This window comes from Bufo gargarizans, chromosome 1, assembly GCF_014858855.1.
Source record: "Bufo gargarizans isolate SCDJY-AF-19 chromosome 1, ASM1485885v1, whole genome shotgun sequence".
In the NCBI taxonomy this organism is placed as follows: domain Eukaryota; kingdom Metazoa; phylum Chordata; class Amphibia; order Anura; family Bufonidae; genus Bufo; species Bufo gargarizans.
Window position 1 is genome coordinate 595119927 of NC_058080.1, and position 576716 is coordinate 595696642.

The 576716-nt window shown below is 43.9% G+C and overlaps 2 protein-coding genes across 2 annotated transcripts; both read right to left on the bottom strand.

The window, feature by feature from the left end:
• Nucleotides 1-24001: 24001 nt before the first annotated feature.
• On the bottom strand, nucleotides 24002-49186 carry MINAR2 (membrane integral NOTCH2 associated receptor 2). The gene is made up of 3 exons (XM_044282284.1): nucleotides 49061-49186; nucleotides 31212-31454; nucleotides 24002-24181 (listed from the first exon to the last, which is right to left on the bottom strand). The coding sequence occupies exons 1-3, from the start codon at nucleotides 49184-49186 to the stop codon at nucleotides 24002-24004; spliced, it is 549 nt and encodes a 182-aa protein (XP_044138219.1).
• Nucleotides 49187-71704: 22518 nt separating this feature from the next.
• Nucleotides 71705-427005, bottom strand: ADAMTS19 (ADAM metallopeptidase with thrombospondin type 1 motif 19). Its single transcript, XM_044291002.1, has 23 exons — nucleotides 426852-427005; nucleotides 406318-406955; nucleotides 352764-352929; nucleotides 346476-346648; nucleotides 345989-346072; nucleotides 342811-342968; nucleotides 310642-310685; nucleotides 264517-264622; nucleotides 258147-258287; nucleotides 252901-253051; nucleotides 194207-194308; nucleotides 192193-192323; nucleotides 187856-188028; nucleotides 152533-152660; nucleotides 129777-129897; nucleotides 127099-127179; nucleotides 101635-101792; nucleotides 99917-100070; nucleotides 95472-95607; nucleotides 89278-89482; nucleotides 88548-88700; nucleotides 75669-75846; nucleotides 71705-72063 (listed from the first exon to the last, which is right to left on the bottom strand). Exons 1-23 carry the CDS (start codon nucleotides 426937-426939, stop codon nucleotides 71912-71914), a joined length of 3621 nt encoding a protein of 1206 aa, XP_044146937.1. The 5' UTR covers nucleotides 426940-427005; the 3' UTR covers nucleotides 71705-71911.
• Between the last annotated feature and the right edge of the window lie 149711 nt (nucleotides 427006-576716).

The following is a 576716-nucleotide window of genomic DNA, read 5'->3' on the forward strand; positions in this document are numbered from 1 at the left end:
AGTAGATGGCAGCAAAGTAATGGTCAATACATTTATAATCAACAGCAGACGTAGCAAAGGTTAATTTACAAAAAGTGTATTTTGGATGAACTTTAACATCTATCCCATATATTTTCCATACTATTCTTTTTTTATATTTTATTTTACTAACTGACATAAATCCACAGTTGTACATGTGCTGAGTATCCCAGAAATTACAATGCTTATTATACCCAATGCATCCTCCAGATGGCGCTGCATGATTATAAAGAAGCACCCTTAATAGAGATTATAATAATGTAGAATATATGACCCTACACTTAAATTAACAGAATAATAGGTCATTATTTACCGTCCTCGGAATCGTAAGTCTTATTGCAAGTTTATTTGGGCTTTACAATGGCCTTTTTACAATAAGAATTTCAGGCTAGATAGAGTAGGGCCAGTACTTACCTCTCCATGCTCCAGTGTTGGTGGAGCACAGCTTGAGTGTCTGCACATAGTAATGAACACTCTTAGGCTACTTTCACACTAGCGTTCGATCGGATTCGTTCTGAACGGATCCGATCATATTAATGCAGACGGAGGCTCCGTTCAGTACGGATCCGTCTGCATTAATAACTTAGAAAAAATTCTAAGTGTGAAAGCAGCCTGAGCGGATCCGTTCAGACTTTCAATGTAAAGTCAATGGGGGACGGATCCGCTTGAAGATTGAGTCATATGGTGACATCTTCAAGCGGATCCGTTCCCATTGACTTACATTGTACGTCTGAACGGATCCGCACGCCTCCGCACGGCCAGGCGGACAGCTGAACGCTGCAAGCAGCGTTCAGCTGTCCACCTGTCCGTGCAGGAGGCGAGCGGAGCGGAGGCTGAACGCCGCCAGACTGATGCAGTCTGAGCGGATCCGCTCCATTCAGACTGCATCAGGGCTGGACGGAGGCGTTCGGGTCCGCTCGTGAGCTCCTTCAAACGGAGCTCACGAACGGACCCTATGAACGCTAGTGTGAAAGTAGCCTTAGTCAATCACTGCATGGAGCAGAAAAGAGGATTTTCTTTCTCCGATTGCCTTTATATAGGCAATTGAAACCATTCTGGTGGCACAACATCATGGACGCTATGCATCATGACTTTATAGTTCCTCTTCTTTTCTGATCTAGATAAACATAAGAACAGGGGTTCAAGCCCCAAATGTTTTGACCTGGAGATTCCCTGAATGCTGCAAAACTCAAAGTATAAAGTTACAATTGATGTTGAGTAACACCCTGTGTTAAAGAGAACCTGTCACATTGAACATCATGTTTGAGATTCAGGCACCATGTTATAGAGCAGGAGGAGCTGAGCAGATGGATATATAGTATTATAGGGAAAGATTCAGTATAACTTGTAATTTCTTCATTTCAATTCCTGCTCATTCTGGACTGACAGCCTTCCCTCTATGACTGTGTATACAGAGATAGCTGTCAATCACTGATAGGACCGCCTCCTTGATGTCAAAGTCCAGAATGAGCAGGAATCTAAATGAAGAAAATACAAGTTATACAGAATTTTTTCCCATAAACTATATATCAATCTGCTCAGCTCCTCCTGCTCTATAACCCGCTGCCTGCATCTCAAACACCATGTTCAATATGACAAGTTCCCTTTAACCCCCAAATCCCAAAACAGACACAGTGTAAACCTGGTCAGTATTTTTGCTGGGAAAGATGGTGACCCTACCCTTATTCTAGTGATCACTGGTGAGGCCTGCAGCCACCATGCATTTATCAGGGAGCTTGACAGGGAGACAACAGTTCACTTAGTAGTGTAAAGCTTCATTCACACGTCAGTGATTTACGGACGTGAGCTCTACGTGTTCTCAATGGACAGCACACGTCCCAATTCATTTTAATGTGTTTGTTCGCACATCAGTGTTTTAGCACGGATGCATGCTCTATTTTGTCCGTGTTTACGGATCCATCACGTCTATTATAGTCTATGGGTCGTGAAAACCACTGATGCAACACGGATGCCATCTGTGTTGCATCAGTGCTTCAAGGATCATTAAGAAGAGATGCTTTGCAAATTGTTTTTCAACTTTTCAGTGTCAGTGAAACACGGATGCAACATGGACAGCAAAAAACAGACACACGGACCCATCTCTCAGTTTTGCCAAACTGAAAGTACTGCCCACACACTTCACTACGGGCTCCTCGGCCGTCGGCAGCCAAGTGAATCTCCCACCGCCCACCTCACCTGCTATTGGCTGGAATAGAGAGGGCAGCTCTGCTATTGGCTGCCTGTGTATCTCAGCCTAGCAGGGCCTGCAGAGGCAGAAAAGAATGCAGCTTGGGGATTTAACATCAGGATACATCGTTGCACGTCCCTCCTCCTGCTACCACGCCTAGAGGAAGAAGGCACGAGGACAGAGCACATCAGAACTGTAAGTACCTTTTCTATCTGCGATGCACCCCTGACCAGAACCCCCTGTGTTACATGCACCCCTGACCAGAACCCCCTGTGTTACATGCACCCCCTGACCAGCCTCCTCTGCTTTACATGCACCACTGACCAGCGCCCCCCTGCTTTACATGCTCCCCTGACCAGTGCCCCCTGTGTTACATGCACCTCTGACCAGTGCCCTCTGTGTTACATGCACCTCTGACCAGTGCCCCCTGCTTTACATGCACCTCTGACCAGTGCCCCCTGCTTTACATGCACCCCTGACCAGAACCCCCTGTGTTACATGCACCTCTGACCAGTGCCCCCTGTGTTACATGCACCTCTGACCAGTGCCCCCTGCTTTACATGCACCCCTGACCAGAACCCCCTGTGTTACATCCACCCCGACCAGCCTCCCCTGCTTTACATGCACCACTGACCAGAACCCCCTGTGTTACAGGCAACCCTGACCAGCATCCCCTGCGTTACAGGCACCCCTGACTGCCACACTCTGCGTTACAGGCACCCCTGACTGCCGCACTCTGTGTTGCACCACAAACACCCACAGGGTTATTTCACAAAAAGGTGAAGAGTTTGGAGAAGTCAGGAAAAATGAACAATATAGGACAACATAGCTGATTTAAAAAAAATTCTCCAACTCAGCTCACTTTCCTATTCAGTTATGTTGTCCTAGATTGTTCCCTTCTCCAAACTCTTCACCCTTCTGTGAATAAGCCTGTGAGCGTCTGTTCATTGGTCTTCTATAGTGACATGTTTAACATATGGGATTATTTACACAGCCCTGGTGTTTGCTGAAACTGCTTTAAACTGTAAAGAAAAGTTTTCGATAGTGTTTCTCTCTTTCTCAGGTCTGAAGAAATACAGAGGAAGAAAGGAAAACTCTTGAAAGCTTGTCTTTTAAGTATTAGGTTAGTACAATAAAAAGGTATCCCTGCATACCGCAATACTCTCGTATTTGTAATCTTATTTATACAGTTGCAAGAAAAAGTATGTGAACCCTTTGGAATGATATGGATTTCTGCACAAATTGGTCATAAAATGTGATCTGATCTTCATCTAAGTCACAACAATAGACAATCACAGTCTGCTTAAACTAATAACACACAAAGAATTAAATGTTACCATGTTTTTATTGAATACACCATGTAAATATTCATAGTGCAGGTGGAAAAAGTATGTGAACCCTTGGATTTAATAACTGGTTGAACCTCCTTTGGCAGCAATAACTTCAACCAAACGTTTCCTGTAGTTGCAGATCAGACGCGCACAATGGTAAGGAGTAATTCTTGACCATTCCTCTTTACAGAACTGATTCAGTTCAGCAATATTCTTGGGATGTCTGGTGTGAATCGCTTTCTTGAGGTCATGCCACAGCATCTTAATCGGGTTGAGGTCAGGACTCTGACTGGGCCACTCCAGAAGGCGTATTCTCTTCTGTTTAAGCCATTCTGTTGTTGATTTACTTCTATGCTTTGGGTCTGTTGTCCTGTTGCAACACCCATCTTCTGTTGAGCTTCAGTTGGTGGACAGATGGCCTTAAGTTCTCCTGCAAAATGTCTTGATAAACTTGGGAATTCATTTTTCCTTTGATGATAGCAATCCGTCCAGGCCCTGACGCAGCAAAGCAGCCCCAAACCATGATGCCTCCACCACCATACTTCACAGTTGGGATGAGGTTTTGATGTTTGTATGCTCTGCCTCTTTTTCTCCACACATAGTGTTGTGTGTTTCTTCCAAACAACTCAACTTTGGTTTAATCTGTTCACAGAATATTTTGCCAGTACCACTGTGGAACATCCAGGTGCTCTTGTGCAAACTGTAAACGTGCAGCAATGTTTTTTTTGGACAGCAGTGGCTTCCTCTGTGGTATCCTCCCAAGAAATCCATTCTTGTTTAGTGTTTTACGTATCGTAGATTCGCTAACAGTAATGTTAGCATATGCCAGAGACTTTTGTAAGTCTTTAGCTGACACTCTAGGATTGTTCTTCATCTCATTGAGCAGTCTGCGCCGTGCTTTTGCAGTCATCTTTACAGGACGGCCACTCCTAGGGAGAGTAGCAGCAGTGCTGAACTTTCTCCATTTATAGACAATCTGTCTTACCGTGGACTGATGAACAGCAAGGCTTTTGGAGATACTTTTATAACCCTTTCCAGCTTTATGCAAGTCAACAATTCTTAATCTTAGGTCTTCTGAGAGCTCTTTTGTGCGAGGCATCATTCACATCAGGCAATGCTTCTTGTGAAAAGCAAACCCAGAACTGGTGTGTGTTCTTTATAGGGCAGGGCAGCTGTAACCAACACCTCCAATCTCATCTCATTGATTGGACTCCAGTTGGCTGACACCTCACTCCAATTAGCTCTTGGAGATGTCATTAGTCTAGGGGTTCACATACTTTTTCCAACTGCACTGTAAATGTTTACATGGTGTGTTCAATAAAGACATGGTAACATTTAATTATTTGTGTGTTATTAGTTTAAGCAGACTGTGATTGTCTATTGTTGTGACTTAGATGAAGATCAGATCACATTTTATGACCAATTTGTGCAAAAATCCATATAATTCCAAAGGGTTCACATACTTTTTCTTGCAACTGTATATACTTCTTTTTTTTTTTTTATAGTATAATTAAGAGGTGAAAATTATTAGTGTCCCCCATTTTTGACTGTGGTATCTTATGTGCCCCCCCTTATATATTTTTCCTATAGTCGCCACTGCGATGGACCCAACACGGATTCTTCACGGACAGCTTCACAGATGCATCACTGACCACCTGCTCACGGATTTAAGCGCGGACGTGTGAATGGATCTATATAAAGTGTGTGGATTGTATTTTCAGGTGTTCCTTTTGTAAGCAGGATGTCGTCTTTGCCCGCATCAACTCCTGATCTTATGCTTTTGCACTGGCTGGTGTTTCGTTGTTTCGGAGAGCGGAGAGAAATGCTTGAGGAGGAACCGCGGAGGAAGAGGATGTGGGTTCACCCAATAATTGCACAGAGGGCTTGCAAAGGGCAGTTTCAAACTATGTATGCTGTCCTGCGTGAGCACCCTACCAAATTTGTCCGTTATTGCCGAATGTCCATCCCTACATTTGATCTGCTTTTGGGGGAGTTGAGGCCTGGCCTAACGTTCATGAACACCAACATGTGGCGTTGTGTTTCAGCTGAGGAACGACTAATTATAACTCTGAGGTATGTAAATTTTGAAGCAGTCAGGATAAAAACAATGTATTTTATGTCTGATATATAGCTGATTTAAAGCTGCATAATAGCATGAAAAATGTGATGGTGATATTGTTTATAACGTTTTCACAGATTTTTGGCAATAGGAAACTAATTTGCCTCATTACATTTTGAATTCCGCATGGGGACCTCCACAATATCAGGAATAGTGAGGGCTACCTGTGCCACCATGTGGTCGCGACTGCGAGCTGCTGTGCTGCCACAACCAACAAGACAGCAGTGGCTTCAGATTGCACAGGGCTTCCAGGAGAGGGCACAATTCCCCAATTGTATAGGTGCTCTTGATGGGAAGCATATACGGGTGAAGAAGACACCAAACTCAGGGTCCCGATTCTATAATTATATACAGTTTTTCTCTGTAGTTTTGTTGGCCTTGGCTGACACAAACTACAGGTTTATAATTGTAGCTATCAGGGCCTATGGAAGTTCAGCAGATGCTCGCATCTTCTGGGCTTCCAGAATGGGTCGGTGGCTTCAGTCCAACCAACTGGACCTTCCCCAGCCAGCTCCTCTTCCTGGCTCTTCTGGCCCACCAGCACCATATGTTATAATTGGTGATGAGGGTTTTGCTTTATCGCCAAACCTGATGCGTCCTTTTCCTAGGCGAGGATTGAATGAGGAAAGGCGCACATTCAACTTTCGTTTAAGCAGGGCCAGAAGGTATGTTGAGTGTGCCGTTGGGATTCTAGCCAGCAAATGGCGTATTTTTCGATCTGCTATTCAGCTTGCCCCTGAGAATGTAAACAATGTTATTAAAGCGTGTGTAGTGCTCCATAATTTCATTCGCATGCATGAGGCCAGTCCAGATGACGATGCAGAGGTGTTGACTTCAGCAGCCCATGGAGAACCTTCTCTACTTGGAAGAGCTGGTTCAGCAGGACTGAGAGTGAGATAATTATTTTAGGACTATTTCATGTCTCCTGCTGGTTCATTTACATTTAATCCACAGCCCTTTTCATCTGGTCAAAGATAATATTGTTTTCATAAAGTCAAGATGACTATACATTGTATGTATCCTGGATGGATTTTTATTTTAGTTAGTTATTTTTTATTTAGTTAGGGACTCGCAAAAATATGAGGACCCTTGACGTGGGTTGCGAGCTTACATAATTCACCTGCATAACTAATTTGTAAAAATGCATGTGAAATATCAACTAATCCCTCATAATGTCATCTTTCCTGTACTGTGTATCTTACTAGTAATAAAAAAAAACTCAAATTGTGTTGATTATTTTTGGGTTTACTGAAAAAATAATATGAACTCAAAATATAGTCATATTTGACATAAATAATCACATTGACAACAATATATAACTTACATAATTTCGTAAGTTGTAGTAACGTGAGGGTGTGGGGGGGTTAACATCAGATTGCGATGGCTGGTAACTGCCCTGAGAAGAGGGGGCAAAGTGCTGTGGTGGAGCAGCCTGAGCTGCGGAGGGTGCAGGTGGAGAATATGCTGCCTCTGCACTGTATAGGTGCCCATATTGTTGGGGTGGAGGGGGGTATGGTTGCCGAGGAGGAGGAGGGTAGTGGGACGCCCTGTTCGGAAACTGTGAATGAGGTCTAGGTGGTGGCCCATATATGTTCCCATATAAGCGCCAATTTTCCAGTTCTACAAACAATTCTGTGGGATCTTTTGGCGGAGTGGCTGCCTGAATAATGATCCCAATGGCGCCTTGGGTCCGCAGATAAAGATCCTCAGGAATTTTTTTAAATAGTGATCCAATACTGCGCCCATATAACTCATAGTGGTCCTCCTGCCGGACTCTGGACAAGTAGTCCAGTACCCGAGTATTCACCTCCACTTCACCTGTGGGCATTGACTGTTTCCGACGTGCCCCCAGCTGAAGTGAAGGTGCAGACTCTGCAGGGGGGATGTGGGGCGTGGAGCTGGTGGATGGTCCAGCTTCAGACATCTCCTCTGTGTCCAGGGAAGGGGGAATCTTTTCCTTAGCAGCAGAAGAATGCTGCTGGGCAGCCTGCTCCGTCTCTTCCTCCAGGTTGTCTTCAGTCCTTCAATAGAGAAAACATTATTAAAATACATAATCACGCCAGAATAAAGTACAGACTGGTGAGTTGATACCAGCGGTATGTTATGTGGAATAGTCCAAAGGTAATTTTTGCTGAATAGCCACATCACAATCATTGCAGACTGGGTCAGGAAAATTGTCACGATAATAACATGAGAAGAGTCATGGTTTTTACTCAAAAACTACGCCTCTACATGACCACCTGCTGATTGTCAGTCTGTCCATCATTAGCAGATTGGTCGGCGGGGTAAATTTGACTCTTTTCAAGGCCTGGCCTGCAATGATTCTGATCCTGGTTCTCAGAACCAACTTTTTACTTTTAGGTCATATAAGTGACAGGCCATTGAAATCAGCATTTTTTGTGTCACTAAATTTATATGCTGCCCTCAGGGAGGTTAGCATAAACTTGATGACAGGTTCCCTTTACAAACATACTCAATTTATTTTGGCCCATATAATAATTATTAAGTTATGATTTATTTTATAGTAAGCATATAGGATTACATATGTACTTACGGGCGCACGTCCATTATGTCCCGGAGGAACATTACCTGTTCTTTAAAAATGTAGGGCCTTTTCTTCAGTGGCCCTGAACCACTGCGGCCATGATGGGCCATTTCCTTGCGGAATTGGTCCTGGCAACTCCGCCATCTATTCTTTACTTCATCAACTACAAAAAAACAAACAAAAAAATTAATTAATACATGACATACTGTATGACTACCATGTGGATTTGTAGGGATGTACTCTATAGCATAGCAAATTGGAAACTATCTTCTCGGATAAAACATGTGCTATGTATAAATGGAGGGCAACGTTACATATGTGCTATGTAATGGAGGGCAACGTTACACACATGTGCTATGCTACTTTGAACATAAAGTCATTTTCACAAATGTGTATATATATATGTATGGACAGTGCACTTACTTAAAGTATTGCGCTTCAGTTCAGGTGTTTTGCCCCAAATGTTTGCAAACACCTCCTTGGCTACTTCCTCCCAGGCAGCATCTTTTTTTTATCGGTCATGGTAGTTACCAGACCAACTGTCCCACAGACAGGACCACATCCATGGGCTTGCTGGCTTGTCTTGGCATTTTTCCAGGTCCTCAGAACAACAGCAGCCAAACCAGGTTGGGACATGCAGCTCTGAAAAAACTCACTTCCTGTCTAATCACTTTCTTTTTCAAGTGTTGCTAAGAAACCTGTGTTAAAAACGGAACGCAACGCATTGCATCCCCATTCATTTCTATGGGGCCTGTCCTGCTTAAAAACACAGAATATAGAACATGCTGTGAATTTTCACACAACGCATAAGTGATGCGTGAAAACAAACAGCCCCATTGAAATGAATGGTGCCGGATTCAGTGCGGGTGCAATGCGTTCACCTCCTGCATTGCACCCGCGCGGAAATCTCGCCCATGTGAACTCAGCCTAAAGCTGCAGACTGGAGGCAAAAAGGGGGCCACAACAAGAGTGAGGGGGCACAAAAGTGGGCATTTTTACTGAGGGGGCACCTAATCTGCCATAACTACTTTGAGGGGGCACCTAATCTGGCATAACTACTGTGAGGGGACACATATGTGGGCATAACTACTGTGAGGGGGCACATATATGGGCATAACTACTGTGAGGGGGCACATATCTGGGCATTACTATGAGGGGGCACATAATCTGGCATAACTACTGTGAGGGGGCACATAACTGGGCATAACTACTGTGAAGGGGCACATATCTGACCATAACCACTGTCAAGGGGCACATATCTGACTATAACCACTGTGAGGGGGCACATCTCTGGCCATAACTACTGTGAGGGGGCACATATCTGGCCATAACCACTGTGAGGGGGCACATATCTGGCATATCTACTGTTAGGGGCACATATCTGGCCATAACTACTGTGAGGGGGCACATAACTGGGCATTACTACTGTGATGGGGCACATATCTGGGCATTACTACTATGAGCGGGCACATATCTGGGCATTACTACTGTGAGGGGGCACATATCTGGGCATTACTACTGTTAGGGGGCACATATCTGGGCATATCTACTGTGAGAGGGGCACATATCTGGGCATAACTACTGTGAGGAGGGAACATATCTTGTATAACTACTGTGAGGGGACACATATCTGTGCATAACTACAGTGAGGGGGCACAAAAGTGGGCATAACTACTGTGACAGGAACAAAGGTGGGCATGACTATTTTGAGGGGCCACAATGAGGACATAACTATTGAGAAGGGGCAACAAGGAGGACATCACTATTGTGAAGGGGCCACAAGGTGGGCATTAGTACTGTGGGGAAATGTCTAGATTACACTGCTATACATTAGCATGGCTCAGTCTTACAGGCCAGCACAGCGCCCCCTGCTGGTGATTTCACAGGGGCAGTCACCATCCCTTCCTTATGTGATTATTCTTTTTTTTTTGTTCTGGATCCAGTGGACATCACACCAACCCTAGCGACACCCTGGATAAGGAAGGACCAGATTTTATTGGGACTGGGTGAGTGTAGCCATGCATTGGGCTTAGGGCTCTTTCACACGAGCGGATCCCGTGCGGATCCCGTTCTGGACAGCAGAGACATGGAGCATTAACATGATTGATAATGTTCTTTTTTCTCTGTGATCTTTTTACTACAAAATCACAGTGACAACTTTATCTCATTAGTGTAAAGAAAATCTGCCGCATCTTTGTAAAAATGGGGGGCCCGATCCAAAATTTTCACTGGGGCCCATAACACTCTAGTTATGCCCCTGAGTGTATGGAGAGGTGGTTCCACAATTGTGGCTCTCTCCATTTATTTATATGGTAGAATGGGACCCATGGTGGGACCTGCATCTATCAGACGCCTGTGGATATGCCATAAAAGTCTTATCTGTAGTCCTATCTAACACTACAAATAACATAGTGATAACTCCGGATAATGTAGTAGATGTCACCTGCAGTCCTATGTAATACCACAGAAAACACACTGATAACTCTGAGTATTGATAATGTAGTAGATGTCATTTGCAGTGTTGAGCGAATTGAAGTCCACTTCCGAATTTCAGCATAAATTTGATTCGCCGAGAAACCGAATTTCCTCCTGCTTCATGGTAAGAGAATCAATTTTACCTGAAATAGTGTAAAAAATAAAAAAAATCGTGCTTACCTGCTCCATTTGCTTGTGGCGGGCCGTCCTCCGCCATCTTGCTTGAAGATCTTGCACAAAATACAGTGCGCCATGACGTATGCATGATGGCATTATCACGGTCTGCGTGAGATTTCTCGCTAGATCTTAAAGCAAGATAGAGGCGGCCAGGCCGTTGTGAGCAAATGGAGCAGGTATTTTTATATTTTTTATTTTATACTTTTTATTTATATCTGATGCAATGAGGGGTACAATGACAGAGAGTGGCACAATTGCGCTCCCTTTCATTGCACCAACTACTTATAAGTAATTCGCCACAAAGTGTATTTTTTTGTAAAATTCGGCGAGGCAGCCAAATCGAACTTTTCATAAATTCGCTCATCTCTAGCCACTTGCAGTCCTATGTAACACCACAGATATCATAGTGATAACTCTCTGTTTACAGATAATGTAGTAGATGCCATCTGCAGGCATCGGCCAGGTTGTGTTCCAGTGTTGGGTAAGGTAGTCAGGTTAGAAGGAAATTCTGTGCGGGACTCAAAGCAGTTGCCTCCTCCTCCTTCTTGTCATGCTGCAGTTGTGTCCTCCGCCTCTCCTGGTAACAGCAGCGTTACCGGAGGTAGGAGGCAGTGTCAGCTTTGAACCACACACAGAACATCCTAACACTAACTAGTGGGTGTTAGGACTGAGCACTGTGGGCACTAAGGCTTGTGACTGCTCCCATCCTGGCAATGAACATTGTGAAAATTGTGTGCGTTGTCAGGGTAGTGGGTCCTAGAATTCAGAAGATGGGCTGTGTAAGTTCCGGTCTGCAAAATACGGATGACGTCAGTGTGACATCCATGCTGTATCTGTTTTTTTTACCGGGCCCATTAACTTTAATCGGTCGGTAGTAGGCATTTTGCGGCCAAGCATAGGATTTTATTTTGCAGAACGGACATATGGATATGGAAAGCACAAGGATGCAGACCATGGAACCATTGAAGTCAACTGGTCTACAAAAAAAAATTGATGTTGCACAGACATCATCAGTATTTTGTGAAACCGCATTTTTCTGACCGCAAAATAATACGGTCATGTGCATGAGGCCTTACTTGATGTCTGGGCAGGCTGCCGCAGTGTGCAGGTCTACAGAGGACCTGAGCAGAAGTACTAAGGAAACTTTACTGCTGTGCAGGTTAAAGGAAACTGCTCATTTCCATGTGGAAAACAACACATGCCACCAGAAGTGGTGTCTTAGATGATTTGCCGTACGGCCATATGGATGTGGCCAGCGCACGGATGATATTCGTGTGATGTCTGCATTTTTTGCTGTCCCTTAGAAATTAATGAGTATGCATCCGATTTGCATTCTTTACGGACTGAGAGTACAGTTGTGTGAATAAGGTCTATAGAATACTTCACAGTCTCTCTGAACAACCTCAGGTATGCAATGAGGTTCTGAAGTTCCCAGACTGAGAGGTGCAGATTTAGATACGGGTGGCCAATCCATGACAAAGTATGGGGACCTGCTTTAGCAGTATTGCCACTCAACAGCAGCAAAGTCTTTCTGCCACAGACGTGTTCAATACCTTGCTGTCCAAGTCAATGCATGGGCTTGTAGGTTCTAGACCTTCTAAGATGTCTGGTCTCTTTTCATCAGGGGTAGTCTGGTAGCAGAGTTGCTTCTCTGGCAGATGTAGACTCAGAGACAGCTGGGGCCCAGAATCTGCAGGAACTCTCCACACACATGTTCTTCCTGTTGCTTTTCTCAGACTAGACTCCTTACTCCTTAGGGCAGACCTAATCCATCACCTGATAACCTAAACAGTCTGGAATGAAAACTTTATGTTGCTGATACATTGCTATTAAGTTCACATAAAACACAATAAATCACATAATTTAACTTAAGAACATTGCATTAACTCTTTTGGTATTAGTTAACCCTTTGCAGTAGTCTTCTGGGTACTGCACCTGGTCTCACACAAGGGAACAATATGACTTTTGACAGGTCAAAGCAAATGTCACTATGCCACCAGATCTGGGACAGAGGTCCTATCCTTACTGTTGCCTCACTGAAACTTCACTTACATTTTTTTTGTTTATTTGCTGGAAAGACGCTAAGCTATCTAAAATGCTGCATTCCATTCTATATAGTTATACAAAAACAAAATAAATTGAATCTCTAATTACAAATAGGTATATTGGGTGCAGTGTCGTACCTACCATGGAAGTAGTCCATGTGATTGCTGTGGGGCTTGGGAAGGGGGGAGGAGGGGGTAGGAGGGGACCCAGCGCTTGAACTGCCTCTCCTGTTCTCAACATAGATTCACTATTGGGGTCATTTATCAAACTGGTATAAATTAGAACTGGCTTAGTTTCCCATAGCAATCAATCAGATTCCACCTTTCTTTTTGGACAGCTCCTTTGGAAAATGAAATGCGGAATCTGATTGGTTGCTATTGGAGATAAGCGAATCGAGGTTGACGAAGTGGAATTCATACCTGAATTTCAGGAACAATTTGATTCGCACCGAAGCCGAATTTCCTCAGGCTTCCTGGTAACGAATCACATTTTATTCCTAAAATGCCTACTGCACATGTTAGGACATGGAGCAAAGAACTCTGGGAATGTCACGGAATGTGTACAGGTAACAAGGCAAAACAACATGCATAAATGACTCGCTGGATCCAAAAGCTAAGGAACAAAAGGGAGACCCCTGGCACTTTCCCTGGCTGCTCAGCCTATGCATAGATCCGAATGGTGGAGGTATGCATATCCACGTACCTTGACTATATAACCCCTGAGCACCCTACAATAGTGAGGGGACACGACCACCGGCTCCCTACACCAGACACGGAGGGAGTCAGGGTCACCTGGGATCCAGCAAACAGAAAATAACAGATAACAGTTTAACACTTAACTTTGTAGAGGAGAGGAGAACCAGATGGGCATGCACACATACTCCAGGAAGAAATATAAGCCGCCCAGAAAAGCCTTCTGGGGAAGAATTTAAAGGGAAGCAATTAGTCCAACACATGACAGCTGAGAGAGACTAACGAGAGGAGGAGCTGAATACCACAACACAGAAACTCAAGGAGGAGGTTCTGAAAGGCCTCTGTCAGAGCTTCTCAGCTGTCTGGTTGTGACAGTACCCCTCCCTCTACGAGTGGACTCCGGACACTCAGAACCCACCTTCTCAGGATGGGACCTATGGAAAGCCCTGATGAGACGAGAGGCTTTAATGTCCGTCACTGGGACCCACATCCTCTCCTCAGGACCATACCCCTCCCAGTGAACAAGGTACTGAAGAGAACCGCGGACAAGACGAGAATCCACAATCCCAGAGACCTGAAATTCAAGATTCCCATCAACCATAATCGGAGGAGGAGGCAAAGGCGAGGGTACAATGGGTTGAACATAAGGTTTCAATAAGGACTTATGAAAAACATTATGGATCTTCCAAGTCTGAGGAAGATCAAGACGGTATGCAACAGGATTGATGACAGACAGGATTTTGTAAGGCCCAATAAACCTAGGACCCAACTTCCAGGAGGGAACCTTCAATTTGATATTCTTGGTAGACAACCACACCAGATCACCAATATTCAGGTCCGGACCAAGCACACGTCTCTTATCAGCCACACGCTTATATCTCTCACTCATGCTCTTTAGATTATCTTGAATCTTTTGCCACATAGATGACAAAGACGAGGAGAATCTGTCCTCATCAGGTAAACCAGAAGACCCCTCTCCCGAGAAAGTCCCAAACTGTGGATGAAACCCATATGCACCAAAAAATGGTGACTTATCAGAGGACTCCTGACGACGGTTATTTAAAGCAAACTCAGCAAGGGACAAAAAAGAACACCAATCCTCTTGATTCTCCGCCACAAAACAACGCAGATATGTCTCCAGATTCTGATTGACGCGCTCTGTCTGGCCATTCGACTGCGGGTGGAAAGCAGAAGAGAATGACAAGCGAACCCCCAAGCGAGAACAGAAAGCCTTCCAGAATCTGGAAACAAACTGCGTGCCCCTATCAGAGACTATGTCTGAAGGAATACCGTGCAATTTGACAATGTGATCAACAAATGCCTGCGCCAGCGTCTTAGCATTGGGCAAACCAGGAAAAGGGATGAAATGCACCATTTTGCTAAAACTGGTCCACCACCACCAGAATCACAGTCTTCCCCGAGGAACGAGGCAGGTCCGTTATGAAGTCCATGGACAGATGTGTCCAAGGACGGGAAGGAATGGGTAAGGGAAGGAGAGGACCTGATGGCCGTGAATGAGGGACTTTGGCACGAGCGCAAGTCTCGCAGGCTGCCACAAAACCCTCAACCGACTTACGAAGCGCAGGCCACCAGAATCTCCGAGCGATGAGATCCAGTGTGGCTCTTACCCCCGGGTGCCCAGCAAGGACCGTATCGTGGTGTTCTTTAAAAATCTTGTGTCTTAAAGCGAGAGGCACAAACAACCTCCCAGGAGGACAAAGATCAGGAGCCTCTGACTGGGCTGCCTGCACCTCTGCCTCCAATTCAGGAAAAAGAGCAGAGACCACCACACCTTCAGCCAAAATGGGACCCGGGTCTTCAAAATTCCCGCCTCCCGGAAAACAACGTGACAGGGCATCTGCCTTCACATTCTTAACTCCAGGGCGGAACGTGACAACAAAATTAAACCTAGAAAAGAACAACGACCATCTGGCCTGTCTCGGGTTCAGACGCTTGGCTGACTCCAAGTAGGCCAGATTTTTATGGTCAGTAAATACGCTAATAGGGTGTCTGGCTCCCTCTAGCCAATGGCGCCATTCCTCAAAAGCCAACTTGATGGCCAACAATTCCCTATCTCCCACATCGTAATTTCTCTCTGCGGAGGAGAGATTTCTTGAGAAAAAGGCACACGGTCGCCAATTGGCAGGAGAGGAACCCTGAGACAAGACCGCCCCCACACCCACCTCAGAAGCATCAACCTCAACTATGAAGGGTAACGAAACATCAGGTTGCACCAAGATGGGAGCGGAAGCAAAACTCTCCTTGATATCAGAAAAAGCCTTACGCGCCTCTACTGACCAAGAAGAAAAATCTACCCCCTTTCTGGTCATATCAGTGAGTGGTTTAACAATAGAAGAATAATTCAAAATGAACTTCCTGTAATAATTGGCAAAGCCCAAAAAACGCATCAGCGCCTTTTGATTCTCAGGAAGCTCCCACTCAAGCACAGCGCGGACCTTCTCGGGGTCCATGCGAAAACCAGAAGCGGAGAGAAGAAACCCCAGAAATTGAATTTCTGGAACCGCAAACACACATTTTTCCAGTTTCGCATATAATTTATTCTCCCGCAGAATGAGCAAGACCTGACGTAAATGTTCCTTATGAGTTTTGAAATCGGGAGAAAAAATCAAAATGTCATCCAAATACACCAGTACACATTTTCCCATCAAATGATAAAAAATGCTGTTCACGAAATGCTGAAAAACGGCTGGGACATTCATCAAACCAAAAGGCATAACCAAGTTTTCAAAATGGCCCTCAGGGGTATTGAAGGCCGTCTTCCATTCGTCCCCTTCTCTGACCCTGACCAGGTTGTATGCCCCTCTTAAATCTAATTTGGAAAAGACTTTAGCCCCAACAACCTGGTTAAATAGGTCCGGGATCAGAGGAAGCGGATAAGGGTCACGAATTGTGATATTGTTCAGCTCCCTGAAATCCAGACAAGGTCTTAAAGAACCATCTTTTTTCTTAACAAAGAAAAAACCAGCGGCAACAGGTGACTTCGAGGGTCGTATGTGTCCCTTTCTCAGACTCTCAGAGATATAAGCACGCATAGCGATCCTCTCAGGTTGGGAAAGATTGTATAAACGAGATTTAGGCAGCTTGGCGTCTGGGATGAGATTAATAGGGCAATCGTACTCCCTGTGCGGGGGCAAATCGTGAACTCCACTCTCAGAGAAGACATCCGAAAATTCAGAGAGAAAAGATGGTATAGTCTTAGTAGCAACCTCAGAAACAGATGTCATGAGGCAATTCTCTCTGCAAAAGTCACTCCAACCATTTATTTGCTTCGCTTGCCAATCAATGGTGGGGTTATGCTTAGTGAGCCAGGGCAGCCCCAACACCAGAGGGGTGGGCAAACCGCTAAGGACGAAACATGACACATCCTCAACATGAGCATCACTCACAATTAAACGGATATTGTGAACAATGCCCTTTAATGATTTCTGAGAAAGTGGAGCGGAATCGATAGCAAAAACTGGAATATCCTTTCTCAAAGCGCACACCTTGAAACCATGAGTTATCGCAAATTGATTATCAATGAGATTGACCGCTGCTCCACTATCCACAAAAATCTCACAAAAAATGTTCTTGCTCTCTAGCGCCACCCTAGCCGGCAGGACAAAACGGGAACTACAAGCAAACGGAAAACCTTCAATTTCCGCCTCAACCCTGCCAATAGTAACAGACGGAACATTTTTCAAAGATTTTTTCCTCTTTGTTTCTTTATTATACCTAGAGAACTGCCTGAATCTCCTAGAGGGACAAATATTTGCCAAATGATTAATACCTCCACAACAAAAACCAACCGTCCCATGCGGGCTGAATCTTCTATTGTCAGAAGCAATCAACCCCAGCTGCATGGGCTCCTGCTCAGAAGGGGCTGACAGCGACTGAGACCCCTGCGCACAGAATGGGACCCCTGCACAGTCCTGGGACCGAGTATAACAGGAAGGAGAGATCTCTCCTCTCTCTCTAAGACGCCTGTCAATACGAACGGCCTGAGACATAGCAGAGTCCAAAGAAATAGGCCTTTCATGAAAGGCAAATGCATCTTTCAATCCCTCTAAAAGACCATGGCAAAATTGACTTCGGAGTGCAGCATCATTCCAACCAGTATCAGCTGCCCATCTCCAAAATTCTGAGCAGTATATTTCTGCGAATTGTTTACCCTGGCATAAGAGACGTAGTCTAGACTCCGCTAGAGCAATACGATCCGGATCATCATGTATCTGACCCAGGGCTAAAAAGAATTCATCCACTGAACGGAGAGGCCGTGCCCCCTCCTGGCAGCGAAAAGGCCCAGGACTGAGCGTTACCTCTGAGCAGCGATATAATGATCCCCACCCTCCGTTCCTCATCTCCAGAGGAAAGGGGAAGAAGGCGAAAATGGAGTTTGCAAGCCTCTCTAAAACGCACAAAATTCTCACTACCCCCGGAGAACGTATCCGGGAGCGAGATCTTAGGCTCAGAACAAGCTCCATGAACGCAAGCTGAACCGGTCACTTGAAGCTGAGAAAAAGTCTTACGGAGGTCAGCTACCTCCAATGAAAGACCCTGGAAGCGTTCAGCCAAAAGTGAAACCGGATCCATGCTTAAGACGGTTTTGGCGGCTTATAATGTCACGGAATGTGTACAGGTAACAAGGCAAAACAACATGCATAAATGACTCGCTGGATCCAAAAGCTAAGGAACAAAAGGGAGACCCCTGTAGAAGACCTGGCACTTTCCCTGGCTGCTCAGCCTATGCATAGATCCGAATGGTGGAGGTATGCATATCCACGTACCTTGACTATATAACCCCTGAGCACCCTACAATAGTGAGGGGACACGACCACCGGCTCCCTACACCAGACACGGAGGGAGTCAGGGTCACCTGGGATCCAGCAAACAGAAAATAACAGATAACAGTTTAACACTTAACTTTGTAGAGGAGAGGAGAACCAGATGGGCATGCACACATACTCCAGGAAGAAATATAAGCCGCCCAGAAAAGCCTTCTGGGGAAGAATTTAAAGGGAAGCAATTAGTCCAACACATGACAGCTGAGAGAGACTAACGAGAGGAGGAGCTGAATACCACAACACAGAAACTCAAGGAGGAGGTTCTGAAAGGCCTCTGTCAGAGCTTCTCAGCTGTCTGGTTGTGACAGGGAACGAGTGATCACCCACAATGTCATGCATGCAGCCATTCAGCAACCAGCCAGCCCTGTGATGTCACAGCCCTATAAATGGCCTCAGCCATCTTAGAATCTGCCATTTTCCAGTGTACTTAGTGCAGGGAGAAACATCAGCAGGCGCTAGGGACAGTGGTAGAAAAGACTTTATTGTGCTGAAAAATCGATTTACAAGTTCAGGGAAAGAATATTCAAGCTGTAGGGAAAGTATAGGGAGGCATCATTTATACTATAAAAGGAGAACAGGGTGTAATAGGAAAGTGTACAGGAGCGATTGTATTACACCTTGCTGCACTAATTGGGGATCCAAATTGGTGTTATACTGCTGCTTTTAGGTTGTTTGCACTATATGATACATCACAAATTCCAGCAAACCTTGCTTGTTATTGGTGGTGCAAGTGCTGTGTGATAAAACCATTTACAGGGTGTATTAGTAGGAAAAATACATACGTCCTGTTAGCTGTTCTGCGTTGATTTTTTATTGTTTTACTTTTTTTGGGGGGGTCTATTAATAGGAAAAAAAAAAGGGAAAAATATATGCCATAATTGCCATTCTGGGGTGAAGCAACATTGTACTATAGCCATTTACGGGGTGTATTGAAGGGAAATAAACCTACTTCCTATTATCCGTTCTGCGGTGAATTGTGATATTTTTTTTTTTGGGGGGGGAGTTTATTAATCAGAAAAATATGTCTTAATTCCGTTCTGCGGTGAAGTTACATTGTACTACAGCCTTTTTTGGGGGGTATTATTTTAATTCAATTCTTTTATTTTACAGTATGTGAAACAGACAGGTGACAGGCCCTTTAAATGGAACGGGCAAAAAGGGGGGGTGGGGCCATGCCGGCCACGTTTTGTACATGCTAGTCCTATTTGTGACTGTTTCATTTCAATATTACACCTGTCCTTGGCAATTTACAAATGTATGAAAAAACAATAAAAATTGTGTGTCATCTAGCTGTCGTGTCTTGACCAGCAACCCAGCGGTGCTTGAATGGTTAATTTGGTATTCAACTTAGTTGCAAGTGACATCAGACACCCCAAGCCAAGAGTCGTGGGTTTCTCTGATACGATGCTTAGTTGGCATGGCCCGGGAGCAGGCCCTGTGCCCTCAACTATCCTCAACCTACCTCTGTCATTTTCTGTTCCCTACTGAAGAAACTACACACCAGCAGCAGCAGCTCGACATAGAGCAGAACCTGAACCAGCAGGTTGTGGCATACTTGGAGTGCACCCTGCCACCCCACATTAAAGATCCCCTGGACTACTCGATTTGTGTCTGCAACTGGCTGAGTTTGCCCTGGACAAGCTTTACTGCCCTGGCCAGCAGTGTGGCATCAGAGCGGGTGTTTAGTGGGCAGGGGCCATGGTTACCCCAAGGAGAACTCGCCTGTCCAAAATGTGGAGAAACTGACCTTTGTGAAGATGAATCAGGTGTGGATCAGCCAGGATTTTCAAACACCAGTGCCTGATACATCTGACTAGATTATCCATTGTGCCACAACTACTCTTTGTCAAAAGAGACCTGTTTCTTCCGGCTACCAGTAATGAGCGGCAGGGGTATTTTGTAGAATATTCGTTGAATATTTGCAAATTCTTATATTCAACTTTTTTTTTTACTCGAAAAGTCTGCAATGTAATGATCGCATAATATGCGAATATTACGTGATCAATACAGGCGTGGGTCAAAAAGGAATATATAGCACAATAGAATATAGTGCTATATATTAGTTTTTTTGAATATTTGTAATTTTTTTCCATCTGAAGTGAACACTGTAGTGCTATATATTCCTTTTTTAACCACGCCTGTATTGATCGCGTAATATTGCATTGCTGATTTTTCGAGTAAAAAAAAATTACAAATATTCGAAAAACGAATATATAGCACTATATTCAAAATATTCGCGAATTCTCAAAGTTGCGATATTCGCAATAAATATTTGTAATTTGAATATTCGCACTCAACACTTCTGGCTACCTGCTTCAGCTACTATTCTGATGCTGCCTTCTGCCTGATGCCACACCTGCTGCCAGGTGCTCCTACTGCCACCCACCATCTTCAGCTAGTACTGGTATTGACCCACATCTTCCCACTCTGTCACTGGGCCACTCTATGGTCTCCTCATGCTGCTGCCACCTCACCACTCTGTGGTCTCATTATGCTGCTGCTATGCTGCTACCTCAACACTATGTCACTGGGCCACTCTGTGGTCTCCTCATGCTGCTGCCACATTAGCACTATGTCACTGGGATACTCTGTGGTCTACTCATGCTTCTGCCACCTCACCTCTCTGTGGTCTCTTTAGGCTGCTGCCACATCACCACTATGTCACTGGACCACTCTGTGGTCTCCTCCTGCTGTTGTGACCTCGCCACTCTGTCAATGGGCCACTCTGTGGTCTCCTCATGCTGCTGCCACCTCACCACTGTTTTACTAGGCCACTCTCTGGTCTCCCCATGCTGCTGACACCTCACCACTCTGTCACTGGGCCACTCTGTGGTCTCCTCATGCTGCTGCCACCTAACCACTCTGTCATTGGGCCACTCTGTGGTCTCCTCATGCTACTGCTGCCACCTCAACACTATGTCACTGGGCCACTCTGTGGTCTTCTCATGCTGCTGCTAACTCAACACTCTGTCACTGGGCCACCTAGTGGTCTCCTCATGCTGCTGCCACCTCACCACTCTGTCATTGGGCCACTCTGTGGACTTCTCATGTTGTTCCCACCTTCCCCACACCATGACTGGGTCACTATTTTGCCTTTTTGGCCTGGTTGACATCATCATTTATTTGACCATTCTTCTTATCTGTCAGAAGGAAGGAAAAATGAGATGCAGAATGGATCCTGTATATGTAGCAGATGTAAGGCCTGTATGACATGGTCCCTATTTTGTATCAGAATTGGCTTATGATTTGGTAGCCAAAAGCAGGAGTGGGTACAAAACATAGAAGACATTCAACTATTCCATTCACGTGTCATCTCTGTTTTGGATCCTGTCCTGTTTTTTGGGGGGCTTATACTGATGGATTACTGACTAAATGCTGACCGAGTGAAGGCGGATGCTCCACAGACAGGATCCGTTTTTTGGGGGTTATTGTTCTGACCAATCAGAGGAAGGGCAAATTAATCAGTGACTTCAACACAAACTTAGTGCTGGCACCCTCTCCACTCTCTACTTGTAAAAGCGTTTACTTGAACAGGTTCTGTAGGTTCTGGGAGCTCAATGCAAAGAGATTATTTGCAACTTCCATTGCATTCAATGGCAACTGTGTAAAACACTACGCACTACGAGTGCCCCTGCAGCAAACATGCAAGGGGAGAGCTGTGAGGAGGATAGTGGAAGTTGTGGCACTGATAGGAGTTGTAGTGATTCATGGTGGCTGTCATAACTCCAATGCTCCCTGGGGTCATGAAGTGAATGGGGGGGACGTCCTTTCTTCCCTGAGTCACACACCCTGAAACTTTAAGGGATCCCATCCGGTGGTGTTGGGGTCCCCTTGATATTAAGTAGCTGGGTGAAAGGCAGGATTGTAGTAGTAGGGTCAGGCAAACGGAGAGTCAATAACCAATAGTAGTACCCCCTGTTTCTATGTGAATACACTTTGCAATCTCTTTAAATAATCAAAGATGGGAAATTCTGTTCCCATTAACTCCTTCTGCAATTTCCAGACTGTGGGATGCAGATCTTGGAACCGGATGGCCAGTCTTAGGAATGGTATTTTACTGGATCAGGCTTCACTTTGCACCTACTTTGCAGAAGGTCACACATACAGGTCTTTCCCCTAGCTCTGCTTAGCTAAGACTGCCTACTATAACCAAGGGGGCAGGACCAGCCCATCCCTCTGGGAACTAAGACTCCCAGTGTTAACTATTGGTGGTCCATACAAAACAATTTGGCATACACAGTGCATAAAGGAATGTAATTTAACATAAAATTACCAAATGTAACTTAGCAAATAATTAACCCTTAGCAGTGATCCTCTGGGTCACTGCACCCCCTAGCAGTGGCTGCAGGCAGACAGTTTTATAATATGCTATGTGAGGGCAAGTGAGAGATTTATCAATGTATTTTTCTAGTTCTCTTTTGCAAATACATTGAGAAATGTGTACAGAATGAGCACCATATTTATGAAGCACCTGTTCCACTTTCCCTGACATAGAAATTAAATGAAGTGCAACTTTTTTATTACAATTTTTAATTAAAAATATCTTACTTTTTCATCAAAATTAGGCCTCATGCGCATGACCGTTCCTTGGTTTGCGGTCCGCAAATTGCGGAACCGCTAAACGCTGATACCAGCCGCGTGCGTTCCACATTTTACGGTGCTGTGGAACAGAGCAACGGATTCAGACAGCATACTGAGTGCTGTCTACCATTGAAATGAATGGGTCAGCATCTGAGCCACAAAATAGTGGCTCGGATGCGGACCAAAACAGCGGTTGTGCTTGAGGCCATATAATGAGTCTTGCTTTGCAGTGTGTGACTGAAAAACTGGGTGAGGGACTGAACGCTGTCTCTAATTGATGAGAACTACATGACCCACATGTAAGACTATATTCAAAGTGCTAATGGAAACCTCCCCCAACAATATTAGCTGTTTGCTGAAGTTGTGAGAAGCCAGCCCCATGGACTCTATGCTAAAATGAGTTATATGGTGAAACAACCCCTTTAAGTCCTTTTAATAAAGGAAACCATTAAAATGTTTAGAAATTTTTACCAGACTCATAGTATAGGACATGATAATACTGATTTGCACCATATTCCCTCCCTTTTCTGTTTAGCTTATTAGAATTATATGTTAGAAACTGCTACCAAATAGAAATAAGTGACATAAACGTGGCCCCTTCTTACCCCACATTCCTATTTCAGAAGTAGGAAACTTACATTCTTTTGCTAGTGGTTTCCAGTAATGTGCCCGTGGACTTAGAAATGGCTAGTGCTTAAAAAATTGATACAGTATGCCGCCCATGAGTTATAAGTGGAAAAAAATGACTTAATTGTAGTTTTATTCAAAATGTTATATATAGCAGTCACATAAGCTTCGGAGAATGAATAGTTTGACACTTTGGCGTGAAAAGTGCAATTCCACATAATGTACAAAGCTCACCCAGGCAGATGCTGACATTCTGTTTTATTCTTGTAAAAACATTACCTGCTGTATGTTAAATTAATTTGTAATATTTTTACAGTTTTATAAAAATGTGTTAAATCTCAGTGAACATATGACTTGTTTAAGTAAATATAACAGCAACTGTCACTATGGCAATGAGAATGCAAACTACCAGCGCCAAAAATGCAAATAGTTTACAGTATCTGGAATTCTTCTGCTCCTTCTCTTTCTTCTTCAGCAAGGAGTCATACCCAGGTGTATAAATATCTTCTAGCCAGTAATGTAAATCATTTGGATTCTCCTGCAAAAAATATATTATTTCCTTGGTAAAGACTTAGAAATAACAGTTTGCATCGTATTGGTGAAATTTTTGACTGAGTTGTATTCAGAGGGGTTGTCTACTCTTTCCTTAAAGTAAATTTTTTTCTGGACTTGTTATTCTCTGACCTGCTAGAAAGGTACATGATGTAATCTGCAGTGAATGTAATCTTCTTACCAGTGTCTGTATTTGTAAGTTATCCCCTCCCTTCTGCGTCTCAGCTGTGTCATGTGACCAGCAATCAGACGTTCCAAATAACACAGCATCTTATGTGTGGACAGGAAGTCAGTTTCTTTATGTATTTCTTATGGGAGCCGCAATGTCAACCTCATAGGAATGAATAAAGAAGTAACTGCCTTCCTGTCCTATGTCAGTTGGAAATCAGAGAGTTGGTCACATGACACAGCTAAAAATTAGAAGGGAGGGGATAGGTCACAAATACAGTCACTGATGAGAAGATTACATTCACTACAGATCACGTCATGCACCTTTCTAACAGGTCAGAGAATAAAAACTTTTTGTGGGAGTTCTTCTTTCAGATGCATTTACACGGCCCAATTGTTGACCAGATTATTAGGAATGGTCGTTCCTACAAATGCTCATTCCCCATAATCTGCTGATGTAAAGGTGCTACAGAAATGTGAGACTGCCACTGCCAGTCCTGTCAAATTACCTTGCACCCCACTATTCACCAACATCAAGGGCACCCTGAATCACCACCAGACAGGAGATAATCACCAGGTTGTACCATGGGGGTAAGAAAAGGTGTCCCCTGTGCAACCTTTCCAGGGGATGCCAAGGAGGACCAGAGCCACCATATATAGTCCAACCACCATCATTGCTTAAGCCACCACTCCCATCCACTCTGCCTCCCCACTTGGCCACAGTAATAGCCGTAATCATCACTCCTTCTCATACTATGGAGGTGATCACTGCATGTAAATGCAGCTCTTCACCTACACTAATGAGCAGGCATTTGTTCCTTCTTGATAATTGTCTGCTAGTTGGCACAGTGTAAATCCCCTATTAGATATTGATGACCTATCCTCAGGACACCAGCACCTCGATTGAGCAGCTGTTTTCAGGCAGCCTACAGCTCCAGAAACTGGAAACAGACAGAATGGGAGCTGAGCTGCCGTACCATGGCACAGCCACCATATGGTATACGAAGCTGTGTGCTTCAAGTGAATGGGATCTAAGCTGCCATACCATGGCACAGCCACCATATGGTATACGGAGCTGTGTGCTTCAAGTGAATGGGATCTAAGCTGCCATACCATGGCACAGCCACCATATGGTATACGGAGCTGTGTGCTTCAAGTGAATGGGAGCTGAGCTGCCATACCATAGCACAGCCACCATATGGTATACGGAGCTGTGTGCTTCAAGTGAATGGGAGCTGAGCTGCAGTAAACGGCACCGGAAACTAGACAATGTCTATGCCTTCTGCTTCCCCTCTGTACACTGTTTAGTTTCCTGTGCTGTAGATGCTCAAAACAGCTAGCTGATCATGGGTAGTGTTGAGCGAAGTTTTAAAAAATCCTAATTGTCACAAAGCACATTCCTTTGTAAGTAGTGGCCGCAATGACGGGGAGTGGCGATGGCGCCGCCCTCTGTCATTAAACCCCTTAGATGCCATGTTCATCACTGATTGTGGCATCTAAAAATAATAGTGAGGACTTTCAGGGGTTAATCCAGTAAAAAAGAAAAAAATATACTCACCTCATCCATTTGAGCGTGAAGAGGCCACTGCCGCCATCTTGATTAAAGGCATTGCGTGAAATCTTGGGGGATCAGTGAGGGATGAAGTCATCACGCCGGCCGGCTTGGTGAAGTTATACATCACTGCGCACAAGGTTTCTCGCGGGATCTTCAATCAAGATGGCCACGGTAGCCTCTTTGCACTGATATGGATGAGGTGGGTATTTTTTTTTCTTTTTTACTGGATTAACCCCTGAAAGACCTCACTATTATTCTTAGATGCCACAATCAGTGACGGACATGGCATCTAAGGGGTTCTTTGCCACAAGGAAATTCAGCTTTGTGACAAATCAAATTTTTCCTAAAAATCGGATCGAGATCCACTTAGAATACTTTGTTTCGCTCAACCGGAGTTGGACCCTCAGCGATCTGATATTGCTGACTTACCCTGAGGATAGGTCATCAATATCTGTAGCCCGGACAACCCCTTTAAATTTCTTTAGGTGCAGATACAGGCAGCAGAATCTTCTGTATATGTAACCATGCCATTAGTTTTATATGAAAATTCACTGTTCCTTTATAAAAAGAAGTCTGAAGCAGCTGAGGTACTGTATGTATTGTGATGTTCTGCAGCAGAGATGCAGGATTGTAAGTGATAAAAACCTCTTCTTTTTTTGTTTTTAACCACTTCAACCACGCTAGCTAAAACCCCCTTCATGACCAGGCCACTTTTTACACTTCTGCACTACACTACTTTCACCGTTTATTGCTCGGTCATGCAACTTACCACCCAAATGAATTTTACCTCCTTTTCTTCTCACTAATAGAGCTTTCATTTGGTGGTATTTCATTGCTGCTGACATTTTTACTTTTTTTGTTATTAATCGAAATGTAACGATTTTTTTGCAAAAAAATGACATTTTTCACTTTCAGCTGTAAAATTTAGCCAAAAAAAACGACATCCATATATACATTTTTCACTAAATTTATTGTTCTACATGTCTTTGATAAAAAAAAATGTTTGGGCAAAAAAAAAAATGGTTTGGGTAAAAGTTATAGCGTTTACAAACTATGGTACAAAAATGTGAATTTCTGCTTTTTGAAGCAGCTCTGACTTTCTGAGCACCTGTCATGTTTCCTGAGGTTCTACAATGCCCAGACAGTAGAAAAACCCCACAAATGACCCCATTTCGGAAAGTAGACACCCTAAGGTATTCGCTGATGGGCATAGTGAGTTCATAGAACTTTTTATTTTTTGTCACAAGTTAGCGGAAAATGATGATTTTTATTTTAATTTTTTTTTCTTACAAGGTCTCATATTCCACTAACTTGCGACAAAAAATAAAAAATTCTAGGAACTCGCCATGCCCCTCACGGAATACCTTGGGGTGTCTTCTTTCCAAAATGGGGTCACTTGTGGGGTAGTTATACTGCCCTGGCAATTTAGGGGCCCAAATGTATGAGAAGTACCTTGCAATCAAAATCTGTAAAAAATGGCCTGTGAAATCCGAAAGGTGCACTTTGGAATATGTGCCCCTTTGCCCACCTTGGCTTTAAAAAAGTGTCACACATCTGGTATCGCCGTACTCAGAAGAAGTTGGGGAATGTGTTTTGGGGTGTCATTTTACATATACCCATGCTGGGTGAGAGAAATATCTTGGCAAAAGATAACTTTTCCCATTTTTTTATACAAAGTTGGCATTTGACCAAGATATTTCTCTCACCCAGCATGGGTATATGTAAAATGACACCCCAAAACTCATTCCCCAACTTCTCCTGAGTACGGCGATACCACATGCGTGACACTTTTTTGCAGACTAGATGCGCAAAGCGGCCCAAATTCCTTTTAGGAGGGCATTTTTAGACATTTGGATCCCAGACTTCTTCTCACGCTTTAGAGCCCCTAAAAAGCCAGGGCAGTATAAATACCCCACATGTGACCCCACTTTGGAAAGAAGACACCCCAAGGTATTCAATGAGGGGCCTGGCGAGTTCATAGAAATTATTTTTTTTTGCATAAGTTAGCGGAAATTGATTTTTTTGTTTTTTTCTCACAAAGTCTCACTTTCCGTTAACTTAGGACAAAAATTTCAATCTTTCATGGACTCAATATGCCCCTCACGGAATACCTTGGGGTGTCTTCTTTCCAAAATGGGGTCACATGTGGGATATTTATACTGCCCTGGCATTTTAGGGGCCCTAAAGCGTGAGAAGAAAGTCTGGAATATAAATGTCTAAAATTTTTTACGCATTTGGATTCCGTGAGGGGTATGGTGAGTTCATGTGAGATTTTATTTTTTGACACAAGTTAGTGGAATATGAGACTTAGTAAGAAGAAACAAACAAAAAAATTATATATTTCCGCTAACTTGTGCCCAAAAAATGTCTGAATGGAGCCTTACCGGGGGGGGGGGGGGGATCAATGACAGGGGGGTGATCAATGACAGGGGGGTGATCAATGACAGGGGGTGATCAATGACAGAGGGGTGATCACCCATATAGACTCCCTGATCACCCCCCTGTAAGGCTCCATTCAGACGTCCGCATGTGTTTTGCGGATCCGATCCATGTATCCATGGATCCGTAAAAATCATGCGGACGTCTGAATGGAGCCTTACAGGGGGTGATCAGGGAATCTATATGGGTGATCACCTGCCTGTCATTGATCACCCCCCTGTAAGGCACCATTCAGACGTCCGCATGTGTTTTGCGGATCCGATCCATGTATCCGTGGATCCGTAAAAATCATACGGACGTCTGAACGGAGCCTGACAGGGGGGTGATCAATGACAGGGGGGTGATCAATGATGGGGGGGGTGATCAATGACAGGTGGGGTGATCAGGGAGTTTATATGGGGTGATCATGGGTTCATAAGGGGTTAATAAGTTTTGATAACAGCGTCTAATATACCTGTTAGGGGTTAAAAAAATCAGATCTCCAGCCTGCCGCTGGCAGGCTGGAGATCCACTCGCTTACCTTCCGTTCCTGTGAGCGCGCGCCTGTGTGCGCGCGTTCACAGAAAATCCCGGCCCTCGCGAGATGACGCATATATGCGTGACTCTGCGCAGGGCTGCCACCTCCGGACCGCACATCTGCGTTAGGCGGTCCGGAGGTGGTTAAAAAGGGCACTAAAATCAATCTGCGGTTGACACAGAAGAAACTTTCTGCAAAAGCTAATGGCAGCGGACTAACAGATAAATAGCATCTATGTGGCTCACCACTCGTGTCTGCATAATCATCCACTTCAGACACCACAATGTGATCGTTATGCAAATATTATTTACAGATTTGTCAATGGCAATTTTCTGTTCATTTGTGCTTTAGGAGTATGATGATATTCTTGGATTAGCAGAAAATCTTGCACAATGAATCAGGTAATCCCATCCCTTTCAGCTGAGGCAGCATTTATAAGGGATGTCTGACTTGCTTAGAAATGCCACCAAATGTGCTAAAATAAAATAAGATCCTATACTAACCAGTTACTCCCCTGCCATGTCCCTCGCCTCCACTGCTGCAGTCCTCACCTCGGCGCAGGCGTTTAAATAACTGCAGTGGTGATATAGCTGTATACCCCACATGACCACTGCAGCCAATCACTGGTCTTAGCATTGACTAGCTGCTGCAGCCATGACGCATGGTACTGTAGATGACACATCATCACTGCAGTCATGTAAGCAGTGATGAGGAGGACCAGTGCAGTGGCACTGGAAATGGCCAGGAATTTATTTTAGCACATTTAGTGTCATAGGTGAATATTTCAAATTAAGCATTAAAGGAGTTCCAAGACAATAACAGACCTTCCAAAGTGGTCGACCCATGGTGATCATAATTACCTGGTCCTTTCTGCTGGGTTTGGTCCCCATTGCTCCATGTCCAACTCTTCATCTCACTTCTGCACTGAAATCAACATCTTGTAGATGGGGGGCACGTGACCACTGACTGCAGCCAATCGCTGGCCACACTGGAGACCTGCTGACTCTGGGAGGTCTGTCATAGTCTTTGATAACCCTTTTAAGGATCAGTTCATTTTCATGAAGGAACTAAATATAATTTCTCATTATTCTATACATCCTAAACACTTGTGTGCAGTAACTTTAGGATATGGCCAAACAGTGCAGTTGGCCATACGTGTCTAAGCCATACATACATATCCACGGCAGCCAACAACCATGCTATTCTCTGGTAAAATCATGTGTCTATGTCCTCTGGAGTGACAGACATTTTTTGTAGCTGCTCTGCACTCTCAATAATAGAAGAATTCTGAATAGGCCCCCCTCCTGTATTACCAGGGAAAGGAGTTTTCATTGCTAGACCTCCCTTTTAAAGGGTTTTCCTGGATTTTTAATGGTATCCTAAAGCTGGTATCCTGTTATGTACTAATATATGATGTCTAGTTTTCACTTTTTACATCAATCATGCCATAACCCCTTTAACGTCATTAATGATGATGTCATGTACATGAATCAACTAGCTCTGCATCTCAACAGCACAGGCATGATAAATATAGACTGACCGTGGGCAGCCCAATTCGCAGTGTTAGGCCTCTTTCACACTACAGTATGTTGAATTCAGTGTTTTGCGTTCCGTTTTTCGCGGATCCGTTGTTCCGTTTTTTGCTTCCGTTGTGGTTCCGTTTCCGTTCCGTTGTTCCGTTCCGTTTTTCCGTATGGCAAATACAGTATACAGTAATTTCATATAAAAATTGGGCTGGGCATAACATTTTCAATAGATGCTTCCGCAAAAAACGGAACGGATACGGAAGACATACGGATGCATTTCCGTATGTGTTCCGTTTTTTTTGCGGACCCATTGACTTGAATGGAGCCACGGACTGTGATTTGCGGCCAAATATAGGACATGTTCTATCTTTTCAACGGAACGGAAAAACGGAAATACGGAAACGGAATGCATACGGAACACATTCAGTTTTTTTGCGGAACCATTGAAATGAATGGTTCCGTATACGGACCGTATACGGAACGCAAAAAACGGACCGTATACGGAACGCAAAATACTGTAGTGTGAAAGAGGCCTTAGGTGGCCATGCTCGTCACAGGGAAAGAGGGTGTAAAGCATTGTTGGAAATGTAGTTTGGCGGTCACTGCTGGTGCTCCAACACAACCACAAACTGTTTCAAGAAGAAAGCATGTGGTGTGCACTGGGTAAATCAGCAGAATCAGCAGAAAATTTAAAAAACACGGATTTGTGAGTAAAATAAAACATCTTTATAGTATTTTGCCATGTCAGTTCTTGTTGGATTTTTCAACTCCCAGAAGCCCTTTGTTAAATAAGCAGTTTCTATAGTCATACCTTCATATACAGAGCGAACTTTGGGTTTGGTGACTGACTGTCGTAATCCTGAATGGTCCATGATGGTTGCTTGTTCTTTCCTTCAGTCTTCTGTTCTATTGCTAAGTCCACGTAAAGTGGGTTACTTTTAATTGTAGATTTCAGTACCTCAGGAGTAAAGTGATTGACAAGTGTTTTGTCATGAACTGCAGTGCTGTCCATCTTCGGTGGCTGCGGAGGTTCTTTCATATTGGTTATATCTTTCTGTTGCAAAATAAATAAATATGAATACTTTATAGTAGTAACAGATATTAAAGGGGTTTCCTATGATAACCATAATCCTGTCCACAGGATTAGAAATAAGCACATGATTGGCGAGGGTCTGACCTCTAGAGACCCTGCCGATCATGAGAACAAGGTCCCTGTGTTCCCTGTTCAAATGGAACGTTGGGTACCCATGTCAGTTACTGCTCCATTCAACTTATCTATCGTCCGCAGTACCATAGAGTTGAATAGAATGACTGCTGCACATTAACTGACCACAAGTGTTTGTTATGGAGCAACCCCTTTAATGTTTAGAATTTCACTTTATACCACAGTTATACTAGTATTTTGTCTCCTACAGCATGTCAGCATATCTTTTAGCTACAGTACGGTTCATTCATACAATGAATATGTTTGTCCAAAGAAGTAACTTTATAGGGGTTTTCCAGGACCAAAGTCAAAATTTGCAGATATTCTCCCTACATGGTAAATCACCTCTCAATGCACCCCAGATATCTTTCTCACATTTTTGGGATTTCAACGACCTCCATATTTAGCCAAGTTGTTTACGACTTCAACATCTAGTCTTGGCTCTTTCTGGTACTTAAATCATGTATTCCCAGGGTTCGTTGGGCTGTTTTTTTTAGTAGTAGAGCAATTTCTGTAACTGTATTCTCCACAAACAGGTGCACTGCAGAGATACATGCGTCAAATCTCAATTTGGAGTTCTTTCTGTCAAATTGGTCCACCTTCCCCGCACTCACGATACTTGTGACACCTCTTTCTCAACATTGACCGAGAAAAGGGTTCAGTGGGAGAATAGAACATCCCCTAAAGTCGAAAACAATCAGCATTTAAGATACATTAGGAACATTTTGATTATGGAGTGGTTCCGTATATAGAATCTAAAACTATGATCCTAGAAAACCCCTTTAATAGTCATTCTATATGAAGAAAATGTTTCACAAACAAAATAATCTATCTGATTTTTGATTATTGTCAACTGGGGTACTTTCACACTTGCGTTTTTCTTTTCCGGCATAGAGTTCCGTCACAGGAGCTCTATACCGGAAAAAAACTGATCAGTTTTATCCCCATGCATTCTGAATGGAGAGTAATCCGTTCAGTTTGCATCAGGATGTCTTCAGTTCAGTCGTTTTGACTGATCAGGCAAAAGAGAAAACCGCAGCATGCTACGGTTTTATCTCCGGCCCAAAAAACTGAATACATGCCTGAACGCCGGATCCGGCATTTTTTCCCATAGGAATGTATTAGCGCCGGATCCGGCATTCAGAATACCGGAATGCCGGATCCGTCGTTCCGGCATGCGCAGATCGGCAAAAATGTGAAAAAATGTACAAGACGGATCCGTCTGTCCGCATGAGAAGCGGAGAGACGGATCCGTCCTTGCAATGCATTTGTGAGACGGATCCGCATCCAGATCCGTCTCACAAATGCTTTCAGTCAGCGGCAGATCGGCGGATCCGGCGGCCAGTTCCGACGACGGAACTGCCCGCCGGATCACACTGCCGCAAGTGTGAAAGTAGCCTAATAAATCATGGAGGATGATTAGCTCATTATGTATTTTACAAAAATTTAAGTTAAGGTTGTATAAAAGCGGCATGTTTAAGATGAATGGAAATAACTAACCAACCATTTATGTCATGTTATGATAATTAGAGATGAGCGAATTGACTATATGTAATGTGAAGAACAAGAGAGAAAAAAAATCCTAAACCAGACCTGGGAATATTCACAGTTGCTATGCATATAATTTGTATAGTTATATATTGATGTATTTTTAATGTTTTGGCAATTTGTTCTAGTAAGGAGTGGATGGCAATGGTTGGCAAAGAACAGGGATAACCACCCTGCCCCCCCCCCCCCCTTGGTGAGAGTGGGCTGCTCCTGCTTCCTGCCAGGAGGGGAGTTCCTGTGTAACCAGAGGAAGGAGAGGAAGAACACATCTTAAATTCTGCTCCTAAGGCCTCTTGCACACGACTGTATGCCCTCCGAGATATATGGTCCGTGAGTGGGCCATATGTCCTGGAGCGGCATTAATCGTGCGCACGGGAGCACACAGCATCATAGATTACAATGATGCTATGCATGTCGGGCCGCCCGCAGGACTATTGTCCCACACTCATAAGATCATATGAGTGCGGAACAATAGCCCCGCTGGCGGCCTGACATCCCCAGCATCATTGTAATCAACACTGCCTGTCCAAAAAAAAGTTGCCACCCAAAAAAAATAAAGGTCACACACTATAATATTTCGTTAGACTGCCTTTAGCTTTGATTACAGCACATATTCGCTGTGGCATTGTTTCGATAAGCTTCTGCAATGTCACAAGATTTATTTCCATCTAGTGTTGCATTCGTTTTTCACCAAGATCTTGTATTGATGATGGTAGAGTCTGACTGCTGCGCAAAGCCTTCTCCAGCACATCCCAAAGATTCTCAATAGGGTTAAGGTCTGGACTCTGTGGTGGCCTATCCATGTGTGAAAATGATGTCTCATGCTCCCTGAACCACTCTTTCACAATTTGAGCCCGATGAATCCTGGCATTGTCATCTTGTAATATGCCCGTGCCATCAGGGAACAAAAAAAATCCATTGATGGAATAACCTGGTCATTCAGTATGTTCAGGTAGTCAGCTGACCTCATTCTTGGAGCACATACTGTTGCTGAACCTAAACCTGACCAACTGCAGCAACCCCAGGTCATAGCACTGCCCCCACAGGCTTGTACAGTAGGCAATAGGCATGATGGATGCATCACTTCATCTGCCTCTATTCTTACCCTGATGCGCCCATCACTCTGGAACAGGGTAAATCTGGACTCATCAGACCACATGACCTTCTTCCATTGCTCCAGAGTCCAATCTTTATGCTCCCTAGCAAATTAAAGCCTTTTTTTCTAGTTTGTGGTTTTCTTATGGCTACACAGCTGTTCAGTCCCAATCCCTTGAGTTCCCTTTGCATTGTGCGTGTGGAAATGCTCTTTTTTTCACGATTAAACATAGCCCTAACTTGTACTGTTTTTTTCCGATTTGACTTCACCAAAAGTTTAAGTGATCACCAATCACGATCATTCTGGATTTTTTTCCCGCTACATTTCTTCCTCGAATACGATGGGTCCCCACGATCCTTCCATAATGATTTGGACAGTTCTTAACTAAATTTTTGTAGTTTCTGCAATCTCCTTAGATATTTTCTCTGCTTGATGCATGCCAATGATTTGACCCTTCTCAAACAGACTAACATATTTTCCACGACCACGAGATGTGTTTTTTGACATGGTTGTTTAAGAAATGAGAAGCAACTCATTGTACTAGTTGGGGTTAAATAACTTGTTGCCAGCTGAAAGAGAATCGCCCATGCTGTAATTATCCAATAGGAGGCTCATAACTTTTTGCTTAGTAAAATCCAGGTGGCGACTTTTTTTTTGGACAGGCAGTGTATGATACTCTTATCATTTCTATCTCCCCCTTTTCTAATTCCTTGTCTCCATGTTCTCTCTTGGCATCTTGCCAGTCAGCTCCTCCTTGGGGATGGTGTCTCCTAAAGCCTGCCTCTAATAGTTCGGTTTTGCTGTATTTATTATGTTGTTACCAGGGGATCCCTCTAAATATGGGCCCCTATCGCTGCCATGATTGTCCGCATTCACTATGTGGTCGCTTAGTGCCCAGTCCCGCCCCCTGTTGATACTTATAACCGCTCCCTCTATGGCGCACTGTTTGTGGGCGTGGCCTTCTGGTGGTGATGCGCTCCGCAGTCGGCTGCTTCCCGATCATGTGCTTTGTCACGTGATGTGTGACGTCATTGCATGGTGCCGCACACTCCGGATCGCATCATCCTGGAACGCATGCTCACTTCCGTGCGTTCCACCGGACACGTGACTTCCTCTTACCGGAGTCACGTGACCGGAAGAGGGGGCGGCACAGGGAAACAAGCGCGATCTCTGGCACAGTTTAAAAGGCGCTGACAGGTGGGCAATCTCTGTTGACAGCCCATTAGGATCACACGTATCCTGCGGTCATATTTCGACTCTGACAGGTATCACCCACTGGTGAACCTGCACTTTAGCTAAGAGATTTGCTGCGGTCATTCACCGGTGCTTTGTCCGACTGACCATTCAACAATGATTACATTGGCTGACCTTCAGCAAACCCTCCTTCTACCATCTTTTTTTGGTAATACAAGCCCCATCCATAGTCTTGTTATTACTCATTCCTCCCCTGAAGAGTTCACTCACGGAATGAAACGTGACATGTCGGGAGTACCCACATAGGGTTTATTAGGGATTCTGCCCCCATAGGGTCAGGTATCCGGATGGGGACGCCCCTTGTGGGGCAAGTTCCTCGTATAGATAGGTAAGGTGTAATAGCCCCTGTCCCTCACATAGGGTGTTCTAGGGCATTTGCCCTGTTATTCAACAACATACAGGGGTGAATACGCTTGGCACCTTCCAGCATGGCGACCTACCAATACAAGTCCATCTCCACCTCCAGCAACGACTGAGAGAACCCTCGGTCCACTTCTACATCCGGGTGAGAACGTTCCTGTATATTTTTTGTATTGTTCACCATACTGTGCATGTTTTAGTCTAGGCCCTAAGGGCTGTTTCATGTTTGTTTGTTACAGAGGTCCATCCTCAGCGTCTATTTTAGAAGTACCTATATTAAATGTAAAGTTTTACCCCTCTGTCCCCTAGGGGATTAGTACCTTTGCCATATTGTTTTGGGAGTAAATAGGTCTGGTTGTCGAACTTGGCCTTTTTTAGTTTTTTTCTATTTGACTCTTACACTGAGCATGGCAGGCTTCCTTGCCACTGGCTTCAGTGCTGAGAATTGGCTGGTGGAGGCCAAAGAGATATTTTCTGACAAGGAATTTTCCCAAAAGAAGTACACCCCATCGTTTAACGCAGCATTCAAAGAATTGACCGATATTTACAAAGACCAAATTCTCTCCTGGTGGGATTTGCAGAGCCTGGAGATTTATCTCAAACACAGTATTGTGCCCCGGGGTCTTAGGATCACGCTGTTACCGGCAGCTAGATTTAGAAACCCAGGCTTTCTCAGTAAATGGGAGAAAGAAGCTACTGAGAGCTCCCTGCAATTAATGCGCCTCCTCCTCATAGAAGAAAAAAACAACCTAGAAAGCCTGACTAAAAAAGGTATCGAGTCTGCTCAGATCTTCTCACAGGAGGCCGAGTTTGCGAACAAAGAGAAACAGTTGCATAACCTCCTGGAGAAATACCAATATCATCTCAAGGAGCGCAAACATCGATAGTTTGTGAGATATCTGGCAGACTTTAAAGACAACAAGATCTATTCCTCTATTGCTAATAGGAGAGATATTGTGGGAGCCCAAACAGATCAATCATCGACTGAGACTGACTGCTCCGACTCTGACAGTACGTCCAAGGGCTCTAGACCATCATCCCGGGGAGGCAACCGACGTGGGCGACAGAGAGGCGGCTCACGAGGGCGTGGCCAATATCAAGGCCAACCTAACCCTCGTTTTTTAGGAGGGACTGGCCAATACCAGGGTCAACCCAACCCTCAGCAGACATACTCACTGCGCACCTCCAAACCCCTAGGTCCACAGGTTGTTAAACTTTCATCTCGTTCCCTCAGCCCAATTGAGATAGAGGTTCTCCAACTTGGTCTCTCTTTTGTCCCTACTCCTTCCTTTAACCATTTTGACATCATCAAAGACTTTAACCTGCTTGTTCGAAAACTCCGTTAGTACAAGTTCTACAAATTACAGGACAAAAAACAGTGCCGCGATTTGGGCATTCCCTTGGACATCCTAGCGGATGTACGTCTCCTGTACGGACTTGATAGAGAACTTGACAAGCAGGAAGGTCAGGGACCCTTCACCAACCTTAAGCTGAAAAGCAACAAAATGCCCCCCAACTTAGGTGAGCTATCGTGTGTGGATGTTTTCCTCAGCATGGTCTCGCAAGAGATTGAGAACCTACGTCCCTCACATTTCTCTAATATTGACCTGGTTCGAGACAGTGCTATTACAAACTTGGAGAACGATCACTCCATAGTGATCAAGCCCTCGGACAGGGGGGGTAACACTGTGGTTATGGACCATGGTCAATATACTGACATGTGCGAGGCCTTGCTGAGGGACTCATCCACATACGAGGTCTTGTCACAGAACCCGTTGGACAAATTTAGAGCACAGCTCAAAACTATCTTAGACGAAGCCAAGACCTCGCTAATCATCACAGACAATGAATATAAATTCATGTTACCTACCCATCCTCGCTTAGCAACATTTTATTGCTTGCCCAAGCTGCACAAGGGGACACATCCACTAAAGGGGCGTCCAATTGTGTCAGGGGTGGGTAACTTATCCCAAAATGTGGGGATTTATGTGGACCGTGTTTTGGCACCATTTGTTGCTGCGTTGCCTTCTTACACTCGGGATCCCACACACCTGTTGAAACAGCTGGAGGGCATCCACGTAGAAGATGAGAGCATGTTGGCCAGTATCGATGTGGAGGCCCTTTACTCCAATATTCCCCATACTCTTGGAATCAAGGCAGTGGAACATTTTTTGAGCACCCACGGATGCCAGTACCGCGCCCACAGCCTCTTTGTCCTCTCCCTATTGGAATTTACTTTGACCAGCAACGTATTTTCCTTTAATAGGAGACTCTACCACCAGCTCAGGGGCACCACGATGGGGAGCTCCTGTGCCCCGTCGTATGCTAACCTGTTCCTGGGCTGGTGGGAGGAGACCTTGGTTTTCAGGGAGGACCGTTCCATACTTATGAACCAAGTAGACATGTGGGCGCGGTACATTGATGACATCTTCATCATATGGAGCGGTAATGAGCCTTCGTTCCGATCCTTGGTGGGGATGCTCAATGATAATAACATTGGCATGCATTTCACTTATGAAGTTGGGGGCACAAGGCTGCCTTTCCTTGATGTCCTCATTTCTCAAACATCTACTGGCGAACTGGAGACATCAATTTACAGAAAACCTACGTCTACCAATACCCTACTTAGGTGAGAGAGCAGTCATTCTCTCCCACTTAGGCGGGGTATCCCCAAGGGACAGTATCTCAGGCTCAGGAGAAACTGTTCATCCAAACGGGAGTTCATCAGACAAGCGGCTGACCTACGGGTTAGGCTCCGCCAGCGCGGATACCCTGATAGGATTCTGAGGAGGGCGTTTGAGTTTGCATTGCATGCAGATAGAGCGTCTCTCCTTACTCCCAAACCTTGTTCAGTGCCGACTTCAAACGTCATTCACCCCATCACGACCTATGACAGGGCCGCAGGTGATATCAGAAACATTCTCCCAAAAAATTGGGGCATTCTTTTACTGGACCCAGACCTGAGAGAGGTAGTGGGTGACTATCCACACCTCACCTATTGTTGCGGTCGTAGCCTCCGCGACAGGCTGGTGTCCAGTGAATTCGTGCCCCCCACTTTGTCTGATTCCACTTGGCTTAAAGGGAACCTGTCATGTGGATATTTTATTATAATCTAACTAATTATATACAATCATGAACTACTAAAAAGTACCTTAGATGTATTCACTTACTGGTGTGACAGATGGTTACCTCATAATATACACACAAAGATGCCGCATGCCACATGCTAATGAGCTGATTCGAGTCCGGCGTGATGTCCTTGAGTCCAGCGTATATGATTTAATTCAGAACTATAGCCACTCCCCTGCCCACCTGCTGCTGATTCCTATGGAAACAAACTGTCATTCAGCAGCAGGTGGGCGGGGAGAGTCAGGAGCTCATAAATATTCATGACTCATCATTATCAGCTGGAGCTTTTCAATACAAGATGTTGGCAGATTGACTGGGTCAATTAAAGAAAGTGACCCAGCATTGTGCTAAGAGAATCAGTCACTTATTTATGTTGCCCTTAGTTAGGACACCATAAAACTGGTGACAGGTTCCCTTCAAATCCAATGTGAAAGGATGTTACAGGTGCAGTGGCTGCATTGCCTGTCCCTATGTGAAATCTGGGAAGGTCTTTAGCAGTGCAGTCACGGGCAAGGAATACTGTATACATCACTTCATTAACTGCAGGACTCGCAGGGTCATTTACCTTCTGTCATGTGAGTGTGGCAGGGGGTATGTGGGTAAAACCATCCGTGAGTTCCGCAGACGTATTGGGGAGCACTTAAGCGACAAGCAAAGGCTAAAGACACTCCTGTAGCTAACCATGTCCATAACCACCACAATGGAAAAGCCCGCATCTCAGTAATGGGCATCGATCGGACCTTGCCCCCAAAACGTGGGGGAGATTGGGATCTCGCCATCCTGCAGCGGGAGACACAATGGATATACTACCTTAAAACCATGGCCCCTTTGGGCTTAAATGAGCAGTTCAATTTTGGCTGTTTTCTATAAACTTCTCATTTCTCTGTCCCCCTTTTCTAATTCCTTGTCTCCATGTTCTCTCTTGGCATCTTGCCAGTCAGCTCCTCCTTGGGGCTGGTGTCTCCTAAAGCCTGCCTCTAATAGTTCGGTTTTGCTGTATTTATTATGTTGTTACCACGGGATCCCTCTAACTATGGGCCCCAATCGCTGCCATGATTTTCCGCATTCACTATGTGACAATGTGGTCGCTTAGTGCCCAGTCCCGCCCCCTGTTGATACTTATAACCGCTCCCTCTATGGCGCACTGCTTGTGGGCGTGGCCTTCTGGTGGTGATGCGCTCTGCAGTCGGCTGCTTCCCGATCATGTGCTTTGTCATGTGATGTGTGACGTCATTGCATGGCGCCGCACACTCCAGATCGCATCATCCTGGAACGCATGCTCACTTCCGTGCGTTCCACCGGACACGTGACTTCCTCTTACCGGAGTCACGTGACCGTAAGTGGGGCGGCACAGGGAAACAAGCGCGATCTCTGGCACAGTTTAAAAGGCGCTGACAGGTGGGCAATCTCTGCTAAAAAGCCCATTTGGATCACACGTATCCTGCGGTCATATTTCGACTCTGACAGGTATCACCCACTGGTGAACCTGCACTTTAGCTAAGAGGTTTGCTGCGGTCATTCACCGGTGCTTTGTCCGACTGACCATTCACCTATGATTACATTGGCTGACCTTTAGCAAACCCTCCTTCTACCATATTTTTGGGGTAATACAAGCCCCATCCATAGTCTTGTTATTACTCATTTCTCCCCTGAAGAGTTCACTCACGGAATGAAACGTGACACGTCGGGACTACCCACATAGGGTTTATTAGGGATTCCGCCCCCACAGGGTCAGGTATCCGAACGGGGACGCCCCTTGCGGGGCAAGTTCCTCGTATAGATAGGTAAGGCGTAATAGCCCCTGTCCCTCACATAGGGTGTTCTAGGGCTTTTGCCCTGTTATTCAACAACATACAGGGGCGAATACGCTTGGCACCTTCCAGCATGGCGACCTACCAATACAAGTCCATCTCCACCTCCAGCAACGACTGAGAGAAACCTCGGTCCACTTCTACATCCGGGTGAGAACGTTCCTGTATATTTTTGGTATTGTTCACCATACTGTGCATGTTTAGTCTAGGCCCTCAGGGCTGTTTCATGTTTGTTTGTTGCAGAGGTCCATCCTCAGCGTCTATTTTAGAAGTACCTATATTAAATGTAAAGTTTTACCCCTCTGTCCCCTAGGGGATTAGTACCTTTGCCATATTGTTTTGGGAGTAAATAGGTCTGGTCATCGAACTTGGTCTTTTTAGTTTTTTCTATGATATTGTGTGCCCACGATCAATGCCGCTCTGGGACATATGGCCCGCTCACGGACCTTATATCTGGACCTTATATCTTGGAGGGCATACGGTCGTGTGCAAGAGGCCTAAGGATAATTTTCTAGAGAAAACAACAAATCAAGAAAAGCCTTGAGAAGTCAGATCAGCTAAGGCCTGCATTAAAGACACTGCTGTGAGTTGAGGGAATATGGCTAAGAGACCCATCACTCATACTACTACTAGGCAAATACAATACTAGTACTTGATTAAAGCCATTCATACTGCTTCCATATTCCTTACTGGTGCCAGAAAATTGCACTTAGAATAAGCTGCTATTGAATGTACCTGAAGTTATGCGTTGCTCTTAGTAAAAAAAAGACGTTTATACGCCTACTTGTAGCCTCATTCTTCAAAACTACATTTCCACTGCACAGATCCCCCAGGCAGCAATGTCCTGAGAGTACACTGTGATATAAGTAACACTTTATCAAGACCACTACCACTCCCATCCTCTGAACCTACTCCTCCTGGGCTTTCTGCAACAGCATTGTAAATGACAGGACCAGAAATATACAGAAAATCCTCTAAATAAGAAAAATGATGCACCGAATAAAGCTGTTTAGTAGTGTTGATCGAGCACCAAAGTACTCGGGTGTTCGGGTGCTCAGGTGCTCTACAATGGAAGTCAACTGGAGAACCTGAGAATTAAACCAGGCACCCCCTGCTCTGAGGAGGGGAGGGTATCTGGTTCATAGGAAAAGGTCAGAAATTGAGGGAAACACAACCAAAAAGGTTCGGAAACAGCATGGTGTGGATGTCTGGATGCATCTTGGACTTCCAGGTTGCTGCAGGGAACGATGTTGTCCAAGTAGTTCGCCACTTTTACAGACTGGCAATAATACGCTCAAAACAAAAGGTAAAATAGATTTTAGAGGAAAAATTTTTAGGAAACATTCTTTCCTGTATATTGTATATAAAGTGCAATTGCTGCTAACAATTACAAGGAAGAGGCACTCCGATACAACCTGTATATCACATAATGGAGGGCCTCATTCACATTGTGGTACAATTGTTCAGGTAGTGGGACTCCTACACTCATAAAGCTTATGCACTAACTGAAAGGACTTCCAAAAATTACAAAGAACCGGCACTCTAATACACCTTTTATTACACATAAAGGAGGGCATCATACACACCCTTGAAGAATTATGATTGATGGCCTGCTGGTGACCCTCAAAAACATTAGGAGCGAGGGCCTGCTGGTGACCCTCTAAAATATTATGGGTGAGTGCCTGCTGCTTATCTGAGCATCGAAAAAATTATGGGCGAGTGCCTGCTGCTGAGCTGACATTGAAACAATTATGGGCAAGGGCCTGCTGGTGAGCTGACCCTGTAAAACATTATGGTTGAGGGCCTGCTGGTGAGCTGACCCTCAAAAACACTATATGCGAGGGCCTGCTGGTGATCTGACCCTCTAAAAGATTGTAGGTGAGGGCCTGCTGGTGAGCTGACCATGCAAAACATTATGGTTGAGGGCCTCAGTTATTATGCCCCCAGCAGCACTAAATACCCGCTCTGACAAAACTCTGGCGGCAGGGCAGCACCTCCAAGGCGTAGAGTGCCAGTTCGTACCACATATCCAGCTTGGACACCCAGTAGTTGTAAGGCACAGAGGGATCATTGAGGACACTGACACTGTCTGCTATGTACTCCTTCACCATCTTCCCAAATGTTTCCCTCCTTGTGACACTAGGCCGCGCATCAGGGTGAGGGTGCTGCTGGGGTGTCATAAAACTGTCCCAGGCTTTGGAGAGGGTTGCCCTGCCTCTGTTGGAACTGCTGTGTATTCCCCTCATCTCCTCTCCTCGGTTGCCCAAGGAACTACATACTCTGCCGCCAGTGTTGTTAGCTGGAAATTTTTGGAGCAATTTTTCCACAAGGACCTTCTGGTATTGCACCATTTTGCTAGTCCTCTCTACCACAGGAATGAGAGATGAGAAGTTCTCTTTGTAGCGGGGGTCAAGAAGGGTGAACAACCAGTAATCGGTGTTGTCCAAAATGCGTAAAACACGTGGGTGTTTGGGAATGGCAGCCTAACATTAAGTCAGCCATGTGTGCCAGAGTCCCAACAGGCAAGACTTCACTGTCGTCATCCGGAGGATGACTCTCAATCTCCTCATACTCTTCCTCCTCTTCTGCCCATTCATGCTGAACAGATGGAATTAAATTTCCATGGTTACTACCCTCTGTAGCGGAGGCAACTGTCTCCTGCTCCTCCTCATCATCATCCAATTTGCGCTGAGAAGACGAACTGAAGGTGGTCTGGCTATCACCCTGTGTAATGTCATCCCCCATTTCCACCTCTTCCACATGCAAAGCATTGTCCTTAATTGTTAGCAGCGAGCGTTTGAGTAGACACAGAAGTGGTATGGTTACGCTCATAATAGCGTTATTGCAGCTTACCATCTGTGTTGATTCCTCAAAGTTTCTTAAAACCCCACAGAGGTCAGACATACATGCCCACTCCTCGCTTCTGAAGAGTGGAAGCTGACTGGAAATGCGACGACCATGTTGCAGCTGGTATTCCAGTACTGCCCTCTGCTTCTCACAAAGCCTGGCCCACATGTGGAACGTGGAATTCCAGTGCCTGCTCACATAGCAAAACAGTTGGTGAGCTGGCAATTGTAAGCGCGGCTGCAGCGTTGACAGACCGGCTGAAGCTGTCGATGACTTGAAGAAAAATGTGCACACACGCGGCGCACCTTCACCAGTAGCTCAGGCAAATTGGGGTAGGTTTTGAGAAACCTCTGAACCACTAAGTTGAAGATGTAGGCTAGGCATGGGATGTTTGTGAGCTTGCCGAGCTCCAAAGCCGCCATCAAGTTACGGCCATTATCAGACACAACCATGCCTGTTTCTAGGTTGAGTGGTGAGAGCCACAGCTCAGTCTGGTCTCTTATCCCCTGCCACAGCTCTGCGGCGGTGTGCTGTTTGTCACCTAAGCAGATCAGCTTAAGCACGGCCTGTTAAAGCTTCACCCACTGCAGTGCTACACTGCTTCCAGCTACCGACTGATGGCTGACTGGTGCTACAAGAGGATAATTCTGGAAGTGGAGGAGGAGGCGGAGGAGGAGAAATGGGGGTTGGAGCCACTAACGTAAATGGTGGCGGAAACCCTCATGGAATTAGGGCCCGCTATCCTTGGTGTCGGTAGCACCCATGCCATCCCAGGGTATCACTCGCTCCCGGCCTTCACAACGTTCACCCAGTGTGCCGTCAGGGAAATGTAGTATCCCTGGCCGAAAGCACTTGTCCATATGTCAGTGGTTAAGTGGACCTTCCCAGTAACTGCGTTGGTCAGGGCACGGGTGATGTTGCAGGACACATGCTGGTGTAAGGCTGGCACAGCACACCATGAGAAATAGTGGCGGCTGTGGACTGCGTAACAAGGGACAGCCACCGGCACCAGGCTGCGGAAGGCTTCAGTGTCCACACTTCTAAACTGCAAGATTTCCAGGGACAGTACTTTAGAAAATTGGGCATTTAGTACTATGGCCTGTGGGTGGGTGGCTGGGTATTTGCGCTTGGGTTCAAATGCCTGTCGTAAGGACATTTGTATGCTGCCCTGGGACACAGAAATGGATTTGCTAGATTATGGTGCTTGCGAAGGTCCAGGTGCAGGTCAGGAGGCATCCGGGCCTGCGTCTTGGACAGAAGATTGTCCAGCACGTAACACAGGGGAAGATGAGGCAGTGGTGTGACCAGCAGACACAGATTGTGGACCCAGGCATTCGCCCTACCTAATTCAGTGCTTTGATGCCATGTGGCGCATCATGCCGGTGGTGGTGAGGTTGCTAGTGTTCACGCCCCTGCTCATTTTTGCATGGCACAGGTTGCAAATTACAATTCTTTTGTCGTCCGCACTTTCCTCAAAAAAGCGCCAGACTGTGGAACACCTACCCCTTGGCAAGGGAGATTTCCACAAGGGTGTGCTCCATGGAACATTGCAGGTCTGTTTGGTGTGGCCCGCGTTCTACCTTTTGCCACCCCACTGCCTCTTCCAGCCTGTTGCGGTGCTGCGGATCCTTCCCCCTCTGTACGGCTGTCCTTGCTTGGCTTGCCACCTTTCCAAATTGGGTCAGTGACTTGATTGTCCACCACCTCCTCTTCCACTTCCTCACTCTGCTCATCCTCCTGACTTGTTGACCTAACAACAACCTCAGTTATTGACAACTGTGTCTCATCCTCATCATCAACCTCTTGAGACTCTAATTGCGGTTGACTTATTGGCAACTGTCTCTCATCATTATCATCCACCTCGTGAAACACGTATTGCCATTCCCCACTGTCATCTTCTTGTGACTGTGGATGCTCAAGAGTTTGGGAATCAGGGCACAAGAACTCATGTCTCTCTTCAAGCGGACTTGTCGAGAGGCCCAAATAGTAAGGAATAGCGCTGAAAAGAGCTCCTCAGAATATCCAAGTGTGGGATACCCTTGTTTGGCAAGACTCTCCATGGTAGGAGAAAAGAGGATAAGGGTGAGGATTGTGTTGACCAGGCTACTGAGACTGGACTTGGTGGAAGACAGGGTGGTGCTTAACTGACTGGAAGAATTATCTGCTGCAATCCAACCGACCACCTGGTCACACTGGTCTGACTTTGAGAGTGTTGTCCTGCGCCGCCCTGCAAACTGGGACATGAAACTAGGCATCGTGGATGATTGTATTTCTTGTGCTCTGGCATCAGGCACGGTTTCAATGCGCCCAGGGCCACGGCCTCTGCGTGCACCATCCGCATCACGGCCACTTCCCCTTCCCTTACTGCTCTGCTTCTTCATAGTAAATGTTATATGAAAATGAAAAAAGGTATTTGGGATGTGGAAACGTCACACAATAGATATACCACAGATAATGTTGCTGATGTAAGTAGTGGCTAATAAATTATAGGGAATGTCACAGATATTTGGGATGTGGAAACGTTACACAGGAGAAATACCGCAGATAATGTTGCTGATATCTGCAGCGGTTAATAAAAAATTACAGGGAATGTCACAGGTATTTGGGATGTGGAAACGTTAAACAGGCAAAATACCGCAGATAGTGTTGCTGATATCAGCAGCGGCTAATCTACAATTATAGGGAAGGTCACAGGTATTTGGGATGTGGAAATGTTACACAGGAGAAATGCCATAGATAATGTCGCTGATGTCAGCAGCGGCTAATAAAAAATTACAGGGAATGTCACAGGTATTTGGGATGTGGAAACGTCACACAGGAGATATACTGCAGATAATGTCACTGCTGTCGACAGTGGCAAATATAAAATGACAGGGAATGTCACAGGTATTTGGGATGTGGAAACGTTACTCATGAGAAATACCACAGATAATGTTGCTGATGTCGGCAGTGGCTAATATAAAATTGCAGGGAATTTCATAGGTATTTAGGATGTGGAAATGTTACACAGGAGAAATACCGCAGATAATGTCGCTAATGTCAGCAGCGGCTAATATAAAATTACAGGGAATGTAACAGGTATTTGGGATGTGAAAACTTTACACAGGAGAAATACCACCGATAATGTCACTGATGTCACCAGCGGCTAATAAAAAATTACAGGGAATGTCACAGATATTTTGGATTTGGAAATGTCACACAGGAAATATACCGCAGATAATGTCAATGCTGTCACCAGCGGCTAATAAAAAATTACAGGGAATGTCACCGGTATTTGGGATGTAGAAACGTTACACAGGAGAAATTCCGCAGATAATGTCGCTGATGTCAGCAGTGGCTAATATAAAAATACAGGAAATGTCACAGGTATTTGGGATGTGAAAACATTACACAGGAGAAATACCACAGATAATGTCGCTGATGTCACCAGCGGCTAATAAAAAATTACAGGGAATGTCACAGGTATTTGAGATGTGGAAACGTTACACAGGAGAAATATCGCAGATAATGTCGCTGATGTCAGCAGCGGCTAATATAAAATTCCAGGGAATGTCATAGGTATTTGAGATTTGGAAACGTTACACAGGAGAAATACCGCAGATGATGATGCTGATGTCACCAGCGGCTAATAAAAAATTACAGGGAATGTCACAGATATTTGGGATGTGAAAATGTCACACTTGAAATATACCGCAGATAATGTCGCTGATGTCAGCAGTGGCGAATATAAAATTACAGGAAATGTCACAGGTATTTGGGATGTGGAAACGTTACACAGGAGAAATACTGCAGATAATGTTGCTGATGTCAGCAGCGGCTAATAAAAAATTACAGGGAATGTCACAGTTATTTGGGATGTGGAAACATTACACTGGACGTCACTGATATTTTTTGGATGTGCACACATTGCACAGGAGATGTAGTGCAGCTAATGTCACTGTCCACAGTGGACACCATCTACCGAAAAAGTACTTGATGTCATAGATATTTTTGGGATGCGCACGCGTCACACAGGAGATGTAGCACAGATAATTCCGCTGTCTGCAGCGGCCTAACTATTGCACGCTATTTAGCGCAGGATGCGCTAAAAATAGATATTGCTGCCACACACAATAGTCCTTAAAAGGACTTTTGGGTCTGTAAAGTTTTAGCAATTTAGCGCAAGTTGTGCTGAAAATATATATTGCTGCTGCCACACACAACAATAGTCCTTAAAAGGACTATTAGGTCTCTGACAAGTTTTTCAACTTAAAAAAAATTCACTCCCTACACTATCTGTCCCTTCTTCAGCACAGCTCTCCCTGACTAACACTGAGCCGTTCTTGCCAGCCAATCACTGTAATGCCATTAACAAACATACGGTTGGTTACAGTGAAGGCAGTACTTACCTGCACGTTTATTGGCTGCGTAGCAGCCAATAAATGTGCGGGGAGGAGACTCGAGCATTGCGCTCGAGCACGTGCGGTATTCAGCCAAATACTTCTATGTGCCGAGCATCGAGATTCTCGAGCGGAACTGCTGTTCGACTGAGCATGATCGATCAACACTACGGTTTAGGGTACTTTCACACTAGCGTTTTTTTTTCCGTCTCAGTTCCGTCAAAAGGGCTCAATGCCGGAAAAGAACTGATCAGGTATATCCCTATGCATTCTGAATGGAGAGTAATCCATTCAGGATGAATAAGGATGTCTTCAGTTCAGTCATTTTGACTGATCATGTAAAAAATAAAACCGTAGCATGCTATGGTTTTATCTCCGGTGAAAAAAACGGAAGACTTGCCTGAATGTATCTGCGCAGACACAGACCGAAAAAAAAGGTGAAAAAAATAAATGCCGGATCCGTTTTGCCGGATGACACCGACCTTTTCTGACTGATCAGTCATTTTTAAGACTGACCAGGATCCTGATCAGTCTTACAAATGCCATCAGTTGGCATTTGTTTTGCCGCATCCGGCAGGCAGTTCCGGCGACGAAACTGCTTGCCGGATCACTTTGCCGCAAGTGTGAAAGTAGCCTAAGTAATCTTATTCGGTTGAAGTCATAGAATAGTAACTTGTACATTAACATATACCATTCCTATAAGAGAATGCTGATAACATTATATCAATAGCTTATCTAAGAAATTATGGGACAACATTGTCATAATTAACTATATCTTTATTACCTTAGATTATAGCTACATTTAGTCTTGCAGCAAAGTATATGTCTCATGATGTTTGAAAAGCTTATCATACTCCACCAGAGACATTTCCTATATTATCTTACTCTTTTGTCTAACTGAAAATGTTGCAAAGTGTATTAAGCGTGAAAGAACATAAATTGGTTTCATGAAAGTATTTGCTTCGTGTTTAAAAGCTGATTCATGACCATTTATGACTAGGCTTGTATCAGGCTCATTTCCATTGTACTCACCTGTAGATAAATCTTGTTGTGCCATTGTCGTGAATATAGAGCAGCAGAATCTGTAAGTAAACAGTTCACATCTAAACGAAGAAATTTGTCCGGATGGTTGTTGTTTGGCAATATAGAGAGATCCATGTTTCCAGCTCATTGCAAGAGGTATATTGTGTAACCTTCAGACATCTGTTGCAGGATACAGTCTGCATTCATTATTCATATGATATGTCACAGGTGAATGAAACTGTAATCCACCCATGTTCTAGATTTCACCTAGGATTACTTCATTCCTTAGCTGCACATATCTCTAATGAGGTTACTTTTTCGATACAATGTCCACAAATGGTTTTGATCCACTCTCAGTGAACAGTAAGTACATAAAGATGGTGGCGTGTTTCTTCTCCTCACTGCTCGTCTCCCTTATTCACATCCCCTTCCCACGGCAGAATAATTTCCGTATCTCTTAACCCATGGACAGAAAAAGGGTTCTCTTTGTCAGACCTAGGTTTTGCTCTGCTTCATCAGGGGCGTCTGCTACTTTTTCTGCATATAACATATTAGTGGATAATCTATGTAAAGTGAACAAGAGAACCAGGTCCATATCTAGAAAATGGCTCCACACTGTCCATCATCTATATGTTTCCCTTCTATAAGTTTCCCTTCTTCTGTGGTATTTATTTCAAGAAAACTCCAATTCACAAGCCATGAAATCCACTGATGTGCTGAAGAGTTTTTACTAAAATGTTAATGTGATAATTTTGCTAAGAGAATATTTACATCATGTTGAACAATAGGATGTTTAACCCCTTCAGGATCCTGCCATTTTGCACCTTAAGGACCACGCTATTTTTAGCAAATCTGACATGTGTCACTTTATGTGGTGATAACTTTATTACGCTTTTACTTATCCAGGCCATTCTGAGATTGTTTTCTCGAAGCATATTGTACTTCATGACAGTGGTAAATATGAGTCAAAATATTTCATTTTTATTTAATAAACAAAAAAAATTACAAAAATTTTTACAAAATTAGCAAATTTCCAAATATCAATTTCACTACTTTTAAAATAGATAGTAATACCTAAAAAAAAAGTTATTAATTTACATTTCCCATATGTCTACTTCATGTTTGGAACTTTGGATCATTTTTGAAAATTACATTTTATTTATATGGGACGTTAGAAGGCTTAGAAGTTTGGAAGCAAATCTTAAAGTTTTTTCTGAAAATTTCCAAAACCCAATTTTATATAGACCACTTCAGTTATGAAGTAATTTGTGGGGCTTACATATTACAAACCACCCATAAATCACCCCATTTTAGAAACTACGCCCCTCAAGCTATTCAAAATGGATTTGACAAACTTTGTTAACCCTTTAGGTGTCCACCAAGAATTAAAGGAAAATGGGAATTCAATTTTGAAATTTCACTTTGTTTTAGCAGATTTTAAATTTTAATCAATTTTTTCTGCAACACATCAAGGGATAACAGCCAAACAAATCTCAAAATATATGACCCTGAATCTGGAGTTTACAGAAACTGATGTATGGGCGCACAGCGGAGCGGTCACAAATCAGACGTCTGACGGGCAGGTGGTGTTGCTGCTGAATGTCAGCAAGGCGAGCCATGGCTGTGTAAGATCTTCTAAAATGGCCAGAGATTTTCGTGGCCTGCCGCAAGACGTCCTGGACCCCGGGGTATTTGGTAACGAATAGCTGCACGACTAAGTTCAGGACGTGTGCCATGCACGGCACGTTTGTAATTTTTCCATGTTTCAGTGCCCAGCAGTTGGCACAGTTGTCGCACACCACTTTACCAACTGTCAAATTGAGCGGGGTTAGCCACTGATCGGCCTGTGAACGCAAAGCTGAAAGGATTGCAGGACCGGTGTGGCTGTTGGCTTCCAGGCACAACAGACGCAGCACAGCATGGCAACGTCGAATAGGTTCTGGGGAGCTTGGGGCGCACAGCAGAAGAGACTGTAGCAGCGGAAAAGGAGGAGTCAGCCAAGGATGAGAGGGAGGATGGAGTAGGAGGAGGAGAAGAAGAGGCAGGCCTGCTTGCAATTCGTGGTGGTAGCACCAAATCTACACGGGTGCCACGGGTTGCATGATTGAGGGCCGTCAAAAGGTTTACCTAGTGGGCAGTAAAAGTTATGTACCTTCCCTGCACGTGTTTGCTAGACCATGTGTCTGTGGTCAGATGTATCTTGGCACCGACACTGTGCCAGAGATACATTCACTTGTCGCTGAATATGGCCATATAGCTCTGGAATGCCCTTCTGGGAGAAATATTTTCTTCCGGGGACCTCCCATTGCGGTTTTTCAATGGCCACAAATTTTCTAAAGGCCTCCGAGTCCATCAATTTATATGGCAGTAGTTGACGGGCTAGCAGTTCTGACAAGCCAGCGGTCAGCCGTTGGGCAAGAGGGTTATCCGGCGTCATCATCTTTTTTCGCTCGAACATTTGAGGCAAGGAAGCCTGCCTTTTGCCAGATGAACGTGACAACAGCACAGTGGACAGTGGAGTTGAGGACAACTTGGAGGAGAGAGGAGAAGGAGAAGGAGAAAAGGCAGGACGGGGAGCGCCGGGAGTGTGGCTTTGTGGGTTCTGACGGTGTTGCTCCCACTGGGCTCGTAGATGGTAGGCCAGGTGCCTTCTTAAGGCAGTCATCACTAGGTGAGTGTTGGGCTTACCGCGACTTATGCGTTGACAGCACAGGCTGCAGCTGGCAATGCTATTGTCAGCAGTGGACACGTTATAAAAAGGACCAGATGTGACCGTGCATGGTGGATGGCTCGTTCCAGATACATTAGCAGTCTGCTTTTTGCCTCCTGTGCACTGTAAGTTCTGCCTGCTTCTCCTCCCTATCTGCTGCTCTCTCCCTCTGAACTCCCCTCCTCTTCCTCTATTGTGGGCACCCAGGTGACGTCCATCGACACGTCATCATCGGATTCGCCACCTTCACCACCACTGACATTAGAGATCTCAGAGTAGGCAGAAACAGCGGGGACCACCCTCCTTGGGCTGATCTTCTGGGTACTGTCGTCAGACTGCTGGGTGGCGACCGTTGATACCTCCTCTTCCTCATCTGGTGCCAATAATGGCTGCGCATCGGTAAGGTCCTGTAATGGATGGGAAAATAATTCCTCTTACTCGAGCGGAGGGGATATGGTGGTGGTGGTGTCTTTGGGGGTGCACACAGCAGAGAGTGAAGAGGGTGCAGAAAGAGAGGATGAGGAGGGTGCAAAAGTGAAAGTCTGGTGCGTCCTTTGACGTAATCACACGCACCTTCTGCAACTTCCCACTTAGGCTGCGGCCTGGTGCACCTGCCCGACCGCTACCACCCCTGCGGAATGGCCTGACTCTTCCTCTGCCTGTCATTGTCAGGTAATGCCTATTGCCAAAAGTGACAAAAGTCCCTATAGAAGAGCAGTATTTGTGGAATAATATCACACCCCTGCCTCAATCAGTTTTTTTTGTGGACAAATGGTAAATCACACCAGTAGAAATTATTGGTTCCAATAGTGTTTTTCACTCTGTGTAGATGTGTTAACACAGCAAAACCACAGACAAATGCTGCACTACCTAAATGCACTATATAGAACGTATATTATTGGTATATAACACCCCTGCTTCAATCACTTTTTTTGAGGGGCAACTGGTAAATCACACCAGTAGAAATTATTTGTTCCAATAGCGTTTGGCACTCTGTGTGGCTGCAGTATCGCAGCAGAACCGCACACAACTGCTGCACAATACAATTGCACCATAATATACTTAGAAAGTATATTATACCTTTATCACACCCCTCAGTAAGTCACACCTATCGATAGCCCACCTATACCAGTCCTTAAAAGGACTTTTGTGGCCCTATTAGCTAGCGTTTGGTGTCCCTAACAGTCTGTCCCTGCTCCACACAGCAACCTCTCCCTATACTGGCAAAAGACTGAATGTAAAATGGCGGCCAGATCAGGTTTATTTATAAGGTAGGGGGTATGTCCATGTGCTGAAACGTCTTAATTGGCTGTCCTGTACCACCTGATGGATGTGTCATGGGTCAAAGTTCTTCACAATGTAAAAGAATATGGTGGGCGCGAATATCGCCATATGTTCGCCCGTTCGGCAAACAGTGAACAAGCAAAGTTTGCCGCGAAACGACCACTGGGCATGCCGCAAGCCCATCTCTAATGATGAGGGGGTAGAGGAGTAGAGGAAAGTGGCATCCTCTTCTCCCTACGGGCAGACTTAGTATCAGAGGCAAGCATGGTGTATGCCTCTTCAGCTGAGTATACTCGTTGGGACGGACGGGCCATTTTTTTTTTAGGGTGTGACGTGTAAAATGTGTAACCCTTTATTTAGTGTGAGGGGTGTGTATGTTGGGACAGGGACAGTAAGGGACAGGGATGGAGGGTGGTTTAGGGATCTGAATAAAGCTGCAAATGAAAAAAAAATCAGTGCAGTAATTCCAGGTATTGTTCTTCTTTTCTTCTTTCAGCAGGAAAAGTTTAAATCACAGCCAACAAGCAGCACAGAACCTCTCTGCGTGCAGTAACCAGCTGGAATGTATGCATTCAGGGAGGTTCAGCCCTTTCCTGTGCAGCTATAGCGCTGCCATTGGCTGGAGAATTGTTCCAGCCAATGGCAGATCTGGCAGGGGACGCCAAACATCGGGGTCCCCTGCATCACCTCAGAGGAGACTCCCCTCCCTCCGACCCGCCCCCCAGCTCCATACTGCATCTGGCTCTGCGATGTGTCTGTCTTCATTGACCAGCCAATCCCAGCGCTTGGAGCTGCAGGGGGGGTGGTGCTGCATGGATGCCTGCAGGTAAGAGCAGCCATGGTGACCCGATTCCCCCGCGATTCCCTCCCAGCACCCGGCAGACTTTGTGCCGTACATGTACGTTGCTAGTCCTTAAGTCACGTCCAGCTGTGGCGTACATGTACGGCAAGGGGTCTTAAGGAGTTAACAGATTGCTAACAATTCAGTACACTGTATGTTTTGGTCCTAAAATTAAAATGAAAATTAAACAGATCAGTACTGTAAAAGCACTGAATGCTAGCCCAGAAGTGACAGCCACCCATCATTGGTTCTGTCATATACAGCAGGGTAATAACTCGGATACTGTGTTAGCTCCAGTGGTTTGTGCTTGCTAGCGTCCTCCTGCATCTTCCTGGCAGACACTGGATCACTTATGTAAACTTGTCCTTCCAGGCCTGTGCAGCCTGTCTCCTCAATGCCTGCTCCTCTCTGCCCATAGAGCATACGCACACTCCCCTTTGCTCTTAAGAGCCAGTGAACATGTCCTAATCTGACCTCCCTACAATATTTAAGGTACCTTCCCCTGTCGGAGGATGCCTAAGCAAAAGGCTAGCTACCTTGCTAGCTCCAAAAAAGGTATGTTTGTGTTATAGACAGTAGGTGCAGAACCACTGTGTCAACCAACAGGTTTGAACTTGGGCTAATCCTAAGGACGTTATCCTGACAGTCCTCTGGTTTCACCCATTAACCTCTGTACAGGTATCTGGACTTCACTGCAGGAAATGTACCAGGCTGCTACCTCCGGCAGTAGTTCCTACGTGGTTGACAGCTGATCCATGGGGGTCAGAGACACTGGTGCAGAGCACTGAGGGATCAGGTAAAACTCGTAGTCAGTAACAGGCCAATGTCAGGGCAGGCATAGAGCAGTGGTTGATCTCAGAGGTAGGCTGCAGACCTACCTGGATCAGGGGCACCAGAGTGGAGTACCAGAGGTATCCGGCTAACTCATAGTCAGGAACAGGCTGAGATCAAAGGCCAGGAAGGCAACTGTCAGTATACTGAAAGGGAAACAATTTATTGCTCAGATAGCAAGGTAAAGCAGACTAGCAGGACCTGTGTTGATCAAGCAAGGAATGAGAGGGGCAAGCAATTTGATTGACAAGGCCAGGTGTGATGACAGTTACTGTTCCTGGCCCTTTCAATCAAAGTGCAATAGACACAGTAGTTGCAGAAAGAGAAGAGCATCTAGGTATAACTGCAATGCCCCCATTGTGCCTAGAGGCTCATTTATATATATATTAAAACATAATTTGTCTCAGGAATGGGGGCACATATGAACATGGGACCAACACAGATGTCTTCCGCTGCCAAGCACACATGCAACAGGTCAGCCAGTTTCATAGGTACAAATCTGTTTAGAGATGCCCTTTAAGACCATTATATGGTGTATATCCTGCATTTATCACCAGTTTAACCCTCTGCTGACTCTGTCTCTAATTATCAGCTCTCCCTGGACTCAACTGCGAAGTGAGTTGAGACAAGCTGCCATGATATCTCCTATACACAAAACACACTGGGAAAAGGCAATTCTACTCTTCCCAGTAGCAACATCATGGAGGACATTATACAGCAGTGCTGAGCAGTGAGTGCAACATCTGTGTGTCTCTCTGCCTCTCTCAGTTTGCAGTGGCTTCCTCTTCACCCTCCCTTCTCATTCCTGACAGACAGTGGGGAGGAGAAGAAGTGGCTGATAAGAGCAGAAATATGAATTTATCTCTAATAAGATATATTACAAAGTTTCTTATATTCAATTGTATTGAAAGGTTTGTTGAAAAAGACGGTCTCCATTTATTTTTTTCAAACAAGCTAAATTTAATAGAAAGCTGTAAATTAAGCACATTCACATATATATTTTTTCAGAAATCTTTATTTTTTTTCAATTATTTCTTCTAGATTTTTTTAAGGACCTTTTATTCAAAACACACAAGGTAGTGTCAATGGCAAGAGAGTATGAAATACAAACTGTTTTGATCAGTTTACAGCATTAGAACTTCATGGATGACTAAAAACAAAACCACTTTTTTATACAGTATAAGTAAAAAGCAGACAGAAGTTGAGATTCAGTAAAATAAATGCCCAGGCATGATCTCAAATGAATTGACTATGACAGTGCAACAGTGATTCAGTGTAAACATATACAGTGTTTTTTATTCAAGTTGTTGTGCGCTGCATTCTGTACTGTCCTGAGAAGATAGCATTTCATAGGCGCAGAGAACTGGCTTGTCATTGAAGGTAAATTTGGTAAAGAGTTTTTCTGCACTACATGTTGGAGGCACCTAAAATAATATTCATTACAACAATATGGATTCCTGATAATGAGGCATCTTCTGTACTCAACAGCAAAGGATTCTGGTACACAAAATCCACAATACCATATATATAGGTTTTGCAAATATGCTTGTGTGAAACAGGCCTTAGACTGGTGTCTTGTTGCATTGTTGCCACTGTTTTCTGTGCAGATAATGATAGTGGTTTAATCTAAAAAATGCAATAAAACCACAGCAAAAACGGATGCTATGTATGCTATGGTGATCTGGAGTATGCTCCAAATTCATCTTGTCCTTGGTGAGTACAGAAAAACCCTTTTACCATTGACATCTTTGTTCTCTATTTTTTCTCTATAATGCAAGTGCTTAAAGGGTTTGGCCCATGTGGGACATTGATGACATAACATTAGGCTATGACATCAATGTTGGATAGGTGTGGGTCCCACCTCTAGGAGCTGCTCTTATCTCCAGAACAGGGTCCTTGAAGTGAGCCAAGAGCAGCCACTCATACACGGCCACCTTTTGTTCACATCTTTGGGAGTTCCAAAAGTAGCCGAGTGTCCATTACAGGTATGGAGTGATGGTGCTCTCCATTCATTGCGATAGGATTCTTGAATACAGCCAAGAGTGCTTGTTTGGGTATTTACAGAACTCCCATAGTGATTAATGTAGAGCACACTGCACATGGACAATGTGTTCTCCTTCACTTCTCCATTCTGGAGAGAGGAGGAGGTCCCAGAGATGGGACACACTTCTATCTGACAGTGGTGACATTTTCTTACTATATGCCATCAATGTCCCAAATGGGCCAAACCCATTAACAGTAATGAAGTGTAATCCGTGGATACTAGCACCAGAAGTAAAGCAATATTCTTCAGTTTGTGTAAGGTGGTAGCTTACATAGGTCTACCTTTGGCACTGCCACCATATGTTCTTTTGTAAACAGTACAGTAAGATATTTTGTTGTTCGAGACAGCCCCTGTTTAAAGGAATTGTCCTAAATTAGAAATAAATACAGAACACTTTTCCCCAGAAGCAGCTCCAACTTATTCATGTCTAGTATTGCAGCTCAGTCCCATTCACTTCAGTGGGGATGAGCTGCAATGCCGGAACACAGCCTATAAGCAAGAGTGTTTCTGGAGAAAATAAAACCTTTTTTTCTAATCCTGGACAACCCCTTTAAGTAACCTGAACAACAGATGGAGTATGGCAGAAGATATAGCATATGACAAGAAACGTAGCTATGGCTATGAATGGCTAGTTGCACAAATGAATGTGTATTTACAAGTGTGCCGCTAAAGCTTTTCAGTTGTGCATTGGAATATATATAGATTTGTTCACCTTTTTCCTAAACTATATACTACTATAGGATTGAGCATTCTATTGTTACCTTATACTGATGGATCACATTGTACTGCACCAAAATTTTCAAATCTGCAGGTATAATAAGTACATTGGGTTGCTTTACAACAGAGTTTGTATACATTTATACTTCAATGTCAAGGGTGGAAAAGGGAAATATCCGACATGGACAATATCTTACAAACTGTAATACACAGTAGACTACATATTTAGTCAACCTCTAATTAGGAAAAAATAATGTCAGGCTTGATGTAAAAAACTGGTGTCCTTCTGGTTGGACCTACAGTGATCAGCAGTTACCAGTGGGGGAACCCAGCAACAAATGTTCAATGTTAGCAGTACTACAGTGTGGTGTCACAGGCAATATGAAGAATTACTGTACATGATGTCCATTGAAATCAATGACCTGTCTGTGTACTTTACAGACATGGGAGATGAGCAAGATAGGCATGCTCTTAGGAGCGTCTCTCTGCCCAATTGATGGAGGACTTCAGCAGAACTGTGGTATGTCTATATGGTAAACATTTTTGCTCTAATAGATACGTTGGAAGGTCCCATACGGGGGCCTAGAAAACAAAGATCACACTACAGTATGTGAAGAGTTCACCAGTGTCCATGCCACGTGCAGCATGGACTGTAAGTGTTCGTAGTGACATAGATTTAAATGGAAGCATGATCAAGCCCTTTAGGTCAGGACAATTTTGCATTTTTGGTTTTTCATTTTTTAGTCCCTGCCTTCTAGGAGCTATAACTTTTTTTTATTTTTCCATTCACATAGCCATATGAGGATTTTTTTTATTTATTTTTTTGAGGGACAAGTTGTACTTTCTAATGGTTTCATCTCATATTGCATACAATGTAGTGGTAAGCTGGAAAAAAAAATCCTATTAGGGTGGAATTGGAAAAAAAAAATTAATTATGCCGTAGTTTTGTGGGTCTCGTTTTAACGGCATTCCTTACCTAATAAAACGGACCTCTTACTTTCATTGTATAAGTCAGTACGATTTGTGATATGCCATTTATATTATTTTATTTTGTTATTGATAATATTTTGGATTGTGTATGACTTTTTGATCACTTTTTATACATTTTTTTACAGATAAAAAAAAAATACAAAGAAAGAAAATTGGCCATTTTGATATTTATTTTTTCCATTACAGGAAAAAAAAAAAAATATATATATATATTTTTTTTATTAGTGCATGTGTTTTGGTTAATCGACAATCAGACATTAGCTTCTGGTGTCTGTGTACTTTACAGACATGGGAGATGAGCAAGATAGACATGCTCTTAGGAGCGGCTCTCTGCCCAATTGATGGAGGACTTCAGCAGAACTGTGGTATGTCTATATGGTAACATTTTTTGCTCTAATAGATACGTTGGAAGGTCCCATACGGGGGCCTAGAAAACAAAGATCACACTATGTGAAGAGTTCACCAGTGCCTATGCCACGTGCAGCATGGACTGTAAGTGTTCGTAGTGACATAGGTTTAAATGGAAGCATGATCAAGCCCTTTAGGGAAGGACAATTTTCCATTTTTGCTTTTTTATTGTTTAGTCCCTGCCTTCTAGGAGCTATAACTTGTTTTATTTTTCCATTCACTTTTTTTTTATTTTATTTTGAGGGACAAGTTGTACTTTCTAATGTTTCCATTTCATATTGCATACAATGTAGTGGTAAGTTGGAAAAAAAATTCCAATTAGGGTGGAATTGGAAAAAAAACCTGAATTAAGCCATAGTTTTGTAAGTCTCGTTTTTACGGCATTCCTTACCTAATAAAACTGACCTCTATAGGTCAGTACGATTTGTGATATGCCATTTATATAATTTTTCTTGTTATTGATAATACCGTATTTTGGATTGTGTATGACTTTTTGATCACTTTTTATAAAAAAATGTATAGATAAAAAAAAACTAAGAAAGCAAATTGGCCATTTTGATTATTTTTCTCCATTACAGGATAAATACATTACAGGAAAAAACATATATTTTTTTATTAGTGCATGTGTTTTGGTTATCGCCAATCACAGACATTAGCTTCTGGTGTCTGCTGTTTAAAATAGCAGAAATCCGGTGGCTATGGTGTCCATTGTGCTCTGGAGCGGTCAAACATATTGGGGATTGAGCCATTCTTGATTATATAGATCTTTCTCTAATTAATGGGAGGTCAATTATAAAAATAAATACTAGCTTATTTATTATATAAAACTAACACTTTCTCCCGCCTCAGCCAGTGAATGTCTGAGCAGGCATCTACAGCCATTTCCTGCAGGTCGAGTCAGGACCTGGTTGTGTAGAAAAATGCAACACCCAGAACTTTCTCATAGTGCTGACCCTTAGGCCTCTTTCACACGGGCGTCATGTTTTTTGCCCGGATAAGAGGCGGGTGCGTTGCGGGAAAATGCGCGATTTTTCCGCGTGAGTGCAAAACATTGTCATGCGTTTTGCACTCGCGTGAGAAAAATCACGCATGTTTGGTACCCAAACCCGAACTTCTTCACAGAAGTTCGGGCTTGGGATTGATGTTCTGAAGATTGTATTATTTTCCCTTATAACATGGTTATAAGGGAAAATAATAGCATTCTGAATACAGACTGCATAGTATAATAGGGCTGGAAGGGTTAAAAATAATAAAAAAAAAGTTAACTCACCTTCTCCTCTTGTTAGCGTAGATCCCGGTCTGTTCTTTAGCTGTGGACTGAATGACCTGAGGTGACGTCAGATCACATGCTCCAATCACATGGTCCATCACCGTGGTGATGGAGCATGTGATCTGACGTCATCAAAGGTCCTTCAGCCACAGCTAAAGAACAGACCGGCCTCTGCGCGAACAAGAGGAGAAGGTGAGTTAACTTTTTTATTATTTTTAACCCTTCCAGCACTATTATACTATGCATTCTGTATTCAGAATGCTATTATTTTCCCTTATAACCATGTTATAAGGGAAAATAATACAGTGAATAGACTGTCACCTAGAACCCATGCGTGAAAATCGCACCGCATCCGCACTTGCTTGCGGATGCATGCGATTTTCACGCAACCCCATTCATTTCTATAGGGCCTGCATTACGTGAAAAACGCACAAAGAGGAGCATGCTGCGATTTTCACGCAACGCATAAGTGATGCGTGAAAATCACCGCTCGTGTGCACAGCCCCATAGAAATGAATGGGTCAGGATTCAGTGCGGGTGCAATGCGTTCACCGCACGCATCGCACCCGCACGGAAAACTCGCCCGTGTGAAAGGGGCCTTAGGGATGTTTTTGTTTGTCATGTCTACCTTTAACTAATCTCATGGATGGGCAAGGTCACTTGATTTAATTCCAATAAATATTAAAGAGATACACAGATATTTGAAAAGGCAAATGAGACAAAGAAGATTTTACAGAAGGGCTGCATTATTCTCGTAATATAACAATACGACACTAAATTGCACTGACATTAATATGGGCTATTAACAATAATTATTTAGCTGGTATTGGTGTCTTTTAAATTCATTTAGCCAGAACATGTATGCACAGTAGGTTAGCCAGTGTACCCATATACCTTCATATCATTATGAGGCTGTAGGAGATAGTCTGAACTGTTTGTGTAATTTATAATGCTTAAGGGGAGCATAAAGCTTTAAGACAGAAAACTACGTACCTTGAAGGGAGCCTGTCAGCACCAAAATGGACCATAAACTGCCGACAGTACCTTAAAGCTGTTAACATCAGGTTTCTAATGATGTTCTTGTGTAAGATGTCTGAGGCGCATGATCACTGTAAAACTATTTACATTTTCCAGCAGGTCGTATGCAAACGAGGTTCTTGAAGTCAAGGGGGCAGCGGCTTTCACGCTTGAAGTCAAGATAACCCTACCTCCTTCCTGCCCCTTCGCATTAATGGCCTTTTGAATTCTTTCATAGGTGATTCCACCCCAAGATTTTGCTCATGCACCGTATAATCTCTTTTCTGGGTCCTGCGCATTGATCCCCGCTGCTGCCCCTGTTCTTGTGACTGATGCTGATGCAGGGTAATATTCTCTGAAGCGCTTGCCCACATGAGTCTGCGCCTGCGGGGATCAATGCGCAGATGCCGGAAATGAGATCTTATAGCGCATGCGTGAAATCTCAAGATGGAATCGCGCCTGAAAGAATCCAAAGGGTAGGAAGGGGGCGTGGTGTGCGTGACTTCAAGCGTGAAAGCTGCTGTCCCCTTGACTTCAAGAACCTCATTTTAATAGGAACTGTGGGGGAATTAAAATTGTTTTACAGCAATCATGCGCCTCGGACATCTTACATCTTACACAAGAACATCATTAGAAATCTGATGTTAACAGCTTTAAGTTACTGCTGGCGGTTTATGGTCCATTTTGGTGCTGACAGGTTTTCCTTAAACCCCAAAGCCACCATGGCAGCCAACTGATCACCATGGGTCCAGGTCCTGAAACCCCAAGCAAACAGCTGATTTTTCTGAAGTTGCTCCTGGGGAAATGTAGTATTATATGTGGCCATTAAAATGAATGACCATCCATGTAATTCATGGATTGACCAGATCTACCAGGATAGGAGCTACTACAGATAAGCTTTATGATGTTCATATACCCTAATAGGGCTTACACAAAACTGTCATCAAGAAGCGACAGCCCCTATAAGCATTGTTACTCTGGTATCAAAATTAACTAGACAAGTAAGTAGTGAATGCCCCAAAAAATGGTATCATGTCATACTAACATTATAATGATATAAATATGTTTTATATACATTTATTCTACATTTAAAATTTAAACCAGAGAACTCAAAGGAACACACATTTGTTTCTGGTATAGCACCACATATGTGAGCTGCTGGTTCGTCTACGTTACTACCCCAATACAGTACATGATGTATATGTTTTATACTGTGCGTTACACACAATAGTGCAGGCATGGCCAACCTGTGGGTCTCCACCTGTTGTAAAACATGCCCTGCTGTAGGCTGACAGATGTATTTAGATGCTGGGAGTTGTAGTTTTGCAACAGCTGGAGAGCCTCAGGTTGGCCATCCCTGCACTAGTGCCTGTTAGATCTTTGGCATAATCAGGTCCAGGAGATTGAGCTTCAAATATGAGTTCACTGAAATTCTTCTTGTCATAAAAATAACCCTGAAAACAATAACAAGTGATATTTTAGATTTGTCTCGTCTAGGGCTTGGACTTACTGCAGAGGTATTTAGACTTTAAGGGAACCAATTTTAAACCCTAGAGTTCCGGAGGATTTTTCATTTTTGCATTTTCATTTTTCCCCACTTCCTTCCTGGAGTCATAACTTTTTTATTTTTCCGTTCACATGGACATATGGAGGCTTGTTTTTTGTGGCACCACATATTTAAACAATGTAGTGGGAAGCGATGGGGTGGAAATGGAAAAAAAATGCAATGTTGTTAATATTGTTTTTAAACTTTTTTAACTTTTTTTTGTTTAGCTCCCCCTATAGGAGGCTAAAATATGAGATCTTCTGATCGCTTTTGGTTACAATCTAAGCTCCATTTGTGGTTACCATGTGAAGACCTGTTAACTGCAGACTTCCATTGGATATGCTGAGTCTCTTCAGAGAGACCCAGTACATCAAAGAGAAGGAACAGCTCCCCTGGTGGCCGCATGGGGGAGCAGTTCATGACCCTGAGGTGCACGCTTCCAGTTTTTCCACATTTAGATGCTGTGGTCACATTTGAACACAGCATCTAAAGGGTTAAATGTCTGCGATTGGTGTTATCTATGACTGCAGACATTAGTCCCAGGTACCATATTTAAAACCCCTCCTTCCGGCCACAGCAACAAATTTATCTTGATGTATGCCACTTTTCTACCAAAAATGAAGCCAGATATCTACGGCATCTCTGAGCCGTCACAGATTTCTGGTTTGCGCCTCGTCATAAATTAGGTGCATCCTCTGGATGCGCTGGGGGATATCAAGTCAGGTGTAGAAAGCTCCAGTCTTAATAAGTGTTTATAAAGGGACAACCCCTTTAAGGGTCCATTCACAGGTCCGTAGGTGTTTTGCGGATCCGCAAAGCACGGACACCGGCAATGTGCGTTGCACATCGCCGGCACTATAATAGAAAATGCATTTTCTTGTCCGCAGTTGCGGACAAAAATAGGACATGTTCTTTTTTTTTTAGGGAACGGATTTGCGGATCCGGAAGTGCAGAAATGCAGATGTGGACAGTGTGCTGTCCGCATCCGTTCTGGCCTCATAGAAAATGAATTGGTCCGCACTCGTTCCGCAAATTGTGGAACGGATCCGGACCCAAGATGTGGACGTGTATATGGACCCTAAAATGGAAAACATTTCCTACTGTATTTGATAATTTCAGGTGGGTCATTATGCCTGCACGTGTAAAGGCTATACATACAGTACAGTATATCTGCTGATGATCTGATTACATCTTCATGTTTAGGTATTACAGTATTTTACAACATGGCGTCTTTCTAATTTGTGATGAGTTAATGAAATTGACCTAAATTTACTTAAAGGAGTAGGACACTTTCTGGCTACTTCTGATGAATCTCTTTGTTAGATGACTATATGGCACTTAGTAATATAGCCTTTGTTGATATTCTGCACCATTTTCTATATTTCATTAGGTATACCACCTTGTAGGCCATGTTTTTTGTGCCATCCACATAGAGGTACTGTACATAAAATGGAAACATCACTCCTCCATTAAAAAACACTGTCCCTGCCGTCTGCACTTGCACTGTTGAGAGTTTAATGCATCAAAAAAGACTACATAGTCACCTTACATACACATTGGTCAGCAGTAGCCAAAAAGCGGCCAATCATTTTAACTGTGATGTGGCCAGCTATGTTGATTAGGGGACTGAGGCCAAAGTTTGAGTTTTAAGAAGCGATTTTCTTTACATTCCGCATATGCCTATTGTTTAGGGTAGCCTAAATATTAGGTAGATAGTGCCCTTTCTGCTCCAGCTAATGGCTAGAGTCAATTGAGCTAACACCTTCAAAATCAGAACCAGAAAACGAAAATCTGTTTTGGCATAGCACCATATGATATAAGCAGCAGGTTCTCTTACTTCATTATTTCAGAACTATAGTACATTATGTATATTTGATTTTCTGACATACATATTTTAAAATCTTTGGCATGATTAGTGTAGGGGAAGTGCTTATTGATCTAAAAATGTAAAGCTAATATTTATCATCAAAGGCATGGGAGCACACTATAGTTTGTATCAAGCTACGTTCTGTACAGTTAACATGTTGCCATTTTTGAAGATCCCTATGCATTACAACAGGAGTGCTCAGTGCCTGGGGCCACATGTAGCCCGATACAAGGAGTCCTAACCTGCCCTCTCCGACCCTTCACTATACATTAGACAGTCCTCTAGTTATCTAAGAATCATTTTCCATTTGAGACATTTAAGACAAGACTTGCTATAAATGTTTGGTAGGTGGAGGTTCCATCTCCAGGACACCTGTATGTCCTAAGAAGGGGGTGCCATGATCCCATATTCAGAACTCTACAGTGGAAGAGATAAAGCTTAGATGTGGCCATGCATGCTTATGGCTCTTCATTGTAGTTTATGGGAGTTGTGAAATGCTTGGGTGCTTCTGTAGTGCCTATAAACTATAACAGCAAGAGGTGTCTGTACATATGCAAAGTATTCTCCTCCCTGGAGTGGCAAACAGGTGACCTAAATTCTACATATAGATGGGACCCAGTAGAGGATCCCCCACCTATCATACCTACCAGTAGAGGAATACATTTATAGTATATTCTCTCAAATTTGCCAGGTCTCAGACTGATATAGCTAATATTTTTTGAGGCCCTTGGGAGTAACATTGTGGCTCTCAGACCAAATAAGGTTGTACACTTCTGAATGAGAGTATCTATGTATCTATATACACATATATATGCATTAGAGTGTGTGTGTATATATATATATATATATATATATATTGCAGAAGTGGGGCAGCACTCCTTATATGTAGCAATCCGAGTACCAGCATTTAACCCTTGGTCCTGGGTGTATGAATAGCAAAAGAAATCGACGGCACTCCTCTGTGAAAAAAATGTGTATTTATTCACACATGTCACAGCAACGTTTCAGTCCCGTCACGAAACCTTTCTCAAGCCAAGTGGTGTGGATTTCTTTTAATATATATATATATATATATATATATATATATGTATATATGTATTGTGTGTATATATATATATATACAGTACAGACCAAAAGTTTGGACACACCTTCTCATTCAAAGAGTTTTCTTTATTTTCATGACTATGAAAATTGTAGATTCAAACTGAAGGCATCAAAACTATGAATTAACACATGTTGAATTATATACATAACAAAATGTAAAATATTAACATAAAAAGTGTGAAACAACTGAAAATATGTCATATTCTAGGCTCTTCAAAATAGCCACCTTTTGCTTTGAATACTGCTTTGCACACTCTTGGCATTCTCTTGATGAGCTTCAAGAGATAGTTACCTAAAATAGTTTTCACTTTACAGGTGTGCCCTGTCAGGTTTAATAAGTGGGATTTCTTGCCTTATAAATGGGGTTGGGAGCAACAGTTGCGTTGTGGAGAAGTCAGGTGGAATTTGTATTATGGCAAGAAAAAAGCAGCTAAGTAAAGAAAAACGAGTGGCCATCATTACTTTAAGAAATGAAGGTCAGTCAGTCCGAAAAATTGGGAAAACTTTGAAAGTGTCCAAGTGCAGTCACAAAAACAATCAAGCGCTGCAAAGAAACTGGCTCACATGCGGACCGCCCCAGGAAAGAAAGACCAAGAGTCACCTCTGCTGCGGAGGATAAGTTCATCTGAGTCACCAGCCTCAGAAATCGCAGGTTAACAGCAGATCAGATTAGAAACCAGGTCAATGCCACACAGAGTTCTAGCAGTAGACACATCTCTAGAACAACTGTTAAGAGGAGACTGTGTGAATAAAGCCTTCATGGTAGAATATCTGCTAGGAAACCACTGCTAAGGACAGGCAACAAGCCAGAAGAGACTTGTTTGGGCTAAAGAACACAAGGAATGGACATTAGACCAGTGGAAATCTGTGCTTTGGTCGGATGAGTCCAAATTTGAGATTTTTGGTTCCAACCACCATGTCTTTGTGTGACGCAGAAAAGGTGAACGGATGGACTCTACATGCCTGGTTCCCACCGTGAAGCATGGAGGAGGAGGTGTGATGGTGTGGGGGTGATTTTCTGGTGACACTATTGGGGATTTATTCTAAATTGAAGGCATACTGAACCAGCATGGCTACTACAGCCTCTTGGAGCTGCATGCTATTCCATCCGGTTTGCGTTTAGTTGGACCATCATTTATTTTTCAACAGGACAATGACCCCAAACACACCTCCAGGCTGTGTAAGGGCTATTTCACCATGAAGGAGAGTGATGGGGTGCTGCACCAGATGACCTGGCCTCCACAGTCACCGGACCTGAACCCAATCAAGATGCTTTGGGGTGAGCTGGACCGCAAAGTGAAGGCAAAAGGGCCAACAAGTGCTAAGCATCTCTGGGAACTCCTTCAAGACTGTTGGAAGACCATTTCAGGTGACTACCTCTTGAAGCTCATCAAGAGAATGCCAAGAGTGTGCAAAGCAGTAATCAAAGCAAAAGGTGGCTACTTTGAAGAACCTAGAATATGTCATATTTTCAGTTGTTTCACACTTTTTTGTTATGTATATAATTACACATGTGTTAATTCATAGTTTTGATGCCTTCAGTGTGAATCTACAATTTTCATAGTCATGAAAATAAAGAAAACTCTTTGAATGAGAAGGTGTGTCCAAACTTTTGGTCTGTACTGTATATATATATATATATATATATATACAGTTGCAAGAAAAAGTATGTGAACCCTTTGGAATGATATGGATTTCTGCACAAATTGGTCATAAAATGTGATCTGATCTTCATCAGAGTCACAACAATAGACAATCACAGTCTGCTTAAACTAATAACACACAAAGAATTAAATGTTACCATGTATTTATTGAACACTCCATGTAAACATTCACAGCGCAGGTGGAAAAAGTATGTGAACCCCTAGACTAATGCCATCTCCAACAGCTAATTGGAGTGAGGTGTCAGCCAACTGGAGTCCAATCAATGAGATGAGATTGAAGGTGTTGGTTACAGCTGCCCTGCCCTATAAAAGACACAAACCAGTTCTGGGTTTGCTTTTCACAAGAAGCATTGCCTGATGTGAATGATGCCTCACACAAAAGAGCTCTCAGAAGACCTACGATTAAGAATTGTTGACTTGCATAAAGCTGGAAAGGGTTATAAAAGTATCTCCAAAAGCCTTGCTGTTTATCAGTCCACGGTAAGACAAATTGTCTATGAATGAAGAAAGTTCAGCACTGCTGCTAGTCTCCCTAGGAGTGGCCGTCCTGTAAAGATGACTGCAAGAGCACAGCGCAGACTGCTCAATGAGATGAAGAAGAATCCTAGAGTGTCAGCTAAAGACTTACAAAAGTCTCTGACATATGCTAACATCCCTGTTAGCGAATCTACGATACGTAAAACACTAAACAAGAATGGATTTCATGGGAGGATACCACAGAGGAAGCCACTGCTGCACATTTTCAGTTTGCACAAGAGCACCTGGATGTTCCACAGCAGTACTGGCAAAATATTCTGTGGACAGATGAAACCAAAGTTGAGTTGTTTGGAAGAAACACACAACACTGAGTGGAGAAAAAGAGGCACAGCACACCAACATCAAAACCTCAACCCAACTGTGAAGTATGGTGGTGGGGGCATCATGGTTTGGGGCTGCTTTGCTGCGTCAGGGCCTGGACGGATTGCTATCATCGAAGGAAAAATGGATTCCCAAGTTTATCACGACATTTCGCAGAAGAACTTAAGGTCATCTGTCCACCAGCTGAAGCTCAATAGAAGATGGGTGTTGCAACAGGACAACGACCCAAAGCATAGAAGTAAATCAACAACAGAATGTCTTAAACAGAAGAAAATACGTCTTCTGGAGTGGCCCAGTCAGAGTCCTGACCTCAACCCGATTGAGATGCTGTGGCATGACCTCAAGAAAGTGATTTACACCTGACATCCCAAGAATATTGCTGAACTGAAACAGTTCTGTAAAGAGGAATGGTCAAGAATTACTCCTGACCGTTGTGCACGTCTGATCGGCAACTACAGGAAACATTTGGTTGAAGTTATTGCTGCCAAAGGAGGTTCAACCAGTTACTAAATCCAAGGGTTCACATACTTTTTCCACCTGCACTGTGAATGTTTACATGGTGTGTTCAATAAAAACATGGTAACATTTAATTATTTGTGTGTTATTAGTTTAAGCAGACTGTGATTGTCTATTGTTGTGACTTAGATGAAGATCAGATCACATTTTATGACCAATTTGTGCAGAAATCCATATCATTCCATTGGGTTCACATACTTTTTCTTGCAACTGTATATACACACACACTATATATATATATATATATATATATATATGTATATATATATATATATATATATATATATATATATACACACTCACCTAAAGAATTATTAGGAACACCTGTTCTATTTCTCATTAATGCGATTATGTAGTCAACCAATCACATGGCAGTTGCTTGAATCCATGTAGGTTGTGGACCTGGTCAAGAAAATCTCCTGAACTCCAAACTGAATGTCAGAATGGGAAAGAAAGGTGGGCTACAACAGCAGAAGACCCCACCGGGTACCACTCATCTTCTCTACAAATAGGAAAAAGAGGCTACAATTTGCACGAGCTCACCAAAATTGGACTGTTGAAGACTGGAAAAATGTTGCCTGGTCTGATGAGTCTCTATTTCTGTTAAGACATTCAAATGGTAGAGTCCGAATTTGGCGTAAACAGAATGAGAACATGTATCCATCATGCCTTATTACCACTGTGCAGGCTGGTGGTGGTGGTGTAATGGTGTGGGGGATGTTTTCTGGGCACACTTTAGGCCCCTTAGTGCCAATTGGTCATCGTTTAAATGCCACGGGCTACCTGAGCATTGTTTCTGACTATGTCCATCCCTTCATGACCACCATGTACCCATCCTCTGATGGCTACTTCCAGCAGGATAATGCACCATGTCACAAAGCTTGAATCATTTCAAATTGGTTTCTTGAACATGACAATGAGTTCACTGTACTAAAATGGCCCCCACAGTCACCAGACCTCAACCCAATAGAGCATCGTTGGGATGTGGGGGAACGGGAGCTTCGTGCCCTGGATGTGCATCCCTCAAATCTCTATCAACTGCAAGATGCTATCCTATCAATATGGGCCAACATTTCTAAAGAATGCTATCAGCACCTTGTTGAATCAATGCAACGTAGAATTAAGGCAGTTCTGAAGGCGAAAGGGGGTCCAACACCGTATTAGTATGGTGTTCCTAATAATTCTTTAGGTGAGTGTGTATATATATATATATGTATATATATATATATGTATGTATATATGTATAGTGTGTATTTGGAATGTCTGCAGACTCTTCACTTTGTTCACATTTTATTATATTATCTTGTGTATAAAAGTTCACATTTTTAAATGTGATGGTCACCATTACAGCCTACTATTGGCTGCATCCCCAGTCGCCGAATGTTTTGATCCATGCGTTTAGGGTCATGGTTGTTGGAAGGTAAACCTTCAGTCCATTCTGGTGTCCAGAGCATTCTGGATTGGGTTTTCATTAAGAATATCTCTGTACTTTGCTCCTTTCAGCTTTCCCTCAACTTTGACTAGTCCCCCTGTCCCTGCTGCATGATACTGCCAACACCATGCTTCACTGTAGGGATGGTATTGGGTTGTCCCTGGTTTCCTACAAACATGACGCTTAGAACTGAGGCCAAAAAGGCCTATATTGGTTTAATCAGACCAGAGAATCTTGTTTCTCACAGTCTGTGAGTCCTTTAGACTTATTTCTAGCCACTCTGTCATCAAGCCCAAATTGGTGGAATGCTGCAATGATCTTTGGAGCTCAGCCAGAGTGACCATTGGGTTCTTGGTCAGCTGTCTTACCAAGGCCCTTTCAGCTCCAATTACTTAGTTTGGAGGTGTGTACAGCTCTAGGAAGAGTCCTGGTTGTTCCAAATGTTTTCCATTTAATAATTATGGAGGCTACTGTGCTCTTGGGAAATTTCAATGGAGCAGACATTTTTTTTGTACCCATCTCCAGATCTGTGCCTCTACAGTCTCTGGGCTGTAGTTCTTTCCTCCTCATAGCTTAGTTTTTGCTCTGATATGCATTGTCAGCTGTAAGACTTTATATAGACAGGGCTATGTCTTTCTATATCTCGTCCAATCAACTGAATTCATCACAGGTGAACTACAATCAAAGTGTAGAAATATCTCAAAGATGATCAAGTGCCATAGCAAAAGATCTGAATACTTATGTTTAGACCCGATTTTAGTTTTTGCTTTTTAAGAAATTAACAAACATTTCTAAAATTCTGTTTTCACTTTCTCACTATGGGGTACTGAGTGCAGATTGATTGAGGAAAACTTTTTTTAGCACAAGGGTGCAACATAAAATGTGAAAAAAGTGAAAGGATCTTAAGACTTTCTGAATATACTGTATGTATAAGCCCTTTTAACATAGGAGAATTGTACCACAATTCACATTCCCCCACTCCCCTGACAGTCTGATACTCTGTTGATCTAAAAAGACATAGGAGCATGGATCTCTCAAATGTGATATAAATGAGAACTTTAACTTGCTAAGGTGGTCAGTGCAATCTTTGTTTTTTTGGTTGATAGGATAACTTTTTTTTCACCCCACAAATTCAAGAAAAGGATAGTGAATTACCATGTTATACATTATACAATTGAGCAGGTATGGAAGCATGTGTAATAAAATTCCAATTTGCCCTTCGCTCTCAACCTTCATGTACTGTAGCTAACATTTTTGTGCAATGTTGAACAATTACAAAACCATTAATATCGAAACATTACTGATAAAGAGCAATTTCTGTAATTACAGTATAGGGTGGGCCATGTGAACAGTAATGTGGAGCAACTATATTAACAGTGCCTATATGACTTGGAACATCTTCACAAAGGATAACTGGGGAGTGGTTTTCCTAAAGGGATCAATATTTCATCTCAGACCACAAGAGAAGAGGACATTTTAAGGGGATTTTAAATCTAAACAGATCCATTCACAAAAAAAAAAAAAGATGCGTAATGTTATATTTGTAGCTGCAGTACAATGACTTGATCTACAGTCCAAATGTAGAAATGATGTTCCAGTCTTGTAAAAAATGTAAGCAATCATTATGGTGTGAACAGTGATGCAAATAAAAATAAATTAAATTGATTAAATAATATGAACTCTGTTAAGGTTTGTTTGGGATATGCTAGAAAAGTGTGTGTTTTAGATATAATATTGGGAATTATCTATACAAAACTAAGGTCAACTCTTGTGCTGCATCTTCTGAGCGTAATAGTCCCTGCATGTTTCACAGCAGCGTTGGTACCACCTCATGTCTTGGCATAGATTTTTCTCACGAATTACTTTACAATAGACTGGCCACTGGTCTTGAAGACATTTGAAGGTTAACGCAGCTGAAAATACAAATTAAACAATACATTATATGATCAATAAAAAAAATAAAAAAAAAACAACAACTGTGTTTTTCCTAAAATCTAAATTATATATTTTAAAGGGAACCTGTCACCGGGATTTTGTATATAGAGCTGAGGCCATGGGTTGCTAAATGGCCGCTGGCCCATCTGCAATATCCAGTCCCCATAGCTCTGTGTGCTTTTATTTGTAAAAAAAAAAAAACTATTTTATACATATGCAAATTAACCTGAGATGAGTCCTGTCCCTGAGATCAGCCCAGCACCGCCCCGCTTCCTCAGAATCGCCTCCTTGCTCCCCGACATCAGAAAGCTAGAGCGCCGTAATCTTGCGATGCGTGAGCTAGTGCATGCGCAGTGTCGTCATAGTGTTTCTTCCCTGTGCTGGCATCAGCCTCAGGGAGGGAACTGTGCATCGCGAGATTACGGCGCTCTAGCATTCTGAGATTATATATAAAATTGCCGTTGATTTATTGGCAACTGTGTCTCATCATCATCCACATAATTAAACAGTAATTGCCGTTCCCCACCGTCATCTTCTTGTGACTGTGGATGCTCAAGAGTTTGTGAATCAGGGCACAAGATCTGTCACTCTTCAAGCGTGCTTGTCGAGAGGGCCAAATCAAGGAATGGTGCTGAAAAGAGCTCCTCGGAATATCCGAGTGTGGGATCACTTGCTTGCCCAGACTCTCCATGGTGGGAGGAAGGAGAATCAGGGAGAGGATTGTGTTGCCCAGACTCTTGGCTACTGAGACTGGACTTGGTGGAAATCAGGGTGGTGCATAACCGACTGGAAGCATTATCTGCTGCAATCCAACCGACCACCTGGTCGCACTGGTCTCACTTCAAGAGTGGTGTCTTGCGCCGCCCTGAAAACTGGGACATGAAGCTAGGTATGATTGTTTTTCTTGTGCTCTGGCAGCAGACACAGTTTCACTGCGCCCAGGGCAACGGCCTCTGCGTGCACCATCAGCATCACGGCCACTTCCCCGTTGCTTACTGCTCACCTTCATATTTAATGCTATATATGCTGAACTTGTGTTTGGCCGAGCATGCTCGATCAACACTAGTAATGAAAGGTTTCCATGGACGAGTCCTTTTGCTGTCCAAAGTCTAATTGAACCTGGGGAATCCTGTCCTGGGGAAATAGTGGGTTCTTTAAAAGTGGTAGAAGAGTCAGTTGCAGGGAATGTAACCAAACCGAGTATTTGACCGAGTCCCAAATTTTGACAGAATGTTTAAGGATGGGATTAGTAATTGTGGGTGGAGAGGCAGGTGGAGTCCATAGCATCGAGTCAATGGACAGGAGAGCAATATTCAAGGCTTCAAGGGAAAGCCAAAGTGGGGTATCTCTGATAGATCTAATCGGGGCTAATTGAGCTATTTGAGCTGCTTGGTAATATTCTTAATAATTTGGTACCCCGAGACCTCCTTTGAGTCTATATCTATATAAAGTGGAGTGTGTAACACCCCAAAGTTGTGTTACTTAACTCTTTTATCCCGCTACAATATGTTAAGAGCATTAACCTTGTCATCTCATGTAATTTCACATAATATCCTCACAACTGTGCATTCTAAACCTTGTCAAATGTATAATTATTGCAATTTTCATGTTCACCAGCAGGTGGAAGCAATGTTTTTGCAAAGAACTAAGTTCAGTTTAGTGTTCCTATGCTGGAATAGTTCATTCCAGTTTAGCTTCCCCCTCTGTGAGCAGAGTGGTTGCTCCCACATCCTGCCTCATGTGTGGAGAAGAAAGTTAGAGTGAGTGTGCCAGCCACCCCTGCTAGGGGAAGGCTGTGCGTGTAGGAGCTCCCAGATCTAGGGAATCAAGCCAGGATATTGTCTTGGCTGGGACATTGATCATCATCCCCAGCCTGAGCCTTGCAGCCTCAGCTGGAAGAAGCAAGCAGACAACTGCAGTTACAGGAAGAAACCATACCTTGAAGAAGATAGCTGTGAGTACAGTCCAGAGACCCAGGAGAAGCCATATTCCTCCTCAGCTAGTCAGTCCCCATATATCAGAAGATAAAAAGTGCAGAAGCCAAATTCCTGCCACATTACAGCGCTATTAAGCAGACTTCCCTACCTGCAAGCTCCAGGTACATGAGAGAGCAGAAGCATAAATTCCTGCCAACCATTGCCAATACCTGCTGGGACCTAAAACTAAAGCTGTATCTTGCTTGGATGTAAGCTACAACCAGTAAAGACAAGTTTGAACTTTACTCTGAAGTCTGGATCTCAATTACTGCTGCAAATCCCTCTATTACTCCTACTAGCACTACACTCAATTTATTGCAAGTGAGCCAGGATCCAGGAGTCCAGCTGTACCCAGGTAGGAGACACCGTTGACACCATTACCATAAAGAGACATTACACCACTCTGGCATTCCTAACCTGGTACGTGAGTTACAACACCTTAAAGGGCCCTGTGACAGTACCCTGCGCATGCTGCAATTGGTGTCACGAACAAAACTATAAATTATTATACCCATATCCTGACCCACTGCATAATTTTTGGCGTCCGTGTACCTTTACCACGGTCCTGCTCATTGCAAGTGCGCCTCTCTAGAATTATTCCAAACATCGATTGTATGCTTTACAGGAAATATGTTGGAACTACGACTGGGAGAGCTCTAAAATAGTATAACAATTTGGGCCAAAAATACATTTTTAGAGAATTAACCCTCCCAATCCAAGATATGCAGTATGGGCTCCAGCTTTCTAGAAGTAGTCTCAACTTTCTCTGGAGAGGTGGGTAATTGTGTGAGCAAAGTGTATCGTAGGAGGTTGCTAAATGGACTCCTAGATATTTTAGGTATTCAGATGATCAGAGGAAAGGGAAATTAGAGCGAAGTCGTGAAACTTTAGATGATGGGAGCAAGGTATTAAATGTGAGCCCTGAGACTGCCCCGAACCTGGACAACCCTGAGAGCAGATTAGGAAAGGTAATATGAGGACACAATATTATCATTAGAATGTCATCCTCAAACATACACATCTTATGGTGGATGGACACAAGTTCCACACCTTTAATATCAATATTGCTACGAATACGGATTGCCAGTGGTTCTAGTGCCAATATAAACAATAAAAGGGACAAGGGGCATCCCTGTTGTGTGCCCTGAACATGAAACTTAATTTAAACAATAGGTTATATTTTCTAAAGACACATTCCCTTTTTTAAAAAATCACTGCTAATGTGTTTGTCCCAGATAGCTCAAGATACCTTCAGAGGTTTTGGGGAGTCCACGATGCAGTGGATCACAGCAGAATTGGGACACAATATTATGTTTTAATCTTATGGCTTGTTGTCAGTGTATAAAATAACACTTCATGAGAAACTTGTGCAAAAGCAAAGATTCACCTTTAAAGTTCTGAAGACATGCATGACGTACATATAATATAAAAGAGATAATAGCATGGCAAAGCAGGCACTTCTCTTATTACTAATTTGTGGTCCAAAAGTTACAAATCACTTCATAAATCCTCTGTACTGTCTAGACATAGAAAGAATGGATCCTGACCTGGAATAGCATTAAAAAAACCTTCAATGCATCTATCTCGTAATTGTTTTGTATGCTTACCAAGTCGAGGTGAAGTTATTCTGTTAACGTTTACTTTTTCATTACAGGCTTGTAGATGACATGGTCTATATGCTGCTGGTTTTTCAGATGAAAAGCATTCATTTCCATGCCTTCCCGTAATTCTGTGCATGCATTGAATTACTCTTGACTGCATGCCTTTTCCACATGTCACGGAACACTAAGTTCAATAAAAGAATATAAAAATACAAGTTAGAGCTTTATGTGAGATCTGCCATGTAACATACTATAAATAAGGTACATTTATTGTAGTATACATGTTAACTTTGAGACTTGCATACAAGAAGTCTGAAATTGGCTGCCAAATATTTTTATTCATCTACAGATTGAAATGTTGTAAATGTCTTGTTTCCCAAAGGTTTTCTGAAATGCATGTGGACTATATTTTACTTTTATTTGATAGTATTTTGGGGTTAACAAGCTTGTTGTCAATATTAAAGTGGTATATAACAAGGAATGATAAATCTGTAAGTACTGTAAGATTCAATAGTTAATATCTTTAATAGATTCATTTTTCATATTTACTACTGCTGAAAAAAAGAAGTAAAAAGCTTAAAAGCATCAAATCATTGTCATTTTATTTGTGACTTTTTATAGCCTCTCTAACATTTATTATTCTGCACTATTGTACTGCTACAGGGTTGTACTTTTATTATTATTACCGTATGTCCTATTCTACTAATATACCAGTAAAACTCAAAGCAATTTAGTAGCCTCTGTATTTGCTTAGCAAGTTCTCTGTAGCACTAGTGTAGTCTCAATAGAAAAGACTGATGCATATGGTTAAGGGCTTTTTTCCCAAGAGAACAGTCTCAATTACTTACGCAGTCTAATTTTTTTCTCTCGCTTTGGCTGTCTATTGACAGCACAAAACCACATTTGCAGACATGTTTATAGAATCTCTTAAAAAGTTTTTAGCCAACATGAAGGATAATGAAGGAGATCCAAGTGAAGGTCAGTGCTCTAGACTGATCACCCCTACTGAATTTTGTTGATTTGATAGTTAGCACTGTTGCCTTGCAGCACCTACAGTGCATTTGAAAAGTCTTCAGAACTTTTCAGTTTTTCCACATTTTGTTATGTTGTGGCCTTGTGCTAAAATAAAAAAAATCAAGCCACCCCCCCCATCATTCTGCACCCAATACCCCATAATGAGAAAGCTAAAACAGAATTTTAGAAATGTTTGCAAAATTATTTAAAAGGAAAACCAACGTATTTAGACCCTTTGCTATGACACTTCAAATATATAGCTCTGGTAGCCTCCCATTTTTCTGGATAATCTTTGAGATGTTTCTACACCTTGATTGGAGTCCACCTTTGGTAAATTCGGTTGAGTGGACATAATTTGGAAATACACTGTCTATATACGGTCACAGAGCTAAAAATACATATCAATGCAAAAACCAAGTCATGAGGAGAAAAGAATTGCTTTTAGAGTTCAGAAACATGATTGTGTGAAGGCTTAGATCTGGCGTAGGGTACAAAAATAATTGTACCCCACTGAAAGATACCAAGAGCACAGTGGCCTACATAATTCTTAAATAGAACACTTTGTAACAATCAGGACTCTTCCTAGAGCTGGCGCCCATCAAACTAAGTAATTGGGAGGAAAGGGTCTTGGTAAGAAAGGTGACCAAGAACCCAGTGGTCCTTTTGACTGACCAAAGATCTTGTATGCAGATAGGAGAATCTTACAGAAGGTCAGCCATCACTGCAGCATTCCACCAGTCTGAGGTTTATGGCAGAGTGGCCAGAAAGAAGCCTATTCTCAGTAAAAGACAAATTAGATGTTTTCAAAAAGGCACATAAAAGACTCTCAGACTGTGAGAAACAAGATTCCCTGGTCTGATGAAATCAAGATTGCACATGTTGGCCTCAATTCTAAGCCTCATATATGGAGGAAACCAGGCACTGCCCATTAACATCCCTAAAGTGAAGCATGTGGTGGCAGCATCATGCTGTGGGCGTGTTTTGCAGCAGCTGGGACAGGGAGACTGGTTAGAGCTAAGGAAAAGATGAGTGGAGCAAAGTACAGAGATATTCTTAATGAAAACCTGATCCCTAGTGCTCTGGACCTCAGACTGGGCTGAATGTTCACCTTCCAGTAAGCCTGAGGACAAAGACAAGAAAACACAGGAGTTCCTTAGGCACAACTTTGTGACTGTCCTTGAGTGGCCCAGCCAGAACCCTGACCTGAACCCAATTAAATAACCCTGGAGAGACCTGAAAATGGCTGTTTACCGACAGATCTGCAGAGAAGAACAGCAAAAAATTCCTGTATCCATATGTGCAAACTTTGTGACATTATACCCAAGAAGACTGGAGGCTGTAATCGCTGCCAATGGTGCTTTAACCGAGTCCTGAGGGTCTGAACTCTGAATACTTACGTCAATTCAAGTTTAGATTTTCTTTTTCGATTTATTAGCAACTATTTTGAACATTCTGTTTTCACTTTGTTATTGATGAGTGCAGAATCATGGGAAAACACTTGAACAAGGCCACAACATAACAAAACATGAAAACGGTGAAAGGGTCTCTAGAATTTCTGAATTAACTTTAGGTCTTTAGCATTTTTGCACACAGGTTCAGGGCCGGCATTTCCATATAGGCAAGGGCAATTGCCCCCGGGCCCCCGAGTCCTTAGGGGCCCCCCCACACCGGCCCACAACTAACTATATTTTCGTGGGGGCCGCGGCGGCAGGACAGTCACACGGAGATGAGCGCTTCCATTGTCTTGGTGCTCTTTCTTCTCCTTCCTTCTGTTTTGACAAAGGCCCAAACTGGATACCCACAAGTTGTAAGCGCCCCTCTGAAGTGTTTAAATTTTCAGGGGCATAGCTATAGAACATGCAGAGGAAACAGTCACAATCACTTAGAGCCTGAGGAAGCCAACAGTTCCACTGCCACAAAAGAATACAACAGTATTATAAATTATATACGGTGGGTTGGGGATTTTGCACTGCTGCACCGGGGCCCCTACATAAAAATGGAGACACCAAGCTTGAATAGAGGCGGGGGGGGGGGGGGTTAGACATCTATTGTCTGCCACGTACAATGCTGTCTTGACACCTTTTTCTAGGAGGTCATTATCACCTACTGACTCCAATTAGGATAATGGAATGAACACCTTTGACCCCATGCTGGGTATAATGACCTCTGACCACATGCTGGGTATTATTACCAGATGTTGATTCAGTTACATATTTATTCCCAGAGAATTCTTGTACAGTCACTCAGAATTGAGAAAGCTCGTTGGAAGAACGAATGAAACGTTTTCAAGAAATCTAGAAGTACGTCCAGTTGCCTTGATTTAGTCTTTACAGATATAGCTGTATACTACCTTCATTGGTGGGCAATTTTAATTCTTAATAGATTGTTCCTGTTCATAAGTATATGTTAAAACATCTCAGAGCTCTTCTTCAGGCATCTATTCCTGTGGTGCCTGAGGAAGAGGCCTGAGTAGTCCCAAAAGCTTTCAATTGTGTAATCAGCTTTTCAGTTACAAATTAAAATGTATAGTCATTGTGTAATTTAATTTTTTTATCTTCTATTTACTGGCTAAAACAATACAAATATATTGTTTTACTCATACTCAGAGACGTAACTTGAATCTTCTGTGCAGCAGTGCAAAATCCCCCACCCACCGTATACAATTTATAATACTGTTGTATTCTTTTGTGGCAGTGGAACTGTTGGCTTCCTCAGGCTCTTAGTGATTGTGACTGTTTCCTCTGGAAATAATAAAGAGATTCAGACTCCAGCACTCACTTTTTTTGAAGTGTCAGGTTCTCCGGCTTTATTTATCAAAGGTGCACAGATAATACAAGGCTCAATTCTCTCTGGTGTATGCTGTTGACGCGTTTCGAAAGGTTCTTATTCGTAACAGTAGTGTGCGTATGGTGTACTCAGGTATATATAGGAGCTCAAGTGTGACTGTTTCCTCTGCATGTTCTATAGCTATGCCCCTATCCATAATGCTTTTGTGCTCTGAAATGCTTTCATCCCCTAATAGTTGAGATCCTCCCTCCTAGTAGATTTTTATTTTGATTCCGAATTGGTGATTTTGTATGCTTATCGCTTAGGCCATTTTTGCACGATCGGCATTTGTTCAGAATTTTGTATCAGTATTTATGAGCCAAAACAGGGAGCATAACCTACAGAAAAATGTTTGAAGTTTTAGAAAGATTTTCATTAATACAGTAAAAGCCATAGACACAGAAACGATTGAAAAAGTAATATTCCACAATTTTCACTAATATTAAGAGATCAAGATTAGGTTTATTTTGGAACTTCATAGTAAGTTACCATAAAATAACACAAGCATTAAGTCAAGAAGTATGTAACTGACAAAGGAAACATTTTAGGCCGCTGTACAGCTCATAATGTTGCTCTGCCAGTTGTGTCAGGCTGCAAACATATGGGCAAAGAACATGTGCATGTGTTAATAATGACCTGTCTTTATAATTTGTATATAAATTCAATGCAAAATTTCTATGTTTTTAACAAACCAATCCTAAACTTGGCATACATGGTAATTACTCATACTGTATTTCTTCATTTCATTTACTGCCAAAGTATAGGTTGGAAGTAAGGAATTTTCTTCAGGCCAATAGCTGAGGAAGGTGTTAAATTGAGAGGAGAAACTGTAAAGGGCATGGTTACAATGGTGATTTTTACATCAATAGAGTTTTCATCTCAAAGTAAAGGAGTCAGAAGGAAATCAGTCAACACTAGGGGCATGCTTGAAACAAAAAAGAAACCTTACCTAGCAGATCCCAAGCTGCTGTTTAAGTTCTTCTGGGCGGGCTTTGTTAATCTGGCAGCCTCGGTGATGTCACGTTGATGGCATGTGACAGCTGCAGCCAATCAATGGCCTCAGCGGTGAACTCTCCTTCCCACATGTTTGATGCCTCGTAAACAGCCAATCAACGTTCAGGTAAGTAATTCTCTTCAGTGTAATGCCATAGCCATGTCAGCTATTAGCCTTACAGTGATTGGCTGGCCGGAACACGTGATACCAGTTTATATAGGAGCCGATGTTCCGCACTCGGATCATTCAGCGTTAGGGAGAGCAGACAGTAGGCAGGGACAGATAGCGTTTTGCTGGAAATTCACAGATTTAACTCCCAAAAAACTATTGAAAGTGTGTGTTTGACAGCAGTGCAGCACCACATATATATTTTTTTAAACCCCTGGCAGCAGTATCAGGGACAGGCATCTTCAGGAAAGGACAGATAGTGCAGGGCGGAAAAATCGCTTTTTTAAAGGGGTTATCCCATCTTAGACAATGGGGGCATATCGCAAGGATTTGCGATATTATATCGCAAGGGTTGGTCGTTTTTTTGTCGGTCTGTAAAAGTGACCCTAAAATATCAGTGAAATCCAGTGTACTGTTTCCGTAGACGGTGTCCGCTGCGGACAGTTAAATTATCTGTGCCACATCTCCCGTGAAAAGTGTGTGCATCCAAAAAATATCTGTGACATCTAGTGTACTTTTTCTGTAGACGGTGTCCGCTGCGGACAGTGACATAACTAGTGCCACATCTGCAGTGTAATGTGTGCGCTTCAAAAATTAATCTGTGACATGCAGTGTTCTTTTTCCGTAGACGGTGTCCGCCTCTGACAGTGACCTTACCAGGGCTACATCTGCAGTGTAACGTGTGCGCTTCCAATATTTATCTGTGACATACAGTGTACTTTGTCAATAGACGGTGTCCGCTTCTGACAGTGACATTACCAGTGCCACATCTGCAGTGTAACGTGTGCGCTTCAAAAATTTATCTGACATAGGCCTCATGCACACAACAGTATTTTTTCACGGCCTGCAAAACGGGGTTCCGTTGTTCCGTGATCCGTGTCCGTTTTTTCTTCCGTGTGTCTTCCGTAATTTTTGGAGGATCACCAGACATGAAGGAAAGTTTAAAAAAAAGTCGTTTTGGTGTCCGCCTGGCCGTGCGGAGCCAAACGGATCCGTCCTGACTTACAATGCAAGTCAATGGGGACGGATCCGTTTGACGTTGACACAATATGGTGCAATTGCAAACGGATCCGTCCCCCATTGACTTTCAATGTAAAGTCAGGAGTCCCCATCGGAGTTTTCTCCAATCCGATGCTAAATTTTAACTTGAAGCGTCCCCATCACCATAGGAACGCCTCTATGTTAGAATAAACCATCGGATTTGAGTTACATCGTGAAAACTCAGATCCAACAGTATATTCTAACACAGAGGCGTTCCCATACATGACTGCCCCTGCTGCCTGGCAGCCCCTGATCTCTTACAGGGGGCTGTGATCCTCACAATTAACCCCTCAGATGCCGCACCTGAGGGGTTAATTGTGCGTATCATAGCCCCCTGTAAGAGATCAGGGGCTGCCAGGCAGCAGGGGGCAGACCCCCCTCGCAGACCCCCCTCCCTCCCCAGTTTTAAATTCATTGGTGGCCAGTGCGGCCCCCCTCTTTCCCTCTACTGTATTAATTTCATTGGTGGCCAGTGCGGCCCCCCTCTTTCCCTCTACTGTATTAATTTCATTGGTGGCCAGTGCGGCCCCCCCCGGCCCCCCCTCCCTCCCTCTACTGTATTAATTTTATTGGTGGCCAGTGCGGCCTCCCCTCTCCCCCCCCCCATCATTGGTGGCAGCAGAGAGTTCCGATCGGAGACCCAGTTTAATCGCTGGGGCTCCGATCGGTAACCATGGCAACCAGGACGCTACTGCAGTTCTGTCTGCCATGGTTACTTAGCAATATTAGAAGCATTATAATTACCTGCTGCGCTGTCTGTGACCGGCCGGGCGCTCCTCCTACTGGTAAGTGACAGGTCTGTGCGGTGCATTGCTTAAAGGAAACCCTTCACCAGGATTTTGTGTATAGACCTGAGGACATGGGTTGCTAGATGTCCGCTAGAACATCCGCAATATCCAGTCCCCATAGTTCTGTGTGCTTTTATTGTGTGAAAAAAACGATTTGATACATATGCAAATTAACCTGAGATGAGTCCTGTATGTGACTCATCTCAGGTTAATTTGCATATGTATCAAATCTTTTTTTTTACACAATAAAAGCACACAGAGCTATGGGGACTGGGTATTGCAGATATACTAGCGTCCATGTAGCAACCCATGTCCTCAGCTCTATGCACAAAATCCCGGTGACAGGTTCCCTTTAAAGCACAGATCTGTCACTTACCGGTAGGAGGAGCGCCCGGCCTGTCACAGACAGCGCAGCAGGTAAGTATAATGCTTCTAATATTGCTAAGGCCACACTGGCCACCAATGAAATTAATACAGTAGAGAGAGGGAGGGGGGCCATAGGGGGGGGACGCACTTGCCACCAATGAAATTAATACAGTAGAGGGAGGGAGGGGGGCCGCACTGGCCACCAATAAAATTAATACAGTAGAGGGAGGGAGGGGGGGCCGCACTGGCCACCAATGATTTTAAAATTGGGGAGGGAGGGGTGAGGCACCTGAGGGGTTAATTGTGCGGATCACAGCCCCCTGTAAGAGATCGGGTGCTGCCAGGCAGCAGGGGGCAGTCATGTACACAGTTCGTAGTATATTCTAACTTGAAGCGTCCCCATCACTATGGGAACGCCTCTGTGTTAGAATATACTGTCGGATCTGAGTTTTCACAAAGTGATCTGCGATCCGTCTGTATGAAAGTAGCCTACGCACACGGATCACTGACGCGGATGACAATTTTGTGTGCATCCGTGTTTTTTCACGGACCCATTGACTTGAATAGGTCCGTGAACCATTGTCTGTCAAAAAAATAGGACAGGTCCTAATTTTTTGACGGACAGGAAACACCGATCACGGACGCGGATGAACAACGGTGCATTTTCCGAGTTTTCAACGGACCCATTGAAAGTCAATGGGTTCGCAGAAAATCACAGAAAATGGAACAAAGGACATGGATGCACACAACGGTCATGTGCATGAGGCCATACAGTGTACTTTTTCCGTAGACGGTGTCTGCTTCTGACAGTGACCTTACCAGGGCCACATCTGCAGTGTAACATGTGTGCTTCAAAATTTTATCTATGACACACTGTGTACTTGTCAATAGATGGTGTCTGCTTCTGACAGTGACATTACCAGGGCCACATCTGCAGTGTAATGTGTGCTCTTCAAAAATGTATCTGTGACATACAGTGTGCTTTTTTGCGTAGACGCTTTGGACAGTGACATTACCAGTGGTAGCTCTCCTGTATAACGTTTCCTCATCCCAAACACCTGTGACATTCCCTGTAATTTTTCATTAGCCGCTAGTGACAGCATTGACATTATCTGCGGGATATCTCCTGTGTGACCTTTCCACATCCCAAATACCTTTTTAAATTTGCTTGCGCATACACTTCAAAATCCTACGCTACTGTACGTGTGACAGACTTTCAATCAAATATAGCATTTAATATGAAGAAGGCGAGCAATATGGGATGGGGCAGTGGCCGTGATGCTGCACGCATCATGGCGTGGTGAAACTGTGCCTGCTGCCAGAAAAACAATCAATCATCCACGATACCTAGCTTCATGTCCCAGTTTGCAGGGTTGCGCAGGACACCACTCTTGAAGTGAGACCAGTGCGACCAGGTGGTCGGTTGGATTGCAGCAGATAATTCTTCCAGACGCTTAAGTACCACCCTGTCTTCCACCAAGTCCAGTCTCAGTAGCCAAGAGTCTGCTCAACCCAATCCTTACCCTGATCCTCCTTCCTCCCACCATGGAGAGTCTAGGCAAACAAGTGATCCCACACTCGGATATTCCAAGGAGCTCTTTTCAGCGCCATTCCTTAATTTGGACCTCTCGCTAAGCACGCTTGAAATGGGACAGATCTTGTGCCCTGATTCCCAAACTCTTGAGCATCCACAATCACAAGAAGATGATGTAGGCAACGGCAATGACCATTTAATAAGGTGGATGATGATAAGACACAGTTGCCAATAACTTAAAGGGAACCTGTCACCGGGATTTTGTGTATAGAGCTGAGGACATGGGCTGCTAGATGGCCGCTAGCACATCCGCAATACCCAGTCCCCATAGCTCTGTGTGCTTTTATTGTGTAAAAAAAACTATTTGATACATATGCAAATTAACCTGTGATGAGTCCTGTATGTGAGAGGAGTCAGGGACAGGACTCATCTCAGGTTAATTTGCATATGTATCAAATCGTTTTTTTTACACAATAAAAGCACACAGAGCTATGGGGACTGGGTATTGCGGATGTGCTAGCGGCCATCTAGCAGCCCATGTCCTCAGCTCTATACACAAAATCCCGGTGACAGGTTCCCTTTAACGGCAATTACTGTCTCAAGAAGTTGATAAAAAGGATGAGACACAGTTGTCAGTCACTGAGGTAGTGGTTAGGTACACAAGTCAGGAGGATGAGCAGAGTGAGGAAGTGGAAGAGGAGGTGGTGGACGATGAAGTCACTGACCTAACTTGGGAAGGTGGAAAGCCGAGCGATGACAGCAGTACAGAGGGGGAGGGATCTGCTGCAACACAACAGGCTGGAAGAGGCAGTGGGGTGGCAAAAGGGAAAAGGCGGGCCACACCAAACAGGTCCGCAACTGTTCCCTAGAGCACACCCTTGCATAAATCTACCTTGCCAAGGGGTAGGTGTTCCACAGTCTGGCGCTTTTTGAAGGAAAGTGCGGACGACAAAAGAATTGTCATTTGAAACCTGTGCCATACAAAAATGAGCAGGGGCCTGAATACTAGCAAACCCACCACCAGCATGATCCGCCACACGGCATCCAAGCACTGTAATAGGTAGGCCAAATGGCTGGGTCCACAATCTGTGCCTGCGGATCACACCACTGCCTCCTCTTCCCCTGTGTTACGTGCTGGCCAATCCCCCGTCTAAGATGCAGGCCCAGATTCCTCCTGCCCTACACCTGGTCCTTCGCAAGCACCATCAGCAACCACATCCACTTTTGTGTCCCAGTGCAGAGTACAAATGTCCTTACCCCAGGCATTTGAACGAAAGCGCAACTACCCAGCCACCCACCCACAGGCCATAGCACTAAATGCACAGCTTTCCAAATTACTGGCCCTGGAAATATTGCCTTTTAGGCATGTTAACACTGAGGAGCTTTAGCCAGTCTGTCAATGCTGCAGCAGCGCTTGAAATTGCCAGCTCACTGGCTGTTGTGATACGTGAGCACGCGCTGGATTTCGACATTCCACATGATGGCCAGGCTTTGTGAGCAGCAGAGGGCAGTAGTGGAATACCAGCTGCAACATGGTTGTCGCCTTTCCACTCAGCTTCTGCTATTCACAAGCGAGGAGTGGGCATGGATGTCTGACCTCTGTGAGGTTTTAGGAAACTTTGAGGAATCAACACAGAGCGGCGATAACGCTATTATCAGCGTAACCATCCCACTTCTGTGTCTACTCAAACACTCGCTGCTCTTAAGGACGACGCTTTGCATGTGGAAGAGGTGGAAATGGTGGAAGACATTACACAGGGTGATAGCCAGACCACCCTCAGTTTGTATTCTCAGCGTGAATTGGACGAGGAGGAGCAGAAGATGGTTACCTCCGCTACAGAGGGTAGTACCCAGGGAAGTTTAATTACATCTGTTCAGCGTGGGTGGGCAGAAGAGGAGGAAGAGGATGAGGAGATTGAGATTCATCCTCCTGATGGCGACAGCAAACTCTTGCCTGTTGGTACTCTGGCACACATGGCTGACTTCATGTTAGGCTGCCTTTCCTGCGACCCGCACGTTATACGTATTTTAGACAACACGGATTACTGGTTGTTCACCCTTCTTCACCCCCGCTACAAAGAGAACTTCTCATCTCTCATTCCTCTGGTGGAGAGGACGAGCAAAACGATGCAATACCAGAATATCCTTGTTGAAAAATTGCTCCAAAAACTTCTATCTGACAACGCTGGTGGCAGAGTCCGTAGTTCCTTGGGCAACCGAGGAGGGGAGACAAGGGGAACACATAGCAGTTTCAACAGAGGCAGGGCGACACTCTCCAAAGCCTGGGACAGTTTCAAGACACCCCTCCAGCATCCTCACCCTGATGCACGGCCTAGTGTCACAAGGAGGGAAACATTTTGGAAAATGGTGAAGGAGTACATAGCAGACTGTGTCAGCGTCCTCAATGCCTTACAACTACTAGGTGTCCAAGCTGGACACATGGCACGAACTGGCACTCTACTGTCACCGCCAGATCTCTGAGAAGCTCTGACAGACGTTCTTCAGTACCTCTTGCTTGAGGTTCTTTTGGTTTGGATTCGTTTTGTCATCTCGTTTCCCTCTCTCAGCTGTCATCTAGTTGCACTGATTGCATCCCTTTATATCCCCTCCCATACTGCATCACTTTGCGGTTTATACAACTTCCTGGATTGTATCTGTAAAGAATAATTCAATGCAACTGGACATACTGTAGATTTCTTGAAAACGTTTCACTCGTTCTTCTAACGAGCTTTCTCAATTCTGAGTGATTGTACAAAAATTCTGGGAATAAATATGTAACTGAATCCACATCTGGTAATTATACCCAGCATTGGGTCAAAGATGTTGATTCCATTATCCTAATTGAAGTCAGTAGGTGATAAAGACTTCCCAGAAAAAGGTGTCAAGACAGCATTGTGTGTGGCAGAGGGTTAGCTCACCAGCAGGCCCGCACCTAAAATCTTTTACAGGGTCGGCTCACCTGCAGGGTCAGCTCACCTGCAGCCCCTCACCTAATTATACCTTGTAGGTAATTTGCGCGCATGATGCCTTGCTTGGATGTCGTAGCCATAGCCGTTTCACAGGCTCCCTCTCCGAAATCGAATCCTGATTCCCCGTTACTCATAGTCACCATGGTTTGCGCTGACAATAACATCTAAAGTTGATAGGCCAGACATCCTAATGTCACCAAAGCGGCAGTAGGCCCTCACCTATAATGTTTTAGATGGTCAGATCAGCAGGCCCTTGCTCCAAATGTTTTTGAGGGTCACCAGCAGGCCATCAATCATAATTTTTCAAGGCTGTGTATGATGACCTCCTTTATGTGTAACAAAGTGGAGTGACGGTTCCTTGTAATTTTTGGCAGCCCTTTCACTTAGTGCATAGGCTTTATGAGTGTAGGAGTCCCACTACATGAACAATTGTACCACAATGTGAATGAGGCCCTCCGTTATGTGATATGCAGGTTGTATCGGAGTGCCTCTTCCTTGTAATTTTTGGCAGCACTTGCACTTTATATACAAGTAAATATACAATTTTTCCTCTAAAATCTTTTTTTTATTCGGTTTTGTGCGTATTATTGTCAGTCTGTAAAAGTGGCGTACTACTCGAACAACATCGTTCCCAGCAGCGACCAAGATGCATCCAGACATCCTCCCCATGCTGTTCCTGAATCATTTTGGTGGTGTTTCCATCAATTTCTGACCTTTTACTATGAACCAGGCATACTCGCCTCTTCAGAGAAAGGGGTGCCTGGTTTAATCTTCTGGTTCTCCCATTGACTTACATTATACTCGGGTGCTCGGTAGAGCACCCGAGCATCCCGATGTGTTCGGCCAGACCACCCAAGCACTTTGGTGCGCGATCAACACTACTGCTCAACTTACGAAAGGACAATTCTAATATTGTATTCTACATAGGCTCTAATGTAAAAATGCTGTAAAAAGCAGTCAACTTCTAATGGAATGGTGGATAAAAGGTGTCCATCATTGTGACTGGAAAGAGTGCAGCATGTAGTGTTATTTTTCCTGTCAAAAGTCTGTTAGTGAGTCTCCAAACATGTCCTACCCTGTAGATGTGAACACAGCTTTATATTGATCTGGAGACTTATGTCTTTTTTCACTTTTGCTATGCTACTACCAAACACTTAAGTAAATAATAATGAAATCAGAACTCACTTTAGACCAGTCCCCTGTTCTCCATATGTAGCACTTAGAGTAATCTTCACAGTCTTCCATTTCTCGTGGTCTGGTAGACATTAGGCATTTCTTACGCGGGTTGGTACACCTTACAGTCCGATGTCGTACACCTTTACCACATTTTAAGGAGCACTGAAAAAGATATTTGTTTTTTAGTTTCATCCCTAACATGGTAAACAGATGTAATAAGAAGTTGTATGGTTTTTTAATAGGTCACTGGAGAGTGCCAATGCCTATGGAACAGATTTTACATTAAAGTGTAAAGCAAGGCCTACCATTCTATATATACCTAGAATGCATCTAAAAAACATCCCTTAGTCACTAAGGTACCTTTCTTCACATATCATATGGAACATTCATACCATCATCTACAGTATATTCTTCTATATATTTTATTTTATTTTATTTTAGTGATGTACTTAATCCCTGGATCCATATATATGTACTATTCATTTGTCCTATTTCTAGGGATGGCTTGTGGGTAGATCTGCCATGTAAGCATGGTGGAAAACTGAGATTCATTAAACAATTTTAGAATGAGGGCATTTAAAAAATAAGATTCAAGAAAGTTCAATTGCCTACAATTCATCCAAACCACACTATATATGAATATAGTGATAGAAATCTGAATAGTGATAGAAATAAAACAAAATATAATAGCAATGATTCTGATCCACCATATTGATCTTCTTCATGTGTATTACTACACCTCAGACCATACTCCGGCCTCCCACACTGTCATACAGTCCTGGCCCTCACAGCGCTGGCTTGAAGCAGGCTTGTATCCAGGACAGTCTTTTTCACGAACTGTGATCAGTGTTCCATTTGTGAGTTGCTGTGTACATGCAGTCTGCCGGGTCTGTGTTCCTTTACCGCATGTCTTGGAACATGGACTCCATTCCGTCATCATCCACCTAAAAAATAAATCATGTTAAAAGTGAAGAATCATATTACAATACAGTAGCTTTATACATAATTATATTCCATACTGCATCAATGTTGAAATAGTTTAAAGGGGTTGGCCACTTTCTGGTTACTGTTGATTAAAGCGTTTGTGAGATGATTATATGGCACTTACTGATATAGTCTTTGTTGAAATTATGCACCATTTTCTATATTTCATAAGGTATTCTCCCTTGTTTGGCAAGTCTTTTGTGCTGTCCACACAGAGATCCTGTCCATTAAATGGCGGCTGATGGAGGGTCATGTAACCAGGAAAATTACCTCCATGTGATGTCTCCTCTGTTCAGATACACTGTACCTGCCATCTGCACCAGTACTTTTGAGAGTTTAGTGTAGGTGCAGTGTATTTGAATGTAAGGGACATCACATGGAGGTGATTTGCCTGGTCACATGACCCTCCATCAGCCACCATCTTATGGACGTGACCTCTATGTGGACAGTACAGAAGATTTGTATAACAAGTGGGCAGGACTTATGAAATATGGCAAATACCACATAATATCACTAAAATCTATATTAGCAATAGCCATATAGTTATGTTACATACACATTGGGCACAAGTAGCCAGAAAGTGCCCAAATTGTGTCACAATTACAATGCAGCCCTGCTGCGGTCTAAACTGTGTGGATGTACTAATTAAATTAAACAAATTCATCTAATTAGGCCCACAGTGTTTGGTCGGTCTGCATTGTTAATGGACGCATGGTCATACCCTTATAGGTTTACTCAATACTAGTTAACCACTATTATTATCATCTGCACAAATAATCCTAATTCAGCTTTTTTTTATTGGCACATTATTACTATTAATGGAGGAGGTTCATTAAATTCAGTTGAAAGGTAAAGTAGATGAGTTGCTCATAGCAATCAATTAGGCTACAGCTTAAATAGAAAAAAAGATTCAAAATAATGTAAGTTGCATGTGGATAGGTTACCATGGCTGATGTTCTACTTCTTCATTCCACATGTTGTGATAAATCTCCCCAATTAAACTCAATGGAGTTTTCCAAGACTTTTAAATTTGAAAGATAGCAGGAGGCTGTATATAATGTTGCATCCCCAGGTCTTGCTGATCCTGCAGAGGTCTTATGCCATTCATTTTGTGTTTATGTGACTGCTGCCATCAATCACTGCGGGACATTTATTTTACTCTGCCCAGTTTTAAAAAATCTTGGAAAAACCCTTTACATTTTTAGCAGAGAATAAAAGTTAATTTTGTTAAAAAATTTAAAGATTTTCTTGACACTGACAGGCTTTCAGTGCAATACTCAATATGTAAAGTGTACCTATGTTTTCAAAAAACGTTTGCATAATGACTGTGCTTCTTTGTACAATCATAACTGTGAAGGAACTGGTGTTTTTGGGCTTCCCTAAAGTCTCTTTCAGCAATATTACTCCCTGTTTCAGAAGCACAGCTAGATGCATTTCACTCAGAAGCTGTGGGTGCCTCTCTTCTGTTAAATCTGCCAGAGCTGTATGCAGTGATTTCACGTCCTTTATTTCCCACTATGTTTGTTTTCTTCTAGGAAGTTCAGACAGCTGCTTAGGACACAGAGATCAGACTTACAGACACATATGAGCTTCTCTGCTCTTCAGAAAAAGAGTAGAAGCAGTGCTTCTATCTGGGTCAGGATCTCAGCTACCTTTGACATGCCCCAATTTCCTGTGAACCATCTTTTCCTATGAGTCTCTGTTTCTAGGGACAGATGTTGCCTGATAACAGGCAGTGGACTGCAAATTTGGTGGAAGCGAGACCCCATGACTTTGCGCCTTTTTTCAGGTGGATACAGGCATATATATTTTTTAAATGAAGTGATTTAGAAATTTGCTAGTTACACCATTCTCTATTAAATGAAATTGTGTAAAAGTACAGTGACTCTTTAAGGTCTACTCTTCTGAGGCCCCTGGTAGAAAAGATTTGGAGTCTGAAGATACACATATATTGTGAACATTTAAAGATCCTTTATGGAAATTGTATCCTTTTGCTATGTCATTTATCCCTTAAAGAGCACTCTTGGCTTAAACACGTAGTCTCGTTTGACATACTAACCTAAAGTTTACTTGTGCCAAACTGAGCTAAGTTGTATCCTGAAAACATCCATCATGTCTATCTGGAGCAGTATTCTGCAGTAACACATCTGGAGGGAGGTGCCTGCTCTTTATACAATGGAGGCCATACAGACACCTGCTTCCCACACCAAACACTCCTAAATTCTGATCCCTGTGGCTATTTATCCTGCCTTGATTGGAGCAGCTGCATAACACATTGAGGTTGCAGCAAATTCTGAGTAATATTCCCAAATCCCTGTTCAGTTTTCACATAATCTCAAACTGTCATATAGCTATTTAGCTGGAAATTGTTTCCTAATAAAAATAATTAGAGATGAGCGAAGATTTGAATAATTTGATTCGGCAGCTTCGCCGAAATAGATGCACAGTTTCTTTGACATTTTCAAGATATCTTGCAGTTGGGTGGAAGACTTCAGGAACCGTGTGACAACCAGATTGAAGACATGCGCCATGCAGGGCACATGGATCAGCCCTCCCGACGCAGCACAGACAGAATGTTATTCCCGTTATCGGTGACCATGGTTCCTATCTCCAGTTTCAAGGAGACAGCCGTGTTCAATTTCTTGGTTGATGAGGTAGAGCAGTTCTTGCCCAGTGTGACTTTGTTCGCCCAGGCTGACCAGGTGCAGAACCACGTGACAACGCCGTGCTTTGCATAGGTAGTATGCTGGGGGACCACTCTGAACTGTGCCTACAGTGGAAGCTGAGGAAAAGGTGGAGTATGAGGAGGTAGAGGAGAACATTGGCGCAGAAATCCCAGCATGACAATGCGGAGGCGGCTATCACATCTTATATGGCAGGTAACAGACGTGCTGCGCAGAGGGGAGGGAAAGGAAAGTACCCTTTCACAAGGGAGAGGGAGGAGTGGGGACCCTAACTCACCCAGCACTGGCACCTGGCTGCCCTGATGTCCCTAGATGGGATGTTAACCCGTACACCGATCATGTGCTTCGCCCCTGGCTTACCCTGAAACAAGCCCTAGGTAGTGAATAGGGTAGTGGGAGCACTATTCCTCACCACTGACACCTAGGGTAACAACAGGGAAAGGACAAACAGCACAAACACCACAAACAATCCCAAAAGGGAGACAACAAACAGGAGACAACAGGAGTGAACAGAAGATCCAACAGCTCCAGTTCCAAGACATACACGGCAACTCCAACTCCAACAGAGGTCAGAATAGAAGATCTGGAAAGAAGGGAAGCAGGAAGGGATAATATATAAAAGCTGGGAGTGGCTGACAGAGAACACCTGGACCGGAATCCATTCCCACCACTAGGTCATGGAGCAATCTCTTGAAACCAAGTGAGTAGCCACCCTCTGCAACCTTCTGACCCCAGGCACAACAGGGTCGTGACACCCTCGTGACAGCAGCATTGCCATCACCTGGGCAAGTTGCTGGTGTGCCTGGGCCAGAACCACATTTTCCCTGTGGGCTGTGAAAGACATATATTGTCCTTGACAATAGTAACAACTCCATACATCAGCACTGGCATGAACTCTACCAGACACAGAGAGGCCCAAGGACTGGCCCACCTTCTGCTCAATGTATGTGTGCAGGGCTGGTACAGCTTTTTGGGAAAAGTGATGTCAGCTTGGGACTCTCCACCTTGGGTGGGCACAAGCCATCAGTTCTCTGAAATGTGCAGAGTCACCTACATGGAAAGAGAGGGACTGTAGTACCAACAACTTGGCCAGCTGCACGTTAAACTTCTGCGTGTTTGGATGAGCGCATGTATACTGTTGTCTTTTTGCAATTGCCTCATTGATTGCTGTCGAAACAAGTTATGAGAAAGAGGAGGATGTCAATGGGAAGGAATGACAGCTTCCTTCTTCTGACATTGATGAGCCCTGACTACTTGAGAGGGGCTGTGGGCTGATGGAAGATGCAGAAGTTGTTGCATTAGGCTGTAAGACTAAATGAGTGGCACAGTTTTTTCCTGCCACTTTATGGTGATGCTCCATGTGTTTATACCAACATTAGCACCCTGGCTGTGCTTCATCCTCTGCCCACACATCCTGCATACCGCCATGCTAATGTCCACCGGTGACTTGGTGAAAAATTCCCACACTGTTGAGTATGGCATTTTCCCTCCACCACTGCGTGATGCCTGCTTGCCACTGCTTTTATGAACCCATGCAGTGCTAGTGTGTTCCTCACAGGTAGTCTCCCGAGTAGCAGAGGTTGCACCCCTCCTGCATTTAGCTAAAGATCTCCTACTGCTTCCACCCTGCTGTCCCATGGGCACCCTGCTGTCTCGCGAGCACGCTGCCACCCTCACCCCCTGATGATGATGCCCCCTCTTCAACCGGCTCCCACGTGCAATCGGCTACATCATCATCTACAAATGTTTAGTTGTCACTTGTGTCACCCTCACCAGTCTCATATGCACGTCCCTGACCGCTTGCAACATGTGCTTCCACCAGACTGTCATCGTCGGTAGCTGCATGCCTAAAGGAGTCCGCAGCAGACCTCTGCTGATTGTCCTCACAAAGCTCATTGTTGCTGAAAAGCAGAGAATAGCTGGCGGCTACCATTACTTGGCTTACAGATGGAGCAGGAAAAGTAAGAGGCGAGTTCAGGACAGGGGAGGGTATAGAGGCAGTTCCTGGGCCATGACAACTAAGCATGGTGTCACTACTGATTCCTGGCTGTGTGTATCTTTTGTCACTTGAGATGATGTTGAAGAATGAGTCAACCATTCCAGTGCAGCTGAATTGTTGGTCAAAACATGATTGCTAGATGACAGTGACAGCTCTGGCCTGTTGCCAGGCCAGCCTATGGCTGCACCCCCCCCTCCCCCCTATTCTTCTGCTGCTACTTGTGCCGGCTACAACCATATTTTTGCCACTGCGCGTTCCTTTAAAGGGCCCAGGCAACTGTCTGTTGGCCATAGTGTATCGCTAACAGAACAGATTGGCTATGATAAATTTTGCACCACTGCACAGTTATGTATAGGGCAATAAATTACACTTGCCCGTAATACAAACTTAACATAACGCGACAGCTAACAGAAGGGACTAGCTATGATAAATTTTGCTCCACTGTACAGTTATGTAAATTACACCTGCCGATTATATGAACGGATTAGCTATGATACATTTCATTTCCCTGCAGCTATGTACAGGGTGATAAATTACACGCTAGTAAAATGGATACAATGTAATATGCAAAAATGAAGAAAAGGTCCAGCTTCTCCAAAAAGTGACTAATGTCATGAAAAAGGACCTAACCAGAGAGGCTCGAAACGCGTAGACCTTGTTGTTTGGATCATGGATTTTATCTGCACCATGTAATATCTAATAAAGATTGACTTTTTGGAGAAGCTAGACCCTTTCTTCATTTTTTCATTTTACTGCTGTGGAGCTGCAGTTTCCAGTTCCAGTCCGTGCTTTCCTAAGTGGCGTCCTTTCAGGTGAGCGCAGCCGTTACTGCTTCTGTTTTTGGATGCAATGTAATGCTACAGCTAACAGAAGGGATTAGCTATGATAAATTTCGCTCCACTGAACAGTTATGTACAGGGCGATAAACTATACCTGCCCATTATATGGACAACGCTACAGGTAACAGAACGGATTAGCTATGATAAATTTCGCTCTACTGCAGTTATGTACAGGGTGATAAATTACACCTGCCTGTTATACGGTCTTAACGTAACTCACAGTGAACACCAGACAGAAAATGAAAGAATACCAAAATGGCAATTTCTTCATCCTGCATTTATAAAAAAGTTATAAAAAAGTGATAAAAATTGTTCCAATTTAAATGTCAATCTGTCCTGCAAACCCCACCCACTACCTTAATATAGTGGCATGAGTGAGCTGAAGCTAGCAGAAAATGTGTGAGACGAGAGAAAAGAATATATGTACCTTGTTTGACAAGGTTGTTCATTGCATTTTCTTATTTGAGGTTCTGGCTTCATCAGGTCTTTACAGCTTGCATTGTCCACAATAGTAATATTTTTATTCATGATTTTCGTACAGGACACTGTTGTCCTTCTTTCACCTAGTGCATAAAACAAAGACATTATTGTCTGGCCATTATTACTTACTTCCATAATAAGAACGCTGTCATTATTAAATGTCACGTAAGGCTGAGTTCACACCCACATTTTCACTTTCCGTAGTTCTGCTACATTAGAGAAGCAGAACAATGAAAATAACAGAAGGATTAGACACATAACTAAACCAAAAGACACAATTTTAATGGGGCGCATAAGGATTTATTTCAGTGAGCTGCTTTTTGCCAGCATGACACACAATGAGATAACAAAGATATATGTAGCAGCAGCTATTCATTCTTAAATGTATAATAAACTTATAAAAATGAATAAATATTTCTTATACAGCAGTTCACTTATTGCAAATTGTGCCTTGACTACTATGTCAATGTGTCCTACTATGCAGGGGTTGTTTCATGGCATTGAAAACGTTAATTGCTGTCCTGTTCAGGCCTCCAGTTTTCCAGCACCATGCTTTTTCAGAAAGATTTTTAGGTATTCCTCATAACACTCTCATCATAAGTACAGAGGACTTATAATTATGAGTCTGCTATATTCTGGCTTCACTGCTATTAAAGGGAATGCGTCATCAGAAAATTACATATTGTTTGAGTCACATTTTTATGTTCAACAGGTGATTTTGTGTCGTCTATCTAGAAGTGATATCAGTCATTGTAATTCTGCCTGTGAGGATAATGCGATGGCTACTGAAAAGTTGGTTATGGACCTAATGAACAGTGTTGACACTGCAGGATTGTATACATTATACATATATATATATATATATATATATATATATATATGTATATAGAAGAAAAAAGAAATGAAGCAGCACACAAAAAATGTGTGTGGGTGCAAATCCTCCTGAGGGACCTGAGACCAAGGCCCCAAGTGTAGATAAAGAGCATATAAGAAGGCAGCACTCCAAGTAGTGAAAAAGTGGACGGTTTATTCACCCAACCAGCAGCAACGTTTCAGCTCTCTCTATGGAGCCTTTGTCCAGCTAGACAAAGGCTCCATAGAGAGAGCTGAAAACGTTGCTGCTGGTTGGGTGAATAAACCGTCCCCTTTTTACTACTTGGAGTCCTGCCTTCTTATTTGCTCTTTATATATGTATATATATATACAGTACAGACCAAAAGTTTGGACACACCTTCTCATTCAAAGAGTTTTATTTATTTTCATGACTATGAAAATTGTAGATTCATACTGAAGGCATCAAAACTATGAATTAACACATGTGGAATTATATACATAACAAAAAAGTGTGAAACAACTGAAAATATGTCATATTCTAGGTTCTTCAAAGTAGCCACCTTTTGCTTTGATTACTGCTTTGCACACTCTTGGCATTCTCTTGATGAGCTTCAAGAGGTAGTCACCTGAAATGGTTTTCACTTCACAGGTGTGCCCTGTCAGGTTTAATAAGTGGGATTTCTTGCCTTATAAATGGGGTTGGGACCATCAGTTGCGTTGTGGAGAAGTCAGGTGGATACACAGCTGATAGTCCTACTGAATAGACTGTTAGAATTTGTATTATGGCAAGAAAAAAGCAGCTAGGTAAAGAAAAACTAGTGGCCATCATTACTTTAAGAAATTAAGGTCAGTCAGTCTGAAAAATTGGGAAAACCTTGAAAGTGTCCCCAAGTGCAGTCACAAAAACCATCAAGCGCTACAAAGAAACTAGCTCACATGCGGATCGCCCCAGGAAAGGAAGACCAAGAGTCACCTCTGCTGCGGAGGATAAGTTCATCCAAGTCACCAGCCTCAGAAATCACAGGTTAACAGCAGCTCAGATTAGAGACCAGGTCAATGCCACACAGAGTTCAAGCAGCAGACACATCTCTAGAACAACTGTTAAGAGGAGACTGTGTGAATCAAGCCTTCATGGTAGAATATCTGCTAGGAAACCACTGCTAAGGACAGGCAACAAGCAGAAGAGACTTGTTTGGGCTAAAGAACACAAGGAATGGACATTAGACCAGTGGAAATCTGTGCTTTGGTCTGATGAGTCCAAATTTGAGATCTTTGGTTCCAACCACGTGTCTTTGTGCGACGCAGAAAAGGTGAACGGATGGACTCTACATGCCTGGTTCCCACCGTGAAGCATGGAGGAGGAGGTGTGATGGTGTGGGGGTGTTTGCTGGTGACACTGTTGGGGATTTATTCAAAATTGAAGGCATACTGAACCAGCATGGCTACCACAGCATCTTGCAGCGGCATGCGATTCTATCCGGTTTGCGTTTAGTTGGATCGTCATTTATTTTTCAACAGGACAATGACCCCAAACACACCTCCATGCTGTGTAAGGGCTATTTGACCATGAAGGAGAGTGATGGGGTGCTGTGCCAGATGACCTGGCCTCCACAGTCACCGGAGCTGAACCCAATCGAGATGGTTTGGGGTGAGCTGGACCGCAGAGTGAAGGCAAAAAGGCCAACAAGTGCTAAGCATCTCTGGGAACTCCTTCAAGACTGTTGGAAGACCATTTCAGTTGACTACCTCTTGAAGCTCATCAAGAGAATGCCAAGAGTGTGCAAAGCAGTAATCAAAGCAAAAGGTGGCTACTTTGAAGAACCTAGAATATGACATATTTTCAGTTGTTTCACACTTTTTTGTTATGTATATAATTCCACATGTGTTAATTCATAGTTTTGATGCCTTCAGTGTGAATCTACAATTTTCATAGTCATGAAAATAAAGAAAACTCTTTGAATGAGAAGGTGTGTTCAAACTTTTGGTCTGTACTGTATATATATATATATATATATATATATATATATATATATATAGACAGTAACATGGAAAATAAAAATATCCTCAGCAAAAATTTAAAAAATGGTCATTTTCTGATTACATATTTCCTTTAGCCAATAGTAGACATGACTAGACATGACTAAACACCAGCCACTGTGCATACCTGTGCAGATGTCTTCTACCTACATCTTGAAGAGACAGGACTATGTCAGCTGGTTAGTGCTCAGCCTGTGGCGGATCACCTCTGACATTTCAGTTTGCTTCCACCTGCCATACCTTGCCTAACCAACAGTATTCTCTGGATCCTGTCAATTTCTGAGGGTGTTGTCGTTACATCTAACTAAAAGTCATTAGTAAACCCAATCTAGAACCTTCAACTTCTTCATAGACTGGTAAAGTGTCCTTCTACTCTCCAATGGGCTTTATCCTGATACATTTGTTGCCATCAGTAAGCAATGATTTCTTCTAGAAAGTATCTTTACATTTCTACCTAAACTAAACATAATGACTCTTTAAAACTGAAATATAAATTTGCTCTTAAATGGCAGAATGTTTTCTAAACCCCACATCCAATTATTCATTTTCTAAACCCTGCTGTAAGCCTCATTCACACAGTCAGTGTTTGGTCAGTGATTTCCATCAGTGATTGTAAGCCAAAACCAGGATTGGAGCCTCCACAGATATAAGGTATAATGGAAAGAATCTGCTCCTGTTCTGTGTTTAGAGCCGCACCTGGTTTGGGCTCAAAATTACTGATGGAAATCACTGACCGAACACTGATGTGTGAATGAGGCATTCGGGAGACTCCCTTCATGGAGATACTTTAAAAAGATTGTCTCTTGGCTCCACATGGAGTTAGTTGTAGGTCAAGTCTAAGGCTGAAGCCGAGATCAGTGGTTGTAGGAGAGTCAATGTCAGCACTGCTATGGTGACCATGCTTCCTTTATTGCTAAAACCTTGCTGTACTGCAATTAGTCCAATTTCTCCTTCTCGAGTTGCCATCATGTGTTGGCAGGTGCATGTTTGGCAGCCATGAAGGAGCTTTCCTTGAGAAGCTAAGTCCAGTGAGAGGAAGTGAGGCAGCTGGAAGAAATGCCAAGAGATAAAAAAAGGAGCACATGCCCTGATCTGTGCATCATCTGGGAGACACTGGAATTGGGGGTTGGGGGATTCTAGTGATGAAACTCCTGGTGATCAAAGAGAGAATGGGACACAGCTGAATGGGAGACTGCCTCCTCACAGCTTACCAAGCACAGTGCCATACACTGTATAGCGACGTGTTTGATATTACAGTCCAGGCCCATTCAGTTGAACAGATTGATCTGCACATAGGCCATCTAACTAATGAACAAGACATTACTAGCCTGATTGTTGGCGGTACCGGGAGTCAGACCCCCACGACCAGATATTGATGACCTACCCTGAGGATAGGTCATTCATATTAAACTCCCATAAAACTCCTTTAACTTTACTCAAAGTGCAGTATGTTTATTCTATTGGAATCTTATGAATTTTGTGTATGACCCTTCATACATCCTTAGTGCAGATGTTATTTACCTCCACCACAAACAGCATCACAATCTTCCCAGCCGGAGTGCGTCCACATATACAAAGGTTCATTCACTTTTGCACTCTGGTTCTCCGGAATCGGGTCCAGTGGTACTGTATATTCATAATGGAGACCATAATTCTGGTCATGAAATAGTAGCACCTGCAAAATACACAGGATCAAGTCAATACAAAAATGAAAATGTAGATCACTAAAGGAAATGGAACATTGGCATGTGCTGCAAGTATAGTGTCCTGATGTGTGGAAAATATGCTGGCAACTGCAGATGTCATTTTTACTTCTTTCAGGAAGACTTTGAGACTGCTGCGTGTATCTGAAGGCTTTTTATTGGGAAGTGGATATTTTTATTAACTTAGTGTAATTTGGCTCATAAAATCTCTGTCATTTCTAGGAAAACAGTCGTTACTTTTGCACATATTTGTAGATGAACATTAAAGACGAGTGGAACCATCCTCAAACACAGGCCATTAAGGATAGGCTGTCACTATGACTGTCAGCAGGAGTTTTCCATATGTGCTACATATTTTGAAGTCTAAACTAAACTTGGAAAAGTCCTCCTTTGCAGCAAGCGATGTGTGTGAAATGCTTTTCATTTTTCGCCTCAGTCTGCTTTCCTGGACGCAATTCATTTTCAGCTTCACTGTCTAGAAAATATTATTGTCGACATGATACGTATGATGAACATGTGAGTTCAATTCAATGCAGGTGTTATTCTTTATTTAGACTGGAAAGAATCACAGCCAATACATGTGGAGTGTTTTATCAAGAAATTCTCTCAAAGCTGAAAATTCAAGTGCTTTCCATTACAGTGTCAACATTTTAAAAAAGTTGAAAAATATGTTCTCACATACAGTAGCTAGGAAGAGTTCACCTAGAGATGTGCAGTGCAACTGGCTATTGCAACAATGGTTGGGAATTGGTTCTGAATAACACTTTTTTTTTTCATTTTCTATCTACGCAGACACAACTTTTTTACTTTTAATAACAGTATGAGCACTTTTTGCGGGGTGAGCTGTATTTCTATAACATACAGCATTTTATATCTTTCATTTATTTTTTTGAAAGGACAATGGGGAGATTTATCACAACTGGCATTTTCTATGCCAGTCTTGACATCCCCTGCGCTGCCACAGGATGTGCCTAATTTATGATGAAGTGTATGCTTTGTCCTAAATTTAGGGGCACATTTATTAAGTCTGGCGCTTTAGACGCCAGTCTTAATAAAGCCCTAAGCTGGCAGTGGATCGCCGAGGTTATGAAGAGGCGCCAGCCTCTGATTTTAGACATGTATTTATGAAGCAAGTAAGCAAAAAAAATAAAAAGTTCATGTGTACATTTTTTACTTTTTCATTGATGGAGTTGCATGAGTTTTGTTTGCAGAGTTGTACATAGGCTACTTTCACACTAGCGCTAAAATCTTCCAGCAGCACCACCAGGCCCCATTGACTATTCCCACCGGATCCCATTATAGTCAATGGGCCTTGGCAGGGAAAGGTAGTATCTGGCTATGCTGGCCTATTTTTTCTCAGAACTCCAGTCCCATGTCACCCCAGTATGTGCGTAAATATATAAAATACTATAAATAACAGGAAATAACAATATTGCATTTTGATTCAATGATTATCACCATATATAGATACTAAATGGTTGCTACAATTCATAGAAACACGTTCATTGTGTAATTGCCGGCGTTTTTGCATTTTACCAGTAAATGAAGTGGTGTTGTTGTTGGGCCTTTTGCAGATATCTTCTCCCAGAGTCCTCTTCGAATGTAGTTAACTGTAGTTCCAGCCATGTAGAAGGTCCCAGGCTCTTCAATCTTCCAGTCGTCATTAATAGACTGTTTCTCTGTGTCCCTTAAAGCTGTTTAAGATTGCACTGATTATCAAATATAACTGAGCAACAGATGGAGTAATATATTTTTTTCTATCACTCCTCAACTTATTATTATTACCTGTAAGTTCAAAAATCGGTAGTAGGATTCTACTCACAGGGCTTCTGTTTACAATAGACTATGGCATGTACTGTATGTAGTGTCTGTTTTTAAGTCTTAACACGTCTCATTGATGTTAAAGGGAATCTGCTCCACGCTTATGCTGCCCGAGCTTTATATCCATGAGGTTAGGCTCCACATCACACATCCACCTCTGACAAGCAACTTTCTCCCTATACTGTCCATAGGAAAAAGGCTGCCAATCACTGGCAGGTGAATGGGAGGAAGACACAGCCCATGAATATCAGGGGCTAACTGGCACATACATAACAGACTACATCCTTGGCTGATAGAGGGCAATTTTATCAAGCTACAGTACACCAAGCCATCGAGTAAGTTATGCCGTACCAATGAAATCAGCGTCTGCATCTCCAGTTTATGCTGCTCTTAGATCAGGTAGCATAAACTCGGTGACAGAATCTCTTTAACACTTTTGTCGTCAGGGGTGTTCAGAAATTTTACATCTCTGGTAGTTAGGAAAATTTTTGCAGTTTTGACACTTAAATAAAATAAAATAAAATAAAACACAAACTAACCTTTCATACCCATATATTTTCTCAAAGTACAGGGTGGGCCATTTATATGGATACACCTTAATAAAATGGGAATAGTTAGTGATATTAACTTCCTGTTTGTGGCACATTAGTATATGTGAGGGGGGAAACTTTTCAAGATGGGTGGTGACCATGGCGGCCATTTTGAAGTCGGCCATTTTGAATCCAACTTTTGTTTTTTCAATAGGAAGAGGGTCATGTGACACATCAAAATTATTGGGAATTTCACAAGAAAAACAATGGTGTGCTTGGTTTTAACGTAACTTTATTCTTTCATGAGTTATTTACAAGTTTCTGACCACTTATAAAATGTGTTCAATGTGCTGCCCATTGTGTTGGATTGTCAATGCAACCCTCTTCTCCCACTCTTCACACACTGAGAGCAACACTGCAGGAGAATAATTTTGATGTTTCACATGACCCTCTTCCTATTGAAAAAACTAAAGTTGGATTCAAAATGGCCAACTTCAAAATGGCCACCATGGTCACCGCCCATCTTGAAAAGTTTCCCCCCTCACATATACTAATGTGCAACAAACAGGAAGTTAATATCACCAACCATTCCCATTTTATTAAGGTGTATCCATATAAATGGTCCACTCTGTACATCAGATACCCAACACATTGTCAAAATTCCACTCAGCATTTAGTACCCTCTCTGTTTCTTGCTTGTGGGCCAATGAGAAGGCTGCAATATCTTTGTCTGAGCTTAGCAACATCCCTAGCAACCAATAGGAAAGTTGCCTACCCCTTACTATATAAGAACCTCCCCAGCAGCCATTTTCTGCTGTTTTTTGCAGTTCTGAGAGAGAGAGAGAGAGAGAGAGAGAGAGCAGTGTAATTGCTGTGCTCTGTGCTTTATTCAGTCATCTGGATCCTTATTCCATTATATTAGATAGTTAGTTAGCTTATATATAATACAGATAGTTAGTGGGAGATAGTCAGTGTAGGTTAGATAGTGATATAGTGTAGCTGATAGGTTCCACTGCAGGGTGTTAGGTAGTGTGTAGAGTTGAGCGAACACCTGGATGTTCGGGTTCGAGAAGTTCGGCCGAACTTCCCGAAAATGTTCGGGTTCGGGATCCGAACCCGATCCGAACTTCGTCCCGAACCCGAACCCCATTGAAGTCAATGGGGACCCGAACTTTTCGGCACTAAAAAGGCTGTAAAACAGCCCAGGAAAGGGCTAGAGGGCTGCAAAAGGCAGCAACATGTAGGTAAATCCCCTGCAAACAAATGTGGATAGGGAAATGAATAAAAATAAAAATTAAATAAATAAAAATTAACCAAAATCAATTGGAGAGAGGTCCCATAGCAGAGAATCTGGCTTCCCGTCACCCACCACTGGAACAGTCCATTCTCAGATATTTAGGCCCCGGAACCCAGGCAGAGGAGAGAGGTCCCGTAACAGAGGATCTGGCTTCATGTCAGTAGAGAATCAGTCTTCATGTCATAGCAGAGAATCAGGCTTCACGTCACCCACCACTGTAAGAGTCCATTTTCATAAATTTAGGCCCAGCACCCAGGCAGAGGAGAGAGGTCCCGTAACAGAGGATCTGGCTTCATGTCAGCAGAGAATTAGTCTGCATGTCATAGCAGAGAATGAGGCTTCACGTCAGCCACCACTGCAACAGTCCATTGGCATATATTTAGGCCCAGCACACAGGCAGAGGAGAGAGGTCCCGTAACAGACAATCTGGCTTCATGTCAGCAGAGAATCAGTCTGCATGTCATAGCAGAGAATCAGGCTTCACGTCACCCACCACTGCAACAGTCCATTGTCATAAATTTAGGCCCAGCACCCAGGCAGAGGAGAGAGGTCCCGTAACAGACAATCTGGCTTCATGTCAGCAGAGAATTAGTCTGCATGTCATAGCAGAGAATGAGGCTTCACGTCACCCACCACTATAAGAGTCCATTTTCATAAGTTTAGGCCCAGCACCCAGGCAGAGGAGAGAGGTCCCGTAACAGACAATCTGGCTTCATGTCAGCAGAGAATCAGTCTTCATGTCATAGCAGAGAATCAGGCTTCACGTCAGCCACCACTGTAAGAGTCCATTTTCATAACTTTAGGCCCAGCACCCAGGCAGAGGAGAGAGGTCCCGTAACAGACAATCTGGCTTCATGTCAGCAGAGAATCAGTCTTCATGTCATAGCAGAGAATCAGGCTTCACGTCAGCCACCACTGTAATAGTCCATTTTCATAAGTTTAGGCCCAGCACCCAGGCAGAGGAGAGAGGTCCCGTAACAGACAATCTGGCTTCATGTCAGCAGAGAATTAGTCTGCATGTCATAGCAGAGAATGAGGCTTCACGTCAGCCACCACTGCAACAGTCCATTGGCATATATTTAGGCCCAGCACACAGGCAGAGGAGAGAGGTCCCGTAACAGACAATCTGGCTTCATGTCAGTAGAGAATCAGTCTGCATGTCATAGCAGAGAATCAGGCTTCACGTCACCCACCACTGCAACAGTCCATTGTCATAAATTTAGGCCCAGCACCCAGGCAGAGGAGAGAGGTCCCGTAACAGACAATCTGGCTTCATGTCAGCAGAGAATTAGTCTGCATGTCATAGCAGAGAATGAGGCTTCACGTCACCCACCACTGTAAGAGTCCATTTTCATAAGTTTAGGCCCAGCACCCAGGCAGAGGAGAGAGGTCCCGTAACAGAGGATCTGACTTCATGTCAGCAGAGAATTAGTCTGCATGTCATAGCAGAGAATGAGGCTTCACGTCAGCCACCACTGCAACAGTCCATTGGCATATATTTAGGCCCAGCACCCAGGCAGAGGAGAGAGGTCCCGTAACAGACAATCTGGCTTCATGTCAGCAGAGAATCAGTCTTCATATCATAGCAGAGAATCAGGCTTCACGTCACCCACCACTGTAAGAGTCCATTTTCATAAATTTAGGCCCAGCACCCAGGCAGAGGAGAGAGGTCCCGTAACAGAGGATCTGGCTTCATGTCAGCAGAGAATCATTCTGCATGTCATAGCAGAGAATCAGGCTTCACGTCACCCAACATTGGAACAGTCCATTGGCATATATTTAGGCCCCGGCACCCAGACAGGGGAGAGGTTCATTCAACTTTGGGTTGAATGAACTAAATAACTTTCCCAGCCACAACAGGACAGCGGTAACAAGAGATTTAGCAGGATATAAATTTGAGGCCTAGTATTTAGGCGCTGGGTGACCGGTATGGATTTAGTGACAGAATTAGACTTGGAAATGCACAGTAGCGTGTGTGTGAAGTTATTCTGAATGACCCTATGTGCACCTTGAATATTATATACCCTTTTAGGGATAGATTTCAAATAGCTCTGATATAGCAGAAACCACTAAATTATGAAATTGCTAAATTGGGAATTGTATTTCAACCCAGAACAAAAAATGTGCTTTGACAGACACTAAATAACTTTCCCAGCCACAACAGGACAGCGGTAACGAGAGATTTAGCGGGATATAAATTTGAGGCCTAGTATTTAGGCGCTGGGTGACCGGTATGGATTTAGTGACAGAATTAGACTTGGAAATGCACAGTAGCGTGTGTGTGAAGTTATTCTGAATGACCCTATGTGCACCTTGAATATTATATACCCTTTTAGGGATAGATTTCAAATAGCTCTGATATAGCAGAAACCACTAAATTATGAAATTGCTAAATTGGGAATTGTATTTCAACCCAGAACAAAAAATGTGCTTTGACGGACACTAAATAACTTTCCCAGCCACAACAGGACAGCGGTAACGAGAGATTTAGCGGGATATAAATTTGAGGCCTAGTATTTAGGCGCTGGGTGACCGGTATGGATTTAGTGACAGAATTAGACTTGGAAATGCACAGTAGCGTGTGTGTGAAGTTATTCTGAATGACCCTATGTGCACCTTGAATATTATATACCCTTTTAGGGATAGATTTCAAATAGCTCTGATATAGCAGAAACCACTAAATTATGAAATTGCTAAATTGGGAATTGTATTTCAACCCAGAACAAAAAATGTGCTTTGACGGACACTAAATAACTTTCCCAGCCACAACAGGACAGCGGTAACGAGAGATTTAGCAGGATATAAATTTGAGGCCTAGTATTTAGGCGCTGGGTGACCGGTATGGATTTAGTGACAGAATTAGACTTGGAAATGCACAGTAGCGTGTGTGTGAAGTTATTCTGAATGACCCTATGTGCACCTTGAATATTATATACCCTTTTAGGGATAGATTTCAAATAGCTCTGATATAGCAGAAACCGCTAAATTATGAAATTGCTAAATTGGGAATTGTATTTCAACCCAGAACAAAAAATGTGCTTTGACGGACACTAAATAACTTTCCCAGCCACAACAGGACAGCGGTAACGAGAGATTTAGCGGGATATAAATTTGAGGCCTAGTATTTAGCCGCTGGGTGACCGGTATGGATTTAGTGACAGAATTAGACAGGGATATGGCCGAAAAATAACCACACTATTGCTGGTTAAATGCACTTGGTGACGGGCGCAGCTTGCCCCTGATGTAGTATATGGCCAAAAAATGAACAGGCTATTGCTGGTTAAATGCACTTGGTGTGATAGCTTGACCAACCACACTACTGAGGGTAAATGCACTTGGTAACGAGCGCAGCTTGCCCCTGATGTAGTATATGGCCAAAAAATGAACAGACTATTGCTGGTTAAATGCACTTGGTGACGGGCGCAGCTTGCCCCTGATTTAGTATATGGCCAAAAAATGAACAGACTATTGCTGGTTAAATGCACTTGGTGTGATAGCTTGACCAACCACACTACTGAGGGTTAAATGCACTTGGTGACGGGCGCAGCTTGCCCCTGATTTAGTATATGGCCAAAAAATGAACAGACTATTGCTGGTTAAATGCACTTGGAGTGATAGCTTGACCAACCACACTACTGAGGGTTAAATACACTTGGTGACGGGCGCAGCTTGCCCCTGATTTAGTATATGGCCAAAAAATGAACAGACTATTGCTGGTTAAATGCACTTGGTGTGACAGCTTCACCCTGATGTAGGCTTTAGCCAAAAAACAACCACACCATTGAGGGTTAAATGCACTTGGTGACAGGCGCAGCTTGCCCCTGATGTAGTATATGGCCAAAAAATGAACAGACTATTGCTGGTTAAATGCACTTGGTGTGACAGCTTGACCAACCACACTACTGAGGGTTAAATGCACTTGGTGACGGGCGCAGCTTGCCCCTGATTTAGTATATGGCCAAAAAATGAACAGACTATTGCTGGTTAAATGCACTTGGTGTGACAGCTTCACCCTGATGTAGGCTTTAGCCAAAAAACAACCACACCATTGAGGGTTAAATGCACTTGGTGACAGGCGCAGCTTGCCCCTGATGTAGTATATGGCCAAAAAATGAACAGACTATTGCTGGTTAAATGCACTTGGTGTGACAGCTTGACCAACCACACTACTGAGGGTTAAATGCACTTGGTGACGGGCGCAGCTTGCCCCTGATGTAGTATATGGCCAAAAAATGAACAGACTATTGCTGGTTAAATGCACTTGGTGTCACAGCTTGACCAACCACACTACTGAGGTTTAAATGCACTTGGTGACGGGCGCAGCTTGCCCCTGATGTAGTATATGGCCAAAAAATGAACAGACTATTGCTGGTTAAATGCACTTGGTGACAGGCGCAGCTTGCCCCTGATTTAGTATATGGCCAAAAAATGAACAGACTATTGCTGGTTAAATGCACTTGGTGTGATAGCTTGACCAACCACACTACTGAGGGTTAAATGCACTTGGTGACGGGCGCAGCTTGCCCCTGATGTAGTATATGGCCAAAAAATGAACAGACTATTGCTGGTTAAATGCACTTGGTGACGGGCGCAGCTTGCCCCTGATGTAGTATATGGCCAAAAAATGAACAGACTATTGCTGGTTAAATGCACTTGGTGACGGGCGCAGCTTGCCCCTGATGTAGTATATGGCCAAAAAATGAACAGACTATTGCTGGTTAAATGCACTTGGTGACGGGCGCAGCTTGCCCCTGATTTAGTATATGGCCAAAAAATGAACAGACTATTGCTGGTTACATGCACTTGGTGTGATAGCTTGACCAACCACACTACTGAGGGTTAAATGCACTTGGTGACGGGCGCAGCTTGCCCCTGATGTAGTATATGGCCAAAAAATAAACAGACTATTGCTGGTTAAATGCACTTGGTGTGACAGCTTCACCCTGATGTAGGCTTTAGCCAAAAAACAACCACACTATTGAAGGTTAAATGCACTTGGTGACGGGCGCAGCTTGCCCCTGATGTAGTATATGGCCAAAAAATAAACAGACTATTGCTGGTTAAATGCACTTGGTGTGACAGCTTTACCCTGATGTAGGCTTTAGCCAAAAAACAACCACACCATTGAGGGTTAAATGCACTTGGTCGCAGCTTGTGCTGGCGCACCACAAGACACAAAATGGCCGCCGATCACCCCAGAAAAATGTGACTGACAAACGGTCTGGGCAGCCTAAAAACAGTGAGCAATTGAATTTCAGCAGCTCAATGATCCACAGCTGCAGATCGATCAATAATCAAGTACTTTGGAGGAGTTAATCTGCCTAATCTCGCCCTACTGTCGCAGCCGCAACCTCTCCCTACGCTAATCAGAGCAGAGTGACGGGCGGCGCTATGTGACTCCAGCTTAAATAGAGGCTGGGTCACATGGTGCTCTGGCCAATCACAGCCATGCCAATAGTAGGCATGGCTGTGATGGCCTCTTGGGGCAAGTAGTATGACGCTTGTTGATTGGCTGCTTTGCAGCCTTTCAAAAAGCGCCAAGAAAGCGTCACAAAAGCGCCAAGAAAGCGACGAACACCGAACCCGAACCCGGACTTTTACGAAAATGTCCGGGTTCGGGTCCGTGTCACGGACACCCCAAAATTCGGTACAAACCCGAACTATACAGTTCGAGTTCGCTCATCCCTAGTAGTGTGATAGGAATTACTGTACTTTGCATTTTCTACTTTGCAGCAAAAGTGAGCTACGCCTGTATTGCACGCGCAATACGCACATATTACATTGCCGATTTCCGCTATCAAGAAAATAATACTGCACAACAATGATTTTGCTACTGAGAGCAAAACATGTGATTTATACTAAAATGAGCGTGCTGATTCCAAATATGAACTCGGAATTTGCCTGACATGTCTAAATTTTAAGTACAGTACATGCAAAGGCTATTCAGTTATAATATTAATGCATTATATTGGAGATATATTATATGGAGTAAGTATATAAGGCAAGCTGGACAGATTTTGATAAGTGATCAGTTTTGAAACTTAAGATGTCATTGAAAGTGCATTTCTTACATTCCCATTCTTGACTTTTTCACACCCAAGTTGGGACACGCATAAGTGACAAACATGGAGAGCGGTTCCATAAAGATATTTCTACAATGGAAAACAGGTATAAAGGCCGCTGGAATCCCAACATGATGGGGTACTACTTCTGTTTTTTGCAACGGGAAAATATGACCGTTTACAAACGCAAAAGCAGATGCCTGATGCACTTTTAACAGTACTGGGCCTTGTTCAAGTAAGGCCTCTTTCACACTTGCGTTGTCCGGATCCATCGTGTACTCCATTTGCCGGAATTACACGCCGGATCCGGAAAAACGCAAGTGAACTGAAAGCATTTGAAGACGGATCCGTCTTCAAAATGCGTTCAGTGTTACTATGGCAGCCAGGATGCTACTAAAGTCCTGGTTGCCATAGTAGTAGTGGGGAGCGGGGGAGCAGTATACTTACCGTCCATGCGGCTCCAGAATTACGTCAGAGCGCCCCATGCGCATGGATGACGTGTCCATGCGATCACGTCATCCATGCGCGTGGGGCGCCCTGACGTCAATCTGAAGCGCCCGGGAGCCGCACGGACGGTAAGTATACTGATCCCCCGCTCCCCACTACACTTTACCATGGCTGCCAGGACTTTAGCGTCCCGGCAACCATGGTAACCATTCAGAAAAAGCTAAACGTCGGATCCGGTAATGCGCCGAAACGATGTTTAGCTTAAGGCCGGATCCGGATTAATGCCTTTCAATGGGCATTCATTCCGGATCCGGCCTTGCGGCAAGTGTTCAGGATTTTTGGCCGGAGCAAAAAGCGCAGCATGCTGCGGTATTTTCTCCGGCCAAAAAACGTTCCGGTCCTGAACTGAAGACATCCTGATGCATCCTGAACGGATTTCTCTCCATTCAGAATGCATTAGGATAATCCTGATCAGGATTCTTCCGGCATAGAGCCCCGACGACGGAACTCTATGCCGGAACAAAAGAACGCAAGTGTGAAAGAGCCCTAAGACTTTTAAACTGAAAAAAAGACTTTTTTAAAATTGTGTTATTCCATTACATTTTCATACGCTGTTTACTACACAAACTTTGATGTAGATCAGGTAATTGTTGGAGTAAAACTCGTTCTGTTAAAAATTATTCAATGCTTTCCAAGTGCTATTTATTGATGACCTATCCTCAGGATAGGTCATCAATATCAGATCGGTCCGACACCCGCCACCCCCTCCGATCAGCTGTTTGAAGAGAAGGCGTACGCGGTGTCAGCGCTGCCTCCTCTTCACTGTTTACCTTCTAGCCGTTGCATCTGCAGTGGTGAGCAGGTGTAATTACACCCAAGCATTCCTATTGAAATGAATGGGATGGTTGGGTGTAATTACACCTGCTCACCACTGCAGATGCAACGGCTAGAAGTTAAACAGTGAAGAGGAGGCAGCGCTGACACCGCGCACGCCATCTCTTCAAACAGCTGATTGGAGGGGGTGCCGGGTGTCGGACCCCCGCCGATCTGATATTGATGACCTATCCGGAGGATAGGTCATCAATAAATATAACTTGGACAACCCCTTTAATTCATTTAGGGATACTTATGCATAGCAAAATTTTGTGACGTGTTACAACAATTCTGACACTCGATTTAGTATAGGACAAATGGTTTTTGCCCAGTAGCAGACGAAAAGTTTTTTTTGTTGCGTGTTGTAATGACTGTAGATCACGAATTCTAGAATTTGCGAATCTGTGGCGAATATTAGGCCAAAACTTCACAAAATATTGTGAAAAAGAATATTGCCTATGCTGCTCATCAATAATTGGGATCCGGCATTCATTGTCAATGGGGACAAAACAGAACAAACCAAATCAGGATGCATTCCGTTCCAGTTTGTTCCATTTTATGACCAAACACAAAACTGCTGCAAGCTGCGGTTTTGTGACGGGTCTGCGAAACTGAACAAACCGGATCCGGCATGAAAATCAATGTAAGTCAATGGTGCCACATTAGTTTTATTCTGTAATGAAGAAAACTGATTTGGCACCCATTGACTTGCAATTATTTTAATGCTGGATGCTGCATTTTAGTACAACCTAATCCAGACGAAACAGATGCATCCAGATGTATTAAATGAAACAGAAGTGTTTTATTCAGGTTTTGAGATCCTGTGCCGGATCTCAAAACCTGAATGAAAGACGCTGATGTGAAAGTAGCCTTACACTCATATTATGGACTGAACACCTAAACTTCCTGTAGTTAATAAAAAAATGAGTTAGACCACCATAATACTGGTTTTGATGAACTGTGGGATGTGAAACCAATAGAGGGCGCTATTGAGTTACGAACAGCGCCCTCTATTGGGTTCATAGTCTTCTGACAAAAATATTTGTCTTGTCATAAGACTGTGAAACCAATAGAGGGCGCTGTTCATAACTCAATAGCGCCAAAAATGACAAAACTGTATAGAAACGTTATTAAATATTATGTTAGGACAATTGGAAAACTATTTGTCGCCCTAATGATATTGATCTAGGTGTGGCGGTCCACCCAAGCCATCCAACAGATGCAAAATAACTTTGAGGTTTACTGGTTCTCAGTCAGATAAGAGCTGGTTTGTAATATCTCATAGTGCACAAGGCTGCCATTGTAAGGTATGCTGGCTGTTATCTGTCTCATGGATCGATGGATGGCTTGTACATACCTGGCTTTTGGCATATAGCCTTTGTGTGGTTGTCTATTGTATGTCGTACATAATAGGAGTCTAAGACGCATCCAGCTAGCTCTTAATGCTGTTGCTAAACATTTTTGATGGGGTTTCTAACCTTTTTTCATTAACCAGACACCCTCTTCTCTTCCGAGCAGGGGATGCCTGGGGTTCTCCCATTGACTTCCATTATATTAAATTGCATTCGAGCACCAGAATTATTCAGCCGAGCACTCGGATCTGCCGAGCATAGCGATGCTCGAGCCGAACAGCAGTTTGGCCGAGCATGCTCGCTCATCACTAATGGTCAACATTTTCCCCACCGACCAACTTCTTCTCCTCGGCTGGCTGACATGTTTCTGCTGGCATATCTGGGGCTGTGTAACAGCTAAAGATTCAAAGTATGACAATCTTATCTTTAAAACAAGACAAAGATCTAAGATCTAACCATGATCTCCAAGTTACGGCACAGAAATTGGATCAGGATTGAAAGCTGCTGCTATATGCAGCTTTCACCTTGACCCCTTTTTAAGGGCTCTAACTTGCCATATTTTATAGATAGAGCCTTGGGCGTGGTCCTGTTTTAAAGATGAGATTGCCTGCCTGAGATCCAGGCATCAGTAGGTAGGACATATGAGGTTTGTCCTTGGCTACTGAGTTGCCACCCTGCAAGGACCTATGAGATATGTTCTTTACAGTGAGAGGGTTAAAAGCTATGGATACTTTGGGAGGGATTTTTTATTATTGCATTCTACTAATTCAAATCAATTTTACAATTGGTCTTTATATATATATCTATGCAAAAAAAATCTCAAACAGTTTGTCTTCTACAGCCTTCACTTTTACTCCATCTACATACTATTGTTTCTCCTTCTTATTGAATTCTGTCAGCCCTCATCTATATTTCTCTAGCTGCTCATAAATACTCTTTTAAGCTATATTCTTATCAGTTTGGTTCTAATTCAGCTTAAATGAGTGTTTATGGTCCTTATGTAGTGGAGATAAGGGCTATAGTTGGAGCCAACAGAGTAGCTATCTGATGGAATTTAGTGGGAAGCAGAAAAAACAGTCTGCAGATGGAGTAGAACTGAAGGCTATAGATGACAACATTTTTATTAAGACCAATTTGAAAATATTCTTGGCCCAGTAGAATGCAGTAATAAAATTGCCCAAAAGGTGTCAAAGCATTTGTTGGTGTCCACTAAAGTTTCAATATTTTTAAAATTCAAGAATGGCACTGAACCTCCAATAAAACTCCTTTAAAGGCATATATCAGCAGAGGGTGTGGCAATTGCAGAGAGAGAGAGAACCTCTAGTGTAAAGGAAATGCCCCCATTGCCCCTAGAGGCTCGTTTGCAAATATTAAAACATCTTTTTCTCTCAGCAATGAGGCACATATGAACATGAGACCAACACAGATGCCTTCAACTGCCATGTGCACATGTAACAGGTCATCAAGTTTCATAGGTACAAATCTGATGACAAATGTCATTTAATGCAAGTGTGGTTGAAACCCCTAGATGTATTTGGAACATATATAAAATACAAAAATGTGGTATTTTGTTATTCCCCTTACACGTCTTTCTGACCATTTTTGAGACACTTTAAATGTCATTGCAACTTTTTTAGTCTCAACTGGCATTTTACACCATCCTTGCCAGGTCTAAGAAATGAGGGTGGAGTCAGGGTGGGATGTGGGTGGGGCTATCACCCTGATGCAATCATCATTATTTACATAAAAAACTGGCATAATAGTAAATGAAATTTACGGCAGCTCCCAACTGCTGTAGATTTCCTTCTGGCGCAAGGACTGGGCCTGTACCTCGTCATAAATTACATGGTGTCTCCGGCAGTGCCGGCCCCATCAAGACTAGAACAGCAGACGCAAGTCTATTAAATATGCTGGTTTCAAAACTACTACAATGTATATTAAAAATCCTTTACACAATTTTCATTAAAAGCCACAGGTCTCAAGGGTCAACTCGTACAACATGAATAAACAATACTCTGCTTTGTCCAAACCATGGATACAAGATATAAAATATAATTGCTACTTCCTGTCATAAATCCGAGCCTCTTCTCTTTGCAAGTATAGTGAGAAGAAAATCTTAATGGTTTCATTTTTTCCCAAAAGGGTAATTTAATAAACATCTGTGCTTTTAAAGGGATTCTGTCAGCAAGAGTATGCATGCTGCAGTTTTGCTGGAAAAGTTATTTTATATATATATGCAAATTATTCTGAGGCCACACTGTAATCTTGCGTGAGTGCTTTTACTTGTCACCTACTTGTCATGGAAAGAACTGCTCATGCACCAGCTTAATAAAAAAAAAAAAAGCTGGCACATGCGCAGTTCGTTCCCTGAGGCTCATGACAGCACATGAATGGGACACTGTGCAGGCGCTTAGGTGACAAGTAAAAGTGCTCACGCTAGATTACAGTGCAGCCTCAGAATAACATTGGAGCAGCTAGGAGGGGACTTGAGGATGAGGGAAGGTGCTTAGTGTGGCTTGGCTCCAGTAATGGTTAAAACAGCCCCTTGCTCTCTTTTCACAGGGTATTTGCATGTATACAGTGCCTTGAAAAAGTATTCACCCCCCTTGACTTTTTTAGTATTTTGTTCCATTACAGCCTTAAGTTCAATGTTTTGTTAATCTGAATTTTATGTGATGGATCAGAACACAATAGTCTAAGTTGGTGTATAGAAATGAGAAAAATATATAAATAAAACTATTATTTAGAAATAGAAAACAGAAAATTGGCATGTGCATATGTATTCACCCCCTTTGTTAGGAAGACCATAAAAATCTCTGGTGCAACCAATTACCTTCAGAAGTCACATAATTAGTGAAATTATGTCCACCTATGTGCAATCTAAGTGTCACATCATCTGTCATTACATATACAGACCTTTTTTGAAAGGCCCCATAGGCTGCAACACATAAGCAAGAGGCATCACTAACAAAACACTGCAATGAAGACCAAGAAACTGTTCAAACAAGTAACAGACAATGTTGTTGAGAAGTACAAGTCAGGGTTAGCGTATAAAAAATATCCAAATCTTTGATGATGCCTAGGAGCACCATCAAATCTATCATAACCAAATGGAAAGAACATGGCACAACAGCAAACCTGCCGCCCACCAAAAAGGAGGGCATTAATCAGAGAGGCAGCACAAAGACCTAAGGTAACCTTGGAGGATTTACAGAGTTCCATAACAGAGACTGGAGCATCTGTACATAGGACGACAATAAGCCGTATGCTCAATACAGTTGGGCTTTAAGGCAGAGTGGTCAGAAGAAAGCCATTACTTTCAGCTAAAAACAAAAAGGCACGTTGTGAGTTTGCGAAAAGGCATGTGGGAGACTCCCAAAATGTATGGAGGAAGGTGCTCTGGTCTGATGAGACTAAAATTTTACTTTTCAGTCATCAAAGAAAACGCTCTGTTTGGAGCAAACCCAACACATCACATCACCCAAAAAACACCATCCCCACAGTGAGACATGGTGGTGGCGGCATCATGCTGTGGGGATGTTTTTCAGCAGCCAAGACTGGGAAACTGGTCAGAGTTGAGGGAAAGATGGATGGTGCTAAATACAGGGATATTCTTGAGCAAAACCTGTACCACTCTGTGCGTGATTTGAGGATAGGACGGAGGTTGACCTTCCAGCAGGACAATGACCCCAAACACACTGCTAAAGCAACACTTGAGTGGTTTAAGGGGAAGCATATAAATGTGTTGGAATGGCCTAGTCAGGAATGGCCTATGAGGAATGGGCAAAATTCCCAGTGGTAAGATGTGGCAAGCTCATAGAGACTTATCCAAAGCGACTTGGAGCTGTGATTGCCACAAATGGTGGCTGTACAAAGTATTGACTTTAGGGGGGTGGATAGTTATGCACATTTACTTTTTTATTTTGTCCTATTTGTTGTTTGCTTCACAATAAAAAAAAAATATATAATATCTTCAAAGTTGTGGGCATGTTCTGTAAATTAAATTATGCAAATCCTCAAACAATCCATGTAAATTCCAGGTTGTAAGGCACCAAAATACGAAAAAAGTCAAGGGGGTGAATACTTTTGCAAGGCACTGTATATTTAAAATAGTTTTTTCAGCAAAACTACAGCATTCATAAATTATATACTGGTATATGACATGTAATCAGGTCTATATGCATAATCTTGCTGACACAATCCTTTTAAGAGTATTATATCACTAACAGTGCATCAGGTAAGCCATATTGTAATCTTCACTCTTCAATACTAGAAAATTCTGACCAAAGCCAGACTGTGATGCTATATTCTACAGCAGGTGTCTTCCATCCCCACTTAACACCTGATTATCTTTGAGAAAAACAAAGGGCCCCCAACCTACTTTGTGCGTTTTACAATAGTGGTGTTTTTTTTTGTGTGGAAGAGGGCTCTTTGGGCCCCCATAGGTTCCTGGATCCTTTAGTGAATGCTACCGCCTCACCTCATATACAATAGTGCTTGAAAGTATGTGAACCCTTCTGAATTGTCTATATTTCTGTATATACAGTACAGACCAAAAGTTTGGACACACCTTCTCATTCAAAGAGTTTTCTTTAGTTTCATGACTATGAAAATTGTAGATTCCCACTGAAGGCATCAAACTATGAATTAACACATGTGGAATTATATACATAACAAAAAAGTGTGAAACAACTGAAAATATGTCATATTCTAGGTTCTTCAAAGTAGCCACCTTTTGCTTTGATTACTGCTTTGCACACTCTTGGCATTCTCTTGATGAGCTTCAAGAGGTAGTCACCTGAAATGGTCTTCCAACAGTCTTGAAGGAGTTCCCAGAGATGCTTAGCACTTGTTGGCCCTTTTGCCTTCACTCAACGGTCCAGCTCACCCCAAACCATCTCGATTGGGTCCAGGTCCGGTGACTGTGGAAGCCAGGTCATCTGGCGCAGCACCCCATCACTCTCCTTCATGGTCAAATAGCCCTTACACAGCCTGGAGGTGTGTTTGGGTTCATTGTCCTGTTGAAAAATAAATGATGGTCCAACTAAATGCAAACCGGATGGAATAGCATGCCACTGCAAGATGCTGTGGTAGCCATGCTGGTTCAGTATGCCCTCAATTTTGAATAAATCCCCAACAGTGTCACCAGCAAAGCACCCCCACACCATCACACCTCCTCCTCCATGCTTCACGGTGGGAACCAGGCATGTAGAGTCCATCCGTTCACCTTTTCTGCGTCGCACAAAGACACGGTGGTTGGAACCAAAGATCTCAAATTTGGACTCATCAGACCAAAGCACAGATTTCCACTGGTCTAATGTCCATTCCTTGTGTTCTTTAGCCCAAACAAGTCTCTTCTGCTTGTTGCCTGTCCTTAGCAGTGGTTTCCTAGCAGATATTCTACCATGAAGGCCTGATTCACACAGTCTCCTCTTAACAGTTGTTCTAGAGATGTGTCTGCTGCTAGAACTCTGTGTGGCATTGACCTGGTCTCTAATCTGAGCTGCTGTTGTGGTGACTCGGATGAACTTATCCTCCGCAGCAGAGGTTACTCTTGGTCTTCCTTTCCTGGGGCGGTCCGCATGTGAGACATGTTTCTTTGTAGCGCTTGATGGTTTTTGTGACTGCACTTGGGGACACTTTCAAAGTTTTCCCAATTTTTCGGACTGACTGACCTTCATTTCTTAAAGTAATGATAGCCACTCGTTTTTCTTTACCTAGCTGCTTTTTTCTTGCCATAATACAAATTCTAACAGTCTATTCAGTAGGACTATCAGCTGTGTATCCACCTGACTTCTCCAGAACGCAACTGATGGTCCTAACCCCATTTATAAGGCAAGAAATCCCACTTATTAAACCTGACAGGGCACACCTGTGAAGTGAAAACCATTTCAGGTGACTGCCTCTTGAAGCTCATTAAAAGTATGCCAAGCAGTAATCAAAGCAAAAGGTGGCTACTTTGAAGAACCTAGAATATAACATATTTTCAGTTGTTTCACACTTTTTTGTTATGTATATAATTTCACATGTGTTTATTCATAGTTTTGATGCCTTCAGTGTGAATCTACAATTTTCATAGTCATGAAAATAAAGAAAACTCTTTGAATGAGAAGGTGTGTCCAAACTTCAGGTCTGTACTGCACACAAAAAATTATCTGATGTGACATGTCTGCGAGTGGCAAAAGTATGTGAACCTTTGATTTCAGTATGTGGTGTGGCCCTGTTCTGCAACAATAATTGCAACTAAATGTTCGCGTACATCGTCTTGGAGGAACTTAACGTTAATCACGTTAACATTATTAGCTCTGGAAAGCTATTCTGGGTGGCAAAGAACAGTCTGCCAGAGCTCTCTGCATCCAGCATTGCAAGATGTTGCCACAATGCGTACTGACCCCATTAATGGGGTCCTGCAGAGATCTGGCCGCTACCCGGCAAATATACCAGGATTTAGCCGGACAAAAGCCACTATTTTCCGGGTAGCAGCTGGATCTCCTCCAGACTCCATTATAGTCTATGGGGCAGACGGGCATTGCGGTAAAAACCGACATAATCCGATACAGAGACCTCTAGCAGGCTGTTCTCTGCCTGAACAGCCTGCCAGAACTAATAACACCAGTTTAAAACTAGCCGTAGCCCATTCCTCCATACAAAACAGCTTCAAATCTGTTATATTGGTGGGTTTCCTACCATGAACTGCACGCTTCAGGTCCTTCCAAAACATTTCTATTGGATTAAAGTTAGGACTTTAACTTTATTCTTCTTTAAAGAGTCGGTGTACTTTTACACAATTTTATTTCATTCAATAGAGAATGGTTTCACTAGCAAATTGAACTTGTAAATAAAAAAAATATATATTTCTGCACCCACCTGAAAAAATCTTTACAGTCATGGCCACTAGAGGTCTCCCTTCTCCCAAATTTTCAGTTCACTGCCTGTTGTCAGACAAGATCCGTGCCATGTAACAGAAATACATAAGATGGCAACGAGAAAGTAGGGGTGTGTTAGAGCTAGCTGAAATCCTGAGCCTGATAAAAGAACTGCTTCTACACTGTTTCTGGAGATAATATGAGGCTTTTGTCTTTCTGTAAGTATGAATTGTCTGTTCTGTGAGCTCTGGAGCTAAAAACAAACATAGTGGGAAGTAAAGGAAAGGAGCTTACAGTAGTACAGTGTTGGCAGATTCTACAGAAGGGAGATGCTTGTGAGAGAAATGCATCTAGCTGTGCAGAAGAAACAGAGAATAATATGCCTACATTAGGAAAGCCCAAAAAATACATACTCATTCACACTTATGATTATACAAAGAAGCCTAATCATTATGCAAACTTTTTGAAAACTCATGTAGGCGTTATTCATTGTTGGGTAAAATGACTTGTGTGCTTAGGATAGTTGTCTTGCACAACCTACATTCTCTTGAGATTCTATTCAAGGACAGATTTCTTGTTTATTCTTTAGACTTTGCTGGTATCATTTAGAATTCAATGTTCCATCAATGATGATAATCCCTGCCCAGAGTCAGCAAAACAGAACCAAACCATGATACTACTACCACAGTGTTTCACAGATGGGATGAGGTTTTTGTGTGGGAATGCAGTGTTTTTCTTTCTTCAAACATAACGCTTTTCATTTAAAGCAAAATGTTCTATTCTGGTCCAATAAAACATAGTTCCAGTAGCTTTCTGTCTTGTCCAGGTGATCTTTAGCAAATGGGCAGCAATATTGTTTTTGGAGCTATCTCCTTGCAACCATGCCATGCACACCATTGTTGTTTGGTGTCCTCTTGTTTGTAAACTCATAAACATTAACATTAGCTAATGTGAGTAAGGCCTTTAGTTGCTTAGAGGTTGTCTTGGGTTCCTTTGTGATGTTGTGGAAAATTACACACCTTGCTCTTGGTGTGAGCTTTGTTGGTCAACTACTACTTGAAAGGGTAATAATGGGCAAGTATTTCCTTAATTTGTACACAATCTGTATTTAGCCTTCATATTATTTGTTAATCCTAAAGGTCTGCATACTTTTGCCTCTCTAATATGTTTTTAAGTCGTTTGATCTTAATCTACTTTTAGGACCTGTGTGAAAATCTTATTTGGTTTTAGGTTTTATATTTATGCAGAAATATAGAAAATACTAAAGGGTTCATAAACTTTCGAGCACCACTGTAGATATGCTACTCTTTGTTTTCCCTATTATTTCATGTATACATATTTTTGTAATATACTTTAGTAGTCTGTTTAATCCCTTTCAAAAGAAGCAGCAACTCTTTGAAACTTTCTGAATACTGCCTACAGGAGCCTAGGAGGCTTTGTTTCCTTGACTCTCTTGATAGACTGCGTTTACCAAGGTGTCATAGTTTCCATTTATAATTGAACCCACAACACATTGCCACTTTAAGCAAAATCTGACTCTACGGCTAGCAGATGCTCAGACACTGACGGCAGTGTGAACACAGCTTTAGGCTCATTCACGTTTGAAGATATACTGTACGTCCTTCTTGACTTGAATAGTGTGAATATGTGTAAGGTGATTTTAATCTATCATTGCGTGTAGCACAAATCAGAATCTCTCAGTATATCATCAGAATCTCTGCAACCTTAGGCTTTGGATGTTGTTTGCCGCCTCATATTTTGCCATTTTTTAAATGTTTATATTGATGTAGCTGTATAAAGACTTATTTACGGCAAAATAAATATTAAATTAGTAGATAAGTTAGTGTTCAATTATATTATATATTTTTTTTGGACCTTTACACTGGAGATGGACATACATGTACAGAAGTTTGTATGGATATGGCTCTTTATATATTTCTTTTTTTTAGGTCTTCTATAAAGATGGTCACATTACATAAACTTATGAAAAACCTAGCAACATCAGTGGAGGTCTTACTTTGGTCTTATGTGTATGAGGACCTCCTGATGCTGTTCATAACTAAGGGGGCGCTCTTTTTAAAGCAGGTTCTCTGCTATCCACTAACTGATACCACACCAGTGTTGAGGCTACTAGGGTTATAAATGATGAGACTAGGATATACGACGATGAATGTCTGCATTAGCTGAATACATGGAACACTGAAACCTCTCCCTGAAACTCATGTAACAATGTTGGCTCTATCCACCCCCATCTCCCTGCACCCAGCTGGTATGGTCACAAGAGCATTGGTGTTCCAGTGGTCCAGGTCCTCCAGTGTCTCTCCCTGTGCTCCTTCCCAAAGGACATGACTACTGGAGTAGCACTTCTCCATTCACTCCATGCTGGGCTGCAGCCTTCTCCTGGCCTGCAGTGCCTCTACTGACTGTAGGGCATATATGCATGGTCCAAGCAGGGTACCTAGGGTATTTAAGGAACCTTTCTCTGTGGGAGGGTATCTGAGTAATAGGTACTGTAAATTGTTAGTTTTGTCGAAGATGTGCTATTGTCCGTTTTGATTTCCTGTGTCCGACCGCTTACTCTTTCCAGACTTGACCCTTTGATGCCTGACCTCTGTCTGACTCTCATATTGACTGTGCTGCCTGCTTCAGCCTTTAGCCTGTTTACCAGATTGAATAACTCTGCCTGCCCTGAACTTGGCTTGTGCATTGACCACAATTTTACTTGTCACCTTTGGTGCCATGACCAGTGTCTCTTGAACTGCATGGGCCAGCTGTTACATAACTGATACTGCTTCAAGAGGTAAAGGCCTGATAGTTCCCTTCCAGCAAAGACTAGATCCTGGTATATGGGTGAAAGGGGTGATAATGCCATTAGTTTCAAGCCAAATCTATTCTTTGACACAGTGGATCCACACCTGCTGTGTTAAAATTATTTTACAAATTTAAATTTACAAATAGACTTAGCATCATTATGCTATATTTAAAGGGGTTTTCCAGGAGATTAATCCTTTCCCCGACCACCACCATACATGTATAGTGGAAATAGGGTCTTTAACTATTGCGTATGTGCACAAGCGCAGCGGGCACCATAGCTGACAGGTTTCTGCTTTTTTTAGCAGTAAACATCCAGGACTAATATCTGTGATCGGTAATAACACCAATCGCAGACATTAAACCCTTCAGATGCAGTGTTAATTTGTGACAACGGCATCTGAGTCGGCTTTCTCTGGAAACACTGTGCTCATGGGGCCCTGCATGGAGATCGGAGAAGCTGTTCTCTGTGGTAGCCTCAAGCATTAGGAATTCTCGACAAAAAAAAAACATTAACGATTTGCCATTGTTTCATTGCTATACCTCCCAAAAAAACTAAAATATGATCAAAAAGTAACTACAGTCATTAAAGTCATACAGATTGCTCTTCAAAAAATGAGCCATCACACAGCTCCATAGATGTAAAAATCAAAAAGTTATGGGGGTCAGAATATGGCGATGAAAGGATAAAATACATTTTTTGCAAGTTTTATTTTTTTCAGTATTAAAACACAAGAAAAACTGTACAAATGTGGTATTCGTACTCATCCAAAGAATAAAGATAACAGGTAGATTTCTGGAGAGTGCCTTGATTCACTGAGTTATTCTGATTGCCTGATTGGATTCGGGAAGTATTTTTTTCCTTCTAAAATGGGGAGAATTGGCTTTTACCTCATCTTTTTTTTTTTTTTTGCCTTCCTCTGGATCAACTTGCAGGATAATAGGCTGAACTGTATAGACAGATGTCTTTTTTTCAGTCTTACAAACTATGTTATTATGTCAGTTTTATATCATAGGGAATTCTGTACTGTAAATAAAACCCATAAAACCATAGCAGAATTAGATTTTTTTCCAATTCCACCCCATTTGGAATTTTTTCTAGCTTCCCACTACATCATCATATGCAAGATTAAAACGTACAACTTGTCCCACAAAAAGTAATCATATGGCTATGTGAACGGAAAAATAAAAACTTATGGCTTGGGGGGAAGGTAGTGAAAAAAGCCCGGCACCCTTCACCATGAGACGTCCCCTTTGACACATTTTGAAGTGAGTGACAGGTGATATAAACCTGTTTTTTATGATTATAGAGCCACAGGCGTATTTGATAAAGTCACTTTAGGATTCACTGAATTACTAGGGACATCACCATATGTTTAGGTTATAGGCCTCATTTCTGATGACAGAATCCCTTTAATACAGAACTTACATTTATATTAAAGGAGTTAGTTTGGAGGAAAATATTCATAGCCTATCCTCAGAATAGGTCATCAATATCTGATTGGTCGAGTTCCAGCTTCTGGCACCACCAAATCGGCTGTTTCAAAAGGTTACAGTGCTCCGACTTTCTTATGAGACAAACAGAATCTAGTGGAGCTAAAGCTGGTTTTCGGTGTTAGCAGGGTTTGGGTGTTGGCTGCCCTGATTAAATTTTCATATATAATATAACAGCTTTACTTGCTTCCATCTGTGATATAATTTAAATGATTGTGCTATTGGAATGTGTTGTCTCATTTCCTTACGACATGCAGAAGCATACAGATACATTTCAATGGAAGTCAATTAAGAAAACAGGCGAAAGAGCTACATTATGTAGTAATTCTATGGCAAGTAATTATGATAAAAAGAATGATTTGCTGCATGTTTATCTTTAAAAAAATTACTAAGCAAAAACGATAAACACCTTGGAAGACCATGTTGTTGCAGACGTGTTAAAATCCAGGCAAAGTATGTGTATAAATTTAGGAAAGAAATTAGAAGTAAAAGCTCAGTTTTAGCCAGTATCACAAAAACTAAAAGCAACAACACCTCTGTAATACAGAATCTGATGGAGCATGCCACCATTTTAGTGATTTCACACACCCAGCATTTTTTGGGAAAATGTCACAGTTGTTTTATATTGCAGTTTTTTTTAGCCAAAACCAGATATGGATCCAAAAGAAAGTATAAAGGTGGCTGTACACCCTGTATAGCTGTTGACTGAATGATCATCCAGTTGACAGTTATCTCTCCTGACTCCCACATACATGTTCAGCAGACAGCTCTTTCTCAGCTCCTCAATACACATAACGCTTGATTCAACCATATGTGTATACAGTGCCTTGCAAAAGTATTCACCCCCTTGACTTTTTTCATATTTTGTTACATTACATCCTTAAGTTCAATGTTTTGTTAATCTGAATTTTATGTGATGGATCAGAACACAATAGTCTAAGTTGGTGAAGTGAAATGAGAACAATATATAAATAAAACTATTGTTCAGAAATAGAAAACAAAAAATTGGCATGTCCATATGTATTCACAAAGAGGTTGTTAGGAAGCCCATAAAAGGCTCTGGTGCAACCAATTACCTTCAGAAGTCACATAATTATTGAAATGATGGCCCCCTATGTGCAATCTAAGTGTCACATGATCTGTTATTAGACACCTTTTTTCAAAGGCCCCAGAGGCTGCAACATCTAAGCAAGAGGCACCACTTAACAAAACACTGCAATGAAGACCAAGGAACTCTCCAAACAAGTAAGGGACAATGTTGAGAAGTACAAGTCAGGGTTAGGTAATACAAAAATATCAAAATCTTTGATGATCCCCAGGAGCACCATCAAATCTATCATAACCAAATGGAAAGAACCTGGCACAACAGCAAACCTGCCAAAAGACGGACGCCCACCAAAACTCACACACCGGGCAAGGAGGGCATTAATCAGAGAGGCAGTACAGAGACCTAAGGTAACCCTGGAGGAGCTGCAGAGTTCCACAGCAGAGACTGGCGTATCTGTACATAGGATGACAATAAGCCGTATGCTCCATAGAGTTGGGCTTTATGGCAGAGTGGTCAGAAGAAAGCCATTACTTTTAGCACAAAAACAAAAAGGCACGTTGTGAGTTTGCAAAAAGGCATGTGGGAGACTCCCAAAATGTATGGAGGAAGGTGCTCTGGTCTGATGAGACTAAATTTTTAACTTTTTGGCCATCAAAGAAAACGTTATGTCTGGACTAAACCCAACACATCACATCACCCAAAGAACACCATCCCCACAGTGAAACATGGTGGTGGCAGCATCATGCTGTGGGGATGTGTTTCAGCAGCCAAGACTGGGAAAGTGGTCAGAGTTGAGGGAAAGATGGATGGTGCAAAATACATGGATATTCTTGAGCAAAACATGTACCACTCTGTGGGTAATTTGAGGATAGGATGGAGGTTCACCTTCCAGCAGGACAATGACCCCAAACACACTGCTAAAGCAACACTTGAGTGGTTTAAGGGGAAAAATATAAATGTGTTGGAATGGCCTAGTCAAAGCCCAGATCTCAATCCAATAGAAAATCTGTGGTCAGACTTAAAGATTGCTGTTCACAAGCACAAACCATCCAACTTGAAGGAGCTGGAGCAGTTTTGCAAGGAGGAATGGGCAGAAATCTCAGTGGTAAGATGTGGCAAGCTCACAGAGACTTATCCAAAGTGACTTGGAGCTGTGATTGCCCCAAAAGGTGGCTCTACAAAGTATTGACTTTAGAGGGGTGAATAGTTATGCACATTGACTTTTTCTATTATTTTGTCCTATTTGTTGTTTGCTTCGCAATAAAAAAAAAAAACATCTTCAAAGTTGTGGCATGTTCTGTAAATTACATGCTGCAAATCCTTAAACAATCTATGTTAATTCCAGATTGTGAGACACCAAAATACGAAAAAAGTCAAGGGAGGTGAATACTTTTGCATGGTTATCAACAATAAAGAGAGGAGAAAGTCTCTGCCAGACACCTTCAAAAAGAATGAAAGGATTGGGTGTAAAGATCCAGTTTGCCTAAACCTTCTCTTCGCTGACATCATCTGTCCTGGGAGAGTCGGTAGCTCCCCATACACATTAGACTTTCGGCTGAACCTGCTGTTCTCCTTAAGTCCTTCCTTAAATATCCAACAACTCCTTTTGAATCCACTTCCGACTTTGTCTCAAAAACTGTATGAAAAACTGCCACAAAAAATACAGCGTTTTCCAAAATGATTTGAGTGTGAAACCACCCAAACGGTAGTACAAAAGTTCATAATAAACATGTGAGAGGGATAACTACTGAGCACAACTCCTCTTTAGGCCTCATGCACATGATCATACCTGTTTTTTGTGGTCCATAAATTTTGAATCCGCAAAACACAGATACCAGCCATGTGCATCTCGCATTACAAAAGCCTATTCTTGTCCACAAAATGGACAAGAAAAGGACAAGCTCTATTTTTTTTTGCAGGGACATGGAAAGGACATACGGATGCGAAAAATACCTAGTGTGCTATCAACATCTTTTGCGGCCCGATTGAAATCAATGGGTCCACACTCGATCCACAAAAAATGTGGATCGGATGCAGACCGAAACTATAGTCGTGTGCATGAGGCCTTAATCATTCAGGATAACCTTTCAGCTTCTCAGACTACCTGATGCAAACTGCGCATTGCTAGTCCAAGACACTTCCAGTTTATCCAGCCCTGCTCTTGGAATGGCACTGTTCATATGAGTACTGCTGGCTAAACTGAGGGCAACAGGAAGTGTCCGAGGCTACCAAATGCACAGCATGCATCAGGTAGCCTCAGAAGCAGTGCGGCCATCTAGGATGACAGAACAGGAATAGGTGGATCTGCAATTCAGAAGAGTAAAAGAAGGTCATGAGCTAAGTGTTCATTACCCAGATAATATGATTTTTTTCTGGAATGGAGGGTCACTTTGTCTTACCTAGATAACTGTGTGCTGGAGTTTCCTCTACCACTTTAATTCTTCTGGCTCCTGCTGGTATCACCAGTGCCTCCACATAACCTGCATATTACAGGAAGACTTTGACAATTCTATATTCAGGATCAGTGGATAAATATATTCACTTAAAAATATTTTTTATGAAATGCAGAGTATTTTATACAGTTGCAAGAAAAAGTATGTGAACCCTTTGGAATGATATGGATTTCTGCACAAATTGGTCATAAAATGTGATCTGATCTTCATCTAAGTCACAACAATAGACAATCACAGTCTGCTTAAACTAATAACACACAAAAAATAAAATGTTACTATGTTTTAATGAACACACCATGTAAACATTCACAGTGCAGGTGGAAAAAGTATGTGAACCCTTGGATTTAATAACTGGTTAAACCTCATTTGGCAGCAATAACTTCAACCAAACGTTTCCTGTAGTTGCAGATCAGACGTGCACAACGGTCAGGAGTAATTATTGACCATTCCTCTTTACAGAACTGTTTCAGTTCAGCAATATTCTTGGGATGTCTGGTGTGAATCGCTTTCTTGAGGTCATGCCACAGCATCTCAATCGGGTTGAGGTCAGGACTCGGGCCACTCCAGAAGCCGTATTTTCTTCTATTTAGGCCATTCTGTTGTTGATTTACTTCTATGCTTTGGGTCGTTGTCCTGTTGCAGCACCCATCTTCTGATGAGCTTCAGCGGGTGGACAGATGGCCTTAAGTTCTCCTGCAAAATGTCTTGATAAACTTGGGAATAAATTTGTCCTTTGATGATAGCAATCCTTCCAGGCCCTGACGCAGCAAAGCAGCCCCAAACCATGATGCCTCTACCACCATATTTCACAGTTGGGATGAGGTTTTGATGTTGGTGTGCTGTGCCTCTTTTTCCCCACACATAGTGTTGTGTGTTTCTTCCAAACAACTCAACTTTGGTTTCATCTGTCCACAGAATATTTTGCCAGTACTGCTGTGGAACATCCAGATGCTCTTGTGCAAACTATAAACGTGCAGCAATGTTTTTTTTTGGACAGCAGTGGCTTCCTCTGTGGTATCCTCCCATGAAATCCATTCTTGTTTAGTGTTTTACGTATCGTAGATTCAATAACCGGGATATTAGAATATGCCAGAGACTTTTGTAAGTCTTTAGCTGACACTCTAGGATTCTTCTTCACCTCATTGAGCAGTCTGCACTGTGCTCTTGCAGTCATCTTTACAGGACGGCCACTCCTAGGGAGAGTAGCAGCAGTGCTGAACTTTTTCCATTTATAGACAATTTGTCTTACCATGGACTGATGAACAGCAAGGCTTTTGGAGATACTTTTATAACCCTTTCCAGCTTTATGCAAGTCAACAATTCTTAATCGTAGGTCTTCTGAGAGCTCTTTTGTGCGAGGCATCATTCACATCAGGCAATGCTTTATGTGAAAAGCAAACCAAGAACTGGTGTGTGTGTTTTTTCATAGGGCAGGGCAGCTGTAACCAACACCTCCAATCTTATCTCATTGATTGGACTCCAGTTGGCTGACACCTCACTCCAATTAGCTCTTGGAGATGTCATTAGTCTAGGGGTTCACATACTTTTTACACCTGCACTGTGAATGTTTACATGGTTTGTTCAATAAAAACATGGTAAAATGTAATCCTTTGTGTGTTATTCGCTTAAGCAGACTGTGATTGTCTATTGCTGTGACTTAGATGAAGATCAGATCACATTTTATGACCAATTTGTGCAGAAATCCATATAATTCTAAAGGGTTCACATACTTTTTTATTGCAACTGTAACTATGTGGCCCATTTTTTAAGACCGATGTTTTAGACAACGGTCTTAACAAAGCCCATAGCTGGCAGTGGATCCGCCTAAGTAATGAAGAAGCGCAGGCCTCTCCATAACTACGGCGCATCGAGGGCCAGTTTGAAATGTAAGACAGCTCCCAAACTGTCTTACATTTAGAGCTTTTTCTGCGCCTAAAAGGCATCTCGTCCCCTTCCCAGCCCACACTTTTAGACCTGGCATGAGCTGGCCGCCATCTGCGCCTGAAATACTCCTAATTTTGGTGTATTTCAGTATAATAAATGGCCCCCTATATCCGTATATCTTTACTAAGGACACTGGGCACTTAAAGGGTAGAATGCCAATTGATTAGGTTTCACATTAGAAATCTTGAAGAGGCTGTTACATACTGGAAAGATTTAGGTAGACTAAGGCCTGTTCCACAGTGCCGGCAGGCATTATCAGCATAGAATGTGGCAAATCCGCAGGGCAAACTGCCTGCGGATTGGTATTTGTCCAGCCGTTTCTCTGCTTATTTGCCAGATTGAGGCCAGATCACTGCCAGACCACATTATTAATGGGGCCGGAAGGCATTCCGGCAGCGTTCGGCAATGTTGGATCCGGCAGGTTGTTCCCAGCCGGGAAGTGTGAAACAAGCCTAAATTACACAACAGAAAAAAAATTATGTTTCAATCTCAATGTATAAAAACAGTTCAGTAAAATAAACCTTAAAAGGTACCTCTAATGCCCATGTGAACAGAGTCTAATGCAGGAAACTTCATGAATAGGGAAATACTGTACACGCTTATTCGTTTTAGAAACGCTGTGTGGTTATAATTAGCATAATGCTATTATATATAATAGAAATATATAGTAAAATGATTACCTGCTCCTCGTGTGTGATTGAAGTCCCCTTTAATAACTCTACATGATTTGCCATTTCCATTGCAAACACCACAGTGATCTTCCCTAGACAAGGAACCCAAGACTCCATCACAGCCAACTTTCTTTTAGAAGAAGAACACAAGATATTACTAAATACAGTATATACATTAAATGATGAATACAAGCCTGAACATAAAACGTGCCACTTATACAGTATTTAAATATTTAAGTAGATGGGGCCATAACAGGCACTTTGGTGAAAATATTTTATAAGTATCTCTTTGATCTTTTCATTTTCTCTTTAAAAAAACTTCAACACAGCTTATGTTTCTACTCAGGTTACATTACTGTCCCTACTATACCTGTTCTTGGTATTCCCTCATACTAAGCAGTAGTGATGAGCAGGAGGTGCCATATTTGATTTCGCGTATATTCGATTGAATATTCGTCTCATATTCGTCAAAATCGAAAATTCGTCATTATGCTATTTATCGCAAATAATATGCGATTTAATTAATTGCGTATTGCGATTTTGTGTATTTTACGAATATTCGCCATATTTTCTTGTTTTAGAATAGGACGAGTATTCTAAAAAACAAAGTTATAGCAATATAGCGAATATTTGTAAAATACACATATAGACTGCAATTTCCCTAATGTAGTGCTATAATCTTTTTTTTTTTTTGTCTCTTTCTGAATCAGAAAGAGACAAAAAAATTAGACAAAAAAAAAAAAAAGATTGTAGCACTACATTTGTGAAATTTCAGTCTATATGTGTAATTTACGAATATTCGCTATGTTGCTAAATATTCGTCTTACAATATGACGAATATTCTAAAAAACTAATATATAGCACTATATCACATATATTCATTTTTTAGAATATTCATTCTTTTCCCCTCAATTAGTACAGTTATTGCCCTTCTGCATACTCCTCCCCGACAAGCGTCCCCGTCACCATGGGAACGCCTGGTGGTTAGAATATACCATCGGATCTGAGTTTTCACGATCTAACTCAGATCCGATGGTATATTCTAACCACCAGGCGTTCCCATGGTGATGTGGACGCTTAAAGTTAGAATATACCGCCAGGGCACTGTGATCCGCGCAATTAACACCTCATGTGCGGGTTAATTGCGTGTAGAGTTGAGCGAACACCTGGATGTTCGGGTTCGAGAAGTTCGGCCGAACATCCCGGAAATGTTCGGGTTCGGGATCCGAACCCGATCCGAACTTCGTCCCGAACCCGAACCCCATTGAAGTCAATGGGGACCCGAACTTTTCGGCACTAAAAAGGCTGTAAAACAGCCCAGGAAAGAGCTAGAGGGCTGCAAAAGGCAGCAACATGTAGGTAAATCCCCTGCAAACAAATGTGGATAGGGAAATGAATTAAAATAAAAATTAAATAAATAAAAATTAACCAAAATCAATTGGAGAGAGGTTCCATAGCAGAGAATCTGGCTTCCCGTCACCCACCACTGGAACAGTCCATTCTCAGATATTTAGGCCCCGGCACCCAGGCAGAGGAGAGAGGTCCCGTAACAGAGAATCTGTCTTCATGTCAGCAGAGAATTAGTCTGCATGTCATAGCAGAGAATGAGGCTTCACGTCAGCCACCACTGCAACAGTCCATTGGCATATATTTAGGCCTAGCACACAGGCAGAGCAGAGAGGTCCCGTAACAGACAATCTGGCTTCATGTCAGCAGAGAATCAGTCTGCATGTCATAGCAGAGAATGAGGCTTCACGTCACCCACCACTGCAACAGTCCATTGGCATATATTTAGGCCTAGCACACAGGCAGAGCAGAGAGGTCCCGTAACAGACAATCTGGCTTCATGTCAGCAGAGAATCAGTCTGCATGTCATAGCAGAGAATGAGGCTTCACGTCACCCACCACTGCAACAGTCCATTGGCATATATTTAGGCCTAGCACACAGGCAGAGCAGAGAGGTCCCGTAACAGACAATCTGGCTTCATGACAGCAGAGAATTAGTCTGCATGTCATAGCAGAGAATGAGGCTTCACGTCAGCCACCACTGCAACAGTCCATTGGCATATATTTAGGCCCAGCACCCAGGCAGAGGAGAGAGGTCCCGTAACAGACAATCTGGCTTCATGTCAGCAGAGAATTAGTCTGCATGTCATAGCAGAGAATCAGGCTTCACGTCAGCCACCACTGCAACAGTCCATTGTCATAAATTTAGGCCCAGCACCCAGGCAGAGGAGAGAGGTCCCGTAACAGACAATCTGGCTTCATGTCAGCAGAGAATTAGTCTGCATGTCATAGCAGAGAATGAGGCTTCACGTCAGCCACCACTGCAACAGTCCATTGGCATATATTTAGGCCTAGCACACAGGCAGAGCAGAGAGGTCCCGTAACAGACAATCTGGCTTCATGACAGCAGAGAATCAGTCTGCATGTCATAGCAGAGAATCAGGCTTCACGTCAGCCACCACTGCAACAGTCCATTGTCATAAATTTAGGCCCAGAACCCAGGCAGAGGAGAAAGGTCCCGTAACAGACAATCTGGCTTCATGTCAGCAGAGAATCAGTCTTCATATCATAGCAGAGAATCAGGCTTCACGTCACCCACCACTGCAACAGTCAATTTTCATAAATTTAGGCCCAGAACCCAGGCAGAGGAGAAAGGTCCCGTAACAGACAATCTGGCTTCATGTCAGCAGAGAATCAGTCTTCATATCATAGCAGAGAATCAGGCTTCACGTCACCCACCACTGCAACAGTCAATTGTCATAAATTTAGGCCCAGCACCCAGGCAGAGGAGAGAGCTCCCGTAACAGAGGATCTGGCTTCATGTCAGCAGAGAATCAGTCTGCATGTCATAGCAGAGAATGAGGCTTCACGTCACCCACCACTGCAACAGTCCATTGGCATATATTTAGGCCTAGCACACAGGCAGAGGAGAGGTTCATTCAACTTTGGGTAGCCTCGCAATATAATGGTAAAATGAAAATAAAAATAGGATTGAATGAGGAAGTGCCCTGGAGTCCAATAATATATGGTTATGGGGAGGTAGTTAATGTCTAATCTGGACAAGGGACGGACAGGTCCTGTGGGATCCATGCCTGGTTCATTTTTATGAACGTCAGCTTGTCCACATTGGCTGTAGACAGGCGGCTGCGTTTGTCTGTAATGACGCCCCCTGCCGTGCTGAATACACGTTCAGACAAAACGCTGGCTGCCGGGCAGGCCAGCACCTCCAAGGCATAAAAGGCTAGCTCTGGCCACGTGGACAATTTAGAGACCCAGAAGTTGAATGGGGCCGAACCATCAGTCAGTACGTGGAGGGGTGTGCACACGTACTGTTCCACCATGTTAGTGAAATGTTGCCTCCTGCTAACACGTTGCGTATCAGGTGGTGGTGCAGTTAGCTGTGGCGTGTTGACAAAAGTTTTCCACATCTCTGCCATGCTAACCCTGCCCTCAGAGGAGCTGGCCGTGACACAGCTGCCTTGGCGACCTCTTGCTCCTCCTCTGCCTTGGCCTTGGGCTTCCACTTGTTCCCCTGTGACATTTGGGAATGCTCTCAGTAGCGTGTCTACCAACGTGCGCTTGTACTCGCGCATCTTCCTATCACGCTCCAGTGCAGGAAGTAAGGTGGGCACATTGTCTTTGTAGCGTGGATCCAGCAGGGTGGCAACCCAGTAGTCCGCACAGGTTAAAATGTGGGCAACTCTGCTGTCGTTGCGCAGGCACTGCAGCATGTAGTCGCTCATGTGTGCCAGGCTGCCCAGGGATAAGGACAAGCTGTCCTCTGTGGGAGGCGTATCGTCATCGTCCTGCCTTTCCCCCCAGCCACGCACCAGTGATGGACCCGAGCTGCGTTGGGTGCCACCCCGCTGTGACCATGCTTCATCCTCATCCTCCTCCACCTCCTCCTCATCCTCGTCCTCCTCGTCCTCCAGTAGTGGGCCCTGGCTGGCCACATTTGTACCTGGCCTCTGCTGTTGCCAAAAACCTCCCTCTGAGTCACTTCGAAGAGACTGGCCTGAAAGTGCTAAAAATGACCCCTCTTCCTCCTCCTCCTCCTCCTCCTCCTGGGCCACCTCCTCTTCCATCATCGCCCTAAGTGTTTTCTCAAGGAGACATAGAAGTGGTATTGTAACGCTGATAACGGTGTCATCGCCACTGGCCATGTTGGTGGAGTACTCGAAACAGCGCAACAGGGCACACAGGTCTCGCATGGAGGCCCAGTCATTGGTGGTGAAGTGGTGCTGTTCTGTAGTGCGACTGACCCGTGCGTGCTGCAGCTGAAACTCCACTATGGCCTGCTGCTGCTCGCACAGTCTGTCCAGCATGTGCAAGGTGGAGTTCCACCTGGTGGGCACGTCGCATATGAGGCGGTGAGCGGGAAGGCCGAAGTTACGCTGTAGCGCAGACAGGCGAGCAGCAGCAGGATGTGAACGCCGGAAGCGCGAACAGACGGCCCGCACTTTATGCAGCAGCTCTGACATGTCGGGGTAGTTGTGAATGAACTTCTGCACCACCAAATTCAGCACATGCGCCAAGCAAGGGATGTGCGTCAAATTGGCTAGTCCCAGAGCTGCAACGAGATTTCGCCCATTATCACACACCACCAGGCCGGGCTTGAGGCTCACCGGCAGCAACCACTCGTCGGTCTGTTGTTCTATACCCCGCCACAACTCCTGTGCGGTGTGGGGCCTGTCCCCCAAACATATGAGTTTCAGAATGGCCTGCTGACGTTTACCCCGGGCTGTGCTGAAGTTGGTGGTGAAGGTGTGTGGCTGACTGGATGAGCAGGTGGAAGAAGAGGAGGAGGAAGCCGAGAAGGAGGAGGTGGCAACAGGAGGCAAAGAATGTTGCCCTGCGATCCTTGGCGGCGGAAGGACGTGCGCCAAACAGCTCTCCGCCTGGGGCCCAGCTGCCACTACATTTACCCAGTGTGCAGTTAGGGAGATATAGCGTCCCTGGCCGTGCTTACTGGTCCACGTATCTGTGGTTAGGTGGACCTTGCTACAGATGGCGTTGCGCAGTGCACACTTGATTTTATGGGATACTTGGTTGTGCAGGGAAGGCACGGCTCTCTTGGAGAAGTAGTGCCGGCTGGGAACAACATACTGTGGGACAGCAAGCGACATGAGCTGTTTGAAGCTGTCTGTGTCCACCAGCCTAAATGACAGCATTTCATAGGCCAGTAGTTTAGAAATGCTGGCATTCAGGGCCAGGGATCGAGGGTGGCTAGGTGGGAATTTACGCTTTCTATCAAATGTTTGTGAGATGGAGAGCTGAACGCTGGCGTGTGACATGGTTGAGACGCTTGGTGACGGAGGTGGTGGTGGTGGTGGTGTTGGTGGTACATCCCCTGTTTGCTGGGCGGCAGGTGCCAACGTTCCTCCAGAGGCGGAGGAAGAGGCCGAGGCGGCAGCAGCAGAATAGGCCGAGGCGGCAGCAGCAGAAGAGGTAGCAGGGGGAGCCTGAGTGACTTCCTTGGTTTTAAGGTGTTTACTCCACTGCAGTTCATGCTTTGCATGCAGGTGCCTGGTCATGCAGGTTGTGCTCAGGTTCAGAACGTTAATGCCTCGCTTCAGGCTCTGATGGCACAGCGTGCAAACCACTCGGGTCTTGTCGTCAGCACATTGTTTGAAGAAGTGCCATGCCAGGGAACTCCTTGAAGCTGCCTTTGGGGTGCTCGGTCCCAGATGGCGGCGGTCAGTAGCAGGCGGAGTCTCTTGGCGGCGGGTGTTCTGCTTTTGCCCACTGCTCCCTCTTTTGCTACGCTGTTGGCTCGGTCTCACCACTGCCTCTTCCTCCGAACTGTGAAAGTCAGTGGCACGACCTTCATTCCATGTGGGGTCTAGGACCTCATCGTCCCCTGCATCGTCTTCCACCCAGTCTTGATCCCTGACCTCCTGTTCAGTCTGCACACTGCAGAAAGACGCAGCAGTTGGCACCTGTGTTTCGTCATCATCAGAGACATGCTGAGGTGGTATTCCCATGTCCTCATCATCAGGAAACATAAGTGGTTGTGCGTCAGTGCATTCTATGTCTTTCACCGCTGGGGAAGGGCTAGGTGGATGCCCTTGGGAAACCCTGCCAGCGGAGTCTTCAAACAGCATAAGAGACTGCTGCATAACTTGAGGCTGAGACAGTTTCCCTGGTATGCATGGGGGTGATGTGACAGACTGATGGGGTTGGTTTTCAGGCGCCATCTGTGCGCTTTCTGCAGAAGACTGGGTGGGAGATAATGTGAACGTGCTGGATCCACTGTCGGCCACCCAATTGACTAATGCCTGTACCTGCTCAGGCCTTACCATCCTTAGAACGGCATTGGGCCCCACCATATATCGCTGTAAATTCTGGCGGCTACTGGGACCTGAGGTAGTTGGTACACTAGGACGTGTGGATGTGGCAGAACGGCCACGTCCTCTCCCAGCACCAGAGGGTCCACTAACACCACCACGACCATGTCCACGTCCGCGTCCCTTACTAGATGTTTTTCTCATTGTTATGGTTCACCACAACAACAAATATATTATTTGGCCCAATGTATTGTATTCAAATTCAGCGGGATATAAATTTGAGGCCTAGTATTTAGGCGCTGGGTGACCGGTATGGATTTAGTGACAGAATTAGACTTGGAAATGCACAGAAGCGTGTGTGTGTGAAGTTATTCTGAATGACCCAATGTGCACCTTGAATATTATATACCCTTTTAGGGATAGATTTCAAATAGCTCTGATATAGCAGAAACCACTAAATTATGAAATTGCTAAATTGGGAATTGTACTTCAACCCAGAACAAAAAATGTGCTTTGACGGACACTAAATATCTTGCCCAGCAACAACAGTACAACGGTGGGTAACGAGAGATTTAGAGGGAATTAAATTTGAGGCCTAGTATTTAGGCGCTGGGTCACCGGTATGGATTTAGTGACAGAATTAGACTTGGAAATACACAGTAGCGGGTGTGTGTGAAGTTATTCTGAATGACCCTATGTGCACCTTCAATATTATATACCCTTTTAGGGATAGATTTCAAATAGCTCTGATATAGCAGAAACCACTAAATTATGAAATTGCTAAATTGGGAATTGTACTTCAACCCAGAACAAAAAATGTGCTTTGACGGACACTAAATATCTTGCCCAGCAACAACAGTACAGCGGTGGGTAACGAGAGATTTAGAGGGAATTAAATTTGAGGCCTAGTATTTAGGCGCTGGGTCACCGGTATGGATTTAGTGACAGAATTAGACTTGGAAATGCACAGAAGCGGTGTGTGTGAAGTTATTCTGAATGACCCTATGTGCACCTTCAATATTATATACCCTTTTTGGGATAGATTTCAAATAGCTCTGATATAGCAGGAACCACTAAATTATGAAATTGCTAAATTGGGAATTGTACTTCAACCCAGAACAAAAAATGTGCTTTGACGGGCACTAAATAACTTTCCCAGCTACAACAGGACAACGGTAACGAGAGATTTAGAGGGATTTAAATTTGAGGCCTAGTATTTAGGCGCTGGGTCACCGGTATGGGTTTAGTGACAGAATTAGACTTGGAAATACACAGTAGCGGGTGTGTGTGAAGTTATTCTGAATGACCCTATGTGCACCTTCAATATTATATACCCTTTTAGGGATAGATTTCAAATAGCTCTGATATAGCAGGAACCACTAAATTATGAAATTGCTAAATTGGGAATTGTACTTCAACCCAGAACAAAAAATGTGCTTTGACGGACACTAAATAACTTTCCCAGCTACAACAGGACAACGGTAACGAGAGATTTAGAGGGATTAAATTTGAGGCCTAGTATTTAGGCGCTGGGTGACAGGTATGGGTTTAGTGACAGAATTAGACTTGGAAATACACAGTAGCGGGTGTGTGTGAAGTTATTCTGAATGACCCTATGTGCACCTTCAATATTATATACCCTTTTTGGGATAGATTTCAAATAGCTCTGATATAGCAGAAACCACTAAATTATGAAATTGCTAAATTGGGAATTGTACTTCAACCCAGAACAAAAAATGTGCTTTGACGGACACTAAATATCTTGCCCAGCAACAACAGTACAGCGGTGGGTAACGAGAGATTTAGAGGGAATTAAATTTGAGGCCTAGTATTTAGGCGCTGGGTCACCGGTATGGATTTAGTGACAGAATTAGACTTGGAAATACACAGTAGCGGGTGTGTGTGAAGTTACTTCTGAATGACCCTATGTGCACCTTCAATATTATATACCCTTTTTGGGATAGATTTCAAAGAGCTCTGATATAGCAGGAACCACTAAATTATGAAATTGCTAAATTGGGAATTGTACTTCAACCCAGAACAAGAAATGTGCTTGAACGGACACTAAATAACTTCGCCCAGCTACAGCACTAGGGACAGATTTAGCTGGATATAAATTTGAGGCCTAGTATTTAGGCGCTGGGTGACAGGTATGGGTTTAGTGACAGAATTAGACTTGGAAATACACAGTAGCGGGTGTGTGTGAAGTTATTCTGAATGACCCTATGTGCACCTTCAATATTATATACCCTTTTAGGGATAGATTTCAAATAGCTCTGATATAGCAGAAACCACTAAATTATGAAATTGCTAAATTGGGAATTGTACTTCAACCCAGAACAAAAAATGTGCTTTGACGGACACTAAATATCTTGCCCAGCAACAACAGTACAGCGGTGGGTAACGAGAGATTTAGAGGGAATTAAATTTGAGGCCTAGTATTTAGGCGCTGGGTCACCGGTATGGATTTAGTGACAGAATTAGACTTGGAAATACACAGTAGCGGGTGTGTGTGAAGTTATTCTGAATGACCCTATGTGCACCTTCAATATTATATACCCTTTTTGGGATAGATTTCAAATAGCTCTGATATAGCAGGAACCACTAAATTATGAAATTGCTAAATTGGGAATTGTACTTCAACCCAGAACAAAAAATGTGCTTTGACGGGCACTAAATAACTTTCCCAGCTACAACAGGACAACGGTAACGAGAGATTTAGAGGGATTTAAATTTGAGGCCTAGTATTTAGGCGCTGGGTGACAGGTATGGGTTTAGTGACAGAATTAGACTTGGAAATACACAGTAGCGGGTGTGTGTGAAGTTATTCTGAATGACCCTATGTGCACCTTCAATATTATATACCCTTTTTGGGATAGATTTCAAATAGCTCTGATATAGCAGAAACCACTAAATTATGAAATTGCTAAATTGGGAATTGTACTTCAACCCAGAACAAAAAATGTGCTTTGACGGACACTAAATATCTTGCCCAGCAACAACAGTACAGCGGTGGGTAACGAGAGATTTAGAGGGAATTAAATTTGAGGCCTAGTATTTAGGCGCTGGGTCACCGGTATGGATTTAGTGACAGAATTAGACTTGGAAATACACAGTAGCGGGTGTGTGTGAAGTTACTCTGAATGACCCTATGTGCACCTTCAATATTATATACCCTTTTTGGGATAGATTTCAAAGAGCTCTGATATAGCAGGAACCACTAAATTATGAAATTGCTAAATTGGGAATTGTATTTCAACCCAGAACAAGAAATGTGCTTGAACGGACACTAAATAACTCGCCCAGCTACAGCACTAGGGACAGATTTAGCTGGATATAAATTTGAGGCCTAGTATTTAGGCGCTGGGTGACAGGTATGGGTTTAGTGACAGAATTAGACTTGGAAATACACAGTAGCGGGTGTGTGTGAAGTTATTCTGAATGACCCTATGTGCACCTTCAATATTATATACCCTTTTAGGGATAGATTTCAAATAGCTCTGATATAGCAGAAACCACTAAATTATGAAATTGCTAAATTGGGAATTGTACTTCAACCCAGAACAAAAAATGTGCTTTGACGGACACTAAATATCTTGCCCAGCAACAACAGTACAGCGGTGGGTAACGAGAGATTTAGAGGGAATTAAATTTGAGGCCTAGTATTTAGGCGCTGGGTCACCGGTATGGATTTAGTGACAGAATTAGACTTGGAAATACACAGTAGCGGGTGTGTGTGAAGTTATTCTGAATGACCCTATGTGCACCTTCAATATTATATACCCTTTTTGGGATAGATTTCAAATAGCTCTGATATAGCAGGAACCACTAAATTATGAAATTGCTAAATTGGGAATTGTACTTCAACCCAGAACAAAAAATGTGCTTTGACGGGCACTAAATAACTTTCCCAGCTACAACAGGACAACGGTAACGAGAGATTTAGAGGGATTTAAATTTGAGGCCTAGTATTTAGGCGCTGGGTGACAGGTATGGGTTTAGTGACAGAATTAGACTTGGAAATACACAGTAGCGGGTGTGTGTGAAGTTATTCTGAATGACCCTATGTGCACCTTCAATATTATATACCCTTTTTGGGATAGATTTCAAATAGCTCTGATATAGCAGAAACCACTAAATTATGAAATTGCTAAATTGGGAATTGTACTTCAACCCAGAACAAAAAATGTGCTTTGACGGACACTAAATATCTTGCCCAGCAACAACAGTACAGCGGTGGGTAACGAGAGATTTAGAGGGAATTAAATTTGAGGCCTAGTATTTAGGCGCTGGGTCACCGGTATGGATTTAGTGACAGAATTAGACTTGGAAATACACAGTAGCGGGTGTGTGTGAAGTTACTCTGAATGACCCTATGTGCACCTTCAATATTATATACCCTTTTTGGGATAGATTTCAAAGAGCTCTGATATAGCAGGAACCACTAAATTATGAAATTGCTAAATTGGGAATTGTATTTCAACCCAGAACAAGAAATGTGCTTGAACGGACACTAAATAACTCGCCCAGCTACAGCACTAGGGACAGATTTAGCTGGATATAAATTTGAGGCCTAGTATTTAGGCGCTGGGTGACCGGTATGGATTTAGTGACAGAATTAGACTGGGATATGGCCAAAAAATGAACAGACTATTGCTGGTTAAATGCACTTGGTGTCACAGCTTCACCCTGATGTAGGCTTTAGCCAAAAAACAACCACACCATTGAGGGTTAAATGCACTTGGTCGCAGCTTGTGCTGGCGCACCACAAGACACAAAATGGCCGCCGATCACCCCAGAAAAATGAGACTGACAAACGGTCTGTGCAGCCTAAAAACAGTGAGCAATTGAGGATCAGCAGCTCAATGATCCACAGCTGCAGATCGATCAGTTAATCAAGTCCTTTGGAGGAGTTAATCTGCCTAATCTCGCCCTACTGTCGCAGCCGCAACCTCTCCCTACGCTAATCAGAGCAGAGTGACGGGCGGCGCTATGTGACTCCAGCTTAAATAGAGGCTGGGTCACATGGTGCTCTGGCCAATCACAGCCATGCCAATAGTAGGCATGGCTGTGATGGCCTCTTGGGGCAAGTAGTATGACGCTTGTTGATTGGCTGCTTTGCAGCCTTTCAAAAAGCGCCAAGAAAGCGTCACAAAAGCGCGAAGAAAGCGACGAACACCGAACCCGAACCCGGACTTTTACGAAAATGTCCGGGTTCGGGTCCGTGTCACGGACACCCCAAAATTCGGTACGAACCCGAACTATACAGTTCGGGTTCGCTCATCCCTAATTGCGTGGATCACAGCCCCCTGTGCGCCCTCCCCCCCACCTCCCCAGTATTAAAATAATTGGTGGCCTGTACACCCCCCCTCCCCAGTGTTAAAATAATTGGTGGCCAGTGCGCCCTAACCCCCCCTCTCCCCAGTATTAAAATCATTGGTGGTAGCGGCCACAGGGTCCCCCTCCCCCTCCCCCCTGGTAGTGGCCACAGGGTCCCCCTCCCCCCTGGCAGTGGCCACAGGGTCCCCCTCCCCCCTGGCAGTGGCCACAGGGTCCTCCTTCCCCCTGTCATTGGTGGCAGCAGGCAGTTCTGATCGAGTCCCAGCGTAACGCTGCTGAAGTCCTGGCTGCCATGGTTAGTTAATCACTCAGCAGCATTTACTTACCTGCGGGGCTCTCCTCCTTCTGAGTACTCACAGGTCTATGCGGCGCATTGCTGAAGGCGTATGCGGCGCATAGACCTGTGAGTTCTCAGACTGAGGAGAGCCCCACTGGTAAGTAAATGCTGCTGAGTGAAACTGACTGCTGCCACTAATGATGAGGGGGGAGGAAGGGGGACCCTGTGGGGTTAATTGCACGGATCACAGCGCCCTGGCGGTATATTCTAACTTCATGCATCCCCGTCACCATGGGAACGCCTGGTGGTTAGAATATACCATCGGATCTGAGTTAGATCATGAAAACTCAGATCCGATGGTATATTCTAACCACCAGGCGTTCCCATGGTGACAGGGACGCTTGTCGGGGAGGAGTATGCCGAAGGGCAATAACTGTACTAATTGGGGGAAAAAAAAAGAATATTCTATAAAACGAATATATGTGATATAGTGCTATATATTAGTTTTTTAGAATATTCATCATTTTTTACCATCTAAACTCTTGATTCCTCCCTGCTTCTTGCTTGTGGGCCAATGAATCATTGACCCACAAGCATTTTAAGCAGATAGGAATCATGTGTTCAGATGGAGAAAATGACGAATATTCGATATAACGAATATATAGCACTATATTCGCGAATTATCGAAGTTGTGATATTCGCGATTAATATTCGCTATGCGAATATTTGCGCTCAACACTACTAAGCAGCAGCTACATATGCCTATGATACTGCATTATGCCAAGCTTTATTGATTGAGACACAATGTTTTCATGCTTATATCACTCTGTCAATGTATTTCAAAACTTGTTTAATAAAAAGAGATTAAACCATAAAAAAGTACAACACACCATATTTGTATCTTTGAGACAGTTTGTCATGCTAAGTTTTCATACACACTTAGGGCTCATTCGGATGGCCATATATTTGTGTCTGCATCTGTTCTGCAAAACCGATACAGTCGTCTGAATGAGCCCTAATGGTGAGTATATTCCACTATGTGTCTGTAATACTTTTTATTCGCTACCTCGGATTGTCTTGCCTGCTTTTGATCTCTACTGGGATCCTGTGACTTGGTCCTTGGGAATACTTCTTCCACTGTCTATGATTTATATATTTTTTATTACATTGCCTATTTGGTGCTAACATATTCCACAGCCCTACACGCAAATTATGATCAATGATGCCTCAATGGCACGTATGCTATTTACAGTCTCTGGACACAATATACTGTACATACGGTATATTTGGCTGTTGTGGTGGTTTCGCCTTTAGTTGTTCTCTTAGTCGCTGGTTGGCCAGTGTTTTCTAATAGACTGCCATGGCTCATTAGTGCTATACACAGACACACATGATCCCTGAAGAAGAAGGCAATGGTGTCACCCTCTCTCTTGTGTACTTCATCTTCTCAGGTATCCAACAATCACTTGGCTACAGTCTCTGTCTACTCCTTGCACATCGCCACAGCATGCAGCACTCAGTCAGACCCTACTCGGAAGAAGGTGCAGCCTCTAAACCCAGCTTAAAGAGGACCATTCACCTCTCCTGACTTGCCTGTTTTAATAGCTTCATGCATTCCCCATGTAATAACCATGCTGTAACATCTATTCTTATGGCTCTATGATGTGCCATTCCTTTATTATTACTTCTACTAGAAGTTATAAATTAATTACTAGCAGGCTGTAGTAAGGGTACAGAGGGGAGGTAACAAGTTGGGGGATTGTACCTGCACAGTATGAAAATGGCAGCACTCATTGAATAGAGTGAGTCTGTGCAGGTACACACCCCTGTTACCACCCCTCGCTACCCTTACTGAAGGCTAATAGCAATTCAGTCATACTTATAGTAGAAATAATAAAGGAATGGTACAACTTAGAGCCATAAGAATAGATGCTCCAGAATTATTATTACATGGGGAATGCATGAAGCTATTAAAACAGGCATGTCAGGAGCGATGAAAGGTCCTCTTTATGAATCACAATCACAACCTGTCCTGGTCATATGATGGATGATCTCATAGGTGGATGATTTGTTAAAAGATAGAGCTGATAACTGGATTGTCAATGTAACAAGATACATGCTGTACCTGTGGGATCATGATATAGGCAGGACAAATTCTTATCTGCTAGAAGTAATTACTGCAAGCAGAGATAATGAACACCACAAGAAATTGATACAGAAAGTATAATGGAAAGTTGTATAATTTTACATTGTTCATTTAATAAACTAGATTTGTCGAAAGCATAGTTCCCTTTTAATTTCTACAGTCTAAAGTTTTCAATTGCAGGGAAGGGAAATAAAACCTAAGGAAACACATCTGCATAGAAACAATGACAGGATCATGTCTGTAGAGCAAAGATTAGGTAGACTCATAGAGGGTCATTTACTAACTAGAAAAATGCCTATATTATGCATATTTCTGATGCAGATTGCAGCGCCAGGTCTAAAAAAGTGGGCAGGGAAGGGGTCGGGAGGCCCGACTCATTTACCATTTTCTATGCCTGGTTTAGGAGTAGAAAATGGTCTAAATGCCATGGCACTTCTACATAACTTCACTGGATCCACCACCAGCTATAAGGGATATTAAAAGCGGTGTCTAAAATGCTGGTCTTAATAAATGACCTCCATAATGGACATCTACAAAAATCTAAAAGACTTGAGTTACCCAGACACAGTTACTGACTGACAATTGGTTTTGAGAGTCTGAGCACTTTGAACTCACATTCCTGCAGACTCTGGCATGTGCGAAGCCATAAAAGAAACTCAGTTAAAAGCACTTTTGTTTTATAATCAAGAACTGTTAAAGTGCTATCTAACATCTCTGACATCTATCACATTGGAAAGAAGCATTGTAGAAAATATTTACTCCTTTCATGTCTAAATTTACAAAAAGGCAAAAAGCCCAAAAATGATAAGTTCAAGCTTCATGGGTTTTATTTGCAGCAAAATTATAGTGACTAGTGTTGGGCGAGCATGCTCGGCCGAACACTAATTTTACTTACTCGAGCATCTCGATGCTGGGCACATCGCGGTATTTGGCTGAATACTGTGTGTGCTCAAGCACGATGCTCGAGTCTCCTCCCCCCACGTTTGTTGTCTGCTACGCAGCCAATAAACTTGCGGGTAAGTACTGCCATTCACTGTAATACCATAGCCATGTTGGCTACTGGCATTACAGTGATTGGCTGGCCGTAACAATGATTTGTCACCTAAGCAGATCAGTTTAAGCACGGCCTGTTGCTGCTTCCCCACTGTAGTGCTGCATTGCTTCCAGCTACTAACTGATGGCTGACTGGTCCTGCAAGATGATAATTCAGAGGTGAAAGTGGAGGAGGAGACGGAGGAGAAAAAGGGGGAGTTTCAACCACTAATGTAGGCGGAAACCCCGATGGAAGTAGGGCCCTCAATCCTTGGTGTAGGTAGCACCTGTTCCATACCAGTGTACGACTCGCTCCCGGCCTCCACAACAATCACCCAGTGTGCCATCAGGGACATGTAGCGTCCCTGGCCAAAAGCACTTGTCTATGTGTAAGTTGCTAAGTGGACCTTCCCAATAACTGCGTTGGTCAGGGCATAGGTGATGCTACTGGACACGTGCCTGTGTAAGGCTGGCACTGCACACCGTAAAAAATATTGGCGTGTGGGGACAGAGTACCACAGGACCAGGGCTGGACTGGCCTGCTGGGATACCGGGAAATTTCCTGGTGACAAATGGGGGCGGCCGGCGGCGAGGCACAGGGAGATGATCGCTTCCATTGTGGAAGCGCTCATCTCCATAGTCATCTGTATCGCCGTCCTAAGGACGGCGATACAGATTTCTATGCTGCGGCAGGGGAGGGAGATCCTGAGAGGTGTTTCCCCTCCTGTTCCTCTGATAGGCTGCCGGCCTAGTGCTGGCAGCCTATCAGAGGCCGGTGCAGGCGGCGCGATGATGTCATTGCGCCGCCTGAGCCGTGTAGTGAGGGACACGGGCCGGAAGAGGCCTGCATCTCATCGCTGGAGGTAAGTATAAGTGTTTTATTTTTTATTTTTTTATATATAGGTACAATACTGGATCATGATGGGGGGGATACTGGCACATGATAAAGGGGGGCTATTGGCACAAGATAAGGGGGGGCTATTGGCACATGATAAGGGGGGCTACTGGCACATGATAAGGGGGGCTTCTGGCACATGATAAGAGGGGCTACTGGCACATTATAAGGGGGGCTACTGGCACATGATAAAGGGGGCTACTGGCACATGATAAGGGGGGCTACTGGCACATGATAAGGGGGGCTACTGGCACATGATAAGGGGGGCTACTGGCACATGATAAAGGGGGCTACTGGCAAATGATATGGGGGCTATTGGCACATAAGAGGGGCTACTGGCACATGATAAGGGGCGGCTACTGGCACATGAGGGGCACCACTGGCACATAATAAGTGGGGTTACTGGCACATAATAAGGGGGGCTACTGGCACATGATAGGGGGCACTGTGGCTACTGGCACATGATATGGAGGGGCTCTGGCTGCTGGCACATGATGGTGGGGGGCTCTTATTACTGGCACATGATTGGGGGGCATCTTACTGGCACATGATTAGGGGCATCTATGGGGGCACATCTTACTGGCACATGATTGGGGGCATCTATTGGGGCACTTATTACTGGCAGATTATTGGGTGGCACTATAGGGGCATCTACTGAGGCTAAAAAGAAGGGGTATTTTATATGGGGGGGCTCTGTATAGGGGCATTTTTTACTGGGACACATTATGGTGGGTACTATGGGGAAGAGGGGAGCACTATGAGGTCATCTATAGGGGCACTGAGAAGGGGTATTTTATATTGGCACATTATGGGAACATTAGCTCAACTGGGGGCATTACAAGGGGGTATGTTTTGCATATTATAAGGAGAATTATTTCTACAGGGGGGCATTATGGTGGGCTTTATTTCTCCCACATGGTATGACCCCCAAGTAGCAGCACCAGCCTCTCCCTGCTCTGCTATTCCTCTGCCCCTTCTCCAAATCCAAGCCAAGTAATTGTAAGTTTTTATGTGAAATATGTTTGTAGTTGATCTTTATTATCGATTTTACATTGCAGATTTTTTATTTATTTTTTTGCAGCATATGGGTTAGATTTTATAAATATTTTTATTATTTGGTCGAAAGGCTCATTGGGGGGGAGGGGGGATTGTAACAGGACTGCCGTAGAATATCTAAAATAGCTGGTCAAGTAAAATGTTGCATGCAACAATCATTAAATAGGTGGCCAACAAAAAGGAGTGGGTCAAAGGGCGTGGTAAAACACTGTTTGAGCATGCTGAGAGTTGTAGTTTTGCAACAGTTGGAGGCATCCTGGTTGGGAAAACACTGTGATAATATGAACAATGGAGGTTCTACAAAAGAGCTATCGTGGGGCAAAGTTCATATTCGTGTTTACACACGTGTTTTAAAATGAATGCTTTCTCCTATTATAAAAAAGCAAATAATGACACAATGCTGTGGGGCTGGTATGCAACTTTTTCCAGGGCTGGTTTTTATCCCCAGTCCGGTCCTGCGCAGGACAGCCGCCGCCATCAGGCTGCGTAAAGCCTGTGTCCACAAGCCTAAATGGCAACATTTCCAGGGCCAGCAATTTGGAAAGGTGTGCATTTAGTGCTATGGCCTGTGTGTGGGTGGCTAGGTATTTGCGCTTTCGTTCAAAGGCCTGGGGTATAGACATCTGTACGCTGCGCTGGGACACAGAAGTGGATGTGCTAGATGATGGTGCTTGGAGGGAGGCATCTGAGCCATTGTCTTGGACAGGGAATTGGCCAGCATGTAACACAGGGGAAGAGGAGGCAGTGGTCTGACCTGCAGACACTGGTTGTGGACCCAGGCGTTCGGCCCACCTATTAGGGTGCTTTGATGCCATGTAGCGGATCATGCTGGTGGTGGTGAAGTTGCTAGTGTTCAGGCCCCTGCCCATTTTGGTACGGCACAAGTTGCAAATGACAATTCTTTTATTGTCCGCACTTTCCTAAAAAAAGCGCCAGACTGCGGAACACCTACCCCTTGACAAGGGAGATTGCCACAAGGGGGAGCTCCGGAGGTGGGCCTGTTTGCCACCCTACTGCCTCTTCTAGCCTGTTGTGGTGCTGCGGATACCATTCCACTCTGTACTGCTGTCCTAGCTCGTCTTGTTACCTCCCAAGATTGGGTCAGTGAATTCATCGTCCAGCACCTCCTCTTCCACTTCCTCCCTCTGGTCATCCTGGTGACTTGTTGACTAGTGTTGGGCGAGCATGCTTGGCCGAACTCTAATTTTACTAGAGCATTGCGATGCTCAGCACATCGCAGTGTTCTGCCGAATAACACATGTGCACGAGCGCGATGCTCGAATCTCAACCCCGCAAATTTGTTGTCTGCTACGCAATAAACGTCCAGGTAAGTGCTGCCGTTCACTGTAATGCCGTAGCCATGTTGGCTACTGGCATTACAGTGATTGGATGGCCGGAACTCGTCATCGGGTGCTATATAGCTCTTGATGACACGTGTTTGGCTCAGTCTTAGTCAGGGAGAGCTGGAGAGCAGCACTTGCACTTTATATACAAGTAAATATACAGGAAAGAATGTTACCTAACAATTTTTACTCTAAAATCGATTTTATCTTTGGTTTGGTGTGTATTATTGTCAGTCTGTAAAAGTAACATAGTAACATAGTATATAAAGTGGTGTACTACTCGGACAACATGGTTCCCAGCAGCGACCTGGTAGTCCAAGATGCATCCAGACATCCTCCCCATGCTGTTCCCAAACTATTTCAGTGGTTTTTCCACCAATTTCTGACCTTTATCTATGAACCAGGCACCTTCCCCTCTCCAGATCATGGGGTGCCTGGTTTAATGCTCGGGTTCTCCCATATCTGCTCTCTCAGGCTTGTGCATGAGACATCATCAGAGCAGTGAAATCTGAGAAATCAGCAACTGTAGATGCAGTAAGTGCATGGTAAAGCCTTTGCATTTGATTAGTTAAAAGAACAAAAAATAACTCGGACAACCCCTTTATATATTATGTACGGCTTTAAAAAAGAATTCTGTGCTTAAAAAAGTAGACCATTGGAATGGACTTCTTGTAACATCTGACACATGCTGCGGTCTTCTAGTCCCTCCCTATATGTCCTCTACTCTAACCCACAGCACTACGAGTAGCGTTAACTTATACATTTGTATTGGAAATTAATGTGAAAATAGGTTTATCTGACCCTAATAATATGCATATGCATCTCAAAACCATGCTAACAGAAAGACCCTGGTGGGCTTCAATTAGGAGTTTCAAATCAGCAGCTTAGGCATGGGCGATATTTCCATGTGGGTGCAATGCGTGAGGTGAACGCATTGCATCCGCACTGAATCCGGACCCATACATTTCTATGGGACTGTGCACATGAACGGTCATTTTCACGCATCACTTGTGCGTTGCATGAAAATCGCAGCATGCTCTATATTGTGTGTTTTTCACACAACGCAGGCCCCATAAAAGTGAAGCTGTGGGCTGCGTGAAAATCGCAAGCATCCGCAAGCAAGTGTTAGGAGAGAATCGGGATGGGGACCCGATCATTATTATTTTCCCTTATAACATGGTTATAAGGGAAAATAATATTATACTTAATACAGAATGCTTAGTAAAATAGGGATGGAGGGATTAAAAAATAAATACAAAAATTTAACTCACCTCATTCACTTGTTCGCTTCTCTTCTGTCTTCTTCTTTGATGACCAGGAGGAAAAGTACCTGTGGTGACGTCACTGCGCTCATCACATGGTCCGTCACATGATCCATTACCATGGTGGTGACGTCAATGTGCTCATCACATGGTCCGTCACATGATCCAGCACCATGGTGATGGATCATGTGATGGACCATGTGATGAGCGCAGTGACGTCACCACAGGTCCTTTTCCTCCTGGTCATCAAAGAAGAAGACAGAAAAGAAGCCGGGCTGCGTGAAAAAGTGGATTAAGGTGAGTTAAATTTTTTATTTAATTTTTTTAACCCCTCCATCTGTATTTTACTAACCATTCTGTATTAAGAATGCTATTATTTTCCCTTATAACCATGTTATAAGGAAAATAATAAAATCTACACAACACCTAACCCAAACCTGAACTTCTGTGAAGAAATCCGGGTTCGGGTTTTGGTACCAAACATGCCGGTTTTTCTCACGCGCGTGCAAAACGCATTAAAACGCTTTGCACTCAAGCAGAAAAATCACGCATTTTCCCGCAACGCACCCGCATCTTATCCGGCCCTCGCATGCGACGCCCATGTGAAAGAGGCCTTAGGCTACTTTCACACTAGAGGCAAGGAACTCCGGCAGACTGTTCCGGGGTGTGAACAGCTTGTCAGATCTGTGTCGTAGTTTTATTCCAACCGCCTCTCGGCATGTTGTCCGTGCTGTCGCCGAAACTCCGTCCCGTCCCCATAATAGTAAATGGGGCCAGAGTGGTAGTCCGGGGGCACGCGTGCACTAGCGGCAGCATGGATCTGACAGGCTGTTCACCCGCCAGAAAGGCCTGCCGGAGTTCCTTGCCGCTAGTGTAAAATTAGCCTTAAATGCCAGGCCTAAGATGCTGCAGCTACTACTGCAACTTCCTAATATACAGTTGTGTTCTACCTTACGTTTTCTCTTGGCTCTACATATTCTGAGATGCATGGTGTGATATGACCATCCTATATGTGTCCAGTGGTTGTGATGTGAATCTCAATTTGTTTAGGGCTTTGCTAGCATTCTGAGATATTGTTTACCCCCTTGATCTTGACAAAGGCTTCTCATTCAGCTAAGCCAGTTATCTCTGCTCTGCAGGAGCAATCGCCCCAAAACAGTTATCTGCAGATCAGGTACTGGCTTACCTATAATCTTTCGTTATGTCTTCAGGCCTATTTAAAAGGTTGAATATTAACTTTTAGGATAGCTGCCTTTCATCTGGTGGTGTAAGAGGCTCAGCTTTTTTTTTTTCATTTTGGAAAGAGGACTAATAGTAAATAAAAAAAATTCCAGGCAATATTGTTTTGAATTGGTCTCATCATGAGACATTGGAGTTATATAACAAACTTGACTTAAAGTATTAGGGTGGACACATCTTTCCTTTGTTAGAACGTTCACACAACTGAAGACATATGGGTTTGTAGCAATTATAATAAGCTAAAAGTGTTGAGAACCTAATATATCTACCCCAACAAAGAAAAAACATACACAATTCCTGTAGATTTAGAAGTAATGGCGAATGCCACTAGGATTCACTTGGTAGTTGTCATTACGCTGATTAGCTGACTTCCACATGTGAATTCTAGTGGCATTCACCATTACATGAATCAGATCTAGAGGTATTTTATAACCCTGACTATTAAGTTTTATATGGTGATAGATTTTGCTTACACTAGGTGCTTTTCTCATTGACCAGTATGGATTTATAGGGGTGAATGACGTATATTGGGTTACAGCCCCAGAAGAAGTAATGATGAAACGCACATCAGGGTTTCATTGTATAATTATTGCTATTGGGTATCATCTTTTTGATGGTTGTTAGAGACATGAATTCATATCTATTATACTCGTATATATGTACGCACTTTAGTTATTGTTATTTATGTGGTAGCATTATGTTTTGTATAGTATTTTATCCGTCCACGATTTTCTTATGTGGGAACTTTAGATGTAAATTTTATGATGAAATAATAAAGAGGACTTTGTATTGTATTACATACGGCCTTTGCAGCTTGTTGACGGTTCTCAAGAGTGCAGAGTAAGGCTGGGACTACACAGCAATGTGTCCCACAACATGATGATTGTAATGAAGATCGCAATGTTACATCATTATCAATAGGGTCTTCACAATGTGAAATGCAACAAGATGTGATAGTCGCATAAAATCCAGCATTGTTGGTATTTTGGCTGCAAGTCACAAGTCACACATGAATTTGCCATCATAAACCACAATGGAAGTCACATGTTACTGTGACTTGCTTGGAACTTTTCTACTATTTGGCTTTGTTTTTATGGCTCAGTCACCTCTAAAATAGTGGCTGAGAAATGGGAAAAATGTTTTTGGTTGTGAGGCTTGCAGTCCGTGACACATGTCATCGGTTGGCCCCAACCTAAAAGTGAACTGAAAAATTTATAACAACAAAAAGGGATAGGAAAGATATTAGAAAGATGACATGTTATGTATGATACATGCTACATAGCCAATGTTAATTTAAGGAAAGGAAAACCAACACTAAAGTTATTTTGGCTAGCTAGAACCTATCTGACTTTCCCTTAAAACGATTGAAGAAAAGAAAAATCTGAAATGTCATATTTACTTAGCTGCATATCCTCCCCCACCCAAACACACACACAATTTGTAATCCGTTTCAGTTGGCTCCTTCGGGATCTATTCATTTAAAGTGAAGAAGACAGCATGCTATGTTTATTCATGAATGCGATAGTTTGATATTATGCATTTTGCGAGTTCCTGTTTCATGTATTCTGAGACTTTATGGTCCTTCAGACAAATTAATAAATTAGGATAATTCTAAAGAACAAAGGAGGAGATTTATCATCTCCCTGGTGCCTAAAAGTGGCGTTAAAAAGTAGCAAACTTTTTGCTTGCAACTTTTTAACTGCGTCTTTTTAAAACAATTGCTGCATATCTCAGAATTTACACCACCTTCGCCACTTTCACTAAAGGGGATGTGGCAAGGGTGGGAAAGGATTATGGCCAGTCGCTCAGACAAATTCATCTTCATTAAAGCACATTTTTCATTAAATGAGAATTTCATTTTAGGTAGTTAGTTATACTCTACCTGGCATCTACCATTTGAGCACATGTCTAAGCCATCAGGTCCACATGGTGTGCCATCTAGGGCTTTTTCTGCCACCAGGACTGGCTGATCCTTTCCAAGGGCAGAACAGAACAGTGCACATGGCTTCTCTAAAATAAAAAAAGGAGAATGTAAGTCGATGTAAAAATGATGCACACAACAGTGCCACAGATAAACATGTTCATTTCTAACAATATTTGACTGAAAATGAATTTTCAGCACCAAAAAATGAACAACAGAGCAAGAACAATAATTATCTATATATGGTAGGTCTTTATCCATGCATATTTTTGGCTACATTTTAAAGAATGATGCATGTGTCTAACAGAGGTATCAGTAAGTAAGACTGTGTTAAAGTATGTTGCAAGATGAGATGACCTAACAGAGATGAACTGGTGCATACAACTGAATCCACTACAGTAAGGAGCTCCTGTCTACTCTCCTGACATGTCTTAGTAAATACTTGCATTCTGAATAATGTAACAATGCTGGTGCATTTATTAGGAATCTGTCTGGAAATGCATGAATACATTGACAACTGGGTGTGTCCCTGTGCAAACAGTGCTGATGGTGCTAGACTGTTTTGGGATACATATCATTGGCAAAGAGTAGTATCACCCAGTAGTCAATTTATAAAAAAAAAAATCCCGATGGAAAAACAGAGAAAGAACCCAACACAGTGTTCTAAGGTGCTGCAGAAATACAAGAATTTACTGAAACAGAAGGGTTAGGAAGCAGTAGCATCTTTTCTGCCTTTCAGCACCCTCTAGTTCCATATACCCTGCTTGAAGTCTGTCTGTAAATGTTTAGAAATGTACAGAGTCTATTAAAAAAGTTGTCTAGAATATAAACATAAAAACTAAACAGGATGATGTCAGAGGGAATGATGCTGCAGTATATATCCATCAGTGTGTTAAACTGCATGCTGTGAGAGGGGAGGGGGAGCTGCCGGGGTAAACATTTGATTAGAGCACACAACACAGCTCTTACATCACACAGTGAGGTGCCTGCTTACTCAGCTGTCACAGAGCAGAGAATAATAGCAGATAGAAAGTCATGATTAAGAATAGTGATGAACGAACATCTGCCGGGACGATTCGCAAACGTAATCAAATGTTTGCTAACCACAAGTTCGCGGCGGGCCCCATTCACTTTAATGGCAGGTGAACCTGAAAAACCTTATGCTCATATTTTCAGCCACCAAATACTTACAAGAAGTGCACAAATCATTCCACAACATGGACAGTGACATACCAGAGGAGGATCAATGGCAAAAAATTCAGCCTAAAAATATGGAGCGCGCGTTCACAGGATTGCGCAGTACTCAAGTTTAACTACAGCCTGCCAGCGCTGATCATTGGCTGGCAGGCTGTAGATTTTTAAAAGAACCAATCAAATAGGTATATCAGATGCTATTTTGTAAATAGCGTCTGATATACCTGCTACCTGCTTTTCTGGTGGTCCCTTTTGCTTGGATCGACCACCAGAGGACACAGGCAGCTCTGTAAGTAGCACCAATCACCACACACACATTACACCCCCCCTGTCACTTATTAACCCCTTATTAACCCCTGATCACCCCATATAGACTCCCTGATCACCCCCCTGTCATTGATCACCCCCCTGTAAGGGTCCCTTATCACCAACAGTTACTTAGCTACTTGTTAGGTAGTTAGCGCCCAGCCCACCGCACCGCAGTCACTGATCAGTCGCTGATCAGCGCCATCGCTGTCGCTAATCAGCACCAGTACTATATAGTATCTGTAAGTGATCAAGACTGATCACACTTAGATCTATATCAGTGCATTAGGGTCACCTTAGGCTTTACAAAAAACACAGTGTTCGCCCGATCAGGCCTGATCTTGTGCCCACACTTGCGTTCAGTCCGCCCCACCGCAGTGACAGAATTTTTTTTTCTGATCACTGCAAAAACACAGCAAAATCACTGTGGCGCTATAAAGATCACTTTTGAGGGGCATGGCGAGTTCATAGAAGATTTATTTTTTTGGCACAAGTTAGCGGAAATTTATTTTTTCTTTAGTTTTTTTCTTACAAAATCTCATATTCCACTAACTTGTGACAAAAAATAAAATCTAACATGAACTCATCATACCCCTCACGAAATACCTTGGGGTGTCTTCTTTCCAAAATGGGGTCACTTGTGGGGTATTTATACTGCCCTGGCATTTTAGGGGACCTGAGAAGTAGTTTGGAATCCAAATGGGTACAAATGCCCTGTGAAATCCTAAAGGTACTCATTGGAATTTGGGCCCCTTTGTGCACCTAGGCTGCAAAAAAGTGTCACACATGTGGTATCGCCATACTCAGAAGAAGTAGGGCAATGTGTTTTGGGGTGTATTTGTACATATACCCATACTGTGTGTGAGAAATATCTCTGTAAATGACAACTTTTTCCATTTTTATATACAAAGTTGTCAATTTACAGAGATATTTCCCTCACCCAGCATGGGTATATGTAAAAATACACCCGAAAACACATTGCCCTACTTCTTCTTACTTCTTCTGAGTATGGCGATACCACATGTGTGACACTTTTTTGCAGCCTAGGTGTGTAAAGGGGCCGAATGTCCAACGAATATCTTTAGGCTTTACAGGGTTGCTCACAATTTAGCCACGCCCAAAATGCCAGAACAGTAAACACACCCCACAAATGACCCCATTTCGGAAAGTAGACACCCCAAGGTATTCACTGAGGGCATAGTGAGTCCGTGGGAGATTTTATTGCCAGAAGTTAGCAGAAATGGAAACTTTATTATTTATTTTTTTCTCAAAAAGTGTAATTTTTCGCTAACTTGTAAAAAAAAAATTAAATCATATGAACTCACCATGCCCCTCCGCGAATACTTTGGGGTGTCTTCTTTGTAAAATTGGGTCATTTGGAGGGTATTTATACTATCTTTGCATTCTAGCACCTCAAGAAACATGACAGGTGCTCAGAAAGTCAGAGCTGCTTCAAAATGCGGAAATTCACATTTTTGTACCATAGTTTGTAAACGCTATAACTTTTGCGCAAACCAATAAATATACACTTATTGGATTTTTTTTATCAAAGACATGTAGCACAATACATTCTGACACAAACTTGTATAGAAATGTAAATATATTTGAAAAATTTTACCAGACAAAGTTAAAAATACACATTTAAAAAAAAAAAAAAATTGAAATTTTTTTATTATCAGAAAAACAAAAAATCTCAGCAGCAATCAAATACCACCAAAAGAAAGCTGTATTTGTGAGAAGAAAAGGAGGTAAAATTAATTTGGGTGCCAAGTTGCATGATTGAGAAATAAACCGTTAAAGTTGGAAGTGCCGATTTGTAAAAAAGGGCCTGGTCACTAGGGGGGTATAAACCTGTAGTCCTTAAGTGGTTAAAAATTAGGCATTCACCTGACACAAAATAAATTGTGATTGTGTGGCTCGAGGTAAATTATGCGGTTAATGGATAAAAAAATGTATGTAGGCAACTGGAGTACAGGCCCCAAACATTAGGCATTCACCGGACAGAAAAGAACAAGTAATTATGTGGCTGGAGGTATATTAGACAGTTATTGGATATCAATTTTACTGCAGGTCAGTACAAATAGATGTCAAATACATATGTTTGAAAGAATAAAAAATATAAAATTGGATTAAAAACATGGCTAACGAAATGATAATAGTCGAAATTCAATAACACGTAGTTGTCACAGGTGTTGAATTCCTCCGAGGTCCCAAACATTAGGCATTCACCGGACAGAAATGAACAAGTAATTATGTGGCTGGAAGTATATTAGAAGGTCATTCAATATCAATTTTACTGCAGGCCAGTGTAGTACAGGCCCCAAACATTAGGCATTCACCGGACAGAACAGAACAATTAATAATGTGGATGGAGGTACATTGGGCGGTCACCGCATAACAATTTTACTGTTGGCCAGTTAGATTACAGGCCGCAAAAATTATGCATTCCTCCGTACATAAATGATCAAGTGATTATGTGGCCGGAGGTATATTAGACGCTCAATGGATATCAATTTTACTGCAGGCCAGTGGACTAGGAGGCCTCAAAAATTATTCATTCACTGTACAGAAAAGAACAATTGATAATGTGGATGGAGTTACATTAGGCGATCACCGTATAACAATTTTACTGTTGGCCAGTTAGATTACAGGCCCAAAAAATTATGCATTCAATGTACATAAATGATCAAGTGATTATGCGGCTTGGGGTATATTAGACGGCCATTCAATATAAATTTTACTGAAGGACAGTGTAGTACAGGCCCAAAACATTAGGCATTCACCTGACAGAAAAGAACAAGTAACTATGTGGCTGGAGGTATATTAGACGGTCATTGGATATCAATTTTACTGCAGGCCAGTACAAATAGATGTCAAATACATATGTTTAAAGGGAATCTGTCACCTATTTTGACCAAATAAAACCGTTAACATACCAATGTGCAATAAAGTACCTTCTTACCTACATGTGTCTTCTTTCTTTTATTCAACTTTTCATTCTTATTAAAAAGCGATTTTACTGATATGCAAATGAAGTCTTAAGGGGCCCAGAGGGGCGTTATTACTCTGCTCTAGTGCCCAGTAACGCCCCCCTGCAGTGCCCAGCCCGCCTTTCTTCCAAGCCCAGCACGCCTTCTAAGAAATAAATGTCCTCCCACATACTTGCCGAACGGCACCGCCCCCTCCCCACTACGTCATTTAATTTATTCACTGCATCCTCTGTGCTCCCTCCTCTCTTTGCCTACGGCGCCGCCCTCTCCCCACTACGTCATTTAATTTATTCACTGCATGCACCAGCCCTTGCTTCCTCATCTAGAATCTCTCAGCGGCAACAGCGCTCTGATTATGTCACTGGGCTCGGCGCATGCCCAGTGACACTAGTGAGGCTGTTGCCCTCTGGAGCAGAACTATCGTGCAGGCGCAGGCACTCAGGGATTTCGGAGGACAAGAGAAGAAAGCAAGGGCACTAGAGCAAAGTAATAACGCCCCTCTGGGCACCTTGAGACTTAATTTGCATATCAGTAAAATCACTTTTTAATAAGAATGAAAAGTTGAATAAAAGAAAGAAGACACATGTAGGTAAGAAGGTACTTTATTGCACATTGGTATGTTAACGGTTTTATATGGTCAAAATAGGTGACAGATTCCCTTTAAAAGAACAAAAAAAATATAAAATTGTATTAAAAACATGGCTAACGAAATTCCCCTCTTGAAAAAAACCCATATGATAATAGTTGAAATTTGATAACACGTAGTCGTCACAGGTGTTGAATTCCTCCAAGGTCCCAAACATTAGGCATTCACCGGACAGAAAAGGCATTTTATGCCGCTGTATTTACCTAAAACAGGGACCATTATTTGTTCTGGGTGGTGGCGGATATTTGTGTGCTGTCATGAGGAAATTCAATTAAACGTGGTCGTCACAGGTGTTGAATTCCTCTGAGATCCATGCCTCATTCATTTTTGGAAATGTGAGGTAGTCCACACTGTCATGAGCTAGGCGAGTGCACTTATTGTTCATGATCCCCCCTGCTGCGCTGAACGTCCTTTTGGACAGGACACGCAACAAGGGGCAAGCCAAGAGTTTCAAGGCAAATTACATAGAAACATAGAATGTGTCGGCAGATAAGAACCATTTGGCCAATCTAGTCTGCCCAATATACTGAATACTATGGATAGCCCCTGGCCCTATCTTATATGAAGGATGGCCTTATGCCTATCCCATGCATGCTTAAATTGTGCCAGCTCTGACCACAGGTCAAGCCTGCACACCCAATAGTCAAGGGGTTCCTCGCTTCTCAGAGCGTCCACATGGGCCGTTAACTCGATGTAGTCGGACACCTGTCTAGGCGTTCCTTAAGGCTAGATCCGGAGAGCGGCTGTTGATGGGTTGGCTGAAAGAATGATCTCATATCCGAAGTGACCAACACATCTTCAAACCGCCCTCTTCTTGCATGCGCTGTAGGATTGGTACTCGCAACTGTTTCGCTGTGGGTGGAAATTCCACTGCCAGTGCCCACAACAGCAGAATGCAGCATCTCTCGTAGCAAGTCCTGTAAATGCTGCATTCTGACAGCCCTCTGTGATGCTGGTAACATGTCCGCCATTTTGTGTTTGTACCGGGGGTCTAAGTACGTTGCCACCCAGTACTGGTCCTTGCCCTTTATGCTTTTTATTCGGGGTCTCAAACACTGGAGCATAAAGGTTCCCATTTGCACTAAATTGGAAGCGGTGGAGCGGCCTGGATCCTGCTCATCGCCCAGGAGAAAGTCGTCCTAGGTCTCCTCCCCCTCCATTCACTCACAACACCAGGGATGCCAGAAAAATTTAAAGACTGCTCTTCTTGCTTCTCCTCCTCCTCCTCCCCCAGGCACCATCCTCCTCTGACTCCTCTTCAGACTTCTGCTGACTTGTCTCAGATGGAGTAGCCCCCCCTTGGGAATTCATTCAGCATTGCGACTTCCTCATCTTGCTGCTCCTGTTCTTTGATGGCTTGATCAATGACATGATGCAATGCACGCTCCAGAAAACAAAGGGTAAGGTACGATGTCACTGATGGCACCCTGGCTGCGACTGACCATTTTGGTGATCTCATCAAATGGCCGCAGAAGAATGCATGCATCGCGCATGAGCAGCCACTGGGGCAGTGAAAAAAAACAAGCTCCCCAGAACCTGTCCAGCCGCAGAGTTTGTACAGATAGTCGTTAACGGCACGTTTCTGCTGGAGAAGCCTATCAAGAATATATAAGGTGGAGTTCCATCACGTCGGGCAGTCACAAATCAGATGTCTGACAGGCAAGTGGTGTCGCCGCTGAACATCAGAAAGGCGAGCCATGGCCGTGTAAGATCTTCTAAAATGGCCAGAGATTTTCCTGGCAAGCCGTAAGACGTCTTGGACCCCGGTGTATTTGGCAACAAATCACTGCACGACTAAGTTCAGGACATGTGCCATGCACAGCACGTGTGTCATTTTGCCCTGTTTCAGTGTGCTCAGCAGATTGGCACCATTGTCGCACACCACTTTACCAACTGTTAAATTGAGCGAGGTTAGCCACTAATCGGCCTGTGACCACAGAGCTGAAAAGAGTCGAGTACCCGTGTGGCTCTTGGCTTCCAGGCACAACAGCCGCAGCACAGCATGGCAGCGTCTCACCTGGCACGTCGATTAGGTTCTGGGGAGCTTGGGGGGGTGCAGCAGAAGAGGCTGTAGCAGTGGAAAAGAAGGAGTCAGCCCAGGAGGAAACGGAGGATGGAGTAGGAGGAGGAGGAGAAGAAGAGGCAGGACTGCATGCAATCCATGGCGGTAACACCAAATCCACACGGGTTACATGCTTGATGGCTGTCAGAAAGTTTACCCAGTGGGCAGTAAAAGTTATGTACCTTCCCTGCCTGTGTTTGCTAGACCACGTGTCTGTGGTCAGATGTATCTTGGCACCGACACTGTGCGCCAGAGATATATTAACTTGCCGCTGAATGTGGCCATATAGTTCAGGGATGCCCTTCTGGGAGAAATATTTCCTTCCGGGGACCTTCCATTGGAGTGTGCCAATGGGCAAAAATCTTCTAAAGGTCTCGGAGTCCACCAATTTATATGGCAGTAATTGGCGGGCTAGCAGTTCCGACAAACCAGCAGTCTTATCTGGTGTCATCATTTTTTTACGCTCGAATATTTGGGCCATGGACGACAGCACGGTGGAAGGTGGAGTGGAGGACAAATGGGAGGAGAAGGAGAAGAGGCAGGATGTGGAGTACCAGGAGTGTGGCTTTGTGGGTGCTGATGGCGTTGCTCCCACTGGGCTTGTTGATGGGAGGCCAGGTGCCTTCTTAAGGTGGTCGTCCCTAGGCGAGTGTTGGGCTTACTGCATCTTATGCATTGACAGCACAGGCTGAAGATGGCAACACTATTGTCAGCAGCTGACACGTTAAAAAAAGCCCACACTGCGGTGCCATGTGCCGGCATCCTGGGAGTACAAGATGTGACCGTGCATGGTGGATGGCTCACTCCAGAGACATTTGCAGTCTGCTTTTTCCTGCTGTGCACTGAGAGTTCTGCCTACTTCCCCTCCTTCTCCTCCCTATCTGCTGCTCCGTCTTTCCCTCTGAACTCCCCTCCTCTTCCTCTCTTGTGGGAACCCACGTGATGTCCATAGACACGTCATCATCGTCACCTTCACCACCATTGACATTAGAGCTCTCAAAGTAGGCAGTAACAGTGGGGACCACCCTCCTTAGGCTGATCTGGGTACTGTTGTCAGACCGCTGGTTGACGGCCATTGCTACCTCCTCTTGCTCATCCAATGCAAAGAATGGCTGTGCATCGGTAAGGAATGAAAATTGATGGGAAAATAATTTCTCTGACTCGAATGGAGGGCCTATAGTGGTGGTGGTGTTGTCTTTGGGGGTGCACATAGCAGAGAGTGAGGAGGGTGCTGATACAGAGGGTGCAGTAAGCGGAAGGCTGAGTGAGTCACTCTGGTGCGTCCTTTGACATAATCGCACACACCTTCTCCAACTTCCCACTTAGGCTCCGGCCTGGTGCACCTGCCCGACCCCTACCACCCCTACGGAACGGACAGCCTCTTCCTCTGCCTGTCATTTTCAAAATAACCCTGTGCCAAAGTTCTTAGAGAAGAGCAGCATTTGTGGAAGCAGGTATAAAGAACCCTTTAATCATTTTTTTTTTGTGGGGCAACTGGTATATCACACCAGTTGCAAAAATTTGTTCTAATGGCTTTTGTCTCTCTGTATAGCTGTGGTATCTCAGCAGAACCGCACACAAATGCTGCACAATACAAATGCACTATATAGAAATTATATTATAGGTATATCACTAGAGATGGTCTTGCGGTTCGCCCGGCGGTCGTTTCGCGGCAAACTTTGCGTATTCGCGATTCGCCGAACATATGGAGAAATTTGCGCCCACCATATTCTTTTACATTGTGAAGAACTTTGACCCATGACACATCCATCAGGTGGTACAGGACAGCCAATTGAGACATTTCAGCACATTGACATACCCCCTACCTCATAAATAAACCTGATCTGGCTGCCATTTTACATTCAGTGTTTTGCTAGTGTAGGGAGAGGTTGCAGTGTGGGGCAGGGACAGGCTGTTAGGGACACCAAACGCTAGCTAATAGGGCCACAAAAGGGGTGCAATATACTTATAATATACTTTTATAATGAGTCAAAAACACATAGATCTATATAGTGATCACCTGGAAGTCAGGGGCCTAGGGGCTAGGGGCTTTCTAGGGCCATTTTTATATAGGGGAAGGTTCTGGACGGGGTCGCTCTTATCAGGGCGGGTGGTCTGTGGTTAGGCTATCAGGGCCAGAATAGCACCCCCCTATAGGGCAATATCAGGGACAGTTGTTTGCCCACCCTGTCCTTCAATACAACATCATCATCTAGCCCAGGGATGGATGTTTTTTTGCTTTCCCTCCTGAATTAATCGATGTGCACTGAAACCCCCCGGATTGTGGTAGGACATATGGTTTCTGATTTGGTGCCGCCGAGCACCTGATTTAGTGCCGCCGAGCACTTGTTATTGCCTACCACATCTATGCTTTTTGCTTAACTTTAATAATTTCATTTATTTTTATTTTGAGGGATATCTTTTCCTTTCACACGTCCGCAAAATGGGTCTGCATCCGTTCCACAATTATGCAGAAAGGGTGCAGACCAATTCATTTTTAATGGGGCCGGAATGTGCTGTCCGCATCCGCATTTGCGGATCCGCACTTCCGCATCTGTGCTTCCGTTTCTGCAAAAAAATAGAACATGTCCTATTCTTGTCTGCAATTGCAGACAAGATTAGGCATTTTCTATTATAGTGCCGGCGATGTGCGGTCCACATATTGCAGAATGCACATTGCTGGTTTCCGTATTTTGCAGATTCGCAAAACACTTACGGACGTGTGAATGGACCCTCATAGTAAAATTATTAAAGGTTACGTTTTATCTTCATGTATATTCTAATCGATTGCCCTCCTTGTACAATGTTATAATATACTTTCCATGTTAGAAAGTATATTATAGTGCATTTGTATTGTGCGACAGTTGTGTGCGGTTCTGCTGCGATACTGCAGGTATATAGAGGGACAAGCGTTATTGGAACAAATAATTTCTACTAGTGTGATATACCAGTCCCCCCCAAAAAACGGATTGAAGCGGGGTGTTATATACCAATATGCTTTCTTTATAGTGCATTTGGGTACTGTATAGTGCATTAGCGCATGCGCGTATGCGAAAATTATATTGCCGATATTTCGCATCGAATTTTTTTTTTTTATGAAGATCGCAAATTCTAATAATCCATCTGGTATGTCACCGTCCATGTTGTGGGACTATTTGTGCACTTCTAGTAATTATTTCTTGGCTGCAAATATGAGCTGAAGGTTTTTCAGGTTCGCCTGCCATTAAAATAAATTGGGACCCGCGGCAAACTTGCGGTTCGCGACCATTTGATCACGTTCGCGAACCGTCCCAGCAGATGTTCATCCATCACTATATATCACACCCCTGACTTAATCAGATTTTTTGGGGGGCAACTGGTATATCACACCAGTTGCAATTAGTTGTTCCAATGGCGTTTGTCTGTCTGTATAGCTGCAGTATCTCAGCAGAACCGCAAACAAATGCTGCACAATACAAATGCACTATATAGAAATTATATTCTAGGTATATAGCACCCCTGTCTCAATCTGATTTTTTGGGGGGGCAACTGTTATATCACACCAGTTGCAATTAGTTGTTCCAATGGCGTTTGTCCCTCTGTATAGCTGCGGTATCTCAGCAGAGAAAGACAAAAAAGGGGGTCAGTCAGCACATACCAAACCGCAGGAACACATTGCTATAGCAGGGAACTACATTAAAAGACAAAACATGCAATGCGACAACTCACTGCAATATAGAGTACAAAATTGCATAATAATTACAAGTGCTACACTATAAGTGAGAGATACTTGGCAAATCGTTTTGTAAAAAATTATCTGAGCCCATCTGCCGCATGTCAAGGCAATCTCTGTTAGACGAGTTCCTAACACTAATTTCTACCTGTTAAGTACCATGACGCCTACCATACACTTCAGGGAGTGTAGATTCCACATGCATGCTGGGTCTGCTCGGTATCTCAGCAGAACAGCACACAAATGCTGCACTATGCAAATGCACTATATAGAAATTATATTCTAGGTATATCACACCCCTGTCTCAATCTGATTTTTTGGGGGGGCAACTGTTATATCACACCAGTTGCAATTAGTTGTTCCAATGGCGTTTGTCCCTCTGTATAGCTGCGGTATCTCAGCAGAGAAAGACAAAAAAGGGGGTCAGTCAGCACATACCAAACCGCAGGAACACATTGCTATAGCAGGGAACTACATTAAAAGACAAAACATGCAATGCGACAACTCACTGCAATATAGAGTACAAAATTGCATAATAATTACAAGTGCTACACTATAAGTGAGAGATACTTGGCAAATCGTTTTGTAAAACATTATCTGAGCCCATCTGCCGCATGTCAAGGCAATCTCTGTTAGACGAGTTCCTAACACTAATTTCTACCTGTTAAGTACCATGACGCCTACCATACACTTCAGGGAGTGTAGATTCCACATGCATGCTGGGTCTGCTCGGTATCTCAGCAGAACAGCACACAAATGCTGCACTATGCAAATGCACTATATAGAAATTATATTCTAGGTATATCACACCCCTGCCTCTATCAGATTTTTTTGGGGGCAACTGTTATATCACATCAGTTGCAATTAGTTGTTCCAATGGCGTTTGTCTGTCTGTATAGCTGAGTATCTCAGCAGAACAGCACACAAATGCTGCACAATACAAATGCACTATATAGAAATTATATATATTTGGCGATCAGCAAACGAGCAAAGTTCGCCGCGAAACAAACGCTGGGTGAACTGCAAGTCCATCTCTAATTAAGATCTATTAAGCTCAAAATGCATAGAACAATCCTGTGGCACTTTACTCCTTAACCCCTTAAGGACGCAGGGCGTATCGGTACGCCCTATTTCCCGAGTCCTTAAGGACTCAGGGCGTACCGGTACGTCCTAACTTTAAATGCAGATTCCGGCGCCGCGGGGGTTAATGGAAACGGGATGCCGGCTGAAATCATTCAGCCGGCATCCTGTGACAATGCCAGGGGGGGTCATGTGACCCCCCCTATCGGCGATCGCCGCAAACCGCAGGTCAATTCAGACCTGCGGTTTGCTGCGCTTTTTGCAGTTTCTGCTCCCCGCGGTCCCTGACCGCGGGGATCAGAAACTTTAGTGTACCTCAAATAAAGATTTTACATCCCCCCTGCACCCCTGCATGATTTTTTGCCGGCGGGTGGTGCAGGGGGGGGAGTTGTGGGCGGTGGGGGCGGTGCGGGAGGCGGGCGGTGCGGCAGGCGGGATCGCGATCCCCCGCCCGCCTCCCCTTGAACATTCGTTGGTGTAGAGTGGGTATACCAGGGTGCCAGCACATTGCTGGCACCCTGGTATAAACGGCTGACATCGGTGATGCGATGTCAGCCGTTTAACCCTTTCCATACAGCGGTCCGTACGGACCGCTGTATGTAAAAAGTTAACAGTAAGAAGTAGCTCCCTCCCTCTCCCATCGGGGGGCTGCTGTGCCTTTGCAGCCCCCCGAATGGAGAGGGAGGGAGCTCCCAGACAGCCCCCCCAGAGCCCCGTCCTTACCCTTCCCCGTCTGCGCAGTTCTGACCACTACTGAGCAGACGGGGAAGGTTCCCATGGCAACAGGACGCCGTCTCAGGCATCCTGCTGTCCATGGTGCTGAACAGATCTGTGCTGAAGGCAGAGATCTGTTCAGACAAAGTGTAAGTAAAATACAGTACTGTACAATATATATTGTACTGTACTGTACTATACAGACATCAGACCCACTGGATCTTCAAGAACCAAGTGGGTCTGGGTCAAAAAAAAAGTGAAAAAAAGTGAAAAAAAAGTAAAAATCAAAAAAACACATTTATCACTGAATAAAAATGAAAAAAATAAAATTTCCTACACATGTTTGGTATCGCCGCGTCCGTAATGACCTGATCTATAAAACGGTCATGTTACTTTCCCCGCACGGTGAACGCCATAAAAAAAAAAAAAAAAACGATTAGGAAATTGAAATTTTGCCCACCTTAGTTCCCAAAAAAGGTCATAAAAGTGATCAAAAAAGTCGCATGTACGCCAAAATAGTACCAATCAAACCGTCATCTCATCCCGCAAAAATCATACCCTACCCAAAATAATTGCCAAAAAACTGAAAAAACTATGGCTCTTAGACTATGGAAACACTAAAACATGATTTTTTTTGTTTCAAAAATAAAATCATTGTGTAAAACTTAAATAAATAAAACAAAGTATACATATTAGGTATCGCCGCGTCCGTATCGACCGGCTCTATAAAAATATGACATGACCTAACCCCTCAGGTGACCACCGTAAAAAAATAAAAATAAAAACTGTGTAAAAAAAGCCATTTTGTCATCTTACGTCACAATAAAGTGTAATAGCAAGCGATTAAAAAGTCATGTGCACCCCAAAATAGGGCCAATCAAACCGTCATCTCATCCCGCAAAAAATGAGACCCTACTTAAAATAATCGCCCAAAAACTGAAAAAACTATGGTTCTTAGACTATGGAGACACTAAAACATTTTTTTTGTTTTAAAAATGAAATCATTGTGTAAAACTTACATAAATAAAAAAAATTGTATACATATTAGGTATCGCCGCGTCCGTGACAACCTGCTCTATAAAATTACCACATGATCTAACCTGTCAGATGAATGTTGTAAATAACAAAAAAAAAAAACGTGCCAAAAAATCTATTTCTTGTTACCTTGCCACACAAAAAAAGTGTAATATAGAGCAACCAAAAATCATATGTACCCTAAACTAGTACCAACAAAACTGCCACCCTATCCCCTAGTTTCTAAAATGGGGTCACTTTTTTGGAGTTTATACTCTGGGGGTGCATCAGGGGGGCTTCAAATGGGACATGGTGTCAAAAAAAACAGTCCAGCAAAATCTGCCTTCCAAAAACCGTATGGCACTTATGCGCCCTGCCGTGTGCCCGTACAGCGGTTTACGAACACATATGGGGTGTTTCTGTAAACTACAGAATCAGCGCCATAAATAATGAGTTTTGTTTGGCTGTTAACCCTTGCTTTGTAATTGGAAAAAAAATATTAAAATGGAAAATCTTCCAAAAAAGTGAAATTTTGAAATTGTATCTCTATTTTCCATTAAATCTTGTGCAACACCTAAAGGGTTAACAAAGTTTGTAAAATCCGTTTTGAATACCTTGAGGGGTGTAGTTTCTTAGATGGGGTCACTTTTATGGAGTTTCTACTCTAGGGGTGCATCAGGGGGGCTTCAAATAGGACATGGTGTCAAAAAACCAGTCCAGCAAAATCTGACTTCCAAAAACCATACGGCGCACCTCTCACTCTATGCCCCGCTGTGTGGCCGTACAGCAGTTTACGGCCACATATGGGGTGTTTCTGTAAACTACAGAATCCGGGCCATAAATAATGAGTTTTGTTTGGCTGTTAACCCTTGCTTTGTAACTGGAAAAAAAATATTAAAATGGAAAATCTGCCAAAAAAGTGAAATTTTGAAATTGTATCTCTATTTTCCATTAAATCTTGTGCAACATCTAAAGGGTTAACAAAGTTTCTAAAATCAGTTTTGAATACCTTGAGGGGTGTACTTTCTTAGATGCGGTCACTTTTATGGAGTTTCTACTCTAGGGGTGCATCAGGGGGCTTCAAATGGGACATGGTGTCAAAAAAACAGTCCAGCAAAATCTGCCTTCCAAAAACCATACGGCGCACCTTTCACTCTACGCCCCGCTGTGTGGCCGTACAGTAGTTTACGGCCACATATGGGGTGTTTCTGTAAACGGCAGAGTCAGGGCAATAAAGATACAGTCTTGTTTGGCTGTTAACCCTTGCTTTGTTAGTGGAAAAAATGGGTTAAAATGGAAAATTAGGCAAAAAAATGAAATTCTCAAATTTCATCCCCATTTGCCAATAACTCTTGTGCAACACCTAAAGGGTTAACAAAGTTTGTAAAATCAGTTTTGAATACCTTGAGGGGTGTAGTTTATAGAATGGGGTCATTTTTGGGCGGTTTCTATTATATAAGCCTTGCAAAGTGACTTCAGAGCTGTAGTGGTCCCTAAAAATTGGGTTTTTGTAAATTTCTGAAAAATTTCAAGATTTGCTTCTAAACTTCTAAGCCTTGTAACATCCGCAAAAAATAAAATATTATTCCCAAAATGCTACAAACATGAAGTAGACATATGGGGAATGTAAAGTCATCACAATTTTTAGGGGTATTACTATGTATTACAGAAGTAGAGAAACTGAAACTTTGAAATTTGCAAATTTTTCTAAATTTTTGGTAAATATGGTATTTTTTTATGCAAAAAAATTCACTTTTTTGACCCAATTTTAGCAGTGTCATGAAGTACAATATGTGACGAAAAAACAATCTCAGAACGGCCTGGGTAAGTCAAAGCGTTTTAAAGTTATCAGCACTTAAAGTGACACTGGTCAGATTTGCAAAAAATGGCCAAGTCCTTAAGGTGAAATAGGGCTGAGTCCTTAAGGGGTTAAAGATACATGAGACAGTGTAAAAAAGAAATTAAAAAGAATATCTGAATATAAAAACAGAGTTGGAAAAAGCAAGAGTTGAATTACAAACTCGCCTCACAGAGAAACAGTTCTGTGCCTTTAATAAACGTCTGGAGGCAAGATTGATCACTATCCAGGGCGACATAAAAGAAAGAAAGAGACAAATTCCTCCGTGACAAACAGGACTTTGATGGTGATAGAATCTTCAACTGGAACCTAATAAACCGCACGAAGAAACGCAGACAGTTGCGAAAAAGAAGTGATTACTGGACTCTAGCGTTTCTGATGATGCCATGACACAGGGTCAGGCAGAAACTGGCAGCAATCAGGCTAGCCAGCCCCCTTTGGGAAACACACAAGAAGTAGGAGGAGCAAAGGGAAAAACACACACAAAACAGCGATACAAAAGGAAGCAGGTGTCTTGGAGAAGCTAGTGGATCGAGTGCCTTTGAATCTCTCACAAAATTTTAGTCATTAACCTGACCAGCTCCGTGCTACCACCTAACTGTATGAGGGTCCTCAATCAAGGGCTCAACTACAGCTATAAATTATTCAGTAGAGCCCCTTCCACAATAGAAAAGGAGGAGAGGGAGGGTTAGGTGCCAGCTCTCATAGGTCCCCTAGGTTTTAGTACCATGGCCAATTTCAATCCTGTAGAGGTAGCGTGCCTCCAATGGATGACCGAGTCGTCACTTGATACTCCCATCCAGCAATCTGAGGGAGGCGTTCTTCAGGGGGGCGTCAGGTCCACATTTAATCCCCCCTTGTCTGCCGGCATTTCGATTGACATATTCCAACAAAAAGTGCTAGAAGGGGTGAAAGCTTTAGTGTACCCCAAAGCAAATAAGAATTTGGATGTCGGAGAAGAAAAGGCCTTGAAGTGGCTGCAAACTCGTGACAATATAGTCATAAAGCCGGCAGACAAGGGTGGTAATGTGGTCCTGATGACCAAACAATATTATGTGGCAGAGGCTCACCGACAGCTTCATAATAAAGAGGTGTATGAGGATTTACAGACAGACCCTACACACCAGGTTACGGAGATTACTCCATAAGTATTTTGATCTCAATATTCTGTCACGGAAGACAGCAGAAAAACTGTTGCCACTTTTCCCCTCGAAACCATCTTGGTACTTTGTACCCAAGATACACAAGTCACTGACCCAGCCCCCGGGCAGGCCCATAATGTCTGGGGTTGGGTCAGTGACTGAACCCTTGTCACGCTATGTAGACTGGTTGCTTAGACCCATGGTCAGTTTTGCCCCGTCTTATCTTAAGGATACTTTGGACCTCCTGCTTGTACTGAATACTATACAGTGGCAGGAGGGTTTCCAACTTGTGTCACTGGACGTTGAAAGTCTGTACACACGTATCCCCCAAGATAAAGGCATTGAGGTGGTCATTGACATTTTGACCAGCACCGGAAAAAGTGTGATGTTTTCAAACTTTGTCCGTGATGCACTGGGGCTTTTCCTCAAAAATAATGCCTTTAGATTTGGGGATACGTGGTACAGGCAGAAGTTTGGCACTGCCATGGGCACACCAGTCTCGTGCACCTTTGCAAATTTGTACCTGGCAAAATTTGAGGACAAATACATTTATGCGCTCTCCAATCCTTTCCTCTCCTTCATACACACGTATTTAAGATATCTTGATGACGTTCTTATAGTGTGGACAGGCACAAAGGTTGATTTTGTTCGATTTGTACATTATTTAAATACATCTAATGACATGAATATGTTATTCACACCCAAGTTTGGAGGTTTGTACCTCAAATTTTTGGATGTTGAAATTTCTGTGAGACATGGTGAGTTGGTGACCGAGGAGTATCGCAAGCCCACGGCCACCAACTCACTCCTGCACTACTCGAGTTATCATGCCCCCAGCGTTAAAAGAGCTGTACCTTATGGCCAGTTTGTTAGACTCAAACGTATTAATAAACATGAGGAGGATTACAATTGACAAGCCCTGGACCTGAAAAATAGGCTTTTGGCCAGGTGGTATCCACTTAAGCTACTCAATGAGGCCATGAAGAAGGCCACATTGACTAAATCCCCAAAGAATCCTGGGCTGACCGTGAGTGGTCAGGCAGAAGAAATAAAAGATGAATACAATCCCCACCCTTTTGTCTTCTCTTTCAAATTTAGACCAATGACCTCTCATATCTGCAAAGTTATCAAGAACAATTGGAGCATACTTGAAAGAGATGAGTCCTTGACAGGGATTAAAATTGTTGCACCAATTATAGCCTTTAGGAAAGGCCATACTCTTAAGGATAAATTAGTCCACAGTAGATTTCAGGAAAAGAAACCTACGACATGGCTAGAAAGTTGGGGACCAAAAGGTAACCGTAGATGTTACAGCCTCAAAACGCTTCCTGTAGGTTGCATTGAGAGTCTGGATTCTGGTTGAAGGTATTTTGGACCATTCCTCTTTACAAAACATCTTTAGTTCATTCAAGTTTGATGGCTTCCGAGCATGGACAGCTCTCTTTAAGTCACACCACAGATTTTCAATTATATTCAGGTCTGGGGACTGAGATGGCCATTCCAGAAAGTTGTACTTGTTCCTCTGCATAAATGCCTTAGTGGATTTTGAGCAGTGTTTAGGGTCGTTGTCTTGTTGAAAGATCCAGCCCCGGCGCAGCTTCAGCTTTGTCACTGATTCCTGGACATTGGTCTCCAGAATCTGCTGATACTGAGTGGAATCCATGTGTCCCTCAACTTTGACAAGATTCCCAGTCCCTGCACTGGCCACACAGCCCCACAGCATGATGGAACCACCACCATATTTTATTGTAGGTAGCAGGTGTTTTTCTTGGAATGCTGTGTTCTTTTTCCTCCATGCATAACGCCCCTTGTTATGGCCAAATAACTCAATTTTAGTTTCATCAGTCCACAGCACCTTATTCCAAAATGAAGCTGGCTTGTCCAAATGTGCTTTAGCCCACCTCAAGCGGCACTTTTTGTGCTGTGGGCGAAGAAAAGGCTTCCTCTGCATAACTCTCGCATACATCATCTCCTTGTGTAAAGTGCGCCGAATGGTTGAACGATGCACAGTGACATCTGCAGCAAGATGATGTTGTAGGTCTTTGGTGCTGGTCTGTGGGTTGACTCTGACTGTTCTCACCATTCCTCGCTTCTGTCTATCCGAGATTTTTCTTGGTCTGCCAACTTGAACTGAGCCTGTGGTCTTCCATTTCCTCAATATGTTCCTAACTGTGGAAACAGACAGCTGAAATCTCTGAGACAGCTTCCTGTATCCTTCCCCTAAACCATGATGGTGAACAATCTTTGTCTTCAGGTCATTTGACAGTTGTTTTGAGACCCCCATGTTGCTACTCTTCAGAGAGAATTAAAAGAGGAGGGAAACTTACAATTGACCCCCTTAAATACTCTTTCTCATAATTGGATTCACCTGTGTATGTAGGTCAGGGGTCACTGAGCTTACCAATCTAATTTGAGTTGCAATAATTAGTTCTAAAGGTTTTGGAATCAATAAAATGACAACAGTGCCAAAATTTATGCACCTGCCTAATTTTGTTTAAACAATTATAGCACACTTTCTGTAAATCCAATAAACTTAATTTCACTTCTCAAATATCACTGTGTGTGTCTTCTATATGATATATATTCTATATATTTTTTTTTGTTTGTTTTTTCTTACTAAGTCTCATATTCCACTAACTTGTGTCAAAAAATAAAATCTCACAGGAACTCACCATAAATAGCACTAGGGAGGAAGAAGGGGTCTCACATGACCCTAAAAGAAAGTGTGGGGGGGGGGCCCACACTTTCTCTTAGGGTCATGTGAGACCCCTTCTTCCTCCCTAGTGCTTTTTTCCTGCCGACATGTGTACTAAAATGGCACTACACTCCGTTTTAGTGGATTTATCCAAAACAAACTTGAAAATATTTGGGCTCATTTGCAGTCCGAAAAAAAGAAAAGTTCTGACCGAACCCAGTTTTGTCTGAATTGGTTCTCTCATCCTTATGTGGTATCCATAATTATAATATCTTCGAATAACTCCATTGTATATAAACACTGCATTGCCATGTGCATGGGCCCTAACTCTGTCCTCATAGCCGTAGAATAGAATATTTTTCATTTTAAATAGAATATTTGCCTTTTATTACGCACCATCTCCGTTTAATGGTATAACTACTAGTGTTGGAAGTGAATATTTGAATAGCAAATATTAATCGCAAATATCGGCACTTCGAGAATTCGCAAATATTTAGAATATAGTGATATATATTCATACTGTCGGATATTCTAGATTTTTTTTCATCTGAACCCATGATCCTTCCCTGCTTCTTGCTTGTGGGCCAATGAGAAGGCTGCAATGTCTTTGTCTGAGCATAGCAACATCCCTAGCAACCAATCAACCAGTAGGAAAGTTGCCTACCCCTTACTATATAGGAACCTCCCCAGTAGCCATTTTATACAGTTTTTTCAAGTTCTGAGAGAGACAGCAGTGTCATTGCTGTGCTCTGGGCTTTCCACTCATTACATTAGCTATATGGTTAGACAGCTTATATATATAATACAGATAGTTTGTGGGAGATATTTAACCCCTTAGTGACCACCCATACGCCTTTTTACTGCGGTCACTAAGGGGCCTTGGGCTCCCCCGTGCAGCGGGGAGCGTGGACCCGGCTTTCACATGAGAGCCAGGGCCCTGCTCTAACAGCCCTGACCAGCAGAAATGCCGACCCGGGCAATGGCGCCTGCTGCATGTAAAGTGGTGACAGAGGGAGCGGACTCCCTCTGTCTCCCATCAGCACCCCGAAAATGCGATCGCAGGGTGCTGATGTGTTGTGAAGCTTACCTAGCTTCCGATCAGGGCCCCGAGCCTGTCTGCAGTTCTCTCCAGCAGGCTGTGCCTCTCTGGCGCAGCCTGCTGGTCAATCTTTGAATAGCATTGCTATTGAAATGTAATGCATTATAGAGATAATGCATTACATTTTAAAAGCAATCAAAATACTGTATATTATAGTCCCCTTGTGGGACTTTTAAGTAGTAAAAATTCCATAAAATAAAAAAATATGCATTTTTTCCATTGAAAATACGCTTTTCAATGAAAAAATTGCAAAAAGAAAATATCCCCCATATGTTTGGTATTGCCGCGTCCGTAACGACCCGGACTACATAAATATTACATAAATTATCCCCTATGGTGAACGCCGTAAAAAAACAAAAAAAGACAGAATTTCTAATTGATTCTTAGTTTCCACCGAAAAAACTTAATAACAAGCAATTAAAAAGCGACATTTACTCCAAAATGATACCAATTAAAAAAAATACAAGTTGTCCCTCAAAAATCAAGCCCTCACACAACTCCATATAAAAAAAAAAAAAAGTTATGGGTCTTCTGAAGTGGCAATGCAAAATAATTTTTGGGGTTAATAGAAGGGGTTTTATTGGAAAAAAAAGTAGTAAAGTATATAATTATTTAGGATCACTGTAATCGTACTGACCCAGAGAATAAAGATATTATGTTATTTGTACCGAAAAATGAACGCCGTAAAATTTATAATGTAAAAACGCAGTGGCAGTATTGCTATTTTTCCCCATCTCCCTCCCAGAAAGGGTTAATAAAAGTTAATCAGAAAGTTATGTGTACCCCAAAATGGTGCCAATAAAAACTACGACTTGTCCCATAAAAAACAAGCCCTCATAAAGCTATATAGATGAAAAAATTAAAAAGTTATAGCTCTTGGAACGAGACCATGAAAAAAGGAAGAAAAAACGCTTGGTCATAAAGGCCCAAACAGGCTTGGTCACTAAGGGGTTAAAAAGTCAAAAAAAAAAAAAAATGGTGCAATTTCACTCCAGTGTGGACCATGCTTATCTTATGCAACTTTTTAATAGAACATGCAACTTTTTTTGTAAAGACGTGTGACTGTTGTAAAGCCGCTTACTGAAGGATAAACTGCTACCGTCAAACCACATTTATCACAGTATTAAAGGACCATTAATAAATCTGACAGCCTAAAGTGACTTTGGACACATGTAAAAGTGGACTAAGATGTAAGTGTAATGATAACTGTGGCCCATAGTGCTGTGATGTCACTAACAATACATAGTGCACTAATCAGTAATATGTAGTCAGACCTGCTAAAAATATGCGCATCATGAATTGCTGATTCGCGCAATCGCAAATATATTGGAGCATTCTATCTGCATATAAAGCGATTTTAATGTTCTGCCGTTCCAACCAGTTTCTCCAGTGTCAGGAAACTTCTAGCAGCTTGGAAAATGTAGCAAAAGTGACCAACGCCTATATTGCGCGTGCTTTACGCGAATATTACATTGCTGAATTTCGCAATCAAGAAAATAATAGTTAATTCTCGAATTCGTGAATATATGACGAATATTCTACAAAATATTCTCAAAATATTGCAAATTCGAATATTGCCCCGGCCGCTCATCACTAATAACTACTAGGGTTGCACCGAGTATCGAATTATCGATATCCAATCGATACTATGGTACCCAGATCGATACTATACTGCACAGCCTAATATCAGAGAACATGGCACATACTGCTCTCAGCGTGTGCCATGTTCTCCTCAGCAGCCCAGTGGAGAAGAAGAGAGTCTCTCCCACCCTCCCCAGTTTGCTGCTGCCGCTACTACCAGTGAGAGGGGTGAGGGGCTGTGGCCACTGCGCCACCAATGATTATAATTTATAATACCGGGGTTGGGGCGGGGGAACACTGCCCCATCAATGAAGATAGCTAACCCATTAATTCAAATATAGGCGGCGGGTGCCAGCGGCAGTATCACATACCCGGCACCCGACCTCTATGACTAGGCACTGCGATCCGTGTCAATTAATCCCTCAGGGTTAGTTATCTTCATTGGCGCAGTGGCCACAGCCTCTCGTCCCCCTGTATTATAATCATTGGTGGCAATGGCCACAGGGTTCCCCCCACTTCCCCTCCTGATTTGTGGTGCAGTGGCAGTGGTAGCTTCTGATCAGAACCCCAGCAGTGTAATTGCGGGGCTCGGATCTGTTACCATGGCAGCCATGGTGCTACTGAAGCCTAGGCTGCCATGGTAAGCTCCCTGCTGCCGTGTGCACAAATCACAGGGCAGCAGGGACAGTGTAAAGTCCCATTCACCCTAATAGATCTCTATTAGGGTGAATAAGACAAGGGATCAAAAGATCCCAGGTTCTATCCTCTAAGGGGGCTAATGGTTATTAAATAAAAAGCAAAAAAGTAAAAAAAAAAAAAACACCAAAATATTAAGTTTAAATCACTCCCTTTCACAATTTTACATAAAAAATATATAAACAATAAATAAAAAAAACTTATTGTATATCAGCACATCCCAAAAAGTCCAAACTATTAAAATATTAAAAAATATCTCCTATGTGGGGAATGCCGTAACAGAAAAAAAAAAAAAAAAAAGCTATTCGCATCACCTTGTCCCCCCAAAAAATAGGATAGGGCTGTTCTATTATAGGCCAGACGTTCCATAAAATGTGGAATGCACACTGATTTTTTGGTGTTTTATTTTGTCTCTACAATGGGAAGTGGCAATAGTACACATGGATGTCATTTCAACTCGAGCTGCACATTTTCCAGATGATTTTTTGTTCGTTAAACAGTCAGGCCTCTGCAAATGCAGCATGTATCATTCATTGTACAAACAGGGAAACAGTCTAAGTTAACAGTTCACTGACCTGAAAATTTCCGTTATGTTCCATTACTTAGTTTATTACCTTTCAGTAAATTACCAAGGTCTGCTTAATGCCATATAAAGGAAATATCACTAGGTTTATGTAAATGTTTTAATACATATATGTGCCCTGAAGAACCAGACAGAGGTAGTAAATGCTGAGAAGCATCTTAGTGGGTGTCCGGAAGGGATTAACAGTATAACCATTCATTTTATTCAAGTGAAGTTTTTTTTTAATTCTATATGTACTGTATAAGCCTATTCTGTACAATGTTTTCAGAAAAAGAACCTTAAAAAATATGTAAATTTTATAGTAAGCACGCAGGATTGTAGGTGTTTAATGGTGCATGTAAAATATAAAAAGTGAAATCTGCTTTAGAAGGTTTTCATTCATTATTCCTTAGGTTATAATGACTTGCTTAGTAGAAATCTGTGGTTCCAATACAGAAAATCTGTTGGTGACTAGAGATGAGCAAATCATTCACAATTCAATACTGGTTCGATTTGGCCAAAACAGTTGACCAATTAGTTTTAAGTCCAAATTGTTTCTTCGCAAATCGAAAGTGCTCCAACTGGCCTGAAATTCTGTGCATAACACTCTGAAGTCTCATAGAACTCATGTTTTTCTTTCTAGTCTTTCATTTGTTTTTCATTCCCCCACCCCTCTTTCCCCCTAACAATTGCATGAGTCAAATCACCCAAAATTCAGATTTAGATGTAACACAAATTTGTACAAAAATTGGGTCCAGTTACCTGTTTAGAATCTATTTGTTCATCTATATGGGTCGCCTTTCGACCTCTACACCAACCTGCAACACTTCGCAGTAGTAAAGAGATCATGTTCAATTTGTAATTTTCTTTACAAATTCTAATTTCCTGAATTTTTATAAAAACTTCTACGAAAAATTATAAATAATAATAAAGTAAAAAAATGAAATAAAAAATAATCTGAGATAACAGTTTATTCACTGCAACCTAAAAGTGTATAACATTAGCAGCAAAGTAGATGAGATTTTAACAAATCTCATCCACACACTGTGGAAAATATCTGCACATGAATGTGCAGCATGTCAATTATTTCAGGTGATTTTTACCATGGGTAAAATCTATAGCAAATCTATAAGATAATCTGCAACAAAATCTGCAGATTGTTTGCCGTTCTTTGTGAACATACTATTGCCAATATGTCAACCTCCAGTTTGGTCATCTCTTGCCTGATAGATACTGTATGTGGAGGATTAATCCCAATGATGACTAGAGTTTTTAGTGGTTTTGCACATGTGGTGGATTAATGGCCATAACTTTGAAATGTAGGAGTAATCAAATCATTTCTACAATTTGTTTTGACAGATTTTTATAACATTTAAAGTAACTGTTTCATTTTAATAGACTATGCAAAAAGTTTTAAAAATTGTACTCTTTATTCTTTTTATTTAAAAATAATTACTAAATATTAGAATGGGTTTAGTTGTTTTCATGTATGATAATTTGAATAATAAGATGGTTTGGGTTGGCAGTTGCATTAACTTAGTTTTTTTTAAACTAATTTCCACTTATTTGTATTTTTATATGTAAGCCCTGTTGGAGAAGCATTACGCACAGTTGGTACTGCTGTTAATACCATACAGGGATTCACAGTAGCAAGCATCAGCAATTATTTTCCTGAAGTGCACTGGACTAAAATTCTCAGCACGGGGGGGGGGGGCGCATGCGCGCGGCTCACGAGGAGGACATGCTTCAGTGAGCTCCGCTCCGCACTTCGAGAAAACCCTATCCAAAGCGCCTATTACCGGGCTCCAACTATCCTGAAACCCGATGCAGGGGTCCCCGAAGATGACCCGCACCAAAGGGAAATCTAAAATACCGGGTACTCCGGTCCCGTCGCAGACTTTGCCAGAGATCTTTAGAATGACCAGGCAGACTGTCATGGCGGACGCGCCAAACACTCCCGCCAGCCCAGCTTCATCGGAGGGAGGCGACCCTCCACCAGAAACATCAGATCGACAGGTTGGTCAGGGGGACTTATACAAGAACATTGCGGCCCTATTCAAGGCTGAACTATCCCAAGCGGTCTCGGACTTTACACGCCAAATCCAGGATCTGGGTAACAGAGTCTCAGACCTGGAAGCGAGAACAGACGACTTGTCTGACACACTAGGCCGCGATCGAGAGGACATTGACTCCCATGACGCTCAGCTAACGGAACTGGAACTTAAGATAGAAGACCTCGAAAACAGGTCCCGGAGGGGCAACCTTAGAGTTAGAGGTCTGCCTGAGTCTTTTAATGACCTACAATCCACTCTGTCTGAGCTGTTCACCGCCCTACTCCCCCAGTCAGAACCGCACTTTCTGAAGATGGACCGCGTCCATAGATCTCTGGGGAAGCCGCGGAATCCAGATCTCCCTAGGGATGTGATCCTTAAGTTCCACCACCCTGACACAAGAGACAAAGTTTTAGCAGCAGCAAGGGACAATCCTGACCTTCCTGGTCTACCACCGTCTGTCCACCTCTATGCTGATCTAGCGCCATCCACTCTCCGCAGGCGTAGGGAAATGAGGCCGGTTACGCAGGCTTTGCAGAAAAGTAATGTCAGATACCGGTGGGGGTTTCCCTTCAATTTGTCCTTTCAGCTGAACTCACGTTCACATACGATCCATACTGTGGCGGAGGGTCTAGAAGCACTAAGGCGGGCCGGGATCCCATGCGATCATCAAGACTTACCTTCTTCTTCGCCGAAACCACAGAGACCAGCCAGAGTTTGGACAAAAGTCCCATCCGCCTCGAATGGATCCACCAGACAGCGGAATACCTGACTTTTCATCCCAGCGCGTCCAGAGTGTGGTAACAGTCAGGATTACTTGCATTAACCGCGGATGGGGACTTCAGTTCCGTGTCCTTTAAATACCTAGTCGGGCCAGTTTTGTTACTAAAGGGTCTCGATACTGCGGACTTTCATGCTACCCCTGATTATGGGATGTTATGAGAAGGTGATGCCGGCCAGTTATGGGCTGACTCCTTTTTCTTATATCCCACCTTGTTCAATTTCAAGGATGGAACCTTTTGGTTCCACTTTACATTTCCTGTTCCCTCAGGATGTTATACTGTTTTACAGTTTTGATGTTTTTTTCTTGGATTATGCGGTCATTAATGTCACTGTGAGTCCTAATGTGAGAGAAAGGGCTAGGGTGGAGGTGTCTCGGGGGGTAGGTGACGTCGGGACATATCTCTACAGAGATTTGCTCTTTATAAAACTATTATGTGTAAACTAATATCACACAATGTAAGGGGGTTTAATTCCCCCATGAAAAGGAAAGCGGCCTTTGCAACCTACCTTAAACATACGCCTGACGTCATCTGTCTTCAAGAGACGCACTTTACTACAACATCACACCCGAAACACTTCCACCCACAATATTCTAACTTCCACTCCTCTTCTTTTACATCAAAATGCAGGGGAGTTATCACTTTACTTAGAAATTCATTCTCTTTCACTGTAACGCAGACTTGTATTGACCCCAATGGGAGGTATGTGATTTTGGTGGGAACCCATCAAGATGAATCCTACTGTATTGTTAATTCATATGCACCCACAGATGACCCTCTTCACTTTTTCGAATCTGTAGGCAAGGTGATTGAAACCCTTACATTTCAGAAGTTATTGTGGTGTGGGGATTTCAATTTTACACTACATCCGGTCTTGGACCGTTCTGTTCCCCCTGCTGCTCCTCGCCCGGCATCAAAAGTGAAACTGATTGATCAGGTGCTGCACTCATTGTCCTTGGCGGACACGTGGAGGGAACACAATGGCCCACAGAGGGGGTACACATACTACTCACCTGCCCATCGACTCTACACTCGAATTGACATGATATTAGCATCCACCTCTATTTTACCATATATGTCTTATTCTAGGCACGTGGTATCATCATGGTCAGATCATGATCTAGTTATTTCCGATTTTTTGATACCCGGTCAAACGACAGCCTCCTTTCAGTGGAGATTAAATGAATCCATCCTTACTAATCCCACCGTATTCACCCAACTACAGGAGGATCTTGAGGGCTTCTTCATTGACAACAATACCCCTGAAATTAACCCTATGACACTTTGGCTGACCCACAAAGCCTTTATGAGGGGAAGGTTAATTAGAGTTGCCTCCAAGAGAAAGAAAGAGAGGTCTCATGCTCAAATAGGGTTAGAGGCCAAGTTGGAAAGGTTGGTCTGGGCGCACCAAAGATCCCCTACATTATACCTACTCAAAGCAATTAAAGATGCTAAACAACAACTGAATATGGTACTCTCGAACAATACTGAAAAAGCTCTTAGGTGGACCAACTCCTATTATTATAAATATGCGAATAAGCCGGACAAACTATTAGCAAGTCAACTCAAGTCTAAACAGAGGATCAATCAGGTCTTCCAGATACGTACCAGGCCTGGACAGGTCACTTCCAATCCTGACACCATCTATACGATCTTCCATAATTATTATAAATCCCTATACTCTGCCCCGGAAAGTGACACTAGTATTCAAACTGACAGTTTCCTATCATCTATTCGACTTCCCTCATTAACAGCAGAAGCTCAAACTGAACTAACAGCCCGATCACGGCGGACGAAGTGACCTATACCATTAATTCCCTGAAATTAGGCAAGGCCCCTGGGCCTGACGGGTATTCTGCATTATATTATAAAAAATTTAGTCACCATCTTACCCCCCATGTAACGAATTATTGTAACCAACTATTGCAGGGGTCTATTCCTCCTGAGGAATTTCTTAAAGCGTCCATTACAGTTATCCCCAAGCCCAATAGGGACCCGCTACTCCCATCCAATTACAGACCGATTTCCCTCCTAAGTATTGATAATAAAATCTTCACCTCTATATTAGCAAATAGACTCAAGAGATTTCTACCATCCCTTGTGCACAAAGATCAAGTTGGGTTTATACCAGGAAGGGAGGCCCCTGACAATATCAGGAAAATCTTGAATATTATCCACTCATCTAGCAAGCACAAAACCCTATTAGCTCTCCTAGCACTTGATATTGAGAAGGCCTTTGATACTGTAGCCTGGTCCTATCTGTATGAGGTCCTCTCAAGAATGGGTATCAATGGTCACTTCTTGGCTGCTATACAGGCTATCTACTCTACTCCGGAGGCCTACCTTAAACTTCCCACAACTAGCCCCTCCCCCATACGCATCAACAGAGGTACGAGACAGGGGTGTCCCCTTTCCCCAGCTTTATTCGCCCTTGCCATAGAACCCCTGGCTACTCATATTAGATCACACCCAGACATAAAGGGATTCATGACAGGGGGGTCAGAATATAAACTTAGTCTGTTTGCAGACGACCTGCTACTCACTATTACTAACCCCTTAATTACTTTTCCTTCCCTCATGAAACTGCTGGAATCCTTTACTAAAGCATCAGGCCTATCTATTAACCATGCCAAGTCCGAGTTACTTTTATGCAATACCCCGGACTCTACTAGGCTAGCAATAATGCATAATTTCCCCTTTCAATATAGACCCCAGCACTTTACTTACCTAGGGACCCAGATACCAGGTAGTTTGAACCTAGTTTATAAGACCAATTACCTGCCCATATATCGTAAAATACGACAGGACTTACTGGCATGGCAAACCATGCAAATATCTTGGATAGGTAGAATAAACATAATCAAGATGGTAGTCCTACCTAGGTTACTATATTTGTTTAGAACCTTGCCAGTTCCAGTCCCTATCAAGGACCTGGTGTCCATACAGAGAGATGTGATGAAGTTTATCTGGGCAAATAAACGGCAGCGTATATCTAGAACGACGATGTGTAGACATAGAACCCAGGGAGGCTTGTCAGTACCCGATTTTGTGAAGTATTATAGGGCAGCGAGATTGGCCCAGATGTTCCTGACCCTTCTTGACCCGCGAGAACACCCTATCTGGATCGGGATGGAGCTCAACAACTTTAAACCCTACACCTGGAGGGCCTTAATTTGGTCAACCTCTCCCATTCCTCAGGTTCTGCATACTAACTCAATACTGTCATACTACTCTATCCTACTTTGGAGGTCGGTCCGATTTAAGTCTACACTGCAGGGCAGACCCTCGCCATTGGAAAATCTGTTGGGGAATCCTGCTTTCCTACCAGGTACTCAGTCGCACGTACTGGATTGGTGGGTGAACAATAACCTATGTTCCCTACTCAAATTTTTGAATAGAGGTAGGCTGATCTCTGCTACGGATTTTATAGAGAAGTTCTCTCCTCCCACTAGAGAGCGCTATACCATGCACCAAATTTTCTCCTTTTTCAGAACAATTATGCCGTCGGACCGCCCCATAGAATTAACACCATTTGAGCGTTCAATCAATTTTTCTCTGTACAGACAGGGGTTATTGTCTAGAATGTATGCAGCACTCAATGCAGTTCCAGTTGGCTATAAGATGCCGTACATGAGGGCTTGGGAAGAGGACTTAAGCCGAGAATTTTCACCCTCCAAGTGGTCGGAGCGTTCTACAACCCTTACGAAGGGCTCTTGGCAAGTCACTTTGGCCGAGTCCTCGGTAAAGGTGCTCCATAGGATTTATATGGTTCCAGCCCGCTTACATAGTATATACCCAGAGGTATCCCCGATATGCTTTAGAGGGTGCGGTGAGATAGGGTCTATGATACATACGTGGTGGTCATGCCGAATGGCTGGGAGGTTTTGGAGCAAGGTGACAAATTTAGTCTCATCGGTTTTGGGATACCCTTATCCAATGACAGTTACCTTCTGTCTGCTAGGGGATAAACCCCATAGATTGCCCTTTGCCAAATTCAAGCTTGCCCAATTCATACTCATGGCAGCCAAGATCCACATAGCTTTTAAATGGCGTTCAAATTCCTTATCCTTTCAGGCTGTCCTGGATAGGGTCAATAGAATATTATTATGTGAAAAGCTCTCAGCCATTCGTACCGACACGTATGCCGCCTTTGAAAGGGAACCTTGGATAGCTTCCCCTCATTCTTCAAACATCCGATACAGCATTTCTCTCTAACTCTTTGTGACTTCAGACTGGCTTATGTGAATGACGCCCTTTCTCTCTCCACATATAATTATGTATGTATTATCCAATGACTCATAACCTACTGTGATGTTTGTTGCGTGTAACTCCAAGAATATTTTTGTTTTATGTTCTTTGATTTAACATTTGCCGATGTAATGACTTTTATGCTCAGTATTTGATAAACCAATAAATGGTTTTTGAAACTAAAATTCTCAGCACCACTTTTTTCTCTATGCTTTTGAACCTAAGGCAGAAGGAGTTACCAAGGAGAGGCTGGATGAGCTGGGGGGGGAGGGGGGCTTGGGGGAGGAGACTAAAGAGAAAAAGGACTGGGAGAGCACATGGCTGGAGAGTAATTAACAGTGAGAGACACCTGCAAGGAGCAAAGAAGGAGTGCCTATCAGCTCCTGAAAGGAGGGGACCTGGCTCTAAAGAAGCATCAGTAGGTTTCTCACAGTTCCCTATTTTCATCCAAGAGTCTAAATACTGCAACCTCAAACTGGATCAAATGGTAACAGTCTTGCTGCACAAACTAGTGAGTAGACATGACTGGGACTTCTACTGAGTAGTTAAAGGGGTTCTGGATAGATCATCAGCATCTGACCGGCGAGGGTCCGACATCTCAAACAGCTGATCGTCGAAGGTCCCAGGTATCGGACCCTCGCCGGTCAGATGCTGATGATCTATCCAGAGGATAGATAATCAGTTTAAACAAACTGCAGAACCCCTTTAAAGAACTGTTGCTTAGAGGATTTTCCTGTGCTCATAATATTATTAATTGAGGAATTGGTCCACCAATGTCTGTGTGCCCTAGCAGTTGGACTTTGTTTCTAGTATTGCTGCAGCTATAGTGGATTGTGCAATATTAGGAGTTAGCAAGGAGGAACGAACGAGCTGTTATTTACAGTATACAGTAAGCTTGTGTGTGATCATCATCAACAGCAGGTCACAGTTACAGTATATGTGTTCATTAACAGCTGCGTGGTAACCTTTTTCTTGTTAAACCTGCCAGAATTGTTCTACTGTTGTATATTGTTATCCTAGCTACAGTAGGCCTGATATATATTTCGCTCAGGTCGGCAGGGTAAGCTGACGCAGTACAGAGGCAAAAACCAGTTTGTAAAGCAAAACTTCAGTGTTTATTCACACATAAGGTATAGCACAAAACGCAAGTCACTTTGCAGTCTTGGTGTTTGTTTACACACATGAAAAGTTCATAAAGCAAGAAAGTCACCTTATCTCCTGGGTGTTAGTTCACACCCTGCTGGCAGTTCTGCCTCGTCAAGTCCATAAGCAGGCATTTGGAGGCCTGTTTCCCCTACACCCGAGTCTCAGCCCATAACCTCGGCACAAGCCTCAGATCCCAACACAGAGAGATCCCCTCTGCTGATTCCAGCTTTCTTTTAAAAGCAGTTAGGTGTTGTCAAAACCCTGGATCGGCACCTGAGATCCTGTCCGGTGTTTGACCCCACCTGGCTGCCAATCAGTCCAGCAGCACACACTGGGAGGAAAATACCTGTTTTCCCAGACAATACCTTTCACAGTGTCACATACCCCCCCCCCCCCTTTGTTCAAACCTGAGGGTGTGAACACATGCCAAACAGTGTGCACCCTGGGACAGGGCATCCGCATTTCCCTGCAACAGACCTGCCCTTTGTTCTACTGTGGCTTGTCGCCGAGCGTCGGGTACCCGGTATGGTTTTAGCCGGACTTTCGTTTAAGGCTCAGTGACAATGTCATGCCGAATTGTGGAAGTGCGTCCAAGAAGGTCTGAGAACACATCCGTGTTCCGACTAACAAACTCCCTGGCCTCCTGAGCCTGTTTATAAGGTAGGCTGTCAGCAATTTTTACTGTGGCAACCGCTTCCCTTGCATCAGACAGAGGGGCCAGAGCCTCCTCCCCTAGAAAACGCGGCCTCAGTCTGTCTTCAGTACAGGTTTCCTATCTTTCCAAGGTTTGAATAAATTAACATGGTAAACCTGTTCCGGCTTTCGCCACCCTGGCTGGTGTACCTTGTAGTTTACATCTCCAATTTTCTCGAGTACCTCGTAGGGCCGCTTTCACCTAGCGCAGAACTTACTGTCCACAGGCGGGGCACAAACCAAATCCGGATCTCCCCGGCTAAAGTTATGGACCCCAGATGCTCGATTATAGGTCTGACTCTGGGCTTGCTGAGCTATCTTCCTATGCTCCCTACCTATCCTATTCCGTGGGGTTGTCTCTCCCTTATCCACCGGACCTACTATGGGCCCTCCGCCTTGGGTTTCCTGTGTTCTAACACCTCAACTGGGCCAGGCCTCATTACTGGAGCTTTCTCTATCTCTCCAGGATCAGTATGTACAATGGACGGCCATAGGGCTGGGAACAATAGAAAGTCTCTAATATCAAGTCATAGTGCATGCTTGTGGTTACAGCCACCTCATGGATCCGCCTGCCGGCACACGTGCTTAGGGACACCAGAGCAGTGGGGTACTCTTTTAAATCTCCATGTACGTTGAGCACCCAGACTTTCCGCCCCATAAACTCAGTGGGTTGCACCAGGGAAGCCCTCACAAGGGTCACCTGACTCCCTAAATCGAGCAGAGTCACGACGGGAGTGACTCCTATCTCTACCTGACACAAAGGTTCGTTATTGAGAGTTTCTGGAGTGTCTGATGCACCGCCCCTTCTGGCATACCATGACTGTCTATACCCAAAGTTTACCCCTAGAGTTCCTCAGTAGCCCCATACCATTCGACCAGGTCCACAATCTCCAGGGCACTAGTAGGAGATATCTGGCCAACCCAGTGCTAAAGGGGTCGTGGCAATGCCCTCCAGAATTTGTCAGCTACAATACAGTCCAGCATAGCAGTGGGACTCAGTACGTCAGGCAGCAGCCATTTTTGCAAGAGATGCAGCAAATTATAATACTAGGGTCTCGCTGGCTCAGCCGGGTTAAACTCCCACTGATGCACCCGCTGGGCCCGGACAAACACATTCACCCCCAGTCTCAACAGAATCTCAGCCTTGACCTTATAGTACTCTGCTGCTTGCTCGTTCGGTAAATCAAAGTAAACCTGTTGGGGTCCTGATGCCAGGAACGGAGCGATGACCTCAGCCCACTGGTCTCTGGGTAGACTCCCCCTTACAGCCACCTTCTCGAATATTGGCAGGTATATTTCAACATCATCCATCGTGCCATCTTGGGGATCGCTGTGTGGACCGCTTTCCGGGCATCGTGGACTCCCTGAGATATTCCTATGTTATGGTCTGATGATGTTATGGTCTAATGAAACCAAGGTTGAACTTTTTGGCCATAATTAAAAAAGATGTTTGGCCCAAAAACACCTGCACATCACCAAAAGAACACCATACCCACAGTGAAGCATGGGGGTGGCAGCATCAGGCTTTGGGGCTGTTTCTCTTTCGCTGGAACTGGGACTTTAGTTAAGCTAGAGGGAATTATGAACAGTTCCAAATACCAGTCAATATTGGCACAAAACCTTCAGGCTTCTGCTAGGAAGCTGAACATGAAGAGGAAATTCATCTTTCAGCATGACAATAACCCAAAGCATACATCCAAATAAACAAAGGAATGGCTTCACCAGAAAAAGTATAGTTTTGGAATGGCCCAGCCAGAGCCCAGACGTGAATCTGATGAAAATCTGTGGGGTGATCTGAAGAGGGCTGTGCACAGGAGATGCCCTCGCAATCTGACAGATTTGGAGTGTTTTTGCAAAGAAGAGTGGACAACTCTTGCCAAGTCAAAATGTGCCATGCTGATAGACTCATACCCAAAAAGACTGAGTGCTGTAAGAAATAAAAAGGTGCTTCAACAAAGTATTAGTTTAAGGATGTGCGCACTTATGCAACCATATTATTTTATTTTTATATTTTCTCTTCCCTCTACCTAAACGATTTCAGTTTGTTTTTAAATTGAGTTGTACAGTTTATAGGTCACATTAAAGGTGGAAAAAGTTCTGAAATGAGGGGACAGCCTCTGCATCTAGAGGAAAGAAGGCTTCTACACAAACATAGAAGAGGATTCTTTACGGTAAGAGCAGTCAGACTATGGAACCCTCTGCCTAAGGAGGTGGTGATGGTGAATTCACTAAAAGAGTTCAAGAGGGGCCTGGATTTATTTCTGGAGTTTAATAATATTACAGGTTATAGTTACTAGATTTTTGGAGAGGTCGTTGATCCAGGGAATTATTCTGATTGTCTGACTGGAGTCAAGAAGGAATTTTGTTTCCCCTAAAATGAGCAAAATTGGCCTCTACCTCACAAATTTTTTTTTTTTGCCTTCTTCTGAATCAACTTGCAGGATAACCAGCTGAACTGGATGGACAGATGCATTTTTCAGCCTTACAAACTATGTTACTATGTGTGTGTTGTAAATCAGCAACTCCCTGTCTCTCCTGCTCAATAGCCAGTGCTGACTGTACAATCTGCCCTGCATCTCCCAGTGGCTGGTTACTCAGTGCACCGGGGATACAAAAGGATTATTTCCCCTGATCAGTGTCAATATAGCAGGAGGGCAGAGAAAGTATATAGTTATAGTAAATATGTTAATTCTATAAAGGATTCAGAAGGGAGTGAAAAAGAATTAACCCCAGCCATCTTCACAGTGAACGCTGCTCTGTACTATGTAGATGGACATGCTTTAGCAACGCTCATTTAGAGGCCACTGCTAAGTGATATTTCAGGGCAAATTTTCACATATAAATGTACCAGGTCTCTAAATAAAGTGTATTAGAAAAATTGTTTCTATCATTGTCCTTATCCATTAGAAGAAAAAAAATATATATATGGTAGTTACACTTTAAAGGAAGTTTACTGTATTATGAATAGATACCAAGTATGATATCTTTTTACTTGAACATGCTCTAAAAATACCTTCATTGATGACAGCATGCCAACGGTGCTTCTGCTTATGGTAGGAAGAGCGGAAGCTAAAGGTCTGACATTGCCAGTCTCTGAAATCGGGCACTCCAGGAGGGCAGCGTGGGTTCTCACATATTTTATATTGTATTTTTGGATCATTGCATTGTCGACCTTCAGTGCTTTGGCTACAAGAAAGAAATAATAGAGTTATGTATAAAAAGAAGCCAGCATCTAGTGACTATAATATACAGTCATGAAAAAAAAATCTAAATACACCCTCTTAAATTCTATCATTCTATGTATCAGGATATAATAATAAATATCTGGTTCTTAGAAGGTCTTAGAGTTAGGTAAATACAACCTCAGGTGAAGACCAACACACGATTATCATTATTTATTAGAAAAAAATAGGCCAAAATACAGAAACTGTGTTTGAAAAATTAAGTACACACTTTCTGGTTCAATAGGAATTAAGAAAGTAAGTAGCAGCCAGGTTCTGCTAATCAAATATCCTTGATTAATTGATCATCAATAAGTGTGACCACCTCTATAAAAGCAGAAGTTGTGGCAGTTTTCTTGTCTGGAGCATTCAGGCATGTGTTAACGCAATGACAAGTTGGAAATATATCAATGATTTCAAAAATGCAATTATTGCTGCCTATTAATATGGAAAGGGTTCTGATGCTATTTACAAAAAATTGGTCCATCATAAATCCATCATTCTACATTGAGAAAGATTATTCACAAGTGGAAAACATTCAAGACGGTTGACAATCTCCTGAGGAGTGTCCCAAAAATGTCATCCCATGGTCAGACCGTTTAAGGCTCAGAGAAACTGCAAACAAACTAAAGCTACATCTAAGACTCTACAGGCCTCAATTAGCATGTTAAATGTTCAAGTTCATGATAGTACAATTAGAAAAAGACTGAACAAATGTGACTTCTTTGGAAGGGTTGCTAGGAGAAAGACTCTTTTTTTCAAAAAACAAAATAGCATCATGGCTTAAAGGGGTTGTCTGCTTTATGATGACCTATCTTTTGGATAGGTAATCAATATCAGAATCAGATCTGTGATGGTGGAACTCCTGATACCTCAGCCGATCAGCTGTCAAGCATGCCAGCTGCCAAGCATGGTGGTGTAGGGGTGATGATTTGGACATGTTTTGCAGCCACAGGACCACAGCCGTAACATCTCCATGAGAAACGCATCACTGCTGAAGTCACAACAGAGAAGAGTATCATGCCTGTGCCAGGTACAAATTAAACAAGCTATGCAACTGAAGATGGACACATGGGAAATGGAGTGCAGGATCAGAGCAGAGACATGCTACGTGTAACAGTGAAAAATTACTTATTCCCAGACAACAACTTTAATTCTGTCTTCCTGTCTTGTTCTGAGATGACTGCAGGTAGAGATGATCGAAGTTTAGTGGGTGCAAAGATGGGGGGTGGCAATTGCGCCGCTCCCAGTCATTGAACCCCTCAAATGTCGCTTTCATCACTGATCGAGGCATCTGACATAAAAAAAAAATTAGGGCTTCATGGGTTAGTCGGTTAAAAGAAAAATACTCACCTTATCTATTTGAGTATGAAGAGGCTACTGTAGCCATCTTGATTAAATAAAAAAATTATTAATTACCACGAAGCACGAGGAAATCTGGCTTTGTGGCAAATCAAATTTTCCATGAAATTCGGATTGAAGTCCACTTCAGATACGTGGATTTGCTCAACACTAATTGCAGGCATGCTCAGAGGTGAACTTCCTCCTCTGGTCTTTAGAGGAGAAAGAATGTACTAATGAGCATGAGCTGCACAGTTATAGCCATTGCAACTAGGTGCCTTGGAGCAACATGAAGATAATTGGTATAAGGGCTCATGCACACGACCATATGTATTTTGAAGTCCACAAAACACAGAACTGCAAAAAATAAGGATGGCGTCCGTGTGCATTCCATATTTCGCAGAACAGAACAGCTGGCCCCTAATAGAACAGTTCTATTCTTGTCCGTAATGTGGACAATAATGGGACATGTTCTATTTTTTTGCTGAACAGACATAGAAACAGAATGCACACAAAGTAACTTCTGTTAGTTTTTTGGACGGACCCATTGAAATGAATGGTTCCGCATTTGGTCTGCAAAAAAACGGAACATACACGGAAATAAAATATGTTTGTGTGCATGAGCCCTAAGAGACAGAAGAGAACACAGTAGAGGTTAAAACTATTTTTCTACTACTACTAGAACACCCTGTTTATCACTGTGCTGGATAAATAAGACTGATAGAACATAAAATATATTTATTAGAGAGGAGCAAACTTTTGGAAAACTCGATTCGGCTTCTTTGCCGAATATAAAAAAGTGCAAAAAGTGTATATATTTTTTTAAATAGCGGGTGCAATGACAGGGAGCTGCGATAGTGTTGCTCCCTATCATTGTACCTGTTCTGTCTTCATACAGGTTCACACAATGTGCAGTCTGAGATTCAGCACAAACCATTCCTGTCTTCCAAATAAGAGGACTGTTCTTTGTAGTCTAACTTGTTTATTGGTCAACAGGTTTTACTCTCTCTGCAATGCGCTTGAATGAGAGATTGTAAAAGTGTGTGATTGATTGGTAAAATAGGATTGTTGATTGATCGGTAAAACAGGATTGTTTGGTAAAACTACAAGAATACAAATAACATGTATAAGTATTAAGCATGGCATATCATGTACTATCACATTACATTAACACTAAAAAGAACATGGTAAAATGGCTGCCTGTACATAAGATTGCATGGCTAGCTAACAGTAATAACAACTCCCTGAGTAACAATTTCAACTAGCTGAACAGCTCTGCATAACATGATGTCCCTGAAACAAAGGTAGATCTCTCAACAGATATGATTTTACAAGGATGGTGGATTTTGAGAAGGAGACATGCATAGGATAGTTCTGCTTATGTGTCCTGGAGACTGGAGACTTCTCTTTCCCAGGATGCTTTGCACTCCCACAATGCAGTTACACCACCCACAATGCAGTAGTCTTTTTAACAGGAAAAACAAAGTGTAATACAACTTAACACCGCTAGATGGTGCTATAATCACACTAAACCCTTCATAAATACAAAGACTGAGGCAGACGTGATCTGTAATGATTCTCTAACTCAGGTGAGCAGAACAGTACCCCTCAGATGCTGCTTTAATACCTGATCATGGCATCTGAGAGTAATAATACAGTTTAAAATTATAGAAAAAAAATTCAATCATACTTACTGCCTCCATTTGCTCGCAACGGGCCGGCTGCCGCCATCTTGCTTGAAGATTTTGCGCAAAATCTCGCACGGCCCGAGTTGACGTCATCACACCGGCCGGTGTGGTGACGTCATCAACCACAGGATTTTGGCAGAGATCTTCAATCAAGATGGTGACTGCTGTCCCGTCGCGAGCAAATGGAGGAGGCAAGTATGATTTTTTTTGTTTTCTTTACACTATTTCAGGTTTACCGCTTTGCGGCAAATCAAATTTATCATGAAATTTGGATTGAATTCCAATTTGTTGGATTCGATTCACTCATCTTTGATATTTATAATTCAAATTTCTAAATGTTTACTCAATTTATATGAAAGTTAATAAATGTATTAATTACTGAATATTAATAACAGATACATTCCTACTGACTTTGACTCCACCCAAAATTAGCTTTGACCTCGAATCCAACTCCACAGCCCTTCCAGAATGATGCTAGATAAAGTCATAAAGAAAACAATAACTACAAGTTATTGCTGCTAAAGACAGTTCTACAAATTATTGCTTCATGGATTGTACTTAGTTTTTCACACAGAGCTTTTCCATTTTGGCTTTATTTCTGTTAATAATTAGTGATTAAGGAAACAGTGGAATCTGTTGTGTTCTGTGGTTCATCTAAAGTCATATTTACCTAATTTTAAGACCTTCTAAGGACCAGATTTTTTTTTTATGTACTGAAACGCAGTGGGGTACATAGAGAAGTAAGGGCCCCATAGCAAGGATCAAACCAGGCCCTCCACACAGGACAGAAGGGTTTCTGCCTAAACCCCTATCAATAACCCTTGGGTCATTTTTCCACAGCTTCATTTGCTAAAAGTTGTTCCTTTAGAGGGTAGACTCCTGACCAAGTTTTCACCTCCAGTAGAATAGGAGATAATCTCAACTAAGAGTGGGCCCCCTCTTGCCCTGGGCCCCATAGTAGTTGCATAGTCTGCAGCTATGGTAGTTACGCCCCTGCTGATACGTAAAACCATAAAAAACGATGTACTTAGTTTTTCCTCATGACTAGTGTATGTTGAAGATAACAAATGAGGAGAATAACAATGAATATATGTTGTTACCTAAGACATTTACGCTGTCTGCTGCGGACTCCAGCTCCACATGTTCTGCTGCAGGAACTCCAAGAACTCCACTCCCCAGACAGGTGTTCAGAAGATGATGTCATACTGGTGCATTCTCCAACTCTACACCACTGTGTATAAATGTGTCAATAATTAATTTCTACCACAGCTGCATTTTCATTTCATTATACAATACTGTGTCAAAACTGCAGACAGAAGTAGATAGGTGAGGGATAAAGATGTTTACCATACATAGGTGGGTGCTCATGCTTTTTCATGACTGCGGAGAAGTTTTTACACCCCCAAGCGATGCAAGTACCATGATTTTTGAGGAACCAAGACAAACGTTGCTGCTAATCTACAGCAGGGAGAATTTTTCCTTGATCCCTTAGGATACAGCCACATGTTCATGTTTCCTGATGCAGTTTTGGAAGCCAAGTGAATTTAAAAAAGAGAAGTCATATCTGTCCATTATATTTTCTTTACTTTTATGATCTGCTCCTGATTTTGGCTTTGAAAACTACATCAGGAAACCTGAACGTGTGGATGTATCTTTACTGTATTAGAAAACGGTTGCTTAATATGAAACATTTCTGGTTCACCAAATTTACATTTATAAACTTTTATTTTAGACCAAACAACCTTTTGTAAAGATTATGTGTCGCTTGGTGTGTTTATGTTGGAAATACTGAAAATTGCATGACAGACTCAGCATACATTTGGCATTCTGCTTTAAAGAGAATCACACTAGGGCTCAAATATATTTGCTGTCAACATCTTACTACAAAGTCTTCTATTTTAATTGTCTATTTCATGTGAGAAAAATGTCCATATGGTATTAATGGAAACTTTGAACGCAATTAATTCTGATAGCGCAAAATAAACTCTGGAACGAGACTGGAAGCTGTTGACTGATACTAAACAGAGTCCCCATTATGGATGAATGCATTCCCCTTATGTTGTAACTAATTGCTGCAATAAATATTTTAATGCATTGGGAAATATCTGAAACACACACAAAATAATATATATACTTATTACGGCCTCAAGTTATTTTACATTTAGTTAAATATTCAAGTTTTTTATAGATCTTGGATAACCCCTTTAAGCTCAGAAACAATGCATTTAAAAAGTCATTTGTCTGGAAGTGCATGTATGCATCTCGATTTATATTGCGTTAAAAATATGTCCCCTAGAGATATCTATTTTTATACAATGTTAGACATTTCTAATAAATGCTCTCACTCTTTTCTATAAGCTGGACCTTAGCCTTTAGCACTACGGCCAGTTACTTTCCAAAATTGATGAGTTTCTCACCTTCTAGGACCTTACTAATGTTTTCTGACAGGCCTAAATCTTATCAGAACACATTAGAGTGTATTGATTTCTTATTCAGATTTTTGCTACTGTATGTAGCATACTAACCACATCAACCTTACCACCTACTACGTCCTCACATCGAGTGCTGCAAGAGGCAAAAGCTGAAGAATAGTTGTTTTCCATGTTTTAGGCTGATCTGATTTTGCCCAAATTATTTCTTACCTGAGCGCTAAGGTGCCAAGATCTATGCAGGTGATGCAATAATTAAAGGTATACAGTGTAGTGAGCAATTAACTCTATACGCTTTAACTCTTGCAGTCTCCATTTTCAACAATGAGGAAATTCACAGCACTCAAGTTTATTTGCAGTTAGTATTTTATCAGACAAATTCATCCAGCCATTAATAAAATAAAATCATTACATAAGTGTTAGTATAGCGATAACGTTTAAAATTTTGCTCCTTTAGGCCTCAGCAATATGGGTACAGAAGATTTTGTGATGCATGGAGTGTCTGAAATGCATCTGTGAGCCATCTTTAAATCATGTATGCCCCAAGCGGACCAAATGATTCAATTTCATGGCTGCTCTAAAACTTATTTAATGATTTTATCTCACTAATGCCTGGATGAATCTGTTTCTCTAACTGCAAATATACTTGAGTGCTGTGATGCAATCTAGTCACGGATATCCATACCTTTTCACTGCCACATTCTGTGCCATCCATTGGTGGGTCCAGTCTTGTTCTGCACTCTTTTTCACCCTCCAGTTTACACCAAAGTCCTGTACAAATAACATGCTAAAAAATATGTTAAAAATGGCAGGTACATATTTAAAGTGCATCTTTCAATACAATGCACAGGAAATAAATGTGTTTAAGTTAAGGCTCATGCTCAGAGCATGAGGGTGGTGTCACACAATTTTTGACGAAGCTATTGATGCAATTTTTTTGATCAAAAGCCAGAAGAGGGTTAGAGGAAAATGAGAAATATAAAGGAAGGACTTAAACTTCTCCTTCCTGCTGAATCTGCAGTGCCCCAAATGGTTAATTTAAAGGCTATGTACACCTTCGGGGCCAATTTTTTATATGATTGTATTTTACTCATTTTGTTTCACGGAAATTAATAGGGACGCTAAAACAGCAAATTTTATTAAAAATGCTTAAAAAAGGGGGCAGGCATATGAGCCCTATCAAAACAAACCAATAGACCCCCTGTTTATAGTAGGAGTCACACAAACTATGCCCAGGGGACTTTGAAAGATAGGTCATAAGCATAAGGGGAGATGAGACTAAAAGTCTATATCCTCCAGTAAGTATCACTGGGGGGGTCAGGTATATGCAGTACAAACCAAAAGTTTGGACACACCTTCTCATTCAAAGAGTTTTCTTTATTTTCATGACTATGAAAATTGTAGATTCACACTGAAGGCATCAAAACTATGGATTAACACATGTGGAATTATATACATAACAAAAAAAGTGTGAAACAACTGAAAGTATGTCATATTCTAGGTTCTTCAAACTAGCCACCTTTTGCTTTGATTACTGCTTTGCACACTCTTGGCATTCTCTTGATGAGCTTCAAGAGGTAGTCACCTGAAATGGTCTTCCAACAGTCTTGAAGGAGTTCCCAGAGATGCTCAGCACTTGTTGGCCCTTTTGCCTTCACTCTGCGGTCCAGCTCACCCCAAACCATCTCGATTGGGTTCAGGTCCGGTGACTGTGGAGGTCAGGTCATCTGGCGCAGCACCCCATCACTCTCCTTCATGGTCAAATAGCCCTTACACAGCCTGGAGGTGTGTTTGTGGTCATTGTCCTGTTGAAAAATAAATGATGGTCCAACTAAACACAAACCGGATGGAATAGCATGCCGCTGCAAGATGCTGTGGTAGCCATGCTGGTTCAGTATGCCTTCAATTTTGAATAAATCCCCAACAGTGTCACCAGCAAAGCACCCCCACACCATCACACCTCCTCCTCCATGCTTCACGGTGGGAACCAGGCATATAGAGTCCATCCGTTCACCTTTTCTGCGTCGCACAAAGACACGGTGGTTGGAACCAAAGATATCAAATTTGGACTCATCAGACCAAAGCACAGATTTCCACTGGTCTAATGTCCATTCCTTGTGTTCTTTAGCCCAAACAAGTCTCTTCTGCTTGTTGCCTGTCCTTAGCAGTGGTTTACTAGCAGATATTCTGCCATGAAGGCCTGATTCACACAGTCTCCTCTTAACAGTTGTTCTAGAGATGTGTCTGCTGCTAGAACTCTGTGTGGCATTGACCTGGTCTCTAATCTGAGCTGTTAACCTGCGATTTCTGAGGCTGGTGACTCGGATGAACTTATCCTCCGCAGCAAAGGTGACTCTTGGTCTTCCATTTCTGGGGCGGTCCGCATGTGAGCCAGTTTCTTTGTAGCTCTTGATTGTTTTTGTGACTGCACTTGGGGACACTTTCAAAGTTTTCCCAATTTTCCGGACTGACTGACCTTCATTTCTTAAAGTAATGATGGCCACTTGTTTTTCTTTACTTAGCTGCTTTTTTCTTGCCATAATACAAATTCTAACAGTCTATTCAGTAGGACTATCAGCTGTGTATCCAGCTGACTTCTCCACAACGCAACTGATGGTCCCAACTCCATTTATAAGGCAAGAAATCCCACTTATTAAACCAGACAGGGCACACCTGTGAAGTGAAAACCATTTCAGGTGACTACCTCTTGAAGCTCATCAAGAGAATGCCAAGAGTGTGCAAAGCAGTAATCAAAGCAAAAGGTGGCTACTTTGAAGAACCTAGAATATGACATATTTTCCGTTGTTCCACACTTTTTTGTTATGTATTTAATTCCACATGTGTTAATTCATAGTTTTGATGCCTTCAGTGTGAATCTACAATTTTTATAGTAATGAAAATAAAGAAAACTCTTTGAATGAGAAGGTGTGTTCAAAATTTTGGTCTGTATATCGGAACAAGGCTGGTGCTAATTAACGAACCTAGGGCAAAGGGGAGTTTAGCCCCGTGTAGAAATCACAGTGTTCAGCAGCTGCCAGGTAAACCGTGTCACTCACGGCCAAGTCAGATTTGTCCCCCCAACAATCACAGGAGAGAACAGTGATGTCTAGATGAATAAAACTAGACACCAATGACCGGGCCGGCACAGTGAGCAGTTTGAGGCAGTAGTGAAAAACCGCCAGGGTCCCCACCATAAACTGGGCGATTTAAATCGAAGTCCCTAGCAATGTAGTAAAATGTTGATTGAGCCTACTCCTAACACTACTGACGAGCCAAACAGAGTTAGCCCAGCTTCATAAGAAGAGGAGGCAGAACATAAAGGCTCTACGCGTTTCTTCTAAAGTAGAGTCATCAGGAGTAAGATCTAACTGTCTAGCATGCGATAACAGTGCTGCGCTACGGCTGTGCCACTAGCGTGGTGACAGCCTGCCGGGGCTGGTTCAGCCGTGAAGCGGCGGCCGCTCACGCTGCTTTTTGAAGGGAAATCACTACCTCTCGCTAAAGCAGGCAGACCGGAGCGGGCCAATCACTGACAGGAGCGGTAACCGTCGCTAGTGAAACCCTGTCAGTGCAATGGTCTGCACTAAATAGGTAAGGAATGCCCACATAAATCGATACAGTGGCATCATATAAGGCAGGGAAAATGTATATAGGCTGGGGGTGCCGCATACACTGGGAAAGGGCATACAATAAGATAGCAGGGGATAACACCGTAGCAAAGGGAACAGAACTAAAAGGAATAGGATTATTGCAATACATCATGGTGCTATGGGGGGGGGGGGGCGACTGCAAGGAGAGAAGAGAATACCAAGATGTCAACACGAGGTCAGAGGGCAAAATGTGCCCTATTTGACACTATGGAAAATATATGAACAGGCAGTGTCCCGTGAGCCAAGTAAGTAAAGAGGTCAAATGGGACATACTGTATTATGTCCTATTGTCACACTGACGTATGTGCAGGTAAACAAGCAGGCCATGTTCTGCCACCCTGCCTAGAATGGAGAAGGTAGGTTGAATGACAGACCGCGGGGCGACAAGCCTTGACTAATATCAGTACTGAACACAGTTATGTGGCAGAAATCAGTCAATAAAGCTGGTATATGAGATGTGATCATTTAATCCTTGCGGCCGTAGTGTCCCTAACTTAAAGGTCTATTGGGCCTCCTTCTGTTGGACTCATTGGTCCAGATTACCCCCACGGGGAGAGGGACGTACCACCACAATCCCCTGGAAGCGTACAGCCGCAATGTCACCGGAGTGTCGGGTATTGACATGACGGGCCACAGGGGTATCATTATTCTTACGGATGTCATTAAGATGTTCGTGTCATTGAAATTCTCGGATCGTCTTCCCTACGTACTGTATACCACAGCCACACGTCATCAAATAAACCAACCCGGAAGATCTACAATTATAAAATCCCGGATGGTAAATGACGCTACTGATTCACTTGGCCCACTCCCCCCCCCCCACCTAGTTAGAGAGTCTTAGCTGATCAGAGCAAGAGACAAAAGCTACATGTTTGAGATCCTTCAAAGAAGTCCCAAGGTGAAGCCTTCTCTAGGAGTTTCCACTCCTGAGACCAAAATGGTGTCAGAGAGTTACTTAACCAAGAGATTGTCCCTGAAATAAAGAGAATAGATAACCATAGAAGGTCTAGAACCACCATGGCCATGCACTGGATCCAGGCAGTAAGATACCGCTCATTTATGACATTAAAGACTTTAATGCCGTGGAAAGGGTTAATTGCCTCCGGCACCAGTCACACAAAGCCTTGCCATCTGGATATAAGATCTTCATACCTCAGCCACGGAATTGCAGAAAGTTAATGAGAATATAATTGCATGCCTTTTGTTATTTGGGAATATTGTAAAGTGTGCTAAGAGAGAGAGACTCAGGGACTACTGCTACCATCATTGCTTCTGCCCATACACAGCCATTGTGGAAAAGTAAGCTCAGGATTGTAACAATGGCTGATAACTGTACTGGAACTCTCATCACCTACTTTGTAAAGAGAGATTTTATTCTAATTAACCTGCGTGGTGATTGTTTCCATCATCCACCGTCTCTTGCTTGTGTACTTCTGCCTAGCACCCTGCAGACAGTTCAACATCAAGGGCACCCCAACTACAACCAGACAGAAGCCCTCGTAATTTACAGGGTGTGCCCTGAGGAAAGAAAGTGTACGTGGAGAATGCAAAGGAGCTCCAGTTACAGGAGAAAATAGCCCCTGTAGAGGCATTGTACACAGGCAGGGCAGGTCTTGCTTTTGCTCTGTCTGAGAGCACCCAACGATCCAATAGAGGAAGCTGCATATCTGCCACCTCTATTCGCAACATAGCGCTCATTGAGGAAAGGAAAAGACAGAACCAGTAACACACACTTCTGTCTTCTCTTTGGGGTCTGTGGCTGTCAGAGACAGCTGGGACCCTGACCTGCGTCTGCTAGATTGCAGGAACAGGAGATTTATTCTCACACCCTACATGTATGGCACTCCGGATTAAATTCCTGCACAAAGCATGTACGGCTCTTGGTCACAATCGTATGAAAGTGTAATCAATGTAAACTACTTCTTGGCATTAATAGAAGGTAGTCCATATATTTACATCATATATATTCCATCATTAATATCACACTCAAAATCATAGTATACATCATGTTTTATTATTTTGTGATTTTATGTGTGTAATACTGTGTATTTAAGGAAGCCTTCTACTTATGCCACGTTGTTTCGCTTGATTATGTTTTGACATTTTACATTTTTGATCTTGTATAGAATTTATATATACTATTTGTATCGTAGCCAAATGAATAACTATAGATCTGAAACATTGTTACATCTATAATATCCTTATAAGTCTCCTTGGAACCAATAAACAGGAGAAGTTGTGTGCATAGCTATATATACCTATCAGAAATGTATAATGGGTGCTCTAAATTTAAGTGTAACACAAAAAACGCCAGTGGTTTTACTGATTACTCAAAAATGCATCAAAAACACCTGATGTAAACCCACCCTTAGGGTCCATCCACACGTCCGAATACGCAATGCACCCAGCCGGCACCCCATACAACTGCAGTTGCGGACAAGAATAGGACATGTTCTATTTTTTCCGGAGCCGCGGACCGGAAGATCGGGGGCGCGCTCCGGAAATATGGATGCGGACAGCACACTGTGTGCTTTCCGCATCCATTCCTGCCCCATAGAGAATGAATGGGCCTGCACCCGTTCCGCAATTTGCGGAGCGAACGCGGACCCATTCTACGGACGTGTGAATGGACCCTTTAAAGGCGTTATCCGGGTTAAGGGGTAAACCTGGATATAAGCTATTCTTTATTCTTTTACTACATATGAGTGGAGCATTTCCTTGCTTCGATGGTCCCCCTTGCCTTGCACTGCATCGCGCAGCGCAAGGTTTCTTTGTTTACTGCCGGTGACGTACCAGGCTTTTCCTCACTATGCTAGGTGGAGACTTCCACGTAGCAGTGAGCCTGGTGACGTCACCGACACAGATAAGCAGTCTATAGCGCTGCTCTAGGCTGTTTTGGAGGCAAAGTAGCATGGCACCCACCTCCAAAACAGCCTCCAGCAGAGCTATAGACCACTCATCTGTGCCAGTGACATCACCAGGCTCATTGATAGGCATTCAGCCCTGAACCCGGACAACCTCTTTAATACTTTTCTCAATATTGTTTACTGACTTATATTATTCACTTGTAACAATAGTTTGTTGAATATCTGGCATCGTCTGACCTCAACTGAAGTGACACACAAATAACCCTGATTTTTTTCTGTAGTGCATTAAAAAGGTTACAGTACTTAATGTTTTATGACATTGCTCTGCCAAGACATGTGCAATACGTGCAGCTGGAGTAAGTCAATCATATTCTGCTTGTATAAAAATCAATAAACAATGAAAATTTCATCCAAAAACTAAGCCGCCGTTAGCAGCCAGAACACGTAGACAAGCAGATCCACACTTTGGGGTGAAAAAAAGAGAATACAAGAAGTGTGTTCTTCTAGAAAGAATGTTCAATAGTAATGTTATTATTAGAGATGAGCGAATTTCTTAAAAGGTCAATTCGGCTGATTTGCCGAATTTCACCCCAAAATTTGCTTTGTGACGAATTACTTTGTCACGAAGCACATTTTTTTGTAAGTAGCGGGTACAATGACAGGGAGCTGCGATAGCAATGTACCTCTCAGATGCCACGTTCATACATGATCGTGGCATCTGAGTGTAAAATTAACAATACATTTTTTTATCAAACTTACCTCCTACATTTGCTTGCGACTGGTCGGCTGCCGCCATCTTGCTTGACGATCTCGGCCGAAATTCTGTGCGGTACGAGATTACATCATCACGCCGGCTGGCGTGGTGACATATGATGTCATCACGCCGGCCGGAATGATAATGTAATCTCGCGCCGCACGGGATTTCGGCCGAGATCTTCAAGCAAGATGGAGGCTGGTAGCCAGTCGCAAGCAAATGGGTGAGGTAAGTTGAATTTTTTAAATTTTTAATACTATTTTAGGTTAAATCGATTCACTGAAATTCGGCTTCTAGGAGAATCAAATTTATCCTGAAATTCGGATCGAATTCCAATTCGCTCATTTCTAGTTATTATAAAAAAAAATATTATATCTAAGGCTTAAAGGATTTTTGTCATGAGAAATAACGTTATGTAGCTGACTGATATTAGTGATGTACTAATGTCAGCAGTACATAACAGTATGCTTTATAACTCCCTGCCTGCCACCGAAGAAAGGAAGCCGGCAGCAGGAGCGCATCCTTCACTCACTGCGCCTGCGACAAATACTAAACGGGACGACGCAGGTGCAAGATTTACGGGACACTGAGGAGAACGCGAAAGTCAATCAACTGGACCTGGGCATGCCAAAGGGTGCGTAGACCGAGCCTCTAGGGGTTGTAGCAACGCCCTAATAGCACCTAGAGGCTCATTAGCATATTTTAAAAGTCTTTATTTTAAGAGAACGGCGGCAGGCAGGGAGTTATAAAGCCCACAGTTATGTACTGCTGACATCACCACTCGCCAATGTCAGTCAGCTATGTAACGTTATTTCTCATGACAGAAACCCTTTATTGATAATTCTACTGAAATCACAGCAAAAGCACATTTACCTCTTTCTATTAAAGAAGGATATTATGGGAGCTCAATTTGAATCAACACTTTGAAATACGATAGTGGATTTGCCTTTTCACATTATAATAAATTAGATTAATTCCCATTAACGCTGGGGAAACTTTAGCTGCGACAAGCGCTGCACGGCCAAAGCATGTTGTGTAGAAGTGCAACCTCACAACATAATGAAAGTGAAAGGGCATATTGCTGTGACCCCAGAATTGGAAAAAGATTCAACAGCGATACTGGAATCCCTGTGGCAGCAACTTGCAAGTCACGCTTTGGCCCTATTCACTTCCAGTGTGTTGTGAGGCTGCACTGCTACAGCCAAAGTCTCTGTGTAGCCCCAGTTTAACAGCAGTTGATATCTAAAACCACCAAGGGACAACCAGCTAAAATTTGAAACTTTAAAACACAAAATCTGCTGGTTGTGTATAATCCGTGAATACCATTCATTCTATTGACACTTTATAGTCTCCTCATAGGGTGAAAATGAACTCATGCATTTTAGCCACATTTTTCAGGTCCACTGAAAAATAAAATAAAATTTTTCTAATTTTCCCTAATTTCCCTAATTTTGTTTTTTAAGATTATCCTGCTATATGGTCGTGACTAGGGATGAGCGAATTGACTTCTGATGAAACATTCAAAGTCGATTCACATAAAATTTCGTTACAATACTTTACTCTGTACAGTATTAGAATGTATTGGTACTACTTGGAACTGAACCCGAGTTCGGGAAATGTTTTTTTACAGTAGAAATTAATTTCTAAATTTATGACACAAAGACTCGTGAGACTCTGCGAACTACAGTAATAACTTCAACTCACCGGAGCCAATACATTTGAATAGTGTACGGCGCTCTCGCTCTGTACAGTATTCTAACAAATTTTTATGCTAATGGGATTCAGATGTTTCATCCGAAGTCGATTCGCTCATCCCCAGTGGTAAAATTTTTTGGTTATTTGAAGAATCACTAATATATTAGGAGTATTTCTGGCGCAGATTGCCGCACAATGGTCCTTGATGTGTTTGTTATCGCCTTCGCTTAGAAGGGGGAACTTAGGACACAGGCCTCAACGGAGATTGGAATGCAGGTGAGTATTTTTGCACTAATAGTAATATGAATGTAAGAACCATTATATATACAGTGAGGAACAGAAGTATTTGAACACCCTGCGATTTTGCAAGTTCTCCCACTTAGAGATCATGGAGGGGTATATGACATGTGTGAATAAATAGCACATTTTTTTCATCTTTCAAGGAGTGCTGCGGATTTTTATTATTTGTTCATCATTCTGAATCGAGGGATTACCGCTGGCACTCATCTTTCAACCAAATAAAGAAGTGCTGCCCAGCTTTTCATGGATATATATATATACAGTTGCAACAAAAAGTATGTGAACCGTTTGGAATGATAAGGATTTCTTTACAAATTGGTCATAAAATGTGATCTGATCTTCATCTAAGTCACAACAATAGACAATCACAGTCTGCTTAAACTAATAACACACAAAGAATTAAATGTTACCATGTTTTTATTGAACACACCATGTAAACATTCACAGTGCAGGTGGAAAAAGTATGTGAACCCTTGGATTTAATAACTGGTTGAACCTCCTTTGGCAGCAATAACTTCAACCAAACATTTCCTGTAGTTGCAGATCAGACGTGCACAACGGTCAGGAGTAATTATTGACCATTCCTCTTTACAGAACTCTTTCAGTTCAGCAATATTCTTGGGATGTCTGGTGTGAATCACTTTCTTGAGGTCATGCCACAGCATCTCATTTCTCTTGTGCAAACTGTAAACGTGCAGCAATGTTTTTTTTGGACAGCAGTGGCTTCCTCTGTGGTATCCTCCCATGAAATCCATTCTTGTTTAGTGTTTTACGTATCGTAGATTTGCTAACAGGGATGTTAGCATATGCCAGAGACTTTTGTAAGTCTTCAGCTGACACTCTAGGATTCTTCTGTCATGGTCTTACCTTCTTACTGTTCTCCTTCGTTTGACATGTGCTGGCGGCCATCTTGGTTTCTGGGTTTATTGTAGCCTCCCACCCTGCGGCTTCTCCTTCCCACTGGGAGGAGCTGGATGCCTAGCTCATATATATAGGAGGTCTGTGGCTTCAGTTCCTTGCTTGGTCCTCCTGTGTTCACATGCTTCTAAGACTGCTGCTGCTTCTGGTTCCTGATCCTGGCCTCGTCTGACTACCCCGTTGATTCCTGATCCTGGCTTCGTCTGACTACCCTGCTGGTTCCTGATCCAGGCTTCGTCTGACTACCCTTCTGGTTCCTGACCTCTGTCTACGCAAGACCCTGCTTCGGTTTAGCCATCCGTTTGGACTTTTGCTTACAGCTTGATTTTCAATAAAGCCTTCTTATTTCCACTTATCTCTTGTTGTACGTCTGGTTCATGGTTCCATGACATTAGGACCAAGCCATGAATTTTGACGGTACAGGGCCATCCTCGCTACCTACGCTGGTTGCCAGACTTGATCAGCAGGATCACCTGTTGGGTCGGTTCGCTGTGGCGTTGCAAACCCTGCTTGAACGCACGGCTCATTTCGCTTCCGTTGCCGATGGGTCGGTTGTCGCTCCTGGGCCCGCTCCTACTGCCGCTCCGGTTGTTGCGCCAGAGTCTACCCCGACACCTGTTGCTGCGCCTGCGGTGTCTCGGGGTATGACCGGTTCTGCCCCCCTTCCACAGCGCTTTGGGGGAGAGCCAACTCAGTGCCGAGGTTTCCTTAACCAGGTGGGCATTTATTTCGAGTTGCTGCCAAATGCCTTTCCTACTGAGAGATCAAAGGTGGGCTTCTTGATCTCGCTGCTCTCGGACAAGGCCTTGGCCTGGGCCAGCCCTTTATGGGAGAACAACAATCCGGTGGTTGCCGAGTTTTCCGGTTTTGTTGCTTCTCTTCGGAAGGTATTCGATGTGCCGGCTCGTGCTGCCTCTGCTGCGAAGCTCCTTATGTCCATCAGACAGGGTTCACGATCCGTAGCTGAATACGCCATTGAGTTTCGTACCCTGGCAGCAGAGGTGGGCTGGAATAATGAGGCTCTGGTCGCTGCTTTCTCTCATGGTCTCTCGGATGCCTTGAAGGATGAGGTTGCAGCTAAGGACCTACCAGTGGAGCTCGAGTCTCTTATTTCTTTCCTGATTTTGATTGACACCAGACTCAGGGAGAGACCTTCCTTTAAGGAGAGCCTGCAGAGGTCTTCTAACAGATTGGCGCCTACGTTTGCTGTCCCACCCGTGCCTCCCTCTCCTCCCACGCCTCCTGGGGATGACTTGTCTGGGGGTGAACCCATGCAGCTGGGGTTTGCTCGCCTGTCCGAGGGGGAGAGGGCACTCCGGAGACGCGAGGGCCGATGCATGTACTGTGGTCTCGGTGGGCATTTTCGGTTGGCATGTCCGAACCGTCCGGGAAACGCTCGCACCTGAGATCCTGTCGGGGGCAGATCTTGGGTGGAGTCTCCTCGTCCCCGGTTTCCCGTGTTGACAAACCACTGATCACTGTTGTCCTCTCCTGGGTCGGGGGCTCGGTGACGACCCAGGCGTTGGTGGACTCTGGTGCTGGTGGTTTGTTCATTGATAGTGTGTTCGCTGCCGCCAATTCCATTCCTCTGCAGCCTCGAGGTTCCCCACTGGCTCTTGAGGCGATAGACGGCAGACCCCTTCTGCCGCCACACGTGACTCATGAGACCCTTCCAGTGGGGATAGCCATTGGTGCCGTTCACAGAGAGTCGGTCTGTCTCCAGGTGATTTCGTCTCCACACTACTCGGTGGTCTTGGGGTACCCCTGGCTCCAGAAGCATAATCCGACTTTCGATTGGAGATCGGCCGAGATCCTCTCGTGGTCACCGCAGTGTGGGGCTAGTTGCATCCATGGGCCTGTCAAGTCTCTGTGTACTTCCTCGGACTCTCTGTTGCCTCCTGAATACGAAGAGTACCGGGATGTATTCGATAAGGTGCGCGCGGTTGCCCTACCTCCGCACCGCCCATACGATTGTGCCATAGAGTTACAATCTGGTGCCGTTCCTCCTCGTGGCAAAGTCTATCCACTGTCGGTAGCGGAGAATGAGGCCATGGAGGAGTACGTGAGGGAGGCGCTTTCACGCGGACACATTCGCAAATCCTCGTCCCCGGCAGGGGCTGGATTTTTCTTTGTGAAAAAGAAGGGCGGTGAGTTGAGGCCTTGCATCGATTACAGGGGTCTCAATCGCATCACGATCAAGAACGCTTACCCGATACCCTTGATTTCCGAGCTGTTCGATCGCCTCAAAGGGGCCACGGTCTTTACCAAACTCGACCTGAGGGCGGCATATAACCTGGTAAGGATCAAGGCGGGCGATGAGTGGAAGACCGCGTTTAACACCAGGACCGGTCATTATGAATCCTTGGTTATGCCCTTTGGGTTGTGCAATACGCCCGCAGTCTTCCAGGAATTCATCAACGATGTTTTCCGTGACCTGTTGCAGCAGTGTGTGGTGGTCTATTTGGATGACATCTTGGTATATTCTGAATCCATGGAGGCCCACATTATGGATGTCAGACGAGTGTTGCAACGGTTACGAGAGAACAGGCTGTTCGGTAAGCTTGAGAAATGCGAATTTCACCGATCCCAGGTAACCTTCTTAGGTTACATCATTTCCGCTGAGGGGTTCTCCATGGATCCTGAGAAGGTTTCGGCTGTCTTACAGTGGCCCCAGCCCAGTGGTCTCCGTGCCCTGCAGCGCTTTTTGGGCTTCGCCAATTATTATCGGAAGTTCATCAGGGACTTTTCTATGCTAGCCAAGCCTCTCACGGATCTGACCAGGAAGGGCAGTAATTTCCAGGTCTGGCCGCTCGAGGCCATCCGAGCTTTTGAGGCTCTAAAGTCCGCCTTTGTGTCGGCTCCGATTCTGTTGCATCCCAACCCTGGGTTGCCCTTTGTCCTCGAGGTGGACGCGTCTGAGACGGGAGTAGGCGCCCTTCTGTCTCAGCGTAGAACACCAGAGGGTCCTCTGCTTCCTTGTGGGTTTTACTCCCGGAAACTGTCTTCCGCGGAGTGCAACTATTAGATTGGTGACAGGGAGTTATTGGCCATCGTGCAGGCCCTTAAAGAATGGAGGCACTTGCTCGAGGGTTCGGTGGTTCCGGTTCTCATCCTGACGGACCACAAGAATCTGACCTACCTTTCTGAGGCCAAGAGATTGACACCACGTCAGGCCAGATGGGCTCTGTTCTTGTCACGTTTTAATTACGTGGTCTCCTACCTACCCGGTTCCAAGAACATCAGAGCGGATGCCTTATCACGGCAGTACTCCGAGCTGTCCGGGGAGGAGTCGATTCCGACTTCGGTCATACCTCCGCACCAGCCTGACCTCTCCCCTGGGTGAGCAGATTTTGGCGGCTCAATCTGGTGCTCCCTCTGGGAGACCCAACGGCAGGTGTTTTGTGCCTGAGGAGTTGCGCACTCGGTTGTTGCGAACCTACCATAACTCCAAGGCCGCGGGGCATCCTGGAAAGAATCAGCTGTCCTGGGCTGTTTCACATCTGTTCTGGTGGCCTTCTCTACGTTCCGACATCGCCGCATATGTAGCGGCATGCTCCGTTTGTGCCCAGAGTAAGTCCCCTCGGCACCTTCCGTTGGGCCTTTTGCAACCCATAGCCACCGGGGAGCGCCCATGGTCACACCTGGGGATGGATTTCATTGTGGACCTCCCTGCATCCCGAGGCCATACGGTCATTCTCATGATTGTGGATCGGTTTTCCAAAATGTGCCACTGTGTTCCTCTCAAGAAGTTACCCTCTGCACAAGAGTTGGCCACGATTTTCGCCAGGGAGGTCTTCCGGTTGCACGGTTTGCCCAAGGAGATTGTGTCGGATCGGGGGAGTCAGTTTGTATCCAGGTTCTGGCGCGCCTTTTGCTCCCAGTTGGGGATTCATCTCTCTTTCTCCTCGGCCTACCACCCTCAGTCCAATGGGGCCGCAGAACGATCCAATCAGGCCTTGGAGCAATTCCTTCGTTGCTATGTCTCCGATCACCAAGACAATTGGGTTGACCTCCTGCCTTGGGCTGAGTTTGCCAGGAACACGGCGGTGAACTCTTCCTCTGGGACGTATCCCTTCATGGCCAATTATGGGTTCCAACCTGCCGTGTTACCGGAGGTATTCTCTCCCCAGGATATTCCGGCTGTGGAGGATCACCTTTCCGTCCTACGTGCTTCTTGGGTACAGATCCAGAGGTCCCTTGAGGTCTCTGCGCAGCGCCAGAGACTCCAGGCTGATCGCAGACGAGCGCCCGCTCCTTCCTACCAGGTCGGAGACCGTGTATGGTTGTCCACCCGCAACCTCAACCTTCGAGTGCCCACTCCCAAGCTGGCGCCTCGCTTTGTTGGTCCCTTCCGAGTGCTTCGCAGGGTAAACCCGGTAGCCTATGCCCTTGCGCTTCCTCCTGGCATGCGGATCTCCAACGTGTTTCATGTCTCCCTGTTGAAGCCATTGGTGTGTAATCGTTTCACTTCCTCGGTTCCTCGGCCTCGTCCGGTCCAAGTGGGCAATCGTGAGGAATATGAGGTGAGCAATATCCTGGACTCACGCCTGGTCCGCGGTCGGTTGCAGTTTTTGGTCCATTGGCGTGGTTATGGTCCAGAGGAGCGTTCCTGGGTTCCCTCCGCAGATGTCCATGCTCCTGCTTTGCTCCGAGCCTTCCACGCACGCTTCCCTCAGAAACCGTTCCTTACTCCGCGGAGGAGGGGCCCTTGAGGGGGAGGTACTGTCATGGTCTTACCTTCTTACTGTTCTCCTTCGTTTGACATGTGCTGGCGGCCATCTTGGTTTCTGGGTTTCTTGTAGCCTCCCACCCTGCGGCTTCTCCTTCCCACTGGGAGGAGCTGGATGCCTAGCTCATATATATAGGAGGTCTGTGGCTTCAGTTCCTTGCTTGGTCCTCCTGTGTTCACATGCTTCTAAGACTGCTGCTGCTTCTGGTTCCTGATCCTGGCCTCGTCTGACTACCCCGTTGGTTCCTGATCCTGGCTTCGTCTGACTACCCTGCTGGTTCCTGATCCAGGCTTCGTCTGACTACCCTTCTGGTTCCTGACCTCTGTCTACGCAAGACCCTGCTTCGGTTTAGCCATCCGTTTGGACTTTTGCTTACAGCTTGATTTTCAATAAAGCCTTCTTATTTCCACTTATCTCTTGTTGTACGTCTGGTTCATGGTTCCATGACATCTTCTTCACCTAGTTGAGCAGTCTGTGCTGTGCTCTTGCAGTCATCTTTACAGGACGGCCACTCCTAGGGAGAGTAGCAGCAGTGCTGAACTTTCTCCATTTATAGACAATTTGTCTTACCGTGGACTGATAAACAGCAAGGCTTTTGGAGATACTTTTATAACCCTTTCCAGCTTTATGCAAGTCAACAATTCTTAATCGTAGGTCTTCTGAGAGCTCTTTTGTGCGAGGCATCATTCACATCAGGCAATGCTTCTTATGAAAAGCAAACCCAGAACGGGTGTGTGTTTTTTATAGGGAAGGGCAGCTGTAACCAACACCTCCAATCTCATCTAATTGATTGGACTCCAGTTGGCTGACACCTCACTCCAATTAGCTCTTGGAGATGTCATTAGTCTAGGAGTTCACATACTTTTTCCACCTGCACTGTGAATGTTTACATGGTGTGTTCGATATAAAATATGGTAACATTTAATTATTTGTGTGTTATTAGTTTAAGCAGACTGCAATTGTCTATCATTGTGACTTGAGATGAAGATCAGATCACATTTTATGACCAATTTGTGCAGAAATCCATATCATTCCAAAGGGTTCACATACTTTTTCTTGCAACTGTATATATATATATATATATATATATATACACACACAACACAAAAAAAATAGGTTAAATAGGTTGAAACACACGAAACACTGAGAGACAGAGAGTGAAAAAAAGAGAAAGAAAGAGGCAGTGCTGGAACAGAGGGAGATTGAACCGGTTCTTACACTCTGATACTTTCCCTGTCTAAGACCATTTTGGCACTGACTCTTTCTTTTATCCCCCCCCTGTCTCTCTCTCCCTACTTCTCTCTCTTGAAAAAAAAAAAAAGGCTGAGTTCTAGGAGACCAGAGAATGTTCTATACCATTCTCCAGGGCAATTGGAGTATATTTTGTTCAGACTCAAATTGAATGTTTTAAAAAAATTGGCCGAATCGGACTTGAAACCAATGTTTCAAGTTGGCACCCATTATTCATGAAGTCATCTCCTAGTCACTACATACTGTATAAGAGCTGGATGAGTGAGATGAGTGTGATACTATATTCTGAAGACTTAACTTCCAGGGGAGCTGAAGCTTCTGGTGCTGTAACACATTTCCAGAAGCCACTGCTCCCCTGGAAGCCTGGAGTGGGAGAGTGTGTGTGGACTAACTGGATTGGGGGCGTATCCTTTTGAACAGCTCACTCTAAAACAGCAGCACTGTGCTGTTTGAGTGTGAGCTGCAGGGAGAAAGTCACCCTTCCTCCCACCCCTGTAGCTGACAGAAGTTGATTTTTACCTTCCTTTTTTCAATCCCCATCGGCTGAGGAGTGTGATGGGGAGTGACCTAACTGGATCAGGGGTGTGGCTTAGTTTGACCTGGGGGCGGGGTTTTAAGTTAATCTTTTGAGGGTGGATACATTGTCGCAGGGGGCGTGTCTGGGCTCCCTCCTGCAAGAGTGACGCACCTCTGGGCACCTTACTGGCTCATTTGCATACCAAATAAACTGGATTTTCAGAGGATAAAAACATCTATTGCAGGAACAAAGGCACATCTGGAAACGAGGTATTAAGTGCTATTAGGCCATGGCTTTACTTCAATAACGATTATTCTGGTGACAGATTTCCTTTAAAGCTCACCTACAGCAGTGAAGAAAAATGGCTGGGTTGTTATGGAAACTGTGGAGACTGGCCTGCGAGCTTCAATTGGCTGATACGGGTCATGTGACCAAGCTTCTATTGGCTAATGCATTTTTTGGGAATATCTCAGGAACGGTATGTCCTAGAGAGCTGAGACCTGATCCAAAACCTTCCTGGACACCTGATGTACCTGTGTGCCAAATTTTGTGATTCCTTTAGCAGACATATATACATACACACACACATGCACTCAGCTTTATATATTAGATAGGCTAATCCATTTACTTCAAGTTATCCTTGTACACAGGATTATGCCAAGACCCACATCAATCACAATATTAGGGGCTCCTTAGCCCATTGTTTCACAGTTTTGCATTCATTAAACCATTGCACAAAAATGTGTTAATACAAGCTGAGAGGAATAGGATGAACTGAACTCTACAACTGAGTTAAATCATAGTGTAAACTTCGGGATGATCTGGAAAGACTCATAATCCAGAAAAAGCTCAAATTTGGAGCTGGTCCCACTTCTTGGAATTCACTTTCCCATCGCATTTACTGATCCAGAAAATTATCTGTTTCTGCATAGTACATATTCTGACACTTAAAGGGGTATTCTTATCTCAGATATTGGTGGCATATTTATTTATTTGACTCACTTACAGACTGAGCTGACATATTCCACAACCCTTTGCAGACATTATCATTGCTTGTTGTCTCCAGTGGAGCTCACAAACTAAGTTTAGTATGATATTTGGAGTGTGGGAGGAAACCCACACAAACACAGAAAGAACTTACAAACTACATGCAGATGCATGGCCTTGGTTGGATTTAAACCTAGGACCCCAGTGCTGCAAAGCATCACTGAGCCACCATGCTGCCCTAGGATATGCTACCAATGTCAGAATGTCAGGCCCCCTGAGAGTGTTCCACACAAGTACAGCTACCCTCCATTCACCACTATAGGAGTTCAGAAAATAGCAGACGATTGGTTTGGCTATTTCCATCAGTTCCATAGCTGTGAATAGAGAGGTGGCCACCTTCTTCACTCTGCAGGGTCTGTTCTGGTGATAGGAACAGGTCCCAGAAGTGGGACCTGTAACCATCTGACATTAGTGGCATATCCTAGCGATATGCCCCCAATGTATGAGATGGGTTAGACCTTATTGCTCACTGGGCTTTATGTTTGTATACGATTTAGACCGCAGTTTATTTGTTTTTTGGCACATCAAGCTGAGACATACGTTCTTACCCTAAGCCTTTATGATTGCGTCCCTATAGGATAATAAGATGAGTCTTTCTATTGCAAGCATACCAGACTCAGTATCTCACTTGTAGTTTCCACTTGTAGTTTTTCAATTGTGTCCGAATAATAGGGTGCATTCTAATTTCTAGGGGACTACCAGTGGCACAAGTCTGTATGCAGGTTTGCCATTTTATATGTGGGAAATAATACGGCTCATGTTATATTATTTGTGGGGAGGTGCGATAAGTTATCAACCAGGCCCACAAGGGGAATCTATCACTCTCTGCTATCCCAGACAGTTTTTAATTCTTTTTTTTACACCAACTTTTAATGCATGGCAATAAAGAATTATATTTTTTTTAGATACCCATCCTTTAAAAATGGGAATAAGATATCTAGCATGTCAACGTAGTTTGGGGCTGATACAAATCTGTTGATGTGGGTTATTTTGTTCGTATGTGGAAACGGGACACTTGTAAAGACTTAACGGATTGTATTCTTTCAATATTTTTCCAAGATAGCACTTAGAAAATCATTGCCTTAAGAAATTACATAATAACAGATGTTACCTTTCCTGCACTGAAGTCAATACATCTGTGGAGAATAAGTATCTGTGTATTGTAGACTAATCACAAATTCTTGGTAATATTGGACTCTGTAAAGCACACACAACTTCAGACACAAATGTATTTACAACCTTGCACTCAGTGATCACTTACAAGTTTCTTGATGCCTGTCTTTTCCTTGTTTTATCTATCCCAGCTGTACTCCGCTCATGGAAAGCATGATAGACCGTTACTCGTCCCTCACTGCTTATAAAAGTTTGGTACTGTAAAACCTGCCAGAAGACTGTCATCAGCACAGAATTAAGAAAACATTTTGTTTGGGCTTGGTTGGGATTCAAATGCAATATCTCTAACCTGTCTCTGTGATACTCCCCATAGTCAAAGACCCTCATTGTGCTCATTACCACAAAGTTCAGGGCACTCTCAGTGTGACTTATTAAGCCATAAATACAGTTACCCTCTCTAAGTAGAATGTGATCATCAAGTGATCCTAAGGGTTGTAAGGTAAGCCTTTACTGCTCAAGTATAAATGTTCATTTCCTAATATACTACTATTATTAGATATGAGACTGCTTTACAACAACTGTCTGTTATTCCATTTGTACATGCTACATGCTTTAAAGGGGTCTCACCTATTAGTAAAAGTGTAAGGGTTGTTGTAGCCTTTTACAAAATGGAAGGATCTTTTTGGCCTGAGGTGGTATGTGTAGGTTCCCACTCTAAGATGACGGAGGGACTAAGATTGATATATTTGTAACCTAAACAAGGTGATTTTACTTGACTCACCTGGGGTACAAAGCTTATGGTTACAACGGACTTTGATAGACAAAAGAGTTGGTGATTAGCAGATTACAGGCTCTCCATGGGGGCACAGGGTTATTTACAGGATATTTTGATGCATTGTCTATTTAACCCCTTCAACCATCGCGATGTACCCGCACGTCACAGTGGTTGAAGCAATGTATGTAGCGGGCTGCTGCAGTGAGTCCGCTCTATACGAGGTGGGTGCCGGCCATATCATACAGCAGGCACCCGACCAGAATCAAGTAAATGGCGATCCCGCCAAACCCTGTCATTTAACCGCTCAGGTGTTGCGATAAACACCAATCATTGCACCTGCACATGAGGTAAGGCAGAGGGATGCGGGGCCCTGATTGGTTACTGTGGCAGCCTGGATGCTGCTGAAGCCTTCCAGGCCTGCCATGGTAAGTTCCCTGCTACGCTGAAAATTGTTTTACAGCAGCTACTTGGGCCATAGACACAATGGTCTGAAGGGGACCCTATTGATTTCCATGGGAGTGTTTTCTAGACATGCTCTGTGACCTGTGCAGAAGTCAAGGAAAGAATAGATAAGCTGTGACAATCACCTGTTGTCAATGGTAGATCCTGTCTTATCCATACACAGAGGTGATATTATTACAGGCAGGATTAGAATGACAGATAAGCAGGTAACTGCAGTAAAGAGATCTGTAAAGACCAAGAAGTGACGCCTATTATTAGGCTTAGCAGCCAGTACGAAAACTGCAGGATTTTATGCTTTTTGTTTAAATATAGATATTGAAATGAAAAAAAAAAAATATATATATATTGCAATTATAGGTTAACAAACACCACCAGAAATGTTGTGTTATATGAACTTTGCCCCTTACTTCTTGAGCGACTGTAAACCATCAAGTGTTGAACTTCTGTTTTGCCTGAACTTTAACTACAGTACTATGCTTTATGGATCTGTCTGGAATAAAGCCTGGTTGAGTCCTTTTATTCCTGTCAGTCCACTTGGTTTTGCTAGCACCCAGGGGTGGGATTCAAATTTTTAACAACAGGTTCCCTACTCAAAGGCGGACATGTAGTGTCACGACACATGTTTACATATACATACACCATATATATGCAACACACATATACATAAATACACGATATACATTGTATACATAAATACACTATATATACACTACACACACATACCACCCAACTAAGGAGCTAAACTATCAGCAGCACTCGAAACAATGGAAGTGTCATGGTCTTACCTTCTTGCTGTTCTCCTTCGTTTGACATGTGCTGGCGGCCATCTTGGTTTCTGGGTTTCTTGTAGCCTCCCACCCTGTGGCTTCTCCTTCCCACTGGGAGGAGCTGGATGCCCAGCTCATATATATAGGAGGTCTGTGGCTTCAGTTCCTTGCTTGGTCCTCCTGTGTTCACATGCTTCTAAGACTGCTGCTGCTTCTGGTTCCTGATCCTGGCTTCGTCTGACTACCCTGCTGGTTCCTGATCCAGGCTTCGTCTGACTACCCTGCTGGTTCCTGATCCAGGCTTCGTCTGACTACCCTTCTGGTTCCTGACCTCTGGCTTCGCAAGACCCTGCTTCGGTTTAGCCATCCGTTTGGACTTTTGCCTTACAGCTTGATTTTCAATAAAGCCTTCTTATTTCCACTTATCTCTTGTTGTACGTCTGGTTCATGGTTCCATGACATTAGGACCAAGCCATGAATTCTGACGGTACAGGGCCATCCTCGCTACCTACGCTGGTTGCCAGACTTGATCAGCAGGATCACCTGTTGGGTCGGTTCGCTGTGGCGTTGCAAACCCTGCTTGAACGCACGGCTCATTTAGCTTCCGTTGCCGATGGGTCGGTTGTCGCTCCTGGGCCCGCTCCTACTGCTGCTCCGGTTGTTGCGCCAGAGTCTACCCCGACACCTGTTGCTGCGCCTGCGGTGTTTCGGGGTATGACCGGTTCTGCCCCCCTTCCACAGCGCTTTGGGGGAGAGCCAACTCAGTGCCGAGGTTTCCTTAACCAGGTGGGCATTTATTTCGAGTTGCTGCCACATGCCTTTCCTACTGAGAGATCAAAGGTGGGCTTCTTGATCTCGCTGCTCTCGGACAAGGCCTTGGCCTGGGCCAGCCCTTTATGGGAGAACAACAATCCGGTGGTTGCCGAGTTTTCCGGTTTTGTTGCTTCTCTTCGGAAGGTATTCGATGTGCCGGCTCGTGCTGCCTCTGCTGCGAAGCTCCTTATGTCCATCAGACAGGGTTCACGATCCGTAGCTGAATACGCCATTGAGTTTCGTACCCTGGCAGCAGAGGTGGGCTGGAATAATGAGGCTCTGGTCGCTGCTTTCGCTCATGGTCTCTCGGATGCCTTGAAGGATGAGGTTGCAGCTAAGGACCTACCAGTGGAGCTCGAGTCTCTTATTTCTTTCCTGATTTTGATTGACACCAGACTCAGGGAGAGACCTTCCTTTAAGGAGAGCCTGCGGAGGCCTTCTAACAGATTGGCGCCTACGTTTGCTGTCCCACCCGTGCCTCCCTCTCCTCCCACGCCTCCTGGGGATGACTTGTCTGGGGGTGAACCCAGGCAGCTGGGGTTTGCTCGCCTGTCCGAGGGGGAGAGGGCACTCCGGAGACGCGAGGGCCGGTGCATGTACTGTGGTCTCGGTGGGCATTTTCGGTTGGCATGCCCGAACCGTCCGGGAAACGCTCGCACCTGAGATCCTGTCGGGGGCAGATCTTGGGTGGAGTCCCCTCGTCCCCGGTTTCCCGTGTTGACAAACCACTGATTACTGTTGTCCTCTCCTGGGTCGGGGGCTCGGTGATGACCCAGGCGTTGGTGGACTCTGGTGCTGGTGGTTTGTTCATTGATAGTGTGTTCGCTGCCGCCAATTCCATTCCTCTGCAGCCTCGAGGTTCCCCACTGGCTCTTGAGGCGATAGACGGCAGACCCCTTCTGCCGCCACACGTGACTCATGAGACCCTTCCAGTGGGGATGGCCATTGGTGCCGTTCACAGAGAGTTGGTCTGTCTCCAGGTTATTTTGTCTCCACACTACTCGGTGGTCTTGGGGTACCCCTGGCTCCAGAAGCATAATCCGACTTTCGATTGGAGATCGGCCGAGATCCTCTCGTGGTCACAGCAGTGTGGGGCTAGTTGCATCCATGGGTCTGTCAAGTTGCTGTGTACTTCCTCGGACTCTCTGTTGCCTCCTGAATACGAGGAGTACCGGGATGTATTCGATAAGGTGCGTGCGGTTGCCCTACCTCCGCACCGCCCATACGATTGTGCCATAGAGTTACAATCTGGTGCCGTTCCTCCTCGTGGCAAAGTCTATCCACTGTCGGTAGCAGAGAATGAGGCCATGGAGGAGTACGTGAGGGAGGCGCTTTCACGCGGACACATTCGCAAATCCTCGTCCCCGGCAGGGGCTGGATTTTTCTTTGTGAAAAAGAAGGGCGGTGAGTTGAGGCCTTGCATCGATTACAGGGGTCTCAATCGCATCACGATCAAGAACGCTTACCCGATACCCTTGATTTCCAAGCTGTTCGATCGCCTCAAAGGGGCCACGGTCTTTACCAAACTCGACCTGAGGGCGGCATATAACCTGGTAAGGATCAAGGCGGGCGATGAGTGGAAGACCGCGTTTAACACCAGGACCGGTCATTATGAATCCTTGGTTATGCCCTTTGGGTTGTGCAATGCGCCCGCAGTCTTCCAGGAATTCATCAACGATGTTTTCCGTGACCTGTTGCAGCAGTGTGTGGTGGTCTATTTGGATGACATCTTGGTATACTCTGAATCCATGGAGGCCCACATTCTGGATGTCAGACGAGTGTTGCAACGGTTACGAGAGAACAAGCTGTTCGGTAAGCTTGAGAAATGCGAATTTCACCGATCCCAGGTAACCTTCTTAGGTTACATCATTTCCGCTGAGGGGTTCTCCATGGATCCTGAGAAGGTTTCGGCTGTCTTACAGTGGCCCCAGCCCAGTGGTCTTCGTGCCCTGCAGCGCTTTTTGGGCTTCGCCAATTATTATCGGACGTTCATCAGGGACTTTTCCATGCTAGCCAAGCCTCTCACGGATCTGACCAGGAAGGGCAGTAATCCCCAGGTCTGGCCGCTCGAGGCCATCCGAGCTTTTGAGGCTCTAAAGTCCGCCTTTGTGTCGGCTCCGATTCTGTCGCATCCCAACCCTGGGTTGCCTTTTGTCCTCGAGGTGGACGCGTCTGAGACGGGAGTAGGCGCCCTTCTGTCTCAGCGTAGAACACCAGAGGGTCCTCTGCTTCCTTGTGGGTTTTACTCCCGGAAACTGTCTTCCGCGGAGTGCAACTATCAGATTGGTGACAGGGAGTTATTGGCCATCGTGCAGGCCCTTAAAGAATGGAGGCACTTGCTCGAGGGCTCGGTGGTTCCGGTTCTCATCCTGACGGACCACAAGAATCTGACCTACCTCTCTGAGGCCAAGAGATTGACACCACGTCAGGCCAGATGGGCTCTGTTCTTGTCACGTTTTAATTACGTGGTCTCCTGCCTACCCGGTTCCAAGAACATCAGAGCGGATGCCTTATCACGGCAGTACTCCGAGCTGTCCGGGGAGGAGTCGATTCCGACTTCGGTCATACCTCCGAATCAGATCCTGGCCGCCATTCGCACCAGCCTGACCTCTCCCCTGGGTGAGCAGATTTTGGCGGCTCAATCTGGTGCTCCCTCTGGGAGACCCAACGGCAGATGTTTTGTGCCTGAGGAGTTGCGCACTCGGTTGTTGCGAACCTACCATAACTCCAAGGCCGCGGGGCATCCTGGAAAGAATCAGCTGTCCTGGGCTGTTTCACGTCTGTTCTGGTGGCCTTCTCTACGTTCCGACATCGCCGCATATGTAGCGGCATGCTCCGTTTGTGCCCAGAGTAAGTCCCCTCGGCACCGTCCGTTGGGCCTTTTGCAACCCATAGCCACCGGGGAGCGTCCATGGTCACACCTGGGGATGGATTTCATTGTGGACCTCCCTGCATCCCGAGGCCATACGGTCATTCTCATGATTGTGGATCGGTTTTCCAAAATGTGCCACTGTGTTCCTCTCAAGAAGTTACCCTCTGCACAAGAGTTGGCCACGATTTTCGCCAGGGAGGTCTTCCGGTTGCACGGTTTGCCCAAGGAGATTGTGTCGGATCGGGGGAGTCAGTTTGTGTCCAGGTTCTGGCGCTCCTTTTGCTCCCAGTTGAAGATTCATCTCTCTTTCTCCTCGGCCTACCACCCTCAGTCCAATGGGGCCGCAGAACGATCCAATCAGGCCTTGGAGCAATTCCTTCGTTGCTATGTCTCCGATCACCAAGACAATTGGGTTGACCTCCTGCCTTGGGCTGAGTTTGCCAGGAACACGGCGGTGAACTCTTCCTCTGGGACGTCTCCCTTCATGGCCAATTATGGGTTCCAACCTGCCGTGTTACCGGAGGTATTCTCTCCCCAGGATATTCCGGCTGTGGAGGATCACCTTTCCGTCCTACGTGCTTCTTGGGTACAGATCCAGAGGTCCCTTGAGGTCTCTGCGCAGCGCCAGAGACTCCAGGCTGATCGCAGACGAGCGCCCGCTCCTTCCTACCAGGTCGGAGACCGCGTATGGTTGTCCACCCGCAACCTCAACCTTCGAGTGCCCACTCCCAAGCTGGCGCCTCGCTTTGTTGGTCCCTTCCGAGTGCTTCGCAGGGTAAACCCGGTAGCCTATGCCCTTGCGCTTCCTCCTGGCATGCGGATCTCCAACGTGTTTCATGTCTCCCTGTTGAAGCCACTGGTGTGTAATCGTTTCACTTCCTCGGTTCCTCGGCCTCGTCCGGTCCAAGTGGGCAATCGTGAGGAGTATGAGGTGAGCAATATCCTGGACTCACGCCTGGTCCGCGGTCGGGTGCAGTTTTTGGTCCATTGGCGTGGTTATCGTCCAGAGGAGCGTTCATGGGTTCCCTCCGCAGATGTCCATGCTCCTGCCTTGCTCCGAGCCTTCCACGCACGCTTCCCTCAGAAACCATTCTTTACTCCGCGGAGGAGGGGCCCTTGAGGGGGAGATACTGTCATGGTCTTACCTTCTTGCTGTTCTCCTTCGTTTGACATGTGCTGGCGGCCATCTTGGTTTCTGGGTTTTATTGTAGCCTCCCACCCTGCGGCTTCTCCTTCCCACTGGGAGGAGCTGGATGCCCAGCTCATATATATAGGAGGTCTGTGGCTTCAGTTCCTTGCTTGGTCCTCCTGTGTTCACATGCTTCTAAGACTGCTGCTGCTTCTGGTTCCTGATCCTGACTTCGTCTGACTACCCTGCTGGTTCCTGATCCAGGCTTCATCTGACTACCCTGCTGGTTCCTGATCCAGGCTTCGTCTGACTACCCTTCTGGTTCCTGACCTCTGGCTTCGCAAGACCCTGCTTCGGTTTAGCCATCCGTTTGGACTTTTGCCTTACAGCTTGATTTTCAATAAAGCCTTCTTATTTCCACTTATCTCTTGTTGTACGTCTGGTTCATGGTTCCATGACAGGAAGCGAATATCTTCAGCTGCCCTACAGCCACCAGTGCACCTGTAATTTTAGCAACCGGATCTGGAGAACTGAAGGGAACTTGCTGAATCCCGTGCCTGCTAGGACCTAATCAGAACCATGCCTAATCAGGCACATCTACGGTAGCACTTACTACCATGTCTTATTGGTAAATAAGATTGCTAAAATAGATTTTTGGATATGCATTCCTTTTTTTGGATATGTCTTGGGTCCTATTGTCTTTGATTTATGCCCTTATGATAAATATACTGTTAAACCGTTAAATCATGCAGGGAAGTAAATACCATCCGATGATGTGATCTAAGGGAATAAGTTCCATACTAGTTACGTAGATTATAAGCTTTTAAATTATTAAGTTATTATGAGCTAATAAAAGGAATGTCATATTTCTATGATATGCCATCCTTTAAAGGGGTTGTCCCATGAAACATATTCCACATATTTCAAAGCAGCACTGGATCTCAAGAATTTTGTAATGGGATATTATTAAACATTTATTATAGCAACTGAGTTATTTAGTAAAATGGATCAGTATAGTGCCACCTGCTGCTTGTCCTTTTCCTTGTTTCACTGTCCACCCCAATGACGTGTACACACATGACTAATTTAATTATTCGACTTCCACAAGCCATATATTCTGCTGGAAGCTGTACAAATTACAGGGAGAGAGCACAGAAGAAAGAGCACACCCCCTGGGCTGTAATAGGGAGAGAGCTGCAGCAGAAAAGATAAGCCCCCTGAGCTGCCACCTGAAATAAATCTAGCAGAACAATTGGAGCAATGAATGGGGAGATCTCTGGATCCATGTGAGGTACAGGGCTGGTTCTAGCTTTGTTAGAAAGAGATCGCCAAGTACTATATCCTTTCTGATCTTTATTTTAATATTAACCATGGGAGCCCCTTCATTCTCAAGATCACTGTGGGTACCAGAGGTCAAATTGTCACCCATCATAAAGTCATGACTCATGACGTTTACAAATAAGATGATATATCTTTATAAGTGTTGATCGAGCACCATAGTGTAATGGAAGTCAATGGGATAACCTGAGCATTAAACCAGACACCCCCTGCTCTGTAGGGGGAGGGTGCCTGGTTCATAGGAAAAGGTCAGAAATTGATGGAAACACCACCGAAATGGTTCGGGAGTTTCACTTCAGAGGTGTGAAAGTTGCCATGTTAGTGGGGAATTAGAATTTAGAATTTCTCAGACTTTAAGACAAATATAATGATTCCTTGAAAAATAGTTAACATTCCCCATATATCTACTTTATGTTGGCATCATTTTGTGGGTGCAATGCAGAATGGATCATGTGATGAGCGCAGTGACGTCACCACAGGTCCTTTTCCTCACAGATGAAGGCAGAAGAGAAGCCGGGCTGCACGAACAAGTGAATTTAGGCTACTTTCACACTTGCGTTCGGGGTTCCGCTTGTGAGTTCCATTTAAAGGCTCTCACAAGCGGCCCCGAAAGGATCCGTACAGTAATGCATTCTGAATGGATGCGGATCCGCTCAGAATGCATCAGTTTGGCTCCGTTCCGTCTCCGTTCCGCTCAGCAGGCGGACACCCGAATACAGCTTGCAGCGTTTTCGTTTCCGCCTGGCCGTGCAGAGCCAAATGGATCCGTCCAGACTTACAATGCAAGTCAATGGGGACGGATCCGTTTGACGTTGACACAATATGGTGCAATTGCAAACGGATCCGTCCCCCATTGACTATCAATGTAAAGTCATTAGTCCCTATTAATATACCATCGGATCGTAGTTTTCTCCAATCCGATGGTATATTTTAACTTGATGCGTCCCCATCACCATGGGAACGCCTCTATGTTAGAATATACCATCGGATTTGAGTTAGATCGTGAAAACTCAGATCCAACAGTATATTCTAACACAGAGGCGTTCCCATAGAGATGGGGACGCTTCAAGTTAGAATATACTGAGAACTGTGTACATAACTGCCCCCTGCTGCCTGGCAGCACCCGATCTCTTACAGGGGGGTGTGATCCGCACAATTAACCCCTCAGGTGCTGCACCTGAGGGGTTAATTGTGCCGATCTCAGCCCCCTGATCCGGTGCTGCCAGGCAGCAGGGGCCAGACCCCCCCTCCTTCACCAGTTTTAAATTCATTGGTGGCAAGTGCGGCCCCCCTCCCTCCCCAGTATTAAATTCATTGGTGGCCAGTGCGGCCCCCCCTCCCTCCCCAGTATTAAATTCATTGGTGGCCAGTATGGCACCCCCTCTCCCCCCCAATTAAAAGCACCACCCCCAATCATTTGTGGCAGCGGAGAGTTCCGAATTTTAGAAACATTATACTTACCTGCGCTGTCTGTGTTGCCAGCCGGTCGCTCCTCCTACTGGTAAGTGACAGGTCTGTGCTATAAGCAATGCGCCGCACAGACCTTTCACTTACCAGTAAGAGGAGCGACCGGCCGGCCACAGACAGCGCAGGTAAGTATAATGCTTCTAAAATTGCTAAGTAACCATGGCAGCCAGGACTGCAGTAGCGTTCTGGCTGCCATGGTAACCGATCGGTGCCCCAGCGATTAAACTGGGACTTCGATCGGAACTCTCCGCTGCCACCAATGATGGGGGGTGATTTTAATTAGGGGAGGGGAGAGAGGGGGGCCGCACTGGCCACCAATGAATTTAATACTGGGGAGGGAGGGAGGGGGGCCGCACTGACCACCAATGAATTTAATACTGGGGAGGGAGGGGGGGCTGCACTGGCCACCAATGAATTTAATACTGGGGAGGGAGGGGGGCCGCACTGGCCACTAATGAATTTAAAACTGGGGAGGGAGGCGGGTCTGCCCCCTGCTGCCTGGCAGCACCCGATCTCTTACAGGGAGCTATGATACGCACAATTAACCCCTCAGGTGCAGCGGATCACAGCCCCCTGTAAGAGATCGGGTGCTGCCAGGCAGCAGGGGGCAGTTATGTGCACAGTTCTTAGTATATTCTAACTTGAAGCGTCTCCATCACTATGGGAATGCCTCTGTGATAGAATATACTGTCGGATCTGAGTTTTTACAATGTGAAAACTCAGATCTGAAAAAGATGTTATGCAGACGGATCCGTTCTGAATGGATGCAAGCGTTTGCATTATAGGTACGGATCCGTCTGTTTAGATACCAGATGGATCCGCACCGAACGCAAGTGTGAAAGTAGCCTAAGGTGAGTTAAATTATTATTATTTCTTTTTTACCCGTCCAACCCTATTTTACTAAGCATTCTGTTTTAAGAATGCTATTATTTTCCCTTATAACCATGTTATAAGGGAAAATAATTACATCTACACAACTTTGAACCCAAACCTGAACTTCAGTGAAGAAGTTCGGGTCTGAGTACCATAGTCAGCTTTTTATCACGCGCGTGCAAAACGCATTGCACCCGCGCGATAAAAACTGAACAATGGAGCGCAATCGCAGTCAAATCGTGTGGGTTTGCCACAATGAACCCGGGACATATCCTGAGCCAAAACGTGATGCCCGTGTGAAAGAGGCCTTAGAATTTTGGAAGCAATTTTTTAAATTTTCAAGAACCTTTTTTTAAAACCATTTGAACCAATTCAGTTTTGAAGTGACTTTAAGTGGCTTACACAAAAGAAACCACCCAAAAATGATGCCCTTTTAGAAATTACACTCCTAAATTTATTCAAAACTGATTTTACAAACTTTGTTAACCCTTTATTAAAGAAAAATGGAGGTGAAATTTAAAATTTTCATTTTTTTGTGCAGACTTTCCATTTGAATCAATTTTAATCCATTTAACTGTAATGCAGCAAGGCTTAATGGCAAAAGAAACCTCAATATGTATACCCTGATTCTGCAGTTTACAGGAACACGCCATATATGGTTGTAAATCTCTTTATGGGCACATGGCAGGGCTCAGAAGGAGCATAATATTGTTTTTGGAGGGAAGATTTTGCTGGAATGGGTTTTGGGTGCCTTGTCATTTTTGAAGAGACCTGAGGTACCCCTAGAAAATAAGTCCCATTTTGTAAACTACACCCCTCAAGGAATTTATCATGAGGTGAAGTGAATGCTTTGACCCAAAAAGCGTTTAATAGAATTTACAAACACTTGGCTGTGAAAATGAAAAATAGCATTTGCTTTAGCTCCAACTTTTTTATTTTCACAAGTAAAAACAGGAGAAAATGCGCTCCACAATTTATGCATTTATTCCTGAATATGGCAACACCCCATATGTCATTATAAACTGCTTTTTGGTGGCACGGCAGTGTTTAGAAAGGGAAGTAGCAGCATTGGGATTTTCTAACATGGAATTTGCTAAAATTGTTTCTAGGGCCCATAACATTTTTATGTTTTTGTTGTTGACTGAGCTGTGTGAGGGCTTGCTTGTTGTTAGGACTAGCTGTAGTTATTCTTTTTTTTGTACCATTTTGGAGTACAAATGACTTTTTGAGGTGGGCAAAAATTGCAACTCTGTTGTGTATTTATTTTTATTTTTTATGGAGTTCCTGTTCCTTTATGGAGTTCCGGTATATATGATATGATTATTTTTGCATTTATTTTATGCACTTATATAGCGCTACTATATTCCGCAGCACTTTACAGACATTAGCATCCAACTGTCCCCAATAGGGCTCACAATCTAATGATAATTGTATCCTTTGGGTTTATGACGGTTATGACCTGTTTCATGGTTATGACGATTAGAGATGGACTTGCGGTTTTCCCGGCGGTCGGTTCGCGGCAAACATTGCACTTCGCGATTCGCCGAACATGCGAACATATGGCCGTCATTTACATTTTAAAGAACTTTCACCCATGACATATCCATTAGGTGGTACAGAGCATCCAATTGAAAAGTTTCAGCACATGGACATACCCCCTACCTTATAAATAGACCTGATCTGGCTGCCATTTTACATTCAGTCTTTTGCCAGTGTAGGGAGAGGTTGCTGTGTGGAGCAGGGACAGACTGTTAGGGACACAAATTGCTAGCTATTAGATCCACAAAAGTCCTTTTAAGGACTGGTATAGGTGTACTATTGATAGGTGTGCACTACAGAGGGGTGTAATGCACTTATAATATACTTTCTAACATAGAAAGCATATTATAGTGGATTTGTATTGTGCAGCAGTGGTGGTGAGCAGTTCTGCTGTGATACTGCAGTTACACAGAGTAACAAAAGCAATTACAAAAAATAATTATAACTGGTGTGATATACCAGTTGCCCCCCCCCCCCCCCCAATTTTTTTTTATAGAGGTAGGGTGTTATATACCAATATACTTTCTTTATAGTGTATTTGGGTACTGCAGCATTTGTTTGCTGTTTTGCTGCGTTCCCTCTGCTACACGCAGTGACAAACGGTATTGGAAAAAATAATTATAAATGGTGTGATATACCAATCGTCCCCCAAAACAACTGATTGAAGAGTCAATCATCTTCTCTAACTGCCCCCTTATCACTCTCTCCTGTGTGCACCCCCAAAGACACCACAATGAACAACACCACCATTATATCCCCTCCGCTCGAGTCAGAGGAATTATTTTCCAATCCATTCCAAGACATTTACGTTGCGCTGCCATTCTTGGCATCGGATCAGGAAGAGGAGGTAGCAACGGCCACCACCCAGCAGTCTGACGACAGTACCCAGATCAGCTCAAGGAGGTTGGTCCCCGCTGTTGCTGCCTACTCAGAGATCTCTAATGTTAGTGGTGGGGAAGATGACGATGATGACGTGTCAATGGACTATACGTGGGTGCCCACAAGAAAGGAAGAGGAGGGGAGTTCAGAGGGAGAGACAGAGCAGCAGATAGGGAGGAGAAGCAGGCAGAACTTACATTGCACAGGAGGCAAAAAGCAGACTGCAAATGTATCTGCAGTGTGGGCTTTTTTTTTAAGTGTCCACTGCTGACAATAGTGTTGCCATCTGCAGCCTGTGCTGTCAACGCATAAGTCGCGGTAAGCCAAACACTCACCTTGGGACGACCGCCTTAAGAAGGCACCTGGCCTCCCATCACCGAGCCCAGTGGGAGCAACGCTGTCAGAACCCACAAAGCCACACTCCCTGCGCTCCACGTCATGCCTCTTCTCCTCTCTACTGCCAATTGTCCTCCACTCCACCTTCCACCGTGCCATCCTCGTGTTTGTCTGGCAATAGGCAGGCTTCCGTGGCCCAAATGTTCGCACGTAAAAAGACGTAACGCCAGATAACCCTCTTGCCCAACGGCTGACCGCTGGCTTGTCGGAAGTGCTAGCTCGCCAACTACTGCCATATAAACTGGTGGACTCAGAGGCCTTTAGAAAATATGTAGCCATTGGAAAACCGCAATGGTAGGTCCCCGGAAGGAAATATTTCTCCCAGAAGGGCATCCCAGAGCTATATGGCCACGTTCAGCGGCAAGTGAATGTATCTCTGGCACACAGTGTCGGTGCCAAGATACATCTGACCACAAACACGTGGTCTAGCAAACACGGGCAGGGAAGGTACAAAACTTTTACTGCCCACTGGATGAACCTTCTGACGGCCATCAAGCATGCAACCCATGGCACACGTGTAGATTTGGTGTTACCGCCACGGATTGCATGCAGGCCTACCTCTTCTTCTCCTCTTCTCCTCCTCCTACTCCATCCTCCCTCTCCTCATCGGCTGACTCCTCCTTTTCCGCTGCTACCGTCTCTTCCACTGAGCCCCCCAAGATCCCCAGAACCTATTCAACGTGCCAGGTGAGACGTTGCCATGCTGTGCTGCGTCTGTTGTGCCTGGAAGCCAGGAGCCACACCGATCCTCCACTCCTTTCAGTTTTGCTGTCACAGGCAGATCAGTGGCTAACCCCACTCAATTTGACAGTCAGTAAAGTGGTGTGCGACAACGGTGCCAATCTGCTGAGCACGCTGAAACAGGGCAAAATTACCCACGCGCCGTGTATGGCACATGTCCTGAGTTTAGTCGTGCAGCGATTCTTTGCCAAATACCCCGGGTGCAGGACGTCTTGCGGCAGGCCAGGAAAATCTCTGGCCATTTCAGAATATCTTACACGGCCATGGCTCGCCTTGCTGACATTCAGTGGCGACACAACCTGCCCATCAGACGTCTTATTTGTGACTGCCCGACGCAATGAAATTCCACCTTGTATATGCTTGATAGGCTGCTCCAGCAGAAACGTGCAGTTAACAACTTCCCGTACGAACTCTGCAGGAGGACAGGTTCTGGGGAGCTTGTTTTTTTTTTACCGCGCCAGTGGCGACGCATGCAGACTTCTGCGGCCATTTGATGAGATCACCAAACTGGTCAGTTGCAGCCAGGGCGCCATCAGTGACATTGTAACTCATGCCTTCTTTCTGGAGCATACATTGCGTTGTGTTATTGATCAAGCCATCAAGGAGCAGGAGCTGGAAGATGAGGAAGTCGCAATGCTGGATGAATTCCCGGGGGGGGGGGGGGGGGTACTACATCTGAGACAAGTCAACAACAGGAGTCTGAAGAGGAGTCAGAGGAGGATGGTGTCGGGGCGGAGGAGGAGAAAGAAGAGCATGCTTTAAAGGGATTCTGTCACCTCGTTTTCGGTTATAGAGCTGCGGACATGCACAGCTAGATTGCCGCAAGCATGTCCGCAATATACTAGTCCTATAGGGCTGTGTGCTTTTATTTTGTTAAAAAACAAACCTTCCTGGTGCCCAGCCACGCCCCCTGTGAAGGAGCCCAGCACCGCCTATGTCTTTCGAATCTCCTCCTTTCGTCATAATTAGATTGCCGTAATCTCGCAATGCACGAGCTCGCGAGTGCGCAGTTTCTTCCCTGAGGCTGATGCCAGCACAGGGAAGGAACACTATACTGGCACTGCGTATGCGCAAGCTCGCGCATCGCGAGATTACGGCAATGTAACTGTGACAAAAGGAGGAGATTCGGAGGACATATGCGGTGCTGGGCTCCTTCACAGGGGGGCGTGGCTGGGCATCAGGAAGGTTCATACAGCCCCTTGGGCACCTTACAAGGCTCATTTACATATCTCAAAATAAAAGCACACAGCCCTATAGAACCGGTATATTGTGGACATGCTAGCGGCGATCAAGACATGCATGTCCGCAGCTCTATAACTGAAAACGAGGTGACAGAATCCCTTTAAACATTTCTGGGATCCCTGGTGTTGTCCGTGTATGGGGGGAGGAGAGCGAGGATGACATTATCCTGGATGATGAGCAGGTGCCAGGCCACTCCACCGCCTCCAGTTTAGTGCAAATGGGGGCCTTCATGCTCCAGTGTTTTAAGAGGGACCCCCATATAAAAAGCATAAAAGGCAAGGACCAGTAATGGGTGGCAACGTACTTAGACCCCCGTTGCAAACACAAAATGGCGGAAATGCTACCACCATCACACAGGACTGTCAGAAAGCAGCACTTCCAGGCCTTGCTTCGAGAAATGCTGCATTCTGCTTTTGCGGGCACTGGCAGAGGAATTTTCACTTACAGAGAAACAGTTGCGGGTACCAATCCAATAAAGATTGGCTATACCAGCGCACAACGTAGTGTGTGGCGGTATATAATCACACCCAAAATTGACTGAATTATATATGTGAATAGGGATTATTAAAATATAACGTTTACTAAGTCCTTTAAGATAAAAACGTTTACTAATTTTAAAGGACTTAGTAAACATTATATTTTAATAATCCCTATTCACATATATAATTCAGTCGGGTACCAATCCAACAGCGCATGCAAGAAGAGGGCGGTTTGAAGATGTGTTGGTCACTTCGGATATGAAATCATTCTTGCAGCCAACCCATCGACAGCCATCATCCAGATCCAGCCTCAGGGAACGCCTAGACCAACAGGTGTCCGACTACATCGGGTTAATGGCTGATGTGGACGCTCTGAGGAGCGATGAACCCTTGGACTACAGGGTGTGCAGGCTTGACCTGTGGCCAGAGCTGGCACAATTTGCCATGGAACTGTTGGCTTGCCCTTCGTCCAGTGTCCTGTCCGAAAGGACGTTCAGCGCAGCAGGGGAGATTGTGACCGATAAGCGCACTCGTCTAGCTCACGATAGTGTGGACTACCTCACATTTCTAAAAATGAATGAGGCATGCATCTCTGAGGAATTTAACACATGCGACGAGTCGACCATGTTTGATTGAAATTCCTCATGACAGCCCACAAATATCCCCCACCGCCCAGAACAAATCATGGTCCCTGTCTTAGGTAAATACAGCTGCATAAAAGGCCTTTTATGTCCGTTGAATGCCTCATTTTATAGGCCTGTACAGGCTGACAGTTACATATTTATCCTGTGACCGCCTAATGTACCTCCAGCCACAGAATCCAAAGTTCTTTGCTGTCAGGTGAACGCCCATTGGCTAATTTTTGGGGCCTGTACTGGCCGACAATTACATATTTATCCTGTGACCGCCTAATGTACCTCAAGCCACAGAATCCAAAGTTCTTTGCTGTCAGGTAATACCTATTGGCTAATTTTTGGGGCCTGTACTGGCCGACAGTTACATTTTTATCCTGTGACTGCCTAATGTACATCCAGCCACAGAATCCAAAGTTCTTTGCTGTCAGGTGAATGCCTATTGGCTAATATCACTAATATCTCATGAGACCTTATAGAATGTGAAGTTGTGTGTACCACGAAAAAATAAATCACATTATTCAGGATTTTCGATAATGGCGCTTTTTTTAAAAACTCGATCTGCATATACAGCGATTGTTATAACATGCATGTGAAATGTAATCAAATACATTGCTTTAATGCCACATTACTTACAGTGATCAGAAATTATTCCTCAACGTCGTGAAAATTTTTGCCAACCATCTTTTCTGATCGCATCCAACTTCAGTCTGGTGGAAACCCAGTTTCTGTAGTAGGCTGTGCATATTTTACGCATGCGCATAGGTAAAAATTACATTGACAATATTTTGCATTGAAAAAAATAAATGGAGATTGCAAATTCGAATAATACATCTGGTATGTCACTGTCCATGTTGTGAGACTATTTGTGCACTTCTTGTAATTATTTGGTGGCTGCAAATATGAGCTGAAGGTTTTTCAGGTTTGCCTGCCATTAAAGTGAATGGGGCCCGCCCGCGAACTTGCGGTTTGCGAACATTTGATCACGTTTGCGCACTGTCCCGGCCGATGTTCGTCCATCACTAATGACGATACCAAATGTATATAGTTTTTTTATGCTTTACTAATTTTTCTGCATAAAATCACTTTTGTATTAAAAATACATTATATTTTGCATCACCATATACTAACATCTAGAACATTTTTATTTATGGACGAGGGCTGTGTAAGGGCTTGTTTTTTGCAGGACAACTGGAGATCAAAGCAAAAGGTGGCTACTTTGAAGAACCTAGAATATGACATATTTTCAGTTGTTTCACACTTTTTTGTTATGTATATAATTCCACATGTGTTAATTCATAGTTTTGATGCCTTCAGTGTGATTCTACAATTTTCATAGTCATGAAAATAAAGAAAACTCTTTGAATGAGAAGGTGTGTCCAAACTTTTGGTCTCTACTGTATATATATATATATATATATATATATATATATATATACACACACACACAGTATATACCGATGTAGAATTTGTAGTAGAGTTAACACTCGTGCTTTCTGAGATTTCTGATATGTGTTATCTAAACTAAGCAAACACCTTCAATTGCTTTTCAATGGCTTTTGTTTCAAAATAACACAATGATTTATGAAATTTGAGTTAAGAGTTTGAGTGCTAACCCTGCTACATCTGTATATACACACACATATCTATATATATATATATATATATATATATATATATATATATATAAATCCAATGAGACAGAATGAGGTAGCACTCCAAATAGATGAAATGAATCATGGACCGCTTTATTTACCCCACTTGCAAGGTTTTAGCCCAACAAAATGAGGCCTTTTTCAAGTAATGTGGCATATGCATACATGGGGTATATATAGTCAAAAAAAAGGAGGAGGAGTCATACATAATGATTAGTGTTGATCGAACATCAAAGTGTTCGTGTGCTCGGGTGCTCTGGCTGAACACATCGGTATGCTTGTGTGCTCTACCGAGCACAATGGAAGTCAATGGGAGAACCCCAAGCACCAACTTCTCAGAAGAGGGTGTCTGGTTCACAAAAAAAGGTTAGAAATTGATGGAAACCCAATCAAAATGGTTTGGAAACAGCATTAAGAAGATAGCTTGATATGTCTTGGACTCCTATTATCTACGACATACAATAGACAACCACACATAGGCTATATGCCAAAAGCAATGTACGTGCAAGCCATCAATCTATCGATGAGACAGATGACCGGCTGAGTCAGCATACCTTACAATGGCAGCCTTGTGCACTATGAGACATTCCAAACCAGCTCTCATCTGACTGAGAGCCAGTAAGCCTCAACTTTACTTCAGATCTGTTGGATGGCTTGGGTGGACCTGCACACCTAGATCAATATCATTAGGGAGACAAAAAGTTTTCTGATTGTCCTAACTTAATATTCAATAACCTTTCTATACAGTTTTGGCATTTACAAACTCATTTGCAAAAACATGGATATATGAAAAAGACTGCAAATGAGCAGAATCTGCCTTGTTTTTCAAAACCATTTGCATGTAAAATTCTCGATCTACACTACTCAGGAACAGCACCATCTATTAGTAACATAGTACATAAGGCCGAAAAAAGACATTTGTCCATCCAGTTCGACCTGTCATCCTGCAAGTTGATCCAGAGGAAGGCAAAAAAACCCTGTGAGGTAGAAGCCAATTTTCCTCACTTTAGGGGAATAAAAATTCCTTCCCGACTCCAATCAGGCAATCAGAATAAATCCCTGGATCAACGATATCTCTCTAGTAGCTATAGCCTGTAATATTATTATGCTCCAGAAATACATCCAGGCCCCTCTTGAATTCCTTTATTGTACTCACCATCACCACCTCCTCAGGCAGAGAGTTCCATAGTCTCACTGCTCTTACCGTAAAGAATCCTCTTCTATGTTTGTGTACAAACCTTCTTTCCTCCAGATGCATAGGATGTCCCCTCGTCACAGTCACCGTCCTGGGAATAAATAGATGACGGGATAGATCTCTGTACTGACCCCTGATATATTTATACATATTAATTAGATCTCCTCTCAGTCGTCTTTTTTCTAAAGTGAATAACCCTAATTTTGATAATCTTTCAGGGTACTGTAGTTGCCCCATTCCAGTTATTACTTTATTTGCCCTCCTCTGGACCCTCTCCAGCTCTGCTATGTCTGCTTTGTTCACTGGAGCCCAGAACTGTACACAGTACTCCATGTGTGGTCTGACTAATGATTTGTAAAGTGGTAGGACTATGTTCTCATCACGGGCATCTATGCCCCTTTTGATGCAACCCATTATCTTATTTGCCTTGGCAGCAGCTGCCTGACACAGTTTTTTTCAGCTTAGTTTGCTGTTTATTAAAATTCCTAGATCTTTTTCCATGTCAGTGTTACCGAGTGTTTTACCATTTAATAAGTACGGGTGACTTGCATTATTCCTTCCCATGTGCATAACTTTACATTTGTCAGTGTTAAACCTCATCTGCCACTTATCTGCCCAAGCCTCCAATCTATCCAGATCACTCTGTAGTAGTATACTGTCCTCTTCAGTGTTAATTACTTTACACAGTTTAGTGTCATCTGCAAAAATTGATATTTTACTATGCAAGCCTTCTACAAGATCATTAATAAATATATTGAAGAGAATAGGGCCCAATACTGACCCCTGAGGTACTCCACTAGTGACAGTGACCCAATCTGAGTGTTTACCATTAATAACCACCCTCTGTTTTCTATCACTGAGCCAGTTACTTACCCACTTACAGACGTTTTCTCCCAGTCCGAGCATTCTCATTTTATATACTAACCTTTTATGTGGTACAGTGTCAAATGCTTTGGAGAAGTCAAGATACACGACATCCATTGATTCGCCGCTGTCAAGTCTAGAACTTACCTCCTCATAGAAACTGATTAAATTTGTTTGACATGATCGATCCCTCACGAAGCCATGCTGATATGGCGTTATTTGCTTATTTCCGTTAAGATGCTCTAACATAGCATCTCTCAGAAAACCTTCAAACTGTTTACCCACAACAGATGTTAAACTTACCGGCCTATAGTTTCCAGGCTCTGTTTTTGGACCCTTTTTGAATATTGGCACCACATTTGCCATGCGCCAATCCTGTGGTACATTCCCTGTCAATATAGAATCTGCAAATATCAGAAATAAGGGTCTGGCTATGACATTACTTAATTCCCTTAGGATACGAGGGTGTATGCCATCTGGTCCTGGCGATTTGTCTATTTTAATCTTTTTAAGTCGCTCATGTACTTCTTCCTGGGTCAGACAGGACACTTTTAATGGGGAATTTATTTCAACATTCGGCATGTCATCTGACAGTTTATTTTCCTCAGTGAATACATTTGGGCAAAAAATATTTAACAGCTTTGCTTTCTCCTCGTCGCTCTCTGCGACTTCCCCCTCATTACTCTTTAACGGGCCGACACCTTCAGATTTATACTTTTTAACATTTATATAATTGAAGAACATTTTAGGGTTAGTTTTACTCTCTTTGGCAATTAATCTCTCAGTCTCTAGTTTGGCCGCTTTTTTTTTTTTTTTACATGTTCTATTTTTTTCCTTATAGTTTTTCAATGCTTCCGTGCTACCTTCCTGTTTTAGTGTTTTATATGCTTTCTTTTTGTCATTTATTGCTTTCTTTACAGTTCTGTTTATCCACATTGGTTTCTTTTTGTTCCTTAACCTTTTATTCCCATACGGTATGTACCTCTCACAATGAGATTTTAGGATGCTTTTAAAGATATCCCATTTTGTGGCTGTATTTTTATTTGTGAGGACTTTATCCCAGTTAGTTAGGCCTATGGCCTCTCTTAGTTGGCTAAATTTAGCTTTTTTGAAGTTTGGTATTTTTATTCCTCCCTGTACAAACGCTCTCTTGAATGATAATTGGAAGGTTATTACTTTGTGGTCACTATTTCCCAGGTGTCCCCCGACCTGCACGTCTGTTGTTCTGTCAGGCCTATTGGTTAATACTAAGTCCAGTATGGCCATCCCTCTAGTCGGGTCCTGAACCAGTTGGGAGAGGTAATTGTCTTTGGTTATTGCCAAGAACCTGTTTCCTTTATGAGATATACAAGTTTCAGTTTCCCAGTCTATATCTGGGTAGTTGAAGTCCCCCATAATAACCACCTCATTATGATTTGCCGCCTCGTCTATCTCGTTTAGTAGTAGATTTTCTGTGGACTCTGGTATGTTAGGTGGTTTATAGTAAACTCCTATTAGTAATTTATTATTGTTTTTATCGCCATGTATCTCTACCCACAGTGACTCCACATGTTCATGTCCCTCACTTATATCTTCACGGAGTGTGGGCTTTAGACAGGACTTTACATAAAGGCAGACCCCTCCCCCTCTCCGGTTTTGATGATCCTTTCTAAACAGGCTGTAACCCTGTACATTAACTGCCCAGTCATAGCTATCATCCAGCCATGTCTCAGTTATTCCCACTATGTCATAGTCCTCCTGACACATCACTAATTCTAGTTCACCAGTTTTATTAGTCAGGCTTCTGGCATTAGTATACATACATTTGAGAGGTTTATGTATCTTTTTTACTCTACACCTTTCCTTCTGAACTGTTCTAGTCCCTCCTTCCATTCCCCCCCCAGTCTCACTACCTTGCCCCCGGTCTCTATCTGCACTATCTTCCCATTCTATAACATAATTACCCTCCCCCCCAGTCCCTAGTTTAAACACTCCTCCAACCTTCTAGCCATCTTCTTCCCCAACACAGCTGCCCCTTCCCCATTGAGGTGCAGCCCGTCCCTACGATAGAGCCTGTAGCCGACAGAGAAGTCGGCCCAGTTCTCCAGGAACCCAAACCCCTCCTTCCTACACCAGTTTTTGAGCCACTTGTTAATTTCCCTAATCTCCCGCTGCCTCTCTTGTGTGGCCCGTGGTACAGGTAGTATTTCGGAAAATACTACCTTTGAGGTCCTTGCCCTCAGCTTTTGACCTAAATCCCTGAAATCATTTTTAAGGACTCTCCACCTACCCCTAACTTTGTCATTGGTTCCGATATGGACCATGACCGCTGGATCTTCTCCAGCCCCTCCCAGTAATCTGTCAACCCGATCCGCGATGTGTCGAACTCTAGCACCAGGAAGACAGCACACTGTTCGGCGATCACGGTCTTTGTGACAGATTTCCCTATCTGTTCCCCTAATAATTGAGTCTCCCACTACCAGCACCTGTCTGGCCTGCCCTGCTCTCCTGGGCCCCTGCTTACCGGAGCTGACATTCCCCTGACTGGCAGAGGAAGTTTCTGGCTGCGGCAGTGCCATCCCTGGACTGACATCCCCCTCATCTGCCAACTTGTTGGGGTGTGTCAGATCAGGGCTAGCCTCCCTGACACTCTTCCCTCTACCCCGCTTTCTTAATGTTACCCAGCTAGCTACCTCACTTTCCTCAGCCTCCTCTCTGTCACCCTCCCCCTCATCTACCCCAAAGAGTGCTTGCTCGGTGAGAAGCAAACTCTTTTGCAAATTGTCAATGCCTCTCAGATACACCCTAGCAAGCTATTATAGGCTGTGTGTTACACGGTGTGTGAACTTTGTTGAGCGGTTTGCCCCAGTTACTAGCACCCCAACAAGATGAACAGCGCCATCTATTGATTTCATAGTCTTATGACAAGAGTAATTGTCTTGTCATAAGACTATGAAACCAATAGATGGCGCTGTTCATCTTGTTGGGGCGCTAGTAACTGGGGCAAACCGCTCAACAAAGTTCACACACCGTGTAACACACAGCCTATAATAGCTTGCTAGGGTGTATCTGAGGACTATTGCCCTACTTGTAATGATTAATGAACAGCGCCATCTATTGGTTTTATAGTCTTATGACAAAGCTATGAATCCAAGAGATGGCACTGTTCATGAGTAGTGTAGATCACAAATATTCTAATTGCAAATTTTTATCGCAAATTTGCCATGCAAAAGGCTACACTAATAATCTTGTCATAAGACTATGAAACCAATATATGGCGCTGTTCATGAGTAGTGTAGATCGCAAATTTTCCATGCAAATGGTTTTCCAGCTGAAAGAAAAGGCAGATTCTGCTCATTTGCATGTCTTTCCCATATGCCCATATGTTTATGCAAATTAGTTTTTACATGACAAAACTGTACAGAGATTATTGAATATTAAGTTAGGACAATCAGAAAACTTTTTGTCTCCCTAATGATATTGATCTAGGTGCGCAGGTCCACCCAAGCCATCCAACAGATCTAAAGTAACTTTAAGGCTTCCTGGCTCTTAGTCAGATGAGAGCTGGTTTGGAATGTCTCATAGTGCACAAGGCTGCCATTGTAAGGTACGCTGACTAAGCCTGTCATTTGTCTCATGGATAGATTGATGTCTTGCATATACCTGGCTTTTGGCATATAGCCTTTGTGTGGTTGTCTATTGTATGTCGTAGATAATAGGAGTCCAAGACGCATCCAGTCATCCTCTTAATGCTGTTTCCAAACCATTTTGATTGGGTTTCCATCAATTTCTAACCTTTTTTTGTGAACCAGACACACTTTCTTCTTCAAAGCAGGGGGTGCCTAGTTTGATGCTTGGGTCTCCCATTGACTTTCATTGTATTAAATTGTGCTCCAGCACCCGCAGTATTCGGCCGAGCACTCGGATGTGCCGAGCATAGCAATGCCGAGCCGAACAGCAATTCGGCCAAGCATGCTCACTCAACACTAATAATGATCCAACAAAAGTAATAACAATAATAATCCAATCATCTCTGATTATAAGTCCATGTATGAAAATATACTAGTGTCAAAATTAAATATCACTCACAGTGAGATATGCCAAATAAAAAACATTTTTAGATCAGTGAAACCCACGTGTCATGAATTAGAAATACATAAAACACCTGTAGAGGTGTAAGGTAACTTAGAGGATCATCGCTATGGAAAAATGTGTCTCAATGTTAGTGATTAGTTAGCGTTCATCAGATAACACTGGATATGCTTCAACTCCCCTCGTGTACTCACCAAAGGGACCAGAAGCTGTGTATTGAGGCGTACACAATATGTAGAGCGATGAGATCACTGCCACGTGACATACTGGCCGTAGCATCATAGGAACGGGGTAAGGTAATGGCAATGTAGCGTACTGATGTACAACCACGCATGCGCAGACACAGTGTTCTCACTGACCACACTTGGTGTGTAGTGATGTCCCGAACTATTCGCCGGCGAATAGTTCCCGGCGAACAAAGCTTGTTCGCGTTCGCCGCTGCGGGCGAACATATGTGATGTTCGGTCCGCCCCCTATACATCATCATTGAGTAAATTTTGACCCTCTACCTCACAGTCAGCAGACACATTCCAGCCAATCAGCAGCAGACCCTCCCTCCCAGACCCTCCCAACTCCAGGACAGCATCCATTTTAGATTCATTCGGAATCTGCTTTCACAGAGAGAGGAGGGAGAGTGTAGCTGCTGCTGATTCAATAGGAAAAGCGTTAGCTAGGGCATTGTTCTGTGTCCACAGACTCATCTGCTGTAAGGACAGCATCCAGACAGCACCCCAAACAGCCCTTTTCAAGGCTGGTACATCAGGGTGCTTTATTATTATTTTTTCATATATATATATATATATATATATATATATATAAATATATATATATATATATATTGCAGTTGCCTGGCTGCCCGTGTGTGAGAGGCTGCAGGCTCAGTCATAGACAGCACTGTGTGCACAGTGCACACCATTCATACAGTGTGTGACAGAAAATACCTTGCAGAAAAAAAAATGCTATTTAATATTTTTCTGTGATCTAATCACATTTGCAAGCCCGTGTGTGTTAGACGCCCACACATACTGTATTGTGGCCACTGGCTAGTGGCTGGCTAGGCCTGCACTCATACCATTACAGGGTGTCATTCAGTCAAATACCTTGCAGAAAAAAAATATATATTTAAAATGTAACTGATCTAATCACATTAGCAAGCCCGTGTGTGTCAGGCGCCCACACACACTGTATTGTGTCCACTGGCTAGTGGCTGGTTCGGCCTGCACTCATACCGTTACAGGATGTCATTCGCCCAAATACCTTTCAGAAAAAAAAATTCTATTTAAAATTTAACTGTGATCTAATCACATTAGCAAGCCCGTGTGTGTCAGGTGCCCACACATAATGTATTGTGTCCACTGGCTAGTAGCTGGTTCGGCCTGCACTCATACCATTACAGGGTGTCATTCGCCCAAATACCTTTCAGAAAAAGAAATTCTATTTGAAATTTAACTGTTATTTAATTACATTTGCAAGCCCGTGTGTGTCAGGCCCCCACACATACTGTATTGTGTCCTTAGGCTAGTGGCTAGGCCTGCACTCATACCGTTACAGGGTGTCATTCGGAAAAAAAAAAAAATAATTTAAATTTAACTGTGATCTAATCACATTTGCAAGTCCGTGTGTGTCAGGCCCACACAGACTGTACTGTGCCCACTGCCCACCACTTATATAGAGTGGCACAGTGCCTTGCACGCATAGTAACACTTATCTAATAAAAAATGACAGGCAGAGGCAGGCCACGCTACAGGGGCCGTCGTGTTCATGGTGCTGTGATTTCCACTGGCCCTGGAATAATGCCCAGTGTTCAGAGGCCACGTACCCTGAACCCAAAAAATTTGCAGAAAATAGTTGACTGGCTTACACAGGACACCCAATCTTCAACAGCTTCCGCTAAGAACCTTGACGCACCATCCTCCTCCAGCTCAGCTTTGGTCACCACTCTCCCGCCCGCCGCCACCACCACCACTACCACCACAGCCACCACAGCCGTTTCACTTGATCCCTCAGAGGAGTTATTTACACATCAGTTGGATGAAATTAGTGATGCGCAACCATTATTGCCAGGGGATGTAGATAACAGGAATATGTCTCAGTCAGGCAGCATTACACACATGGACGTACAGTGTGATGATGATGATGATGATGTTGTACCCGCTGCTGCTTCCTTTGCTGAGGTGTCAGATACAAGTGAAGCGGTTGATGATGACGATGTGTCCGTGGATGCCACGTGGGTGCCTGCTCGAAGAGAAGAAGAAGAGGGGGAGAGTTCAGAAGGGGAGACAGAGAGAAGGAGGAGACGAGTTGGAAGCAGGGGGAGGGTGTCGCAAGGAGCAAGTGGCACAGTCAGACAGCATGTATCGGCACCCGGGGTCAGCCAGACAGCACACCAATCAACGCATGCTGTTGCCACCACCAGAATGCCGTCATTGCAAAGCTCAGCAGTGTGGCATTTTTTTTGTGTGTCTGCCTCTGACAACAGCAATGCCATTTGCAACCTGTGCCAAAAGAAACTGAGTCGTGGGAAATCCAGCACTCACCTAGTTACAACTGCTTTGCGAAGGCACATGATGGCACATCACAAACGCCTATGGGATTAACACATGATGACGAGTAGAAGCAGCACACAAGCTCAAAGCCACCATCCTCCTCCTGGTCCAGCATCTTCAGCCACGTCAACCACTGCTGTCCTCCTTGCCCCCTCTCAACCACCCGCCACTCCGCCTCTCACCTTCAGCAGTTCCATCTAATCTGCCCTCAGTCAGGTGTCTGTTAAGGAAATGTTTGAGCGTAAGAAGCCAATGTCACAGAGTCACCCCCTTGCCCGGCGTCTGACAGCTGGCTTGACGGAACTCTTAGCCCGCCAGCTTTTACCATACCAGCTTGTGGAGTCTGAGGCCTTCAAAAAATTTGTTGCTATTGGGACACTACAGTGGAAGGTACCCGGACAATTTTTTTTTTCTAATAAGGCAATCCCAAACCTCTACTCGGTGATTGAAAAGGAAGTCATGGCATCTCTGGTATACAGTGTTGGAGCAAGGGTCCATCTGACCACTGATATCTGGTCTGCAAAGCACGGTCAGGGCAGGTATATCACCTACACGGCGCATTGGGTCAACCTGCTGATGGCTGCCAAGCATGGAATGCGTGGCTCTGCAGCGGAGTTGTTGACACCGCCACGACTTGCAGGCAGGCCTACTGCCACCTCCTCTACTCTTCCTACTCAATCCTCTTCCATATCCTCCTCGGCTGAGTCCTCTTCTGCTGCGGCGTCTGGCTGCACATCAACTGAACCCCCCCAGCTCCCCAGAGGCTATTCCACATCCCGGATACGACAGTGTCACGCTGTCTTGGGGTTGACTTGACTGAAAGCAGAGAGCCACACCGGACCAGCACTCCTGTCCGCCCTGAACGCACAGGTGAATCAGTGGCTGACCCCGCACCAACTGGAGATCGGCAAAGTGGTGTGTGACAATGGAAGCAATTTGTTGGTGGCATTGAATTTGGGCAAGTTGTCACATGTGCCGTGCATGGCACATGTGTTGAATCTCATCGTACAACGCTTTGTGTCTAAGTACCCAGGCTTACAGGACGTCCTCAAGTAGGCCAGGAAGGTGTGTGGCCATTTCAGGCGTTCCTACTCGGCCATGGCGCACTTTTCAGACATTCAGCGCCGAAACAACATGCCAGTGAGGCGCTTGATTTGCGACAGCCCGACACGTTGGAATTCAACACTCCTAATGTTCGACCGCCTGCTCCAACAAGAAAAAGCCGTCAACGAGTATTTGTATGACCGGGGTGCTAGGACAGCCTCTGCGGAGCTGGGAATTTTTTTGCCACGTTACTGGATGCTCATGCGCAATGCCTGTAGGCTCATGCGACCTCATCCCATTTGTTTTCTTCCTGGAGCGTGCCCTGCGAAGAGTGCTGGATCAGGCTGTAGATGAGCGTGAAGAGGAAGAGTTGTGGTCACCATCACCACCAGAAACAGTCTTGTCATCATCGCTTGACGGACCTGCGGCAACGCTGCAAGAGGAGTATGAGGAAGAGGAGTCAGAGGAGGAATGTGGCTTTGAGGAGGAGGAAGACCAACCACAGCAGGCATCCCAGGGTGCTCGTTGTTGTCACCTATCTGAGACCCGTGGTGTTGTACGTGGCTGGGGGAAGAACAGACCGTCAATGACATCAGTGAGGACGAGGAACGGGAAATGAGTAGCTCGGCATCCAACCTTGTGCAAATGGGGTCTTTCATGCTGTCATGTCTGTTGAGGGACCCTCGTATAAAAAGGATGAAGGAGAACGACCTGTACTGGGTGGCCACGCTACTAGACACCCGGTATAAGCAGAAAGTGTCGGAAATGTTACCAAATTACCGGAAGTCAGAAAGGATGCAGCAGTTCAAAACCAAACTAAAAAATATGCTTTACACAGCTTATAAGGGGGATATCACAGCACAACGGGAATCTAACTGGGGAAGAGGTGAAAGTAATCCTCCTCCTACCACGACCACGGCGGCAAGGACAGGACGCTTTACAGATGTGTTGTTGATGGAGGACATGCAGAGCTTTTTCAGTCCTACACATCGCCACAGCCCTTCGGGATCCAGCCTTAGAGAACGACTCGACCGACAGGTGGCAGACTACCTCGCCTTAACTCCAGATATCAACACTCTGAAGAGCGATGAACCCCTTGACTACTGGGTGTGCAGTCTTGACCTGTGGCCTGAGCTATCCCAGTTTGCAATAGAACTTCTGGCCTGCCCCGCTTTAAGTGTCCTGTCAGAAAGGACCTTCAGTGCAGCAGGAGGCATTGTCACTGACAAAATAAGTTGCCTCGGTCAAAAAAGTGTTGATTACCTCACCTTCATTAAGATGAATGAGGCATGGATCCCGAAGGGACTGACAGTAGGGGATACGTTTAACTAACAAAAGGCCTGATGACATGCCTTGGCCTCAAAATGGTCCCCACGCTGCTGTATTTAATGGCTGCATACCGGATGACTTTCGTGAATTCTCCGCCACCAACTAGGGTTCAAGCCGCAATGTTTTAGTCACCTTTCTGCCTTGAAAACATAAATTTTTCCGGCCGCTGCTACAACAGCGGCTGCAACAATAACATTGTTTTTCAGGCATGTGTACATGCCTAATTTTTCTGGCCTCTGGTGCTGCACTGTGGCTGCAAAAACAAACAAAAAAAGACACATACAAGTGTCAATTCCCCTTTCGTGAGCGTTACCTTATTGTGGTGAAGGGGCTTGTGTATCACAATGAAGCAATGTTTCCACACCCCAGATGATAAGGCCGTTGCTTCATTATGATCAGACCAAAAGCGATCGGGATGGCTGGATGTTTTTTCATAGAAAAAACTTACATTTATTTATTTATCTTTTTTATAAGTTGTATGGGTGGGTTTTTAATACATAAAATAAAAAAAATCATAATAAAGTCTCTTAATAGTTTATTAGAAATAATGCAGACAATTTAAAAAATCCCCAACAATTCCAATACAAATCAAGGACAGCGCTCAGAACAAAATTATTCCAGGATGTCGTAACGGTTCGTTAATTCGACAATGGTTAATCAATTCGACACACGTCCCTGGATAGGGGACGTAACAGGGATTGAACTGATAGGAATAGGACTAGTTAAGACACCACTCATATAGGGTGTCACAGCACATTGCTCTGTGCACGCGCAGTGCCCCAACTTGGGAGTAAGAGGACCGACCAAGCTGCATTTTCCATCTCCCGGTTCCTAAAATCAATTCAGTTTGGTGTATCAGAGTTTGGTCTGTCACTGTGAAGGCAGTCGAAGGTACTGAATTCTTTTTCACAAAAGGCAATCCCACCCTGATATGGGACGTAACAGGGATTAAACTGATGAGAATAGTACTACAGAAAATAGCACTCTTCGGGTGTGACAGTAAATTGCACGGCGCAGACGCAGTGACCGTGGCATGGATTCAAACAAAGAGGAGGGAGCCAGCAATTTTTTAATCATCTCCCCGTTCGAAAAATCTATTTAATAAATGGACCCCAGATTGGGGATGTAACAGGGATTAAACTGATGAGAAGAGAGAACTATAGAAAAAAACACTCATATCGGGTGGGACAGTAAATTGCACGGCGCAGACGCAGTGACCGTGGATTCAAACAAAGGGGAGGGAGCCAGCGTCATTTTAACCATCTCCCCATTCGAAAAATCTATTCAATTCACCTTTCCGGGACCCTTGGTGTTGTACGTGGCTGGGTGGAGGAAGAAACCTTCAATGACATCAACGGGACATGGCTAGCTTGGTATCCAACCTTGTGCAAAGTTTGCGGTTGGGCAAATAGACCGTTTGCGGTGGTTTGCGGTGCATTAAAAGGGGAGTTTGGTCTGTCAAAGTCTGTGAAGCGGGCGTAACCCTTACACTACCTGATCGATACAACATCATACCTGATCGTATACACACACTGGATGTTTTAAAACACGTTGTTAAAAAAAAAAATTGGATTGTGAGGTGATTTATGCCCTTTATGGATTAAAATCCAACTCTGCGTCAACTATGTAATTTTCCATGGGAGTTTTGCCATGGATCCCCCTCCGGCATGGCACAGTCCAGGTGTTAGTCCCCTTGAAACAACTTTTCCATCACTATTGTGGCCAGAAAGAGTCCCTGTGGGTTTTAAAATTCACCTGCCCATTGAAGTCAATGGCAAATCGCCCAGTTCGCCCGTTCACGAACATTTGTGAAAATTCACGTTCGCTGTCCACGAATGGAAAATTTTATGTTCGCGACATCTCTATTGGTGTGTACAGCGTTGGCTGCCTGCGCATGCGTTGGTCATTGCGCTGACCTACATGGATGTATAACTCTGATAAGGTGATGGCTTATTAGAACATTAATAGAGGGGATGTTAACCCCTTAAGGACCGAGGACGTACCGGTACGCCCTATTTCCCGAGTCCTTAAGGACCGAGGACGTACCGGTACGTCCTGACTTAAAATCTGAATTCCGGCGCCGCGGGGGTTAATCGAAACGGGATTTCGGCTGAAATCATTCAGCCGGCATCCCGTAACAACGCAGGGGGGGTCATTGGACCCCCCCGTATCGGCGATCGCAGAAAACCGCAGGTCAATTCAGACCTGCGGTTTTCTGCGTTTCCGGTCCATTCGGGTGTCCTGTGACCCGATGAACCGGAAAAAGACTGCGATCGGTGGCGTAATTTTACACCACCAATCGCAGTCCGAGGATTTGCAGAGGCGGAGCTGGCCCTGGTGCTGAACGCCGCTGTCCAGGGTGCTGATTGGTGCAGGGGAGAGAGGCGCGAGATTCAAACTTCCTGCGCTCCTCTCTCCCCTCCTCTTCCTGTCCAGCACCCTGACCGTGCAGCATCGTCCAGCACCAGCTCCTGTGTCCCCCTAAATCGGCATCCATCACCCTCCTGCACCCATCGCCACCCAGGTAGGTTAGGGTCAGTGAGGGAGAGGCACCTTTAGGCAGGGATAGAAGGGAAAAGTTAGAAAAAAAAAAAAAAAAAAAAGCACATTTATTCCAATGTCAATTTTCAACTTTCAGACCCCAGACCCCCCCTGCCACTTGCCCCCCCCGCATCCCCCCCACAAACGTCACCGGTTTGAGGCCATCCGGAAATGTCTGCATTATTCCGATAATGCAGCATGTCCACCCCGAGGTGATCCTGCCTATGACCGGCTGTACAAGATACGGCCGGTCATCGATCACTTTGGGGCCACATTTCAGCAGGCCTACGTACCTGGAAGGGAGGTCGCGGTTGATGAGTCTCTCGTTGCGTTCAAGGGGAGACTCAGTTTCCGCCAATACATTCCCACAAAGCGGGCGAGGTATGGCGTGAAGCTATACAAAATTTGTGAGAGTACCTCAGGGTACACTTACAAATTTCGTGTGTACGAGGGGCGAGATTCCCGGATTCAACCACCAGAATGTCCCCCCACTCTGGGTGTTACCGGGAAACTCGTGTGGGACCTTATGTACCCACTGCTGGATAAGGGTTACCACTTGTACGTGGACAACTTTTATACCAGCATTCCCTTGTTCAGGTCCCTTGCCGCCAGATCCACGTTCGCTTGTGGGACCGTGCGGAAAAATCAACGCGGCCTCCCTGCCTACCCCCTCCAGGTACCTATCCCCAGGGGTGAGACCCGTGCACTTACCAGTGGAAACCTGTTGCTGGTCAGGTATAAGGACAAGAGGGATGTCCTTATGCTGTCCACAATCCACGGTAACAGCACCACCCCAGTCCCTGTGCGAGGTACCGCGGCAACGGTCCTCAAGCCCGATTGTATCGTCGACTACAATCGGTATATGGGAGGAGTTGATCTCTCTGATCAAGTCCTCACGCCATATAACGCCATGCGCAAAACCCGGGCATGGTACAAAAAAGTTGCGGTCTACATGGTGCAGGTTGCCATGTACAACTCTTTTGTACTATCCCGAAGCGCTGGCAGCACAGGGACATTCCTCCAATTCTATGAGGCAGTCCTCAAAGACCTGATCTTTTCGGACCGGGAAAGAGCAGGCCGGAGTACCTCGGGAACTGGAGGCGCCCGGATCGTCCCTGGCCAACACTTTCCAGGTGTGGTCCCCCATACTGGAAAGAAGGGACGAACCCAAAAAAAGTGCAGAGTGTGTCACAAGAGGGGGATACGGAAGGACACCACAACTCAATGTGACACGTGCCCCGATCATCCGGGCCTCTGCATTATCGATTGCTTCAGGGAGTATCACACTTCCATGGAGTACTAAATTTTTATAATCCCCAACAGTTCACTAGAGAACATAAAACACTATGGCTCTCAGACTTTGGAGACACGAAAACAATTTTTCTTTCCCCAAAAAATATTAGTTTTAGTGCAGGCATCCTCAAACTGCGGCCGTCCAGATGTTGTAAAACTATAACTCCCAGCATGCCCAGACAACCTACAGCCATCATCAGGGCATGGTGGGAATTGTAGTTTTACAACATCTGGAGGGCCGCAGTTTTAGGATGCCTGCTTAGTGTCTCCAAAGTCTGAGAGCCATACATATTGGGCATCGTCGCGTGCGTAAAAGTCGTCGCTATAAAAATAACTTTTTACCAAACGCCTCGGATGAACGGTGTTAAAAATATAAAATAAAAACGGTGCCAAAACACCTATTTTTGGGCAAAATTAAAATTTAAATCCATTTTGCCGGTAATAAAGCAAGGGTTAACAGCCAAACAAAACTAAACATTTATTGCCCCAATTCTGTAGTTTGCAGAAACACCCCATATGTGGTCGTAAATTGCTATATAGCTGCACGGCAGGGCATAGAACGAAGGGAACTCCATACGGTTTCTGGAAGGCAGATTTTGATGGACAGTTTTTTTTTTTTACACCATGTCCCATTAGAAGCCCCCCCTGATGTAGCCTAGACTAGAAACTCCAAAAAAAGTGACCCCATCTAAGAAACTACACCCCTCAAGGTATTCAAAAATTACTTTACAAACTATGTTAACCCTTTAGGTGTTCCACAAAACTAAATAGCGAATGTAGAAACAATTTTAGAATTAAATTTTTTTGTTACATTGCCTTAAAAAAGAGTAATATAGAGCAACCAAAAATCTAATTTACCCCAAAAATTGTCCCAAAACAACAACCACCTTATCCCGTAGTTTCCTAGATGGGGTCACTTTTATGGAGTTTCTACTCTAGGGGTGCATCAGGGGGCTTGAAAGGGTACATGGTGTAAATAAACCAGTCCAGCAAAATCTGCCTTCCAAAAACCGTATGGCGTTCCCCTTCTTCTATGTCCTGCCGTTTAGCCAAACAGTAGTTTACGACCACATTTGGGGTGTTTTTGCAAACTACAGAATCAGGGCAACCCATTTTGAGTTTTGTTTGGCAGTTAACCCTTGTTTTACTCCTGGAAAAAACTGATTATATTGGAAAATTTTCCAAAAAATAGAAATTTCTAAATTGTTTCTCCATCTGCCATTAACTCTTGTGGAACAGCTAAAGGGTTAACAAAGTTTGTAAACCCAGTTTTGAATACCTTGAGGGGTGTACTTTCTTAGATGGAGTCACTTTTTTGAAATTTCTATTCTAGGGGTGCAACAGGGGGCTTCAAATGGGACATGGTATAAACAAAACCAGTCCTGCAAAATCTGCCTTCCAAAACTCATATGGTGTTCCCCTCCTTCTATGTGCTACTGTTCGGCCAAACAGTAGTTTACGACCACATATGGGGTGTTTTTGCAAACTACAGAATCAGGGCAACCCATTTTGAGTGTTGTTTGGCAGTTAACCCTTGTTTTACTCCTGGAAAAAATTGATTATATTGGAAAATTTTCCAAAAAATTGAAATTTCTAAATTGTTTCTCCATCTGCCATTAACTCTTGTGGAACACCTAAAGGGTTAACAAAGTTTGTAAACCCAGTTTTGAATACCTTGAGGGGTGTACTTTCTTAGATGGAGTCACTTTTTTGAAATTTCTATTCTAGGGGTGCAACAGGGGGCTTCAAATGGGACATGGTATAAACAAAACCAGTCCAGCAAAATCTGCCTTCCAAAACCCATATGGTGTTCCCCTCCTTCTATGTGCTCCCGTTCGGCCAAATAGTAGTTTACGACCACATATGGGGTGTTTCTGTAAACTACAGAATCAGGGCAACCCATTTTGAGTGTTGTTTGGCAGTTAACCCTTGTTTTACTCCTGGAAAAAATTGATTATATTGGAAAATTTTCCAAAAAATAGAAATTTCAAAATTGTTTCTCCATCTGCCATTAACTCTTGTGGAACACCTAAAGGGTTAACAAAGTTTGTAAACCCAGTTTTGAATACCTTGAGGGGTGTACTTTCTTAGATGGAGTCACTTTTTTGAAATTTCTATTCTAGGGGTGCAACAGGGGGCTTCAAATGGGACATGGTATAAACAAAACCAGTCCTGCAAAATCTGCCTTCCAAATCCCATATGGTGTTCCCCTCCTTCTATGTGCTACCGTTCGGCCAAACAGTAGTTTACGACCACATATGGGGTGTTTCTGCAAACTACAGAATCAGGGCAACCCATTTTGAGTGTTGTTTGGCAGTTAACCCTTGTTTTACTCCTGGAAAAAATTTATTATATTGGAAAATTTTCCAAAAAATAGAAATTTCAAAATTGTTTCTCCATCTGCCATCAACTCTTGTGGAAGACCTAAAGGGTTAATAAAGTTTGAAAAAACAGTTTTGAATACCTTGAGGGGTGTAGTTTCTAGAATGGGGTCAGTTTTGGGAGGTTTCTATTATCTAAGCCTCACAATATGACTGCAAACCTGAACTGGTCCATAAAAAGTGGGATTTTGAAGATTTCTCAAAAATTTCAAAATTTGCTTCTAAACTTCTAAGCCTTGTAACATCCCCAAAAAATAAAATATCATTCCCAAAATGCTACAAACATGAAGTAGACATATGGGGAATGTAAAGTCATCACAATTTTTGGGGGTATTACTATGTATTACAGAAGTAGAGAAACTGAAACTTTGAAATTTGCTAATTTTTCAAAATTTTTGGTACAAAAAAGTATTTTTTTATGCAAAAAAATTAACTTTTTTGACCCAATTTTAGCAGTGTCATGAAGTACAATATGTGACAAAAAAACAATCTCAGAACGGCCTGGGTAAGTCGAAGCGTTTTAAAGTTATGAGCACTTAAAGTGACACTGGTCAGGTTTGCAAAAAATGGCCTGGTCCTGAAGGTGAAAATGAGCCTGGTCCTTAAGGGGTTAAATAATAGATAGTAAATAATACTAAATAATGGCTGACAAGTAGAGTTTATAGTCAATGAAGCCCATTGATTTGATATATAACGATCGTCACAATGTTCATCCAGCCTCCTAGAGGCCCTTTCGTCATTGTTAGTGGCCAAAGAGTGCCCCCTGTGGTGGTGGAGCCAAACAGCAGCATAATCTATGTCCCTGCCAGATGCATCAACTCCTTTGGGGCTGGTGTACAATGAGGTGGGGTAATTCCGCCTATAGTAAATGAATTTTCTACTGGTATGGCAAAGATGATGGCAACTATTGCAGTTGTTATGGCAATACTTGTAGGGTGTTGAAGAAAGCCCATCTGGTTTGTAAGTGTCTACATCACATTTGGACTTAAATAAATAATAGTAGTAAAGCAACAAAAAGAAATAAGAAAACCAGACACTATTCCATCGAGATGATCCTGATAAAGTGTTGCTTGTATCCCGTAGAGGTAATGTCTGAAAATAGATATGTGAACCCATGAGAATCAATCGCACACATGTCACTTCACCTATCCAGAGCTAAGATGTATTACATGGATACAACAGAAGCATAAAGAGTATAAGCAGGATTCTCTATCTAATCTAAAAGGTGATCTAACATATTGCCAGATTGAATTCTGCCTTGAGACCATTCGTTTTAAGCGTCTGTAATCTATAAATGCACTGCAGGTCCCAATGTCGTAGGAAAAGGTGACAAAGCTATATCATATGATAATCAGTAGTACACATGTAGGTAATTAATATCTAAATTAAACATGCTAAATTAAAAATACCTTTAATTTTGTAAAATGGGTAATAGGCCGAAACAGCTCTAGTGTGAATCACTTACACAGACGAATACCGTGCCAGATACTCCCACAGAAGAACAAAAAATAATAAAGTTTTTTCCAACCAAGGATCAAAATGCAAGGGGAGATGAACAAGCAATGCTGGTAGGGGTACATGGGTTATTGATGTAAAAGGGTTTAAGAATCTGTCCTTAGTTATGACCCTATGACTTACTCAGCCCAGGGACACCTCCTAATGGTGGGGGTGCCCTGTCCCCGCACCTAGATCTATTGCACCCCTAAATTTGCCCTAAATCCAATACCATAAGTTAAACTAGTAAGGTAGTCACTAGGGGTGCTTATGGAGGGATACTAGAAATATAATGATATATAGAAACACATAAACCCCAGGGGTTAAAATATAATAGGATAGTGCTAAAATTGAAAACAATAAAAAGTTATTTATATTCTACAATAATAAAAGGCTATATGCCTACTAATTTATTAGTTTCATTGAGGATAGGAGTGGATCCCATATGCACAGCATCCATTCAGCTTAATGTCTACACATGCATACTCTGACACCCTGAGACTAGTGAATATGTATCTTCATCCACCCTGCTCACTTGTATCAGCGGCAGTGTGGCACCCTTTTTCTGCTGATAAAGGCTAGAAATCGACTGTGCTAATAGACATACAGACAGCTCTCCGCCCACACTTGCATACTGTAACGTATCGGGTCCAGCGAACAAACTGTATCACCACTCGCTCACTTACATCAGCGGCAATGTGGTAGACTATCTAGTCTATTATACTAGAGCAAACACTCCCTCTCACTTGTCCTCATCTCATGATAAGGCTACCACCGTTTCTAATCTCTCCTATAGCTGGACGCTTTTCATTGCTGGACCATGCCAGCAATTCATCAGGAGTAGCAAAGAGAAGAAACAAGATGCAAAAGTATCAGCTAAGATATCGTGAATGCAGCAGCGTGTAGCCACTGGCACTGTGACGGACGTTTTTTTTTTCAATTTTAGCGCTATCCTATCATAAGTTAACCACTATATCCCTACGAATCTGAACAGAAACGTATAGCCTCTATGGAACTACATTTTACAACTCTTTGTGAATATCACAAAATACATAGAACACCGCGTGGTATGTGCTCACACAGTTACATCCCAATCTATTCACCATGGATCTGGACTTTTCTTTAAGATTCACGTAGATCACAAACAAGTATGCATTCAACATAATTTTGTTGAATATTGAATTTTTACAGAAAGATTTATCTACAGTTAAACTAAAGCATCTTGACATTGAGAACACTTTAAAGGGTTTGTTTCACCGGAAGAATGGGAAACATATGCCACTAATTGTGCGATTTACCTTGAACAAACTACTAAAAGACAGAAATAGACGCGATACAGTATACGACAAAGACTTAAAGGGAACCTGTCACCAGGATTTGGGGTATAGAACTGAGGACATGGGTTGCTAGATGGCCACTAGCACAGCCACAATATTCAGTCCCCATAGCTCTGTGTGCTTTTATTGTGTAAAAAAAAACGATTTGATACAAATGCAAATGAACATAAAAGAGTCATATCTTACTTGTGTGACCAGAAAAGAGTCATATTTTCAAGCTCTGACTCATCTCAGGTTAATTTGCATATGTATCAAATCGGTTTTTATACACAATAAAAGCACACAGAGCTATGGGGACTGGGTATTGTGGATGTGCTAGTGGCCATCTAGCAACCTATGTCCTCAGCTCTATACCCAAAATCCTGGTGACAGGTTCCCTTTAAGGATCTCCCCATACCTAAACACTTTACTGAGATGGGCCATAGAGAGAAGGACCTCAGATACATGATTATTGACCATGTTCCACCACTTAAACGTGGAGGAAACAGAGAACGAATGCTACAACGTAGGGAACTGCAGTGCATTCATAGATTACAGATGCTTAAACTGAATGGTCTCAACATAGAATTCAATCTGGGAACATGTCAGATCACCTGATAGAGAATCCTGCTTATACTCTTTATGCTACTGTTGTATCCATGTAATACATCTAGCTCTAGGTGAAGTGACATGTGTGTGATTATGATTCTCATAGGTTCACTTATCTATTTTCAGATATTACCTATACCTATACCGTTTTTCTTATTTCTTTTTGTTGATTTACTATTATTATTTATAAGTCAAAATGTGATGTAGACACCTTCAAATGGGGTGGGCTTTCTTCAACTCCCTACAAGTATTGCCACAACAACTGAAATAGTTGCCATCCTCTTTGCTATACCAGTAGAAAATTGATTTACTATAGGTAGATTACCCCACCTCATGACTTTTACTTTACGTTGCCATGATAATGTAAACTAGCCCCAAAGGAGTTGATGCAGCCATCAGGGACATTATGATTATGATTATGAGATGATGCTGCTGTTTGGCTGCACCACCACAGGGGGCACTCTTTGTCCACTGACAATGATGAAAGGGCCTCTAGGAGGCTGGATGAACATTGTGGTGATCGTTATATGTCAAATCAATGGGCTTCATTGACTATAAACCCTTCTTGTCATCCATTATTTAGTATTATTTACTATTATCTATTATTTAATATCCCCTCTATTAATGTGCTAATAAGCCATCACCTTATCAGACCCACGCATGCGCAGACAGCCAACGCTGTACACACCAAGTGTGGTCAGTGAGGCATCTGTACTCATTTGCATTCCGACACTATGCTCTGACCAACTAGCAGTAAAGTACATTGAGAGGACTCAAAAAGGATACTTCTCAATGCATTTTAATGATGGTTTGTGGGGGCACAGCATCGGAATGCAAGTGAGTATGAGGATACAAATTATACAACCATTACACTATACAACACTTACTCTAGTTTTGGGGGTGCTTTGAAGCTGAAAGATTCCCTTTCACTGACCGCTCTGACCTTGGACTAGTTTTGCAGATTTGCATGAACTCTGCCTGCTTTGACCTTAGCCTGTTTCCTGACTATGAGTATTGTCAGACTTGGTGTCTCTGACTCTTGTGGGTCATCTACTAACCACACAGGACTATTCCAAGAGGTAGGTTCCACACCCACTGCCTATAACTGCTGCCAAATAAAAACTGTTATTTATGTATTGTTATCAATTAACAAAATGCAAAGTGAATGAACAAAAGAGAAATCTAAATCAAATCAATATCTGGCCAATGGAATATTAATGGAATATATAGCCATTTAGGGGAGAGGGGAGGAAACAATCCTGTCCTTTGACATGGGGCATCATGATTTCTCTGTATGCCTCTGCTAGTACCCCCACTGATCACAAGAACAAGGGTCCCATGTCCCCTATTCCTACTCACTGTGGCTATCTTCATTATTCCCATACACTCTGTATGGACCAGCAGGGCACATGATCAAAACGCTGCTCCACTCAAAGTCCTTCTCACTGTGTTCATACAGCAAGGAGGAATCATGGGCATCTGACATATGTTCTCATGAGTGGTGGAGGCCCCAGTGATGGGGCCTCCATGATCATCAATTTTGTGGATAACTAATTAAATGTCAATTATGGGAAACTCCCTTTAGAGTATTCTCTGGGTATTCTTAGTTATAACCAGCATTTTTAGTAATCTTCAAATGTTGGTCTGGTTTTTCTTAAAAACGACAAACATAGCATTGATACGATAAAAAAAAAACTCAAGCTAATTTCAGAGTGGCTTTCTTATTCCTTGAGTAGATGATTATTCAGCATATGTTTTATACAACAATCTTTACAGACATTTTTATGTACTGTACCTGCATTTCTTGACAAAAAGAAGCTGTAGGTCCAAACAAAATCTGACATTGTTCATCTGCTGTATACGTCATGCCTGGCAGCTTGGAGGGAATAATCACAGAGCTGATGCTTTGGGGATTTGTCTGCAGCAAACAGTTACTGGCTTTTGACCTGGCAAGATACACAGAGTTTTAATATGTGGAACAAAAAGACGTGCTTATGCCTAAACTGCTATAAACATTGGACAGCTCTTGCAGGTTTCTAGGGTTAGTTCCAGGTCTACAAGATGAATCCATACCTACCAATTTTTAAAGAAAGGAAAGAGAAACAAAGTTTGCACACCACAGCAAGATTTATGTGTGAAGTCTCACTTCTAATCCCACGATTCCCACCCATACACAACCAATCCTTTCTGCCTCTGCATACTTTAAGTGTCCTCTTTGTGTGACAGACACACTGTAATAGTGCCCCCACACAGTGTGTATGCTTCCTTTGTGCCAACCTCTCCCCAACCACCTGCCTCTGATTGACAGATTTTTCTTCCATATGAATCAGCAGCAGGTGAGTGGGGAAAGCCATGAGCTTATTTATGACTCCTTAATGCTAAAGCACAGTAGATATGCCCCCTGAGGGCCCTCTCACTATGGTGTGCTTTCTTAGCATCCCCTTACAATAGTGCTGTCCCCATAGTGCCTTTTCACAATAGTGTTGCCCCTTTAGTGCCTTCACAATAACGTTGTCCCTTTAGTCCCCCTAATAATAGTGTTGCCACCTCAGTGACTCTCTCACAAGAGTGATACCCCTGTAGTTTCAACAAATAAAAAAATAAATTAAAAAAACATACTTACCAAGTCTCTCTTCCCCCGATTAATGATGTCACTGCAATGCTCTAGCCTGGGAGTCAAAGCGTGGGTGATTGAATGGTGGAGAACTGAGCAGGCAGCTGAATGCTGAGGCTCCCTGTTTTACAATTGTATTCAACTGCATCTGTATCCTCAGGACATAGCAGCCGACATAGGGATAGCCGCTGAAAACCAAGAGTGTCTAATTCTCTCTCTCTATCTATCTATCTATCTATCTACTAAGGTTTATATCCTTTATCAAATATGCCTTGGAAGTGCCCCATTCCTGCTGTATGAAATGCCACAGATGCCCTTAAGTTTGGAAGAGTTGTGCTACCATTAAATTCAGCATGGAAAACTTAGTTAGCTTTGTAATTTACCTTCTGTTAAAAAAATGCTCCAGTTGTGAGATATTCTCCTTACTTCACTATAATGGCACCACGTCGTGTTTAATCCATAAAGTAACATGTGTAATCCACACGTGATGGCACATGTTCAGTTCCAGCCTTCAATTGCCCCCAGCTCTATCTATTGTTAGAAGCTGTGACAGTTACAAAAAAAGATCTATGACACAACCCCTGGGTAAGGACATGCCCCCTGAGCAAAGAGAGAGAGAGGGGGAGAGGGAGAGAGGTGTAGCAGAAAGGGCACACCCTTTGAGCTTCCAGCCTTTTTTCATTATTTGTGGCATAACCCCTTTAAAGCTTTTGACCACCATGAATATTATTCGACAATAGATGGCCTGGCATTTCAGGCCTTTGAGCACCACATATGTTAATAGTTGTATAGTAGCTATAGTTAAACATTTGTGGGGTTTTGCTCTGGTAGATAGTGATGAGCGGCAGGGGCTATATTCGAATTTGCGACATTTCATGAATATTTTGTAGAATATTTGTCATATATTCGCAAATTCGAGAATTCGGGATTATTTTATGTAATGCGAAATATTGGCAATGTAAAAATCGCATAATGCGAATTCGTAAGGCAAAATACAGGCGTGGGTCACTTTGGGTACATTTTTCAAGCTGCTAGAAGTTTCATGAGTTTCTACTGAGACTGGAGAAAATGGTTGGCACGGCAGAACATTACAATAGCTTTATATGCAGATAGAGTCAAGTGCTCCAAAATATTCGCAATAGCGCTAATCGGCAGTGATTAGAATATTGTTTCGCACTATGTGCAACTTTACATTTTAGCAGGTCTGACTACAGATTACTGGTTGGTGCACTTATTGTTGTGAACTTGACATTGATTCCTTCTCATTGGCCCACAAGCAAGAAGCAGAGAGGAATCATGTGTTCAGATGGAAAAAAAATGCTGAATATTCGATAAAACAAATATATAGCACTATATTCTAAATATTTGCGAATTCTAAAAATTTGCTATTCGAATATTCGCGCTCAACACTACTGGTAGATAGGGTAAGCGGGCGCAGTACAGAGGCAAAATACAAGTTCTTAACTCAAAACATCAGTGTTTATTCACACTTGAGGCAATTGCACAAAACAGCACGTAACTTTACAGTCTTGGTGTTAATTCACACACAATGGAAAGTTCATATAACACAAGTTACCTTGCTGGCAGTTCTGCCTCCAGTAGTCCACAGCAGGCTTTAAGGGGCCTGTTTCCCCAGCATGCAGCTCTCAGCCCTCCAATCTGGCACAAAGCCTCAGATCCCAAAAACAGAGACATCTCTGCTGAGCCCAGCTGCCTATTTAAGGACAGCCAGGTGCTGCCAAAACCCTGGTATTTTACCTCACCTGGCTGGAAACCAGCCCAGTCGCACATGCAGGGAGGAAAATACCTGCCTTGACAGACACAACCCCTCACTGTGTCACACATTGTATAACATTGTTATTAAATAACTTTATCTATGGAATTTGTTACTATGGGTATTTTTGAGCACTGTATTGTATCAGTATTATTTAGGCAAATGTTCTGGCCAACGCATGGCACTGTTATTTTGGCACTATACCATATAGTGCCTCTAAGTAGGCACTCAACATAGGACACATAAGGGCAGCACTATTATATATCCTGTGATAAAGTCTTAATAGAGGTTGTGCATCTTGGGGTGGGGGCAGGGGTAGTTGGAAATTCCACTCCTCTTGGGCACACCTGCGAAGGGAAGCATAGTTAACCTGCTTCCCAGCACTGGCTCTGCACTCCTTCACTCCCCAGCTGTTTTGACACAGCTGCAGCTAATCACTTCCCGCTGTGGTGACCTGCTCCTCTTGTATCATGTAAAGTGGTTACGATTGGCTGCAGCAGTTTACATCTGGGAATGCAGTGGAGCACCCAAGGCCAGGGAGTGAAGGAGCAGGGAGCCAGCGCCAGGACTTTTCTTATGTTTTTGATACGGACACCCAAATATTCACTGAACAAAAACAAACGCAACACTTTCGGTTTTGCTCCCATTTTGCATGAGCTGAACTCAAAGATCTGAAACATTTTCTACATACACAAAAGACCCATTACTCTCAAATATTGTTCACAAATCTAAAATCTGTGCTAGTCTAAATCTGTGCTAGTGAGCACTTCTCCTTTGCCAAGATAATCCATCCCACCTCACACACCTCAGGTGTGGCATATCAAGGTGCTGATTAGACAGCATGAATATTGCACAGGTGTGCCTTAGACTGCCCACAATAAAAGACCACTCTGAAATGTGCACAGTTTTGCCTTACTGGGGGGGGGTCAGAAAACCAGTCAGTATCTGGTGTGGTCACCATTTGCCTCATGCAGTGCAACACATCTCGTCGCATAGCGTTGATCAGGTTGTTGAATGTTGGTCCCCTCCTCTTTAATAGCTGTACAAAGTTGCAGAATATTGGCAGGAACTGGAACACTCTGTCATATATGCCGATCCAGAGCATCCCAAACATGCTCAATGGGTGACATGTCCTGTGAGTATGCTGGCCATGCAAGAACTGGGATTTTTTTCAGCTTCCAGGAATTGTGTACAGATCCTTGCAATATGGGGCTGTGCATTATCATACTGCAACATGAGGTGATGGTAGTGGATGAATGGCACAACAATGGGCCTCAGGATCTCATCACGGTATCTCTTTGCATTCAAAATGCCATAAATAAAATGCACCTGTGTTCATTGTTCATAACATACACCTGCTGATACCATAACCCCACCGCCACCATGGGCAACTCGATCCACAAAGTTGACATCAGCAAACCGCTCACCCACACGACACCACACACGCTGTCTGCCATCTGCCCTGAACAGTGAAAAACGTGATTCATTCATGAACAGAACGCCTCTCCAACGTGCCAGACGCCATTGAATGTGAGCATTTGCCCACTCAAGTCGGTTATGACGACAAACTGCAGTCAGGTCCAGACCCCGATGAGGACGATGCTCATCTAGCTTCCCTGAGATGGTTTATGACAGTTTGTGCAGAAATTCTTTGGTTATGCAAACCGATTGTTGCTCCAGCTGTCCGGGTGGCTGATCTCAGATGATCATGGAGGTGAACATGCTGGATGGAGAGGTCCTAGGCTGGTGTGGTTACACGTGGTCTGCGGTTGTGAAGCCGGTTGGATGTACTGCCAAATTCTCTGAATCAGCTTTGGTGGAGACTGCTTATGGTAGAGAAATGAACATTCATTGCACGGGCAACAGCTCTGGTAGACATTCCTTCAGTCAGCATGCCAATTGCACGCTCCCTCAAATGTTGCAACATCTGTGGCATTGTGCTATGTGATGAAATTGCACATTTCAGAGTGGCCTTTTACTGTGGGTAGTCTAAGGCACACCTGTGCAATTTTCATGCTGTCTAATCAGCACCTTGATATGCCACACCTGTGAGGTGGGATGGATTATCTCGGCAAAGGAGAAGTGCTCACTAACACAGATTTAGACAGAGTTGTGAACAATATTTGAGAGTAATGGGTCTTCTTTTATGGATGTAGAAAATGTTTCAGATCTTTGCATTCAGCTCGTGCAAAATGGGAGCAAAACCGAAAGTGTTGCATTTATATTTTTGTTCAGTGTATAAACAACATGAAATATTCTGTATTACAATTAGCAAATATTTGCACAGTATTGATATTTTTGCTGCTCATAGTAGTTTTTAGTGTAGTATGTAACTGGCGACTGGAAATAAAATGGTTTTCTAAGTCATTTGTGTTGTCGTGACTTATTAGTTTGCCATTTGTTTTAGATTGTACAGTATAAGGCAATCTAATAATGCGTGAAGGACACCTAATAGGTAATAGTCTTACAATTACTAATGTTATATTTCATATGCACTGTGCTGAGATAATTAATTATATGTTTTTATGACACAGTCAGTTACATTACTCATTACTCTGACTCTATAATAACATTTCTCAGTAAATGGACAGCCTTTCGACCGCAGCATACCACACAATGTTTCATAATAAGTTCATGAAAAAAAAGTAATTACCTAAGGAATTTTTCAAGGTCTTCTCGGCTACATCTGGACCATGAAACATCGCCAAGATTCTGCCCCTTGATCCATTCTCCTGACATAATATGAAGACCATCTGCACAGGACGGGTGATCATTGTCATGGTTTATACCCATGCTGATTTCATAATATGCAAGAAAAAAGAAAATTGAAAAATGAATACAAAACCAGACCTTTCTTCTTTATGGTTATTAGATGTGGGCCTCTATAAAGTATTTTATACAAGATAAGCGCTGGAAAAGTTAAAGTAAATGTAGTTTATTTTAATATAGTGTAGGGACAGAGATTTTGTAATATATCTTATTAGGAAAAGATTTTTCTTTGTCCTAGAAAACATGGTATAAAGAGTCTCCTTAGCAAAGCTCTAACCGAGTGTTGCTAAGAGAGTCTGTTTTCAGCGTGTGTAAAAGTCTGATAGGCAGGATGATGGGCAGTGATAGTTGGGGCACTTGTACATAGTCAGGGTCTGGAGTAGTGAAAAGAAGCAAGCTGGAAGCCTCTGTATGTTACACATAGGCATCTTCAGTGCTCAGTAGAACTGAAGACTGAAGACAGACTCTACTTAGCAATGCTCAGTTAGAGCTTTGCTAGGAAGGCACTTTACCAGTGGCGTGCTATGGGGGGGAGGTCGGCACCTGGTGGCCGCTGTCAGAAGCAATGAGTGCTTCCATCAATACAGTATAGTATATACAGTACAGACCAAAAGTTTGAACACACCTTCTCATTCTAAGAGTTTTCTTTATTTTCATGACTATGAAAATTGTAGATTCACACTGAAGGCATCAAAACTATGAATTAACACATGTGGAATTATATACATAAAAAAGTGTGAAACAACTGAAAATATGTAATATTCTAGGTTCTTCAAAGTAGCCACCTTTTGCTTTGATTACTGCTTTGCACACTCTTGGCATTCTCTTGATGAGCTTCAAGAGGTAGTCACCTGAAATGGTTTTCACTTCACAGGTGTGCCCTGTCAGGTGTAATAAGTGGGATTTCTTGCCTTATAAATGGGGTTGGGACCATCAGTTGCGTTGTGGAGAAGTCAGGTGGATACACAGCTGATAGTCCTACTGAATAGACTGTTAGAATTTGTATTATGGCAAGAAAAAAGCAGCTAAGTAAAGAAAAATGAGTGGCCATCATTACTTTAAGAAATTAAGGTCAGTCAGTCCGAAAAATTGGGAAAACTTTGAAAGTGTCCCCAAGTGCAGTCACAAAAACCATCAAGCGCTACAAAGAAACTGGCTCACATGTGGACCGCCCCAGGAAAGGAAGACCAAGAGTCACCTCTGCTGCAGAGGATAAGTTCATCTGAGTCACCAGCATCAGAAATCGCAGGTTAACAGCAGCTCAGATTAGAGACCAGGTCAATGCCACACAGAGTTCTAGCAGCAGACACATCTCTAGAACAACTGTTAAGAGGAGACTGTGTGAATCAGGCCTTCATGGTAGAATATCTGCTAGCAAACCACTGCTAAGGACAGGCAACAAGCAGAAGAGACTTGTTTGGGCTAAAGAACACAAGGAATGGACATTAGACCAGTGGAAATCTGTGCTTTGGTCGGATGAGTCCAAATTTGAGATCTTTGGTTCCAACCACCGTGTCTTTGTGCGACGCAGAAAAGGTGAACGAATGGACTCTACATGCCTGGTTCCCACCGTGAAGCATGGAGGAGGTGTGATGGTGTGGGGGTGCTTTGCTGGTTACACTGTTGGGGATTTATTCAAAATTGAAGGCATACTGAACCAGCATGGCTACCACAGCATCTTGCAGCAGCATGCTATTCCATCCGGTTTGCGTTTAGTTGGACCATCATTTATTTTTTAACAGGACAATGACCCCAAACACACCTCCAGGCTGTGTAAGGGGTATTTGACCATGAAGCAGAGTGATGGGGTGCTGCGCCAGATGACCTGGCCTCCACAGTCACCGGACCTGAACCCAATCGAGATGGTTTGGGGTGAGCTGGACCGCAGAGGGAAGGCAAAAGGGCCAACAAGTGCTAAGCATCTCTGGGAACTCCTTCAAGACTGTTGGAAGACCATTTCAGGTGACTACCTCTTGAAGCTCATCAAGAGAATGCCAAGAGTGTGCAAAGCAGTAATCAAAGCAAAAGGTGGCTACTTTGAAGAACCTAGAATATGACATTTTCAGTTGTTTCACCCTTGTTTGTTATGTATATAATTCCACATGTGTTAATTCATAGTTTTGATGCCTTCAGTGTGAATCTACAATTTTCATAGTCATGAAAATAAAGAAAACTCTTAGAATGAGAAGGTGTGTCCAAACTTTTGGTCTGTACTGTATATATATATATATATATATATATATAGTTCAATAATGCAGCATTGAACAGGAGCTAATGTCCCATGATAAATTACTCTCATAGGCTACAGGACACTAGGCCAGAAGCCTGTGAGTCAGCACAGACAGTCATGAAGCAATGACATCATTTCAACCATCTGCGAAGGGTCTTAGGTGGCACGATGATGGCATCGCGACAACAGAACTGCAGCTTGCTTTGCAGAAGGAATCATGGAGCGGGACTTAGGTGAGTATTTTTTTCTGTCACTTTGGGAGAACATATTTCTGGGTGGTCAGCACGGTAGGGGGCTGTTATAAGTACAAGGGCATTATAAGTACTTTGACAATATAGGGTGCATTATAACTACTGGGGGTACTACAGGGGAACAACTGGGGGGACTATATGGGGACATTATAACTAGTAGGGTAACTACAGGGTAGCATTATATCTACTGGGACACTATAGAGGGCATTATAACTATTGTGGGCTCTACAGGGCAATATTATTACTATTGGGGGCACTACAAACTAACCACTGGGGCACTTAAGAGAGCAATATAACTATTGGGGGAACTATAGAGGGGCCTTATTACTACTGGGGGCACTACAGGGGGCCTTATTAATACTGGGAAACTTTTAGAGCCCTATAACTACTTGGGAACTTTAGGGGACCATTTTACTATAAGGGAACGGACTTAAGGGGGCATTATTACTAATAGTTGCACTTTATGGGGCCTTATTAATGCTGGGGGCAATTTGAGAAGTCTTTTCACTACTGAGGGCACTATTACTACTGGGTGTACTGTGCGGGCCATTATTATTTTTGGGAACTATTTGGAGGACACAAATAATGGGAACACTAATGGGGAGTATTGTTACTGTGGGGACTATTAGTATGTGGGGGGCAATCTGTATGGTACTGTTATTTCTCCAGTATGGTATTTGGGGCATTGGGGAGCACAACAGGCACAGAATTGGAGGTTGCAGCAGGATAACACTGTTGGGACACTGAGATGGGGAGAATGATGAAAAAGTGAAGAACCTAACATGTCTGTATAGTAAACTTTGCAGAGACATGTCATGGCTGAAAGAAGTCTTCATGACAGTCTGGGCCAAAGAAAATGTAGAATGAGAACTTGCATAATGAGGGGTAATGTCACTGGATGTAAAAAGTATGTAATTTTGTATACTCCAGTATGTTTGGTAGGGCTGAATGTAATATCCATCTAAATATGCCACTAGTACTGAAGAGTACAGATATATTTCACATTCATCACACAGTAAGTGGGCCTGTCTGTTTTTAAATGGCAGGGATAAATTTCAGCCCCAAACTGGCAATGCTTATCAGTGATGAACGCGGCTTCTGTGGGGTTCAATGGCGGGGGGTGCAATGGCCATTTCCCATCATTGCGTCAGTTACATACAAAGCAATGCACTTCATGATGAAGTAATTTCTTTGTGAAAATCAGCCAAGCAGCCAAATCTTATTTTTAATAAATTCACTCGTATCAGTAATACACGTTGGATCTGTGTGTCGAGGATGCTGCTGGCTTTTTCCCTGCAAACTGCCTTGTGTGTACTTTCCTCAAAATCTGTGTGAGCTGCTCTCCTTCGATTCTTTCAGCACACACAAATGAATGATACATGCAGCTCTGTTGTTTAGGTAGGCAATGCATAAATGAAAAGTATTGCCCAATGGATACTTCCAGCAGAATCTTCCAATGTATGCCACTGTATAGGATTAGCAAGGCAAATACCTAATATTGACTCCCATTGTGAAAAAAAATACAGTATACCACAAGGTATACTTATTTTCTGCATAGAACAGCATAGCTGACTAGGCTTTTTAATAGTTATAAAGGTACACCAATGTATACCAAGGAACATTCGTTTGGCCTCCATCATGTAATTGGAGCCCTATAGTTACATGTGACACATACTGTACACCAGGACCTTTTCCTTTCTCTTTTCAGACCAGCTAAGTCTACAACCTGAATAACACGAATGACTTGACAAATTGCCCAATCTCACATAATTGTGTATCACTGGAGACTTGGACCTCAAAAATAAATACACAATTTCATTACTTAGTTTTTCCTACAGAGAGCCATGGACAAATAAACTCATTGAAAGTCGAGCACATGGTTGTCAAGTCAACAAAAAATATTTTTATCTTATAAAAACTTTGTAAGAAAACTGCTGCCAGAATTTGTTGTGAATGTGATCATCTAGCAAAAAAGTTGGTGCCAATATTAATGGAGTTTCAAAGATGAACTCTTCACAATGTGTCTAGCAGAAGTCTGCCAAAATGGCTTTCAGCTTTCTGTCTTACAATACGAGACACTACATTGAGTTATTTATCACCTCATATCAACAAAACTTGTACGAATATATCAGGTGTAATCAAATTGGCCTTCGTAGAGAAAAAAAAACACCAAAGCTCTGGAGACAGCTCTTCAAGACCATTGGTCATATGGCCTAGGCGCAGCTCAGCCCACTCAAGTAAATCGATCTGACCTGCAATGCACGGCACTGTGCTTATTAAGCTGGGAGTCGGGCCCCCATCAATCTCATATTTCTGACCTATCCTGAATATATATTTGTAAATAGTTAATAGTTAACACGCACTCTATAATTTGGAGCTGCATTAAAAAACTAAATATATTTAATTAAAAATAAATTCAATACAGATGAAACTGATAATTTAGGTACCCTTGATAGAATAATTCATCACCCATAATAAATAATCAAAAATTGCATCAATCCTGATTTATATAATATAAGATTTCATATAAAAAGAACTTATAAAATATATACATAAAAAAATAAAATGTAGATATAAATGTACAATCTGAAATGGTTCAGTTCCCTAATTGATAGCCTTTCTATTGTTCCATGATTTTGTCTGAGTAAAAGCAAGAGTTCATATTTCACCTGATTATTCCAGAGATATATTTATCAAACCCAAAAAAATGTGCTAGTGATAACCTGATACAATAGTGTCTTACTGTATCAGTAAAACATAAAAAAGTATAAGTTTGAAGAAAAACTTAAAAAAGAATAAGACTTAGCATCTCCTAGTAACCATCCGAATGCCATCCAAGTGCCATTGTTTTTTTTAGTTTTTTTTCACTGACCTATTGACTTGAATGGACCAATCCTGCATGAAAAATTGTTGAAGATAGAACATACAGTGATTTTCCTGAACGGACAGATGGTCAGGGGAAAACAATGTTAAAGTGCTCAGTCTGGATGCAAGGATCACATCTACACAAAATACTCGCTTATAGGAAATTAACTTTAAGATTCAAAATAGTCTTTAAAGGGGTTATCCCATGAATAATATAAAAAATGAAAGTCAATCATCATTTAGTACATGACAATCTATTTGTTACAACCCTACAACCAACCCTGTACCACAAATGAATACAGAAATCTCCCCATTCATTGTTGCAATTGCTCTTTTAAATTTATTTCAACCTGGCAGTTCAGGGGGCGTGTGATATCTCAGGGGATGTGTCCTTTCTGCTGCAGCTGGTGCAGTTGAAGGATGTAACTGAGCATGTGCATCCACCTCATTGAGGTGGACACAGAAATTAGAAAAATAACAAACAGCAGGTGGAGTTATACAGATTGACTTAATTGAATAACTCAATGGCTGTACTAAACTTTATTACATATAATTGCAAACATATTCAGATAAAGGTGATGGTTTGAACACTGCAGAATATTTATCATGGGATAACCCCTTTAAGAAGTTAAAGGGTACACAATAGACTTTATAAACATAATTTTACAAAGCGTCCTACAGAAACCCTAGTGCCAATAAGTCTTGGGTTTTATTTACAGCGCTAAACATGCCCTATTAATTCAATACTACTTATATCTAAAAAGGACATGTTATAAAAAAAATGCAGAACTTAGTTTTTTTTTGCTGACAACGACTTTAAAAAAGTTAACAATTATTAAAAAAACATACATATTCATGTTAATATTTCCTAATTAGTTATGAAAATTATTTATAAATAAACAACTTACTTGTGACCCATCTCATGAGCGATGGTAAAGGCAAGGTTTAGTCCATTATCTTCAGCAATGATGCACTTTCTTTTGTCACTGCACATTCCATTAAGATATGCAATGCCTGAAATTATGTTATCACTTCATTAAAAATGTTGTAATTTTTAAGTTGCACAAATTATGATGTTACAAAATAGCAGAAGTTAATACTGTATTTAATGTATGAGACAGTACAGATTGTGGTGTATGTGCAGATTTAGAATTCTGAACAATGGTAACCTGTTATTGGGGTGTCATGGAACGTAAATTGCCAAAAGATGCTGGGGAGTATGTTGATGCTATGCAAGTAAAATAAAAGTACTAAAAAATAAATAGGGACTCCATATGCAATTATACGAGCTCCAAGCATAATGCAATGTTATCAGCTATCACAAATTACAGAATTATGAATTTATCTGTAGACATGAATGAAAATACAATATTTTTTGCTTTAGTACACTCATTAGTACACAATAGGATCGGGGAGGATCGGGGATCGCTAATACAGAGCCCCTAGTGCTGACTTTACCCACTGCTACCTGGTCTTCTGCCAGAAATGCGCTTTGCTGTGTCCTGAATGCGCACAACTGCAGGACATAGTGCATTATGACCTGATGCTGCGCAATGTCACGTCATAGTTCACCTCTGCTGGATCTCCCGAGAGGTACGTTTTTTCATTAATTTTTTGTCTGATTTGAGGTCTGATGATGATGGAGGTCTTTTTGTCTGATTTGAGGTCTAACAATGGAGGTCTGATCTGAGGTCTGATGATGATTGGGGGTCTGATCTGAGGTCTGATTAACATTGATGGGTCTGATCTGAGGTCTGATTAACATTGGGGGGTCTGATCTGAGGTCTGATTAACATTTGAGGGTATGATCTGAGGTCTGGTTAAAATTTGGGGTTTGATCTGAAGTCTGATTAACATTAGTGGGTATGATCTGAGGTCTGATTAACATTGGGGATCTGACTTGGGGGTCTGATGAAGATTGTGGGTCTGATCTGAGCTCTGATTAACACTGGGGTTCCAATCTGAGGTCTGATCTGAGGTCTGATGAAAAACACATATTTATTTTCCTTTCACCTAGGTGCATCTTATGGTCCAGCGTGTCTTATAAAGTGAAAAATATGGTAAGACAATATCCGTGCAGGATACATAAAGCTATTTATCTACCAAATTATTCAACATTATACATAGATTTTCATGTTGTAATTGTGGAATGATTATTTAGGAAGATAAAGACAACATATTCCCTATGTATACCTGCTTTTAAAAACGAAATTAAACAATGCTAATCAAACACATATTGTACTAAAATGTTACTGCTAAAATATTAAAGACTCACACTTGAACTCCCTCCCTAAGGCCAAGATAGTGGTACCACAAAATGTTTCATGCAAAAGTAAAAGATACCACATGTTGATCATAGACATATCCTGCAATAACACCAAAGAGTGTTTTAAGGAACTTGTCAAATATAGTTTGGCTTCTCCCAAGTTCTTTGTACATCTTAATTTTGGCAGCCAGGATCTGTTCCTTGTTAGATCTTAAATAGTCTATGTGATCTTAAATAGTCTATGTGTGGTTGTCCTTTTCATGATAAGACACACTGCACACACATAAAAGGACACTTCAAGAACACTTCATAAAAATAGTTAGGCATCACGCCACATGAACTTTGGAACAGTTCAACATGATACAGGCCATCAGCATTTTATGCACATGTACTGTACTCAGTGGCCATTTGCATTAGCAATCAAAAGCTTCCCAGGACAAAATACATTTAGATGTAACTAATTGAATTATTTAAGGTTTCTACGGTTTGAACATTTAGATATGTGTAAGTTAATTTTATCCATAAGGGTGCTTTATGTACTGTATGTAATATACACATAACATTCCCTAGAATGTCTAGTGGGGATCTTTGGCCCCATATAGAGTTATTTTGTTTAATCAAAGATCAGTTTATGTTCGACGTACACATTAAATGAGTGGCGCCAAACAAATTCTTCAAATGTATGCTGTTTAGTTGCCTCTACTGACATATAGCAGCTAAATGTATGCTAAAGGAATACTTTTTTGTGTAAAAAGAAGCTAAAAGAAGGCTAATAGGCATCTATATGCATCTCTGCTTCTATAAGTATGTATATATGCCAGTCTTAATAAAAAAAAAGTGTACTGCAGTAAGAGGCAGCAAATTTATTAAGAGGCTCGGGCGCATCTCGTGGCAGTCCGTGCACCAGAAAAGCAAATCTTTGGCAGCCATAAGCTGGTGTAGATTTGCACTATAACTTATGCCAGTTTCTGGAATAAATTATAGTAAGTCTGTTATGTGCCCTCCCATGGGCCTCTCACCCCAAGATGTTTGAAGTCAGTTTTCTGGTAAAAAAAACCAAATATGATAAATTCCCCCTACAGTGTCCATCCCTTTTGCTCAGCTATTGAGGCATATCATTAGGCTATGCCACCAATGTCTGATCTCTATATAAGGGGGCAGTGGCACTAATGGTCTACTTAAAGGTTATAACTAGAGTTGAGCGAACACCTGGATGTTCGGGTTCGAGAAGTTCGGCCGAACATCCCGGAAATGTTCGGGTTCGGGATCCGAACCCGATCCGAACTTCGTCCCGAACCCGAACCCCATTGAAGTCAATGGGGACCCGAACTTTTCGGCACTAAAAAGGCTGTAAAACAGCCCAGGAAAGAGCTAGAGGGCTGCAAAAGGCAGCAACATGTAGGTAAATCCCCTGCAAACAAATGTGGATAGGGAAATGAATTAAAATAAAAATTAAATAAATAAAAATTAACCAAAATCAATTGGAGAGAGGTTCCATAGCAGAGAATCTGGCTTCCCGTCACCCACCACTGGAACAGTCCATTCTCAGATATTTAGGCCCCGGCACCCAGGCAGAGGAGAGAGGTCCCGTAACAGAGAATCTGTCTTCATGTCAGCAGAGAATTAGTCTGCATGTCATAGCAGAGAATGAGGCTTCACGTCAGCCACCACTGCAACAGTCCATTGGCATATATTTAGGCCCAGCACCCAGGCAGAGGAGGGAGGTCCCGTAACAGAGAATCTGTCTTCATGTCAGCAGAGAATTAGTCTGCATGTCATAGCAGAGAATGAGGCTTCACGTCAGCCACCACTGCAACAGTCCATTGGCATATATTTAGGCCCAGCACACACACAGGCAGAGGAGAGAGGTCCCGTAACAGAGAATCTGTCTTCGTGTCAGCAGAGAATCAGTCTGCATGTCATAGCAGAGAATGAGGCTTCACGTCAGCCACCACTGCAACAGTCCATTGGCATATATTTAGGCCCAGCACCCAGGCAGAGGAGGGAGGTCCCGTAACAGAGAATCTGTCTTCATGTCAGCAGAGAATTAGTCTGCATGTCATAGCAGAGAATGAGGCTTCACGTCAGCCACCACTGCAACAGTCCATTGGCATATATTTAGGCCCAGCACACACACAGGCAGAGGAGAGAGGTCCCGTAACAGAGAATCTGTCTTCATGTCAGCAGAGAATCAGTCTGCATGTCATAGCAGAGAATGAGGCTTCACGTCAGCCACCACTGCAACAGTCCATTGGCATATATTTAGGCCCAGCACCCAGGCAGAGGAGGGAGGTCCCGTAACAGAGAATCTGTCTTCATGTCAGCAGAGAATTAGTCTGCATGTCATAGCAGAGAATGAGGCTTCACGTCAGCCACCACTGCAACAGTCCATTGGCATATATTTAGGCCCAGCACACACACAGGCAGAGGAGAGAGGTCCCGTAACAGAGAATCTGGCTTCATGTCAGCAGAGAATCAGTCTGCATGTCATAGCAGAGAATGAGGCTTCACGTCAGCCACCACTGCAACAGTCCATTGGCATATATTTAGGCCCAGCACACACACAGGCAGAGGAGAGAGGTCCCGTAACAGAGAATCTGTCTTCATGTCAGCAGAGAATTAGTCTGCATGTCATAGCAGAGAATGAGGCTTCACGTCAGCCACCACTGCAACAGTCCATTGGCATATATTTAGGCCCAGCACCCAGGCAGAGGAGGGAGGTCCCGTAACAGAGAATCTGTCTTCATGTCAGCAGAGAATTAGTCTGCATGTCATAGCAGAGAATGAGGCTTCACGTCACCCACCACTGCAACAGTCCATTGGCATATATTTAGGCCTAGCACACAGGCAGAGCAGAGAGGTCCCGTAACAGACAATCTGGCTTCATGTCAGCAGAGAATCAGTCTGCATGTCATAGCAGAGAATGAGGCTTCACGTCACCCACCACTGCAACAGTCCATTGGCATATATTTAGGCCTAGCACACAGGCAGAGCAGAGAGGTCCCGTAACAGACAATCTGGCTTCATGTCAGCAGAGAATCAGTCTGCATGTCATAGCAGAGAATGAGGCTTCACGTCACCCACCACTGCAACAGTCCATTGGCATATATTTAGGCCTAGCACACAGGCAGAGCAGAGAGGTCCCGTAACAGACGATCTGGCTTCATGTCAGCAGAGAATCAGTCTGCATGTCATAGCAGAGAATGAGGCTTCACGTCAGCCACCACTGCAACAGTCCATTGGCATATATTTAGGCCTAGCACACAGGCAGAGGAGAGAGGTCCCGTAACAGACAATCTGGCTTCATGTCAGCAGAGAATCAGTCTGCATGTCATAGCAGAGAATGAGGCTTCACGTCACCCACCACTGCAACAGTCCATTGGCATATATTTAGGCCTAGCACACAGGCAGAGCAGAGAGGTCCCGTAACAGACGATCTGGCTTCATGTCAGCAGAGAATCAGTCTGCATGTCATAGCAGAGAATGAGGCTTCACGTCACCCACCACTGCAACAGTCCATTGGCATATATTTAGGCCTAGCACACAGGCAGAGCAGAGAGGTCCCGTAACAGACAATCTGGCTTCATGTCAGCAGAGAATCAGTCTGCATGTCATAGCAGAGAATCAGGCTTCACGTCAGCCACCACTGCAACAGTCCATTGTCATAAATTTAGGCCCAGCACCCAGGCAGAGGAGAGAGGTCCCGTAACAGACAATCTGGCTTCATGTCAGCAGAGAATTAGTCTGCATGTCATAGCAGAGAATCAGGCTTCATGTCAGCCACCACTGCAACAGTCCATTGGCATATATTTAGGCCTAGCACACAGGCAGAGGAGAGGTTCATTCAACTTTGGGTAGCCTCGCAATATAATGGTAAAATGAAAATAAAAATAGGATTGAATGAGGAAGTGCCCTGGAGTACAATAATATATGGTTAAGGGGAGGTAGTTAATGTCTAATCTGGACAAGGGACGGACAGGTCCTGTGGGATCCATGCCTGGTTCATTTTTATGAACGTCAGCTTGTCCACATTGGCTGTAGACAGGCGGCTGCGTTTGTCTGTAATGACGCCCCCTGCCGTGCTGAATACACGTTCAGACAAAACGCTGGCCGCCGGGCAGGCCAGCACCTCCAAGGCATAAAAGGCTAGCTCTGGACACGTGGACAATTTAGAGACCCAGTAGTTGAATGGGGCCGAACCATCAGTCAGTACGTGGAGGGGTGTGCACACGTACTGTTCCACCATGTTAGTGAAATGTTGCCTCCTGCTAACACGTTGCGTATCAGGTGGTGGTGCAGTTAGCTGTGGCGTGTTGACAAAACTTTTCCACATCTCTGCCATGCTAACCCTGCCCTCAGAGGAGCTGGCCGTGACACAGCTGCCTTGGCGACCTCTTGCTCCTCCTCTGCCTTGGCCTTGGGCTTCCACTTGTTCCCCTGTGACATTTGGGAATTCTCTCAGTAGCGCGTCTACCAACGTGCGCTTGTACTCGCGCATCTTCCTATCATGCTCCAGTGCAGGAAGTAAGGTGGGCACATTGTCTTTGTAGCGTGGATCCAGCAGGGTGGCAACCCAGTAGTCCGCACAGGTTAAAATGTGGGCAACTCTGCTGTCGTTGCGCAGGCACTGCAGCATGTAGTCGCTCATGTGTGCCAGGCTGCCCAGGGGTAAGGACAAGCTGTCCTCTGTGGGAGGCGTATCGTCATCGTCCTGCCTTTCCCCCCAGCCACGCACCAGTGATGGACCCGAGCTGCGTTGGGTGCCACCCCGCTGTGACCATGCTTCATCCTCATCCTCCTCCACCTCCTCCTCATCCTCGTCCTCGTCCTCCTCGTCCTCCAGTAGTGGGCCCTGGCTGGCCACATTTGTACCTGGCCTCTGCTGTTGCCAAAAACCTCCCTCTGAGTCACTTCGAAGAGACTGGCCTGAAAGTACTAAAAATGACCCCTCTTCCTCCTCCTCCTCCTGGGCCACCTCCTCTTCCATCATCGCCCTAAGTGTTTTCTCAAGGAGACATAGAAGTGGTATTGTAACGCTGATAACGGCGTCATCGCCACTGGCCATGTTGGTGGAGTACTCGAAACAGCGCAACAGGGCACACAGGTCTCGCATGGAGGCCCAGTCATTGGTGGTGAAGTGGTGCTGTTCTGTAGTGCGACTGACCCGTGCGTGCTGCAGCTGAAACTCCACTATGGCCTGCTGCTGCTCGCACAGTCTGTCCAGCATGTGCAAGGTGGAGTTCCACCTGGTGGGCACGTCGCATATGAGGCAGTGAGCGGGAAGGCCGAAGTTACGCTGTAGCGCAGACAGGCGAGCAGCAGCAGGACGTGAACGCCGGAAGCGCGAACAGACGGCCCGCACTTTATGCAGCAGCTCTGACATGTCGGGGTAGTTGTGAATGAACTTCTGCACCACCAAATTCAGCACATGCGCCAAGCAAGGGATGTGCGTCAAACTGGCTAGTCCCAGAGCTGCAATGAGATTTCGCCCATTATCACACACCACCAGGCCGGGCTTGAGGCTCACCGGCAGCAACCACTCGTTGGTCTGTTGTTCTATACCCTGCCACAACTCCTGTGCGGTGTGGGGCCTGTCCCCCAAACATATGAGTTTCAGAATGGCCTGCTGACGTTTACCCCGGGCTGTGCTGAAGTTGGTGGTGAAGGTGTGTGGCTGACTAGATGAGCAGGTGGAAGAAGAGGAGGAGGAAGTCGAGTAGGAGGAGGTGGCAACAGGAGGCAAAGAATGTTGCCCAGTGATCCTTGGCGGCGGAAGGACGTGCGCCAAACAGCTCTCCGCCTGGGGCCCAGCTGCCACTACATTTACCCAGTGTGCAGTTAGGGAGATATAGCGTCCCTGGCCGTGCTTACTGGTCCACGTATCTGTGGTTAGGTGGACCTTGCCACAGATAGCGTTGTGCAGTGCACACTTGATTTTATCGGATACTTGGTTGTGCAGGGAAGGCACGGCTCTCTTGGAGAAGTAGTGCCGGCTGGGAACAACATACTGTGGGACAGCAAGCGACATGAGCTGTTTGAAGCTCTCTGTGTCCACCAGCCTAAATGACAGCATTTCATAGGCCAGTAGTTTAGAAATGCTGGCATTCAGGGCCAGGGATCGAGGGTGGCTAGGTGGGAATTTACGCTTTCTCTCAAATGTTTGTGAGATGGAGAGCTGAACGCTGCCTTGTGACATGGTTGAGATGCTTGGTGACGGAGGTGGTGGTGGTGTTGGTGGTACATCCCCTGTTTGCTGGGCGGCAGGTGCCAACGTTCCTCCAGAGGCGGAGGAAGAGGCCGAGGCGGCAGCAGCAGAAGAGGCCGAGGCGGCAGCAGCAGAAGAGGTAGCAGGGGGAGCCTGAGTGACTTCCTTGGTTTTAAGGTGTTTACTCCACTGCAGTTCATGCTTTGCATGCAGGTGCCTGGTCATGCAGGTTGTGCTCAGGTTCAGAACGTTAATGCCTTGCTTCAGGCTCTGATGGCACAGCGTGCAAACCACTTGGGTCTTGTCGTCAGCACATTGTTTGAAGAAGTGCCATGCCAGGGAACTCCTTGAAGCTGCCTTTGGGGTGCTCGGTCCCAGATGGCGGCGGTCAGTAGCAGGCCGAGTCTCTTGGCGGCGGGTGTTCTGCTTTTGCCCACTGCTCCCTCTTTTGCTACGCTGTTGGCTCGGTCTCACCACTGCCTCTTCCTCCGAACTGTGAAAGTCAGTGGCACGACCTTCATTCCATGTGGGGTCTAGGACCTCATCGTCCCCTGCATCGTCTTCCACCCAGTCTTGATCCCTGACCTCCTGTTCAGTCTGCACACTGCAGAAAGACGCAGCAGTTGGCACCTGTGTTTCGTCATCATCAGAGACATGCTGAGGTGGTATTCCCATGTCCTCATCATCAGGAAACATAAGTGGTTGTGCGTCAGTGCATTCTATGTCTTTCACCGCTGGGGAAGGGCTAGGTGGATGCCCTTGGGAAACCCTGCTAGCGGAGTCTTCAAACAGCATAAGAGACTGCTGCATAACTTGAGGCTGAGACAGTTTCCCTGGTATGCATGGGGGTGATGTGACAGACTGATGGGGTTGGTTTTCAGGCGCCATCTGTGCGCTTTCTGCAGAAGACTGGGTGGGAGATAATGTGAACGTGCTGGATCCACTGTCGGCCACCCAATTGACTAATGCCTGTACCTGCTCAGGCCTTACCATCCTTAGAACGGCATTGGGCCCCACCATATATCGCTGTAAATTCTGGCGGCTACTGGGACCTGAGGTAGTTGGTACACTAGGACGTGTGGATGTGGCAGAACGGCCACGTCCTCTCCCAGCACCAGAGGGTCCACTAACACCACCACGACCATGTCCACGTCCGCGTCCCTTACTAGATGTTTTCATCATTGTTATCGTTCACCACAACAACAAAAATATTATTTGGCCCAATGTATTGTATTCAAATTCAGCTGAATATAAATTTGAGGCCTAGTATTTAGGCGCTGGGTGACCGGTATAGATTTACTGACAGAATTAGACTTGGAAATGCACAGTAGCGTGTGTGTGAAGTTATTCTGAATGACCCTATGTGCACCTTGAATATTATATACCCTTTTAGGTATAGATTTCAAATAGCTCTGATATAGCAGAAACCTCTAAATTATGAAATTGCTAAATTGGGAATTGTATTTCAACCCAGAACAAAAAATGTGCTTTGACGGACACTAAATAACTTGCCCAGCCACAACAGTACAGCGGTAACGACAGATTTAGCGGGATATAAATTTGAGGCCTAGTATTTAGGCGCTGGGTGACCGGTATGGATTTACTGACAGAATTAGACTTGGAAATGCACAGTAGCGTGTGTGTGAAGTTATTCTGAATAACCCTATGTGCACCTTGAATATTATATACCCTTTTAGGGATAGATTTCAAATAGCTCTGATACAGCAGAAACCACTAAATTATGAAATTGCTAAATTGGGAATTGTATTTCAACCCAGAACAAAAAATGTGCTTTGACGGACACTAAATAACTTGCCCAGCCAGAACAGTACAGCGGTAACGACAGATTTAGCGGGATATAAATTTGAGGCCTAGTATTTAGGCGCTGGGTGACCGGTATGGATTTACTGACAGAATTAGACTTGGAAATGCACTGTAGCGTGTGTGTGAAGTTATTCTGAATGACCCTATGTGCACCTTGAATATTATATACCCTTTTAGGGATAGATTTCAAATAGCTCTGATATAGCAGAAACCACTAAATTATGAAATTGCTAAATTGGGAATTGTATTTAAACCCAGAACAAAAAATGTGCTTTGACGGACACTAAATAACTTGCCCAGCCAGAACAGTACAGCGGTAATGACAGATTTAGCGGGATATAAATTTGAGGCCTAGTATTTAGGCGCTGGGTGACCGGTATGGATTTACTGACAGAATTAGACTGGGATATGGCCAAAAACTAACCACACTATTGTTGGTTAAATGCACTTGGTGTGACAGCTTGACCAACCACACTACTGAGGGTTAAATGCACTTGGTGACAGGCGCAGCTTGCCCCTGATGTAGTATATGGCCAAAAAATGAACAGACTATTGCTGGTTAAATGCACTTGGTGTGACAGCTTGACCAACCACGCTACTGAGAGTTAAATGCACTTGGTGACGGGCGCAGCTTGCCCCTGATGTAGTATATGGCCAAAAAATGAACAGACTATTGCTGGTTAAATGCACTTGGTGTGACAGCTTGACCAACCACACTACTGAGGGTTAAATGCACTTGGTGACGGGCGCAGCTTGCCCCTGATGTAGTATATGGCCAAAAAATGAACAGACTATTGCTGGTTAAATGCACTTGGTGTGACAGCTTGACCAACCACACTACTGAGGGTTAAATGCACTTGGTGACGGCGCAGCTTGCCCCTGATGTAGTATATGGCCAAAAAATGAACAGACTATTGCTGGTTAAATGCACTTGGTGTGACAGCTTGACCAACCACACTACTGAGGGTTAAATGCACTTGGTGACGGGCGCAGCTTGCCCCTGATGTAGTATATGGCCAAAAAATGAACAGACTATTGCTGGTTAAATGCACTTGGTGTGACAGCTTGACCAACCACACTACTGAGGGTTAAATGCACTTGGTGACAGGCGCAGCTTGCCCCTGATGTAGTATATGGCCAAAAAATAAACAGACTATTGCTGGTTAAATGCACTTGGTGTGACAGCTTCACCCTGATGTAGGCTTTAGCCAAAAAACAACCACACCATTGAGGGTTAAATGCACTTGGTGACAGGCGCAGCTTGCCCCTGATGTAGTATATGGCCAAAAAATAAACAGACTATTGCTGGTTAAATGCACTTGGTGTGACAGCTTCACCCTGATGTAGGCTTTAGCCAAAAAAACAACCACACCATTGAGGGTTAAATGTACTTGGTGACAGGCGCAGCTTGCCCCTGATGTAGTATATGGCCAAAAAATAAACAGACTATTGCTGGTTAAATGCACTTGGTGTGACAGCTTCACCCTGATGTAGGCTTTAGCCAAAAAACAACCACACCATTGAGGGTTAAATGCACTTGGTCGCAGCTTTTGCTGGCGCACCACAAGACACAAAATGGCCGCCGATCACCCCAGAAAAAAAGGGACTGACAAACGGTCTGGGCAGCCTAAAAACAGTGAGCAATTGAGTATCAGCAGCTCAATGACCCACAGCTGCAGATCGATCAATAATCAAGTCCTTTGGAGGAGTTAATCTGCCTAATCTCGCCCTACTGTCGCAGCCGCAACCTCTCCCTACGCTAATCAGAGCAGAGTGACGGGCGGCGCTATGTGACTCCAGCTTAAATAGAGGCTGGGTCACATGGTGCTCTGGCCAATCACAGCCATGCCAATAGTAGGCATGGCTGTGACGGCCTCTTGGGGCAAGTAGTATGACGCTTGTTGATTGGCTGCTTTGCAGCCTTTCAAAAAGCGCCAAGAAAGCGTCAAAAAGCGCCAAGAAAGCGACGAACACCGGACCCGGACTTTTACGAAAATGTCCGGGTTCGGGTCCGTGTCACGGACACCCCAAAATTCGGTACGAACCCGAACTATACAGTTCGAGTTCGCTCATCCCTACTCACAAGCGGTCCAAAACGGATCAGTTTTGCCCTTAATGCATTCTGAATGGATAAGGATTCTCTCAGAATGCATCAGTTTGGAGGCGGACACCAAAATGCTGCTAGCAGCGTTTTGGTGTCCATCTGACGAAACTGAGCCAAACGTCCTGTCACACAATGTAAGTCAATGGGGACGGATCCATTTTCACTGACACAATCTGGCACAATAGAAAATGGATCCGTCCCCCGTTGACTTTCAATGGTGTTCAAGATGGATCAGTTTTTGCTATGTTAAAGATAATACAAACCGATCCGTTCTGAACGGATGCATGCGGATGTATTATCTGAACGGATGACGGATCCGCACCAAACGCGAGTGTGAAAGTAGCCTAACCATGACACAGTCCACTACTTTGTCTATGCAACAAGTTGGACTCAAAAACAAAAGTCACTACATGACCCCCAAGAACTATCATGGTGTTGAGGCTTACATTTATTTGATAGACAAATAAATTAAAAATACTATACAGTCACTCAAAAGAGGGAATTTGCAACAAATATTCCAACAAATCTTACAAGTGAGGAACATGTTGCATTACAAACATTACAATCAGATAGGACAATCACTGTCAAACCAGTCGATAAAGGTGGGGTCATAGTAGTCATGGACACTACAGCATATATCAAAAAAGTACACAGGCAACTTTCTGATAATCGCACCTACGAAAAGGTCCATATTAATCCGACTTTCCAACTCAAGAATGATATTAGCATCTTCTTGGATGAACATCTGCTACTAGGAACTATTAATAAAGCGACATATACTTTTCTTCTCAATGAAAATCCAATTATATCCGTCTTCTACATCTTGCCAAAAATCCACAAAAACTTGACATCGCCACCAGGAAGACCCATTGTAGCTTCCACTGATTCCCTCCTCTCTCTATTTTTCTCGAAAAGATTCTTACCCCTTTGATTAAATGGACACGTTCTTTTTTGCTGGATATGTCACATTTTTTGACCATTATTTCGGGCCTACACAATATACCTGTAGATAGTTTACTAGTCACTTTAGACGTAAGCAGTCTACAGTATATACCTCCATATCACATAAAAAAGGTATTCAGGCTACTACATTACTTCTATCCACGTCAACATTACCTCAATCTGACCAACTGATGTAGCTGACGATGGTAGTGTGCATGGACGCAGCAGCCCACAGCTCTCCATTAAGATGCCAATTTCTTATTTTTTACATAGTTATTACCTTAATTTTAAGCACAGCGAGCAACTGTATTCAGTTTGCTCCAGCACACATAGCATATACAGTAGTGTGCAAGAGCTACTGGACATCGGAATGACAGGTCCTGTTCCACCACCCCCTAATATCCCGGATAAGATTCTAAGGACATCGGTGCCCGAGTGGATGATTATACCATCGAAGCGACGGCACAAGGGTAGACGGGAGAGGAAGCATCAGCGGAGCAAGAAGGGCGGCATCAATACTCGATTAAAGAACCCCCCAAACAAGCAAGCACTACCTAGCCTGTTCGGCGCAAATACCCAGTCTATAGTGAACAAGATCGATGAGCTGAGACTGAGGATCTCGTCTGATAGGTTGAACACTTGTGCCTCATTTTTCACTGAAACCTGGCTAAATACTAACATCCCGGACGACGCTATTGAACTTGTGGATGGGACTGTTTATCAAATTGATCGAACTGCTGAGTCCGGTAAGAAGAAGGGAGGTGGAGTGTGTATTTATGTCAATAATGCTTGGTGTACCTTGTTGAACAATATTGCTCTGCTGATTTAGAACTTATGACACTTAAAGAGGACCTTTCACTACAATAAAAAATCTAAACTAAGTATACAGACATGGAGAGCGGTGCCCAGGGATCTCCCTGCACTTACTATTATCCCTGGGCGCTGCTCCGTTCTCCCGGTATAGGCTCCGGTATCTTCAGATTTTCGTCTCAACTGGGAGGAGCCTGCTCTTGTTCTCCTGGGTGTCTCCTTCTCCCAGGCTGGAGTGCTGGCTAATCGCAGCGCTCAGCTCATAACCTGAGAGTTTTTGCAGGGTAGGGAGGGACCTGCTGGAGGACACAGGGTGTAGGGAGATAGGAAGTCCGGTGGATCGCCTGCCAGAGCTACAAGGACCCCACCACCGGCAGCTGCTGCAGCACCTCAGCCTGGACCAGGTCTTCAATCGGGTGAGTGGACTGCTGCGCAGCTCGCCCCAGTCATTTCCTCTTTGTCCAAGGTTTTTTCTTTCCTGGGGGGTTAATTCCTCATCCTTCACCCCTTCCCCCCTTCAGCCTGCTGTTTCTGAGCCTGTATTTTCTAATGTAGCATCTGCTTGGCGCGCAGCTGAAGGTGAGGGTGAGGATGATGCTGACAGTGTTTTGGAACCTTTAACAGTTCCACAGTGCTTGCCGTTGTTGGACAAATCTAAAGGGGTTAATGAAAATTGTTTTAAGGAAGTTTTACAATGTAATATTTCTCGTTTGGGTTTTAATTTGTCAGAACAGTAAAAGAAAAAATTTGGAATGGTAAATATGTTGGCGTTTTGTATTTACTCCCTGCGTATAAGGAATTTGTTTCTAATTTGGAACGCAAGGAGGAGAGATCTGAGGAGGATAGGCGCTGTCCGATTCCTCGCTTCTTTAATAATTGGTTACAGGCTTTTTGTATTTTGGCTAGTGTTCTTGGTGAGAAACAACCTGAGAAATGTTCAGGATTGTTTCAACATGTTGATATTGTTTTGGAAACTTACAAGAGTTTGGGCGGTTTTGGGTGGCTTCAGTATGATGAAAATTTCTGTAAGAAATTGGCGGTGTATCCTCATTTACAGTGGGGCACCAAGGATGTGGGCTTATGGCTCAATATTTTAATGGAGTTAGGCAGAGTGGCAGGTCCTTTTGAGGTGCCACCTTTTGAGGATTTTCATTTATCTCCTGTTGGGGTGGTGCCAAAGAACCCAATTCTTTCAGGATTATTCTTTATTAGTCATCCATTTGGTCAGTCATTAAATGACGAGATTGACAATTCGTTGACTAAGGTTAGTTATGCTACTTTTGATTCTGTGGTTGCTGTGGTGAAGTCGTTTGGTAAGGGGGCTTTAATGGCCAAGGCTGATATTCAGTCGGCTTTTCGCCTCCTTCCCATCCATTCAGCAGCCTTTAATTCTTTAGGATTTCATTTTCAAGGTTTGTTTTATTTTTACAGGTGTCTGACTTTGGGTTATTCTATCTCCTATTTCTATTTTGAAGCATTCTCTACCTTTCTTGATTGGGTGGTTTCAGTGTGTACAATGAAGGGCAGTATTGTTCATTATTTAGACGATTTTCTGTTTGTTGGTCCTGTTGATTCTCCGGTCTGTTCTGAGTTGTTAGAATGTTTTTATTTGTACGGAGTTCAGTGTTTCCTTGCTTTTGAAAAAACTGTTTTACCTTCTAGTTGCCTGGAATTTTTAGGAATAGTTATTGATGCTGGTGTTGCCGGATGTAGATTACCTATGGAGAAGGTTTTGAAGGCAGCTTTAGGGATTAAAGGTTTTTTTGTCCCATCATAGTGTCTCAAGGAAGTGCAATCGTTGTTAGGTTTGTTAACATTTTGTTGCAGAATAATGCCTATGGGGCGTATTTTCTGCAGTCAATTATCCTTGAGAGTCACTGGTTTGCGTAATCCTTGTTTGCATGTGTCCATGAATAAAGATATTAGAGATGACTTGTTGGTTTGGTTGAGTTTTCTGCAGGAATTTAATGGTAAGTCTATGTGGCAAGAGGAGTTTATTGATGCTGCTCAGTTAAATTTGTTCACGGATGCTGCAGGTAGTGTTGGTTTTGGTGCATACTGGGACGGTCATTGGTGTGCTGCTGCTTGGCATGAATCCTGGGTTGCGAATGCTGTATTGAGGAATCTGGTTTTGTTGGAGCTTTTCCTGGTAGTGGTAGAAATGGTCTTGTGGGGAGATTTTTTCAGAATAAACGGATTTGTTTGCATACAGACAATAAAGGGGTGTTATTTGCTGTAAATTGCTTGTCATCTAAAAGCCCATTGGTGGTGAAGCTCTTAAGACATCTGGTGTTACTTTGTTTAAAATTGAATATTTGGATTAAGGCAGTCCATATTCCTAGTTGTAATAATGACATTAATGACGCCTTGTCACCTTTTAAGATGGATCGTTTTCGCAGTTTGGCTCCATCAGCGGATGTCTGCGGGATTCCTCGTCCAGAGCACCTATGGGGATTGATTTGGTCTTAGCGCTTAATTTGCTTAGCCGTTCAGTGGCAGCTGCAACGTGGAAGAGTTATATGTCAGCCTGGTTACGTTGGAATCGTTTTGCAACTGGTTTATCCGTATCGCCTTTGCTATTAGACAAGTCTGTAGCTTTGTCATTTTGCTTGAAATTATTTGAGGAAAAGCTGGCACATAGCTCAGTTTCTAGGATTTTGGCTGGTGTTTCTTTTTTTCTGAAATTATTTGGTTCTAGGTCGTTTTCGGATTTATTTTTAATTAAACAGCTTCTGAAAGGTTACAAGTGTATTGGATATCTACCGGATGGTAGATGTCCTTTCTCTCCAGAGTTATTGATTCAATTGTGTAAAGTTACCAGCTCTGTTTGTTTTTCTAGCTTTGAAGCTTCGTTATTTTGCACAGAGTTTAGGCTACTTTCACACTAGCGTTCGGGCGGATCCGTTCTGAACGGATCCGCTCATAATAATGCAGACGGAGGCTCTGTTCAGAACGGATCCGTCTGCATTAAAATTGCAAAAAAAAGCTAAGTGTGAAAATAGCCTCGGACGGATCCGTCCAGACTTTCAATGTAAAGTCAATGGGGGACGGATCCGCTTGAAGATTGAGCCACATTGTGGCATCTTCAAACGGATCCGTCCCCATTGACTTACATTGTAAGTCTGGACGGATCCGCACGCCTCCGCACGGCCAGGCGGACACCCGAACGCTGCAAGCAGCGTTCAGCTGTCCACCTGTCCGTGCGGAGGCGAGCGGAGCGGAGGCTGAACGCCGCCAGACTGATGCAGTCTGAGCGGATCCGCTCCATTCAGACTGCATCAGGGCTGGACGGCTGCGTTCGGGTCCGCTCGTGAGCTCCTTCAAACGGAGCTCACGAGCGGACCAGCGAACGCTAGTGTGAAAGGAGCCTTACTTTGTTATTTTTTGGTGCCCTGAGGATTGGTGAATTGTTGCCATGTTCTCGTTTTGATCAGTCTGGTTTAAGTTTGAGTCATTTCTCTGTTAGAGGTTCTATATTGTCTATTTTTATTGAGAGGTCTAAAACTGATTAGGCGGGTAGAGGTTACTATTTAAGAATTGGTTTATATTGTTGATAAAAGTTGTTTATGCGGTCTTGAATTATTTGACTATCCTTCCCAGGGTTAACAACGCAAATTTTCTCTTGCACCAGGATCTGTCTCCTTTGTCTCAATTTCAGTTTAGGGCAGTTCTAGCTAAATGTTTGGATAGACTTGGTTTAAGCGCTCAATTCTTTTCTTCCCATTCTTTTCGGATTGGAGTAGCAACTTCTGCTGCTCTTGCAGGTTTGAATGAGTCGGTCATTAGACGGATTGGGATATGGTCGACTAATAGATATCAACTGTATGTCAGACCCCATTTGCTGATTGATTAATAGGTTTTTAGTTTTTACAGGTTGTACGGTATGAATAGGAGGGCCGCAGAGTGCTGCTACGGACTACATTTATCGTTACCTACAGATTCTGTCAAGATCTGCTGGGCTGGAGTTCAAGGGCTTTGCTGGTCAGGTTTGATCAATCTAATTTTACACCTGCATGATGTATTTCCTAATCCGGACATTGCCATTATTCATCTAGGTGGTTATAATGTTGGTGGCAGATACACCATGGATCTGATTTTTCAGATGAAGAAAACGATGGCAGATCTGCGTCGCCTCTTCCCTGACATGAGGCTCATTTTCTCTGAAATCATTTCCAGGTGGTGTTGGAGGGTTTATCCTGCCTTAAGGTTTAAAGACAAGTTCCGAAAGCGGATTAACCGCGCAATGTCAAAGTTCATGCCTTTATTATGGGGTTTTTCCTTCAGACATGTGGATTTGGAGAGTGGAGAGGCAGGCCTGTTTTTCAGTGATCTTATACACTTGTCAGATATCGGTTATGATATTTTCAACCTCAACTTGCAGGCTATAGTAGAGATAGCTGTGGATGGGGTGGGTCCCTTCCTGCCTTCTTGAAGGCGCTTTGGGCCGGGTGGGTGGTTGATATAGTCATCCCGGGATGGGATGGACTCTGATGTATTGATGGTTTAAACAAGTCTGAGTTTGTGACTAGGCTCATGGTTTTATATGGTTAATATTTTGGTTATATATTAAATATCTGTAAAGAATAAATCAAGGCAACTGGACTTACTGTAGATTTCTTGAAAACGTTTTACTTGTTCTTCCAACGAGCTTTCTCAATTCTGAGTGACTGTACAAGAATTCTCTGGAAATAAATATGTAACTGAAACAACATCTGGTAATTATACATAGCATGGGGTCAAATAAGTTGAATCCATTATCCTAATTGGAGTCAGTAGGTGATAATGACCTCCCACAAAAAGGTGTCAAGACAGCATTGTATGTGGCAGACAATAGATGTCTAACCCCCCCGCCTCTATTCAAGCTTGGCTTCTCCATTTTTACGTATATGGCCTCCTTCACACCTTGTTTGTACCAATCGGCCTCCTTATCCAAAACACATACTTGACTGTCTTCAAAAGTGTGACCTGTTTCTTTTAGATGTAAGTACACGGCTGAATCTTGACCAGGTTTTGTCTCTTCTATGCTGAGCCATACGCTGATGTAGTTGTTGTTTTGTTTTGCCAATATACAGTTCTGAGCATTCCTCATTGCACTGGACTGCGTACAAAATGTTGTCCATCTTGTGTTTAGGTGTTGGGTCTTTGGGGTGAACCAGTTGTTGCCTTTTTCTGGGAGGTCATTATCACCTACTGACTCCAATTAGGATAATGGAATCAACACCTTTGACCCCATGCTGGGTATAATTACAAGATGTTGATTCAGTTACATATTTATTCCCAGAGAATTCTTGTACAGTCACTCAGAATTGAGAAAGCTCATTGGAAGAACGAGTGAAATGTTTTCATGAAATCTACATTAAGTCCAGTTGCTTTGATTTATTCTTTACATATATACCATGACCTGGATAAATGAGAACCTTCACAGATGTTATATATTGAAGTGGTGCTTATTATAAATAAACAGGCCTCGGCTTATCTCCACTCTCTAGTCTGGTGTTTTATTTCTTTAATGTTATAGTTAGAGAATTTATTATGTGTTTTGGTAAGCATATGCCATGAATTGCCATGGAAGTGCCCCGGACATTATGGAGGGGTACACATGGCAATACTTGTATCGCCTGGGGTTGAGGTTCTGGTCACTGGCAGTCAGTTTTTCTGCCCAGTGATCGGGAGCTATTTTTAGTCTGCGGAATTGGAGGGAAAGTTTTCCGCTCTTCTGTTAGGATCACTGGGCAGAATTTTATTTCTGCCCAGTGATGCTCTTTATTGGTCATTTGGATGACCTATGAGGTCACAGGGGTCAGGCAAAGTTTGCCCGAGCCCTGGTGACAGTTAGTCATTGGTTGGTCAGTGGGGATAAAGGCTACAAATGTTCAGGCTCCGAGGGCCGGTTTGCCTGTTTGCCGCACCTGCCCGGGGAGCCTGGACCAATTGTTCCCCCCACCCCACCCCTTTATTTTGTAAGGTCAAGGTCTGTTCAGGGTGGTTGATATAGTCATCCCGGGATGGGATGGACTCTGATGTATTGATGGTTTAAACGAGTCTGAGTTTATGACTAGGCTCATTGTATTATATTGTTAATATTTTGGTTATATATTAAAGTTGTGTTAATTATAAATAAACAGGCCTCTACTTATCTCCACTCTTTAGTCTGGTGTTTTATTTCATTAATGTTATAGTTAGAGAATGTATTATGTGTTTTGGTAAGCATATGCCATGTATTGCCATGTACATTCTATTCATTGTATTGCACAGTGACAATAAAGGCATCTTATCTTATATGTTGTGTATACAATTGCTACTTTTTTAATTACAATTTACAATTTACTATTTTAGGTTTGGGGACAAAGTCTATATCCAAAAGAAGGGTACCGCAATAGGCGCGAATGTAGCCACCAGCCCTATGCAAATGCCTTTATGGTGAAATTTTAGGAAGATTGGATTTATTCTAATGACCTCTTTCAATCACACGTCATTACATGGCACAGATACATCGATAATGTAGTCTGTATATGGAATAGTAATTTATCTTTCCACATATTTTATTCTTTTCTCAACAACATCAATCAGGATCCTCAATTCACCGCCCATAGAGATTTGCATATTATTAACTTTCTCGACACTCGTTGTAATGAAGACAATTCAAGGCTCACTAACTACCGATCTGTTTGTAATGAAGACAATTCAAGGCTCACTAACTACCGATCTGTATAGAAAACCTAACGGATCGCAATATCTTGCTTTTATACTCAAGTTGTCACCCACGCAATACTAAAAATTCTTTGCCTCATTCACAATTCCAATGAGTGAAACGCATTGTTAATGATCCTGAACTTCGCCAACAGTGTTTCAAAGAAATGTCTAAAAAATTTCAAGCAAGGGGTTATCCTACATCTCTTTTGACTACAGAACAGTGCCTCCCTCCTAGTACCCCCACTACTCAGACAATAAACAAAACTACTCCTCAACTTCCACAAGTTATCACTTACCATCCGATTGTTCCATAGATTTGCTCTATTGTAAAAAACATTGGTCTCTTTTACAACAAATACAGACAGAAATTGAAGAATTTCAAAACCCAATTAGAATGCGTTATAAGAGACCACAAAATCTTAATGCCGATATTGGTCCTCTTCCACCTTCTCTAAAACAAACTACATTAGCATCTGCTAAAACTGGAACTTACCCTTGTCTAAGTTGTGCACAATGCACAAATGTGATTAAGGGCAATCACATAATTCACCCACATTCAGGTAAAATGTATTATACTAAAGCTTCTTACACATGCATCACCTCATATGTAGTCTATCTCATTCTATGTCCATGCAGACTCGTATACGTGGGTGAAACCACTCAGAGTACACAAGACCGTATTTCCAAGCACAAGTCTGATATACGCTGCAAAAAAATAGAGTTACCTATCCCACATCACTTTATATTGGCCAAACATCATTGGGGGCCCCCAATCCACTGCTACACTCCACAGGGCAGCATCCTGTAACCCAGTAATATTGCTCCTTATTAAATAGGATTATCACATTCCTTCTTTTGTTCCTGGATTTTGGCCAACTCCATTTATTTCTAGGGACATTTACTACTCCCTTCAATATATCTCTTATATACAGGTCCTTCTCAAAAAATTAGCATATTGTGATAAAGTTCATTATTTTCTGTAATGTACTGATAAACATTAGACTTTCATATATTTTAGATTCATTGCACACCAACTGAAGTAGTTCAAGCCTTTTATTGTTTTAATATTGATGATTTTGGCATACAGCTCATGAAAACCCAAAATTCCTATCTCAAAAAATTAGCATATCATGAAAAGGTTCTCTAAACGAGCTATTAATACAAAAAAAGTCAACCTTCAAATAATTATGTTCAGTTATGCACTCAATACTTGGTCGGGAATCCTTTTGCAGAAATGACTGCTTCAATGCGGCGTGGCATGGAGGCAATCAGCCTGTGGCACTGCTGAGGTGTTATGGAGGCCCAGGATGCTTCGATAGCGGCCTTAAGCTCATCCAGAGTGTTGGGTCTTGCGTCTCTCAACTTTCTCTTCCCAATATCCCACAGATTCTCTATGGGGTTCAGGTCAGGAGAGTTGGCAGGCCAATTGAGCACAGTAATACCATGGTCAGTAAACCATTTACCAGTGGTTTTGGCACTGTGAGCAGGTGCCAGGTCGTGCTGAAAAATGAAATCTTCATCTCCATAAAGCTTTTCAGCAGATGGAAGCATGAAGTGCTTCAAAATCTCCTGATAGCTAGCTGCATTGACCCTGCCCTTGATAAAACACAGTGGACCAACACCAGCAGCTGACATGGCACCCCAGACCATCACTGACTGTGGGTACTTGACACTGGACTTCAGGCATTTTGGCATTTCCCTCTCCCCAGTCTTCCTCCAGACTCTGGCACCTTGATTTCCGAATGACATGCAACAGTCCAGTGCTGCTTCTCTGTAGCCCAGGTCAGGCGCTTCTGCCGCTGTTTCTGGTTCAAAAGTGGCTTGACCTGGGGAATGCGGCACCTGTAGCCCATTTCCTGCACACGCCTGTACACGGTGGCTCTGGATGTTTCTACTCCAGACTCAGGCCACTGCTTCCGCAGGTCCCCCAAGGTCTGGAATCGGTCCTTCTCCACAATCTTCCTCAGGGTCCGGTCACCTCTTCTCGTTGTGCAGCATTTTCTGCCACACTTTTTCCTTCCCACAGACTTCCCACTGAGGTGCCTTGATATAGCACTCTGGGAACAGCCTATTCGTTCAGAAATTTCTTTCTGTGTCTTACCCTCTTGCTTGAGGGTGTCAATGATGGCCTTCTGGACAGCAATCAGGTCAGCAGTCTTACCCATGATTGCGGTTTTGAGTAATGAACCAGGCTGGGAGTTTTTAAAAGCCTCAGGAATCTTTTGCAGGTGTTTAGAGTTAATTAGTTGATTCAGATGATTAGGTTAATAGCTCGTTTAGAGAACCTTTTCATGATATGCTAATTTTTTGAGATAGGAATTTTGGGTTTTCATGAGCTGTATGCCAAAATCATCAATATTAAAACAATAAAAGGCTTGAACTACTTCAGTTGGTGTGTAATGAATCAAAAATATATGAAAGTCTAATGTTTATCAGTACATTACAGAAAATAATGAACTTTATCACAATATGCTAATTTTTTGAGAATGACCTGTATATAAAAATTTGTTTCTGTCTGTCTGTTTTTTGCACGTGACAAAACAACTGGACCGATCTTCACCAAATTTGGCACACAGGTACATCAATTATCCGGGAAGGTTTTAGACTAGGTCTCGGCTCTCTAGGAGTTACCGTTTCTGAGATATTCCCAAAAAATGACCTGCATTAGCCAATGCAAGCCCCCAACTGCCATGCATACGGTCACATGTCCCTTATCAGACAATATAAGCTCACAGGCCCTACTCCAGGTTTCCATAACAACTGATCACAGGTTTTAGCAGTTCGCAGGTCCTTAAATATTCAGTCATATGATGTGTCAGGATTAGATACACAGCTCAGCAGGCAGTATCACACAGGATAGGATAAGATACACAGCTCAGCAGACAGTATCACACAGCATAAGATTAGATACACAGCTCAGCAAGGATTAGATACACAGCTCAGCAGACAGTATCACAGAGGATATGATTAGATACACAGCTCAGCAGAATGTATTACACAGGATAGGATTAGATACACAGCTCATCAGACAGTATCACACATGATAGGATTAGATACACAGCCCAGCAGACAGTATCACACAGGATAGGATTAGATACACAGCTCAGCAGGCAGTATCACATGACATAAGATTAGATACACAGCCCAGCAGACAGTATCACACAGGAAAGGATTAGATACATAGCTCAACAGACAGTATCACACAGGAAAGGATTAGATACACAGCTCAGCAGACAGTATCACACAACATAAGATTACATACACAGCTCCGCAGACAGTATCACACAGGATAGGATTAAATACACAGTTCAGCAGACAGTATCACACAGGATAGGATTAGATACACACCTCAGTGGACAGTATAGGATAGGATTAGATACACAGCTCTGCAGACAGTATCAGACATGATATGTTTAGATACAAAGCTCAGCAGACAGTATCACACAGGATAGGATTAGATACACAGCTCAGCAGACAGTATCACACATGATATGATTAGATACGTAGCTCAGCAGATAGTATCACACAGGGTAAGATTAGACACACAGCTCAGCAGACAGTATCACACATGATATGATTTAATACGTAGCTCAGCAGACAGTATCACACAGGATAGGATTGGATACACAGCTCAGCAGACAGTGGGGAAGGGTTCTGTAGATGTCACTGTTATAGTGCATACTGTCGATATCTTTTAACGACACACACAAACATTAAATGAAATAGATAAAATATACCCGTGCAAAGCCGGGTATGTGCCCTTTCAGCCAAGGTTCTACACTATTTTTCTAATTTCTATGGCCATTTTTGATACATCCATACTGGCTTTGACCCATACCTTTTACTCTTTGCTATATATCGGTTTACTCTCCATTTAGCCTTTTAGCTAGCTTACTATGTAACATAATTTTTTTACTCCTAACTAATGGATTTCTGTTCCCTTTTTTTTGTATTAGTGACTTGTGTGACTAGGGTCTGAACTGACCGAAATATCAAGATTTGGAATCACAAAAATATGCATTCTTCCTTATCTACCTATGTATTCACTGGAGGATATGTCACAATAAAATAATTTTACTTGCATGTTAACCCTGAGTGTGCATTGGTATTTCTCTTACTATCATCTATTTGAATTATATCCACTCCACTGAAGCAACTCACGGCGAGTGCAGCCCAAACAATTTACTTTTAAGGCCCAAAACAGGCTTTTTTTTTTTTTTTTTAAGTTTAAACATGTTTTTTACAGTGTGTACTTTTTTATTTGACTATTTTCAGCAATCAAGGATTCTAAATGTTTTGTATATTGCAGAATTTGTTGCAGCTATAGGATTGACATCTCAAGATACAGTATTGCAAAATGATATATATATATATATATATATATATATATATTCTTTTTTTAAAATAAATATTTTCTTTTAAAGCTTTTAACATTAAGCAAAGGTATGAAAATACACACCTGTAGCTCCATAAAGCTAGCATTCTTGATAGAACTGAATCTTTATTGTCCTCCTTATACCATCACATCTCACTCACAGTCCTGTTCAAACTATAACATGGCACAGATGAATGGCACACAGCTATATTGCAAAGGAGAAGCAAGGACATATTTGCCTCCTGAAAAATGTTGTTGCTATGGTCCATGATGAGAAATGAGGATGAAATGCCAGCAAAGTGACATGTTTCACCACATCATATTTACATTTATCACATAATAGCATGAAAAGTACTTTTTTTTGTTAAAATATATCTGTGGTGATCTCATCTAAAGAGTCTAATAATCACCAATTACTGGATAAAACTAATTATTTTGCATTCTCACCTAATTTAACTTAGAATACAGCTGGGAGAAGTTAATAAGAGCGGTTCTAATTGGAACCATAATTATACCCTGATGTAACACTACAATACTCTATCATTGTCTATGACGTCTTACCTAAAGATGTCATGTTTCATTACATATCTGCTTTTGATGTTCAATATTTATACTAAATCTGTACCATGGAATACATATGCAGTGCAGATGCAAACATACTGTACATTCGCTTAGCGGGAGCAATGGATGAAACCTTTTCATAATTTAAGACTTTGCAAATAAAGTATTATGAATGTGAACAAGGCCACACTGGTTAGGTAAGCCTCTAATAAGCATACTATTTGATTTTGATCCTGAAAGTGGGAGAATTAGAGGACAGCCTAACACTAATTCCAATTGTGAACAAGATTGTAAAGTTTACTTATGTTGCTCCCTGAGGATTAGTGCAGTGGATGCTATTTAGGTGTTGGGTGTCTGAACTGTATTCTCTCACCTGCAACAGGGTCTGAAAAGCTGTGTTTTGCTGGTCACGCTGCTGCTTATACAACCGTGTAGCTTTTAAGCTGGTGCTTATAGTCTCTCTGGAGCAGTGGTCTCACAGGAGAATTGGATCACTTCATGGCCCTTAAGGGCTCTTTCACACCTGCGTTATAGTCTTCCGGCATAGAGTTCCGTCGTCGGGGCTCTATGCCGGAAGAATACTGATCAGGATTTTCCTAATGCATTCTGAATGGACAGTCCGTCCTTCAGGATGCATCAGGATGTCTTCCGTTCCGGAACGGAACGTTTTTTGGCCGCAGCAAATAGCGCAGCATGCTGCGCTTTTTGCTCTGGCCAAAAATCCGGAACACTTGCCGCAAGGCCGGATCCGGAATGAATGCCCATTGAAAGGCATTGATCCGGATCCAGCCTTAAGCTAAACGTCGTTTCGGCGCATTGCCGGATGCAACGTTTAGCTTTTTCTCAATGGTTACCATGGCTGCCGGGACGCTAAAGTCCTGGCAGCCATGGTAAAGTGCAGTGGGGAGCGGGGAGCAGCATACTTACCGTCCGTGCGGCTCCCGGGGCGCTCCAGAGTGACGTCAGGGCGCCCCAAGCGCATGGATCACGTGATCGCATGTACACGTCATCCATGCGCCTGGGGCGCTCTGACGTCATTCTGGAGCGCCCCGGGAGCCGCACGGATGGTAAGTATGCCGCTCCCCCGCTCCCCACTACTACTATGGCAACCAGGACTTTAATAGCGTCCTGGGTGCCATAGTAACACTGAAAGCATTTTGAAGACGGATCCGTCTTCAAATGCTTTCAGTACACTTGCGTTTTTCCGGATCCGGCGTGTAATTCCGGCAAGTGGAGTACACACCGGATCCGGACAACGCAAGTGTGAAAGAGGCCTAAGACCCTTGGAATAGGAGTTCTTAGCTAGGCTTCCTTCATCCACACAGTCTACTGTATATTATAACTCCCTCTCCTGGCAGGAAGCAGGACATGCCCACTCATACCAAGACGGGAGGAACAGGGTGGTTAACCCTGTTCCTGACAACCATACCTTTTCATGCTGGTGTACTTACATATGGCAAAACATAACAATTGCAGATACCCCCAGGTCTAGGATACTGCACATGCAAACACAGAGAACATATAAACTCCATGCAGATGTTACCCTTGTTCAGATTTGAACCCAAGACTAGTGTTGATCGAGCACCAAAGTGCTCGGCTGCTAAGCTGCTCGAGTAGAACACTTTGGGATGCTCAGGTGCTCTATAGAGCACCAGAGCACAATGGAAGTCAATGGGAGAACCAGAGCATTAAACCAGGCACCCCCTACTCTGAAGAGGGGAGTGTGTCTGGTTCATAGGAAAAGGTCAGAAATTGATGGAAACACCACCGAAATGGTTCGGGAACAGCATGGGGAAGATGTTAGGATGCATCTTGGACTACCAAGTTACTGCTGGGGACAATGTTGTCCAAGTAGTACGCCACTTTTACAAACTGACAATAATACGCACAAAACCGAAGAAAAAAAATCAATTTAGAGGAAAAATTGTTAGGAAACATTATTTCAAATATATTTACTTGTATATGAAGTGCAAGTGCTGCCAAAAATTACAAGGAAGAGGCACTCCGATAAAACCTATATATCACATAAAGGAGGGCCTCATTCACATTGTGGTACAATTGATCAGGTAGTGGGACTCCTACACTCATAAAGCCTATGCACTAAGTGAAAGGGCTGCCAAAAATTGCTAGGAAACGGCACTCCAATACACCCTTTATTACACATAAAGAAGGGCATCATACACTCCCTTAAAAAATTATGATTGATGGCCTGCTGGTGACCCTCAAAAATATTAGGAGCAAGGGCCTGCTGGTGACCCTCTAAAACATTAGGAGCGAGGGCCTGCTGCTGAGCTGACCCTCTAAAACATTAGGGGCGAGTGCCTGTTGCTGATCTGACCCATTACAACTTTAAGGGCAAGGGCCTGCTTCTGATCTGACCCTCTAAAACATTAGGGGCGAGTGCCTGCTGCTGATCTGACCATCTAAAACAGTAGGAGCGAGGACCTGCTGCTGATCTGACTGTCTAAAACATTATGGACGAGGGCCTGCTGGTGATCCTCTAAAACATTAGGGGTGAAGGTCTGCTGCTGAGCTGACCCTCTAAAACATTAGGAGCGAGGGCAGCCTAATAAGCATGTTAATATGATGGAGGAGGAGGACGAGAAAAGGAAGATTGAACCATATACGCTTTTTTGTGTTGGAAGAGGTGCATGGTAATACAGTGTATTCAATACACAATAAAAGCCATATTTAAAGTGCCTTTATGTTCAGCCGCTTTCCTCTGGTGGAGTAGAGAAGTCAGGGGCAATTCAGGCCTTGTTCATTTTTATAAGAGTCAATTTGTCAGCATTTTCAGTTGACAGGCGGATGTGCTTTTCAGTTTTTATGCCCCCAGCAGCACTAAATACCCACTCTGACAAAACGCTGGTGGCAGTGCAGGCCAGAACCTCCAAGGCATAGAGCGCCAGTTGGTGCCACGTGTCTAGCTTGGACACCTAATAGTTATAAGGCACAGTGTAATCACTGAGGATGCTGACACGGTCTGCTACTTACTCCATCACCATCTTCCAAAACTTTTCCCTCCTTGTGACACTAGGCCACTGAAACTGTGCCAGGCCTTGGAGAGTGTTGCCCTGCCTCTGTTGGAACTACTGTGTGCTTCCCTACGTACTCTACAGCCAGCGTTGTCAGCTGGAAATTTTGGTAGCAATTTTTCCACAAGGAGAGATGAGAAGTTCTCTTTGTAGTGGAGGTCGAGAAGGGTGAACAACCAGTAATCGGTGTTGGCCAAAATGCGTATAATGTGAGGGTCACGGGAAAGGCAACATAACAAAGTCAGCCATGTGTGCCAGAGTCCCAACAAACAAGACTTCGCTGTCCTCATCAGGAGGATGACTCTCAATCTCCTCATCCTCTTCCTCCTCTTCGGCCCATCCACGCTGAACAGATGGAATAAACCTGCTATGGGTAATACCCTCTGTAGTGGAGGCAACTGTCTCCTGTCTTCCCCCATATCCACCTCTTCTACATGCAAAGCGTCCGCCTTCATTGTGAGCAGCGAGCGTTTCAGAAGACACAGAAGTGGGATGGTTACGCTGATAATAGTGGCATCGCCGTACACCATCTGTGTTCATTCCTCAAAATTGCGTAAAACCTCACAGTGAAGAGCGGAAGCTGAATGGAAAGGCGACGACCATGTTGCAGCTGATATTCCACTACTGCCTTCTGCTGCTAACAAATCCTGGCCAACATGTGGCGCATGGAGTTCCTGCGCATGCTCATGTCGCACAACAGTTGGTGAGCTGGCAATTGCAAGCGCTGCTGCAGCATTGCCAGACTGGCAGCAGCTGTAGATGACTTTTGGAAATGGGCACAGACGCAGCACACCTTTACCAGTATCTCAGGCAAATTGGGGTAGATTTTGAGAAACCGCTGAACCACTAAGTTGAACATGTGGGCTAGGCATGGTATATGTGTGAGCTTGCTGAGCTCCAAAGCCGCCACCAAGTTACGGCCATTATCAGACACAACCATGCATGGTTGTAGGTTGAGTGGCGAGAGTCACAGCTCAGTCTGGTCCCTTATATCCTGCCACAGCTCTGCGGCGGTGTTCTGTTTGTCACCTAAGCAAATTAGTTTCAGAACGGCCTGTTGCCGCTTCCCCACTGCAGTGCTACATTGCTTCCAACTACTGACTGATGGCTGACTGGTGCTGCAAGATGAGTATTCAGAGGTGGAAGTGGAGGAGGTGGTGAAGGAGGAGAAGGGGGAGTTGCAGCCACTAATGTAGGTGGTGGCGGAAATCCTGATGTAAGTAGGGTCCACAATCCTTGTTGTCGGTAGCACCTGTGCCATCCCAGGGTACGACTCGCTCCCGACCTCCACAACGTTCACCCAGTGTGCCGTCAGGGAAATCTAGTGTTCCTAGCCAAAAGCACTTGTACATGTGTCAGTCGTTAAGTGGACCTTCCCATTAACTGCATTGGTCAGGGCATGGGTGATGTCATGGGACACATGCTTGTAGTGGCTGGGGACTGAGTAACGAGGGACGGCCACCGCCATTAGGCTGCGGAACGCCTCAATGGCAACATTTCCAGGGCCAGCAATTTGGAAAGGTGCGCATTTAGTGCTATGGCCTGTGGGTGGGTGAGTGGCTGGGTATTTGTGCTTGCGTTCAAAGCCCTGGGGTATGGACATCTGTACGCTGCGATGGGACACAGAAGTGGATGTGCTAGCTGATGGTACTTGCGAAGGCCCAGGTGCAGGGCAGGAGGCATCCTGGCCTGCGTCTTGGCAGGGGATTGGTCAGCATGTAACACAATGGAAGAGGAGGCAGTGGTGTGACCCGCAGACACTGATCGTGGACCCAGGCGTTCGGCCCACCTATTAGGGTGCTTTGATGCCATATGGCGGATCATGCTGGTGGTGGTGAGGTTGCTAGTCTTTACACCCCTGCTCATTTTTATACGGCACAGGTTGCAAATGAGAATTCTTTTATTGTTCGTACTTTAATGAAAAAAGCGCCAGACTGCGGAACACCTACCCCTTGGCAAGGGACATTGCCGCAAGGGGGTTCTCGGGGGAAAAGTTGCAGGCCTGTTTGGTGTGGCCCGCCTTCTCCCTTTTGCCACCCCACTGCCTCTTTCAGCCTGTTGCGGTGCTGCGGATCCCTTCCCCCTCTGTACTGCTGTCCTCGCTCGGCTTGCCACCTTCCCAGATTGGGTCAGTGATTTCATCATCCACCACCTCCTCTTCCACTTCCTCACTCTGGTTATCCTCCTGACTTGTTGAACTAACAACAAGAACCTCACTTAATTACAACTGTGTCTCATCCTCATCATCAACCTCTTGAGACACTAATTGCCGTTGACTTATTGGAAACTGTGTCTCATCATCATCATCCACCTCGTGAAACACTAATTTCTGTTCCCCACCGTCATCTTCTTCTGACTGTGAATGCTCAAGATTTGGGGAATCATTGCACAAGATCTCCTCATGTCCCTCTTCAAGCGGGTTTGGCGAGAGGCCCAAATCAAGGAATGGAGATAAAAAAAGAGCTTCTCAAATATCCGAGTGTGGGATCACATTTTTGCCAAGACTCTACATGGTGGGAGGAGGATCAGGGTGAGGATTCTGTTGACCAGACTCTTGGATACTGAGACTGGACTTTTTGGAAGACAGGGTGGTTCTTAACAAACTGGAAGCATTATCTGCTGTAATCCAACCAACCACCTCGTCGCACTGGTGTGACTTCGAGAGTGGTGTCCTGCGCCGCCCTGCAAAACTGGGACATGAAGCTAGGTATCGTGGATGAATGTGTTTCTTGTGCTTTGGCAGCAGGCACAGGAGTACACACCTGAAAAACCACAAAAGATTTCAGGCTCCTCTTGCTCCCTCTTCCGCTGTGGTCTCAGCCTCTCCCCCCCAACCTCTGGAGTTATAGTGGCACCTGCTAACCACCAAACAGAGGATGTGGCAGCAACACCACCACCATCACCTAGCATGTCCAGACTGTCCCATGGAAGCGTTCAGCTGTCCACCCCCCAAACACTGGAGAGATAGAGGAAGTACACCCCCCACAACCCTCAATCCTGGCCTTTGAAATGCTGTCATTCTGTCTGGTAAAGACAGAGACTTTTAAAAACCTTATCGTAGTGGCTGTCCCACTGTACGTGGGTTACCAGCCGCCACTACTTTTCCAGGCGAGCCATCCCTGCCCTTCACAACCAAGTGTTGGCAAGGTCCACATAACTACCGATACGTGGAAAAGTAAGCACGGGCAGGGACGTTATATCTCCCTAACAGCACACTGGGAAAATGTAGTGGCTGCCTGGCCTGAGGCAGATGGCATGGCGCATGTCCTACTGCCATCGAGGATTGCAGAACATTTCTCGTTTCCTGCTTTTGCCTCCTCCTCCGCTTCCTCCTCTATTGCATTCTCATCTGGTCAGCGTAACACCTTCATCACCTACTTCAGCACAGCCAGGGGGAAACAACAGCAGGCTGTTTTGAAACTCATCTGTTTTGGGGGAAAAAACCCACACCGCGCAGGAACTGTGGACGGGCATGGAACCACAGACCAATGAGTGGTTGGTGCCACTGAGCCTCAATCCTGGCCTGGTGGGGTGCGATAATGGGCCAAATCTCGTAGCAGCTCTGGGACTAGCCCCTGAGCCTCAAGCCTGGCCTGGTGGTGTGCGATAACGGTCGAAATCTCGTATCAGCTCTGGGACTAGCCGGTTTGACACACATCCCTTGCCTGGCACATGTGCTGAATTTGGTGGTGCAGAGGTTCCTGAAACATTACCCCGATCTATCAGAACTGCTGTAGTGCTTTCGGCGTTCTCATCCTGCTGCTGCTCACCTGCGTAACTTCGTCCTTCCCACTTACCGCCTTATATGCGACGTACCCACAAGGTGGAACTCCACCTTGTACATGCTGGAGAAACAGCTAATCTCTGTCGGCAGGTGATAGTGGAGTTTCAGCAGCAGCACACACGGGTGAGTCGCTCTGCGGAAAGCACCACTTTACCACCAATGAGTGGGCCTCAATGCGGGACGTGAGTGCCATGTTGTGCGGTTTTGAGTACACCCTCAACATGGCCAGTGCCGATGAGACAGTCCTCTGCGTTACTATTCCACTTCTATGTCTCCTTGAAAAAACACTTCGAGTGATGATGGAAGAGAATGTGGCACAGGAGGAAGAGGGATCATTTCCACGGTTATCAGGCCAGTCATTCACAAATTGCTCGGAGTGTGGTACCTGCACCAACAGAGGCAGGTACACAAATGTCCAGCCAGGGCACAGATTCTGCAGGAGGAGGAGGAAGATGATGATGAGGAGGAGGAACCGTGTCCAAAGCAGGGTGGCACCCAAAGTGGCTGAGGGGATACAGAGGACACAGAAAATTCACCTCCCATAGAGGACAGCTCATCAGTGCCTCTGGGCACACATGAGCGATTACATGCTGCAGCGCCTGCGCAACGACCGCCAAGTTGCCCACATTCTTTTTTTTTTTAATTAACAGTTTTTATTTTCATAAAAAACATACGTATGAAAAAACTAGTAACATTACAGGTATATGTATCTCTTGCATAATGTAGGTTCAAGAATAATAAAGTATAAGCGTTGACATCGGTACACTTCTTAAGGAAAACATGCAAATGAGATGTTGAAATGACAGCACAAGGCGTATAAGTTGAACATCCTAATAATCAGAGGGGGGGGGGAGGAGGGGGGGTAGACATAGGATAGGATCTATAAAGTATCAACATATAAGGCAACTTGCCTGAAAATACTATGAGAAATGCCTGAATTCTTTCCAGGGGCTCCAAATATTAAGAAAAACAGATCTTATTCTCAGTTCCCAATGAGAGATCTCTTCCATATCTGGTCTATCTTAGCATGCCAACTTTCAAGACTGGGGGTATTTAAGGTAAGCCTGAGTTTCGGAAGGAGTAACCTAGCAGCCCCTAGCATAAGTGAGAAAAGAGAAGCCTTATATTTGGGAATTTTCTGGACCCCCAAGGGAGAGAAGGGCTAATTCCGGGGTACAGGGAATATCAGTTTGACATATTCTGTTAATGGTTCCCATTATCTCCTCCCACCACGCTCTGATCACACCACAAGACCACCAAATATGGAAATAGGAGCCTTTTTCTGTTTTACATCTCCAACAAAGGTAAGAGGAGTCTTTGCTGTAGAGGAAGGTTTTGTCTGGGGTTTTGTACCAGCGAGACAGGATCTTGTAACTATTTTCTTGTGTTCGGGTGCATCTAGAAATCCTGTGTGGGGCAATCAACATGGAGGAAATCTCCACTTCTGATAAGGAATGTTGTAGGTCTCTCTCCCACAAACCTATTATAGCTGGTTTGGGGTCAGAAACTAGAGATTTTAGATTCCTATATATTGTAGAGATAAGTTTGGAGGGATAAAGTTTGGTGCTTAAAGGTTTTTCAAACCAGGAGAGTTCAACGTGGGTCGAGGTGTTTTTGTGGGAAGAAAGGATTTCTGTTTTTAGGAAACTCAGCTGGATGGGGTTACAAAGCTTTGTTTTAAGGAGGTTGCATAGCTTTTGGTCAGGTAGTAAAGTCCCTTCAGAGTCTACTAACTTCTCTATGGGGGCGTCGGAGGATCGCAGAGAGGGGGGGAAGCTGTCTCTAAGTTCCTTCGGGGCTAGTGAGACTATAATCCTTAGTAAGTAGCAAGGGGGAAGGAAGGGACAAGTTGCCCACATTCTAACCAGTGCTGATTACTAAGTGGCCCTACAAGGACAACGTGCTGTCCTTAATTCCGTCACTGGAGCGTGATTGGAAGATGCGCGAGTACAAAAGAACGCTGGTAGATGCACTGCTGATGGCATTCACACCTGACAGTGGGGGCTCAGTGAAAGCACAAGGCAAAGGCAGAGGAGGAGAAGGAAGAAGTCGCCAACGCAGCTGGGGCATAGCCAGCACCTCAGAAGGGAGGGTTAGCATGGCCGAAATGTGGAAAAGCTTTGTCAGCACGCCACAACAACCAGCACCCCCAGCTGATACGGAACGTCTTAGCATTTCAGCAACATGGTGGAACAGTATGTGTGCACATGCCTACACGTACTGAATGATGGGTCTGCCCCATTCAACTTCTGGGTCTCCTAATTGGGCACATGGCCTGAGCTTGCCCTTTACGCCTTGGAGGTGCTGTCCTGCCCAGCAAGTGTGTTGTCCGAACGTGTGTTTAGCACAGCAGGGGGCGTTATCACAGACAAGCACAGCCACCTGTCCACGACCAACCTGGACAAGCTCGCGCCTGGACAATCTCGCGTTCATTAAAATGAACCAGGCATGGATCCCACAGGACTTGTCAGTGCCTTGTGCTGAGTAGACAAGTATTCCGGCCTGCACCCAGCCTTTGTTATACTCCAGCGCACTTTTTGTTTGCATTTGCTTTTCTATTTCCCAATTTCTCAGGATAGGTCATAAATATCAGTTCAGCAGGGGTCTAACGCTCAGTACCCCTATTAATCAACTGTTTAAAGATAATGCAGAGCTTGTAGAAATGCTGCATTCTCTTCACTTTAATGGAACAAAGTGTAATTACACTGCTGTTCCAATATTGACTGTGAGCAAATAAACAGTAGCGAGAACACAGTGCTCATTAGTGATAAGCGGCAGGGGCAAGATTCGAATTCGCGATATTTCGCGAATATTTTGTAGAATATGCATCATATATTCACGAATTCGATGAATTCACGATTATTTTCTTGATTGCGAAAATCGGCAATGTAATATTCGCGTAATGCGCGCGCAATACAAGCATGGGTCACTTTTGCTACATTTTCCAAGCTGCTAGAAGTTTCCTGAGACTGGAGAAAATGGATGGCACAGCAGAACATTAAAAATGGCTTTATATGCAGATAGAGTGCTCCAATATATAATGCGTTAATCGGCACTAATGATGCGAATATCTTGGCTCAATACCTGAAACTTCACATTTTAGCAGGTCCGACTACATATTACTCATTGGTGCACTAAGTATTATTGTGAACCTGTGACATCACAGCACTATGTCTGTAGCATGTATGTATGGACAGCAGAACCTATCACACTACCTAAAACCCTGCCAGTGGCGACTCTAGGAACAATATATAGGGGGGGCACAAAGATACCACAGTCAAAAATGGGGGGGCAAAAACAAAATAAGTATATATAAATAAGATTACAAAATGCGAGAGAATTGCAGTATGCAGGGATACATTTATAATAAAACAATTTACTTATAAAAGAAGCTATTCAGTCGTCTGCTGTGTCATCCTCTGCTTGCTTCCGCAGATTCTGTCCCGTTCTTTCTGTCTCTCGTCAGTGCGCAGGCGCGCTGTTATGGTGGATCTGTGGAAGACACACTGTTATGGGGGCATCTGTGGATGACACTTATTATGCCTCTCATTAGCCCTCATTATGCCTCTCATTAGCCCTCATTATGCCTCTCATCACTCCAATATCAGCACCCATGCCTCTCATTAGCCCCCATATTAGCCCTTATGCCTCATTAGCCCTCATTATTCCTCTTATTAGCCCCCATTATGCCTCTTATCACCCCCATATCAGCCCCATGCCTCTCATTAGCCCCCATATCAGCCCTTATGCCTCATTAGCTCCCATTATAAGCCATTATGCCTCATTAGCCCACATTATGCCTCTAATTAGCCCCATATGCCTCTATTTAGCCCCCATATGCCTCCAATTAGCCCCATATGCCTCCAATTAGCTACTATATGCCTATAATTAGCCCCATATGCCTATAATTAGCCCCCATATGCCTCCAATTAGCCCCCATATGCCTCTAATTAGCCCCCATATGCCTCTAATTAGCCCCCATATGCCTCTCATGATTAGCCCCTATTATGCCCCCAGCAGCCACATTTTTTATAAAATAAAAAACCTCTTACCTCTCCTGCTCCTGGACGCCGCCTGCAATTTTCTCTCTCCTCAGTCGACTGTGCTCTGAACTGGCACGTACAGCGTGAGGTCACAGAGTGCCCTCACGCTGTGCGCAGCCCTGCACAGCCGACAGCCAAGGACCAGGAAGTGGTAAGTACAGAGCGTTTACCGCTTCCTGGTCCTTCGGTACTAATGAGCGCTTCCATAATAGAAGCGCTCATTAGTATTCACCAGCCTGCTTTGGGGAAATCAGCGGGGGGGGGGACCTGGGGGGCAAATAATAACATGGAGGGGCAATTGCCCCCCCTCGCCCCCCTGTAGCGATGCCACTACACCCTGCACTGCAACAGCTACACTATATCAGGATATAACCTACACTGACTATCTCTCCCTAACTATCTGTATTATATAGATAAGCTATCTAACTATCTAATGTAATGAGTGGAAAGCACAGAGTACATTAATGACACTGCTGTCTCTCTAAGAACTTTAAAAAACAGTAGAAAATAGCTGCTGGGGAGGTTCTTTTATAGTAAGGGGTAGGCAACTTTCCTATTGGTTGCTAGAGATGGTGCTAAGCTCAGACAAAGACAAGGCAGCCTTCTCAATGTCCCACAAGCAAGAAGCAGGGAAGGATCATGGGTTCAGATGAATAAAAATCTAGAATAGAATATAGAAAATACAAATATATATCACTATATTCTAAATATTTGCAAATTCTTGAAGTGCCGATATTCGCGATTAATATTTGTGATTTGAATATTCTCGCCCAACACTAGTGCTCATATGATTGCTGCATTCTCTTCAGCTGATTGGCAGGGGTGCTGGGAGTTGGACCCCTGAAAAACTGATATTGATGATCTATCCTGAGGATAAGGTCATCAATATAAGAAAAGTTGACAACCCATTAAAAATTACTATATGGACAATTTTTTTTTTATAGCAACACAAAGAGGCAAGAGCTTTTTCTTATTCCTTCTGGAGCTAACATCAGCAGGGAGAAAGTAATAGGCTGTAGTCATTCAAGTGTCCACCTACTCTGCTCTATATAGTGTGCAGCCTGCATGTGAATGAAGCTACCAAACAGCTGAACGAATTATGAATTTACCCAGGTGGAATATCATAAGAGGTTTTTAAAGTGCTCAAAGTGATATTATAGCTCAGTGATGAAAGTTTTTTTTGTCTCTACGATAAGATAAATATAAATAAAAATAACTGAAAGATCAATTTTCCTACATATAATTGTAGAATACATTTATGTAGATATGAAATATTATAAATTGAGAGGTGGCAACCATAACTTTTGTTCACTTTTCTTATTTTAAGCAGTCTAACACGTATTTGCAGCTGGCCATGAATCACATTAATGGTACTGTTTTGTACGGAAGCACATGTGTTCTACACCTATGGCCTCTTGATGAGAGATAAAAGATATAACCTAAAGCAATCATGACTACAAAGTAAAGTAACAAGTTTCAGGTGCGTTTAGTGAAGAAGGCATGAAATTTAGACCCACTGTGGCAACCTGGGCTCATGACGCAAGGGAGAATAAAAGTCCTTTTAATGCAAGACTATTTATTTTTCATGATTTCCCTTTGAATATTATTTTTCCTTAAATTTTATGGAAGCAAAACCCATAAAATTATATATATATATATATATATATTGACTTACGGGGGAATATCTCAATAGGGAGTAAAAATCGATTGTTTGCTGTAAAAAAGGATTTGTGATTAGTTTACCTAAGGAGGAAGAAAACAGTCAAATGGCTTCATTTGCCTTGTGATATTATGTCCGTGTGTCATTAGTAGCTCAAATAGACATTTGTACCTAAGCACTAAAATAGCCCTATGCTTGTGGCATGCATAGGAGTTGTTCTACTGGAAAAAGGACAGAAGCACATATTCCTGTGGCCTCAGATTAGGTATTACTGAAAACATGCCATGACAAAAAGTAGTAGTACGATAGAGTACATTAGTGTTATATTATTATAAATGCTAACTACTCCCAACATCCTGAAACTGTACCCTTTAATAAAGACTACAGTGCCAGGATGCCGGGAGCAGGCAGTCACCTAGGGTATCACATGGCTAATAGGATGGAATTATGCATTAAAGCGGTTATCTGTCGCTAAAAAACATCATTGTGCTAAAAAAAAAAAAACCTTTAAAAGTGCATGGAAAGATTATTAAAGGTGTAGGGAAAGGATAGGGAGGAATCATTCCACAGCATTTCTGTTGAACGGGGTTCAGTCGGGGAGGTTACAGTCCTATTACACCTTGCAGTACCGACTGGGGATCCAAATTGCCATTACACAGCTCTGTAACTCCATCATACTTTTCTCATTAGGGTGCAAGTGCTGTTTAATACAGGCATTTACAGGGGTTGTTACAAGGAAATATTTCTACGTTTTATTTGCCCTAGTGCGGTGCAGTTATATGTTCTAAAGAATTGTTTGGCTTGTATTAGTGGGAAAAAATTGCTTATTAGCCGTTGTGTGGTGAAGTGCGGAAATTACAGCCCTTTTTGTCGTGTATTAGTGGCAAAACTAAAAAATATTTGCTGCTCAGTGGTGCAGTTATCTGTTATAAAGCCCTTTTTTCCGTGTATTAGTGGAAAAAGAAAAAATATATTTGCCGCTCAGTGGTGCAGTTATCTGTTTTAAAGCCCCTTTTTTGCGTGTATTAGTGGAAAAAAGATAAATATATTTGCCGCTCAGAGGTGCAGTGATATATTCTAAAGCCCAGTTTGCTGTGTATTAGTGGCAAAATAAAAATATATTTGCCGTTCAGCATCGCACTTATCTGTTGAAAAGCCTTTTGTGTAAAAGTAGAAAAAAATTAGGGCCTAATTGCTGTTCTGCGGTGCAGTGACATATTTTAAAGCCCAGTTTTCCATGTATTACTGGCAAAATAAAAATATATTCGCTGGCCAGCGTTGCACTTATCTGTTGAAAATCCTGTTGTGTTCTGCAAAATAAAAATAAAAATTGGGCCTGGATGAAATACAGATTTCATCCAAGCCTTTAGTCACCAAGGCAAGCACAGAGGACCGGATTGTGTGAACAAGTTGGTTCTGCGGGACGTACACAAAGGACGATCTTTTGGAGGTGTTACCAAAGACATTTACTCGCCTCCTGCTATTCCTGTGTAATGACTCACGGCTATCATAGGGATATTGTTCCAAAGAAACTTGACTGTTGTTGAGTAAGCTGGTGATCAGTTCTCAGGACCTTACTTGGCTAGCAGCGATGTGGATCGTGTATGACGTGTCTGGATCAGTGTCGGCCGCTGGGCTTGTTTTCTCTGTGCCCGTTGGACCTTGCATGGACATTTCTTATGCCATCCACGCAGAGGACTTCAAGACTTTATGGAATGATATTCATAAATCAAAGGATGAGATTAAGTTGGAGGAAGTGGACATTTATTCCAATGTCTTTACTCGCATTTCTTCAGACACTTTAGAATCCACTTATCAGCAACCAAGCTCATCAACAATGTTTGTTTGCTAGACTGTCCTCCAGTTATCAGCCAAAACCCCTTACATTTCTTGATCCAGATGCATTACCATCGCGGTCACCCCGACACTGGTCATCAATCCATTCTTGTTGATGAAGCACTTTGTTTTTCCAGTTTGTCATGACATGCAACTATTCCATTCACGTGTTATCTTTGTTTTGGATTCACTCCAGTTTTTTGGGCATTAGCAATACTGATGGTTTACTGACCAAATGCTGACCGAGTGAAGGCGGATGCTCCCCAGACAGGATCCGTTTTTTGGGGGTTATTGTTCTGACGGATCAGAGGAAGGGCAAAATAATCAGTGACGTCAACACAAACTTACTGCTGACACCCTCCCCACTCTGCCAGGGAGGCTCTACTTGTATAAGCATTTAATAGAACAGGGTCTGTAGAAATCTATATGGAATTAGCTGATGACGGTGTAAAAGAAGTGCGCTTCTTCTTGGCGCTAACATTGACCTGTAAATCTGACTTCATACTGTACCTGAGTTATTTGGTCAGTTTTGGCACTGTGACTGCCCAAATAGGTAAAATGTGCAGTGATTCTAGTGTGACCCTGTCATCTGCATGTCATAGGGACTCATTATTTCACTACCAAAGAAGACTCCCTATGTGTGTTACTGCTAGGCACAGTGATCTACACCACTATAAAGGCTCCCTGCAGCCAGGAAATAGCCGTTTTTAACGTAATTTGCTGCAAATTTATTCGGATCGTACCAAATTATTCCACAAAAATTTGGGAAAAAATTTGAAAAATATGCTCATTTCTAGCTGTGGTGTATCCAGCTCTCAAACGTCTCTGCGTCCTTAGGTCTTCTCGATGCTTCACCATTCAACTCAACTGCCGGCACTTTGCAGCAGGTACAATGTGGTCACACATGCATAGCGCTGACGGGCTGTGTAGGAGGAGTGGTGCAGGCCAGGAATTATTCTGTGCTTATACAACGGACAGCAGTGCAATGTATGTGTGACAGCATTGTGCCTCCTGGGGAGCGCAGGATTTGCTCCAATCATAAGGGAATGCTTAGGTGGGTATGTATTTTTTTTTTTTTTATAGTAAAGGGGGGGGCACTGCTGAGAGACATAACTATTGCAAAAGAGGGAATAATTACCATGTAGGGGCACTAAGGGGACTGGGCGTGTGGTGTAGGCATTGGGCAGATTTAGAGGCATGGCTAAAAAAAATTGCACTATGGCACGCTATTCTGATTTTTAAAAGTTTGGGAAGTATGGAATCAGTATTCTTTGATCAATGATCCTAGCCATAAGGCTAGTATACCATGTAGTAGCCGCTGCACAGCAAATTTAGAGACAAGATGTAATCATTGTGTAGCCAAAAACCTGAACTTCCTGCAAATTAATTTGGGTTATCTACTTTCTTACTAATAGATGGTGGACTTCAGATTTTTGGTCACAGAGTGGCTGCATCTTGGCTTGGCTGTGCACTGGCACTATGGGGGACACCAAGTATGAACTAGCTAGCACCAGTAAGTGATGCAACAACTGCTATGCCTGCATCATTGCACTGGTGGTTTGCATTAAAAGGGTTCTCTGGGCTTTTTCTATTGATGACCTATTCTAAGGATAGGTCATCAATAGACATGAGCAAATTTTTCACAAATTCGATTAAGCCGATTCGCTGAATTTTTCGGAAAAATTTGCTTCGATGCAAATAAAATAAAAAATAAAATTAAAAACAGTTTAACATTAAAAAAAGCACGCATAGGTAGTCTGCTGTGGTAGTGAAACAATACTGTAAGTCAGTATGACAAGCACATGACAGGTGTCCCTCTTAGAATCACTGCATATTTCACTTATTTGGGCAGTCACAGGGCCAAAACTGACCAAATAACTCAAGTATCAACTCAGCCATACAGGTAGATGTTAGCATCAAGAACAAGTGCACTCCTTTTACACCCTCGTCAGCTGATTCCACATAGATCTCTACAGACCCTGTTCTATTAAACGCTTATACTTGTAGAGCCTCCCGGACAGAGTGGAGAGGGTGTCAGCAGTAAGTTTGTGTTGAGGTCACTGAATATTTTGCCCTTCCTCTGATCAGTCCAAACCATGACTCAAAAAACGGATTGTGTCCGTTGAGCATTTGCCTTCACTCGGTCAGCATTTGGTCAGTAATCCATCAGTATTGCTAATGCCCAAAAAAAAAAAAACAGAAGTGGATCTAAAACAGAGATTACATGTAAACCGAATATTTGCATGTCTTCTGTGTTTTCTACCCACTCCTGCTTTTGGCTACCAAATCATAAGCCAATTTTGATGGGACCATACAGGCCTTAAAGCAGCTACACAGACAGGATTCTTTGTGGTCTAATTTTTCCTTCCTTCTGACAGATCAGAAGAACTGTCAAATAAATGATGATGTCAGCCAGGCCGAAAGCCAAAATAGTGGACCAGTCATGAACTGGGGAAGGGTGGGAACAGCATGAGAAGCCAACAGAGTGGACCTATGACATAGTGGTGAGGTGAAAGGAGCATGAGGAGGCCACCGAGTGGCACAACTGACAGAGTCTGTAGGTGGCGGCAGCAGAAGCAGCAGAATTAGGAGAAGGCCACCGAGTGGCACAATGATCGAGTCTGCAGGTGGCGGCAGCATGAGGGGACCACAAAGTGGCACTATGACCAAGTCTGGAGGTGGCAGCAGCATGAGTAAGCCACAGAATGGCACAATGACAGATTCTGGAGGTGGCAGCAGCATGAGTAGGCCACAGAGTGGCACAATGACAGACCTGGAGGTGTCTGCAATATGAGGAGGCCACCGACTGCAGCGCTGAACACTGAATACAATTTGTTTTTCCACCAAAATAAGTCACAAAAGGTTTTACCGCATATAACTGCAGCGATGAACGCTGAATAAAATTAGTTTTTCCACCGAAAAGTATTTACCACATATACAGATGTAGCAGGGTTAGCACACAAACTCTTAACTTAAATTTCTTAACGCATTGCGTTATCTTGAAACAAAAGCCATTGAAAAGAAGGTGTTTGCTTAACGCAATTAGTTAGGTAACATAAAGCATGTGTGTTAACTTTACTACATCTGTAACTACAGCGCTGAACGCTGAATAAAATTAGTTTTTCCACTGAAATACGTCAATAAAGAATTTACCGCATATAACGGAGAGCGGAGATGGAAAGGGTCTTCGGATTCCCCCCGCACTATACGGACACCTCAGAAATGAACCGCTGCTCCCGACAACAGCTCCTGGGAAGGTCATGGAGCCTCCCGGGCATCCGACATCTATTCACTTAGCAGAAGGATTATTTTGAAAGTGTGCAGATTTATCATGGAGACATCAATGAGATTTTACCGCATATAACCGCATCCCTTACCACAGAATAAATTTAGTTTTTCGACCGAAATACTTTAATAAAGATTTTACTGGATATAACCGCAGCGCTGAACGCTGAATAAAATTTGTTTTTACACCGAGATACGTCAATAAAGATTTTACCACAAATATTATTGCAGCGCTGAATACTGAAAATATTTAGTTATTCGACCGGAATACGTCACTAAAGGTTTTACCACATATAACTGCAAAAGTGAACGCTGAATATATTAATAATAATAATAACTGCAGAAGTGAAATGCATATATATTTTTCTTTCTATACTGAAAATGGCCAGTCAACGCTTTTAGCAGAAATAAATGCACCAGTGAAGTGCGTATATTTTTTTCATTTTTGCACTGAAATAGGTCACTGAACGCTTTCACCACATATAACTGCAGAAGTGAAATGCGTATATACTTTTCTTTTTTGCACTGAAATACAAAATAACACATATAACCTCCGCATTTAATTGAAAATTAAAGTTTTTTTTTTTTACAGTAATTATATCTAGTTTTCTTTGCTCACACTTTCTCCTCTTGCTTGCTGCTGAGGTATCTTATTCGCTCAGTCTCCTCCACACTGTGTCAGTGTCAGTGAGAGAGAAGTGCGCACTAAGTGCAAGTGTATGCCTGCCTTTCAGACTGTAGCACACGGATGCCTCCATCACTTGCTGCACACAACAAAGCTCTGCAGAGCCGGAGAGCTCCAGGATGTAGGCGGGCAGACAGCAGGGAATGTGTAAAAGCCGTCCAGCAGAGATAGGCTGAGAGCTCACAGGATGGGAGGCGTGGTCAGTTCAGTCAGGTCAGTGGAGCCCATGACTGGAGAGGATGTGCCTTATTGCTGCAACTACACAGTATGCAAGTGGCAAGTTGTAATACTGCCACTTGCTTTCCCTGACACAGTAATTGAGATTGTAAACCACACTGCTGATACTTATGGAAACTCATGCAAGAGGGGGCGGGGCAGGGGAATACAGTGGCAGCGCTTCCTTGCGCAGAGAGAAGATCTCATAAAGACTCCTTTACTAAACAGATCAGGGGCCCACTGAGGGATTCACCGGCTCCCTGGTGGGCCAGTCCGAGCCTGTATAAGTGAAAGATCTGCACCTGTTCTGTGTTTAGAGCCACACCAGGCTTTTTCTCACAATCACTGATAGAAATCACTGGCAAAAACACTGACATGTGAATGAGGCATAAGTCTTATGAAACGAAAAGCATGCTGGGTTTAGTTTAAAAAAAAAAAACTACAGGGAGAAGTTAACAAACACATAAAGTAAGGAATATAAACATCCTGCCAAAACAGAAGGAAGGAAAGTGCTAACATGAGAAACAGATATATGGGACAAAAATATGCAGTAATAGGGTAGAAAAAATATCATTATGAATATGGAGAACATCTTTAAAGGGGTTGTGCAGGATTAGAAAAATATGGCAGCTTCAATGGAGCTCAGCTGTAATACCAGACACAACTCATGGACAGGTGCGGTGATGTTTTTGGAGAAAAGCAGTCATCTTTTTCTAATCCTAGACAGCTGCATTAACCAGTTTAAGACTGGATAATATATCCCCTTTCCAAACGGGGCTCCATTTCTATTTATTTTTCCACATGTGTCCTTGAAAGCCGTTACTTTTTTTGTTTGTTTATGTAAATAAGTTGTGTGCCTTTTTTCAGTGATACATGGAACTTTATTTCAGTATTTTTTTATATGTAAAAAACGGGAGGGTGATAGTCTGTTTTTTTTTCACATTTTCTCATCTTTTTCTTAACAACACATTGTGCAACTAAAATACTTAATTTAATTTAATGTTACCATTACCTACCATACAACATGTGGAGGTGGCTTTTTAAATTATTTTTAAAAAATGTATAAATATACATACTAGAGATGAGCAAATCAATTATATCAATTTGGAATTCATCCTGAATTTTCAAAACAAAATTGGATATTAACTAGAGATGAGAAAACTTCTAATTTGTTTCAGGTCCAACTTGTCAAACCTTTTGAAAAGTTCAATTCAAACCTGAACCAATTCTAGACATGTATGATTGCACTCAGCTGACATTAGCAAATAGCTAATGTCGTCTTATGAAAATTGCACAATGGGGGGTGACAGAAGTCCTTTAAATATAGGACCCTAGTGCTGCAAGGCCATTGACTTAAAGCATATCTGAGTTTTCAAAAAAGTTTGCATGGGTGTGCTTCTTTGTATAATCATAACTGTGAAGGAACTGGTGTTTTTTTTTTTTTTTTGGCTTCATTAAAGTCTCTTTCAGCCATATTATTCCCTGTTTCAGCCCACAGCTAGATGCATTTCTCTCAGGAGAAGGGATGCCTGTACTGTATGCTGTGACATCACTTCCCTTCCCATTATGCTTGTTTTCTAGGGTGCTTAGAAAGCTGATAAGTAGTAGGATAAACTCCTGTGATGTTCAGAAATTATGTAGAAGCAGTTGTTTTATCAGGCTCACAATCTAAGCTAGCTCTGACATGCCCTCAATTCCTCTCAGTCATATTCTTAGTCTCTGCAAGTTAGGTGGAAGTGAGACCCACGAGTGGTCATGATTATTAAATGAAGTTATTTAGAAATTTGCTAGTTACACCATTATCTATTAAATGAAATAGAATTGTGTGAATGTACAGTTTCACCTTGTGCACCTTGTAAAAATGTTGGTCGTTTACAGTAGCTTATTGACGTGACATGCTACTTCTTACAAGCAGATTTCATTATAGATTCAATAGAAGTCAATAGGGAAGCTGATCAGAAACTGCTACTAAGTTGCATGGTAGTCAAAGCTCTAAGTACATACGCCGCCGTCATGGGGCATTTGGGGCGCGGCCATGCTTCAGTTGAGAACTGCAAAGCCAATTAGGCTGTAGCTGCCTCTTATTTAACTAATGAAAACTGCCTTGTATAGCCAATCTGCATTGCTAATGGCTGTGCAGTACTTGACGGCAGCATGGCTGTGCCCTGAACCCCCCACGACAGTGCCGTGTGGTCGTACCCTAACGCACCTGGAACTCACTTCTGTCTCGTCAGTGGCTCTGGCTGCTGCTCTGTCTCTCCCTTATACTGCAGCTCAGTGTGTTCAGATTAGCTGCTATATATAAGCACAAGCCAAGTTCAAGCGCTTCAAGACGTCAGTGCACGACAAGAAGATTTTTTTTTCACATGAAGAGTAGAATTATTAGAAACTCCAAGAAACCAACCAATAAAGAAGACTAGGAAATAATTTACATATGACACATACTGGTCCAAAAGAGCCTTTGTAAGGGTAGTGGGTATGACATTACTACAGACTATATACCATTAGATACAAGAACATTTTAGTATACAAAAATTCTGAATACATATTAAAAGACAAAAATATTTCAAAATTTTTTTTTTTACTTTATGCACTAGTAGGTTGTTTCTCAGTTATACATTAAAATGTGAATATAGCAAAACTGAATCCACCATTTAAATGTGCTCTGCTAAATCTGTATGCTCAAGAAATAGGTTACATTTTACTCACCCACTGTATCACATGGTTCATCTTTATGGACACAGAAATCCGTCCTAGGAGAAGGAGGAGAAAGAGCTACACATTAATCACAATCAACTCTGTCAGACTAGTAATAATTATGTGACCAATTTGAACAGATTTGATATGCCTCAGTTGGTAGAAACAAGAATCCCTTATGGTAACCAAGACCACAGAAAAGGAAAGATTTAGATTAGCAAATAGGTATTGCAAACTTTATCTAATACTGTGAGAAGCCTTGGTATTGAGAATGAGAAATAGGCATCCTGTTTGAGTATTACAATTTACACTTAAAGCAGCCCTTACACCACAATTCCAAATACACTGTAGTTATTCCACAGCATCTTACAGTCATTGTGATCATGCATTGTCCCAGAGCTCACAATCTAAATCCTCTATCAGTATGTTTTTGGAGTGCGGGAGGAAACCATAGTACCAAGCACAGGGAGAACATACAAACTCTATGCAGATGTTGCCCTTTGGTCAGATTCAAACTTCTGATCACTTTCTGTGAACTTCCACACAGATGTGGTCACATGTGCACCCAATGACTGTCCTCGGTGGTGACGTACCCCCAAAAAGCACATAACCCAGCAATCACGTGCCACTTGTGAACATGTCACTGCTGAGGTCAGTTATAGGATACAGAAGACCACATGACACCAGGAATAGGAAGTCAAGTGAAGTGAGCATGGAAGCTACAAAGCTATACAGAGTGACAGAGAGTAGGTAAGTACAGGTACTGCTGGGTGGGAGGGGAATAAAAAAAAAAAAAAAAACTCTGCCCAACCACTATAAACATAGCTTTCATAGTGTAAATGTCTATTTTAGTGCAAATGATTAACTTCAGGCAAGGGATATAAGTATACCTTAAACTAGTACCCTAAACCAATGACAATCCAGTAATAAGCAGCCACTACAATAATACATAGAAACATGAAAGTCATGCATGAGTGAAAATTAAGCAATTTTCAAATATATATGTTAAAGTATGTAAAGTACTTTCACAACTTTTCCATTTTTTATAATTGCATTTTGGGCATTTTTATAATTGCATTTTGCTTATTTTGAGCTAAAAACTATTTTTATTTTATTGAAAAACAAATTTGTAGTGGCTCCCCTGTTTTAGTTTCTGGATATACACAGGTGCACTGCTATGAGACTGCCCCACAGTCTGCAAAAATAGGATAATGTTTCAAACGTATTAACAGGCACTCAATCATTTAGGAATTGTACCGAAAAATGATATTTATTGTATCTAGATATATATTCAAATATAATTAAAATTATCCCAAAATTAAATAGTATGAAATAAGTAATCTAATTATTATGATAAAAAATAAAAATGAAGACACAGAGATCAGATGTATGTACAGTATTTCTGTCTAGCTCAGTGACGAACAGTGGACTGTCTATACCAGAGGGAGACAGGAACACATCCAGATCAATGTACAATACAGTTGAATCTAAAAGGACGGAAGCACAATATAATCCTAATATAACTATTTTGTCCACAAAATATAAAAATCAAATAAAAGAAACATCCTTTTATAAACAGAGAAAAAAAAAGAATTTTCATTGATTGTAGATAGAGATGAGCGAATCGAATACCACAAATAGTGTGGAGCGCGAATATTCGAATCACTAATTTTAATCGAGAATAACGGCACTTCGAGAATTCGCGAAGATTTAGAATATAGTGCTATATTTTCGTATTTCGCAACCAATAGGAAAGTTGCCTACCCTTTCCTATATAAGAACCTCCCCAGCAGACATTTTCTGCATTTTTTTGCAGTTCTGAGGGCGACAGAAGTGTCATTGCTATGCTCTGTGCTTTATTGTTAATTACATTAGATAGTTAGTTAGTTAGCTTATACATGTATATATAATACAGATAGTTAGTGGAAGATAGTCAGTGTAGGTTAGATAGTGATATAGTGTAGCTGATCCAGTGTAGGTGTTAGGTAGTGTGATAGGAATTATTGTTTCTCTGCTGCCCATACATACATGCTACAGACATAGTGCTGTGATGTCATAACAATACTTAGTGTATCATTCATTAATATGTAGTCAGACCTGCTAAAATGTGAAGTTGCACGTATTTCACAAAAATATGCGCAATACTAATTGCCGATTTTGCACAATCGCGAATATATTGGAGCACTTTATCTGCATATACAGTCATTGCCGTAAATGTTGGCACCCCTGACATGCATGTTTTGCTATACACATGTTTATTCCCTTTGTGTGTATTGGAACAAAACCAAAAAAGACTTTGTTTTGGACATAATGTCACACGAAACTCCAAAAATGGGCTGAAAATTATTGGCACCCTTTCAAAATTGTGGATAAATAAGATTGTTTCAAGCATTTGATGCTCCTTTAAATTAAACTCACCTGGGGCAAGTAACAGGTGTGGGCAATATAAAAATCACACATGAAAGCAGATAAAAAGGAGAGACGTTCACTTAGTCTTTGCATTGTGTGTCTGTGTGTGCCATACTAAGCATGGACAACAGAAAGAGGAGAAGAGTACTGTCTGAGGACTTGAGAACAAAAATTGTGGAAAAATATCAACAATCTCAAGGTTACAAGTCCATCTCCAGAGATCTAGATTTGCCTTTGTCCACAGTGCGCAACATTATCAACAAGTTTGCAACCCATGGCACTGTAGCTAATCTCCCTGGGCATAGACGGAAGAGAAAAAGGCTCAGGGAGCATCAGTGTCAGCGCAAACTATCTGTCAACATTTAAATGAAACGCTATGGCAGGAAACCCAGGAGGACCCCACTGCTGACACAGACATAAAAAAGCAAGACTACATTTAGCAAAAATGAACTGGAGTAAGCCAAAATCCTTCTGGGAAAATGTCTTGTGGACAGATGAGACCAAGATAGATATTTTTGGTAAAGCACATCATTCTACTGTTTACGGAAGACGGAATGAGGCCTACAAAGAAAAGAACACAGTACCTACAGTGAAATATGGTGGAGGTTCATTGATGTTTTTTTTTTTTTTTTGCTGCCTCTGGCTGGGTGCCTTGAATGTGTGCAAGGCATCATGAAATCTGAGGATTACCAATGGATTGTGGGTCGCACTGTAGAGCCCAGTGTCAAAAAGCTGGGTTTGCTTCTGAGATCTTGGGTCTTCCAACAATACAATGACCCCAAACATACATAAAAAAGCACCCAGAAATGGATGACAACAAAGCGCTGGAGAGTTCTGAAGTAGCCAGCAATGAGTCCAGATCTAAATCCCATTGAACACCTGTGAAGAGATCTTAAAATTGCTGTTGGGAAAAGGTGCCCTTCCAATAAGAGAGACCTAGAGCAGTTTGCTAAGGAAGAGTGGTCCAAAATTCCGGGTGAGAGGTGTCAGAAGCTTAATGATGGTTATAGGAAGCGACTGATTTCAGTTATTTTTTCCAAAAGGTGTGCAACCAAATATTAAGTTAATGGTGCCAATAATTTTGTCCAGCCCATTTATGGAGTTTGGTGTGAAATTATGTCCCTTTTGTGATTTTGTTACAACACACACAAAGGGAATAAACATGTGTATAGCAAAACATGTGTTACTGCAATACTTTTCTGTGAGAACATATACGGCCATGACTGTAAAGCTATTGTAATGTTCTGCCGTGCCAACCATTTTCTCCAGTCTCAGGAAACTTCTAGCAGCTTAAAAAATGTAGCAACAGTGACTCACGTCTGTATTGTGCGCGCAATACGCGCATATTAGATTGCAGATTTTCACAATCAAGAAAATAATCGCGAATTCTCGAATATATGACAAATATTGGCCAAAATATTAGTAAAATATAGCGAATTCAAATATTGCCACTGCCGCTCATCGCTACCCACGAAGTGGAATTTGATCCGAATATCAGGATAAATTTGATCCGCCTAAAAGCCGAATTTCCTCGTGCTTCGTGTCAGCGAATTGATTTATTCTGAAATAGTATAAAAAACGAAAAATTCTAATTTACCTCCTCCATTTTATCGCGACCGGCCGCCAGCTTCCATCTTGCTTGAAGATCTCGGCCGAAATCCCGTGTGGCGCGAGATTACATCATCACGCCAGACAGTGTGATGACGTCATAAGTCAGCACACCAGCCGGCGTGATTACGTAATCTCGCGCCGCATGGGATTTCGGCCGAGATATTCAAGCAAGATGGCAGCGGCTAGCCCCTCGCGAGCAAATGGTAAGTTTGATGTAATTTTTTTTTATTGTTAATTTTACACAGTTTTTAAACTCAGATGCCTCGATCATGTATGAACACGGCACCTGAGGGGTGCAATGATGGGGGTGGCGCTATCGCAGCTCCCTCTCCTTGTACCCACTACGTACAAAAAAATGTGTGACGTATTTGAACACCTGAGCAACAGCAAGAATTCTGGGTCTCAAAGACCTGTTACTGTGCCTTTAAAAAGTCCACCTCTACTCCACTCAATAATCTAACTTATTAGCACCTGTCTGAGCTCTTTAAAGACACCTGTCCACCCCACAGTCAGTCAGACGCCAACTACTACCATGTGCAAGACCAAAGAGCTGTCAAAAGACACCAGAGACAAAATCATGGACCTCCACAAGGCTGGAAAGGGCTATGGGGCAATTGCCTAGCAGCTTGGTGAAATCAGATCAACCGTTGGAGCAATTGTTAGAAAATGGAGGAGGCTAAAGACGACTGTCAGTCTCCCTCGGACTGGGGCTCCATGCAAGATCCCACCTCATGGGGTATCATTGATGATAAGAAAGGTGGGGAATAAGTCCTGAACTACAAGGGAGGAGCTGGTCAATGACATGAAGAGAGCTGGGACCACAGTTTTAAAGGTCACTGTCGGTAGAACACTACGCCGTCATGGCTTCAAATCATGTATTGCACGGAAGGTTCCCCTGCTCAAGTCATTACATGTCCAGGCCCGTGTGAAGTTTGCCAATGACCATCTGGATGATCCAGAGGAGGCATGGGAGAAAGTCATGTGGTCAGATGAGACCAAAGTAGAACTTTTTGATCTAAACTTCACTCGTCGTGTTTGGAAGAAAAATAAGGATGAGTTGCATCCCAAGAACACCATCCCCACTGTGAAGCATAGGGGTGGTAATATCATGCTTTGGGGGTGCTTTTCTGCAAAGGGGACAGGACGACTGCACTGTATTAAGGAGAGGATGAATGGGGCCATTTATTGTGCGATTTTGAGAAACAACCACCTTCCCTCAGTCAGAGCATTGAAGATGGATCGTGGCTGGGTCCTCCAACATGACAACGCCCCGAAGCACACAGCCGAGATAACCAAGGAGTGGCTCCGTAAGAAGCATATCAAGGTTCTGGAGTGGCCTAGCCAGTCTCCAGACCTAAATCCAATAGAGCATCTTTGGAGGGAGCTGAAACCCTGTGTTGCTCAGCGACAGCCCCGAAACCTAACAGATCTAGAGGAGATCTGTGTGGAGGAGTCGGCCAAAATCCCTGTTGCAGTGTGTGCAAACCTAGTTAAGAACTACAGGAAACGTTTGACCTCTGTAATTGCAAACAAAGGCTTCTGTACCAAATATTAACACTGAATTTCTTAGGTGTTCAAATACTTATGTTCAGCAGTGGAAGACAAATACATTATTTAAAAATCATACAATGTGATTTCCTGATTTTTTATTTTTGTCTCTCAGAGTGAAAAAGCACCTACAATTGTGAATTTCAGACCCTTCCATGATTATTAAATAGGAGAACTTGCAAAATCACAGGGTGTTCAAATACTTCTGTTCCTCACTGTATGTTATCTGCAATTTGAGTTATGAATCAATATTCATAGTGAATAATTATGTTCTTCATGATACAAATGATTGGTCCAATTTCATAAATCAATGTATATGATTATCAGCATAGAAAGATAACTTGATCCAGATGTCAATGATCAGTGCTCATAATCGATAATGTGTATATATTATATTCCTTAGTAGATGTAGGTAATGGTATAATTACTACCTTGAAAGTTTGTTATCTTTAGATAATTATACAGATTGTGTGTCTTTCTTGGTAGCAAAAGATTAAATGTTATCACATTACTGGCTTCTCTGGAGTAGGTCTTCGGTCCAAGCAGTGTTCCACTCATAGACCGAACCTCCTAACTCCCCAAGTCACAGCCGATACCTTCCCTGCGTTCGGTGTCCCACGTGATCAGAATTTTTACTTGATCTCTGATAAGGCGCGCTGTTGTTTTGTGTGCTTTGGGTCTCCCTGATCTAGATGTGTTCCTGTCTCCCTCCGGTATTGACATTCCACTGTTCCTCACTGAGCTAGATAGGAATACGTGTCTTTATTTTTATTTTTTATTTTTATCAAGATTATTACATTTCTTACCAATACCATTTAATGTTGGGATCATTTTAATTATATTTGTATATATATATATATATATATATATATATGCAATAAATATCTTTTTTCAGTACAATTCCTGATGATTGAGTGCCTGCTAATACATTTCAAACATTAAAAACACAAAATGCAATCGCACACTGCAACCAGCACTCTGCCCTGCCTTTATGCTGGATGTTGAATAAGGCATTGGTGTACATTTTGGCCAAAGCGTAATAAGCCACTCACCACGTCAAGGTCGCCTTCATGAGTGGTCCCTAACACTAGTTCCTACCTTTTATGGGCCATGACAGCCACATAAAGTCCAGGGAGCGCAGGTACAGCATGCACGCCAAGCACACTCTGCTTTTAACCCCGTCCGGTGCCATTACAGCTTTCATCGGATCCAGGGATGCAAGTACTCACATGCATGCTGAAACCACCATATACTTCTCCTGGAGCCTAATGGCCTGGTAGGTGCTATATAAGCAGACTCAGTTTTATACTGACTTCAAAACCAGCCTCCAGGGGGCAGATTAACTGGACAGGTGTGCTTGACTGCTTGGAGATCGCCACGCCTCCAATACGTACTACAAATAGAAAAATATGGAAAATTTAGCCCGCACTACCCCTAGCAGGTGCAGATTGCTATGGCGAAATAGAGATATAAATGTAAAAACACAAAATGCAATCGCACACTGCAACCAGCACTCTGCCCTGCCTTTATGCTGGATGTTGAATAAGGCATTGGTGTACATTTTGGCCAAAGCGTAATAAGCCACTCACCGCGTCAAGGTCGCCTTCATGAGTGGTCCCTAACACTAGTTCCTACCTTTTATGGGCCATGACAGCCACATAAAGTCCAGGGAGCGCAGGTACAGCATGCACGCCAAGCACACTCTGCTTTTAACCCCGTCCGGTGCCATTACAGCTTTCATCGGATCCAGGGATGCAAGTACTCACATGCATGCTGAACCCACCATATACTTCTCCTGGAGCCTAATGGCCTGGTAGGTGCTATATAAGCAGACTCAGTTTTATACTGACTTCAAAACCAGCCTCCAGGGGGCAGATTAACTGGACAGGTGTGCTTGACTGCTTGGAGATCGCCATCGCCAATTTTTCAATTGGTCTTTATTAAAAATGTTCAACTGTGTGTACTCAACAGCCTTCTGGTTTTCACTGATTCTGCAGACCTTTGGCCTCTTTTATGTGCCACATCTTCATTTCCATAACTTATATTGTTTTGCTCCTAGAACAGAGCAGAACAGTGGAAATTACTAGCATAGATGTGAACAGACTGGATTCACAGTACCATTCATGCTTTTTAACCCTTTACTTGCAAAGGACTATCTCATAGGTCCTTGGTGGGTTACAGTTCAGTAACCACGGATGTACCTCGTAAGCCCTTGCTACTGATGGCTGGATCTCATTCTGTGTAACAGCCTCAGCCTTAAAATAAGACCAAGGTCAAGGACCTAGACATGGGAGTTAGGAAACAGTCTCAGTGATAGCAGCATCTATGTGCAGCTTTCATTCTCGACCTGTAAGTGCAAGACCTGGCACGAGTCTTTACCTGGTGCACAGCTGGTACACTGCCAACAGAAAGTAGCCCCTCCCCCCTTCAGAGATGTTATCCTGCAGAGGAGGAGAGGGGAGTTAGTGTGGGAAGTGCTGACATGCTGCACAGGATCTTGCCTCATCCAGTCTAGCTGTACATGACCCTAGGGGGAGGATAACATGGACTTCTTTGCATATTATCTACCCCCTTCACTCATGAGTCAGAGAGCCTACTTGTTCTCTGATTGTCATATTTGGGGGCCTTTTTCCAGAAAAGGAGTGAGAACATGAGCCCTTGCTCATGTAATCACCCCTCTGTACCTAATTAGACTGTTTATTGACACTATGACCCAAGCGCTTACTAGCGTCCGAATCATGGTGCCAAATTGCATTAAACACACCACAAACATTAAAAAAATTTACATTTTACACTCTCTCTATCCTGTCTCTAACCAATCTATAGAGTAAAATATACAGAATGCTTCTCTAGCGATATCTGTTACAAGCTACAGTAAAATCGATAACAATTATCACCAGAGAAGAATGTCATCAACATATTACTGACATGGCAAAACATTTCAGCAGTCTTAGAAAAGTATTTGAATACTGGTTAAAAAAATATCTATGGTAATAGATGAATGATGAACCGCCTCCTACTGTTCTGATGAACCACCTCCTGTGGTTCTGATGAACCAGTGGTATGGCCCTCAAACTCATTTTCTGAGCTACATGAAGTTCAGGTATTTGGTCCATAGTACAGTACCCATATTACACCCATATTGTTATGTATAGGGGGAAGGAAAATTATATACTACATCATTCGCAGTTCATGTACTTGCACAGAAAATTTGGTTGGTGCATTCCAGCAGTTTTTGCATTTCTTTAGCACATGCAGCACTCAAGATAGACATATGTGATATATATGATCTCCTCACATCTTACAGTTTTTTGCAGACTATATTTTGTTTGCATAAGGTCTTTGCTAGAGTACACATTTTAGTCACAACATTTTTGTCCAATTTTTGCTAATAATCATTGTTTGGCAAAGTTGCATGAGGGTGATTATGTACCGTATATTAATTATTAGGTTATATTTTTATACATTGTGTGTTTTGCACTCTCAGAAAATGTAGATTTTGATAACTTAAAAGCTGTTTCCTATGTACAGTACACATTTTTAACACATCTGTGGATGATGATCATTTATTACATGGCCCTTGTTCTGGTGTTTTTAAGAGCACAATCTCACGTTAATATATACAATTGTGGTATATATGAGATTTTTACACCTTAATATCTTACATTTACATTGTTTTTATGTGAAAACTTCTGCTAGGAGGTGCATTTTAGATCCCAATGTTTGTTTTAATGCTCATACTGGAAAAGCCCAAATCCTGGTGCTCAAAATTCCCTGCCAGCAAAGGAATAAAAGTATGATTTTATCAACAACCGTGGGGCTGACAGTGAGGAGGAAGATATCATTTTAAACTGAAGGATCACCCCTACCAGGCTACACCCATGGTTTAATAGGGATGATCCTGGAGACAGAGCCGCTTTAAGTGGCTACAATACTGCTTTGTGGTTGAGCTCCTATAAGTTATTTTAGATCACTGGCAGCAGTTTTTTTCTTTATCTCATGTCAAGTAGTCATACTAGCCAATTATTATTATTATTATTATTAAGGCATTAATTTTACCTATAAAATGTAAATAAATTATATTTGAATCATCAATAAGTTCTGTGTTAAAAGAAACAGGGAATAATACTGATAGTTTCAGTAGCTACAAACTAGTAAAGATGAAATACGACTTTAATTTTCTTAACATTCCACATGCTGAAGCGAACAGGCAAGCTAGTTACATACATTCCACACAACATTCACAAAGCAACACATGCATTGGCTTTTGTTAAGATCATTTACACAATTAACTTCTCTTCAAACCTTAACAAAATGATGTGAAATGATCTGCATACCACAAGGCATTAAATGTGCCTCCAATCTGGTGGAAAAGCCAAGGAAGCATGATTTTCAAATACGTAGTTATTATTTACAGAAGATTTCAAAGTAGGTTTTGTTATTGGTGTTAGTCTTGTCAGAGAATGTCTAAATTCTACTTTTGCTTCAGACAAATTATGCTTTTTAAAACAGAAATTTGGGTCTTCCCTATCACCATAATAAATAAGGATAAACTTGCTAAATGAACAATAGCCATCTTCTTCCTGTGTCCGGCTCATAAAGCAGAAATGCTGGTGGTGAATATCAATATGCACCACCAGTTCTGCAATATACTGTGGTAACTGACTCCACTGTCCATCTCAAGAGCATGGAGATCTGATGGGTAACCTGATAGCAGCTTCATTGGTCCCAAGCCAGAACATATTTGGCCCCCTGGTTAGCAAGGGTATGTGTCATAAATGCCTGATAGGTGCGAGTTCATACTCTCCATACAGTTAAATCGAGAGGTGGCCACTTGGCTTTTCAATGTACAGCAAGCTCTCCAGTTAACTGTTCTGGAGTCAGAATTCAAAGAGTTCTCCCAAAAGGTAAGAGTTTCAGGGATGTGACATGCACCATGGGTATGTCATAAATGTTTAAAAAGGCAAAGTCATAAAAAAAAGTCAATAGTACAAATATTAATTAAATGCTTCATTCCCCACTTCTCCTAATCCTCCTGTCTCTGGTGTCTCCCTGTTCTCAGCAGACACTGTTGCCAGAGTACTGATGACTCTGTCTTGCTCCACACCTGACCTCTGTGGCCTCTTCACTCCTGGTCAACTGTTCTCTGTACCTGGAAGAGCCTGAGCATGCATCCTAATCTGTTCTCAACCAATGCCTAGTCTTCCCTGGGTATTTAAGGCACAATCCATATGGGAGGGTGCCTGAGGGTGAGCCTTAAGTTAGTATCCTATATAATTGATTATTTGTGTAAGAAACTGTAGGCCAGGGCATAAGGAACAGGTATATCATCAAGAATAAATCAGGGATGAAAGATCAGAGAACACTAAGTGCACCTTTGCAGGGACTAGGTTCAGACTGTTCAACTGAGAAGAGACTCTAGTACCCTGTTGGGTTGCCGCTAGCCTGGATACAAGATTAAATATGGCTGGGCATGGAAGCATACAGGTTCTGTATGGTATCTGTGGCACATCTGAAAACAAATGTTGTAGCTGGGCATGTAGATCCTGCATATTCGTAGGTTGCCAAAGCTGGCATCCCAACTGATCCCATAAATGTTCAATTGGCAATACACCTGGCAACCAGGCAGACCAAAGAAGTGATGCAATCTGGCACATGCTTTCCTGGGAAACATTTGCTGTGTATGGCGAGCTTCATCCTGCAGAAAAATGTCAGTTTTAAACTATTCCATAAGTGGAAACGCATGTGCCTGCAGGATGTCTTGAAAAAAATCAATGAGTTTTTAGTGTCCCTCCTATCACTACTAGGGGTAACCGACTGTCTTATGCAACGACCATCCATATCTTCATACCATTTGTTGGGGCAGTGCATCGCTCCACAGCAAAGGCAGGACTGAAACGCTTACCATGAGGCCTCCATACCTGAACTCGACTGTTGTGGAATTCCAAAAAGAACCCTCATTCATTACTAAGTACAATACAGTTCCACTCCATGGCAGTCCAGGTTTATCATTCACTTCACCACTGCAAACAAATGTGATGGTGGCACTAAATTGCCTTCTGCCAAGCACCTAGAAATGGTCCGGGCAGAGATAGGGTTATGTAATGAAAGTGCCACCGATGTCTGGACAACAAATCTGTGGGAGCTACTTTTGCTTGGTGGAGGATCAAACAATCCTATTTTCTTCTAGACTGTCTGAGCATGTTTGCTGTTTATGCCCTCACATAACCACTGCTCCCAACACCTCCTAAAAGCTAGGTCAGAATGGCTAAATGGTGAGAAGTTTCTAAAAATGAACATCCTGCTTCTCTCAGTCCAATGATGAGCTCCCTTCTTAAAGTCTTTCAACTGATCAAAATGTCTATGAGTGCCTCTGAGAGCCTTTTTATAGGGCAATGGGGGAAGGACCTTTATGCCTTCTTGTGGAAAGACCATGTGTCTAATCAGATCATACCTATAAAAAGATCAAATCTATAATGACAGGATTGCAGTTTTTTTTTTATTCCCCCCACCCACCCACCATAGACAGTTAATAAGAGTTAATGAGTTATGTGTACCCCAAAATGGTGGCACTAAAAACTACAACTTATCCAATAAAAAATACAAGCCCTCATATGGCCTCAGATCGTAGAATACACAAAAAATGTAAGAATTGATTGGTCGCTAAAATATAAAAGGCCGGTATTTAAGGGGTTAACAAGTCTTGAATGTACATGGAAATATCCCTGGGTGTCATAATTTACAAACTGTCTGATCATCCTGCCAAATTTATCCACGACTCCCAACATTTCAGCCTCTAAAAAACTGCAAAATTGTGTGTTGCACCTTAACAGTTACATTCCAGAAACACATTCGGAAGATTGCTTCACAGAAGACTTTCCAAGTAAATCATGTCAGTTGTCCGAGCATTTTTCCTATCCACAGGCAGAAACAGGCAAGAACAAAAGTGTTTCTTGCCTATGGCAAAATATGCTTGTAAAATATGGGTGTATAAGCAAACTGAGTGACCTTCTCTTATTCCTTGCAACTATGGTTTCATGATTTTTCTGAGAAATATATTTCACACAATTTGTCTAGTGACAAATCCAATATAAACACTGTATGCATACTATATTGATGTTACTGTACGGTGTGTGTGAAAAGAACCACATACATAATGCTTGATTTGAAAGTCAACTTGTGAAGAAAAGTATAAATATGGAGAATATCATTGTGTTGTGCATTGTAGAGAAACAAATCATAAGCTGTTACAATCACAGTGATATGTGACACATTTAGCTACAGAAGTCTCTACAAAAGGTGTTCTCTATGTAAATGTAGTCACTAGTGTTGATCAAGCAACAAAGTGCTCGGGTGCTCTGGTGCTCGAGTAGAACACTTTGGGATGCTTGGGTGCTCTACAAAGCATTCGAGCACAATGAAAGTCAATGGGAGAACCCGAGCATTAAACCAGACCCCCTGCTCTGAAGAGGGGAGGGTGTCTGGTTCACAGGAAAAGGTCAGAAATTGATGGAAACACCACCGAAATGATTCGGGAACAGCACAGGGAGGATGTCTGGATGCATCTTGACCTCCCAGGTCGCTGCTGGGAACGATGTTGTCCAATCGAAGATAAAATCAATTTTAGAGAAAAAATTGTTAGGAAACATTCTTTCCTATATATTTACTTGTATATAAAGTGCAAGTGCTGCCCACAATTACAGGGAAGAGACACTCCGATACAACCTGTATATCACATAAAGGAGGGCCTCATTCACATTGTGGTACAATTGTTCAGTTAGTGGGACTCCTACACTTATAAAGCCTTTTATTACACATAAAGTTGGGCATCATACACACCCTTGAAAAATTATGATTGATGGCCTGCTGGTGACCCTCAAAAACATTAGGGAAAAAAGGCCTGCTGGTGAACCTCTAAAACATTAAGGGCAAGGGCCTGCTGCTTATCTGATCATCTAAAACATTAAGGGCAAGGGCCTGCTGCTGATCTGACCATCTAAAACATTAGTGGTGAGGGTCTGCTGCTGAGCTGACCCTCCAAAACATTAGGGGCGAGGGCCTGCTGCTTATCTGACCATCTAAAACATTAGAGGCGAGGGTCTGCAGCTGTGCTGACCTTCCAAATCATTAGCAGCAAGTGCCTGCTGATGATCTGACCATTTAAAACATTATGGCCGAGAGCCTGCTGGTGAGCTGACCCTCTAAAACATTAGGAGTGAGGGCAGCCTAATAAGCATGTTGATATGTTGGAGGAGGAGGAGGAGAAAAGGAAGATTAAACCATATACCCTTTTTTGTGGTGGAAGGGGTGCATGGGAATACAGTGTATTCAATACACCATAAAAGCCACATTTAGAGTGCCTTTCCTCTGGTCGAGTAGAGAAGTCAGGGGCAATCTAGGCCTTGTTCATTTTTATAAGAGTCAACCTGTCAGCAATTTCAGTTGACAGGCGGAAGCGCTTATTAGTTATTATTCCCCAAGCAGCACTAAATACCCGCTCTGACAAAACGCTGGCGGCAAGGCAGGCCAGCACCTCCAAGGCGTAGAGCGCCAGTTCGTGCCATGTGTCCAGCTTGGACAACCAATAGTTGTAAAGCACAGAGGGTTCACTGAGGATGCTGACACGATATACGTACTCCTTCACCATCTTCCAAAACTTTTCCTCCTTGTGATACTAGGCCGTGCATCAGAATAAGGGGACTGGCGGGGTGACATGAAACTGTTCTAGGCCTTGGAGAGTGTTGCCCTGTCTCTGTTGGAATTGCTGTGTGCTCCCCTCATGTCCCCTACTCGGTTGCCCAAGGAACTATGTACTCTGCCGCCAGCGTTGTCAGCTGGAAATTTTTGGAGCAATTTTTCCACAAGGACCTTCTGGTATTGCACCATTTTGCTAGTCCTCTCCACCACAGGAATGAGAGATGAGAAGTTCTTTTTGTAGCAGGGGTCCAGAAGGGTGAACAACCAGTAATCAGTGTTGGCCAAAATGAGTATAACGAGAGGATCACGAGAAAGGCAGCATAACATAAAGTCAGCCATGTGTGCCAGAGTCCCAACAAACAAGACTTTGCTGTCCTCATCAGGAGATTGACTCTCAATATCCTCATACTCTTCCTCCTCTTTGGCCCATCCACACTGAACAGATGGGATAAACCTGCTATGGGTACTACCCTCTGTAACAGAGGCAACTGTCTCCTGCTCCTCCTCCTCCTCATCATCATCATCATCCAATTTGCGCTGAGAAGATGAACTGAGGGTGGTCTGGCTATCACCTTGTGTACTGTCTTGCCCCATTTACACCTCTTCCACATGCAAAGCGTCCCCCTTCATTGTGAGCAGCGAGGGTTTCATTAGACACAGAAGTGGGATGCTTACGCTGATAATAGCGGCATCGCCGATCACCATCTGTGTTGATTCCTCAAAGTTGCGTAAAACCTCACAGGGGTCAGACATCCATGCCCACTCGTCGCTTGTGAAGAGCGGAAGCTGACTGGATAGGCAAAGACCATGTTGCAACTGGTATTCCACTACTGCCCTCTGCTGCTCACAAAGCCTGGCCAACATGTGGAACGTGGAGTTCCAATGCGTGCTTACGTCGCACAACAGTCGGTGAGTTGGCAATTGCAAGCGCTGCTGCAGCGTTGCCAGACCGGCGGCAGCTGTAGATGACTTTCGTAAATTGGCACACACGCGGCGCACCTTAACCAGTAGCTCAGGCAAATTGGGGTAGGTTTTGAGAAACTGCTGAACCACTAAGTTGAACATGTAGGCTAGGCATGGCATGTGTGTGAGCTGGCCGAGTTCCAAAGCCGCCACCAAGTTACGGCCATTATCAGACACAACCATGCCTAGTTGCAAGTTGAGTGGTGAGAGCCACAGCTCAGTCTGGTCCCTTATAACCTGCCACAGCTCTGCGGTGGTGGGCTGTTTGTCACCTAAGCAAATTAGTTTCAGCCCGGCCTGTTGCCGCTTCCCCATTGCAGTGCTACACTGCTTCTAGCTACTGACTGATGGCTGACTGGTGCTGCAAGATGAGAATTCAGAGGCGGAAGTGGAGGAGGAGGTGGAGAAGGGGGGCTTGCAGCCACTAATGTAGGTGGTGACGGAAATCCTTATGGAAGTAGGGTCAGCAATCCTTGGCGTCGGTAGCACCTATGCTATCCCAGGGTACGACTCGCTCCCAGCCTCCACAACGTTCACCCAGTGTGCCGTCAGGGAACTGTAGCATACCAAGCCAAAAACACTTGACCATGTGTCAATATTTGCGTTGGTCAGGGCACGGGTGATGTTCGGGACATATGCTGGTGTAAGGCGGGGACTGCACACCGGGAAAAATAGCGGCGGCTGGGGACTGGGTAAAGAGGAATGGCCACCACCATTAGGCTGCGAAAAGCCTCAGTGTCCACAAGCCTAAATGGCAACATTTCCAGGGTCAGCAATTTGGAAAGGTGCGCATTTAGTGCTATGGCCTGTGGGTGGGTGGCTAGGTGTTTGTGCTTTTGTTCAAAGGCCTGGGCTATGGACATCTGAACACTGTGCTGAGACACAGAAGTGGATGTGCTAGATTATGGTGCTTGCGAAGTTCCAGGTGCAGGGCAGGAGGCATCCGGGCCTGCGTCTTTGACAGGGGATTGCCCAGCACATAACACAGGGGAAGAGGAGGCATTGGTGTTACCCGCAGACACTGATTGTGGACCCAGGTGTTCGGTCCACCTATTAGGGTGCTTTGATGCCATGTGGCGGGTCATGCTGGTGGTGGTGAGGTTGCTAGTGTTGCAAATTAAAATTTTTTATCGTCTGCACTTTTCCTCAAAAAAGCGCCAGACTGCAGAATATCTACCCCTTGGCAAGGGAGATTTGGTGTAGCCTGCCTTCTCCCTTTTGCCACCCCACTGCCTCTTCCAGTCTGTTGCTGTGTTGCGGATCCCTCCCCTTCTGTACTGCTTTCCTCGCTCGGCTTGCCACCTTCCCAGGTTTGGGTCAGTGATTTCATTGTCCACCAACTCCTCTTCCACTTCCTCACTCTGGTCATCCTCTTGACTTGTTGCCCTAACAAGAACCTCACTTATTGACAACTGTGTCTCATTCTCCTCATGAACCTCTTGAGAGACTAATTGACGATGACTTATTGGCAACTGTGTCTCATTATCATCATCCAACTCGTGAAACACTACTTGCCGTAACCCACCGTAATCTTTATCTGACTGTGGATGCTCAAGAGCTTGGGAATCAGTGCACAAGATCTCCTCATGTCCCTCTTCAAGCGGGCTTGGCGAGAGGCCCAAATCAAGGAATGGCGATAAAAAGAGCTCCTCGGAATATCCGAGTGTGGGATCACTTGTTTGGCAAGACTCCATGGTGGGAGGAAGGAGGATCAGGGTGAGGATTCTGTTGACCATACTCTTGGCTACTGAGACTGGACTTTGTGGAAGACAGGGTGGTGCTTAACCGACTGGAAGCATTACCTGCTGCAATCCAACCGACCACCTGGTCGCACTGGTCTGACTTCGAGAGTGGTGTCCTGGGCCGCCCTGCAAACTGGGACATGAAGCTAGGTATCGTGGATGAGTGTGTTTCTTGTGCTCTGGCAGCAGGCACAGTTTCACCGCGCCAAGGGCCACGGCCTCTGCGTGCACCATCAGCAGCACGGCCACTTCCCCGTCCCTTACTACTCACCTTCAGCATATTAAATGGTATATATGCTTGCAAGTATGTCGCATTTACAGAAGCGCAGGTTTTGTAAGTGGATGAGCAAATAAATTACACTGAATGTCACAGATATTTAGGATGTGCAAACCTTATACAGGATATGTAGCGCAGGTAATGTCGCTGTCACCAGCGGCTAAGAAAAAATTACACTGAATGTAACAGAAATTTAGGATGCGCAAACGTTATACAGGAGATGTAGCGCAGGTAATGTTGCTGTCAGCAGCGGCCAAACAATTGTGCTGCATGCCACAGATATTTAGGATGCGCAAATGTAACACAACAGATGTAGCAGAGGTTGTATCACTGTCAGCAGCGGCCAAACAGCGGTTGCGCTAATAATATATATTGCAGTTAGATAAAACAATAGTACTTAAAAGGACTTTTGGGTCTCTTACACCTTTCAAGACTAAACCCTGCCTAAAAAAAATAATAATCCTGTCCCTACACTATCTGTTCCTTCTGCTGCAGCTTGCCCTGACTAAGACTGAGCCGAACACGTGTCATCGGGTGCTATATAGCACTCGACGCGTTCCGGCCAGCCAATCACTGTAATGCCAATAACCAACATGGCTACAGCATTACAGTGAGTGCCAGTACTTCCCCGCATGTTTATTGGCTGCATAGCAGCCAACAAACGTGTGAAAAGGAGACGCGAGAATCGCTCTCGAGTACACGTGGTGTTTGGCCGAACACCGCGATGTGCCGAGCATCGCGATGCTTGAGTCAAAATGGTGTTCGGCCAGTTTGCTGCTAAACTGCTTTTAGATCTTTGTTTCAGTTGTTTCTGTGATGTAGTGAAATATAATTACATGCACTTCATATGTTTCAAAGGCTTTTATCGAGAATTACATGACATTAATGCAAAGAGGCAGTATTTGCAGTGTTGGCCCTTCTTTTTCAGGACCTCTGCAATTCGACTGGGCATGCTCTCAATCAACTTCTGGGCCAATTCCTGACTGATAGCAACCCATTCTTTCATAATCACTTCTTGGAGTTTGTCAGAATTAGTGGGTTTTTGTTTGTCCACCCGCCTCTTAAGGATTGACAACAAGTTCTCAATGGGATTAAGATCTGGGGAGTTTCCAGGCCATGGACCCAAAATGTCAACGTTTTGGTCCCCGAGCCACTTAGTTATCACTTTTGCCTTATGGCACGGTGCTCCATCGTGTTGGAAAATGCATTGTTCTTCATCAAACTGTTGTTGGATTGTTGGAAGAAGTTGCTGTTGGAGGGTGTTTTGGTACCATTCTTTATTCATGGCTGTGTTTTTGGGCAAAATTGTGAGTGAGCCCACTCCCTTGGATGAGAAGCAACCCCACACATGAATGGTCTCTGATGGTAGCGCTCACCTTTTCTTCTCCGGACAAGCCTTTTTCCTGATGCCCCAAACAATCGGAAAGAGGCTTCATCGGAGAATATGACTTTGCCCCAGTCCTCAGCAGTCCATTCACCATATTTTCTGCAGAAGATCAATCTGTCCCTGATGTTTTTTTTGGAGAGAAGTGGCTTCTTTGCTGCCCTTCTTGACACCAGGCCATCTTCCAAAAGTCTTCGCCTCACTGTGCGTGCAGATGCGCTCACACCTGCCTGCTGCCATTCCTGAGCAAGCTCTGCACTGGTGGCACTCCAATCCCGCAGCTGAATCCTCTTTAGGAGACAATCCTGGCTCTTGCTGGACTTTCTTGGACGCCCTTAACAAGAATTGAACCTCTTTCCTTGAAGTTCTTGATGATCCTATAAATTGTTGATTGAGGTGCAATCTTAGTAGTCACAATATCCTTGCCTGTGAAGCCATTTTTATGCTAAGCAATGATGGCTGCATGCGTTTCTTTGCAGGTCACCATGGTTAACAATGGAAGAACAATGATTTCAAGCATCACCCTCCTTTTAACAGGTCAAGTCTGACATTTTAACCCAATCAGCCTGACATAATGATCTCCAGCCTTGTGCTCGTTAACATTCTCACCTGAGTTAACAAGACGATTACTGAAATGATCTCAGCAGGTCCTTTAATGACAGCAATGAAATGCAGTGGAAAGGTTTTTTTGGGATTAAGTTAATTTTCATGGAAAAGAAGGACTATGTAATTCATCTGATCACTCTTCATAACATTCTGGAGTATATGCAAATTGCTGTTATAAAAACTAAAGCAGCAACTTTTCCAATTTCCAATATTTATGTAATTCTCAAAACTTTTGGCCACGACTGTATATTCATATGAAGAGACACAGGTCTCTGATTTGGATTCCTACCAATCAGAAACTTTTTGCATATGCTTGGTACAACCCTTTTAAAGTGACTACCTATACTTGCTTTTTTTATCAAAATACTTTCTCTGTTTCAGGCGAGCGCTGTACTCTGGTGTCTCTGTCAGTCTCCACTAGACGTTAAATGAAGCAACCAGCTGCATGCATGACCACTGCTCCACTCAAACACCCCAGAACAGGAAATTTGGGAATCCCATGAGGGGAGAATCTCTACAAATTCAACTCAGGCCTTGTGACTCAAATAGGACACAAATCCATTCTACTTGGATTGAAAGTGCCTCAATCTCCCTGAAAAGCTGTTTGTTTGTTTTCTCTCTCTTCCTCTCTCCAAAACGTCTCCCAAATAAAATCACTTCAAAATCGATCCTATAGAATAAAAATTATTGGAAAAAATTCTCTATTACTAATTGTTTGTCCTGGGACAATCTGTATAATTGTGTAGCTAATTTACTGATGACATCCCTGCATGCGGAGAACATGATCACATGGTGACGTCTTAATGCTCGCCGCAGGCCCTTTGGTGGGTTTTCTTCAAGACGGAGCAGATGGCTTCCCCATGATCAAGTAGATGAGGTGAGTATAATTTTTTTTATTTTCAGCCACCATGTTAGGAAAAATTGATTTGTTACCACTAGGGTTGAGCAAATCGAAGTATCTGAAGTGGACTTCTAACCGAATTTCAGGGAAATTTCCATTTGCTGCAAAGCCAAATTTCCTCATACTTTGTGGTAATTAATAAATTTTCTCTTAAATTGAAGGGGGGAATAATACTAACCTCATCCATTTGCACCTAATAAGAATCGACCAGGGCCATCTTGACATTATCACGTCACTGTGCGAGACATGTCCCCACCACCACTGGATTAACCCCTGAAGGCCCTCAATGTTCATATCAGATGCTGTGATTAGCGATGAACGTGGAATATGAGCTGTCCAATGATGGGGCGGTACAGTCACTGTTCCCTGACATTGCATCCACTAACTACAAAGAAATGCACTTTGCAACAAAGTAAATCGTCACTATACAAACATCTTAGTGAAATCAAATTTTTGAGAACTTCACTTATCACTGGTTACCACAAAGCGTGAGGAAATTCTACTTCATGGCGAATTGAACTTTTCCTAAACTTCAGATCAAATTCCACTTCGTATGCTTTGATTTACACTGCAGATGATGCATTCTCAGTGGGATGGGCAGGATAGAAAGTATTGCTTTGCATTGCATTTTTATTATTTTTATTATTTGTACAATTTCAGGACAAATTTGATTTGCCTCGAAGCTGAATTTCCTTGTGCTTCGTGTCAGCAAATCGACTTAACCTGAAATAGTGTAAAAATAAATAAATCATACTTACCTCCTCCATTTGCTCGCGACAGGCCGCCAGCCTCCATCTTGATTGAAGATCTTGGCCGAAATACTGTGCGTGGTATGACGTCACCATGCCGGCCAGCGTGATGACGTAGTCTCGCGCTGCACGAGATTTCGCTCCAGCTCTTCAAGCAAGATGGCGGCAGCTAGCCCGTCGCGAGCAAATGGAGGCGGTAAATTTTATTTTATTTTAATTACACACTGTTTTTGCACTCAGATGCCGTGATCATTTATGAACATGACATCTGAGGTGTACAATGATGGGGGGCAGCGCTATCGCTGCTCCCTGTCATTGCACCTGCTACTTACAAATAAATGGGCTTCGTGACGAAGTTATTCGTCACAAAGCAAATTTTTTTTGTAAAATTCGCTCATCTCTAGTGTTGACATATGGATTTTGTGGATTGTGTTGACATATGCATTCATAGATTGCATGGTGAACTGTGTTCAAAGACAGTTATTCCTAGAAGTGTTCCTGAGCCCATGCAGTGATTTCCAATACAGAAGCATACCCATTACTTAATGCAGTGCCGCCTGAGGACCAGTAAACCATGAGCATCCTGTATTGGGTTTCTCCAGATTCTCTGAATCTTTTGATGAGATTATATACTGTAGATGGTGGTATATTCAAAAATCTTTGCAATTTTACATTGAGGAACATTTTTCTGATATTATTCCAAAATTTTTAGATGCAGTTTTATGCATATTTGTGAACTTCTGTCCATCTTTTCTTCTTAAAGACTATGCCTCTCTAACATGCTCCTATTGTACTCTGTCATGTGACTTAGTTGTAAATTGCTCCCCCAGCTGTTTTTTTTATTACTACCACTTACTCTTCCAGCCTTTTGAGATATGCTGCTGCCATCAAGTTCTAAATTAGTTCACTTTTTCATGAAATTATAAGATGTTTCAATTTCAACCACTGATATTTGTTCTATGTTTAATTATGACTCAAATATGGGTCTATGAGATTTGGAAATCATTGCAATCTGTTTTAATTTACATTTATTTATATTTTTCAGTGTCCCAACTTTTTTGAAATTGGAGTTTTGCAGTGTCGCAACTTTTTCTGGAATTTGAAAGACAGGTCTACAGTAGGGAGCCATATGCTTCTGCCTTTTGTTGTAGGGTAAATAGCTGGTACATGTACATTAGGTTTTCCAATGACTGTGAAACATGTTGTACTTTATTATTCCCATTAAAAAAAAAAAAAAATATATATATATATATATATATATATATATTTTTTTTTTTTTTTGGCTGTTTTCCATCATTGTTAGAGCATTTTTTGTTACAGTTGTCAAAATTGAGAAACTGAACAATTGTGGTCAGATAAATAAATAATACTGGTTACAACTGTCAGTAGCTAAGCAGGGTACTGTTAGATTAAAGGGGTTCTCTGGGAATTATGAAAATTAAAATACTTAAATATTACTTTACTATAAATATATTCTCAAATACCTTTCATTAGTTATAATGGCTCATTTTGTCTGGGCGCTGTCCTATTAGTTCACACAAAACCTGTCCTGATCACACATGAGGACAAGTTACTTAACAACACTGAGGAAAGAGCTGCCTCCTCCTCCTCTCAACTTGTCAGGGATTATGATCCTTAATACAGATGATAAGAACTTTAGCTGAATCTCTGGGGAATTTAGTTCATGAGAAGAAGTACAGAGAGGATAGACAGGACAGGCTGTGGTAATTAGAGATGAGCGAAACGGAGCTGACGAAGTGGAATTCGTTACGAATTTCAGGAAAAATTTGATTTGCACCGAATGCGAAGTCCTCGCGCTTTATAGTAATAAAGCGCATTTTTCCTAAAATGGCTGCTGTACGTGTGAGGACTAGTGTTGAGCGCGAATATTCGTATTACAAATTTTTATCGCGAATATCGGCACTTCAAGAATTCACGAATATTTACAATATAGTGCTATATATATTCGGAATGACGAATATATTTAATTTTTTTTTTTTAACACAGTATACATCAGGTGATCATCCCTCCTTACTTCTAGCACGTGGGCCAATGAGAAAGCTTTGTCACAGCTTAGCAACATCCCTAGCAACTAATAGAAAAGTTGCCTACCCCTTAGTATATAAGAACCTCCCCAGCAGCTGTTTTCTAAAGTTTATTGCAGTTATGAAAGAGACAGCAGCGTCATTGCTGTGCTCTGTGCTTTGTTGTATTACATTATACAGTTAACTTATATATATAATTCAGATAGTTAGGGGGAGATAGTCAGCGTAGGTTAGATTGATCTATAGTGTAGCTGATAGGCTCCAGTGCAGAATGTTAGGCAGTGTAATTGGTTCTGCTGTCCATACATACATGCTACAGACATAGTGCTATGATGTCACAAGTTGCATGTTTTACGAAAAAATATGTGCATCATTAATTGCCAAAAATTTGCAAATGCAAATATATTGGAGCACTCTATCTGCATATAAAGCTATTCTAATGTTCTGCCGTGCCAGTCATTTTGTCCAGTCTCAGGAAACTTATACCAGCTTGAAAAATGTAGCATAAGTGACCCACGCAGGTATTTTGCACGCATTACGCGAATAATACATTGCCGATTTTCGCAATCAAGAATATAATCTCAAATTCTCAAATTCGCGAATATATGACAAATATTCTACAAGATATTTGTGAAATATCGCGAATTTGAATATTGCCCCGCCGCTCATCACTAGTGAGGACATGGAGAAAGGAAGTCTGGGAAGGCCGGATCACCCATACTGACATGCATGCAGCCAATCAGGAGCCAGCCCTGTGATGTCACAGCCCTATAAGTACGGCAGCCATCTTATATTCTGCCATTCACCAGCGTACTTAGTGCAGGGAGAGACGTGTCTGCAGGCACTAAAGACAGTGATTCGAAAAATCGTCATTCTACTAATAAAAAAAAAAAAAAAAAAAAGATTTGCAGGGAAAGATTATTCAAGGTGTAGGGAAAGGGTAGGGAGAAATAATTCCACTGCATTTCTGTTAAACAGGATTCATTCGGGGAGGTGAAAACCTGGGTAATAGGAACATTCCTATTAGGCCTTGCAGCACTAACTGGGCACCTAAATTGCCATTATACAGCTCTGTAATTCCAGCAAACAGTTCTTTTTAGGGTGCAAGTGCTGTTTGATATAGGCATTAACAGGCGTTATTACCAGGAAATATTTTTATGTCTTATTTGCCCTTGTGGCTTTTGTGGGGTGTTTTAGCGGAAAAAGAAAAAATATATATTTACCGCTCTGTGGTGCAGTTATTTCTTCTATAGCCTTTTGTGATGTGTATTAGCACAAAAAGAAAAAATACATTTAACGCTCTGCGGTGCACTTATCTGTAGCCAAGGCTTTGGTGGGGTGTTTTAGCGGAAAAAGAAAAAAATATATTTGACGCTCAGTGGTGTAGTTATTTCTTGTTAAGCCTTTTGTGACGTGTATTAGCGCAAAAATAAAAAAATACATTTACCGCTCTGCAGTGCAGTAATCTGTAGTAAAGGCTTTTGTGGGGTGTTTTAGCGCAAAAAGGAAAAATACATTTGCCGTTCTACGGTGAAGTTATTTCTTCTATAGCCTTTTGTGATGTGTATTAGCACAAAAAGAAAAAATACATTTACCGCTCTGCGGTGCACTTATCTGTGGTAAAGGCTTTGGTGTGGTGTTTTAGCGCAAAAAAAATGCTTTTGCTCTTCTGCAGTGCAGTTATTTTTTGCAAAGCCTTTTGTGACGTGTATTAGCGCAAAAAATAAAAATACATTTAACGCTCTGCGGTGCAGTAATCTGTAGTAAAGGCTTTTGTGTGGTGTTTTAGCGGAAAAAGAAAATATATATTTACTTTGAGAGGCCTGAGCTCCCAGTCTCAGCTAGCGGTCGTGTTGTGACCAGCAACCCAGTGGTTCTTGAGTGGTTGACTCGATCTTCAACTTCATCGCAAATGACATCAGACACCCCCAGCCAAGAGTCAGACACATCCCTAAATTGGCATGGCCCTGGAGCAGGCCCTGCGCTTTAACTTGTCCTCAACATGCCTCTGTTCTTTTTTGTTCCCAGAGACACATAAGTATTGTATGCTGTGGGCTCGGCTCCACTATACAGAGAGGACGAGGTACTAGAGGACAGGCAGCAGCTACTGCCCAGCCAAGATCTGTAGGAGACATCCGCCGCTTCCTCCACTAGGTGGGCAAGTAGTGATGAGGAGAGTGGCGCAGGAGCTGGTGTTGCGACCGGTGAGGCTCCAGACCCAGAGACCGTTGAGGAAGACATCAGTGACATGCAGACAGTACTCGATGATAATGATGTAGCTGATCGCACTTGGGAGCTATGTGAAGAAGGGGCTTCATCATCATCGGGAGAAGAGGGTGGCAGCTTGGCCGTGAGCCAGCAGTGGAGCCAGCAAGTGGGCAGTAGTCAGCAGGGTGGCAGCAGTGGGAGGTCGGGAGCAAAACGTGCCAGGGGTAGACCACCTGCTTTGCGAGAGCCTACCTGCCTGGGAAGTAGCTATGCAGGGGTTCAAGGAGGCAGCGGCGGTAGCATTCAGTCAGTGCGTAGTGTTGGTGGTGAAATCATCTACTAAGCGGTGTGGCAGTTTGTTCTTAAGCCGCTGGATGAGGTGAAGGTGGCCATATGTAGAATCTGTGGGCAGAAGATGAAGTGTGGCCAGGGTGCCAATGTTGGCACTATGGCCCTCATCAACATATGCAGTGTCGCCATGCAGTGGCCTTGGAGAACCGTGGCTCCGATGTGGTGGTCCAGCCTGGCGCAGCAACCGCTGCATCACTCAGTGGCACACACCCGGTATCATGCAATCAAGGCTCCACCACCTCAGCCAAAGGGAGCTGTCTGTCATTCCCATCATATTCTGGTCACGATGCTCCTGCTCCTCCATCTCCTACTCCTCATCACTCATTCCGTCAGCAATCGATCACCGAAGTCATTGCCAAGAGACAACAGAATGCGCGCACTCATCCAACGGTGCAAAAGCTGAATGTGCTCCTGTCCAAGTTGCTGGTGCTGCAATCCCTCCCTTTCCAAGTGGGGACTCTGCACCTTTCAGAGAACTGATGGCTTGTGCCTAGCCGAGGTGGACAGTTCCAAGCCTTTCATTTCTTTGCCAAAAATGCAGTACCAGCCCTGCACAAATATGTAGAACAGAAGGTGGGCCAGTCCTTGAGCCTGTTGGTGTCTACCAAAGTGCACTGCAGCGCCGACGTGTGGAGCTGTAACTACAGTCAGGGACAGTACATGTCCTTTACGGCCCACTGGGTGAATATGGTTCATGCATAACCACACCAGCAACTTGGCCAGGTGATGCCGCTTCTGCCTCCAAGTTGCCATGCTGTTGGTCCAGCGACAATGTCCACCTCTGCCTCCTCATCCTCTACCGTGTCCTCAGCCTCCACTACAGGGACAATTCACAGTGCCCCTCCAGTATTCCACATGTGCAGGGCACTGTGGTGTCACACTGTTCTTGCCCTCTTTAGCCTTGGTGAATGGAGTCACACAGGGGAGGAACTGCTTTGTGTCCTTCAGCAAGAATTCGAATCCTGGCTTTCTCCCCTTCAACTTAAAATCAGATCTATGGTGACCAACAACAGGAAGAACATTGTGTCAGTGCTGCGTCAAGGAGGGCTGAGACATGCGCACTGCAAGGCCCACGTGTTCAATCTGGTTGTCAAGCAGTTCCTGAATTCCTCAACCCATCTGCAAGACATCATTTCAGCCACTCGTACACTGCGAAGCAGACCCTCCTTGAGCTGCAGCGGCAGAACGGCATCCCAAACATAGGCTGATATGCGACGTTTTCACCCGTTGGAATTCCACCCTCCTTATGTTGGACCGACTGTACGAACAGAGAAAGGCCATCAACAATTTCCTGTTGATCCCAGCGGACAGGAGTACTCCCCTGTGTAACTTCGATGTCAGCCAGTGGCAGCTCATGCGTGACACCTGCCTTTTGCTCAGGCCTTTTTGAGGATGCCACGTTATTTGTCAGTTGCCAGGACTACGGGATGAACAATGTCATTCCACTGCTTCATGTCCTGGAACAGTTGCTGGTAAATCTGGCTGGTCAGGGGACTGGAGACGTGGCCCCTTGATCTCACAGCCACATGAGCCCTGTGGGGTCTGAACTGGAAGAGGAGGAGGACATTGGAGCACAAGCAATGTGTCGCGAAATGGGTGGTTTTTCGACACAGGTGACAGGAGAGGAGGAGCAGGAGCAGCCGGAGGAGCAAGAGGGAGATGAAGAAAACGAGGCAGATTACCCAGGCTCACCGTGGCAGTATGCAGTGGAGATGGAGACAGAGAGTCCCTCTAAATCACTTGTGCAAATGGCCCCCTGCATGCTCAGTTGCTTGGGTAGTGACAGCCGAATTGTCACCATTCGGCAGAGGGATGACTTCTAGCTATTCCATCTTGTTGGACCCTTGCTACCGGTCCAAAATGGGGGCCTTTTTTACACCCGCTGAGAGGGAGGACAAACTGAACTACTCTAGAGACATGCTTTGTAGTCAGTTGGCCGCTGCCTATCTGTGCCATTGTCCATCCTCTCGTACGTCTGAATGGGGGGACCCCTCTGCGCTCATGTTCCACTGCCATGGCTGCTGGGGAGGTCTGGGGTGGCAAGAGCAGTACCAGCTTCATCAGCAGCAGCCTGAGTCTAGAGTTGCTGCTGAGCAGCTTTATTCACCCGCCTAGTGAAGAAACTACAGCAGCACCTGGAACAGAACCTGAACCAGCAGGTGGTGGCATACTTGGAGTGCACCCTGCCAGCCGTCGTTGAAGATCCGCTGGACTACTGGGCAGCCAAGCTGGATTTGTGGCCGCAACTGGCCGAGTTTACCCTGGAAAAGCTGTCCTGCCTGGCCAGTAGTTACAAGAAGAACTCGCCTGTCCACCCAAAATGTGGAGAGACTGACCTTTGTCAAGATGAATCAGGCGTGGATCAGCCAAGATTTCCACCCACCAATGCTTGATGCATCAGACTAGATCATCCATGGTGCCACACCAACACTTTGACAAAAGAGACTGGTTTCTTCTAGCTACCTGTCTCAGCTACTATTCCCGATGCTGCTACCTGCCTGATGCTACACATCTGATTACAAATGCTCCTTCTTTCACCCATCATCTTTATTGGGTACTGGTATTGCCACCCACCTCCACACTATGCCACCGTGCCACTCTGTGGCCTCCTGATGATGCCGCCACCTTCAGACTCTGTCATTGGGCCACTCTGTGGCTTCCTGATGCTGCTGCCATCTCCAGACTCTGTCACTGTGCCACTCTGTGGCTAGACTCTGTCATTGGGCCACTCTGTGGTCTCCTCATGCTGCCGCCACCTCCACACTTTGTCATTGTGCCACTGTGTGGCCTCCTGATGCTGCCGCCACCTTCAGACTCTGTCATTGGGCCACTCTGTGGTCTCCTCATGCTGCCACCACCTTCAGACTCCGCTAGTGTGCCACTCTGTGGCTTCCTGATGCTGCTGCCACCTTCAGACTAACTCATTGGGTCACTCTGTGGCCTCCTCCTGATGCTGCTGCTGATGTAACCTCCATACTCTGTAATTGTGCCACTCTGTGGCCTCCTGATGCTGCTGCCACCTCCACATTCTGTCATTGTACCACTCTGTGGCCTACTAATGCTGCCGCCACCTTCAGACTCTGTCATTGGGCCACTCTGTTGTCTCCTCATGCTGCTTCCACCTCACCACTATGTCATAGGGCCACTCTGTGGACTTCTCATGCTGCTTACACCCTCTCCACTCCATGACTGGGCCACTATTTAGCCTTTTTGACTTGGCTGACATCATCATTTATTTAACTCGTCTTCTGATCTGTCAGAAGGAAGGAAAAGTGAGACGCACAAGGGATTCTGTCTGTGTAGCATCTGTAAGGCCTGTATGGTCCCATCAGAATTGGCTTATGATTTGGTAGCCAAAAGCAGGAATGGGTAAAAAACACAGAAGACATGCAACTATTCCGTTCACGTGTCATCTCTGTTTTGGATCCACTCCTGTTTTTTTTTGTTCATTAGCAATACTGGATGCTCCACAGACAAGATCCATTTTTTGTGAGTTATTGTTCTGACGGATCAGAGGAAGGGCAAAATAATCAGTGTTGTCAAAGCATACTTACTGCTGACACCCTCTCCACTTTGTCGGGGGGCTCTACTTGTATAAGCGTTTAATAGAACAGGTTCTGTAGACATCTATGTGGTATCAGCTGAAGACAGTATAAAAGGAGAGTGCTTCTTCTTGACGCTAACATCGACCTGTAATGCTGAGGTCATGCTTGATATATTTGGTCAGTTTTGACCCTGTGACTGCCCAAATAAGTGAAGTGTGCATTGATTCTAAGTGTGACGCCTGTCATCTGCATGTCATACGGACTCATAATATTATTTCACTAGCAGACTCCCTATGCGTGTTACTGCAAGGCACAGTGTTCTACACTACTATAAAGGCTCTGTGCAGCCAGGAAATAGCCATTTTTTAACATAATTTGCAGCAAATTTATTCGGATCGAACCAAATTTTTCCCAAAAATTTCTGCGAACCGGCGAATCGAATTTTTCAAAAATTTGCCCCTTTTCTCTAGTGGTAATAGAGACTGCATATAAGTTCTGTTGCTCATTAGCACATCTCACCCTCCTCTCATGTCTCCTCATTATCTCCATTCCCACAGAGATTCCCCTGTATTCAAGATCATGATTCCTGACAAGCAGAGCAGAGAGGAGGATGAGGCAGCACTATTACCCCTTTCACACGGGCGAGAATTCCATGCGGGTGCAATACGTGAGGTGAATGCATTGCATCCGCACTGAATCCGGATCCATTCACTTCAATGGGGCTGTGTACATGAGTGGTGATTTTCACGCATCACTGGTGCGTTGCGTGAAAATCGCAGCAATCTCTATATTGTGCATTTTTCATGTTGGCCTCATAGAAGTGAATGGGGCTGCATGAAAATCGCAAGCATCTGCAAGCAAGTGCGGATGCGGTGCGATTTTCACGCATGGTTGCTAGGAAATGATCGGGATGGGGACCTGATCTTTTTTATTTTCCCTTATAACATGGTTATAAGGGAAAATAATAGCATTCCTAATACAGAATGCTTAGTAAAATAGTGATGGAGGGGTTAAAAAAAAAAAAAAAAAAAATTAATAAACTCACCTTAATCCACTTGAATGTTCAGCCTGGCATATCTTCTTTCTTTTTTGATGAAAACGACCTGTGGTGACTTCATTGCACTCATCAGATGGTACATGTGATGGACCATGTGATGGACCATGTGATGAGCACAGTGACGTCATCAAAAGGTCCTTTAGGCAGGTCCTGAATAAAGTAGAAAGAGGAGATCCTCTACGCGATCAAGTGGATGGGGTGAGTTAAATTTGTTTATTATTTTTAACCCCTCAATGGACATTTTACTAAGCATTCTGTATTAAGAATGCTATTATTTTCCCTTATAACCATGTTATAAGGGAAAATAATTAAATATACACAACACCGATCCCCAAACTTCTGTGAAGAAGTTCGGGTCTGGGTACCAAACATGCCGATTTTTCTCACACGCGTGCAAAACGCATTAAAACTGTGCATTTTCCTGCAAAGCACCCGCATCTTGTCCGGCCCTCACACGCGACGCCTGTGTGAAAGAGGCCTATGGCTCATTCTGGTGAAGTAACTTCTCCTCCTGTGTGATTAGGACCGGTTCTGTGTGTACTGATAGGACAGTGGCCATTTTATTTCTCCTAATGATTGCTCCCCAGATAAAACGAGCCATTATAACTAATGAAAGGTATTTCTGAATATATTTATTATAATATAAGTATTTACATTTTTTGTATTCCTGGAGAACCCCTTTTAACAACAGAACACTATCCATTCTCACTCTTACCTGTAAAAATATGCATTAGAAGAACAGCCTTGGTGTTCTGGACCCAACCTTCACCAGAAGGTATGCCTGTGTAATTTTCATTATGATTCACTTGTAGAGATGAGCAAATCAATTCTTTAAAATCTAAATGTAACTTTTTTTTTAATTATTATTATGATTCGTTATAATCAGAATTTCCTTATCTCTATTCATGTTTTTGATCATAATGATAACTACGGAGTGGAACTGCAAAAAATATGAATAATAAAACTATAGCATATTATTGAGCTTAATCAAGGGCTGACAGTGGTATTGGTGAAGAGACCTACAGTTGGTAGCCATTTTTACAATGCTGAGCACAACGAGGGCCTAAGTGATGATGTCTACCGCAATGGGAAAACTCCTGATGATGGAAAATTTCCAACAGATACATTAGTCAACTGTTCAAACTGCCAATCATTTCTCTATAGCTTCAAAAATTGTTCTGTGTTCATTTTCAACTACCACTGACTTCACAGGTCAATGTAAGTCTAAACACACTGTATAGACACTATGGGGGAATTTATCACACACTGCACTCCAGAATTCTGCCCTCAAAAAGTTGCAAAATAGGGTATTTGCAACTTTTTGAGGTCAAGCGCAAAATCTGGCATTTTTACAAAATGGGTGGAAAAAATGGATGTGGTTAGCTATGTTAATTAGTTTCACTCAGATATCAATGGGACTCACTCAAGTATGGGGGGGAGATACTGAAGTATATTTCTAAACACAAATGCTAGGTTTAAGGATAAATTTAACAAAAGTGTGCAACATATGTTCTGCAGTACTTCACAAAAGCAGCAATAAATGTAGAAATAAAAACCTACTGAAATACAAAGAGGATCCTGTCTGTCCCAGCCAAAAATGTAGCTACAAAGTGCTGATAGTGTGTCATGTACCTGTATCCATAGCACAAAGAGCATTGTGATGCAAACAAGGACCTTTCTTTAAGGAACAGTTGAAGGAAGAGTTGAGTGAAGAGGTATGGGTAACTGAGGACGTTTGTATGTTATATATAGGTTGTGTTCATACTGTAGATCAAATAAAAGTTAAGAAACACTGGCATCCTTCAAGGAATAAGTTTTGAAACTGTAAAGTTGTCACTGTTATACCTATTCTAGAAAATTTTGCTTGTCAATTGTATTTTCTTTTGTAACTAAGTTTATTTGGCATTGCAATTTCATATTACGGTTATAAACTGAACATTTTCTCATTTATGTATTATTTAATTTCCATCTAAGACTCTATATTTTCAGCCACCGTTCTTTCGTAACTTTTACTTTTTGTGTATTTATATATGTACAAAACATAATTCACTATTTCAGTTAAGATATCATTCACTAAACTGGTTTTACCTTGTTATAAGAACTGCAGCATCTACTGCTGAATATTCATCCCCCCAGCTTGTGGACATCTCCATGTGGACATCATTCTTCTTTCCAAATTCATCTAGCTGCCATTTACAAAAGCTTTCCAACATTTTCTCTCCATGGTGTCCTATATACATATCTGCCTATAAAAACGATCAAAGTGATAAAGTTCAGAAATTATATTTCCTGCTTATTTTTTATAGGTCGCTCCATGTGAAATGTTATTGCCCCTGCTGGTATAACTTCAGACCTTAACATTCTTAAAGGGGTATTCCAGTTTTAATGATTACATTTATTTACGTAGAGAATATATATTTAAAATTTTGCTAGCAGACCTTTATTAAATCCGTAGAGTAGCCTCTCCCTGAAGAAAAAATAATGGTACAGTCCATTTTTGTCCTGTAAAATGCATTAAATCTTATTAACATGACAACATCACCTAGCAACAGGCAGCCATGTAATTACACAGTGATGTAGTTACTGTAATAACCACAATAAAAATATTTATTCTAACACTAGTCCTATTTCTTTTTCACGTGAATGTGTCCTGTGTGCTGACACAGCACATATATGTCATGTAACACTGCTGTTGTCAGAAATTGCATGAAGTGTAGAATGTCCCATGCCTGATTCCATGTTTCAATTAGGCCATGGATACATTACACAGGACTGATTGAGGCAGGGGGCGTGTCTGGGCTCCTTCCTGCAAGAATGATGCCCTTCTAGGCACCTTACTGGCTCATTTGCATTTCAAATAAACTGATTTTCCTTTTTCAGAGGATTAAAACATCTATTGCTGATACAAAGGCACATCTGGAAATAAGGTACTAAGTACTATTAGGCCATGGCTTTACTTCAATAGTGATTATCCTAGTGACAGACTTCCTTTAAGCTGACCTACAGCAGTGAAAAAAATGGCTGGGTTGTTATGGAAACCTGGAGTAAAACTGTGTATGTGGAGGCTAACGGCCTGCGAGCTTCTATTGGCTGATAAGGGTCATGTGACCAAGCTTCTATTGGCCAATGCATTTTTAGGGAATATCTCAGGAACGGTACATCCTAGAGAGCTGAGACCTGGTCTAAAACCTTCTCGGATACCTGATGTACCTGTGTGCCAAATTTCGTGTTTTTAAATGCGACGGTGTGGATTCCTTTAGCGGACATACACACACACACACACACACACACACATACACTCAGCTTTATACAGTATGTTAGATAAATGAAAATAAAAACTGGAATACCCCTTTAAACATTAATTATACTGATTAAGTTAATAGGCTGGATTATTTTATCTACAATATAAGTATTCCTGCAAGTTCACCTTCTGTTAAAGACACTCTGCACCTTAATTTAACTGCAGACCTTATTTTTACTACTGCAAACCTTATTTTTATCACCGTCAAAGAAGGCAAGTGGTCTTTCACCCTATCTTCCTTACCTGAAATGTGGCACTGTACTTTTGAGCTGTACCACAGCTGTATGTCTTGTTGCAAGGTCACACTACCTGACAACCACAGTCTTTTCAACAGTTGTAAGACACATAGGGTCATTTATCAAACTGGTATAAAGTAGAACTGGCTTTGTTGCCCATAGTAACCAATCAGATTCCACCTTTCATTTTCCAAAGGAGTTGTCCAAAATGAAAGGTGGAATCTGATTGGTTGCTATGGGCAACTAAGCCAGTTCTACTTTACACCAGTTTGATAAATGACCCCCAAAATATTTATAGCAGCAGGTCTGTCTTTGTGAGACTGTTCTGACCATGTCTAGCTGACAAATGTGCTATGCTCTGATACACTTTAAAGCAATACTTCCTTCAGAAAATTGTATATTTTTAAACTAAATATATAAAAAAAAAAAGATTTTCATTTTAGGCAGGTTTTTTTTTCATTTCACTAGTACTATGCCATTGAAAATGAAATGCTAAATAGTATCCTTATGTCAACCCAAATAGATGCAACTCGTAAATATTGAAGCCAATCTTTTGTCAGTTTACTGCTGTTGTAAGATTTTATCTGCTAGTATAATAGCAGATGTAGAATTTACGATGACAGTATGACAGCGCTATAGTGCTCTTGATGGGCCTAGATAAAGATGTTCACAGAAGAACATTGCTTTTATCAGTGTACTGTGTGATGCCCTAATACAGTCACTCATTTCCTCCCCTCTCTGGCTACAGTAAATGATATGACTAAAGGGGCATTTACACTGCACCGACAAGCAATTATCTAGAGAGAAGTGTCCCTGCCTGACAATTGCCTGCTCGTTAGCGGAGATGACGAGCTGTATTTACTTGCAGCGATCCCCTCCACAGTATGAAGACAAAGGATGGCTAATGCTATTGCTCTTCTTCACACAGCTGCATTATTTCTGGGCAGCAGAGTGGTGTCTTCTGCTGCCAATAAAAGATAATTGCGGTGTCCAGACCAACAATCATTTCACCCAATGAACAAGCGTTTTGCTTGATCATCAGGTGATCTGTAGCACTTTTATATAGGCAGATTATCAGGAGAGAGCATTCATAAAAACCTTTGTTCTTGAAAATCTGCCCAACAATTAGGCAGCCTAATTGAGGCTTCATAAAGTCGAGGGAGGCTGTTTGCTGTGCTAAAAGCCCAAACAAAGGAGAAAGTTATTTAGCCAGAACAGGGAGTAGAATGCATAAAGTGACTTCAAAAAAGTATGTTAGGAAACCATACAACTTTGTTTTATAAAAAAAAAAATATATATATAAAAACCACATAGAATATTCATCTATGAGCTGTTTATATGAGAGAAAAAGTATTGACGGTAGTGTCCCCATAAAGCAGCAATGCAGAACCTTTTCTCGTCCAAGAGTCACACTGTAATACTGAACCACTCCCAAGGACAGCAATAAGGTTAGGGCGACTTACTGGCCGCCAAAACATTTGTGCACCTTGTCTGCAACTTGCTATCACAGGACTATTTTAGAGCTCAAATTTAGCTATAAAAAGAAAAACACAGCCAAATTGTAAAAAAAGATCGCAAATTTCCAATCAGGAACCTGTCTTTTTACTTGACAAAACAGTTCTGCATGCAGGATTTTTTGTCTGGTCTTTTTGATGGAATCTCTGATTTAGGCATCCGACGAAGCCTCCAACACAGATGTGTACAACCCCTAACTTAAATGATTACTTACTGGTGTTTCATGAAGAAGAATCAATTTTGTAACCCGGAGATTCATTTGTACTCCCAGACTTTTGTGCTGAAAAAGATTATATACCTAGAAGACAGAAATTTTTGGGATGGAAAAATAAGTCAAATAAAAAATATTATAATATATAGTCCTCCATATGGCAATCCTCCTCTATATAGGACGTGTGTGCAGCCACTGAGGAAGGAGTTAAGTAAACTCCAAAACGCATCTGCCGGGATATCAACTATAACAGAGCATAAGACTTCACATACTTATTACAGATGTGTATCCAGGGTTTCTTTTTTTTTATGTTTGGTTTCAGGTGTATTCCAATTGGAGTTTTGCTTTGGTTTTGATTGAATACATTTTCTAATTTTATGCTCACACTATTATCTCTTTACTCATTTGTGCATAGTAAGATTGACACCAGGAGCTATTTAGAAACCATCAAAGCAATAATGGACATTATACTGTAACTTATATTAATTACCATGTTGAGGATAGTTAAAATAAATTTCCTTGTTGCTTCTGAACCGTGGTAGGAAACCATGGCAGGATCAGCAACCACCACAGTTTCTATGTTGTATTCCTGGCTTTGTTTCAATGAGTATCGCTTGCCTCTTCCTGTTTCAGTCCCTTTATAGTTTTTTGTTCTTCTCTTATCTAGAAAATAACATGTTAAATGCTCATCAATTAATTACCTGCTAAAGTCCAAAATTGTAGAAATGTATAAGTTATATATAACATAGCTTCATTATGTCAAAAGAGTGAAAAGAGTTTTTTGTTTTATGGTATCTATGAAGTATGCTGCTTGTTAGCCCTAATAGCTAAGAGACCCCAAGTGATAGTTCCTTCAATCTTCTCAGACTCTTTCAAAAGTCTAAGCATACAGAGAAGAGCCAAAATGGTTCACATACCCGTATATGCATAATGACAGGGAATCTTTAAGCTCTCCAATCTAATCCACCCCCCACCCCCCCCCCCCTTCCCAAGCAGAACATCATTTAGTTGGCATAAAATAAAGAGCTCTGAAGACGGATATTCTTTAAAGTGTAACTGCCATTTCACTACCAAAAATAAAATTCCTAACATATGTGATGCTGAAGGGAAGATATTCATGAAGCTTTATTTTTCAGCTAATATTACCTTTCTGATGTCTGTATTCAGCCCTTAGCAACCCTATTTCTCTGTGTCTCTATTTCAGCATCTTCCTAAGATGGCTAAATAAATCACTGCAAAGGTGCACTACAATATATGCAAATGAAAATACAAGGCTAAACCCTCACGCTAGATGTTAAAATGAGACTTTAGCCAATATATTTTGTTCAAGAACAAATCGGAGCCCACGCACCCCATCAAGGTATTTCAGTTGGCGCTCGACCTACCACTAAACCTACCTATAGTGTGTGAACACTGTCTGATAGGTGCCAAGGTCCGACTCAAAGCCAAGCTTCGACAAACCTCCAAAGTGAGATTACAAACCTCCAAAATGAGCCCCACCTATAGCAGGCCATGTGACACAGACTACCAGGTGCTCCAGAATGTTACAAAAGATAAAAAATGACACATTCCATACATATTGAGACAAATCACTGAATAAAGTGGCCTAAATGGGAGGGAATGCCCAGAACCCCAAATACTGTAGCATATTTATAACTGGGGGGCTCGAACAGAATATATTGGCTAAAGTCTAATTTTAACATCTAGCTAGGGTTTAGCCTTGTATTTTCATTTGCATATATTGTAGTGCACCTTTGCAGTGAATTATGTATTTTCATAGTCTAATCCACACATTATTCCATATTGTGTAGAATTTTTTGTGGCACATGTGGTCCGCTGCCGGCATCCTCCATTGTATGCATTTTTTGCTGGGGATTTCCATTTGTAGCGGATCACATGTGGAGATTTTGCTACCCCGGTTATAAATATGCAACAGTATTTGGGGTTCTGAGCATTCCCTCCCAGTTAGGCCACTTCCTGTGGAGATGTTTGCCATGTCCTTGAGGCCATCTTGTATTTCACTCATTTCCTATAATCCCTTGCTCTCCTCACACAAACTAGCAGGACCAATCAGAATGCAGATAACCTCCCCCACTACCCCAGAGCAGTGTGTATCCTCTCACATACAGCTAACCAGAGACAAGCCCTGCAAATACATGAAATCAGTAAGCATTTGTTCTAGCTTCTTAATAGTCACCTGTCAGCTCTGTAGCTGCTCCCTCATTCTCCTCCACACTGACATGGGGGGGGGGGGGGCTGCTTTAGCCGCTCATATCTCTGGTTTGGAAGCAGCTAGAGATATGGGCTTTGTATTGTCTGAAAGCTGATATTCCAAAAGAATGACAACAATATGTTCAGTACAGGGGAAGATATCACTGATAGAAATTGGGATGCTGTGAATAATGCTGAAAGTGAAAATAAAAGCAGGCTTTAGCAGCGATTATTCTTGACTCGATTTCTAACAGTGATTTCTCCTATGTTGCTTGGACTATCATTCAGCTTTCAAACAAGGCCAGATGCATGTTTCTGGCTGCTACCATTCAGGAGATATCACCATATAAAGCAGCCCTCCCCTCCACTTTCTGCCCAAGCCCAGGCACCCAGGGCTGTGCTCCTACTCCCAGTGCTCTCCCGTCTCTTGTTTATAATACAGAGGAGACAACTGCACATGACAATGCTTTGAGATGAGAGCTGCTGAATATACATTTGTGGGAGTTATTATTAGGTAAAACTGAAAATGATTCAATTTTAAAGCACAAAAGCATTTATACAGCAGGGTATATTATACTATTAGGGTATAAAAAAATGAAACGGCAGTTACACTTTAAATATCTTCAACGAATAAATAAGTATATATAAAAATCATCACATTTCTAATTAGTATTGAATAAATTGGAATGTGGTGGATTCTTTAAGCTTTACTTTGCATGAGAGGTTGTCCAACATAAGATGAGATCTAAAAATTCTGTGCCATTGGTAACCTTATATTTGTAGTTTATTTTATAGGTTTTTGGTGATCACTTTCTGCAGGTGAAAAAAAAACATTTACATTCAGTTGGAAGGATCCTTTATAGTTTGTTTTTGCTAGTTTGTTATAGTAAGAATTCCTATTTTAAAGCAACATTATATGACCACTCCTTGGTTTTATGAATGGATTTGGAAGCAGATTGGTTGTTGCAAATCTTGTAATTAAAAGTTTTTATGAAGGATGGGTTTGAAGAGAATTCTTATTGATAAAGGATACCACATGAAAACAAATAGCATATATAATGCTACTTAGGTGTATGTTAAAGGGAGTCATACAAATGTGCCTAAGCGCCTACACCCACAGTGCACCTAAAACTTTATTTGCATACAAATAGAAAGAGGCATTTTTAGGTTTATGGGACTGGATTTTCACAAGAAAGGTAAGATTAGATTTGGGATACTTAGCCTATATGGTGGTATACTAAGTTTGAATATGATTTTAGAAGTGAGCATTCAAGATGTTTAACTCAATAACAGAGACATATAAATGATAAAAGCTAGGCATTACATTTACCTGATCATCATTTTAGTCTTGCCTATAGGTACAATGGTGTAGGTCCAGTTTAAACTTTGATTATACAAGAGATAACTGAACATATGGTATACCTAAAAGTGAGATTCCTAATGATGTAATAGAAATATTTTTTTAAACAATATAATCAGTGGCATACCTACCCCAGGGGTAGACCACTATGGGCCCCAAAATGACTGCTATAGGGCACAGGGGGAAGAGGGTTCCAGCACTGTACCCTTTTTCTTGTTCCTAACATAGGTTTACTGCATTTTCTGTCAGCTGCCACTAGGGGAAGCTTAGTGGTAAAATATTATTTACAACTTCCATTAAAATCAATTGTAACTGTAAACCTTCCTATGCGCAGAGTTCCCTATAGTGGTAGCTACAGGCAGTCAGTTTTACAATATACTGTGTGTAGGGAAGCAGATGTATTTAGTTCAACTAGTCTCAATACATTGAGAAATACAGTGTTCCGACTATGTCCCTTATTTAGGAAGCACCACTTGAACTCTGAGGGTGAAATGGAGGAGGGGAGGGGGGGGGGGGCAACTTTTATTACAATTTTATAGTTATTTTTTTTCCCACTTAATCAAACAGGTAAATTATGAGAAATTTAAGGAATAAAAACTTGCATTCTGTGTTTCCTGGGAGTGTTTGATGCACACATACTGAGAAACGAACTTGTTATGGGGCTCTATGAGATCTATCCATGCCCCTGAATATATACACACATTATGCTCTGTCTGCATTTTGCCTTATAGAACGTGATCATCCACCACACAGTGATCAAAGTCGATATAAATATTTCCAGGTCCATACAGATTCTTATAATCAAAGATACAAAAGGTAGACACAGCACTCCCAGGATAGTTATCAGTTAGGAGACCCTAACTTCAGTTTCCACAGAAAGGTTGGTAAAAGAAGGGCTAATACATATTACTGACCACATATTTCCTCTTACAGGACCCTGCGCGATTTGCTTACCGACAAAGTCTATTGAGGATGTTTTAGTCTAGTCACCACAATCTGTTTTCAGCTATCTAGAAAAACCTCAAATTACTGCTGGAATACACTTCTGTTTTCTATAAAGTCACAACCCCAAGCACATACAGATTTCTAGGTCTGTCAAGAAAACTCTAAAATCAGTTTTCTCTTCCAAAAGCTGCAAGTTGACAGAATTGCTTACCAAATGTCATCAATCATGTCTATCATACCCTGTCACTCCAATAATTGTGATTTATCACCCAGTGCCACATGCAGATGCTTGCAACACATATGCAGGTGACATATCTACAAAAAGCCCTGTACAGAATACTGTTCACCATCCCAATATACAGCATTTAGTTACTGCAAAACAAATTGTATGATAACCAAGTTCAGGAAATTGAAGTTGTCCTCTTAGACCCTCATCGTTAAAGATAACATGTAAAATGGCAGTACAGCACAGTGACCTCAAAGCACAGGATAGATCACATATCCATATGGATGAATTCTTCCCATCCTAATATTTTATAGACTATTCTGCATTAAGACTTTGAATAAAGTATATAGAAGCCATGCCTATTCATCTTTCGAATCTTGTGAAAAATAGAAAAATCAATAGCTTATCTTCCACGGAAATCCAACATGCCAATTCCTTTTTTTCCTGACATCTGCTGTCAAGGGACGGTTGATAAACCTGCATACACATTAGTGGGGTTGACACATGGGCGTCCGCAGGGGGGGGGGGGGGGGCAAGTGCCCTGGAAAGCTGTGAACTGAGTTCTGACTCTTCTCTGCAGCTGCTGCACTGCGCAGTGCCGCAGAGCGAGAAGTGGTATCTATCAGGAGCATGCATGCGCCCTGATGAATCACCAGGGCCGGGCGTGCACGGCAGTACGAAGCTCCGCCCACCTTCTGGGCGGGAAAGACATTGCAGAGCCGGAGCAAGAAGAAGAGCCGCCCGCAGTGTGCCGGCCGCTTCAGGACTCCACAACCACAGGCAGCCTGAATGAATGAGCGAGAGCGACACTAACACAGTGAGTGACTGACAGTCAGTGTCACAGACCAGTCAGTCTGACAGTACTCCCAGAGTGGTAGGTGTGGGTTGACCAGGCGGTATATGAAGGGGCAATACTGCCTGGTATTATATGGACAGCAGATATGGCATCCTCTGAGCAGTACTGTCTATGGTCAATTCATCCTTCACAAGCACCCTGACTGCCACCTGCTTGGCTATCAGTGAGTGAAAGTCAGTCAGTGTCACAGTGTGACTACTGAGTCACTCCCTGACCCTGAGTGTTAGGTGTGGGCTGAGTCACTGATAGCCAAGCAGCAGGCGGTGAAGTGCCATGAGAGCCAGGCCAAGCAGGTGGCAGTCAGGGTGCTGGTGAAGGATGACCATAGACAGTACTGCCCAGAGGATGCCATCTCTGCTGTCCATATACCAGGCAGTATTTCCCCTTCAATCATATACCGCCTGCCCGCCTGGTCAGGGTGACCAGGCAGGCAGGCGGTATATGAAGGGGTAATACTGGTGGTAGACCTGGTATTCTGCAGACCATCTGCTTGTAAGTTACATATGACAAAAGCCTGGAAGCGTTCAGGTACAGAACACAACATTTCATTTGTTGGCGACAAAATGCAAATTAACATATTGCTGAATGCTGAGACTATAACAAAGGGGTGCAAAAATAATATAAAATTAATAGACATTCAAGTGAAATAAGAAGAATTGGTCTTTCCTTTTGTGGTGGCTTCCAATTTTAAAGTTTAGTCCCTGTACACAAACGGGGTTACACGTGCCTGTTTCAATGTCAATAAAATGATGTACCCCCCTAGAGAAATTTCTGCAGACGCCCATGGGTTGACAACATATATCTAAAGTGTATGGGCAACTTAACATTGTTCATGTGTGTGTTCATGAGGTTACCAAACGTGGACAGAGAAGACCTCTTTGCCTGTCTGTTCAGTACTAGAGAATTATCATATCAGCCCAGATAGCTCTTGACCACTCCTTGCTGACTATTACATTACCTATAACTAGAACAGTACTTATCTAGATTTACTAGGACATTTTGGTTTCCAGACTTCAGTTTGATAAACAAAATTAATAGTTACACAACAAAATCAGTAAATCAGTATCTGACATCCATGAGAACACCTACACAACTGGGCAACATATAGGTATTAGGTATATCTATGAGCCATAAATTACTAAATAACAATAAGAAGCAAAACATAAGTAAAATAACATACCTGAAACTCCACAGTATGAGTGATGACTACCAGTTCTATTCCCTGACGTTTTATCATCTGTGGTTCTTTTCCTTCTAAAAACTCTATGAGCATTGCCAGCTGCCGTAAGAGTGCCATTTACAGGTTCAATGTAGATGAAATCTTCATTCATTTGTATGAAACCCATCTAGTGAATTAGAAATATAAATCAATCATATTATGTAAAATGTAACACTGAAATGCATAATTGCACCTACTAATAAAATCAAATAATAATATTTTGGAGTTGGTACTAGTGTTGATCGAGCACCAAAGTGCTCGGGTGCTCGAGTAGAACACCTCAGTATGCTCGATGCACAATAGAAGTCAATGGGAGAACCCGAGCATTAAACCAGGCACCCCTGCTCTGAAGAGGGGAGGGTGTCTGGTTCACATGAAAAGGTCAGAAATTGATGGAAACACCACTGAAATGGTGCAGGAACAGCATGGAGGGTGTCTGGATGCATCTTGGACTCACAGGTCGCTGCTGGGAACAATGTTGTCCAAGTAGTACGCCACATTTACAGATGTTTGTCATGAGAAAGGACCCATATTTCTCAGAGGTCTGAAACGCGTAGATTGTTTCATGTACACCTGTACGGATTTTACTTTGCTGGAATAAAGTTAATTTACTTCATTTGGAGAGAGCCGGATTTTTCTCTTTCTCATTCATCATTCACATTGTGGTACAATTCTTAAGGTAGTGGGACTCTTACACTCATAAAGCCTAAGCACTAAGTGAAAGGGCTGCCAAAAAAATACAAGGATCCAACACTCCAATACACTATTTATAACACATAAAGGAGGGCATCATACACACCCTTGAAAAATTATGACTGATGGCCTGCAGGTGACCATCAAAAACTTTAGAGGTGAGAGCAGGGTGAGGGTCTGCTGCTAAGCTGACCATCAAAAACATTAGCGGTGAGGGTCTGCTGCTGAGCTGACTCTCTAAAACATTAGGGGCGAGTGCCTGCTGATGATCTGACTATCTAAAACATTATGGACGAGGGGCTGCTGGTGAGCTGACTCTCTAAAACATTAGGGGTGAGTGCCTGCTGCTGATCTGACCATCAAAAAAATTATGGTTGAGGGCCTGCTGCTGAGCTGACCCTCTAAAACATTAGGAGCGAGGGCAGCCTAATAAGCATGTTGATATGATGGAGGAGGAGGAGGACAATAAAAAGGAAGATTGAACCATATACCTTTTTTTGTGGTGGAAGGGGTGCATGGGAATACAGTGTATTCAATACACCATAAAAGCAACACTAAGGCCTCTTTCACACGGGCGTCATATTTTTGGCCCGGATAAGAGGCGGGTGTGTTGCGGGAACATGCACGATTTTTCCGCGCGAGTGCAAAACATTGTAATGCGTTTTGCACTCGCGTGAGAAAAATCGCACATGTCTGGTACCCAAACCCGAACTTCTTCACAGAAGTTCGGGCTTGGGATTGATGTTCTGAAGATTGTATTATTTTCTCTTATAACATGGTTATAAGGGAAAATAATAGCATTCTGAATACAGAATGCATAGTATAATAGTGCTGGAGGGGTTAAAAAATAAAATAAAAATTAACTCACCTTCTCCTCTTGATCGCGTAGTTCCCGGTCTCTTTACTTCTTTAATGATGAGCTGTGGGCTAAATGACCTGTGGTGACGTCAAATCACATGCTCCAATCACATGGTCCATCACCGTGGTGATGGAGCATGTGATCTGATGTCACCACAGGTCCTTTAGCCCACAGCTCATCATTAAAGAAGTAAAGAGACCGGGAACTACGCGATCAAGAGGAGAAGGTTTTTTTTTGTTTTTTTGTTGTTTTTTTTTTGTTTGTTTTTTAACCCCTCCAGCACTATTATACTATGCATTCTGTATTCAGAATGCTATTATTTTCCCTTATAACCATGTTATAAGGGAAAAAAATACAGTGAATAGACTGTCACCTAGAAACCATGCGTGAAAATCGAACCGCATCCGCACTTGCTTGCGGATGCTTGCGATTTTCACGCCACCCCATTCATTTCTATGGGGCCTGCGTTACGTAAAAAACGCTGAATATAGAACATGCTGCGATTTTCACGCAACGCATAAGTGATGCGTGAAAATCACCACTCATGTGAACAGCCCCATAGAAATGAAAGGGTCTGGATTCAGTGCGGGGCAATGCATTCAACTCACGCATCGCACCCGCGCGGAATACTCGCCCGTGTGAAAGGGGCCTTAAAGTGCCTTTATGTTCAGCCGCTTTCCTCTGGTGGAATAGAGAAGTCAGGGGCAATACAGGCCTTGTTAATTTTGATAAGAGTCAACTGCGCTGCATTTTCAATTGACAGGTGGATGCGCTTATCGGTTATTATGCCCGCAGCAGCAAGAAAAATCTGCTCTGACAAAATGCTGGCAGCAGGGCAGGCCAGCACCTCCAAGGCGTAGAGCGCCAGTTTGTGCCACGTGTCCAGCTCGGACACCCAATAGTTGTAAGGCACAGAGGTATCATTGAGGACGCAGACACGGTCTGCTATGTACTCCTTCACCATTTTCCCAAATTTCTCCCTTCTTGTGACACTAGGGTGAGGGTGCTGGCAGCGTGTCATGAAACTGTCCCGGGCCTTGGAGAGTGTTTCCTGTTGGAAGTAGGGCCCGGAATCCTTGGTGTCGGTAGCACCTGTGCCATCCCAGGGTATGACTCGCTCCTGGCCTCCACAGCGTTCACCCATTGTGCCAGGGAAATGTAGCGTCCCTGCCACAAGCACTTGTACATGTGTCAGTCGTTAAGTGGACCTTCCCAGTAACTGCAATGGTCAGCGCATGGGTGATGTCACAGGGCATATGCTGGTGTAAGGCGGGGACTGCATACAGGGCAAAATAGTGGCGGCTGGGGACTGAGTAATGAGGGACGGCTGCCACCAGAAGGTTGCGGAAAGCCTCTGTGTCCACAAGCCTAAATGGCAACATTTCCAGGGCCATCAATTTGGAAAGGTGCAAATTTAGTGCTATGGTCTGTGGGTGGGTGGCTGGGTATTTGCGCTTTCGTTCAAAGGCCTGGGGTATGGACATGTGTACGCTGCGCTGGGACACAGAAGTGAATGTGCTAGCTGATGGTGCTTGCGAAAGTCCAGGTGCAGGGCCTGCGTCTTGGACAGGGGATTGGCCAGCACGTAACACAGGGGAAGAGGAGGCAGTGGGGTGACTTGCAGACACTGATTGTGGACCCAGGCGTTCAGCCAACCTATTAGGGTGCTTTGATGTAAAGGATCATGCTGGTGGTGGTGAGGTTGCTAGTGTTCACCCCCTGCTCATTTTGGTATGGCACAGGATGTAAATGACAATTCTTTTATCGTCTTCACTTTCATCAAAAAAGCGCCAGACTGCGGAACACCCACCCATTGGCAAGGGAGATTTCCAAAAGGGGGTGCTCTGAAGAACAGTTGAGGGCCTGTTTGATGTGGCCCACCTTCTCCCTTTTGCCACCCGACTGCCTCTTCCAGCCTGTTGCAGCGCTGCGGATCCACCCCCTGCTGTACTGCTGTCCTCGCTCGGCTTGCCACCTTCCCAGGTTGGGTCAGTGATTTCATCATCCCGTCCACCACCTCCTCTTCCACTTCCTCACTCTGGTCATCCTCCTGACTTGTTGACCTAACAAGAACCTCACTTATTGACAACTGTCTCATCCTCATCATCAACCTCTTAAGACACTAATTGTGGTTGACTTATTGGCAACTGTGTCTCATCATCATCATCCACCTCGTGAAACACTAATTGCCGTTCCCCACCGCCATCTTCTTTTGACTGTGGATGCTCAAGAGTTTGGGAATCAGGGCACAAGTTCTTCTCATGTCCCTCTTCAAGCGAGCTTGGTGAGAGGCCCAAATTAAGAAATGGTGATGAAAAGAGCTCCTCGGAATATCCGAGTGTGGGATCACTTGTTTGCAAAGACGCTCCATGGTGGGAGGAAGGAGGATCAGGGTGAGGATTCTGTTGACCAGACTCTTGGCTGGACTTTGTGGAAGACAGGGTGGTGCTTAACCGATTGGAAGCATTATCTGCTGCAATCCAACCAACCACCTGCTCGCACTGGTCTGACTTCGAGAGTGGTGTCATGCGTCGCCCTGCAAACTGCGACATGAAGCTAGGTATCGTGGATGAGTGTGTTTCTTGTACTCTGCCAGAAGGCACAGTTTCACCGCGCACAGGGCCATGGCCTCTGCGTGCTCCATCAGCAGCGCGGCCACTTACCCGTCCTTTAGTGCTCGCCCTCATCATATTAAATGGTATATATGTTTGCAAGTATGTCACACGTACAGCAGCGCAGTTTTTTTAAGTGTATGCGTAAATAAATTACACTTAATGTCACTGATATTTGGGATACGGAAACGTTAGACAGAAAAGGTACCACAGGTAATGGTGCTGCTGTCACCAGCGGCTAAGAAAAAATTACAGTCAATGTCACAGATATTTGGGATTCGGAAACGTTATACAGTAGAGTTACCACACGTAATGATGCTGCTGCTATCATCAGCTAAGAAAAGATTACAGTCAATGTCCCTGATATTTGGGATGCGGAAACGATATACAGGAGAGGTACCACAGTTAATGGTGCTGCTGTCACCAGAGGCTAAGAAAAAATTACAGTCAATGTCACAGATGCGGTATTTGGGATGCGGAAACATTATACAGGAGAGGTACCACAGGTAATGGCGCTGCTGTCAACAGCGTCTACGGAAAAAGTACACTGGATATCACAGATATTTTTTGTATGCGCACACATTAAACAGGAGATGTAGCACATATAATGTCGCTGTCCGCAGCGTCTACGGAAAAAGTACACTGGATGTGAGATATTTTTAGGATGCGCAAACGTTGTACAGGAGATGTAGCGCAGGTAATGTCACTGTCCGCAGCGTCTAAGGAAAAAGTACACTGGATGTCACAGATATTTTTAGGATGCGCAAAAACTTTATATAGGAGATGTAGTGCAGGTAATATAACTGTCCGCAGTGGACACTGTCTACGGAAAAAGTACACTGGATGTCACAGATATTTTTAGGCTGCGCACACATTACACAGGAGATGAAGTGCAGACAATGTCGTTGTCTGCAGCGGCCAAACAATTGCAAGCTATTTAGCGCAAGTTGCACTAAAAATATATATTGCTGACAAATACAACAATAGTTCTTAAAAGGTCTTTTAGGTCTCTAACAATTGCACACAATTTAGCGCAGGTTGCGCTAATAATATATATTGCTGCCAGATACAACAATAGTCCTTAAAATGACTTTTGGGTCTCTAACACACTTGCGTTGTCCGGATCCGTCGTGTACTCCATTTGCCGGAATTACACGCTGGATCCGGAAAAACGCAAGTGAACTGAAAGCATTTGAAGACGGATCAGTCTTCAAAATGCGTTCAGTGTTACTATGGCAGCCAGGACGCTATTAAAGTCCTGGTTGCCATAGTAGTAGTGGGGAGCGGGGGAGCAGTATAATTACCGTCCGTGCGGCTCCCGGGGCGCTCCAGAATGACGTCAGAGCGCCCCATGCGCATGGATGACGTGTCCATGCGATCACGTCATCCATGCGCATGGGGCGCCCTGACTTCTCTCTGGATCGCCCCGGGAGCCACACAGACGGTAAGTATACTGCTCCCCCGCTCCCCACTACACTTTACCATGGCAAACAGGACTTTAGCGTCCTGGCAGCCATGGTAACCATTCAGAAAAAGCTAAACGTCGGATCCAGTAATGCGCCAAAACGACGTTTAGCTTAAGGCCGGATCCGGATTAATGCCTTTCAATGGGCATTAATTCCGGATCCGGCCTTGCGGCAAGTGTTCTGGATTTTTGGCCGGCCAAAAAACTTTCCATCCGGAACTGAAGACATCCTGATGCATCCTGAACGGATTTCTCTCCATTCAGAATGCATGGGGATAATCCTGATCAGGATTCTTACGGCATAGAGCCCCGACGACTGAACTCTATGCCGGAACAGAAGAACGCAAGTGTGAAAGAGCCCTAACAAAATAAAATAAAAAATTCAATTCACTACACTATCTGTCCCTTCTCCCTGAATAAGACTGAGGCGAACCACGTGTCATCGGGTGCTTTAAAGCCAATCACTGTAATGCCAATAACCAACATGGCTATGGCATTACAGTGAGTGGCAGTACATACCTGAATGTCTATTTGGCTGCATAGCAGCCAACAAACGTGCGAGGAGGAGACTTCAGCAGTTTGCTAAATCACACGCGGTATTCGGCTGAATACCGCGATGTTCCTAATATCGAGATGCTCTAGTCGAACTGTTGTTCGGCCGAGCATGCTCGCTCAACACTAGTTGGTACTAAGAGTTATCTTTTACAGAGGATGAAATTTGACCCACATCAAACATTTTAACGTGAAGGTAAATGCCACTAAGATAGCTACATTATGGAAGTTACAATTCGATCAAAATAAGTTCATCAGAGATAATGTTTCAGTGAGGTGTCCAAAAATGAGTGTGAGTATGATGAGCCAGTCCAAACCTGCCAAGATTTGAGGCATGCCTTGGCTCACAACAGTAGGTCTCTATGGCTCTGTGTAATCACTTTTATGTCTCTCTATATTGGATGAGCCTCTAGTGATGGGCTGCTCTCTGCCAATTCAACAGGCTTTCCTAGATCTTCATATTGATGGTCTATTTTCAGGCTAGGCCATCAATGCCTGTTTGGTGGAGGTATGACTCCAGGCACACCCGCGTAACAGCTTTTTGGAAAGACTGTAGTGCTCCATTGAGTGCTGCAGTCTCCTCCTAGTCCAGTGATGTTACAGTCATCATCACATAGCCTAGACACAGTTCGGTCCCAGTCAAGTCAATGGGGCTGAGCTATGACACCAAGCACAACTGCTATCAAATGGACGGCGCTGTGCTTGGTAAACTGTGAGGAGTCCGAGGTGCTCATTGAAGTGCCGCAGCCTCCTCAAACAACTGATCAGCCTAGGTGACTGGTGTCGGACTTCCGCTGATAAAATACTGACAGCCTATCCTGACAATAGGTTTGCTGGCATTCATTTCGCAGAGAACTTTGCTTGTTCGCGGTTCTCCGAACAGGCAAACATATGGCGATGTCCACCGGCACCATATTCTTTTGCATTGTGCTGAACTTTGGCCCATGACAGATCCATCAGGTGGGACAGGACAGCCAATTGAGACGTTTCAGCACATGGACACACCCTCTACCCTATAAATAAACCCATTCTGGCCGACATTTTACATTCAGTCTTTTGCCATTGTAGAGAGCGGTTGCTATGTGGAGCAGGGACAGACTTTTGGAGACACCAAACACTAGCTAATAGGGCCACAAAAGTCCTTTTAAGGACTGGTATAGGTCTGCTATTGATAGGTGTGACAATGAGGGGTGTGATATACTTATAATATACTTTCTAGCATAGAAAGTATATTATAGTGCATTTGTATTTTGCAGCAGTTGTGTGCGGTTCTGCTGCAATACCGCAGCTATACAGAGGGACAAACGCTATTGGAACAACTAATTTCAACTGGTGTGATGTACCAGTTGCCCCCCCAAAAACTGATTGAGGCAGGGGTGTGATATATCTATAATATATTTTCTATATAGTGCATTTGTATTGTGCAGCATTTGTGTGCAGCTCTGCTGAGATACCATGGCTATACAGAGGGACAAACGCTATTGGAACAACTAATTTCAACTGTTGTGATATACCAGTTGCCCCCCCAAAAAATTATTGAGGCAGGGGTGTGATATAAATATAGAAAAGGAGATGCACAGGATTGATGCAGACAACAGTGGAGGTGCTCTCAGTACAGAGGTCTCACCCTTCCTCTAGTAAAAGTTGAATTGATATAAGAAATACTGGGCACTCTCCCAATATATGTAGCCACACAGTTTATTAATCACACAATAAAGTAATACAATGTATCTCAATTCTAAGAACAATAATAATACACCCACATTATTATCACATAGTAGCATAAAAAATCCAGGTGAAATATCTGCAGTAGTATTCTCAAAAAATTGAAGCAAAAACTGTAAAAATAAAATAAAATGTTCTGGGCACCGACAATAATCCCCTAGGGGTTCAGCAATGAAGTCCTCCTGTTCTATTATGTCTCCATCAATGCATATGAATTACAGAGGGACGGACCATAGAGAATGAGCCCCACTAGTAGGGTTCCTTATTCAGTGGAGTCACAGGAACAACACAGTTATTAGATACAGTGGTTGGTAAGTGCGGCGTCCCGCTGTACTCACTGTTCCGCTGTGCTGGATTAACTCTTCAGAAATTTCCACTTTGATTGGTATGCTTGTTGGTCCTGTTCGGACCTTTACCGCACTAGTCCCTTTCCCCTTTCTCACATACAAGAGTGAGAAAGGGGAAAGGGACTAGTGCGGTAAAGGTCCGAACAGGACCAACAAGCATACCAATCAAAGTGGAAATTTCTGAAGAGTTAATCCAGCACAGCGGAACAGTGAGTACAGCGGGACGCCGCACTTACCAACCACTGTATCTAATAACTGTGTTGTTCCTGTGACTCCACTGAATAAGGAACCCTACTAGTGGGGCTCATTCTCTATGGTCCGTCCCTCTGTAATTCATATGCATTGATGGAGACATAATAGAACAGGAGACTTGCCGAACCCCTAGGGGATTATTGTCGGTGCCCAGAACATTTTATTTTATTTTATTTTTACAGTTTTTACTTCAGTTTTTAGAGAATACTACTGCAGATATTTCATCCGGATTTTTTATGCTACTATGTGATACTAATGTGGGTGTATTATTATTGTTCTTAGAATTGAGATACATTGTATTACTTTATTGTGTGATTAATAAACTGTGTGGCTACATATATTATTGGTGTGATATACCTATAATATAATTTTCATTCTATGCTGGAAGAAGGCTCTTGTGAGCCGAAACATCGCAAGGTTGCCATATTATGGGTGAATAAAAGTTCACATACTTCACTTTTATTCTGGAGTGCAGTCCTACTTTCTTCAAGTTATAATATAATTTATATATAATGCATGTGCAGCATTTGTGTGTGGTTCTGCTGAGATACGGCAGCTATACAGAGGCGCAAATGCTATTGGAACAACTAATTGCAACTGGTGTCATATACCAGTTGCCTCCCCAAAAAAATGATTGAGGCAGGGGTGTGATATACCTATAATATACTGCGCGCGATTACATCAAAGGACGAACCAGAGTTGGTTGAGTGGCTCACTCAGCCTTCCGCTTCTGCTCCCTCCTCATCATCTGTATCTGCACCCTCCTCACTCTCTGCTGCGTGCACCCCCAAATATACCACCACCATAGCCCCTCCACTTGAGTCAGAGGAATTAGTTTCCCATCAATTTCCAGACCTTACCTATACGCAGCCATTCTTGGCTTTGGATGAGGAAGAGGAGGCCGCAACGGCCGCCACCTAGCGGTTTGACGACAATACCCAGATCAGCCCAAGGAGAGTGCTCTCCGCTGTTGCTGCCTACTCCGAGATCTCTAATGTCAGTGGTGGTGAAGGTGACGATGATGTGTCGATGGACGTCACGTGGGTGCCCACAAGAGAGGAAGAGGAGGGGAATTAGTCGCAGTAAGCCCAACACTCACCTAGGGAAGACTGCCTTAAGAAGGCACCTGGCCTCCCATCATCGAGCCCAGTGGGAGCAACACCGTCAAAACCCACAAAGACACACTCTCGGTGCTCCATGTCCTGCTTCTTCTCCTTCTGCATCTCCTCTCTCCTCCGAATTATCCTGCACTCCACCGTGCTGTCGTCGCATTCATCTGGCAAAAGGCAGGCTTCCGTAACACAAATGTTCAAACATAAAAAGTTGATGACGCTGGATAACCCTCTTGCCCAAAGACTGTCCGCAGGCTTGTCGGAACCAGTAATGGTAAGTTCGCAGTGTTCGCCATCGAACACATGCGGGCTGCCATCTTGACTCACCCGTCCGGCGATGCACAGGTAAGCCCTTACATGTGCCTGTGACGGGAGCCGGTCTTCAATCAAATGCGGTCACCGGGAGCAGGAATTTACGAGAACAGCCGCCGGGAGCCTTCATCGGGCTGTTCTCAGAACTTGTTGCCCCTGGTGACATTTGATAGAAAATTTTCTGCCATTGGCACACCACAATGGAAGAGAGCTATATGGCCATGTTCAGCGGCAAGTGAATGTATCTCTCGCACACAGTATCGGTCTAGCAAACACTGCCCATTTTAGAAGATCTTGCACGGCCATCGCTCGCCTTGCTGACGTTCAGTGGCGACACTACTTGCCCATCAGATGTCTGATTTGTGACTGCCCGATGCGTGGGAACTCCATCTTGTATTTGCTTGACAGGGTGCTCAAGCAGAAACGTGCCGTTAACGACTAACTGTACAAACTGTGCGGCAGGACAAGTTCTGGGGAGCTTGATTTTTGTTCACCGCGCCGGTGGCTACTCATGCCCGACGCTTGATGAGATGCGGGGCCACTTGATGAGCTCACCAAACTGGTCAGTCGCAGCCAGGGCCCCATCAGTGACATTGTACCTTACGCCTTCTTTCTGGAGCATGCATTGCGTTGTGTCCTTGATCAAGCCGTCCAGGAGCTGGAAGATGAGGAAGTTGCAGTGCTGAATGAATACCCGGGGGGGGCTACTCCATCTGCGACAAGTCAGCAGGAGTCTGAAGATGAGTCAGAGGAGGATGGTTCCTGGGGGGAGGAGGATGGAGCAGCAAGAGCAGGCTTTAAACTTTTCTGGAATCCCTGGTATTGTCCGTGGATGGAGGAGACAGATGACGACATTCTCCTGGGCGATGAGCAGGAGCCAGGCCGCTCCACCGCTTCCAATTTAGTGCAAACGGGGGCCTTCATGCTCCAGTGTTTGAAGAGGGACCCCCGTATAAAAAGCATAAAGGGCAAGGACCAGTACTGGGTAGCAACGTACTTAGACCCCTGGTACAAGCACAAAATGGCTGACATGTTACCAGCATCACAGAGGGCTGTCAGAATGCAGCATTTCCAGGCCCTGCTGCGAGAGATCCTGCATTCTACTGTTGAGGGCGCTGGGTACTGTTGAGGAATTTCCACCCACAGAGAAACATTTGTGGGTACCAATCCTACAGCGCATGCAAAAAGAGGGCGGTTTGAAGATGTGTTGGTCACTTCGGATATGAAATCATTCTTGCAAGCAACCCATCGAGAGCCGTCCTCCAGATGCAGCCTCAAGGAACGCCTAGACCGAAAGGTGTCCGACTACATTGGGTTAACGGCCGATGTGGACGCTCTGAGAAGCGAGGAACCCATGGACTACTGGGTGTGCAGGCTTGACCTGTGGCCAGAGCTGGCACAATTTGCCATGGAACTCTTGGCTTGCCCCTCGTCGAGTGTCCTGTCTGAAAGGATGTTCAGCGCAGCAGGGGATATCTTGACCGATAAGCGCACTTGCCTAGCTCATGACAGTGTGGACTACCTCACATTTCTAAAAATGAATGAGGCATGGATCTCGGAGGAATTCAACACCTGTGAAGACCACGTGTAATTGAATTTCCTCATGCCAGCCCACACATATCTGCCACAGCCCAGAACAAATAATGGTCCCTGTCCTATGTAAATACAGCAGCATAAAAGGCCTTTTCTGTCCGGTGAATGCCTATTGTTTGGGACCTCTGAGAATTTCAACACCTGTGACGACCACGTGTTATCGAATTTCAACTATTATCATTTGTTTTTTTTTCAAGAGGGGGGATTTGGTTAGCCATGTTTTTAATCCAATTTTATCTTTTTTTGTTCTTTTAAACATATGTATTTGACATGTAATTGTACTGGCCTGCAGTAAAATTGATATCCAATGACCGTCTAATATACCTCCAGCCACATAATCACTTGATGTTTTCTGCCCGGTGAATGAGTAATTTTTGGGGCCTGTAGTGCTCTGGCCTGCAGTAAATTGATATCCATTGACCGTCTAATATACCTCCGGCCATATAATCACTTGATCATTTATGTACGGTGAATGCATAATTTTTGGGGCCTGTAATCTAAATGGCCAACAGTAAAATTGTTATACGGTGAACGCCTAATGTACCTCCAGCCACATTATTAATTGTTCTTTTTTGTACGGTGTATGAATAATTTTTGGGGCCTGTAGTCCACTGGCCTGCATTAAAATTGATATTCATTGAACGTCTAATATACCTCCGGCCACATAATCACTTGATCTTTTCTGTACGGTGAATGCCTAATTGTTGGGGCCTCAGAGAAATTCAACACCTGTGACGACCACGTGTTATCGAATGCAACCTATTGTAATTTGGGGTTTATTCAGGAGGGGGGATTTTGTTAGCCATGTTTTTAATAAAATTTTATATTTTTAGTTCTTTTAAAGATATGTATTTGACATTAGTGTTGAGCGCGAATATTCGAATATCAATTTTTTTTGCAAATATCGGCACTTCGCTAATTCGCGAATATTTCGAATATAGTGCTATAAATTCGATATTTCGAATATTCATTTTTTTTTTTTATTCCTGGCTGCTCCAGTCAGTGCCCGTTGCCGCTTCTGCAGACTTCCGTGCTCATGGAGCGTCCCCATCACCATGGGAACGTCTCCATATACTAGATTGTACTGTTGGATTTGAGAATTACGTTGAAATCGCAATTCGATTAATTCAAGTTATAATAATCGAATTGCGATTTCAATCTTAACACTGCTATATTCCATATTCGTTAATTCTAGCCTAATATGGAATATAGCAGTGCTAAGTTGAAATCGCAATTCGATTAATTCAAGTTATAATAATCAAATAGCGATTTCAACTTGGACCTGGTTTACTATGGTTGGCTTGGTAGAATTAGCGAATATGACAAATGTATTTGTCATATTCCACAAAACGAAGATAACAAAGTATTCTCCATCTTCGTTTTATCTACCTATTCATCAACTTTGCTAATTCTAGCAATCATATAGGAAAGTTTACTATAGAGACAGCTAAGTTTAATTCGCTATGCGATTATATTACTTTGCTTTTTTTTATAAATAGAATAATTATAATAATTATCAGGTATTATAAATATTCTATTGATTTAAAAAAAAAGCTAAGTGATATAATCGCATAGCGAATTAAACTTAGCTGTCTCTATAGTAAACTTTCCTATATGATTGCTAGAATTAGCAAAGTTGATGAATAGGTAGATAAAACGAAGATGGAGAATACTTTGTTATCTTCGTTTTGTGGAATATGACAAATACATTTGTCATATTCGCTAATTCTACCAAGCCAACCATAGTAAACCAGGTCCAAGTTGAAATCGCTATTTGATTATTATAACTTGAATTAATCGAATTGCGATTTCAACTTAGCACTGCTATATTCCATATTAGGCTAGAATGTTTTAAGTGTATATAAATTCTGTGGGGTTTTATATATTGTTAATTAAAGACAATAATTCCATGCTGTGGAGGTCATTGTTAGGGGGGCAGGTGGGACACTGTGGAGGGTCCTGTTAAGGGGCAGGGGACTGTGGAGGTCACTATTAAAGGGGCAGCTGCTGCGGGGGTCACTTTTATGGCAGCGGGGTACTGTGGAGGTCACTGTTAAGGGAGCGTGGTACTGTGGCAGTCACTCTTAAAGGGGTGAGCAGTGTGGAGGTCTCTGTTAAGGGGGCAGGAACGGGGGAGGTCACAATTAAGGGGAAGGTCTGCTATGGAGGTTAGTGTTAAGGGGCAGGGTGCTGTAGAGGTCACTGTTAAGGGAACAGAGCTCTGTGGAAGTCACTGTTAAGGGGTCAGGTTATTATGGAAATCACTGTTAGCGAGACGGGGTGCTATGGAGTGCACAAATAAAGGGTGGGCCGCTGTGGAGGACACTGTCAAAGGGGCAGGCACTGTGGCGGTCCCTGTTGAGGGTGCAGGGGACTGTGGAGGCCACTATTATGGGGGCGGGGTACTGTGAGGTCACTGTTAAGGGAGCAGGGTACTGTGGAGGTCACTGTTAAGGGAGCGGGGTGCTGTGGAACTTTCTGCTAAAGGGGCGGGCTGCTGTGAAGGAGGCGGGGCACTGTGGGGGGGTCAGTGTTAAGGGGTGGGGGGCTGTGGTTTTAACTGTTATGTATACTGTACTGTGCAAAGGTTTTAGCCAATGCTAAGAAACAATGCTTTGAAAAATAGAATTGTTAATAGTTTATTTTAGATATATTTATTAGTGTATATATCAGTAGACTGTAAATGGTGTGTGTGTCTCCAGCTGTTCTAAAAATAACTACAATACAAGCAGACATACATATTATATGAGAAATATTTTGTGTACATGCAGCAGCTTATAAAGTATTATCTGTAAGAATTAGATGGGCATTAAAAAAAAGATTATGGTGGTATGCCTTTATGAAAATTTTCCATCATATCCTGATCACTTTAAGATGTCAGGAATCACGAGAAAGAACATCTGAAAATCTTCATATGGTATGTACGGGCCACATCTGGAGGGGGCTCTAAACCTTTGCAATTCTTTTTGCTAGCAGGAAATATTGAATATGCATCACTGAAGGTGTGATGACCAGAGTTCCCTTCCGTGAATTCAGTAGGATCATCTGTTCTCTCCACTATACAGTACCTTCCTGCTTTACACTGACATTTTTTGCACATTTTACGGTTGCTAAAAGACAGTGGACAGATTTATAAAAGTGTTTTCCCCTTGAATGGTAAAAATATAAAAAACTTCACAGAAACCTGCAATTTGTGGCCTGACCACAGTTTGTTATTGCTTTTTGAGGTGCATTTTTTACATTCACACAAACAACCACTCCGGATAATTATAGTGGTTCTGTTATCTTTTCTTATCATTGTTTATTTCAATGGAGTTGTTTCATTTTCCACCCTAGATATTAAAAGAAGCTGTTATAAGGCTACCATCACACGTAGCTTTTGTATGGACTTTTGTTTTGGCTTGTAAAAAGTAATTTCATGCATATTTTACAAGCATTTTTTTGAATAGCACCCCTCCTAGAGTTGTGTTTTGAAAAAAAATTCATGGACACCCCAAAAAACCACTAAAAGAGAAGAAACATGGTACTAACAAAAAAAGTTATGCTTGTAGTGCATTATCACTATTGACTTTTTCCCCAACTTAAAAAAAAAACAAACCTCTGGCATGTCCTATACATGTCTAAAAAAAATATATAAAAACAAAAGAATAGATAATTACCCCTTTTCTCTTCTGCTGGTTCTTTTTCTTTGCTGCACTCTGGTCCTCCCAGACATTATATTTTTTACTGGCTGCATTCACACTGCAGCCAATCACTGGCCGCAGCAACTTTGCCTATACTGCTGAGACCAGTGATTGGCTGCACAGTGAGAAGTGTACACTGTTAGTGGAAGGGACGGTGTACCCTATACTGTGTAACATTCGGACAGGGACACCAGTGCAGGGACAATCTTGTGCTACACTGTTCCCGTATATCAAGTCAGAATTACATGAATTTTTACATTTTTATACAGGACTGTGTTAGGTACTAAAGGTGTGGACAGGCACCCGAAACACGTCTAGCTTTATCACTAGTCAGAATGTTATTACTCACGTTGGTTTATATTTAATCCTCACCACTTAGCTCTATTCAAAAAAGTCTGCAAATTAGTAATACATTGCTAGAGGGACTGTTCAAGTATTTACAACAGCCTATAAGACTATACTCTTCGACCTACTGTGGATTTAAAGGGCATCTGTCAGCAGATTTGTACCTATAAAACTGTCTGACCTGTTGCATGTGCGCTTGGCAGCTGAAGGCACCTGTGTTGGTACCATGTTCATATGTGCCCACATTGCTGAGAAAAATGATGTTTTTATATATGCAAATAGACCTCGAGGAGGAACAGGGCATTGCCATTAAACGTAGAGGCTCAGCTCTTTGGGCAACTCCTTCTGGGGGTTAGGCACTGAAAATATCATAATGTCTAGCCCTAGAGGGCACATAAATTTCAGAAAAAGAAGGGCCTCTATATATTTTGCAGAACAAAACATCCTGCCCTCTATAGAACTGTCCTATCCTTGTCAGTAAAATGAACAAGAATGGGAGAGGTTGTATTTTTTTGTGTGGTGCCATGGAATGGACTTACGGATGCGGACATGTTCAATAGCAACCATGGCATCTGAGGGAGTGGATTCACATCTCAGCACAGCAGTCTGAAGCCTACTGAAGGCAGGCCCCAGCACCACCTATGGTGTATCTTAGCAGGCTGTGCCTCTCTGGACTGTAAGTATAGCACTGACAGTGTAATTCTATTGTACTGAATAAGCAGTACAAGAGAAAGAACCAATCAAAAACTCGCCTATTAAAGTCTCCTTGTGAGACTTTTAAATGGTTTAAAAAAAGAGCTCAATAGAATGAAAAATAAAAAAAAAGTTATGTTTCTTGGAATGTGTTGATGTAAAAACATGTTCTTTAAAAAAAAAGGGTTTTATTGTGTAAATTATTGTGTAGTAAAATGTAAAAAACTATATACACTCACCTAAAGAATTATTAGGAACACCATACTAATACAGTGTTGGACCCCCTTTTGCCTTCAGAACTGCCTTAATTCTACGTGGCATTGATTCAACAAGGTGCTGATAGCATTCTTTAGAAATGTTGGCCCATATTGATAGGATAGCATCTTGCAGTTAATGGAGATTTGAGGGATGCACATCCAGGGCACGAAGTTCCCGTTCCACCACATCCCAAAGATGCTCTATTGGGTTGAGATCTGGTGACTGTGGGGGCCATTTTAGTACAGTGAACTCATTGTCATGTTCAAAAAACCAATTTGAAATGATTCGAGCTTTGTGACATGGTGCATTATCCTGCTGGAAGTAGCCATCAGAGGATGGGTACATGGTGGGATGGACATGGTCAGAAACAATGCTCAGGTAGCCCGTGGCATTTAAACGATGGCCAATTGGCACTAAGGGGCCTAAAGTGTGCCCAGAAAACATCCCCCACACCGTTACACCACCACCACCAGCCTGCACAGTGGTAACAAGGCAGGATGGATACATGTTCTCATTCTGTTTACGCCAAATTCGGACTCTACCATTTGAATGTCTCAACAGAACTCGAGACTCATCAGACCAGGCAACATTTTTCCAGTCTTCAACAGTCTAATTTTGGTGAGCTCGTGCAAATTGTAGCCTCTTTTTCCTATTTGTAGTGGAGATGAGTGGTACCCGGTGGGGTCTTCTGCTGTTGTAGCCCACCTTTCTTTCCCATTCTGACATTCAGTTTGGAGTTCAGGAGATTGTCTTGACCAGGACCACAACCCTACATGCATTGAAGCAACCGCCATGTGATTGGTTGACTAGATAATCGCATTAATGGGAAATAGAACAGATGTTCCTAATAATTCTTTAGGTGAGTGTATATTTAGTATGACTGTAAAAACATTTAGTCATTAAGGCCCAAAACAGGCTGGTCACTAAGGGGTTAAACCAGTGTCAAACTGGGATACCTAGGGCCTACCAGTAAAATGTATTTTGGGGGCCAATCATATGGATACATTCAAATATAATAAATAATCTAACAAGTTTTTATATGAACATAGGCTGTGTGGTGAAAATAACCTTGCCTCAGGATTATGGCCCATATACTAACTTTGAAGGAGAAGACAGACCAGCCGCACAGCCTAAATCTGTGGAACTGTTTTGGGCAGGAAAGCCATGCTTGCGGTCGGCCAAATGTGACTTCCATGGAATTCGGGAACCCCTGCTTGTGGGTCTGGGTGATTTTTGGATATGTTGTTCACCCAGATCAGAGCTATCCATGGATGTATAAATTATGGGGATATGTGGGGTTTTGAGGTGTTTTCTGTGTTTTGGGGAAAAATGTATGTTTTCTGCCTGTGAGTGATTAAGTTAGCCCATTATGTTTGGTAATTGTATCACAGGCCGAGCCCATTGTGTTTTGGTAATTGTATTTTGTTGATTGCGTCAAAGACAATGCCTATTCTGTTATTGAGGAAAAATAGTTGTAGAGTCGCACTCACCAGATCTCGAGGTCATCCAGAATGCAACAGCCTACCTGGCAGTCCAAGGTTCATCAGGGCTCCTAAGTAACAAGTCCCATAAAAGAAGATGGAGGCAGCATATTCAGTAAAAAAAATCCCTTTAATGGGAGCCGTTTAAGTGAACAAACGTGCAGCAGGTCGTGACGTTTCGGCTGATTCACAGCCTTTATCAAACACAATGTGACTTCCTGGAACGTGGACACTCTGGTCAACCAACTCAGATTTAGAATCATTGATTCGGTTGGCCCCTTGAGGCGCGGGGGGGACAAGGAACGGATTCTACGCAAAAAAGAGCTTAAATGGATCTTTGAGATGAGAGCACTCCAGCCCTTTGGAATTAACGTAGATTTCTATGTGACTAATTGATCCGAGTGACCTTTGATCTGAATTGACTATCTGTACAGTGTTTTTAATTGAATCTTGTTTTGGTATTAATTCACATGCACGTATGTTTCCAACCCACATCACATCATGGTGCACGGATGCTATATGTGATTTGTTCCTGCCTGCACCCCTGTTGTGAGTGTGGGGACCCATAGCTGCAGTCATTGAGGCGGGCGGTGTTGGATACCGTGTGCGTCCTTGGCAACACAGGGCCGGCTGGATGACGAGGAGGCGGAGCCATGACGTCACCTGGGCCGGGTTTTGGCTGGTGACATGGAGGTTGGGAGATTCTGCCCACACACCCCCGGACGGTCCCCAGGTGTGCCGAGATAAGGTGATCCACGGCTGTCTTGGCAGTGGGCTGTGGATGCCGCACCGCTGGGTTAAGGTTCCTGCTGTCGAGGACGTGCGGTTGTGAGCTGATCGCCCACACCGTGGGGAGGTGGGCGGATCGATTCACAGGCATCACAGGCGTCCCTGGCAACGGCGCGCGCGCTGGGGGAGGTCTGGGATGACATGATGATCGCATGGGCGGAGACGCTTGCGATCAGGTGACCCAGCATTGATCATGCAATGACGTGACCCCTCCTCCCCGGACATGAGTGCGGGTTGCTAGAGGACACCTAGGAACATGTGCACCATGGAGGTATGTGGGGCAGTGGATCTTATACTCACTGTGGGTGCACACTTAGACACGATGTAGGGGCACAAGTGTACTCATTTTGATGACATCAGCACTCTATTCATTGTGTTATTGGCCACTCCTATGAGAGGGGGTGTGTTTTAATGTATTTAAGCATGATCCTTTAGATTTCACATTGTGTTTGATAAAGGCTGTGAATCAGCCGAAACGTCACAACCTGCTGCACGTTTCTTCACTTAAGCGGCTCCCATTAAAGGGATTTTTTTTACCGGATATGCTGCCTCCATCTTCTTTTATGGGACTTATTCTGTTATTGAGTGCATCACAGACAATGCCATTGTGTTTGTTGAATGTATAGTTTTTGTGTTCAAACTGTAAAACTGTAAAGGATTGGCTGCTATGTTATGTCCTCAGTTCTCAACCAGGTACCCTTGTTGGAAAATGTGTATATAAGTCAATGCTTGTGTGTTCAATTAAGAGTTCCTGTTTTACCCTTCATCATGTTGAAGCTGGTGTTTGGGTAACTGATCGACACTGGGGAATGCTATATGCTATATACTCCCCTGGCTATAACTACTAGCTCTTGTAAGAGCTGTTCCCTGTTCCTTGTTCTTGTGGTGGTATCGGTGTCGAGTGGAGTGCTTGGAGTACTCGGGAAGCACTAGGAGCATCCATCAACAGAGGTACCCAGTCGGGGTGCCAGGAGATCCATTACAGGCTGGTTGAGGTGCTGTACATTGAGTATGTAGTGCAGTAAGTACTGTGTTATGTGCCACTTGTGCAGAAGGTGGGAGACTAGGGGCCCCTGAGCAAAGTGGGGGGATTCCCCTGTACCCCTGTGGTCTAGTCCGAGACCGGGTTAAACACATGTCAACCAAATTAACTTACATTTCTTAGACATCTTTTTTCTTTCTGTAGGTGGTAATGATCATGCATGGCTAGAAGTCAGAAGTCAGATACTTTTAGACCAGGGCTACTGGCATGATAAAGTCTAATGTAAATCATAGTAAAATCATGTCAATCAGTCAACTATTCCTTATGGGAAAGAAAGTTATAAGCAACCTTTCAACTATACCACAGAGTCTGGCCTGGTTTGTGCAACCAAAATGTTGCCATAATGCAACTCTATGGCTCGAGTCTAGCCCAAACCTAAAAGGTATATAATGAGTAGTTTCATCAATTCTTCTATTCCAACTAGGGATGAGCGAACTCGAACTGTATAGTTCGGGTTCGTACCGAATTTTGGGGTGTCCGTGACACGGACCCGAACCCGGACATTTTCGTAAAAGTCCGGGTTCGGGTTCGGTGTTCGTCGCTTTCTTGGCGCTTTTGTGACGCTTTCTTGGCGCTTTTTGAAAGGCTGCAAAGCAGCCAATCAACAAGCGTCATACTACTTGCCCCAAGAGGCCATCACAGCCATGCCTACTATTGGCATGGCTGTGATTGGCCAGAGCACCATGTGACCCAGCCTCTATTTAAGCTGGAGTCACATAGCGCCGCCCGTCACTCTGCTCTGATTAGCGTAGGGAGAGGTTGCGGCTGCGACAGTAGGGCGAGATTAGGCAGATTAACTCCTCCAAAGGACTTGATTAACTGATCGATCTGCAGCTGTGGATCATTGAGCTGCTGATCCTCAATTGCTCACTGTTTTTAGGCTGCCCAGACCGTTTTTCAGTCACATTTTTCTGGGGTGATCGGCGGCCATTTTGTGTCTTGTGGTGCGCCAGCACAAGCTGCGACCAAGTGCATTTAACCCTCAATGGTGTGGTTGTTTTTTGGCTAAAGCCTACATCAGGGTGAAGCTGTCACACCAAGTGCATTTAACCAGCAATAGTCTGTTCATTTTTTGGCCATATACAAAATCAGGGGCAAGCTGCGCCTGTCACCAAGTGCATTTAACCCTCAATGGTGTGGTTGTTTTTTGGCTAAAGCCTACATCAGGGTGAAGCTGTCACACCAAGTGCATTTAACCAGCAATAGTCTGTTCATTTTTTGGCCATATACAAAATCAGGGGCAAGCTGCGCCTGTCACCAAGTGCATTTAACCCTCAATGGTGTGGTTGTTTTTTGGCTAAAGCCTACATCAGGGTGAAGCTGTCACACCAAGTGCATTTAACCAGCAATAGTCTGTTCATTTTTTGGCCATATACAAAATCAGGGGCAAGCTGCGCCTGTCACCAAGTGCATTTAACCCTCAATGGTGTGGTTGTTTTCTGGCTAAAGCCTACATCAGGGTGAAGCTGTCACACCAAGTGCATTTAACCAGCAATAGTCTGTTTATTTTTTGGCCATATACTACATCAGGGGCAAGCTGCGCCCGTCACCAAGTGCATTTAACCCTCAGTAGTGTGGTTGGTCAAGCTGTGACACCAAGTGCATTTAACCAGCAATAGTCTGTTCATTTTTTGGCCATATACTACATCAGGGGCAAGCTGCGCCCGTCACCAAGTGCATTTAACCAGCAATAGTGTGGTTATTTTTTGGCCATATCCCAGTCTAATTCTGTCACTAAATCCATACCGGTCACCCAGCGCCTAAATACTAGGCCTCAAATTTATATCCCGCTAAATCTCTCGTTACCGCTGTCCTGTTGTAGCTGGGAAAGTTATTTAGTGTCCGTCAAAGCACATTTTTTGTTCTGGGTTGAAGTACAATTCCCAATTTAGCAATTTCATAATTTAGTGGTTTCTGCTATATCAGAGCTATTTGAAATCTATCCCTAAAAGGGTATATAATATTCAAGGTGCACATTGGGTCATTCAGAATAACTTCACACACACCCGCTACTGTGTATTTTCAAGTCTAATTCTGTCACTAAACCCATACCTGTCACCCAGCGCCTAAATACTAGGCCTCAAATTTATATCCTGCTAAATCTCTCGTTACCGCTGTCCTGTTGTAGCTGGGAAAGTTATTTAGTGTCCGTCAAAGCACATTTTTTGTTCTGGGTTGAAGTACAATTCCCAATTTAGCAATTTCATAATTTAGTGGTTTCTGCTATATCAGAGCTATTTGAAATCTATCCCTAAAAGGGTATATAATATTCAAGGTGCACATTGGGTCATTCAGAATAACTTCACACACACCCGCTACTGTGTATTTTCAAGTCTAATTCTGTCACTAAACCCATACCTGTCACCCAGCGCCTAAATACTAGGCCTCAAATTTATATCCTGCTAAATCTCTCGTTACCGCTGTCCTGTTGTAGCTGGGAAAGTTATTTAGTGTCCGTCAAAGCACATTTTTTGTTCTGGGTTGAAATACAATTCCCAATTTAGCAATTTCATAATTTAGTGGTTTCTGCTATATCAGAGCTATTTGAAATCTATCCCTAAAAGGGTAGATCATATTGAAGGTGCACATAGGGTCATTCAGAATAACTTCACACACACCCGCTACTGTGTATTTCCAAGTCTAATTCTGTCACTAAACCCATACCTGTCACCCAGCGCCTAAATACTAGGCCTCAAATTTATATCCCGCTAAATCTCTCGTTACCGCTGTCCTGTTGTAGCTGGGAAAGTTATTTAGTGTCCGTCAAAGCACATTTTTTGTTCTGGGTTGAAGTACAATTCCCAATTTAGCAATTTCATAATTTAGTGGTTTCTGCTATATCAGAGCTATTTGAAATCTATCCCTAAAAGGGTATATAATATTCAAGGTGCACATTGGGTCATTCAGAATAACTTCACACACACCCGCTACTGTGTATTTCCAAGTCTAATTCTGTCACTAAACCCATACCTGTCACCCAGCGCCTAAATACTAGGCCTCAAATTTATATCCTGCTAAATCTCTCGTTACCGCTGTACTGTTGTTGCTTGGAAAGATATTTAGTGTCCGTCAAAGCACATTTTTTGTTCTGGGTTGAAGTACAATTCCCAATTTAGCAATTTCATAATTTAGTGGTTTCTGCTATATCAGAGCTATTTGAAATCTATCCCTAAAAGGGTATATAATATTCAAGGTGCACATTGGGTCATTCAGAATAACTTCACACACACCCGCTACTGTGTATTTTCAAGTCTAATTCTGTCACTAAACCCATACCTGTCACCCAGCGCCTAAATACTAGGCCTCAAATTTATATCCTGCTAAATCTCTTGTTACCGCTGTCCTGTTGTAGCTGGGAAAGTTATTTAGTGTCCGTCAAAGCACATTTTTTCTTCTGGGTTGAAATACAATTCCCAATTTAGCAATTTCATAATTTAGTGGTTTCTGCTATATCAGAGCTATTTGAAATCTATCCCTAAAAGGGTAGATCATATTGAAGGTGCACATAGGGTCATTCAGAATAACTTCACACACACCCGCTACTGTGTATTTCCAAGTCTAATTCTGTCACTAAACCCATACCTGTCACCCAGCGCCTAAATACTAGGCCTCAAATTTATATCCCGCTAAATCTCTCGTTACCGCTGTCCTGTTGTAGCTGGGAAAGTTATTTAGTGTCCGTCAAAGCACATTTTTTGTTCTGGGTTGAAGTACAATTCCCAATTTAGCAATTTCATAATTTAGTGGTTTCTGCTATATCAGAGCTATTTGAAATCTATCCCTAAAAGGGTATATAATATTCAAGGTGCACATTGGGTCATTCAGAATAACTTCACACACACCCGCTACTGTGTATTTCCAAGTCTAATTCTGTCACTAAACCCATACCTGTCACCCAGCGCCTAAATACTAGGCCTCAAATTTATATCCTGCTAAATCTCTCGTTACCGCTGTACTGTTGTTGCTTGGAAAGATATTTAGTGTCCGTCAAAGCACATTTTTTGTTCTGGGTTGAAGTACAATTCCCAATTTAGCAATTTCATAATTTAGTGGTTTCTGCTATATCAGAGCTATTTGAAATCTATCCCTAAAAGGGTATATAATATTCAAGGTGCACATTGGGTCATTCAGAATAACTTCACACACACCCGCTACTGTGTATTTTCAAGTCTAATTCTGTCACTAAACCCATACCTGTCACCCAGCGCCTAAATACTAGGCCTCAAATTTATATCCTGCTAAATCTCTCGTTACCGCTGTCCTGTTGTAGCTGGGAAAGTTATTTAGTGTCCGTCAAAGCACATTTTTTCTTCTGGGTTGAAATACAATTCCCAATTTAGCAATTTCATAATTTAGTGGTTTCTGCTATATCAGAGCTATTTGAAATCTATCCCTAAAAGGGTAGATCATATTGAAGGTGCACATAGGGTCATTCAGAATAACTTCACACACACCCGCTACTGTGTATTTCCAAGTCTAATTCTGTCACTAAACCCATACCTGTCACCCAGCGCCTAAATACTAGGCCTCAAATTTATATCCCGCTAAATCTCTCGTTACCGCTGTCCTGTTGTAGCTGGGAAAGTTATTTAGTGTCCGTCAAAGCACATTTTTTGTTCTGGGTTGAAGTACAATTCCCAATTTAGCAATTTCATAATTTAGTGGTTTCTGCTATATCAGAGCTATTTGAAATCTATCCCTAAAAGGGTATATAATATTCAAGGTGCACATTGGGTCATTCAGAATAACTTCACACACACCCGCTACTGTGTATTTCCAAGTCTAATTCTGTCACTAAACCCATACCTGTCACCCAGCGCCTAAATACTAGGCCTCAAATTTATATCCTGCTAAATCTCTCGTTACCGCTGTACTGTTGTTGCTTGGAAAGATATTTAGTGTCCGTCAAAGCACATTTTTTGTTCTGGGTTGAAGTACAATTCCCAATTTAGCAATTTCATAATTTAGTGGTTTCTGCTATATCAGAGCTATTTGAAATCTATCCCTAAAAGGGTATATAATATTCAAGGTGCACATTGGGTCATTCAGAATAACTTCACACACACCCGCTACTGTGTATTTTCAAGTCTAATTCTGTCACTAAACCCATACCTGTCACCCAGCGCCTAAATACTAGGCCTCAAATTTATATCCTGCTAAATCTCTCGTTACCGCTGTACTGTTGTTGCTGGGCAAGATATTTAGTGTCCGTCAAAGCACATTTTTTGTTCTGGGTTGAAATACAATTCCCAATTTAGCAATTTCATAATTTAGTGGTTTCTGCTATATCAGAGCTATTTGAAATCTATCCCTAAAAGGGTATATAATATTCAAGGTGCACATTGGGTCATTCAGAATAACTTCACACACACCCGCTACTGTGTATTTTCAAGTCTAATTCTGTCACTAAACCCATACCTGTCACCCAGCGCCTAAATACTAGGCCTCAAATTTATATCCTGCTAAATCTCTCGTTACCGCTGTACTGTTGTTGCTGGGCAAGATATTTAGTGTCCGTCAAAGCACATTTTTTGTTCTGGGTTGAAATACAATTCCCAATTTAGCAATTTCATAATTTAGTGGTTCCTGCTATATCAGAGCTATTTGAAATCTATCCCAAAAAGGGTATATAATATTCAAGGTGCACATAGGGTCATTCAGAATAACTTCACACACACGCTTCTGTGCATTTCCAAGTCTAATTCTGTCACTAAATCCATACCGGTCACCCAGCGCCTAAATACTAGGCCTCAAATTTATATCCCGCTGAATTTGAATACAATACATTGGGCCAAATAATATATTTGTTGTTGTGGTGAACCATAACAATGAGAAAAACATCTAGTAAGGGACGCGGACGTGGACATGGTCGTGGTGGTGTTAGTGGACCCTCTGGTGCTGGGAGAGGACGTGGCCGTTCTGCCACATCCACACGTCCTAGTGTACCAACTACCTCAGGTCCCAGTAGCCGCCAGAATTTACAGCGATATATGGTGGGGCCCAATGCCGTTCTAAGGATGGTAAGGCCTGAGCAGGTACAGGCATTAGTCAATTGGGTGGCCGACAGTGGATCCAGCACGTTCACATTATCTCCCACCCAGTCTTCTGCAGAAAGCGCACAGATGGCGCCTGAAAACCAACCCCATCAGTCTGTCACATCACCCCCATGCATACCAGGGAAACTGTCTCAGCCTCAAGTTATGCAGCAGTCTCTTATGCTGTTTGAAGACTCCGCTGGCAGGGTTTCCCAAGGGCATCCACCTAGCCCTTCCCCAGCGGTGAAAGACATAGAATGCACTGACGCACAACCACTTATGTTTCCTGATGATGAGGACATGGGAATACCACCTCAGCATGTCTCTGATGATGACGAAACACAGGTGCCAACTGCTGCGTCTTTCTGCAGTGTGCAGACTGAACAGGAGGTCAGGGATCAAGACTGGGTGGAAGACGATGCAGGGGACGATGAGGTCCTAGACCCCACATGGAATGAAGGTCGTGCCACTGACTTTCACAGTTCGGAGGAAGAGGCAGTGGTGAGACCGAGCCAACAGCGTAGCAAAAGAGGGAGCAGTGGGCAAAAGCAGAACACCCGCCGCCAAGAGACTCCGCCTGCTACTGACCGCCGCCATCTGGGACCGAGCACCCCAAAGGCAGCTTCAAGGAGTTCCCTGGCATGGCACTTCTTCAAACAATGTGCTGACGACAAGACCCGAGTGGTTTGCACGCTGTGCCATCAGAGCCTGAAGCGAGGCATTAACGTTCTGAACCTGAGCACAACCTGCATGACCAGGCACCTGCATGCAAAGCATGAACTGCAGTGGAGTAAACACCTTAAAACCAAGGAAGTCACTCAGGCTCCCCCTGCTACCTCTTCTGCTGCTGCCGCCTCGGCCTATTCTGCTGCTGCCGCCTCGGCCTCTTCCTCCGCCTCTGGAGGAACGTTGGCACCTGCCGCCCAGCAAACAGGGGATGTACCACCAACACCACCACCACCACCTCCGTCACCAAGCGTCTCAACCATGTCACACGCCAGCGTTCAGCTCTCCATCTCACAAACATTTGATAGAAAGCGTAAATTCCCACCTAGCCACCCTCGATCCCTGGCCCTGAATGCCAGCATTTCTAAACTACTGGCCTATGAAATGCTGTCATTTAGGCTGGTGGACACAGACAGCTTCAAACAGCTCATGTCGCTTGCTGTCCCACAGTATGTTGTTCCCAGCCGGCACTACTTCTCCAAGAGAGCCGTGCCTTCCCTGCACAACCAAGTATCCGATAAAATCAAGTGTGCACTGCGCAACGCCATCTGTAGCAAGGTCCACCTAACCACAGATACGTGGACCAGTAAGCACGGCCAGGGACGCTATATCTCCCTAACTGCACACTGGGTAAATGTAGTGGCAGCTGGGCCCCAGGCGGAGAGCTGTTTGGCGCACGTCCTTCCGCCGCCAAGGATCGCAGGGCAACATTCTTTGCCTCCTGTTGCCACCTCCTCCTTCTCGGCTTCCTCCTCCTCTTCTTCCACCTGCTCATCCAGTCAGCCACACACCTTCACCACCAACTTCAGCACAGCCCGGGGTAAACGTCAGCAGGCCATTCTGAAACTCATATGTTTGGGGGACAGGCCCCACACCGCACAGGAGTTGTGGCGGGGTATTGAACAACAGACCGACGAGTGGTTGCTGCCGGTGAGCCTCAAGCCCGGCCTGGTGGTGTGTGATAATGGGCGAAATCTCGTTGCAGCTCTGGGACTAGCCAATTTGACGCACATCCCTTGCTTGGCGCATGTGCTGAATTTAATGGTGCAGAAGTTCATTCACAACTACCCCGACATGTCAGAGCTGCTGCATAAAGTGCGGGCCGTCTGTTCGCGCTTCCGGCGTTCACATCCTGCCGCTGCTCGCCTGTCTGCGCTACAGCGTAACTTCGGCCTTCCCGCTCACCGCCTCATATGCGACGTGCCCACCAGGTGGAACTCCACCTTGCACATGCTGGACAGACTGTGCGAGCAGCAGCAGGCCATAGTGGAGTTTCAGCTGCAGCACGCACGGGTCAGTCGCACTACAGAACAGCACCACTTCACCACCAATGACTGGGCCTCCATGCGAGACCTGTGTGCCCTGTTGCGCTGTTTCGAGTACTCCACCAACATGGCCAGTGGCGATGACACCGTTATCAGCGTTACAATACCACTTCTATGTCTCCTTGAGAAAACACTTAGGGCGATGATGGAAGAGGAGGTGGCCCAGGAGGAGGAGGAGGAGGAGGAGGAAGAGGGGTCATTTTTAGCACTTTCAGGCCAGTCTCTTCGAAGTGACTCAGAGGGAGGTTTTTGGCAACAGCAGAGGCCAGGTACAAATGTGGCCAGCCAGGGCCCACTACTGGAGGACGAGGAGGACGAGGATGAGGAGGAGGTGGAGGAGGATGAGGATGAAGCATGGTCACAGCGGGGTGGCACCCAACGCAGCTCGGGTCCATCACTGGTGCGTGGCTGGGGGGAAAGGCAGGACGATGACGATACGCCTCCCACAGAGGACAGCTTGTCCTTACCCCTGGGCAGCCTGGCACACATGAGCGACTACATGCTGCAGTGCCTGCGCAACGACAGCAGAGTTGCCCACATTTTAACCTGTGCGGACTACTGGGTTGCCACCCTGCTGGATCCACGCTACAAAGACAATGTGCCCACCTTACTTCCTGCACTGGAGCGTGATAGGAAGATGCGCGAGTACAAGCGCACGTTGGTAGACGCGCTACTGAGAGCATTCCCAAATGTCACAGGGGAACAAGTGGAAGCCCAAGGCCAAGGCAGAGGAGGAGCAAGAGGTCGCCAAGGCAGCTGTGTCACGGCCAGCTCCTCTGAGGGCAGGGTTAGCATGGCAGAGATGTGGAAAACTTTTGTCAACACGCCACAGCTAACTGCACCACCACCTGATACGCAACGTGTTAGCAGGAGGCAACATTTCACTAACATGGTGGAACAGTACGTGTGCACACCCCTCCACGTACTGACTGATGGTTCGGCCCCATTCAACTTCTGGGTCTCTAAATTGTCCACGTGGCCAGAGCTAGCCTTTTATGCCTTGGAGGTGCTGGCCTGCCCGGCAGCCAGCGTTTTGTCTGAACGTGTATTCAGCACGGCAGGGGGCGTCATTACAGACAAACGCAGCCGCCTGTCTACAGCCAATGTGGACAAGCTGACGTTCATAAAAATGAACCAGGCATGGATCCCACAGGACCTGTCCGTCCCTTGTCCAGATTAGACATTAACTACCTCCCCATAACCATATATTATTGGACTCCAGGGCACTTCCTCATTCAATCCTATTTTTATTTTCATTTTACCATTATATTGCAAGGCTACCCAAAGTTGAATGAACCTCTCCTCTGCCTGTGTGCTAGGCCTAAATATATGCCAATGGATTGTTGCAGTGGTGGCTGACGTGAAGCCTCATTCTCTGCTATGACATGCAGACTGATTCTCTGGTGACATGAAGCCAGATTGTCTGTTACGGGACCTCTCTCCTCTGCCTGGGTGCTGGGCCTGAATTTATGACAATGGACTGTTGCAGTGGTGGGTGACGTGAAGCCTGATTCTCTGCTATGACATGCAGACTGATTCTCTGCTGACATGAAGCCAGATCCTCTGTTACGGGACCTCTCTCCTCTGCCTGGGTGCTGGGCCTAAATTTATGAAAATGGACTGTTGCAGTGGTGGGTGACGTGAAGCCTCATTCTCTGCTATGACATGCAGACTGATTCTCTGCTGACATGAAGCCAGATCGTCTGTTACGGGACCTCTCTCCTCTGCCTGGGTGCTGGGCCTAAATTTATGAAAATGGACTCTTACAGTGGTGGGTGACGTGAAGCCTGATTCTCTGCTATGACATGAAGACTGATTCTCTGCTGACATGAAGCCAGATCCTCTGTTACGGGACCTCTCTCCTCTGCCTGGGTGCTGGGCCTAAATATCTGACAATGGACTGTTGCATTGGTGGCTGACGTGAAGCCTGATTCTCTGCTATGATATGAAGACTGATTCTCTGCTGACATGAAGCCAGATTGTCTGTTACGGGACCTCTCTCCTCTGCCTGTGTGCTAGGCCTAAATATATGCCAATGGATTGTTGCAGTGGTGGCTGACGTGAAGCCTGATTCTCTGCTATGACATGCAGACTGATTCTCTGGTGACATGAAGCCAGATCCTCTGTTACGGGACCTCTCTCCTCTGCCTGGGTGCTGGGCCTAAATTTATGAAAATGGACTGTTGCAGTGGTGGGTGACGTGAAGCCTGATTCTCTGCTATGACATGCAGACTGATTCTCTGGTGACATGAAGCCAGATCCTCTGTTACGGGACCTCTCTCCTCTGCCTGGGTGCTGGGCCTAAATTTATGAAAATGGACTGTTGCAGTGGTGGGTGACGTGAAGCCTCATTCTCTGCTATGACATGCAGACTGATTCTCTGCTGACATGAAGCCAGATTGTCTGTTACGGGACCTCTCTCCTCTGCCTGGGTGCTGGGCCTGAATTTATGACAATGGACTGTTGCAGTGGTGGCTGACGTGAAGCCTGATTCTCTGCTATGATATGAAGACTGATTCTCTGCTGACATGAAGCCAGATTGTCTGTTACGGGACCTCTCTCCTCTGCCTGGGTGCCGGGGCCTAAATATCTGAGAATGGACTGTTCCAGTGGTGGGTAACGGGAAGCCAGATTCTCTGCTATGATATGAAGACTGATTCTCTGCTGACATGAAGCCAGATTGTCTGTTACGGGACCTCTCTCCTCTGCCTGGGTGCTGGGCCTAAATTTATGAAAATGGACTATTACAGTGGTGGGTGACGTGAAGCCTGATTCTCTGCTATGACATGAAGACTGATTCTCTGCTGACATGAAGCCAGATTGTCTGTTACGGGACCTCTCTCCTCTGCCTGGGTGCCGGGGCCTAAATATCTGAGAATGGACTGTTCCAGTGGTGGGTGACGGGAAGCCAGATTCTCTGCTATGGAACCTCTCTCCAATTGATTTTGGTTAATTTTTATTTATTTAATTTTTATTTTAATTAATTTCCCTATCCACATTTGTTTGCAGGGGATTTACCTACATGTTGCTGCCTTTTGCAGCCCTCTAGCCCTTTCCTGGGCTGTTTTACAGCCGTTTTAGTGCCGAAAAGTTCGGGTCCCCATTGACTTCAATGGGGTTCGGGTTCGGGACGAAGTTCGGATCGGGTTCGGATCCCGAACCCGAACATTTCCGGGATGTTCGGCCGAACTTCTCGAACCCGAACATCCAGGTGTTCGCTCAACTCTAATTCCAACTAAACTGCCTACGTTCCCGGAGAGGATTCTCTGAGCTTTCAGAAAACAGTTGATGCTTAGCTGATTTCTTCTACAATAACTAACAATGGTAGGCCACGTTCATATCACCCATTTGTTTTCCATTCTCCGTCAGAAGAACTGAATAAAACAAAAAAAGGATGCTTTATTTTGTGTATCTGCCGTGTTCATTTTGCATCCGTATTTTAGAAGGGAGAAAATGTCCTGCATAAAGGACTTTTTCTCCCATCTAAAATAATGGATCTCTGATGGAACTGACAAAAATGGATGCAAAAGGAGCACAATGGATGGTCTGCACCTCAGATTATTTCACCCAACGAACAAGCCCATTAATCTGGTGATCTGCTATACTTTTACACAGGCAGATTAGCGAGAATGTTCCTGACAATTGTACAGTCTAAAAGTAGCAATAGACATTTCTAAACTAAGTGATAGTTCACATATAGTTCAAAATCATCTGATATTGATGAATCCTATGTGTCCAACTTTGTGACATACTTAGACAAACTGTGCTTAATTTTTCTTTCTAATTTATATAAATATACCAATAGTTTTATTATTAACCTTAATTACATATTTGAGGGGAACAGGTTGTCATGCAGCAACACCATGGCCTCATTTGTACAGGTATTTCATAGAGAATACACTACACTACTGCAGTACACAACAAGAAGTAGTTTTTTTTTTGCCTTGCCACATAGGGACAATGCTGGGGGTGGGATACTGTGAGGGCATTGCTACTAGAGGTGACAATGTTGGGGAAATTACTGTGGTGCCATTATTACTGTGGTGGCACTGTGGTGGCACTGTTGGGGACTATGCTACTGTCGATGCACTGTGGGGGACATTACTACTGTGGGGGCACTGTGGGGGACATTACTTCTGGGAGGGACTGTGGGGGACATTACTACTGGAGTTAGCACTATGGGGGAAATTTGGGGTAGCAAAGACTGTGGGGGAACTGTGGGGGAACTGTGGGGGCACTGTTGGGGACATTACTATGGGGGCACTGTGGGGAACATTATAGGTGGCACTATGGAGGAATTTTTAAATACTGGAGACAGTGTAAAGGGCATTACCGTAGTCACCAGGGAGTTTGAATATTCTGGCCCTATAGGGAGTTATTGGAGGCAACAGAGATATTTTAATACTGGGGCACTGTAGGGGGACTTTTTGTGCTGGGTCATATTATTACTCGGGACACAATAGGGGGCGTTTTTATTGTGTGAAGCACTATAGGGGACATTATTAATACTGGGGGCACTATATGGGCATTTTTACTGGGGTTAAAGTAGAAGGTATCATTGCTGGAGGTACTGTAGGGGCATTTCTATTAGTAAGAGTATTTTAAAGGGGTTGCGCCTCGAAAAATGTTGTACAGTTTTCAAACCAACACATGGATCTGAATACTTTTGTAATTGGATGTAATTAAATAAATAAAACATTATCAATTAAATAAAATGTATCTCTATAGCGCCACCTGCTGTTTGTTCTTTTTCTTATTTCTTTGTCCTGCTCACTGAGAAGACCACACATGCTCAGTTTCATCCTTCAACTGCCTCTTAAGCAGAGGCATAGCTATAGGGGAAGCTGGGGAAGTTGCTGCTTTGGGGCCCAAACTCAGAAGGGGTCCACCTGGGAGAAAGGCTAAAAGATTTTGTTGTTAGAGCTTCCTCAAAAGATTTATAAAATTAGATTGTATACAGAGACACTGTAGGAAATGGACTGAACGGCCTCTGGGCCTCATCAGAGAAAGCAATCTTGACTAGCCACAGGAGAGGGGGTTGCACGGGAGTTGGAGGTTGCAAAGAATTTGCAGGGGTGGAGGGGCCCGTTCAAAAATTTTCTGTGGGGCTCAGTCATTTTTAATTACGCCACTGCTCCTGAGTTGAGATAGGGAGAGCATGTACACACCTCCTTAGCTGCAGCAGAAAAGACACTCACCCTGAGCTGCCAGCTTGATGTAAATCTAGCAGAGCAAAGAATGGTGAGATCTCTGGATCCATGTGAGGTACAGGGCTGGTTCTGGCTTTTTTAGAAAGAGATTGTCATGTACTGTATGATGTATGATTTTAATATTTTTTTTTACATTAATCATGGGATAAACCCTTTAAGGGACATTATTTCTGGAGCACATTAGGGGTATAATTATTATTACTGTGGACATTTTAGGGGACATTATTATTACTGGGGCATTTTAGGGGACATTATTATTATGGGATGGCACTATAAGGAGGCATTATTATATCTGGAGGCACTATGGGGGCATTATTACTAGAAGGAGCACTATTAAATCATTATTATTAATGGAGGCATTTTAAGGGCATTATTATTACTGACACCATGTTTTTTCAACAGTATAGATTTGGGGGCTTTACAGAGCACAGTAGGCACAGTATTGGGAGTGGCAGAAGGATGACACTGCTGAGGCACCAGGATGGGGAGTTTGCATTGAGAAGGTGGGGAGGATGATGGGAAAGTGAGGAATCTAAGATGTCTGTGTGGAAAACTCTGCAGAGGGAAGATGCAGCTGAAAAAAATTGTCATGGAAGTCTGGGCCAAATCTATGTCAGAAGAGATGTCACTGAATGTAAGAGGTATGTAGTGCTGGATTCTCCTGTATGTTTGGTAGAGCTGGCTCATTGCTCTACAGGTACCAAAGTGTAGCACAATATACTGCTTTTCTACTGTATTGCTAGCCCTATTTGTGTTAGCCCCAGCTACTTGAGTTGGCCCTGCCTACTCGTGTTGGCCCCACCTTCTGTCAATTTGGGTCCGCCTACAAGACAAAGTCACTTTAAATTCTCAGTGCTGCCCACGACAGCTGCTGCTACTCCGTCTATCACTCCCCTTATCCCGAGCCTGATAGGGAGTATTTAGACTTGGTGCCAAGCTATAAATACAGCCCTGTTCATATCTTCACTAACATTTATCAGCAACATCAGTTTACTACAATGTATCAGTCTGGAGTCCAAGCAGTTCAGTTCAAAGGGCATTGCCCAGACTTTATATAGTTGTAGCCACTTCTTTGAGAGCAGGACTACATACAGTTGCAAGAAAAAATATGTGAACCCTTTGGAATGATATGGATTTCTGCACAAATTGGTCATAAAATGTAATCTGATCTTCATCTAAGTCACAACAATAGACAGTGAGTGAGGTGTCAGCCAACTGGAGTCCAATCAATGAGATAAGATTGGAGGTGTTGGTTACAGCTGCCCTGCCCTATAAAAAAGGTAAGACAAATTGTCTATAAATGGAGAAAGTTCAGCACTGCTGCTACTCTCCCTAGGAGTGGCCGTCCTTTAAAGATGACTGCAAGAGCACAGCGCCGACTGCTCAATGAGGTGAGAATCCTAGAGAGTCAGCTGAAGACTTACAAAAGTCTTTGGCATATGCTAACATCAATGTTAGTGAATCTACGATACGTAAAACACTAAACAAGAATAGATTTCATGGGAGGATACCACAGAGGAAGCCACTGCTGTCCAAAAAAAAACATTGCTGCACGTTTATAGTTTGCACAAAAGCACCTGGATGTTCCACAGCAGTACTGGCAAAATATTCTGTGGACAGATGAAACCAAAGTTGAGTTGTTTGGAAGAAACACACAACACTATGTGTGGAGAAAAAGAGGCACAGTACACCAACATCAAAACCTCATCCCCACTGTGAAGTATGGTGGTGGGGGCATCATGGTTTGGGGCTGCTTTGCTGCATCAGGGACTGGATGGATTGCTATCATCGAAGGAAAAATGAATTCCCAAGTTTATGAAGATGTTTTGCAGGAGAACTTAAGGCCATCTGTCCACCAGCTGAAGCTCAACAGAAGATTGGTGTTGCAACAGGATAATGACCCAAAGCATAGAAGTAAATCAACAACAGAATGGCTTAAACAGAAGAAAATATGCCTTCTGGAGTGGCCCAGTCAGAGTCCTGACCTCAACCTGATTGAGATGCTGTGGCATGACCTCGAGAAGGCAATTTACACCAGACATCCCAAGAATATTGCTGAACTGAAACAGTTCTGTAAAGAGGAATGGTCAAGAATTACTCCTGACCGTTGTGCACGTCTGATCTGCAACTACAGGAAACGTTTGGTTGAAGTTATTGCTGCTAAAGGAATCACATACTTTTTCCACCTGCATTGTGAATGTTTACATGGTGTGTTCAATAAAAACATGGTAACATTTAATTATTTGTGTGTTATTAGTTTAAGCAGACTGTGATTGTCTATTGTTGTGACTTAGATGAAGATCAGATCAATTTATGACCAATTTGTGCAGAAATCCATATCATTCCAAAGGGTTCACATACTTTTTCTTGCAACTGTATCTATACATAAACATAAACAAAATTGCTCTGTATCACTAATTCTTAAAAACAATGATGAATTGAAACACAAAGGGGGTCATTTATTAGTTACGGCGTTTTAGACGTCAGTCTTTATAACCCCTATATCTGGCAGTGGATCCGCTGAAGTTACAAAGAGGTGCTAGCCGCTACATAACTTTGGCGCATCCAGCATCAGTCTAAATGTAGGTCAGCTGCCTAGCTGTTTTACATTTAGACCATTTTCTACACCTAAAGCAGGCGTAAAAATGATGAATGAGATGGGCCTGCTGGCCTGCCCCCTTCCCCACCTACGCTACTCCCACCTTTTTAGACCTAGCGTGAGCTGGAAGAAATCACAGATTGCACCAGACATACGCCTAATATAGGCGTATTTCTAGATAATAAATGACTCCAAAAAAATGAACCAAAAAATGAACCATTATGTGATATAAGACCACATCAAATTAATCCTTTAAAATCACAGAACAGTACAGTGGCCAAATGTTTTCCTGGCTAATTCCATGTTGTTTCTATTATGCTGTTATTATAGTATATCCAAAGGAATATCTTGATAAAAACATGGCCTTGGTGCCGGGCATTTGTACTTGCACAATGTGCTTTATACAATGACCACATTGCTCTAAGATTAGATTACAGATACATCTGGTGTGAAATAAAACATTTGCTATAGAGCTATTAATTTCTGTCATCACATTTATGGCTGTGGATATAGTCTGAACATAAATACATCTGTTTCTTTACAAATGCTGCTCATTGATATATTAGCCATATCCCCAACTCTGTTATGTAGCTGATCTCAGCTGTGTAACCATTGTACGTGTGTCCTTTCACACTAGCGGCAAGGAACTCCGGCAGGCTGTTCCTTTGGGTGAACAGTCTGTCGGATCCATTCTGCCACTAGTGCACGCGTGCCCCCGGACTACCGCTATGGAAGGGGGGGGGGGGACACCTTTATGTTCTCTATGGACATCTGAAAGTCTTGCAAAATGTTTGGATTTTCTTAAAGGGTTTCTTCGGGAATGCGAGCAGCACTGATTGACACCACTTAAAGACATGCCTAGGGTGTGGTGAGGGAGTGAGGCCTCACTACACACTACACTCTGGCACTTGCATATACTACTCTGTACATGTTGGTGAGTTTTTCTGTTAGGCTGCTCAGTCTTGATTAGAGATAAGCCACACAAAGCTGACGAAGTGGAATTTGATCTGAATTTCAGTAAAAATTTGATTCACACCTAAAATGGCTGCTGCACGTGTGAGGACATGGAGCAAGGAACTATGGGAAGGCAGGATCACCCCTAATGCCATGCATGCAGCCAATCAGCAGCCAGCCCCCCTGTGATATAACAGCCCTATAAATAGCCTCAGCCATCTTGGATTCTGCAATTTTCCAGTGTACTTAGTGCAGGAAGAGATGTCAGCAGGCAATAGGGACAGTGCTAGGAAAAACTTAATTGTGCTAAAAAAAGCGATTTGCAGGGAAAGATTATTCAAGGTGTAGGAAAAGAATAGGTAGGAATCATTAAACAGCATTTATGTTGAACAGGGTTCAGTAGGGGAGGTTACAGCCTGGGTAATGGGAAAAATCCTATTACACCTTGCTGCACTGACTGGGGATCCAAATTGCCATTATACAGAGGTTATTACAAGGAAATATTTCTATGTCTTATTTGCCCTAGTGTGGTTCAGTTATATGTTGTAAAGCATTTTTTGGCTTGTATTAATGGGAAAAAAGGGCTTATTAGCTGTTGTGTGTTGAAGTGCTAAAATTATAGCCCTTTTCGTCATGTATTAGTGGCAAAAGTAAAATATATTTTCCATTCAGCGGTGCAGTTATCTGTTCTAAATCCTTTCCTTTTGTTAAGTGTATTAGTGAAAAAATAAAAAATATATTTGCCGTTCAGCCGTGCAGTTATATGTTCTAAATCCTTTAGTGGCGTGTATTAGTGGAAAAAGAAAAAGTATATTTGCCTTTCAGTGGTGCAGTGATATGTTCTAAAGCCTTTTGTGGCGTGTATTAGTGGAAAAAGAAAATATATATATTTGCCGTTCAGTGGTGCAGTTATATGTTCTAATGCCCTTTTTGTCGTGTAATAGTGTGCAAATATAAATTTATTTGCCATTCAGTGGTGCAGTAATATGTTCTAAAGCACTTTTTGCCATGTATTAGTGGTGAAATAAAAATATATTTGCCATTCAGCAGTGCAGTTATATGTTCTAAAGCCTTCTGTGGAGTGTATAAGTGGAAAAAAATAAGGGCCTATTTGCCGTTCAGCGGTGCAATTATATGTTCTAAAGCCCTTTTTTGTGTGTATTAGTGGTAAAAAAAGGGCTTATTAACCATTATGTGGTGAAGTGAGAAAATTACAGATTTTTTGAGGGGTGTTTTAATTTCCTTTTTATTTATTTATTTATTTGATCTAACAGTATGTCAGATAGAGAAGTGCTAGGCCCTGCACAGGGGAGTGGCAGAGGCCTAAATGCTTCTGGCACAGTCAGAGGTCGCAGCAGAGTAAGAAGACGTGGCAGCAGGGGTCACCTCGAGAGGCCTGAGCTCCTAGTGTCAGCTAACGGTCATGTCGGGACTAGTGATGAGCGGCAGGGGCAATATTCGAATTTGCGATATTTCACAAATATTTTGTAGAATATTTGCCATATATTTGCAAATTTGCGATTATTTTCTTGATTGCGAAAATCGGCAATGTAATATTAATGTAATGCACGCGCAATAAAGGCGTGGGTCACTTTTGCTACATTTTCCAAGCTGCTAGAAGTTTCCTGAGACTGGAGAAAATGGTTGGCATGGCAGAACATTAAAAATGGCTTTATATGCAGATAGAGTGCTCCAATATATTTGCAATTGTGCTAATCGGCACTAATGATGCGAATATTTTGGCGCAATACGTGAAACTTCCCATTTTAGCAGGTCTGACTACATATTACTGATTGGTGAATTATGTATTGTTGTGACATCACAGCAAAATGTCTGTAGCATGTACTGTATGTATGGACAGCAGAACACTACCTGCAACAGCTACACTATATCAGGATATAACCTACACGGATTATCTCCCACTAACTATCTGTAATTTTATATATATATATATATATATATATATATATATATACATATACACACTCACCTAAAGAATTATTAGGAACACCTGTTCTATTTCTCATTAATGCGATTATCTAGTCAACCAATCACATGGTAGTGGCTTCAATGCATGTAGGGTTGTGGTCTCGGTCAAGACAATCTCCTGAACTCCAAACTGAATTTCAGAATGGGAAAGAAAGGTGATTTAAGCAATTTTGAGCGTGGCATGGTTGTTGGTGCCAGACGGGCCGGTCTGAGTATTTCAGAATCTGCTCAGTTACTGGGATTTTTACGCACAACCATTTCTAGGGTTTACAAAAAATGGTGTGAAAAGGGAAAAACATCCAGTATGCGGCAGTCCTGTGGGCGAAAATGCCTTGTTGATGCTAGAGGTGAGAGGAGAATGGGCCGACTGATTCAAGCTGATAGAAGAGCAACGTTGACTGAAATAACCACTCGTTACAACCGAGGTATGCAACAAAGCATTTGTGAAGCCACAACACGCACAACCTTGAGGCAGATGGGCTACAACAGCAGAAGACCCCACCGGGTACCACTCATCTCCACTACAAATAGGAAAAAGAGGTTACAATTTGCACAAGCTCACCAAAATTGGACTGTTGAAGACTGGAAAAATGTTGCCTGGTCTGATGAGTCTCGATTTCTGTTGAGACATTCAAATGGTAGAGTCCGAATTTGCTAACTATCTATCTGATGTAATGACACTGCTGTCTTTCTCAGAACTTTAAAAAAAACTGTGGAAAATGGCTGCTGGGGAGGTTCTTATAAAGTAAGGGGTATTCAACTTTCCTATTGATTGCTAGGGATATTGCTAAGTTCAGACAAAGACATTGCAGTCTTCTCATTGGCCCACAACCAAGAAGCAGGGAGGAATCATGGGTTCAGATGAAAAAAAAAATCTAGAATATTCAAAAATACGAATATACATTATTATATTCTAAATATTCACAAAATTCTCGAAGTGCCGATATTCGCGATTAATATTTGCGATTTCAATATTTGCGCCCAACACTAGTTGTGACCAGCAACCCAGCGGTTCTTGAATGGTTGATCTTCGACTTCCTCGCAAGTGACATCAGACACAACCCTTAGTTGGCATGGCCCGGGATCAGGGCCGTCTTTAATATTGATTGGACCCTGGGCAAAAATTTACTTGGGCCCCCTGGATCCCGCCTTCCCACACCTTAGCAGGCAATCACGCCCTCCACCACAACACACACACAAAAAATCCACACATCTGGTAGAGTCCAGTAAATGACTGTAAATACTTCTAGTTCTGAAGACTCCAGTGGCTCAGGATCAGTGCTCTGGGCAGCTGGGCTCAGGCTGGAAGTGGGCACCGCTCTGCAGGAAGGAGACCAGGGCTCGGCTCACCCTAGTGTTACAGTGCACCCCAGCACCCCACAGTATGCAGTATAGCACCCTATAGTATACAGCACCACACAGTATGCAGTATAGCACCCCACACTATACAGTACCCCACAGTATATAGTAGAGCAGTATAGCAGCCCACAGTATACAGCACCCCACAGTATACAACACCTCACAGTATACAACACCTCACTGTATACAGCACCCCAAACTATACACGATACAGCCCCCCACACTATACAGTACAGCAGTATAGCACTCCACACCATACCGCACCCACAGTATACAGACCCCCACAGTATACAGTACAGCAGTATAGCACTCCACAATATACAACCCCCACACTATACAGGCCCCCCACACTATACAGGCCCCCCACATTATACAGCCCCCCCACAGGATACAGCCCCCCACACAGTATACAGGCCCCCACACAGCATACAGCCCCCCACAGTATACAGCCCCCCACACAGTATACAGCCCCCCACACAGTATACAGTCCACCACACAGTATACAGCCCACCACAGTATACAGGCCCCCACACACAGTATACAGCCCCCCACACAGTATACAGCCCCCCCCCACACAGTATACAGCCCCCCCTACACAGTATACAGCCCCCACAGTATACAGCCAACCACACAGTATACAGCCCACCACAGTATACAGGCCCCCACACAGTATACAGCCCCCCACACAGTATACAGCCCCCCACACAGTATACAGCCCACCACACAGTATACAGCCTCCACAGTATACAGGCCCCCCACAGTATACAGCCCACCACACAGTATACAGTCCCACACAATATATAGCCCCCCACAGTATACAGGCCCACACACAATATACAGCCCCCCCCCCACAGTATACAGGCCCCCACACAATATACAGCACCCCACTATACAGTAGTTTACAGTATATTATCATAACAGCCCCTGTCACCTTTTTCTGATGTAATCTTCACAAAAATATACAGCCCCCCAAACTATACACGATACAGCCCCCCACACTATACAGTACAGCAGTATAGCACTCCACACTATACCGCACCCACAGTATACAGACCCCCACAGTATACAGTACAGCAGTATAGCACTCCACAATATACAGCCCCCACACTATACAGGCCCCCCACACTATACAGGCCCCCCACAGTATACAGCCCCCCCACAGGATACAGCCCCACACACAGTATACAGGCCCCCACACAGCATACAGCCCCCCACAGTATACAGCCCCCCCACACAGTATACAGCCCCCCTCACAGTATACAGCCACCCACACAGTATACAGTCCACCACACAGTATACAGCCCACCACAGTATACAGGCCCCCCCACACAGTATACAGCCCCCCACACAGTATACAGCCCCCCTACACAGTATACAGCCCCCCACACAGTATACAGCCCCCACAGTATACAGCCAACCACACAGTATACAGCCCACCACAGTATACAGGCCCCCACACAGTATACAGCCCCCCACACAGTATACAGCCCACCACACAGTATACAGCCTCCACAGTATACAGGCCCCCCACAGTATACAGCCCACCACACAGTATACAGTCCCACACAATATACAGCCCCCACAGTATACAGGCCCCCACACAATATACAGCCCCCCCCCCACAGTATACAGGCCCCCACACAATATACAGCACCCCACTATACAGTAGTTTACAGTATATTATCATAACAGCCCCTGTCACCTTTTTCTGATGTAATCTTCACAAAAAAAAGCTCCACAGTTAACTTCTGCAACACTCCTGATAGGACCTGTGATGACCTCATAGCCATGTGACCAGTAATTGCTAGGTTACTGGTCACATGGTGATGATGTCATTAAGGTCCTAGATCACAACGTTAAAGTAAACAGACAGCTTGACACCCGGGGCAGTAGCTAGCAGGGCTCAAGAGGCAGCTGCCTTGGGCCCCCCAGGAGCAACTGGGCCTGGGGCAGCTGCCCCTTTTGCCCCTTGGTAAAGACGGCCCTGCCCGGGATTAGGTCCTGTGCCCTCACTTGTCCTCAACCTGCTGCTGTCCTTTAATGTTCCCTCAGCCAGAGAAGTATTGTATGCTGTGGGCTCAGCTCCACAAAACAGTGAGGACGAGCTACAAGAAGACAGTCAGCAGCTACTGGTATGCCAAGAAGGAGACATCCGCCGCTTCCTCCACTAGTCGGGCAAGTAGTGATGAGGAGCGTGGCATGGGAACTGGTGTTGCAAGAGGTCAGGCTCCTGACCCAGAGACGGTTGAGGCGGACATCAGTGACGTGCAGACAGTACTCAATGATGTAGCTAATAGGGTGGCAGCTTGCCCATGAGGCAGCGGCTGAGCCAGAAAGTCATTAGCATGGCCGGGAGTCAGCAGGGTGGCAGCAGTGGGAGGTCGGCAGACAAACGTGTCCAGGGTAGACCACTCGATTCGTAGGAGTCTACCTGCCCAGGAAGTAGCGGTGCACGGGTTCACAGAGGCAGCAGCGATAGCAGTCAGTGAGTAGTGTTGCGGGTAAAATCACCTACTCTGCGATGTGGCAGTTTTTTGTTAAGCCGTCGAAGGAGGTGAACATGGCCATATGTGGAATCTGTGGGCAGAAGGTGAAGCGTGGCCAGGGTGTCAATGTTGGCACCACGACCCTGCATCAACATATGCAGCGTCACCATAAAGTTGCCTGGGAGAACCGTGGCTCCGATGTGGTTGTCCAGCCTGCCAGATTTGCTGATGAGCAGCTTTCTTCACCCGCCTAATGAAGACACTACTAACCAGCAGCAGCATTTAGACCTGGAGCTGAACCTGAACCAGCAGGTGGTGGCATACTTGGACAGAACCCTGCCACCCCAGATTGAAGATTTGCTGGACTACTGGGCAGCCAAACTGGATTTTTGGGCGCAACTGGCCGAGTTTGCCCTGGAAAAGCTGTTCTGCCCGGCCAGTAGTGTGGCATCAGAGCGGGTGTTTAGTGCGGCGGGGGCCATAGTTACCCCAAGAAGAACTCACCTATCCACCCAAAATGTGGAGCAACTGACCTTTGTGAATCAGGTGTGGATTAGCCAGGATTTCCACCCACCAATGCCTGATGTATCAGACTAGATCATCCATGGTGCCACACCAACACTTTGACAAAAGAGACCGGTTTCTTCTGGCTACTTGCCTCAGCTACTACTCTGATGCTGCCACCCGCCTGATGCCACACATCTGATGCTATGTGCTCTTTTATTCGCCCACCATCTTCAGCTGGTACTGGTATTGCCATCCACCTCCCCATTCTGTCACCGGGTCACTCTGTGGTCTCCTCATGCTGATGCCACCTCCACACTATGTCACATTGCTACTCTGTGGCCTCCTGATGCTGCCACCACCTCCACACTGTCATTGTGCTACTCTGTGGCCTCCTCCCGATGCTGCTGCCATCCTCCACACTGTCATTGTGGCCTCCTCATGCTGCTTCCACCTGACCACTATGTCATAGGGCCACTCTGTGGACTTCTCATGCTGTTTCCACCCTGCCCACTTCATGACTAGGCCACTATTTTGACTTTCGGCCTGGCTGACATCATTTATTTGACCCTTCTTATGATCTATCAGAAGGAAGGAAAAATGAGACGCATAACGGATCCTGTCTGTTTAGCGGCTCTAAGTCCTGAATGGTCCTCTCAGAATTGGCTTGTGATTTGGTAGCCAAAAGCAGAAGTCGGTTCAAAACACAGAAGACATGCAAATATTCCATTCACGTGTCATTTCTGTTTTGAATGCATTCCTGTTTTTTTGGCATTAGCAATACTGATGGATTAATGACCAAATGCTGACCGAGTGAAGGCAGATGCTCAACAGACAGAATCCGTTTTTTTGGGAGGTTATTGTTCTTATGGATCAGAGGAAGGGCAAAATAACAGTGACGTCAACACAAACATACTGCTGACCAGTGATGGCCAGTTTGCCTTGTTCACCCGCGAACAAATGTGGGCAGCCGTCTTAACTCACAAGTCCGGCGATGCACAGGTAAGCCCTTACCTGTGCATGCACAGCGAGCTGGTCTGAAACAAATGCCGTCACCGGGAGCAGGCAGTTCCGAGAACAGCCCAATGAAGGCCCCCGGCGGCTGTTCTCGGAAGGGCTTACCTGTGCATCCCCGGACTTGTGAGGTAATATGGCAGCCCGCATGTGTTTGCGGGCGAACACGGCGAACTGGCCGTCACTGCTGCTGACACCCTCTCCAGGGAGGCTCTACTTGTATAAGCGTTTAATAGAACAGGTTCTATGTGGAGTCAGCTGACGATGGTGTAAAAGGAGTGCCCTTCTTCTTGGCGCTAACATCGACCTGTAAGGCTGAGTTCATACTTGAGTTATTTGGTCAGTTTTGGCCCTGTGACTGCCCAAATAAGTGAAGTGTGCATTGATTCAAAGAGTGACGCCTATCATCTGAATGTCATACTGACTCACAGTATTTTTTAAGTACCAGAGCAGACTCCCTATGCATGTTACTGCAAGGCACAATGTTCTACACCGCTATAAAGGCTCTCTGTTGTCACGGATGAGGTATAGGAGGAAACACCAGACTAACAACCAGGAGGCAGAAGTAAAGCCACTAGGCCTTAATGCTAGGAAAAGGAAAAAGTCACCTCCTCCTGATTCTCTGAAACAAAACATCTCAAGTAAGTCTCCAGATCCTGATTAGTGCGCTCAGTCTGTCCATTCGACTGAGGATAAAAAGCCGAAGAAAAGGACAATTGTACCACCAGTCGAGTACAGAACACCTTTCAGAATCTGGACACAAACTGATTCCCCCAATCAGACACCACATCAGAGGGAATGCCATGCAGTTTTTTCAATGTTATCAATGAACACCTGTGCAAGAGTTTTGGCATTAGGTAAAGCAGATATTGCTATAAAATGAGCCATCTTACTAAAACGATCAACTACCACCAGAATCACGGGTTTTCCCACAGACTTTGGTAAATCCGTGATAAAATCTATTGACAAATGAGTCGAAGAGTCGAAGGTCTGGATGGGATGGGTAACGGAAGAAGGGATCTGGAAGGTCGAGTATGTGTCACCTTAGCACGAGCACAGGTACAACAGGCTGACATATAGTCTTTAACACACTTACGCAGCCCTGGCCACCAAAATCTACGAGAGATGAGATCGACAGTGGATCTGCTCCCAGGGTGTCCAGCACGCACCGTACAGTGATGTTCCTTCGAACACCTTGTGACGTAATTCGGAGGGATCAAACAATTTCCCCGGAGGACAAGAGTCTGGTGCATCCTCCTGGGCCTCTAACACCTTTGTCTCAAGATCAGGATATAGGGCGGAAATGACTACCCCTTCAGACAAAATAGGACTATGATCTTTAGAATCAAACCCCACCATCACCAGGAAAGCTGCGTGACAAAGCATTCGCCTTGATGTTCGTAACCCCAGAGTGGTAAGTGAAAATGTAGTTAATCTGGTGAAAAACAAAGACCATCTGGCCTGCCTTAGGTTCAGTCATTTACCCGACTCCAGGTAAGCCAGATTCTTATAATCAGTAATCACTGTAATAGGATGAATTGCTCCTTCTAACCAATGACGCATTCCTCAAAAACCAACTTAATGGCCACCAATTCTTTATTACCCAAATAATAATTTATTTCAGCAGTCAATAGTTTTTGGGAGAAAAAAAGCACATCGGCGCCATTTACTAGATAAAGGACCCTGCTACAAAACTGCTCCTGCCCCTACCTCAGATGCGTCAACCTCTACAATGAATGACTTTCGGTTGCACCAGAATAAGGGCTGAAGCAAAGCATTCCTTCACTGCAGAAAAGGCTTGTAATGCCACATCAGACCAAAATGCGACATCGGCACCTTTCCTAGTCATGTTTGTTAAAGGTTTAACCACATTCGAAAAGTTGGAGATTAATTTACGGTAGTAGTTGGTGAACCGCAAAAACCGCATAAGCTCTTTCAGATTTTCAGTCCAACATTGCACAGACTTTCTCGGGATCCATACGAAAACCTGGAGATGAGAGTAAGTAATTGCACTTCCTGAACTGCAAAAACACACTTTTCCATCTTAACATACAACTTGCTGTAACACCTGTCTCATATGATCCTGATGAGTCTCCATGTCTGGAGAATAAATAAGTATGTCATCCAGATATTCAACAACAAACCTCCAGACCAGATTATAAAAGATGTCATTGACAAAGTGTTGAAAAACTGCTGGAGCATTGGTTAACCCAAAGGGCATGACCATATTCTCGAAATGACCCTCATGGGTTTTAAAAGCCATCTTCTATTTGTCCCCCTCCTTGACCCGTACCAAAATATATGCCCCCCTTAGATCCAATTTAGAGAACACCTTGGCACTGACAATCTGATTAAACAAATCTGGAATTAAAGGAAAGGGGTAAGTATCACAGACGGTAATACGGTTGAGCTCACGGAAGTCCAGACATGGCCTAAGAGTACAATCCTTTTTTTTTCACAAAGAAAAACCCAGCGGCCACTGGGGATTTGGATGGCCTGATATGTCCCTTCGCTAAACTCTCAGTGATATACTCTCGCATGGCCTTTCTTGTGGGTTCCAAAAGATTATACAACCGAGATTTGGGCAGTTTAGCTCCGGGAATAAAATTGACAGGACAATCATATTACCGACGTGGAGGTAACTCCTGGTTACCACTCTTAGAAAATACATCAGAAGATTCGGAAATAAACGCGGGTACAGTTTTAGTGGTAACCACAAAGAACGATGTATTAACCATCTCCCGACCGCCTAACGCAGGGATGCGTCCTGTGGGCGGCCGGGTTATTCCTCCTTGACGCATCTACGCGTCATCTCGCTAGAGGCGCGATTTCATGCGCACGCGTTCACAGCGACGTGCAGCTAAGAAGTTGATCTACAGCCTGCCAGCAGCGATCATTCGCTGGCAGGCTGTAGATGCGATTTTTTTAACCCCTAAAAGGTATATTAGACGCTGTTTTGTTAACATCATCTAATATACCTGCTACCTGGTCCTCTGGTGGTCCCTTTTGCTTGGATCGACCACCAGAGGACACAGGCAGCTCTGCAAGTAGCACCAATCACCACACTACACAACACCCCCCGTCACTTAATAAGCCTTTATTAACCCCTGATCACCCCATATAGACTCCCTGATCATCTCCCTGTAATTGATCACCCCCCTGTAAGGCTCCATTCAGACGTCCGCAAGGTGTTTTGCGGATCGGCGGATCCGAAAAACACGGACACCGGCAATGTGCTTTCCGCATTTTGCGGATCCGCACATTGCCAGAACTATATAGAAAATGCCTTTTCTTGCCCGCAATTGCGGACAAGAATAGGACATGCTCTATAGGCTCTACAAAAAACGCAGTGTTCGCCCGATCAGGCCTGATCTTGTACGCACACTTGCGTTCAGTCCGCCCCACCGCAGTGACAGAATTTTTTTTTTCTGATCACTGCAAAAACACCGTAAAATCGCTGCGGCACTATAAAGATCACTTTTGAGGGGCATGGCGAGTTCATAGAAGATTTTTTTTTCAAGATTTTATTGTTTTTTCTTACAAAGTCTCATATTCCACTAATTTGTGAAAAAAAAAAAAAAAATCTTACATGAACTCACCATACCCCTCACAGAATCCAAATGAGTAAAAATGCCCTGTGAAATTCTAAAGGTACTCATTGGAATTTGGGCCCCTTTGCGCATCTTGGCTGCAAAAAAGTGTCACACCTTGGGGTGTCTTCTTTCCAAAATGGGGTCACATGTGGGGTATTTATACTGCCCTGGCATTTTAGGGGCCCTAAAGCGTGAGAAGAAGTTTGGAATCCAAATGTCTAAAAATGCCCTCCTAAAAGGTACTCATTGGAATTTGGGCCCCTTTGCGCACCTAGGCTGCAAAAAAGTGTCACACATGGGGTATCGCCGTACTCAGGAGAAGTAGGGCAATGTGTTTTGGGGTGTATTTTTACATATACCCATGCTGGGTGAGAGAAATATCTCTTAAAAATGACAACTTTGTATTAAAAAAATTGGAAAAATTGTCTTTTACAGAGATATTTATCTCACCCAGCATGGGTATATGTAAAAATACACCCCAAAACACATTGCCCTACTTCTCCTGAGTACGGCGATACCACATGTGTGACACTTTTTTGCAGCCAAGATGCGCAAAGGGTCCGAAAGTCCAACGAGTACCTTTAGGCTTTACAGGGTTGCTCACAACTTAGCCCCGCCCAAAATGATACACCCCACAAATTACCAGATTTCGGAAAGTAGACACCCCAAGGTATTCACTGAGGGGCATAATGAGTCCTTGGAAGATTTTTTTTTTGCCAGAAGTTAGCAGAAATGGAAACTTAATTTTTTTTTTTCCTCAGAAAGTGTCATTTTCTGCTAACTTGTGAAAAAAAATTAAATCATACATGAACTCACCATGCCCCTCCGCGAATACTTTGGGTTGTCTTCTTTCTAAAATGGGGTCATTTGGGGGGTATTTATACTATCCTGGCATTCTAGCACCTCAAGAAACATGACAGGTGCTCAGAAAGTCAGAGCTGCTTCAAAATGCGGAAATTCAAATTTTTGCACCATAGTTTGTAAACGCTATAACTTTTGTGCAAACCAATAAATATACACTTATTGGATTTTTTTTTATCAAAGACATGTAGCACAATCAATTCTGACACAAACTTGTATAGAAATGTAATTATATTTGAACAATTTTACCCGAAAAAGTTAAAAATACACATTTTTTTAGAAAATTGCAGACTATTTTGATTACCATCAGAAAAACTAAAAATGTCAGCAGCAATGAAATACCACCAAATGAAAGCTCTATTAGTAAGAAGAAAAGGAGGTAAAATTCATTTGGGTGGTAAGTTGTATGACCGAGCAATAAACCGTGAAAGTAGTGTAGTGCAGATAAATAAAGTAATTGGAGGGCACTCAAATATCTGACTACATTCAAGGCAGGATATCAATAATCCTATTTATTCACATAAAACTAATGTATAGGCATAAAACTCATAAATCTACATACATATAATATAAAACATAATTGTGTACATATGTCCATGTGGTAATACTCAATCAACCCTGTGACCATGTATCATCGCCAGGTCGGCGTCAATCGTATGTCCACGCTAAATATAATCGCCTGATGGCGCTTGAGTCACTTATGATTGTCCGCACTAGATCACCCGTTCAGGCGTCTGCATGCAATAGGAATCACTGGTATAATATTTTTAAATAAGCCCCATAGGGCAGAGTACTTTACCCCTCTTCTGTTCCTGTGGGCTCATCCAGCAGCAGCTGCTTAAACTCACCCGGCGTCCCGAGCGGTTAGCAGGTCTCAAACGTGGCGTCCCACATGACCCAACTATGTCTCACGTATTACACACTGCTCTGTGAAAGGCTGGTGATGTGCCGTATGTTGATCTTTATATCAGATGTCGTTTCACAGGGGGTCCGAGGGGTAGGATGCCTGATGCTGTTGGCACCTCAATATTCCATAGTGGAGTCCTGTGCTGTCATGAACCGTACGCGTTCCTCAGCGGCAGAATTGTAAAATGTTTTGGAAGATGGTGAAGGAGTACGTAGCAGACCATGTCAGCGTCCTCAGTGATCCCTCTGTGCCTTACAACTATTGGGTGTCCAAGCTGGACACGTGGCATGAACTGGCGCTTTACACCTTGGAGGTTTTGTCATGTGTATTTAGTATTTAGGCATAAAAACTGATAAGCGCATCCGCCTGTCAACTGCAAATGCTGACAGGTTGACTCTTATTAAAATGAACAAGCCACCAGAGGAAAGCGGCTGAACATAAAGGCACTTTAAATGTGGCTTTTATGGTGTATTGAATACACTGTATTCCCATGCACCCCTACCCCCACAAAAAAGGTATATGGTTCAATCTTCCTTTCTCGTCCTCCTCCATCATCATATCAACATGCTTATTAGGCTGCCCTCGCTTCTAATGTTTTAGAGGGTCAGCTCAGCAGAAGACCCTCGCCCCTAATGTTTTAGAGGGTCACTAGCAGCCCCTCGCCCATAATGTTTTAGATGGTCAGATCAGCAGCAGCCCCTCGTCCCTAATGTTTTAAGGGTCAGCTCAGCAGCAGACCCTTACCCCTAATGTTTTAGATGGTCAGATCAGCAGCAGGCCCTCACCCCTTATGTTTTAGAAGGTCACCAGCAGGCTTTTGCTCCTAATGTTTTTGAGGGTCAGCAGCAGGCCATCAATTATCATTTTTCAAGGGTGTGTATGATGCCCCCCTTTTATGTGTAATAAAGGGTGTATTGGAGTGCCAGTTCCTTGTGATTTTTGGCAGCCCTTTCAATTAGTGCATAGGCTTTCTGAGTGTAGGAGTCCTACTACCTGAACAATTATACCACAATGTGAATGAGGCCCTTCATTATGTGATATACAGGTTGTATATGTCTCTTCCTTGTAATTTTTGGCAGCACTTGCACTTTATATACAAGTAAATATAGAGAAAAGAATGTTTCCTAACAATTTTTCCTCTAAAATCTATTTTATCTTCGGTTTTATGCGTATTATTGTCAGTCTGTAAAAGTGGCGTACTACTCGGACAACATCGTTCCCAGCAGAGGCCTGGGAATCCAGACATCATCCCCATGCTGTTCCTGAACCATTTCAGTGTGTTTTCCATCAATAGCTGACCTTTTCCTGTGAACCCGGCATCCTCCCCTCTTCAGAGCAGGGGGTGCCTGGTTTAATGCTCGGGTTCTTCCATTGACTTCCATTGTGCTCAGGTGCTCTGTAGAGCACCCGTGCATTCCGAGGTGCTCTACTCAAGCACCAGAGCACCCGAGCGCTTTGTTGCTCGATCAACACTAGTGAATAGCCATCCATAAATGTCTCTTGTAGAAGGGCTCACCAGGGTTGCCAATCAGAATTTTTCTTTTCTCTTGACAACTTATCCCAAAATCACAGACAGACAACATTTTTTACAGACAAATTGGAAAACCATAATGAATTATAAAGATTATAATTAGGGATGAACGAATTGACTTTGGATGCTTCATCCAAAGTCGATTCGCATAAAACTTAGTTTGAATACTGTACGGAGCGAGTGCTCCTAACAGTATTAGAATGTATTGGCTCCGATGAGCTGAAGTTATTACTTCGCGAAGTCTCGCGAGACTTTGGGTTATAATAACTTCATAAATTAATTTCTACTGTAAAAAACCTTGGTACCGAACTCAGGTTCGGTTCCAAGGTACCACCTGGAACTGAACCCGAGTTCGGTACAAAGGTATTTTACAGTAAAAAATAATTCACAAAGTTATTACCCGAAGTCTTGCGAGACTTCGCAAAGTAATAACTTTTGCCTATCGGAGCCAATACAGTATTCAAACACTCAGTAAAGTATTCAAATTAAGTTTTATGCGAATCGACTTCGAATGAAGCATACGAAGACGATTAGCTCATTTCTTATTATAATACATATCTACAGCTCAGTATACTGATATTAATGTACCACCAGCCTCAAAAAAATCCCAGACACATCATTTTTTTTGTCAAGCACACAGGAAAAAAGTCACCTATTTGTTTACGGACTGCCCAGAAATTTCTGGATGGTTGGCAACCCTGGGGCTCACCATTCTGCCTCATTAAAATAGGCCATGAGTGGAAAAGTCATACTTTACTGTATGTTACAAGGATAGTCTTCTTGAGATAACCTTGTTAAAATAGCATTGATTGTACTGCCATTATGGGTCCTTGTGTCCAGAGAAATAGAGGTATTCTTAGTTAACTAAATGATAGCGAGTGCTAGTTGTGTTTATGATCCCCACTTGAGTTAAGGGAGCTGAGCCATGATACCAAGCACAGCCACTGTACAATGTACCGAGCTGTGCTTGGTGAGCTGTGAGGAGGCCGCAGTGTTAGTGGAAATGCTGCAGCCTCTTCAAAGAGCTGATCGGTGGGGGCGCCACAAGTCAAACCCCAACCGATCACATACAAATGACCTATCCTGAGGATAGAGCTTCAGTATAAAACACTTATAAAACCCCTTTAACAACATAATCAATTAATGGGTGGCACAACTTTTTTCTCAATCATTTATTCAATCTGAGCTTAACATTTTATGTATTGTCTCCAATAGCAATAAATTATATTATCTACATGAAGCTCAACAGTATTTGTAATAACGATTTACACAAAATGCTTGTATGAACATGCAAACCGGAAGTTTTGGAATAGTGCCTCTAGATCTAAGATATGTAGAAAATCTTTAAAAATGTTGTTTCAATTGACTAATAAGCACATATTATGCTAGTTTCACGCTAGCGCTTAACTGTTCTGGTAGAGGAGCAACCTGCTGAATTTCGTCGTATTCGGCATAGCTTTCCCTGTCGGAGCCCATTGACTATAAACTATAATTGGACCCAGTGGGGATGTGGCCTGTTCGCGGCATTTATCTTACTTTGGGTTGAGATTTAAAGGGATTCAGAATCAGCTGCTAGTTTTCCATAGAGTTACGGTCTCAATTCATATTATTTTTCCATTTACAATGGTCACTTAACCAACCAATATTGTAACTAGAGGAACTGAATAATAATAATAATCTCAAAAATCTAAGAGCAAAGGTCCACAGGGAAGTGTCTAGAAAGCCAGTGTACTGTCAACTTCAATGCTTTTTACACACATGATTTCTCAAGATTAATAATTTTACATTCAGTGATTAAATATTCAAAAGATGTTTTACCAACTATATATATATATATATATATATATATATATCCATAAAAAGATTCAGGCAGCACTCCCTTTAGTGCATATAATAATGCAGGTGCACGCGGTGGTCCCTCGATATGGGACAAAATTAGTAGAGAAGGAAAGTCCGCAGCACTCCTTTAAGTAAAAAAGTGAAATTTATTCACACATGTCAGACAACGTTTCGGTCCTCTCACAGGACCATTTTCAAGTCAAAATGGTCCTGTGAGAGGACCGAAACGTTGTCTGACATGTGTGAATAAATTTCACTTTTTTACTTAAAGGAGTGCTGCGGACTTTCCTTCTCTATATATATATATATATATATATATCTCATATTATATCATATTATTACAACTATAAGACACACTTTTTTCCCCTAAGAGGTGAGGGCAGCACTGCGGTGGCTGTACCCATCTCCTATGATCTAAGGCTGATGGGGGTCTGATGGGAGGCTGATCTGAGCCTAATGGAGGCTGGGGGGTATAATGGCAGGCTGATGGACTTTGAGGGGCCTGACTGAGGCTGAGAGAGCTGGGGGCTGATTTTGGGGTCTGATCTGAGGTCTGATGAAGAATGGGGGTCTGATTTGGGGGTCTGATGATGATTGGGGTCTGATGAGAATCTGATCTGAGGTCTGATGAAGAATGGCGATCTGCTCTGATTTTATTTTCCTCCTCCAAATCCTAGGTGCATCTTATAGTCTGAAAAATAAAGTAATACTAACACGACAACATAATTTATCCCATAAAAATTACTTTTACATTGATACTTTGAACTTACCAATCCTCCACAGGTACTGAAGGAAGCAAATGATCCATGATGTCCAAGAACAGTGCCACTATAATAGCAATCTCTATCTGTATTCCCAGTTTTCAATGACTCCTTCTTGTCTCGCTTCCTTTCTTCAACCACAAAGGTCGGAGACAAAAAGCGGTTATCCTTTTTCAGTAGAAGATACAGGTCCTTTCCAAAGGCAGAAATCTTCACTTTCATCTTTTCACTGTTATCTATTGATTGGACTATAGAACTATTAAATTTTCCAGAACGTGATGTTAAAGTGGATGAAGAAATACTGGGAGGAGATGTATTTACTGATTTTGCTCTAGAAAACCAAGGAATAGGGGCAAAATGGTAAAGCTCATGAGACTCATGTTCTTCATATTGCTCCTCGTCCTGATCTGTTTGTCGATGGAAATATCTTGGAGTAGATGAATGAAAGGATACAGAACGAACTTCTCTTGAACTAACCGCAGCCTGATTATTTGGTGAAGGAAAACCCTCATTGCTATAATTTCTGTAGGCATCTTGAGCACCTGACTCCACTATAGTCCTTCCATCTTGACCTTTTTCCTGTGGGCCCCAAAGAGATGGAAAAATGATTTCCCATTCCTCATCCCATGGGGAGGATGAAATAATACCTTAAAAACATAATATCAAGGCAGAAGATTATTTGCAAGGAAGTGGTGGTCCTATTTATGTATCAAGGTCAGCATAAGGTCTAAAAAAAATTGACTAACAGCTTGTGCAAGTGGTAATAAAGGGGTTCTGTAGGCGGTATATATATATATATATATATCCTCTGGATAGTTCAGTAATATCTGATCGGCAGGGGTCCAACACCCAGCACCCCGCCTATCAGCTGTTTAAAGAAGAGGCGGCGCTCCATGTGAGCGCTGCTTCCTCTTTATTACACTGCCTGTCGTCTCAGAAGTGCAGTGTAATTACAAACAGATAATCAGTAAGGGTGCCGGGTGTCAGACCCCGACAATCAGATATTGATGACCTATCCTGAGGATAGGTCATCAATATATATACCGCCTGCAAAACCCCTTTAAAGTGTAAGTGCCATTTCACTACCAAAATTAAATTCCTAACATATGTGATGCTGAAGGGAAGACATTCACAAAGCTGCATTTTTCAGCTAATGTTACCTTCCTGATGTCTGTATTCAGCCCTTAGCAACCATATTTCTCTGTGCCTTTATTTCAGCAACTTCCTAAGATGGCCTCTGCTGCTCTTCCTGTGATGATGTTTGCCCTTCCTGGAGGCCATCCTGTATTTTCCTCACTTCCCATAAGCCCTTGCTCTCCTCACATGAACTAGCAGGACCAATCAGAACGCAGATAACTTCCCACAGTACCCAGAGCAGTGTGTATCCTCACATACAGCTAACCAAAGACAAACCCTGCATTTACATAAAATCAGTAAGCATTTCTTTTAACCTCTTAATAGCCATCTGTCCCTCATTCTCTTCCAGACTGACAGCTAGAAATATGGGCTTTCTATTGTCTGAAAGCTGACATTCCAAGCTTTCAGACAATACCAGAATTACATAAATCTGTTCAGTACAGGGGAAGATATCAATGATAGAAATCGAAATGCTGTGAATGAAGCTGAAAGTAAAAGCAGATTTTACCCGTGTTTATTCCTGACTGTATTTCTAACAGTGATTTCTCCTCTGTTGCTTGGACTAGAGCTGTCATTCTGTCATGGTTATTTATGAAAGTCTGGACTGTCAGTATTCAAACAAGACCAGTTGCATATTTCTAGCTGCTACCATTGAGAAGATATCACCATCTAAAGCAGCCCACCCCCCTCCACTTTCTGCCTCAGCCTAGCTCCAGGCTGTCAGGGCTGAGCTCCTCCTCCCAGAGCTCATCCGTCTCTTGTTATAATACTGAGAAGACGGACTGCACGTGGCAAAGCTGTGAGATGAGAGCTGTTGAATAGGAAAGTAGCATGCATTTGTGGGAGTTATTAGCAGGTAAAACTGAAAATGATCACATTTTAAATCACAAAAGCACTTATACAGCAGGGTGTACTACACCATTAGGAAAAAATAAATAAAAATGAAACAGCAGTTACACTTTAAGATTTAAAGGGGAGATCTTGTAATGAAAAATCAAGTAAGGCTTTCATGAGGCCTCGCTTTAAGAATGGTTTTCCTAATCCTTCAAGACCAGATTCTATATCTTGGAAGATCCATACTGAATACATGGCAATATAGTCATGTGAAGTAATTTCCAATGGAACATATTTCAATTAATATAATCTTGTTAAATGCTGAATTAAAAGAATGAACACTATGGGGGAGATTTGTCAATCTATTTATGCCACTATGGTGGCGTTAAAAAGTCCCATATTTGCGCTGTAATTAGCGACATTTTGATCTTCTCACACATTTTCTAAAGTGTTGAGAAAAGGGACAGGGCTTAGTGGGAGAAGCAGAGCCTATTGCAGCTTGCAGGATTTAGTATAATTTACTAGTGTTGAGTGTGAATATTCGAATTGCAAATTTTTTCCTCGAATATCGCAACTTCGAGATTTCGCAAATATTTAGAATATAGTTCTATATATTCGAGAAATTGAATATTATTATTTTTTAAAAAATTTTTCTTTCCCACTTCCCTAAAGTTGTTCTTACCTGTCCTTTGGATTCCTGGCTTCCTAGCTGCTCCAGTCAGTGCCCGTTGCCGCTTCTGCCGACTTCCGTGCTCATGGAGCGTCCCCTTCACCATGGGAACGTCTCCATATACTAGAATGTACTGTCGGATTTGAAAATTACATTGAAATCGCAATTCGATTAATTCAAGTTATAATAATCGAATTGCGCTTTCAACTGAAGACTGCTATATTCTATATTCGTTAATTCTAGCTTAATATGGAATATAGCAGTGCTAAATTGAAATCGCAATCCGATTAATTCAAGTTATAATAATCGAATTGAGATTTCAACTTTTTACGCATATTCTTAATATTGCTCTAACTTCGTCTTTTAGAATATTCGTAATATTCTAAAAGACGAAGTTAGAGCAATATAACGAATATTCTAAAAGACGAAGTTAGAGCAATATTACGAATATTCTAAAAGACGAAGTTAGAGCAATATTACGAAATTTCGTAAAATACACATATAGATTGTAATTTAGCTAATATACTGCTATAGTAATTTTTTTAATAGTGTACATATTTTACAAAACTTAAAGAGGACCTTTCACCGATCCTGACATTGTGAACTAACTATACAGACATGGAGAACGGCGCCCGGGGATCTCACTGCACTTACTATTATCCCTGGGCGCCGCTCCGTTCTCCCGCTATGCCCTCCGGTATCTTCGGTCACTAAGTTATAGTAGGCGAAGTCTGCCCTTGTTCTGCTGTAGTGCTGGCCAATCGCATCGCAGAGCTCACAGCCTGGGAGAAAATAACCTCCCAGGCTGTGAGCTCTGCGCTGCGATTGGCCAGTGCTACAGCAAAACAAAGGCAGACTCCGCCTACTATAACTTAGTGACTGAAATCTCCGCCTACTATAACTTAGTGACCGAAGATACCGGAGGGCATAGCGGGAGAACGGAGCGGCGCCCAGGGATAATAGTAAGTGCAGTGAGATCCCCAGGCGCCGCTCTCCATGTCTGTATACTTAGTTCACAATGTCAGGATCGGCGAAAGGTCCTCTTTAAGTGCAGAAGAGGCAAAAAAAAATTGAGAAAAAAAAAGGATTATAGCACTATATTAGCTAAATTACAATCTATATGTGTATTTTACGAAATTTCTAAAAGACGAAGTTAGAGCAATATTACGAAATTTCGTAAAAATACACATATTAGCCTAGCCATAGTCAATTAGTCATAGGAACGTTGCCTTATACTATCAAAAGAAAAATCGCAATACGCGATTAATTAAATAGCATATTATTCGCGATAATTGGAATAATTACGAATATTCGATTTCGACGAATATAACGCGAATATTCAATCGAATATTCGCAAAATATCGCGAAATCTAATAGGGCACCTCCCGCTCATCACTATAATTTACGCCATAAACTGGCAAGTTATAGCTGAACTGTACTCCGGCCCTATCCGGCGACTATTTGTGTTTCAGGTACACAAAGTGCCTGAGCTATTCCTAATGCGCCATCTATTAAATAAATTAGGTGCATCTCTCTCCAGCGGAGGGGGATCAAGATTAGAGTATGGGGACATCAGTCTTGATACATTTCCCCCAATATAGTCTGTATTTAGTATTAATGTGAGCTCCTTGCTTTGTAAAGGGGTGCATATCTATTATCTTCCCTGCTAAAAGACCTGAAGTCACCTCCAACTCTGTTGTAGACTTATGATCTCATGGTTACAAAGGGAATTCCTGAAATGTATATCTTCTACAGAAAAATCTTTATACAACACTATGATAAAATTAGACAGCAGATACCAGTTTAGGGATGGTACTAGCTCTCTTTAAGGAGAACTGTCTCATTAGTGCCACCTTTTGGATATGGCTACCTATGAGTTAGTGTCTGACTTTTTAACAAGCCTTGAAACATAACAAGGGAAAATAACCAAGCCAAATATCTACCTGCAGATAGCTGCATTGCCACTAAGTCTCCATACACAGCTTGTCTTCTAAAGGGGAACCTGTCACCATGAAAATGCAAAGTAATCTGTAGGCAGCATGTTATAGAGCAAGAGGAGCTGAGCAGATTGATATAGACCGTATTTTCGCCCCATAAGACGCAATTTCCCCCCCTCTCCAAAGTGCGTCTTATGGGGCGAATACTAATGGAGAGCTTCCATTATGGTAGCGCTTCATTAGTACCAGAGGACCGGGAAGCGGTGAAGGCTCTGTACTCACCGCTTCCTGGTCCTCGGCTTGGCTATCAGCTGTGCAGGCCTGTGCACAGTGTGAGGGCTCTCTGTGACCTCACACTGTGCACCGTGTTACACAGCCGACAGCAGGATGAAGAGGATCGCGATGGTGAGGAGCGGTGGTGTCCAGGAGCAGGAGAGGTAAGTAGTTTTTTGTTTTATTTGCACTGGGGGCTGATGGCTGACATATAGGGGTTGATATATGGGGCTAATGGCTGACATATAGGGGTTGATGGCTGACATATGGGGGCTGATGGCTGACATATAGGGGTTGATATATGGGGCTGATGGCTGACATATGGGGGCTGATGGTTGACATATGGGGGCTTATGGCTGACATATGGGGACTGATGGCTGACATATGGGGCTGATGGTTGACATATAGGGGGCTAATAGTTGAATATATGGGACTGGTTGTTGACATATAGGGGCTAATGGCTGACATATGGGGGCTGATGTATGACATATAGGGGATGATGGCTGACATATTGTCATGCCCTGCTCCGGTTATGTGCGGAGGTCTGCCAGGTTAGCAGCACGTGTGTAGTTTTTTGTTTTGGAGTTGAGCTGTATCCGCCTCCCTTCAGGTGCACTGGGTGGGGTCTTTTGTATGAGTTTAAATTACGCCCCTTCCCAGTGTCCTGTGCGGGTTATAGCTTCTATCTTGCTCAGTGGAAGGAAGAATGGAAAAAAGGATTTGCTGTATCTGCTCTGTAAAAGGAAAAGTTGTTTTTGTTTTCTTGTGTGTGTTCTGTCTAGGCTGTTAAAGAGACGCCTGCCTCCTCCAGGTCTGGGGAAGCAAGCTGTCTCTTTCCCCCTGTCACCATCTTAGGGATTTTAGGGAATCTTCAGCCTTAGGCACGGGGGCACGTTTATTCCCACCTCTAGGGTCTGAACGTGGGCACAGAAATCTAGGGAGAGCTGGTAGGCATTTGTAAGGAGGTGACCTTTATCTCCAGCTTCTGGCCTAGACACTTGTTTGTGGATTTCTGTTGTATCTTGTATCCTGTCCAGCGTGACATTATAACCCGCCAAAACCTAGACTGCCATTTCTCAGCAGCTTTGAGATGGAGTCAATTGATTTGTTGGTTGATCGCATGCAGGAGTTAACTTGGGAGGTAGCTGAACTCCGCAATGCAGTTTCACTTTGTCAGAATTTTCTGCTTCATGGCTCCGCTGGTGGAAGTCAGTCCAGCCTTGAACCTAAGGTTGCTCTCCCTGATCGGTTTTCTGGGGGTGTGAATGATTTTATCCGCTTTAGAGAGTCATGCAAGTTGAATTTTCAGCTGCGACCACCTTCATCTGGTGATGAGAGTCAGAGAGTAGGGATAATCATTTCCCTGCTTAAAGAGGACGCACAGTCCTGGGCCTTTTCTCTGCCGACCGGTTCTTTGGCCCTCCGGTCGGCGGATGAATTTTTTAAAGCCTTGGGATTAATTTATGATGACCCAGATTGGGTCTCGATGGCAGAATCTAAGTTGCGTACTTTATTACAAGGAGAACATTCTGCAGAGGTGTATTGTGTTGAGTTTAGGATATGGGCTACGGAGTCTGGGTGACATGACCCCACGCTTCATAGTCAGCTTTGTCAGGGGTTGTCTGAGAGATTAAAAGATGCCCTCGCTTTTCATGAGTATCCGGATACATAGGAAAATGCTATGTCTTTGGCAGTGTGGTTAGATAGACGCATTAGAGAGAGGGTTAAGGTCCCCTCCACGCGAGGGATCCCTTCTGTGAGTGGTTTCGTCCCACCAAGTCCCCAGAGTATTATGACATGTAATTCTGGGGTAGGGGAGGAACCCATGCAGCTGGTTCAGGTGTTGTTCCATTCTGGTAGTAGGAACTTTAGGAGGCTGCATAAGCTAATGTTATTACTGTGGAGAAAGTGGTCATTTTGTTTATGCTTGTCCTTTTGTTAAATCGCATGTTGATGATAAAGAACCACAAAAAAAAACATCCTTGACTCTTGATAGTGTGAATGGGCTACCGGAACAAGCAAGTATGCAATCTCCCTGCAATACTCGTTTTCTCCTTCCAGTTATGGTGGCGCTAGACTCAAGAAAATTTAATTTTGAAGTATTCCTTGATTGTGGTGCCGGGGTACACCTTATTGATTATCTTTTTCTTCAAAATCTGGGCCTAAGTACTTGCACCTTAGAAAGAGAGATTCCGGTGTTTGCAATTGATTCTTCCCCTCTTTCTCAAAGGAGTCTCACTCATATTGCTCATGGTATTCAGTTAAGGGTGGGTGATTCACATGTTGAGATCATCTCTTGTTTTGTCATGAAGGACTTGCCTGCTCCTATGGTCTTAGGGTTACCGTGGTTGATAAAACATAACCCTACTATAGATTGGCAGGCAAGGCAGATCATTGGTTGGAGTGAATTTTGTTCAGACAATTGTCTTAGTGCCTCTATCTCTGGGGTGTCTACTATGGTTTTACCCGAGTGGATGTATTTTTGGAAGGTGGGGCTCAGGAATTGCCTCTGTATCGTGAATATGATTGCCCGGTTAATCTCATCCCAGGGGCTAAGTTGCCAAAGTCTCGGCTATACAATCTTTCTCAACCCGAAAGAGAGGTCATGCAGAAGTATATTGCAAAGAGTTTGGCAAAGGGTCATATTAGGCCATCTAAATCTCTGACCGCAGTTGGGTTATTCTTTGTTAAGAAAAAGGATGGATTGCTTAGACCCTGTTTGGATTTCCGGGAATTGAACCGCATTACGGTCCATGATCCGTATCCCCTTCCCTTGATCTCTGACCTTTTTGATCAAATTGTTGGAGCCAAGGTGTTCTCCAAGTTAGATTTAAGAGAAGCCTACAATCTGATCAGAATCAAGGAGGGAGATGAGTGGAAAACGGCCTTCAACACACACTAGGGTCATTTCGAGAATCTGGTTATGCCTTTTGGGTTAACTAAGGTGCCAGCAGTGTTTCAGCGATTTGTCAATGAAATTTTCCATCATTTTGTGGGAAGGTTTGTTGTAATTTACTTGGATGACATTCTAATTTACTCTCCTTTTCTGAAGACTCATCAGGATCACGTGAGACAGGTTTTGTCGATCCCTCAGGGAATAAATTGTATGCTAAATTCGAGAAATGTGTGTTTACTGTTCAGGAGCTTCCATTTCTGGGTTACCTTCTTTCTGACTCTGGTTTTCGTATGGACCTCGAAAAGGTCCAGGCGGTTCTGGAATGGGACCGACCGGAGAATCAGAAAGCTTTAATGTTGTTTTTGGGGTTTACCAATTATTATAGAAAATTTATCTTGAATTACTCTACCATTGTAAGACGCCTGACCGATATGACTAAGAAAAGCGTTGACTTCTCTGTCTGGTCGGATGAGGCATTGCAGGCCTTTTCGGCTATTAAGGAATTTTTGCGTCTGCTCCCATTCTGATGCAGCCCGATGTGTCTCAGCCATTCGTGGTGGAGGTGGATGCATCAGAGGTGGGGGTTGGACTAGTGTTGTCTCAGGGTTCATCTCCTGGCAAGTGGCGTCCATGTGCTTCTTTTTCCAAAAGCTCTCGGTCGCCAAGAGGAATTATGATGTAGGAGATAGGGAATTGCTGGCCATAAAATTGGCCTTTGAGGAATGGCGTCACTGGTTGGAGGGGGCATCTCATCCCGTTACGGTATATACTGATCATAAGAACTTAGCTTACCTGCAAACTGCCAAGCGTCTGAATCTTAGACAGGCTAAATGGTCACTGTTCTTTACTAGGTTCAACTTTGTGGTTACTTTTCGCCCGGGGGTTAAAAACGTCAAGGCGGATGCATTGTCTCGTAGTTTTCCTGGGGGAGGTGATTCAGAGGATCCTGCTCCGATTTTGGCTGATGGGGTGGTTGTTTCTGCTCTGTTCCCCAAGTTGGAGATGGAGGTATTGGGAGCCCAGGAGGAGGCTCCGGATTCTTGTCCCCCAGGTAGCTTGTTTGTTCCTGCTGGATTGCGATACAAGGTATTCAAGAAACATTACGACACTGTCCTTGCGGGACATCCTGGTGGCAAGTCCACCTTTGATCTGATTTCCCGGAGGTTCTGGTGGCCCGGGTTACGTAAGAGTGTTGAGGATTATGTAGGAGCTTGTGAGACCTGTGCATGGGCAAAGGTTGCTCAGACACGACCTTCTGGTTCACTTCTTCCTTTGTCTATTCCATCTCGTCCTTGGACGTACTTGTCTATGGACTTTATTACTGATCTGCCGAGTTCCTCTTGGAAAACTGGGATTTTGGTGGTTGTTGATCGTTTCAGTAAAATGGCTCACTTTGTATCGTTAGCTAGTCTGCCCAATGCTAAGACTCTTGCTCAGGTTTTTGTGGATAACATCGTGAAATTACATGGCATTCCCTCGGATGTGGTTTCTGATAGGGGCACGCAGTTTGTTTCCAGATTTTGGAAAGCGTTCTGTTCTCGTCTTGGTATCCTACTTTCGTTCTCTTCGGCTTTTCATCTGCAGTCAAATGGACAGACAGAACGTACTAATCAAAATCTGGAGACCTACTTGAAATGTTTTGTGGCTGAAAACCAGGAGGACTGGTCCTCATTCTTATCACTATCAGAGTTTGATTTGAATAACCGTAAGCAGGAGTCCACGGGTAAGTCGCCATTTTTTGAGCATACGGTTTTCATCCTCAGTTTGATACCTTTTCTGAGACTAGTTCCTCTGGGATGCCAGAGGAGGAGAGATTTTCTTCTGCCTTGTCCTCTATCTGGCGGAAGATTCAAGTGAATTTGGAGAGAATGGGTGAGAGGTACAAGCGAATGGCTGACAAGAAACATATGACTGGTCCGGACCTGTGTGTGAGTGATCAGGTGTTGTTATCTACTAAAAATATTAAACTAAAAGTACCATCTTGGAAACTGGGTCCAAGATTTAATGGACCTTACAAAATATCTGCGGTGATCAATCCAGTAGCGTTTCGTCTGGATCTTCCGCAGATCTGAAGGATCCACGATGTGTTCCACAGGTCTTTACTTAAGAAATATGTGAAACCGGTGGAACCATCGCAATTGCCTCCTCCCCCTGTTTTGGTTGATGGAAATTTAGAGTTTGAGATCTCTAGGGTTCTCAACTCATGGGTTCTTTGGGGTTCCCTTCAGTACCTGGTACATTGGAGGGGATACGGCCCTGAGGAGAGGATGTGGGTTCCGGCTGTGGATGTTAGTGCCAGCCGACTGGTGAGGGCTTTTCACAGATCCCACCCGGATAAAGTTGAGCCGGGGTGTCCGGAGGTCACCCGTAGAAGGGGTGGTACTGTCATGCCCTGCTCAGGTTATGTGCGGAGATCTGCCAGGTTAGCAGCACGTGTGTAGTTTTTTGTTTTTTGTTTTGGAGTTGAGCTGTATCCGCCTCCCTTCAGGTGCACTGGGTGGGGTTGTTTGTATGAGTTTAAATTGCGCCCCTTCTCAGTGTCCTGTGCGGGTTATAGCTTCTATCTTGCTCAGTGGAAGGAAGGAAGGAAGGAAGGAAGGAAGGAAGGAAGGAAGGAAGGAAGGAAAGAAGGATTTGCTGTATCTGTGACAAGATAAGTTGGTTTTGTTTTCTTGTGTGTGTTCTGTCTAGGCTGTTAGAGAGACGCCTGCCTCCTCCAGGTCTGAGGAAGCAAGCCGTCTCTTTCCCCCTGTAACCATCTTAGGGATTTAAGGGAATCTTCAGCCTTAGGCAGGGGGACACGTTTAGGGTCTAAACATGGGCACAGAAGTCTAGGGAGAGCTGGTAGGGATTTGTAAGGAGGTGACCTTTATCCCCAGCTTCTGGCCTAGACACTTGTTTGTGGATTTCTGTTGTATCTTGTATCTTGTCCAGTGTGACACATATAGGCGCTGCTGGTTGACATATGGGGGCTGATAGATGGCTGAAGGTTAGGGGGTCTGATCTGAGGTCTGATTGACATTAGGGGTCTGATTGGGGCTGTAAGCTGAGGTCTGATTACCTTTGGGGGTCTGATTGCTGGTCTGACCTGAGGTGTAATGGAAATTATTTTTTTCTTATTGTTCTACCCTAAAACCTAGGTGCTTCTTATAGGGCGAGAAATAGGGTAGTTTTGTGGGAAAAGATCTTAATAACTTTTGTATCACTGCTCATTCTGGACTTTGTATACACAGTCATAGTGGGAAGGCTGTCAATCACTGATAGGACCGCTGTCAATCTACAGCCGCCTATAGCAGGTGGCTACCCTGTATGTCAATGTCCAGCACTTTAAAGAGCCTTAAAATGACTGCAGGAATTTTACGGGACGACTATCTGTAAGCTGCTGTTATAAATTCCTTTCCCCACATCAGTACAGAGCAGGACACTAGTTGGTTTGATGAGAAGCCTTTGATGTAGTTTTATGGGGGAGGGGGGGGGGGGTAATGTTGTTTTTCTTTGAGTCGACTGCCAGCTGGCATAGGGTGTCTTGCAGGCACTGCTACCAATATAAAGGTCTGAAAATTAACTCTCCCCCACAGGGAGAAGAAGTGCCACTCTACTGCCAACTATTGGAAGTAGCTACCCAGAAAGCAGAATATGTAGCAGTTTATAAAATCTTATGTGAATAAATCTTAAACATTGTATAAAGAACAGTTTGACAAATTGCTTATATATTTGTGTTAAAACTCATCCTTTTCAAAATTTCAGCTTTTTGTGAGTGAATACAAACATTGTTTTAACCCAGAGGCCAACACCCTGTCCTGACTAATTATTTCTCAGTTGAGGGTATATATCAAGTTTAGGCAACACAAGTCTCTCTCTTATCCTATCCTGAGGGTTTGTATAAGATAAGCTGTGCTTTTAAGTCGAGGCTGTTAACCTTACAGAGGATTGTCTGAATTGTACATATACAAGATGGGGAAAAGTATAGGGACACCTACACATTACATCTGCAGGACTGCATCCCAGTCCAGGCATAATATAGCCACCCTTTGCTTCCACTCTGGGAAGACTTTCTACAAGATTTTGGAGTGCGTCTGTGGGAATTTTCACCCATTTATCCAGAAGAGCATTTGTGAGGTCAGACACTGATTCTGGACGAGAGGGTCTGGCTCACAATCCCACCCAAAGGTGTTTGATCTACAGTATGTGAGCTAGTCAAGTTCCTCTACCCTAAACTCACCTAATAATGTCATTATGGATCTTGCTTTGTGCACTGGGGAACAGTCATGCTGGAACAGAAAAGGGCCTTTCCTAAACTATTTCTACAAAATTGGAAGTATAGAAAAGTCCAAAATGTCTTAATATTCCGAAGCATTTTAGATCTCCCCTCACTGAAAAATCATAGCATTTCATAGCATTATTAATTCTCCACCAAACTTAGCGCAATGCTTTCAGAGAGGTAATGTTCTCCTTGCATTTGTCATACCCAGACTCCATCAGACTGCCAGATAGAGAAGCATGACCATTCCACAGAGCATGTTTCCACTGCTCCAGAGTTTAGTAGCAGTGTGCACCATTTACAAGTATTCAAGATTCTCAGGCAGGCAGTAACACCAAATACAGGTGCAGCTTGTATTACGGCAATGCTCAGTATATTTCCAAAGCATATGAACATCAAATATTCAAAGTAGTAGAAGAAATATGCACAGCACTCCCTAATCGTTATACACTTCATTATTTGTTCTTAGTCCATTTAGTCCATTACACACTTGCAATTGGAGTTAAAGCAAATAGACAGTATATGCCACACATTATTAGTTGTTACAAAACTATACAATATTAGTATAATATTGTGATAGGTATTCAGTTCTAATAAGTATACAATTGTTTTATCCAAACAGACATACTGTATAGTCTCAGTCTGAGAAATAAAACTGGCGTCTACTTCTAGAAATATGTCATGTATCCAGCAGATAGGTTTAGCCCTTAGTAAGCTAACAAGACATGATGCATTCCCATTGTGAACCTCCTGACACGCTGTATCAAGCAAGGTACACTGTGACCAGCAGCCAGTGATTTCTTAAAAGGGTTTTCTGCTTTTTCCTAACCTATCCTCAGGACAGAGCATTTGTAGTTACACTGAAGTTACACATTTGTAGTTACACATTTGTAGTTACATTGAAGTGAATGGGACATACAAGCGCTGCGTTAACTTCAAACAGCTGATTAGTGGGGATGCCAGGAGTCAAACCCCCACATACCTGATATTTGTGATGTATCCTGAGGATAGATCAGTGATGTCTCACCTCTGACACTCCAGCTGTGGTAAAACTACAACTCTCAAGAAGCAAACTTGTTTGGCTATTCTCAGAACGCCATAGAAATGAATGGAGCATGCTGGGAGTCATAGTTTCGCCACAGCTGGAGTGGGGGGGGGGGGGTAAGCCATCACTGGGATAGATCATCAATATGGGGAGAGCGGACAACCCCTTCAAGTCCCCTAAATCTGACAAACATCTGCTTACCATCTTACTTATATAATAGAAGTCACAAGAACATTTCATATAGTACACAACATACTCTTATTGACAAGTCCTTGATCTTTAGTATCACAAAACCTAACTGTATGCATTTCTCTTTGGCTCTCTCCCCAAGAAGAGACAGTACCCTCAATTCCTGTCCTAGGCTGCTCACCCAGTTTAGCCAGTACTCTCTACTCTGCACTGATGAGGGGCAATCACCCTGAAAGAGCTGTCTGCAGATGAGGTGCTGACTTATTTAATATTCAAGTCACGTTTCAAGGCTCGAACATTGAATTATAGGATAGCTGCCTTACATCTGGTGGCATTAGAGGCAGAGCTTGTTAACAACTCATTTGCATCCATTTCTTTTTTAACAAATTGCCAACAAAAGGAACATGACATTCAGGTGAAATTTGAAAAATTAGAATATAGTGCAAAGTTCATTTATTTCAGTAATGCAACTTAAATTAGAACATTGTGAAAAGGTTTACTATTCTAGGCTCAAAGTGTCACACTCTAGTCAGCTAATTAATCCATACCCCCTTAGCAAAGGGTACCTGAGATTGTGACTTTGGGGTTTTCATAAGCTGTAAGCCATAATTATCCAAATTATAACAAATAAAGGATTGAAATATCTTGCTTTGCATGTAAAGCGAGGCCGGACTGGAGGCTTAGCCTTAAGAGGAGGCCGGCATGGCAGGGGGTGGTTCAGGAAAGAAAGAATAGGGATTGTGCAGTTTAAGTTGCTGGGGGTTAGTAATTTGGGGGGAGGGGCTGGCCTTTAAGAGGGGGCTGTGGGGAAGAAAGAGGCGCCATTTTAGAGGAGTAAGCAGGTAACCCCCGCCCACCCTCCCTTGTTTTGATGGTTTATGTTCTTGATCCTGTTTGTGTAAGGTGAAAACAAGTTGGGGGATGTTCTTTGGGATTGGTGTTGTCACAGCAGCTGTGGAGGTGGGAGGTCCTCACAGTTGCCAGGTTGCTGAGGAGGGGAGGGCCCTACAGTTGAGGCTAGACTCCCTTGGTTGGTGACGGATTTAAGGGGTCCATCGGTTGGTGCCTCCGAGCTGGTGCTTAATGGCTGGAGGCAAGGTGGAGTTCCCCGTATGGGATTTAATTATTTTAGGCTTCGAGGACCTTTCTCCGTCGGTAATGTTCAGAATGTTCATAATTTGTGTAAGTGTTAATAAGAAAACGGCTGCTTTTGCCGATTAAAATTCACCGCTGTGTCAGTGTGGTTATTGGGAAAAAGGTGAAATGATCCTGGGACATAGGTTGGAGAGTTAGCGGACCAGTTACAACGTCATGAGTCTCATATATTAGTTTCACCTATATATGTTTACTCATTGGAAGTGACTAATCCAACCATATACTATAACTAGTGAATTTACTTTTCATTAATTCATCCCTCCACACTTGCTCCTGCAGGTGTTATTAAGTAGAGTACTGTATTAGGAGTACAACTGCTGGCTCCAGATTGCTAATTTGTATGTGAATACTCATCCCTGTTTGCCCACTGTGTGCCGGCAATACAGACCTAAAATACATTAAGAGTACTGCTACTGGAGTCCTGTGTACATGCTCATGAGTAGTGTTGGGCGAGCATGCTCGGCTGAACATCGCGTGTACTCGAGCGTGATGCTCGAGTCAGTGTATTTAAATCTTATTTAGCCTCTATTTCTGAAAAGTTTCTGTCAGGATTAGAACTCACAACCTTCTACATTACAGCCAAGAATCTTAACTACTACACTATAGAGCTGCATGGCCAGTTACCTAAAAAATATATATATATATATAAATATGAGACTTCTGCTGCATAGGAAAACTTAGTAAGTAAGTATCCCACCAGAAACCTTTCAGAAAAAGAGGCAAATTAGATTTAAATACACTGGGTGTCCCCAAGCACTGACTCCATACATGGACATAGCTATATATGGAGTCAGAGCAGGGACTCCTAAGCCAAACTAGAGTCCCAACACCCTCCCCTCTTCAGAGCAGGGGGCACCTGGTTTAATGCTCGGGTTCTCCCATTGACTTCCATTGTGCTTGGGTTCTCTGTAAAGCACCCGAGCATCGGGAAGTTTTCTACACGAGCACCAGAGCACACAAGCACTTTGGTGCTCAACCAACACTACTTATGAGTCCTCCCAATGTGTCCCAGGGTCAGTTTACCGAAGCACAGTGGGGAAATGGGGGTGACTATCCACATACACATTAGCAATCTAGAGTTAGCGGCAACCATACTATTCGAATAGTGATGTACTTATTACTTTTCTTACCCGTTTAAATTTAAATAAGGGGCACATTTATTAAGACTGGCATTTTAGACATAAACTGGTGGAGGTTCCGCCGAAGTTATAAAAATACGCCGGCCTCTCCATAACTTTGGCACATCCAGCGCCAGTTTTAAATGCAAGACAGCTTCCGAGCTGTCTTACATTTAGACCTCTTTCTATGCCTGAAACAGGTATAGAAAATGATGAATGCGACTGCCTGCTGGCCTGTCCCCTTCTCCACCCACATCACGCCCAATTATTTAGACCTGACGTGAGCGGGTGAAGTGGCAGATTATGGTGCAACTACCTGTTAAAGAGAGGTGTATACAAATGGGTCCTGTGATGCATCAGATCAGGGACAACATTCCATATTGATCATATTAGTTTGTGCACTGTATTAAATGTCCTTGTAATTTCTACTATATTGTTAAAACTATAATACCTGTGTCTGCCATATTTAGGGAACTTAAGGCTACTTTCACACTAGTGGCAGGACGGATTCGACAGGCTATTCACCCTGTCGGATCCGTCCTGCCGCTATTTCGCCGTGCCGCCGGACTGCCGCTCTGTCCCCATTGACTATAATGGGGATGGGGCGGAGCTCCTGCGCAGCACGGCGGTGCACGGCGAGAGGCCGCCAGACTAAAAGTACTGCATGTCCGACATTTTAGTCCGGCAACCTCCGCCCCCGTCCCCATTATAGTCAATGAGGCAGTCCGGCGGCATGGCAAAATAGCGATAGGACGGATCGGACAGAGTTAACAGCCTGTCGGATCCGTCCTGCCGCTAGTGTGAAAGTACCCCAAAGGGGTTATGCCATGATTTATGTAAAAAATTCTAATCAGGCATGTAGAATATGTTTTGTGGCTCAACCCCTTTAAAAAAACAGTGGTCATAGTGCAGCTTGTGTAATACTGTGCTGCAGGGAGGGGAATGCATTGGGCTGATGTTTGTGGGCTTACTGAGGGTTAAATCTATCTGCCAGAGACATGATATATTGCTAGGAAGAGAAGCCGCTTTGATTTCTCTCACTGAGAATATGTGTACACTTGGATTAAATAATTATAGCAATTTTAGTGCATATTTGTTATACCTGAATATCTATCACACTATTATACTATTATTGGACCTGTTTCTAAATATTGCATCATTTTGTAACAATTATGAGTGATGTATAATATATATAGGGGTCACAGCAGCAAATAGCATTTATTATGTAGTGAAAGTTACTGTATACTAGTGTACTAGTGTATATTGATTGTCCATATTGCCCCTTTGCTGGCCGAATTCATTATTCCATCACATTATACACTGCTCATTTCCATGGTTACGACCACCCTGCAATCCAGCAGCAGTGGTCATGCTTGCACACTATAGGAAAAAGCACTGGCCTACATGCGCCACCACGGTCCCTCCCGACAGAGAGCTTTTTCCTACAGTGTGCAAGCACGGCAACTGCTGCTGGATAGAAGGGCGGTAGTAAACATGGAAACAAGAAGTGTATCATGTGATGGAAAAATTATTCCAGCCATGATAAATGTCTCTTGCTGAAGTGACACAACCCCTTTAATTATATATTGGATCCTAGCATTTCATCACATTAGTACCGAAATATAGCATCATGTGTGATGGAGTTCTGCTGTAACCAATATGCATTAAGACCTGTCTGAGTGATAAACTGTTTTAGTTTCCTATAGCAACCAATCACAGTGCAGCTTTCATATCTTATAGTGCTCTTGATAAATTAAATCTGGGCTGTGATTGGTTGCTATGGGCAACTAAAAGAGTTTTTCATTTAGACAGTGTATAAATGTACCCCAAAGTATAGTGCTGAAACTATATACATATATATTTGCATTTGTATAGTGAATACATGTTAGGGTGGGTTCACACTAGCGTTAGGGATTCCGTTATGGCTTTCCATTATAACAGGGTTATAAGGGAAGATAACGGAATCCATAGGATGGAATGCAAAACGGAAGCCTTTAAGAGGCATTCCGTTTTGCTCCGTCCTAATAGAAGTCTATGGGAAAACATAACGAATCCGTCTGGGTACCGACAGGACTTTTTTTTCCGTCTTGCATAACGGGAACCAGATGGATCCGTTTTGATTCCTATAGACTTCTATTAGGACGGAGAGCAAACGGAATATCCTTTTAAAGGCGTCCATTTTGCATTCCGTAATAATGCAAATCTATGGGCAGCAAGATCCGTCCTTCCATCTTATGGATTCCGTTATGTTCCATTATAACCCTGTTATAACGGAAAGCCATAACGGAATCCCTAACGGCAGTGTGAACCCACCCTTATTTAGACCGGCCAACACTTTTCAGCTCATCTGAAGTCTATTTTACAAAATGCTTGTATGCACCATGAAATAACATTTCTGGAACATATTTTCTTAGATCTGTGTTGTGCCAATCCTTGCTTATTCCTCCTGGAAAATTTTACAACAAACTAACTGTATGTTTCCATTTTCTTTGTCAAAGAGGTGTGTCCTTCCACAATCTGTCAGCACTAACTTGAAAGTGTCAGATCGGGCAGGGGCACACCCCCAACTTGTAACTCCAATGCTCAGTTTATTCATAAGCTTCCAGTATTAATAACAGAGGAACGTACAACATACAGTTCTCAGAAAAGAAACTGTTGGATTTATAATGAGAAAACACAAGCATGCTTACAGACATGTCAGGAGTGATGACCAGATTCTCTTTAAACTGAGTTAAAAATGAGGTGCGTGGAGGTTGAATAGCACTGACGGTGTATGCTGAACAATAATGAAGTTGGTAATTACTTACTGCTCTTATCTATTCCACTCATCAGTTGCTATACAAATCTCATGTATTACCATTACTGGAAACACTGGTGAATAGATTCAGATTGACATAAAAAGTCAAATACTAGATCATTGTAAAGAATATTATACAACTGTACCCCAACTTTTTGTAACCTCTTGGGCTATGTTCAGACTTTATTATTGTTCATTCATATATTAAACCATTTCAGTCACATTTATATGGTGTTTCTGTGGGATTTGCCCAATTAATTCAAAAGTGGAAAAACTGTGGCATAAAAAATGTATTAAAACTCTCATGGGGCATACACAGAGGTGAGGGGAGCCCCATAATAAATGTTAAAATGGACTTCCCTTTTGGGTGCAGATGAGACCACTTCAAATCACCTGGGGTAGGAGAACTTGGTGCTTATTTACCCCAGTTTAATTTCCATGACCCTTTAAAGGGGTTATCCAACTCCAAAAATGCCCCCTCAAATGCCCGGGCCCCTCACATAGGTTGTACTCATCTCGTCCACCGAAACCTGTGTCGCTTCTGATGCCAGCACGGCCATCTCTGCATTTCCCTATTGCGCGGATCAAAACATTCAGCGACGGGGGTGGGGACAACCAATAAAAGGCCCTGAGATGGGAACGAGCCTCCCTAGCACCACGGGTGACTCTACCAAACCCTCATTCATTGGGTGATCCTATCATTCTGCCCAGGAACAATGGTTTTCCATGGGGACGAGTGATCGCAGTGGTGGTCACTTGTCCTCATACAGCACGCGTGATTGATGTCTTTAAAGGGGTTTTCCCATGACTAATATATACAATGAAAATCAGACATCATATAGTAAATGACAACCTATTTCTAACACAGCTCTAGAACCAGTCCTGTACCTCACATGGATCCAGAGATCTCCCCATTCATTGCTCTGCTAGATTTATATCAAGCTGGCATCTCAAGGGGAGTGTCTTTTTGGCTACAGCTAAGGGGGCGTGTCCATGTTCTACCTATCACAGCTCAGGGGGCGTGTCCATGCTCTCCCTATCACAGCTCAGAAGGCAGTTGAAGGATGAAACTGAGCATGTGCGGCTATCTCATTGAGCAGGGCAAAGAAATAAAAAAAGAACCAAACAGCAGGTGGCGCTATACAGATAAATTTTAATGAATAACTCAGTGGCTATGCTACATTTCTAATTATATGCAATTACAAATGTACTCAGATCCAGGTATTTTGTAGAATTGTTTTCATGGGACACAGCCCTCATCTTCGCTGACGATTGAGCAATTATTGGGAATGTTTGTTACCGATAATTGCCTGATATATCTGTCCGTATAAAAGGACTTTTTGTTATTTCTTACACCTTTATTGGCTTACGTTGTAGGACATGTGTAAAAAATGCCTTTGCACAGGTTTTTACCCCCCCCCCCCCCATTCATTTAGGCTGAATCCTCTCTCTTCATAAAGTAGATTTTAATATGGGTTTTTTTGGTCTTTTTTTGCTACAACAACCCTGGTACATATCACCACAGCAAATATATAGATATATAGAAAGTAATGTATTTATATCATGTTCATGTGTGTACCCTGTAATGGACAGAACATGAAATTGAAATGTACATACCCAAAAGTGACGCCTTCTGAATCTCTTATAATAACAGCAGTTCAGATTTCATTCAGTGTTAACTCCTGTCATTCACTCATTGACAAAACACCCAACTATCAGCAACCTGACACAGCTAGCAGTTCTGTGTAATTCGCCTTCAGCAAAACCTATGAATAGTCATGTTGACCTGGGAATCTGAACATGTGCTGAGCAAAATGAATTGGCTTTGCAGTATATTGTTCTGACGATACCTTCTATACATTTTTAAACAGTTCATGGAAATAAAGTTCAAGGCAACATTCACAATACTACGTCTACAGCACCCATGGACAAAACCTAATAAAGGTCCATTTTAAACGTGGTAAGATCAGAGTTCATTGCCAGTTTATACATATAGTGGCACTTAATTATTTTGATGCATGACAATACTACTCTCTCTAAATGAGGTATTACGATGACATGGAACATATAAAGACATATCAATGGACTTTAACATGGATGATAAACCTGCAGGGATAACCTTATGGCAGACTTTTCATCACTAGCTGGCCATGTAGCCAGCAAAGATGAAAATGTATGAATCCAGGATAAGACACAAGAAAGCATGCACACCATGGAGGCATTCCACCTACCTGTACTGATCCTACATGACAGGAGACACAAGGACAGATAGACAAGGCAGCAGTTGCAGTGCAGTCCCATCCCTTTTTCTTGCCCCATCCACTTAATGGTCTAAACACATGGAACAGACGCTGAAAGAGTCTTAAATCTGCCAATGTGTGTTGCTTGCTTCCCCAGCTTTTTTTTTTCCAGCAAAGTTAGTGAATCACTGCCCAGAGAACAACTTTGCCTTTTTTTCCATCTTCGTCTGTGTGGATTATTGAAGGGGGGCAAAAAAGGGAAAATTATAACTTTTGGTTCAAGTGTTTCTTCTGCAATGAAAGAGTGAGTTTTTTTCGTGTTATTGGTGCAAATCAGATTCCTTATAAGCACAGTGAAGTAAGAGCTTCCTAGTAAAGGGAACCCACCAGATTGGGAGAGAGATGAAAGAAAAGGGGGTTTTGTGCAGGAAGAGAGAAATATAAAGCAGCTGCAAAGCAGACAAAAGAGGGAAAGAGATCAGATCTCCCTTGCACTCACACACATGCACATGCTGTACTGAATACTGCACACATTATCTTTGCCTCACACAGTTATAAGAGCAGCAGGAGGGGAGGAGAAGTAGGGAGAATGCTGTAGCTAACTAGGTGGCTATACAAGCTCAGACGTTCACAGAGGAGGGGGCCTTCTCCTACCAATGAAATGGGATTGGCTGCAAGCAAAGAATTATTAGCATAAATTGCACGTGAAATGGGAGCAGGTAGGAGTGCAGAACCTCAGACGAGAGCCATGAACTTCCAGATCAGCAGCAGTTCTGGACCAGTGTCAATGCTTTCTAGGTAATAAGGTGTTCCTCTCTTATTACAGCACGCTTTACTGCAATCCATACATCTGAACTGCATCGTTTTAGCTTCCTTGTGAAATCTAATCTCTTTGAGGCACCATCAGACACCCTAGAGTGTTAGTTGAGTTTTTTGGAGAAGATTTTAAGACACATTTTCCTGCTGTTTTTTCAGCCAAAGTCAGAAGTAACTGATGAGTCCGATGTATGTCTCATAAGCCAACCTGTTCTAAAATGATCAATCAGCAGTGTTCAGGACCTTTCTTTTCAGATTTCCCACAAAATACAGGAAAAATGAGGACTAACAGTGAGGCTTCCAGGTGGCTATTTGCAGGGGGTCTTGTTCAGCTAGATTAGGGCTGACATAGCAGGTCACTCATCTAGCTCATGTCGTGGTTCACTTTCCCTAAATTCTGACTAGGTTGGTGGTGGTGACCTCCTAAAAATGTTTTGGCCATTGTTAGAACACTCTCCCTAATAAAGGCAACCCCCAACCAATGCAGGAACCTCGGGCCTGACTTGACAATACCCTTACCTGAATTCCTAGTTTAAAATCCCCCATTAAAAATTCAGGAGATAGTATTGTCAAGTCCAAGCTTCCTACACTGGCTCGTGGTCACTCCTATTAAGGTGAGTGCTCCAACAGTGACCAAACTCGTCAGAATTTAGGGAGAGTGAATCACTGCATGAGCCAGGTGTGTGAACTGCTATTTTAGCCCTAAAGTTGAATAAGACCCCTTAGAAATAGCCACATGGAAACCTCACTGTTATTTTGTGGGTAACTGAAAGTATTGCATTTTTTTAATATAGAACAATAAAAGTTATGCTTTATATAAAAAGAAAGGTCCCACACGTGTCTGTGGATCCACCAGGAAGGAGCAGAATAGGTCCTTTCTTTATATTTCTGATTCCTTTCAAATCCACTTCTGGCATTGGCTGAAAAACCTGCAGGAAAATCTGCCTCAAATCCTCCTCCAAACAACTCTACATGAACCTATCCTAACTTTTCACCACACCCCTCATGTCAGTTTATTAGGATAGGGAACACCTGAACATTTTCTAATTCAAGGATTTCCCTCTTATCATTCCTAGTCTACAGAAACTAGGCATTTTGGCAGGTGAAGTATTCTACAATTTTTGTCTAGCACTATAACCTGACTGCTTTGTCAAGCTGCAATCAGTTTACATGTCTACTGTGAAGGTGATAGGTCCATCTGCTGCTGCCTTCTAGGAAAGACCAGGACAGAGAACCCTAGTTGGGAAGCACTGGCATAGATACCAATTTGCATGGCCAGTTCAATTATCGATAGATGATAATGAAGGGATCCAAACAATTGATTGCCTGTTCAAAAATCTTAAAGCCAGCAGTTATCCTATGTCTTAAATACATTTGAAAAGCATAGATTAGAAAAGCAATAACATAAACATTATATTAATACCGTGCATTCTTTGCACAATCAGTGCTGTATGTTTTACTAAAGCAAATATTTTGCATCCACTGTGGAATACTGACTGTAGCTTCAGAGACGGTGGCTCCCATAATATATGTAATACAAAGGCATGGAGAGCAAGATAAAAACAACACACAATAATCTTACCAGAAATACCAAAGTGCATTATTTTCAGCTACAATCAGTGTTACAATACAATATACAGTATTCTCAAAGGGCATCCAAGTTTCTGTCTTTTTTTACTGTCCTCTAAAGCTGTTTTCACAAAATTTTACTTACTGTACTGTACATTATATAGACAACACCATTGGGACACACCTCTTAATTATTGAATTTGGGGGTTTCATTCAGTCCATTACCCCAAGTGTCTAAATTCCAACCCCTAGCCATGCAGTCTGCCTTTAGAAACATTCGTGAAAGAATGGGTTGTTCTAAAGATCTCAATGAATTCCAGCATGGTACTGTAATAGGATGGCACTGCTGCAACAAGTCAGTTTGTCACATTTATTCCCTTCTAGATATTCCAAAGTCAACTGTGAGTGATATTTTTGCAAAGTGGAATTGTTCAGACACTACAGCAACCCAACCAAGATGTGGCAGACCACACAAAGTTACAGTGCACAAAGTGCTAAGGCGCAAAGTACATAAAAGGCATTGGTGTTCTGCTAATTCAATAACTACAGCGTTCCAAACCTTCTCTGGTTCTAACATCAGCACCAAGAGCATCATGGCATGGGTTTCCACAGCCAAGCAGCTGCATGCAAGCCTTACATCACCAAAAACAATGCCAAGCGTCGGATTGAGTGGTGTAACGCACACCACCAATGGACTCTGGAGCAGTGAAAACGTGTAATCACACTTCTCTAGTTTAGTGGAGGAGGGATAATGATATTGGGTTGTTTTTGAGGGGTTGGCCTAGTGGGCTTAGTTCCAGTAAAGGGAGATCTTAACGCTTCAGAATACCAAGATATTTTGGACAATTCTTTGCTCACAGCTTTGTGGGAACAGCATTTTCTGTTTCAGCATGACTGTGCCCCACTGTGCATAGCAGGGTCCATAAATGTATGGTTGGGTGAGTTTGGTATGGAAGAACTTGAGTAGAACACATACAGAGCCTTGATCTTGACACCATTGAATACCTTTGGGATGAACTTGAATGGATTTTGTGAGCCAGGCCCTCTCATCCAACATCGGTGTATGACCTCACATATGCTCTCGATGAATGGACAAAAATTCCCACAGACACACTCCAGAATCTTGTAAAAAGCCCTGTCAGAACAGTGGAAGCTGTTTTATCTGCAAGGGGAAGGGGGTGGGAGGCATCTCCATATTAATGACTATGGATTTAGAATAGGATGTCATAAAAGCTCCTGTAGGTGTAATGTGCATGTGTCCTAATACTTTTGTCCATGCAGTGTATGTAAAAATAAGTCAAAGGGGTTTCCCTATCTCCAAATTAATCTATAGATTGAAGTTTCAGAGAGAGCCTGAACCAATCAAATTTACTGTTGCAATGAAGACTAAAAGTCTTTAGAGACACAGATAAATTAACATTAATTTCACTACCGGAGGTTTTTTCGTTTTTGCATTTAAATTTTTCTTCCCTATTTTCCTTGAGCCATTCACATAGCTGTATGAGGGCTTATTTTTGGCGGGACAAGTTGTACTTTCTAATGCCACCATTAATTATGGAATAAAATGTAGTGGGAAGCGCGAAAAAAAAAATTCCAGAATTCCAATTGGAAAAAAAAACTCAATTCCTCCACCGTTTTGCGGGTTTTATTCCCACAGCATTTTGTTTGCGGCAAATGTGACCCCTGCTCTTCATTCTCTGGGTCAGTACAATTACAACGCTCACCCATATATATAGGTTTTTAATGTGTGAATAGTGTAAAATTTAATTTAAACTTTGATACATTTTTATTTTTTACATCACCATATTCTATAACTTTTTTATACTCTTATGTCTATTGAGCTGTTTAGGGGCTCATTTTTGACAATTCGTAGTTATTATTGATACAATTTTTGAGTGTGCGTGACTTTTTGATTAAAATTTTTGGCTAAGAGAAGCAACGAAAAAATGTCAAATCGGCCATTTTGACCACTTTTTTCCGTTACGCCATTCGCTGTACTGGAATTTTTTTAGATTTTAATAGTATGGGCATTTTTGTTTTGAAACAGCAAAGACCTGCACGTGCGAGCGGGCGCCATGTTTACACATCACTCCAGCGCGGTGCATGTACGGCGCTGGGAGCAAAAGGGTTAAGAAGGATCATGATGCAATGTATCGTAAATGTCTTCCATGCTCTGAGTATAATCTTAACTAGTGTTGAGCGAACAGGTGGTTTCAAGTTTGGCGTACAAGGTTCGGGTTCTGGTTATCTAACAATTCTATTATTGATTCCTCTACCACAGACCATAAGTTATGGTCCGTGGAAGTAGAATCTATAACGGAATTCTTAGATAACCTGAACCTTGTACGCCGAACTTGAAACCACAAATTCGCTCAACACTAATCTTAACCAGTTCAGGGCTACACAATGTCCGGTTCTCAAAGAATGATTTGTTCCTGTATCACTATTAAAAGAGGGAGCTTAGGGCTCTTTCACACCTGCGTTATTGTCTTCCGGGATAGAGTTCCGTCGTCGGGGCTCTATGCCGGAAGAATCCTGATCAGGATTATCCTAATGCATTCTGAATGGAGTGAAATCCGTTCAGGATGCATCAGGATGTCTCCAGTTCCGGAACGGAACGTTTTTTGGCCGGAGAAAATACCGCAGCATGCTGCGCTTTTTGCTCCGGCCCAAAAAACTGAAGACTTGCCGCAAGGCCGGATCCGGAATGAATGCCCATTGGAAGGCATTGATCCGGATACGGCCTTAAGCTAAACGTCGTTTCAGCGCATTGCCGGATCCAACGTTTAGCTTTTTCTGAATGGTTACCATGGCTGCCAGGACGCTAAAGTCCTGGCAGTCATGCGGGGAGCGGGGGAGCAGCATACTTACCATCTGTGCGGCTCCTGGGGCGCTCCAGAGTGACGTCAGGGCGCCCCAGGCGCATGGATGACGTGATCGCATGGCACGTCATCCATGCGCCTGGGGCGCTCTGACGTCACTCTGGAGCGCCCCGGGAGCCGCACGGATGGTAAGTATACCGCTCCCCTGCTCCCCGCTCCTACTATGGCAACCAGGACTTTAATAGCGTCCGGGGTGCCATAGTAACACTGAAAGCATTTTGAAGACGGATCCGTCTTCAAATGCTTTCAGTACACTTGCGTTTTTCCGGATCCGGTGTGTAATTCCGGCAAGTGGAGTACACGCCGGATCCGGACAACGCAAGTGTGAAAGAGGCCTTAGGGGTTAACTAGGCCCAGAATAATTAGAACAGTGGTAACTGACATTTGTCAGTGCAAAAGGGTTGATTTCTTCTGTATATGGGCTGCTAATAAGTTTATAGTAGGCATTTAGGTAACATTCTTGAGACTTGCTGTCACGCTCTAATGTGGGAGGGAAACACCACACCGAACATAGGAGGGAAAGGAAATAAGGCCTGAAAACTAGGGAAGAAAGATGGACACCTCCTAGTGAAAACCCTAACCAAAGCCCTGACTGACTACTAGTATGAACAGACCCCAAAGGTAGGTGTCTTCATACACAGGAATACCTAAAGTCCTTTCTAACCTTAAAGGACCCTGGTACTAATGACAGGAATGAGACAACTTGTTCCTCCAAAAGGAAGGATGAACAGGAGTCTCTCTGAGACCTAATCAAAACAACAAGGAAATACAACACACAGCAAAGTCAAAATAAAATACAAAAGGGAAAGGTAACACTTAAAGAGGACCTTTCACCTGGAAAAACATTGTGAACTAAGTTTCCTGACATATACAGCGGCGCCCAGGGATCTCACTGCACTTACTATTATCCCTGGGCGCTGCTCCGTTCTCCCGTTATGTCCTCCAGTATGTTCGGGGACTTGGTTATAGTAGGCGGAGACTGCCCTTGTTCTGCTGGGCGTCTCCTCCTCCTAGGCTGACGCGCTGGCCAATCGCAGCGCACAGCTCACAGCCTGGGAGTTTTTTTTCTCCCAGGCTGTGAGCTGTGAGTTGCAATTGGCCAGCGTTACAGTCTAAGAGGAGGAGACACCCAGCAGAACAAGGGCAGTCTCTGCCTACTATAACTTAGTGAGCGAATATACCGGAGGACATAACGGGAGAACAGAGCGGCGTCCAGGGATAATAGTAAGTGCAGTGAGATCCCTGGGCACTGCTGTATATGTCAGGATACTTAGTTCCCAATGTTTTTCCAGGTGAAAAGTCCTCTTTAACTTCCAAGAAGCTATGGCAGCACCAGGAACTCAGCCGAGATCTAAACACCAGCTTTCCAGAGGTCCAACTGAAGCGATAAACCGCACAGCATTGTGGGAGAAACAACTTTAAATAGGGAAAGTTAAATGACCACAAAAGCAACACCTGGAGATTAAAGGTGTTGCCAGTACCAGAAACAACACAGACGTCTATTGATCCACACGGTAAACATGTCAAATCAAACCATGTGTTGCCACTCTCAAATATCCCCTGTCACTGACTGTTGCGGGGATGTCTGTATGTCTCGGTACATCCGTGACACTTGCATCAGCCAGTGATTAGTGAGCAGGCCTTCCCTGGCATTTCTGTCATGTGGAACCAGGACAGGAGGTGCAGAGCAGCAGGGATCCTAGCAGCATCAGGGCATCAGTGGAAGGGGATCAGAGGAAGTAAGTAATGCTTTTTTTAATTTATTTTTACTTTTTTCTGACATGTTTTTACTGCCGAGAAAACCCTTTTGTGGAAAAAGATTCAGCTGAACTAGTCTTTATTTAATTTTAATCCCTGCTCATTCTGGGTTTAGGAGTCCAGTGAACAATTCTGCTTAGTGACTTATAGCTATTACATGTATGCAGACCTATACAAGGCCTGACAGTCCCTAATAGGACTGCCCAGTGAACATCTAAGCCTAGATTGAGAAGAAGTAGAATATATAAAATGCTAATGATATAAAAAAAATCCCAAAAAGCTATATCAATCTTCTCAATTCCTCCTGCTATATAACCAGCTATCCCAGAGGTTCCCATTAAAGAAACATATCATTCTCCACGTCCTCAGGTCCTACATTGATAATAACATGTTATGTTCCTTGTATCTGGAGTATTGTTCTTTAACAAGCTGGTAACTTTGTGGATAAAGGCGATCAAATTGGTAAGAGATACATTAAATAATAAGGCACATAGAAAATCTTGTTTGATTTTTTTGTGATTATATTTTATGCCTTCAGAGAAAAGGGTGAAATGGTTTATCAGAACATTCTTTGGTATTTAAATACATTTACCAAGTCTAATTTTCCATCATGAAAAATTATCATTTCAAGGCAAAAGTAAAGTCACATTTCACAAATGAAATTCTATACATCACTTTTGTTTTCCACCTGCTTTATGCATTTGTGGATACAATTGTGCTCTAGGATTAACCACATCATTGCCACAGCCTCACAAAACTTGACTTTTTCTTTGAATGTTATTTTTGGAATTTCTAAATTACATTTTCTAAAGAAATGTGCGTACAGTATATGCACAGTCTAAGTAATCACTATGATAAAATGGAAATAAAGACTAAGATGAGCAAAACATTATTGAACAAAAGATGTTAGGAGACATGGGCTTAAAACCCATATGGGAATTCTGAGGAAGCACTTTTTTTCCCCAAAGGAAACTAAACACATTGAACATTATAACAGCTAATGGATTTGTAAATTTAATAAACATGGTTTATCTTTGTAATAAATATAATAAAATATATTATATTATTGCATAGGCCTTGTGGGGAGCACTTCAATCCTGCCTTTAGCTGTGGAGTGACATAGTGCTCCAACTGCTGGTGCAATGATCTGGGGAACCATCTCATACGACAGTCGGCCACCCTTAATAGTGATAGGAGAGGCAGCTCATTGATGTATGCAGGACATCCTGTGGCCACATGTGTTACCTCTCATGGCCGGGCTTCCAACTGACATTTTTCAGCAGGATAATGCTCAACCACACACAGCAAGGGTTTCCCAGGAATGTCTCCACCAGATTGCAACACTTCCTTGGCCTGCCCAGTGGCCAGATTTACAGCCAATTGAGCACTAGAGTAACCCAGATAGATGCTAGCTTCGGCAACCTATTTGTGTGCAGTTTCTACAGGTAGGTAAATGTGCTGCAGGATACCATAACATAGAGGCGGCCCAATAGGGTACTGGAGCCTCTTTCCAATTGTACAGTTTTCCCCAATAAACCTATCTGTCCCCTCTAATATTGTAATCACTTACATATATTATCATTACATTCATACATCTGAAATTGTATTTGATTCCAACAACTCCTTCTTGGTGCATATTTTTTTTTGGTCAATCAGTGTGCTTTTTGCATTTCTCAAAAATATCAAGATCTGCTTGCTGTCATTCTAAAGAAACATTCACAGTCTACTTCCAGTGGGTATGAATCTGTTCTGGTCGTGTTATGGGCACACTAGTTTGCAACCCATTTTTGTATTGCTCCATTGCAAAATAATGCAACTTTGCTAATACTCTTGATTGAATATAACCTACCTGCTTACAGCTTATCTGCAGACGTATGGGCCTATATGGTTATAGATTACAAACAAACCTTGTGTGAAACAATATAAAAAAATATTCATGCTGGATTGTTGAGATGGGCCATTGATCTAGGAATTTATTTTGAATGTTGTATTTTAAGTCTAGAATATACTGAGAAAAAAATTATTTTGTTTTGCCTTCTTCTGGATGAACACTGCGGGATAATTGGTAGAAAGGCTAAATGTGCACTTACACGGCTCGAGAATCATGCAGATTATCAGGAATGACCGTTCCTTCCCAACAATCTGGTAATGTAAATGTGCCGCCGATCACCCGACGAACAAGCAAGATGCTTGTTCGACGGGTGATCCTGTTGTTCATGCAGGCACCACCGATCATGGATTCTGGACAGCAGATTGTGCTGTCTAAACAGCGATCTGCTGCTCAGAAACCATGACTGTGTATGAGGATGACGGATCGCAATAGCAATCATTGCATGTAAATGCAGCGGTCTCCTTCACTGAACGAGCAGCCAATGCTTCCTCCGTGACAATCGGCCTCTCAGTCAGCCTGTGTAAATCCAATTTTTTCAGTCTTACTATGCTACTACATGTACGTGTAGTGTGATCCTGCAGTCATATGCTTCTTGCTGACCTACAGACAGTAAGGCAAGGAGCAGATGAAAGAGAGAGAGAGAGATATATGGCTTCAGGATCAGATTACAAACAGGATTCTAGTCTGTAACTACTGTATGAAGACACAAGTTTTCTCAGGAGTTGCAGGCTTAAAGTGTTAGGATATTATTAATGATTTTTTTTGTTAACAAAATGTTAATTTCAGAAACTTAAGGGTTATTAATTTTCTAATAAAAATGTAAACAATTTTCTATTATAATGTAAATGAGGGAGCTCACCGGAATATAACACAGCCTGCTATACCACCTAGCTTTTAAAATATAATGTTTAATAAATGGCTGGCTCTATATTAAAATATAAATCAATATTTATTTTTCTAATCACTTAAAAAAATATATATACAGTAATGCACATAAATTCATATACCATACCTAAAACACCAAGGTCCCTGTATATAATTCATCAACATAAAAATAAATATATTAAAAATAACCTTAGGACAAATAATAGATATAATCACTGACGTAAAATTATAGATAGTCACAGTACCTCTATTTGTTACTAGTGAGGAGCTCATGCACTAGTTAAAAATATTTTGTTCCACAGCAATATTGAAAAGGTCAGCAAGATGTCCTATTGCTGTTAACTTGATCAGTATAGCGCTATTGATTGTTTTTGCACAGTCTTATCACTGCTACTTTGTGTATCATGCAGTCATAATTATATACTCATGTAGTTGCTACTTAGCTCAATTCCATAGATGGCATAAGTGTTATGCGTTCAGATGAGGTAAAATATGAAACTGATATGGAACTTTATTACATAGAATAAAATGAATAAAATGATCAAATGTGCTGTATAAAGTGCAATGTCAAAATAGTGTAACTACCCGCATGCACTGTTCCCGGCGCGCGGACAGACTGTGGGAACAAGCGGCCTGAGAGATAGACAGATACATATAAGAAACATCACGTATGTACTAATTGCTACTGGCCATTCTAACCAATACACTGGGATCTTGATAAGTAGAAAAACTTCATATTTTACCTGATTTGAACCCATAACTATTATGCCATCTATGGAATTGAGCTAAGTAGCAACTACATGAGTATATAATTATGACTGCATGATACACAAAGTAGCAGTGATAAGACTGTGCAAAAACAATCAATAGCGCTATACTGAGCAAGTTAATGGCAACATTAACATCTTGCTGACTTTTTCAATATTGCTGTGGAACAAAATATTTTTTGTCAACGTATTGTCGCTGCGCCTTTTGTCAGAGTAGGTCCCAGAGTAGGCTTATGCCTTTTGATCAAAATGTACACTAATGCCTCTTGTACAGCATGCAGTGTGGGGGGCTGTACACGTTAATATAGTGCTGAGAAGCGAGTTTAATTAGATCAAAGCATAGCATGTGGATGTGTGATCCAGTTCTGTTTTTCTCTGATAATTATTAGAATCTTCCTTCTTTACTACTGGTATCAGCACTCCTCCCATTCGGCACAGGTGGTTTTAATCACAGAAGTCTGCATAAAGTGGTCATTGACCTATAGCTCCTGATAGCAATGGACATGTTGTGTTAGACAACTGTTCACATGGTGCAGTACTGCGTGGGGGCCTTGGTTTTTGTGGCGCTGTGCTGGTGGGTTTGTGGGACCCAGTGCCAGGGGTGGCATTGTCAGACAGCAGCGGTGCTGTTTGACTCCTGGGTCCCGCCGCCTACTAGGGCAGTGCCGCTTTGTCACTGCATTGTCGCTGCGCCTTTTTGTCAGAGTAGGTCCCAGAGTAGGCTTATGCCTTTTGATCAAAATGTACACTAATGCCTCTTGCACAGCATGCAGTGTGGGGGGCTGTACACTTTAATATAGCGCTTAGAAGCGATTTTAATTAGATCAAAGCATAGCATTGTGGATGTGCGATCCAGTTCTGTTTTTCTTCCCCTGATAACAAAATATTTTTAACTAGTGCATGAGCTCCTCACTAGTAACAAATAGAGGGACTGTGACTATATATCATTTTACATCAGAAATGATATCTACTATATGTCCTAAGGTTATTTATTGTTTTTTATATTTTTATTTTGATGAATTATATATAGGGACCTTGGTGTTTTATGTATGGTATATTATTTTATGTGCATTATATATCTTTTTAAGTGATTAGAAAATTTAATATAGATTTATTTTTTTGATATAGAGCCAGCCATTTATTAAACATTTTCTATTATGCTTTTTGCATTTCTCATAGATGTTAAGATCTCTACTTGTTGTTATTAAAGGGCATCTGTCAGCAGATTTGTACCTATGAAATTACCTGATCTGTTGAATGTGCGCTTGGCAGCTGAAGGCATCTGAGTTGGTCCCATGTTCATACGTGCCTGCATTGCAAACAATGATGTTATAATAATTTAATGTATGCAAATTAGCCTCTAAGAGTACTGATCAAAGTTTTTTATTTTTATTTAGATACATTGGACCAATGAACAAAATAATTACAAAGTTGTACATAGTTTTTACCATATTTTTCTTTTAGGGATCTAAACCTCATTGTACACTTGCTCTGAAAATAAATTGAGGTATTAAGAAGGATCTAGATCTAGAGAGAGTTCAGAGAAGAGCTACTAAACTGGTACATGGATTGCAGGATAAAACTTACCAGGAAAGATTAAAGGACCTTAACATGTATAGCTTGGAAGAAAGACAAGACAGAGGGGATATGATAGAAACTTTTAAATACATTAAGGGAATCAACTCGGTAAAGGAGGAGAGCATATTTAAAAGAAGAAAAACTACCACAAGAGGACACAGTTTTAAATTAGAGGGGCAAAGGTTTAAAAGTAATATAAGGAAGTATTACTTTACTGAGAGAGTAGTGGATGTATGGAATAGCCTTCCTGCGGAAGTGGTAGCTGCAAATACAGTGAAGGAGTTTAAGCATGCATGGGATAGGCATAAGGCTATCCTTCATATAAGATAGGGCCAGGGGCTATTCATAGTATTCAGTATATTGGGCAGACTAGATGGGCCAAATGGTTCTTATCTGCCGACACATTCTATGTTTCTATGTTTCTATCTTGAATTGTGTTTTGAACTGCAGTACAGTAATGAATTATTTGCATAAACATTTTATTGTATATAAGAGAGTAATTCTATATGTGAATTTTAAAGTTAGGTAAACTGCAGGTTAAAAAATATGAACATAGTTTAGTCATTTTCATTTCTTTACTGGATATCAAGGAAAGTTATAATTTTGTTCAACATTTATTAAGGTCATAAAAATTAAATCCCCGGAACAGAGTACAAGGTCATAAATTAACTTTGGTGCAATCAGTTAACCAATGCAATGAGTAAATGCAGATTTTTGTAAAGGGATTTGCCATCTGAAAAGCATTTACATGCAGTTAAACATTCATCAAGACCTCCTTTCAGCTTGTACATTTATTTCTTTTTTCTTTTTAATCATAGGTATGGTAAACATTGACGAATGATTTTTGTCCAAGAAAGATTGGAAATCATAAACTAGATAACATTGTAAAAAGTCAGATTATAATGATTACAATTGTTAGCAAATTTTTAAAGTTTTTGCTACAGAAATCAACATAATGTTAGGTATAGCTGCCGTAGTTATTTTCAGTCAAATCAATGTATATAATTGCAGTAATATAGGTCATAATGCAGTTATTCTAAACCAGGATTCCATTGAACTTAGTCTAGGGCTCCCTAGAAGATATCAACAGACATTTTAATAGTAGAGATGGCAACTTTGGAATACTTTGTCCTCCTCACACCAAACTACTATACTAATCACTGTCATAGAAATAACTAAACAGCTGGCAAGAACATGGCATATCAACTGTTTTTGAACATTTATTACTAGAGATGAGAAAATTGATTCTACACAAATCAAATGCATTCTAAGTTTCCTGAATTATTCTAGTTTCTGCATATCCAAAACTTTTGTTATTTTCCTCTCAAAAATATCTCAAAATAGAGGCCACCATTCTACAGATCAAAAGATAGAAAAGAAGGACTCTTCCAAAAAATGATGTGTAGACTGTTTATTAATTTAAAAATGAATTCAATGGTGCAATATGCTATTAAACAGGCTGTTTGTTACTGAAGATGAGCGAATATTAAAAAAAATTAGATCATTCCTGGCTGCAGAGAGCCTTTATAGTGGTGTAGAACACTGTGCCTTGCAGTAACATGCCTAGGGAGTCTGTTTTGGTAGTGAAATAATAGTGAGTTCGTATGACATGCAGATGACAGGCGTCGCACTTAGAATCACTGCACACCACTTATTTGGGCAGTCACAGGGCCAAAACTGACCAAATAACTCAAGTATGAACTCTGCCTTACAGGTCGATGTTAGCGCCAAGAAGTAGCAAACTCCTTTTACACCGTCGGCAGCTGATTCCACATAGATGTCAACAGAACCTGTTCTATTAAACACTAATACAAGTAGAGCCCCCCGACAGAGTAGAGATGGTGTCAGCAGTAAGTTTGTGTTGACGTCACTGATTATTTTGCCCTTCGTCTGATCCGTCAGAACAATAACCCCCAAAAAGCAGATCCTGTCTGTTGAGAATCTGCCTTCACTCGGTCATCATTTTGTCAGTAATCCATTAGTATTGCTAATGCCCAAAAAAACTGGAGTGGATCCAAAACAGAGATGGCACGTGATTGGAATATTTGCATGTCTTCTGTGTTTTGTACCCACTCCTACTTTTGGCTACCAAATCACAAGCCAATTCTGATGGGAACATCCAGGCCTTACAGCTGTTACACAGACAGGATTCATTGTGCATCTCATTTTCCCTTCCTTCTGCCAGATCAGAAGAAGGGTCAAATAAACGATGATGTCAGCCAGGCCGAAAAGCAAAATAGTGGCCAAGTCATGAAGTGGCGAGGATGGGAAAAGCATGAGAAGTCCACAGAGTGGCCCTATGACATAGTGGTGAGGTGGAAGCAGCATGAAGAGGCCACAGAGTGGCACAATGGCAGAGTGTGGAGGTGGCAGCAGCATCAGGAGGCCACAGAGTGGCATGGTGACATAGAGTGGAGGTGGCAGCAGCATGATGAGGCCACAGAGTGGCAAGGTGACATAGTGTGGAGGTGGGTGTCATTGCCAGTACCCGCTGAAGATGGTGGGTGAAAGAAGGAGCACTTGGCATCAGATGTGTGGAATCAAGCACATGACAGCATCAGAATAGTAGCTGAGACAGGTAGCCAGAAGAAACTAGTCTCTTTTGTCAAAGTGTTGATGTGGCACCATGGATGATCTAGTCTGATGCATCAGCCATTGGTGGGTGAAAATCCTGACTAATCCATGCCTTGACATCTTGACAAAGGTCAGTCTCTCCACATTTTTGGTGGACAGGCGAGTTCTTGGGGTAACTACTGGCCAGCAGGACAGCTTTTCCAGGGCAAACTCGGCCAGTTGCGGCTACAAATCCAGTTTGGCTGCCCAATAGTCCAGCGGATCTTCAATGACGGCTGGCAGGGGGCACTCCAAGTATGCCACCACCTGCTGGCTCAGGTTCTGCTCCAGGTCTAAATGCTGCTGCTGGTGAGTAGTTTCTTCACTAGGCGGGTGAATAAAGCTGCTCAGCAGCGACTCTAGACTCAGGCTGCAGCTGATGGAGCTGGTACTACTCCTGCCAGCCCACCCCTCCCCAGCAGCCATGGCAGTGAAACGTGAGCGCAGAAGGCCTCCCGGTCAGACCTGCGAAAGGATGGACGATGGCGTAGATAGGCAGCGGCCAACTGACTACATAGGATGTCTCTATAGTAGTTCAATTTGTCCTCCCTCTCAGCGGGTGTAAAAAAAGACCCCATTTTGGACCAGTAGCAAGGGTCCAACAAGGTGTAGAGCCAGAAATCATCCCTCTGCCGAATGGTGACAATTCGGCTGTCACTAAGCAAACAAGTGTACATGCATTGGAGGACTCGGAGGACTCCCTTCCTCCATCTCCACTGCATACTGCCACGGTGTGTCTGGGCCTTGTCTTCCTCATCGCCCTGTAGCTCCTCTGGCTCCTCCTGCTCCTCCTCTCCTGTCACCTGTGTAGAAAAGCCACCCATTTTGCTACACATTCCTTATGCTCCAATGTCCTCCTCCTCCTCCTCCTCCAGTTCAGCCCATGAAGCAGTGGAATGACACCATTCATACTTTAGTCCTGGCGGATGACCAATAACGTGGCCCCCTCAAAGGGCCTGAACAAATGGCAGGTGTGAGCAAACAGCAGGTTTCACGCATGAGCTGGCACTGGCTGACATCGAAGTTACACAGAAAAGTACTCCTGTCCACTTGGATCAACAGGAAATCGTTTATGGCCTTTCTCTGTTCTTACAGTCGGTCCAACATATGGAGGCTGGAATTCCAACTGGTGGAAACGTTGCATATCAGCCTATGTTGGGGGATGCCGTTCTGCCGCTGCAGCTCAAGAATGGTGTTCTTTGCGGTGTATGAGTGGCTAAAATGCATGCAAAGTTTCCTGGCCATTTTTAGGATGTCTTGCAGATGTGTGGAAGACTTCAGGAACCACTTGACAACCAGATTGAACATATGTGCCATGCAGCTCGCATGGCTCAGCCCTCCTTGACACAGCGCCGACACCATGTTCTTCCCTTTGTCAGTCACCATGGTTCCGATTTTAAGTTGTTGCAGAGAAAGCCAGGATTTGATTTCTTACCCAGACAAATGAGCTGCTGAACAGCGTGAAACCGCCATGCCCTGCACATGTGGTATGCTGGAGGGGCACTGTGAATTGTTCCTGCAGTGGAGGCTGAGGACACGGTGGAGGATAAGGAGGCAGAGGAGGACATTGTCACAGGACCAACAGTGTGAGAACGTGGAGGCGGAAGCGGCGTCGCCTGGCCAAGTTGCTGGTGTGGCTGTGTAGGAACCACATTCACCCAGTGGGCCGTAAATTACATGTATTGTACCTGACCGTAGTTACAGCTCCACACGTCGGCACTGCACTGCACTTTCGCAGACACCGACAGGCTCAAGGACTGGCCCACCTTCTGTTCTACATGTGTGTGCAAAGAAATGATGGCTTGGGACTCTCCACCTTGGCTCGGCACAAGCCATCAGTTCTCTGAAAGGAGCAGAGTCCACCACTTGGAAAGGGAGGGACTGCAGCACCAGCAACTTGAACAGGAGCACATTCAGCTTCTGCACAGCTGGATGAGTGCACGCATATTGTTGTCTTTTGGCAATCGCTTCTGTGATCGATTACTGATGGAATGACTGACGAGGAGGAGGAGAAACAGGAGCATCAGAACCAGCAGATGAAGGGAAGAACAGACAGCACCTTTTGGCTGAGGTGGTGGAGCCTTGACTGCCTGAAACCTGATGCATGCCACTGGGTGAAGCAGCGGTTGCTGCAGCATCCTAGACCACCACATCAGATCCACGATTCTCCTAAGGCACTTTATGGCGACGCTGCATATGTTGATGCAGGACCGTAGTGCCAACATTGGCATCCTGGCCACGCTTTACCTACTGCCCACAGATTCTACATATGACCAGGTTCACCTCCTCTGGTGGCTTAACAAAAAAACGCCACACCGCCGAGTAGGTGATTTTACCCCCAACACTGACTGATTGCTGCCTTCGTGAACCAATGCACCGCTACTTCCCGGGCAGGTAGGCTCTTGCAAAGTGGGTGGCCTACCCGGGCACGTTTGGCTCCCGACCTCCCACTGCTGCCACTCTGCTGACTCCCAGCCATGCTAGCGACTTTCTGGCTCCACTGCTGTCTCACGGGCAAGCTGCCACCCTCTTCTCCCGATGATGATGAAGCCCTTTCATCACCTGGCTCATAAGTGTGATCAGCTACATCATCATCATTAAGCACTGTCGAAATGTCACTGATGTATTAATAGAACTACAGGTAACAGCACTCTGCTAGTCAATTGCACAAAGATATAAAACAAACACTGGAAGAATAAATACTTGGTGGTCATACTTACTGCAAATGCAGCTAGAAGCTCTTTGCGAATATAATTGATCAAAAATATGTCGGGCCCATCTACCAATCGACAAGGTAGCTTCTAATCAGACATGTCACTGATGTACTCCTCAACCGTCTCTGGGTCAGGAGCCTGACCGCTCGCAACCCTAGCTCTCACACCACTCTCCTTATCACTACTTGCCTGCCTACCGGATGTCTCCTCCAGATATTAGCTAGGCAGTAGATGCTGACTATGCTGTTATTAGCTCGTCCTCGCTGTATAGTGGAGTTGATCCCAGAGCATATAATGTTTCTCTGGCTGAGGGAACAGAAAAGAACAAAGGCAGGTTGAGAACATGTGAGGGTACAGGGCCTGCTCCCAGACCATGCCAACTACGGGTTGTGTCTGATGAATCCACCAACTCTTGGCTGGGGGTGTCTGATGTCACTTGGAACGAAGTGGATGACCGAGTCAACCATTCAAGGACTGCTGGGTTGCTGGTCAAGACACGACCGCTAAATGGCACCGGGAGCTCAGGTCTCTTGCTGCGACCCCTGCTGCCATGCCCCTTTACTCTGCTGCGACCTCTGCCTGCGCCAGAAACATATAAGTCTCTGCCACTCCCCTGTGCAGGGCCTGGCACTTCTCTGTCTGACATACTGTTAGATCAAATAAATAAATAAAAAGGAAATTAAAACACCCCAAAAAAGTCTATAATTTTCTCACTTCTCCACACAACAGCTAATATAAGCCTTTTTTTTTTTACCACTAATACATGCCAAAAAGGGCTGTAATTTTGTCACTTCACTACACAACAGCAAATACTTTTTTGTGCCACTAATACATGCCAAAAATGGTTTTGGGACCTATAACTGCACCGCTGAACGGCAAATAGGCCCTTATATTTTTCCACTTATACACGACACAAAAGGCTTTAAAACAGATTACTGCACCGCTGACCAGCAAATAAATTTTGGTTTTTATGCTAATGAACGCCACAAAACGCTGTAGAATAGAAAACTGCACCGCTGAGCGGCAAATATATTTTTTATTTTTCCACTAATAGACGCCACAAAAGGCTTTAGCATACATAAGTACACTGCTGAGCGGCAAATATATTTTTTTATTTTTCCACTAATAGACGCCGCAAAAGGCTTTAGCATACATAAGTACACTGCTAAGCGGCAAATATATTTTTTATTTTTTCACTAATAGACTCCACAAAAGGCTTTAGCATACATAAGTACACTGCTGAGCGGCAAATATATTTTTTCTTTTGCCCCTAATACACGCCACTAAAGGCTTTACAACATATAACTGCACCGCTGAACGGCAAATGTATATTTTTTGCCACTAATCCACGCCACAAAAGGCTTTACAACAGATAACTGCACCGCTGAGCTGCAAATATATTTTACTTTTGCCAGTAATACATGCCAAAAAGGGCTGTAATTTTAGCACTTCACCAAACAACAGCTAATTAGCCCTTTTTTCCCACTAATACAATAAAAAAATGCTTTAGAACTTCTTATAACTGCAGATAAGACATAGAAATATTTCCTTGATGATTCCTCCCCATCCTTTCCCTACACCTTGAATAATCTTTCCCTGCACTTGTAAATCGCTTTGTTAGCACAATGAAGTTTTTCTTAGCACTATCCCTAGCGCTTGCTGACATCTCTCCCTGCGCTAAGTACACTGGAAAATGGCAGAATCCAAGATGGCTGAGGCTATTTATAGGGCTGTGACATCACAGGGCTGGCTGGCTGGCTGCTGATTGGCTGCATGCATGGCATTATGGGTGATCCCACCTTCCCAGAGTTCCTTGCTCTATGTCCTCACATGTGCAGCAGCCATTTTAGGAAAAAATGTGATTCGTTACCACTAAGCACAAGGAAATTCAGCCTTGAATTTTTCCCGAAATTTGGATCGAATTCCACATTATTAGCTTTGATTTGCTCATCTCTAGTGATTATTACATCAATACACAGGGTAGCGTAATATTATCTGAGAGGCCCAAATATATCAGGGCTATGGAAGGGTTTCAAATGAAAGATCCAGAGCCAGAATGTGGTTAGTAGCCGCACCAGCTGTCTGGCCAGTAGTAGGCCGCAGTTGTCCCTGCTGGCTTAGGAAAAGCGCAACATTATTATTGATGAGAAAGAGTTTTAGATTGTGGATTGAAGGGCTCACTCCTCCTCTCAGTCACAGTAGGATGGCTTGCAGCACCAGAGAAGGTTTTCAGCGGAGTCGTCTCAGTCTTCATTTTTATTTGTTAGTGGGACACCTTCCTTTTTCCTAAGAAGAGGCAAGTAAACTCCACCATGCCCTAAGGCAGATAGTGAAGAGAGTCTCCCTGTTGACAACTTCTGTGAGAGCAGTAAGTGTTTGTACTGCCCTGAGGAGGAAGTGGAAGAGGAGGCTGCAGAATCCAGACCAAACCATGTTGGTAGTGGTAGTAGTGGCACATGTAGTCGCAAAATTGACATTGGGGGCAGCAACAGTGGCGGTCGAGGCAGAGCAGGGGAGGGTGGGGGGCAAAGAACCTACCATGATATCCCACAGTTTGATAGAGGCAAAAAGGAGGGTGAGGACTCCTACGATTGTGTGCCGAACAGGACCTGGGAGCTGAATTGGGGTGCTGAAGAGGAGGAAACATCAGAAGAGGAGAGTGATGGTGGCAGCAATAAACAGTAGAGGCCTGTGGGTGGGTTATGCCCAACACATGCCAGAACTAAGCCGAGCTCGGCTGCCGCTACCTCTGCTGCATGAGTATCTCCCATCTGGTATTTTTTTCCACGCTGCCGGAAGACAAACACAAACGTAGGCACTACAGTTCTATTGAACCAAATGAAGCAGCATCACCCCATCCAGTGGCATGCAAAGCTGGCAGCCAGCTACGGCAGCAGGAGTTTCCTCCTTCTTTTGGTCCACCTTGCTTTAGTTGGGCCGCATCCACAGGTAGTATGGTGTCTTTCAAATCGTCATCATCCCTTTCCACTCCTCTTCCACTCCATCTTTAGCCATGATAATGAAAACAACTCATGTGCAAACTTAATTCCCATGTGGCCAAGTTGCTGGTGGTGCAATTGCTTCCATACCATTTAGTCAAGTCTGCTGTCTTTAGGGAGCTAATCGTATGCGCTCAGCCTCGCTTGAAGATTCCTAACCACAAAGTGTGCTGGAGTTTAACAATGGCTGGGTGCAGCCGGTATACCTCTCTACTCTGCCCAAGCTATGGACAAGTCCTGTGGAATCCATGCCTGATTCATTTTAATGAATGTGAGCTTGTCCATGTTGGTTGTGAAGCGGCGGATGTCCATGATTACACTTCTACAGTGCTAAACACATGTTCAGAGAATACACTTGCCACAGGGCAGGCCAGTACCTCCAAGGTGTAAAGGGCAAGCTCAGGGGTTGTCTCACTTTAGTAAATGGCATTTATCATGTAGAGAAAGTTAATACAAGGCACTTACAAATAAATGTATTGGTATTGTCCATATTGCTTCCTTTGCTGGCTGGATTCATTTTTCTATCACATTATACACTGCTCATTTCCATGGTTACAGACCACCCTGCAATCCAGTAGTGGTGGTCGTGCTTGCACAATTTAGGAAAAAGCACTAGCCTATGTGTGCTCCCATGTTCTCTGCCACCAGAGAGGCTAACACTTTTTCCTATAGTGTGCGAGCACGACCAGCACTGATGGATTGCAGGGTGGTCTGTAACCATGGAAATGAGCAGTGTATAATGTAATGGAAAAATGAATCCAGCCAGCAAAAGAAGCAATATGAATAATAACTTACCAACCCCTTACTATATAAGAACCTCCCCAGCAGTCCTTGTATTAAGAATTTTGCAGATCTGAGAGAGACAGCAGTGTCATTGCTGTGCTCTCTGCTTTACTGTTTAATTACATTAGATAATTAGTTAGTTAGATTATATATATATAATACAGATAGTGGGAGATAGTCAGTGTAGGTTAGATAGTGATATAGTGTAGCTGGTTCTGCTGACCATACATGCATGCTACATACATAGTGCTGTATGTATGTATGTATGCTACATACATACATAGTGCTGTGATGTCACAAGTTCACAACACTAATAAGTAGTCAGACCTGTTAAATTGTGAAATTGCGCCAAAATATTTGCATCATTAGTGCCAATTTCACAATCACAAATATATTGGAGCACTCTATCTGCATATAAAGCTATTGTAATGTTCTGCAGTGCCAACCATTTTCTCCAGTCTCAGGAAACTTCTAGCAGCTTGAAAAATGTAGATAGCGACCCACGCCTGTATTTGGAGTGCATTATGCGAATATTACATTGCCGATTTTTTGCTATCCAGAAAATCTCAAATTCGCAAATTTATGATGAATATTCTACCAAATATTAGCGAAATAACACGAATTTGAATATTTCCCCTGCCGCTTATCACTATTAGGGAGATATAATGTCCCTGCCCGTACTTATTAGTCCACGTATAGGTGGTTATGTGGACCTTGCCATTGATGGCGTTGCACAGCGCACACCTGAATTTTTCCACCACTTGTTTGTGCAGGGCTAGGACGGCCTGCTGGAAAAGTAGTGGTGGCTGGGAAACACGTACCGTGGTACAGCTGCCGTCATGACGTTTTTAAAACTGTCCATCTCCACCAGACGGAATGGCAACATTTCAAAGGCCAGCAATTTTGAAAGGCTGGCATTCAGGGCCAGGGCTCCCGGGTGGGTAGGGGGGTACTTCCTCTTTTTCTCCAGTGTTTGGAGGATGGACAGCTGAACGCTTCCATGTGTGGAGAAGCTCAGTGGTGGTGGTTATGTTGCTGTGATATCCTCTCTTTGATGGGTGTCAGGGAGGAAGAGGCCGAGACCACAGTAGAAGAAGGGGCAGGAGGAGCTTCAGATCTTTCGTGGTTCTTCAGGTCTCTACTACACTGCAGCTCGTGCTTTGCAGTTAGATGCCGGCTCATGCAGGTGGTGCTCAGGTTTAGAACATTTATGCCTCGCTTCAGGCTCTGACTGCACAGCGTGCAAACCACCCGTGTCCTGTCGTCAGCACACTGCCTGAAGAAATGCCACACCAGGGAACTCCTTTGCGTTGCCTTTGTTATGCTATGTCTCTTGGCGCGTTAGGCAGTAGCTGGCGTACTGGCTGGGGACGGCCGTTCTGTTTTTGTACCCTGCTCCCTCTTCTGCTGTGTGGCTGGCGCTGTGTGAACCCCACCTCTTCCTCGGGACTGCACATGTCACTGGCATGACCTGGATGCCATATGAGGTATAGGACCTCATCATCCTCCCCATCATATTTCACCCACTCCTCACCCCTGCCCCCCTGGCCAGTCTGCACACTGCAGAAAGCCGCAGCAGTTGACATCTGTGATTCGTCATTGTCATCAGAGACGTCCTACGGTGGTTCTCCCATGTCCTCATCCTAAAAGATAAGTGGTTAGGCATCAGTGCACTCAATCGCTTTCACTTCTGGGGCAGGGCTAGGTGGATGGCCCACAAAAACCCCGCTAGCAGAGTCATTAAAAAGCATAAGTGACTGCTGCATGACTTGGGGCTCAGACTGCTTGGCTGATGTGCAAGGTATTGAGGTGGAAGATGGATTCCTGTGGGCTGCCGGTGCCAACTCTGCGCTTTCAGCAGTGGACAGGGTGGAGAACAATGTGAAGGAACTGGAGGCATTCTCAGCCATCCAATCTACTATTGCCTGTACTTGTTCTGGCCTCACCATTCTTAGAGCGGTATTTGGACCTACAAAATGACACTGAACGTTCTGTTGCCTGCGTTCACCAGAGACCTACCTATTTTATGGGGTTAAAAAAAACGTACTTGCCACCGTCACAGGAAATATAATAGTTAATCGGACTGTTAATTGGGTCAGTGAGACCTGCCTATTTTTGGGGGTTAAAAAAATGTACTTGCCACCGTCACAGGTAAATATAATAGTTAATCTGCCCGTTAATTGGGTTGGTGAGACCTACCTATTTTATGGGGTTAAAAAAACTTTACTTGCCACCGTCACAGTAAAATATAGTAGTTAATCACTCACTGTTAATTGGGCTGCGAGACAATCACATGATCCATCACCGTGGTGATGGACCATGTGATTGGAGCATGTGATCTGACGTCACCACAGGTCATTTAGCCTGGCAGCTCATCATTAAAGAAGTAAATAGACCGGCAACTACATGATCACAAGGAGAAGGTGAGTTAATTTTTTTTTATTTTTTTAACCCTCAATTGACCACCTACTAAGCATTCTGTATTCAGAATGCTATTATTTTCCTTATAACCATGTCATAAGGGAAAATAATAACATCTACACAACACCAAACCCAAACCTGAACTACTGTGAAGAAGTTCGGGTCTGGGTACCACAGCCGATTTTTTATCACGTGCGTGCAAAACACATTGCACCAGCATGATAAAAACTGAACATCGCAACGCGATCAAAACTGACTGCAATTGCGTACCTACTCACGCGGGTTTTCCGCAATACACCGGGACACATCCGGACCTAATCCGGACACGCCCGTGTGAACCCAGCCTTACATCGAGGACGAGCTTAGTGAGGACATTCAGCAGCTGCAGGCCAGGCCAGAATTGTAGGAGAGGTCTGCTACATCATCCTTCAAGTGTGCAACTAGTGATGATAACAGTTGGGTGGGAGCAGGTGTTGTGAGCTGACAGGGACATTGCCAGGAGACTTGTGAGGGTGACATAAGTGACGGACAGATAGTTGTGGACGATGATTAAAGATGAGCAAATTTTTTAAAAATTTGATTCGGCCGGTTCGCTGAATTTTTGGGAAAAATTTGGTTTGATCTGTATTTACTTGCGATGAATCGCGTTAAAAAACGTCTGTTTCCTGGCTGCAGAGAGCCTTTATAGTGGTGTAGAACACTGTGCCTTGCAGTAACATGCATAGAAAGTCTACTGTGGTAGTGAAATAATACTGTGAGTCAGTATGACATGCAGATGAAAGGCGTCGCTCTTATAATCACTGCACACTTCACTTATTTGGGCAGTCACAGGGCCAAAACTGACCAAATAACTCAAGTATGAACTCAGCCTTACAGGAAGACGTTAGCGCCAAGAAGAAGCACACTCCTTTTACACCGTCTTCAGCTGATTCCACATAGATGTCTACAGAATCTGTTCTATTAAACACTTATACAAGTAAAAAACCCTGACAGAGTGGAGAGGGTGTCAGCAGTATGTCTGTGTTGACGTCACTGATTATTTTGCCCTTCCTCTGATCCATCAGAACAATAACCCCAATTAAAGGGATCCTGTCTGTGGAGCATCCGCCTTCACTCGGTCAGCAATTGGTCAGTCATCCATCAGAGTTGCTAATTAGTGTTGGGCGCGTAAATTTAAATTGCGAATATTCACTTTAGAAAATAGATGACTGAGGGGAGATGTAATTACTATGTATAAATATATCAGGGGTCAGTACAGAGATCTCTCCCATCATCTATTTATCCCCAGGACTGTGACTGTGATGAGGGGACAGCCTCTGCGTCTGGAGGAAAGAAGGTTTGTACACAAACAGAGAAAATGATTCTTTACGGTAAGAGCAGTGAGACTATGGAACTCTCTGCCTGAGGAGGTGGTGATGGTGAGTACAATAAAGGAATTCAAAAGGGGCCTGGATGTATTTCTGGAGCGTAATAATATTACAGGCTAGAGCTACTAGAGAGGGGTCTGATTGCCTGATTGGAGTCGGGAAGGAATTTTTTATTCCCCTAAAGTGGGGGAAAATTGGCTTCTACCTCTCAGTTTTTTTTTTTGCCTTCCTCTGGATCAACTTGCAGGATAACAGGCCGAACTGGATGGACAAATATCTTTTATTGGCCTTATGTACTATGTTACTATGTTATTAATCGCGAATATCGGCACTTCAAGAATTTGAGAATATTTAGAATATAGTGATACAGTCCTGATCAAAAGTTTAAGACCACTTGAAAAATGGCAAAAAATCATATTTAGCATGGCTGGATCTTAACAAGGTTCCAAGTAGAGCATCAACATGCAACAAGAAGAAATGGGAGTGAGACAAAACATTTTTTGAGCATTCAATTTAATGGAAACAACGAATAAACTAAAACAGGCTGTTTTTCAGCTGTTTAAAAGTTTAGGACCACACCTGAAAAAAAAACTAAACCCCCCCAAAACAGAAATCCAACTTCCAAACATAAACTCAGTAATGAGTAGCTCCGCCGTTATTGTTTATCACTTCCAAAATTTGTTTCGGCATGCTTGATGCAAACGTTTCCATGAGGTGAGTGGGAACATTTCTCCAAGTGGTGAAGACGGCCGCACGAAGGCCATGAACTGTCTGGAACTGTTGTCCATTTTTGTAAACTTCCCTTGCCATCCATCCCCAAAGGTTCTCAATTCGATTTAGATCAGTGGAACACGCAGGATGGGCCTAAAGAGTGATGCTATTCTCCTGGAAGAAGTCCCTTTACCTGAGGGCATTGTGTACTGTAGCGTTGTCCTTTTCAAATACCCAGTCATTACAACACAGACGAGGGCCCTCAGGCATGAGGAATGCTCTCTGCAACATCTGGACATTGCCAGCGGCCGATTGACATCCCTGCACTTCCTGAAGCTCCATTGTTCCACTGAAGGAAAAAGCACCCCAGACCATTATAGCGTCCCCTCCACTGTGGCACGTAGAAAACATCTCAGGTGGGATCTGCTTGTCATGCCAGTAACGTTGGAAACCATCAGGACCATCAAGGTTGCATTTTTTCTAATCGGAGAATAAAACTTTCTTCCACCTTTGAATGTTTGTCCCATGTTTGGTGCTCTCTTGCAAAGTCCAAACAATCTGTTCTGTGGCGTTCAAGGAGACGAGGTCTTTGAAGACTTTTTTTGTTTTTGAAGCCCTTCAGTCTCAGATGCCATCTGATGGTTATGGGGCTGCAGTCAGCACCAGTAAGGGCCTTAATTTGGGTCGAGGATTGTCCAGTGTATTGACGGACGGCCAATTGGATCCTCCGGCTCAGTGCTGATGACATTTTTTTGGGTCTTCCACTTGACTTTTTTGTTCCATAACCCTCAGGATCATTTAAGAAATTCCAAATGACTGTGTTACTGCATCCCACCTCAGCAGCGATGGCACGCTGTGAGAGACCCTGCTTATGCAGTTCAACAACCCGACCACGTTAAAAAAGGGAGAGTTTTTTTGCCTTTGCCATCACAACGTGTGACTACCTGACAGAACATGACAATGAATCCACATCTTTGCACAGATTTGGCCTTTTAAAGGCATGTGGTCCTAAAATTTGGATCAGCTGAAAAACAGCCTGTTTCAGTTTAATCGTTATTTTCAAATGAATTGAATGCTCAAATTATTTTTTTGTCTCACTCTCATTTCTTCTTGTTGCGTGTTGAAGCTCTACTTGGAACCTTGTTAAAATCCAACAATGTAAAATATGATTTTTTGCCCTTTTTCAAGTGGTCTTAAACTTTTGATCAGGACTGTATATATTCGTAATTTCAAATATTCTAGATTTTTGGAAAGTTGCCTACACCTTACTATATATGAACGTCCCCAGCAGCCATTTTCTACAGTTTTTTTTTAAAGTTCTGAGAGAGACAGCAGTGTCATTGCTGTGCTCTGTGCTTTCCACACTACAGGGAGTGCAGAATTATTAGGCAAATGAGTATTTTGACCACATCATCCTCTTTATGCATGTTGTCTTACTCCAAGCTGTATAGGCTCGAAAGCCTACTACCAATTAAGCATATTAGGTGATGTGCATCTCTGTAATGAGAAGGGGTGTGGTCTAATGACATCAACACCCTATATCAGGTGTGCATAATTATTAGGCAACTTCCTTTCCTTTGGCAAAATGGGTCAAAAGAAGGACTTGACAGGCTCAGAAAAGTCAAAAATAGTGAGATATCTTGCAGAGGGATGCAGCAGTCTTAAAATTGCAAAGCTTCTGAAGCGTGATCATCGAACAATCAAGCGTTTCATTCAAAATAGTCAACAGGGTCGGAAGAAGCATGTGGAAAAACCAAGGCGCAAAATAACTGCCCATGAACTGAGAAAAGTCAAGCGTGCAGCTGCCAAGATGCCACTTGCCACCAGTTTGGCCATATTTCAGAGCTGCAACATCACTGGAGTGCCCAAAAGCACAAGGTGTGCAATACTCAGAGACATGGCCAAGGTAAGAAAGGCTGAAAGACGACCACCACTGAACAAGACACACAAGCTGAAACGTCAAGACTGGGCCAAGAAATATCTCATGACTGATTTTTCTAAGGTTTTATGGACTGATGAAATGAGAGTGAGTCTTAATGGGCCAGATGGATGGGCCCGTGGCTGGATTGGTAAAGGGCAGAGAGCTCCAGTCCGACTCAGACGCCAGCAAGGTGGAGGTGGAGTACTGGTTTGGGCTGGTATCATCAAAGATGAGCTTGTGGGGCCTTTTCGGGTTGAGGATGGAGTCAAGCTCAACTCCCAGTCCTACTGCCAGTTTCTGGAAGACACCTTCTTCAAGCAGTGGTACAGGAAGAAGTCTGCATCCTTCAAGAAAAACATGATTTTCATGCAGGACAATGCTCCATCACACGCGTCCAAGTACTCCACAGTGGAGTACTCTTCGAAAGAAGAAAATCTAATGACATGGCCTCCTTGTTCACCTGATCTGAACCCCATTGAGAACCTGTGGTCCATCATCAAATGTGAGATTTACAAGGAGGGAAAACAGTACACCTCTCTGAACAGTGTCTGGGAGGCTGTGGTTGCTGCTGCACGCAATGTTGATGGTGAACAGATCAAAACACTGACAGAATCCATGGATGGCAGGCTTTTGAGTGTCCTTGCAAAGAAAGGTGGCTATATTGGTCACTGATTTGTTTTTGTTTTGTTTTTGAATGTCAGAAATGTATATTTGTGAATGTTGAGATGTTATATTGGTTTCACTGGTAAAAATAAATAATTGAAATGGGTATATATTTGTTTTTTGTTAAGTTGCCTAATAATTATGCACAGTAATAGTCACCTGCACACACAGATATCCCCCTAAAATAGCTAAAACTAAAGAAAAACTAAAAACTACTTCTAAAAATATTCAGCTTTGATATTAATGAGTTTTTTGGGTTCATTGAGAACATGGTTGTTGTTCAATAATAAAATTAATCCTCAACTTGCCTAATAATTCTGCACTCCCTGTACATTACATAGCGCACACACATATATATATATATGTGCTAATACAGATAGTTAGTTAGTTGGAGATAGTGTAGGTTATATCAGTGATATAATGTAGCTGTTGCAGTGCAGTGTGTTAGGTGGTGTGATAGGTTCTGCTGTCCATGCATACATGCAGACCTGCTAAAATGTGAAGTTTCACGTATTGCGCCAAAATATTTGCATTATTAGTGCTGATTAGAGCAATCGCGAATATATTGGAGCACTCTAAGGCCCCTTTCACACGGGCGAGTATTCCGCGCGGATGCGATGCGTGAGTTGAACGCATTGCACCCGCACTGAATCCCGACCCATTCATTTCTATGGGGCTGTTCACATGAGCGGTGATTTTCACGCATCACTTGTGCGTTGCGTGAAAATCGCAGCATGCTCTATATTCAGCGTTTTTCACGTAACGCAGGCCCCATAGAAATGAATAGAGTTGTGTGAAATTCGCAAGCATCCGCAAGCAAGCGCGGATGCGGTGCGATTTTCACGCACGGTTGCTAGGAGACGATCGGGATGGAGACCCGATTATTATTATTTTCCCTTCTAACATGATTATACATAGTAAAATAGCGCTGGAGGGGTTAAAAAAGAAATAATAATAATTTAACTCACCTTAATCCACTTGATCGCGCAGCCGGCATCTCCTTCTGTCTTCATCTTAGCTGTGTGCAGTAACAGGACCTGTGGTGACGTCACTCCGGTCATCACATGATCCATCACATGACCCATCACCATGGTAACAGATCATGTGATGGATCATGTGATGACCGGAGTGACGTCACCACAGGGCCTGTTACTGCACACAGCTAAGATGAAGACAGAAGGAGATGCCAGGATCAAGTGGATTAAGGTGAGTAATTTTTTTATTTTATTTTTTAACCCCTCCAGCACTATTTTACTATGCATTCTGTATTCAGAATGCTATTATTTTCCCTTATAACCATGTTATAAGGTAAAATAATACAATCTACAGAACACCGATCCCAAACCCGAATTTCTGTGAAGAAGTTCGGGTTTGGGTACCAAACATGAGCATTACAATGTTTTGCACCCGTGCAGAAAAATTGCGCGTGTTTCACAATGCACCTGCACCTTTTCCTGCAACGCTCGTGTGAAACCAGATTAACTGCATTTAAATTGCCGTGCCAACCATTTTATCCAGTCTCAGGAAACTTCTAGCAGCTTGGAAAATGTAGCAAAAGTGACCCATGCCTGTATTTTGTGCATATTACGCAAATATTACATTGCCGATTTTTCGCAATCAAGAAAATAATCTTGAATTTGCGAATATATGATGAATATTCGCCAAAATATTTCTGAAATATTGCGAATTCGAATATAGCCGCTGCCGATCATCACTATTGCTGATGCCATAAAACAAAGGAGTGAATCCAAAACAGGAATATTTGCATGTCTTCTGTGTTTTATACCCACTCCTGCTTTTGGCTACCAATTAATAAGCCAATTCTGATGCAAAATAGGGACCATGTCATGCAGGCCTTACAGCTAGAGATGGCCTTGCGATTCGCCCGGCGGTAGTTTAGCGATGAACTTTGCTCGTTCGTGATTCGCCACACATGCGAACATATGGCGATATTTGCACGCGACATTTTTTTTTTGTACAGCGCCGAACTTTGACCCATGACACATCCATCAGGTGAAACAGGACAGCTAATTGAGACATTTCAGCACATGGACACACCCCACCCTATCATAGAACTCGATCTGGCAGCCATTTTACATTCAGTGTTTTGCCAGTTTAGGGAGAGGTTGCTTTGTGGAGCAGGGACAGGCTGTTAGGGACACAAAATGCTAGCTAATAGGACCACAAAAGTCCTTTTAAGGACTGGTATAGGTGTGCTATCGATAGGTGTGATATACTGAGGGGTGTGATATAGTTATAATATACTTTCTAACATAGAAAGTATATTATAGTGCATTTGTATTGTGCAGTAATTGTATGCGGCTCTGCTGCGATACCGCAACTATACAGAGGGACAAACTCTATTGGAACAGCTAAATGCAATGGGTGTGATATACTTGTTACCCCCAAAAAAGCTGATTGAGGTGTGTGATATACCTTCTTCCACAAAATACTGATTGAGGACTGCGAGATACCTGTTCCCCAAAATAAACAGGGTGGTGTGATATAACTGTTGTGGCAAAAAAAATAAAAAATTGAGGGGTGTGATATACCCGTTTCCACAAAATACTGATTAAAGGGTTCGATATACCTGTTTCCACCAAATATTGATTGAGGACTTTGCTATACCTGCTTCAACAAAATACTGATTATGGGGTTTGAAATATCTGCTTCCACCAAATATTGATTGAGGCCTGCGAGATACCGACTTCCACAAAATACTGATTAAGGGGATTGATATACTAGCTTCCACCAAATATTGATTGAGGCCTGCAAGATACCTGCTTCCACAAAATACTGATTGAGGGCTGCGAAATACCTGCTTTCACAAAATACTGATTAAGGTGTTTGATATACCTGTTACTACCAAATATTAGTTGAGCCCTGCGAGATACTGGCTTCCACAAAATAATGATTAAGGGGATTGATATACCTGCTTCCACCAAATATTGATTGAGGCCTGCGATATACCTGCTTCCACAAAATAATGATTAAGGGGTTTGATATACCTGCTTCCACCAAATATTGATTGAGGTCTACAATATACCTGCTTCCACCAAATACTGATTAAGGGTTTCGATATACCCGCTTCCACAAAATGTTGATTGAGGACTACGATATACCTGCTTCAACAAAATACTGATTAAGGTGTTTGAAATACCTGTTTCCACCAAATAGTGATTGAGGCTTACGTGATACCTGCTTCCACAAAATAATGATTGAGGGCTGTGATATAAGTTTTTCCACAAAATACTGATTAAGGGGATTTATATACATATTTCCACCAAATATTGATTGGCGCCTTTGATATACCTTCTTCCACAAAATACTGATTAAGAAGATTGATATACCTGCTTCCACTAAATACTGATTGAGGCATGCGAGATACCTGCTTCCACAGAATACTGATTAATGGGTTTGATATACCTGCTTCCACAAAATATTGATTGAAGCCTACGATATACCTGCTTCCACAAAATACTGATAAAGGGGGTTTGATATATCTGTTTCCACCAAATATTGATTGAGGCCTGCGATATACCTGCTTCCACAAAATACTGATTAAGGTGATTGATATACCTGCTTCCACAAAATACTGATTAAGGCCTGCAAGATACCTGATTCCACAAAATACAGATTAAGGTGTTTGATATACCTGTTTCCACAAAATATTGATTGAGGCCTGCAATTTACCCGCTTTCACTGATTAAGGCCTGCGAGATACCTGCTTTTACAAAATGCTGATTAAGGGTTTCGATGAACCTGCTTCCAACATATATTGATTCAGGACTACGATATACCTGCTTCAACAAAATACTGATTAAGGGGTTTGATATACCAGCTTCCACCAAATAGTGAGGCCTACGTGATACCTGCTTCCACAAAATACTAATTGAGGGCTGTGATATACCTTTTTCCACAAAATACTAATTAAGGGGATTTATATACTTGCTTCCACAAAATACTGATTAAGGGTATTGATATACCTGCTTCCACCATATATTGATTGAGGCCTGCAAGATACCTGCTTCCACCAAATACTGAATAAGGGGTTTGATATGCCTGCTTCGACAACATAGTGATTGAGGCCTGTGATATGCCTGATTCCACAAAATACTGATTAAGGGTATTGATATACTAGCTTCCACAAAATACTGATTAAGGGGATTGATATACCTGCTTCCACCAATTATTGATTGAGGCCTGTGATATACCTGCTTCCACAAAAAAACGAATTAAGAGGTGTTATATACCTGCTTCCACAAAATATTGATTGAGGCCTGCGATATACCTGCTTCCACAAAATACTGATTAAGGGGATTGATATTCCTGCTTCCACAAAATACTGATTGAGGGCTGCAATATACCTGCTTCTAGTGATGGACGAACATCGACCAGTACAATTCTCGAACACGCATTCGCGAACAAATGTTCGCGAACCGCACATTTGCGGCGGGCCCCATTACCTTTAATGGCAGGCGAACTTGAAAAATGTGTGCACTGCTGGAGCCTAGAAAGACTTTCCTATCGGTTTGATGTATACAAATGTGCAGCACTCAATGTTTTGTATCCTGCAAGTCCATAAAAAAAAAAGTATATGTAAACGTAAAAATATTTCTACCATGGAATTGTACGTCATCAGTCTAAGGCATCCGTTAACGCATACATTTTTGGTATGCATTAAATGGATGGCAAAAATAGGATGTAAACCCAGCCCTAGTGTCAGAATAAACACCGGTTCATAGCTGGGCAGCGTGGCGGAGAGGGGAGGCAGCCATGTACTGACAGAGCGCTACCTGGTCCTGGTGGTCAGGGATGAGGATTGTGTTTCCCAAGGATCATTTTCTACTGGGAAATAGAGGGGACAGTATAATATACTAGAATCTATATAATATGAAGATATGAGCCATACCCCCGAATAATAATACAAGTAGGTGGTCAGTTATTATATAGAAATACGTCTATGTTAGGCATATTTCTGACACAGATCGTGGCGCAAAGGTCCTTAGCACCGCAATCTGCATATTTTTCCTGCTCATGCCAGGCCCAAAAAAAATGATGTCGTGGGCATGGAAAGGGATACAGTTATGGCCATCCATTTATTGGATACCACCGCCATACATTGACCGGATAACACCTCTGTACGTGTCACGAGGGTGTCAAGAGCCACGTCTGACTCCGTTATACCCGGGGTCAGGAAGTCGCAGCGGGTGGCTGCGCGCTCTATGTCTAAAGATCACGGTGTTTCTTAGTGTTTGTTTTCTGTGTTTGCATTGCTATCCTTTTTGTCTCACTCAGGGATCCGTAGCTTCTCCTCCTCAGCTGTTTCTTGTCTGCCACTCCCAAACTCCTTATATTCTCCTCTCACACTTCTCTTGTTGCCAGTTATAGAGCTTCCTGCCTGGACATCTATGCTGACCCACTGGAGCTGAGAATCTGGTTGTTGTTCCAGAGTGCTACCCTCCGGATCCCTGTTGGGCTTTTGTTGTCTCCTGTTGTTGCCCTCCTGGGATTATATGTTTAGTTTGTATTGTCTGTCCTCCCCTTGGTGTTTTCCTTTAGAGCTAGTGGTGCGGACTAGTGTTCCCACCGCCCTGTTCACTATCTAGGGCTCATCCTAGGGAAAGCCAGGGTTTTAGGCACGTGATCGGCGTACGGGTGAGGAACCCGTCTAGGGACGACAGGGCAGCCAGGCGCCAGTCGCAAGGTGAGTCAGGGGTCACCACCTTCCCTCTCACTAGGGCAGGGCCTCCCTCTTTTCCTCCCTCCGTGTCACGTATGTGACAGTTACGCCGATCGTGATATTATAACTGGCCCTTATTTTTTTTTTGAGAAAAAAATTTTTTTTTAAAAAAATATATACGTTTTTTTTTTTTCTCTACTTAGAATCCAATATGGATCCTATTGCTGCTTTGGCAAAACAGCTTCAAGGCCTGTCTTTGGAGGTGGCGGGATTGAAGGCGTCTGTCCTCCAACAGCAGCAGCAAATGCAGCAGACCGTAAGCCCAGCGGTTGCTATGGGTAACCAGGTTGTTACAGAACCCAAGGTTGTTCTTCCTGACAGATTCTCTGGGGGAAGGGACAAATTTGTGTTGTTCCGTGAGGCCTGCAAATTATATTTTAAGCTGCGCCCTTACTCCTCAGGTAATGAAGAACAGCGGGTGGGGATTGTTATTTCCCTGCTTCAGGGGGACCCGCAATCCTGGGCGTTCTCGTTACCCCCTGGTTCCCAGGCTCTCCGGTCAGTGGAGGGATTTTTTGGGGCTTTGGGTCTCATATATGATGACCCTGACCGTGTCGCCCTGGCTGAGTCGAAGTTACGGAGACTCCTACAGGGAGATCGGCCAGCAGAGGAATATTGCTCAGAGTTCCGCAGGTGGGCTACGGATACTCAGTGGAACGACCCGGCTCTCAGGAGTCAGTTCTGCTCTGGGTTATCTGAAAGGGTTAAGGATGCGCTGGCGCTGTATGAGACCCCCCTTTCCCTTGATGTTGTTATGTCCCTCTCTATCAGGATAGATAGACGTCTTAGGGAGAGATCGAAAATTCCTGAGCAATCGGTAGCCTCTCCCAAGCAGCAGTTAGTCTGTACTGACTTGGATGAGCCTATGCAGCTAGGAGGAACTTCTCGTCAGGTCCGTCCTCCTGAGGTTCGCCGTAGGTGGGGGGCTTGTTTTTTCTGTGGGGGGAAGGGTCATTTCATTAATGTCTGTCCCTCCTTTTCCCAAAAACAAAAGACCGCCGGAAAACTACTAACCCCAGGCTGTGCGGAGGATGTCAGCCGGGGGGTATACGTTTCCTCCATACGAACATCTCAATTTGTGTTGCCAGCGGTTATTGTTTTTGGTGTTAAGACGGAGTCTATTTCTTTTTTTCTAGACAGTGGTGCAGGGGTAAATTTGATAGATGCCCATTTTGCCCGCACTATGGGTTTGTCTCTCTGTACGCTGCAGAGACCCATTCCCATATTCGCTATTGACTCTGCTCCTCTGTCTCAGAGAAACCTCACTCACGTTGTCCATAACTTACATCTTCGGGTAGGGGACCACCATAAGGAGCGTCTTTCATGTTACGTTCTGGAGGGCCTTCCCTCTCCTGTGGTATTGGGTCTTCCCTGGTTGGTAGCGCACAATCCAGTGGTGGATTGGCAGGCCAGGGAGATATTGGAGTGGAGTGAGCATTGCAGAGAGAATTGCTTAAATAACAATTGCTTAATCGCCTCCATAGCTTCCCTACCTACATTTATTTCAGGACTTTGAGGACGTTTTTTCTGAAAAGGGTTGTCAGAAGCTACCACCTCATCGTCCTTATGATTGCCCGGTTAACCTGATTCCCGGTGCAAAATTACCCAAGTCCAGGTTGTATAATCTTTCGGGTCCCGAGAGACAAGCCATGAAAGATTATATCTCCGAGAGTCTGGCCAAGGGACACATCAGACCCTCTTCTTCACCCGTGGCTGCAGGGTTTTTCTTTGTTAAAAAGAAAGATGGGGGCCTGCGTCCTTGCCTAGATTTCCGTGAGCTAAACCGGATAACCGTCCGAGACCCATACCCTCTTCCTCTCATTCCTGACCTTTTTAATCAGATTGCGGGTGCTAGGTGGTTCTCCAAACTTGATCTTAGGGGGGCCTACAATCTGATTCGTATCAAGGAAGGGGATGAGTGGAAGACAGCTTTTAACACCCCTGAGGGGCATTACGAAAATTTAGTCATGCCTTTCGGTCTGACCAATGCCCCTGCTGTCTTCCAACATTTCGTTAATGATATTTTTAGTCATCTCATCGGCAGGTTTGTAGTCATATACCTAGATGATATCTTAATTTATTCGGCTGATCTGAAAACACATGAAGTACATGTCAGGCAAGTACTGCAGGTCCTACGGACGAATAAATTATATGCGAAAATTGAAAAATGTGTCTTCGCCGTTCAGGAAATACAATTCCTGGGATATCTATTATCTGCTTCAGGTTTCCGTATGGATCCTGGGAAGGTCCAGGCAATTTTAGATTGGGATCTTCCTGAGAACCTTAAAGCTCTACAACGGTTTTTGGGTTTCGCAAATTTCTACAGAAAGTTTATTAAAAATTATTCAGTGATCGTTAAACCCCTTACTGACATGACTAGGAAGGGGACTGATTTTTCTAAATGGTCTGACGCCGCTAAAATTGCATTTTCCTCTCTAAAAGAGAGATTTACCTCGGCACCTGTCCTAATTCAACCTGATGTCTCCCAGCCTTTTATTGTTGAAGTTGATGCGTCGGAGGTGGGAGTGGGGGCTGTATTGTCTCAGGGTCCGTCTCCTGGCAAATGGCGTCCTTGCGCTTTCTTTTCCAAAAAATTATCTGCAGCAGAAAAGAACTATGATATTGGAAATAGGGAACTGTTGGCGATTAAACTGGCGTTTGAAGAGTGGCGTCACTTCTTAGAGGGAGCAATCCACCCCGTCACGGTAATTACGGATCACAAAAACCTTCTGTACCTAGAATCGGCTAAGCGTCTCACCCCTAGACAAGCTAGGTGGTCGCTATTCTTTACCAGATTTAACTTTGTAATCACCTATCGTCCTGGGGCAAAAAATACCAAGGCAGACGCATTGTCTCGTAGTTTCCCTGGAGGGGGTAATGTTAGTGATCCGGTACCTATTTTACAAAGAGGAGTGGTTGTCTCTGCTGTACACTCTGTTCTAGAGGGAAAGGTGTTAGAGGCCCAGGGGGACGCCCCGGCCTCTTGCCCCTCAGAGAAATTGTTTGTACCGTTAAACCTGCGTCTTGAGTTATTGAAGGAACATCATAATTCGGCACTTGCTGGGCACCCGGGTAGTAAAGCAACCTTGGAGCTATTGTCTCGTCGTTTTTGGTGGCCAAGGTTGCGTCAGGATGTAATAGATTTCGTGTCTACTTGTTCTACTTGTGCACGCGCGAAAGTCTCTCATACACGTCCAGCAGGGTCTTTATTGCCACTTTTCATCCCCAATAGACCATGGACACATCTATCAATGGATTTCATCACTGACTTACCTTTGTCTGCGGGTAAAACAGTTATCTTGGTAGTAGTAGACAGGTTTAGCAAAATGGTACACTTTATTGCGCTACCCGCACTTCCTAATGCTAAGACTCTTGCTCAGGTGTTTATCAGTGAAATCGTGAAGCTTCACGGGGTCCCTTCCGATGTGGTTTCGGATCGGGGAACCCAGTTTATTTCTAAGTTTTGGAAAGCTTTTTGTACCCGTTTAGGGGTACACTTATCCTTTTCCTCAGCTTTCCATCCTCAGTCGAATGGACAGACTGAGCGTACCAACCAAAACCTAGAAACATATTTAAGGTGTTTTGCGTCTGAAAACCAAGAGGTGTGGTCATCATATTTACCGTTAGCCGAGTTTGCCATAAATAATCGCCGTCAGGAATCCACTGGCAAGTCACCATTTCTTGGTGCATACGGTTTTCATCCCCAATTTTGTACTTTCAAAGAGGGGGGGTCTTCTGGGGTTCCCGAAGAGGAACGGTTTTCTTCATCTCTTTCATCGGTATGGCAGAAGGTGCAAGCTAACTTGAAAAATATGAGTGGTAAATACAAATGCATGGCCGATAAGAAACGGTCGCCAGGTCCGGACCTAGGAGTGAATGACTATGTGTGGTTGTCTACTAGGAATATTAAGTTGAAGGTTCCCTCTTGGAAACTGGGTCCTAGGTTCATTGGTCCTTATAAAATTGTAGCCGTCATTAACCCTGTGGCTTTTCGCCTGGAGCTACCTCAGACTTTTAAGATCCATAACGTCTTCCATAAGTCGCTGCTCAAGAAGTATGTTCCACCTCTAGAACCATCACCGCTGCCACCTCCTCCTGTTGTTGTGGATGGTAATCTGGAGTTTCAAATATCCAGAATTGTTGATTCTCGTCGGGTCCGCCGCTCTCTTCAGTATCTGGTGCATTGGAGGGGTTACGGTCCCGAGGAAAGAATGTGGGTTCCAGCGTCAGAGGTAAACGCCAACAGGTTGATTCAGGCTTTCCATGTCTCTCATCCGGAGAGACCTGGTCCTGAGTGTCCGGAGGCCCCTCGTGAAAGGGGGGGTACTGTCACGAGGGTGTCAAGAGCCACGTCTGACTCCGTTATACCCGGGGTCAGGAAGTCGCAGCGGGTGGCTGCGCGCTCTATGTCTAAAGATCACGGTGTTTCTTAGTGTTTGTTTTCTGTGTTTGCCTTGCTATCCTTTTTGTCTCACTCAGGGATCCGTAGCTTCTCCTCCTCAGCTGTTTCTTGTCTGCCACTCCCAAACTCCTTATATTCTCCTCTCACACTTCTCTTGTTGCCAGTTATAGAGCTTCCTGCCTGGACATCTATGCTGACCCACTGGAGCTGAGAATCTGGTTGTTGTTCCAGAGTGCTACCCTCCGGATCCCTGTTGGGCTTTTGTTGTCTCCTGTTGTTGCCCTCCTGGGATTATATGTTTAGTTTGTATTGTCTGTCCTCCCCTTGGTGTTTTCCTTTAGAGCTAGTGGTGCGGACTAGTGTTCCCACCGCCCTGTTCACTATCTAGGGCTCATCCTAGGGAAAGCCAGGGTTTTAGGCACGTGATCGGCGTACGGGTGAGGAACCCGTCTAGGGACGACAGGGCAGCCAGGCGCCAGTCGCAAGGTGAGTCAGGGGTCACCACCTTCCCTCTCACTAGGGCAGGGCCTCCCTCTTTTCCTCCCTCCGTGTCACGTATGTGACAGTTACGCCGATCGTGATAGTACGGTGACCGGATAACACTGCCATACCGTGACCTGACTGGATAAAAGGGTATAAGAGGGCACAGTACAGGGAATGACTAGGGGAACTGCACAGGGTGTGGTAAGGGGGCACAATGCAGGATGTAAGGGGGAACAGTACTGGGTATGGGGCACAGTACAGGGTGGGGGGGCACAGTCACATGATCCTGTGACATTAGAAGGTCATTATAGTGAATGTGGTTCATACGCCACCATAATGAGAGGCAGAGGAGTGAGACATAGGTGTGGTTGTGTGGCTAGAGATAAAAAATTTAACCGTCGACCAGTACAGGCCCCAAAAATTAGGCAATAGGCATTCACCTGACAGCAAAGAACTTTGGATTCTGTGGCTGGAGGTACATTAGGTGGTCACAGGATAAATATGTAACTGTCGGCCAGTACAGGCCCCAAATAGGCAAGGACTATTCTTTGTTCTGGGTGGTGGCGGATATGTGTGGGCTGTTATGAGGAAATTCAATTACACGTGGTCATCACAGGTGTTGAATTCCTCCGAGATCCATGCCTCATTCATTAAAAAAAACGTGAGGTAGTTAACACTGTCGTCAGGTAGGCCAGTGTGATCATCGGTCACGATCCCCCCTGCTGCACTGAACATCCTTTCAGACAGGAGATCAAGATTTCCATGGCAAATTGTGTCAGCTCTGGCCACAGGTCAAGCCTTCACACCAAGTAGTCAAGGGGTTCCTCGCTTCTCAGAGCGTCCACATCGGCCATTAACCAGATGTAGTCCAACACCTGTCAATCTAGGCGTTCACTGAGGCTGGATCCGGAGGGCGGCTGTCGATGGGTTGCTTGCAAGAATGATCTCATATGCGAAGTGACCAACACATCTTCAAACCGCCCTCTTTTTGCAGGCGCGGTAGGATTGGTACCGCTGTGGTTGGAAATTCCTCTGCCAGTGCCCGCAACAGCAGAATGCAGCATCTATTGCAGCAAGGCCTTGAAATTTTGCATTCAGACAGTCCTCTGTGATGCTGGTAAAATGTCTGCCATTTTGTGTTTGTACCGGGGGTCTAAGTACATTGCCATCCAGTACAAATCCTTGACCTTTATGTTTTTTATACGGGGGTCCCTCTTAATACACTGGAGCATGAAGGCCCCCATTTACACTAAATTGGAAGCGGTGGAGCAGCCTGGCTCCAGCTCATCGCCCAGGAGAATGTCGGTCTCGGTCTCCTCCCCCCAGCCACGAACAACACCAGGGATCCCCGAAAAGTACTCTCAAGAAAGAAGGCGTAAGGTACGATGTCACTGATGGCGCCATGGCTGCGACTGACCAGTTTGGTGATCTCATCAACTGGCCGGAGTCTGCATGCGTAGTGCATGAGCAGCCACTAGAGCGGTGAAAAGAAACCAAGCTCCCCAGAACCTGTCCTGCCGCAGAGTTCGTACAGGTAGTCGTTAACGGCACGTTTCTGCTGGAGAAGCCTATCAAGCATATACAAGGTTGAGTTCCAGCGAGTCGGTCAGACACAAATCAGACGTCTGAAGGGCAAGTGGTGTCGCCGCTGAACGTCATCAAGGCAAGCCATGGTCGTGTAAGATCTTCTAAAATGGCCAGAGATTTTCCTGGCCTGCCGCAAGACGTCCTGGACCCCAGGGTATTTGGGTATCTGTTTCAGCAAGCTCAGCAGATTGGCACTGTTTTCGCACACCACTTTAACAACTGTCAAATTGAGCGGGGTTAGTCACTGATCGGCCTGTGACCGCAGAGCTGAAAGGAGTGCAGTACCGGTGTGGCTCTTTGCTTCCAGGCACAACGAATAGGTTCTGAAGAGCTTGGGGGTGCAGCGGAAATGGTGGTAGCAATGGAAAAGGAGGAGTCAGCTGAGGAGACCGAGAATTGAGTAGGAGGAGGAGAAGAAGAGGCAGGCCTGCATGCAATCTGTGGTGGTAACACCAAATCCACACGGGTGCCACGGGTTACATGCTTGAAAGCTGAAACAGGGTTCATTCAGTGGGCAGTAAAAGTTATGTACCTTCCCTGCCCATTTTTGCTGGACCACATGTCTGTGGTCTGATGTATCTTGGCACCGACACTGTGTGCCAGAGATATATTAACTAGCTGCTGAACATGTCCATATAGTTCAGGGATGCCCTTCTGGGAGAAATATTTCCTTCCAAGGACCTTCCATTGCGGTGTACCACTGGCAACAAATTTTCTAAAGGCTTCAGAGTCCACCAATTTTTATGGCAGTAGTTGGCGGGTTAGCACTTCCGACAAGCCAGCGGTCAGCCGTTAGGCAAGAGGATTATTCAGTGTCGTCAACTTTTTATGCTCGAACATTTGGGCCACGGAAGCCTGCCTTCTTCCAGATAAACGCGATGATGGCACGGTGGAAGCTGGAGTGGAGGACAAATGGGAGGAGAGTGTAGAAGGAGAAGAGGCAGGACGTAGAGCTCCTGGAGTGTGGCTTTGAGGGTTCTGACGGCATTGCTCCCACTGAACTCGGTGATGAGAGGCCAGATGCCTTCTTAAGGCAGTCATCCCTAGGTGAGTGTTGGGCTTACCGCGATTTATGCGTTGACAGCACAGGCTGCAGATGGCAACACTATTGTCAGCAGCTGACACATAAAAAAAAAAACACACTGCGGAGCGCCAGAAGTGACAGTGCATGATGGATGGCTGCTCCAGATACATTTGAAGTCTGCTTTTTGCCCCCTGTGCCTTGCAAGCTCTGCCTGCTTCTCATCCTACTACTCCCTCTCTGCTGTTCCGTCTCTCCCTCTGAACTCCCCTCATCTTCCTCTCTTGTGGGCACGCACGTGATGTCCATCGACACGTCATCGTCACCTTCACCACCACTGACATTTGAGATCTCAGAGTAGGCAGCAACAGCGGGGACTACCCTCCTTGGGCCGATCTGGGTACTGTCGTCAGACCGCTGGCTGTCAGCTGTTGCTACGTCCTCTTCCTCATCTGATATCAAGAATGGCTGTGCATCAGTAAGGTGGCATCCCTTCAATCAGGATTCGGTGGAAGAAGGTACGGTATATAGCACCCCTCAATCAGTATTTGGTGGAAACAGGTATATGGCACCCCTCAATCAGTATTTTGTGGAAGCAGGTGTATCACAGCCCTCAATCAGTATTTGGTGGAAGAAGGTATATAGCAATAGCACCCCTCAATCAGTATTTGGTGGAAAAATGTATATAGCACCCCTCAATCAGTATTTTGCGGAAACTAGTATATCGCACCACTAAATCAGTATTTTGCGGAAACAGGCATATAGCACCCCTCAATCAGGATTTTGTGGAAGACAGTATATAGCTCCCCTTAATCAGTAATTGGAGGAAACAGGTATATGGCACCCCTTAATCAGTATTTTGTGGAAGCAGGTGTATTGCAGCCCTCAATCAGTATTTGGTGGAAGAAGGTATATAGCAATAGCATTCCTCAATCAGTATTTAATGGAAGAAGGTATATAGCACCCCTCAATAAGTATTTGATAGAAACAGGTATATGGCACCCCTAAATTAGTATTTGGCAGAAACAGGCATATAGCACCCCTCAATCAGTATTTTGTGGAAGCAGGTATTTAGCAATATCACCGCTCATTCTGTATTTAGTGGAAGAAGGTATATGGCACCCTTCAATTAGTATTTGTCAGAAACAGGTATACAGCACCCCTCAATCAGTCATTTGTGGAAGCAGGTGTATTGCAGCCCTCAATCAGTATTTGGTGGAAGAAGGTATATAGCAATAGCACCCCATAATCAGTATTTAGTGGAAGAAGCTATATGGCACCCTTCAATTAGTATTTGTCAGAAACAGGTATATAGCACCCCTCAATAATTATTTGGCGGAAACAGGTTTATCGCAGTCCTCAATCAGTATTTGGTGGAAGAAGGTATATAGCAATAGCACCCCTCAATCAGTATTTGGCGTAAACTTGTATAAATAGCACCCCTCAATCAGTATTTGTCGGAAACAGGTATATAGCACCCCTCAATCAGGATTTTATGGAAGAAGGTATATGGAACCCCTCAATCAGTATTTGGCAGAAACAGGTATATAGCACCCCTCAATCAGTATTTGGCGGAAACAGGTATATGTCACCCCTCAATTAGTATTTTGTGGAAGAAGGTACGGTATATAGCACCCCTCATCCAGTATTTGGTGGAAACAGGTATATGGCACCCCTCAATCAGTATTTTGTGGAAGCAGGCACTCCAGCTGTGGTGAAACTGCGACTCCCAGCATGCTCCATTTATTTCTATAGAGTTCTGAGAGTGGCCAAGCAAGGGAGGCATCTTGGGAGTTGTAGTTTTACAACAGCTGGAGTGCCAAGGTTAGCCATCACTGGTATATAGCAATAGCACCCCTCAATCAGTATTTTGTGGAAGAAGCTATATAGCACCACTTAATCAGTATGTTGTGGAAACTAGTATATAGCAATAGCACCCCTCAATCGGTATTTAATGGAAGAAGGTATATGACATCCCTCAATCAGTATTTGGCGAAAACAGGTATATGGCACCTCTCAATCAGTATTTGGCGGAAACAGGTATACGGCACCCCTCAATCAGTATTTTATGGATGCAGGTATATAGCAATAGCACCCCTCAATCAGTATTTTATGGAAGAAGGTATATGGCATCCTTCAATCAGGATTTGGAGGAAACAAGTATATAGCACCCCTCAATCAGTATTCTGTGGAAACAGGTGTATTGCAGCCCTCAATCAGTATTTGGTGGAAGAATGTAAACAGCAATAGCACCCCTCAATCAGTATTTTGTGGCAGAAGCTATATAGCACCCCTCAATCAGTATTTTGCGGAAACTAGTATATCGCACCACTAAATCAGTATTTTGCGGAAACAGGCATATAGCACCCCTCAATCAGGATTTTGTGGAAGACAGTATATAGCTCCCCTTAATCAGTAATTGGAGGAAACAGGTATATGGCACCCCTTAATCAGTATTTTGTGGAAGCAGGTGTATTGCAGCCCTCAATCAGTATTTGGTGGAAGAAGGTATATAGCAATAGCATTCCTCAATCAGTATTTAATGGAAGAAGGTATATAGCACCCCTCAATAAGTATTTGATAGAAACAGGTATATGGCACCCCTAAATTAGTATTTGGCAGAAACAGGCATATAGCACCCCTCAATCAGTATTTTGTGGAAGCAGGTATTTAGCAATATCACCGCTCATTCTGTATTTAGTGGAAGAAGGTATATGGCACCCTTCAATTAGTATTTGTCAGAAACAGGTATACAGCACCCCTCAATCAGTCATTTGTGTAAGCAGGTGTATTGCAGCCCTCAATCAGTATTTGGTGGAAGAAGGTATATAGCAATAGCACCCCATAATCAGTATTTAGTGGAAGAAGCTATATGGCACCCTTCAATCAGTATTTGTCAGAAACAGGTATATAGCACCCCTCAATAAGTATTTGGCGGAAACAGGTTTATCGCAGTCCTCAATCAGTATTTGGTGGAAGAAGGTATATAGCAATAGCACCCCTCAATCAGTATTTGGCGTAAACTTGTATAAATAGCACCCCTCAATCAGTATTTGTCGGAAACAGGTATATAGCACCCCTCAATCAGGATTTTATGGAAGAAGGTATATGGAACCCCTCAATCAGTATTTGGCAGAAACAGGTATATAGCACCCCTCAATCAGTATTTGGCGGAAACAGGTATATGTCACCCCTCAATTAGTATTTTGTGGAAGAAGATATATGGCACCCTTCAATTAGTATTTTGTGGAAGAAGGTACGGTATATAGCACCCCTCATCCAGTATTTGGTGGAAACAGGTATATGGCACCCCTCAATCAGTATTTTGTGGAAGCAGGCACTCCAGCTGTGGTGAAACTGCGACTCCCAGCATGCTCCATTTATTTCTATAGAGTTCTGAGAGCGGCCAAGCAAGGGAGGCATCTTGGGAGTTGTAGTTTTACAACAGCTGGAGTGCCAAGGTTAGCCATCACTGGTATATAGCAATAGCACCCCTCAATCAGTATTTTGTGGAAGAAGCTATATAGCACCACTTAATCAGTATGTTGTGGAAACTAGTATATAGCAATAGCACCCCTCAATCAGTATTTAATGGAAGAAGGTATATGACATCCCTCAATCAGTATTTGGCGAAAACAGGTATATGGCACCTCTCAATCAGTATTTGGCGGAAACAGGTATACGGCACCCCTCAATCAGTATTTTATGGATGCAGGTATATAGCAATAGCACCCCTCAATCAGTATTTTATGGAAGAAGGTATATGGCATCCTTCAATCAGGATTTGGAGGAAACAACTATATAGCACCCCTCAATCAGTATTCTGTGGAAACAGGTGTATTACAGCCCTCAATCAGTATTTGGTGGAAGAATGTAAACAGCAATAGCACCCCTCAATCAGTATTTTGTGGAAGAAGGTATATGGCACCCTTTAATCAGTATTTGGCGGAAAATGGTTTATAGCACCCCTCAAACAATATTTGGCAGAAACAGGTATATAGCACCCATCGATCAGTATTTGGCAGAAACAGGTATATGGCACCCCTGAATCAGTATTTGGCGGATAGAGGTTTATAGCACCTCTCAATAAGTATTTTATGGAAGCAGGTGTATCGCAGCCCTTAATCAGTATTTGGTGGAAGAAAGTATATAGCACCCCTCAATCAGGATTTTGTGGAAGAAGGTATATGGCACCCTCAATCAGTATTTGGCCCAAACAGGTATATAGCACCCCTCTATCAGTATTTGGCAGAAATAGGTATATGGCACCCCTCAATCAGTATTTTGTGGAAGAAGGTATATGGCACCACACAATAAGTATTTGGCGGAAACTGGTATATAGCACCCCTCAATCAGGATTTTGTGGAAGAAGGTATATTGCAGCATTCAAGCAGTTTTTTGGGGGCAACAGTTATATCGCACTTGTTGCAATTAGTTACTCCAATAACATTTGTGCCTCTATCTAGCTGCGGTATCGCAACAGAACCGCACAAAACTGCTGCCCAATTCAAATACACTATAATATAATATCACACCTATCGATAGCACACCTATACTAGTCCTTAAAAGGACTTTTGTGACCCTATTAGCTAGCGATTGGTGTCCCTAAGTGTCCCTGCTCCAAAATGCAACCTCTCCCTACACTGGCAAAACACATAATGTAAAATGGCTGTCAGATTGGAAAATGTTATAGGGTGGGGGGGTGTCCATGTGCTGAAACGTCTCAACTTGCTGACCTGTCCCACCTGATGGATGTTTCATGGGTCAAAGTTCGGCGCTATACAAAAAAATGTGGCGCGTGCGAACATCGCCATATGTTCGACGAGTCGCGAACAAGCAAAGTTTGCCTCGAAATGACCGCTGGGTGAACCCCAAGGCCATCTCTACTTGCTTCCTCAAAATACTGATTAATGGGATTGATATACCTGTTTCCACAAAATATTGATTGAGGCCTGTGATATACCTGCTTCCACAAATACTGCTCTTCTCTAGGGACTTAGGCACAGCGTAATTTTGAAAATGACATGCAGAGGAAGAGGCAGGCTGTTCTGCAGTGGTGGTAGGGGTCGGGCAGGTGCACTAGGCTGGAGCCTAAGTGGGAAGTTGGAGAAGGCGTGGCGAAGAACACACCAGATTGGTTAAGTGGCTCATTCAGCCTTAAGCTTCTGCACCCTCCTCACCCTTTGTATCTGCACCCTCCTCACTCTCTACTGTGTGTAACCCCAAAGTCCACCATCAGCACCAACATAGCCGCTCCACTTGAGTCAGAGGAATTATTTTCCCATCCATTCCCAGACCTTACCGATGCACAGCCATTCTTGACATCGGATGAGGAAGAGGAGGTAGCAACAGCCGCCACCCAGAGGTATGACAACAGTACCCAGATCAGCCCAACGTGGATGGTCCCCGCTGTTGCTGCCTACTCTGAGATCTCAAATGTCAGTGGTGGTGAAGGTGGTGAAGGTGACAATGATGAAGTGTCAATGGAAGTCACGTGGGTGCCCACAAGAGAGGAAGAGGAGTTCAGAGGGAGAGACGGAACAGCAGAGAGGGAGAAGAAGGAGGAGAACAGGCAGAGCTCGCAAGGCACAGGAGGCAAAAAGCAGACTTCAAATGTATCTGTAGCGATCCATCCGCCATGTACGGTCACTTCTGGCGCTCCCAGGATGCTGGCACATGGCTCCGCAGTGAGGGCTTTTTTTTAACGTGTCAGCTGCTGACAATAGTGTTGCCATCTGCAGCCTGTGCTGTCAATGCATAAGTCGCGGTAAGCCCAACACTCACCTACTGACGACTGCCTTAAGAAGCACTCATCACCAAGTTCAGTGGGAGCAATGCCATCAGAACCCATAAAGCCACACTCCCGCAGCTCCACGTCCTGCCTTTTCTCCTCTCTCCTCCCATTTGTCCTCCACTCCACCTTCCACCGTGCCATTGTCGCGTTCATCTGGCAGTCGGATATGCTAGCCCGCCAATTACTGCCATATAAATTGGTGGACTGAGGCCTTTAAAAAATTTGTTGCCATTGGCACACCACAATGGAAGGTCCCTGGAAGGAAATATTTCTATCAGAAGGGCATCCCTAAACTATGTTCAGTGGCAAGTTAATATATCTGTGGCACACAGTGTCGGTGCCAAGATACATCTGACCACAGACACGTGGTCTAGCAAAAATGGGCAGGGAAGGTACATAACTTTTACTTCCCACTGAATGAACCTTGTTTCGGCTTTCAAGCATGTAACCCGTGGCACCCATGTAGATTTGGTGTTACCGCCACAGATTGCATGCAGGCCTGCCTCTTCTTCTCCTCAATTCTCGGTCTTCTCAGCTGACTCCTTCCTTTTCCATTGCTACCACCTCTTCTGCTGCACCCCCCAAGCTCTCCAGAACCTATTTGTTGTGCCTGGAAGCCAAGAGCTACACCAGTACTGCACTCCTTTCAGCTCTGCGGTCACAGGCCGATCAGTGGCTAACCCCGCTCAATTTGACAGTTGGTAAAGTGGTGTGCGACAACAGTGCCAATCTGCTGAGCATGCTTAAACAGGGCAAAATGACACGCGTGCCATGGCACACCGCAATGGAAGGTCCATGGAAGGAAATATTTCTATCAGAATGGCATCCCTAAACTATATGGCCATGTTCAGCAGCAAGTTAATATACACTCACCTAAATAATTATTAGGAACACCTGTTCTATTTCTCATTAATGCGATTATCTAGTCAACCAATCACATGGCAGTTGCTTTAATGCATGTAGGGTTGTGGTCCTGGTCAAGACAATCTCCTGAACTCCAAACTGAATGTCAGAATGGGAAAGAAAGGTGATTTAAGCAATTTTGAGCGTGGCATGGTTGATGGTGCCAAACGGGCCGGTCTGAGTATTTCACAATCTGCGCAGTTAATGGGATTTTCACGCACAACCATTTCTAGGGTTTACAAAGAATGGTGTGAAAAGGGAAAAACATCCAGTATGCAGCAGTCCTGTGGGCGAAAATGCCTTGTTGATGCTAGAGGTCAGAGGAGAATGGCCCGACTGATTCAAGCTGATAGAAGAGCAACGTTGACTGAAATAGCCACTCGTTACAACCGAAGTATGCAGCAAAGCATTTGTGAAGCCACAACACGCACAACCTTGAGGCGGATGGGCTACAACAGCAGAAGACCCCACCGGGTACCACTCATCTCCACTACAAATAGGAAAAAGAGGCTACAATTTGCACGAGCTCACCAAAATTGGACTGTTGAAGGCTGTAAAATTGTTGCCTGGTCTGATGAGTCTCGATTTCTGTTGAGACATTCAAATGGTAGAGTCCGAATTTGGTGTAAACAGAATGAGAACATGTATCCATCATGCCTTGTTACCACTGTGCAGGCTGGTGGTGGTGGTGTAATGGTGGGTGTGGGGGATGTTTTCTGGGCACACTTTAGGCCCCTTAGTGCCAATTGGCCATCGTTTAAATGCCACGGGCTACCTGAGCATTGTTTCTGACCATGTCCATCCCTTCATGACCACCATGTACCCATCCTCTGATGGCTACTTCCAGCAGGATAATGCACCATGTCACAAAGCTCAAATCATTTCAAATTGGTTTCTTGAACATGACAATGAGTTCACTGTACTAAAATGGCCCCCACAGTCACCAGATCTCAACCCAATAGAGCATCTTTGGGATGTGGTGGAACGGGAGCTTCATGTCCTGGATGTGCATCCCTCAAATCTCCATCAACTGCAAGATGCTATCCTATCAATATGGGCCAACATTTCTAAAGAATGCTATCAGCACCTTGTTGAATCAATGCCACGTAGAATTAAGGCAGTTCTGAAGGCAAAAGGGGGTTCAACACCGTATTAGTATGGTGTTCCTAATAATTCTTTAGGCGAGTGTATCTCTGGCACACAGTGTCGGTGCCAAGATACATATGACCACAGACACGTGGCCTAGAAAACATGGGCAGGGAAGGTACATACATTTTACTGCCCACTGGGTGAACCTTTTGACGGCCCTCAAACATGTGACCCGTGGCACCCGTGTGGATTTGGTGTTAGATTGCATGCAGACCTGCTTCTTTTTCTCCTCCTCCTACTCCATTCACTCCTGACTCCTCCTTTTCTACTGCTACCACCTCTTCCGCTGCACCCCTAAACTCCCCAGAACCTATTCGGGAGATGTTGCCATGATGTGCTACGGCTGTTGTGCCTGGAAGCCAAGAGCACTCCTTTCAGCTCTGCTGTCACAGGCCGATCAGTGGCTAACCCCGCTCAATTTGACAGTTGGTAAAGTGGTGTGCGACAACGTTGCCAATCTGCTGAGCACGCTGAAACAGGGCAAAATGGCACACATCCTGAACTTAGTTGTGCAGCGATTCTTTGCCAAATACCCTGGCGTCCAGGACGTCTTGTGACAGGCCATGGAAAATCTCTGGCCATTTCAGAAGATCTTACACGGCCATGGCTCGCCTTGCTGGCGTTCAACGGCGACACCACCTGCCCGTCAGACAACTAATTTGTGACAGCCTGACTCCACCTTGTATATGCTTGATGGACTGGTCCAGCAGCAATGTGCCTTTAACGACTACCTGTATGAACTCTGCAGCAGGACAGGTACTGGGTAGCTTGGTTTCTCTTCACCTCACCAGTGGCTGCTCATGCGCGATGCATGCAGACTTTTGCGGCCATATGATGAGATCACCAAACTGGTCAATCGCAGCCAGGGCGCCATTAGTAACATCGTACCTTACACCTTCTTTCTGGAACATGCATTGCGTTCTGTCATTGATCAAGCCGTCGAGGAGCAGGAAGATGAGGAAGTCGCAATGCTGAATGAATTCTTAGGGGGGACTACTCCATCTTAAACAAGTCAGCAGGAGTCTGAAGAGGAGTCAGAGGAGGATGGTGGCTGGGGGGAGGAGAAGTAGGAGCAAGAAGAGCAGGCTTTGAGGGGACTTTAAACTTTTCGAGAAACCCTGGTGTTGTATGTGGCTGGGGGAGGAGACAGAGGACAACAATCTCCTGGGTGATGAGCTGGAGCCACCACCACTTCCATATGAGTGAAAATTGGGGCCTTCATGCTCCAGTGTTTGAAGAGGGACCCCCGTCTAAAAAGCATAAATGGCAAGGACCAGTACTGGATGGCAACGTACTTAGATCCATGGTACAAACACAAAATGGCGGACATGTTACCAGCATCACAGAGGGCTGTCAGAATGCATCATTTCCAGGCCTTGCTGCAAAAGATGCTGCATTCTTCTCTTGCGGGCGCTGGCAGAGGAATTTCCCCACACAGCTAAACAGGTGCTGGTAGCAATCCCACCACGCCTGCATGAAGAGGGCGGTTTAAAGATGTGTTGGACATTTCGGATAGGAATCATTCTTTCAGCCAACCCATCAACAACCACCCTCCCGATCCAGCCTCAGGGAATACCTAGACCAACAGGTGTCTGACTACATCGAGTTAACAGCGGCGTCACCTGGCCAAGTTGCTGGTGTGGCTGTGCTGTAAGCACATTCACCCAGTGGGCCATAAAGGACATTTATTCCTGACCGTAGTTGCAGCTCCACACGTCGGCGATGCCGTGCACTTTGGCAGACACTGACAAGCTCAAGGACTGGCCCACCTTCTGTTCTACATGTGTGTGCAGGGCTGGTACTGCCTTTTTGACAAAGAAATGATGGCTTGGGACTCTCCACTTTGGCTTGGCACAAGCCATCAGTTCTCTGAAAGGTTCAGAGTCCACCACTTGGAAAGGGAGGGACTGCAGCACCAGCAACTTGAACAGGAGCACATTTAGCTTCTGTACAGCTGGATGAGTGCAAGCATACTGTTGTCTCTTGGCAATCGCTTCGGTGATCGATTGCTCAAGAAATGACTGGTGAGGAGTAGAAGGGCAAGGAGCAGGAGCGTCAGGACCAGCAGATGATGGGAAGGACAGACAGCTCCCTTCGGCTTGGTTGCTGCGACAATCTGGACCACCACATTGGAGCCACGGTTCTCCCAGGCCACTTTTTGGAGACGCTGCATATGTTGACAGAGGGCCGTGGTGCCAACATTGACACCCTGGCAACAATTCACCTTCTGCCCACAGATTCTACATATGGCCATGTTCACTAGTGATAAGTGTCAGGGACAATATTCAAATTCACAATATTTTGTGAATATTTGGGTGAATATTCATCATATATTCATGAATTCGAGAATTCAGGATAATTTTCTTGATTGTGAAAATCGGCAATGTAATATGCGTGTATTGCGTGCACAATACAGGTGTGGGTCACTGTTGCTACATTTTTCAAGCTGCTAGAAGCTTCCTGAGACTGGAGAAAATGGTTGGCACAGAAGAACATTACAATAGCTTTATATGCAGATAGAGTGCTCCAATATATTTGTGATTGCGCAAATCGGCAATTAATGATGCGCATATTTTTGCGCAATACAGTACAGACCAAAAGTTTGGACACACCTTCTCATTCAAAGAGTTTTCTTTATTTTCATGAAGAAAATTGTAGATTCACACTGAAGGCATCAAAACTATGAATTAACACATGTGGAATTATATGCATAACAAAAAAGTGTGAAACAACTAAAATATGTCATATTCTAGGTTCTTCAAAGTAGCCACCTTTTGCTTTGATTACTGCTTTGCACACTCTTGGCATTCTCTTGATGTGCTTCAAGAGGTAGTCACCTGAAATGGTCTTCCAACAGTCTTGAAGGAGTTCCCAGAGATGCTTAGCACTTGTTGACCCTTTTGCATTCACTCTGCGGTCCAGCTCACCCCAAACCATTTCGATTGGGTTCAGGTCCGGTGACTGTGGAGGCAAGGTCATCTGGCGCAGCACTCCATCACTCTCCTTCATGGTCAAATAGCCCTTACACAGCCTGGAGGTGTGTTTGGGGTCATTGTCCTGTTGAAAAATAAATGATGGTCCAACTAAACGCAAACCGGATGGAATAGCATGCCGCTGCAAGATGCTGTGGTAGCCATGCTGGTTCAGTATGCCTTCAATTTTGAATAAATCCCCAACAGTGTCACCAGCAAAGCACCCCCACACCATCACACCTCCTCCTCCATGCTTCACGGTGGGAACCAGGCATGTAGAGTCCATCCGTTCACCTTTTCTGAGTCGCACAAAGACACGGTGGTTGGAACCAAAGATCTCAAATTTGGACTCATCAGACCAAAGCACAGATTTCCACTGGTCTAATGTCCATTCTGTGTGTTCTTTAGCCCAAACAAGTCTCTTCTGCTTGTTGCCTGTCCTTAGCAGTGGTTCGCAGATATTCTACCATGAAGGCCTGATTCACACAGTCTCCTCTTAACAGTTGTTCTAGAGATGTGTCTGCTGCCAGAACTCTGTGTGGCATTGACCTGGTCTCTAATCTGAGCTGCTGTTAACCTGCGATTTCTGAGGCTGGTGACTCGGATGAACTTATCCTCCGCAGCAGAGGTGACTCTTGGTCTTCCTTTCCTGGGGCGGTCCGCATGTGAGCCAGTTTCTTTGTAGCGCTTGATGGTTTTTGTTACTGCACTTGGGGACACTTTCAAAGTTTTCCCAATTTTTCAGACTGACTGACTTTCTTTTCTTAAAGTAATGATGGCCACTCGTTTTTCTTTACTTAGCTGCTTTTTTCTTGCCATAATACAAATTCTAACAGTCTATTCAGTAGGACTATCAGCTGTGTATCCACCTGACTTCTCCACAATGCAACTGATGGCCCCAACCCCATTTATAAGGCAAGAAAACCCACTTATTAAACCTGACAGGGCACACCTGTGAAGTGAAATCCATTTCAGGTGACTACCTCTTGAAGCTTATCAAGAGAATGCCAAGAGTGTGCAAAGCAGTAATCAAAGCAAAAGGTGGCTACTTTGAAGAACCTAGAATATGACATATTTTCAGTTGCTTCACACTTTTTTGTTATGTATATAATTCCACATGTGTTAATTCATAGTTTTGATGCCTTCAGTGTGAATCTACAATTTTCATAGTCATAAAAATAAAGAAAACTCTTTGAATGAGAAGGTGTGTCCAAACTTTTGGTCTGTACTGTATTTATATATAAACAAACCGGATTCCAAAAAAGTTGGGACACTAAACAAATTATGAATAAAAACTGAATGCAATGATGTGGAGATGGCAAATGTCAATATTTTATTTGTAATAGAACATAGATGACAGATCAAACGTTTAATCCGAGTAAATGTATAATTTTAAAGGAAAAATACGTCGATTCAAATTTTCACGGTGTCAACAAATCCCCCAAAAGTTGGGATAAGTAGCAATAAGAGGCTGGAAAAAGTAAATTTGAGCATAACGAAGAGCTGGAAGACCAATTAACACTAATTAGGTCAATTGGCAACATGATTGGGTATAAAAAGAGCTTCTCAGATTGACAGTGTCTCTCAGAAGCCAAGATGGGTAGAGGATCACCAATTCCCACAAAGATAGTTGAGCAATATCAGAAAGGTGTTACCCAGCGAAAAATTGCAAAGACTTTGCATCTATCATCATCAACTGTGCATAACATCATCCGAAGATTCAGAGAATCTGGAACAATCTCTGTGCGTAAGGGTCAAGGCCGTAAAACCATACTGGATGCCCGTGATCTCCGGGCCCTTAAACGACACTGCACCACAAACAGGAATGCTACTGTAAAGGAAATCACAGAATGGGCTCAGGAATACTTCCAGAAACCATTGTCAGTGAACACAATCCACCGTGCCATCCGCCGTTGCCAGCTGAAATTCTACAGTGCAAAGAAGAAGCCATTTCTAAGCAAGATCCACAAGCTCAGGCGTTTTCACTGGGCCAGGGATCATTTAAAATGGAGTGTGGCAAAATGGAAGACTGTTCTGTGGTCAGACGAGTCACGATTCAAAGTTCTTTTTGGAAATCTGGGACGCCATGTCATCCGGACCAAAGAGGACAAGGACAACCCAAGTTGTTATCAACGCTCAGTTCAGAAGCCTGCATCTCTGATGGTATGGGGTTGCATGAGTGCGTGTGGCATGGGCAGCTTGCATGTCTGGAAAGGCACCATCAATGCAGAAAAATATATTCAGGTTCTAGAACAACATATGCTCCCATCCAGACGTCATCTCTTTCAGAGAAGACCCTGCATTTTTCAACAAGATAATGCCAGACCACATTCTGCATCAATCACAACATCATGGCTACGTAGGAGAAGGATCCGGGTACTGAAATGGCCAGTCTGCAGTCCAGATCTTTCACCTATAGAGAACATTTGGCGCATCACAAAGAGGAAGGTGCAACAAACAAGGCCCAAGACGATTGAACAGTTAGAGGCCTGTATTAGACAAGAATGGGAGAGCATTCCTATTTCTAAACTTGAGAAACTGGTCTCCTCGGTCCCCAGACGTCTGTTGAGTGTTGTAAGAAGAAGGGGAGATGCCACACAGTGGTGAAAATGGCCTTGTCCCAACTTTTTGGGGATTTGTTGACACCATGAAATTCTGATTTAACACATTTTTCCCTTAAAATGGTACATTTTCTCAGTTTAAACTTTTGTTTCGTGATTTATGTTCTATTCTGAATAAAATATTAGAAGTTGGCACCTCCACATCATTGCATTCAGTTTTTATTCACGATTTGTATAGTGTCCCAACTTTTTTGGAATATGTATATATATATATACTAACTAACTAATGTAATTAAACAGTAAAGCACAGAGCACAGCAATGACACTGCATCACTCCATAAAACTACCGAAAATGTCTGCTGGGGAGGTTCTTTTATAGTAAAGGAGTAGGTAACTTTCCTACTAAGGATGTTGCTAATCACAGACAAAGACATTGCAGCCTTCTCATTGGCCCACAAGCAATAAGGGAGGTTACTGATGAAAAAAAAATCTAGAATATTTGTGAATACGAATATACAGCACTATATTGGAAATCTTCGCGAATTCTCGAAGTGGCAATATTCATGATTAAAATTTGCGATTTGAATATTCGCGCCCAAGACTAATGTTCACCTCCTTTGCCAACTTAACAAAATACTGCAACACCGTTGAGTAGGTGATTTTACCCCCAACACTACGCACTGACTGACTGCTACCACCGCTGCCTCCGTGAACCTGTGCACCTCTGCTTCCCGGGCAGATAGGCTCCTGCGAAGCAGGTGGTCTACCCCGGGCATGCTTGGCTTCCAACCTCGCACTACTGCCACCCTGCTGACTCCCGGCCATGCTGGTGACTTGCTGGCTCTGCTGCTGCCTCATGGGCAAGCTGCCACCCTCTTCTCCCGATGATGATGAAGCCCCTTCGTCACCCGGCTCCCAAGTGCGATCAGCTACATCATCATCATCAAGTACTGTGCGCACGTTACTAATGTCCTCCTCAACCGTCTCTGGGTCAGGAGCCTGACTGCTTGCAACACCAGCTCCCATGCCACTCTCCTCATCACTACTTGCCCGCCTAGTGGAGCAAGTGGCTGGCTGCTGATTGGCTGCATGCATGGAATTATGGGTGATCCCGCCTTCCCAGAGTTCCTTGCTTCATGTCCTCACACGTGCAGCAGCCATTTTAGGAAAAAATGCTATTTGTTACCACGAAGCATGAGGAAATTTGGATTTGGTGCTCATTTCTAACGATGATGTATGCGATTGCTTGTAGGAACCGGATGAGGGGGCTTCATCATTATCATCAAGGGGTGAGGGTGGCAGCAGGCCTGTGAGACAGCAGCAGGGTGGCAACATGACGATGAGCCAGGAGGCTGGAAGCAGTGGGGGATCTGGAGCCAAACGTGTCTGAGGTAAACCGTCTGCTACTCAGGAGCCTACTTTTCAGGAAACTAGCGGTGCATGGGTTCATAAAGGCAGCTGCAGGCAGTCAGCATGGAGTGGTGGGGGTAAAATGCCATACTCAGCAGTATCAGAATTTGTTATCAACTTGCTAGAGGACCGCCAGTGTCCCTGTTTAGCCGTGTTGACATCACTGTTTATTTTTTGCGTTCTTCTGATCTGTCAGAAGAACAGGAAAAAAAAAAGGGTTCTGTAGTTTGAGTGTCCATAAGGCCTCTATTAGTATTTTGCTTAAGGATTTTATCATTATTTTGAAGCCAAAAGCAGGTCCAAAACACAGAAGAGACACAAATATTTCCATCATATTTTATCTCTGTTTTGGACCCACGGCAATTGAGCATAAAGCCTCTATCGCATGGTCAGTATTTTGCATCAGGATTTGATCATTATTTGGAAGCCAAAAGTAGAAGTGGTTCCAGAACACAGAACAGATGCAAATATTTCCATCACATTTTATCTCTGTTTTGGATCCACTCCTGCTTTTGTCTTACCAATACTGATCAAATACTGCATCAACACATGGAGTGTCACCAGGCTCGGACTGGCCCACAGGGGTACAGGGGAATTCCCCGGTGGGCCCCTAAGTAAGGTGGGCCCCTAGTCTCCCACCCCCTGCACAAGTGGCACATAACACATTCGATTTACTGCACTACATACATATATTCAATGTACAGCTCCTTAACCAGCCTATGTTCATATAAAAAAACTTCAAATTATTTATTATATTCAAATGTATCTGTATAGTGGGCCCCCAAAATACATTTTACTGCTGGGCCCTAGGTACCCCAGTCCGACACTGAGTGCCACCATAGAGTAGCCTGGGAAAATTGTTGCACTAATGTAGTGGTACAGCCTGACGCAGCAACCGCTGCATCTCCCAGTGGCTCGCACCCTTTCTCCAGCAGTCAGGGCTCCTCAATCTCAGCAGAATAAAGCTGTTATTCCTTACCTTTGTCTATTTCTCCAGATGCTATTCCTTCTCCCCCTCGTCATGTGTTTTGCCAGCAATTGATCACAAAGAAGATTGTAAAGCGGCAACAGTATGCATGCACTCATCCAACGGCACAGAAGCTGAATGTGCACCTGGCCAAGTTGCTGGTACTACAGTCTCTCCCTTTCTATCTTGTTGACTATGCGCCTTTCAGAGAGCTGATGGCTTATACCCAGCCAAGGTAGAGAATTCCAAGCCACCATTACTACTCTGAAAAAGCTGTACTTGCCCTCCACATGTATGTTGAGCATAAGGTGGGCTAGTTATTGAGCCTTTTGGAGTCTGGTAAAGTTCATGCCAGAGTTGATGTGTGGAGCTATAACTATGGTCAAGGACAATACATGTCCTTTACAGCCCACTGGGTAAATGTGGTTCTGGGCCCAGTCACATCAGCAACTTGGATAGGTAATGGCAATGCTGCCTCCACGTGGTAATTGTAGTATTTCTGTGCCAATGTCCACCTCTGCCTCCTCATCCTCCACCTTGTCCTCGGCCTCCACTGTAGGAACAGTTTTCAGTGGTCCTCTAGCACACCACCTAGGCAAAGCATGGAGTTGTCACGTGATTCTGCACCTGATCAGCTTGGGTGACCGTAATCATACCGGGTAGGAATTGCTCTGGATCATCAACCACTAAATCGAATCCTGACTGTCTCCTCGCCAACTGGAGATAGGAACCATGGTCACCAATAACGGTAAGAATATTCTGTCTGCCTGTGTCAGGGAGGGATGACCCATGCACCTTGCATGGCACACATCTTTAATATGGTTGTTACTCAGTTCCTGAAGTCTTCCACCCAAATGCAAAACATCTCGAAAATGTCAAGGGAACTGTGCATGCACTTCAACCACATCCTCCTTGAGCTGAAAAGACAGAATGGTGTTCCCTTACCGTACATTGCCACATATGCAACATTTTCACATGTTGGAACTCCACACTCCTCATGTTTGACTGACTGTATGAGCAGAGGAAACCTGTGACTGATTTCTTGATTATGCAAATGGACAGGACTACTCCCTGTTGTAACTTTGATGTTAGACAGTGGCAGCTAATGCGTGACACCCACCATTTGCTCAGGCTCTATGGGGAGGCCACTTTATTTGTCAGTTGCCAAGACTATAGGATGAATTATATCATTCCATTCCTTCACTTCCTAGATGGTGATATATCGTACTGGCGAGGAGACAGAAGCTGTGGCAACTACATCTCATGGCCAACTGAGCCCTGTGGAGGCTAAACTGACACAGGAGGAGATGGAGGATGAGGACATAAACGGCCAGGAATTCTATACAGAACTAGGTGGCTTATCTGGTCAATCAGCAGGTGACAAGCAGGAAGAGCATAAGGAGATTCAAGAGGGTGATGACAAAGTTGACGTAGATGACCCCAACATACAGTGGCAATATGCAGGGGAGTTGGAGGGAGGGAATCCCTCTCAGTCCCTTGCACAAATGGCCATAGTTGTGGCAGGTGCAGCACTATGAAGGGCCTTTGGCACTGTGGCATTAGAAACATTTTGGTATCTCTGACTTTTAGTCTAAACAGACTCTCTAGAGACATTCTATGGAAACAGTAGGTTTAAAGAGCACACCAAATGCTTGAAATAACTTCTTTATTAACTTCAACTTTTCTTCATATATAACACTGCCGCCTTCGCAGCAGATAGTCCATGTACATAATACGTGTTGAAAAGATATTACAAAATGACAGTATGCATAAGATGGTGGTTCAACTGTTCAATCTTGTCATTCAACATAAAATGGTGGCTATATTTCTCTCTTGAGTATCTGTACTCTCTTTTTAAGTTATTTAAGCACTTTATTATCTCTCTGAGAGGTATATCAGAGGTCTAACTAATAGTTCACTTGCTGAATTTGGTCACAATTTGCAATATGCAGTTAGCAGTAGAGATGTCGCAAACATAACATTTTCAGTTCGCAAACAGCAAACGCAAGTTTTTGCAAATGTTCGCGAACTGGCGAAACCGGGCGAAACGCCATTGACTTCAATAGGCAGGCGAATTTTAAAACCCACAGGGGCTCTTTCTAGCCACAGTAGTGATGGAAAAGTTGTTTCAAGGGGAATAACACCTTGACTGTGGCATGCCGGAGAGGGGTCCATGGCAAAACTCCCATGGAAAATTACATAGTTGACACAGAGTTGGATTTTAATCCATAAAGGGCATAAATCACCTAACAATCCTATTTTTTTTTTTAACAACGTGGTTTAAAACATCCAGTGTGTGTATACGCTCAGGTATGATGTTGTATCGATCAGGTAGTGTAAGGGTTACGCCCGCTTCACAGACATTGACAGACCAAACTCCCCTTTTAATGCACCGCAAACAACCGCAAACAGTCCATTTGCCCAACCGCAAACTCCTCATTTGCACAAGGTTGGATACCAAGCTAGCCATGTCCCATTGATTCCTCCACCCAGCCACGTACAACACCAAGGGTCCCCGAAAGGTGAATTGAATTGATTTTTCTAATGGGGAGATGGTTAAAAAAACACTGGCTCCCTCCGTTTTGTTTTAATCCACGGTCACTGCGTCTGCGCCGTGCAATTTACTGTCACACCCAATATGAGTGGTATTTTCTGTAGTACTATTCTCATCAGTTTAATCCCTGTTACGTCCCCAATCTGGGGTCCATTTATTGAATTGATTTTTCGAACGGGGAGATGGTTAAAAAAAACGCTGGCTCCCTCCCCTTTGTTTTACTCCACGGTCACTGCATCTGGCCGTGCAATTTACTGTCACACCCGATATGAGTGGTATTTTCTGTAGTACTATTCTCATCAGTTTAATCCCTGTTACGTCCCATATTAGGGATTGCCTTTTGTGAAAAAAAATTTAGGCCGGGTACCTTCGACTGCCTTCACAGTGACAGACCAAACTCTGATACATCAAACTGAATTGATTTTAGGATCCGGGAGATGGAAAAAGCAGCTTGGTCGGTTCTCTTACTCCCAAGTTGGGGCACTGCGCGTGTACGGAAGATGTGCTGTGACACCCTATATGAGTGGTGTCTTAACTAGTACCATTCTGATCAGTTTAATCCCTGTTACGTCCACTATCCGGGGACATGTGTCGAATTGATTAACCATTGTCGAATTACCGAACCATTACGACATCCTGAAATAATTTAGTTCAGAGCTCTGTACTTGCTTTGTATTGGAATTGATGGGGATTTTTTTTAATTGTCTGCATTATTTATAATAAACTATAAGAGACTTTATTATGATTTTTTTATTTTATGTATTAAAAACCCACCCATACAACTTAAAAAATGTTTTTTTTAAAAATTTCAGTTTTTTCTATGAAAAAAACATCCAGCTGTCCCGATCGCTTTTGGTCTGATCATAATGAAGCAACGGCCTTATCATCTGGGGTGTGTCAACATTGCCAACACACTCATAGAGGTGATGATCGCTTCATTGTGATACGCAAGCCCCTTCACCACAACAGGGTAACGATCACGAAAGGGCAATTGACACTTGTATGTGCCTTTTTTTTTTGTTTTGTTTTTGCAGCCACAGTGCAGCACCAAAGGTCAGAAAAACTAGGCATGTACACATGCCTGAAAAAACAATGTTATTGTTGCAGCCGCTGTTGTAGCAGCAGCCAGAAAAATTTATGTTTTCAAGGCAGAAAGGTGACTAAAACATTGCGGCTTGAACCCTAGTTGGTGGCGGAGAATTCACGAAAGTCATCTGGTATGCAAACATTAAATACAGCAGCGTGGGGACCATTTCGAGGCCAAGGCATGTCATCAGGCCTTTTGTTAGTTAAACGTATCCCCTACTGTCAGTCCCTTCGGGATCCATGCCTCATTCATCTTAATGAAGGTGAGGTAATCAACACTTTTTTGACCAAGGTGACTTCTTTTTTCAGTGATAATGCCTCATGCTGCACTGAAGGTCCATTCTGACAGGACACTTGAAGCGGGGCAGGCCAGAAGTTCTATCGCAAACTGGGATAGCTCAGGCCACAGGTCAAGCCTGCACACCCAGTAGTCAAGGGGTTCATCGCTCCTCAGAGTGTCGATATCTGGAGTTAAGGCGAGGTAGTCTGCCACCTGTCGGTTGAGTCGTTCTCTAAGGCTGGATCCTGAAGGGCTGTGGCGATGTATAGGACTGAAAAAGCTCTGCATGTCCTCCATCAACAACACATCAGTAAAGCGTCCTGTCCTTGCCGCCGTGGTCGGAGGAGGATTACTTTGACCTCTTCCCCAGTTAGATTCCCGTTGTGCTGTGACATCCCCCTTATAAGCTGTGTAAAGCATATTTTTTAGTTTGGTTTTGAACTGCTGCATCCTTTCTGACTTCCGGTAATTTGGTAACATTTCCGCCACTTTCTGCTTATACCGGGGGTCTAGTAGCGTGGCCACCCAGTACAGGTCGTTCTCCTTCATCCTTTTTATACGAGGCTCCCTCAGCAGACATGACAGCATGAAAGACCCCATTTGCACAAGGTTGGATGCTGAGCTACTCATTTCCCATTCCTTCTCCTCACTGATGTCATTGATGGTCTGTTCTTCCCCCCAGCCACGTACAAGACCACGGGTCCCAGATAGGTGGCAACAATGAGCACCCTGGGATGCCTGCTGTGGTTGGTCTTCCTCCTCCTCAAAGCCACATTCCTCCTCTGACTCCTCTTCCTCATACTCCTCTTGCAGCGTTGCCGCAGGTCCGGCAAGCGATGATGACAAGGCTGTTTCTGGTGGTGATGGTGACCACAACTCTTCCTCTTCCCGCTCATCTACAGCCTGATCCAGAACTCTTCGCAGGGCACACTCCAGGAAGAAAACAAATGTGATGAGGCCGCTGATGGTGCCTTCGGTGCGACTGACTAGGTTTGTCCTCAAGCCATATAATGCCATTCGCAAAACCCTGGGCATGGTACAAAAAAGTTGCGGTCTACTTGGTACAGATTGCCATGTACAACTCTTTTGTGCTGTCCCGGAGAGCTGGCAGCACAGGGACATTCCTCCAGTTCTATGAGGCAGTCCTCAAGGCCCTGATCTTTTCGGACCGGGAAAGAGCAGGCCGGAGTACCTCAGGAACTGTAGGCGCCCGGATCGTCCCTGGCCAACACTTTCCAGGTGTGGTCCCCCATACTGGAAAGAAGGGGCGAACCCCAAAAAAGTGCAGAGTGTGTCGCAGAAGGGGGATACAGAAGGACACCGCTACTCAGTGCGACACGTGCCCCGATCATCCGGGCCTCTGCATTGACGGTTGCTTCAGGGAGTATCACACTTCCATGGAGTACTACATTTATATCCCAATTTAGCACTGACATCGGATAAAAAAAACTGGTTCTCAGACTTGAGACACCCAAAAAAACTCAAATAATTTATTAAAAGTAGACATATTAGATATCGCCGCGTCGGTAATAATCTCCTGTATAAAAATACTCCATGACCTAACCCCACAGATTAACACGGTCCAGAAAAAAAAAAAAGGTGCAAAAAAAAGATTTTTTTTGTCACCTTACATAATAAAAAGTTTAATAGCAAGCGTTCAAAAAGTCATATAGCCCCCAAACTACTGGATAATATAGTCTAAAACCTAAATAATTTATTAAAAGTAGACTTATTAGGTATTGCCGCGTCCGTAAGACTCTCCTCTATAATAATACCTCAAGACCCAACCCCCCAGATTAACACGGTCCAAAAAAAAAGTGCAAAAAAAGATTTTTGTCACCTTACATAACAAAAAGTTTAATAGTAAGCGATCCCCAAAAATAGTGCCAACAAAACCGTCCGCTCATCCTGCAAAAAATGAGCCCCCACATAAGATAATCGGATAATTTAAAAAAATGACACTTAGACTTTAGAGATACAAAAAATCAATTTTTGTATCAAAAAGGAAAATATAGTAAAAAACCTAAATAATTGTAAAAAAATAGACTTATTAGGTATCGCCGCCTCCGTAAGAATCTCCTCTATAAAAATATCCCATGACCTAACCCCCCAGATTAACACGGTAAAAAAACAAAACAAAAAGAACGGTGCCAAAACCACTATTTTTTGCACTTTTCCATTTCAATCCGTTTTTTCCAGTAACAAAATAAGGGTTAACAACCAAACAACAGTTAATATTTATTACCCTGATACTGCAGTTTACATAAATGCCACATTTGTGATCATAAACTGCTGTATCAGTAAAAGGCAGGCCGCAAAAGGAAAGGACCGACATGGTTTCTGGAAGGTCGATTTTGATGGCCTTTTTTATTGACACCATGTCCATTTTGAAGCCCCCCTGATGCCCCCTAGAGTAAAAACTCTAAAAAAGTGCCCCATCTAAGAAACTACACCCCTCAAGGTATTCAAAACTGATTATACAAACTTTATGTCACGACCCTGTAATGACCGGCGCCATGCACAGGGAGGGAAAAGGGAAAGCCCTGCCTAAGGGAGAGGGAAAGGTGGTGACCCCTGACTCACCTTGCGGCTGGCACCTGACTGCCCTGACGTCCCTAGACGGGTTCCTCACCCGTGCGGCGATCACGTGCCTAAACCCTGGCTTTCCTTAAAATGAGCCCTAGATAGTGAACGGACCGGTGGGATCGCTAGTCCGCACCACTGACACTAAGAGGGAAACACCAGGGAGAGGACAGACAATACAGACAAACACATAAACCCAGGTGGGCGACTACAGCAGACCACAAAGGTCCAACAGGGATCTGGAGGGAAACGTTCTGGACCAACAACCAGAGAACGCAGCAACACAGCTCCAGTGGGTCAGTATAGAAGTCCAGGCAGGAAGCTCTATATCTGGCAACCAGAGAAGTGTGAGAGGGGAATATAAGGAGGTTGGGAGTGCTGGACAAGGAACAGCTGAGGAGAAGGAGCTACGGATCCCTGAGTGAGCCAAAAAGGGTTGCAAAGCAAACCCAGAAAGCTACCGTAAAGAAAACAGCCCTATCTTACATAGAGCGCGCAGCCAACCGCTGCGACTTCCTGACCCCGGGTATAACAGAGTCAGGCGTGGGTCTTGACACCCTCGTGACAGACCCTTGGTCTTGGTCGTGACTCCTGTAACCGCATGCAGTTGCCTGCGGTCTTGGTGTTGTTGTCAATCACAGGTGAGGGCTATAGTATGTTGCCTCACCTGTGGTTGCCGCTGGCAACATTGTGTATGTGGCAGCAGAGCAGCCTGAGCGGTGCTAGGCAGCTTGCTGCAATAGGCATGCGGTTGCACCTGGCAACCTCTCTTTATAGGTGTGCCTTTTATCGGTGTGCACGGGGTGTTATATGTGTTGTGTGCACTTCCCCTTTAAGTTGATGTCTTCCCTTCCCTGGTGTTGGAAGGGTTAACTTCCTTCCTAGTGTGTGTGCACTGGGTGTGTCTCACTGTGGGTGTGGCTACTTGGCCCTATAAAGCCTCAGTGAATAGCAGTAGTCAGTGGGGGTTCTGGGGTTCTTAAGCCATGCTTGCTGGAGACAGCCTCCTGGTTACTTACCATCTGCCAGTGAGGGCCACCCTGGTGGTCATAAACGTTGTGTCCTTTGTGTTTGTTGTGGATGGCAGCACTTGCACGTGGGTTCCAGGTTGTGTGTCTGTGGCAGGTAAGTGTGGTGCTGGTCTCACTTGCCTGTCATTGCCATGTGTCTGTTTGTGTTCCCCTTTCTATGTAGCTTGGCCAGTGAGACTCCTGTTCCTCCGTGTCCAGGAGGAACGGGTCGTCTTACCCTGCTCCTAGTCCAGGACCACCCTGAGGGCGAGCAGGAATATCAGGTTCCAGAGTATGAGCCCTCCTACCTTCAGGGTTGGCTCATACGGATAGGAGACAGGGTCAGAATTAGGGATGTGTATGAGGTGACCTTCTCTCTTATTCCTGTCCTGGCCATGCTCTGACCACCCATCTGCTGATACCGCATGGCTGAGGGTTTTCACCATCCGCAGCCGTGACACTTTATTAACCCTTTAGGTGTTCCTCAACAGTTAATGGCAAATGGAGATGAAATTTCAGAATTTCAATTTTTGTTAACCTTGCCTTACAAAAATGTAATATAGAGCACCCAAAAATCATATGTACCTTAAAAATAGTCCCAAAAAATGCCACCTTTTCCCGTTGTTTCCAAAATGGGGTCACTTTTAGGGAGTTTCTACTCCAGGGGTGCATCAGGGGGGGTGGAAACTGGACAATAAACCGGTCCATAAAAATCAGCCCTCCAAAAACCAAACAGTGCACCTTTCCCTCTATGCCCTGCTGTGTGGCCGTACAGTAGGTTACGGCCACATATTGGGTGTTTCTGTATACGGCAGAGTCTGGGCAATAAGGATACAGTCTTGTTTGGCTGTTAACCCTTGCTTTGTTAGTGGAAAAAATGGGTTAAAATTGAAAATTAGGCAAAAAAATGAAATTCTCAAATTTCATCCCCATTCGCCAATAACTCTTGTGCAACACCTAAAGGGTTAACGACGTATTTAAAATCAGTTTTGAATACCTTGAGGGGTGTAGTTTCTTAGATGGGGTTATTTTTGGGTGGTTTCTATTATGTAAGCCTCGCAAAGTGTCTTCAGACCTGTAGTGGTCCGTAAAAATTGGATTTTTGTAAATTTCTGAAAAATTTCAAGATTTGCTTCTAAACTTCTAAGCCTTGTAACATCCCCCAAAAATAAAATATCATCCCCATAATCATTCAAACATGAATTAGACATATGGGGAATGTAAAGTCATCACAATTTTTGGGGGTATTACTATGTATTACAGAAGTAGAGAAATTGAAACTTGGAAATTTGCTAATTTTTTCAAATGTTTGGTAAATTAGGTATTTTTTTATGCAAAAATAATAATTTTTTTGACTTCATTTTACCAGTGTCATGAAGTACAATATGTGACGAAAAAACAATCTCAGAATGGCCTGGATAAGTCAAAGAGTTTTAAAGTTATCAGCACTTAAATTGACACTGGTCAGATTGGCAAAAAATGGCCTGGTCCTTAAAGTGAAATAAGGCTATGTCCCTAAGGGGTTAAATCACTGGAGCATGAAGGCCCCCATTTGCACTGAACTGGAAGCGGTGTAGTGGCCTGGCTCCTGCTCATCATCCAGGATGATGTCGTCCTCGTTCTCCTCCCCCCCATCCACGGACAACACCAGGGATCCCAGAAATCCCTCCTCCCCGGCACCATCCTCCTCTGACTCCTCTTCAGACTCCTGTTGTTGACTTGTCTCAAATGGAGTAGCCCCCCCTGGGAATTCATCCAGCATTGCGACTTCCTCATCTTCCTGCTCCTGCTCCTCGACGGCTTGATCAATGACACAACGCAATGCATGCTCCAGAAAGAAGGCAAAAGGTACGATGTCACTGATGGCGCCCTGGCTGCGACTGACCAGTTTGGTGATCTCATGAAATGGCAGCAGAAATCTGCATGCGTCGCGCATGAGTAGCCACTGGCATGGTGAAAAATAAATATCTCCCCAGAACCTGTCCTCCTGCAGAGGTCGTACAGGTAGTCGTTAACTGCCTGTTTCTGCTGGAGCAGCCTATGGAGCATATACAAGGTTGAGTTTCATTGCGTCGGGCAGTCACAAATAAAACGTCTGACGGGCAGGTTGTGTCGCCGTTGAATGTCAGCAAGGCGAGCCATGGCCGTGTAAGATCTTCTGAAATGGCCCGAGATTTTCCTGGCCTGCCGCAAGACGTCCTGGACCCCGGGGTATTTCACTACAAATCGATACACGACCAAGTTCAGGACGTGAGCCATGTCATTTTGCCATGTTTCAGCGGGCTCAGCAGATTGGCACCGTTGTCGCACACCACTTTACCAACTGTCAAATTGAGCGGTGTTAGCCACTGATCTGCCTGTGAACGCAAAGCTGAAAGGAGTGCAGGATCGGTGTGGCTCTTCGCTTCCAGGCACAACAGATGCAACACAGCATGGCAACGTCTCACCTGGCATGTTGAATAGGTTTTGGGGTTCTTGGGGGGCTCAGCGGAAGAGACGGTAGCAGCGGAAAAGGAGGAGTCAGCCAAGGAGGAGAGGGAGGATGGAGTAGGAGGAGGAGAAGAAAAGGCAGGCCTGCCTGCAAATCTACACGGGTGCCACGGGTTACATGCTTGACGGCCGTCAGAAGGTTCACCCAGTGGGCAGTAAAAGTTATATACCTTCCCTGCCCGTGTTTGCTAGACCACGTGTCTGTGGTCAGATGTATCTTGGCACCGACACTCTGTGCCAGAGATGCATTCACTTGCCGCTTGAATGTGGCCAAATATCTCTGGGATGCCCTTCTGCGAGAAATATTTCCTTTCTGGGATCTTCCATTGTGGTGTTCCAATGGCCACAAGTTTTCAAAAGGCCAGCGGTCAACCGTTGGGCAAGAGGGTTATCTGGCGTCATCATTTTTTTACGCTCGAACATTTAAGCCACGGAAGCCTGCCTTTTTCCTGACAAACGTGAGGACCGCATGATGGAAAGTGGAGTGGAGGACAATTGTAAGGAGAGAAAAAATATTTTTTTTTACATTTTATCAATGTGTGTAGCAGAGGTAACGCAGTGAGAGCGGATACATTTCTGCAGCACCCAAATACACTATTTGAGTAGTATATTATTATATAACTCCCCACTTCAATATGTGGTTTTGGGGGCCACTTTTCTAGAATCACACCAGTTATAAAAAATGTTTTCCTTTAAATTTACTCACTGTGTGTAGCAGAGGTAACGCAGTGAAAGCGGCTACATATCTTCAGTAGTGTATTCTTAGATAACACCCTGCTTCAATATGTCGTTTTGGTGGCAAATGGTCTATAATCACACCAGTGTTAAAAAAAATATACAGGTCCTTCTAAAAAAATTAGCATATTGTGATAAAGTTCATTATTTTCTGTAATGTACTGATAAACATTAGACTTTCATATATTTTAGATTCATTACACACCAACTGAAGTAGTTCAAGCCTTTTATTGTTTTAATATTGATGATTTTTGCATACAGCTCATGAAAACCCAAATTTTCTATCTAAAAAAATTAGCATATTTCATCCGACCAATAAAAGAAAAGTGTTTTTAATACAAAAAAAGTCAATCTTCAGATAATTATGTTCAGTTATGCTCTCAATACTTGGTCGGGAATCCTTTTGCAGAAATGACTGCTTCAATGCGGCGTGGCATGGAGGCAATCAGCCTGTGGCACTGCTGAGGTGTTATGGAGGCCCAGGATGCTTCGATAGCGGCCTTAAGTTCATCCAGAGTGTTGGGTCTTGCGTCTCTCAACTTTCTCTTCCCAATATCCCACAGATTCTCTATGGGGTTCAGGTCAGGAGAGTTGGCAGGCCAATTGAGCACAGTAATACCATGGTAAGTAAACCATTTACAAGTGGTTTTGGCACTGTGAGCAGGTGCCAGGTCGTGCTGAAAAATGAAATCTTCATCTCCATAAAGTTTTTCAGCAGATGGAAGCATGAAGTGCTCTAAAATCTCCTGATAGCTAGCTGCATTGACCCTGCCCTTGATAAAACACAGTGGACCAACGCCAGCAGCTGACATGGCACCCCAGACCATCACTGACTGTGGGTACTTGACACTGGACTTCAGGCATTTTGGCATTTCCCTCTCCCCAGTCTTCCTCCAGACTCTGGCACCTTGATTTCCGAATAACATGCAAAATTTGCTTTCATCCAAAAAAAGTACTTTGGACCACTGAGGAACAGTCCAGTGCTGCTTCTCTGTAGCCCAGGTCAGGCGCTTCTGCCGCTGTTTCTGGTTCAATAGTGGCTTAACCTGGGGAATGCGGCACCTGTAGCCTATTTCCTGCACACGCCTGTACACGGTGGCTCTGGATGTTTCTACTCCAGACTCAGTCCACTGCTTCCGCAGGTCCCCCAAGGTCTGGAATCGGTCCTTCTCCACAATCTTCCTCAGGGTCCGGTCACCTCTTCTCGTTGTGCAGCGTTTTCTGCCACACTTTTTCCTTCCCACAGACTTCCCACTGAGGTGCCTTGATACAGCACTCTGGGAACAGCCTATTCGTTCAGAAATTTCTTTCTGTGTCTTACCCTCTTGCTTGAGGGTGTCAATGATGGCCTTCTGGACAGCAGTCAGGTTGGCAGTCTTACCCATGATTGTGGTTTTGAGTAATGAACCAGGCTGGGAGTTTTTAAAAGCCTCAGGAATCTTTTGCAGGTGTTTAGAGTTAGTTTATTCAGATGATTAGGTTAATAGCTCGTTTAGAGAACCTTTTCATGATATGCTAATTATTTTAGATAGGAATTTTGGGTTTTCATGAGCTGTATGCCAAAATCATCAATATTAAAACAATAAAAGTCTTGAACTACTTCAGTTGTGTGTAATGAATCTAAAATATATGAAAGTCTAATGTTTATCAGTACATTACAGAAAATAATGAACTTTATCACAATATGCAATTTTTTTAGAAGGACCTGTATATTAAAATCATTATCAATGTGTGTAGCAGAGGTAATGCAGTGAAAGTGGATACATTTCTGCAGCACCCAAATACACTAATTCAGTAGTATATTCTTAGATAACACCCCGCTTCAATATTTGGTTTTGGGGACCACTGTTCTAGAATCACACCAGTTATAAAAAATGTTTTCTTTAAATTTACTCACTGTGTGTAGCAGAGGTAAAGCAGTGAAAGCGGATACATTTCTGCAGCACCCAAATAGACTATTTGAGTACTATATTCTTAGATAACACCCTGCTTCAATATGTGGTTTTGGGGGCCATTGGTCTATCACACCAGTTATAATATTTTTTTCTAATTGCGTTTATCACTCTTTGTAGTTGTAGTATCGCTGCAGAACCGATCACCAGTCACAATGGTGCACTATACAAATCCACTATAATATGCTTTCTATATTAGAAAGTATAAGTGTATTACACCCCTATATACTGTACACCTATCGATAGCACACCTATACCAGTCCTTAAAAAGACTTTTGTGGACCTATTAGCTAGCGATTTGTGTCACTATTAACACTAACAGTCTGTCCCTGCTCCACACAGAAACTTCTCCCTACACTGACAAATGACAGAAAGAAAAATAGCAACCAGATCAGGTCTAAGTATAAGGTAGGGGGTATGTCCATGTGCTGAAATGTCTCAATTGGCTGTCCTGTACCACCTGATGGATGTGTCATGGGTCAAAGTTCTCACAATGTAAAAAAAATATGGCGCCGGCGAATATCGCCATATGTTCGAATGTGTAAAGTTCACAGCGAACCGACCGCCGGGCGAATCGCAAGGCCATCTATAGTCAGCAACCTAGGACAGGTCTTAGCTGGCCAGGTACAAGAGTTGCTTAAGTAGTGACAGCCACATTATCACCATTTGGCACCACTACTGGCTCTCCACAATGTTAGAGCCTCACCACTGGTCCAAAATGGGGCCCTTTTTTTTACACCTTCTGAGAGGGATGAAAAACTCTGTTGCTTGCTGCCTACATGCAACTTCACCCATCCTCAGGAATTTCTAATTAGGGGGACTCTCTGAGCTCATACTCCACTGCCATAACTGCCAGGATAGGGGAGGGGATCAGGAGCAGCTCCATCAGCGCAACTTAAAGGCTATGTACACCTTTGGGGGCATTTTTTATTATTATTGCATTGTACGTATTTTGAGCTAAAGATAATTTTTTCAATTGGGCTTTAATAAAAATATAGAAAACTTTTTTGTGTACAGAGCTGGCATGCTCTAGTAGCAGCCTGTGGATTTTTTGTCTTATCAGTCATCTGGGGAGCAGTGATGAGCGGCAGGGGCAATATTTCAATTTGCAATATTTTGCGAATATTCGTCATAAATCCGTGAATTCGAGAATTCGCCATTATTTTCTTAATTTCGAAAATTGGCAATGTAATATGTGCGTATTGCACGCGCAATACTGGCGTGGGTCACTTTTCCTACATTTTTCAAGCTGCTAAAAGTTTCCTGAGACTGAAGAAAATGGTTGGCACGGCAGAACATTACTATAGCTTTATAGTATATGGAGATAGAGTGCTCCAATATTAAATAAGGAGAGAAAAGAAGAAATTAATCGCACATCCACTGCTAATTCTATGATCTCATCCCTGCGTTCCTGCAGGAGACAGACTGAATAGCGCATGTGTACCATCTCCAAGCTACATGCTAAATGAGGCATTTGTGTACATTTTGATCAAAAAGCAATAAGCCCACTCATCACGCCAAGGTTGCCTCTATGAGTGGGTCCTAACCTAAAATTGGTGCGGCGCTACACGGCGACCACCCGCGCTGTGGCGCCATCCCGGCCGGCGGCGGGACCCAGTGGCCAAACAGCACCCCTGCTGCTTGACCATGCCATACCTAGCTCTGGGCCCCACCAACCAGCCAGAAAAACAGCACAGTGGCCCCCGTGCAGCACCGCACCATGTGAACAGTTGTCAAAGCTCACCTGCTCTGAAGCTCACAGGAACTCCAACTGAGAGCATGATAGGCTAATTTAACCCCTACTACTGAATACTGGGCTACATGCTAAATGAGGCATTTGTGTACATTTTGATCAAAAGGCAATAAGCCCACTCACCACGCCAAGGTTGCCTCTATGAGTGGGTCCTAACCGGGATGGCGCCACAGCGCTGGTAGTCGCCGCGCAGCGCCGCGCCAATTTAAGTTAGGACCCACTCATTGAGGCGACCTTGGCGTGGTGAGTGGGCTTATGCCTTTTGATCAAAATGTACACTAATGCCTTATTTAGCGTGTAGCATGGAAGTAGTACACATGCGCTATTTAGTGCTGTCTCCTGCAGATATGCAGGGATGAGATCATAGCATTTGCAGTGGATGTGCGATCCATTTCTTCTTTTTTTCTCCAATTGTTCATTACATAGAGTTTCTGTCCCTGGATCAGCACTCCTTCCACTAGCCAGATGATTTTAATTAGCCTAGTATTCTGTAGTAATGGTTAAATTAGCCTATCATGTTCTCAGTTGGAGTTCCTGTGAGCCTCAGAGCAGGTGAGCTTTGACAACTGTTCACATGGTGCGGTGCTGCACGGGGGCCACTGTGCTGTTTTTATGGCTGGTTGGTGGGGCCCAGAGCTAGGTTTGGCATGGTCAGAAAGCAGGGGTGCTTTTTGGCCATTGGGTCCCGCCGCCGGCCGAGATGGCGCCACAGCGCTGGTGGTCGCAGTGCAGCGCCGCGCCAATTTAGGTTCGGACCCACTCATTGAGGCGACCTTGGCGTGGTGAGTGGGTTTATGCCTTTTGATCAAAATGTACACTAATGCCTCATTTAGCGTGTAGCATGGAGGTAGTACACATGCGCTATTTAGTGCTGTCTCTTGCAGATATGCAGGGATGAGATCATAGCATTTGCAGTGGATGTGCGATCCATTTCTTCTTTTTTTCTCCAATTGTTCATTACATAGAGTGCTCCAATATATTCGCAATTGCGCAAATTAGCAATTAATGATGCACATATTTTGGCGCAATACATGCAACTTCTCATTTTAGCAGGTCTGGCTACATGTTAGTGATTGGTGTACTAAGTACTGTTGTGAACTTGTGACATCACAGCACTATGTCTGTAGCATGTATGTATGTATGGACAGCAGAACCTATCACACTACCTAACACCCTGCACAGGATATAACCTACACTAACTATCTCCCACTAACTATCTGTAATATATATATATATATATATATATATATATATAAAAGCTAACTAACTATCTAATGTAATGACACAGCAAAGCACAGAACACAGCAATTACACTAATGTCTCTCAGAACTGCAAAAAACTGCAGAACGTGGCTGCTGGGGAGGTTCTTATATAGTAAGGGGTAGTCAACTTTCCTATTGGTTTCTAGGGATGTTGCTAAACTCAGACAAAGACATTGCAGCCTTCTCATTGGCCTACAAGCAAGAAGCAGGGAGGGATCATTGGTTCAGATGAAAAAGAATCTAGAATATTCGCGAATACGTATATATAGCACTATATTCTAGTGGCGATATTCGTGATTAAAATTTGTGATTCAAATATTCACACCCAACACTAGCATTGCTGATCTCTAACATTATAAATACTCATCAAAGTTCAATCCTTATCTTACTGATAAGAATGTGTTTTAAATAAGTGTTTATGACCTCTTAGTAGTTTAGAAATAAGGTGCAGTGAAAGTGAAAGTACCAGTCACACAGCTAGAAAAACTGTTAACCCTTTGTGACAGAATGGCTCAATATTTTTATTAAAGGCCAATTGGAAATATGTCTTTATAGCCAAAAATGAGTAAAATGCGATCATAAACAAAAATTGCCTCCAAAGGTGTACATAGTCTTTAAGTCTTGAGTCTCTGATGAGCCACCTATTGAAGAAAACATTGGCTGCAGAACATAGAGCAGAACCTGAACAAGTAGATTGTGGCATACTTGGACTGCACCCTGTCACCCCATATCCAAGATCCTCTGGTCTATTGGGGTAACGAAACTTGAATTGTGACCTCAACTGACCGAGTTTGTCCTGGGCAATTTTTCCTGCCCGGATAGTAGTGTGGCATCAGAGCGGCTGTTTAGTGTGGCTAGTGGCATAATTAATCCAAAGTTAACTTGCCCATCAACACAAAATGTTGAGAGAATAACCTTTATAAAGATGAGTCAGGTGTGGATGAGCCAGGATTTCCACATGCCAGTGCCTGATGCAACAGACTAGATCATTCTAGCAGCAATGATCTGACTGTAGTGTGCTTCCACACTGGAATATTGTGACAAATGGTCCGTCACTTCTACCAATGTGCTGCTACATCTACTGCCATCAGCTCCTACAGTGATCTACCACCATTCTGTGCCATTATTGCCACTGCTGTTGCTCCCCCCCCCCCCATTCTGTTACAGGGCTACCAGTGTTCCTGTTTAGCCGTGTTGATCTGTAAGAAGAACAGAAAACAAAAACGGGTCCTGTAGTTTGAGTGTCCATAAAGCCTCTATCAGTATTTTGTTTCACGATTTTTTCTTAATTTGGAAGCCAAAAGCAGGCCTGTTTTTGCCTTACCAATAATGATCAAATACCGATGCAAAAACTGACCAAATTTGGAAGCAAAAAGCAGGCCTGTTTTTGCCTTATCAATAATGATCAAATACAGATGCAAAAACTGACCAAATACTTTCATGCAGGAATTATTATCCATCTGAATAAAACCATTTTCGGACACAATTGGCCAAAGTGTATGGCACTTGAGCATGAGGCTTCTATCACACAGTCAGTATTTTGCAACAGATTCAAATATTTCCATCACATTTTATCTCTGTTTTGGACCCAGTCCTGTTTTTATCTTGTCAATACTGATCAAATACTGATGCAAAAACTGCATGCAGGACTTCTTTTGCATCTGAATAAAACCAAATTCGTGAGCATTAGTCCTTTATCACATGGTCAGTATTTTGCATCTAGATTTTATTATAATATGGAAGTCAAAAGCAGGAGTGGGCCCAAAACACAGAACAGTTTCAAATATTTCCATCACATTTTATCTCTGTTTTGGATCCACTTCTGTTTTTGCCTTATAAATACTGATCAAATGCTGACCAAATAGTGACTGATGAAAGGAGGATGCTCAAAATACAGGATCTGCTTTTTTATCTGTTCTTCTGAGGGATCAGGAGAAGGAAAATATAAACAGGGACATCAACACAACCTTACTGCTGACACCCTCCCCACTCTGTCACAAGGCCACTACTTGAATCTTGGGCCACTACGTGGTTTAGTCCCTGCTGATAAATGAAACCTGATGCCAACATTAACACTTCAGTTATTTGGTTAGTTATTTTCATCCCTTTTTGTGAGCCAAATTCAGGAGCTAATTCAGGAGCTAAGCCAACTCTTGGATTAGGTATCATGAATAGATCTACACCTGTTTGACCAGCACATGCTTTTGGCTGACAATAAATTATGAGAATAACTGACCAAATAACTGAAGTGTGAACTGAGCCTAATAGTGACACACAGCTATTCTACAGCTAACAGAAGGGAATCAAAAGCATGTGTTTGCACTGTCACAACATGGATTAAAAGAACTTTTTTTTACTTTATTACTTTATTGGCGCTTCCTCCATGTCTTTATTTTGTTCCACTAAAGAGTCATTTGGATACCACTCCTTCAGGGACACGTTGAATTTTTTTGCTTTACTGATGGCTCTTTATGCTTTTTTTAGTTTAATAGAGTGGATTAGCTAGGAATGCTGGTGGCTTGCACAATGATGTGCACGCCCACATATGTCACCTGCCTGTCATTATGACATACAGTAACTGTTTTGCTACCAGAACGGTTTAGCTATGCATGTTGGTTCAATGCACACTGTTGTACACAGAGATAAACTTTCTGCAGTTTTACTGCAGGCCAGGATAGACCTGATTTTACACGTTTCATGAAAAAATTATTTATAACAAACTGAATTTCTTGGCGAAATTCGGCAAAGCGTCGGAAACAAATTTTTTGAAAACTGTGCTCATTTCTAGTTACAAACAACAAAGACTTTTTAACCTCTGTTTCATGTTTGATGGTTTTGATGATTTTTCTCATGATAATGTGCTTGTGACAAGGCATAATTTCCATCCTCCTCTTATCAGCCATGGATCTACAGACTCATCTTCTGGAGTCATGTATCCTACAAACATTCAGGGGGAATACACATTTTGTAGACTGTCTAGAGACAAATCACCTTGGAATGTGGTGAAGGGAGACGAGAGCATGGATCATGGACCCTTCAGGAGATGCTGGATGGTTGGGGTTTGATAGTATTCTCTCCCCTACTTACCAATGGGTTGGGGGAGTGATGAGAAGACCAAGTAAAGAAGTTGGGTGTGGTAGTTGTTAGTTGCTGTTTTGTACTGAAAGGGTCAGGATTAGAGTTGAGTGAACCCGAACTGGGTTTTCGGCACCAGGACCCGAACCCGAACATTTATGTAAAAGTTCAGGTTCGGTGTTCGCCGATTTTTATGGCGCTTTTTGAAAGGCTGCAAAGCAGCCAATCAACAAGCGTCATACTACTTGCCCCAAAAGGCCATCAAAGCCATGCCTACTATTGGCATGGCTGTGATTGGCCAACTGCAGCATGTGACCCAGCCTCTATTTAAGCTGGAGTCACGTAGCGCTGCCTGTCACTCTGCTCAGATTAGTGTAGGAAGAGGCTGCAGCTGCTGTGAGGGAGAGATCAGGGAGAAATCTTATGAAGATTCAGAACTGCTTCTTTACTCAGCGATCTACAGCAAATGTGTTTTGTGGGTGCAGTGCACAATTTTTTTAAGCCTGCCCTGAGCCAACTAATACTGAAAACAAACTTTTTTTCCTTCAGTTAGTCAATATCAATACATAATCAGCAGCCATTTTATGCAACGATAGTGCACCAGCACAGGCTATCTGCATGTCTGCAAGTCCAGAAATACAGCTTTTTGCTTACTGGGGTGAAAAAATACATCTGTTTCATATAGTGCACATCTGGGATTAGACGTGCATAAGTGAGTGTCACATTTAGGCCACAAATACAGCTTTGTGCTTACTGGGGTGAAAAAACCCTCTGATATACTGCACATCTGGGGTTAGACATGCATAAGTGAGTGTCACATTTAGGCCACAAATACAGCTTTGTGCTTACTGGGGTGAAAAAACCCTCTGATATAGTGCACATCTGGGATTAGACGTGCATAAGTGAGTGTCACATTTAGGCCGCAAATACAGCTTTGTGCTTACTGGGGTGAAAAAACCCTCTGATATACTGCACATCTGGGGTTAGACATGCATAAGTGAGTGTCACATTTAGGCCACAAATACAGCTTTGTGCTTACTGGGGTGAAAAAACCCTCTGATATAGTGCACATCTGGGATTAGACGTGCATAAGTGAGTGTCACATTTAGGCCACAAATACAGCTTTGTGCTTACTGGGGTGAAAAAACCCTCTGATATACTGCACATCTGGGATTAGACGTGCATAAGTGATTGTCACATTTAGGCCAGAAATACGGCTTTGTGGTTACTGGGGTGAAAAATCCCTCTGATATACTGCACATCTGGGATTAGACGTGCATAAATTACTGTGAAATTTAGGCCACAAATACCGCTGTCATATACAGTAAAAAAAAAAAAAATGTAGTGCAATACCCTACATCAGGGTTTTTATTGGCGGTTAATTATTTTTAACAGACTTAACCACTTTTTACTTTGCTTTGTGAACGCTAATTTTGAGGCAAACATCTAATAAGGGTGGTGGTGGTGTTGGTGGAGCCTCTTGTGCAGAATCTACAGCGATATTTGGTGGGGCATAAAGCCGTTCTAAGGATGGTAAGGCCTGAGCAAGTACAGATGCTAGTCAATTGAGTGGCCGACAGTGGATCCAGCATGTTCACATTATCTCCCACCCAGTCTTCTGCAGAAAGCGCTCAGGTGGCGCCTGAAACCCATGTCTGTCACATCACCCCCGTGCATATCGGGGAACCTGTCTGAGTCTCAAGTCATGCAGCAGTCTCTTATGCTGTTTGAATACTCTGCTGGCAGGGTTTCCCAAGTGCATCCACCTAGCCCTTCCCCAGGGGTGGAAGACATAGAATGCACTGACGCACAACCACTTATGTTTCCTGATGAGGACATGGGAATACCACCTCAGCACGTCTCTGATGATGACGAAACACAGGTGCCAACTGCTGCGTCTTTCTGCAGTGTGCAGACCAAAAAGGAGGTCAGGGAGGAAGACTGGGTGGAAGACGATGCAGGGGACGATGAGGTCCTAGACTCCACATGGAATTAAGGTCGTGCCACTGACTTTCAGAGTTCGGAGGAAGAGGCAGTAGTGAGACCGAGCCAACAGCGTAGCAAAAATGGGAACAGGGAGCAAAAGCAGAGCAGCCGTCGCCAAAACAGTTTGCCTGCTACTGGCCACCATCAACAGGGACCGAGCACACCAAAGGCAGCTTCAAGGCATGGCACTTCTTCACACAATGTGCTGACGACAAGACCCGAGTGGTTTGCATGCTGTGCCATCAGAGCTTAAAGCGAGGCATTAACGTTCTGAACCTTAGCACAACCTGCATGACCAGGCATCTACATGCGAGACATGGGCTGCAGTGGAGTTAGCATCTTCAAAACCAAGAAAGGGCTCAGGCCCCTCCTGCTCCCTCTTTTGCTGCTGCTTTGGCCTCTTCCTCCGCCTCTGGAGGAACATTGGCACCTGGCGCCCAGCAAACAGAGGGTGTGCCACCAACAACACCACCTCTGTCACCAAGCATCTCCACCATGTCACACAGAAGCGTTCAGCTCTCCATCTCACAAACCTTTGATAGAAAGCGTAAATTCCCACCTAGCCACCCACGATCCCTGGCCCTGAATGCCAGCATTTCTGAACTGCTGGCCTTTGAAATGCTGTCATTCAGGCTGGTGGAAACGGACAGCTTAAAACAGCTTATGTCGCTTGCTGTCCCACAGTACGTCATTCCCAGCCGCCACTACTTCTCCAGGAGAGCCGTGCCCTCCCTGCAACCAAGTATCGGATAAAATCAAGTGTGCACTGCGCAACGCCATCTGTGGCAAGGTCCACCTAACCACAGATACGTGGACCAGTAAGCACGGCCAGGGACGCTATATCTCCCTAACTGCACACTGGGTAAATGTAGTGGCGGCTGGGCCCCAGTTGGAGAGCTGTTTGGCGCACGTCCTTCCGCCGCCAAGGATCGCAGGGCATCATTCTTTGCCTCCTGTTGTCTCCTCTTCCTACTCGGCTTCCTCCTCCTCTTCTACCACCTCCTCATCTGGTCAGCGACAGACCTTCACCACCAACTTCAGCAAAGCCAGGGGTAAACGTCAGCAGGCCGTTCTGAAACTGATGTGTTTGGGGGACAGGCCCCACACCAAGCTGGAGTTGTGGCGGGTATAGAACAACAGACCGACGAGTGGTTGCTGCCAGTGAGCCTCAAACCTGGCAAAATCTCGTTGCAGCTCTGGGACTAGTCGGTTTGACGCACATCCCTTGCCTGGCGCATGTGCTGAATTTGGTGGTGCAGAAATTCATTCACAACTACCCCAACATGTCAGAGCTGCTGCATAAAGTGGGGGCCGTCTGTGTGCGCTTCCGGCATTCTCATCCTGCTGCCGCTCGGCTGTCTGCTTAACAGCATAACTTTGGCCTTCCTGCTCACCGCCCACCAGGTGGAACTCCACCTTGCACATGCTGGAGAGACTGTGTGAGCAGCAGCAGGCCATAGTGGAGTTTCAGCTGCAGCACGCACGGGTGAGTCGCACTGCGGAATAGCACCACTTTACCACCAATGACTGGGCCTCCATGCGAGACCTGTGTGCAATGTTGCGCTGTGTTGAGTACTCCACCAACATGGCCAGTGGCGATGACGCCGTTATCAGCGTTACAATACCACTTCTATGTCTCCTTGAGAAAACACTTAGGGCAATGATGGAAGAGGATGTGGCCCAGGAAAAGGAGGAGGAAGAGGGGTCATCTCTAACACTTTCAGGCCAGTCTTTTAGAAGTGGCTCAGGAAGAGGATTTTTGCAACAGTAGAGGCCAGGTACAAATTTGGCGAGCCAGGGCCCACTACTGGACGAGGAGGAGGAGGAGGATGAGGAGGACGGGGATGAAGCATGTTCACAGCGGGGTGGCATCCAACGCAGCTCAGGCCCATGGCTGGTGCGTGGCTGGGGGGATACAGAGGACGCAGATGATACACCTCCCACAGAGGACAGCTTGTCCTTACCTCTGGGCAGCCTGGCACACATGAGCAACTACATGCTGCAGTGCCTGCGCAACGACAGCAAAGTTGCCCACATTTTAACGTGTGCGGACTATTGTCTTTGTAACGGGGATCCAGCCGGGTGGCCACCTGCTGGATCCCCGTTACAAAGACAATGTGCCATCCTTAATTCCTTCACTGGAGAGTGATCAAAAGATGCGCGACTACAGGCGCATGCTGGTAGACGCGCTTCTGAGAGCATTCCCGACTGACGCCAGGGGACAAGTGGAAGCACAAGGCGAAGGCAGGGGAGGAGGAAGAGGTCGCCAACGCAGCTGTGTCAGCGCCAGCACCTCAGAAGGCAGGGTTAGCACGGCCGACATGTGGAAAAGCTTTGTCACCTCGCCGCAATAACCGGCCCCAACTGCTGATATGGAGCGTGTTAGCAGGAGGCAGAATTTGAACAACATGGTGGAACAGTACCTGTGCACACGTCTACACGTACTGACTGATGGTTCTGCCCCATTCAGCTTCTGGGTCTCCAAATTTTCCACATGGCACGAGCTTGCCCTGTATGCCTTGGAGGTGCTGGCCTGCCCTGCAGCCAGTGTACTCTTTGAACGTGTATTTAGCACGGCAGGAGGCGTCATTACAGAGAGACGCAGCCGCCTGTCCACAGCCAACGTGGACAAGCTCACGTTCATTAAAATGAACCAGGCTTGGATCCCTCAGGACTTGTCTGTACCTTGTGCAGAATATACAGTTCTAACAGCATCAACCATCCATCCTTGTACTCAAGTGTACTTATTCCTTTTTTATTATTATTTATATGTCCCAATATTTTGGGGGATACCCCTATGTAAAAATGAAAAATAACACACATCTGTGTTGGCTACCTATTCCTCCTTCGCCGCCCCTTCCACCTAGACCGCCACGTGAGCCTACACGGCCACATCCACCCATTCACCGCCTCCTCAACCTCTTCCACCTACATCATTCCTAATTTTTTTTAAGGTCTTTTATGTTTTTTTTTTATTAATTTCCCTATCCACATTTGTTTGCAGGGCATTTGCCATACTCTTAAGCACATTTTGCTGCCTTTTGCAGCCCTCTAGCTATTTCCATGACATTTTTACAGCCATTTTAGTGCTCAAAAGTTAGGGTCCCTATTGACTTCAATGGGGTTTGGGTCCCGAACCCAATTTTTTTTTTCAAGTTCAGCCGAGCCTGCCGAACCCGAACATCCAGGTGTCCGCTCAACTCTAGTCAGGATCTGAGTTTAAGCCAAATTCTGGGACCATGTGTGAGGATTAGCTGATCAGGGAGATGTGTGGAACAATACCTGTGCACACGCCTACACGTACTGACTGATGGTTCTGCCTCATTCAACATCTGGGTCTCCAAATTTTCCACATGGCCAGAGCTTGCCCTGTATGCCTTGAAGGTGCTGGCCTGCCCCGCAGCCAGTGTACTCTTTGAACATGTATCCTGGGATATTTTGTTGTATTGTGTATCTGAGTTGAGGTCAGATCCTGGGACCATGTGTAAGGATTGCCTGATCAGGTAGATGAGTTGAGGCCATCCCCTGAGATATACTGGTTGCTTTACAAATAAAGCTACTTTCACGCTATCTTTTTAGTTTTCCGGTATTGAGATCCATAGGGGCTCGATACCGGAAAAAAACGCTTCAGTTTTGTCCCCATTCATTTGTCAATGAGGACAAAACTGAACAGAACGGAATGCTCCAAAATGCATTCTGTTTCTTTTAGTTGCCTTCCCATACCGGAGAGCAAACCACAACATGTTGTAGTTTGCTTTCCGTCCTGGGATGCGGAGCAAGACGGATCCTGCATGACCCCCAATGCAAGTCCATGGGGACGGATCCATTTTCTGTCACAATCTGTCACAATAAAAAAAGGATCTGTCCTCCATTGACTTTCAATAAAGTTCATGACGGATCCGTCTTGGCAATGTTAAATATAATACAACCAGATCCGTTCGTAACGGATGCAGATGGTTGTGTTATCAGTAATGGAAGTGTTTTTGCTGAACCCTGCCGGATCCAGTAAAAACGCTAGTGCGAAAGTAGCCTTAAAGAGTTGAACTCCATCTGAATCATCTGGCTGCTGTATGAAGGAACCATGAAGCAACTCCCCGTGACAATGTTGTGCTGACTTGAACTACAATTCAGCATTGTGTTACATTTCTTGCCTGTTTGGGAAGATAATTAGCCCAACATGACTAAAATGTTACTATTCACAAGTTCACTCGTCATATGTACACTATTAATCTTCATTATAATTATGCAGCTATGCGAAGTACTTGCTAAGGGTAAGATGCCCTAGTTTTATCACTAAGGAGATTTAAACCTGCAACATCATATTATCGAATTTGACAATTAAAAATACAAAAGTATACAGAAACTAAGGAGAAGGTTTATCACACCCTGCAGGTTTGTTTTGCAAAAATTTGAAACTTTTAGCATTTTTTCACCACTCACTACACTATTAAAAAGTGGATAGGAATGTAGGTATTGTTAGTATGTTAATAAGCTTCACCCCAGATGTGTTACTTTGACTTTTTAAAAGGTCTCATACTCACTCCAGTAGAGGGTGGTATTAAAAAAAAGGAGAACAGCATTTTTTATGCAAAAGTGCTTAAAACAATGTGCGACAGTGGATCATTTTGTTGTAAAGTATATCAACTCAGATTCAAGCACAACTAACTTTAAATATTGCCATTTTGATCAATTGCCCCATGAGTGTTAGTACACTGGAACTTTGAAGGAGCTTGGACAGCTCATATGGTAAATTCCCACTAACTGATCACAAAGGGCACTGCTGGTAACCACCCTGTGCCAATTTGTATCTGTGACTGTAATCCACAGGCACCTCCAGGAATAGCCCATTAATTCAGGAACATTGCTCACGTATTCCTATTTCATATATATGTTTACCATGAGAGCTGAACTAGAAATGCTTGTTTGTATTCATGAACTGAGCTCTGGGAGATGCTTTTCAATAAACGCTAGAAATAATATAATAACATAAATTGATATAAATATATTTATTGCCTTAAACACTGCTTAGTGTTTCCTGGTAAGGATACAATTAGAGTGAACAGTGTGATTCTACTTTTCTATCTAGAAATGCATTCCATTTGGATTAAGCTGCTCCGGTCAGATAGTGACCTCGTTGGTTGTCCAGTAGGGACTTGTCTAAGTTTTGGAACAGATTTGAAGTCGTGGAGCTGTAATTTTCCTAGATTGAAGTTAAGTTCTCCTCTAACTTTTACTGCTGAGGAGATCACAAAGTGAATCTGGGTAAAAAAGATATTCTGTGACTAAAACAGAAATGTTCTGCTTTAACATACAAGACCAACCTCTCAAGATTGTAAACTGGACACTGCTGAGGCTGTGCAAGATGGCCGTATGATCGTATGAAAATGTAGAAAAAAATCACCTTTTTAGGCAGTTGTAGATAATGTGCAGCATGAAAGTTGTGTCTAACTTGCATTTTTGGGTTAAAGGGGTTGTCCAATTATAAAACGTATCCCACATTTTAATCAGATAAGTGTCTGATCAGCAGGGGCTTGACCAATGAGTCCCCTGCCGATCACTAAAACGGGGACCTATGTGTCATACATGTGTGCTACTGCTCCATTCAACTCTGTGAGACTGCAAGTGATGGTCAAGCACTCGATTTCCACCAATCAGACTCATATCCGCTATCCTGTGGACAAGGGATAAGTCTTTATAATGGGGCAAGCCTTTAATTTAAGATATTTACCCTCTTAATTCTTTATAGAATTAGGGTCTATTCACACGTCCATAGTGTATTGCGGATCCGCAATACACACGGCTGGCACCCCCCATAGAACTGCCTATTCTTGTCTGCAATTGCGGACAAGAATAGGACATGTTCTTTTTTTTTGCGGAAGTTCGGGGCTGCGGCACGGAAATCCGAATGCGGACAGCACACTGTGTGCTGTCTGCATCTTTTCTGTTCCCATAGAGAATAAATGGGCTTGCACCCGTTCCAAAAAATTGCGGAATAGATGCAGACCCATTTGCGGACGTGTGAATGTAGCCTTAATGAGGGTGGTGGTGCTCGCAAATAGAGATCCTGGCCATGGGTCCCGTCATGAAATAAGCATAAAGAAATCCGCAGCCCTGCTCCAATACTGAAAAAATCCGGTCTTTTATTAAACCAGCAGCATAACTACAATGACGTTTCGACCACCTCTGGTCTTTATCAAGCAGTGCTTGATAAAGACCAGAGTTGGTCGAAACGTCGCTGTAGTTATGCTGCTGGTTTAATAAAAGACCGGATTTTTTCACTATTGGAGGAGTGCTGCAGATTTTTATATGCTCATTTAAGTGAACGGGCATTCATGTATGTAATGCTCAGCTACAAAGGTGTAAGCCACTGTTACTCAGTGGTCCTTTGTAAGAATTCCCACCACATTTATGATGTCCACATGCTTTAGAAGATTACTTAGCATTAAACCAGGTACCCCCTACTCTGAAGAGGGGAGGGTGCCTGGTTCATAAGAAAATGTCAGAAATTGTTGGACTCGCTGGCTGCTGCTTGGAACTTTGTTGTCCGAATAGTACGCTACTTTTTCATAATGACAATAATACGCACAAAACCAAGGAAAAAAAAAAATCTATTTTAGAGGAAAAATGAATAGAAAACATTCTTTCCTGAATATTTACTTTTATATAAATTGCAAGTGCTGCCAAAAAGTACAAGGAAGAGGCACTCCGATACACCTTTATTTACACATAAAGGAGGGCATCATACACACCCTTTCAAAATTATGATTGATGGCCTGCTGGTGACCCTCAAAAACAATTGGACAAGGGCCTGCTGATCTGACCATCTAAGGCCTCTTTCAGACGGGCGTTGCGGGAAAATGTGCGGGTGCGTTGCGGGAACACACTCGATTTTTCCACGCAAGTGCAAAACATTGTAATGCGTTTTGCACTCGCGTGAGAAAAATCGTGCGTGTTTGGTACCCAAACCCGAACTTCTTCACAGAAGTTCGGGATTGGGATCGGTGTTCTGTAGATTGTATTATTTTCCCTTATAACATGGTTATATGGGAAAATAATAGCATTCTGAATACAGAATGCATAGTAAAATAGCGCTGGAGGGGTTAAAAAAAATAATAATAATTTAACTCGCCTTAGTCCAGTTGATCGCGCAGCCCGGCTTCTCGTCTGTCTCCTTTGCTGAACAGGACCTGTGGTGAGCATTCATTGCAGGAGCAGGACCTGTGGTGACGTCACTCTGGTCATCACATGATCCATCACCATGGTAAAAGATCATGTGATGGATCATGTGACGACCGGAGTGACGTCACCACAGGTCCTTTTCAGCAAAGGAGACAGACGAGAAGCCGGGCTGCGCAATCAACTGGACTAAGGCTAGGTCTACACGACGACATTTGTCGCGCAACATTTTGTTGCACCAATGTCGCGCGACAATTTTTATAATGGCAGTCTATGGTGTCGCACTGCAACATGCGACATGCTGCGACTGCGACGCGACAGTCGCAGAAAATCCATTCAGGATGGATTTTTCTGCGACTGTCGCGTCGCAGTCGCAACATGTCGCATGTTGCAGTGCGACACCATAGACTGCCATTATAAAAATTGTCGCGCGACATTGGTGCAACAAAATGTCGCGCGACAACTGTTGCGCCCTATCTGTCGCGCGACTTTTTGTCGCGCGACAAATGTCGTCGTGTAGACCTAGCCTTAGGTGAGTTAAATTATTTCCAATTTTTTTTTAACCCCTCCAGTGCTATTTTACTATGCATTCTGTATTCAGAATGCTATTATTTTCCCTTATAACCATGTTATAAGGGAAAATAATAATGATCGGGTGTCCATCCCGATCGTCTCCTAGCAACCGTGCGTGAAAATCGCACCGCATCAACACTTGCTTGCGGATGCTTGCGATTTTCACGCAACCCCATTCATTTCTATGGGGCCTGCGTTACGTGAAAGACGCACAAAGAGGAGCATGCTGCTATTTTCACTCAATGCACAAGTGAAGCGTGAAAATCACCGATCATGTGAACAGCCCCATAGAAATGAATGGGTCGGGATTCAGTGCGGGTGCAATGCGTTCAACTCACGCATCGCATCCGCGTGGAATACTCGCCCATGTGAAAGGGGCCTAAAACATTATAGGTGGTGGCCTGCTGCCGCTTTTGTGACTATAGTTAACCTGGGGCCGATGGCACGTCCCCATGACGGCACTACGGGTAACGGGGAACCAGTGTTTGATTCCGGAGAGGGAGTCTGAGAAACGCCTACCATTTCCAAGGAAGGCAAGCGGGTGGCGCGCAAATCACACACTCACGATTCGCGGAGGTAGTGATGATAAATAACAATACAGGACTCTTAAGGCAGGCCCTGCTGCCGCTTTGTTGACTCTAGATAACTTCTGCCTGATCGCACGTCCCTGTGATGTCCATGATCCATTTTTATATCTTCCCTATCAACTTTCGATGTTCTTTTATGCGCGTAACATGGTGACCACCAGTAACAGGGAATCATTGTTCAATTTCAGAGAGGGAGCCTGATAAACGGCTACAGCTACTACTTCAAAGCAAGGCAGCAGGAGTTGCGGGCTGCAGGTGAGCTGACCTTGTAAAACATTATAAGTGAGTGCCTGCGAGTGAGCTGACCCTGTAGAAAATTCTATGCGAAGGCCTGCATGTGAGCTGACCCTGTAAAAGATTTGAGTTGCGGGCCTGCAGGTGAGCTGACCCTGTAAAAGATTTTAGGTTTCGGCCTGCAGGTGAGCTGACCCTGAAAAACATTTGAGTTGCGGTCCTGCAGGTGAGCGGACCCTCTAAAAAATTATATGGGAGAGCCTGCTGGTGAGCGAACCCTGTAAAAAATTATAAGTGAGGGCCTGCTGGTGAGCGGACCCTCTAAAAAATATGTGAGGGCCTGCTGGTGAGAGGCCTCTCTAAAAAATTATATGTGAGGGCCTGCTGATATATTCAAAGGCCATATATGCGAGGGCATTATATGTGACGAATAAGCAATGCATGTTTATATGACGGAAGAGGAGGAGGAGGATGAGAAAAAGAAGATTCAACCATATACCCTTGTTGGTGGTGGAAGGCGTGCATGGGAATACAGTCTATTAACTACATTAAAAACAATACATTTAAAGTGCCTTTATGTTCATCAGCATTCCTCTGGTGGAGTCGAGAAGTCATGGTCAATCCAGGCCATGTTCATTTTTATATGAGTCAACCTGTCAGCATTTTCAGTTGACAGGCGGATACGCTTATCTGTTATAATGCCATCAGCAGCACTAAATACATGCTCAGACAAAACGCTGGCGGTAGGGCAGGCCAGCACCTCCAAAGCGTAGAGCACCAGTTAGTGCCACGTGTCCAGCTTGGATAACCAGTAGTTGTAAGGCACTGAGGGATCATTGAGGATGCTGACACGGTCTGCTATGTACTCCTTTACCATCTTCCAAAAATTTTCTCTCCTTGTGGCAGTAGGCCGCACATCAGGGTGAGGGTGCTGGAGGGGTGTCATGAAACTGTCCCAGGCTTTGGAGAGTGTTTCCCTGCCTCTGCTGGAACTGCTGTATGCTCCCCTTGTCTCCCCTCCTAAGTTGGACAAGGAAGTACGGACTCTGCCGCCAGCGTTGTCAGATGGAAAATGTTGGAGCAATTTTCCAACAAGGATCTTCTGGTATTGCAACATTTTGCTCATCCTCTCCACCAGAGGAATGAGAGATGAGAAGTTCTCTTTGTAGCGGGGGTCGAGAAGGGTGAACAACCAGTATTCCGTGTTGTTTAAAATGCGTATAACGCGTGGGTCGCGGGAAAGGCAGCCTAACATGAAGTCAGCCATGTGTGCCAGAGTACTAACAGACGAGACTTCGCTGTCATCATTAGGAGGATCAATCCCAATCTCCTAATTCTCTTTCTCCTCTTCTGACCACCCACGCAGAACAGATGGAATTAAACTTCCATGGGTACTACCCTCTGTAGCTGAGGCAACTGTCTCCTGCTCCTCCACCTCTTCCTCTTCAATTCGCGCTAGGATGAACTGAGGGTGGTTTGGCTATCATCAACCTGAGTAATGTCTTCCCCCATTTCCACCTCTTCCACATGCAAAGCGTCATCCTTAATTGTGAGCAGCGAGCGTTTGAGAAGACACAGAAGTGGGATGGTGACGTTGATAATAGCGTTATCGCCGCTCACCATCTGTGTTGATTCCTCAAAGTTGCTTAAAACCTCACAGAGGTCAGGCATCCATGCCCACTCCTCGCTTGTGAATAGCAGAAGCTGACTGGAAAGGCGACGACCATGTTGCAGCTGGTATTCCACAACTGCCCACTGCTGCTCACAAAGCCTGGCCAACATGTGAAAAGTGGAGTTCCAGCGCATGATCACGTCGCACAACAGCTGGTGAGCTTGCAATTTCAAGCGCTGCTGCAGCGTTGACAGACCGGCTGAAGCTGTCGGCGACTTGCGAAAATGTGCATACACCAGGCGCACCTTCAGCAGTAGCTCAGGCAAATTGTGGTATGTTTTTCGAAACCGCTGAACCACTGTCACGACCCCTGGTCATGGTCGTGACTCCTTGGGTGCCGCATGCTGTTGCCCGCGGTTTGGGAGTTCGTCAACCGCAGCTGGGGCACTTAGTTGTTTGCCTCAGGTGCGGTTGCCGCGGACAACAAGTGTGCGTGCGGTTGCCCTTGGCAACGGGTTTTGTGTGAATGCCCGTTTGTATGTCTGTGTGCACTTTGTGTTGTTTGTTGTGCACGAGGTGATGTTTTATATGCACCTGGACTCCTCCCTTCTCCTGCGGTGGTCCGCGGCAATGTCTGGCGATGTTTGCATGCTGTGGAAGTGTCTCGGCCTGTTGGCTGTTCTGGAGGACACGGTTGCCACGCATGCCGTTGCCGTCGGAGACAGGTGAGTGAGGTTGTGTGCTTTTCCCTCGAAAGAGGGTGAAGCATGCATCCATTGACCGTTGGGGTGCATGCGCGTTCTCCGGAGGGAGAGCGTTACGGGGTTCACCGTTAACGGCGCGGTTGGTGGCTTTTCCCCGCCACCTTGCTAACCGCGTCCGTGTTGGTGACCCCTCGTCCCTCTCAGGGTTCCTATCTCTGGTCGTCTGCTGGCAGCATTCCTTCGGTGTTCCGGCAGGTGTGCTGGTTTGGGAGTGTCTGCTGGCAGCGACCTGGAGTAGGAACGTCCTCCTGAGTTGGACGCGGTGTCCTGTTCTCTCTTCCAGTCTGCTCTGTTGGCTGGCGACCTGGGGACTGTTGTGTACGGTCTGGTCTGTTGGCGGCAGTTCTGGGGGGAGATACGGGCATCGGTCTGGTGTCCTGTGTTCCTCCTCCGGACTGCTTTGTTGGCTGGCGACCTGGGGACTGTTGTGTACGGTCCAGGTCTGTTGGCGGCAGTTCCGGGGGGAGATACGGGCATCTATCTGGCAGTGCCTCCAGTGTTCTCTCTTCCAGTCTGCTCTGTTGGCTGGCGACCTGGGACTGTTGTGTACGGTCCAGGTCCGTTGGCGGCAGCTCTGGAGGGAGACACTGGTGGTTATCAGGCATTGCCCCTCCCCCCCTCCCTGTTGTTTTGGTCCCACCAGCTTCCCTTTTCGGTTGGAGGGGGCTTTGAGGGGAGGGAGTGTCACGACCCCTGGTCATGGTCGTGACTCCTTGGGTGCCGCATGCTGTTGCCCGCGGTTTGGGAGTTCGTCAACCGCAGCTGGGGCACTTAGTTGTTTGCCTCAGGTGCGGTTGCCGCGGACAACAAGTGTGCGTGCGGTTGCCCTTGGCAACGTGTTTTATGTGCACTCCCTTTGTCGTTTTGTGGTGCACGAGGTTATGTATTATGTGCACTTCCCCTTATATGTGTGTTTTCCCTTCTGTGTGCTGGAAGGGTTAACTTCCTTCCCAGTGTGTGTGATGTCACTGGGTGTGGTTGATCGTTGGGTGGGGCCTCTTGGCCTATAAAGCCTCAGTCCCTGGCTGGGCTCAGTAGGTTGCTCTCAGCCATGCTGGCTGGAGCAGCCTCCTGTCTCCTCCATCTGCCTGGTGAGGACCATCCTTCTGGTCATAAAACCTCTGTCAGTTTATCCTGTGTTTCATGGTGTTATCTAGGTGTGTGCGGGGTTATCTTGTTAGTGCAGCTTATGGTTTCCTGGTTTCCCTTGTATGTCTGGTGTGTGCTGTGTCCTTTATGTTGCTGTGGACATCAGCACTTGTTCATGGGTTCCAGGTTTGTGTGTCTGTGGCAGGTAAGTGCAGGACTAGTCTCACTTACCTGTCATTTCCATATGTCTGTTGATGTTCCCCCTGTGTTGCTTGGCCGTTGAGACTCCTGCTCCTCCGTGTCTAGGAGGAGCAGGTCGTCTTACTCTGTCCCCTAGTTCAGGGCCGACTTGAGGGCTTGTAGGGACTCTTAGGTTCCGGCGTATGAGCCCTCCTACCACCGAGGTCGGCTCATACAGACAGGAGACAGGGTCAGCGTTAGGGACGCTATAGGAGGTGACCTGCTCCCTAACTCTGTGGTCCCGGCCAAGGGGTAACCCCACCATCTCCTGGCACCGCACGGCTGGGGGTTTCCCCCACCGCCAGCCGTGACAACCACAAGGTTGAATACGTGGGCAAGGCATGGGATTTATTGATTTTTATGATTCAATTATTGCTGCTGATTTTTTCGTCTTTAGTATTTACCATCATAATAAATTAATTTTTATCAAATCTATGATTGATGGTCTATGTGGCCCTGATAACAGAGTGCCCCACTCACACATTTATTTTTATTTTTATATATATACAGGCTGTGGGTGAGCCAGAGGGGTGGTGCACCTATTTCATCTCTACTTTGGTGGGTGAGCCACATGAAGCTTTTCCTATAAAAGGCATGGGATGCGTCTAAGGTTGCCCAGCTCCAAAGTGGCCACCAAGTTATGGCCATTATCAGATACAACCATGCCTGGTTCTAGGTTGATTGGCGAGAGCCTCAGCTCATTCTGGTATCTTATCCCCTGCCATCAGCTTCAGCACGGCCTTTTGACGCTTCCCCACTGCAGTGCTACACTGCTTCCAGCTACCGACTAATGACTGACTGGTGCTGCACGTGGATAATTCGGAGGTGGAAGTGGAGGAGGAGGTGTAAGTGGTGGCGGAAACCCTGATGGAGTTGGGGCCCGCAATCCTTTGCGTCGGTAGCACCTGTGCCATCCCAGGGTATGAGTCGCTCCCGGCCTCCACAACATTCACCCAGTGTGCCGTCAGGGAAATGTAGCGTCCCTGGCCAAAAGCACTTGTCCATGTGTCCGTGGTTAAGTGGACCTTCCCAGTAACTAGGTTGGTCAGGGCACGTGTGATGTTAAGGGACACATGTTGGTGTAAGGCAGGCACACCTTGAAAAATAGTGGCGGCTAGGGACTGCGTAATGAGGGACGGCCACCGACATCAGGCTGCAGAAGGCCTCAGTGTCCACAAGCCTAAATGGCAACATTTCCAGGGCCAGTAATTTGGAAAGCTGTGCATTTAGTTCTATGGCCTGTGGGTGGCTGGGTATGTACGCTTTCATTTAAATGCCTGGGGTAATGACATTTGGACACTGCGTTGGGACAGGGAAGTAGATGTGGTCGCTGATAGTGCTTGCGAAGGTCCGGGTGCAGGGCGGAAGGCATCCGGGCCTACGACTAGGACAGGGAATTGACTAGCACGTAACATAGGGGAAGAGGAGGCAGTGGTGTGACCCAAAGACACAGATTGTGGACCCAAGCGTTCGGCCTACCTATTAGGATGTTTTGATGACATGTAGCAGATCATGCTGGTGGTGGTGAGGTTGCTAGTGTTCAAGCCCCGGCACATTTTAGTGTGGCACAGGTTTCAAACTACTATTCTTTTGTCATCCACACTTTCCTCAAAAAAGCGTCATACTGCCGAACACCTAGCCCTTGGCAAAGGAGATGTGGAACAGTTGCAAGCTTGTTCGGTGGTGCCCGCCTTCTACCTTTTCCACCCCACTGCCTTTTCCAGCCTGTTGCAGTGCTGCAGATCCTTCCCCCTCTGTACTGCTCTCCTCGCTCGGCTTGTTGCCACTTTCCCAGGTTGGGTCAGTGACCTTGTCGTCCAGCAGCCCCTTTTCCACTTCCTCACTCTGATCATCCTCCTGATTTGTTGACCTAAGAAACAACCTCAGTGATTGACAACTGTGTCATTGTCAGTATGGGATCTGCATCTCCACTGCAGGGTGGCAGATCGCTGTCTACACATTGCAGCACTATGGGTCCCAGTACTGGCTTACCTTGTAGGAGACGCAGGTGCCCGCCAGCATACAGTCGCATCCGTCCTCTTTGCCAGGTGTCATCTGATGAGCTATAGCACGCGCGCGCGCACCTCTCCCTTTCTTATAGGAGTAGGCAGCTGGCTCCTGATTACCATCCCCACCCGGAGGCGGGACTATTTGTATTTAAGGCAGCTTCACTCATCATGAAGTGCCCAAGCGTGGTTGTTGTACCTCTTGACTCCCGCTGAAGCACTCCACTGTGTCTGTTTATTGGATTTCCTGGATTCTGACCTCCGCTTCATTCGTCTACGCATCTGCCTGCTGTCTGTTTATTGGACCTCCTGGATTATAGACCTCTGCACTGCCTGACAACGCATCTGTCCATCTCTTCCTGTAAGTCTGCCTGGATCCAGACCCTGCGCTGCCTCTGAGACTGCTTATATCTGCATGCTATATTGCTCTGAACTTTGTGTTGCCTGTATCTGTCAAGTGACTTTTGAATACTGTCTGCCAGTAAAGACCATCTGTTACTTTATTCTGCCTTTGTTGGACTCTGTTCACACTACTGCAGGTAGCTGCATTCAAGGTAACAGGTGCAGACACCAGGGTCCTGTCTCTGAGAGTCAGCAATATTGGACTAATTCCAGTCCTCTATCAGCTGACACAGAGGATCCACATCCTCTGGTCGTAACAGTCATCCTCTTCCTCCACCTCATTAAACAGTAATTGCCGTTCCCCAGTGTCATGTTCTTGTGACTCTGGATGCTCAAGAGGTTGGAAATCGGGGCACAAGATCTCAGGTCCCTCATCAAGCGTGCTTGGTGAGAGGGCCAAATCAATTAATGGCGATTGAAAGAGGTTCTCGGAATATCCAAGTGTGGGATCACTTGTTTAGCCAGACTGTAAATGGTGGGAGGAAGGAGGATCAGGGTAAGGATTGCGTGGACCAGACTCTGACTAGACTTGGAAGACAGGGTGGTGCTTATCCGACTGGAAGCACTATCTGCTGCAATCCAACCGACCACCTGCTCGGACTGGGCTGACTTCAAGAGTGGTGTCCTGCGCCGCCCTGCAAACTTAAACATGAAGCTAGGTATCTTGGATGATTGTTTGTCTTGTGTACTGGCAGTAGACACAGTATCAACATGCCTAGCGCCACGGCCTCTGCGTGCACCATCAGCATCACGGCCACTTCCCCGTCCCTTAATGCTCGCCTTCTTCATATTAAATGTTATATGCATTCTTGACACACAATATGTGGCACAGATGTCACAGTTCACAGCAAGCATGGAAAAAGTACGTAAAATTATGGAAAAAGGAAAATAGATTTCACTTATATTTTCACTATCTCTTGTCCTGACACACAAACGCTATTGCAGCGCAGATGTGACAATTCACTGCAGGGACATTTTATAGGAAAAATGTGGAAAAATTATGGAACAAATATAATTGTTTTCGCTAATATTTTTCCCAATATCTGGGCCTGACACACACACTATTGCAGCACAGATGTGACAATTCACTGCAGGGACCGTTTATAGGAAAAATGTTGATAAATTATGGAAAAAATATAATTGTTTTCACTAATATTTTTCACAATATCTGGGCCTGACACACAGACGCTATTGTAGCGCAGATGTCACAATTCACTGCAGGGACCGTTTATAGGAAAATTATGGATATATTTTGGGAAAAATATATTGGTTGTCACTAATATTTTTCCCAATATCTGGGCCTGACACACAGACGCTATTGCAGCGCAGATGTCACAATTCACTGCAGGGACCGTTTATAGGAAAATTATGGATACATTTTGGGAAAAATATATTGGTTGTCACTAATATTTTTCCCAATATTTGGGCCTGACACACAGACGCTATTGCAGTACAGATGTGACAATTCGCTGCAGGGACTGTTTATAGAAAAAATGTGGATAAATTATGGAAAAATATAATTGTTTTCAATAATATTCTTCCTATCTCTGCCCCTGACACACAGAGGGTATTGCTGAACAGATGTCACAAGTCACTGCAGACACCCTGTATACAAACCGTATTTCAAAAAAGTTGGGACACTAAACAAATCGTGAATAAAAACGTAATGCAATGATGTGGAGGTGCCAACTTCTATTATTTTATTCAGAATAGAACATAAATCACGGAACAAAAGTTTAAACTGAGAAAATGTACCATTTTAAGGGGAAAATATGTTAAATCAGAATTTCATGGTGTCAACAAATCCCCAAAAAGTTAGGACAAGGCCATATTCATCACTGTGTGGCATCTCCCCTTCTTCTTACAACACTCAACAGACGTCTAGGGACCGAGGAGACCAGTTTCTCAAGTTTAGAAATAGGAATGCTCTCCCATTCTTGTCTAATACAGGCCTCTAACTGTTCAATCGTCTTGGGCCTTCTTTGTTGCACCTTCCTCTTTATGATGCGCCAAATGTTCTCTATAGGTGTGTAACCCTGTGAAGCAACACAGGCTGCATTATCTGAAATGCCCAGTAGATGTCAGATGGACTCAGTATGCTGTTAATAAAACATTGAGCATTGGTCACATGATTGTGACATCATCGAAGGTCCTGGAAGCTTTCTAGAAGGAACTACATGCTCAGCCAGAGAAAGGACATGTTGTGAGAGACTGCAGCACAGAGATGGAACCTTGCTGAGAGAACCTGCTTCACCCAAGATCACACCTGCTGAGAGAGGGACCTGCTGGCAAAGACAAGCACTGAGTCCAGACGTCTGGTGAATCCAGTGAGAGGAGACTGCTGCTGACTGACCTGGCTAATCGTGTTGTGAGGGTAAGCCAAACCTCTCCCTGTATCACCACAGGGCACCTGTCTCCTCACTCACAGTAAAGACTCTGAGGTCCAGTGACGGACATTACACAGCTCAGGCTGCTTCAGTGACCCTGCAGAGCAGGACTTATAAGGGCCCCAACTCTCCTATGTGCACCAACGGCCACTAGGGCAAAGATAAGGGGGTGGGATACAGGCGTGCTTGTGGGTGGGTGAGGAAAATCCACATTGCATTGCTATCTGTGTTACTCTATTGTATTTTCTTATGTATGTTGGTTAATTTGCTGCTTACTATATAAAGTAAATTCCAGTTAGGCTGTGTCAGTCTCATTGCACTAAGTATGTTCCCAGTGGGACCCCACATCCCTACCCCGGATGCTCCACTGGGTGGAGGCACTGCCGCAGACATGTACCCCAGCTCCCAGATAGCGGAGGCTCAGGATCCGCCTGTCAGGCATAGTGAGTTAACTAGGTTTAGGGACCCCAAAGACACTAGGGGGCGCCCTCAAAACCCCGTTACATGTGGAGGCACTGCTGAGATGAACTGGGGTACAACCAGTGAGAATAAGTTAAGTCCTCAGGCCACTCCCTCCTTTGCAAAAGAGTGGGCCCAGCAAAGAAATGTACCATTACAGCAAGCTGTGATGTTATGCAAAGTCCCATCCTGCTGTGAGATGAATCACGTCATCTTGTGTGTAGAAATTCGACTGGGAATAGAAATGGCGACCGTCAGGGATATCCTGCAGGATTCCGGAGGCCAAACTTACATGTTAATATATTGTCATACGGACTTGGGAGTCCATGAGATGCCTACCAACGTTCATTTATATGGAGCCCCGGATGAAGGATGCTCCTTAGTGTACGCTCTCCTTGATAAGAAAGAAAGGGTCTCACTGCAACAACCCTTTAAATTAGAACAGAGAGATTATGTCACAGAAAATTATTCTAAGCTCCTGACTCCCATCTCCGGAAAGACCGGAGCCATTCCTAAACAAGCTGCCCATCCTCCTAGAGGACAGGGGATGATTACTCCTAAAGCAGAATCTCATCCATCTACAGCAATACTGAAACCAGACAACCCTGAAGTACGCACCCTGCCTACAGGAGGTAGTGATGTATCGGACATACTACAGAAACTCTCAGAAGCCATAGTGACGGCAAACCACACTCATAGTTACCGCAAACTAAAGGTGTTTTCTGGGAATCAGCCTGTTCCTTCAGGAGAAGAGCCTTTTGAGGTCTGGAAGGATAATGCTATGCAGTTGTTGGAGGAATGGTCTTGTACGGATACCATAAAGAAACAGCGGTTGGTGGAGAGTCTTCGTTTTCCCGCTACAGACATGATAAGACTGTACAAGGGAGTAAATGGGCAAGCTACTGTGCACGACTATCTACAAGTTTTACAGGATGCTTATGGGAAATCCGAAGATTTGGATGATCTGTTGGTTAAGTTCCTAGCCACTAAGCAGAAGGAGCATGAAAAAGCCACTGACTATATCAACCGGTTACAGCTATCGCTTGGAAAGTTATTCCATAAAGGAGCAGTCACTGCCTCTGAGTTGGATGCTCGGCTATCTAAGCAAATTCAGACAGGTGGTTTGACCAATAATCCAGTTATGATTCTGCTGAGAGCCAAGTTGGATGATAAAGTTCTGCCTTATTCCACATTAATAAATACAGCCAGAAGATTGGAAGATCAGACGTGTCCACCCCTACAGAAGGAGAAAGAGGATACAGAACTGTCAGCTCTTAGGAAGAAGGTGGCTGAATTGGAGCTCTTATGCAAATCACCACCAGAGAGAGCAGATCCTCCCCCTGGAAGTGGGGGGCAACACAGGAAGACTCAGAAAAAACTGTTTCCTGAGGATTCACCCCGCAGAGGGGACTGCTTTAAATGTGGAAAGTCAGGGCATTTTCAGCGGGAGTGCTCTGCGAATTCCATGGAGGTGGATGTGGAGGTGCTGGCAACCGAGCTCAAGGAGACTCAAATGACCAGGTCTTACAAGCGAAGGAAGACCCGGTCTACATATAGTTTATCTGTAGGGGCCAAGATTGGGCCAAAATCTTTGATACACGTGCAAGTAGAAGGAATTCATGCTTCAGCATTACTAGATACAGGTTCTCAAGTCACCATTATCTACAGAGACTTCTATGAACGTCATTTGAAACACATTCCTATGGAACCTGCAGGAGAGTTTCAGCTATGGGGCGTTGGGTCTCAAGCTCAACCTGTGGAGGGATGCATAAAAGTGACCATAACTATTCCCCAGTTAAACACCGGGATGATATGTCCTATGGAGCTGGAAGTTTTGATATGCCCTGCAGCCAAGAAAGTGTGTGCCCCAATAATATTGGGTACTAATGCAAAGATGGTACAGGATGTATTCAAGGCCTATCTGACAGAAGTGGGAGATGTCTCCTTAGACCGATTGATGGAGGTCAGCCCTGTCCTAGGAAAAGAGTGTAGACGACTAGCTCTTGAAACAAAACCAGGGTTGTGCCACTATTCAGGAACAGAATCCGCATTTGTGAAGCCTGGTGAGACCAAAACCTTACGAGCCATAGCCTCAATGCACCATGAAATGTTGGGGGGAACTGGACAATACCTTATTGAGTCTCTGCCTGAAGAGGATCAGAAGAAGGGGTGGACTCTCATACCTGAGGTAAAAGATTGGCGAAAAAGGTGGTGTCGGAGCTTTCCTGTGATGGTACAGAATTTAACCCCCACAGAAATCCGGATTGATTGTCATCAGAAGATTGGTGTGATACACCTTTTAGATCAAGTTTCGTCCATCATGTCTGTGAGTGCAGAACAGAAGGATCATGTGAAAGCACCTTTAGATTTTGATCTAGAAGATTCTCCTCTACCACAGCAGTGGAAAGACAGCCTTCGTTCAAAACTGGCCACTCGAGAGGGAGTGTTCTCCAGAGCAGAGATGGACGTGGGGTGTTCTAAGAGTGCCACCCATGCTATAAGACTTGCTGATCCTACTCCTTTCAGAGAAAGGTCAAGAAGAATACCCCCTCGAGATGTGGAGATGTCCGGGACATACTCCAGCAGATGGAAGGAGCAGGCATCATCACAGAGTCCCGGAGCCCCTATGCCTCACCTATTGTGGTAGTGAGGAAAAAGAATGGTTCAGTTCGGCTATGTGTGGACTACCGTACTCTGAACAAGAGGACTGTGCCAGATCAGTACACTTTGCCCCGGATAGAGGATCTTCTGAACGCCCTATCTGGCAGCCAGTGGTTCAGTGTGCTTGACTTGAGGTCTGGATATTATCAGGTACCCATGAAGAAGGAGGATCAGGAAAAGACAGCGTTCATCTGCCCTTTGGGGTTCTTCCAGTTCACCAGAATGCCACAGGGAGTCACAGGAGCTCCTGCTACTTTTCAGAGGCTGATGGAGAAAACTGTGGGGGATATGAATCCCAAAGAGTGTCTAGTGTATCTAGATGACCTAATTGTTTTCGGGAAGACACCAGAGGAGCATGAACAAAGATTGCTAAAGGTGTTGGATCGACTTCAAGCTGAAGGCCTGAAGCTATCAGTGGACAAATGCCGATTTGCCCAGAACTCTGTCACTTATGTGGGGCACATAGTCTCCGCTGAAGGAGTAGCCACAGATCCTGCTAAAATTGAAGCAGTGTTGAATTGGCCAAGACCAAATAACATCAGTGAGTTGCGGTCCTTTCTCGGATTCTGTGGTTACTACCGAAGGTTCGTGAAAGACTACTCAAAGATTGCTCGAGAGTTACATGACTTACTGAAGATTACCTCTGACGTAAAGGGTGCTAAGGCACAATATCCTAAAGACCCCTTTGGAGAAAAATGGACTTCAGGATGTGAAGATGCCTTTCTGACATTGAAGAAGAGACTTACAGAAGCTCCTGTCTTAGCCTATGCAGACCCTGAGAAACCATATATCCTCCATGTGGATGCCAGTATGGAAGGCCTAGGGGGTGTATTGCACCAAAGTTATCCAGAAGGATTGAGGCCGGTGGCTTACATAAGTAGAAGTCTTACAGGAGCAGAGAAGAACTATCCAGTCCATAAATTGGAGTTTCTGGCACTCAAGTGGGCCATCGTGGATAAGCTGCATGACTATTTGTATGGAGCAACATTCGAAGTAAGGACTGACAACAATCCACTTACCTACATCCAGACTACAGCTAAGCTGGATGCCACAGGACATAGGTGGTTGGCTGCCTTGTCAAGCTACAGTTTTAGCCTGAAGTACAAGCCTGGGCCCAAGAATGTCAGCGCAGATGCCCTGTCCCGCAGACCTAGACTCCCTCCTCACCAAGAAGAAGAGGAGTGGGAAGAGATCCCTGGGCCGGGGGTAGGAGCCTTTTGTCAGATGTATGTGGTGGCCGAGAGTCAAGAAGAATTTGCCGAGCTAAGAGGGATAGACTCCATTAGCCACTCTCCAGAAGCCGTGCCTGAGGTGTTCCATGCTCCAGTCATGCTTCAACAGTGGTACAGTATAACCACAGAAGACAAGAGGAAGGCTCAAGTGCAGGACTGGTATATTGGGATAGTTATCAGAGCCATAAAGACTAAGAATCCTAAATTGCTGACTTCTCTACCTGTGAGTCAAAGAGAATTATACCGAAGAGAATGGAGCCGACTACATCTCGAAGATGGAGTACTCTATAGGGTTGTGAAGTATCATGATCACCCTGACAGAAAACAATTGGTACTACCGCACAGACACCGTGGCATGGTCCTGAGAGCTCTCCACGATCAACATGGGCATCTCGGGGTGGACAAGACCTATGGCCTAGTACAAGATCGGTTCTATTGGCCTCGCATGAGGGAACATGTCGAGCAACATGTAAAGACCCTGCCTGTGAGAGCTGCCCCTATGGGTCATCTGAAAAGTACGGGACCCATGGATCTTGTGTGCATGGACTATCTCTGCATTGAGAACGATACAGCGGGAATTGGGAATGTGCTGGTGGTAACGGACCATTTCACCAGATATGCTCAAGCCTTCCCCACTAAAGATCAAAAGGCTGTGACTGTAGCCAAAGTCCTTTGGCAGAAGTATTTTATTCACTATGGACTACCCAATCGGATACACTCTGATCAAGGTAGAGACTTTGAGAGTAAGTTGATCAAGGAGCTGTTGGACATGTTGCAGGTGCAGAAGTCCAGACCCACACCTTATCATCCGGAAGGGGATGCACAGCCAGAACGATTCAATAGGACCCTCCTAGATATGCTAGGGACTCTCAAGCAAGTCGAGAAGCGGTCTTGGAGTAAACATGTGGAAGCCATGGTCCACGCATACAACTGTACAAGGCATGAGTCTACAGGGTTCTCACCCTATTTCCTAATGTTCGGAAGAGAAGCTCGATTGCCGATAGATGTCCGTTTGGGAGTGTCTCCTGATGGAACAGATTCAACTTCACACTTTCAATATGTGAGGAACCTCAAACAAAACCTTCATCGGGCCTATGAGTTGGCTACCCAAGCTGCAGCAAAAATGGAAGAACGGAACAAAAGAAGGTATGATTCTAAGGTGAGATATCGGGAGATTCAAGCAGGGGATAAAGTTCTTCTCCGGAATCTAGGTGTGCCTGGAAAACACAAACTGGCTGACAGATGGAAAGATATCCTGTTTGAGGTTGTGTCCAAACTGGAAGGACTGCCAGTGTACAACATTAGGGGCCCGGAGGGCCGAATAAAGGCTTGGCATAGAAACCATCTGCTTCCAGTTGTGTATGCTGATGAAGAGGAAGAGAGTAGTGAAGAACTGGAGGAAAACCCAGCAGAGAGTCCTGGAAATGGGACAGAGGAGACCCCGGGAACTCCCAGTGCAGAGGATCAGTGGTGGTCATCACCCGCAGAAGAAACACAGCAATTGCCTCCTTTAACTCCTGTGGTTTCACAAAGTCCCGAAACCTCTCCTGGGTCACAAAGTTCTCCAAGGTTGAATCCAGAAAGTCCATGTTTTGTGCCTGGAACTTCCCTTAGAGACTCTACTTCGAGGGCAGGAGTTGAAGTTCCACAATTGATGTCCCAAGATCCTCTCCCCCAGCGAGAACTGAGACACAGCACCAGAGTGCGGCAACCCCCTAGGGCCCTAGTTTATGATAATATAGGAGAGCCCAGTTATGCCCCGCTGACACAAGCAGCATCTAAAATGGCCACTTTCCTACATGCACTAGCTGAAGTGGTAAATGTTAGTGACTCTTTACCCTAGATAACTAGCTAGCTAGGATGTTACTGTGCTAACTGTACTGTATGTATGCTAAACCTTTTTCTGTTGAGTTTTTGTTAAGCTCCCTGGCTAGGACTTGCCAGTGGAAGGCAAGTATTTTCAAGGGGGAGCATGTAACCCTGTGAAGCAACACAGGCTGCATTATCTGAAATGCCCAGTAGATGTCAGATGGACTCAGTATGCTGTTAATAAAACATTGAGCATTGGTCACATGATTGTGACATCATCGAAGGTCCTGGAAGCTTTTCTAGAAGTGACTACATGCTCAGCCAGAGAAAGGACATGTTGTGAGAGACTGCAGCACAGAGATGGAACCTTGCTGAGAGAACCTGCTTCACCCAAGATCACACCTGCTGAGAGAGGGACCTGCTGGCAAAGACAAGCACTGAGTCCAGACGTCTGGTGAATCCAGTGAGAGGAGACTGCTGCTGACTGACCTGGCTAATCGTGTTGTGAGGGTAAGCCAAACCTCTCCCTGTATCACCACAGGGCACCTGTCTCCTCACTCACAGTAAAGACTCTGAGGTCCAGTGACGGACATTACACAGCTCAGGCTGCTTCAGTGACCCTGCAGAGCAGGACTTATAAGGGCCCCAACTCTCCTATGTGCACCAACGGCCACTAGGGCGAAGATAAGGGGGTGGGATACAGGCGTGCTTGTGGGTGGGTGAGGAAAATCCACATTGCATTGTTATCTGTGTTACTCTATTGTATTTTCTTATGTATGTTGGTTAATTTGCTGCTTACTATATAAAGTAAATTCCAGTTAGGCTGTGTCAGTCTCATTGCACTAAGTATGTTCCCAGTGGGACCCCACATCCCTACCCCGGATGCTCCACTGGGTGGAGGCACTGCCGCAGACATGTACCCCAGCTCCCAGATAGCGGAGGCTCAGGATCCGCCTGTCAGGCATAGTGAGTTAACTAGGTTTAGGGACCCCAAAGACACTAGGGGGCGCCCTCAAAACCCAGTTACAGGTGAAAGATCTGGACTGCAGACTGGCCATTTCAGTACCCGGATCCTTCTCCTACGCAGCCATGATGTTGTGATTGATGCAGAATGCGGTCTGGCATTATCTTGTTGAAAAATGCAGGGTCTTCTCTGAAAGAGATGACGTCTGGATGGGAGCATATGTTGTTCTAGAATCTGAATATATTTTTCTGCATTGATGGTGCCTTTCCAGACATGCAAGCTGCCCATGCCACACGCACTCATGCAACCCCACACCATCAGAGATGCAGGCTTCTGAACTGAGCGTTGATAACAACTTGGGTTGTCCTTGTCCTCTTTGGCCCGGATGACATGGCGTCCCAGATTTCCAAAAAGAACTTTGAATCGTGACTCGTCTGACCACAGAACAGTCTTCCATTTTGCCACACTCCATTTTAAATGATCCCTGGCCCAGTGAAAACGCCTGAGCTTGTGGATCTAGAAATGGCTTCTTCTTTGCACTGTAGAGTTTCAGCTGGCAACGGCGGATGGCACGGTGGATTGTGTTCACTGACAATGGTTTCTGGAAGTATTCCTGAGCCCATTCTGTGATTTCCTTTACAGTAGCATTCCTGTTTGTGGTGCAGTGTCATTTAAGGGCCCGGAGATCACGGGCATCCAGTATGGTTTTACGGCCTTGACCCTTACGCACAGAGATTGTTCCAGATTCTCTGAATCTTCGGCTGATGTTATGCACAGTTGATGATGATAGATGCAAAGTCTTTGCAATTTTTCGCTGGGTAACACCTTTCTGATTTTGCTCCACTATCTTTCGGCACAACATTGTGGGAATTGGTGATCCTCTACCCATCTTGGCTTCTGAGAGACACTGCCACTCTGAGAAGCTCTTTTTATACCGAATCATGTTGCTAATTGACCTAATTAGTGTTAATTGGTCTTCCAGCTCTTCGTTTTGCTCAAATTGACTTTTTCCAGCCTCTTATTGCTACTTGTCCCAACTTTTTGGGGATTTGTTGACACCGTGAAAATTTGAATCAACGTATTTTTCCTTTAAAATGATACATTTCCTCGGATTAAACGTTTGATCTGTCATCTACGTTCTATTACAAATAAAATATTGACATTTGCCATCTCCACATCATTGCATTCAGTTTTTATTCACAATTTGTTTAGTGTCCCAACTTTTTGGGAATCCGGTTTGTAGAAAAAGAATCACAAAGTATGGAAAAAAAAAATCTAAGACTACTTTGCAAGATTAAATTGCTGCCACCACACACAATAGTCCTTAAAAGGTCTTTTGGGTCTTTGAAACATTTTAAAATTGAATAAATTGCTATCACAAACTCCCTAAACTATCTGTCCCTTCCTAAGTGCAGCTCTCTCTGACTCGCAATGAGCTGAACCCACGTCATTGGGTGCTATATAGCACCCGATTACGCGTTCCGGCCAGCCAATTACTGTAATGCCAGTAGCCAACATGTCTACTGGCATTACATTGATGACAGTACTTATCTGCATGTTTATTGGGTGCTTAGCAGCCGCGAAAGGTGCGGGAAGGAGACTCGCGCATGGTGCTCCAGCACATGCGGTACTCGGCCGAGTACCGCCATGTGCCAAGCATAGCGATGCTCGAGTCGAACTGGTATTCGGCCAAGCATGCTCGCTTAACACTACCAACACTGATAAACCCTCTTTTCCATTATCTTAACATGCTGATGTTAAAGGCTCTGTACACGGCAACAACAATACTTACTACTTGCACATTTTGTTAAGCAACCATTCTGTACGCTATGCACTACTTTGCAACTTGTTCTATCCTCAATATCAGATTGGTAGAGGTTTGATATCCCACACTCAAATTCTTTCTTTCTGTCAGCTGCTCTTGTGCTGCATAAGAAGACACTGTTAATATAGAAAGTGCCTGCTGGGAGGGCTCTGCACTGGGGCCCAGAATCTTCAAGTTACACCTCTGTACACAATGCACTGGTAACTACCCTAAACAACTGATCAGCGTGGGGCATTGGACATCCACCAAATTGATATTGATGACCTATTGTGAAGATAGGTCATCTATATCTGAGTACCTAAAAAAAAAAACTCTTTATTTCTTGTGCTATGCACTCTATATAAAAATACATTAAAAAAAATGAATTTGCAACCAGAGATGTCATATTGCAAAAATGAAGCACATATCCTTTTTTTCATGTTTTTATTTTCTGATTGCAGATTTTTTTCTACTAATTGAACATGATTATAGGGGTGGCAATATTGCCTTGAGCTGTTAGAAAGCATTAAAGGGGTTAAAGACAGCACTATTTTTACACAGGCAGCCTCCCTGATAGGAGTCTCAGAGCATGTCTACTTTGCCCTGCTCAGGTCAAAGGCTTTTTTTGGAGATCCGGCTCTCTATGGGTAAAGCTAGGTGAAGGCTTCCGCCTAGCAGTGAACCCAGTAACGTAACCAGCTTCAATGGGCGGGCTTTAGCTAGGGATGCACTAAAGCCCACCCATCAGTGACGGTGATGTCACCGGCAACACTGCTAGGCGGAAGCCTCAGTCTAGCAGTGTAAAAATACAAATAGCCTTTGCCTTGCACTATACAGCGCAGGGCAAGGGAGAGCATCAGAGCATCTCATGCTGTCTGGTTTAAAATGGGGATACAGGTATGTCTGGATTCAGCTCTGAACCCGGACAACCCCTTTAAGAAAATCGCTTTGCGGCAGCCTCATGGGCCATAAACACGGTGGCCTGCAGGGGACCCTATTCACTTCTATGGGAGAGTTTTCTAGGCATACTCTGTGACCTGTGCATAGGTCATTGTACAAGGAAAGAATAGATAAGATGTAATATCACCTTTTGTGAATGGTGGATCCTATCTCTATACACAGAGGTGATATCATTACAGGCAGGATTAGAATGACAGATAAGCAGATAACTGCAGTAAAATGATCTGTACGGACCAATAAGTGGCGCCTATTATTAAGCTTAGTGCAGGATTTTGTTTTTTTGTTTAAATATAGACACCTCCAGAGCACACCTTGAATATTCTAGGTTACAGATGCTGAGTGTTGATTCAGAATTATATCTCTAACTGCATGATGACATCATCCAACAATCCCTTGATAAAGGTCGACACCGACCGAAACGCTGGGGTTGTATTGCCAAACTAATTGTATTGCTCGAATAATTGCTCTGGATGGAACATAAAATGATGTATGAAATACTATGAATTAAAAAACACTAATTGATGAAGAACATATGGTGTGCCGTGGATTTCTCCTGTAAATATAGATATTGACATGGAAAATTAAAAATAACATTATCAAAAATTATTAAAAAATGTGTTTAACATAAAAACATGATTTAAACAATAGGCCATTTTCTGATGAGACATTCCCTTTAAAGCGAAATACAGAATCCCATTCACTTTTAAGGGAAAGAAAATAAACATATTTTTCCATGGCAACTACAAAAACAATGAGTTGGAATACGAATGCATTATTCATAGAGTTGTGCCTTTGCAGACAGATGGATTACTTCATGGATAAATAAATAAGGCACATGTCCAGGAAATTCTTTTCCTGAAAAGTTCATGGTGATTTGTATATAACCTCTTGCTGACCTGGCCCACAAGATATACCTCTTCGTTGGTTCTGTTTTGTGTTATTATACTGACTTATAATCATTTTAACTAAAATGTATCAGCAGCTGCGAGTATCCACTATGACATAATTACACAGTAATGCTTGTACCACTCATCCATTACACCATCTCCTCATGTAATATCATTGCATAAATTACATGAATATATTAGGAAACTGCATTTTGACCAACTTTCTGCACAAAATTATTTGTTATACAAGTGGGAGCATTGCTGTTGATTAGACGTCAGTTGCTAGGAATTCAGTCTCTGCACTTTTGTCTTTCAGTAATGGATAACTCATAAAAAACTGTCTAAAATACCCTAAACCTGATTTGCCCTGGATGCCATGCGGGTATTTACCTAAGTGGGCATTTATGTTAGAATAAAGTATAGTTATCATACAGTGAGCAAGTAAAAACCTCATAAACATCACAGGGTCCCACAGCAAGCCATCCGAAATCCCTGTGCTTATCCCGTCACAGTGGCAGGGCAGTATTATTTACGATAACTTGTGGGACTGCCAACCATATATTGAAAATGCAGGATGGCGCCGCTGGTGTTTTACCACAGTGCCAAACTCAACTGAGGCCGGCTAAGTCTGGGGGCTCAGGTGGCGGTGTTTATTGGTCAGATGACTCCTTCATAGTAAGTGGGATACCGCTAGGAACTAGGATAAACGGCTCAATACTAAGTTCTACATGGGCTCTATAGAAGCAATGTGGCTACTAGTGATCCTAGATCCAAAGTCGCTTCGCTCAAAACTTCGGATTAATGCTGTACTGATCCGTCTCCGTACAGCATTAAAATGTATGGCCTCCAATGAGGCTAAGTTAGTTATTCACGAGACTTCTTTGATTAACTTCAGTATTTGATTTTTAAAGTAGAAAACCACTTTAATACTTGGAAACAAACTCGATTTCGGCTCGGATCCAAGTTTTAAAGTGGTTCTCCACTTTAAAAATTAAATACTAAAGTTATTCAACAAAGTCTCGTGGGACTTTGCAAATAACTGACTTCGCCTCATTGGAAGCCGTACATTTTAATGCTGTACAGAGACGGATTTCCGTACAGCCTTAATCTGAAGTTTTGAGCGAAGCGACTTTGGATCTAGGATCCAAAGCTCGCTTCGCTAATCACCATAGGCGTGCGCAGCCTATTGCATTAGGGTGTGCACCCTAAAGCACAAAAACACACGCCCCGCGCACGTGTGTATTTGTGTATTTATGTATGTATGTATATATGTGTGTGTGTGTGTGTGTGTGTATATATATATATATATACACACACTGTATATATAATTATATACACACACACACATATACACACAGGCTGGGCCTCACCCTAGCATTGCCGTGACTCCGCCTCTGCACCTAGGAACAATATATAGGGTGGGGGCACATAATATACCACAGTCAAAAATGGGGGCGGGGGGCACTAATAATTTCCACCATATAATCATACTACTGAAAAAAACTAAATAAGTATATATAAATAAGATTACAAAATAGGAGAGTATTGCGGTATGCAGGGGTACCTTTTTATTGTACTATCCTAATACTTAAAAGACAAGCTTTCAAGAGTTTTCCTTTCTTCCTCGGTATTGCTTCATACCTGAGAAAGAGAGAAACACTCTCCAAAACTTTTCTTTAGAGTTTAAAGCAGTTTCAGCACTATAATAAAATAATTTACTTACAAAAGAAGCTATTCAGTCTTCTGCTGTGCCGTCCTCTGCTTGCTTCCGCGGATCTTCCCCTCCTTTCAGCCTCTCCATAGTGAGCAGGTGCCCTGTTATGGGGGATATGTGGATGACACAGTGTTATGGGGGATCTGTGTATGACACACTTATGGGGGATCTGTGTATGACACATTGTTTTGGGGATCTGTGGATGACACTTTTATGGGGGATCTGTGAATGACACATTTTTATGGGGGATCTGTGAATGACACATTTTTATGGGGGACCTGTGAATGACACACTGTTATGGGGGACCTATGGATGACACACTGTTATGGGGGACCTGTGGATGACACACTGTTATGGGGGACCTGTGGATGACACACTGTTATGGGGGACATGTGGATGACACACTGTTATGGGGGACCTGTGGATGACACACTGTTATGGGGGACCTGTGGATGACACACTGTTATGGGGGACATGTGGATGACACACTGTTATGGGGGACCTGTGGATGACACACTGTTATGGGGGACCTGTGGATGACACACTGTTATGGGGGATCTGTGGATGACATATGACTGAGGAGGGCTATCAGGGGACTTTATACAGGGGTAATATAACTGAGGGGTATCAGGGTAAATTATACAGGGGGTAATATAACTAAGGGGTATCAGGGTACACTATACAGGGGTAATATAACTGAGGAGGGCTATCAAGGACATTATACAGGGGTAATATAAGTTATATTTCCTCTGTATAATGTCCCCTGATAGCCCTCCTAAGTTATATTACCCCTGTATAATAATGTCCCCTGATACCCCTTAGTTATATTACCCCCTGTATAATAATGTACACTGATACCCCTTAGTTATATTACCCCGCCCTGTATAATTTAACCTGACACCCCTCAGTTATATTATATAACTGAGGGGTATCAGGGTACATTATACAGGGGGTAATATAACTAAGGGGTATCTATCAGGGTACATTATACAGGGGTAATACAAGTGAGGAGGGCTATCAGGGACATAATACAGGGGTGAGGGGTAAGATAAGTTATATTACCCCTGTATAATGTCTGATAGTAGCCTAGCCCTCCTCAGTTATATTTCCCCTTATGTACCCTGATACCCCTAGTTATATTATCCCCTGTATGATTTACCCTGATACCCCTCAGATATATTATATAACTGAGGGGTATCAAGATAATACAGGCGACAACAGAGGATTCGTAGCACTGTGGGACGGGGGGGTACATACTACTTTTTTTATATGCCCAGCCCTCACCTCACCAGCTAGCAGACGGCCAGGCGCGCAGGCAGGGTACTACTATTCAGATGCAGCGTGACGTGACGTGACTTCAACGTCAACTCAGCCTGCGCCGCACAGCACGCACTCCCTCTCTGCCTCCGCCGGGTCCGGGACTCCACCCCCTATTTGAATACTAGCTACCGCCCGCCGGCCGCCCACAGCCAGATATTGTAAATGAATTGACAGCGCGGCGGGCGGCGGCAGCCAGCAAAACAGACAAGGAAATAGGCTGGGGGGCAGTGCGCATGGAGGTGACAAACCTATTAGAGTGTGCCCAGGCACACCCGGCACACCCCGTGCGCACGCCTATGCTAATCACTAGTGGTTACCACATTCTGTATACGAACTGCACCACAGATTATCAGATAATACAAAAAGGACCATAGTTGTCCCTTAAATAATTTCTATTTGGATTTGATTCAAGTCCAAATAACTTAAAAGTCCTACTATTGCCCTTAAATGTTGTGAATCATGTTTTGGGGTTTCCTAGGACTGTATGCAACTTATTTCAAGCTCTTTAACGCCAGCATTAGTAATTTTAAAGTGACAGTGACATACAGTAATGTGCAAAAGTTTTAGAGAGGTGTGGGGAAAATGCTGCATATTTAGAATGCTTTAAAAAATACACGTGTTAATAGTTTCTTTTTTATCAATTAACAAAAGGCAAAGTGAATAAACAAATGAGAAGTCTAAACCAAATCAATATTTGGTGTTACTACCATTTGCCTTCAAATCAACATCAATCAACAGGTCTAAGTACACTTAGGCCTCATGCACACGACCGTTGTTTTATTCCGTGTCCGTTGTGCCATTTTTCGTGATTTTCTGCGGACCCATTGATTTTCAATGGGTCCGTTGAAAACTCGGCTAATGCACAGTTTGCCATCCGCGTCCGTGATCCGTGGTTCCAGTCCGTCAAAAAGATATAACCTGTCTTATTATTTTCTAGGAAAACGGTTCACGGACCCATTCAAGTCAATGGGACCGCTAAAAAATGTGGAGGCACACAAGATTGTCCTCCGCGTCCGCGTCCATTTTTTTTCCTATCATTTGCATACCAAACCTGTCTTAGACTTTTTTTTTACATTCCTTTATGTCTGGTGGTCCTCCGAAAATAAAGGAAGGCACACGGAAACAAAAACGGAAATGGATCACGAAACAACGGAACCCCATTTTGCGGCCGGGAGCTCCTCCTACTGGTAAGTGACAGATCATTAAACAATGCGCCGCACAGACCTGTCACTTACCAGTAGGAGGAGCTCCCGGCCGGTCACAGACATCGCAGCTCGCAGGTAAGTATAATGCTTCTACAAATTGCTAAGTAACCATGGCAACGGGGACTGCAGTAGCATCCTGGTTGCCATGGTAACCGATCGGAACCCCAGCGATTAAACTGGGACTCCGATCGGTACTCTCCGCTGCCACCAATGATAGGGGGGGGATTTTAATTAGGAGGGGGAATGAGGGGGGGGCCCACTGGTCACCAATGAGTTAACTACAGGGGAGGGGGGGCCGGCCGCACTGGCCACCAATGAGTTAACTACAGGGGAGGGAGGGGGGGCCGGCCGCACTGGCCACCAATGTGTTAACTACAGGGGGGGGGGGTTCTGCCCCCTGCTGCCTGGCAGCACCTGCCAGGCAGCAGGGGGCAGTCATGTACACAGTTCTTTTAGTATATTCTAACCTGAAGCGTCCCCATCTAACTCAGATCCGACAGTATATTCTAACATAGAGGCGTTCCCATGGTGATGGGGACGCTTCAAGTTAAAATAAACCATCGTATTGGAGAAAACTCCAATGGTATAAAAGGGACTCCTGACTTTACATTGAAAGTCAATGGGGGACGGATCCGTTTGCAATTGCACCATATTGTGTCAACGTCAAACGGATCCGTCCCCATTGACTTGCATTGTAATTCAGGACGGATCCGTTTGGCTCCGCACGGCCAGGCAGACACCAAAACAACTTTTTTTTCATGTCCGTGGATCCTCCAAAAATCAAGGAAGACCCACGGACGAAAAAACGGTAACGGATCACGGACCAACGGAACCCTGTTTTGCGGACCGTGAAAAAAAACTGTTGTGTGCATGAGGCCTTAAATTGCTGAATTTTGGGAAAATTCCTGTTCCTGAATTTGATTTACTTAGAATTGATTTGCTCATCTCTACTAATATTACAGTATAAACCAATACATATATTGCCTGTATTCCAGAAGTGATGTTTACATTCAGATCTCTGTAGTTGATAACGTTAATGGACATTTATGACTGTATGTGGCTCTACTTGTTCACCTCTCAGCCGATTATTCAGGACTAGAGGAAGACATGTTTTCATTCGTGGCTACTTGATTTGAGTCACTACGGTAGTTAACTGTCTAGCACATAAGCTGGTGTCAGACTACTGTAGGTAATGAATTGTAGCGTGTAATCCCTGTGCTTATTAAAATCTATGTGGAGTTCTCATTCTTGTCTACTTAGATTATAGTAACAGTGATGTGAAACAATTAAACTCTGATTTCCTTATGTGTTTAGCTGGTCATATAACAATAGCTTCAGGCACCATTTGCTAAAATTTACTCTCCTGTACCTAGAAGCCATAGCAATCTTTACTGAATCAAAGGTACAAGTAAGGGTGTACAGCTAGAGCAGCTATAAGCATTACCAACCCTAATAAACCAAACATAATGAATTGGGTTTATCCTGCTGACTAAAATGATAGCTCAATGATGTATGTCTGTTGCACTGTTCCTGAGCAAATTTTAGTAATATGTCAATTAGGTGTTCAGTGCACAGAGCACCAGAGATCCGGTGGTCTACACTTACTGCCATTCCCCCCTACCCCTTCATTGTAAAATGCCTCTGACTCTGTAAGTTTTCACTCGTGCCGTAGGTTGCACCAGTGCATGGGCAGTACATCAGCCTCTGCTTCTACTGTAGCTCACTGCGTATGCGCAAATTATATCATCCTCCACCTGGAGGAAGAGACACTTGGCTTTGTACTGGTGGAGAATGACATCATCCTCGCGAAGCAAAAGCTGTGGTACTGCACATAGTACCAATACTGTAAGTTGCGATACAGGCGTGAAATTACAGGGCAAGCAGAGGGAGAGGGCAGAATGGAGGAACTGTTGTGCTTTGAGGGGCTTGGGTCTGCCCCGCAATGCACTGAATAGCTAATTTACACATTAATAAAAAGTGGAAATCGCTTTAGTAAAGAAGTTTTAATACTACGGGGTTAATGCCATTACTCCTAAAGGACCTCTACACTTTGATTGACTGGACTAGGCAGTGGCCCTGACTTCTCCTAAAGTCAATCAAAGTGCAGAGGGTATGACAGTAGCAGAGAGAGATTATCCTTTAGGTGTAACTGCAAACAATTCCTCTGGTTCTGAGAGGCACACAGAATATGGTTCTTGACTCTAACTAAAAGACATGTGCAGTGACCAAGAACGGGTTAGCTGACGCCACTTTTATGCAGTGGCCGGGTCAGGTGGGTAATACAGTTTTGTTTAAATAATTATAACACACTTTCTGTAAATCCAATAAACTTCATTTCACTTCTCAAATATCACTGTGTGTGTCTCCTATATGATATATTTAACTGACATTTTTTATCGTAACAACCATCGATTTATACAGTAAAATCATGATGATTAAAAAGGTTGCCCAAACTTTCGCATCCCACTGTATATCCTGTATTTGTTGTGACGCCAATTGCAGCGTGCGCAGGGTATTATCCCAGAGCCCTTCCAAGGTGTTATAACGCACGTCCCAGATTAGGAATGCCAGAGTGGTGTAATGGCCTATAATTAGAGTTGAGCGAACACCTGGATGTTCGGGTTCGAGAAGTTCGGCCGAACATCCCGGAAATGTTCGGGTTCGGGATCCGAACCCGATCCGAACTTCGTCCCGAACCCGAACCCCATTGAAGTCAATGGGGACCCGAACTTTTCGGCACTAAAAAGGCTGTAAAACAGCCCAGGAAAGAGCTAGAGGGCTGCAAAAGGCAGCAACATGTAGGTAAATCCCCTGCAAACAAATGTGGATAGGGAAATGAATTAAAATAAAAATTAAATAAATTAAAATTAACCAAAATCAATTGGAGAGAGGTTCCATAGCAGAGAATCTGGCTTCCCGTCACCCACCACTGGAACAGTCCATTCTCAGATATTTAGGCCCCGGCCCCCAGGCAGAGGAGAGAGGTCCCGTAACAGAGAATCTGTCTTCATGTCAGCAGAGAATTAGTCTGCATGTCATAGCAGAGAATGAGGCTTCACGTCAGCCACCACTGCAACAGTCCATTGGCATATATTTAGGCCCAGCACACACACAGGCAGAGGAGAGAGGTCCCGTAACAGAGAATCTGGCTTCATGTCAGCAGAGAATCAGTCTGCATGTCATTGCAGAGAATCAGGCTTCACGTCAGCCACCACTGCAACAGTCCATTGTCATAAATTTAGGCCCAGCACCCAGGCAGAGGAGAGAGGTCCCGTAACAGAGAATCTGGCTTCATGTCAGCAGAGAATCAGTCTTCATATCATAGCAGAGAATCAGGCTTCACGTCACCCACCACTGTAAGAGTCAATTTTCATAAATTTAGGCCCAGAACCCAGGCAGAGGAGAAAGGTCCCGTAACAGACAATCTGGCTTCATGTCAGCAGAGAATCAGTCTTCATATCATAGCAGAGAATCAGGCTTCACGTCACCCACCACTGTAAGAGTCAATTTTCATAAATTTAGGCCCAGAACCCAGGCAGAGGAGAAAGGTCCCGTAACAGACAATCTGGCTTCATGTCAGCAGAGAATCAGTCTTCATATCATAGCAGAGAATCAGGCTTCACGTCACCCACCACTGTAAGAGTCAATTTTCATAAATTTAGGCCCAGAACCCAGGCAGAGGAGAAAGGTCCCGTAACAGACAATCTGGCTTCATGTCAGCAGAGAATCAGTCTTCATATCATAGCAGAGAATCAGGCTTCACGTCACCCACCACTGTAAGAGTCAATTTTCATAAATTTAGGCCCAGAACCCAGGCAGAGGAGAAAGGTCCCGTAACAGACAATCTGGCTTCATGTCAGCAGAGAATCAGTCTTCATATCATAGCAGAGAATCAGGCTTCACGTCACCCACCACTGTAAGAGTCAATTTTCATAAATTTAGGCCCAGAACCCAGGCAGAGGAGAAAGGTCCCGTAACAGACAATCTGGCTTCATGTCAGCAGAGAATCAGTCTTCATATCATAGCAGAGAATCAGGCTTCACGTCACCCACCACTGTAAGAGTCAATTTTCATAAATTTAGGCCCAGAACCCAGGCAGAGGAGAAAGGTCCCGTAACAGACAATCTGGCTTCATGTCAGCAGAGAATCAGTCTTCATATCATAGCAGAGAATCAGGCTTCACGTCACCCACCACTGTAAGAGTCAATTTTCATAAATTTAGGCCCAGAACCCAGGTAGAGGAGAAAGGTCCCGTAACAGACAATCTGGCTTCATGACAGCAGAGAATCAGTCTGCATGTCATAGCAGAGAATCAGGCTTCACGTCAGCCACCACTGCAACAGTCCATTGTCATAAATTTAGGCCCAGCACCCAGGCAGAGGAGAGAGGTCCCGTAAAAGAGGATCTGGCTTCATGTCAGCAGAGAATCAGTCTGCATGTCATAGCAGAGAATCAGGCTTCACGTCAGCCACCACTGCAACAGTCCATTGTCATAAATTTAGGCCCAGCACCCAGGCAGAGGAGAGAGGTCCCGTAACAGAGGATCTGGCTTCATGTCAGCAGAGAATCAGTCTGCATGTCATAGCAGAGAATCAGGCTTCACGTCAGCCACCACTGCAACAGTCCATTGTCATAAATTTAGGCCCAGCACCCAGGCAGAGGAGAGAGGTCCCGTAACAGACAATCTGGCTTCATGTCAGCAGAGAATTAGTCTGCATGTCATAGCAGAGAATCAGGCTTCATGTCAGCCACCACTGCAACAGTCCATTGGCATATATTTAGGCCTAGCACACAGGCAGAGGAGAGGTTCATTCAACTTTGGGTAGCATCGCAATATAATGGTAAAATGAAAATAAAAATAGGATTGAATGAGGAAGTGCCCTGGAGTCCAATAATATATGGTTATGGGGAGGTAGTTAATGTCTAATCTGGACAAGGGACGGACAGGTCCTGTGGGATCCATGCCTGGTTCATTTTTATGAACGTCAGCTTGTCCACATTGGCTGTAGACAGGCGGCTGCGTTTGTCTGTAATGACGCCCCCTGCCGTGCTGAATACACGTTCAGACAAAACGCTGGCTGCCGGGCAGGCCAGCACCTCCAAGGCATAAAAGGCTAGCTCTGGCCACGTGGACAATTTAGAGACCCAGAAGTTGAATGGGGCCGAACCATCAGTCAGTACGTGGAGGGGTGTGCACACGTACTGTTCCACCATGTTAGTGAAATGTTGCCTCCTGCTAACACGTTGCGTATCAGGTGGTGGTGCAGTTAGCTGTGGCGTGTTGACAAAAGTTTTCCACATCTCTGCCATGCTAACCCTGCCCTCAGAGGAGCTGGCCGTGACACAGCTGCCTTGGCGACCTCTTGCTCCTCCTCTGCCTTGGCCTTGGGCTTCCACTTGTTCCCCTGTGACATTTGGGAATGCTCTCAGTAGCGCGTCTACCAACGTGCGCTTGTACTCGCGCATCTTCCTATCACGCTCCAGTGCAGGAAGTAAGGTGGGCACATTGTCTTTGTAGCGTGGATCCAGCAGGGTGGCAACCCAGTAGTCCGCACAGGTTAAAATGTGGGCAACTCTGCTGTCGTTGCGCAGGCACTGCAGCATGTAGTCGCTCATGTGTGCCAGGCTGCCCAGGGGTAAGGACAAGCTGTCCTCTGTGGGAGGCGTATCGTCATCGTCCTGCCTTTCCCCCCAGCCACGCACCAGTGATGGACCCGAGCTGCGTTGGGTGCCACCCCGCTGTGACCATGCTTCATCCTCATCCTCCTCCACCTCCTCCTCATCCTCGTCCTCCTCGTCCTCCAGTAGTGGGCCCTGGCTGGCCACATTTGTACCTGGCCTCTGCTGTTGCAAAAAACCTCCCTCTGAGTCACTTCGAAGAGACTGGCCTGAAAGTGCTAAAAATGACCCCTCTTCCTCATCCTCCTCCTCCTCCTCCTGGGCCACCTCCTGTTCCATCATCGCCCTAAGTGTTTTCTCAAGGAGACATAGAAGTGGTATTGTAACGCTGATAACGGTGTCATCGCCACTGGCCATGTTGGTGGAGTACTCGAAACAGCGCAACAGGGCACACAGGTCTCGCATGGAGGCCCAGTCATTGGTGGTGAAGTGGTGCTGTTCTGTAGTGCGACTGACCCGTGCGTGCTGCAGCTGAAACTCCACTATGGCCTGCTGCTGCTCGCACAGTCTGTCCAGCATGTGCAAGGTGGAGTTCCACCTGGTGGGCACGTCGCATATGAGGCGGTGAGCGGGAAGGCCGAAGTTACGCTGTAGCGCAGACAGGCGAGCAGCGGCAGGATGTGAACGCCGGAAGCGCGAACAGACGGCCCGCACTTTATGCAGCAGCTCTGACATGTCGGGGTAGTTGTGAATGAACTTCTGCACCACCAAATTCAGCACATGCGCCAAGCAAGGGATGTGCGTCAAATTGGCTAGTCCCAGAGCTGCAACGAGATTTCGCCCATTATCACACACCACCAGGCCGGGCTTGAGGCTCACCGGCAGCAACCACTCGTCGGTCTGTTGTTCAATACCCCGCCACAACTCCTGTGCGGTGTGGGGCCTGTCCCCCAAACATATGAGTTTCAGAATGGCCTGCTGACGTTTACCCCGGGCTGTGCTGAAGTTGGTGGTGAAGGTGTGTGGCTGACTGGATGAGCAGGTGGAAGAAGAGGAGGAGGAAGCCGAGAAGGAGGAGGTGGCAACAGGAGGCAAAGAATGTTGCCCTGCGATCCTTGGCGGCGGCAGGACGTGCGCCAAACAGCTCTCCGCCTGGGGCCCAGCTGCCACTACATTTACCCAGTGTGCAGTTAGGGAGATATAGCGTCCCTGGCCGTGCTTACTGGTCCACGTATCTGTGGTTAGGTGGACCTTGCTACAGATGGCGTTGCGCAGTGCACACTTGATTTTATCGGATACTTGGTTGTGCAGGGAAGGCACGGCTCTCTTGGAGAAGTAGTGCCGGCTGGGAACAACATACTGTGGGACAGCAAGCGACATGAGCTGTTTGAAGCTGTCTGTGTCCACCAGCCTAAATGACAGCATTTCATAGGCCAGTAGTTTAGAAATGCTGGCATTCAGGGCCAGGGATCGAGGGTGGCTAGGTGGGAATTTACGCTTTCTATCAAATGTTTGTGAGATGGAGAGCTGAACGCTGGCGTGTGACATGGTTGAGACGCTTGGTGACGGAGGTGGTGGTGGTGGTGTTGGTGGTACATCCCCTGTTTGCTGGGCGGCAGGTGCCAACGTTCCTCCAGAGGCGGAGGAAGAGGCCGAGGCGGCAGCAGCAGAATAGGCCGAGGCGGCAGCAGCAGAAGAGGTAGCAGGGGGAGCCTGAGTGACTTCCTTGGTTTTAAGGTGTTTACTCCACTGCAGTTCATGCTTTGCATGCAGGTGCCTGGTCATGCAGGTTGTGCTCAGGTTCAGAACGTTAATGCCTCGCTTCAGGCTCTGATGGCACAGCGTGCAAACCACTCGGGTCTTGTCGTCAGCACATTGTTTGAAGAAGTGCCATGCCAGGGAACTCCTTGAAGCTGCCTTTGGGGTGCTCGGTCCCAGATGGCGGCGGTCAGTAGCAGGCGGAGTCTCTTGGCGGCGGGTGTTCTGCTTTTGCCCACTGCTCCCTCTTTTGCTACGCTGTTGGCTCGGTCTCACCACTGCCTCTTCCTCCGAACTGTGAAAGTCAGTGGCACGACCTTCATTCCATGTGGGGTCTAGGACCTCATCGTCCCCTGCATCGTCTTCCACCCAGTCTTGATCCCTGACCTCCTGTTCAGTCTGCACACTGCAGAAAGACGCAGCAGTTGGCACCTGTGTTTCGTCATCATCAGAGACATGCTGAGGTGGTATTCCCATGTCCTCATCATCAGGAAACATAAGTGGTTGTGCGTCAGTGCATTCTATGTCTTTCACCGCTGGGGAAGGGCTAGGTGGATGCCCTTGGGAAACCCTGCCAGCGGAGTCTTCAAACAGCATAAGAGACTGCTGCATAACTTGAGGCTGAGACAGTTTCCCTGGTATGCATGGGGGTGATGTGACAGACTGATGGGGTTGGTTTTCAGGCGCCATCTGTGCGCTTTCTGCAGAAGACTGGGTGGGAGATAATGTGAACGTGCTGGATCCACTGTCGGCCACCCAATTGACTAATGCCTGTACCTGCTCAGGCCTTACCATCCTTAGAACGGCATTGGGCCCCACCATATATCGCTGTAAATTCTGGCGGCTACTGGGACCTGAGGTAGTTGGTACACTAGGACGTGTGGATGTGGCAGAACGGCCACGTCCTCTCCCAGCACCAGAGGGTCCACTAACACCACCACGACCATGTCCACGTCCGCGTCCCTTACTAGATGTTTTTCTCATTGTTATGGTTCACCACAACAACAAATATATTATTTGGCCCAATGTATTGTATTCAAATTCAGCGGGATATAAATTTGAGGCCTAGTATTTAGGCGCTGGGTGACCGGTATGGATTTAGTGACAGAATTAGACTTGGAAATGCACAGAAGCGTGTGTGTGAAGTTATTCTGAATGACCCAATGTGCACCTTGAATATTATATACCCTTTTTGGGATAGATTTCAAATAGCTCTGATATAGCAGGAACCACTAAATTATGAAATTGCTAAATTGGGAATTGTACTTCAACCCAGAACAAAAAATGTGCTTTGACGGGCACTAAATAACTTTCCCAGCTACAACAGGACAGCGGTAACGAGAGATTTAGAGGGATTTAAATTTGAGGCCTAGTATTTAGGCGCTGGGTGACAGGTATGGGTTTAGTGACAGAATTAGACTTGGAAATACACAGTAGCGGGTGTGTGTGAAGTTATTCTGAATGACCCAATGTGCACCTTCAATATTATATACCCTTTTTGGGATAGATTTCAAATAGCTCTGATATAGCAGGAACCACTAAATTATGAAATTGCTAAATTGGGAATTGTACTTCAACCCAGAACAAAAAATGTGCTTTGACGGACACTAAATATCTTGCCCAGCAACAACAGTACAGCGGTGGGTAACGAGAGATTTAGAGGGATTTAAATTTGAGGCCTAGTATTTAGGCGCTGGGTCACCGGTATGGATTTAGTGACAGAATTAGACTTGGAAATGCACAGAAGCGTGTGTGTGAAGTTATTCTGAATGACCCTATGTGCACCTTCAATATTATATACCCTTTTAGGGATAGATTTCAAATAGCTCTGATATAGCAGAAACCACTAAATTATGAAATTGCTAAATTGGGAATTGTACTTCAACCCAGAACAAAAAATGTGCTTTGACGGACACTAAATATCTTGCCCAGCAACAACAGTACAGCGGTGGGTAACGAGAGATTTAGAGGGATTTAAATTTGAGGCCTAGTATTTAGGCGCTGGGTCACCGGTATGGATTTAGTGACAGAATTAGACTTGGAAATGCACAGAAGCGTGTGTGTGAAGTTATTCTGAATGACCCTATGTGCACCTTCAATATTATATACCCTTTTAGGGATAGATTTCAAATAGCTCTGATATAGCAGAAACCACTAAATTATGAAATTGCTAAATTGGGAATTGTACTTCAACCCAGAACAAAAAATGTGCTTTGACGGACACTAAATATCTTGCCCAGCAACAACAGTACAGCGGTGGGTAACGAGAGATTTAGAGGGATTTAAATTTGAGGCCTAGTATTTAGGCGCTGGGTCACCGGTATGGATTTAGTGACAGAATTAGACTTGGAAATGCACAGAAGCGGTGTGTGTGAAGTTATTCTGAATGACCCAATGTGCACCTTCAATATTATATACCCTTTTAGGGATAGATTTCAAATAGCTCTGATATAGCAGAAACCACTAAATTATGAAATTGCTAAATTGGGAATTGTACTTCAACCCAGAACAAAAAATGTGCTTTGACGGACACTAAATATCTTGCCCAGCAACAACAGTACAGCGGTAACGAGAGATTTAGAGGGATTTAAATTTGAGGCCTAGTATTTAGGCGCTGGGTGACAGGTATGGGTTTAGTGACAGAATTAGACTTGGAAATACACAGTAGCGGTGTGTGTGAAGTTATTCTGAATGACCCTATGTGCACCTTCAATATTATATACCCTTTTAGGGATAGATTTCAAATAGCTCTGATATAGCAGAAACCACTAAATTATGAAATTGCTAAATTGGGAATTGTACTTCAACCCAGAACAAAAAATGTGCTTTGACGGACACTAAATATCTTGCCCAGCAACAACAGTACAGCGGTGGGTAACGAGAGATTTAGAGGGATTTAAATTTGAGGCCTAGTATTTAGGCGCTGGGTGACAGGTATGGATTTAGTGACAGAATTAGACTTGGAAATGCACAGAAGCGTGTGTGTGAAGTTATTCTGAATGACCCAATGTGCACCTTCAATATTATATACCCTTTTAGGGATAGATTTCAAATAGCTCTGATATAGCAGAAACCACTAAATTATGAAATTGCTAAATTGGGAATTGTACTTCAACCCAGAACAAAAAATGTGCTTTGACGGACACTAAATATCTTGCCCAGCAACAACAGTACAGCGGTAACGAGAGATTTAGAGGGATTTAAATTTGAGGCCTAGTATTTAGGCGCTGGGTGACAGGTATGGGTTTAGTGACAGAATTAGACTTGGAAATACACAGTAGCGGGTGTGTGTGAAGTTATTCTGAATGACCCAATGTGCACCTTCAATATTATATACCCTTTTTGGGATAGATTTCAAATAGCTCTGATATAGCAGGAACCACTAAATTATGAAATTGCTAAATTGGGAATTGTACTTCAACCCAGAACAAAAAATGTGCTTTGACGGACACTAAATATCTTGCCCAGCAACAACAGTACAGCGGTAACGAGAGATTTAGCGGGATATAAATTTGAGGCCTAGTATTTAGGCGCTGGGTCACCGGTATGGATTTAGTGACAGAATTAGACTTGGAAATGCACAGAAGCGTGTGTGTGAAGTTATTCTGAATGACCCTATGTGCACCTTCAATATTATATACCCTTTTAGGGATAGATTTCAAATAGCTCTGATATAGCAGAAACCACTAAATTATGAAATTGCTAAATTGGGAATTGTACTTCAACCCAGAACAAAAAATGTGCTTTGACGGACACTAAATATCTTGCCCAGCAACAACAGTACAGCGGTGGGTAACGAGAGATTTAGAGGGATTTAAATTTGAGGCCTAGTATTTAGGCGCTGGGTGACAGGTATGGGTTTAGTGACAGAATTAGACTTGGAAATACACAGTAGCGGGTGTGTGTGAAGTTATTCTGAATGACCCAATGTGCACCTTCAATATTATATACCCTTTTAGGGATAGATTCCAAATAGCTCTGATATAGCAGGAACCACTAAATTATGAAATTGCTAAATTGGGAATTGTACTTCAACCCAGAACAAAAAATGTGCTTTGACGGACACTAAATATCTTGCCCAGCAACAACAGTACAGCGGTAACGAGAGATTTAGAGGGATTTAAATTTGAGGCCTAGTATTTAGGCGCTGGGTGACAGGTATGGGTTTAGTGACAGAATTAGACTTGGAAATACACAGTAGCGGGTGTGTGTGAAGTTATTCTGAATGACCCAATGTGCACCTTCAATATTATATACCCTTTTAGGGATAGATTCCAAATAGCTCTGATATAGCAGGAACCACTAAATTATGAAATTGCTAAATTGGGAATTGTACTTCAACCCAGAACAAAAAATGTGCTTTGACGGACACTAAATATCTTGCCCAGCAACAACAGTACAGCGGTAACGAGAGATTTAGAGGGATTTAAATTTGAGGCCTAGTATTTAGGCGCTGGGTGACAGGTATGGGTTTAGTGACAGAATTAGACTTGGAAATACACAGTAGCGGGTGTGTGTGAAGTTATTCTGAATGACCCAATGTGCACCTTCAATATTATATACCCTTTTAGGGATAGATTCCAAATAGCTCTGATATAGCAGGAACCACTAAATTATGAAATTGCTAAATTGGGAATTGTACTTCAACCCAGAACAAAAAATGTGCTTTGACGGACACTAAATATCTTGCCCAGCAACAACAGTACAGCGGTAACGAGAGATTTAGAGGGATTTAAATTTGAGGCCTAGTATTTAGGCGCTGGGTGACAGGTATGGGTTTAGTGACAGAATTAGACTTGGAAATACACAGTAGCGGGTGTGTGTGAAGTTATTCTGAATGACCCAATGTGCACCTTCAATATTATATACCCTTTTTGGGATAGATTTCAAATAGCTCTGATATAGCAGGAACCACTAAATTATGAAATTGCTAAATTGGGAATTGTATTTCAACCCAGAACAAGAAATGTGCTTGAACGGACACTAAATAACTCGCCCAGCTACAGCACTAGGGACAGATTTAGCTGGATATAAATTTGAGGCCTAGTATTTAGGCGCTGGGTGACCGGTATGGATTTAGTGACAGAATTAGACTGGGATATGGCCAAAAATAAACAGACTATTGCTGGTTAAATGCACTTGGTGTGACAGCTTCACCCTGATGTAGGCTTTAGCCAAAAAACAACCACACCATTGAGGGTTAAATGCACTTGGTGACAGGCGCAGCTTGCCCCTGATTTTGTATATGGCCAAAAAATGAACAGACTATTGCTGGTTAAATGCACTTGGTGTGACAGCTTCACCCTGATGTAGGCTTTAGCCAAAAAACAACCACACCATTGAGGGTTAAATGCACTTGGTGACAGGCGCAGCTTGCCCCTGATTTTGTATATGGCCAAAAAATGAACAGACTATTGCTGGTTAAATGCACTTGGTGTCACAGCTTCACCCTGATGTAGGCTTTAGCCAAAAAACAACCACACCATTGAGGGTTAAATGCACTTGGTGACAGGCGCAGCTTGCCCCTGATTTTGTATATGGCCAAAAAATGAACAGACTATTGCTGGTTAAATGCACTTGGTGTGACAGCTTCACCCTGATGTAGGCTTTAGCCAAAAAACAACCACACCATTGAGGGTTAAATGCACTTGGTCGCAGCTTGTGCTGGCGCACCACAAGACACAAAATGGCCGCCGATCACCCCAGAAAAATGAGACTGACAAACGGTCTGTGCAGCCTAAAAACAGTGAGCAATTGAGGATCAGCAGCTCAATGATCCACAGCTGCAGATCGATCAGTTAATCAAGTCCTTTGGAGGAGTTAATCTGCCTAATCTCGCCCTACTGTCGCAGCCGCAACCTCTCCCTACGCTAATCAGAGCAGAGTGACGGGCGGCGCTATGTGACTCCAGCTTAAATAGAGGCTGGGTCACATGGTGCTCTGGCCAATCACAGCCATGCCAATAGTAGGCATGGCTGTGATGGCCTCTTGGGGCAAGTAGTATGACGCTTGTTGATTGGCTGCTTTGCAGCCTTTCAAAAAGCGCCAAGAAAGCGTCACAAAAGCGCCAAGAAAGCGACGAACACCGAACCCGAACCCGGACTTTTACGAAAATGTCCGGGTTCGGGTCCGTGTCACGGACACCCCAAAATTCGGTACGAACCCGAACTATACAGTTCGAGTTCGCTCATCCCTACCTATAATGTCTCTATAGCTTGATGTTAGTTGTGTCACGGTGTCTCCTACATGGGTACGGCTGGGCTCCTGGCTCACTTGCAATAAATTTGAGTGTAGTGATAGTAGGAGTAATAGAGGAATTTTGCAGAAGAAATTATGCCCAGACCTTTAGATGTTACTTTACTTGAAATAACTTTCATTCAAGCAGTATATAGCTTTGGTCTCTTGGTCCCAGCAGGTTTTGGCAATCATTTGCAGGAATGAGTACTTCTGCTTTAAATGTGGAGCTTGCAGGATAAAACATCTGTTTGGTAGCTCTGTACCTGTGGCAGGATTAGCCTCTGCACTTATCTGTACCTTCTGCTGTGTGGGGACAGACTAGCTGAGGAGGAATTGGCTTCTCCTAGTCACTGGACTTTTCTCACAGATGGATTCTCAGGGGATGCTTTCTTCCTGAAACTCTGGAGGTTGCCTGTAGTTTCTGCTTTCCTCATCCAGCTGAGCTGAAGGTGCTCAGACTGGGTATATGGACATGTCTCAGCCGAGACTAGGTTCTTGCTGTCTTCCCTATGCAGGGGAGCTCCACACACACACACCCTAGCCCTAGCAGGGGGTTGGCTACACTAACTATAACTTCCTTCTGGACCCATGCTGCAGGATGCGGGACCAGCCCACCTCTCCACAGAGGGGTAGCTAAGCTGGAATAATCCATTCCAGCTCAGATGCACTAAACACTAAGCTGTACTTGCCAATTAGTTGCTGCCACTTACTGGTAACAAGGCAAATTACATGAACAATTGCATTTAACATAGTTTTGTATGCACATTTATGGGGGACATAATATAAATTACATCTGATGACCGTATAAAGGCTCTTAGGAGCAGGGCTTTTTTTCTGGCGGAACGCACCGGAACGGCGTTCCTGCCACCTTATCACATCGCAGCCTGCCATGCTTCAGCATCACAGGCTGCGATGTATCAGCGGGGAGGGACTGGGAGTAGGATCTGGGGGCCGGTGCGTTCACTGTGCTCCGGCCCCGCCGCTCCAGTATAGTTATGAAATGTGTAATTCAATTAATAATGATTCATGCTGCCCCCTCTGTAGTATAACATTCAATATATCCTACTCACAGGTCTACTCTTATATCGTAATGCAGGCCGGCCGGGCAGACAAGTGGCAGCGTCACAGACTGGCGTCACGTGCCTGCCCGGCCTACTTTATGAATGAAGCAGGCGGCGCAGGCACGTGACGTCAGTCAGTCACGCTGCCGCTCGTCTGCCCGGCCGGCCTGCATTACGAAATAACAGTAGCCCTGGGAGTAGGATATATTGAATGTTATACTACAGAGGTGGCAGCATGAATCATTATTAAGTGAATTACACATTTTACAACTGTACTGGAGCGGCAATGGGGGGGGGGGTCTGTGGATGGCACTGTAACTTATGGGGTGGGGGGGTCTGTGGATGGCACTGTTATGGGGTGGGGGGGGGTCTGTGGATGGCACTGTTAAGGGGGGGGGTCTGTGGATGGCACTGTTATGGGGTGGGAGGGTCTGTGGATGACACTGTTATAGGATGGGGGGAGTCTGTGGATGGCACTGTTATAGGATGGGGGATCTGTGGATGCCATCCACAGATCCCCATAACAGTGCCATCCACAGATCCTCCACCCCATAACAGTGCCATCCCCAGATCCCCCATTAACAGTGCCATCCCCAGATCCCCCATTAACAGGGTAGGGGTGTGGCCAGGGGAGGGGGGGTGAGTTCCACCACCTTTTTTCTGAGAAAAAAAGCCCTGCTTAGGAGATAGTGGCGGGGTAGAGACGTGTAGTAACACAACTCTGGGGTGTTACACATGTATTTAAAGAATAGTAGAATTTGGGTTTCCATCAATTTTTTTTTTATGTCCTGCATTTCCCAAGGGGTTTGCTTGTAGGCAGAAGAGATAATCCCTCTATTTTCACACCATATAATAACATATTTTTATTTTTTTTGCATTGTCCTGCCTTTTGCGTTTAATGATTCATTATTATTGTAATATTAGTGACATTGTCTACAGTGATGATGTTCAAACAGGGCAAATTTATGTGCAAATGAATACAATGTGTACCATATAATAAATCTAAGAGGGTCATTTATTATCCAGAAATACACCTATATTAGGCATATTTCTGGCGCTGATTGCGGCGCAAAGGTCACGCCAGGTCTAAAAAAGTGGCCGTGGCGGGGAAGGGGACGGGCCAGCAGGCCCGTCTCATTCATCATTTTATACGCCTGTTTTAGGCATAGAAATGGTCTAAATGTAAGACAGCTCAGAAACTACCTTACATTTAGAACTTTCGCTGGATGCGCCTGTGCCTCTTCATAACTTCAGTGGATTAACCGCCAGATATAGGGGTTAATAAGGGGTTATTAAGGGCTCATGCACACGACAGTATTTTGCGTTCAGTATACTGGCCGTTTTTTTAGTTCAGTAAGCGGTACATATACTGAACCATTCATTTCAATGGGTCAGCAAATAAAACTGCATTCCGTTTCAGTATTTCCATATTTCCGTACCGTGAAAAGATAGAACATGTCCTATTCTTGTCCGCAAATCACGGGGCTTGGCTCCATTCAATTCAATGAGTCCGCAAAAAAACTGAACACATACGGAAATGCATCCGTATGTTTTCTGTATCCATTCAGTTTTTGCTGAACCATCTATTTAAAATGCTATGCCCAGCCCAATTTTTTCTATGTAATGACTGTATACTGTATATGGCATACGGAAAAACGGAAAGAAAACAGAAACACAACGGAAACAAAAAACGGGACAACGGATCCGTGAAAAACGGACCGCAAAACACTGAAAAAGCCATACTGTCATGTGCATGAGCCCTAAGACCGTCTTCATAAATGACCCACTGTATGTATAAATGCAGACAGGCACAGATGAAATTGAAGAAAACTATAACCAAATGAGTTATTGGACACACTGAGAAGAAGAAGAAAACCGCATGCAAGGCTGCACCTTTTTAAAAAAAATATATAATTTATTCAAAAACACAAGCAAATTTAAAAACATTGCACACAATAACACAATTACATCATTTTGTGTAGACCAAAGCTATGTCCAACACACATACCTGCATCCACCAGGTTCAAAATAGAAACATACATGTGCCACCAGAATAGTGTATAATTAATAAATAAGGCATCAAAAAATGCAAAATACTTATCAGATGAGAAGGTAGGCAGACATGGTGTGCAGGTAAAAACGCCCCACGCGTATCACCAGTCAAAGCTAGCTTCATCAGGGGTCCATATACTGAGGCAAATGTGTTCCATATATATACATACATGATTAAAGAACAATGGGGGTCACATGTAATTAATTGATCTCAAGGAGGCAAGAGAAGGGGAGGGTGGCATGGCTGCATACGTATCCCCGGTGCAAGGTCCATATCTATAGATGATGGCCTTCTTTAATCATTTTTTGCAAGCATTTTTTGATGCCTTATTTATTAATTACGGTATATACTATTCTGGTGGCACATGAATGTTTATTATTTTGAACCTGGTGGATGCAGGTATGTGTGTTGGACATATCTTTGGTCCACACACAATGATGTAATTGTATACAATATTTTAAAATTTGCTTGGGTTTTTGTGTTTTTTAATACATTATATATTTTTAAATAGAGGTGCAGCCTTGCATGTGGTTTTTCTTCTTCTTCTCAGTGTGTTTGGTTATATATCAATACCATGGCTTGCACTCTGTGACATTCATTTGGTGTGCCCCCCTAACTATGAAGTTTTCTACAAATGAGTTATTGGGTATTGGGTATAAAATGTGGATAAAATGCAAGCTGTGTATAGGATCAGCTGTGTTGGTATGGATCTGGTGGTTATAGGGGACAATATTTGTATACAAAGAGGTACTGAAGGTTTTTAGGTAGTCTGTCATGCTTAAAGACTAGAGGAGTTTTATAGAGGATGTAACGACGCAGTAGTTCACAATAATGCAGACCTGGACTTCATCTATAGCAGTCATCTGTCCCAAGTCCTACCTATCTCTGGGTAATCAGATACCTCCAGGACTTACAGTAGTGCTGAATCGCACAACACCCAAATAGTTTTAATAAGCATATATGAAGAACATGTCAACACTGGCAGAAAATAATGTACTGAAATAAACTTGAAGAGAGATGGCAGGAACTAGATGATGATCGCTATGGAAGGAAGAGATGGGAGTCAGGCAATGGAGTAGATGGGGGATAGTAATGTCACACAGATTGAGGGCAGATGACTGGCAGTAAAAAAAATTAAAGATATACTGAACTGACCTTGATCTGAAATACAACCCAGCAAAACAGCCAAGAAACATTAAAATCAAAAACTCAGAAAATAGACAGACCTTAATACCGACAACAATGGCAAGTGCAGACTTAGACTTCTTTAACACTAGCAGTCTTTGGCGGGTAGCGGCTGGATGTCCGCCAGACCTCATTATAGTCAATGGGGCAGTTAGACAGAGCTCTGGCAGGCTGTTTTCTGCCAGAACAGCCTACCAGACCTATAGCACATGTGTGAAACTGGCATTACAGAAGGTATAGGGCCCCCTTAAAGCAGCTTTCATCTGTCTATTAGATTGCATGCAAGGGCACAAGCCAATGGATTTTGGATTGAACAGACTTTATAGGTGCTCTGTGCTGAGCTATTTGAAAGGAAGGAGTGCCAGATACTGATCTTCCTGGGGGCCCTCTACTTTCTCTGTCTGCCATTGTCACAAGCAGCCTCGGACTGGCCCACAGGGGAACAGGGGAATCCCCCGGTGAGCCACTAGTCCCCCACTACATATAAATATACAGCATCTCAACCAGCCTATGTTCATATAAAACTGTGTAGATTGTTTAACAAATTATCCAGTATAGTCATTGCAGGGACCCTATAATCATCTTGCTGCTGTGTAGGTAATATTTGCATGTTTCACCCTCAGAATTTAATTTTACTGGTGGGCCATCAGTGTTAATAGTAATTCCAGTCCGAAACTGGTCACAAGTGATCTTGTTTAGTGTAACACATTTAAGTTACATTCAATGGATGACTGGCATCCTGTGGGCAGATTTCAAGTAGGAGATATGAGAATTTCATATCATATAGAGTTAAATTATTGATAAGGCTGAAAAAAAAAACTCAGGCCCATAAGGTCCGCCCGAGGAAGGCAAACATTCCTGTGATGTTGTCACCATAATTCCAGTCTTGACTTCAAATCTGCTAATCAGAATAAATCACTGGATCAATGTCCCATCCCCAGAAATTTGGTAGCTCTTCAACGTGTTCAATGAATCAACCATTACATCAGTAAAGTGACTGATTTACCGGAATATGAACCATATCAAAATTGTACTTTCATGAATATGGCTACATTGGGATCTAAGACATAAGCTTGTCAAACAAACCAAGAATATGCCTACTTGGTACCTTTTTTATTACATCAGGTAAATGGTCCATGACTACTGATCATTCATTTGTATGGAATGCCGTCATACAAAATTTTAATTTAGATTTTCTCTACTACTTCAAGTATTACATAACTGATCTAAGGACTGTTAGATACAACAAGGTACAGTAAGATCTAATATGAATGGAAAAACAATAAAAAATTATAGGCTCATGGACTATTATCATGAATAGAGGCCTTTCAATACCAGAACATACTTGTAAATGATCATGGCATTGAACTCAAACTTTCCAAATCAACCAGAAAGATAACAATTAAATTGTCAAAGAACATATGACCAATGCATATTCTGTATGTTATGTAATATGGATGAAACTCTGCATTTTATCTGTGCCTTCTCAGTGGTGACATTCACAATGTACCCTCATCTATCAGGGTCTGTTCTTTCACATATTTTCACATGCAATTACACAGAAACATCTCTCTGACTAATGGATGTCTTCATCCAAAATTACTATCCACCAGATGGCTCCCACGCCTGAGATATGTTCCCAGTGTTATCAAATTCACGACTGTCAATGTAATGTGGAGCTGCAGAAAACACATTGGCCTAGATTAATAAGATGATGTCATCCTTTTCTGTTGCATATGGTAACAAATACTTTGTAATGACATGTAGTAAATCATAAGACAAAGTGATCAACTATTGTTGGAATCATATACTGTATGTTGTCCATATGTTCAACTTCCTCATTATTAATGATTCGATTTGCCAAATAATGTATGAATAGATGCGGAAAAGTCCACATACATTCTTTTCAATTTTCGACACCTTTATTGCACCAAAACCAAATAGAGGATGCACAATGGTCCTACATTTAGGATTTGCAGAGTTACTGCTGTAAATGGATGTTGATATTTTTGATAGTATGAGATGTGTCCTTGGTTACCCGACAGAGTAACGGTCTGAAAACAACGGGTCTGTAAAATATGGATACCTTCCATGTGCATTCTGTCCTCAAAACAGACCAGAATATTAAATTTTCTATATTTGCGGAACAGAAAAACGGATCCACGAATGTGTGCTTGGTTCCTTGAAAATTAATGGATCAGTGTGCTGTCCACAAAATTTTCATTAAGACAAACGACTAGCAAATTCAGGTTTGCTGCAAATCAAATTTCCCCTGAAATCCAGAACAAAGTTCACTTCGTGGACTTCAATTCACTCAGCACTAATAATAATCTGTTACATTATAATGCCCCAGCTATAATCACTCAGTTTATAAAAGGAGATAGCTTTTAATTTTAATATTAAAATATGACAGCCAAGGTTTATATTGGTAGGAGCATGTGGAAAATATCAGAAATTTAGCTACAAATTGCAAATGTGATTAACAATTTCTTTTGTTTAGAACGACTGAGCCAAGGCTTTGTTGTTTTCCAGCTGTTAAAGAGCGTGTGCCTACTGAGGAAAGCTCACTAACACAGCGGACTTAGCTGTAATTACAGTGAGTCATACTGATTAAAGACACCGTAAAATAACCTCTTTAAAATGTTCTAAGCTCTTACTACTAGGGGCTTTCTATGAATTTGCTGTAACATGTGTGCCTTATCCATCAAAAAATGTATATATATGGAAATATGTTGTCATGTATTTGTTATTTATTCCCCACATTCGGTCATGCATCAGTAACTGCTGAGATACGCACATTTGGATGTCATTTAAGAAGTGCCCTGTATATTTACTGCTACATGATACGGTAGGTTAACAAAAGCTACTTTCTAAAAAACAAGCCAAATGCACCTAAAGGACTTTTGTAGCCTCAGCATTCTCATCTTAAAGGGGTTGTCCTACGAAAAATGTTCTGCAGTTTTCAAACCAGCTCCTGGATCTGAATACTTTTGTAATTGCACGGAATTAAAAATGTTGTATAACCACTGAGTTATTCAATAAAATGTATCTGTCTAGCGCCACCTGCTGCTTGTTCTTTTTCTCAATTTTCTGTCCACCTCACTGAGCTGGATAGACATGCTCAGTTCAATCCTTCATCTGACTTCTGAGCTGTGATAGGGAGAGACCTGCAGCAGAAACAACACTCCCTAGCAGAGCAATGCATGGGGAGATCTCTGGATCCATATGAGGTACAGGGCTGGTTCTAGCTTTGTTAGGAAGAGCTTGTCATGTACTATACGATGTCTTATTTTTTAGCTTAATCATGGGATAACTCCTTTAGTAAAGTCTTCTATTCAGCATTCTGTTGTCCCATGATATTTGTCACTTTGGATCAAGATTAGGTTTTTTTAAAGCATATTTGCTCCGGCCTTCATCTGGATAAATAGAAAGAAAGACATGTGTACCCTCCCCTCTTTTGTTCACACCCTTACTCTTCCTATTGTTGAACTTAATAGACATACTATATGTCTGTGACTATTGTATCTTGTATCAAGGGAACGGTTTGTTTATATCCTGCAAACTTGTAAGGGAGTGCCTCATAAGGACTGTCTGGATAATTGTGAGCCCCCTCAGAAAAATACATTTTCCTGAATGGTAACCACCAGAGACAATCATGTTGTTATGCTTTGCCACGTTATGCTATGTATAAGTGATATACCATGTCATATAAGTTGTGCTGGACATGTGATTGTACGTGAATCCTAACATTCATTTATTTATAGCCACGGTATTGAGGCCGCACCTGTAGAACTTAGCATTGGGCACCTGGGTTGGTTGAGGTCAGGGGTTTCACATGCTGACGCTGTGATGTTGCATCACATGGGTTGGGTCATATGGTTGGGGCCAGGTCATAAATAAGAGGACCTGGAGTACATCATGGTCAGTCAGCTAGTGTGTATGGTAGAGTGCAGCTGAACCACAGCATACCTACTGTTGCACAGTGAGAAGGATCTGTGGTTGAATCTGGACCTGCTGAGAGATTTAGAGACCCTGAGATCCAGCAGGGTAGCGAGTAACCACCATCTACTACATGCAGCAGACCTTCTTTAAACTGTTGCCACTGACTGGGTCACTACCAGTGAGGATCCTGTTTTGAGTAACACAAGTGGTTGTAGACCGCTTCTAGAAACTGTAATGCAGTAGCCCACACCTCATACTTTGGAAATAGTAGTGCCCATATGTTGTAACTGCCACATTGCTGTGCTGTAATTAGTGGAAACCACTTGATAAGCCTGCAATGAGCATAGTGTGAGCGTGTGTGTGTGTGACAAAATTGTCCTTCTTGTTGCTGGGGCATCCATGCAGAGTACAGTGAGTGCCAGATGAGTAGCAACCACCTGTGGAATCTAGAGACCGGCCTGTGGCTTGAGGCAACCATCAGTGTTAATAGTAACCACCAAGCTCTGTGCCATAATATTGTATGCAACCACCAAGTGTGTGCTCTCTCTAAAAGACTGGAACCGTATGTTTGTTGCCTCAATCTAAGTAAACCACTGTTTAAAAAATAAATAAAAAAATTGCTGAATCACTGCTCCATCCTTGAGGATGGTACTTTGTAGAGTTCAGTTGTTCTGTACTAATCATGCATTTGAAGGCCATGCTGAATTCAATGGTACTTCCAAGGAAGAAATATGATCTATAACTAGTGCCAAAAGGGTCTCACTTTACTGGGAACTTCCCAGGAAATTTTCGGATGACAAATTCCCTCTACATTTCGCATTTAAAAAATGTGCAACATAGATATGAGATTTGGCAAATCTCATTCACTTTGCTAGCACTGTATTACTGCCCTTGGGTGCTGTGTACAGGCCACAGGGTAGATAGCATCCTATATGACAGTGGTCATGTCACGTTATTTGCCCATGTGACTGAAGTCACATTGGTAAATCAGAAGATTTACCCTATCTTGAACACCATGGAAATATTGGTCTTTTTACATGTGGCCCCCCATTGACAGCAGGGGGGATTCTATAGTTGTGCTGTAGTAAGCAATGGGCTGTTTTACCATTTCAAATGCCATTACATGTTTGTAGCGGAGTAATAGTATAATCCACGGTGTCTCCGCTGGTAGTCCTATTCAGCATACAAGATACAGGTAGCGTGAGTATAATCCCTTTGTCCTAAGAACTGTCCGACACACAGTCTGGGAGTCAACAACCCTTTTATTGAAATGTAAACGTTTATATACAAGTCCCCATGCAAGGGGTTTCCATAATGGCATTCCAGGAGTTTCCCCATGCGTGTGTGGGTTTCCATCATTTCCTTCCAGGTGTTTCCATATTTGCCTTCCAGAGGTTTCCCCATGCACGGGGTTTTCATAATGGCATTCCAGGGGTTTTCCCCTGGTGGACTCTGTGGAAAGCTTAACCTGCCATGCTATTCCCTCATTGTTCATTACTTGTAAGACAAAAGTAATCAGGGACCTGCCGAGCCCTCATCTGGCTATTCAGCAGAAACATAGAAACATAGAATGGCTACAATGTCAATTGGGTTATCCCTCAGCTGAGGGGGGGGGATGTGTGGCAGCTAGCATAGGAATGCCCTCAGTCTTGTACAGTGTAAAATTGACACATGAACCCAGTCTTTGATATACTGAAGTGGCTAGGTTTGGAACAGTGCTCCCCCCAAAACCACAAGCCGGCATACACAGTCTGATCCCAACAGATCGGCTTGGGGATGTCTGGAGGAGTACCCACAGATCACTTTTCAAGTTCAGTTTGTCTGGATAGCCTGTCGGCATTGCCATTTTGTTTCCCAGGGTGGTAGTGGATAGAAAAGTCAAAAGGCTGCAGCGCCAAGCTCCAGCGCAGCAGCCTGGCATTGTCTCCTGATACCCTGTTTAGCCACACCAACGGGTTGTGATCTGTGAGTAAGGCAAAGGGTTGCCCGTACAAGTAGGGCTGCAGCTTTTTAAGGGCCCACACCACGGCCAGACATTCTTTTTTCAATGGCGGCATAGCTTACTTCTCTGGGTAAGAGTTTTCTGCTTAGGTAAGCTACTGGGTGCTCGTCATCATCTGCTCCGACTTGGCTCAGCACTGCTCCCAATCCAAACATAAAAGTGTCTGTGTGGACAAGGAATCGTTTAGTGGGATCAGGAGTGGTGAGTACAGGTGCTTTGATCAGGGCGGTTTTCAGTTGTTGGAATGCTTATTCACACTCTGGGGCCCAGACTACTAGCTTAGGGAGGTTTTTACAGGTCAAATCCCTGAGGGGCTTGGCTAGGGTGCTGTAATTGGGCACAAATTTCCGGTAGTACCCAGTGGTACCCAGGAAGGCTAGGACTTGGGTCTCTATTTTGGCGGGCTTGGGTTTCGATTGGCCGCTCCCTACTCGGTGGACTAGATATTGGACTTCAGCCATCCCTATATGGCATTTACTGGGTTTAAGGGTTAACCCTGCCTCCCTGATCTGGTCTAGTACGGCTCCTATGTGGGTCAGGTGTTCGACCCAGGAGTGACTAAAAACGGCTATGTCATCTAAATAGGCGCAAGCGTACTCCTGGCACCCGTCCAATAACCGATCCACCATCCTCTGAAAAGTAGCCGGGGCGTTTTTCATACCGAATGCATGACCTTAAACTGGTACAGGCCAAATGGGGTGACAAATGCCGTGTTGGGGACTGCTTCCTCGGCTAAGGGAATCTGCCAGAACCCCTTAGGCCTCATGCACAAGACCGTTGTTGTGTCCCGTGTCCGTTGTTCCGTTTTCCGTGATTTTCTGCGGACCCATTGACTTTCAATGGGTCTGTGGAAAACTCGGCTAATGCACCGTTTGTCATCCGCGTCTGTGATCCGTGTTTCCAGTCCGTTAAAAAAATGTGACCTGTCCTATTCGTGAAAAAACACGGATGCACATAAGATTGTCATCCGCGTCCGCGTCCGTTTTTTCCTATCATTTGCATGGCAATCTTGACTTAAATTTTTTTTTACTTTCCTTCATCTCTGGAGATCCTCCAAAAATAAAGGAAGACAAACGGAAACGAAAGACGAACACGGATCACGGAACAACGGAACCCCTTTTTGCCGACCGCAAAAACATACTGTCTTGTGCATGAGGCCTTACAAAGATCTATTGTAGTGAGGTACTGGCCTCTGGCCATGTTATCCAGGAGCTCGTCTATCAGGGCATAGGGTAGGCGTCAGATGCGGTTTTGTCATTGAGCCTCCTGTAGTAGGGGTTCAGCATATTTACGTGGAACTGGGCCGTTTCTTGGGGCGGGCAGGCCGGGCAGCCGCCCGGGGCACTGTCAGAAGGGGGGAGCCGGCAGTGCACCGCAGGAGATGAGCGCTGCGCTTCCATTGTGGAAGTGCTCACTCATCTCTAAAGTCATCTCATCTGTATTGCCGTCCTCGTGACGGCGATACAAACATCTGTAATGCGGGAGGGAGAGGTGTGTCCCCTCCCTGTTCCTCTGATAGGCTGCCAGCACCGCCGCCTGAGCCAGCAAGGGACACAGGCCGGAAGAGGCTGCATTGCATCCTGGAGGAAGTAAGTATAAGTTTATTTTTATTTTATTTTTTTATATGTAAAAATGACAATCCTGGCACATAAGGGGGGCTGCTGGGCTGGCACAGACATAAATAAAGGGGGCTGCTGGGCTGGCACAGACATAAGGGGGGCTGCTGGCAACTGACACATAAGGGGGGCTACTTGCACATAAAGGGGCTACTGGCACAGACATAAGGGGGGCTGCTGGGCTTGCACAGACATAAAGGGGGCTGCTGGGCTGGCACAGACATAAGGGGGGCTGCTGGCACATAAGGGGGGGTACTGGCTACTGGCACATAAGGGGGGCTGCTGGCACATAAGGGGGGCTACTGGCTACTGGCACATAAGGGATAAGGGGGGCTACTGGCACATAAGGGGGGCTGATGGCACATAAGGGGGGCTACTGGCTACTGGCACATAAGGGATAAGGGGGGCTACTGGCACATAAGGGGGGCTACTGGCACATGATAGGCTACTGGAACATAAGGGGGGCTACTGGCACTTGATAGGGGGGCTAATGGCACTTGATAGGGGGGCTACTGGCACATGATAGGGGGCTACTGGCACATGATAGGGGGCACTCAGGCTACTGGCACATGATGGTGGGGGCTCTTATTACTGGCACATGATTGGGGGGCATCTATGAGGGCACATCTTACTAGCACATGATATGGGGGCACATCTTACTGGTACATGATTGGGGGGCATCTATTGGGGCACTTATTACTGGCACATTATTGGGTGGCACTATAGGGACATCTACAGAGGCTAAAAAGAAGGGATATTTTATATGGGGGCTCTGTATAGGGGCATTTTATACTGGGACACATTATGGTGGGTACTATGGGGAAGGGGGGAGAGGAGCACTATGGGGTCATCTACAGGGGCACTGAGAAGGGGTATTTTATATTGGCACATTATGGGAACATTAGCTCAACTGGGGGCATTACAAAGGAGTATGTTTTGCACAATCTAAGGAGAATTATTACTACTGGGGGGCATTATGGTGGGCTTTATTACTCCCCCATGGTATGACCCCCTAGTAGCAGCTCCAGCCTCTCCCTGCTCCGCTATCCCTCGGCCCCTTAATCCTTATTATGAAATCTTTCTCTATAGGATAAAGCACAACGTCAGCTCCGCCGAGCCCCCGGCCAAAGTGTTGATGTGGCGTCCGAGATCCCCAAGGGCCAAGCCAAGTAACTGTAAGTTTTCATGTGAAATATGTTTATGTTATACACACATAGCCTACACTGTGCCACATAATATACAGTATACCTCTACACTGTGCCACACAATATACAGTATACCGCTACACTGTGCCACACAGTATACCTCTACACTGTGCCACACAATATACAGTATACCTCTACACTGTGCCACACAATATACAGTATACCACTACACTGTGCCCCACAATATACAGTATACCTCTACACTGTGTAGGGGTTAGGCTCCATTCACACGTCCGCAAAATGGGTCCGCATCCGTTCCGCAATTTTGCGGAACGGTTGCGGACCCATTCATTCTCTATGGGGACGGAATGGATGCGGACAGCACACAATGTGCTGTCTGCATCCGCAATTGCAGAGCGCAGCCCCGATCTTCGGGTCCGCAGCTCCGCAAAAGATAGAACATGTCCTATTCTTGTCCGCAGCCACGGACAAGAATAGGCATTTCTATAGGGGTGCTAGGCGGGTGTGTTGTGGACACAACACACCACGGACGTGTGAATGGAGCCTTATACTGTTTATTGTACAGCATGGCGCAGAGGTTGTATTGTCCGGCGTCTGGGGGGGGGGGTTTGACACTCACCCTGAGAGAAATTTTACCTAGAAACTGCACTGACGTGGAGCAGGCATCTGCCACCCGCCCCAGCGCAGGGGCCGATCACATAGGTGGTATCACAGATCTGTTGTATGGGCCCTGCCAGGAGGCCTGCAGCTTGTCATTGTGGACTGGCCTCAGGATTAGCACCTTCTGCCCTATCTGAAAGCTGCGGTCTCTGGCCCCCTTGTCATACCATCTGCGCTGTCGTTGTTGGACTGCCTGGAGGTTGGTATGCACTGTCTGAATCAATTCCTCCAGGCGCTCACGAAACTCTAGCACGTATGGGATGGATGATAGGGGTACCCCTAGTGTTCACCTCCCCTTCCCAATGTTCTCGGATGAGATCTAAGGGACCCCTCACCCTTCTCCCGAACAGTAGTTCAAAGGGGAAGAACCCGGTGGACTCTTGGGGAACCTCCCTATATGCAAAGAGCAAATGAGGTAAGAACCTTTCCCAGTCCTTTCTGGTGTCTACAAACGTACGGATCATCTGCTTCAAAGTTCAGTTGAAACGTTCGCAGAGACCTTTGGAGTGGGGGTAATAATCCGAATTTAAGATGGGTTTAATACCACATACCTTCCAGAGTTGGTGGGTAACCTCTGCAGTGAATTGGGTGCCCCTATCCGAAATAATCTCCCAGGGAAATCCCATGCAGGAGAAGATTTGCATCAGGGCATCCGCTATGGTCTCTGCATGAACATTGGTCAGCGCCACCGCCTCTGGATACCTGGTGGCATAGTCTACTACGGTCAAGATGTACTTCGACTAAATGGTTCCTCAATGATTGGAAGGGGTTGGAGCTTTGCTTTATATCGATCTCCTCGCTTCCCTACTCTCTGGCAGGTATGGCAGGTTTGGCAAAATTGCCTGATATCCTTTGAGATACCTGGCCAGAAAAAGTTCTGGGTCAGCCGATGATTAGTTCGGCTGACCCCTAGATGTCCTGACAGGGGTATGTTGTGGGCAATGCGCAGTAAATCCTGCCTATATTTTTGGGGGAATAGCAGCTGTTTCGTGTGCATCGGGATAGATCCAGCTGCCATTTTTTCAGCGTAGCGATATAATAGGCCCTTTTCCCAGGCATGTCTCTCTCCCTGTAACCCGGCCTGGCTGTTGGCTATCCTGTCTTTATACACCTGTAAGGAGGGATCTAGGGCTACTTCACTGCCAAATGCTAACGGGGCATCCCAGGGGAGGGCATCGGAAGAAGGGGGTGGTTACCTGAGCCTCAAAATGTGTGGCTGGTGCCGTGGTGCGGGCCTGCTGTCTGGTGATGACTGGGTAGGACTCTTGTACCATGGGTTGGGGAACAAAAGCTGACGTGGGCTCCTCCAAGTAGTTGCCCAAAATAACATCTGCCTGCAAGTCTTGAATGAGCCCCACTTCCACATCCCCTGATCCTACTCCCCAATTTAAATGCACCCTGGCAGTAGGTACTTTGTAGATGGCTCCCCCTGCCACTCGCACGGCTACACACTCTCCGGTGTGGGCCTCCTTGGGGATGAGGTGGTTCTGGACCATGGTAAAAGTGGCCCCAGAGTCCCATAGTCCTTGCACATTTTTCCCCGCTAGGTATACACCCTGGTGATGACCTTGTCTATTGTCGGAAGCTGCTTCGATGGGGTTGGCCTCATGTAGTAACCACCAGTTGTTTTTCTACAGAGGTGGCTGAAGTGTGTCGGGCGTTAGCTTCACCCTGGTAGCAATGTACAGTCGCCCGAGCCCCTGGAGGTTGGCCCTGATTGGACCAGGTTTGGCGGTTTCGGTTTCGTGGGCATTCCCATTGCACATGGCCCAACTGGTTGCAGGCGTGGCATCGTATACTAGGCTGGGGTGGGTATCTCGGTGGGTATCAGTTAGGGCTCCCCCTGGTTGTGACAGGGTCGAAGTCGCAGGAGCTGGAAGAGGGGTTGCATGTCTGGAGAATAAGTGTGGGGGGGTGGACGTTGGTATCGCCTGGCATCTTGATACTCGTCCGCTAGCTTGGCTGCGTCATGTAGGGTATGGGGCTTTCGATCCCTTACCCAGTCTTGTACCTCTGGTGCCAGCCCCTTGAAGAATTGTTCTAGGAGGACCAGTTGTAGTAGGTCCTCCAGGCTAGTGGCTTGAGTCGCTTGTATCTGTCTAAAACACATAATAAATCTGGTGCAAAGCATGTGCTGGATTGAGCCAGAATTTAGTTCCAATTTTATTTTTTAAAGGGGTTATGCCATGATTGATGTAAAAAATGAAAATCAGCCATCATACAGTAGATGATAATACCATTCTAACAAAGCTAGAACCAGCCCTGTACCTCACATGGATCCAGAGATCTACACATTCATTGCTCCAGTTCTTCTGCTACATTTTCTTCGGGCTAGCAGCTCAGGGGAATGTCCTTTCTCAGTGGGCATGTCCTTTCTGCTTCAAATCTCTACCTGTAACTGTCACAGCTTCTAACATAGCATATGGCTGGTAACAGTTGAAGATTTAAACTGATCACATTTGATCAGCTCAGTGAGACGGACAAGAAATAAGAAAAAAAGAACAAACAGCAGGTGGCACTACACAAATAGATTTTATTGAATAGCTCACTGGCTATACTAAATTTCTCATTACATGCAATTACAAAAATATTCAGATCCAGGTGCTAGATGGAAAACTGTAGAATACCTTTAGTAATACAACCCCTTTAACCACCATGACCTACCAGTATATCACGGTGGTTGAGAGAATATATGGATATCATACAGCAGGCACCCAGCCGCACTGACAGGGAATGGTGATTAAGCCAAATCACATCATTTAACCTCTCAGATTCCGTGATCAACACTGATCGCAGCATCTGTGAGGAAAGGCAGAAGGATCTAATTTCTGATCAGAACCCCCGAAGTGAAATCACAGGGCTCTGATCAGTTACGCTTATGAAGCTTACCAGGCTGCAGTCGTAAGCTCCCTGCTAAGCTGTGCATGAAGCACATCTCAGCAGGGAGCCTGTCAAAATCCCATTTGCCCTAATAAATCTCTATTATGGTGAATAGGACAAGGCATCAAAAGATCCCAGGTTCTAGCTCCCTAAGGGGGTTAAAAGTTATTACTGTAAAAATAAAAAAGTTGAAAAATTAAAAAAATATTAAAAGTTTAAAAAAGTTTAAATAGTAAAAAAAAACTACAAGTTTTATATCAGTTTATTTGTGTTGAGCTGCTTTTTAGCTAACAGTGAATGCCATGATGTATGTAATTTTTCAATTAACGCCACAAATTTTTTAATGTACAGACATGGTACATTAAATGGTGCCCTTAAAAATACTTTTTATCCTGCAAAAAATAAGCCCTCATATGGCTATATGAATGGAAATTTAAAAAGGTTATGGCTATTGGAACGTGGGGAGAAAAAAACGAAAATGAGCAGGGTACTTAAGGGGTTAACAGGACAGGTTCAAGTTCAACAGTGATCTGGAAAACGACTAACATTTTCTCTTTACTAGTTGTACTAGATACAGTATGTCCTGTATAAGGGGGTAGGACTCCCACCAACCTTCACTTGCCTTTATGGTACATTAATAATTGATAACTACATGCAGTCCTTTATATTGTGCTTTGCTCAGTCTGTCGGCCTATATACCTCCTGTAATGAAACTATATTGGGTGGTTTTATCTCTTCTAATTTTATTTCCACTACAAAGTATAATGAAGGGTTTTCAAGTTAATTGGGCTTCATGACATAAAAGTCATGTTAACCCAGCTGTTATGTTCATTGGCATAAACCCAGTGTCAGATGTGCTGATGGATTGCAGCTAGCAGGCAATACTTTACATTCTCATCACTAAGGTCTTGTTATTTCTACTGGGCCATGGATAAGGGCATGTTCTTCTGATGGTAAAATACTTGCAAATTGCTAATCCACGGACAATTGGAAGCGCTTAAACTGGCCGTGGAAAAAGCTGTATTCTATTTAAAATGCTAAGAAAATGAATGTACACATGCTTTATATAATATGGTAAGCCACCAGCGATCATACTGTTTCCAGTATATGCCAATATGTTATAAATAAAATGTTTGAGAAATGAGAATGATATTTTGTGAATACTTTATGTATGGGTAGATTATATTTTTCTCAGTGTGAGGGCTATCCTAGAGAATTGTAATTAGAAATCTTATCCACAGGTAAAGAATAATCCAGGGCTGTAATAGATGAAGTATGATTTTTGTTTTTTACACAATTTTGAGGCTTTGCTATCACCCCCTTTAAGAGAAGCTATATAATGATTTATATAATAGACCAGATTTACTAATTCTATAGATGCCATAAACTTAGACAGTCTGTCCAGACCTGCACCAGATTTATTACAGTGGCTCAGGCTGGATCGTTAATGTGGTGCAGGGACAGATACTTTACACTGACTCTATACCAACTATTGGTTGGTTGACTTTTGAGTCAGAATTTTATGCCAGAATTGTGGAGAAAAACGATACACCTTAGACCACCCCTTTTATTAAGAAACTCCACCTCTTCCCACTTTAGACTAATTTCTGTATTGTCCAATGATATATTTATACCTTGTGATTACGGAAAAACGTTAAGGGCCCACATGATTTTTGGGCCAATTATCAGGAATAAGCGGTCATAGGAACTTTTGTTCCCAATTATTGGCCAGTATAATTGAGCAGTTGATCAGCCAGTGAATGAGCTGTTGAGCATCCTTAATTAGCATGAAAGATGCCTGATTATCGGCAGCACATCACCCTGTGTAATCAGGGCTTTGCTGCTGATACTCATCAGAACTGAATTAGGGAGGAATGACTGCAGTAGCAACAGTTCCTCCGACATTCAGTTTTCATCAGCCTTGCATCAAGCCGATGTAAGCGATTACCAATGGATGTGCTATCATCCATCGGTGCTCACACTGCCTAAACACCTGTCAGTATAATAGGGCCCTAGGTCTATTGTCCAAAAATAATTAACCCAAAGTTACATTATCTTTATTGTTTCCATATATAATAAAAGCTATCTTGCTATTGCTAGATCCATCTAATCCCAGATCCCAGATGTAACTGATAGACCCCATTGGCTTATAATGGGGGTGCATTAGAGGTTCTTCAAAGAGTCCATAATTTTCATCTTTGTCAGGAACAGTAGTTTTGTATGCAGCCCTATTCCTCCAGTCAAAAGGGATGGATATTATCACTGAACCTTGATCCATCCCATCTGTAAGTCCGTGCGGTCCATCAGGTACCACTGGTATCCTTCATGTAGAGCATTGCAGTGTCTGTTTTATGCAGAAGCCATAACGTATGTAAAGTATAAACATAGGGCCAGATTTATCATTAGCTCAAGTCAGAATAATGGAGTGAAAAAGTCACAAATTTTTGCTCAATCGCTTAAACTGCGCAAAAGTTAGCGACTTTTATTGGCTCTGCACTATGCTCGCCAGTTTTCTGAAAGGGGGCGTGTTTTCTTATGTAAATTAATCTCTAGACAGATTTACTATTGCGACAATTTAAAAAGTCGCAAAAAAGTTGCAAAAAAATGCGCAAAATCACTCCAGTGAGGACCATGCTTATCTTATGCGACTTTTTAAAAGAACATGCGACTTTTTTGTAAAGACGTGCAACTTTTGTAAAGCCGCTTACTGACGGATAAACTGCTACCATCAAACCACATTTATTACAGTCTTAAAGGGCCGATCATAAATCTGACTTGGCTAAAACTGACTTTAGCCACATGTGAAAGTGGAGTGAGCTGTCAGAGTCATGATAAATCTGGCCCATAGCCTTCAAGGCTTCATCAGTTGGGATCAGTTAGTATGGGGCTCATTTATTAATAAATGCCCAAAGTTATGAAGAGATGCAGGCCTCTTAATAACTTCGGCGCATCCAGCGCCAGTTCTAAATGTAAGACAGTTTCTGAGCTCCACAGTCCACACCCAGGGCCGTCTTTACCAAGGGGCAAAAGGGGCAGCTGACCCGGGCCCAGTTGCTCCTGGGGGGCCCAAGGCAGCTGCCTCTTGAGCCCTGCTAGCTACTGCCCCGGGTGTCAAGCTGTCTGTGTACTTTAACGTTGTGATCTAGGACCTTAGATGACATCATCACCATGTGACCAGTAACCTAGCAATTACTGGTCACATGGCTATGGGGTCATCACAGGTCCTACCAGGAGTGTTGCAGAAGTTAACTGTGGAGCTTTTTTGTGTGAAGATTAAATCAGAAAAAGGTGACAGGGGCTGTTATGTTAATATACTGTAAACTACTGTATAGTGGGGTTCTGTATATTGTGTGGGGGCCTGTATACTGTGGGGGGTTGTATATTGTGTGGGACTGTATACTGTGGGGGGCCTGTATACTGTGGGGGCTGTATACTGTGTGGTGGGCTGTATACTGTGTGGGGGGGGCTGTATACTGTGTGTGGGGGGGGCTGTATACTGTGTGTGGGGGGGGGCTGTATAGTGTGGGGGGGCCTGTATAGTGTGGGGAGGGGGCCTGTATAGTGTGGGGAGGGGGCCTGTATAGTGTGGGGGGCTGTATATTGTGGAGTGCTATACTGCTGTACTGTATACTGTGGGGGTCTGTATACTGTGGGTGCGGTATAGTGTGGAGTGCTATACTGCTGTACTGTATAGTGTGGGGGGCTGTATCGTGTATAGTTTGGGGTGCTGTATACAGTGATGTGTTGTATACTGTGAGGTGTTGTATACTGTGGGGTGCTGTATACTGTGGGGTGCTGTATACTGTGGGGTGCTGTATACTGCTCTACTATATACTGTGGGGTACTGCATACTGTGGGGTGCTGGGGTGCACTGTAACACTAGGGTGAGCCGAGCCCTGGTCTCCTTCCTGCAGAGTGGTGCCCACTTCCAGCCTGAGCCCAGCTGCCCAGAGCACTGATCCTGAGCCACTGGAGTCTTCAGAACTGGAAGTATTTACAGTCATTCACTGTACTCTACCAGGGGTGTGGATTTTTTGTGTGTGTGTTGTGGTGGAGGGCGTGATTGCCTGCTAAGGTGTGGGAAGGTGGGATCCAGGGGGCACAAGTAAATTTTTGCCCAGGGTCCAATCAATATTAAAGATGGCCCTGTCCACACCACTCTGCATATTGCGTATACATTCAAATGAATGGAGATATGGAGTGGATACGGCCGGAGCGCCGCAATAAAGGCACGGGCCGCACATATTCATGTGGATGAGCACTAAGCCATAAATGCACATGCGCTGTGGGGAGAAACAGAGCAAGTGTTCCATAACTAAGGAAATGTTTGTGTTACCAGGGGGCGTGGCTTAGGCAGCGCATCACAGGGGGCGCAGCCTGGCATTGCTGGAGTTCGTGACAACTGGCAATTCAGTCATTAATTTCTACAAGGAATAACAAGCAAAATTTCAAAACACACAGTTAAATGAAAGGATGAAAAATTTGCTTTGATCCAAATATATTTGCAAGTCGCGACGAATCACAATAAAAAATGGCTATTTCTGAGCAGCATAGAGCCTTTCTATGGGTGTAGAACATGGTGCCTTGCAGTAACACGCATGGGGAGTGTTCTGGGGTAGTGAAATAATACTGTCAGTCAGTATGACATGCAGATGACAGTCATCCCTATTAGAATCACTGCACACTTCACTTATTTGATCAGTCATAGGGGCCAAAACTGACAAAATAACTCAAGTGTGAACTCAGCCTTACAGGTAAATGTTAGCGTCAAGAAGAAGCGCAGTCCTTTTACACCCTCATCAGCTGATTCCACATAGATATCTGTTCTATTAAACGCTTATACAAGTAGAGCCCACCGACAGAGTGGAGAGGGTGTCAGTAGTAAGTTTGATCCGTCAGAACACAAAACCGCATCCTGTCTGGGGAGCATACGCCTTTACTCGGTCCGCATTTATTCAGTAATTCATGAGTATTGGTAATGCAAAAAAAAAAATCAGGAGTGGATCTAAAACAGGGATGACACGTGAAGGTAATAGTTGCATGTCTTCTGTGTTTTGTACCCACTCCTGCTTTTGGCTACCAAATCATAAGCCAATTCTGATGCGACCATACAGGCCTTACAGCTACTACACAGACAGGATCCGTTGTGTGTCCCATTTTTCCTTCCTTCTGACCGATCAGAAGAAAAGTCAAATAAATGGTGATTTCAAGACGGCCAAACAAGGACAATAGCGACCCCGTCATAGAGTGGGGAGTAACAGCATGAGAAGTCCACAGAGTGGCCCTATGACATAGTGGTGAGGTGGAAGCAGCATGAGGAGACCACCAAGTGGCACAATGACAGGGTCTGAAGGTGACAGCAGCATCAGGAGGTCACGGAGTGGCACAATGACAAAGTGTGGAGGTGACAGCAGCAGTATGATTAGACCACAGAGTGGCACGGTGACATAGTGTGGAGATGGCAGCATCAGGAGGCCGCAGAGTGGCAAGGTGACATAGTGTGGAGGTGGCAGCAACAGCAGCAGCATGATACCACAGAGTAGCATGGTGACATAGTGTGGACATTGCTGCATCAGGAGGCCACAGAGTGGCAAGGTGACATAGTGTGGAGGTGGCAGCAACAGCAGCATGTTACCACAGAGGGGCAAGATGACATAGTGTGGACATGGCAGCATCAGGAGACCACAGAGTGGCAAGGTGATATAGTGTGGAGATGGCAGCAACAGCATCAGCATGATACCACAGAGTGGCAAGGTGACGTAGTGTGGACATGGCAGCATCAGGAGGCCACAAAGTGGCACGGTGACGTAGTGTGCAGATGGCAGCAACCGCAGCAGCATGATACAACAGAGTGGCAAGCTGACATAGTGTGGACATGGCAGCATCAGGAGGCCACAAAGTGGCAAGGTGACATAGTGTGGAGATGGCAGCATCAGGAGACCACAGAGTGGCATGGTGACATAGTGTGGACATGGCAGCAACAGCAACATGATACCACAGAGTGGCACAGTGACAAAGTGTGGAGATGGATGATCTAATCTGATGCATCAGGCATTGGTGGGTGGAAATCCTGGCTGATCCGTGCCTGATTCATCTTGACAAAAGTAAGTCTCTACACATTTTGGGTTGACAGGGGAGTTTGTCTTGGGGTAACTATAGCCCCCGCCACACTAAACACCCGCTCTGATGCCACACTACTGCCACAAATACTGCTACTACGGCCACAAATCCAGTTTGGCTGCCCAGTAGTCCAGCGGATCTTCTATGATGGCTGGCAGGGTGCTGTCAAAGTATGCCACCACCTGCTGGTTCAGGTCCTGCTCCAGGTCTACCTGCTGCTGGTGAGTAGTTTCTTCACTATGCGGGTGAAGAAAGCTGCTCATCAGCGACTCTAGACAAAGTCGAAGATCCAGTCAACCAATCAAGAACCTTTGGGTTTCTGGTCAAGACCTCTAGCTGACATGTGGACCTGAGGCCTCGGGAAGAAACCCCTGCTGCCTGCCATGCCCCCTTACTCTGCTGTGACCTGTTCCTGCTCCCGAATAATTTACACCTCTGACACTCCCCTGTGCAGGGCCTGGCACTTTTATGTCAGACATACTTTTAGCTGAACTAAATAAATTAAAATCAAATTAAAACACCCCCAATCATATTTTTCTTTTTTACTGAGATAGGCAACTAAAGGATTTGAAATTGGCAATAATTTCAGCGTAAATAACAGCAAAAGTGAACTGCGTATATATTTCTCGTATTGGACTAAAATAGATCACTAAAAGATTTCTAAGTAAATAACAGAAAAAGTGAACTGCAAATATTTTTCTCTTTTTCTCTAGAAATATGACAATAAATGCTTTTAGGGCAAATAACACCAAATGTGAACTGCGTCTATTTTTCTCATATTGTGGTGAAATATGACAAGAAACACTTTCAGCACAAATAACACCAAATGTGAACTACGTCTATTTTTCTCATATTGTAGTGAAATACGACAATAAACGCTTTTAGGGCAAATAACAGCAAATATGAACTAATTCTATTTTTCTCTTTTTCTCTAGAAATATGGCAATAAACGCTTTTAGCGCAAATAACACCAAATGTAAACTGCATCTATTTTTCTCGTATTGTAGTGAAATATGACAAGAAACGCTTTTAGTGCAAATAACACCAAATATGATCTAATTCTATTTTTCTCTTTTTCTCTAGAAATATGGCAATAAATGCGTTTAGCGCAAATAACAACAAAAGTGACCTGTCTAAATATTTCTCGTATTGTATTGAAATCGGCCACTAAAGGATATCAGCGCAGTTAACAGCAAAAGTGACCTGCGTATATATTTATCTTTTTCCATAGATAAAAGCCACTAAAGGCTTTTCAACATAGCACTTGACCCCAATAACTAATTGCTGGAATGACAGAGCTGTATTATGAGACTATCTGGGTCCGAAATTGATGTTTTTCACAATGAGGATTTTCCTATGACTCTCCCTAGCATCTGCACACGTCTCTCCCTGCCTGTGAAATGATTCCTCTCACTATCCTTTCCCTGCACTAGTGAATCGCTTTTCTTTTTTTTTTTTCCACAATTAGTTTTTCTTTCACTCTTCCTAGCGCCTGCATACACATCTGTCCCTGAACAAAGTACCATAGTGAATGGCAGACTCTAAGATGGCCGCCGTATTTATAGGGCTGTGACATCACTGGGCTGGCTGGCTGCTGATTGGCTGCATGCATGGCATTATGGTCCCATGTCCTCACACGTGTAGCCGCCATTGTATCCAGCTGTTAGGAAAAATTCTTATTCGTTACCACGAATTGCAAGTAAATTCGCATTTCTTCAGAATCAAATTTTTCCTGAAATTCGTAACGAATTCGCCTTTGTCAGCTTCGATTCGCTCATCTCTAATGTGAAAAGCATTGTTATTGCATGGAGATGCAAGTAATTACTAAAACAGATATGTCCAGAGAGGTGACAGATCTACTTTAAAGGGAACCTGTCACAATGATATTGCAAAATAATCTGCAGGCAGCATGTTATAGGAGGAGCAGAGCGGTTTGATGTATAGTTTTGTAGGAAAATATTCAGCAAAACTTGTATTTCATTCCTCTAAATTTCTGCTCATTCTGAGCTTTGAAGTCAAGGAGACGGTCCTATCAGAGACTGACACCTCATAGAGGGAAGGCTGTCAATCGCTGATAGGCACGTCTCCTTGACTTTAAAGCCCAGAATGAGCAGAAATGTAAACAAATAAATTACAAGTTATACTGAATCTTTTCTCATAAAACTATATAAACTATCAATATGCTCAGTTCCTCCTGCTGTATAACATGCTGCCTTCAGCTCAGACACCATTTTCAGCGTGACAGGTTCCCTCAGCATGAAAACCCACAGGTTAGTGTCCTATAAACCTAATAACATATGAAACTAAAAACCTTCTCCACAATTTTTCCTTTTTCTATAATGCAACAAAGCGGGTCTGTTTTGCAACAATAAGTTCTGCAGAGAAGAGTGATAAAACATATGAGGCTTTTCCAGTCTTGTTTGGCTGCTGATCATAGGAAAAATGGGAAAATGGACAACCAAAGATTGGAATTATACAGAGACACTGAATAAATAGATGTAAGAGGAAAAAAGAGTGGTCTGCTGTAAGGCAGGAAATGGCAGCCACTCCTTTACAGTGCCTCTTTACTCACTGTACAGTCTTTGAAGTCACTGTCACTTACATTTAGCCTTAACAGAAGAACCGCTTACTCCATTTAAATAATACTGAATTATTGCTACATTTTCAAAAGATTCTCTTGGGTGTATCCCTGCCATGAAATATAAAGAGGGAAAAGATATAGACTCATGTAGACATACTGTAAAGTAGAGTAATCACATTCAGAGCTGAAGTCTACAGAAAGACAGCTGGTATTTACATAGGCAAGTCTGGCTAAGAGTAACATACCAGCTATTTTCCAAAAAAATGGAAGTATTTGTCTACAAAGATAAATTTCCTTTGGGTCACGGAACACTAATGTAAATTGAATAGAGTCACCATGAATTAGGAATATCTACATTGCAGATTCAGAAACACAATTTGAGTGTTTTTTTTTTTACTTCAATATACTGTAGCCCTGCATAACTCCTAATCTAAATTTCCAAGACTAAAGGGACCTCTCATCTAAATGTTATTTTTAGTAGAACATGCACTTATCAATCACACTTTCTATGCTTCATGATAGATCTCTGAGCACCATTTACAACATATCTATTTATCTAAAAAGCAAAAATGGGTAGCACTCAAACTATTCCAATGCCAACATGTGGTTTGTTCACCCATATGACTGAGACAAGCTTGCTGTCAGGACACATCCCTAACAGCTTAATTGAACTCCTATACAATAAGACCATTAGCGTTCCCTACTAGAGATAACTGTAAAGTGCCGGGTGTAAAGAGCACTAGAATATAGAATATAAATCTTTAGAACACACTCTCTGCAGGCACATTACAAATG

Excerpts from the sequence above, each read along its gene's own strand:
- MINAR2 (XM_044282284.1), bottom strand. The coding sequence starts at position 49,186 with ATGGATCTCTCTATATTGCCAAACAACAACCATCCGGACAAATTTCTT. Across the intron at positions 31,455-49,060 it reads ACAACAAGATTTATCTACAG|AAAGATATAACCAATATGAA; the intron begins GTGAGTACAATG and ends ATTTTGCAACAG. Across the intron at positions 24,182-31,211 it reads AGTTCGCTCTGTATATGAAG|GAGAATCCAAATGATTTACA; the intron begins GTATGACTATAG and ends TATTTTTTGCAG.
- ADAMTS19 (XM_044291002.1), bottom strand. The coding sequence starts at position 426,939 with ATGGGGCAAGAAAAAGGGATGGGACTGCACTGCAACTGCTGCCTTGTC. Across the intron at positions 406,956-426,851 it reads GTCATGTAGGATCAGTACAG|GTATTATTTCATCCTCCCCA; the intron begins GTAGGTGGAATG and ends TATGTTTTTAAG. Across the intron at positions 188,029-192,192 it reads AGACAGCGTAAATGTCTTAG|CCAAAGCACTGAAGGTCGAC; the intron begins GTAACAACATAT and ends TCTTTCTTGTAG.